Source organism: Abramis brama (genome assembly GCF_963993115.1).
Source record: "Abramis brama genome assembly, chromosome: 14".
Taxonomy (NCBI): Eukaryota; Metazoa; Chordata; class Actinopteri; order Cypriniformes; family Leuciscidae; genus Abramis; species Abramis brama.
In genome coordinates, this window is record NC_139976.1 from 30,546,205 (window position 1) to 31,041,732 (window position 495,528).

Genomic DNA, 495,528 nt, shown 5'->3' on the forward strand with positions numbered 1-495,528 from the left:
TAAGGAAATGTAATTTTGCCAAAAGAAGAACTTTTATTTTAAATAAATGTTCATTTTAAATCAGCCTACTTCAGTGTGATATGTTACCATATAGTCCAGTCATTTTAAGCCAAAATGGGGGTCAACCTTGAACAAACTGCAACAGAAGCAAACTCAACTGATTTTGTATCCTCAATATGTCCTGAGTAAGGAAAAAAAAAAAGCCCAGAAGAATCCCATTAGGGGAAAGTTTCGAAAAAGACCCAAATATAGCCTATTCATACGCCTATTCTGGCCCACTGTTTCTGGGGGACGAGTCTGAGGGAAGAACAGGAGACAATGGTAAGGAGAATGCAGAAGACAAAAGGTAGGTAAAATAAAAAGTGAATCCCTAGAAACAGTCCCACGGACCCAGCCCCAAACCCCATCTCTGCAATAATAATTAATAAAGGCTGGTTTAAAGTACTTCTTCCTGCCTCTATTGCTCATGGGTAGCCTAAATGGGTTCCATTCCTTAACATTAAGTATTTTACTGTTATGTGTCAACAAGATTCAACAAGACATTTTCACCTGGCTATACCCAATGTTTAGACCTGTTGTGGTATTTATGCAAATTAGCACATACATAATTAGATTATGCACCGTTTGTCCATGTTAACAAACCATTTAAAAAAACTTGTAATACATTTTTTGTTTGTCTTGATGTAAATAATCAACTCAGTAATTTTCATGGTGATATCTAAAGGGTAAAATTTGTACCCTATTCACATAAGAAAAAGAATGAATAGGCGAAACTTTCAAAACTTTCCCCTAATGGGATTCTTCGGGGCTTTTTTTTTCCTTACTCAGGACATAGGCTATTGAGGATACAAAATCAGTTGAGTTTGCTTCTGTTGCAATTTGTTCAACCTTTTTTCATAAAACGACTGGACTAATATTATATATAATATTATATAATACTAATACAAAATCCACCCACAACAATACAGTGGGAAACACAGTAGGCTATAGGCTATAGGCTATACGATGGTCTACCTCCGCTCGTTTTGAGCCAGGAAAAACCCTGAAACCCCTGCAAAAGAGAAACTGCAAAAAACCCTGCTTCTGGTCCCAGCCAACCCAACACTTCATTACAACTTCACCTCTAGGCTATTCATAACTCTATAAAAGTCAGCCAGGAACCTTGGAGTTGCAATTGATGATCAATTGAACTTCACAGACCACATTGCTAGAACTAGCATCCGGTTTTCATTGCCGTACGTCAAATTTGTGACCCGTGACAGTGGATAGACTTTTAAAATTTTATTTTTTTGTCTTTGCTAAATTTGTTTTAAAATGCCTTTGCTGGGGAAGATAGTGGAGATCGGAAAAAATGGAGAAGATGGCACTGAATTTCCCTTCATAGCATCTTGTCTTTTTGGAAGGTCAGTAACATTTTATAATTATGGCTTACATGGCTGCATAGGGCCTTATGAGCAATTGGGCAAGTGCCCAGGGGCACCACGCAAATATTTCTCATATATTTCTCATTTTTGTCATGATGGCTGTGAATATTTTCAACTATAATGCTGTTAATGTACAGTGAGGAACATGAAAAACATTTGTTGTTGTTGTTGTTGATAAAAGTACTACAATAACACGCACACTATCATTGCAAGTAGAACCACAGTGCAATTTGTTTAAAATGTCAACTAAATGGCAAGTGCCAAACATTTCCATTGTTTCACGTAGACCTTAGATAATTTCAGGAGGTGCTTTCGCCAATTCAAGTTAGAGAGACAAAAACTGACTTTTGGTAATTTGTAGTCAATAAATGCATTTATTTATAATATTTTTTATAATACACTGACATGTGAATATAGTATGGATATGTAGTTACAGCAATGTTGTTTTTAAAAAATAAAAATGTGCTAATATTTGATGATTAGTGTGGTCAACCAGTTTCCTGCCTTTGTTAACATATGGTGCCAAAATATAATGTGTTAGATTTCAGGTAAGCCACTTCTGCTTATATCTTTTAATATGGTACACAGAGTGTACCATAATAGTTGGTTCAAGTGTAAAAAATGCAAAATATTTGTTTTGACCATACAGTGGTGGTCAGAATTGATGGCACCCCTGGTAAATATGAACAAAAATGGTTGTAAAAAAATAAACCTGCATTGTTTATCCTTTTGATCTTTCATTAAAAAAATTCACAAAAATTGAACCTTTCATTGAAGTAAAAGAATTGAAATTGGGGGGTAAATCACATTATGAAATAAATGTTTTTCTCCAAAACACGTCGGCCACAATTAGGTCGGCACCCCTAGAATTTTTTATGAGAAAAGTATATTCTCATTAATATTTCCCTTTATTTAGCACACCAGTGTGACTAGGAACATGAAATTGTCCAGCTATGACTTCTTGTTTCACAGGAGTTTAAATATGAGGAAACACAAAGGCCAAATTCCCTTAATCATCCATCACAATGAGTAAAACCAAAGAATATAGTTCTGATGTGCAGCAAAAGATTGTTGAGCATCACAAAATAGAAAGTGGCTGTAAGAAAATAGCTAAAGAATTGAAAATCCCCATTTTGACCATCAGGGAAATAATTAAGAAGTTATAATCAACTAAAGATGTTACGAATCTGCTAGGAAGAGGACGTGTGTCTATATTGTGTTAATGCACGGTGAGGAGGAACGTTTGAGTGGCCAAAGACTCTCCAAGGATCACAGATGGAGAATTGCAGAGATTACTTGAGTCTTGGGGGTCAGAAAGCCTAAAAAAAAATTTATCAAACAACCCCTACATCCCCACGTTGTTTGGGAGGGTTTCAAGAAAAATCCTCCTCGCTCCTCCAAAAATAAACTCCAGCATATTCAGTTGTCAGACACGACTAAATCTTCAAAAGGGACCGGATTCTGTGGTCAGATGAAACAAAAAAAAGGGCTTTTTGGCAGCAAACCCACCAGATGTGTTTGGTGCAAACAGGGATGAAGAGTACCCCATGCCTACGGTTAAATATACTGCTGGATCTTATATGTTGTGGGCCTATTTATTTGCTGGAGGTCCTGGACTTCTTGTTCAGATACATGGTATTATGGATTCTAGCAAATACCAACAGATAAAAAATCAAAACCTGACTGCCTCTGCTAGAAATCTTATAATGGGCCGTGGTTGGATCTTCCATCAGGACAACGGTCCAAAACAAACATCAAAATCAACACAAAAATGGGTAACTGAGCACAAAATTAAGCTTCTGCCATGACCGTCCCAGTCCCCTAAACTGAACCATATAGAAAATGAGTGGGGTGAACTGAACAGAAGAAGCCCCAACATGAACTTGTGATCTGAAGGATCTGGAGAGATTCTGTATGGAGGAATGGTCTCTGATCTCTTGTCAGGTGTTCTCCAAACTCATCAGGCATTATAGAAGAAAACTCAGATCTGTTATCTTGGCAAAAGGAGGTTGCAAAAAGTATTTAATAACAGGGTGCCAACAATTATGGCCAGCGTGTTGGAGAAAAACATTTATTTTATAATGTGATTTACCCCCCACTTTCAATTCTTTTACTTCAATGAAAGGTTAGATTTTTGTGAATTTTTTGAATGAAAGATCAAAAGAATAAACAATGCAGATTTATTTTTTACAGCCATTTTTTATCATATTTATCAGGGTGCCATTAATTCTGACCACCACTGTATGCACCAGAACTGAATGTGGACGTGGGGCACCCTAGATCTGCACGCTGCAAGAAGCTCGTCGGCTTTGGTCAAAAGCATTATTGTAATGTGTGAACATTGACAGTGCGTGTTGCTTGTTTTTTTATGTTTTAATCAAATAGTTAACAGTGTAACGTTATCTGTTGCATTTACCGTTCAATCACCATTTTGAGTTCTTTGCACGCACATGCTTAATGTGTGACACGATGCAGTGCCTGTGAAATGGTACAAGTTAAATGACGTTATAAAGGTTCTAAAGCAGCAGTAGTTTATGTATTTCTCTTATGTGTATATGAGCGACACATTTGTGAGAAACCGCCAACATTTCCGCTTTCCACTTCGTTAATGGAAGATCATCCCTTTAATATTTGGTCACTTCTTTACGATAGAAATGTTACAGCCACTGTAATTTCTTCAACAATAACATATGGACATCAAAACACGCACTCTCATGAGGGTTTACATTTTTATTTTGAAGTCGCGATGAATTAAAAGTTTGCATATTTAGAAACATATTGATATATTCTCCTGTGTTGGTGTAGGTTTATAGATTATTTACCTTACAAATCTGGTGAAATGGCACACATTGCGTTCCCAGCCATCAGGAAGTGAGTGCTTCTAATTTGCTTCACTTTTCTCCGTTGAAATGGGGTCGCTGTGTCCATTTCTTTTACTGTCTATGGAAATCGCCACAGCGACCCCATTGGATTCAACAGAGACAAGTGAAGTCAATTAGAAGCTCTCACTTCCTGGGGGTCGAGCGTACTGCGCAGACTCAAACTGAGCTTGACGACGTAGATGTGACGTAAGCAACCCGTCTGTCTTCTAGTAGCTGTGCCAAGAGAAATCTGAATCATTTCCTTCCGAAACTTGCAGAGACGGAGAGTGTGAGTAGGAGGTGTCCATGAGCTAAGAGCAGGAGAAACTTTTGCTAAGTATTCTGATTAATTACTTTGTCATTTTGCCTCCACGTTCCCCCGATTGCCCGCGAGCTTCTCCTCCTGTCCATACGGTAATCTCTCTACTGTGCGACAGAGAGTCGCGAGGTTATGACACAATCGTTAGCCTATTTTTACAAAAACTGCATCTACGGGGCCATAACGTAAGATACAAAGTAATGGAGCCTTTTATACATTTTTGTGTCTTTAGAAATAAATAATGGACAAATTAAGTCTTTAAATGCCTCAGATGTAAAGTTATTCGCTGTCAAAGTGACACCAAAATGAATGGGAGTCAATGGAATGCTAACAGCAGGTGATGGTCTGCTTATCAATGGCGGCGCCCGGGGAAGCTTCAGTTTTTTCCGAATGATTGCCCCCCTGAGCAGAAGCAGAGATGACACGGAGCTGCTGTGCTGTAAACTGCACTTATTATTTGGATCTATTTGCATCCTTATTTCCATTTCCTGGAGTATCTGGTAATGTTAAAATGCAAAACTCTGATCTCGTGTCATAAAACTTTATATCTTGAACATGACCACAAAGCACATAATTATATGCATCTAAGGATTTATATGACCGCAGTTGTTGCTTTGTGTAGGCTATATACGCTGGGCTTCTCTATGAGATAAGTTTATCTCATAACAGATAGCGGTTTTGCCTCTTGGATGCGCGCGCATCCGGTATTGTTTGTATACAAGAAACCTGTGTATAGGGCGTCTATATATCTATTATGTCTATGTGCAGCCTCCCCCTTTTCCCCAGGCAGTTTTAAGCCCCTGTTGTTCCTCATGCGTCCAGCAGGGGGAGAAGGATATACGGCGAAATATCATTAAATCGACACTCGAAAATTACACATTAATAACCGTCCTGTCCATAGTCTTTGACTAATTTAGTGTTTTAACTAATAAACGTTACAGTGGAATGATCTTGCACTATGGATTAAAATATCTGTAGATATTCAGTTGGGCTTCACTCAGCCTGCAGAAGACAATTTGTTTTTGTGAATTGAAAAATTAAAAATACACACAGTTGGATCAAATGGACAAAGTAATGATATATGACCTAGGCCTACTGAAGAATAGTTATATTCACCATTGGTTTTTAAACAGGAGACTGAGTGATATATGTTGTGAATTTATATAAAGTTACATTTAGATATTAACCATATTTAACCCATTAGACATACATCACCGTGTAAATATGGATCCCTGATTAAATATCTGCTGTACTATTCACTATTGGTCACCATTGGCACTACAGCTACAGAACAGTGTCCTACAAAGCATTTTATGAAGACAAACACAATTGATCCTTTTTCTAAAATTCCAAGGGACATTTTAGAAGAAAGAGACAATATTCTTGTTCACAAAAAAGTTATTTAACACCATTAATTAGGATGACTTCCGTAGATGACTGCCCTATGGCTTGCCACTCTTCTTTAACTGTTTTTCTATCCTCCTGTCAAATTGCTAGCCTACTGCTCACTGATAAAAAATAAAAATAAAAAAAATGGATAGTGGTAGAAAAAAATGGTTATTTGTAAATAATGGCATGATGTCATGTTTGAATTTCCCTTTATAGGGTCCTTACAGTACCTTATGTCAATGACAGGTCCTCGCAGAAAATTTTCCTCAGCCTCCAAGATGGACAAATGTCCCACAAAAGCCAGGGCACAGATGATGGACCACCAGAGAAAGAATTGAGATTGATCACACCCCAAATAAGCCAAGCATAATTTTACATGTTTAGTTTTTTACAACAAAATCAAAAGTGCCTTTTCTATATTAACCACAAAAACAATTCTTTATAGAGCAATGATCTCACATTATAGATAAACTATTTGACATTAAAACAGTGACACATAAAAATGTGAATCTGACACGATGCAGAGCACAGCTAACACACGAGACCTACTTCTGGAAAAAGGACATCCATAGTGAACTTGATCTTGTCACTGTGGGTGTGTGTGGGTGTGCTGTCCAGAATTGATGTCAGGTGAGTGTGGGTTGCATCAATTTGCTCCTGATCTTGAATGTACAATGGCACAGGCACTGTCTTGGTGGAACACTTGGAAAAAGTGTCAAGCCACTTTGATTTCTTTTGGCCACTGATGATTGGACACTGATGCCACTGACTGTGCAGAGAAAATTGAAAATGACATTAAAAACATGTCCATGTATGTCTCTGTAAGTCGTTTATTCACTAGAAAAGCTATTGGTTTGGAATGCAGTTAAGAAAAGAGATGGGTATTTATAGTTTATACAAGTTTAGAGAGAGAGAGAGAGAGAGAGAGAGAGAGAGAGAGAGAGAGAGATTTTCATTATAAGTAGCTAAAGCAAACACACACCTTTATGAGAGGTGTGTGATCAGAGTACGATAAAACTCGTGCACATAAATTTTAGTCCAGATCAGTAAGCTATTTTAAGAAAAATGTATAGCCTATTAAGATATAAATTAGATAATTAGATCATCTCATTTATAAGAAACAACTCAAACCAAAATCTACAGTAGCCTACATTCAAACCATATGGGACTGAAATTTTTAATGTGGGTTTTATCATGACGTCGGAAATAATAAAAATATGTTAGTGAGTGTGCAGTTCAACTCTTTACTTAGAGAGAGAGAGACATACATATTGTACATACATAAATGCCTATTATAAATGTGTATTTTGTGTGTTCACACCAAAAAAACAAGTTCCAATATCACTGTTACTCCAGAAACCACGTGGAGTTTGTTTTAATGCAAGGATCAAACAGGGTCTTACCAGAAGAGGTCATCTCAGGCAAGCTAAAGACAGACAACAAAATAAAATTAAAAATAAAATTAATTTTGAAAGTGAGTGAGAGCGGGTAAAGAGAAAACTAGGGGCAACTAAACCTACACGGTTAAGTTTGAGCCAGAGAGAACATCAACCTGACCGTCAAGTAGCCTACGTTTATTGTCTCTCGAAATAGCCTAAATTATAGAACCATCTATTGACATATATAAATGAATTGATATCAACCCTTAGCTAATCGTTTATAAATAATAAATGTTGCATCATTGCTGAACAACAAGTTCATTATTTAAAATACCTCAATTCGTGTCGCTTGTAGGCTAGGGGCGTAAAACTGCCTGGGCCATATAGCCTATCTGCCGGCTCCAGGTCTGCGGCCTCCCCATATAACCATTTATGGGCATGAAGTACGTGTATTCGTGGGACATGTTACGGGACATGTTATAATTCATGTTAGGAATAGTTGACGGTGGGATTTATGCAAAATAATGCACAGCCGAGGTGGTCATGCGGTCACGACGCGAAGCGGAATCCCACACCTCGAAACATTGTTCAGATGATGTAGGCTATTTGATTTCAAGACGTTTGTCAAGTTTTTGTCAGTAGCCTAAAACGCTCTTGTGTGTAGGACTAATTTCTCACGCATCTAATCCCAAGCCTCCCTTGCTAATTCCAAAGCGCCATTTTAGAGCACGTAGGTTTGAGCCACTAATCTTGCAGATATTAATGCAATTATTAGAGAGAGAGAGAGATTGCAATAATGAGCCAGAAAAGCATGTGCGTCAATATTATTTTATTTATTTATGAATTCCTTTTGATTAATTCGTAAAAAAAAAAAAAAATCTATTTTTGACAGTAGTCTAGCATAAATGAAACACAGAGCCCTTTTAACAAGTAGGCCTAGGCCTATCAACATTTATTTATGTTATATTATCTGCAATAATAACAAAAACCCGTGCAGCAGGACTATCAATTTATTCATATAGCCTAACTTTATTCAGTTTAATTTTCTATTGATTATAGATAGGACTATATACTTTATTTAGCCTATTAAAATTAAACTGACCGTTTCCATTGATTGTGAATTTAGACATTGAAAATGGCAGATCGAGCGCATGGGGCTGCATGTTAGCAGAGTAAATCATACATTATTACAAGGGAAAATATTAACACACGAGGGAAATCATTGTTGTGTCCATGAAGATGTGAAAAAATAGGCATAAATCTAGCTTACACATTTATCCAAATTATTATACGCCTGTTTAACCGAAGCTAATTTGGGTGGGTTTCTCCCATCCCCAATGAGATGTTTCTCCCATGCCCTGACGAGAACGTCGGTCTCCTCGGCTGTGAACCGCTCCTGACGTGCGCCTGGCAAATCTGCCGTTATAATAGCAATCCGCCATGGAACAAGCGCGCCTGCTCTTAAAGGGAATGTGAGATGTCGCTCTGATTGGTTTATTTCACGTTACGCCCAAACCACACCTATGAATAATGAAGCTACTACAGACCAACCCATTTTAGATTTGCGTCGGGCGCAAGAGTCATTTATCCCGTCGGTATAATAGCAATAACGCCCAAGACCCGCCCACAAAGTTACATGAATTTCGCGCTTATATACTTGCGTTTCAGATCGTTAATATAGGGCCCAAGATCTGTCTGATCTCCAGCCCTGCCTCTGACAGCATTTGAACTTGTCTGTCATCTTTTTTTCTTTTATATGAATTGTATCCTATTTTCCGTTATTACAGTTAAATACGCGAAGTGATATGGAACTGTAATGCGTTCAAGACCTGCCTGGAACTACTTTAGCCGTGCGTTTCCCTGAAAATATGCACACCTTAGAACGTTCGTCAACCAATCAGATTCAAGCATTCAACAGCCGAAGTATAATTGTTTATTATATTTACAGTTATGTTTGGCAAAATATATAAGTTTTGTCTGTTGATAATAGTGGTTTATTAAAGTGGACAAGAGTGAATGGTGACAAATTAAACTAAATTGTTTAATGTGTATAATTAAAAAAAGGAAATATTGAACAACAAATTAATAATGTAGGCTACTTGAATGTGTGGTCCATATATCGTTCGTCTTGCTGTAACTAATTATTTGAAATACTGTAGACATCAATGAACAAAAACAAAATGTTACCTGCAAAAATGCACTAATGCAAGAAGCTATTGATAGAATTATATTTGAATCTATTTGGATAATTTATGGTGAAACTAGAAATACATTGGAGATGCATCTTTGAATATCAACTTACACCAAAAACAATGCATAGAAATGATATTGTAATCAAGTTGAAATACTGTTGATTTTTGCCATGAATAGCCATTGCTGCTGATATGGCATTGAATAAATAAATGCACCACATGCATCATAGTTTAATATTTCTCATTCACCAACAATGCAATTGGGCAAAGAAGCAGTTTTAATGTGGACCCTTTACCTTTTTAGGAAGCTGGACTGTGATATTCGTATTCAGCTGCCGCAGGTGTTAGATGAGCACTGTAAAATAGAGCTGAATGAGAACAACGAGGTAATTATGCTGTGGTATAACATTATAAGTTTGACTTTATCTTTTGTTTCCTTAAACTGTGTCTTTGCATATAAGAACACATGACATGCTGTTCATTTATTGTCTCTCTCTTGTTTAAGCTCATTTTGACCAATTTAAGCTCTGTGAACCCCACACATATTAATGGACAAGTTCTCAATCAATCTGAACTGTTAAAGCATGGTGATCTCATCACAATAATTGATCGTTCTTTCAGGTGAGTCTGATTTTTATTTTAATTATTATGAAAAAAGTCTACAGTTTTCTTTAGGAGATTTGGAGAATCTTTGTTCTGAGAATAATTTGTTTTGTGTGGTTTCATATTGTCATAATGCTAGGTTTGAGTACCCACCTCCTAAGACACAGAAGAAGAAGAGACTGTCCACGGCTGGAAAAGACAAAACAGTTCAGGTGTGTAGCTGATGTGAGTCTTGTGAAACAGATGATGGGTATTTTTGTTCATTTATCATTTATTTATTTTGTTAACTTTTGGTTCTGTCATCCTGTAGGCTTTGCAAGACCAGCAGGAAAAAAGCACCCCTGTTAATGCAGAGAAGAGGAAGTCAGAGCATTTGTTGGGTTAGTGATCATGAAATCTATTTTCTGTAATGTTCTATAAATTTCTTTGTTTGCAACACATTTTATGTAAGTTGATTTTTCCCTCTAGTTTTGCTAATTCTGCTAGAATATAATTTCATACCTGTGATTGTCATGTGTGCTATATTTACAAACACTTGTTTAAAAGATGGGTCAAATTTACCGGATTTTTGGGTCATTCTAAATGAATATATTAATGGACCAGCTATCCCTTAGAGCTCATTTCATGCAAGTCAGGAAGAGAAACCTGTTGATGATATGCCGTCTGTAGGGTCCATCACCCCCTCATTGACAGAGAAAGGTGTAACTCCGGTCTCCCAGAAGAAGAGAACACCCTTGAAAACGCCTCAGAAGTTCAGTGCTGGTGAGGTTGTCCAGCAAATTCTCTTAGAGCCTTTGAATCATTCAGTCAAGAGATTCATTCAAAAACACTGATCCATCCAGTAATGAAACAAGTGAAGTATTTATGAGTGAGGCACTGATTCATTCAAACCGATTTAAAAAATAAATAAAATTCATTCAAATTAATAAAACATTTTAAATAGATTGCAGCAATTACATTTTGTCAGACCTCTGGTAAATTACATGTTATTTTTAGTTGTCTGTTCAGAATAGTGGGAGAAACGTGATCTCTGTTTGAAACAAAAGAATCTTGATTCTCAATTTATCCAGAATCGTGCAGCTCTACTTAGAAGTGTTTTCTTGGCATGTACACCTTTTGTCAGTTAGGTAAATGTTGCAAACATATGCCGTTATTTAAAAATATTTCACCATAATTTTGTTTGTCCTGCAGATGGTACTTTAATTAATGAGCTGTGCGGGGGAAACAAATCTCACACCGAAGAAACGGTTCCAAAAGCAAAGAGAAAGCGAGTGTCCTTTGGTGGACAGTTGACCCCAGAGCTATTTGACAAACGCCTGCCCCTGAATTCCCCCCTCCGCCGTGGGGCAACTCCACGATACAGTCTGGGACCTTCCCAGAAACCTCAATCTCTCCTACGACGAGCATCCACCATTGGTCTTTTGGTAATACTTAAAACCAATTTTTAAGGACAGTAACATTTATCTATTGAAAACTTTCAAAGGTTTTTAATGTTTCTTTATTTTCAGGCTCTTGTACTTGAAGAAACTGTTCCAGATGTTCAAAATAGTTCTCCTAAGAAAGCTTCACCCAAATGTGCTGCGAAGATTCCATCACCTGCCAAAAAGTCACCGAGTACCAAGGCTAAAACTCCATCACCAAAACATCAAAAGTCACCATCTGCTTCATCCAAAATACCTGCAACGTCCTCTACTCCTGCCATATCCAAGACACCTGCATCTGCTAGAAGAGCATCAACTTCAGCTGTTGAGGCTGCCAGTGACATGTCTTTAACGGAGACACCCAGGGTGCAGGGGAGGTTTTCAGTCTCTCGCATCAGTACTCCATCGCCTGTCCAGGACCAGGAGGAGAAGTCTGAAGTAGAGTCAACCGTTGTAGAAGACATGCCTCAGAAGTGCGAAACGCCAAAGATACCCTTAAGGAGGAAGAGCATGAAGTCTTCTGCAAGAAAAACTCCTAAGAGTGCAATTAAAAGTGCACTTGATGTAATTCGTTCAAGACGCAGTGGAGCGTCACGGGCTAATCTAAAAGGTGAAAGATTTAATCTGGTTATATTCATGTCCTGTTTTGAAGTTTTAACCTTTAATTGATTTAGATGGTTTAAATAAATATTTAAAATGTATGTTTCTTTCTCTGTTTTAAGTGTTGACCTCTTGGGCTGATATTGTGAAGTTTGGTCAAATCAAACCTCAAACAGAAGTTACAACTAAGAAAAAACCCACAAAAAGCAACGTAGTCAAAAGAAATGTGGTACCAAAACCCAAGGTAAAATGCAAAAGATTCTTATCAGTCTCAAAAATATGTTTCCCATCAGTTTTTTTGTTTTGATTCATTTTTCTCATTTCTGTTGATGGTTTTAGCTCATTGAAGGGCTGATTAATCTATGACTTAATTACAAATTACATTTAATTACCTATGCAGACACCTGCACAGAGGTTGAAGGATGATATCAGCACTGGGCATGCAGCATCTCCAGTCACCATTGTTGTTGGCAAAGCCCATGTGAGGACTAACCAGTCTTTTGGTGCTGCACCTAAAATAGTCACCAACATGGCACTATTCAAGAAGGACATGAAAATGGATGAGGACTTTATAGGTTTGTTCAGTATTGAAGAAAACAATGTATGTAATAAATGTTCTGTGAAATTGTTAGTTCAAATTCTAAATGTTTTGTTAGGTGTTGCAGACATTTTCAAAACGCCAGCCAACAGTAGGTCTAAGAATATTGTTCCTATAAATAATGAATGTCCCGAGATGCCTTTGGATGAGATTTCAGTCATGAGAACACCAGAAGAATTGGGTTAGTGTTTTGGATTTGTCGCAAGTTAGTTATCTACTGTGTAATGTTTTGATATCATTGATTTCAATGTTTTTCATTGCCCACACAGGTGAAATGATTGTCTCTCCAATAAGTGTGATCTCCACTGCCAAATGTGGACAGTACAACAATGAAGCAGTAACACGACTTCTTTTGGACAACCAGAATGGTAGTTTATTGGAAGATGAAGGTCTTTCTCAACTCACTGACAACTCAAATGAGGCAAGTGGCCATGACATCATTCCAGATCAAGAGATGTCCCCCAGTGACCAAACAGAAGAAGAGGCTGCCCCTGAAATGGTAGTCAAAACCCCAAAACAGAAAGCAGCGCCATCCTCGTGCCTCACTGGAGTAGGGTCCATCACACACTCATTGACAGAGAAAAGTGTAACTCCTGTCTCCCAGAAGAAGAGAACACCATTGAAAACGCCTCAGAATTTCAGTGCTGGTGAGGTTGTCCAGCAAATTCTCTTAGAGCCTCAGCATGAGGAGAAAACTCCTAAATCCCTGGAAGGAAGGAGAAGTGTTGGACCACAGGATCAGAGCCTTGATCTCCAAATGCCTTTGGGCCAGCTTCAGACTCCAGGCCTAATAGGCAAGAACACTAAAGTGAAAATGTCACGAAGAACATACGAAAGATCAAATTCTGGCAATAGGTCTGAAGTCCAAGGTGGTCCACATGAGATTAAAGCAATATCTAGTTATAGGATCAAAGGTGAGACCGAGTCTTTTTCTCCTCATGAACACAACTATTTTTAACACCCTAGAAGTAGAGATGCATAAGTAATCGCTCACTCAATCTCATTCCTAAATGACAACAATTCGCCTCTGTCTATTAAACATTTGACAAAATCACAACGGAACATTCAAATCTGTGTTTGCGCTGCTGCTGAGAAAGCAGTTATTATGTGTAGGTATGAAACAGCTTCACAAACAGTATTTTCAACCAATCAGTATCATTGTTTCTGTCTTGCAAATATAAAAATTATCACAGAAGCACTGGGATAAAAGTTTATAGTTCGGATTTAAACACTGATGTCTACAGTAGCGATCATAACGGTGCGGGTCTACTGGTACAGAATGAGCAGAGCGAGCGTTTTCAGTTCATTCCTATGGAAGTGGAGCTTCACGCTCACGCAGTGCATTGTGGGATTGAAAGCGTAGAGAGCGTCAAAAGGTTGGGCAGTTCAAGTCAAGTCAAGTCACCTTTATTCATATAGCACTTTTTACAGTACAGATTGTATGAAAGCAGCTTCAAAGTGATAACATGAAAATAATACAACAAAGTTTGTTTCTAGAAGAAAATTGCGTCATCGTCCACCTTAAGTAAGGCAGATCAATAATATTGTTGAATATTAAATGTCCCCAACTAAGCAAGACAAAAGCCAAGGCAACAGTGGCAAGGAACCAAAACTCCATCAGGCGACAGAATGGAGAAAAAAACCTTGGGAAAACCCAGGCTCAGTTGGGGGCCAGTTCTCCTCTGGCCAACGAGCGAACAGTGTATGATTATGATTTAGGCGGCATTACAAGTCAGAAGTCAGATTGGATCAGAACATTTAGAATATTATCCAGTTCCATCTGGTTGGAAGTCGGAGTCATCACACCGGTATGGAGACGAGTTCTTGACTTTATGCAAATATCAAGCGAAAAAAGCGGTCGGCAGCAAATTGCTGTGAGGTTCGGGTTGTGACGACTGTTTTGAGAGTTTGAAAATATGCAGATTGTGCCGGAGTTTATGCTGGATTTAGTGCGTAAATAATTTTATATACAAATTAGACGCTTTGGAGTTGTTATATATATTAAATATTTAAGTTTGGATGTGTTCATTCTGATTATACTTGGTAGGTTTACAAAAGTTTATAAAATTGACATAATATCTGTACTTTTGGAAACAAAGCTTGCCTATTTTTACAAATCTCGTGCATCTCTGATGATTATATTGTCCGTGTGTTGAAAAAAAAATGTATTAAACACACTCGCAACAGACACACCCTAAAGCGGAGGTGTTATAGCATTGTCAGCGGCACTGAGCAGAGTTTTGCCACTGTAGTGGACACACACTGTTAGAGCAATTCATCTTTTGTAAAAAAACTTGGTGCTTCAAACAACGATTGTATCGATTACGTTGTTATGCCACTAGTTGGTGACAAGTGACTGTTTATAATATGAGCTTTGTCCCAATTCAGAGGCTGCGTCCTCTGGAGAGTCATTTAAAGTGCGATTGCGTCACAGCAGTACGACGAAGGCTGGATCCCAAATGGCACACTTCGGGCCCTATCTTGCACCCAGCGCAATTGACTTTGTACAGCGACGCATGTATCATTCCTATTTTGCACCCGCGCAAAGCGGACTTTTCCCTCCACAGAAGCACGTCGGTTAACTAAGAAATACACTTGCGCTCCCCGGGGCGGTTCAGCGCAAAGAGGAGGCGTGTTCCGGCGCAAACATTCCCTCATGCTATTTTGCAGGTTTAGAAAACAATTCCCCCACTGGCCGAAAAAAAAACAGTTTAAAGTCAGTGGCACATTGCGCATGTTATTCATATGCTATTTTAAGGGCCATAATCAATGTAGCGTGTGCTCAACGCGCATACACTTTGATTCTCTCATCTACACACAGACGCAGCAGTTATCATTTTTGCAAATCATACATTATTACGATAGATAGATAGATAGATAGATAGATAGATAGATAGATAGATAGATAGATAGATAGATAGATAGATAGATAGATAGATAGATTATTATAAAAGCATGCATCTAGCTTACACATTTACCCAAATTATCATACGCCTGTTTAACCGGTTAATTTGGGTGTGTTTCTCCATCCCCAACGTCCCTGACGAGAACGTCGGTCTCCTCGGCTGTGAACCGCTCCTCGCGTGTGCCTGGCAAATCCGCCGTTATAATAGGAATCCGCTATAGAACAAGCGCGCCTGCTCTTAAAGGGAATGTGAGATGACGCTCTGATTGGTTTATTTCACGTTACGCCCAAACCACACCTATGAATAATGAAGCTACTTCAGACCAACCCATTTTAGATTTGCGTCGGGCACAAGAGTCATTTAACCCGCCGGTATAATAGCAACAGCGCCCAAGACCCGCCCACAAAGTTACTTGCGTTTTGCGCTTGATACTTGCGTTTCAGATCGTTAAAATAGGGCCCTTCATGTGGACTTGCGGTCTCGTGGCCTTAAATTGCGCATGCTCGGCAAGTGAACGAGTCTGTAAAGTGTCCCATTCCACATTTCAACGCTCAGGAGTGTGCTCGCGAGCGGCGCCTTTGTGCCCCGCCTTACGTACCCTCCACATGAATTGCCTACCCAGGAATCATTGCAAACGCCCAATCAGGTAAAAGAGGGTAGAGTTTCGTGGCTGTTTGACTTTTGGTGGCATGATGTCATCAAGCCTGTCCCAAAATACACACTCGCGTGCCCTTGTGGACTTGAGGCCAGGTCTACACTTCTTAGGTCTGCACTTCCTGAAGTCACCAAGTGTGAACTCGAAGGAGGTCCACAAGGCCGGAGTGTGCCATTTGGGATCCAGCCAAAGGCTACTCCGATTCTAAAGCGACTTCAAATGTGCCCTTCGTTTCTCGGGCAATTAAGGATACAACTGATGGACCCTTCACTTGCAAAACTTGTAATATTTTTTTTTTTAGGGCTCCAGGTGCGGACAGCTGAATTTATTAAAATGAGGGCTGACAATGACCATTTATTTACCGGGGACAATAAATCGGTCAGTGTGGCTTGGGGGTAAGGCCTATTTCCACTAGGCTCTCTTGTGTATTATAGCAAATAGTCCTCACAAAGCCCACAACAATAAGACAACCAGTAGATAAGGCAATAGTCTTTCACTTTGTTGTTTTTTGTAGTGCTGTCATGCAAGGTATGTTTACAAATGTTTTAACCAAACTTGAGGACTTTTGTATGCATGTCCTGTTGTGTCATATTTTGTAATGTTAAGATTGCATTTATGTCAAGCTTGCGCCCGTCTTAATGTTTTTCATAAGTGTTTCCTTTTTCTCTTGTTTTAGGACAGTTCTGAAGAAAATGGGCCTGCTGGGGAAGGCCACTCCCTCAGAGGCCAGAAAAAAATGGAAGTACTTAGAAAAAAAATACAAAGTAAGCAAGTTAATTGGCACGTCTTTGCTGAAATTTATTGTGCTGTTGTTGTTTTTGTTAACAGGCATGGTTTATTTGCTCTGCCGTAGGATTGCAAGTGTAAGGGAGCAAGTGCTGAAACTTGGGTGTGGTTTGCCCACATGGATGAGGTGTTGGGACAGAGGCATTCCACCAACCCCCCTGTCCTACTTGACTCCTCCCCTGAGGACACATCAGGGCCAAGTTCAGCAGTGGATGACGAAGATGAGGAGGAGCCACGATCACCACCATCCAAGAGAAAAAGAGGCCATGTCGATGAGCTGGTCGAGGTACTTAAGGAAGACATCAATTTTCAACGAGAGGTAGAGGAGAGGAGAGCACAGGAAAGCAGGGAGAGAATGGACCGACTATTTTCTCTTATTGAGAGAATCGTTAATAAATACAATTTAAGTTAAAATGGGTTCATTAAAAATGTTCTATATATTTTTTTTTCAATGTCACTTAGAATTTCTCAATGAAACCAAAAAAATATTTCTGTAGTTTATTTTTGTGATGCAAGTTAAAAATGAAAGTTGTATAGACCTTATGTAGCCCCGCCCCTTTTCAGTGCTGTACTTGTTGTCTTTTGTCTTCCGGATTGTATTTCCACAGCGATCTTAAGAATTTATCAATGAACTGCCTGTTTTAAAATCTTCCCGGTCTACTGACATATGTTAAGTCAAGACATCTGCTTTAAACATTACAATGCTCGTGATAACTTTCATTAACTCTACAATAAGTAAATCCACTTCACCAGCTAATTACTCTTCTACAGCGATGCCATAGAACAGTGGTTCCCAAACCTGTCCTGTCCTAACCCATGTGATAATGAGCTGATGAGTTGAATCAGGTGTGTTTGATTAGGAGACAAAGAAAATGTGCAGTGTTGGGGGTACTCCAGGACAGGTTTGGGAACCACTGCCATAGAAATATACAGAGCTACCGCTAAAACGGAAGTTCAAAGACAATATTCTAAAGATGGCTGCGCGCATGTTTTTCTGGTGCATAAGGTCTATATAAGTTGTATACTGTGACGAGCAGGACGAGGCCGAGGGGCGTGAGAGAACGGCGCGAGGCCGGTCTGAGAATTTCGGTGACACTGGGCAGAGCTTACATGAATATTCACAAATTTCCTGTTTCGTGTTAAAGTGCCACTGAAAATATTAGTGCACGCTGCCCGGATCGTAGAAACTATTTTTCAGCACTGAAAGTTCATTTTTCTTCTTTTTAATAACTGTTTATGTGCTCGATTCTACATTGGATCATGTGATATGATTTAATTAAAGCCTCTGATTTGCCAGTGACTTATTGTTATCATATACGCTCCGAGCAATGAGCCAACAGCCATTGAGTTAGTTTGTTTGTTTTAATTATATAGGCTACTTTTGTTTTGTTTTGATGGTCTTTAAATTAGTTTCGTTTGATGACTTGTATAAGTGTATCTGTGGTAGCATAATAAAGATTCAGTGGTGATTATTTTGTCATTCGCTGTTGCGTTCTCATTTGGTAACCTGCCGTCGGAGGTGGAAATAGATGTCCATCCTCAACTTCCTGGAGCCATACATCACAGACATGGACACCTCTAGCAATTTTAATCCATCTAGACCGGCATCTATCATGGAATGCGTGCTTTTCCCATATTGAACCTATTGCCTTTTTTCCCTTTCACTCCTACATTTGCTTCTTAAATCTGCCTCCATTTTTGAGTCCAACACCCATATCTCAAAATCAGTCAACAAACGATACATAGCCTACATAGCCCTACTTTCTTTTTCGACAATCTGTTACATTAGGAAGTACGTCACAGTAAGAGAAAAAAAAGATCTGTTGATACTTTCATTTCATCATGACTTCAAGCACAATTAAAGCTCCAATCTAGAATTGTACAAGCATAAAATCTGATTATAATGTAGAGATGTTACTTTTTAGTGCTCATTTAACCTAGTTATTTACTATTTGAATTTGAAAATTAAAAATAAATTATCCGCTTCAAATATCAGACTTTTGCAAGGAAAAACACAAATACTTGCCTAATTTAAACATAGGTGTTTTCATTTTTGATTACCTACAAGCCCAGCAATGTCAATATATAATTAATTTAAGTTATTTGTTCATGATACTGTTGAATTCCTACTCCAATATAGTGTGTAAGGTTATGTATCAGTGGTAATCTTGTAGTTTAGGAGGTGATGTCTACGTGATGTCTTGTGACACATGGGTAACGTTTCTATTCTTAAGTGGTTCCCTGTAAGATGACATTATGCCCAAAAGATGGACATATGTGTCTGACATATATTTGAACTCTGTCTCACTTTGACCTTTCTATAAATAATTGGTTGAATATACTTGGCCACAGGATCTAGGTTTACTGGTTATTTTAGCACATGGGCAGGTTTACTTCACTGATGACGGGATTTGAGACGTTTACTACAGCATAGTATAGAATGCTAGCTCTCTTGCAGTTGTTATTCAGAATTTCCAATGCACGAAGTTTATAAAATAACCAAGCCTGGTGTCTACTCCTGACAAATTCTTTGTGGGATCACAGAACAGTGACTCTGTGACTCCGGAAATCAAGGAATGTAACGATTCTGGTGTCAATTCTGATTCCTATAGGGTGCAAGATGTCATTAAAATTATTTGCTGATGGTATTTCTTTATTTTTATTAGGCTGGTATTAGGATCCCCTACATTAAGTACTAAGAACTTTCCAGCTCTGATTCAAACTTTCTTTGTCCTTTTATTCCTGCATGTCCTTTATTGTAGCATACCTCTTTTCCTCCTGTTCTTTTCTCGCATCCATAATGTAGGCTATAGAGTGGATCGCTACCATCTTCACTCTTCAACCCATATAGACAGATGTAGGAGTTTTTTAAACAACTTCAATTTCTCATACTCAGGCTATTTGGAAACTATTGAGAAAGCCAAAGCCATGCCAGATCCTTGGGCTGAGTTCCATCTGGAGGAAATCGAGACAGAGCGCTGTATTCGATACAGGTGAGTGATTTTGAGCCCCTTTGGATGGTTAACCTACTCAAAGGGTTGAATCCATCAAAAGAGCTCAAAGAGTTGACTCCATCAAAATGCAACACATGAGCAGAGTTGGGGAAGGTAGTTGGAATCTGTAGACAGCCAAGCTACAAGATGTTCAACTACAGCTATACTCCCACCTACCAACAAACATCATCTACACTGCAGCTACTAAAAGGGTTAAAACACTCCAGACCCATAAGACTTGTGACGAATGAAGATATTTCTGTTGATCCATTAAAAATCCTTGCAACCGAAACTTTGATGGTTCAAAAGTTCATACGGAGATTGTAAAAGTATTCCATATTCTATATAAATGGAGTGATTTAACCCAAGTGGTCTGAAGAGACACGATTGCTTTAAATGATGAACAGATTTAATTTAGAATTATTTTTATTCACATATAAACATTGATAAACACATACATAGAGCTCATCAAATATGTGTAGTAGTAGGGAATTTCCTTTTCCCTTGTTTTATGCGTTCGTTACCCTTATATGGTAATGGGTGGATGAGGTCATTAGGGCCGGTGTATTTAAGTGTGTAAATGGGAAGCCCTAGAAGGTAGGCTTTGTCATACCCGCCCCTCTTCCGGTTATCGGTGTCACGTTAGTTGCGTGACGGCTGTAGCCGTCTCGGCGGCGTTCCCTGGGAGTTGCGTCAAGCGCTCATTGAATATGGCGTTCCGATAAGCTCTTTAATATGACTTTGCTATGGCAAGCCATTTTAACATTTAAAAGCTAATTTTGACTATCCGGAATTAACATTGTAGATATCAACAATGTCTTTCTGACTAGTCGTAATTACATTTTGGATAGTTGGAATTGTCATTCAAGATATCTGTAATGTAATTGTGACTAGTCGAATCGACAGATAGAGATATCTGTAATTCAGTTTTAACTAGGCAAAACTGAATTACAGATATCTGCAATGACGTCATTGAAAATGACATTCAACTCGTCACACATCTTAAATGACAATTGCAGATATCTGTAATTCAGTTTTGACTAGGCAGAATGAAAGTTAAAGATATCTCAAACGTCATTATGACTAGTGCAAATTATTGTGCATGACATTGCTCTATTTTAGATATCCATTTCCCCTCCCCGCCATATTCAAAGAAGAAGTGGGTTCATTTCCTTATTTCTATGAATGGAAGAAGAAAGCAGTCATGGCGTTGTCTGTAATCGAAAAAAACACCAGAAAATTATTTTTATATACAAAAAAAAAAAAAAAAAAAAAGTTGCAATACTATGTTTATGATCATGCTTAAAAGGTTATTGTTGCCGTAAGATTTATGCGTGAAAGAGATTCACACTAATTCACTTTAATAAAGATGCTGACATGCATGCTATTCTTGCCATGGAAGTACAATAACATTAACTTCCTTAGATGAGAAAAAAGTTCTTCAGATTAGTTCTTATTTTTTATTTTTTCAGTTTGAAACAGTATCTAACAGCATTAAAAAGACGATTAAAAACTCTGGTTGCTCCGACATGGTGCTAATCAGTGCTAATTAAAGGACAAATCCAGTGAAAAATGAACCTGGGGTTAATTAACACATGGTTACTGAGTCGATCGTTCCCTGCGATGCGTTTTCATGAAAATCGAATGTAAAGAGTTTTATCTTTAAAAACAGATTAGCTCATAACACTAGTATATGGGGCACAGAGTAAGTAAAAGTAAATTGCTAGTTAATACCACTAACAAGGCTCAAAATAGCCTCACACTAACACGGTAGCATAATGAGGGTCCCTACATGCAAACCGAAGCATGCTGGGACGTGAAGAGACTCAGGCTTGGCAGGCACGACGTGAAGAGACTCAGGCTTGGCAGGCACGACGTGAAGAGATTTAGGCTAAGAGGATACTGTGGGTTTGCGGTGTTCCACATCCGTTAAACCCACAGTAAGAGTTGAGCCACTTAACAACAAGGCCTGGTCAATATATTGGGCCAAGGACCAGTGGATTTTTCCCCCAGGAAGCTGGGAGCGAATGGGCTCATTCAGTCTCACCCTAAATATGTCCTTGAGGGCCACGTCATTAAAATCCAACTGGCAACACAGCCCACAAAATTTCTCCACATACGTTTCCAGGGGAAGATTCCCCTGGCGTAGGTTTAGGAGGGCAACCGCTGGGTTCATTGTAGGAGGTCAAGTATTCTGTAATAAGGGATCCACTGGAGGCAAGTTGTAAATGAGAACCCAAGTGCAGTTTATTTGAAACAAAACAAGACATCAAACAAAAACATGACGTGGCATGAAAACAAAAACCGTGGCATGAACATGAAACTTACACTACAGCAGAACTACAGGAAACAATACTTGACAAAGACACATGGCAAACATGAGGGCTTAAATACACAGACTAATGACAAAACAAGGGACACCTGTGAACAATGATCAGACAATTAACCAATGACAAGACATGGCAGGATCACATGACAAACAGGGAATCACATGACAGACATGGAAACAAGACATGACACAGAAACATGACAAGAACAAACCCAAAACGATATCAGATATCAAAATAAATAACTAAGGGTAAGTGTACCCATTAAGCCCATGTACCTTTAAGCCCACTCTCAACTCTGAAGTAAAAAAAAAAAAAAAAAAAAAAAAAAAAATTTTTTTATTGCATACCAATCACATTTGCCAATGTTGAGTTAGCCCCACCCACGTGCTTGCTGTCTCAGGACATCACACAATGTCACCCCAAAACTTTGGTGTTTCGGGACCCTTCAGAAATCAACACACTCAACGCAATTTTCAGCCATTTCTTTGGTAACTGTCTACATTGATATTATGTCAAATAAGAGATACATTGTGTGTGTGTGTGTGTGTGTATGAACGAATAGTACTTTATCATTTTATATAATTTCCTTTAAATGGAAAGATGAGTTTTATTAGCTTGCGCTCAAAGCTAATCTCAAGCTCAAACTATTAGCCCTACAGAAAGGCTAGATGGCCAAATAATTAAGCATGTGAACTGCAAACACTAAATGTTTTGTGATCCATTTTAGTGAATGCAAATTTTATCATAGCAAAAGTATTTTTTTTTAAATACTTCCCTGTCACCAAATAAATATATTGATGTTTAACTTCTTAAAAATCAATTCATTTTGATATTTTGGCTTATTTGGAACACATGCCGCTTAAATGGTGCCAAAGTACCAATTAAGACCATGCCAGACTTCTGACTTTATTCATAAAATATCTTAATTTTATATTCTAAAATGTACATCAACGAATTAATTCATTTTCAAATGAGATATAAACCTTGCATTTTAACAAATTATTTTTCTTATAAACCATGTCAATATCAATGAAAAAAACGTAGACTTAGATTTTGGTGGCTTAATAGGTATGCTTACCTCTACCTGTACAGTAAGGAATAGAAATGTGGATGAATTCAGATATATAAAATAAGTTACATTATTTCAAAATAATAGGCCTATATATATATATAAAAAAAAACATCATTAGCCTATTGATTATTCCTGTAGCTCAACCAATACAGCACGGCGCAAGCATGCTGTTCATAACATTTATTAACATAAATGTTAATGTTGTTGAAATTTGCAATATTATACTTAGCATGTAATAAGTGTTTTTTTAAATAAGTGGCCCTTTTAATTTTATCTGAGGATAATAGTTTCTAACTTCTTTTGCCTCACAAATGTGTCAGTAATAACAATACATTTTCATTGAAATACGATACATAAGTAATTATCACATAAAATAATTAATATTTTTAAATATTTAAATTATGTCCAAGAACTGTATCTGAAATTGAAATGAATGCTGATAAAATCTAGAATAATGGGCAATAAATAAATCCTACAACTGTCTATATAAAAAATTACATCGTTGCACACATAAGGCTGGCATTATTGTAAAACTCCAGACTGAGTGATCAGAATCTTATACCACCCTGAAGGAATGTATTTTATCTTTGTGGTGTGCATTGAAGAGCTAGAGTTGCTGGATGTCCTTGTCATGCCTGAAATTCCAGCTTATTCCATACTTTATTATCTTTATTACCATTAATTTATCTGCAATGACATCTTGGTATGAACTTAAAAGACAACAGATCATATTACCTTCTAGTTAAACAGGCATATTGTGAACTGAGACTTACTTTAAAAAATATTTTATTTATTATTATTATTTAATTTAATACTCATTAAAAAAAAAGCACAAACAATCACACACACTGGTACAGCCCTTGATTATGGTGAATTCTGCATTAATGCAAAAACAGGTTAAAACTCACAGCAATAACTTTTGATGCTTAAAATCCTTACACATCAGATCTAACAATATAGTAAATTAATTTTACAGAAGTATGTTAAATCATCAATGATGTCTTTTTTTTTTAACAGTCACAACAGGTTTATTAAGAAAAAATCCAGTTGACCTTTTAGAATAAAGAGAATAAAATTACTGACAGGTAATGCGCATATCCCAAATTCCCATGAAGCAGCTAGAACAGGCTGCAGACACTGTGCAACTATTCTTAATAAAAAAAATTAACCATGAGAGTGTGTGTATTTAGCACCTCAGTATATCACTGATCTAGAATCAGCGCATGCCCTTGTCACATTCATTAAAAACTTGATCCAAGATCAACATTATCAAGACCAAAATAGAACATTCGTCAAATAGAACATCGAAAACAGCATGTAAACGGGCTGGATGCAGAAAATGAATCATTTCGTGTTTGTTTGTTTTTTTGGCTAATCTGCGCTTTCATTCTTCCATCATAGCCCATGCTTCCTCTGCTTTCATGTAGTACTGATTGGCCAGTCTACCCTTCATGGCCTCCATTGCTGCATCAGCTGCCTCAGTGAAAAGATCACCTACAAAATGCATACAATTCCAATTTAAAACATTACAGCAAATTCAAGACACATTTAAAAACTAAAATTGTCAATCTGATATCATACTGTTGTAATATTTTCTGATGTTAAATCTGAAGTACTGAACCACTGTGTTGGATGTTGATGAATGTAGCGTGAGATACACTCACCTGCTCTTTGTGGGTCTGCATCCAGGTTGAACCCTCCCTCCTGGTACATCTCAGCCAATCGTGCCAACAGAAGGTAGCGCGGCTCGTCCTGCATCCCATCAAACTCTCCGCCCTCGTCATAGTCTGTCATCTTAAGGGCAGAGTCGTACCAGTGCACGGCGTGCTTCCAGTCCAATGCCCTGCGTTTCAAAATAAAACTTTCAGTTCTAAAGTGGGTTCCAACAGATTTTCCATTTTAAAATTCCATACTTTTCCAGACTTCTCTGTAGATTTTTCAGACCATATTTAACATGTGATAAATGGTTTCAAAATACAACAGAATACGGTAGATAGTATGTACTGTAGATCATTCAAAATCAGTGAACACCAAACCCAGTTCACATTCAGCATTGAATGTGTACTTTAAATTCATCTATCTATAAATTACAGAAACGTCTGTCTGTCTGTCTGTGTGTGTGTGTGTCTGTATGTCTGTTATTCGCATATCTCTCGAACCGTTAGTCCGATGGATTTCAAACTCGACAGGTTTCTTTCTACGGGCACGAGTAAGTGCAGTGCCAAGTTTGACGTTGTTTGGATTAGAAATGCTAAAGATATTGTTAAATGTATCGGTAAAAGAAGCACTTAGAAGGTTGTGGTTTAAAAATAAACATTCTGACATTAGAGGGTTGTATCGGTCAAAGAAGCCCCAAGAAGGTTGTGTAAACATTCTGACATACTCTGTCAGCTACACTGTTTACTTCTGACTATTATATTTTATTCACAGCCATAATTTGTAGTAACCTAGCCTGCTCCCTGAATTCAATGTGTTCACAGTCTCTTTCACGGGCACCAAATCAACAATTACTAAAAACACACACAAAAACTGATTTTGCACGGGCATTTTGAACTAGTATTATTAATAATAATGTTATGTTTCAAAAACAATATTGTTACTGATTATATATATATATATATATATATATATATATATATATATATATATATATATATATATATATATATATATATACATACACATACATACATATATATATATATATATATATACAGTGAGGAAAATAAGTATTTGAACACCCTGCTATTTTGCAAGTTCTCCCACTTAGAAATCATGGAGGGGTCTGAAATTGTCATCGTAGGTGCATGTCCACTGTGAGAGACATAATCTAAAAAAAAAATCCAGAAATCACAATGTATGATTTTTTAACTATTTATTTGTATGATACAGCTGCAAATAAGTATTTGAACACCTGAGAAAATCAATGTTAATATTTGGTACAGTAGCCTTTGTTTGCAATTACAGAGGTCAAACGTTTCCTGGACAGGTGTCTTTATGCAGCTAACGACCTCAAACAGGTGCATCTAATTTAGGATAATAAATGGAGTGGAGGTGGACATTTTAAAGGCAGACTAACAGGTCTTTGAGGGTCCGAATTCTAGCTGATAGACAGGTGTTCAAATACTTATTTGCAGCTGTATCATACAAATAAATAGTTAAAAAATCATATATTGTGATTTCTGGATTTTTTTTTTTGATTATGTCTCTCACAGTGGACATGCACCTACGATGACAATTTCAGACCCCTCCATGATTTCTAAGTGGGAGAACTTGCAAAATAGCAGGGTGTTCAAATACTTATTTTCCTCACTGTATATATATATATATATATATATATATATATATATATATATATATATATATATATATATATATATTATTTATTTATTTATTTATTTATTTTATTTTTTTTGTGGAAAATATTATTTTCAAAATAATGGCAGGATATGTTATTCAGTATAATATTGTTCACTACTGATGAAATAATTTATTATCAGGCATTATTATTCCAGCATTATATTCAGTAGTACAGTAATCTGTAAGTATATATTTTTTTTCTGCCACAGTGCTGATCTACACTCACGTTCACCGAATGCATTGTTTATACATGCTTACATAATGAGAAGAAATCTGAAACGCATTATAACCTGCATATATATACCTCTGACATATCAGTTTGATACTGTAATGATGGTTTGATGTTGCATGATCACCAAACAGCAAAGTACAGTGTGATTTACATGATCACGCAGTCCCTTATCTGTTGCTGGTATGTAAATATGCATGTAATATAATTTATTAAATTATTTATATTTTAGACAACTAAATAGGGGCAACAGTCTGAAAACGTAATCTGGAAATGATCTTTTTTTAATATTCTGTCTGATACTAAAATCAAATTCCATACTGAGTAGGAGGATCACTGTCTAAACACATTTTGGTCCATACAGATAAAAATGTATGTGAATGATGTGAAAAAATGATCTTACCTATCAGAAGGGAGTTTCAGACCTGTGTCGAATGCTCGTGCCACTTGAATCATACAGGGCCGATCTCCTGCCTCGGCGGCCTGCAGCAGGAAGCCGAAGCCCTTCTTGCTGTTTTCCTCAGACGCCTGAGATGAAACAACACAGACATGACAGAGGAAGAATAAGCAGGGCAGAGAGATAAAATAATATGTTATCATCCATGAGACCATTTGGGGAAAAAGCACCTCTAATTCTATCTCTGGTAGAATGTGATGTGGCAGCTGAAGATAACACTGGCCAAGAGCAACTATAGCCTCGAGCTCCCCACACATGGTGGCCCTCTCCAGATGATATATTGCAGAAATCTCGTCCCACGGTGCATCCTTCTCACAGAAGCGCCCGCCCTCGTGGTAGCGGACCATGGCTAGATGAACCTAAAAAGGGATAGTTCACCCAAAAATTTAAATTCAATCATCATTTACTCATCCTTATCTTGTTCAAAACCCATTAGACTTTGGTTCATCTTCAAAACACAAATAAAGATGATGTTAATGAAAGGTTTCTGTCCCTCCACTGGAAGTCTGTGCAAACAAAACTTTCCAAAAAGATACAAAAAGTTCATAAATGCGTCGTAAAACTAATCCATATGAACTGAGCGTTTTAATCCAAGTCTTGTGAAGAGATACATTATATGATCAACAGATTTAATTTAATTTAACAAAAAATACATAGAGCACATCAAATATGGTAAAAACAGAAGCTCAAACGTGTATGTGCCTCAGGAGAACCAGTGAGGTTTGTTCTAGTGTATGACACATGCAAGTTTGAGCTTTCATGTTAAAGGTGCATTGCGCAAGTCTCTGAGTTTTTGCAGAACTATGCCCCCTCTGGCGACAAGCGAAACTGCAACCAGAAGTGTGCACGCTCATGGACAGCACGCACGCTTGCACGAGCACGAGCTGTTCATAACCAAAGGAGCATCAGCCGCACAAATCTTTTGTTTACAGTCATAATGTTTTCAGAGGTAATAAAGTTATAAATCTCCAAGTCATTTTAAATATGTGAAAGGAAAGGTATTTGAGTAAATTACACACTTATGTGTGAGGGGAAAACGGGGGTAGTAGAAAACTTCGTTTTTTGTTTCCATCTATCTCCATGTTGAACTGTTTTATGTGTTTACTGTATCCACTTATGATTGTATTAACGTTATTATGGAAACACGTTCATGAACAATATAAGTTATTACTTTGTTATTACTTTGTAAAAGCTCAAAATAATAATCATACCATACACAGTTGGTCAACAAAGTACACTCAAATGTCTCAAGATTATTAGCAGCTAAGTTACATCATTTGTTGTCATAGATTTGCCGTATCAGACATTAGAGACTGGGCTATATCTTACCGTTTTATCAAGAAAAAAGCCAACTGAGGATCCCGTTTGAGCCCTAGAGCAGACCGGAGATTCCAACGAACAGTATTTATATATTTTTTACCTTTTGTACACAGCCACGTCCAAGTGATCTGAGGGCGCGGGCGCTTCCTAGTGTGTGCAGACCGGAGATCTCTCCATTTGTTGAAAGCCTTCCCGATGTTGACTCTCGTCTTATTCCGACGCCTGTGGCACTAGACAAAAGTTTTCTTTTCTTTGTCTTACGTGGAGTTTGCGTTGGGGTTTGGAATGAACTACAAGCCGGTCTCTTTGAATCCATCTTCTACTTTTGTCGAAAGTTGACTAAAGTTTTGTCGCTCGAGTTGTCTTCGCTGATACGGAGAATGGCGGCGAATACACAAACCTGCCAGACATTACCAGGTGAGCATGAACGCGCATGACGTCACGCCCAGTCTCAAATTCCGTCCCGAATCCCTCTTATTTATTTTACTGTACAGGATTATAGAGGCAATCGCAGTGATCAGAGCTCATTCAGCCCATCAGGCAATTGTTTAAGCATGTATGGGTTAGAAAAACGGGTATTTTTAACATGAAATGTTGCGCAATGCACCTTTAAAGTCAAATACAGCCCTAAATTAAATCTGTTCATCATATTAAGCGATTGTATCTCTTCACAAGACTTGGAATAAACTTGATTCATATGGATTACTTTTACGACACCTTTATGACCTGTTTGGACCTTTTCAAAGTTTTTTTGGACTTTCAAAATTGCATGGACTTTCAATGGAGCGACAGAAACCTGACAGAATTTTATTAAAGGTAGGGCAGGCAATGTTTTCATAAACACTTTTGTTATACTGGTTGAAACTTTCTTCACATCCTGATAGCAATCAATAATAAAAGTAGTCTAAATATATATATATATATATATATATATATATATATATATATATATATATATATATATATATACACACATTTATCTTCTGTGGAAAAATATTTCATCCAATCACTGCATTCAGTTTCAAATGCCTATCTAATTGGTAGTCTCTCTAGCCCCTGTTTTTTTTTTACCAATTTCTTACCTTGCCTAGGATGGATTTGCCAATTTTCCTTTCAAGAAGCATATTGTTCAGTCTCTCCACCTCCATTGCCACACAGGAGGATCTGTGTATGTGGGAGCGAGATGAATGGAAAAAACTCCATTTTTCTTCTGTCAGCTGAGAGAGACAACAAAAATACATATTATCCCTAGAGTAATAACTGAGGCAAGAAATGACAACAACATTGACTTTATGAATTGCCCCATATCCGAATTTTAAATATATCCACACCTTTTTTTATCCATTACTGGCCAAGACCAAGGTCAGAAATAGACAGTGTTTAGGAACAGCATATAGCTTAGAGCGCTAGTCTGTTGTGATATCAAATACAGTGCATAGCTGGTCTGTGAAGTGGTCCTTTATTGTCAATGAAAACGGTTTGTCATTCGACAAACTGTTTTTAGATGTAAATGCTTTCACTTTTTTTAATATATAACATTCCTTGAATCCTTAAATATGGATAGCAGAAGAACTAACATCTGTGAGACTTTGAAAACCACAACAACAACAACAAAATCACTTGAAATATTTCTGCACAAAAAAAGCAATGCATGCAGGAAATCACATGCAGGGTTCCCACATAACTTACCTTTCCTTTTTTTTTTCTCTCCAATTTATTTAATTTATTGTTTTAATAGAAATTTCACTCACAAGCAGCAACTGCTAGTCAATGAAATATCTTTTGAGCACAACTGCATGACTTTTACATGCCATTCAAAAATCACAGTTTTAAAATTCCCTGACATTGACAGGTTTTCCATGATCTTGGGAACCAAGCATATGCGTGTACAGTATGGGAAAGGAGAGCTTGCCACTTGAGAGGGGGTTAAAGTAAGATGAGATAAAGGGGTTTAGATGAAAGAATAATGAGATGAAAAGGTTTAGAAGTTTAGATTAAAAAAAAAGTAGATTACAAAAAAGCACCACTTTAAATCAATGTTCTATGAGAAGAAAGATTAGGAATCAATGGGTGATGGGTGACTATCGTGATTAGATACAGGGATTTTATCAACGGTTTTGTAGTTACCCGACGAACACTGTCCTCATCCGATTCTGAGAAATGTCTGTTGTAGAAGGGACGTCCCTAAATAATGATGAATGAATTAAAAACCTACCATCACATATCTTAGGAGCCCAAAAGTGTACAACTGCTGCATTTCATGATGCACATAAGCACAGCACACAACAACAAGTTTATAATGCAGTAGAAAGGAAATTTTGTCACGGAGTAACAAAGAAATCAAGCAAGAACAGATTATAATTTCAACTACATTTCTCAGTAGCCTGGGACTAAACATATGAAATAACTATATTATTAACATAATCTATATCCATCTATATCTAAAAAACAAAACAATATTTGTAAACTAGTTTAATTTAAATGTAATAATGTTCTGTATTTGTTCAGATTTAATGCTGAAATTCATCCAAAACCCTGTGCTGGATACAAATACTGTTGTGATTAAAAAAAATATCCAGGTGATATTCGATACCTGGTTGTGATGTTCCACTAAGTCTCCTTCACTGCGTTTCTCACTAGGGAAACCACTGTCTCCTCCATTCTCCGAGTCCTGTGAATGCAAGTACAGTTAATAGTATAAATCAGTTTCCACAAAATATCACTGAATTTAATACCACTGTCAACAATGGATATATATTCTAATTCACAAACTGACCTTTTGATCTGTGTTAGCTCGATGTGTCTCATTCATTTCATTCATAAAAGACCAGCCTGTTATGAAACATAAATCGAGAGACATAAGTGGTGGTGAAATTAATAAAAATGAGAGTGCATTTGTCCCAAAACAAAATATGCAGTGCTAAGGCTGTTCATTATGCACCTGACACACTGTATGAGAGCTAACTTTATATATGAGCTAGAATGCCTTGATATGTTGCAGTTGTTTTGCACATGAATTGAGGAAAAGCTTAAAACAAATCAATGTGTTTTAACTCAATTTAATTACATTGGTGCTATTGGTAATAATTGCTTAAACACTTTTGTCGATACTGTTTCAAATCAATGTTAAATTGCTAACATGACAGTTTTGATATTTCGGACAAGTGTATACTCTACTAAAGCCTTATACTGTTTAGGTAAATTAGAATATGTGTCCTTAGTTATAATATTAATCAAAACAATAAAAGGTCAGTGCAAACTGGCCCAGGAAGGTTACTTAGCAACATCAGCACCAGCTAATTAATATTCATGATCTAAGCCATAGATGCAGTCAGCAGTGCATCATTCTCTAGGGGGAACATCAATTAGCATTAGGGAAAATAAACCCTAACTACCTACTATAGTTACTCATTCACTGTCATTTCTAAGGGGAAGTTTCTGATAATTGTGGCTATATTTAGATAAGTCACACTGCTGCAGACTTACACATTTAGAGCATCCCTTATTTCTACAGCAATTTTCTTTTACCCACATTGCTGTCAAAATAAAGATGGTTCTGGATTTTTGCTTTTTAAGTGTCAAACACAACTTTTCTCTCTAAAAATGGCCAAATCCATTAAGTATTTCCTTGTTTTCCCATAGAAATGAATTGGTAATATATTAACATCACAACCAGCCAGTCAAAGGCCCACTTCAGTTCTCGGCCAACTGACAACAAGTGGAGGTACTTTTAGTACTTTAAATACATATATTTAAAACAAAATGTCCAGGTGGTTGCAACATACTGACAGCTAATAAATTCTGACTGCATGAGGTACGCAAAAAAAAAAAAAACACACAAAAAAACAACAACTATAGATGCAAGGATTCATTCCTTGTTATGTCTGTTGTCTTCAGTAGAGGGCAACTAACACACTGAAATTACCAGAGACAGTCTATGGAGGGGGAGACAGATAACTGCATTAAATGTTAATTAGACCTGTCTGAAGGAAAGTATACAGTAAAGAAAGTGAAAATTATGATACCATTGTTGTCAGATTGTATTGTTCACAATAAATATATTATCTTTCAATCTTAACAAACAGTTTTGGATATTTCAGTTATTTCTCCAATCAAGAAGATTGCAACTGTACGTTACCTACGTAAAAAATATCTGTCACCAAAGTGATCTGACTTGTCTTAAGGGGGATTTGGTATTCCTCAGGTGGTCTATTAAAGGGATAGTTCACCCAAAAATTCAAATTAGCCCATGATTTACTCACCCTCAAATCATCCTAGTTCTTCTTTCAGAGTTCAGACGAATACAATCTGAGTTATATTAAAAAATGTCCAGGCTCTTCCAAGCTTTATAATGGCAGTGAATGGCCGTATATTTTTTGAAGTCCATCAAAGTGCATCCATCCATGATAAAAGTGCTCCACACGGCTCCGGGGGGTTAATAAAGGCCTTCTGAAGTGAAGGGATGCATTTGTGTAACAAAAAATTCTAGCTTCCGGCCAAACGGCTATACGCAGTCTATTTGCGCCTAAAGTGCAACTTACGCAACTTCTGACGTCGGAAGTACGCGTAGTGCGTAATGGCACAGCGTAAATATCAGCAGTATGACGCATTACTCGCATAAGTTGCACTTAGACTTAAGTCGATTCCGTATGTTCGTTTGGCCGAAAGCTAGTTATTTTACTTTATGAAGTATTCAATATGGATATTTTTTCTTACACAAACTCATCGCTTCGCTTCAGAAGGCCTTTATTAACCCCACAGAGCCGTGTGGAGCAATTTTATCATGGATAGATGCATTTTTATGGACTTAAAACAGAAACGGCCATTCACTGCCATTATAAAGCTTGGAAGAGCCAGGACATTTTGTAAAATAACTCCGATTGTATTCGTCTGAAAGAAGAATGTCATATACACCTAGGATGACTTGATGGTGAGTAAATCATGGGCTACTTTTCATTTTTGGGTGAACTATCCCTTTAAGTGCATTCACACATAGTACCGGATTAGTATAGTATTACCCATGGATGATCGGTCTGCAGAGACGCCAATACTAAGTGGAGAACAGGGAACCGAGTCTGTCTCGCTGTTTTCATCAACTGAGGAAGTCTCAGAGAGCCGGGACAGAAGAACAGGCATGTGGCCGAGAGAGATTGTCCGAACCCTGGGCGAACCACACTGCTCTTCACATCCACGGAGGACAGTCTGAGCTGAATTCTGCTTAGAAAAAAATTATTCATTTAGAAAACTTTCAGAAATATTTGTAACTCTAAGTTTTGGAAAGGCATTGGAAAGTTTGTAAGTACATACAGGCTTTTCCCAAATCACAGAAGTGACCTCGACGTCTGGGTTAGCGGTAGCATAAGCGATCAGGAAAGTGTTATTTAAATAAACTTCTGATGTACTTACAAACTTTCCAATGCCTCGTTTTATAAGTACAGAACCTATTTTTACTACTGTAGAAGTTTGGTACTATTCTGGGCATTATTAGTGGGGTAATTTATGAGATACAATCTTGGATCCATTAGCGGATGCACTAAAATCCTAAAGCTAATGGTAAAATCCGATTGGGTTTTTGTTGAGGGAACCAGGCTGATGCAACTTCCAGGATGGCCTACTGGCCGTCATGGCGTCATCACTGCAGCATATAAATACAGCACCGTCTATATTGGGCGGTTCCATCAACTGACCCAAACTTCTCACACTAGCCCCAGGCAATCCTACTGTTGAGCCCATGTTACGTATATAGAGCTTACATAAGGATCTTGTACAAACCAGCAATTTGTTGGTGCAGTCCAGTTGTGAGATTTCAGCAGGGGACAGGTCAAAGCGAGTGAGGCTCATACTCCTACAGATCTTATTACACAGGTGAGAGTGGAAGAAAAGAGCCATGCCACGCACACCTGAAACACACACACAACATACATAAGACAACCATTACTAGTAGTGATGCACAAAAACAATTTTTTCCCCGAAAGCCAAAATATTTCAAATGCACAGATTAAAAAGGACGTTTTATATACATTTTTAATAATACAAATTATGTTTCTACTCCAATTCGTTGTTGAAAAATAAATATTTACACGGTGGCTGTAATAAAAACTTGTTTTGATGAGAGATTTGTTCAAACATACATAACATAATTATGTCACAGGTTGAGTCAAATTATAATGAATGTGAAATTTAGTGCATATATTTATTTAAATGCTCCTCTCTAGAGTTCTTTTCAGAAAGCTAAGATTTTGTTCCATATCAAGGGCTCTATCATACATCCGGCACAATACAGCGCCAGGCGCGACACTAGAAGTTTTACCTAGTTTCAGCCCGACACAGTTATCATTTTCACATCCTGCTCCACGTTGTTTAAATAGCAAATGCATTTGCGGCCATCTGTGCGCCCATGGGCGTGCTGGTCTGAAAACGAGGTCTGTGTTCAGGCGCATTGTTGGCACGTTGCTATTTTGAGGCAACTGAAATAGACTGCGCCATTGACTTTAGAGCAGGTTTCAGTTGCCTCAAAATAGCAACGCGCCAACAATGCAAACACACCTTGTTATATTCACAATATATATTTTTTTGTTATTTACAGAGCGCGTTAGTAATATGCGCCTATAGGTGGGTCAACAACGCCCGTACACTTTGTCCTGTAGATGGTCTGCTCAGATCCATTTCCTCACTAGAGAAGTGTTCAGTTTTTCCGCTTGCAAATTCCACCATGTAAATTGCGAATCGGCCATGGGGCGAGCGCAACTGGCTTTTAAAGGGAATGGGAGATGAGACTCTGATTGGTTTATTGCATGTTACGCCCAAAGCACACCCATTACTCATTAAGAGAATAGGGACAACCCTTTTAGACCATGCGCCGGGCACGCCGACCATTTTTCCCGTCGTTAAACTAGCAAAAGTGGATTCGGACATGCCCTAAGTGCGCTTACGCCGTGTGCTTTAGACCATGAGCTTAGATCGTTAAAATAGGGCCCCAAAAGTTACAAAGCATGATGGTAGGTGCACTACAAATAATGTTTTGTGCTTTGAAAACAGCATAGACTAAAACATCTTGGTTCATCAAAATGAAGATCGATTAAAAACGGAAAATTTATATTGTCCACACAGCTGACATAATTACCTGTTGTAGTTTATCCACATCGTGTGCATGAAAAAGACACTTACAGTCAAAAATAACATCATCGGAGAAGTACTAATTAAACTTCACTGTTTCAGTCAATGTTTCATCCATAACTGAAATTTAATTTCGGACAAATATTTTCAGTTGCCAAAATGTCAGTGCATCACTAAAATGTTCCTCATGCTTAAAGTACTTGTGCTTAAGACAAATCAAATTTATAAGAAGTCTTCAAGTTTATAAGGAGAAAAAATGCAGGATATTGATAAATACCCAGATTGCCATCTCCAAAGTCAGTCCCCTTCTCAGTGTGGATCTGAGGATCTGTATAAAGGTCCCCAACACCCTGAATGTCCACCACTATCAGCTGGTGTCCAGAGCGCTCAAATGTGAAATGACTAAATGCCTAAAGCCACAAAAACATCATTGCCAATAAATAATCACACATCATTTCACTGGGACAACAGATTTAGATTTGTTACATCCTTGACAACCTGGGGCGTAAGCCGTATGTTATCGTCCCTCACGAAACCAGAGTTGGAGTTGTACTTTGTGTACTTCCCCTCAATGTAGTGTTCCAGGTGAAACAAAGGGCTCCCAGGGCGACTAGTCATTTCCACAACACACATCTGCATGATGTCAACCTAACAATGATGGGATACGTTAAATTGGTACATAATTCATATCTGGTATGATTGATCAAACCAATGTTGAGTGGTCAAACCTGGATTACACACAAAATGTGACTGTTTTATTCATATTAAAAACATTCACCAGAGAAGTACCTGTTTGGGAGGCCTGTGGCGATTGAACTCCTCGCCCCATAATTTAGCCTCCATTTGTAACTTCACATCCTCAAAGTAAACCTCTCTGTCCACAGTCTCCATGTATCGCTTAGCCACGTAGTTTGAGGCTGATTTCCATTTGCTGCTGTGGGAAAAGTTTGATAACTTCTTCCTGTGAACGATAGACAATAGAAAGCTACAGGTCAACAAAAATCCATTTTAAAACAAGAGATGAGAGTATCAAATTTGAGGGCTGCCCCTGACTTAAGAATTTCCTAGTCGAGTATTAGTCATTTAAGCCATTAGTCGATTAGTTGGGGGAGAAATAGCCTACTAAACCATAATAATGAGCATTTAAAATATTAAATTAACCCCTGCTTTCACAGACAAGGTTTAAGCCTATGGTCCCAGACTAAAATGCATGTTTGAGCTGTTTTAAAAGTTTAAAAAGTAAAACAAACAAAAAGTTGGTTATGAAGGTTGATTTATGAACATTATTTTATATAAAATGTGTATTTTATGAAACATGTTGAACTATAAAACTGCTAGAAATTCAAAGCCATAAATCTAAACAAGTTGTGTTCCAAATTTAATGTTATTATCTCAAAGAATGAGCTTTCAGTAAGATTTTGTTTGGACGCAGTACCAAATTTTCCGAATTAGATGCCAGCAAAACTCACTGGGACACACAGTGGTTGGATTTGGGATTTGCAGTAGAGTTTTTCTCTCTCAAACAGTGTTTCCCCAACCATTGTTTTGGGGGGGCTGAGCCGCCCCTCGTCCCCAATCCTTGGGGAAACACTGCTCAAATATTACAGGCACATACACGCACACATTTGTTTTATTACACACATACAAACCACACTCATATTTATTATATGCAGAAGCAGAAAACAGGAATAAAGCGAGTATTTGCTTTATAGGCTAAACCTGAAAAAATTGCACCATCTGGTAAAAAAAATAGTAAAAGTTTGCCAACAGAATGAAAGCCTATTAACAAAGATTTCATCATTTTATAGTCAAATGGCCCTGGGATTAAAAATTGCAGTTTTAATGGGTTTCAACTGGGACATTTTGGTCATGAGAGGAACTATTTTGTGTACCTAGTGCAAAATGTATTTATTTTTAAAGGAAATGGCGGTGAAATAGTAAAATTCCAATTAAAATACACACCTGCCAAAATTTATGCAGTTGACATTAACACAGGCAAAATGATCAAAAAAACTAAAGACAAAAATGTCCATAAGGATGCGCAAGGGTTAAATGTCCTGAAAGAACTAAGGCCTAATCCTGGCTTAATCTAAACCAGGATTAGACAGACAGAAAAGTATAGCCTTAATATCGAATGAAAACTCAGGTTTCAGTCATAACACAAACAAAAAAAATATACATTATGTAAAAACTAATAAATAAAATACAGCAGCAAACTGAAACACTACAACAATATGGACAATTAGGCTCTACCTGATTCACTGTCGCTATTTTTTCCCTCTGATATCAGTCTCTTTGTTGGGGAGAAGTGAGCTCTGTGTTTAACATTTAGTCGATTATTAGGGGGCAGCCCTAATAAAATTATCATTTGAATGGAAGATACATCAATAACAAAGTGACATATTAAGGGATGTATTTTTTTTTTACAGGTTAACAAATAGAATCTTCATAGGCATTGGTCAATTATGACTAATTTGGCTTGACAAACAAAACTATTCTATACAATATTTTCCTAATCCTTTTAATATAGTAATGTGCAGTTTTTATGACAGCAATTAAGCAATTACATGGGATATTCATACTTTTAAAAAATTATAACTTATATTAACTGCAAAAAGGCTAAAAGGTGAAAAAACCTGAAAAACTGAATAACACTTTCACTTCTATTACAAATATTCATTAACAAACAGTAATATTTACCTAGTCTATGGTACATATATTTAATACATATTTGCTTGACTCACGATCTGAAGCATTCTCTCATGGCTCCTCTTCCAAACGGCTGTAAAAGAAATATATCCCAATTAATCCAAGAGAATACATAATTAATCAGTATTAGCAACATATTTACAGAAATGCAACTTCCAGCTCGTAATGAAAACAAGTGTATGTTGGCACCAAAGTACCTGAGAGGAAATCTTGATAAATATGTCGTCTTTTGCCCATTCACCAGTAACCGCATTGTATCTAAAGAGCAAGAATACATGTTTACACCAATGTAAATCACTTTAAATGTAGCTTTCTATTCCCTTTCATTCTCAGGAAGAAGTTATCAAACTTTTACCCACAGCAGCGACTAGAAATCGGCCTCAAACTACGTGGCTGAGAGCTACAAGGAGATGTAAATGCATTTTACCATTAAAAAAAGTATCTTCTATATTATGAAAATAATATTTGTAAAATACACAAGTGATGATTCTTCTTCTTTGGGACAGTGAGTGAAAGAGTCAATACAGCAAATACTGCATGATGGGAACAGTCCTAAAGGCACACGCCCAATATTTACATAAGTGTGTGTTATTTTTTTCCATGGCCCAGAACACTGTGTACCATGTAGACCAACCCATCAAACACAGTTATTTAATGGCACACACAACCATTGGCAAGCAGTCAAGGGATATTTTTTAGAGGTGTGAAGTTACAAATGTTTAAAATTAGAGTCTGGAACTGTGAGACATCTGACATTATGTGTCTCTTATTTAACATGCAATCACAAATTCTCTGAGATTGACTTGGACATGTGCCAGGTGTCTGTGGTGTGGCACAGTGGTAAAAACTCTCATGGCCAGTGTTGCGGAGTCACTGATTAAAAGTAGAGACATTACAAACTTTACATTTTTCAGTAGCATGAGAGTAGGTCAGGTGTTTCCAAAATAATTTGTGTATTTTGTCACCGTAATTGTTTATTAATTTATTAAAAAACCCACATTTTTATTTGTATATCTTATGAAGACTTCAGATGCAAAAACCTCTATGTACGTCTGACATTTTTTCATTTAAATTAGCTTTTATTTATTTTTTAATCAGGCTCCTATGTTTAGGTTCAGTAATTTTACTTTAATAGCAATGAAAAGGTTATTAGTCAGTTATTGAAATGCCTTAATTTAAAAAATGTCACTTTAGTTAATTTATTGGTATATAACAAATTTTATTGTCTTTCGCTGCAAAATCAGCTAAGTTCATGTTTGCTCTTTTTGGAAAAACCTCTAAGTCCACCTCTTGGAACAACAATACATGATAATCAGTTGTAAAATCACTAAAGATGCTACTGGAAACATTGCAAATGATGAAAGCAGAATTCAGAATGTAACAATGAAGAAACTGATCCACACAGTAGGGGGAACTGTGATGCAAAGTGGATGCCATGTCCGTGTCGTATTATAGCTGTTCTTTAAAGGGATAGTTCACCCAAAAATGAAAATTCTGTCATCATTTACTCACCCTCAAGTTGTTTCAAACCTGTATGAATTTCTTTTTTCTGCTGAACACAAAAAGATATTTTGAAAAATGTCTGTAACCAAACAGTTGATTTTTTTTTCCTACTATGGAAGTCATTGGGGTCCATCAACTGTTTGGAAAAGAAAAGACTTTTCAACTTCTGAAAAGAAATTCATACAGGTTTGAAACAACTTGAGGGTGAGTAAATGATGACAGAATTTTCATTTTTAGGTGAACTATCCCTTTAATGTAAGTAATGTCAGTTTCTGTCAGTTACAGTAGTACACGAAACATTGCTGTGTTTACATGCTACTCGTGAAATCCTGTCATTATTGCCACTGTAACGATTTTCTTTACACGCACGCCATTGTCATGACAAATCAGATCCTACTGTGAAATCGGGTCTCCATCAACTATCAATTAATGATACTACTAAGTACATAAGAATGATAATAATTTAAAATATGTATAGCTCACTATATTGTGCATACTAAAACAAATTGTACGTAATTTCTTTCACTTGATTAAACTGTTAATTAATAAATGAATAATTATAGACATTTAAGTGAATAATTGAACATTACATTGTTCTTTTTATAACTTAAATATTTTGACATTTTACACTTAATTGAACACGCAATTACATTAAAGATGATTGTGAATACATGCAAATACATTTGTCAGTGCAACTGCGTGTTTAAACTAAGCTATCAGGCTAATCTGTATGTGTGCTAGGCTAGTACATAAGCTAACTAATACAGACATTAAATGGTCATTATACCATAGTTAAAACAGCTTTCATTATCACACGTTTTTGTAGGAATTGTAAACAGGCGTTAAAGAGAGTACCTATTAAAAGTAATTTGAGCCAATGGGATCGCTTGGGGGTCCTAACAGAGACCCGATTTGTCACCACACCTGATTTTCCTGACGAACTGGTATTTCTGAATGGGCTGAGGCTAGAATTTAGCAGATTGGAAAAGAAAGTATTTGAACATATACTATGTGCGGAGAGAATACGCTCAATATCATTATCTAATTTTTGACAGAGGTGGCGTTTAGCGGCTTTTGCATCTGATGTTTTCATATGTTTTTAGATGTGCTTGCTTGACGTTAAGCAAGTATGTTTGATCTTATAAGTGAAAAATATCCTAAATTAAATCTGTTCATCATATAAAGCAATCGTGTCTCTTCAGACCACTTGGGTTAAATCACTCCATTTATATAGCATATGGAATACTTTTACAATCTCCGTATGAACTTTTGAACTGTCAAAGTTTCGGTTGCATGGATTTTTAATGGATCAACAGAAATATCTTCATTCGTCACAAGTCTTATGGGTCTGGAATGTTTTAACCCTTTTAGTAGCTGCAGTGTAGATGATGTTTGTTGGTAGGTGGGAGTATAGCTGTAGTTGAACAGCTTGAAGCTTGGCTGTCTACAGATTCCAACTATCTTCCCCAACTCTGCTCATGTGTTTGATGGAGTCAACTCTTTGAGCTCTTTTGATGGATTCAACCCTTTGAGTAGGATAACCATCCAAAGGGGCTCAAAATCACTCACCTGTATCGAATACAGCGCTCTGTCTCGATTTCCTCCAGATGGAACTCAGCCCAAGGATCTGGCATGGCTTTGGCTTTCTCAATAGCATGTTTCCAAGTAGCCTGAGTATGAGAAATTGATGTTGTTTAAAAAACTCCTACATCTGTCTATATGGGTTGAAGAGTGAAGATGGAAGCGATCCACTCTATACATTATGGATGCGAGAAAAGAACAGGAGGAAAAGAGGTATGCTACAATAAAGGACATGCAAGAATAAAAGGACAAAGAAAGTTTGAATCAGAGCTGGAAAGTTTTTAGTAGACTTAATGTAGGGGATCCTAATACCAGCCTAATAAAAATAAAGAAATACCATCAGCAAATAATTTTAATGACATCTTGCACCCTATAGGAATCAGAATTGACACCAGAATCGTTACATTCCTTGATTTCCGGAGTCACAGAGTCACTGTTCTGTGATCCCACGAAGAATTTGTCAGGAGTAGACACCAGGCTTGGTTATTTTATAAACTTTATGCAGCAAATTCTGAATAACAACTGCAAGAGAGCTAGCATTCTATACTATGTTGTAGTAAACGTCTCAAATCCTGTCATCAGTGAAGTAAACCTGCCCATATGCTAAAATAACCAGTAAGCCTAGATCCTGTGGCCAAGTATACACAACCAATTATTTATAGAAAGGTCAAAGTGAGACAGAGTTCAAATATATGTCGGACACTAGGAAAATGTGGGCACCTCTTTACAGGGAACCCCTTAAGTATAGAAATGTTACCCATGTGTCACAAGACATCACGTAGACATCATCTCCTAAACAGGACAGGACTACCACTGATACCTAACCTTACATACTATATTGGAGTAGGAATTCAATAGTATCATGAACAAATAACTTAAATTAATTATGTATTATCAAAAATTAAAACACCTATGTTTAAATTAGGCAATTAGGCAAGTATTTGTGTTTTTCATTGCAAAAGTCTGATATTTGAAGCATATTCAAATTCAAATAGTAAATAGCTAGGTTAAATGAGCACTAAAGAGTAACATCTCTGCTGTACATTATAATCAGACTTTATGCTTGTAAAATTCTAGATTGGAGCTTTAATTGTGCTTGAAGTCATGATGAAATGAAAGTAGCAACAGATCTTTTTTATTCTCTTACTGTGACGTACTTCCTAATATAACAGATTGTCGAAAAAGAAAGTAGGGCTATGTGTATATCGTTTGTTGATTGATTTTGAGATATGGGTGTTGGACTCAAAAATGGAGGCAGATGTAAGAAGCAAATGTAGGAGTGAAAGGGAAAAAAGGCATTAGGGTAAATATGGGAAAAGCACACATTCCATGATAGATGCCAGTCTAGATGGATTAATCAAAATTGGGGAAAGACAGAAAACGTGAAGGGTAAAAATTGAAACTTGTATTAAACATACCCGGCCTTTCTCAGTTAAAGATCCAAACCTGACATCATGCTCTTTGTCATTTTTGTTCTAAATTAGAGGAATAGACAAACCCACTTGTTTAAACACACACAAAAAATATGAGTATAAATGCAACCTGACATATTTACAGAAAGATTTACAGTACATGAGGTTAAGGAAGTGCGCTCGAGAGCTCAAGCTCCATATATGGAAGTTAGTGTGTCAGAGATGGAGGAAAACTGTTTTTGCATACTGTACATTAGTTTACTACTTCTGGTAACAACACAATCTTTTTCTGTGGTTAAGAAAAAATATTTGTTCACTTGTTCTCTGTGGTACAGGCAATCTCGTTTACCATTATAGAGAGGTCATTGTCTAAGTGGACATGAACAATCTAAGAACATTCTTGGATGACCTCCAAAAGGCCAGTATGAAATGGATAGTTCAAGTTCTGGGTAATGATTGGTCAATACAGCATTACAGTCGTGCTAAAATACACAATGTAGTAACAGTGGCTATGATGTCATTACTGTGTACATTACTGCACAGGACCCGCTGAAATAGTATGTGAAACAGCATGCATTGTGCAATAGTGAATGTTTCAAACATAAGTATGCTACATTGTTGTCACATGACCGTATTATTTACTAACATGTGCAATTCAGAAATAAAAACAGGTTTATGTATTATATTATAAATGTTCTAATTTGATCTATGATCTAATTTGGTGTCAAACTACTAGTGGGATACAGTACTTGCTGTAAACTGCACGTTTTTGCAAAAATATAGAACGCTGTAGTGTGAACTACACACAAAGAATAAATAGTATTGGCAGCTATGCTGTTCCAAAAATAGTATGTCAGGGACTATATGTTTCCATGAATGCTGCTACTTAACTAATTTGATTAATAAAATAATGTTGTAATGAAAGATTGTGCCCTGGCCGGGCCCCTTAATATTTTTATTATGTAGTAACAGGCTTATAAAGTTGTGCTGTATTGTATATACATACATAACTATATTCAAAATCGAGTATAGCCTCTTGCAATTTATATTTACTGCATATTAACTTGGAAATCCTCACCTTGTATGTAAAGGAGTTTTTGGGCAATGAATTAGAAAGCTGCTGGTTGCGAACAAGGTTCTTTGGGTAGTCACAGAAGCCTTTGGTTGGACTCATGGGGTCGTCGGTTATGGGGCATATGCGGAGGTCATCTTCATCATCGTCATCACTTGCATTGGAATCTTTAAAAGTCACTCTATTCTTATTACACTCATTCCTAGATACATCCAGAGGGCTGCCCACCTCCTCCATAGTAAACATGAGCTCCTCCTCAGCCATGATGTCCCACTGTGTTGTGCACCAAAACTACACACAAGCACGTAAGCAGACGTGTCAAATATTACATTATTAGATGCATTGTCAACAAACATGCAAACACGCTTTAAGAGTAAGGGTGAAACAAATGATCAAGAACAGGTTGATAAAATGTGAAGGTATTGGTTAATGTAAGTCTAAGATAAACCTGTCCCTGCTCACGCGGTCGATTGTCCCGTCAACTAGACTAGTCGTTATGCCACATTCCTTAAAAACTTCTTTTTGCAATGACAAAAGTGTTTTAAAACCTTCAAAAACTATGTCATTTAAAGCTATATAATAATTTATTTGTATGCATTATAACTAATAGCAACAAAACAAAATAACAGCTCAAAGGTAGTAACACTACAGAGCACAAGAATAAGCACTAGTGCGTGTCACATTACTTACGTTAGAATGAATAAAGTCGCTAGATTGAAGACATAACGAAAACAGGACACAAATGCTCTATTCTCGCGAATCCTCTTCACACCCTTTCGGACAAGGAAGCCAGCTCAACAATGAATCGCGCGTCTGCACGGAAGTTTCAGCTGCGGTTGTGTCTCGAGCACACTGGACAGTGACAGGTTTACTGTGCCTCTGCAGAAATGTGTACTACGTGTCTTGGCCTGCGAGCCAATGTTCCCTGTCTTATGTTGTTGATTCCCCCAGCCTCGCATTACTCAGGACAACGACAAAACTGCATTAGCCCTCTAGTGGACTTTATCAAAAACACAGCTCGTTCAGAGAAATGTTAGTATGTATAAAATCTAAACAAATACATTTAAAAGACACAAGCCAGTTTGCATAGAAAAATTGAATAAAAATATAACTTAGTCAAAATGTTATTCAGAGAGAGCCATTTGGAAGTCGATCACATGGCCTTTTATGGAGGAGCTCATTGTTAATCGATAGCTGGGGTATGTTACGAATTCTACTAAGACAAAGGCATGTCTCATGAATAATTAATTTATTCATTCTAACCTTTCCTGGACACGTAAGAAAATTAATATTTATAAGCCAAGCCTTCAAGCGGCAACATTCCAAAATCAAATCAAGTAGGCGTACTCTATGGGCGTATAGGCAAACGTCTCGTTTTACGTAATTCATTTTAATGAGAGCATTCTTCGCCATAGTAGAGTCGTGCTCGCGGGGGCAGGGCGCGAGCCTCCACACTGGTGAGGACTGGCTGCACGTAGCCACTGTGAAAAAGAACAGATCTGCCCAGCCAAATCAAGTAACTTAGTGTGCAAACCGAGCGGCTATTTTCGTGTTCTTGGTTTTCATTTTATTGCCAGTGTCAGCATCGTCAAATGTGACACTTACCGTTGTTCCAATACTTTTTTAAATAATTTAATTTCATGAAACGTATGACACCTGCAGTTTAACAAGTAAAAACAATCAACGATTGGCCTTGCATTTGTTAAAAGCGAGTAAACATGCTCTCCGACTAACATCTGTATCAAACTGAATTTGTTTATTATGAGCGCTAAGATTTTAATCGGCATAATAAAGTAAAGTTCCGAAAACAATTTCCATATCAAGCATCTTATTATTAAGATTATTATTATGATTTAGTATGCGCATATCATTATTATGCTAATATATCAAATCTATTAACGCTTTAGTCTCGTGGTAGCGTGGCCGAGTGGTCTAAGGCGCTGGATTTAGGCTCCAGTCATTTCGATGGCGTGGGTTCGAATCCCACCGCTGCCAAATTATTTTCTGTTTTTCGTCTATTAAACAGGAAAGGAAATCAAAATATAATTCATCAGAAAAACTATAACTATATTAAAAACGTATATATGAAAAAGTGAATATTAGTGAACTTAAATAAATTCTATGGACTCTAAAATGTCATGGACATCATGCAATCGTTTTTACTAACTTAATGGTACTTAACATAGTCTCTGTTTACTTGATCCTATCAATATTATATAGGCATTTGTAATGCCAAATGTAGGCCTACGGGAAAGGCTGTGAGATGGCTGGCAGAATTAAAACATTCAACTCTAATTTAAAAAATACTGTATTTGGGAGATCCTTTAAATTGCTTTAACGCTCTCTGCTGGTGATGCATGCATTTATAAAATGTAGTTTATAATTATTAATGCCAATTTGCCTATGGCATGCGTTATTACGTCACATCTGTACACATAAAGAAGGAGTCTCGGCTAAATCTCCACCTCCTCCAACATCCTCACACGCAACATAGCCTATGTTGCGTGTGAGGATGTTGGAGGTGGAGATTTATAGCCTTTTCTCACAGCACTTGATATAATTAAACTTATCAATTTGATGGCGGATCCAGAAAGGTTCAAACGACAATCACCAGTGACAACTGGAGATTCACCCGTTGTAAAATGCAAAAGACATCGGACTTCGGAGTGGCTACAGAAAAAAAGAGCCGGGCCCATGCGAAAACAAGGGCATTAAATGTAGTCACGCAGTGCTGATGTTGTTAACATTAACAATTTGAGAACAAAGTATAATTTGCACGGTTTGACGTGATATAAGCGATCGTTAGATTTAATCGGCGCGATTTACTGCAATGCTTTTTCAGAACAAAAGTGGATGTAACTTACTTGTTCAGATGACATTTTCCGGTGAAAATTCTTATGTTGGTCATATTTCCAAAAAGTAGAATCAATAGGTTACTGTCGTAACCCCGGTTCTCTGAAACATCGAGTGGAGAGATCCACCTATGGGAAGGGCATCCGTACCTGACCTCTGCAGAAGCATCCAATTGCCCCAAGTCTGGCTAGACAGACAGAAGCGCACAGCCAATGCCAGGTAAGGCCACCCCCCCCTTACCTAGGCATATAACTTCTCCGCGCGCTGCTATTCCTCAGTAAGTATATTCGCTTCTCGTGCGGCAAGCGGGGCAAAGCAGGTGGATCTCTCCACTCAATGTTTCAGAGAACCGGGGTTACGACAGTAACCTATTGTTCTCTTTCATCATCTCGTTTCGAGATCCACCAATGGGAGAGACATGGACAGCTCCCCAATTGCCCAATACACTCACAGTGAGGTTCTGAAGGCCAGAGAAGGACGGTCACCTCAGAGAGGCGGTGCCTGACACGTCCCACAAACATGACCCTGCAAGGATGACGCCACGCTAAACTGCTGTGGACAAGCAGGGCATGAAACATGCATGAGACACATACATGATAATGGCCCCCGCACCACCAATGCACATAGCTAAACCCAAGAAGGAATGCGAATGCTTGGTGACAGGAATGAATATGGCCAGCCGGCCCATTCACTCCTCGTTGGTTAACCCAACGGGGCTGTGGGAAAGGGCTAAGAGGACCCTACCCCTAGGACCGAGTGTGCCACCGAGGTTCTGGTGACATCCAACCGGTAGTAACGCTCAAAGGTATGAGGAGAGGCCCAGCTGACAGCGGAGCAGATGTCCTGCAGTGGCACTCCCCTGAACAAAGCCCAAGAGGCGGCTAAGCTCCCTTTGCTTCATAAGCCATAGTATAGCGTCCACAAGCCAATGTGAGAGGCATTGCTTTGAAATGGGACTCCCCTTGTGCGGGGGGAGCCCTTGAAACAAAGAGCTCTTGCGGAAAGCACAGGTCCTGGTCATATATGCTTGCAGAGCACGGACGGGACACAGAGCATTCAGCCCCTGATCCTCCGGGGAGGCAAAAGGTGGAGGGTGAAAAGTGGATAGCTCCAAAACCTCCCAAGTGAACGCAGGGAAGCATTTCGGCATGAAGGCCGGGTTAGGCTTAAGGGAAACCTTATCTCCACTTAGGGAGAATTTGGCGCACGAGGGGTGAACCGAGAGTGCATGTAGCTCACTGAACCGTTTAGCAGATGACAAGGCCGAGAGCAAAGCTGTCTTGAGGGACAGCAGCTTAACGGAAATACTCCCTAGAGGCTCAAAGGATACAGAGACCGCGCTTCCAGCACTATGGAGAGGTCCCACTCTGGAACAGATCTCCTGATGACCGGCAAAGAGCGGCGTGCACCCTTCATAAAACTGCAGGTTAGAGGGTGCTGCCTGACGGTGGAGCCCTCAAAACCCACATGACAGGCTGAAATCGCAGCCAGGTAGACCTTAATGGTGGAAAAGGACCTGCCTCTTTCCATGAGGTCTTGCATGAAACAAAATATCAGGCACCGAGCACTGATAAGATGTGAGACCACGCCCATCACACCACCCTTCGAACACTTGCCACTTAAAGCCATATAGGGATCGCGTGGAAACGGCCCTGGCATTCTGAGTAGTGGCGATTACACGCGGCGGGAGCCCCAGTGTATTTAGGTTCGTCCTCTCACGGGCCAGGCCCAGAGGGCCACCCTATCCGGGTGGGGGTGGTAAATCTCCCCTTTGGCTGGGACAGTATGTCCGTGCGAGGGGGGAGGCGCCATGGCTTGGCGTATAACAGAGGGATTATCTCTGCCAGCCACGGGGCTTTGGGCCACCTGGGTGCTATCAGAATGAGAGACAGGCCGTGCTCTCTTACCCTGGCCAGTGTGAAAATTATCAGGCACAGGGGAGGAAAAGCATACAGCAGCACTTTGGGCCATGGGTGGGCCAGTGCGTCTGCCCCGAGGGGCGCGTCCATGTCCTTTAGCGAGAAGAACATAGGACAATGGTGGTTTTCGCACGAGGCGAAAAGATCTACGGCTGCCTGTCCGAATCTCATCCATAACATCTTCACTATCTGCGGGTGAAGACGCCAATCCCCGTAGATTGGGTTTCCCCTCGATAGCAGATCCGCGCCTCTGTTCAGAATGCCCGGAACATGAGTCACGCGTAATGACAGAAAAACCCGTCTGCTCCACACCAAAAGCCTGTAAGCTAGAGCGTGGAGTTTCGACGAGCGCATGCCGCCCTGACGGTTGATATAAGCCGCTGCCGTGGTATTATCGCACCGTACTAGAACGGGATGTCCCTGCAGGTGAGGCAGAAAATGATTCAGAGCTTTCCAAATGGTAAAAGCTCTAAATAGTTAGTGTGCGCTGAACGTAGTCTGCTCAGCCACAGACCATTCACCGCTCTTCCTTCCTGGGTGGTTCCCCAGCCTGTTAAGGACGCATCTGTCGTCACAACTTTCCGCATCGTTACCGTCCCGAGGGGGGTTCCCCGTGCGTAAAAGTTCTCGCTCTCCCAATGGCGCAGGGCCGCCGAGCAGGCGCGCGTCACTGTTACCGAGCGGCAGAGACCGCGAATCGGGCTGAAATGTAGTGACAAAACCCATTTCGTGAACGCTCTTATTCTCAGGAGACCCAACGGCACAACTTGGATAGATGAAGCCATGAGACCCTGCAGCCTGAGGCATGTGCGATATTGTACTCTCGCCCCTTCTCTGAACTGAGACAGACAGTCCATCAGCGAGCGAACGCGCTCTTGAGAGAGACGCGCTCGCATGGAGACTGAGTTCAATTCCAAGCCCAGGAAAATGACATTCTGACTGGGAGTCAGATTGCTTTTGCTCGCATTCACCTTGAACCCGAGGGATGTGATGTGCGCGAGCACCCGGTGACCAGCGACACCTTCTCCTTCGATTTGGCTATGATGAGCCAATCGTCTATGTAAGACAGAATTCTCAGCCCTGATAGTCTCAGGGGCACCACGCCCGCCTCCGCACACAGACAGAAAGTTCGGGGACCCAAATTGCGCCCGAACGGAACAACTGTGAATTCGTAACAAATGCCTTGGTAGGCGAAACGAAGATATTTCCTGTGTGGAGGGTAGATGCTTATGTGAAAGAAAGCATCTTTCTGATCGACTGATGTGAACCAGTCGTTCTGCTTTATGGCACGGGCGAGAGAGCCTTGTGTCACATTCTGAAATTGTATTTCCTCAAATGTTTGTTCAACACTCGAAGGTCCAATATAGGGCGGGGGGCGCCACGCCTTTTGGATAATGAAAATACCAGGAATAAAAACCATGGTTTATCAGATTGGGTGGCACCATCTGAATCGCTCCCTTGTTTAGGAGGGAGGAAATTTCCTCTTTCAGAATGTGTGAGGCGTTTTCTTCTGTGTGAGAAGAGAGAACGCCGTTGAAATGCGGAGGTTTTATTGCAAACTGCAGCCTGTAACCCTGGGTTACGGTACGCAAAACCCACTCGGGCACTGAAACGGCTTGCCAAGCCGCTTCGTAACTCGCGAGCTGTATGGGCCCAGCTGGTTCATTTGTGATGCAAAGGCGCCATCTAGTGGGCACACTAGAGGCGACATGCAGGGGTTCGGAGGGATTTCCTCTCTCTGCAGTGAGAAGTTTTCTCTGCGGAGAGAGGTCTTCTCTCCAAAACGAATTCATTTGATTCGTAACTTTGTGTGTTTTGTGTTGGGCAAACACTGGGGCAATGGCGCCCTCTTGTGGACGGACTCAGGGCGACATGCATGGGATCAGAGAGATTTGCTCTCTATGTTGGCAGACATATAAATCTGCACGAATTCATTTGATTCGTTTGTTAAATGTGTTGTTTAGTAATGTGTGTGTTTTGTGTTGGGAAAACACTGGGGCCGAAGCCTTTAATAACTGGGTGAGGGGAACCAAGTGCGTGCGGTGTGGTAACACTGCTTATGTACTTTTCCTCACGACAGCGTTCACTAAACACACGGGCTGGGCAGCCACGAGACGGGATTAACAGACCGTCCGCGGGAGACCCTGTGTCTTTTGGACAGGGGTTCCGGGAACGGGAGAGAGGCCCGTGAACGCGGGCTCGATACTCCCAACGGTCGAACAACAGGCAGGCCGCTTGCGTTCGGGGCCGCCTTCCTAGGAAGGCATACATTGAAAGCCTTAACAACACGTAATCGTAACACATCAAGGCCCGTGAGACCGTGTTAACAGTCTAGCGGGACGCTCCAGCCGTGCTTATGAGCTTCGCGAACGCTGGAAAAAACGGTTTTAAGAGTTGATTTCCTCCTGTGGAGCTGGCCACACAATGTTGAGACAAACGGCCGCTCGCTCACAAACTTCCAGGAGGATGTACTGAGGCAAAGCCGCGTGAGCGCTAGCCTAGGGAACGTTAAAAGGACCACGTCATCCCCGTCGCCGGAGCCAGCCGGTTCGTCAACGAGAGTGAGGTTTTCCCACGAAGATGTCCTCTTCAGGGAATGCGGATTGGGCTGATGTCAGCTCAAATATTTTAGAGAGGTGGCGCTCCGGGAGTCCCCCGGTAGCGCGTCATCATCACCGTGTCCTCCATCCGAATCAGAAAGGCCGAGCACGGCGCGCTGAGTCGTGCAACTAAAAGCCGGCTTAGTAAAAGCTAACGTTACATGGACAGCAATTACAATGACCGCAATTCTCCGGGTTCTCCAAAGCTTCTTGAGCGTGTAAAGCCCAAGCAGACCGCGCAGAATGAGAGGGTCCTTAGCGGCGATGAGAGCACCACACGCGGCCGGGCAGGCTCGTCGTGATAGGCTGTTCCCCGGAGAAGCGGCGGTTAGACGGTCACATAGCCATGGGTGGGCCAGCGGTGAAGAACTCGGAAAAATCCGTGGCGGGCAGCCATGTAAGGAGGAGCAGGTGAAGGACAGCGAGAGCGCGGGCGGCTCCGGATGCAAAAAACACAGCGGATAGGCTGAAGAAACGACTGTCACTCACGTCTGGCGGAGGCTGATCTGGCGATATGTCCTCCTGAAGACTCGAAAGTGAGCAGCGTAACGTTAATCCAACCGAACTGTGTCAGTGCAGAGATCGCGAGAAGCGAATGTCAACTGAGGAATAGCAGCGCGCGGAGCAGTTATATGCCTAGGTAAGGGGGTGTGGCCTTACCTGGCATTGGCTGCGCGCTTCTGTCTGTCTAGCCAGACTTGGTGCAATTGGATGCTTCTGCACAGGTCAGGTACGGATGCCCTACCCATAGGTGGATCTCGAAACGAGATGATGAAAGAGAACTGTGACTCCGATTGACAGTATCCACACAGACGGTGACTGACAGCCGCACATTCTCCTCAAAACATAGGATTCATCCGCGCTGTGCCGTGCTGAGGCACAACCCACGTAAAGTTGATAATTCCGCGAATAACTGCAATTGCAGATAGGCTTGGGTATCGAGTATCGATTGGAACCGGGACTAGCTTTGCGATTTTCCCGGAATCGTTCAAAAGTTTAAATTTCGATTCCTAGTTTCGATTCCCAGTCTGCCGACCGGAAGAAGACACCGCTGTTAGGGGCTGTTTACACCTGGTCACTTCATGCGTTTTCTCAGATTGGATAGCTATCTGATTAATCAAAACGATTCCATTTACACCTGGTCACATAAATGTGTTTTTGCGAAACGGATTTAAATCCGATCTTCAATTCCCGCGCTATATGCAGATTGTGCACGTCACTGAAAGCAACAGATATGAGCTGCATTTTATTGATCATCAGCTAATTTCAAAATCAAAGACCGCAATAAGAGAGAGTGACAACAGCCCTGGTAAGATCATTTCTTTCTTTACTTTTAATGATGATGATTATGTGTTAAGCGTCTGCGACTTACTTTCACTTTACTTTGCGATAGTTTGCACGTTGGCTTAATGAACAGATGCTCAGCTTCTCATCTGCGGTGACGCGCGTGTTCCAGTATCGTCGTATCTTGCTATTACATTACATAGCCTATAACACGCTCTCACACGTTTATTTATTTATTTATTTTTTGCATTTTTGGGAGGAGGACAATTTACATATGTGGTTTCAACAACCAGATGCATTTACACTTGTCCAGTTTCGTCTGGAATGCGGCCCAGGCCACCTCCTGAAGTGGTTTGAGCGATCGGATTCATTTTACTCACGTTCCCCTATTAACTCACAGTGCCTCATAAAATGTATTCAGAGCAAACAACCCTGACGTTAAACTTTAAAAACGTACTTATATGATGTTTTCTTATTCTTCGGTATCTTGCAAGTTACAACCATATTCTCTCGTCCTCTGCTCGTTCGTTTGAAAACTGCGCGCGATGCCGGCGAACGTAAAATAAATAAATAAATAAATGATGAAAACACATTTACACATGAGTGTAAACAACCTTATTTAGCCTATTTTACCTGATAGCCCATTTAGGTCAGACTATTTCCTTCAGAAAGACCGTTGGTTAGCTAGCTCATTTAAAATATCCTAAAAAAATTGTTTAAAATAGATTTGATATTTATATTGTACTGTAGTTGAAAACAGCCCTGTGAGAAATTCATAGTAAAGTTCATAAAAAGTAAAAAATTCATAGAATTAAAATTGATCTAAACTTTTTTGACCCTACCTCTTAAAAGAATCGGAATCGAGAATCGTTAAGAACCGGAATCGAAACAAGGAATTGGAATCGGAATCGGAATCGTTCAAATTCAAACGATACCCAACCCTAATTGCAGATTTCGAACAGAGATGGCGACAAAGAGGAAACACTATGGACTGCAGCTTTAAGCTCGTTTTAATCTTTTATGGTATTTTTGTCTTCTGGCTTCAGATCAGCTTATTCGGCAAGTATATAACGGTGTCAATCGCCAGTTGGCTGTTAAAGCTGCCGTCGCCGGCAACATTTTTTTGATCATATTCAGTGAAATCGACACTATAATCCGACAGAACAACATAAATAAGGTGGTTTTAGAAAAAAACCCGAGCTTCTAACTCCACCTGGAGCATGTTATTTATTTTGCAAAAATCCACCGCTCCCGGATCATCGGGTCCAATCAGCGCAGGGGGGTGTGAGATCTGACTGTCAATCACAGATCCCACTCCCCCCTCGCGTACGTTACAATCACATGCACACGCCTGAAGTTCGCAGGCCGGGTCTTGATCCGAGACTTGTATCTCGCTTTCAAAACACTAACAAATCAAATAAGCTCATTTAGAGTATAAATTACGTTAGCAATTGCAATCTATGGGTAGATTAGCCAGGGCAGCATACCTCTCCGAGTACTCCATGGTGTTGATCGATGCTGATGAGACGGGCGCGTTCACAGAAAATCTGGTGCACACGCACTGACGAGCACGAACCACTGATCTATATAATGACTGGATAGCTCATGACGTTCTAAACTGCCACTAGGCAGTGAAGCCACCGGAAGTGTTCGAGTGGCCATCTTACGATTCCCTACCAGCAGAGGGCTCCAACGCCCGTTATACAGAGATTGGTAGCTCCGACGGCACTTTTAAGATGACCCGCTGTGCAGCAAGTGTAAAACGACGTTCACAAAAGGATGTAGGAAAAACTGCCCACATGTTGTAATTCAAGCCCTATAAGTAGTAATTTATATGCAAAATTGTCGCTATGCCCGTGTTGTTTTCTCCGAGGCAAGAGCTGCTGCTTCTTCAAAAAACAACGATAAAACAGTCAACAGTAGCCTATAAGAAACCTCAGAGCAGCAATAATCACAATTAAGTGTCCAACAGCGACACCATTTGACAGCTTCAAAAGAGCTTTGTGCAGAGTCCGTTAACCGTTACATTAACCCATACAATTTGTATTATGCATTTCCTGAACATGTACTTGCTAATCAAACACTTTATATGAACAGACTACTAATCTATAAAACACAATCGGTCTACCAACCTTTTACTATTGTGTCAATTGATGTTGATATGCGCGAGGGAGAGAGAGCAATACAGCGCTTGTGTTGTTTGAAGGCGGTGAGAGTGCGCGCGCGCGGCCGGGGCGCTCTCTCTGCTTGTTCTTATGCGCCCTGTCCACTGATCTAAATAATTCGTTGTTACGACGACTTGAACGACGAACTAATTCCCTCCCTCATTTTGAATATTCACCAATTCACAAAAATATAGGTCTTTAGCATTCACTATTTAATTAATAGTATCAAAATGTTTTTCTTACCTGTGAAGATAGCTTTTCAGTGAAGGCCGACTAGTGTTCTCGTACAGCTTTTTATTCCTTTTGCAAAGAAATTTCCAACTTTAAACAAATACCCATTTAAATGCTTAGGATGTTTGCGTTGTGAGAATGTACAGGGAGACTTTAGATTTAAAAACTGTGTCTCGTTAGGCAATGTTTTTTCAGTATAATCATAAAATTTCCTATTGATTCAATAGAACGCGTGTGCACCTGTGCCCCTGGGAATACCAATATGGCGACGCGGTGGCTTCACTGTTTATGACGTCATGAGCCATAGATCAGTGGCACGAACTCGATGGGAGGATATTCGTTGATAGTGGGGGAGGGGCATGAGAGTTGTAAACATTCAAAATCTTCCAGGGTTGCCGACGGCAGCTTTAACATTTTTATGATTTCTAACAATGCAATGTTGTGAGAACATGAACATAAACGTGAACGACGCTCTGCATCCTCACATGCACGTCAATTAGAATATTCAAGCGCAAGAAGTCGTGAAAAAGGGAACGCAAATGTCTTTTGCAGCATCTTGTGCACAATGCTAGCGTTTAAAAACAAGGCGCTCAAGTTAAAAGAAGTTCAACTTTCAAATAAGGCGTCTCTAGAGACCATGGGCTTTTTTTTCATTCCACTGACCTGCGAATAGCGTTTTGAACAGCAAAAACATTCTGTGAGAACCATCCCTTAAAGTGACAGCAGCCTATTAATCCTGCTGCTGTCTGTGTTACTAAAGTTAATCAAACAACAAAGGACAAAGAAAAAAATCACTCGCTGCTCTTGACTGAATAACTTTTGTAACTTCAGTGAGGATTAATCTGTTTATACAATGAATATTATGCAGCATTATTTTACATTTGATTACTTGAATTTAAATGTCTCTACCTGTAAACTACAGTTGTTAGACCTACCTGAAAAACCTACTTGAAAAGCAGTTTATTTCATTTGTATCTTTGTTCTACTGTATCTTTGTTATTATTTTACTTGTCTTTAATAATGTTTAATGTTTTCATTTTATATTAGGCTAGTAGTTTTAGCTGTGGTATTAAAATTGAAATAGAGAATTTTCACTGGTATCTAAATTTTAATGGCCGGTTAAAATATTTATGGAAATTAAATTTTCACCAGTGGTCATCGGCCATTGGCAGGTGTGACAAAAATTTAGTTTTAGGCCCTGTGTGTGTTCCATTGTCTTTCGCTCTTTGCATCACTCAACAACACTACGCTACTAGGATTATGATATCCACAGAGGCGGCAACCGTGGCGATTCTCTCCGTCGTTTAGTGACACAGCGGGTCATGTAATTTCAACATGAAATTCAACATTTAAATTCAACAAGTCTTGATAAATCCGTGTATCATTCGTTCAGTCGTTTTTTATTTAATATTGAAAGTAGAAAAATGAGAAAACAGTTCCTTTTTCGATTTTTCATTTTTTCCAAAAAACGAAAAACAAGAATTCAGCTTGATTTTTCGTTTTTCGTTCTGAGGTAGAAAAAATAATAAACAGCTTGAATATTCGATTTCTACACATGGGCGGGAATGAAACGCCCCTTTCCTCTGATTTGTCAGCCGAAGATTTTCCTCAGTTCTGCACTGCAGAATAAGAGTCCTCCGTTGTGCAGATTCTTAACGCGTTTATTGCAACTAGGCTACATTTAATCTTTTTTTCATCAAACAACCAGACTAACGAATGGTTCGACACAACCCGTACTGGGGAATAGACTAGACAGGGCTTTCTTCTGTGTAGATATAAATTCACCTACGCTTTGCATCAGCTGGGTATGCAGGGTAAATGACGGCTGTGACGGCTACCATGGTCGCCTCACCCAGTAATTATTTTATTTTTTTAATAATAAATGAAGATATAAATCAATATAATTAGTTGTAAATTAAATATTTTTAACACTAATACACAAAGAAAAGAATAATGCATTGACTATATAATAGGCCTATTTTAACGTAAACGCATGAACTGTCATTCAGACTGACTATCTAACATCCGGAGAACAGAGAACAACAGAGATATTAAAATACATACTCTTCTGAAATGTATTAATTTATATCTCAAAGATGTGCTTTGAGTTTTATAAAAAGCAATAAGGTACTCTAGGCTAGTGCTGTATCTGAATAAGCCCCAGCGCACGGTCATGTTGAGAGGGAAACAAACGCATTGTATTATTAGCCTATTCAGAAATAGTGTAAAAGACCGTAAATAAAATACAACATTAACATTATAAACACTATTAATAACATATGTCTATGCGTATTATACTTCCCCTTTCTGTAGCCTGTCAAATCATTAAATGAATGGTATTCAGAAAACAACAAGAATGAAAAATAAGTAGCCCGTATAATAAAAATATAGCCTAACCTAATAACTTATAATAATAGCCTATTATGTCCTTTATTGAAACTGAAACTGTACGGACATTGGTTTCGCGCATCTCTCATTCGGTCCAAGGTTTCCATATTTGCAATGTAACATTTGGATGCTAACTAGTAATGTAAAGAAGGCTTCGTACTTCAGTCGAGTCCCAATATACACGTATATGCTAAATCATCATCTTCACAGCAAGGGAAATGAGTTTGGAATAACAGCAAGTAGGACTGTGCAGCACAGCCTTTATATTGTACAAAAGACCAATTAAATTAAGCAGAATAATTTTTATATATTTGGTTGACTGTGTTTTATTTTAATAATGAATAGGCTGCGATGTCAAGTTAGCAATGCCAGAAGTGAACTGATAATAGCCTAGATGTTGTGTGAGCGAGCAATGCACCAGCGCCATCACTTGGATTTGTTGCTCAGCAGGGGAAATAATATTCTGGGAACAGAATAATATTCTGTCTTTTAATACTCTGTCATTCGAAGCAGTAAAATTTTTATTTTTATTTGTGTACATTCAAAATGACTACAAATGACCTTTAAAAAATAAAGAAAACAACACGATGCGCTGCGTCTCAGACTCCTTGAACATCTTTCTGGCGCACACCAAAAATGAACCAAAATAGAGTGAATAGCCTTCTGACGCGCCTACTTTTGAAAGTCAACATTTAGATTATTTTAAGTAAAATGCATTATATAGTCACTTAGGAATAAAACACAGCGTGGTTCATGATAAAATAAATTAAAAAAACGTGACTTTACAGTTCGGAAAATAGCAAACCCCTGGCACTTGAGAACTCTGGTCTACAAAGAAGAAAGCCCTGTCTAGTCTATTCCCCAGTACGGGTTGTGTCGAGCCATTCGTTAGTCTGGTTGATGGAAAAAATATTAAAAAGTTGCAATAAAAGCGTTAAGAATCAGCACAACGGAGGACTCTTATTCTGCAGTGCAGAACTGAGGAAGAACTGATGACGGGACAGTTTGATCTTCGGCTGACAAATCAGAGGAAAGGGGCGTTTCATTCCCGCCCATGTGTAGAAATCGAATATCAAGCTGTTTATTAATTTTGCTACCTCAGAACGAAAAACGAAAACTAAAGCTGAATTCTTGTTTTTCGTTTTTTGGGAAAAAATGAAAAATCGAAAAATGAACTGTTTTCTCATTTTTCTACTTTCAATATTAAATAAAAAAACGACTGAACGAATGATACACGGATTTTGATATCACGTGAGTGTACACCATTTTTATTTCTAAATTTGTACCTTTGAAGTAATGAACTGAATGTACCTTTAAAGTAATATGCATTGTACAATTATATAAATCATTTAAACTCAAATCAGTGTTTCATGTCCATTTATTCATTTGGTGAGTAGCCATGTCATAAGCAGGATAATGTACAGTCAGCTGGTCATTACAGCAAAATAAACCCCCACAGGGTAATATAAGGATCATTTATTTAGTGTTAATGACTGTACATTATCATAAATCTGACCAACATTTTGACCACAGTATAATTCAAATCAAATCTCCACTGCGAAAAGGCCCTTTTGTGTCAATGAGTAATCCGTTTGAAGTTGACCTATTTGTTTGTCATCAGTTGAACCACACTGGCATTGAAAAAGTCAAGTAGTTCAAATATTTAGCATAAAAAAATCTTAAAACCAGAAGGATTGTCAGCCAGGCAGACAGACTTTACCAGCAAAAAGAAGTCCAACTATTGTGAAAAATATTGATAAAACAAAAAGTACATATGAGGACCCAACAACAGTATTATTGGGTAATTTGTAAGGTTGTCCTCCGACTTGATTGATGTAAAATCCAACTGGAAATATGAGGGCAGCCATGCAGAAGAGGATCACTATGAAAAGTAAAAAAAAAAATAACATAAGGTTATTAAAACCAATCAACAGATTTGGATTATTTGTGCACATCCATTTTCCCTTTAGGTAACCTACTTGCCATGAAAGCAATCCAGCGGGCATACTTTGTTGCCTCTCGCCGCCAGTGTGAGATCACAAGCAGGCCACATGTGATAGAGAGCGAGATGATGCCCAAGATAATGAAGAACAGGGTAATGACCCATTCTGGAGGAAGGCTTGGGGAGATGCATATCCTGCTTCGACCATGGATGGTCTGGCATTGCTTGACTAGACCCACAGTAAGAGCTCCTACATGCAAAACACATGAAAATGTCATGACTTTAAAGGGTAAAACAAGTCTTTGATTAACACCACATAACACAAGAAGATAACAGCATACATAAATGACATAAGGGTGAGTAAATAATGTCATGTTCCTTTAAATACTTTAAAAAACGGCACAATGATGATATCAATATGCAGATTTCCTGTAACATGGACAAAGACAAGAAGAACTAAGAGTTATAGGAGTCTCTTATAATATTCAGAATTCCACACTAAATGGTGTCATTTAAATTGAGCTGAATACAATCCATTTCTAAAACACAAACAATTGATTAAAATATATCTTAAATCATACTTTTTTTGAAAGCTTTATGACTCCTAGCCTGTAACTTTGCAGTTGCTGATATTTATATGACCAAAAGTAGGTTGAAATTCTGATAGCTTGTAATGTAAATCAATGAAATCTTTATAACAGTATAGCAGACTACTTACATAAAATACATAAATATAAGATATCACTCTATATCTCCCAATAATGTCTTAGTAAGATGATATTTAAATGCTTAGTTTTATGATCAAACCTCTGTAGTTTTAATTGCAGGGGTCGAAAACATATAATGCAGTGCAATTCTGATTTAGAGATTTACAAATGAACATTCCTCAAAATCCTAATGTCTCATATTTGATACTCACATTTTACCATGATATTTTTCTGAAAAATTATGTTTAGATAATCAAGCAAACCTAAGTTGCTTCACTTTAGTAGGTGTTCGGTAAGTGTTCAACTTGAAAATTTACGAATATAAAAGTTAATCTTACATTTACTTTCTAAAAATCAGTGAAGATTTCACAGCAAAACATTTTTACAATTTACTAAAAGGCTTTTTACTTGCTAAAAGGTATAAACAATAAATCAGAAGACATGTAGCAGATTGTGTACAACAGTTTTTTTTTTTAGTTTTGATAACTTCAATAACTTAGAGGCATTAGAAATGTGTGTATCAAATATGATACAGTAGGCTTTATAGGGTTAAGCTATATGAGCAAGATAAAAGACTAATGTAAAAATCTAATCTGGAGGTCTGCTGGACACCAACTCCAACAAACACTAACAAAATGTGAGTAACTGGTTGAAAAACTGCCAAATCCAGCTTTACCATGGGAAAGTTGTATTTAAAGTCATTTCACAGGATATCCTGTTCTTTCCCTACACATCTTTAGAGTGACGCCATAAGAACAGTTGTTTAACCCCTTGTCTCAAATCTCCCATCAGCTTTGTTAATGTAGTGCACAAGTCTTTGAAATATATTTTTGTTATTTTTATATATACTTGAGTAAATTTTGTGTTTCATTTGCTATATCATTAAAATGTAAATGTATATATATACAAAGTTTAACACACACTACTTACCAGAAACAATTATATGGATGTGAAATACTGATTTGGATTGTTTTATTACGGGAGAACAAAAAGAGCTGGAGTGATCCAACAGAGATGAAAGTAGCACAGCTACATAAGACATAGGTTGCGTGGGAGAACAGCCAATTATCCATCTTATTTTTAACCTGAGAGCAAGAGCGGCCATTTGTAAATTGAATGCCTCTCGCTTCCGGTGTCATCCGCTGCCAGTTATTTTTAGCTGTACAAAACAGCTTTTTTATGCTGCTTGATTTTGCAAACTGGTATTTCTTAACATATTATTTTAATGTATTGTCGTCATTATAAACACACTGGTTTGTAGCACTTTTTTTTTTCTTCCCATTTACTTAACTTTGCTATTCTTAGTTATATACCTATAGCAGCTAATGAACTGGAAGTCTTGCACATTCACAGAAAATAGCTTACTTCCGCATTGCAGCATAAAGTGTGTACAGTTTAGCATCATTATGCAAAAATATTTTAGATAGATAGATAATTTCTCCAGTAAGATTGTGCTGTGAATGTTTTCAGCATTCAGTGAGCATTGCACTTTTTGTTCTCTGCTACATCTCTATGGGACAAAAAAAAAAAAAAAAAATCAAGAAACGGCTGGTGAACATCTGTTTTGTGACATATTCGTCTGGGAGAGTATCTTCATAATAATTTGTGAAATAAAAAAAAATATAAAAAAAATGTTCTTCTTCAACAAAACTAATGTCTGCAGACCCTGCAGGGCCCATAATGTGTTAAAAGTCAGAAAGTTTAATGAATATTTTGTTGTCTTTTTTGAGTTAAAATGGAGTGGAAAATGTTAGGATCCATTGTAAGATCATTTGCAGCAACAACATTCTATTAATATTATTCCCACGTTTGCATAACAGAACAATTTTCCAACTAATTAACTGCTGTGTAGATGTCATCTCTGTGGAAGACAATTCCCAACAGACTTCATTAATACAGCAACAAACACACTGAGTAATCAACAACACATTTCCCTTAAAAGCGTTCTTCTGCACATCTCACTAATGCAAAACATTTAATCACTGGCTTTTAACTGCTAATGCCAGATGCTTTATATATTTATATGTTCTATCCATAAATGGTTTTGTGGAGAAAGGAAAATTATAGTGCCCTTTTTTGACCTGCAATGTGTCCCATCATCTACAGCAGGGGAAATATGCTTGTTTAAATATGCTTTTGTTTAGATCCAGATGAATTGTTTTATATGGATTAAATGGATGTTTGTGTTGCAGACAGACACAATGCTCTTTATGCTCAAGTATAAAAACATTGCACATGCAGATACACGTGTGCTCTACCTAAAGAGTTAGTGAGTTACCATAGTATTTGACTGAACATTAAGTTTCTTACCCTCTTGGCCGCCTGTATTGATCCAATCTGGATTTGCAATACTTGCAATAGCAAAGATATCTGCTGCGAGAAAGAGACATCCTGAAATAATAGTGAGTTTATCCATTTTCATACTTCAGATTGTGAACTTCATGAGTTGAGGTCTGTTAGATGTTTGGGACTGTATTAGAGAACTTTCACTCCCTCTTTCCAGTGGGAACCTCATGGAGATGATCTCAGTTCTTCACAGTAAGATAGCATCTGAATGTCAGATGAGGGATTATGATGCAAACAGCAGTATGACATTCAACACACAGCACATCATCCCATTATGAAGTCTTACTCCTCACGTAACGTTACTCCAGAGCTGACCATTAACAGCATCTAATACTTGAGCATCAATGTGAGGAAAATCAGAAGTATTCCGATGTTACGTCGGTGCTGGATCTTTCCCTTTTGATTTATGGATATCGCACGAGTCTGTTCACGCATCACTATCGGATATGCTGGCAAATATGTCGTGCTTTACCGATAACTGCAGTTGTCCTTCTTGTCTTATATTCTTCCGCGTTTCGGTTTAAACTAATATACCGTAAAACAGCGTCCGCGAAGCTTTCAAAACAAAACCCTGCTCGCGAGATGTTTTCCCTTTGTAAGGAATAACGGAGGGGGCAGGAGAAGATGACGCAACACATGACGTCACCAGTCTGATTTTGACAGTTGTTGTGCTCTAATTAGAAATGCCAATGAACAAAAATAGAAGTTTTATCTAATATTTGCTTGAATGTATATCTCTGCATAATTACATGCAACTGCAACAGTAAATGCATGTTATCAATATTACTCAGTAGTCCTATGTAAAATTCCACTAACAACACTGTAAATGGGTCATTCCATGTTAATGACTAGCACAATAAAGTTGTGATTTTAGTTAATCATCTAAATTGAAAACATTTTTTTTTTACAAAAATTGAGACCACAGACACACACTATTCTATTTTTAACTTCAGTCCCATACAAATGTGAAAATTATCATAAATGTGTAGTCATTATATTTTTTTGAGGGGCACATAGGTAGATGTTGTTTTGTCTAAAATCCTCTTTAAACCAATTCCATTGTATCTGTTAACGGGGTTGAGGTGATAAAAGGTGTTTAAATCTATAATAATAATAAAAGGTCTTTAATGTCTGAGGTGGGAAAATATGATAAGTTGGAGGTTTAATATGTGACTAATGATGTGATCCCTGATCATCTGTGTGAACATGCCAGAGACGGGATCATGCCTATGTTCCCACAAATGGCCTACCCCTGACCCCACCCCTAAACCTACCCGTAACTGGGGTTTAGATAAATCGTTAAAAAAAAAAATTCTTAGAAATGTGGGAACATAGGGCCGTGGGAACATAGGGCTGACCCGACCCCCCATAGACATGCTGCAGGTCTCTCTGGGAACATAGCAATAAACTGCTATATCCGTAATGTAGAGGCCTGTTAGACAGTGCTAGAGGCAGACAGGAAGGACAGCTGATTTTCCTTGCAGTGCCAAACCACGTCTAACCATATGTCCCCACAGACATGTTTGAGAACCTTGGAGTAACATCTCACAGAAAGAACTGGTAGATCTTGTGCACTCCATGAGGACGAGATGTACTGTAATAAGACTTAAAGCAGCTGGTGGCCACACACACCACATATTGACTGCTTCTTTTGACATTGACTTTTGCTCTCCATTTCTGTTCGTCAAATGTCTCGTCAAATTTGTTCAGTTTATGTCCCAGTTTATATATATATATATTATAAATCCTTTCACTTTCAACTGTTATTTTGTTGAAAAGAACAGCATATAATAGAAATCTTTTTGAACAATAGAAATCTTTACTATAAATTTTTATCAATTTAACACATCCTTGCTGAATAAAAGTATTGATTTCTTTAAAAAACTTTGAACTGTAGTGTATACTGTTACAAAAGATTTTTATTTTAAATAAATGCTGTTCTTTTTAAACTTTTTATTCATTTCCAACATTGATAATAAATCAGTTAGAATGCTGTTCCATATATGTTTTTCATTCATGAATAATGTATAGGATTTTAAAAATTATTTTACAGAGACTGCACTTACAATGAATCAAAATCTAAAAAACACTGACATTTCCCAGGTTTCATGTTGGTTTGAACCCTGTTTATTGTACAAACATCCCAGTAATACTCCACTGGTCAATTACCATTATTCTTTTATATTCAGATCTCAAGGTTTAAGTGGTAAGAGGATCAAAATCACAACTTGTTTCATAAATATTTGTTGGTGTCGGCAGATACTTTATTAATTTACTTTTATACATTTCAAATGGACAAGTGCTGAGTTATTCTCTAGAAGTATCAAGACCAAGTATTTATTTATTTTTTTACAGGAACAATAAAGATATCATGGACATTTTCTCATTTCATTTTAGTGAAATGTGCAAGAGTACTGATTGCCCATCAGATTTCATCAACAAAAGGTGTGTTGACCAAGTTTCCACTGGAGGCCATAGTCTTTTTTCCAGACATGAATTTCTTTGCCACCTGAAAAACAAATGAGACCAAGTTTGTTATGCAAAATTACAATCCAAATGATAAAAGCCTTACACTATCAATGAACATGTTGGACATACCCACTTATTTATTATTACAATTTTTCAGAATACATTTTTATCTTTATTCAATTTTTCTTTCACCCTAAGAGACAACAGTTGCTTACATTGACAACATCAGCCGAAGACACAGCATCAATTTGCTGGGTCACAGCCTCAGGGGAACGGTAGGAACCCTCTGCCAGCGCCTGTGATCCAATAGCTTCCATTAAGCCATCCGAACTCTCAATAGACATCAGGTACTCAGCCGTCAATTGATTCCTGCTCACACCAAATTCATTAATAATCGCAGGAAAACAAATATGTAATGTGTACAATATAAAAAGTATTGCACTTTAGTTCTCAAGCTATCAAGATGATGAAAACTTACTTAGCTCTAATGAGGTCAGCCGCTGCGAGGTTTCCTTGTGCAATGTCATAAACTTGACCGACTGCTGCTTTGATTACCTGAACAGAAGAAGAAAAAAACACTTTAAATAGAAAACTTTTTACTCTCACGGGTAACACCACTAGCTTTTGTTGTTAAATCTAGCCTAATTTGTTATTACAAACAAAATGTTGCATGTACATTAAAATCACTGGCTATTTTAATAAAGTTTCACATTTGTAAGATAGACAAGACAGAATCACAGAAAGATAGCTATAGATAGATAGATAGATAGATAGATAGATAGATAGATAGATAGATAAGATAGAATATCTTGAGTAGCTTAATTATGACTTCTTCAATCATAAATGAGATGTTTCTTGGAAATCAAACCCATGGCCTTGGCTAGCGCCACACGTAGAATAAATTCATGTTAAAACCGGAGCGTAATGTAAATCACACGTACGTCATTGGCAGCGTTAGCCTGGCAGATGGTGTACACTCCAAACAGACCAGAGTCAGTGTAGTTGGCATTGAAGGCAGAGGCCTGCAACAAAGCCAGACAGACACAGTTACAGAGTCCTTCATAAAAGCCTTTTTTGAGCTGAAGGTCTCATAAAGAGATACTCACATCAAAGGGCTGAGCTGTGACCTTTGAGATGGCCTGACTCAGTTTGCTTGTAGTGTTGGAGCCTCTCTTCACACGTGGTCCTGCTCCGAGCACATGCTGCAGTATGCTGAATGCTGTGGCGTCAGCTGATGTTACACTCGCACCTTCACTCGTCACCACCGCATGAACCAGTCCTCGTCCAGTCTGATGCCTCAGCTCACCTGGACAACAGAGCCAGAGACTAACATTACACAGCGAGTCAGATGCGGCATTCCTATTCACCTACTTAAAATATGCCCTAAAATTATGCACAGTTTTTGTGAAGAAAACGTACATACTTTTGAGTGTGCAACAAAATAGCATTTGTATTAACTTGCCACAGTCGCCTCTGGTTTGCTTAGTTGTACTAACGTTGCTGTATGAGAACTGAGCTGAGCTAAATTATGACAACAACAAAACATTTCTGCAGAACTGCTTTATAGATGAAATTAACTAATTTAATAATTGATGATCTTTACAATGGAAAAGAATCAACAATAAACTGACTTCAGCTGAACAACAGCCAAAATGCATAATCTTTGGGCCGGATCCGCACGGAATGGAACGGTTCAGCAATGAGAACAGTTTGGCTTGAAGGTGGAAAAGTGGCTTATGTTAATATGTATTATATCTTTTCATAAAGAACTGTAGCCAAATCTAAAATGCAATATAATATTTGCATTCTTAGCTACATCTGAAATTGGTTGTCATGCGTTTTAATGCATTATATTTTCTAAAGGTGTAACAATGAATAGATAAGTATTATAATGGACTATAACTGTGGTTACAATTATTCATTAAACTGTACAATGCATTATAAGGTGTATTACAAGACATTATTAATGCACTAAAAATACTTTTAGAATGCATTACATACAGTGAGGAAAATAAGTATTTGAACACCCTGCTATTTTGCAAGTTCTCCCACTTGGAAATCATGGAGGGGTCTGAAATTGTCATCGAGACATAATCTAAAAAAAAATAATCCAGAAATCACAATATATGATTTTTTAACTATTTATTTGTATGATACAGCTGCAAATAAGTATTTGAACACCTGTCTATCAGCTAGAATTCTGACCCTCAAAGACCTGTTAGTCTGCCTTTAAAATGTCCACCTCCACTCTATTTATTATCCTAAATTAGATGCACCTGTTTGAGGTCGTTAGCTGCATAAAGACACCTGTCCACCCCATACAATCAGTAAGAATCCAACTACTAACATGGCCAAGACCAAAGAGCTGTCCAAAGACACTAGAGACAAAATTGTACACCTCCACAAGGCTGGAAAGGGCTACGGGGAAATTGCCAAGCAGCTTGGTGAAAAAAGGTCCACTGTTGGAGCAATCATTAGAAAATGGAAGAAGCTAAACATGACTGTCAATCTCCCTCGGACTGGGGCTCCATGCAAGATCTCACCTCGTGGGGTCTCAATGATCCTAAGAAAGGTGAGAAATCAGCCCAGAACTACACGGGAGGAGCTGGTCAATGACCTGAAAAGAGCTGGGACCACCGTTTCCAAGGTTACTGTTGGTAATACACTAAGACGTCATGGTTTGAAATCATGCATGGCACGGAAGGTTCCCCTGCTTAAACCAGCACATGTCAAGGCCCGTCTTAAGTTTGCCATTGACCATTTGGATGATCCAGAGGAGTCATGGGAGAAAGTCATGTGGTCAGATGAGACCAAAATAGAACTTTTTGGTCATAATTCCACTAAACGTGTTTGGAGGAAGAAGAATGATGAGTACCATCCCAAGAACACCATCCCTACTGTGAAGCATGGGGGTGGTAGCATCATGCTTTGGGGGTGTTTTTCTGCACATGGGACAGGGCGACTGCACTGTATTAAGGAGAGGATGACCGAGGCCATGTATTGTGAGATTTTGGGGAACAACCTCCTTCCCTCAGTTAGAGCATTGAAGATGGGTCGAGGCTGGGTCTTCCAACATGACAATGACCCGAAGCACACAGCCAGGATAACCAAGGAGTGGCTCTGTAAGAAGCATATCAAGGTTCTGGCGTGGCCTAGCCAGTCTCCAGACCTAAACCCAATAGAGAATCTTTGGAGGGAGCTCAAACTCCGTGTTTCTCAGCGACAGCCCAGAAACCTGACTGATCTAGAGAAGATCTGTGTGGAGGAGTGGGCCAAAATCCCTCCTGCAGTGTGTGCAAACCTGGTGAAAAACTACAGGAAACGTTTGACCTCTGTAATTGCAAACAAAGGCTACTGTACCAAATATTAACATTGATTTTCTCAGGTGTTCAAATACTTATTTGCAGCTGTATCATACAAATAAATAGTTTAAAAAAATCATACATTGTGATTTCTGGATATTTTTTTTTAGATTATGTCTCTCACAGTGGACATGCACCTACGATGACAATTTCAGACCCCTCCATGATTTCTAAGTGGGAGAACTTGCAAAATAGCAGGGTGTTCAAATACTTATTTTCCTCACTGTATAAAGGCTTTAAGCTAATTGTTACTGAGAAAGCCTATAAATTGTAAAATATTTTTTTCTAAAAGTTAATTGTCAACTTAAGCATTACCTGTATAGCAAATAAATAAAGCATAACAAGCATAAAGCATGGACTACAAACCAAAAAAGTTCATTTTTTAAGAAAAGTAATGCATTGTTATTCAGTTCTCATGCGTTTTGTCTGAGGAACACTATCTTGCATAACTCAGCTGGTACATCACGGTGCTAGAACTATCAAGTGAACGTACAAACTAAGAAAACATACACCTTGAATATGCTGCAAGTTGCTTTGCATAAAAACATCTGCCAAATGAGTAAATATAAATTGTGTGAGCGTGACTGTTGAAGGCATAGTTTACCCCCAAAAAAATTTAATTCTCATCGTTTACCCAACCTCATGTCATTCCAAACCCGCAAGACTTTCATTCATCTTCGAAACACAAATGAAGATGTTTTTAAGGAAATATGAAAGCTTTCTGTTCTTCAATTGACAGTCTATTCACACAAAACTCTGACAGTTCAAAATGTTTATAATGAGATCATAAAATAAATCCATATGAATTGAGCAGTTTAATCTTCTGAAAGTCTTCTGAAAAGACACAATAGCTTTATATGATGAACAGCGCATCAAGCAAGTATGCTTGAGCTTCCGTTTGCCATATTTCAGTGCTGTACGTATGTTCTCTGACCAATGTTAATATGTGAATAAAAGCCTTAATGAAATCTGTTCAACATATATAGCAATTGTGTCTCTTCAGAACACTTGGATGTAGAAATATGGATTTTAAATGGATTTCTTTTACAATCTCTTTATTAACATTTTGAAGCATCAGAGTTTTGTGTGAATAGACTTTCGGTGGAGGGACTGAAAACTCTCAGAATTCATTAAAAATATCAAAATGAACGAAAATCTTTGGGTTTGGAACCACATGAGTCTGAGTAAATGAAAGAATTTTCATTTTTTGGGTGAACTATTCCTTTAAGTGTTGCTGTCCATTTGCTGTCTATGTAGGCAGCAGACAGCAAGATCGTTCACTAGGTTCTACAATAATGTCATGTGTTTTGTGTGTTGTATTTTTTACATGTATTACTGTTCTAGTAGTAATAATGCTCTCTACCTCCACGGTACACGGCTTTGGATCCAAGAGTGCCTGTTCCACTGCGGATGTTCAGGAACTGCTCGCCAACCTGCTTAAGTATGTCATGATCCACACCTACACAATAACATACAGTACGAATGACTGAATTCATTGCCTTTTTTGGGTCAGATTAAATGTTTTTCTTTAAAAATATAATTACATACCAAGACCAACAAGGGCCATTCTTGCACTTGTAAAGTTGTTCTGAACAAAGCTGTGCATCTATGTAAGAGGACATAAAAATACAGAAAACAGCAACGTTTAACTTTTATTTGTAATGCGTTATACACAATTATTTGCTGTGGTAGATATATTTGTGCAGTTGCAGGATTGTTATTTACCGTTCATAAGCAACGTCATAACTTGGTGCATTAATAAAGAATGTTGGGATTGATGTGTGGTCACAAGCGTGTATATCAGCTATTATACAACTAAATTAAACTTTAAAGATTTTTATTATGTTAGTGTTACCATTTTGAGTGTTTTCCTGAGTGTTTAGGCATTATATAAATTAGACTTATTAAGTGACTTAAGTAAAATATGTTGTTTTACCTGTTCTGTGGTGATTTGGCCAATCATGTAGTCTGGACAGTACAAGGAATTGGACAGAGCATTCTTATAAGCTGCAGCATGCAAATTCTCGATGACACCTGAAGCACAAACAGATGAAAAACAGAAACAGGAAGTGGAAACATTAGAACTGCCACCCACCGAAGTGTATCATAAACCAATGACAAAACTATACAGGTCATTCTCCTCCAGTATTCCTCATTTAGATGTCAAGCTTGTAATACTTGGTTGTCAAAACAGACCAAAGACATTAAGTGTAACATATATTTCCCATTCATTTCTTTCGGTGGAAGATCACAAGTTTGATTATTTTAAGGCCTTTTCAAGTCATCAAGTGTGTTCATATTCATATAGCAGTTTTGCACCATTCAAATGAAGTAAACAATTAAAAAAAATCAAAAGGTCTAAAGTGAGCTAAAGGGTTAAAAACTGCATACCAATCTGTGGAGTCTGATTGGCAAGTTCCTTATCCACTTTCACCCTGGCAGTGAGGTCTGACACTTCCCATTGACGAAACTCCGGTGCAGTGGTCACATTGATCAGATACTCCATTACAGTGTCACTGTGAAAGGACACACAGACAACATGATTTCGGTGGAAGAAGAGATCACACTAATCATTACACATTATCAAACAAACTAATAATGTGTTCTACTCACATATGATCTCTCAGGCAGTCTACGGTGTACACCACGTTCTCCCTGGAGCTTGACACACTGCACATAAAAATATATTATAAACATTTACTTACAAAGTATACATGCTTTGATAATAATAATGCACCAAATATATTATGCCAGTGATTGGCAGGTCTGTTCTGATAAGGTCTTGAAAAGCAAAAGGGCAAAAAAACAGAAGGTAGACCTGGATCCTGAAGCAAAACCAGTTGAGAATCACTGAATTCTGTCACAAATAATAGAAGTTCAGAAGACAGTATTCTGTGACACTGTCAAACTGACCTTAAGCTTCCCCCAACAGTCTCAACACCACGGCAGATCTTGAAGGCGGATGCTCCCTTGGTTGTCTGGAATCAACAGGATAGAGAAGTCAATGCTAATAGAGTCACAGCACACTAGCACAACAGCAGTCAAACAGAGTCATGATCGATGTATACCAGACTGGCAGCCAGACGAAGCATGTGCGTAACCCCGAGGTTGTCAATCGCTTCATATCGGCTTCCGGCCCTGACAAGCACACCAATCCGAGAAGCAGGAGAATAGTTTTCCAAGGAAGCAATCACTAACCCACTGGACAATTTTGTCACCTGGAATGGGGAAAAGGAGAAGTGTATTTACACCTTCTAATTTGTACCAATTGCTTACTAATATCATTGTTTTGGCTTAAACATTAATAGAATTATTGATGTCAAACAATAGACTAGAAGACTGAGCTGTCATCAAATATTTGATCAGTTTTAACAACATTATGTTTGAAATGTATTTTTTATTTTCATGTATAGATTTATTTTTTCAACAACTGGAGTACCTCATTTAGTCGTTTCCTAATAGGGATCCAAGATTTGGACACTTTAGAGAGCACATATGTGACCCTGGATCACAAAACCAGTCATAAGTTGCACGGGTATATTTGTGGCAATAGCCAACAATACATTGTATGGGTCAAAATTATCGATTTTTCCTTTATGCCAAAAATCATTAGGATATTAAGTAAAGATCATGTTCCATGAAGATATTTTGTAAATTTCCTACTGTAAATATATAAAACATTTATTTTTGCAGCACAATCGCCACCATAAATGAACAACTTTAAAGGAGATTTTCTCAATGTTTCGATTTTTTTACACCCTCAGATTCCAGATTTTCTAATAGTTGTATCTCGACCAAACATTGTCCTATCCTAACAAACCATACATCAATGCAAAGCTTATTTATTCAGCTTTCAGATTATGTATAAATCTCAATTTCATAAAATGTACCCATGTGACTGGTTTTGTCGTCCAGGGTCACATATGACTAAGACTGTTGTAATTACTCATCTCATTGCACAAGCTAATGATGAGCTGTCATCAGATGACTGATCTCACCCGCAAATTTTAATTATTTTACTTTCTATATTATTTAAAAAACTAAAGTGTATTTCTTGTGGATGTTCCAACAGGGATACAGAATTTGTTTAACTTAATTTCATGTTATATTTGGTTGTATATGAGAGTTAATAAAAATATAACTATTTTGAAAGTTGGAATTGGCATTATAATTCCATATTTCTCTATAAACACACAATCAACATTAATAAACACCTAAATAGCATCGATCCGTATGATTTGGAATTTTATAATGAATTCCATTTTTGAAGTTTGAATTACCCATAAACATGTGATCGATCACACAGCATAGGCTATTGCTCAAAAAAAAAAAAAAATTGATAACAATTAAGATTTGAAATGTATCATTTGAAATGCTGCTTATAGAGATTTAATGCACACATATGTTATAATATTTATTTTATAACGCTCTGGCGTTCAAATGGGGCAGTATTTACTACCAATCAGCCACACTCCACTGACTCCACTGCGTGCAGTTTTATTGCGATTTAATCGTTCAGCCCTAATTTCAGGGAAAACATTTGCATAATTATTATTAAAATAATTTCTTTAATCACAAACTTGCATTCAACAAGTTAACAACTCCTGGTATAGCAGCACAAATTTCAAATTCAATATGGGCATGGCAAATTCAATTCAAATCCTCCTATTTCATAGACAGTCCCTAATATCAGAACAGAAACCCTCCCCAGCACCACACATACATGAACATCCTGGTACATGTGAGGAGCACCTGCCGAGACCCTGACGCCCGACAGAGGCACAGTTAAGGGCTGGTCCCTTTGAGTGGCCGCAAAGAAGCGTCTCTGTGGAGAGAGAGACAAATCATCATCCACTGACCTGCACTTCCTGCGGCAGAAACTTTACTGGCTCCACGGCTGCCGCAACCTCCACCTTACGGGCAGCCTGGGCTGCATAAAGCCTCCTCTGAAAATCACAAAAGACATCACGCCTCTGAAGAAAGAGTAACAGAATAAAGAGGGGAAGAGCGAGGCATGGGATGGCTACTTAACCCATGTTTCACACAAACAAAAGGGGTGACGCTTGGGAAACTTAGAGAGTTACAAGCCCTTCTTTTCATGTGAATTACAGTTGAAGTCAAAATAACACCAGAAATATGTAATTAAACATTTGATGCTGTATAGAGTGATGATCTCATCTAATAGAGGTAAGAAGTAAAATTATCATCATACTGTTGCTCTTACAACCCTACATATATATATATATATATATATATATATATATATATATATATATATAGTATAGTATAGTATCGGTCATGACTCATAAGTTTGAAAACATTACTATTTCATATTTTTGAAGTCTCTTATGCTCATCAAGCCTGCATTTATTTAATAAAAAAATACAGAAAAAAAATATTATTACATATGGTTTTCTATTTTAATATACTTTAAAATATAGGCTAATTTATTTATGTGATGCAAAGCTGAATTTTCATCAGCCATTATTAGTCTTCAATGTCACATGATCCTTCAGAAATCCTTCAAATACGCTGATTTATTATCAATGTTGGAAACAGTTGTGCTGCTTAATATTTTTTGTAACCTGTGATTCTTTTTCCAGGATTCACTGACGAATAAAAAGTTCAAAAGAACAGCATTTATTCAAAATAGAAATCTTTTCGAACAATATAGACTAAATCTTTACTATCACTTTTTATCAATTTAACATCCTTGCTGAATAAAACTATTAATTCTTTCAACAAAAAAAATAAAGAAAAAAATTACTGACCCCAAACTTTTGAACGATACAAAAGATTTCTATTTTAAATAAATGCTGTTCTTTTTTCAATCTTTTTATTTATCAAAGATTCCTGAAAAAAGAATCACAGGTTATAAAAAAATATTAAGCAGCGGAACTGTTTCCAACATTGATAATAAATCAGTGTATCTGAAGGCTTTCTGAAGGATCATGTGACACTGAAGACTGGAATTTGCGGCTGATGAAAATTCAGCTTTGCATCACAGAAATAAATTATATTTTAAAGTATATTAAAATAGAAAACCATTCTTTTAAAGTGTAATAATATTTCACAAAAATATTAAAAATATTAATGTTTCAAACTTTTGACCAGAACTATGTATATGCATATATGTATAGTTTTTTATTCCTGTTAATTTTATTGCACAGAGAGAATTCTAAAAAGCATTGCACGACACATTATACTGTACATAGTTGTGTGTGACAAATAAAGCTTAAATTTGAATTTAATATTTATCTAAACCTCTATCACTGCTCATTTTTAAGCATAAACCTTGCACTCAAAAGGGTTTTAATATCATGAAAAACATAAATACAGACAAGTGAATGAATTTTTCACTCGTGATGTAGGTAATAAAAAAAAAGCTATTAAACTTTTGAATTAATGAATCGCATGACAACTAAGATAAGTAAACCTTTCTCTCTCTCACACACACACACACACACACTAGATTTCATTATGTCACTCTTCCTGCTCTAGTACAGCTGACTTCAAAGTGCTGTCATATCAGGAAAGGAAAGCTTATGAGTCCATGGAAATGTTTAGAAAAAATAGCGTAACAAATAAAATGATACTAAAGTATAAATCAAATAAAAAAATATATACATCTAACAGTACAGTACTATAATGGGTATAAAAACCATCATTGGTCTTTATACAAGAAACTATACAGATGGCTTTTCAATTTTAGGATGTGGTTCCGTTGCATCTAAAAGACTGAAAGCATGCTATAACTTACATAACTGAATTAAAAAAATTGGATAAAATGACCAAGTTAATAAAATGACATGTTGAGAGCTGAACTGACAACTGTATCTCTCTTGTGAACCGGGTATATCACCGTGAGAACCAAGGCCAGAGTCAGTGCCACCTTCACAAAATAAGACACAAAACTATGCAGCAGAACCTCTACTAGTCATCTTTAACCATGTTAACGAAATTCTCACCGATAAATGGCTTATTCCCCGGATCCCCCTCATCTTCTCTCTCTCCTTCAGACAGACCACAGCAATATGGCTGACCTAAGGATGTCCTACCCAAAATCCTTCGCTCTCTGCTTCTTCTTCTTCTTTTGTTTTAATGGCGGGCTGGTGTCATGAGCACATCGCCACCTACTGTTCAATTCAATGCATCGTATTCAATGCCTTTCTCTTAATCCCTTAAAAAATAAAAATAAATAAACAACATAAAAAAGTCGTTTAATTTACACTACTGTTTTTTTTTTTTTTAAAAAAAGCATTTTAAATAAACAAAGCAAATTACTATTAGTGATAGGAGAAACTAAACTTTTTAAAACTAAATCACTTAGCAAAATGTTCTGTTTTGAAGCGCTAATGTGCATGAAGACACCTTTTACAAACTAATTACGTGTTTTTATGAAGATTTTACTACTAAATGTAAACTACAACTCATTAATAAATACCACATTTGACATGAATTGTCTGCATAATTTGTTTATTAATTTTTTTAAATGTTTTAAACAGGAATTGGGTATTTAAGTCAATTAGAAACAATTAACTGTAAGTCTCCTTTTCCTTAAATGTTTATTAAAATTCATTAAGTTAACCTACATGATAAAACTGACCCGAGATCAGTTAAAACCTCCAGTAAAGCTCCAAACAAAAGATTCATGAATGTTCAGAAGAACTAATAGCCTAACTAATTATTATTACTACACTAAATACAATAGTACACTTCTGAAAACAGATCTGAAAAAAAAAAAAATCTTAGTGCTTTTAAAATATTTTATTATTATCTTTTTTCATATAAGCTATGACTTTAATATGAAATGTAAATAGAAAAGATAAAAAAAAAAAAAAATCGACTACAGGAAGTGGTTTGAAACGTGAGCATGCGCAGTGTGTCTTTCACTAACACGTGTTGCGAGACGCAGGGAAGTAGGTAGCAGGGAAGATCTCAAAGCTGCGTTGGTCATTAAAGCGATTTATTTTGTTTATTTGCTCAACCTTAGCCTTTTTCTGTTTACCTAAATAGTATTCTCCTCCGTGAAGCTACTGCCGAGAGGATCCGTGTGTAACGTTATCTAAGTTAGTCACCGGCTAAAACGCAACAAACACGATGGTGAGTATCACGTGTGGGACATCTTATTATTTCTCTTGATTCGTTCACTGCATTCAACGTTTAGATGTTTTTATTTTGCCTGCCGAAAGTGTGTTCATACACTAAACATTATTTAAAAAGATAAGGTTTATGTTTTTTTCCATTTTAGCTGTAGATCTATGTAGAAACATTGTTGACCTGGGGCTGGTTGCATAAACATAGCCATAATGTTAAGACAGTGTCTTAAGTTCAAGTATGACCCACTCGCAGTTAGTCAGGGGCAGTAGTCTTAGTTTTCGGTATCAAATTAGGCAAATCTACGTTTTTATATAACTGATTCAAAAAAGCTATGAACAGAAAATAAAATAAATTGATGTCTAACTTTATGTAACGTTAGTTGGGTGTTTAGCTGATAACTCTGTTCTTTTGTGTGTCTTTTTTACACAGACTGAAGCTGAAGTGAATCCTAAAGCCTATCCTCTGGCAGACGCCACGCTCTCCAAAACCATTCTGGACCTTGTGCAGCAGGCGTCGAACTACAAACAGCTGAGAAAGGGGGCCAATGAAGGTAAAGTACCGCAACATGATCAATGTTTCTCCATTAAGACCATTAACAACATTCATTATAAAAAAAAAAAAAACTACTACTCTAGTGGTGGGCGCTTTCGAAACACTTCTTCATGAAGATGATTTCCTCGAATCAGTTGTTCCGAATCTTGTATCAAACTCGCCAAGTCCCGCGTTTTCAGCAAATTATGCTTCGCTACGTTATACCAATATTCGAAACATTTCAAAATTGATTTATACATATTTATGTTTATTACATTTTTTTTTTATTAAAAAAAAAAAAAATCGGTGGAAAAAAAATAAAAATTCCGATGGTTCGCCACTGGATGGCGTTAATCTGGTGAACGCATGGATGAGTGTTTAATGGTTTTAACTGATCTCAGGTCGGTTATATAATGTAGGTTTATTTAATAAATTATAATACTTATGCGTGTACAATACATAAAAATAAAAGAATATTTAATTGCTTGTAATTGACCTAATTATAGCCCAAAATAACACTTAATATTCAGAATCATATTTAATGTATTGTATTTAATAGATTCCACTTTCATGAAAACATTTGATTGGTTTTGTAAAATGTCACTTATACATTTCTGTTGCATTTGCATTGTTTAATACACATTAAAAAAAATTCACTGCTTGATCAAAGTGTGTAATTTGTGTGGAAGTGCAAGTTATTTGCATGTCTTTTGTTGATGTATTGATACAATTATTCTGTTTTTCATTTAATATATTTGTTCATAGTTATTATATATTTATTTTTTAATATATTTACTTGACTTCTTAACTTGCATTTTCAAGCTCTTTGGTGTTAAGTCAGAATGGGAGACAAAAATTACACACTTCAGCTTTAATCAGAGAAATTAGTAACTTAATAAAAAATAAGATCAGCTCTATTATCTACATATTGGGAATGTTAGTTTTGCCAGCTCTGACTTTCATTGTCTTCCACAGCCACTAAAACTCTTAACCGTGGGATTTCTGAGTTCATTGTGATGGCGGCTGATGCTGAACCTCTGGAGATCATTCTGCACCTGCCGCTGCTGTGTGAGGATAAGAACGTGCCGTATGTCTTTGTGCGCTCTAAACAAGCTCTCGGACGTGCATGCGGAGTGTCAAGACCAGTCATTGCCACATCAGTCACCATTAAAGAGGGATCGCAGCTGAAACCTCAGATTCAGTCTGTGCAGATGTCTATTGAAAGACTCTTAGTTTGAGCTCATACCCTGTACACTTTTGCTTTCAGGTTTTTTAAACAGTGATCCCTTTTGTACTTTGTTTTTGTTTAGTTTTTTTTTTTTTCTTGCATGCTAAAATCAAGCAATGTTGAGTATTGTCCTCAGTTTCTGACAGCCGAAATAAAGTTCGGTTAAAATTAAATGACATTTGTTTGGTTGTTTGTGCAGTATGAAGATTTATGAAACCCATCTAACATTTTTTAAAATAGAATAAAATGGTCGTATTCTTTTCTGGTGTTACCTAATGCAAAATGTTATTGCAAATAATTTTTTTCCCCATAGTGTATATATATATATATATATATATATATATATATATATACACAATAAATACTGACAGATGTACACAAACGATATAGGCAAATGTATTTTAATTGTATATTAAACATTGGAATTCACTGTAGTAAATTGAGATTTGAAGATTATTTTGGTGGACATAAATTTTAACCTTGTCTAATTTTATTTAATGCTTAATTTTTCTTGATGACTTTCAAGTCACCCAAAATGAAAGGAAACAAAACTAAGAAGCATTTAATCTTACTTCCGATAAGCAAATGCATTTTTTTTTTTTTTTTTTTTTAACGTCTGCTCATAGCAAATAAAACATCTTAGGTTATTTGTCATAGGGCTTTTTCATTTTTACTAATTGTTTTTACTAATTGTGCATTGCGATTTGAGTTTGAGAAAAAAGACCACGACGCAGTTTTGTTTGGGTGTACATTAAGTCATGTGACTTCCAAATAAGAAACGATGTTTGTACTACATTTACATTTTTGTTACATAACTTTGGACGATAGGGTCTGACAATGTTCACACAAAAAAAATGTGACGCCACGTGTTGTGTGGGGGTAGATTTATGCATATTTAACATAAACATTTAAAGTCGCGTTTCAAATGTTATTTATTTATTTGTTTTTCTTTGTGGTTTTGTATGAAGACTTTTGTTTTAGATATAAGGTGAAAAACGCGCGTTGGACTCGAACGAACCAACCACGTGACTTTAGAACCAAAGTCCAAAACAAACAAACCGAGAAGTTTTTGATAGCAAGACAGACAGGGGAAACAACTATGACAGACTCTCCCGTCTTATTAAACAAACATGAGGTGGAACGTTGCCTCAGTTACGAGGATCTGATTCCCAGACTGGAGTCTGTCATGGGAAAGTTTTCTAAACGGGACAGTTCAGAAATAATCCAGCCTGTGAGATCTGTGGTCCCTGTACCCCAACACAATGGGTATGAATGAATCCATGTTTCAAAATATTGCTATCGTTTACTGACATATTTCTATAGAAGTAAACACTTGATGCATTTGTCAGGTTTTTAGGCGTGATGCCTGCATATCTGGCCGCTGAGGGTATTTTATGCACAAAGATGGTGACTTTCTACCAACGTGCAGAGGGCTCCAGTTTACCATCAACTCAAGCCACAGTGTTACTGTTCGATCCCGAGCATGGGCATGTCACAGCGGTGAGACACACAAACCTCATTCCTTTAGGCAAACAGATTACCCTTCATATCATGTGCACGTCTGTGTATTTCTGAGATTTACTAAATGACCATCTGTGTCAATCACATTAGAGTCTACGATAAAGAAAATGAAAAATCTGTTAAAAATGTGTTTTAAAACATGTGCATAGACACGTGCACGTTAAATTCATCTTAATTGGTTTCTAAAAACATTTACATCATTTTCAAGAAAATTTTACATTTAATGGTAATTAAAGGGTACAGTCTTATGTGGCTATCAATAACAATATTGGAACCATTCCATTTACTATGCATTATTATATATGTTATTAAAAATGAATAACATTCTACTCATATCTTGGATACATTTCGGAGTACACACTGCAGGTATTATTTAAAAAAATGTTTGAAAGGTGTGTTTTTTATTTTTAATAAAAAATTTTTTTCCATATTTTTAAAAACTTGAACCAAACTTGTCTTGCATTAAAAAATTCAAATGATCCTATATTTTTAGAGAAAATCTACATGGACGGACTGAGTGGCTCCTCTCTGTGATGTCATGTTGGTTGAACTACATAACATTAATTTGGTGTACAAAAGATTTCAAAATATTAATAATAGCAGTTTTTTTTTTTTTTTACTTAATAAAGTAAACTTATTTAGAGTTGTATAAGGGGTGGGAAAAATAACAAGCTTCTGCTTCATCCTGCTCCTTTTCGGACATATCGTAATTATTGTTTATAATACTTTATAGATATTGTATTTTCCTTGCAACATACTTATTGTATTTTTATATTTTGTTTTATCTTTATCTTGTCTTGTTCGAAATAAAATAAAATAAAAATTAAAAATAAGTTTTATTTTTAAGAATGTATTATTTAATTGGTTTATTTTAATATAGAACATTATTGAATGTATGAATTGCATTTTCATTGATGACTTATTGATGAATGTTATGTGGTGTAACCTTCAATAACAGAATATTGGAACCATTAAAATAAAAATTAATTACATTTTCATTACCCCTTAGAGATACAATAATTATTTTCAAATATATTTTTAGTAAATATAATCAATTACTAATTCATAAATCACATTTTTGGAGGGGGTGTAAAATATTATTAAACAGTGAATCAGATTTTTTTTTTGTAATTAGGTTTTCTTTATTAAGAATGTATTAATTAATTGGTTGATTTTATTATAGAGGTAAAATCATGTTAATCACAGAAAATATATAATAATATCATTGTATGTCTGAATTTTATTTATCCTCCCATCCATCCATTAGTGATCAGTCATTTTACTATGGAGGATGACCACACTACCATCCTACAAATAACTGTATAAATCCAGAGCATATTAAAGGAAAGTAAATGTTAGAACAGCATAATTCTGCTCTGGAAATGCTTTAGTTCTGTAACTGTATCTCTAATGTCAGATCATGGATGGGGAGGCCATCACAGCCAAACGAACCGCAGCAGTGTCAGCCATATCAGCTAAAGTAGGTTCCTCTGAAACTGACCCCAAATTTGTTATGGTGTAATATATAAAGTCACTTATTCTGAATGTGTTTTCTCTCTCCAGCTGTTCATGCCAGCTCTTTCAAAGGTGTTGTGCATCCTTGGTTCAGGGCAACAGGCTAGAAGCCATTATGATGTCTTTACTAAGGTCTTCAAGTTCAAAGAGGTAATTGGTCTGAACATAGGAAATATGTCCATATATCAGGTTATAAACTATATTTTGTGTGTCATCCAGTGTTGTGTTTATTTCAGGTCCGTGTGTGGAGTCGAAGGAGAGAAATGGCTCATCGGTTTGTTAATGATCTCCAAGGCCCTGTTAGAGTTTGCTCTTCGGTGAAGGAGGCCGTGACGGGAGCTGATGTAATAGTCACTGCCACAGGTGCTAGTGAACCGATACTCTTTGGCGAGTGGGTCAAATCAGGTGCCCACGTAGCAGGTCAGTTGGCCCACAGATTTCCAATAGATATATTTTGTGAGGATATTACTTATTGTTAAGCAATATGCTACAAGAGGCCATGTTATACTGTAAATATAGTCACGACTAAAGGGAACTGTAAAGATGCAGTCATATTAGCTATATTTATGAGAAATTTAGCAGGCAAAATAAGGTCCATTGTCAAAGGTGTAGCAATATTTCGGAGCCATAACCATGTGGGCAAGTGCTCCAACATATTGTGCGGGTGCAACCCCAGTTCAAGTCCCAGCTTAAGGTCCTTACCAGGTCCAGTTCCCCTCCCTCCTCTCCTATGATTTTCTGTATGTCCTCCTACTGTCCTATCTTAATAAAGGCAAAAAAGCCCAAAAATATAGCTTTAAAAATAAATTGTGTAGTAATGTATGTAGCACAGCTCCCACAGAAATCCCTTTCAAACCACGCAGCTCCTTTCCCATGACTCTCGGCCCAGCCCTGCTTCTTGCCACATACACCCATAGCCCTTCGCAGGCCGGAAGGTACCCTCGAGACTGCGCTCTACATCTGGTCCTCCACCAGCTAAGGGAACTCCTCCACGATGCCTGGTGGTGGTGCTGGATACCCCTCGGTGTACTGCCTTTGACTCCTCTGCCCCCTGGTGGACGGCAACGGCTCTGGCTTCAGGCGCCTGGCTGCGAGCCTCCTGTTTCCTCCCTCATCTGCTCCTCCCCATCAATGCAAAGGTGGCCACTCTTCTGTCCCCTTAAATGTGAATGACAGCTGCCCCTCCTACACCCTGGTGGAAGGCAGTGAGTTCATCCGTCCCCCGGCGGCAGACTCTGCTCAGCCCTACTTGATGGCGCCACCGATTTCCCACAGCAGCAAGTGCCCTTTGACAGTGTGTTCCCTCCTTCCTCCTGGGTTTTGGCACCAATGTAACAATATTCATAATTAAGGGAAGAAGGAGGTGGGAACCGGCAAAAGATGAACATAACTTTGGTAATAGTATTAACATAAACAACAATGACTGCCGCATAAACTAAAATAAAGCAACAACATAAAGTCCAGACGTGTCACCTGATCCTCTTTCATCACTCCTCTTTTTATCCTTCCGGAGCTCCTCCGTGGGACTCGAGACCAGTGCGGCGTGTGTGTTGATCCATTCCCATGGCTCTCTGCCCCGCCCTGCTTCTCGTCACAATCTGCGTGTGGAACATTTTCACCTTCACGTGAAACTCCCAATTGCGCAGAATATCCGCAAACAGTGATTGACTGTCGCATGAAGAAATTCAATGACTTCAAGGCTGTTGATCAAGGCACATATTATCCAATTTGGCCATTACGCTTTCTCCAATGGCAGAGCCATAGACCCTGGTATCTCCCAAAGAAGGCCATCTCTGCTTTGGCTCACATTTTGGCTGCATTCCAAAGAGGATAAATCCACCTCCAAAGGGCACTTTGGAGAGAGAACAGACATGGCCGACATATTGAATGGTCGTTCAAAACTAGTTACTTCAAAGGGCCCTTCGGAATGAAGGATTTTTAAGGGTACAGCAAATGGACACTTTGCTTCCGTGATTATTAGTGCAGACAAGCAGCATCTAAATACTGTTTCAGTAGTATAGTCATAAGAAGTAAACAATGTGCACATTAACATGATTTTAGTTTAAAAAATCACTTTCTAACCATGTCTTTGTAAAGCCGTATTAAATTTTACAACTTTGTTTCTTTGACAGTATAATTCTGTAGACTGTGAATTGAAGAACAACTTTACATCTCAAATAAAAGTTTAAAGTTTTACCAGAATAGTTAAATATAAGTAACTAACTTTTATAAAAAAATAAAAAAAAAGCTTTACATTTCTGCTTATATCCTCAAAAAATCCTCAATTCACTTCCATTGTAAGTGCTTCACTGTTACCTCGATTTTGCTTCTTTTAAAGAAAATAAAGGACGAGTTGAAATTATGAGGGCAGCAACCTTATTTCTCTGTTTTCTCTAGTCAGGTAGCATGGATTTCAAAAAATGTTTCGCTTTTCTACTGTATAGGCAGCCAAGTTTTATTTAAAGCCCATTTTGCCAACAATTAAGTACCCCTTTTAAGTCGGCATGCAATAAAAATTCACCCTATTTTCTAAATGTTATAGATCTTATTGTTCATCCATATGTGTTTCATTTCTAAAAAGAATTCAAAATGTTATAACTGGATCTTCCGGTGAAATGACAGACTTCTCTCTGGTGACATATGCAGGACTTCTCCAGTCATTTAGGGCACATACAGTGTACTTTTTGGACCATCCTTTTGACTTAGCCATATTTCTAACGTGCAGTCAAACGTGACTCTCAACAAACCTAGCCAGTTTAGATATTTCATGTGTTCTAGCTCAAGCACACATGTGCAACTAATGAAGCCCTTGATTAGTTGCATCGGGTGTGCTTGAGACAACACCTGTTTTGCAGATTTGTGATGTTGAGAGGGATTCTGTTCAGGGGGTTGAATAATTTTGAGACTGCAGAAGTCATCAAAAGTGGCATTTTCAGTTGAATTTGGGGAAACCACTTAAAATATTTGTTGTGTTGAGCTTGGGATGGATTTTTTACATTTTCTTGCAGGATTAACAATTATATTTGAAACCTAAAATGTCTTCAAACACTCAGTCAGTCAGTGTGTCTGCATCAAGTCAGAACATAACAAAAGCGGAAATAAAACTAGACAGATAAACTAAACTAGAGTTTATAAACTCATGACTTTGAGTAACAAAGTGAAGTAAATCAAGAAATCATAAATCAGTTTGCTTCTACCTAGTAACAGAAGGGTTTGCTGAATTATGCATATGAAGAACCTGTCATACTGTAGGAAAATTATGTAATGTATCATGTCACCTTTGCCATCGGTCTGAGATCGATCCTCCGGCCGTGATTAAAGCATATTCAAAGACATTGTCTGGAGTCTGTTTAGTTATTGCTGCGCAGCAGGTTAGTGGAACACTTGAGACCTTATTCCCAAGTGATAGTTTTCAAAAAGCAACGAGACGTCGTTCGACTAAGTGTGAGACTGATGTGCAATGGGGGTTGAATAATTTTGATTAGAACTGTAAACCCCACCCCTCACCATCTCAAAATCCAATCAACAACCGACTCATAGAACCAAGTCAGGTCTTATATATTTTTTACGTCACAATACGGAAAACAATATCAATCGCTACTTGTGTTTCATGGCAACTTTAACGTATTGAAGCCGAAATGTTCTTCCAAAATAAAAAATTACATGACCAGATTAATTTCGCTGCCTTAATAGTGGCCTCTCTGGGTGCTGTTTCTTATTTCTTATTCAATAAGAAAGTAAACTGATATTTTACATCATAGCTGTTTACTACATTGTTTTTTTATATATTGTGGTGCTGTTTTGTGACAGCGGTTGGCGCTTGTCGTCCAGACTGGAGGGAATTGGATGACGTCTTGATGAGAGAGGCTGTGGTGTATGTGGACAGCAGAGAGGGGGCTACAGCAGAGTCAGGAGACATAGTTCTGTCTGGAGTATGCATCACTCCCTTTAACACTGATTAATAAAATACAACTGATTTCACCAACATCTATTTGAGTTAACTTACAATACATGTCCAAAAATTCTTAAACATTTAAATGCTCATTATTTTTCCCCAGGCTCAAGTTTTCGCAGAGCTCGGAGAAGTTATAAATGGATCCTTTCCTGCTCAGCGTGAGAAGACTACGGTATTCAAGTCACTGGGTAACTTGTTTTTCCACAGCTGTGATCTAAAAATCAAGATAAAATTACTGAAGAGAAAAAAAGCATTCTCGTCACTGATAGGAATTCATAGTAGCTGAATGTGCCTTAAAAAGCTTGATGTTTGCATTTCAATCCTCTCAAGAGACAAAAGGGACATTTTTCTATTTATAATTTTTATTATGTAAGCTCAAGCAACCCCTGCTGATCTTTAACCAGAAATGTGGGCCTGTCATGTGGGAGTTGAGTTACGTTTCTTGGTAAGCACAATTTAGTCCAGGGGCCTCAATTAGAAATCACATGTGATCAGATTTGATTCTAAATTCAATGAATTTCATTCTACGTCGAAATTAAGGAACAAATCACAAGATTTATAAAGGAAAAAAATTATGTGAAAATGTTGTGTACGTCATGCATTCAAACTTTTTGTGCTCATATATACCAGTAATTCAAATAAATAAATGTAAAGATAATTAGACAATCACAATATGCATTATTATTAGTAGTAGTATTAAATTAGCAACTGCTTTGTAATTAGTACAGAGCTGAATATATACATATAATCACATACACACACTCACACATATAACATCGATAAACATGTGCTTGAACTTAAGATGATTTATAAAGGCAGATGCATTTAGGAAAATTTTTGTACATATGGACGTTCTTTAAATCGTTTGGAAATTGTTGTACGTTCACATTTAGGATCATTCAATGCGCATCTATAAAAATAAGGCCCCTGGAATGATAAATTTGGCCTGTGTCAGAGGAAACTAGAGAAAGCTATTTGTGTTGACTTGCTGGATATTTTGCATTTTTAAATGCAGGCATGGGGATACAAGATGCTGTCTCAGCCAAACTTGTGCTGGAGAAGTGGAACAGTGAACACTGAAGAACCAGCCAGCAGTTTCCTCCGCTGGTTGCACAAGAGGAGAACTGGCCCCACGACTGAGCCTGCTTTTTTTCCCCATTCTGTCACCTGATGGAGTTCGGGTTGCTTGCCACTGTCACCTCTGGTTTTCTTAGTTGGGGACACTTTACTGTACACTGTACTGACGCTGCTGTATGAGAACTGAACTAATTTAATAATTAATGATCTTTACAATGAAACTGAATTAACACTGACTTAAGCTGAAAAGCATAATTTTCCTGTTATCACTGTAAAGTTGCTTTGAAACAATCTCCTATGTAAATAAAGGTGACTTGAATCGTCTCATCTGCCATGATGTAGCGGTGTCTTTTCCCCAATTTACGATTATGCGAACAAAACCGCTCTCGCTCTTTACATAAAAAGGACTTATGCTGCATCCGAAATCACATATTGTATTGTGTGTACTACATTTGGTTTGAAACAGGATGAACATTTGTAGTATGAATACAATTTTGGATGTACTACATCTGCCATGTTGTCATGTGACCTAGTTGCGTCGCTTCACCTCCATTCACAAATCTACTCCTGTGGCCTCATGGGATAGTAAAAGTGTCCATCGAATACACACTTCAGAATCTCACTGGAAGTAGTAGGTCATCTGGGGACTTTTCGCCTACCGTTTTATAAATACTATTATTCAGACATACTACATGGCTCACATACTGTTTTTCACCTACTATTTCGGATGCAGGCATATTCGGATGCAGCCTTAGGGGAGAGTGGGGTGAGTTGTGCCAGTTTTTACTCAAAGTGACTTTAAAGTGAGGCCATGGCAGTAATGCCTTCAACTTAAGGATGTACATATATTTCAGGATGTGGTGCATCCCTGAGAACAATAATTTTGGATCTGAAATAAATTGTTTCAGAAATATAGCTCTTGGAAAAAAAGTGGTCTCATGGCACAACTTGCCCCTGGTGCGGGGGAAGTTGTGCTTTTGGTGGAATACAATGGGGGTAAATTGTGCCAGTGATTTCTGAAGTAAAACAGAACATTTTAATGTTATGAACCATAATGCTATATGAAAGCAAGATAAATTCAATACAAAATTACTCATTGAAGGTTTATTTAGATATTGTCACCCTGGAATACCATAGCATGCGTTTTTCCTACTATGGTCAATTGCATAGGGATTTTGTATTGAACATAACTCTGGATCACAGTGTCATAGAGACAAGGGGGCGGGCTCATTTTACTCAGACGACCAATAAGTCTCTCAGGATCATTGTGAAGCTATCAAGCTACGCCCTAGCAACCATTTAGAGCACCATAGCAACACAATATATGATATTTGTGAATCATTTCAGGCAAAAAGGCTTTGGCAATAGATGCCTGTTGACAGTGCTGTTTGTCAATTATGTAACATATAAGAATAAAGTGACTAGGCTCATTTCTAAACATCCTATTGTGACATAGGCCACTTAAAAACGGAATAAAACTTCTCTTTAATAACATAGTGCAAACTCAAAACTGAAATCAGTGTTAGCTAAATTAAACAAATAACAAGCAGGCCCAAGTAAAACAATGATGAGGCATGCCCATCTCCTCACTTCTCAAGATTATCCCCTGTGAGAATGTAGGTCTAGGTGGTCTGGATCTGGCACAACTTAACCCAGGCCCTTTGGCACAAATCACCCCAGACCCACAAGTTTGAAAAACTAGCATGATCCAGCAGTTAAGAGCTAACATCATGCTAACTGTATAGACTCATTGTGTAGCCTACTAAAGCACTAAAACATGTGTGAAATGTTTTCAAACTTGTCTATAATTGTTCAGACACTACAATCAAAAAACCTTAATCATAGAAATTTTACTTTGAAAGGGAAAAAACAGTTTTTTGCACTAAAATATGCTTAACTCTCATGCCATGTGTCTCTCTTCTTTGGAGGATGAGTAAAAGTGATTGCTTTTCAAAATGATGTGGTCACATGACCAATTTCTTCTATGGTTTTCCAGAAACAAGGGTGGAACTACTTCCCCCCCTGGCACAAATCACCCCACTCTCCCCTAATCTGTAAGAAAAAATGAGGGCACACTAATAGCAATTATCTTTTTTCTTTTTTTTTTAATACAATTTGAGGTATAGCCAACACTGTATCCTAAACAGGCACAACCTAGACAAATTACTTGCTGGGTTGTACCCAGTTACGTGTTATGTGGATAAACTAATGATTTCAGCAGACATGGAAAACAAAAGACAAAGGTTTTTAGATTGGGTTTCTATTTCAGACATAAAGGTTAATACACTGTAGTTTTAGTGGAGACAGTAAAAGCAGGAATAAGCATTTCAAACTGCCATTGTTACAGAATTTTCAAAATGAAACATTCCATGTGCCAAATTACAACCGTTTTCTTTTTAACCAAGACCAATTGTAAGTTTAATACTTGATGTCTGTAGTCTAACAACAAATCAGTTGAATTACTGTTCTCAAGTATCCACTACATTTATCAGTAGCAGTGTTCATGGGAATCTTTAGAGGATATAAACCCCATAACAGTGTCTACTGTATAGAAATTTCTGACATGCTCAGCTTTCCAACAAAATCCTGGTCTGATACTAGGCACTGGTAGAGCTGTAGTCTAAATACAATACTGGGACTGTAAAATGGATAAAACACTGCCAGACTCCTCTAACAGACTTGACTAAAATACAGAGAGATTAAACAAGAGATCTGCCCTTCGGAATATTCAGATACAGTAGTGAAAATATGCTATATGCTGACAAAACAGAGCTATTATATGCAGTTTAACTAGGTTTGTTTCTTATACAGTTAAACAAAATAAACTCTCAGACATGGGAACCATAACACATTGAACCAATAAAGTGTTTTCTTCAGTTGTCCTTTAGTAAAATAGTTCCTTCAATATTACTGCAACCTCTGACTCTTACAAATACACACAAAAAAACAACAACAAAAAAAACCCTCCCTTTAGGAAAAAGAAAAAAAAATGAAGAAGAGATTGTTAGTGAGCAAATTGAAATCCACGACTTGGTTTAACTTTTGGCAATAATTAATTTTCTACAAAAATGCAGATTGTAAACAATATATATGGGCTCACAAAGATGGAGAAACTGAAAGGAGTATTTAGTTTCTTAACATCAAAATGAGGGGAAAATAAAGAACATCATTAGAAGGCAGCAGGAATTTCTTAGTGTATGATGGGAAACAACTATGAATGCTGCTCCCATCCTTCAGAAGCAAATACTCAGGCGTCTTAACAGCTAGTTAGTGGCATAATTCTAATTACAATGCAAGAGAGAGAAATATCTGCATGCATACACTGTGCAGACCGTTTCTTCTTCCCCAACACGCATTTCCCATCATCCCTGCCTCCATTGTTCTCCTCTCAGATGAGCTCAGATTGCAGTTGGTGCTGTCTGTGCAGTCAGTTCAGAAGATATGACACCTCCTCTTTCTTTTCTTCACAGGAGGCGGGCACAGGACCGCACGGATGGCTTCATCGAACACCGTCTTAAGGCCGCGCTGCGTTAAGGCTGAGCACTCCAGGTACTTCACAGCTCCTGAGGCCGAAACAAAAGAAAAGCGTAAGTGGATCCAGACAGCTAAGGCTGGGCAAAGTATACTCAAACTCAGTTTATTACAACTGAAAATGATGATCGATTCATCAATATTGTCAACCTAGCCCTAACATACACACGTGTAAAGGCCAGTGTATTACTATTGAAGTGCTGACCTATTTCTTTGGCCATAGCGAGGCCTTGAGGGTAAGTGATGGGAGTGAGCTTCTTCTCTTTCAACTTTTCAATGGTGTCCTTGTCATCTCTCAGATCAAGCTTAGTCCCAACGAGAATTATGGGAGTGTTGGGGCAATGATGTCTGACCTCTGGATACCACTGTCGAAAAAGAAAAGAAAAATCAAAACGCACACGTTGAGCTTCCATTGAATTCAAACACATTCAATGGGTAGAGAAAATTTGCACAATATACATAAGCAATACTCTAGAAATATTTATAGCATGTTAGTGTGCAATTTCCAAACCTAGCCTATGTTTTACCCGTGGATAAACACCACAAACTCCTCATTACCAACAACAGCAAATGTCACTTGATCCTTTGAAACGGACGTCGCTGGACATTTTGCAGACACAGTAGATTAAAATAACCTTCTGTCTGCTTCATTAGACATCAACATGCTATTTTGAGGCTTTGAAATCATTTTTGCTCAATCTTTCAAGCCAGACAACTATTCTTAGAGCTTCTTCCTCTTTTCCATTCACTGCGATCATTTCGAAAGTCGTCTACATTGACTACACTTACCTTCGCACGGACGTTCTCAAACGAGGCTGGACTCACAAGAGAGAAACAGATCAAGAACACATCCTATAAGAAATGAAAAACACAAATCAGATAAAACCCTTTTTATTCCGTCTAATGTTCAACTATTTTCTTTTAGAATTACATGACTATCTGTAAAACACAGCATTGACTAGACTGTGGCATTAATGAACTGTAAATTGACTTCACTTGTTTCCCAAGTGAAACAGAGCAACAAAAAAAACACAGTGAGGTTTGTGCCTAGATGACAACAGCGAACAATTGAGCCATTCACTCTCACAGCCTTAGTAACAAAGACAACGACAACACAGAGCTGCCATTAATGCTCTGAGTAACATAAGAAATCACTTTGGCCTGCCAGGAATCAAGACCTGGGCTATTTTTAAACATTTCCCCGTCCTAAGGATTAGTGTTTATTACCGTTCCTAAGCAGTATGTCATCAAACTATTTTCGAGATACTTCCTGCTCTCAAAACTTAAAGGGATAATTCACCCAAAAGTGAAAATTCTGTCATTAATTACTCACCTTCATGTCGTTCCAAACCTGTAAGACTTTCGTTCATCTCCAGACCACAAATGAAGATATTTTTGATGAAATCTGAGAGCTTTCTGTCCCTCTGTTGACAGCTACGAAACTACTTTGCTACGCTACGCACTTTGATGCTTCAAAAAGTTCATAAAGAGATCATAAAACTAATCCATATAAAGTGATCATGTCTCTTCAGAAAACTCAGACTAAACCGCTCAATTCATATGATGAACTGGTTGAATTTAGGCTTTTATTCACATATAAACATTCATCAACTCATACATCAGTTGTGGTAAACGGAAGCTCAAGCATGTTCGCTTGACGTGCGAGAACCAATTAGATTCATTCTCGTGTTACGCACAACATTTGAGCTTCTGAAAGAACCAATGAGGTTCTCGCGTGTCAAGCAGTTTCAGGTGAGCTGTTTGTTCGCTGATCAATGTTTATATGTGAAAAAATAAAAGCATATAAAGCGATCGAGTCTCTTCATATGAATTGGTTTTATATCAAATTCATATGAATTAGTTTTACGATCTCTGAACTTTTTGAAGTGTCAAAGTGTTTGTTGCGTAGACTACCAATGGTGGGACAGAAAGCTCTCAGATTTCATCAAAAAGATCTTCATTTGTGTTCTGAAGATGAACGAAAGGCTTACAGGTTTGAAACGACATGAGGGTGAGTAATGACAGAATTTTCATTTTTGGGTGAACTAGCCTTTTAAGGGGTAGCCTTTTAACTAGCCTTTGAGTCAAAATTCTCAAAAATGTTATCCTATGGCTTTTTGCTGTAACACAAATATCTAAATAATGGGTCCACTGATAAAACCTCAAATAAACATTAATTATTTATGAAAAATATTGTGATGCATCTGTTTTAGCTCTATTATTATGACAGTACCGTCTGAGGGTAGGAAAGCGGTCGAAGTCTGTCGTAATCCTCCTGTCCTGCTGTATCCCACAGTCCCAAGTTCACCGGCTTTCCATCGACCATTACATTGGCAGAATAATTATCAAACCTGAATGAAAGTTAATAGCATATACTTCAGAGACACTACAAATGTCATATCTGACATATTTATGAATAAAACAGATTATTCAATGGGGAAACAGTGAAAATAATGACAATAATGTTCATTCTGGCTGAACTGTCCCTTTAGGAAACTCAGGGTAAGAGTGAGGTCGCCTTACACAGTGGGAATGTACTCCCCAGGAAAAGCATTGGTGGTGTAGCTGATCAGAAGGCATGTTTTTCCCACAGCCCTGAAGGAAGAAATAAAACATCTCAAAAATCACCAGTTACAGATCTGATTATGTGATAAAACTGATGTCATCTCCTATAATTGCCTTTCAGCTAAACAATGATTCATTTCCCAATTAAAATTAAATAGGGCAAAGAATTATTTTAAACATGACACTGCAGATGAATAACAGAAGTGGGTTTGGTTGACTTTATTAATCACTGCAGCACTCCCACACATTCAGACAGCATTTGCTCAAGTTTACTTACATATGTATGACGTAGGCCTAACATTTAAAGGAAAACTCAGGGAAGGGCTAGTTTAGCAACAGCGAAAAACACTGATAAAACAGTTTGACTCCAGACTACAAATACACAGACATTTAAAAGCTTGAAAGTCCAGAATCATTCATAAGTAATTTTCGCTGCCACAACATAAAGTGGAAAACAGATTTAAAGGTATATAACGTTATATATATATATATATATATATATATATATATATATATATATATATATATATATATGGGAACTTTTATTCGTCTTTGTACCTCACATTATATACACACATACATAAACGCGGTTTTAAAATATCTGTGAGCTACAAAGACGAACAAAAGTTCCCAAATCAAAGGCCCTCAAGTTACCTAAACTCAAAACACAACAGAGCAAAACAAGAAACGGCTAATACGTGTAAAACATTATTCCACGAAAAATATAATAGTGAAAATAGGGGGAAACTCACCCGTCCCCGACGACCACACACTTTATGGCCTGCATCTGTGTTCACTTAGCAAGCTATCCCGCTAGCTTTATCTGTGAATGAATCAAAAGCTGCTCTGACCGGGATAACCCGTCCTCAAAATTCAACACGCACAAAACAAGAGATGAGTCGATAAAAGTTGAACGATAATGTGAAATTTCACTCAAACTCGACGGAGTAAAGTTAGCTAGCCGACCGCATTCCAGCGCATTTGCTGCTGTTGTTGCTGCTCCAGTTAAACAAACAGCCACCACCCTAAAATCTCAGTCAGATCCCGGTCTACACACACACATATCCCGACCCGTCCCGAACAATAAACACACTCTCTGCTGCCTCTTGATGGACTGGAGTGGATCTACGTCTCACATGCATATAACCAATAACAGTCCTAGATCGATTATTAATATTATCAAAACTTTCATGCCTTGAATGATCGGAAATAGGCCTAACTGTAATTAAATTAATGCCTGATTCAATTCCATGAAATGCTGTATAGACAATCACATCTATAGGCTATAAAACAATATAGGCCTATTTAACATAAAAAAATGTACATCTTATGTTAAAATGTTATGTAACCTTCTCTTTAAACACTTTGGTCAGTTCAAAAATAATTTTTGCAAATTTTATATTATTTGTTTGAAAGAATTAAAAGAGCAGTTTCATGTTGTATTGTTCAACTGGTCGAGGTTGATATGGGATTTAGAAAATAATTAGTAACAAGTAATGGAACAGGATACTTTAGAGAGAGAGAGTAATTAGTAGTAGTAGGCTAAATTACACTGTTGAAGAAGTAATAAGTAGTAATTAAATTATTATTTTTTAGAGAAATGTACCCAACACTGTGCATAAATTATGTTAGGAGATTAATGTTTTAAATATAACAGTTTTAATGTAGAAATATTAATTAATTGCAAAAAAAAAAATGAAATAATAGGCTTCTTTTTAAATATGAAACTAACTCCAGTGTGTGTGTTTTCTTCGGGTCTACTGTTGGTGTGTTAGAAGTAAATCGATTGAAAGACTTGAGACTTTCTGCAGATATTGAATTCTTTTAGCATTCGGTGTCCATAATGGCGCTGTTTAGCAGTATATTTAGTAAATTGTTTGGGTGTTTTGCTCACTTTTCACGCAGAAGGGAGACACCTCAGAGAGCACAGCAGTATGCAGTGCAAGAATTAGCGGCTGGATATAGAGAAGCTGGAGAAAAGAAAAGGAAGGTGAGAAAAAGGAGGAAACAGAAGATTACAGGGCCAACGCCACTTCTTGTGGAGGTCAAACCTCTGCATTCTACAGTCAGATCTTCCTTCTTAAAGCCAAAAGAGGGAGAACTCCCAAAGCTTCCAAGTGTCTCCGGACACCTCGCTCTACCAGGCACTCGCCTCAAACCCCTGCCGCCAGTGACAAAACCAGCCGTACATCCTGAACCAGTTCCAGCACCTGAGGATGAGTTATCCCTGCCATCTTCTCCGCTTCAAGTGGATCTTCCCAAACCGTCGGCGGCTCCTTCATGTCCAGAGGAAGTTGTTTCCTTCCGACGCTCTTCATCCCAGATGCGTCCTGCGAAACCACAGATGTTTCCATTAGCGGTTCCTCCACATCCCACTCCAGCACCTGATGAACTGTTTTCCATCCGGTGCTCTTCATCCCAAGTGCGTCCTCCCAAAGGACTTCCTCCGAGCCCCACTCCTGCACCTGATGAAGTCGTTGCTCTGCGACGTCCTCCCAGCCGGAAGCCTCAGCCGTTCATTTCCCCGTTTGAGCCACTTCCACAACTCATGCTGGTTGACATCGAGGATGAGGAGAACGAGTATGTGGAGGACAGAGAGAAGACCATCAGTGACTTACTCGAGACGCCAGAGGCTGAAATGAGAGCAAGAAAGATGTTTGCCTGGTTGGAGAAGGACAGCGAGGTGCAGGAGGAAGCGTGGGCGAGCGAAGTGGAGGAGATCCATGGATTTGAGGAAGAGGAAGGTGACCCCAGGGAAATGGGAGACTCCAAGGCCATTCGGATGAGGCGTCTCAGATCGATGAGCACATGATGAGGCTCTTCTGTGTAGCCTCTCCTGACGGCCCCAAGACTGAGACCCAGCACAAGGCGACCTTCCAGAAAATGTGCAAAGGAAAGTGCCACTTTTTCTGTTCACCTGGGCAGAGGAGAAGGCCAAGAAACAGGAGGAGAAGAAAATGATCAAAGAGAAGGAGCGAAGAGAAAAAGAGTTGCTGCTTGAGCGCTACACGAACGATCCAAGAGTTTGCAAACTAAAAGTTTAAAGATCCATGACTCCTCCTGACTATGAAAACATAAAACACGTGTAATATGAAGTGAATCAATTTGAACTAATTTGAAAAAAATTTTTTTGTTAATCAAGTAAACCATAGTTGCTTCAATCAAGTTAATCTCCATCTTGAAATAATATCAAATGTATTCTTATATTTACTTTATAAAAGTCAGTAAAAAAAAAAAAGATTTCACTGCAAAAAGCCACAACATAAAGATGGACATCTTTATAACAGAAGGCATTTAGTAGATTGTATTCAACAAGTTTTTCAGCAGTTGATCATGCTGACGATTCAGAGGCCTTCAGATATTCTGATATCAAATATGATGCAATAGACTTTATAGGGTTAACTAACAAATTACATTAATAAATTATATTTTTTTGCCAGCATTTTGGGAATAAATTTAGTGGAGGATGAAGGGAGTTGAAGGATGATTTTAATGTGTCATTTATGACGTGGAACATCATATTAGAAAGTCTCAGTCTAGTGCATAACTCTTAATGCATGTCTACTGTTTAGAGCACTTGACCTTTTTAAACTAAAGATTGGTTAAATAATACAGATGCTTGACATAATTAATCATAACAAAATTCTTTCTTTTGTTGATCAGACGGCAGTGAAGTTTGCCACACACAAAAAAAAGGTAGGCTGCTAAGTAGAAAGACTTTATTTATAAGCACTAAGTACCGGTAGGCTGTTCTCTATTTTTCCTCTGTCAAAAATTACTGCTCCACCTTATCCACAATAATAAATGCACCCAATCCTTTTTAAAATAATAAAAAATTGTATTTGAAAAGCCAACCTATAAAGATCACATGGCAATTACAAAATCCTTTGCATAAAGATCATGAAAATCCAAACTGACCTTATCAACTTAAATACAAAAAAATAAATAGCTATTTTTCTCTAGCCGATTGTTATTAAGGATGTAGCACTGTCTGATCATTTCTGTATTTTCTTTGATATATTGATCTCTCCTGCCACTGAAGCTAGATCTGTGTCTGTCAAGAAGAGATGCTTAAATGAGAACACTAGTAGTGTACTATTTATGAAGGCTATATCCTTAACACCAAGCATATCTGCAGACTGTTGATTTTCTCCTTGATTCTTTTAACTCAAAAGTTAAAAGTGTAATTGATGATATTGCTCCTGTGAAAGTCAGGAAGAAGAGTGGCAGACAAAAAGCACCTTGGAGAAACTCAACAGCAGTGCAAAATATGAAAAGACAATGCAGAAAAGTAGAGCGCATGTGGCGGAAGACAAAACTTGTAGTCCATTATAACATCTACAAAGACAGCATCCATGCTTTCAATATGGAACTAGGCAAAGCTAGACAGACTTTCTTCTCAAATATTATAAACAGTAATTTAAACAACACACGCACTCTTTTTGCTACTGTAGAGAGACTGACAAACCCCCCAAGCCAGATTCCCAGTGAAATGCTCTCAGACAACAAGTGCAGTGAGTTTGCTTCTTTCTTCTTTGAGAAAATCAATAATATCAGAAAGGTGATCAGCACATCCTTGAGTTGCCCTGGGGTTAGACAGATCAAACCACCTGAGAAAGTAGTTACTATGTCTGACTTCAAAGAAATTGATGGCAAAATTTTGGAAGAAACCGTACAGCACGTTAAAACATCAACCTGCGCTCTTGACACACTTCCCACATCATTTTTCAAAAGTGTGTTAAACAGTTTAGAAGCAGATCTTCTAGAAGTGGTAAATGCTTCACTTCTCTCTGGGAGTTTTCCAAACTCCCTGAAAACTGCAGTTGTCAAGCCCCTCCTGAAAAAGAGCAATCTGGATAAGACCATATTAAGCAACTATAGGCCGATCTCAAATCTTCCTTTCATAGGCAAGATCATTGAAAAAGTTGTCTTCAATCAGCTGAACAAATTCTTATGCTCGAATGGATACTTTGACAATTTTCAATCTGGTTTCCGACCGCACCACAGCACAGAGACAGCGCTCATAAAGATAATAAACGATATTCGCTTAAATACTGATTCAGGCAAATTATCAGTGCTGGTACTACTCGACCTCAGTGCTGCATTTGACACTGTCGATCATAACATACTTCTTGACAGGCTGGAAAACTGTGTGGGGCTTTCTGGGATAGTCCTAAAATGGTTCAGGTCATACTTAGATGGGAGAGGTTATTATGTGAGTATAGGAGATCATAAGTCTGAGTGGACATCCATGACATGCGGAGTCCCTCAAGGCTCAATTCTTGCGCCACTCCTGTTCAACCTGTATATGCTCCCAATGAGCCAAATAATGAGAAAGAACCAAATTGCTTACCACAGCTATGCAGACGACACACAGATCTACTTAGCCCTATCGCCTAACGATTACAGCCCCATTGACTCCCTGTGCCAATGCATCGATGAAGTCAACAGTTGGATGTGTCAAAACTTTCTTCAGTTAAACAAAGGCAAAACTGAAGTCATTGCGTTTGGAAACAAAGATGAAGTTCTCAAGGTGAACGCATACCTTCACTCTAGGGGTCAAACAACTAAAAATCAAGTCAGGACTCTTGGTGTGACACTAGAGTCAGACCTTAGTTTCAGTAGTCATGTCAAAGCAATAACTAAATCAGCATACTATCATCTGAAAAATATTGCAAGAATTAGATGCTTTGTTTCCAGACAAGACTTAGAGAAACTTGTGCATGCTTTCATCACCAGCAGGGTGGATTATTGTAATGGACTCCTCACTGGCCTTCCCAAAAAGACCATAAGACAGTTGCAGCTCATACAGAACGCTGCCGCCAGGATTCTGAGCAGAACCAGAAAATATGAACATATCACACCAGTCCTCAGGTCTTTACACTGGCTCCCAGTTAAATTTAGGATTGATTTTAAAGTATTATTACTGGTATATAAATCATTCAATGGCCTAGGACCTCAATATATTGCAGATATGCTCACTGAATATAAACCCAACAGATCACTCAGATCATTAGGATCATATCAGCTAGAAATACCAAGGGTTCACTCAAAGCATGGCGAGTCCGCTTTTAGCTATTATGCCAGCCGCAGCTGGAACCAGCTTCCAGAGGAGATCAGACGTGCTCCTACAGTAGTCACATTCAAATCCAGACTCAAAACACTTCTGTTTAGCTATGCATTTAATGAATGAGCACTGTGCCAATGTTCGTCCAACTGTTTGTACTGTACTGTATTTTATTTTTTATTTTTCTAAACTGTTTTAATTATTCTCATTTCTTTTTATTATTTTAATTTCTTCTATGTAAAGCACTTTGAATTGCCATTGTGTATGAAATGTGCTATATAAATAAACTTGCCTTGCCTTGCCTAGCCATTTATAAATTGGGCACATATCATCTGGCAAAAAACCAGGGTCAGATCCCAGTCTGCACACACACAAACATATCCCGACCCGTCCTGAACAATAAACACACTCTCTGCTGCCTCTTGATGGACTGGAGCGGATCTACTTCTCACATGCATCTAACCAGGAACAGTCCTAGATCGATTATAAACATTATCAAAACGTTCATGCCTTGCATGATCAGGAGTAGGCCTAACTGTAATTAAATTAATGCCCGATTCAATTCCATGAAATGCTGTATAGACATCTATAGGCTATAAAACAATATATTTAACATAAAAAATTTTACATCTTATGTTAAAATGTTATGTAACCTTCTCCCTTTAAATACTTTTGTAACCCGCGTCTCAGGTTAGTGTAACCGATAACTAATTTAAGTAGCTATGAATTAAAGCTGGCTAATATCAGAAGCTCTAGGTACGACTACGGAGCCTGAAATAGTAAAAAGGTCAGCAGAGAACAGACAACACAAAACAGGTAAATTTGAGAAATGTATTATACAAAATTAAAGACAGTTATTTACATTCCCTGCCTACCTAAGCCGGCTTCCTGAGTGCACAGCGCACAATAAACCCAAAATAAATAACTTCAAATAAAGAAAGAGTCCATGAAAGTTCTTGGTGTGTGTGTGTTGTTGCAGTATGTATGTTCTTTTCACTACCCGGGTAGGTTTACGTGTGTTCTTATCTGTGTTTCAAATGAAGGCACAGGATGATGATGGTTCCAAAGATGCCACGGCTGGCCACACCAGGCTCTTGTTCCGTTCACTTCTGCGGTTGGCTCGCCACTGACCACCAGGGTCAGATTCAGATGGTCTATCCCTTTCTAAAACCAATCTATACATACAGTACAGAATGCATTAGTTACTATTGCATCATTTCTGTTCAAATCTAATCAACTTTTCTCCATTCAAATGTCAAATCAAATATAACCAATTGTAAAGGATATAAATAACACAATCAATCATGTACTTCCATCTCACAGTATAGAAATACATTTCTGAAACCGGATATTTATGTTTTTAACCTTTTAAATCTATTTATGCATCTTAATAACATTTTAAACATCACATGTTAATATATTTATTCTTTTTAACAGTTAAGATGAACTTCTGCTCCTCATATACATATCAAACATGTATATTTGCAATTAAATGAACTAAATCACCCTTTTTTTTTACATATGAAAACAAGAGAATAAATACTCCCTCAATCAAATGACTTAAATCAACAAAACAGGGTATAAAGGCACCTTTAGTGGCGTGAATACTATCAATGATCTGCTACAGGGGTGACTAGCTTATCTGAGCTAGCAAAACAAACCAAAACAAATTCACATTTAAATGTTAACGATTAGCACGCGGCTAGCGCGATTAGCGATCTTTTATGAGCATCTCAAACAACATAAAACAATCTTAATCTGTGTCTATATGGTATCAAACAGCAAGAATCAGGTTCACAACTCCGATTGGTTTTAAAAGAACGGTATTTCGCGCCATAATGGAGCTAGCACAATCAGCATAACACTCGAATTAGTATAGAGTTCGGGATTGTTGCGTCACGTCGCAATGCATTGTGGGAATCACGGTACGGAAGTAGATGTACTGTATAGTAGCGTATAGTAGGCAGTAGGTAACGTTGGTCATTAATTTAGTTTTTTTTTGGTAAATGGTTCAGTATTGCTGTATTGTGAACTGCTGTAATCGGTCTCATGATCGACAGGGCAAACGCCTCATAAATCATATTAGTTTTCCCCATTTTCGTCGGATGGCTTAGGTCGCCGCTGGTCGTCAATATACTAACTTACCGGACGAAAACAGTGGATTATTGCACGTATGATAAATTACTCCTGAAGTGTAACAAACCTGCGTAGACAAGCTTCATAGCTCACAGAATCTGACAAGTGTGTGTGTGTGTGTGTGTCACCACTGATGCTTGGTTAACGGTGCGAACGATTGTTTTCTCCGCGTTTACTTTGTAGATCTGCAGATCTTGCACTCATCCATTTGTGAACGGCAAGTTTTTAAATTGATCGGAGCAGAGACTTCAAACAGAAAGCACAAAGCCTTTCTTTAAAGTGAATTTCATTTTGCATTAATTTGTATTTTAATTTTAATAAATGTTTCATCAACCAATTGCCTGGATTTAATAAATTAACCGAAACTCAGCATATAAGGTAGCCTACTTGCTTCACAGACCTGAAAAATATATCTATATTGAAATGTCTACTTTTAAACAAACAATTCAAAACGAAAGAAAACAGTCTGTGCTCTAATCCGTATGAAATGTGCATTTCTTTCTGGCGCGTTCACTACAGCGCAGATCGCGAGTCAGCATCGTAAACCAGGGAACATTTATTTCCACTATCTCAGTTTAATATTCAGTGAGGGGAAGGGGTGTTTGGGAAACAGTCAGTATTTCATTTAATGCCAGTAGTGTGAATGTGTGTGTTTGAACTGTCTGAGCAGCTCCAGATGCAGCAGAGTTCTAACTGTGGTGACATCATATTGAGAATGCGTCATGGCAACTCTAAACGACAACTCTGACTCTGGTCTACTGTTGGTGTGTTAGGAGTAAATCGATTGAAAGACTTGAGACTTTCGGCAGATATTGAATTCTTTTAGCATTCGGTGTCCATAATGGCGCTGTTTAGCAGTATATTTAGTAAATTGTTTGGGTGTTTTGCTCACTTTTTGCGCGGAAGGGAGACACCTCAGAGAGCACAGCAGTATGCAGCGCAAGAATTAGCAGCTGGATATAGAGAAGCTGGAGAAAAGAAAAGGAAGGTGAGAAAACGGAGGAAACAGAAGATCACAGGGCCAACGCCACTTCTTGTGGAGGTCAAACCTCTGCATTCTACAGTCAGATCTTCCTTCTTAAAGCCAATAGAGGGAGAACTCCCAAAGCTTCCAAGTGTCTCCGGACACCTCGCTCTACCAGGCACTCGCCTCAAACCCCTGCCGCCAGTGACAAAACCAGCCGTGCATCCTGAACCAGTTCCAGCACCTGAGGATGAGTTATCCCTGCCATCTTCTCCGCTTCAAGTGGATCCTCCCAAACCGTCGGCGGCTCCTCCATGTCCAGATGAAGTTGTTTCCTTCCGACGCTCTTCATCCCAGATGCATCCATTGGCGGTTCCTCCGCATCCCACTCCAGCACCTGATGCACTGTTTTCCATCCGACGCTCTTCATCCCAAATGCGTCCTGCAAAACCACAGATGCATCCATTGACGGTTCTTCCACGTCCCACTCCAGCACCTGATAAACTGTTTTCCATCCGGTGCTCTTCATCCCAAGTGCATCCTCCCGAAGGACTTCCTCCGAGCCCCACTCCTGCACCTGATGAAGTCGTTGCTCTGCGACGTCCTCCCAGCCGGAAGCCTCAGCCGTTCACTTCCCCGTTTGAGCCACTTCCACAACTCATGCTGGTTGACATCGAGGATGAGGAGAACGAGTATGTGGAGGACAGAGAGAAGACCATCAGTGACTTACTCGAGACTGAATGCTCCCAAACGCCAGAGGCTGAAATGAGAGCGAGAAAGATGTTTGCCTGGTTGGAGAAGGACAGCGAGGTGCAGGAGGAAGCGTGGGCGAGCGAAGTGGAGGAGATCCAGGGATTTGAGGAAGAGGAAGGTGACCCCAGGGAAATGGGAGACTCCAAGGCCATGCAAGGCCATTCGGATGAGGCGTCTCAGATCGATGAGCACATGATGAGGCTCTTCTGTGTAGCCTCTCCTGACGGCCCCAAGACTGAGACCCAGCACAAGGCGAACTTCCAGAAAATGTGCAAAAGGAAAGTGCCACTTTTTCTGTTCACCTGGGCAGAGGAGAAGGCCAAGAAACAGGAGGAGAAGAAAATGATCAAAGAGAAGGAGCGAAGAGAAAAAGAGTTGCTGCTTGAGCGCTACACGAACGATCCGAGACTGAAGCACTTGTGGATCAACAAGCACAACCGCAACTACAACTCCTCCTAATGCAGATCATCGCCTCACCTTTAACCTGTGTAAATAAAAAAGTTTGCAAACTAAAAGTTAAAAGATCCATGACTCCTCCTGACTATGAAAACATAAAACACGTGTAATATGAAGTGAATCAATTTGAAAAAATGTTTTATTTGTTAATCAAGTAAACCATAGTTGCTTCAAACCAGTTAATCTCCATCTTGAAATAATATCAAATGTATTCTTATATTTACTTTATAAAAGTCAGTAAAAAAAAAAAGATTTCACTGCAAAAACCCACAACATAAAGATGGACATCTTTATAATTATTCTAAAAGGCCTTTTACTTGCTTATAAAAAAATAAAGACAACAGAAGGCATTTAGTAGATTGTATTCAACAGGTTTTTCAGCAGTTGATCATGCTGACGATTCAGAGGCCTTCAGATATTCTGATATCAAATATGATGCAATAGACTTTATAGGGTTAACTAACAAATTACATTAATAAATGATATTTTTTTGCCAGCATTTTGGGAATAAATTTAGTGGAGGATGAAGGGAGTTGAAGGATGATTTTAATGTGTCATTTATGACGTGGAACATCATATTAGAAAGTCTCAGTCTAGTGCATAACTCTTAATGCATGTCTACTGTTTAGAGCACTTCACCTTTTTAAACTAAAGATTGGTTAAATAATACAGATGCTAGACATAATTAATCAATTAATCATAACTAATTCTTTCTTTTGTTGATCAGACGGCAGTGAAGTTTGCCACAAAAAAAAATTTTATTTGAAAAGCCAACCTATAAAGATCACATGGCAATTACAAAATCCTTTGCATAAAGATCATGAAAATCCAAACTGACCTTATCAACTTAAATACAAAAAAATAAATAGCTATATTTCTCTAGCCATTTATAAATTGGGCACATATCATCTGGCAAAAAACCAGGGTCAGATCCCAGTCTGCACACACACACACATATCCCGACCCGTCCCGAACAATAAACACACTCTCTGCTGCCTCTTGATGGACTGGAGCGGATCTACTTCTCACATGCATCTAACCAGGAACAGTCCTAGATCGATTATAAACATTATCAAAACGTTCATGCCTTGCATGATCAGGAGTAGGCCTAACTGTAATTAAATTAATGCCTGATTCAATTCCATGAAATGCTGTATAGACATCTATAGGCTATAAAACAATATATTTAACATAAAAAATGTACATCTTATGTAAAAATGTTAATTAACCTTCTCCATTTAAATACTTTTGTAACCCGCGTCTCAGGTTAGTGTAACCGATAACTAATTTAAGTAGCTATTAATTAAAGCTGGCTAGAAGCTCTAGGTACGACTACAGATCCAGAAATAGTAAAAAAAGGTCAGCAGAGAACAGACAACACAAAACAGGTAAATTTGAGAAATGTATTATACAAAATTAAAGACAGTTATTTACATTCCCTGCCTACCTAAGCCGGCTTCCTGAGTGCACAGCGCACAATAAACCCAAAATAAATAACTTCAAATAAAGAAAAGAGTCCATGAAAGTTCTTGGTGTGTGTGTGTTTCTTGCAGTATGTATGTTCTTTTCACTACCCGGGTAGGTTTACGTGTGTTCTTATCTGTGTTTCAAATGAAGGCACAGGATGATGATGGTTCCAAAGATGCCACGGCTGGCCACACCAGGCTCTTGGTCCGTTCACTTCTGCGGTTGGCTCGCCACTGACCACCAGGGTCAGATTCAGATGGTCTATCCCTTTCTAAAACCAATACATACAGTACAGAATGCATTAGTTACTATTGCCTCATTTCTGTTCAAATCTAATCAACTTTTCTCCATTCAAATGTCAAATCAAATATAACCAATTGTAAAGGATATAAATACTCTAATTAGGGATGGGGCCGATCCGATCCAGTATCGGTATCGGGACCGATACCAGCGTAATTCACGTATCGGATTTTCCCGATCCAACCTGCGGAGATATCCGATATCCATGAGTCATGTCTGCGCTTTAACGTTGTCTGCTGAAATGACTCCAAAAGTGATTCCCGCCGGCGAGTCTGTTAGCTGGCTGCAAACTGCGGAATGGATTTCCTAAACAGATGCGCGGCTCAATGAGACACAGAGTTATGAGACACGCCCCCGCTCAGGAAATCCATTTCGCAGTTTGCGACTAGCCAACAACGTCCTCTGTGTGGAAAAATACTTCACACTGGAAACACCGCAGAGCAAGACAGCAAAATGCAATGTTTGCGAAGCCGTAATTCAGAGCTCTTTGAAGCTCCCTCGCGTCGTACAACACAACGAACGCAATCAAACATTTAAAAAAGCACCACGTTACTGTGCGTTCACACCAAACGCGAATAGCGCGTCAAGTTCGCGTCTACCGCGTCTAGTTGGACGCTTGAATATTTTGAATCCATTTGCGCGTCCAGAGCGAAATTGACGCGCGTTTGAGGTGAAATCCGCTTGTCTGTTTGCAAGATGCTGATGTTGATCGAGCATTCATCGAGACGAGTTACCATGTGTGTAAGATGTTTACACTTGCACTTTTCTTATATTTCAAGACTCAAGTATTTGACATTTTGGGAATGTAATAAATATTGACATGACAATCAATTTGAAACCTGTACAGTTGCATATTTGTTTTCAGAATGGGATTTTTCCTGTTAACAGGATTTCCTGTTTTTTTTTACTTCCTTTTTTGACCTTATATTTACCTCAAGTTGCCTTTTGGGACATACATGCATACATACGTACATATCATACTTGCCTGTTGAGAGAAGTTTATTTCAGCATCATATAAAATAAACAATATTAAAGCAAGAAACACAGCTCTGGTATCGGAATAGTATCGGTATCGGCCGATATCCAAATTCAGGTATCGGGATCGGATCGGAAGTGAAAAAATGTGGATCGGTGCATCCCTAACTCTAATCATTATGTAAATGAATAGGTACACATCACACCACATAAAGTCAGTTCCAATGAACAACAATCAATCATGTACTTCCATCTCACAGTATAGAAATAAAATCATGAGATTTCTGATACCGGATATTTATGTTTTTAACCTTTTAAATCTATTTTTGCATCTTAATACATTTTAAACATCACATTTTAATATATTTATTCTTTTTAACAGTTAAGATGAACTTCTGCTCCTCATATACATATCAAACATGTATTGCAATTAAATGAACTAAATCACCCTTATTTTACATATGAAAACAAGAGAATAAATACTCCCTCAATCAAATGACTTTTAAATCAACAATACAGGGTATAAAGGCACCTTTAGTGGCGTGAATACTATCAATGATCTGCTACAGGGGTGACTAGCTTATCTGAGCTAGCAAAACAAACCAAAACAAATTCACATTTAAATGTTAATGATTAGCACGCGGCTAGCGCGATTAGCGATCTTTTATGAGCATCTCAAACAACATAAAACAATCTGAATCTGTGTCTATATGGTATCAAACAGCAAGAATCAGGTTCACAACTCCGATTGGTTTTAAAAGAACGGTATTTCGCGCCATAATGGAGCTAGCACAATCGGCATAACACTCGAATTAGTATTAGCATCCTTACTGGAGGTATCTTGAGAAGCTCGCTGTGCCTTAACTCTCTCTCTCTCACAGCTTTCAACCTAATGGACACACAATATTTCAATATTTGGTACGAGATTTTTCTTCGAATTTCTATCCTTCAGAGGATATTTTTCATACCAGTCCTTGTTACTTTCTGGCAATGTCTCCACCGGAGGAAAGGTGTATTGTTTTTTATTAAAAAATTCGCTGGGGGTGTATGCGCCACTCTCTGGCGGAATAGAGGGTTGCACTCCAGTAACCTTGTGCGGGTTACACTCTCCCCTCCAAACTTATGCACGTCCCTGTGCATGGCAATGTTCAAACGGTTATCACCGGAGGGGACAGAACAGGGGGATGAGCTGACGCATCACTCTCACTCATGATGTCGTTCCACACAGTAATCAGCCCTTGAAAGAGTGACTTCACCACTGTGACTAAGGGGGTTCCCAGTTCAGTGTAGTCCAGCTGCCTAGGTGGCTGACGGTTTCTCTCAGTTCTCCTGATAAGGTCATCAGTATCTGCTTGTTCCTCCGTCTCCTTAATCTCCTCTTCTACTTCATTTTCAAGGACATTTGTCTCATCACATTCTGGCATGTCGGAGAGGACTGGAAGTTGTTCAGGATAGTCCTCATCTGAGCCTTTCACAAGGTCGTCATTGCCAGGTGAGTTTGTCTCTCTTTTCACAGGTTCATTCCCAGGTAGGTCTTTTATTTCCACAGGTTCATTTCCAGGTAAATTCAGGTTCAGTGTTACTTGGTTGACTGGAGTAACATCAGGTAGGCTATTCGGATTAGCTGGGGCATCATCAGTCACATTGTTGAGGTTTGTCGTCAGATTCTCTTTAGAATGGCTTGGACCATGGTGTCTTGGAACATCTCGCGAGACAATATATCTGGTTACCTCTGGAACTGGTTCTTTTTGGGACCAGGTAACAGGACTGATATCATCCTCATCTGAGGACTGATCAACTTCTCTTGGATCACTTCGAATGGTCCGGCGTGTCTTGTGGCGCTCGAGTGGTTTGGGTTGTTCTTCTGGTGTTACATGGAGGAACCCACATGGTCTCACATGGCAAGAGGTCTCGATGCAGCGTGCGCCAGGGGCCTTCTCCGGTTTCTGGTTTTACCGTATAGACGGGGAGGTCTCCAGCTTTCCTCACAACCACATGGACAATGGACTCCCATTTATCAGCGAGCTTGTGCTTTCCACGAATACGTAAGTTCCTGACAAGCACTCTGTCTCCAATGTCCAGAACAGAAGGAGTCACACGCTTGTCAAACCTTGTTTTGTTCTTTTCAGCTACCTTGGCAGCACTCCTTGTAGCTATTTTGTAGCTCTCCTCGAGGTGAGACTTGAGGTGCTTTACGTACTGGGAGTGTGACTTCTGTTGCTCTTCTTTGACAGGTAAGACGAATGCAAGGTCGACCGGCAGGCGTGGCTGCCATCCGAACATTAGTTCATACGGTGTGAACCCAGTCACTTTACTTCTGGTACAATTGTACGTGTGGAACAAAGGCTTCACGAAGTCCTTCCAGTGTGACTTATCCTGGTTTTCCAGAGTGCCAAGCATGTCTAACAGAGTGCGGTTAAAACGTTCCACTGGGTTGCCTCTTGGGTGGTACGGAGTTGTTCGAATTTTATGTATGCCTGCAACTTCACAGAGTTGTTTGATTAGCTGCAACTCAAAATCAGGACCTTGGTAGCTGTGCAGTTTCTCTGGAATACCATAATGGACAATGAAATTGTCACAATAAGCACTTTGCAACCATTTGAGCCTTTTGGTTTGGTGTTGGAATAGCCACTGCGTATTTTGTGAAGTTATCTGTGATCACGAGAATGTCCTTCGTGTTACTTCTGTCCGGTTCAATGGACAAGAAGTCCATGCAGACCAGTTCAAGCGGTCTTGTTGTCATGATGTTCACTAAAGGTGCTGCCCTCTCAGGTAAGGTTTTCCTGAGCACACACCTGTTACACATCTTGACTTTCCTCTCAATGTCAGAGGCCATCCTCGGCCAGTAGAATCTGGCTCTGACCAAGTCCAGCGTGCGGTCTTTTCCCATATGACCCATGTTGTCATGCAGGCTCATTAAGACCGTCTCACAAAGTTCTTCAGGTAAGACTAGCTGGTACTGTGTTTGGCCTTCTTCTTGGCGTGTTCTATAGAGCAGTGGTTCTCAAACCTGTCCTGAAGGACCCCCCAACACTGCACATTTTCTTTGTCTCCCTAATCAAACACATCTGATTCAACTCTGAGCTGATGAGTTGAATCAGGTGTGTTTGATTAGGGAGACAAAGAAAACGTGCAGTGTTGGGGGTCCTTCAGGACAGGTTTGAGAACCACTGCTATAGAGGATGCCGTTCCGCAGCTCAAGCCTGGTCAACTCTCTCAACAACAGAGGTAGGTCTGGAAGCAAAGCTCTCACAGCGGGCGGTGGTTTCTCGTCACGCTCAATCTGGGAGATGACATGTTTAATGCACTGGTCAGCTCTCTGTTTGTCTCTGAGATCTGCCTCTGATAAGTGTGGGATGATGAGAAGCCCTCCAACCTCATCTTCCTGCTCAAAGCTGTCAGGTACAGCATCTCCAGAGATGGCAAGGCTCTCGACGAGGGAGATATTTCCATCTCCGCCCCAGTCCATCATTGGAACAATAAATAAGTTGTCTCTCACAGATGGCATGAACAACCCCCCTGATCCACAGCATCAATGTTATCTGGATCTGATAGATGGTGTTGTGTGAACTGGCGGATCCTGTCCCACTCTTTTTGAGATGAGGGGTCGTCACGCAGGTCGCCATGGGGATGTTGCGATAGCGCGTCAGCATCTCCATTCTGCTTCCCGGGGCGGTACTGGAGCTTAAAGGAGAAGGTAGAGAGAGCAGCTAACCACCTGTAGCTCGAGTTTGGCTGAGGTAAGTATGTAGGTAAGGGGATTGCTGTCAGTGACTACTGTGAAGGTAGTCAGTGAACTTCTCTGTTACAGACCATGTCAGCGCTAAAAACTCAAGCTTGTGAGCTGGATAACGGGACTCACTACGTGATAACCCTCTGCTTGCATAGGCGATGACACACAGCTGTCCCTCCTGCTCCTGATATAAGGCCGCTCCGAGGCTGGTGGAACTTGCATCCGTGTGAAGGATGTAAGGGAGTGCAGGATTTGCGAAGGCCAGAACTGGGGACGTTGTCAACTTGCTAATGATCATCTCGAATGCCTGTTGGCAGGCGGGAGTCCAACGGTTCAGAAATGGTTCTTTAGGGTGGTAGTATTGGCCACTCCTTTCCTTGGACTTTGGGTGCTTCCTTAAAGGTGGGTAGCCAAATGTTAAGTCGTTCAGGGGTTTCATAATACTTGAATAGCCTTTAATGAACTTCCTATAATACCCACAGAATCCGAGGAAGGCTTTCAACTCTTTTAGATGCTGAGGGACTGGTCAGGTCTTTAGCGCTGCAATCTTTTCCGGGTCAGTCTCCACCCCCTGCTCTGAGACCACATGCCCCAAGTACCGGACTGAGGACTGAAAGAATCTACATTTTTCCAGGGACAGCTTGAGCCCATACTCCTTCAGGCGGTTGAGGACCTTGGTGAGTCTGGCTTCATGGTCTTCTAAAGTTTTCGAGAAGACTATCAAGTCATCCAGGAAAACAACAACTTCCTTCAAGTTCATGTCTCCCTTGCACTTTTCCATCAGTCTCTGGAAGGTACTTGGGGCGTTTGTCACTCCCTGAGGCATGCGATTAAACTCCCAGAAACCAAGTGGGCATACGAAGGCAGTCTTTGGCTTGTCAACCTCGTCGACTTTGATCTGATAGTAGCCAGACTTTAGGTCGAGGACGCTGAACCACTTGGAACCAGAGAGTGCTGTGAAGCTGTCATCCATCCTCGGGAAGTGCATAGGCGTCTTTCAGCGTCTGCAGGTTCAGTTTCTTGTAGTCAATACAGAGGCGTACCTGGCCATTCTTTTTCCTGACTACAACGATTGGAGAGGAGAATGGAGACTCACTTTCACGGATCACCCCAGCATCGAGAAGCTCTTGAAGATGTTGACGAACAGCTTCTACGTCGTGTGGGTGAATCGGCCGAGCTCTGAGTTTGAATGGTGTTTCATCGGACAGTTTGATGTGATGCTTGACTTTGTCTGTCCTTCCAAAGTCAGTGTCGTTCTGGGCGAAGACCTCAGGCATGCTATTTAATTTGAGTAATTCTGTCTTTCCATTCTGGAGGGACCGGGGACTCACCAAAGTCAAAGGCTAGGTCAGCTGCTTTGGAGCGTTCTGGTTCAGATGGATTGGTCACACTCTGTTTGTGAGACTGAATGGCCTGGATTGCAATGAGCTCAGCAATCACACTCTTAGCCGGGATAATAATGTTGTGTTCCGACTCATTTGAGACCACAACTGGTAGTCTGCCTGGTAGATCAACGAGACAGGGCTTTACTAGCAGCACCCCAGGCAGAGAAGAGGATGAAGGGTACTCCATGATAGCAGACCTCTCAGTATGGAACTCTTTAACTGATGCCACTCCCTCCAGAACAACTGTTCCTCCAGCTGGAATGAGTTTTCTGTCTCTGCCTTGCATCCTCACCAGTCCGATGTTACTGTCATGGCTTTGTTCCTGTCGCAGTTGAAGTACTTTCAGCACCGTCCTGTAGCCGTTTGAAACAGGATGGTGGCTTGCTGGACTTTTCTCTCTGCACATACCATACGCTACATCGAGTGTGTTTGTACCAACCAGTATCTGGTACCCTGAAGTGCCGCTGTCTGGAACAACCAAGGCCAATGTTGGGACTTCATATTCAGCTCCAAGGAACTGTTTTGGGAAGGTGATTGTGACTTTGACATATTCAAGGTAGGGCAAAGATTGACCATTGGACCCTTCAACTTCCAGAAGGTTATAGAGTGGTTCGATCTGTTGCTCAGGTATGTATTCATTAGTGCTGGGCGGTGTACCGGTTCATACCGAATACCGGTGTTTATTTTTGTTATGATATGAATTTTTAAAATACCGCAATACCGGTGTATGTCCCTTTAATAACGATCGGAACGCGGCGCGGCGCGACACTGTTTGAGAGGGTCCTTTCACTGTTGCACTGTGGTGACGCACGTGTTACTAAGGGGCTGTTTACACCTGGCCACTTCATGCGTTTTCTAAGATCGGATAACTATCTGATTTATAAAAACGATTCCATTTACACCTGGTCACATAAATGTGTTTTTGCGAAACGGATTTAAATCCGATCTTCAATTCCCGCGCTATATGCAGATTTAATGGAGTGTACGTCACCGAAAGCAACAGATATGAGCTGCATTTTATTGATCATCAGCTAAAAAAAGACCGCAATATGAGAGAGTGGCAACAGCACTGGTAAGATCATTTCGTTTCTCTACTTTTAATGATGATGATTGTGTGTTAAGCGTCTCACTTTCACTTTTGATTTGCGATAGTTTGCACGTTGGCTTAATGAATATATGCTCAGCTTCTCATCTGCGGTGATGTGTGTTCCAGTACCGTCGTCATAACTGGCTGTAACATTACATATAACCTATAACACGCTCTCACACGTTTATTTTTTTAGCATTTTTGGGAGGAGTACAATTTACATATGTGGTTTCAACAACCAGATGCATTTACACTTTTCCAGTTTCGTCTGGAGTGCGGCCCAGACCTCCTCCTGAAGTGGTTTGAGCGATCGGATTCAAATTAGTCTCGAATGCATTTTCGGAGGGCATTTACACCTGGTCTTTTCACGATCGGATAGCTATCCGGTCACAGAAAACGCATGAAGTGGCCAGGTGTAAACAGCCCCTAAGCGTGACTTTGAAGATGGCTAATTATATTACAGTGTTTCCCATACATTGGTTCACAATATCAACACAGCCTTTTGGAAAATCTGTTTGTGGTTGGCATTGACATCGCTGAATAAACATGAAGAACTGACGGTCTTTAGAAAAGCTTCTTTGTTATTACGCTTGAATCTTTCTTTATCTTTCCTGATAAAGCAGCGTTTATGAGCGTTGCTGCTTTGTGCACAGCCGTTACCGGGGAAACCACTATTTCTCCCGCTCCTAAAGCGCCTCTTACACCCAGTCATGCTTGGGAAAAAAAAAACGTCATATACCGTGAAACCGGTGTAATTTAGAAAAATACCGTGATGTGGATTTTTGGTCATAACGCCCAGCACTAGTATTCGTCATAGAAGGACTTGGTGACTGTGGTTACTTGCGAACTTGTGTCAAGGAGACAGCTGATCTGTTTGCCCTGGATGGTAACTTAGCCTGTACTTTTCGTGCCTATAAGTTTTTGCGGGACTCTGAAGGTGTGTTTTCTAACATTAGATTGGTTCAAGGCAGCACTGAACTTGGGCTTGGGCTTATCCTTAGCAGGGCGTTGGTGAACTGCTCCAGCCTCAGTTTACCCTGCAACTGAGACTCCATCTAAAAAACCTTATTATCTGGTGAGTGTTCTTTAGCCTCCCAGAGGCGCCGCTTTTCTCTCAATTGATAAATTTTTTCATTGACGAGAGTAGGGTTTGGATTGTTACTGCAAGCTGAGGAGATTTGACCATCCTCGCTGCAGTTGAAACAATACCAAGGTCTCAGCTGGGTGCTTGTCTTTGAGTTGGTAGGTTTCCAACTTGGTGCTCTAGGGTCAAGTTTAGATGCTGGCCCACCTGATGGATGCTCAGTGTTCCCCTTGGTCTCCGGGGCCTTCTTGACTTTCTTAGACATCAGCGTGGTGAGTTGGCTCTGCAGAGACGCCACCTGCTGTTTAAGCTCTGTCAATGGGTCGGACTCAGGCTGGAATGCTGCTTGTTGACTGCAAACACATGCGACTCTGAGAACTTGCCATAGCCCGCTGCCGGTGTGAGCCAAGGTGCTTCTTCATACGTGTAGCTTTAGCTGCCTGCCTATCCTCCTCAGTGCGGATTAATAACAGGAGCTCTGAAAATGCTGGTGGGTGACTTTTCTTTTCTTCGAGGTTGTCCCAACACCCGCGACAAAACTGTTTGAGAATGTGTCTATCTGCTTCTCCAGCAGCAGCTCCTCCTCTCTTAACAGCAAGGTTCAGGGCAGCTTGAAGGCGGCAGAGGTAAGTAGAGGCCTTTTCACCAGGATCCTGAAGAGTATTCATAAACTGGGCGAAAAGCTCCTCGCCGTCCTCAACAGTTCCAAAGGCTGCGTCCAGCAGTTGAAGGTAGGTTTCAGGAGTAGCTTCAGGGCTTAGTCTTTTGACAATATCTGCTGCAGGGGAGAGCAAACTTTCAAAGATTTTCCGTGATTCCTGAAGATTAGACAGGGTGGGGTCTTTCCTTAGAAACTCAACATGTGAACGCCATGTGTCGTAGTCTGTCTCACTATTGGGTCTGGGGAGCTTGCCTGAGAATGAACGAAGCTTGATGGAAAAGTGTGAATGTGTGTTTAATTCATCTCTCCTCACAATGTGCTCAACAATGACCTTTTGAATTTCAGGTGGATTCAGGTCGCTCTCCACAACGGACAGACTTCGCTTCACATCAGCTGGTGGGCATGGATGAACCACTATGAATGAACCTTTCCCGAGAAGAATCTGGGAGCAGCTGGGGGTGTGGGGGTTCAAATGTGTCAAGAGGCGTGATGAGCTGTCTGGCTCCAAACTCATCACCACTGCCATCAGTCTCGATTGTCTCACTGATCGCTGACATCATGTCTTTCAGCACCTCTTCGAAGCCTCGTCCACTCAGTTTTGCTAACTTCTTTATTTCATCAAGGTAGGCTTTGGTAACACTGCAGCCAATTTTAGTGGTGTACACACTTGCCAGAGCTTGAACGTAGTATTTTACATCTGGATTGTCCTTAAGTTCATGTGTGTAGGGCAGAAGAGGGGCTAAGGCTTCAATAGCAACACCATCTTGATATTTTATAAAACTCTGAGTTAATGTCAGTAACTGGGACAAGTCTCATGGAGCCATACTTCTCAAGGAAGTCTATGATCTCCTCATCTTCTGGTGATTCAAGCAAACCACTCACCATTACTGCATTGGGGACTTTGATACCTGAGCTCGTTATGAACTCCATGTTTAGTAAAGAGTGATCTATAAACAGATAACAAAGAGCTTACACACTTGTAATGTGGCTCACTGCTAACACATAACCAGACTCCTGGTTGGCTCACCACTTGTAACCCGCGTCTCAGGTTAGTGTAACCGATAACTAATTTAAGTAGCTATGAATTAAAGCTGGCTAATATCAGAAGCTCTAGGTACGACTACGGAGCCTGAAATAGTAAAAAGGTCAGCAGAGAACAGACAACACAAAACAGGTAAATTTGAGAAATGTATTATACAAAATTAAAGACAGTTATTTACATTCCCTGCCTACCTAAGCCGGCTTCCTGAGTGCACAGCACACAATAAACCCAAAATAAATAACTTCAAATAAAGAAAGAGTCCATGAAAGTTCTTGGTGTGTGTGTGTTGTTGCAGTATGTATGTTCTTTTCACTACCCGGGTAGGTTTACGTGTGTTCTTATCTGTGTTTCAAATGAAGGCACAGGATGATGATGGTTCCAAAGATGCCACGGCTGGCCACACCAGGCTCTTGGTCCGTTCACTTCTGCGGTTGGCTCGCCACTGACCACCAGGGTCAGATTCAGATGGTCTATCCCTTTCTAAAACCAATACATACAGTACAGAATGCATTAGTTACTATTGCCTCATTTCTGTTCAAATCTAATCAACTTTTCTCCATTCAAATGTCAAATCAAATATAACCAATTGTAAAGGATATAAATACTCTAATCATTATGTAAATGAATAGGTACACATCACACCACATAACATAAGTCAGTTCCAATGAACAACAATCAATCATGTACTTCCATCTCACAGTATAGAAATAAAATCATGAGATTTCTGATACCGGATATTTATGTTTTTAACCTTTTAAATCTATTTATGAATCTTAATAACATTTTAAACATCACATGTTAATATATTTATTCTTTTTAACAGTTAAGATGAACTTCTGCTCCTCATATACATATCAAACATATTTGCAATTAAATGAACTAAATCACCCTTGTTTTTACATATGAAAACAAGAGAATAAATACTCCCTCAATCAAATGACTTTTAAGTCAACAAAACAGGGTATAAAGGCACCTTTAGTGGCGTGAATAGTATACTATCAATGATCTGCTACAGGGGTGACTAGCTTATCTGAGCTAGCAAAACAAACCAAAACAAATTCACATTTAAATGTTAACGATTAGCACGCGGCTAGCGCGATTAGCGATCTTTTATGAGCATCTCAAACAACATAAAACAATCTTAATCTGTGTGTATATGGTATCAAACAGCAAGAATCAGTTTCACAACTCCGATTGGTTTTAAAAGAACGGTATTTCGCGCCATAATGGAGCTAGCACAATCAGCATAACACTCGAATTAGTATTAGCATCCTTACCGGAGGTATCTTGAGAAGCTCGCTGTGCCTTAACTCTCTCTCTCTCACAGCTTTCAACCTAATGGACACACAATATTTCAATATTTGGTACAAGATTTTTCTTCGAATTTCTATCCTTCAGAGGATATTTTTCATAGCAGTCCTTGTTGCTTTCTGGCAACGTCTCCACCGGAGGAAAGGTGTTTTGTTTTTTTATTAAAAAATTCGCTGGGGGTGTATGCGCCACCCTCTGGCGGAATAGAGGGTTGCACTCCAGTAACCTTGTTCGGGTTACACTTTGGTCAGTTCAAAAATATTTTTTGCAATTTTATATTATTTATTTCAAAGAATTAAAAGAGCAGTTTCATGTTGCATTGTTCAACTGGTCGAGGTTGATATGGGATTTAGAAAATAATTAGTAACAAGTAATGGAATAGGATACTTTAGAGAGAGAGAGTAATTAGTAGTAGTAGGCTAAATTACACTGTTGAAGATGTAATTAGTAGTAATTAAATTCTTTTTTTAGAGAGATGTACCCAACACTGTGCATAAATTATGTTAGGAGATTAATGTTTTAAATATAACAGTTTTAATGTAATATTAATTGATTGGAAAAAAATATGAAATAATAGGCTTCTTTTTAAATATGAAACTAAAACCAGGGAACATTTATTTCCACTATCTCAGTTTAATATTCAGTGAGGGGAAGGGGTGTTTGGGAAACAGTCAGTATTTCATTTGATGCCAGTAGTGTGAATGTGTGTGTTTGAACTGTCTGAGCAGCTCCAGATGCAGCAGAGTTCTAACTGTGGTGACATCATATTGAGAATGCGTCATGGCAACTCTAAACGACAACTCTGACTCTGGTCTACTGTTGGTGTGTTAGGAGTAAATCGATTGAAAGACTTGAGACTTTCTGCAGATATTGAATTATTTTAGTATTCGGTGTCCATAATGGCGCTGTTTAGAAGTATATTTAGTCAATTGTTTGGGTGTTTTGCTCACTTTTTGCGCAGAAGGGAGACACCTCAGAGAGCACAGCAGTATGCAGCGCAAGAATTAGCGGCTGGATATAGAGAAGCTGGAGAAAAGAAAAGGAAGGTGAGAAAAAGGAGGAAACAGAAGATTACAGGGCCAACGCCACTTCTTGTGGAGGTCAAACCTCTGCATTCTACAGTCAGATCTTCCTTCTTAAAGCCAATAGAGGGAGAACTCCCAAAGCTTCCAAGTGTCTCCGGACACCTCGCTCTACCAGGCACTCGCCTCAAACCCCTGCCGCCAGTGACAAAACCAGCCGTACATCCTGAACCAGTTCCAGCACCTGAGGATGAGTTATCCCTGCCATCTTCTCCGCTTCAAGTGGATCTTCCCAAACCGTCGGCGGCTCCTTCATGTCCAGATGAAGTTGTTTCCTTCCGACGCTCTTCATCCCAGATGCGTCCTGCGAAACCACAGATGGTTCCATTGGCGGTTCTTCCACGTCCCACTCCAGCACCTGATGAACTGTTTTCCATCCGGTGCTCTTCATCCCAAGTGCGTCCTCCCAAAGGACTTCCTCCGAGCCCCACTCCTGCACCTGATGAAGTCGTTGCTCTGCGACGTCCTCCCAGCCGGAAGCCTCAGCCGTTCACTTCCCCGTTTGAGCCACTTCCACAACTCATGCTGGTTGACATCGAGGATGAGGAGAACGAGTATGTGGAGGACAGAGAGAAGACCATCAGTGACTTACTCGAGACTGAACGCTCCCAAACGCCAGAGGCTGAAATGAGAGCAAGAAAGATGTTTGCCTGGTTGGAGAAGGACAGCGAGGTGCAGGAGGAAGCGTGGGCGAGCGAAGTGGAGGAGATCCAGGGATTTGAGGAAGAGGAAGGTGACCCCAGGGAAATGGGAGACTCCAAGGCCATGCAAGGCCATTCGGATGAGGCGTCTCAGATGGATAAGCACATGATGAGGCTCTTCTGTGTAGCCTCTCCTGACGGCCCCAAGACTGAGACCCAGCACAAAGCGAACTTCCAGTGCAAAAGGAAAGTGCCACTTTTTCTGTTCACCTGGGCAGAGGAGAAGGCCAAGAAACAGGAGGAGAAGAAAATAATCAAAGAGAAGGAGCGAAGAGAAAAAGAGTTGCTGCTTGAGCGCTACACAAACGATCCGAGACTGAAGCACTTGTGGATCAACAAGCACAACCGCAACTACAACTCCTCCTAATGCAGATCATCGTCCCTCCTCACCTTTAACCTGTGTAAATAAAAAAGTTTGCAAACATCCATGACTCCTCCTGACTATGAAAACATAAAACACGTGTAATATGAAGTGAATCAATTTGAACTAATTTGAAAAAAATAATTATTATTTGTTAATCAAGTAAACCATAGTTGCTTCAATCCAGTTAATCTCCATCTTGAAATAATATCAAATGTATTCTTATATTTACTTTATAAAAGTCAGTAAAAAAAAAAGAAAAAAAAAAAGATTTCACTGCAAAAAGCCACAACATAAAGATGGACATCTTTATAATTATTCTAAAAGGCCTTTTACTTGCTTATAAAAAATAAAGACAACAGAAGGCATTTAGTAGATTGTATTCAACAAGTTTTTCAGCAGTTGATCATGCTGACGATTCAGAGGCCTTCAGATATTCTGATATCAAATATGGTGCAATAGACTTTATAGGGTTAACTAACAAATTACATTAATAATTATAATTTTTTGCCAGCATTTTGGGAATAAATTTAATGGAGGATGAAGGGAGTTGAAGGATGATTTTAATGTTTCATTTATGACGTGGAACATCATATTAGAAAGTCTCAGTCTAGTGCATAACTCTTAATGCATGTCTACTGTTTAGAGCACTTGACCTTTTTAAACTAAAGATTGGTTAAATAATACAGATGCTAGACAATTAATCATAACTAATTCTTTCTTTTGTTTATCAGACGGCAGTGAAGTTTGCCACATAAACGCACCCAATCCTTTTTAAAATAATAAAAAATAGAATTTTATTTGAAAAGCCAACCTATAAAGATCACATGGCAATTACAAAATCCTTTGCATAAAGATCATGAAAATCCAAACTCACTATATCAACTTAAATACAAAAAAATAAATAGTTATATTTCTCTAGCCATTTATAAATAGGGCACATATCAGCTGGCAAAAAACAAATGAAAACAAAAAGCACAAAGTTGAAGAACTTAACAAAACTTACATTTAGTCTAAAAGACATTCTTCACTGTTTTGTTCGTAGAATTTTGTGGTGAATTCTAACAGATAATAATAATAATAATAATAATAATGAAAAAAGCATAACCCTGATGACTGACAAAATTGGAAACAGTGTGATGCATCAGAATGAGACGAGTGCAAGTGCTGAGTCTGACCTTGAGGCCTAACGGTACATGTACCAGCATGCAATCGTATATTAACTGTAGCGCTATGGCACATTATTTGTTTCTTAAGAGTGACTATTCCTCTTTTTTCCAGTGCATGAGTGTATATTTATTTCCAGTGAATTACATAATCAGATTCCAAAATTTAAATACTTGTAATTATGTAAGAATAGTAACTTTTTTTATTGAATTCATTACTTAACGTAATCATTGATTCTTCCTAATTTTTATATAGTTTAATCTAGATCAGCCACTAGTCAGGCTAGGCGACTATAAATTCATGGTAAATTGAGAGCACAGCATAAAATATTAATCTTTTTTTTTAGTTAGTGAAAAAACACATTCAAATCAGTGTTATAAACAAGTCAGGTCAAAAGTAAATCAAAGTAGTCAGATTACACTATAAAAATTGTTGTTAGTGATGTAATTACTACATGACACATTTTAGGTAATGTAATTTGTATTCAGTAATGGACTTCAATTTGCAATCTACCACAGCACAAGTAAAAACAAATCTTATTCATTAATATAATTCATTGGAGAGAAGTAGAAACCCTGATATTATTTGAATTCCATGTGTACTTACATATACATTGAAGTCTCGTGGGGCACTGCTAATGTTGCCGGTGGGCGACAGGGATTTGGGCGTATGATCCAGAGAAAAGGCTGTAGGCACAATCTTCATGGACAAGCCGATCACCAGATAACCATATGAACTGAAGGATTCAAATTTAATAATCTATTTCAAATATGCTTCCTTACATAACATCACGGTAAAGAATATTGTATTTAGTGTTTAAGGGTAAGATAATGATTCTGCTCAGCAAAGTTGCCTTTCCTGTTTTCTCCTCATTGTCTTTAATGGCTCTTTGAGTCCCAGTATCACTCAGAACTGATGGGAGTAGCACACGAATGATTCACTGAGAATCTCACCTTTTGTTCTGCAAATGGCTTTCGGACCCAAATGGCCCTTGGAGCCTTATGCTGATTGAATTAGGATTGGCTAGACCCTCAGTCTAGGGTGTTACCTTAACCTGTATACTCATTTACATGCTTTGTTTGAATTTGTCTCCACCCCCAAAAGTCCCTCCTCCTAAAATGCCTATAAGATACCATGTAAAGTTATGTTAGATTAGATCATGTTGGACGTTTCTACAGCCGCGTACGGCGGAGTTCTCAATAAAGAATAACTTCCGTTGAACGCTGTTGGATTACATTTTTATTAAATGTTTAATTTAGTTTTTCCACTGCAATAGTATATAAACTGATAAAGTTTAGTAGACTGATTTCAGATGATTATGGAGTCTCCAGCAAAGAGTCTCCTTTCCTGCTAGACCTGTTTTCTCTATTGTGTTTTAAATGAATCAGATCACTTGATTCTCACCTTTCGGAGCCCAGACGTTGAATCGTTAGGTTGATTGACTTTCACCTTTTGTCTTTAATGGCACTGGGATGGCTCTTGGAATTGGAGTTCCTGGCCAGTATCAGCATGTGAATAGTTATGCTGATTCAATTGGACTCAGAGTAGGGTGTGTTCCTACTTCATTTGCATGCTTTGTTCAGAGTCTCCACCTCTATGTAATCCCTCCCCCTTGGAATGTATATAACTACAATGCATACTGTATTAGATTAGATCATGTTGGAAGTTTCTACAGCCGCGTAAAGTGGAGTTCTCAATAAAGAATAACTTCTGTTGAACGCGATCCCGACTGTCTCACTGGTCTCTGCTTCGAACAAAGAAAACTTTACAACAGACAACTGTCTCACTGGTCTCTGCTTCGATCAAAGAAAACTTTACAACAGATGGTGCCGTGAGCCGGATGGAGAAAAAAGGAGCTTCCTCCAGATTGAAAACTTCAAGCTCAAAGATCTCAACAAAGCTGACTGAGTTCCAGACGCTTCCTCCAGATTGAAAACTTCAAGCTCAAAGATCTCAACAAAGCTGACTGAGTTCCAGACGAATGTTTTCTGTAAAACCAAAGACTGTGAGTTTCACTCCATTCAAAGAACCAATGCAGACCAGTACAAATGTTTTCCTCTGCGCCGTTCAGAGAAGTAGTTAACAAACAGCTGTAGAGTTTGGTTAACTAAAGATAAGCTTCTAAAAAGTTTTCTTTTAGAGATGAAATTGATCCTCTGTTGATGGCAGGGAAGATTAACAGTTACATGTTAATATTGTGTGTATGCTCTTGCTAGAGAAGACCTATCTGTAAGCTAGAGAATTAGCTTTAGAATTAGATTTAGCCTCATGTGCTAATAAGATTGTACCCTCTGTTTGCAAGACAGTATAGAGAAGTTTTTTTTAGTGTTTGTTTGTGGTAACAGAAATTCACAAAATGTTTAGGAAAAGTACTAGACAGATTACACCTTTTTGGACAGATAGTGAATTCAAGTCTTTGTTATCAGAGCACATGGACTCAATCGTGACTGAGGAAGTCAGATTGAATTTAACAAAGAAATTTGGCATTGATCCAGGCAAAGTTTGGTCAATTGAAGATTGTAAGAAGGTACTAGGAGAAAGTATTCGCAAGAACAGTGTGAAAAGTTTTATATGTTGTCACAGAGAATTTGGTTTAACCCTAGCTACAGAACAGTCTAAGCGCAACTCCGAGCTAGAGAAACAGATCAAAGAGCTCCGTGCTAGAATATCTTCGTTGACTAAGAAAGTAAACCGCAACAAAGATGCAGAAAAAACTGATGTGGAAGAAGTTAGTCAGCCTGATAACAATTATCCTGACTTAAAAGCTTTCTTTGAAACAAATGTAGCCATCCAATCAGTAACTGATCAGCCTGTAGATTCAGTGCAGGTTTGTGGGGCTAGGAGAAGATCTCAGGGAACTAAAAGTGTTACTCCGAACTCTTCTGTTGTCCAAATACAAACGGTTGCCAAAACATCTTTAGGTCCTAAGGATATAATAGACTCTCCCAGAGTTTACCCTCAGCACGCACAAATTTTTCTGAATTTAGAAGAGCATTGTTCAGTAAAATGCATCTTTACGACATGTCGTTGCCGGAAGTCACACAGCTGATGTCACAAATTCTAACTGAATCTGAATTCAACAATTTTGAGTCTGCTGTTACTTCCGAACTGCAACATGTCAGTAAAGGCGATTTGAGAGAAGGTGTTTTGAAAATCCTAAAGAATATCTTAGGACCCAAAATCGATTGGTCGAGAGTTACTAGCTGTGTACAAGAGAAAGAAGAAACTGTGAGTGAATATACTGAGAGGTTCTGTCAGACCGCTGCCGCTTACAGCGGAATTGCTGACACTTCAGAGCAGGTGCTAGGTGATAATGGTCCCCTAGTTCGCGCATGGTTTCAGGGTCTTCTGTCAGAACATAAAAAGGCCTTACCTTACTTAGAACTAACATGGTCCAGTAGAACCCTGCAAAGCAACTTGGACAAGTTAGCTACTTGGGAAAGAGACTCTGATGTCAAGGCAAGAGTAAAAATTGCAGCAGCATCCTTTAAGGTCAATTCAGAGAAACAGAAACGCAAAAGTCCTAGAGAAGCCAGTTGTTCTTACTGTGGCAAGCACGGACATTTTGGAAAAGAATGTAGAAAAAACAAAAATAACTTAAGACAAGTTAACAAGGTTAACCAGCTTCTGCTTAGCCTGCTTGATATTCTGAAGCAGCCCCTCCCCTCCTCGTTAAACTCGTGGGGCAACTTGATACGGTGTTAACCATTTAGGCTGTGAGTGCTTAATTTCCCCAGTAACTCACAACAAAGATGAAAGACTTATTTTTGTTTAATAGAACAAAAGGAAAGTGACTGTCTCAGCTTTTGTTTGGGGGACATTCAGTATACTCACAGCCTTAAAATGTTATACTGAATGTTATCTTATGCAGAACATTACAATCAGACACCATCCTCTGTTAATTATGTTTATTAGGACTGATGTTTCACTGGAGAATGGAAATGTGCCAATTTTCTCACACACTGTACAGTGTGTACACAACACAGGGACAGAATAGGACAAGGACAGTGAGGAGCCCAGGAAGAACTGGAAGCAACAGGCTTTCGGGGGCCAACCCTGTGGTGAAGATTCCCTTATAGGCCCTTCCCAACCATAGTCCATCCTCACCTCACTGGTCCATAGGTGTCAAATAAATTAAGAAATAGGGAAAGAATGAAACGACAACAGTAGACTCTGAAAACGATAGAACCATAGTGTTTAAACTGCTACAACCGTAGTGTTTTGAAGAAATACTGCTCTCTGTTTTTCTGTTTTCTGTCTTACAGTGTGCAGATAAAACTTGATGGTTTTTTCCGAGATCCATATGCAACGACCGTCTCATCTGCGTATGAAGCCCCAACCTCAAGAAGACAACCAGACCCACTGCTGAACGAACTATCACCAAAGAAAATGAAAAATACACAACGCAGAAAATTCACGGACCCTAAATTGCATGTTTTGTTTCTGTGTCAGCATGCAATTACAGATGAACAACACAGAGCAAGTTATATGTGCCTGTAACTTACACCAGTTACAAGAATGAACTTTATGTGTCTAAATTTGTATTTTTGTGAGAGTTTTTAAGAACTCTCAAAGAGGGGACTGAAGGATTCAAATTTAAGAATCTATGTCAAATATGCTTCCTTACATAACATCACGGTAAAGAATATTGTATTTAGTGTTTAAGGGTAAGATAATGATTCTGCTCAGCAAAGTTGCCTTTCCTGTTTTCTCCTCATTGTCTTTAATGGCTCTTTGAGTCCCAGTATCACTCAGAACTGATGGGAGTAGCACACGAATGATTCACTGAGAATCGCAAATGGCTTTCGGACCCAAATGGCCCTTGGAGCCTTATGCTGATTGAATTAGGATTGGCTAGACCCTCAGTCTAGGGTGTTACCTTAACCTGTATACTCATTTACATGCTTTGTTTGAATTTGTCTCCACCCCCAAAAGTCCCTCCTCCTAAAATGCCTATAAGATACCATGTAAAGTTATGTTAGATTAGATCATGTTGGACGTTTCTACAGCCGCGTACGGCGGAGTTCTCAATAAAGAATAACTTCCGTTGAACGCGATCCCAACTGTCTCACTGGTCTCTGCTTCGATCAAAGAAAACTTTGCAACAGAACCTTTAAATGCCCAGCAGTTCCCAGGATGCACGTCTGGCTGTAGGGACAAATGGATGAAGAGAAACAGTGATAAAGACAGAAGAGAAAGAGACCATTGGAAATCAAAGCTTGAATTTACAAATGAATACACATGAAATGAGAATTCTCAAAGGTGTCAGACCTGTATGACTACACGTGGTGACTGAGAGAAGTACCACAGCGGGAGGCCAAACAGACTCATCAGTGCCGTTTTGGTGTTGAAGGACTCTGAGCAACGAGTGCTTATGATGCTGCCTCCTACAGACACAAAGAAATGCAGATCTTGTCATATTTTGGCTAGTATCATGCATTAGACGTTCGCCCAACAGTCTGTGGAAATAAACACGAGATTCGAAGTCGTCATGTGATTGGTTGAATTCTACAGGATTTCAAGGAGACGTGTATCGCGCATCCGCCTGGAAACAAAGTCGTTGTGACGCCAAACCCCCTCATGGAATAAGAAAAGTTGTGTTCACAGCTGTGACAATGAGCGCTTATCAGGATCAACTAAATCATTGGGAGATCAGCAGAAAAAAGAAAAACAGCCGTTGCAACAGAGTGAATAGTGGTTAACGTTCTGCATTTATAAAGCGGCATCGAACAGCAATCACACCGAATCGTTGTTCAGACCGTTGATTTGTTACTTTTGGAACAAGCCCAACATAGAAGTTGTTTGCCATAAAAAAGCACCTCTTCAGAGGACCGAATCACAAGCTGCTATTGTGAACGCGCCACTCCGCTGCTGTGTGTGTGTTCCGGTGAGAAGAAAAACTGTTATATATTGGCTCTTTTATATATTGTTCATCCAAAGCATCACTAAATATTTAAAGGGGACCTATTATGCAAAATTCACTTTTGTATGGTGTTTGGACATAAATGTGTGTTGGCAGTGTGTGTACACAACCACCCTACAGTGATAAAAATCCACTCACTCCTTTTTTTTAATTCCCATAAATCATAAGCAGTCTCTCCAAACGACCTGTTTTCAGAATGTGGCTTTAGTGACATCACTAAAGCCACAGGCCCCGCCCACGAGTGTTGACTGACACTGCCGTTATAACTTAGACCTGCCCTGATCGAGTTCACTGCGAGTTGTACACATCAGCCATTGCTGCAGCAATGCACTCACGAGAAGCGTCGAAGCATCTCCCAAGTGTTGAAGGTGTTGTAGCTGGATGTATTCATTCACATAGCTCTCTCTATTTACTCTTGAAATCTGCCAGCCACTGAAGACGAGGTGGATTCATTTTGTTTTCAAAGAAAATGCTCCCTCAACTCTACAGAAATTTGTAAGTATGCAAGTTACTTATGCACTTCGTATACTGTTTACTCAGCTCTAACAGTGATTTTCTGAAGAAAAACTGATGCTTCATCTTTTGTGTGACATACAGTAAACTTTATTAAACTCATCAGTATATTTTGTGTCATCATTCAGACAATTCAGATCGTCAGACCAAGTCCTACAGCAGGCTTGCATTAATAGTGTATACAAGCAATGCCAAATAGGTTATAATCGTAATTAAACTAAACTATACCTGTTCCAACTCCATACAGCATATATTCTCTGACTCTGTAGGCATTTTTATGGTCGAAATGAACACCATTACTGTGACTGTCTGTTTTATTATCATCATCTTCCCTGTTCTGGCTCTGATCGCGGCTGCTTAGGCTCCGCCCCCTGTGCCGTGAACATACACACTCTGGGGACATCAGAGACTTATTTTACATCTTGTGAAAAGGGGCATAATAGGTCCCCTTTAAATGTTAAGTTCTGATCTATCATTCTCTTACTGTTACATGATTCAGTGACATTACAAAGTGAAACTATTGAAGGTGTTTTTCACTGCACGTTTTTCAATTTAAAAAATCTTTCAGTTTTTATCATTTTTTGTGAAATTATTTGGTAGTCAGAGGTGTGTGTGGTTGGGGCGAGATTTCTTTAAGGGGGGGCGCGACCAAAAAATGTTTGAGAACTACTGAACTAAACTGGATTTTCAAAAGTATGCACCAGTTTAAATAAACTTGCACAACGTTCTAGAATGAATTTCACACTGATCTGTTATTGTGGGAACATCGACTTTACATTTTCAAGCCACTAAACATGACGCTGAAGAAAACGAACTGCGACTGAAGCAACCAATACTTGTCAATGTCCTCTTGGGTCGTCCTTGGCCAATGAAAGCTGCAATGGAGCCGTCAGTCTGAAGGACTTGTAGATCGAACTGATATGCCATTTCGAACAAAATCAGGGCAAAACGAACTTCATTTGGAGTTAGTTTTGGGAGTTCAAAGCAGCTTGCCAAAGCAAACTTTCCAGAAAAATTCACTTCGACTAATAAACACCTTTGTACTACCATTGGCCCGCGCCGATTACATAATAGGTAGGTTTCCCAATCTCTAATTCCATGTTGTACAGTTCTACAATACGCGAAAAACTTTTAAAAACAATTTGAAATCCATCCATAGTTAACATCATTACAATACCTCCAGATTCCAATGCATAGTCCAGCAGACCAGTGCGGTCTTCAGAGTAGAGCTTCACTGCATTGTTGACAATCAACTGTACATGCTGAGGAGAAAGATCAACAAAACACAAAAGCAGCATTACATATCTGACAATAATTGGGTTACTTATTAATTAGCATTCTCAAAGACGAGTTCTCAAAAGCTTACTTCCTCAGAGAGGCCTGCCTCCCCTGTGGCTTGTAGTACAGTCTGAGTGATTGTCTCTTTAGTAGGCCTTGACTTGCCCTCCTCTACCTGAAGGGACAGGTTACCCAGAATGCTGCTCTCCAGCATGCTGAGTGAAGCCTGAAGTTCAGTGGTGCTCACAAAGTGATCAGAGAGCCACTGCAGGAGAGATTCAGGAAGCTCCAGCTCTACTGCTCGGTCACTGCCGTAAAACAGAGACTTGATTTCCCTTTCCACCTGCTCGGACACCTGCAAGAGAACAGATCCAGGAGTTAGGACACCATTTAAGACTGTTCAGACTGATCTGCCTTTTGGTATATTAGACTCTTTAGTTGTCATCTCATTTTTAGTTGTCAAAAACCCCCCAAAAAACTTCAAAATACTTTTAACTACTGCAAAGCAAATGTGATGCAATACATTTTATTTGTATATATTGTTATATGAAATTTATAAGACCACATAATAGGAGAATTACCAGTATTAACCCCAGATTAATTCAATCAATGGAATTTAACTAGTGACTGCTCAAAAACGGTCCAAATTTATGAAACCTACATATTAACAAAACAAATATTACACAAATATTTTGTTTGAAAATATTCTACTTAACTTTTTATGAAAAAGAAGCTGCAATTGTTCATCAATAAGTGAATTTCTCCTTTTTCAGACCTACTTTCCTTATTCAAATGTAGACACTTTAGGATCTGTATCACATGAACTACAGCCTAAAGGGGTGTAGAGCAAAAGTTCAGATTTATGAAATGTCGGCTAAATTTGTTGTCTGTTTGTAGTGCTATTGTTGTCTGTAAAAATGTGTGTGCATGCATATTCATATTTATCAACAAAATTCAGTCCTGAAGGCAGTGGTTTTCAATCCTGGTCTTGGGGACCCACCACTCTGCACATTTCCTGTCTCTTATCTTATCTTGTTAACACACCTTTTTTTAAAAACTAAAAATCGGAAAACGTATGCGTTTTGGCAATTCTAACGGTCACCACATTTTCAAAGTTTGGTTTGCATACTAAAAACTAGGTGGTTTTTAGAAAAGTTTAACATTTCTTGCATTATAAGCGCTAAACAATAAGTGTTAATGTCAGGTATAAAAACTAGGTACTGCAAACACTTATAGATAACAGATGGCATGGAGCACTTACTGAGCTTGAAAAGGAGGCCAGCTGCTCACATTTGTCTCTGCATCCCACCAGCCCCTGCACATCATCTCTGATGCGCTCCAAAGCCTCCTCTAGCCTCCTCACCTCTGCCAGCAAAGCCTCACTGGAGCCGCTTTCATCCTCCTCGCTGAAGAGAAACAGACATGCTTTACATTACAACATCCATTTACATGAAGTACCTGGAATATTACTTCAATCTGGTTTAATGTTTGAAAGACATCACTGTTGACTGTTTAAAGATAATAACCTGGGATCAGGGGTGGGCGCCTCAGCCTCAGGAATCTTTTGCAATGCGGGCTCTTGTTTTCTCCGCAGCTCCTAAATTGAACACATTAAATTGAAATCACCAGTTCTGCTGAATCTGTTGAATGTTGCTTATGGAATCAGAGGTCATTATATCATACTCAAAAAGCATGGGTACTGTGATGTGAAAGTTCAGAGTAACTTTGGGCCAGTGGTTTAGAGCCTTCCACAACCAAAACTAAATCCTGCAGCATGCTGATATAAACCACCTTGTGTGTTCCTGGTACAATTTGAATGTCACACCTCAGTTTTGCGTGCCAATGTCTGGAGCAGAGCCTCAGCTTCGGCGAGTCGAGTATTCTCTGACTGTTGCTCTTCTGCATGCTTTTCCTGACGCTGCAGACAGAAGCAAAACACATCAAATCAGGAACTAATTAATATGCTAAACAAGGACTTTCATTTTTCAATTAACTGAATTTAATCACAAAAAAAAGGCATTACATAACATATAACTGAAAATAAACATGTTAAGAATGGTGTTAAACTAAGAACAATGTAAAAGTTATGTCAGGATGTTAATCTCTAGTCGTCTCTGTGCTCTACACAGCTGGGAGTGAGTTTAGCTCACCCAAGTTACTCTTTTATCGTGAACTTCATAAACAGTTCACAAGTTTTGGGGTAGAAAAAAAAAAGTAAGTTCTTGAAGTCTTATACCATGTCCTAACCAGATGCAATTTGATAAGATTCCAGTGACAAGTGATTTCTCTGCAACTACGAGACGAAAAAAAAAAAAAAAGCCAATCAGAAGAGTGTGTGGGCAGGCTCTATGCACGCACACGGCACTCGCAACGAAGTGGATAAGTACATAATCAAATTCATAAATATTACAGCATTTTAATATTAAAAATACTAATTGAGTTACTGAAACGATCTTTGTCATAGACCCAACTCAATGTGAACAAAAGTGTATTCTAATGGCTTCTGTGACTAACAGTATAGCAGACTACATGCATTAAAATATCAGTTGACACTATATCTCCCAATACTATGTCTTATGATATTTAAATTAATACTTAGTTGTGATCAAAACACGTTGTTACCCTCGATACAAACTACAGATGCAATGTAATGCAATGATGACTGAGAGATCATAATCATAAGCCTGATGTATCATTTGAACATGATTTTTCTAAAAATTATGTATTAAAAGCAAACCTTAGTTGCTTCACTCCAATAAGTGCTCATCTTGAAATATATCTAACAATATAAAAGTTCTTCTTACATCTACTTAAATATCTGTAAAGATTTCACCACAAAAAGAAAAGTGGAGGACATTTTTTACAATTATAATAAGGCCTTTTGCTGGCTAAAAAAAGTATGAACTATTAATCAGATGAAAGGTTTTAACGGGTTTTTCATCAACGTTTTGATCATGCTGATAATTTAGAGATCTTAGAAATGTGTATAAACATGAGGCAATAGGCCTTATGGGATTAAGCATGATGTCACCTGTTGCGTGTTCTTGGCCTCTTTCTGCACTTCTCCCTTCAGCAGGCTGAATCTCTCCTCCAGCAGGTCTCCTATCCACTGGCCCAGGCTCTCTCTGTCTGTGTGTCTGTGAAGCTCTGACCGCAGCGTGTTATAGAGACTGAGCACTTCAGTGTGCTGCTCTTCCTGCCTGAGCAAACCCCCTGCCACTCGATCCCACAGCTGAGACAAGCTCTCCTCCAAATGCATCATCCTCTCTGCCTCCACTGACAGCACAGATGGCCTCTGGGAGGAGCGAGACATGATAGGGTAAGATGCCCAGCTTAAGAACAATGTGCTTATACTTTTACATGGTAACATATTTAGATCTACGTTTAGCATCAACCAGAACATTAAATGAAATAAATCAAACATTTGCTCATTTACTCGCCAACAAAATTACTAAAACTGGTCATATTGCCCTACTACTGTGATGAGATGGACCCCTACCTGAGGCGAGAAGACCCCCTGGCTCAACTTTTACACTTTTGATATTCTTATTTACATTTTTTTTAACGTGTCATTAAATGTTCAAGAGCCCCTGTGGTGGATATCATGTGTTTAATGTTGATTATATGCCTATGTGGTGGTTTTTTAAATATGCTTTAAGACAAACCATGTGCAAATTCATCAGCCAACACCATTGCTGAGTATTTTCTCCTTAAAACTGCAGTTTACCAAAGACAGTCTCAAAAACACGGTTTGAAATTGCACGCTCTCAACTTCAAAAACATGTTGTAACCAATCACATCTCAAACGCGGGTGGGCTTTAGCATATTACTATGCTGCGAAGTAATCCTTTGCACAAAGTTCATGAAAATCCAAACTGACCTTATCAACTTAAATACAAAAAATAAATAGTGATATTTCTCTAGCCATTTATAAATTGGGCACATATCACAGGGTTTCTGCACACTTTTTAAAGTCAAATTTAAGGCTTTTAAGACTTTTTTAAGACCCGAAGAAATCAAAATGAATACCATGCATTAGGGGTGTGCAATATTGAAAAAATATGTCTCCATACTTTCAGTTTTGTTGATAATGATTAGATAATATTTTACTGATTGTGTTTCTGTGCTTGGTGCCATGGCTGGTTTAGGCCTGTTGTTGACAGCTGACTGACGAAGATATTCATATTTTTCATATTCTATGCAGTGGTCAGTTCACAGCAGTGACAGAAGTTAACATTTTTTATTAAGGGGTAATATTCGCCATCTTAAATTGATTTCCAGGGGCATTTTCACCTATATATGGACATTTGTAGATGTATGCATCACCTTTTATGTCAAATTCTAACATTAAAATTAAATTCTATTAGAATAATTACACAATACCACGGTTACCAGTCAAATTAAATCAATAAATCAAAATCCATCTTTGCAGAGGTGAGACAGAAGTGGCATCAGATCTGGCATTAATATATTTACATTGCATTTACAATTGCATAAATAAAGCTATGAGATTGTTAAATATGAACTAATTTCTAATTTAACGTTCTAATTAAAGGGTACTTTAAATGTGAAACTAAAACTGCCAGTATGTGGCAGCAAGTCACTGTCGTAATAAGTGAGTTGAGGGAGTCATTCATTCAACCGATTTGTTCAAACGACTGATTATTTCGGGAAAGAAGCAAGTGATTGTTCATTGAATCATTAAATTGATTCGTTCAAAACGCGGATTCCATTCAAAAAATCATCGCTGTCTGTTGCATTGAGACTGCTATGGCTTCATTTTGAAATTCTCGTCTGCGAAATAAAGGGAAAACAAACAATATTGACAATATTGTTTATAAATGTATCTCACAATGTTAATTTATTGTTAATTTAACTGTTATATAAAATAAATGTCACATTTGCAATTGTGCACGGTAAAACGGAACTCTTGCTGATGTGATATTGTAGGCCTATGATAACAACATAATATGATATAATAAATATAAGACAAAAACTCATTTGTGGGCGCCAGTGGCGGCTCCAGAGATTTTCTGTTGCAGGTGCTATGGGGATGCTCAACACTTAAGAGAAGGTGCTTTGAATTTTGGGGCGTTTCATTATGGAGGTCGCATCGGACCACCATAATGAAACGCCATCATGAACAACACCATAATGAAAGTATACACATGCGTACATGCCCACATTAACTATACTCGTTTTGCGACTATAAGTATATATATACTGTATATATATATGTAAAAGTATTCAAGGGCTATAGACAGGGACGCAACTACCAAGTGTCAGAGGGGTATGCAGCAACATTTTTGGCAATCATCAATCTGGTGCACTTTGAGAGTTAAAAATTAAAAGCTCCAACCCATATTCAGTGTGCAAATTAAACAAAGAAAAAAATCAAACCTCTTTTAGTTAGTGTCAGTCTACATTACACTACTACATAATAATAGTTAATTAATCCCATGATAGTAATAGCCATATATTGTAAAACAAATGCACTGAAAAATAAAGGAAACTTTCATAATTGATTTTGTACTAATTTCTATACTTGAAAGAGTATATTTCTATACTTCACATTAAAGATGTGATTGGGCCAGCCCAGTGTCAATCAAGAAAAGAACCAATGGGCCGCTGATCTACGCGTTTCATGGGGTGTCAGAAAAAAAAAACGAACGCTGACTTTTTTTAACCAATGCATTACACCGGCACTAACCCATGCGCCGCCAATTAAGCAAAACAAAACGAATGGGCCGCCGATGTACGAGTTTTATGGGCCGTTAAGACAAAAAAAAAAAAGTATGAGATCTATCGGCCCAAAAAGCACGTCGGCCCACCGGGAATCTCCCGGATGGCCAGTAGTCTACATGCCTGGACGTCACACTTTAAATCCTACCTGTTGCCTTTCACCATCCACTTATTTACAGTAGCTGCTGTCGCATCAATTGACATGCCATCTCCTTTTCCCTCTTTCTCTTTCTAGTCCCCGACAGCTTTTTTTGCTTTCTCCATCTTTTTCGACGACAACTCACTAACGTTACTCGTTCCTGCTCGCTCAGCGCTCACGGCGACCGCGCCCGCCAGCGCGCGTCCGCTCGCGATTTTTAAATTATTATTTAATTCCTGTTTTTAACAACATGAAAAAGACTATTCAAACATGACATTAAAATATAAATATAAAAAAATTACAGACATTTCTTGGGGGTGCTGGGCAGGTGCTATGGCTATTATAGGGGGAGCTACAGCACCACCTGGCTCCTCCCTGGCGCCACCACTGGTGGGCGCTAGTAGTAGAAGGCTAAATTACACTGTTGAAGATGTAATTAGTAGCTAGTAATTACATTATTTTTTTTAGAGATGTACCCAACACTGTGCATTAAGTATGTTAGGAGATTAATGTTTTAAATATAAACAGTTTTAATGTACAAATATTAATTGATTGAAAAATTAAAATATAAAAGGCTTAAACCAGGGAACATTTATTTCCACTATCTCAGTTTAATATTCAGTGAGGGGAAGGAGTGTTTGGGAAACAGTCAGTATTTCATTTGATGCCAGTAGTGTGAATGTGTGTGTTTGAACTGTCTGAGCAGCTCCAGATGCAGCAGAGTTCTAACTGTGGTGACATCATATTGAGAATGCGTCATGGCAACTCTAAACGACAACTCTGACTCTGGTCTACTGTTGGTGTGTTAGGAGTAAATCGATTGAAAGACTTGAGACTTTCTGCAGATATTGAATTCTTTTAGCATTCGGTGTCCATAATGGCGCTGTTTAGCAGTATATTTAGTAAATTGTTTGGGTGTTTTGCTCACTTTTTGCGCAGAAGGGAGACACCTCAGAGAGCACAGCAGTATGCAGCGCAAGAATTAGCGGCTGGATATAGAGAAGCTGGAGAAAAGAAAAGGAAGGTGAGAAAACGGAGGAAACAGAAGATTACAGGGCCAACGCCACTTCTTGTGGAGGTCAAACCTCTGCATTCTACAGTCAGATCTTCCTTCTTAAAGCCAATAGAGGGAGAACTCCCAAAGCTTCCAAGTGTCTCCGGACACCTCGCTCTACCAGGCACTCGCCTCAAACCCCTGCCGCCAGTGACAAAACCAGCCGTGCATCCTGAACCAGTTCCAGCACCTGAGGATGAGTTATCCCTGCCATCTTCTCCGCTTCAAGTAAATCCTCCCAAACCGTCGGCGGCTCCTTCATGTCCAGAGGAAGTTGTTTCCTTCCGACGCTCTTCATCCCAGATGCGTCCTGCGAAACCACAGATGCATCCATTGGCGGTTCCTCCGCGTCCCACTCCAGCACCTGATGCACTGTTTTCCATCCGACGCTCTTCATCCCAAATGCGTCCTGCAAAACCACAGATGCATCCATTGGCGGTTCCTCCACGTCCCACTCCAGCACCTGATGCACTGTTTTCCATCCGGTGCTCTTCATCCCAAATGCGTCCTGCAAAACCACAGATGCATCCATTGGCGGTTCCTCCACGTCCCACTCCAGCACCTGATGCACTGTTTTCCATCCGGTGCTCTTCATCCCAAGTGCGTCCTCCCAAAGGACTTCCTCCGAGCCCCACTCCTGCACCTGATGAAGTCGTTGCTCTGCGACGTCCTCCCAGCCGGAAGCCTCAGCCGTTCACTTCCCCGTTTGAGCCACTTCCACAACTCATGCTGGTTGACATCGAGGATGAGGAGAACGAGCATGTGGAGGACAGAGAGAAGACCATCAGTGACTTACTCGAGACTGAACGCTCCCAAACGCCAGAGGCTGAAATGAGAGCGAGAAAGATGTTTGCCTGGTTGGAGAAGGACAGCGAGGTGCAGGAGGAAGCGTGGGCGAGCGAAGTGGAGGAGACCCAGGGATTTGAGGAAGAGGAAGGTGACCCCAGGGAAATGGGAGACTCCAAGGCCATGCAAGGCCATTTGGATGAGGCGTCTCAGATCGATGAGCACATGATGAGGCTCTTCTGTGTAGCCTCTCCTGACGGCCCCAAGACTGAGACCCAGCACAAGGCGACCGTCCAGAAAATGTGCAAAAGGAAAGTGCCACTTTTTCTGTTCACCTGGGCAGAGGAGAAGGCCAAGAAACAGGAGGAGAAGAAAATAATCAAAGAGAAGGAGCGAAGAGAAAAAGAGTTGCTGCTTGAGCGCTACACAAACGATCCGAGACTGAAGCACTTGTGGATCAACAAGCACAACCGCAACTACAACTCCTCCTAATGCAGATCATCGTCCCTCCTCACCTTTAACCTGTGTAAATAAAAAAGTTTGCAAACTAAAAGTTTAAAGATCCATGACTCCTCCTGACTATGAAAACATAAAACACGTGTAATATGAAGTGAATCAATTTGAACTAATTTGAAAAAAATAATTATTATTTGTTAATCAAGTAAACCATAGTTGCTTCAATCCAGTTAATCTCCATCTTGAAATAATATCAAATGTATTCTTATATTTACTTTATAAAAGTCAGTAAAAATAAATATAATTATTCTAAAAGGCCTTTTACTTGCTTATAAAAAAATAAAGACAACAGAAGGCATTTAGTAGATTGTATTCAACAAGTTTTTCAGCAGTTGATCATGCTGACGATTCAGAGGCCTTCAGATATTCTGATATCAAATATGATGCAATAGACTTTATAGGGTTAACTAACAAATTACATTAATAATTATAATTTTTTGCCAGCATTTTGGGAATAAATTTAGTGGAGGATGAAGGGAGTTGAAGGATGATTTTAATGTTTCATTTATGACGTGGAACATCATATTAGAAAGTCTCAGTCTAGTGCATAACTCTTAATGCATGTCTACTGTTTAGAGCACTTGACCTTTTTAAACTAAAGATTGGTTAAATAATACAGATGCTAGACAATTAATCATAACTAATTCTTTCTTTTGTTTATCAGACGGCAGTGAAGTTTGCCACATAAACGCACCCAATCCTTTTTAAAATAATAAAAAATAGAATTTTATTTGAAAGGCCAACCTATAAAGATCACATGGCAATTACAAAATCCTTTGCATAAAGATCATGAAAATCCAAACTCACTATATCAACTTAAATACAAAAAAATAAATAGTTATATTTCTCTAGCCATTTATAAATAGGGCACATATCAGCTGGCAAAAAACAAATGAAAACAAAAAGCACAAAGTTGAAGAACTTAACAAAACTTACATTTAGTCTAAAAGACATTCTTCACTGTTTTGTTCGTAGAATTTTGTGGTGAATTCTAACAGATAATAATAATAATAATAATAATAATAATGAAAAAAGCATAACCCTGATGACTGACAAAATTGGAAACAGTGTGATGCATCAGAATGAGACGAGTGCAAGTGCTGAGTCTGACCTTGAGGCCTAACGGTACATGTACCAGCATGCAATCGTATATTAACTGTAGCGCTATGGCACATTATTTGTTTCTTAAGAGTGACTATTCCTCTTTTTTCCAGTGCATGAGTGTATATTTATTTCCAGTGAATTACATAATCAGATTCCAAAATTTAAATACTTGTAATTATGTAAGAATAGTAACTTTTTTTATTGAATTCATTACTTAACGTAATCATTGATTCTTCCTAATTTTCATATAGTTTAATCTAGATCAGCCACTAGTCAGGCTAGGCGACTATAAATTCATGGTAAATTGAGAGCACAGCATAAAATATTAATCTTTTTTTTTAGTTAGTGAAAAAACACATTCAAATCAGTGTTATAAACAAGTCAGGTCAAAAGTAAATCAAAGTAGTCAGATTACACTATAAAAATTGTAGTTAGTGATGTAATTACTACATGACACATTTTAGGTAATGTAATTTGTATTCAGTAATGGACTTCAATTTGCAATCTACCACAGCACAAGTAAAAACAAATCTTATTCATTAATATAATTCATTGGAGAGAAGTAGAAACCCTGATATTATTTGAATTCCATGTGTACTTACATATACATTGAAGTCTCGTGGGGCACTGCTAATGTTGCCGGTGGGCGACAGGGATTTGGGCGTATGGTCCAGAGAAAAGGCTGTAGGCACAATCTTCATGGACAAGCCGATCACCAGATAACCATATGAACCTTTAAATGCCCAGCAGTTCCCAGGATGCACGTCTGGCTGTAGGGACAAATGGATGAAGAGAAACAGTGATAAAGACAGAAGAGAAAGAGACCATTGGAAATCAAAGCTTGAATTTACAAATGAATACACATGAAATGAGAATTCTCAAAGGTGTCAGACCTGTATGACTACACGTGGTGACTGAGAGAAGTACCACAGCGGGAGGCCAAACAGACTCATCAGTGCCGTTTTGGTGTTGAAGGACTCTGAGCAATGAGTGCTTATGATGCTGCCTCCTACAGACACAAAGAAATGCAGATCTTGTCATATTTTGGCTAGTATCATGCATTAGACGTTCGCCCAACAGTCTGTGGAAATAAACACGAGATTCGAAGTCGTCATGTGATTGGTTGAATTCTACAGGATTTCAAGGAGACGTGTATCGCGCATCCGCCTGGAAACAAAGTCGTTGTGACGCCAAACCCCCTCATGGAATAAGAAAAGTTGTGTTCACAGCTGTGACAATGAGCGCTTATCAGGATCAACTAAATCATTGGGAGATCAGCAGAAAAAAGAAAAACAGCCATTGCAACAGAGTGAAAAGTGGTTAACGTTCTGCATTTATAAAGCGGCATCGAACAGCAATCACACCGAATCGTTGTTCAGACCGTTGACTTGTTACTTTTGGAACAAGCCCAACATAGAAGTTGTTTGCCATAAAAAAGCACCTCTTCAGAGGACCGAATCACAAGCTGCTATTGTGAACGCGCCACTCCGCTGCTGTGTGTGTGTTCCGGTGAGAAGAAAAACTGTTATATATTGGCTCTTTTATATATTGTTCATCCAAAGCATCACTAAATATTTAAAGGGGACCTATTATGCAAAATTCACTTTTGTATGGTGTTTGGACATAAATGTGTGTTGGCAGTGTGTGTACACAACCACCCTACAGTGATAAAAATCCACTCACTCCTTTTTTTAAATCCCCATAAATCATAAGCAGTCTCTCCAAACGACCTGTTTTCAGAATGTGGCTTTAGTGACATCACTAAAGCCACAGGCCCCGCCCACGAGTGTTGACTGACACTGCCGTTATAACTTAGACCTGCCCTGATCGAGTTCACTGCGAGTTGTACACATCAGCCATTGCTGCAGCAATGCACTCACGAGAAGCGTCGAAGCATCTCCCAAGTGTTGAAGGTGTTGTAGCTGGATGTATTCATTCACATAGCTCTCTCTATTTACTCTTGAAATCTGCCAGCCACTGAAAACGAGGTGGATTCATTTTGTTTTCAAAGAAAATGCTCCCTCAACTCTACAGAAATTTGTAAGTATGCAAGTTACTTATGCACTTCGTATACTGTTTACTCAGCTCTAACAGTGATTTTCTGAAGAAAAACTGATGCTTCATCTTTTGTGTGACATACAGTAAACTTTATTAAACTCATCAGTATATTTTGTGTCATCATTCAGACAATTCAGATCGTCAGACCAAGTCCTACAGCAGGCTTGCATTAATAGTGTATACAAGCAATGCCAAATAGGTTATAATCGTAATTAAACTAAACTATACCTGTTCCAACTCCATACAGCATATATTCTCTGACTCTGCAGGCATTTTTATGGTCGAAATGAACACCATTACTGTGACTGTCTGTTTTATTATTATCATCTTCCCTGTTCTGGCTCTGATCGCGGCTGCTTAGGCTCCGCCCCCTGTGCCGTGAACATACACACTCTGGGGACATCAGAGACTTATTTTACATCTTGTGAAAAGGGGCATAATAGGTCCCCTTTAAATGTTAAGTTCTGATCTATCATTCTCTTACTGTTACATGATTCAGTGACATTACAAAGTGAAACTATTGAAGGTGTTTGTCACTGCACGTTTTTCAATTTAAAAAATCTTTCAGTTTTTATCATTTTTTCTGAAATTATTTGGTAGTCAGAGGTGTGTGTGGTTGGGGCGAGATTTCTTTAAGGGGGGGCGCGACCAAAAAATGTTTGAGAACTACTGAACTAAACTGGATTTTCAAAAGTATGCACCAGTTTAAATAAACTTGCACAACGTTCTAGAATGAATTTCACACTGATCTGTTATTGTGGGAACATCGACTTTACATTTTCAAGCCACTAAACATGACGCTGAAGAAAACGAACTGCGACTGAAGCAACCAATACTTGTCAATGTCCTCTTGGGTCGTCCTTGGCCAATGAAAGCTGCAATGGAGCCGTCAGTCTGAAGGACTTGTAGATCGAACTGATATGCCATTTCGAACAAAATCAGGGCAAAACGAACTTCATTTGGAGTTAGTTTTGGGAGTTCAAAGCAGCTTGCCAAAGCAAACTTTCCAGAAAAATTCACTTCGACTAATAAACACCTTTGTACTACCATTGGCCCGCGCCGATTACATAATAGGTAGGTTTCCCAATCTCTAATTCCATGTTGTACAGTTCTACAATACGCAAAAAACAATTTGAAATCCATCCATAGTTAACATCATTACAATACCTCCAGATTCCAATGCATAGTCCACCAGACCAGTGCGGTCTTCAGAGTAGAGCTTCACTGCATTGTTGACAATCAACTGTACATGCTGAGGAGAAAGATCAACAAAACACAAAAGCAGCATTACATATCTGACAATAATTGGGTTACTTATTAATTAGCATTCTCAAAGACGAGTTCTCAAAAGCTTACTTCCTCAGAGAGGCCTGCCTCCCCTGTGGCTTGTAGTACAGTCTGAGTGATTGTCTCTTTAGTAGGCCTTGACTTGCCCTCCTCTACCTGAAGGGACAGGTTACCCAGAATGCTGCTCTCCAGCATGCTGAGTGAAGCCTGAAGTTCAGTGGTGCTCACAAAGTGATCAGAGAGCCACTGCAGGAGAGATTCAGGAAGCTCCAGCTCTACTGCTCGGTCACTGCCGTAAAACAGAGACTTGATTTCCCTTTCCACCTGCTCGGACACCTGCAAGAGAACAGATCCAGGAGTTAGGACACCATTTAAGACTGTTCAGACTGATCTGCCTTTTGGTATATTAGACTCTTTAGTTGTCATCTCATTTTTAGTTGTCAAAAAAACTTCAAAATACTTTTAACTACTGCAAAGCAAATGTGATGCAATACATTTTATTTGTATATATTGTTATATGAAATTTATAAGACCACATAATAGGCGAATTACCAGTATTAACCCCAGATTAATTCAATCAATGGAATTTAACTAGTGACTGCTCAAAAACGGTCCAAATTTATGAAACCTACATATTAACAAAACAAATATTACACAAATATTTTGTTTGAAAATATTCTACTTAACCCTCTACTGCACAGTGTTGCCATATGGCAACATACCCTTTCTTTGGACATTTCTTGAAATTTGAAAATAAACATGAGCTCTGAATGGTCTTAAATTCATGGTAGAACCTGGTGGTAACCAATGATATGCTTTGATGACATTACATGACACTACACACCCTTGCACTGTCATTCTTTTCACACACTTTTGATGACTCCAGTTGCTGAAGAAGTGCTCGTGAATATGTGAAGATTTGCCTAAATTTTTCATATTTCTTCAGAATTTAACATTACATCAAGCATCTGGGATAAGTTCTAATCTTTTTTCAATCATTGTCACATTGTTTTGATATTACTATTACCTTTTTATTCAATAAAATAGGTATGTTGCCATATGGCAACATTGTGCGGTAATGGAACAATATTTTGCCCATGCTAATGCAGAGTAGCTTTGTATGAATGACAATGTATGGATGCACTGATATAGTTGGATGGTTGTATTCTACTCATACATTTATATATATTTGTATATAAGTAAAGTAAAAGTAAAGTATAAAAGTAAAATTTTATTACTTATTTTGTTTAGAAACTAAAGCCGTCAGTGTTCTATGACAAGGCTGAGAGGATATACCATCTCATGAAAGTGAGGATGAGCTAGGGATCAGTGATGAGGAGTATGAGAGGCAGGCAGAATTAGGCCTAGTAGACTCAATATGTAGTAGACTAAATGTTGTTGAAATAATCGTTTCACATTGAGTAGTTTCACTTGAACAGTTCTTATGAGTTTGTGTCAGATGTTTTGTAAATGTTGTTGAAATAATACTTTGAAAATTAGTTTCATATTTTGTACACAAAGCTCTTGAAAACATTTTAAATAATAAAAACAATTTAATTTCTAAAAGACAGGTCTGTAATCATCTATGAATTTCATGTCATTTTGGGAGAAAACACATCAGGCTGTTCCATTGTCGCACAATGTTGCCATATGGCAACGCACCCAAAAGTACCCCCCGAAAAAAAAGAATCAATAAGTGAATTTCTCCTTTTTCAGACCTACTTTCCTTATTCAAATGTAGACACTTTAGGATCTGTATCATATGAACTACAGCCTAAAGGGGTGTAGAGCAAAAGTTCAGATTTATGAAACGTTGGCTAAATTTGTTGTCTGTTTGTAGTGCTATTGTTGTCTGTAAAAATGTGTGTGCATGCATATTCATATTTATCAACAAAATTCAGTCCTGAAGGCAGTGGTTTTCAATCCTGGTCTTGGGGACCCACCACTCTGCACATTTCCTGTCTCTTATCTGAAGGGGGCGTTAACACACCTTTTTTTAAAAACTAAAAATCGGAAAACGTATGCGTTTTGGCAATTCTAACGGTCACCACATTTTCAAAGTTTGGTTTGCATACTAAAAACTAGGTGGTTTTTAGAAAAGTTTAACATTTCTTGCATTATAAGCGCTAAACAATAAGTGTTAATGTCAGGTATAAAAACTAGGTACAAACACTTATAGATAACAGATGGCATGGAGCACTTACTGAGCTTGAAAAGGAGGCCAGTTGCTCACATTTGTCTCTGCATCCCACCAGCCCCTGCACATCATCTCTGATGCGCTCCAAAGCCTCCTCTAGCCTCCTCACCTCTGCCAGCAAAGCCTCACTGGAGCCGCTTTCATCCTCCTCGCTGAAGAGAAACAGACATGCTTTACATTACAACATCCATTTACATGAAGTACCTGGAATATTACTTCAATCTGGTTTAATGTTTGAAAGACATCACTGTTGACTGTTTAAAGATAATAACCCGGGATCAGGGGTGGGCGCCTCAGCCTCAAGAATCTTTTGCAATGCGGGCTCTTGTTTTCTCTGCAGCTCCTAAATTGAACACATTAAATTGAAATCACCAGTTCTGCTGAATCTGTTGAATGTTGCTTATGGAATCAGAGGTCATTATATCATACTCAAAAAGCATGGGTACTGTGATGTGAAAGTTCAGAGTAACTTTGGGCCAGTGGTTTAGAGCCTTCCACAACCAAAACTAAATCCTGCAGCATGCTGATATAAACCACCTTGTGTGTTCCTGGTACAATTTGAATGTCACACCTCAGTTTTGCGTGCCAATGTCTGGAGCAGAGCCTCAGCTTCGGCGAGTCGAGTATTCTCTGACTGTTGCTCTTCTGCATGCTTTTCCTGACGCTGCAGACAGAAGCAAAACACATCAAATCAGGAACTAATTAATATGCTAAACAAGGACTTAAGCATTTTTCAATTAACTGAATTTAATCACACAAAAAAAGGCATTACATAACATATAACTGAAAATAAACATGTTAAGAATGGTGTTAAACTAAGAATAATGTAAAAGTTATGTCAGGATGTTAATCTCTAGTCGTCTCTGTGCTCTACACAGCTGGGAGTGAGTTTAGCTCACCCAAGTTACTCTTTTATCGTGAACTTCATAAACAGTTCACAAGTTTTGGGGTAGAAAAAAATAAGTAAGTTCTTGAAGTCTTATACCATGTCCTAACCAGATGCAATTTGATAAGATTCCAGTGACAAGTGATTTCTCTGCAACTACAAGATGGAAAAAAAAAGAAAGAAAAAAAAGCCAATCAGAAGAGTGTGTGGGCAGGCTCTATGCACGCACACGGCACTCGCAACGAAGTGGATAAGTACATAATCAAATTCATAAATATTACAGCATTTTAATATTAAAAATACTAATTGAGTTACTGAAACGATCTTTGTCATAGACCCAACTCAATGTGAACAAAAGTGTATTCTAATGGCTTCTGTGACTAACAGTATAGCAGACTACATGCATTAAAATATCAGTTGACACTATATCTCCCAATACTATGTCTTATGATATTTAAATGCTTAGTTGTGATCAAAACACGTTGTTACCCTCGATACAAACTACAGATGCAATGTAATGCAATGATGATTGAGAGATCATAATCATAAGCCTGATGTATCATTTGAACATGATTTTTCTAAAAATTATGTATTAAAAGCAAACCTTAGTTGCTTCACTCCAATAAGTGCTCATCTTGAAATATATCTAACAATATAAAAGTTCTACTTACATCTACTTAAATATCTGTAAAGATTTCACCACAAAAAGAAAAGTGGAGGACATTTTTTACAATTATAATAAGGTCTTTTGCTGGCTAAAAAAAGTATGAACTATTAATCAGATGAAAGGTTTTAACGGGTTTTTCATCAACGTTTTGATCATGCTGATAATTTAGAGATCTTAGAAATGTGTATAAACATGAGGCAATAGGCCTTATGGGATTAAGCATGATGTCACCTGTTGCGTGTTCTTGGCCTCTTTCTGCACTTCTCCCTTCAGCAGGCTGAATCTCTCCTCCAGCAGGTCTCCTATCCACTGGCCCAGGCTCTCTCTGTCTGTGTGTCTGTGAAGCTCTGACCGCAGCGTGTTATAGAGACTGAGCACTTCAGTGTGCTGCTCTTCCTGCCTGAGCAAACCCCCTGCCACTCGATCCCACAGCTGAGACAAGCTCTCCTCCAAATGCATCATCCTCTCTGCCTCCACTGACAGCACAGATGGCCTAAGGGAGGAGCGAGACATGATAGGGTAAGATGCCCAGCTTAAGAACAATGTGCTTATACTTTTACATGGTAACATATTTAGATCTACGTTTAGCATCAACCAGAACATTAAATGAAATAAATAAAACATTTGCTCATTTACTCGCCAACAAAATTACTAAAACTGGTCATATTGCCCTACTACTGTGATGAGATGGACCCCTACCTGAGGCGAGAAGACCCCCTGGCTCAACTTTTACACTTTTGATATTCTAATTTATATTTTTTTTAACGTGTCATTAAATGTTCAAGAGCCCCTGTGGTGGATATCATGTGTTTAATGTTGATTATATGCCTATGTGGTGGTTTTTTAAATATGCTTTAAGACAAACCATGTGCAAATTCATCAGCCAACACCATTGCTGAGTATTTTCTCCTTAAAACTGCAGTTTACCAAAGACAGTCTCAAAAACACGGTTTGAAATTGCACGCTCTCAACTTCAAAAACATGTTGTAACCAATCACATCTCAAACGCGGGCGGGCTTTAGCATATTACTATGCTGCGAAGTAATCCTTTGCATAAAGTTCATGAAAATCCAAACTGACCTTATCAACTTAAATACAAAAAAATAAATAGTTATATTTCTCTAGCCATTTATAAATTGGGCACATATCACAGGGTTTCTGCACACTTTTTAAAGTCAAATTTAAGGCTTTTAAGACTTTTTTAAGACCCGAAGAAATCAAAATGAATACCATGCATTAGGGGTGTGCAATATTGAAAAAATATGTCTCCATACTTTCAGTTTTGTTGATAATGATTAGATAATATTTGACTGATTGTGTTTCTGTGCTTGGTGCCATGGCTGGTTTAGGCCTGTTGTTGACAGCTGACTGACGAAGATATTCATATTTTTCATATTCTATGCAGTGGTCAGTTCACAGCAGTGACAGAAGTTAACATTTTTTATTAAGGGGTAATATTCGCCATCTTAAATTGATTTCCAGGGGCATTTTCACCTATATATGGACATTTGTAGATGTATGCATCACCTTTTATGTCAAATTCTAACATTAAAATTAAAATCTATTAGAATAATTACACAATACCACGGTTACCAGTCAAATTAAATCAATAAATCAAAATCCATCTTTGCAGTGCAGAGGTGACACAGAAGTGGCATCAGATCTGGCATTAATATATTTACATTGCATTTACAATTGCATAAATAAAGCTATGAGATTGTTAAATATGAACTAATTTCTAATTTAACGTTCTAATTAAAGGGTACTTTAAATGTGAAACTAAAACTGCCAGTATGTGGCAGCAAGTCACTGTCGTAATAAGTGAGTTGAGGGAGTCATTCATTCAACCGATTTGTTCAAACGACTGATTCATTCGGGAAAGAAGCAAGTGATTGTTCATTGAATCATTAAATTGATTCGTTCAAAACGCGGATTCCATTCAAAAAAATCATCGCTGTCTGTTGCATTGAGACTGCTATGGCTTCATTTTGAAATTCTCGTCTGCGAAATAAAGGGAAAACAAACAATATTGACAATATTGTTTATAAATGTATCTCACAATGTTAATTTATTGTTAATTTAACTGTTATATAAAATAAATATCACATTTGCAATTGTGCACGGTAAAACGGAACTCTTGCTGATGTGATATTGTAGGCCTATGATAACAACATAATATGATATAATAAATATAAGACAAAAACTCATTTGTGGGCGCCAGTGGCGGCTCCAGAGATTTTCTGTTGCAGGTGCTATGGGGATGCTCAACACTTAAGAGAAGGTGCTTTGAATTTTGGGGCGTTTCATTATGGAGGTCGCATCGGACCACCATAATGAAACGCCATCATGAACAACACCATAATGAAAGTATACACATGCGTACATGCCCACATTAACTATACTCGTTCTGCGACTATAAGTATATATATACTGTATATATATGTAAAAGTATTCAAGGGCTATAGACAGGGACGCAACTACCAAGTGTCAGAGGGGTATGCAGCAACATTTTTGGCAATCATCAGTCTGGTGCACTTTGAGAGTTAAAAATTAAAAGCTCCAACCCATATTCAGTGTGCAAATTAAACAAAGAAAAAATCAAACCTCTTTTAGTTAGTGTCAGTCTACATTACACTACTACATAATAATAGTTAATTAATCCCATGATAGTAATAGCCATATATTGTAAAACAAATGCACTGAAAAATAAAGGAAACTTTCATAATTAATTTTGTACTAATTTCTATACTTGAAAGAGTATATTTCTATACTTCACATTAAAGATGTGATTGGGCCAGCCCAGTGTCAATCAAGAAAAGAACCAATGGGCCGCTGATCTACGCGTTTCATGGGGTATCAGAAAAAAAAAACTAACGCTGACTTTTTTTAACCAATGCATTACACCGGCACTAACCCATGCGCCGCCAATTAAGCAAAACAAAATGAATGGGCCGCCGATGTACGAGTTTTATGGGCCGTTAAGACAAAAAAAAAAGAAAAAAAGTATGAGATCTATCGGCCCAAAAAGCACGTCGGCCCACCGGGAATCTCCCGGATGGCCAGTAGTCTAACTTACATGCCTGGACGTCACACTTTAAATCCTACCTGTTGCCTTTCACCATCCACTTATTTACAGTAGCTGCTGTCGCATCAATTGGCATGCCATCTCCTATTCCCTCTTTCTCTTTTTATTCCCCGACAGCTTTTTTTGCTTTCTCCATCTTTTTCGACGACAACTCACTAACGTTACTCGTTCCTGCTCGCTCAGCGCTCACGGCGACCGCGACCGCGACCGCGCACGCCCCCGCCAGCGCGCGTCCGCTCGCGATTTTTTATTTTTTATTTAATTCCTGTTTTTAACAACATGAAAAAGATTATTCAAACATGACATTAAAATATAAATATAAAAAAATTACAGACATTTCTTGGGGGTGCTGGGCAGGTGCTATGGCTATTATAGGGGGAGCTACAGCACCACCTGGCTCCTCCCTGGCGCCACCACTGGTGGGCGCTAGTAGTAGTAGGCTAAATTACACTGTTGAAGATGTAATTAGTAGCTAGTAATTACATTATTTTTTTTTAGAGATGTACCCAACACTGTGCATAAAGTATGTTAGGAGATTAATGTTTTAAATATAAACAGTTTTAATGTACAAATATTAATTGATTGAAAAATTAAAATATAATAGGCTTAAACCAGGGAACATTTATTTCCACTATCTCAGTTTAATATTCAGTGAGGGGAAGGAGTGTTTGGGAAACAGTCAGTATTTCATTTGATGCCAGTAGTGTGAATGTGTGTGTTTGAACTGTCTGAGCAGCTCCAGATGCAGCAGAGTTCTAACTGTGGTGACATCATATTGAGAATGCGTCATGGCAACTCTAAACGACAACTCTGACTCTGGTCTACTGTTGGTGTGTTAGGAGTAAATCGATTGAAAGACTTGAGACTTTCTGCAGATATTGAATTCTTTTAGCATTCGGTGTCCATAATGGCGCTGTTTAACAGTATATTTAGTAAATTGTTTGGGTGTTTTGCTCACTTTTCACGCAGAAGGGAGACACCTCAGAGAGCACAGCAGTATGCAGTGCAAGAATTAGCGGCTGGATATAGAGAAGCTGGAGAAAAGAAAAGGAAGGTGAGAAAAAGGAGGAAACAGAAGATTACAGGGCCAACGCCACTTCTTGTTGAGGTCAAACCTCTGCATTCTACAGTCAGATCTTCCTTCTTAAAGCCAATAGAGGGAGAACTCCCAAAGCTTCCAAGTGTCTCCGGACACCTCGCTCTACCAGGCACTCGCCTCAAACCCCTGCCGCCAGTGACAAAACCAGCCGTGCATCCTGAACCAGTTCCAGCACCTGAGGATGAGTTATCCCTGCCATCTTCTCCGCTTCAAGTGGATCCTCCCAAACCGTCGGCGGCTCCTTCATGTCCAGAGGAAGTTGTTTCCTTCCGACGCTCTTCATCCCAGATGCGTCCTGCGAAACCACAGATGCATCCATTGGCGGTTCCTCCACGTCCCACTCCAGCACCTGATGCACTGTTTTCCATCCGACGCTCTTCATCCCAAATGCGTCCTGCAAAACCACAGATGGTTCCATTGGCGGTTCTTCCACGTCCCACTCCAGCACCTGATGAACTGTTTTCCATCCGACGCTCTTCATCCCAAATGCGTCCTGCAAAACCACAGATGGTTCCATTGGCAGTTCCTCCACGTCCCACTCCAGCACCTGATAAACTGTTTTCCATCCGGTGCTCTTCATCCCAAGTGCGTCCTCCCAAAGGACTTCCTCCGAGCCCCACTCCTGCACCTGATGAAGTCGTTGCTCTGCGACGTCCTCCCAGCCGGAAGCCTCAGCCGTTCACTTCCCCGTTTGAGCCACTTCCACAACTCATGCTGGTTGACATCGAGGATGAGGAGAACGAGCATCTGGAGGACAGAGAGAAGACCATCAGTGACTTACTCGAGACTGAACGCTCCCAAACGCCAGAGGCTGAAATGAGAGCGAGAAAGATGTTTGCCTGGTTGGAGAAGGACAGCGAGGTGCAGGAGGAAGAGTGGGCGAGCGAAGTGGAGGAGATCCAGGGATTTGAGGAAGAGGAAGGTGACCCCAGGGAAATGGGAGACTCCAAGGCCATGCAAGGCCATTCGGATGAGGCGTCTCAGATCGATGAGCACATGATGAGGCTCTTCTGTGTAGCCTCTCCTGACGGCCCCAAGACTGAGACCCAGCACAAGGCGACCGTCCAGAAAATGTGCAAAAGGAAAGTGCCACTTTTTCTGTTCACCTGGGCAGAGGAGAAGGCCAAGAAACAGGAGGAGAAGAAAATGATCAAAGAGAAGGAGCGAAGAGAAAAAGAGTTGCTGCTTGAGCGCTACACGAACGATCCGAGACTGAAGCACTTGTGGATCAACAAGCACAACCGCAACTACAACTCCTCCTAATGCAGATCATCGTCCCTCCTCACCTTTAACCTGTGTAAATAAAGTTTGCAAACTAAAAGTTTAAAGATCCATGACTCCTCCTGACTATGAAAACATAAAACACGTGTAATATGAAGTGAATCATATTACAGTGAATTTAAAAAAATATATAATAATAATTTGTTAATCAAGTAAACCATAGTTGCTTCAATCCAGTTAATCTCCATCTTGAAATAATATCAAATGTATTCTTATAAAAGTCAGTAAAAAAAAAGATTTCACTGCAAAAAGCCACAACATAAAGATGGACATCTTTACAGTTATTCCAAAAGGCCTTTTACTTGCTTATAAAAAAAAAGACAACAGAAGGCATTTAGTAGATTGTATTCAACAAGTTTTTCAGCAGTTGATCATGCTGACAATTCAGAGGCCTTCAGATATTCTGATTCTTCGACTTGGCGCAGTAATATCTTCACTCGTGAAAAATCCTCTCACCGGCCCCCGCTCCCTCTGGTGAAGATATTACTCCGCCAAGACGAAGTGCTTACAAGCACTTGCTATGGTATTCCGCCATACAATATAGTTATCCATTTTACACGCTTAGAAAAGCGCAACGTTTTGTTTTGTGTCACCGTCCTAGGTCGAGTTACACTACGCGAGTAACTGTGTTTAAATAGGGAAAACGTGGAGGTGTTTAGTAGCTTCTCTGCTTGGCCCGTATTGAATGAACTGAGTGAACAAAGTTTCGCCGCGCGCCAGAGCGATTGAGTGCACGCACTGAGACGAGAGAGGTATGTATCAACTCGTCTTAGTTTAGGGAATAACATAGTTTAATATGAAAAGACGGTGGAGTATTCCTTTAATGCATGTCTACTGTTTAGAGCACTTGACCTTTTTAAACTAAAGATTGGTTAAATAATACAGATGCTAGACATAATTAATCATAACTAATTCTTTCTTTTGTTGATCAGACGGCAGTGAAGTTTGCCAAAAAAAAAAAAAAAAAAAAGTAGGCTGCCAAGTAGAAACAGACTTACTTCATCAGCACTAAGTACCGGTAGGCTGTTCTCTATTTTTCCTCTGTCAAAAATTACTGCTCCACCTTATCCACAATAATAAATGCACCCAATCCTTTTTAAAATAATAACAAATAGAATTTTATTTGAAAAGCCAACCTATAAAAATCACATGACAATTACAAAATCCTTTGCATAAAGATCATGAAAATCCAAACTGACCTTATCAACTTAAATACAAAAAAATAAATAGCTATATTTCTCTAGCCATTTATAAATTGGGCACATATCAGCTGGCAAAAAACAGGGTCAGATCCCAGTCTGCACACACACACACACACACACACACACATCCCGATCCGTCCCGAACAATAAACACACTCTCTGCTGCCTCTTGATGGACTGGAGCGGATCTACGTCTCACATGCATCTAACCAGGAACAGTCCCAGATCAATTATAAACATTATCAAAACGTTCATGCCTTGCACGATCAGAAGTAGGCCTAACTGTAATTAAATGAATGCCTGATTCAATTCCATGAAATGCTGTATAGACATCTATAGGCTATAAAACAACAGATTTAACATAAAAAAAATGTACATCTTATGTTAAAATGTTATGTAACTTCTACCTTTAAATACTTTTGTAACCCGCGTCTCAGGTTAGTGTAACCGATAACTAATTTAAGTAGCTATTAATAAAAGCTGGCTAGAAGCTCTAGGTACGACTACAGATCCAGAAATAGTAAAAAGGTCAGCTGAGAATAGACAACACAAAACAGGTAAATTTGAGAAATGTATTATACAAAATTAAAGACAGTTATTTACATTCCCTGCCTACCTAAGCCGGCTTCCTGAGTGCACAGCGCACAATAAACCCAAAATAAATAACTTCAAATAAAGAAAGAGTCCATGAAAGTTCTTGGTGTGTGTGTGTTTCTTGCAGTATGTATGTTCTTTTCACTACCCGGGTAGGTTTACGTGTGTTCTTATCTGTGTTTCAAATGAAGGCACAGGATGATGATGGTTCCAAAGATGCCACGGCTGGCCACACCAGGCTCTTGGTCCGCTCACTTCTGCGGTTGGCTCGCCACTGACCACCAGGGTCAGATTCAGATGGTCTATCCCTTTCTAAAACCAATCTATACATACAGTACAGAATGCATTAGTTACTATTGCCTCATTTCTGTTCAAATCTAATCAACTTTTCTCCATTCAAATGTCAAATCAAATATAACCAATTGTAAAGGATATAAATACTCTAATCATTATGTAAATGAATAGGTACACATCACACCACATAACATAAGTCAGTTCCAATGAACAACAATCAATCATGTACTTCCATCTCACAGTATAGAAATAAAATCATGAGATTTCTGAAATCGAATATTTATGTTTTTAACCTTTTAAATCTATTTATGCATCTTAACATTTTAAACATCACATTTTGATAAATGTATTCTTTTTAACAGTTAAGATGAACTTCTGCTCCTCATATACATATCAAACATGTATATTTACAATTAAATGAACTAAAATCACCCTTATTTTACATATGAAAACAAGAGAATAAATACTCCCTCAATCAAATGACTTAAGTCAACAAAACAGGGTATAAAGGCACCTTCAGTGGTGTGAATACTATCAATGATCTGCTACGGGGTGACTAGCTTATCTGAGCTAGCAAAACAAAACAAAACAAAACAAATTCACATTTAAATGTTAATGATTAGCACGCGGCTAGCGCGATTAGCGATATTTTATGAGCATCTCAAACAACATAAAACAATCTTAATCTGTGTCTATATGGTATCAAACAGCAAGAATCAGGTTCACAACTCCGATTGGTTTTAAAAGAACTGTATTTTGCGCCATAATGGAGCTAGCACAATCAGCATAACACTCGAATTAGTATTAGCATCCTTACCGGAGGTATCTTGAGAAGCTCGCTGTGCCTTAACTCTCTCTCTCTCACAGCTTTCAACCTAATGGACACACAATATTAGGTACGAGATTTTTCTTCGAATTTCTATCCTTCAGAGGATATTTTTCATACCAATCCTTGTTACTTTCTGGCAACGTCTCCACCGGAGGAAAGGTGTATTGTTTTTTATAAAAAAATTCGCTGGGGGTGTATGCGCCACCCTCTGGCGGAATAGAGGGTTGCACTCCAGTAACCTTGTGCGGGTTTACACACTCCCCTCCAAACTTATGCACGTCCCTGTGCATGGCAATGTTCAAACGGTTATCACCGGAGGGGACAGAACAGGGGGATGAGCTGAGCATCACTCTCACTCATGACGTCGTTCCACACAGTAGTCAGCCCTTGAAAGAGTGACTTCACCACTGTGACTAAGGGGGTTCCCAGTTCAGTGTAGTCCAGCCGCCTAGGTGGCTGACGGTTTCTCTCAGATCTCCTGATCAGGTCATCAGTATCTACTTGTTCCTCCATCTCCTTAATCTCCTCTTCTACTTCATTTTCAAGGACATTTGTCTCATCACATTCTGGCATGTCGGAGAGGACTGGAAGTTGGTCAGGATAATCCTCATCTGAGCCTTTCACAAGGTCGTCATTGCCAGGTGAGTTTGTCTCTCTTTTCAAAGGTTCATTCCCAGGTAGATCTTTTATTTCCACAGGTTCATTTCCAGGTAAGTTCAGGTTCAGTGTTACTTGGTTGACTGGAGTAACATCAGGTAGGCTATTCGGATTAGCTGGAGCATCATCAGTCACATTGTTGAGGTTTTTCGTCAGATTCTCTTTAGAATGGCTTGGACCATGGTGTCTTGGAACATCTCGCGAGACAATATATCTGGTTACCTCTGGAACTGGTTCTTTTTGGGACCAGGTAACAGGACTGATATCATCCTCATCTGAGGACTGATCAACTTCTCTTGGATCACTTTGAATGGTCTGGCGTGTCTTGTGGCGCTCGAGTGGTTTGGGTTGTTCTTCTGGTGTTACATGGAGGAACCCACATGGGAGCAAGAGGTCTCGATGCAGCGTGCGCCAGGGGCCTTCTCCGGTTTCTGGTTTTACCGTATAGACGGGGAGGTCTCCAGCTTTCCTCACAACCACATGGACAGTGGACTCCCATTTATCAGCGAGCTTGTGCTTTCCACGAATACGTAAGTTCCTGACAAGCACTCTGTCTCCAATGTCCAGAACAGAAGGAGTCACACGCTTGTCAAACCTTGTTTTGTTCTTTTCAGCTACCTTGGCAGCACTCCTTGTAGCTATTTTGTAGCTCTCCTCGAGGTGAGACTTGAGGTGCTTTGCGTACTGGGAGAGTGACTTCTGTTGCTCTTCTTTGACAGGTAAGACGAATGCAAGGTCGACCGGCAGGTGTGGCTGCCATCCGAACATTAGTTCATACGGTGTGAACCCAGTCACTTTACTTCTGGTACAATTGTATGCGTGGAACAAAGGCTTCACGAAGTCCTTCCAGTGTGACTTATCCTGGTTTTCCAGAGTGCCAAGCATGTCTAACAGAGTGCGGTTAACCCCCAGAAGTCGACGGTATCGCCGGCGATACCAGCTCGCTTTTTTTTTTATCAGTGTAAAAGAAACTCATAAATACTCTGTTGACTTTGATTTTCCATAGGAGTTTCATACATCAATCGATTCTGTTAAATGTGTATTATTTTTGTGTATACTCACAATAAAAACAAAGTGTGGTGCTTTTTGCCAAATAAAGAAAAATAAACACGAAGCGAGTTCTGCCTTCTCTCTGTCCGTGTAGTCCATTCTGAAACACGTCCGAAAATGAATCATAACTCAGCGAATACTTCTCACACAGGCATGTGAGTTATGTCTTTATGAAGCTTGAAATCTCTTCTTTTAAATGAAGTAATTTATATAAAAAACAAATGTTTTCAACTCATGTAATCCGTTTGAAAGCAAGGAGAGGTACCGTTTTTCCTTCTGCCTCATTATCTCTATAATCAGCTGCGGCCGCCCCGCCCCCGGCGCGATTCACATGTAAATAGTTTAGGTGATATAGTATGCATCGCATATGCCCCCCGATCAACGCCATAAAAACACAGTTTCTATCAGACTTACTGATAGTTCATCGCGTTTTGAGTATGGCACACTTCTCCGGTAATGAAGACGCCATTCAGATGATTCTGGACAGCGAGGAAGAATGCATGATACCGGGTTGTTTCCTCAGAGGAAGATTGTAACTCAGACGACGAACGGCAGCATATTGAAGAGCGAATTCCGCCGAGGACACAATTTCGGAGTAAGTTTTACTTAAAAGTCTTTTGTCTTTTATTTTTCGTGTTCGCATTTATGAGGAAAAAAACAATATTACGTGACAGTTCTCCATTATGGACGCGAGCGCTCTAAGCACTAAAAGACTTTCAAACATTCACAGAGACCTCAAAACAGAAAGTACAAATCCTTTCTTTAAAACGAATTTCGTTTTGTATCAATTGACCCTTCGCTAAGCCCCGCCCTCCTTAGTTACTGTTGCTACGCCTGTCAAGCTTTTGCGCCTGGCACGTCTATTACAGTATGTATGCACTGGTTTCAGACATTCCTAAGGAGATAATTAGTCATTTTTGGCAAACAGGTGAAAATATGAGAGTGCAATACTGCAGTATGCATTCGAGGGCTATATCCACGACATAATATGCAAACGATTAGAGAATAATTTCATCAAAATTGAAGTTAAAGCATAACGTTAGGTCCCAGCGCAAGCAGCAGCCGCCTCATACGCTGACCATTCAAATGGGAAACACACAAATTTGAGGAACAGCTTTGTGCATGCCCAGCAGGGTAAGTGAAATTTGAAAATATTCTAATATTTATAAAACAAACAGCTTATCCATATGTATTGTGGAATAAACACAAGACATTAGCCTGACCACTTTGCAATGATAACATTCTCCCGCTTATATTTTTAGCGCGCCAGGCTAACGTTACTGCTCACACGTCGGACTAACTGTTATGAACTGATTAAGTTTGCATACCAACCTTTTCCTTGGAGATCTCCGGCAAGCCCCGTGATGTTCCCTCCTTTTACTAACTAACTTACCTTTTACTTTTACTAGAACTAACGGGAGAGTCGCGATCGGATTGGGGTAACGGTTTGGCCGTCGATTAACAAAATGTTGAAATATATTTTTAAGTAACGTTAAGTTATGTCAGTGAGCCTCCGTCTTGCCTTTAATCACACTGCTTGATCCACGAGCTGGACAATAACTTTATTCTAGAGCTGCTATAAAGCCAAAACACTTTACTTTAATTTCAATGTAAAGCTGCTTTGGAACAATCTACATTGTTAAAAGCGCTATATAAATGAAGATGACGCCCGGCATTTCTCCCCTTGGGTTTTAGGTTTCGGGAAGGGAACAAAATCCACCACCCCGTCCAAACTTTTAGGATACCGGGTATCAGATTTGCACAATCCATACGCACAACGCTTCGGCATGTTTCCCTCGCTCGAAAGCTTGCCAGACCTTCCGCGCCTAGTTACGGTTGCTAAGCCACGATTGGCCTGTGGCGGTTTTCGGGCGTGGCTTAGCGAAGGGTCAATTGTATCTTAATTTTAATAATTTTTTCATTAACAAATTTCCTGGATTTAAAGTAAATATAGGCTAGCTAGCAATCACAACATAAGGTCTGAACTTGAGATCATCATGAACCAGACCGTAGCCTACTCGCCTCACATGTCTAAAAAAATTTGAAATATATTTACAGAAAGCTGGTTCTAAACAAAACCATCCAAAACAAAAAAACTATGTAGCCTAATAAATGTGCATTTCTCCGGTGCGTTCACTAGCCTACTGCGAAGATCGCGAGTCAATAGCCTATCGTCAACTTCATCTTTGCCAGAAGTTAAATTTAAATCGCGTGTGTGAATGAATGATGATGTTTTAGCAAACTGTATTGCTATACTGAGATGAGTAAAAATCGACTGAAATATGTTGAAATAAAATGTAGGCTATTTGTATAAGCAACGTATTAAACGGCAAATTAACAATATGCACTAATATTTCATGAAAACAACGTTACAGTCAGGCGAAATATGAAAGACAACATTTTGTTTAGTAGATTTGGGTACAGTTTTTACTGTAGAATATACTGCCTCGTCAAATAAGCTTTTGTTTAGCAATTTCTATATATAAAATAGCCTACTATTTTTGTCAAAAATAAAGTCATCAACTAAGATGTTAGCTGTTCCAATGTTGGCTATATTCAAAGTAATGAATACATAGATAAAATGTAGGCCTATAATCTTTTTTTTTTTTTTACAAAGAAAGAGTAGGCTACACTTGAAATATTGTTGAAATTGTAATTATTGTTGTAACCTTTTTAATAAAATAGCAAAACATATTTACAAGATAGATGTAAGCAAAATCTTAAATGGTCAATATAAGTCTTCTTCTAAATATATCTTTTGTCCTTGCATTGTGGCTCAGTCAGTTTCACACCTGAGTGAATGGCTCATCATTATGCAGAGTGGGTGGGACATTGTATTTCTCAGGTGTAAACCACTCCTCGTTCACGCCCCCCTCGCATATTGGCTTTCCAAGCAAAACCTGTTTTACATCAATTCAAATCAATGTATGGTTTTATGTGAACGATAAAGCAAGACTATTTTCACATAATTTTGAAGAAAAAACTATAGGCGACCACATCCATTAGTCAAAAGTCTTATTGCCACATATTTACTATGTGTTTTGTGGCCTTATTTCTGCAACTTTCATTTTTATTTTTTCCAATAACCACGCATAAACATTATTCTCTTAAAAATTCAAACATATACATGCATGTTGATCAGATATTTTGGTAGCCCTGTTTGTGCTATATAGAGTGAATTTACACCTTTGCCATTAACATGTTTATAAATAACTGAAAAAAGCACAAATGTCAGAGCATGTCAGAACACCTCCAGGGCCCAGAAAACAGCTCAGACTCCAGAGGGTTAAAACGTTCCACTGGGTTGCCTCTTGGGTGGTACGGAGCTGTTCGAATTTTATGTATGCCTGCAACTTCACAGAGTTGTTTGATTAGCCGCAACTCAAAATCAGGACCTTGGTAGCTGTGCAGTTTCTCTGGAATACCATAATGGACAATGAAATTGTCACAATAAGCACTTTGCAACCGTTTGAGCCTTTTGGTTTGGTGTTGGAATAGCCACTGCGTATTTTGTGAAGTTATCTGTGATCACGAGAATGTCCTTCGTGTTACTTCTGTCCGGTTCAATGGACAAGAAGTCCATGCAGACCAGTTCAAGCGGTCTTGTTGTCATGATGTTCACTAAAGGTGCTGCCCTCTCAGGTAAGGTTTTCCTGAGCACACACCTGTTACACATCTTGACTTTCCTCTCAATGTCAGAGGCCATCCTCGGCCAGTAGAATCTGGCTCTGACCAAGTCCAGCGTGCGGTCTTTTCCCATATGACCCATGTTGTCATGCAGGCTCATTAAGACCGTCTCACAAAGTTCTTCAGGTAAGACTAGCTGGTACTGTGTTTGGCCTTCTTCTTGGCGTGTTCTATAGAGCAGTGGTTCTCAAACCTGTCCTGAAGGACCCCCAACACTGCACGTTTTCTTTGTCTCCCTAATCAAACACATCTGATTCAACTCTGAGCTGATGAGTTGAATCAGGTGTGTTTGATTAGGGAGACAAAGAAAACGTGCAGTGTTGGGGGTCCTTCAGGACAGGTTTGAGAACCACTGCTATAGAGGATGCCGTTCCGCAGCTCAAGCCTGGTCAACTCTCTCAACAACAGAGGTAGGTCTGGAAGCAAAGCTCTCACAGCGGGCGGTGGTTTCTCGTCACGCTCAATCTGGGAGATGACATGTTTAATGCACTGGTCAGCTCTCTGTTTGTCTCTGAGATCTGCCTCTGATAAGTGTGGGATGATGAGAAGCCCTCCAAGCTCATCTTCCTGCTCAAAGCTGTCAGGTACAGCATCTCCAGAGATGGCAAGGCTCTCGACGAGGGAGCTACTTCCATCTCCGCCCCATTCCATCATTGGAACGATAAATAAGTTGTCTCTCACAGATGGCATGAACAACCCCCTGATCCACAGCATCAATGTTATCTGGATCTGATAGATGGTGTTGTGTGAACTGGCGGATCCTGTCCCACTCTTTTTGAGATGAGGGGTCGTCACGCAGGTCGCCATGGGGATGTTGCGATAGTGCGTCAGCATCTCCATTCTGCTTCCCGGGGCGGTACTGGAGCTTAAAGGAGAAAGTAGAGAGAGCAGCTAACCACCTGTAGCTCGAGTTTGGCTGAGGTAAGTATGTAGGTAAGGGGATTGCTGTCAGTGACTACTGTGAACTGATTGCCATAGAGGTAGTCACTGAACTTCTCTGTTACAGACCATGTCAGCGCTAAAAACTCAAGCTTGTGAGCTGGATAACGGGACTCATTACGTGATAACCCTCTGCTTGCATAGGCGATGACACACAGCTGTTCCTCCTGCTCCTGATATAAGGCCGCTCCGAGGCTGGTGGAACTTGCATCCGTGTGAAGGATGTAAGGGAGTGCAGGATTTGCGAAGGCCAGAACTGGGGACGTTGTCAACTTGCTAATGATCATCTCGAATGCCTGTTGGCAGGCGGGAGTCCAATGGTTCAGAAATGGTTCTTTAGGGTGGTAGTATTGGCCACTCCTTTCCTTGGACTTTGGGTGCTTCCTTAAAGGTGGGTAGCCAAATGTTAAGTCGTTCAGGGGTTTCATAATACTTGAATAGCCTTTAATGAACTTCCTATAATACCCACAGAATCCGAGGAAGGCTTTCAACTCTTTTAGATGCTGAGGGACTGGCCAGGTCTTTAGCGCTGCAATCTTTTCCGGGTCAGTCTCCACCCCCTGCTCTGAGACCACATGCCCCAAGTACCGGACTGAGGACTGAAAGAATCTACATTTTTCCAGGGACAGCTTGAGCCCATACTCCTTCAGGCGGTTGAGGACCTTGGTGAGTCTGGCTTCATGGTCTTCTAAAGTTTTCGAGAAGACTATCAAGTCATCCAGGAAAACAACAACTTCCTTCAAGTTCATGTCTCCCTTGCACTTTTCCATCAGTCTCTGGAAGGTACTTGGGGCGTTTGTCACTCCCTGAGGCATGCGATTAAACTCCCAGAAACCAAGTGGGCATACGAAGGCAGTCTTTGGCTTGTCAACCTCGTCGACTTTGATCTGATAGTAGCCAGACTTTAGGTCGAGGACGCTGAACCACTTGGAACCAGAGAGTGCTGTGAAGCTGTCATCCATCCTCGGGAAGTGCATAGGCGTCTTTCAGCGTCTGCAGGTTCAGTTTCTTGTAGTCAATACAGAGGCGTACCTGGCCATTCTTTTTCCTGACTACAACGATTGGAGAGGAGAATGGAGACTCACTTTCACGGATCACCCCAGCATCGAGAAGCTCTTGAAGATGTTGACGAACAGCTTCTACGTCGTGTGGGTGAATCGGCCGAGCTCTGAGTTTGAATGGTGTTTCATCGGACAGTTTGATGTGATGCTTGACTTTGTCTGTCCTTCCAAAGTCAGTGTCGTTCTGGGCGAAGACCTCAGGCATGCTATTTAATTTGAGTAATTCTGTCTTTCCATTCTGGAGGGACCGGGGACTCACCAAAGTCAAAGGCTAGGTCAGCTGCTTTGGAGCGTTCTGGTTCAGATGGATTGGTCACACTCTGTTTGTGAGACTGAATGGCCTGGATTGCAATGAGCTCAGCAATCACACTCTTAGCCGGGATAATAATGTTGTGTTCCGACTCATTTGAGACCACAACTGGTAGTCTGCCTGGTAGATCAACGAGACAGGGCTTTACTAGCAGCACCCCAGGCAGAGAAGAGGATGAAGGGTACTCCATGATAGCAGACCTCTCAGTATGGAACTCTTTAACTGATGCCACTCCCTCCAGAACAACTGTTCCTCCAGCTGGAATGAGTTTTCTGTCTCTGCCTTGCATCCTCACCAGTCCGATGTTACTGTCATGGCTTTGTTCCTGTCGCAGTTGAAGTACTTTCAGCACCGTCCTGTAGCCGTTTGAAACAGGATGGTGGCTTGCTGGACTTTTCTCTCTGCACATACCATACGCTACATCGAGTGTGTTTGTACCAACCAGTATCTGGTACCCTGAAGTGCCGCTGTCTGGAACAACCAAGGCCAATGTTGGGACTTCATATTCAGCTCCAAGGAACTGTTTTGGGAAGGTGATTGTGACTTTGACATATTCAAGGTAGGGCAAAGATTGACCATTGGACCCTTCAACTTCCAGAAGGTTATAGAGTGGTTCGATCTGTTGCTCAGGTATGTATTCATTAGTGCTGGGCGGTGTACCGGTTCATACCGAATACCGGTGTTTATTTTTGTTATGATATGAATTTTTAAAATACCGCAATACCGGTGTATGTCCCTTTAATAACGATCGGAACGCGGCGCGGCGCGACACTGTTTGAGAGGGTCCTTTCACTGTTGCACTGTGGTGACGCACGTGTTACTAAGGGGCTGTTTACACCTGGCCACTTCATGCGTTTTCTAAGATCGGATAACTATCTGATTTATAAAAACGATTCCATTTACACCTGGTCACATAAATGTGTTTTTGCGAAACGGATTTAAATCCGATCTTCAATTCCCGCGCTATATGCAGATTTAATGGAGTGTACGTCACCGAAAGCAACAGATATGAGCTGCATTTTATTGATCATCAGCTAAAAAAAGACCGCAATATGAGAGAGTGGCAACAGCACTGGTAAGATCATTTCGTTTCTCTACTTTTAATGATGATGATTGTGTGTTAAGCGTCTCACTTTCACTTTTGATTTGCGATAGTTTGCACGTTGGCTTAATGAATATATGCTCAGCTTCTCATCTGCGGTGATGTGTGTTCCAGTACCGTCGTCATAACTGGCTGTAACATTACATATAACCTATAACACGCTCTCACACGTTTATTTTTTTAGCATTTTTGGGAGGAGTACAATTTACATATGTGGTTTCAACAACCAGATGCATTTACACTTTTCCAGTTTCGTCTGGAGTGCGGCCCAGACCTCCTCCTGAAGTGGTTTGAGCGATCGGATTCAAATTAGTCTCGAATGCATTTTCGGAGGGCATTTACACCTGGTCTTTTCACGATCGGATAGCTATCCGGTCACAGAAAACGCATGAAGTGGCCAGGTGTAAACAGCCCCTAAGCGTGACTTTGAAGATGGCTAATTATATTACAGTGTTTCCCATACATTGGTTCACAATATCAACACAGCCTTTTGGAAAATCTGTTTGTGGTTGGCATTGACATCGCTGAATAAACATGAGCACTGCACATTTCAAAATCAAAAGGCGGCGCGGGTGCTTTTATATGAATGTATGTGAAGTGAACTGACGGTCTTTAGAAAAGCTTCTTTGTTATTACGCTTGAATCTTTCTTTATCTTTCCTGATAAAGCAGCGTTTATGAGCGTTGCTGCTTTGTGCACAGCCGTTACCGGGGAAACCACTATTTCTCCCGCTCCTAAAGCGCCTCTTACACCCAGTCATGCTTGGGGAAAAAAAAAGTCATATACCGTGAAACCGGTGTAATTTAGAAAAATACCGTGATGTGGATTTTTGGTCATAACGCCCAGCACTAGTATTCGTCATAGAAGGACTTGGTGACTGTGGTTACTTGCGAACTTGTGTCAAGGAGACAGCTGATCTGTTTGCCCTGGATGGTAACTTAGCCTGTACTTTTCGTGCCTATAAGTTTTTGCGGGACTCTGAAGGTGTGTTTTCTAACATTAGATTGGTTCAAGGCAGCACTGAACTTGGGCTGGGGCTTATCCTTAGCAGGGCGTTGGTGAACTGCTCCAGCCTCAGTTTACCCTGCAACTTAGACTCCATCTAAAAAACCTTATTATCTGGTGAGTGTTCTTTAGCCTCCCAGAGGCGCCGCTTTTCTCTCAATTGATATATTTTTTCATTGACGAGAGTAGGGTTTGGATTGTTACTGCAAGCTGAGGAGATTTGACCATCCTCGCCGCAGTTGAAACAATACCAAGGTCTCAGCTGGGTGCTTGTCTTTGAGTTGGTAGGTTTCCAACTTGGTGCTCTAGGGTCAAGTTTAGATGCTGGCCCACCTGATGGATGCTCAGTGTTCCCCTTGGTCTTCGGGGCCTTCTTGACTTTCTTAGACATCAGCGTGGTGAGTTGGCTCTGCAGAGACGCCACCTGCTGTTTAAGCTCTGTCAATGGGTCGGACTCAGGCTGGAATGCTGCTTGTTGACTGCAAACACATGCGACTCTGAGAACTTGCCAAAGCCCGCTGCCGGTGTGAGCCAAGGTGCTTCTTCATACGTGTAGCTTTAGCTGCCTGCCTATCCTCCTCAGTGCGGATTAATAACAGGAGCTCTGAAAATGCTGGTGGGTGACTTTTCTTTTCTTCGAGGTTGTCCCAACACCCGCGACAAAACTGTTTGAGAATGTGTCTATCTGCTTCTCCAGCAGCAGCTCCTCCTCTCTTAACAGCAAGGTTCAAGGCAGCTTGAAGGCGGCATTGGTAAGTAGAGGCCTTTTCACCAGGATCCTGAAGAGTATTCATAAACTGGGCGAAAAGCTCCTCGCCGTCCTCAACAGTTCCAAAGGCTGCGTCCAGCAGTTGAAGGTAGGTTTCAGGAGTAGCTTCAGGGCTTAGTCTTTTGACATTATCTGCTGCAGGGGAGAGCAAACTTTCAAAGATTTTCCGTGATTCCTGAAGATTAGAAAGGGTGGGGTCTTTCCTTAGAAACTCAACATGTGAACGCCATGTGTCGTAGTCTGTCTCACTATTGGGTCTGGGGAGCTTGCCTGAGAATGAACGAAGCTTGATGGAAAAGTGTGAATGTGTGTTTAATTCATCTCTCCTCACAATGTGCTCAACAATGACCTTTTGAATTTCAGGTGGATTCAGGTCGCTCTCCACAACGGACAGACTTCGCTTCACATCAGCTGGTGGGCATGGATGAACCACTATGAATGAACCTTTCCCGAGAAGAATCTGGGAGCAGCTGGGGGTGTGGGGGTTCAAATGTGTCAAGAGGCGTGATGAGCTGTCTGGCTCCAAACTCATTATCACCACTGCCATCAGTCTCGATTGTCTCACTGATCGCTGACATCATGTCTTTCAGCACCTCTTCGAAGCCTCGTCCACTCAGTTTTGCTAACTTCTTTATTTCATCAAGGTAGGCTTTGGTAACACTGCAGCCAATTTTAGTGGTGTACACACTTGCCAGAGCTTGAAAGTAGTATTTTACATCTGGATTGTCCTTAAGTTCATGTGTGTAGGGCAGAAGAGGGGCTAAGGGTTCAATAGCAACACCATCTTGATACTCAATAATCAGGTTTTTATAAAACTCTGAGTTAATGTCAGTAACTGGGACAAGTCTCATGGAGCCATACTTCTCAAGGAAGTCTATGATCTCCTCATCTTCTGGTGATTCAAGCAAACCACTCACCATTACTGCATTGGGGACTTTGATACCTGAGCTCGTTATGAACTCCATGTTTAGTAAAGAGTGATCTATAAACAGATAACAAAGAGCTTACACACTTGAAAATAGTTTCACACACGTGTAATGTGGTTCACTGCTAACACATAACCAGACTCCTGGCTGGCTCACCACTTGTAACCCGCGTCTCAGGTTAGTGTAACCGATAACTAATTTAAGTAGCTATGAATTAAAGCTGGCTAATATCAGAAGCTCTAGGTACGACTACGGAGCCTGAAATAGTAAAAAGGTCAGCAGAGAACAGACAACACAAAACAGGTAAATTTGAGAAATGTATTATACAAAATTAAAGACAGTTATTTACATTCCCTGCCTACCTAAGCCGGCTTCCTGAGTGCACAGCGCACAATAAACCCAAAATAAATAACTTCAAATAAAGAAAGAGTCCATGAAAGTTCTTGGTGTGTGTGTGTTGTTGCAGTATGTATGTTCTTTTCACTACCCGGGTAGGTTTACGTGTGTTCTTATCTGTGTTTCAAATGAAGGCACAGGATGATGATGGTTCCAAAGATGCCACGGCTGGCCACACCAGGCTCTTGGTCCGCTCACTTCTGCGGTTGGCTCGCCACTGACCACCAGGGTCAGATTCAGATGGTCTATCCCTTTCTAAAACCAATCTATACATACAGTACAGAATGCATTAGTTGCTATTGCATCAATTCTGTTCAAATCTAATCAACTTTTCTCCATTCAAATGTCAAATCAAATATAACCAATTGTAAAGGATATAAATACTCTAATCATTACGTAAATGAATAGGTACACATCACACCACATAAAGTCAGTTCCAATGAACAACAATCAATCATGTACTTCCATCTCACAGTATAGAAATAAAATCATGAGATTTCCGATACCGGATATTTATGTTTTTAACCTTTTAAATCTATTTATGCATCTTAATAACATTTTAAACATCACATGTTAATATATTTATTCTTTTTAACAGTTAAGATGAACTTCTGCTCCTCATATACATATCAAACATATTTGCAATTAAATGAACTAAATCACCCTTTTTTTTACATATGAAAACAAGAGAATAAATACTCCCTCAATCAAATGACTTTTAAGTCAACAAAACAGGGTATAAAGGCACCTTTAGTGGCGTGAATACTATCAATGATCTGCTACAGGGGTGACTAGCTTATCTGAGCTAGCAAAACAAACCAAAACAAATTCACATTTAAATGTTAACGATTAGCACGCGGCTAGCGCGATTAGCGATCTTTTATGAGCATCTCAAACAACATAAAACAATCTTAATCTGTGTGTATATGGTATCAAACAGCAAGAATCAGTTTCACAACTCCGATTGGTTTTAAAAGAACGGTATTTCGCGCCATAATGGAGCTAGCACAATCAGCATAACACTCGAATTAGTATTAGCATCCTTACCAGAGGTATCTTGAGAAGCTCGCTGTGCCTTAACTCTCACTCTCTCACAGCTTTCAACCTAATGGACACACAATATTTCAATATTTGGTACAACATTTTTTTTCGAATTTCTATCCTTCAGAGGATATTTTTCATACCAGTCCTTGTTGCTTTCTGGCAACGTCTCCACCGGAGGAAAGGTGTATTGTTTTTTTATTAAAAAATTCGCTGGGGGTGTATGCGCCACCCTCTGGCGGAATAGAGGGTTGCACTCCAGTAACCTTGTTCGGGTTACACTTTGGTCAGTTCAAAAATATTTTTTGCAATTTTATATTATTTATTTGAAAGAATTAAAAGAGCAGTTTCATGTTGCATTGTTCAACTGGTCGAGGATGATATGGGATTTAGAAAATAATTAGTAACAAGTAATGGAACAGGATACTTTAGAGAGAGAGAGTAATTAGTAGTAGTAGGCTAAATTACACTGTTGAAGATGTAATTAAATTCTTTTTTTAGAGAGATGTACCCAACACTGTGCATAAATTATGTTAGGAGATTAATGTTTTAAATATAACAGTTTTAATGTAATATTAATTGATTGGAAAAAAATATGAAATAATAGGCTTCTTTTTAAATATGAAACTAAAACCAGGGAACATTTATTTCCACTATCTCAGTTTAATATTCAGTGAGGGGAAGGGGTGTTTGGGAAACAGTCAGTATTTCATTTGATGCCAGTAGTGTGAATGTGTGTGTTTGAACTGTCTGAGCAGCTCCAGATGCAGCAGAGTTCTAACTGTGGTGACATCATATTGAGAATGCGTCATGGCAACTCTAAACGACAACTCTGACTCTGGTCTACTGTTGGTGTGTTAGGAGTAAATCGATCGAAAGACTTGAGACTTTCTGCAGATATTGAATTATTTTAGCATTCGGTGTCCATAATGGCGCTGTTTAGCAGTATATTTAGTAAATTGTTTGGGTGTTTTGCTCACTTTTTGCGCAGAAGGGAGACACCTCAGAGAGCACAGCAGTATGCAGCGCAAGAATTAGCGGCTGGATATAGAGAAGCTGGAGAAAAGAAAAGGAAGGTGAGAAAAAGGAGGAAACAGAAGATTACAGGGCCAACGCCACTTCTTGTGGAGGTCAAACCTCTGCATTCTACAGTCAGATCTTCCTTCTTAAAGCCAATAGAGGGAGAACTCCCAAAGCTTCCAAGTGTCTCCGGACACCTCGCTCTACCAGGCACTCGCCTCAAACCCCTGCCGCCAGTGACAAAACCAGCCGTACATCCTGAACCAGTTCCAGCACCTGAGGATGAGTTATCCCTGCCATCTTCTCCGCTTCAAGTGGATCTTCCCAAACCGTCGGCGGCTCCTTCATGTCCAGATGAAGTTGTTTCCTTCCGACGCTCTTCATCCCAGATGCGTCCTGCGAAACCACAGATGGTTCCATTGGCGGTTCTTCCACGTCCCACTCCAGCACCTGATGAACTGTTTTCCATCCGGTGCTCTTCATCCCAAGTGCGTCCTCCCAAAGGACTTCCTCCGAGCCCCACTCCTGCACCTGATGAAGTCGTTGCTCTGCGACGTCCTCCCAGCCGGAAGCCTCAGCCGTTCACTTCCCCGTTTGAGCCACTTCCACAACTCATGCTGGTTGACATCGAGGATGAGGAGAACGAGTATGTGGAGGACAGAGAGAAGACCATCAGTGACTTACTCGAGACTGAACGCTCCCAAACGCCAGAGGCTGAAATGAAAGCAAGAAAGATGTTTGCCTGGTTGGAGAAGGACAGCGAGGTGCAGGAGGAAGCGTGGGCGAGCGAAGTGGAGGAGATCCAGGGATTTGAGGAAGAGGAAGGTGACCCCAGGGAAATGGGAGACTCCAAGGCCATGCAAGGCCATTCGGATGAGGCGTCTCAGATGGATAAGCACATGATGAGGCTCTTCTGTGTAGCCTCTCCTGACGGCCCCAAGACTGAGACCCAGCACAAAGCGAACTTCCAGTGCAAAAGGAAAGTGCCACTTTTTCTGTTCACCTGGGCAGAGGAGAAGGCCAAGAAACAGGAGGAGAAGAAAATAATCAAAGAGAAGGAGCGAAGAGAAAAAGAGTTGCTGCTTGAGCGCTACACAAACGATCCGAGACTGAAGCACTTGTGGATCAACAAGCACAACCGCAACTACAACTCCTCCTAATGCAGATCATCGTCCCTCCTCACCTTTAACCTGTGTAAATAAAAAAGTTTGCAAACATCCATGACTCCTCCTGACTATGAAAACATAAAACACGTGTAATATGAAGTGAATCAATTTGAACTAATTTGAAAAAAATAATTATTATTTGTTAATCAAGTAAACCATAGTTGCTTCAATCCAGTTAATCTCCATCTTGAAATAATATCAAATGTATTCTTATATTTACTTTATAAAAGTCAGTAAAAAAAAAAAGAAAAAAAAAAAGATTTCACTGCAAAAAGCCACAACATAAAGATGGACATCTTTATAATTATTCTAAAAGGCCTTTTACTTGCTTATAAAAAATAAAGACAACAGAAGGCATTTAGTAGATTGTATTCAACAAGTTTTTCAGCAGTTGATCATGCTGACGATTCAGAGGCCTTCAGATATTCTGATATCAAATATGGTGCAATAGACTTTATAGGGTTAACTAACAAATTACATTAATAATTATAATTTTTTGCCAGCATTTTGGGAATAAATTTAATGGAGGATGAAGGGAGTTGAAGGATGATTTTAATGTTTCATTTATGATGTGGAACATCATATTAGAAAGTCTCAGTCTAGTGCATAACTCTTAATGCATGTCTACTGTTTAGAGCACTTGACCTTTTTAAACTAAAGATTGGTTAAATAATACAGATGCTAGACAATTAATCATAACTAATTCTTTCTTTTGTTTATCAGACGGCAGTGAAGTTTGCCACATAAACGCACCCAATCCTTTTTAAAATAATAAAAAATAGAATTTTATTTGAAAAGCCAACCTATAAAGATCACATGGCAATTACAAAATCCTTTGCATAAAGATCATGAAAATCCAAACTCACCATATCAACTTAAATACAAAAAAAATAAATAGTTATATTTCTCTAGCCATTTATAAATAGGGCACATATCAGCTGGCAAAAAACAAATGAAAACAAAAAGCACAAAGTTGAAGAACTTAACAAAACTTACATTTAGTCTAAAAGACATTCTTCACTGTTTTGTTCGTAGAATTTTGTGGTGAATTCTAACAGATAATAATAATAATAATAATAATGAAAAAAGCATAACCCTGATGACTGACAAAATTGGAAACAGTGTGATGCATCAGAATGAGACGAGTGCAAGTGCTGAGTCTGACCTTGAGGCCTAACGGTACATGTACCAGCATGCAATCGTATATTAACTGTAGCGCTATGGCACATTATTTGTTTCTTAAGAGTGACTATTCCTCTTTTTTCCAGTGCATGAGTGTATATTTATTTCCAGTGAATTACATAATCAGATTCCAAAATTTAAATACTTGTAATTATGTAAGAATAGTAACTTTTTTTATTGAATTCATTACTTAACGTAATCATTGATTCTTCCTAATTTTTATATAGTTTAATCTAGATCAGCCACTAGTCAGGCTAGGCGACTATAAATTCATGGTAAATTGAGAGCACAGCATAAAATATTAATCTTTTTTTTTAGTTAGTGAAAAAACACATTCAAATCAGTGTTATAAACAAGTCAGGTCAAAAGTAAATCAAAGTAGTCAGATTACACTATAAAAATTGTAGTTAGTGATGTAATTACTACATGACACATTTTAGGTAATGTAATTTGTATTCAGTAATGGACTTCAATTTGCAATCTACCACAGCACAAGTAAAAACAAATCTTATTCATTAATATAATTCATTGGAGAGAAGTAGAAACCCTGATATTATTTGAATTCCATGTGTACTTACATATACATTGAAGTTGCCGGTGGGCGACAGGGATTTGGGCGTATGATCCAGAGAAAAGGCTGTAGGCACAATCTTCATGGACAAGCCGATCACCAGATAACCATATGAACCTTTAAATGCCCAGCAGTTCCCAGGATGCACGTCTGGCTGTAGGGACAAATGGATGAAGAGAAACAGTGATAAAGACAGAAGAGAAAGAGACCATTGGAAATCAATGCTTGAATTTACAAATGAATACACATGAAATGAGAATTCTCAAAGGTGTCAGACCTGTATGACTACACGTGGTGACTGAGAGAAGTACCACAGCGGGAGGCCAAACAGACTCATCAGTGCCGTTTTGGTGTTGAAGGACTCTGAGCAACGAGTGCTTATGATGCTGCCTCCTACAGACACAAAGAAATGCAGATCTTGTCATATTTTGGCTAGTATCATGCATTAGACGTTCCCCAACAGTCTGTGGAAATAAACACGAGATTCGAAGTCGTCATGTGATTGGTTGAATTCTACAGGATTTCAAGGAGACGTGTATCGCGCATCCGCCTGGAAACAAAGTCGTTGTGACGCCAAACCCCCTCATGGAATAAGAAAAGTTGTGTTCACAGCTGTGACAATGAGCGCTTATCAGGATCAACTAAATCATTGGGAGATCAGCAGAAAAAAGAAAAACAGCCATTGCAACAGAGTGAATAGTGGTTAACGTTCTGCATTTATAAAGCGGCATCGAACAGCAGTCACACCGAATCGTTGTTCAGACCGTTGACTTGTTACTTTTGGAACATAGAAGTTGTTTGCCACAAAAAAGCACCTCTTCAGAGGACCGAATCACAAGCTGCTATTGTGAATGCGCCACTCCGCTGCCGTGTGTGTGTTCCGGTGAGAAGAAAAACTGTTATATATTGGCTTTTTTATATATTGTTCATCCAAAGCATCACTAAATATTTAAAGGGGACCTATTATGCAAAATTCACTTTTGTATGGTGTTTGGACATAAATGTGTGTTGGCAGTGTGTGTACACAACCACCCTACAGTGATCAAAATCCACTCACTCCTTTTTTTTAATCCCCATAAATCATAAGCAGTCTCTCCAAACGACCTGTTTTCAGAATGTGGCTTTAGTGACATCACTAAAGCCACAGGCCCCGCCCACGAGTGTTGACTGACACTGCCGTTATAACTTAGACCTGCCCTGATCGAGTTCACTGCGAGTTGTACACATCAGCCATTGCTGCAGCAATGCACTCACGAGAAGCGTCGAAGCATCTCCCAAGTGTTGAAGGTGTTGTAGCTGGATGTATTCATTCACATAGCTCTCTCTATTTACTCTTGAAATCTGCCAGCCACTGAAGACAAGGTGGATTCATTTTGTTTTCAAAGAAAATGCTCCCTCAACTCTACAGAAATTTGTAAGTATGTAAGTTACTTATGCACTTCGTATACTGTTTACTCAGCTCTAACAGTGATTTTCTGAAGAAAAACTGATGCTTCATCTTTTGTGTGACATACAGTAAACTTTATTAAACTCATCAGTATATTTTGTGTCATCATTCAGACAATTCAGATCGTCAGACCAAGTCCTACAGCAGGCTTGCATTAATAGTGTATACAAGCAATGCCAAATAGGTTATAATCGTAATTAAACTAAACTATACCTGTTCCAACTCCATACAGCATATAATCTCTCAGACTCTGTAGGCATTTGTATGGTCGAAATGAACACCATTACTGTGACTGTCTGTTTTATTATTATCATCTTCCCTGTTCTGGCTCTGATCGCGGCTGCTTAGGCTCCGCCCCCTGTGCCGTGAACATACACACTCTGGGGACATCAGAGACTTATTTTACATCTTGTGAAAAGGGGCATAATAGGTCCCCTTTAAATGTTAAGTTCTGATCTACCATTCTCTTACTGTTACATGATTCAGTGACATTACAAAGTGAAACTATTGAAGGTGTTTTTCACTGCACGTTTTTCAATTTAAAAAATCTTTCAGTTTTTATCATTTTTTGTGAAATTATTTGGTAGTCAGAGGTGTGTGTGGTTGGGGCGAGATTTCTTTAAGGGGGGGCGCGACCAAAAAATGTTTGAGAACTACTGAACTAAACTGGATTTTCAAAAGTATGCACCAGTTTAAATAAACTTGCACAACGTTCTAGAATGAATTTCACACTGATCTGTTATTGTGGGAACATCGACTTTACATTTTCAAGCCACTAAACATGACGCTGAAGAAAACGAACTGCGACTGAAGCAACCAATACTTGTCAATGTCCTCTTGGGTCGTCCTTGGCCAATGAAAGCTGCAATGGAGCCGTCAGTCTGAAGGACTTGTAGATCGAACTGATATGCCATTTCGAACAAAATCAGGGCAAAACGAACTTCATTTGGAGTTAGTTTTGGGAGTTCAAAGCAGCTTGCCAAAGCAAACTTTCCAGAAAAATTCACTTCAACTAATAAACACCTTTGTACTACCATTGGCCCGCGCCGATTACATAATAGGTAGGTTTCCCAATCTCTAATTCCATGTTGTACAGTTCTACAATACGCGAAAAACTTTTAAAAACAATTTGAAATCCATCCATAGTTAACATCATTACAATACCTCCAGATTCCAATGCATAGTCCACCAGACCAGTGCGGTCTTCAGAGTAGAGCTTCATTGCATTGTTGACAATCAACTGTACATGCTGAGGAGAAAGATCAACAAAACACAAAAGCAGCATTACATATCTGACAATAATTGGGTTACTTATTAATTAGCATTCTCAAAGACGAGTTCTCAAAAGCTAACTTACTCCCCTGTGGCTTGTAGTACAGTCTGAGTGATTGTCTCTTTAGTAGGCCTTGACTTGCCCTCCTCTACCTGAAGGGACAGGTTACCCAGAATGCTGCTCTCCAGCATGCTGAGTGAAGCCTGAAGTTCAGTGGTGCTCACAAAGTGATCAGAGAGCCACTGCAGGAGAGATTCAGGAAGCTCCAGCTCTACTGCTCGGTCACTGCCGTAAAACAGAGACTTGATTTCCCTTTCCACCTGCTCGGACACCTGCAAGAGAACAGATCCAGGAGTTAGGACACCATTTAAGACTGTTCAGACTGATCTGCCTTTTGGTATATTAGACTCTTTAGTTGTCATCTCATTTTTAGTTGTCAAAAACCCCCCAAAAAAATTCAAAATACTTTTAACTACTGCAAAGCAAATGTGATGCAATACATTTTATTTGTATATATTGTTATATGAAATTTATAAGACCACATAATAGGAGAATTACCAGTATTAACCCCAGATTAATTCAATCAATGGAATTTAACTAGTGACTGCTCAAAAACGGTCCAAATTTATGAAACCTACATATTAACAAAACAAATATTACACAAATATTTTGTTTGAAAATATTCTACTTAACCCTCTACTGCACAGTGTTGCCATATGGCAACATACCCTTTCTTTGGACATTTCTTTAAATTTGAAAATAAACATGAGCTCTGAATGGTCTTAAATTCATGGTAGAACCTGGTGGTAACCAATGATATGCTTTGATGACATTACATGACACTACACACCCTTGCACTGTCATTCTTTTCACACACTTTTGATGACTCCAGTTGCTGAAGAAGTGCTCGTGAATATGTGAAGATTTTCCTCAATTTTTCATATTTCTTCAGAATTTAAAATTACATCAAGCATCTGGGATAAGTTTTAATCTTTTTTCAATCATTGTCACATTGTTTTGATACTACTATTACCTTTTTATTCAATAAAATAGGTATGTTGCCATATGGCAACATTGTGCGGTAATGGAACAATATTTTGCCCATGCTAATGCAGAGTAGCTTTGTATGAATGACAATGTATGGATGCACTGATATAGTTGGATGGTTGTATTCTACTCATATATTTATATATATTTGTATTTATTTATAAAGTAAAGTAAAAGTAAAGTATAAAAGTAAAATTTTATTACTTATTTTGTTTAGAAACTAAAGCCGTCAGTGTTCTATGGCAAGGCTGAGAGGAGGGCTGAAATGTACAGGGTACAAGTGGTTATACCATCTCATGAAAGTGAGGATGAGCTAGGGATCAGTGATGAGGAGTATGAGAGGCAGGCAGAATTAGGCCTAGTAGACTCAATATGTAGTAGACTAAATGTTGTTGAAATAATCGTTTCACATTGAGTAGTTTCACTTGAACAGTTCTTATGAGTTTGCGTCAGATGTTTTGTAAATGTTGTTGAAATAATACTTTGAAAATTAGTTTCATATTTTGTACACAAAGCTCTTGAAAACATTTTAAATAATAAAAACAATTTAATTTCTAAAAGACTGTAATCATCTATGAATTTCATGTCATTTTGGGAGAAAACACATCAGGCTGTTCCATTGTCGCACAATGTTGCCATATGGCAACGCACCCAAAAGTACCCCCCGAAAATAAAAAGAAAAGAAAAAAAAAAGTTAATTTGAGTCTATTTTATATATAAAAAAACACTGTAACATTTTTTTCCATGATTGCATAATAATGCGTGCAGTAGAGGGTTAACTTTTTATGAAAAAGAAGCTGCAATTGTTCATCAATAAGTGAATTTCTCCTTTTTCAGACCTACTTTCCTTATTCAAATGTAGACACTTTAGGATCTGTATCATATGAACTACAGCCTAAAGGGGTGTAGAGCAAAAGTTCAGATTTATGAAACGTCGGCTAAATTTGTTGTCTGTTTGTAGTGCTATTGTTGTCTGTAAAAATGTGTGTGCATGCATATTCATATTTATCAACAAAATTCAGTCCTGAAGGCAGTGGTTTTCAATCCTGGTCTTGGGGACCCACCACTCTGCACATTTCCTGTCTCTTATCTGAAGGGGGCGTTAACACACCTTTTTTTAAAAACTAAAAATCGGAAAACGTATGCGTTTTGGCAATTCTAACGGTCACCACATTTTCAAAGTTTGGTTTGCATACTAAAAACTAGGTGGTTTTTAGAAAAGTTTAACATTTCTTGCATTATAAGCGCTAAACAATAAGTGTTAATGTCAGGTATAAAAACTAGGTACTGCAAACACTTATAGATAACAGATGGCATGGAGCACTTACTGAGCTTGAAAAGGAGGCCAGCTGCTCACATTTGTCTCTGCATCCCACCAGCCCCTGCACATCATCTCTGATGCGCTCCAAAGCCTCCTCTAGCCTCCTCACCTCTGCCAGCAAAGCCTCACTGGAGCCGCTTTCATCCTCCTCGCTGAAGAGAAACAGACATTACAACATCCATTTACATGAAGTACCTGGAATATTACTTCAATCTGGTTTAATGTTTGAAAGACATCACTGTTGACCATTTAAAGATCATAACCTGGGATCAGGGGTGGGCGCCTCAGCCTCAGGAATCTTTTGCAATGCGGGCTCTTGTTTTCTCTGCAGCTCCTAAATTGAACACATTAAATTGAAATCACCAGTTCTGCTGAATCTGTTGAATGTTGCTTATGGAATCAGAGGTCATTATATCATACTCAAAAAGCATGGGTACTGTGATGTGAAAGTTCAGAGTAACTTTGGGCCAGTGGTTTAGAGCCTTCCACAACCAAAACTAAATCCTGCAGCATGCTGATATAAACCACCTTGTGTGTTCCTGGTACAATTTGAATGTCACACCTCAGTTTTGCGTGCCAATGTCTGGAGCAGAGCCTCAGCTTCGGCGAGTCGAGTATTCTCTGACTGTTGCTCTTCTGCATGCTTTTCCTGACGCTGCAGACAGAAGCAAAACACATCAAATCAGGAACTAATTAATATGCTAAACAAGGACTTAAGCATTTTTCAATTAACTGAATTTAATCACAAAAAAAGGCATTACATAACATATAACTGAAAATAAACATGTTAAGAATGGTGTTAAACTAAGAACAATGTAAAAGTTATGTCAGGATGTTAATCTCTAGTCGTCTCTGTGCTCTACACAGCTGGGAGTGAGTTTAGCTCACCCAAGTTACTCTTTTATCGTGAACTTCATAAACAGTTCACAAGTTTTGGGGTAGAAAAAAATAAGTAAGTTCTTGAAGTCTTATACCATGTCCCAACCAGATGCAATTTGATAAGATTCCAGTGACAAGTGATTTCTCTGCAACTACGAGAGAAAAAAAAAAAAAAAGCCAATCAGAAGAGTGTGTGGGCAGGCTCTATGCACGCACACGGCACTCGCAACGAAGTGGATAAGTACATAATCAAATTCATAAATATTACAGCATTTTAATATTAAAAATACTAATTGAGTTACTGAAACGATCTTTGTCATAGACCCAACTCAATGTGAACAAAAGTGTATTCTAATGGCTTCTGTGACTAACAGTATAGCAGACTACATGCATTAAAATATCAGTTGACACTATATCTCCCAATACTATGTCTTATGATATTTAAATGCTTAGTTGTGATCAAAACACGTTGTTACCCTCGATACAAACTACAGATGCAATGTAATGCAATGATGATTGAGAGATCATAATCATAAGCCTGATGTATCATTTGAACATGATTTTTCTAAAAATGATGTATTAAAAGCAAACCTTAGTTGCTTCACTCCAATAAGTGCTCATCTTGAAATATATCTAACAATATAAAAGTTCTTCTTACATCTACTTAAATATCTGTAAAGATTTCACCACAAAAAGAAAAGTGGAGGACATTTTTTACAATTATAATAAGGCCTTTTGCTGGCTAAAAAAAGTATGAACTATTAATCAGATGAAAGGTTTTAACGGGTTTTTCATCAACGTTTTGATCATGCTGATAATTTAGAGATCTTAGAAATGTGTATAAACATGAGGCAATAGGCCTTATGGGATTAAGCATGATGTCACCTGTTGCGTGTTCTTGGCCTCTTTCTGCACTTCTCCCTTCAGCAGGCTGAATCTCTCCTCCAGCAGGTCTCCTATCCACTGGCCCAGGCTCTCTCTGTCTGTGTGTCTGTGAAGCTCTGACCGCAGCGTGTTATAGAGACTGAGCACTTCAGTGTGCTGCTCTTCCTGCCTGAGCAAACCCCCTGCCACTCGATCCCACAGCTGAGACAAGCTCTCCTCCAAATGCATCATCCTCTCTGCCTCCACTGACAGCACAGATGGCCTAAGGGAGGAGCGAGACATGATAGGGTAAGATGCCCAGCTTAAGAACAATGTGCTTATACTTTTACATGGTAACATATTTAGATCTACGTTTAGCATCAACCAGAACATTAAATGAAATAAATAAAATATTTGCTCATTTACTTGCCAACAAAATTACTAAAACTGGTCATATTGCCGTACTACTGTGATGAGATGGACCCCTACCTGAGGCGAGAAGACCCCCTGGCTCAACTTTTACACTTTTGATATTCTAATTTATATTTTTTTTAACGTGTCATTAAATGTTCAAGAGCCCCTGTGGTGGATATCATGTGTTTAATGTTGATTATATGCCTATGTGGTGGTTTTTTAAATATGCTTTAAGACAAACCATGTGCAAATTCATCAGCCAACACCATTGCTGAGTATTTTCTCCTTAAAACTGCAGTTTACCAAAGACAGTCTCAAAAACACGGTTTGAAATTGCACGCTCTCAACTTCAAAAACATGTTGTAACCAATCACATCTCAAACGCGGGCGGGCTTTAGCATATTACTATGCTGCGAAGTAATCCTTTGCATAAAGTTCATGAAAATCCAAACTGACCTTATCAACTTAAATACAAAAAATAAATAGTGATATTTCTCTAGCTATTAATAAATTGGGCACATATCACAGGGTTTCTGCACACTTTTTAAAGTCAAATTTAAGGCTTTTAAGACTTTTTTAAGACCCGAAGAAATCAAAATGAATACCATGCATTAGGGGTGTGCAATATTGAAAAAATATGTCTCCATACTTTCAGTTTTGTTGATAATGATTAGATAATATTTGACTGATTGTGTTTCTGTGCTTGGTGCCATGGCTGGTTTAGGCCTGTTGTTGACAGCTGACTGACGAAGATATTCATATTTCTCATATTCTATGCAGTGGTCAGTTCACAGCAGTGACAGAAGTTAACATTTTTTATTAAGGGGTAATATTCGCCATCTTAAATTGATTTCCAGGGGCATTTTCACCTATATATGGACATTTGTAGATGTATGCATCACCTTTTATGTCAAATTCTAACATTAAAATTAAATTCTATTAGAATAATTACACAATACCACGGTTACCAGTCAAATTAAATCAATAAATCAAAATCCATCTTTGCAGAGGTGAGACAGAAGTGGCATCAGATCTGGCATTAATATATTTACATTGCATTTACAATTGCATAAATAAAGCTATGAGATTGTTAAATATGAACTAATTTCTAATTTAACGTTCTAATTAAAGGGTACTTTAAATGTGAAACTAAAACTGCCAGTATGTGGCAGCAAGTCACTGTCGTAATAAGTGAGTTGAGGGAGTCATTCATTCAACCGATTTGTTCAAACGACTGATTCATTCGGGAAAGAAGCAAGTGATTGTTCATTGAATTAAATTGATTCGTTCAAAACGCGGATTCCATTCAAAAAATCATCGCTGTCTGTTGCATTGAGACTGCTATGGCTTCATTTTGAAATTCTCCTCTGCGAAATAAAGGGAAAACAAACAATATTGACCATATTGTTTATAAATGTATCTCACAATGTTAATTTATTGTTAATTTAACTGTTATATAAAATAAATATCACATTTGCAATTGTGCACGGTAAAACGGAACTCTTGCTGATGTGATATTGTAGGCCTATGATAACAACATAATATGATATAATAAATATAAGACAAAAACTCATTTGTGGGCGCCAGTGGCGGCTCCAGAGATTTTCTGTTGCAGGTGCTATGGGGATGCTCAACACTCAAGAGAAGGTGCTTTGAATTTTGGGGCGTTTCATTATGGAGGTCGCATCGGACCACCATAATGAAACGCCATCATGAAAGTATACACATGCGTACATGCCCACATTAACTATACTCGTTCTGCGACTATAAGTATATATATACTGTATATATATGTAAAAGTATTCAAGGGCTATAGACAGGGACGCAACTACCAAGTGTCAGAGGGGTATGCAGCAACATTTTTGGCAATCATCAATCTGGTGCACTTTGAGAGTTAAAAATTAAAAGCTCCAACCCATATTCAGTGTGCAAATTAAACAAAGAAAAAATCAAACCTCTTTTAGTTGGTGTCAGTCTACATTACACTACTACATAATAATAGTTAATTAATCCCATGATAGTAATAGCCATATATTGTAAAACAAATGCACTGAAAAATAAAGGAAACTTTCATAATTGATTTTGTACTAATTTCTATACTTGAAAGAGTATATTTCTATACTTCACATTAAAGATGTGATTGGGCCAGCCCAGTGTCAATCAAGAAAAGAACCAATGGGCCGCTGATCTACGCGTTTCATGGGGTATCAGAAAAAAAAAACGAACGCTGACTTTTTTTAACCAATGCATTACACCGGCACTAACCCATGCGCCGCCAATTAAGCAAAACAAAACGAATGGGCCGCCGATGTACGAGTTTTATGGGCCGTTAAGACAAAAAAAAAAAAGTATGAGATGTATCGGCCCAAAAAGCACGTCGGCCCACCGGGAATCTCCCGGATGGCCAGTAGTCTACATGCCTGGACGTCACATTTTAAATCCTACCTGTTGCCTTTCACCATCCACTTATTTACAGTAGCTGCTGTCGCATCAATTGACATGCCATCTCCTTTTCCCTCTTTCTCTTTCTAGTCCCCGACAGCTTTTTTTGCTTTCTCCATCTTTTTCGACGACAACTCACTAACGTTACTCGTTCCTGCTCGCTCAGCGCTCACGGCGACCGCGACCGCGCCCGCCCCCGCCAGCGCGCGTCCGCTCGCGATTTTTAAATTATTATTTAATTCCTGTTTTTAACAACATGAAAAAGACTATTCAAACATGACATTAAAATATAAATATAAAAAAATTACAGACATTTCTTGGGGGTGCTGGGCAGGTGCTATGGCTATTATAGGGGGATCTACAGCACCACCTGGCTCCTCCCTGGCGCCACCACTGGTGGGCGCTAGTAGTAGTAGGCTAAATTACACTGTTGAAGATGTAATTAGTAGCTAGTAATTACATTATTTTTTTTAGAGATGTACCCAACACTGTGCATAAAGTATGTTATGAGATTAATGTTTTAAATATAAACAGTTTTAATGTACAAATATTAATTGATTGAAAAATTAAAATATAAAAGGCTTAAACCAGGGAACATTTATTTCCACTATCTCAGTTTAATATTCAGTGAGGGGAAGGAGTGTTTGGGAAACAGTCAGTATTTCATTTGATGCCAGTAGTGTGAATGTGTGTGTTTGAACTGTCTGAGCAGCTCCAGATGCAGCAGAGTTCTAACTGTGGTGACATCATATTGAGAATGCGTCATGGCAACTCTAAACGACAACTCTGACTCTGGTCTACTGTTGGTGTGTTAGGAGTAAATCGATTGAAAGACTTGAGACTTTCTGCAGATATTGAATTCTTTTAGCATTCGGTGTCCATAATGGCGCTGTTTAGCAGTATATTTAGTAAATTGTTTGGGTGTTTTGCTCACTTTTCGCGCAGAAGGGAGACACCTCAGAGAGCACAGCAGTATGCAGTGCAAGAATTAGCGGCTGGATATAGAGAAGCTGGAGAAAAGAAAAGGAAGGTGAGAAAAAGGAGGAAACAGAAGATTGTAGGGCCAACGCCACTTCTTGTGGAGGTCAAACCTCTGCATTCTACAGTCAGATCTTCCTTCTTAAAGCCAATAGAGGGAGAACTCCCAAAGCTTCCAAGTGTCTCCGGACACCTCGCTCTACCAGGCACTCGCCTCAAACCCCTGCCGCCAGTGACAAAACCAGCCGTGCATCCTGAACCAGTTCCAGCACCTGAGGATGAGTTATCCCTGCCATCTTCTCCGCTTCAAGTAAATCCTCCCAAACCGTCGGCGGCTCCTTCATGTCCAGAGGAAGTTGTTTCCTTCCGACGCTCTTCATCCCAGATGCGTCCTGCGAAACCACAGATGCATCCATTGGCGGTTCCTCCGCGTCCCACTCCAGCACCTGATGCACTGTTTTCCATCCGACGCTCTTCATCCCAAATGCGTCCTGCAAAACCACAGATGCATCCATTGGCGGTTCCTCCACGTCCCACTCCAGCACCTGATAAACTGTTTTCCATCCAGTGCTCTTCATCCCAAATGCGTCCTGCAAAACCACAGATGCATCCATTGGCGGTTCCTCCACGTCCCACTCCAGCACCTGATGAACTGTTTTCCATCCGGTGCTCTTCATCCCAAGTGCGTCCTCCCAAAGGACTTCCTCCGAGCCCCACTCCTGCACCTGATGAAGTCGTTGCTCTGCGACGTCCTCCCAGCCGGAAGCCTCAGCCGTTCACTTCCCCGTTTGAGCCACTTCCACAACTCATGCTGGTTGACATCGAGAATGAGGAGAACGAGTATGTGGAGGACAGAGAGAAGACCATCAGTGACTTACTCGAGACTGAACGCTCCCAAACGCCAGAGGCTGAAATGAGAGCGAGAAAGATGTTTGCCTGGTTGGAGAAGGACAGCGAGGTGCAGGAGGAAGCGTGGGCGAGCGAAGTGGAGGAGACCCAGGGATTTGAGGAAGAGGAAGGTGACCCCAGGGAAATGGGAGACTCCAAGGCCATGCAAGGCCATTCGGATGAGGCGTCTCAGATCGATGAGCACATGATGAGGCTCTTCTGTGTAGCCTCTCCTGACGGCCCCAAGACTGAGACCCAGCACAAGGCGACCGTCCAGAAAATGTGCAAAAGGAAAGTGCCACTTTTTCTGTTCACCTGGGCCAAGAAACAGGAGGAGAAGAAAATAATCAAAGAGAAGGAGCGAAGAGAAAAAGAGTTGCTGCTTGAGCGCTACACGAACGATCCGAGACTGAAGCACTTGTGGATCAACAAGCACAACCGCAACTACAACTCCTCCTAATGCAGATCATCATCCCTCCTCACCTTTAACCTGTGTAAATAAAAAAGTTTGCAAACTAAAAGTTTAAAGATCCATGACTCCTCCTGACTATGAAAACATAAAACACGTGTAATATGAAGTGAATCAAATTGAACTAATTTGAAAAAAATTATAATTATTTGTTAATCAAGTAAACCATAGTTGCTTCAATCCAGTTAATCTCCATCTTGAAATAATATCAAATGTATTCTTATATTTACTTTATAAAAGTCAGTAAAAAAAAAAAAAAAAAAGATTTCACTACAAAAAGCCACAACATAAAGATGGACATCTTTATAATTATTCTAAAAGGCCTTTTACTTGCTTATAAAAAAATAAAGACAACAGAAGGCATTTAGTAGATTGTATTCAACAAGTTTTTCAGCAGTTGATCATGCTGACGATTCAGAGGCCTTCAGATATTCTGATATCAAATATGATGCAATAGACTTTATAGGGTTAACTAACAAATTACATTAATAATTATAATTTTTTGCCAGCATTTTGGGAATAAATTTAGTGGAGGATGAAGGGAGTTGAAGGATGATTTTAATGTTTCATTTATGACGTGGAACATCATATTAGAAAGTCTCAGTCTAGTGCATAACTCTTAATGCATGTCTACTGTTTAGAGCACTTGACCTTTTTAAACTAAAGATTGGTTAAATAATACAGATGCTAGACAATTAATCATAACTAATTCTTTCTTTTGTTTATCAGACGGCAGTGAAGTTTGCCACATAAACGCACCCAATCCTTTTTAAAATAATAAAAAATAGAATTTTATTTGAAAAGCCAACCTATAAAGATCACATGGCAATTACAAAATCCTTTGCATAAAGATCATGAAAATCCAAACTCACTATATCAACTTAAATACAAAAAAATAAATAGTTATATTTCTCTAGCCATTTATAAATAGGGCACATAGCAGCTGGCAAAAAACAAATGAAAACAAAAAGCACAAAGTTGAAGAACTTAACAAAACTTACATTTAGTCTAAAAGACATTCTTCACTGTTTTGTTCGTAGAATTTTGTGGTGAATTCTAACAGATAATAATAATAATAATAATAATGAAAAAAGCATAACCCTGATGACTGACAAAATTGGAAACAGTGTGATGCATCAGAATGAGACGAGTGCAAGTGCTGAGTCTGACCTTGAGGCCTAACGGTACATGTACCAGCATGCAATCGTATATTAACTGTAGCGCTATGGCACATTATTTGTTTCTTAAGAGTGACTATTCCTCTTTTTTCCAGTGCATGAGTGTATATTTATTTCCAGTGAATTACATAATCAGATTCCAAAATTTAAATACTTGTAATTATGTAAGAATAGTAACTTTTTTTATTGAATTCATTACTTAACGTAATCATTGATTCTTCCTAATTTTTATATAGTTTAATCTAGATCAGCCACTAGTCAGGCTAGGCGACTATAAATTCATGGTAAATTGAGAGCACAGCATAAAATATTAATCTTTTTTTTTAGTTAGTGAAAAAACACATTCAAATCAGTGTTATAAACAAGTCAGGTCAAAAGTAAATCAAAGTAGTCAGATTACACTATAAAAATTGTAGTTAGTGATGTAATTACTACATGACACATTTTAGGTAATGTAATTTGTATTCAGTAATGGACTTCAATTTGCAATCTACCACAGCACAAGTAAAAACAAATCTTATTCATTAATATAATTCATTGGAGAGAAGTAGAAACCCTGATATTATTTGAATTCCATGTGTACTTACATATACATTGAAGTCTCGTGGGGCACTGCTAATGTTGCCGGTGGGCGACAGGGATTTGGGCGTATGATCCAGAGAAAAGGCTGTAGGCACAATCTTCATGGACAAGCCGATCACCAGATAACCATATGAACCTTTAAATGCCCAGCAGTTCCCAGGATGCACGTCTGGCTGTAGGGACAAATGGATGAAGAGAAACAGTGATAAAGACAGAAGAGAAAGAGACCATTGGAAATCAAAGCTTGAATTTACAAATGAATACACATGAAATGAGAATTCTCAAAGGTGTCAGACCTGTATGACTACACGTGGTGACTGAGAGAAGTACCACAGCGGGAGGCCAAACAGACTCGTCAGTGCCGTTTTGGTGTTGAAGGACTCTGAGCAACGAGTGCTTATGATGCTGCCTCCTACAGACACAAAGAAATGCAGATCTTGTCATATTTTGGCTAGTATCATGCATTAGACGTTCGCCCAACAGTCTGTGGAAATAAACACGAGATTCGAAGTCGTCATGTGATTGGTTGAATTCTACAGGATTTCAAGGAGACGTGTATCGCGCATCCGCCTGGAAACAAAGTCGTTGTGACGCCAAACCCCCTCATGGAATAAGAAAAGTTGTGTTCACAGCTGTGACAATGAGCACTTATCAGGATCAACTAAATCATTGGGAGATCAGCAGAAAAAAGAAAAACAGCCATTGCAACAGAGTGAATAGTGGTTAACGTTCTGCATTTATAAAGCGGCATCGAACAGCAATCACACCGAATCGTTGTTCAGACCGTTGACTTGTTACTTTTGGAACAAGCCCAACATAGAAGTTGTTTGCCATAAAAAAGCACCTCTTCAGAGGACCGAATCACAAGCTGCTATTGTGAATGCGCCACTCCGCTGCTGTGTGTGTGTTCCGGTGAGAAGAAAAACTGTTATATATTGGCTCTTTTATATATTGTTCATCCAAAGCATCACTTAATATTTAAAGGGGACCTATTATGCAAAATTCACTTTTGTATGGTGTTTGGACATAAATGTGTGTTGGCAGTGTGTGTACACAACCACCCTACAGTGATAAAAATCCACTCACTCCTTTTTTTTAATTCCCATAAATCATAAGCAGTCTCTCCAAACGACCTGTTTTCAGAATGTGGCTTTAGTGACATCAACGCCCACGAGTGTTGACTGACACTGCCGTTATAACTTAGACCTGCCCTGATCGAGTTCACTGCGAGTTGTACACATCAGCCATTGCTGCAGCAATGCACTCACGAGAAGCGTCGAAGCATCTCCCAAGTGTTGAAGGTGTTGTAGCTGGATGTATTCATTCACATAGCTCTCTCTATTTACTCTTGAAATCTGCCAGCCACTGAAGACAAGGTGGATTCATTTTGTTTTCAAAGAAAATGCTCCCTCAACTCTACAGAAATTTGTAAGTATGCAAGTTACTTATGCACTTCGTATACTGTTTACTCAGCTCTAACAGTGATTTTCTGAAGAAAAACTGATGCTTCATCTTTTGTGTGACATACAGTAAACTTTATTAAACTCATCAGTATATTTTGTGTCATCATTCAGACAATTCAGATCGTCAGACCAAGTCCTACAGCAGGCTTGCATTAATAGTGTATACAAGCAATGCCAAATAGGTTATAATCGTAATTAAACTAAACTATACCTGTTCCAACTCCATACAGCATATATTCTCTGACTCTGTAGGCATTTTTATGGTCGAAATGAACACCATTACTGTGACTGTCTGTTTTATTATCATCATCTTCCCTGTTCTGGCTCTGATCGCGGCTGCTTAGGCTCCGCCCCCTGTGCCGTGAACATACACACTCTGGGGACATCAGAGACTTATTTTACATCTTGTGAAAAGGGGCATAATAGGTCCCCTTTAAATGTTAAGTTCTGATCTATCATTCTCTTACTGTTACATGATTCAGTGACATTACAAAGTGAAACTATTGAAGGTGTTTTTCACTGCACGTTTTTCAATTTAAAAAATCTTTCAGTTTTTATCATTTTTTGTGAAATTATTTGGTAGTCAGAGGTGTGTGTGGTTGGGGCGAGATTTCTTTAAGGGGGGGCGCGACCAAAAAATGTTTGAGAACTACTGAACTAAACTGGATTTTCAAAAGTATGCACCAGTTTAAATAAACTTGCACAACGTTCTAGAATGAATTTCACACTGATCTGTTATTGTGGGAACATCGACTTTACATTTTCAAGCCACTAAACATGACGCTGAAGAAAACGAACTGCGACTGAAGCAACCAATACTTGTCAATGTCCTCTTGGGTCGTCCTTGGCCAATGAAAGCTGCAATGGAGCCGTCAGTCTGAAGGACTTGTAGATCGAACTGATATGCCATTTCGAACAAAATCAGGGCAAAACGAACTTCATTTGGAGTTAGTTTTGGGAGTTCAAAGCAGCTTGCCAAAGCAAACTTTCCAGAAAAATTCACTTCGACTAATAAACACCTTTGTACTACCATTGGCCCGCGCCGATTACATAATAGGTAGGTTTCCCAATCTCTAATTCCATGTTGTACAGTTCTACAATACGCGAAAAACTTTTAAAAACAATTTGAAATCCATCCATAGTTAACATCATTACAATACCTCCAGATTCCAATGCATAGTCCACCAGACCAGTGCGGTCTTCAGAGTAGAGCTTCACTGCATTGTTGACAATCAACTGTACATGCTGAGGAGAAAGATCAACAAAACACAAAAGCAGCATTACATATCTGACAATAATTGGGTTACTTATTAATTAGCATTCTCAAAGACGAGTTCTCAAAAGCTTACTTCCTCAGAGAGGCCTGCCTCCCCTGTGGCTTGTAGTACAGTCTGAGTGATTGTCTCTTTAGTAGGCCTTGACTTGCCCTCCTCTACCTGAAGGGACAGGTTACCCAGAATGCTGCTCTCCAGCATGCTGAGTGAAGCCTGAAGTTCAGTGGTGCTCACAAAGTGATCAGAGAGCCACTGCAGGAGAGATTCAGGAAGCTCCAGCTCTACTGCTCGGTCACTGCCGTAAAACAGAGACTTGATTTCCCTTTCCACCTGCTCGGACACCTGCAAGAGAACAGATCCAGGAGTTAGGACACCATTTAAGACTGTTCAGACTGATCTGCCTTTTGGTATATTAGACTCTTTAGTTGTCATCTCATTTTTAGTTGTCAAAAAACCCCCCAAAAAACTTCAAAATACTTTTAACTACTGCAAAGCAAATGTGATGCAATACATTTTATTTGTATAGGCCTATATTGTTATATGAAATTTATAAGACCACATAATAGGAGAATTACCAGTATTAACCCCAGATTAATTCAATCAATGGAATTTAACTAGTGACTGCTCAAAAACGGTCCAAATTTATGAAACCTACATATTAACAAAACAAATATTACACAAATATTTTGTTTGAAAATATTCTACTTAACTTTTTATGAAAAAGAAGCTGCAATTGTTCATCAATAAGTGAATTTCTCCTTTTTCATATCCAACTTTCCTTATTAAAATGTAGACACTTTAGGATCTGTATCATATGAACTACAGCCTAAAGGGGTGTAGAGCAAAAGTTCAGATTTATGAAACGTCGGCTAAATTTGTTGTCTGTTTGTAGTGCTATTGTTGTCTGTAAAAATGTGTGTGCATGCATATTCATATTTATCAACAAAATTCAGTCCTGAAGGCAGTGGTTTTCAATCCTGGTCTTGGGTACCCACCACTCTGCACATTTCCTGTCTCTTATCTTATCTTGTTAACACACCTTTTTTTAAAAACTAAAAATCGGAAAACGTATGCGTTTTGGCAATTCTAACGGTCACCACATTTTCAAAGTTTGGTTTGCATACTAAAAACTAGGTGGTTTTTAGAAAAGTTTAACATTTCTTGCATTATAAGCGCTAAACAATAAGTGTTAATGTCAGGTATAAAAACTAGGTACTGCAAACACTTATAGATAACAGATGGCATGGAGCACTTACTGAGCTTGAAAAGGAGGCCAGCTGCTCACATTTGTCTCTGCATCCCACCAGCCCCTGCACATCATCTCTGATGCGCTCCAAAGCCTCCTCTAGCCTCCTCACCTCTGCCAGCAAAGCCTCACTGGAGCCGCTTTCATCCTCCTCGCTGAAGAGAAACAGACATGCTTTACATTACAACATCCATTTACATGAAGTACCTGGAATATTACTTCAATCTGGTTTAATGTTTGAAAGACATCACTGTTGACTGTTTAAAGATAATAACCTGGGATCAGGGGTGGGCGCCTCAGCCTCAGGAATCTTTTGCAATGCGGGCTCTTGTTTTCTCTGCAGCTCCTAAATTGAACACATTAAATTGAAATCACCAGTTCTGCTGAATCTGTTGAATGTTGCTTATGGAATCAGAGGTCATTATATCATACTCAAAAAGCATGGGTACTGTGATGTGAAAGTTCAGAGTAACTTTGGGCCAGTGGTTTAGAGCCTTCCACAACCAAAACTAAATCCTGCAGCATGCTGATATAAACCACCTTGTGTGTTCCTGGTACAATTTGAATGTCACACCTCAGTTTTGCGTGCCAATGTCTGGAGCAGAGCCTCAGCTTCGGCGAGTCGAGTATTCTCTGACTGTTGCTCTTCTGCATGCTTTTCCTGACGCTGCAGACAGAAGCAAAACACATCAAATCAGGAACTAATTAATATGCTAAACAAGGACTTAAGCATTTTTCAATTAACTGAATTTAATCACAAAAAAAAGGCATTACATAACATATAACTGAAAATAAACATGTTAAGAATGGTGTTAAACTAAGAACAATGTAAAAGTTATGTCAGGATGTTAATCTCTAGTCGTCTCTGTGCTCTACACAGCTGGGAGTGAGTTTAGCTCACCCAAGTTACTCTTTTATCGTGAACTTCATAAACAGTTCACAAGTTTTGGGGTAGAAAAAAAAAAGTAAGTTCTTGAAGTCTTATACCATGTCCTAACCAGATGCAATTTGATAAGATTCCAGTGACAAGTGATTTCTCTGCAACTACGAGAAAAAAAAAAAAAAAAGCCAATCAGAAGAGTGTGTGGGCAGGCTCTATGCACGCACACGGCACTCGCAACGAAGTGGATAAGTACATAATCAAATTCATAAATATTACAGCATTTTAATATTAAAAATACTAATTGAGTTACTGAAACGATCTTTGTCATAGACCCAACTCAATGTGAACAAAAGTGTATTCTAATGGCTTCTGTGACTAACAGTATAGCAGACTACATGCATTAAAATATCAGTTGACACTATATCTCCCAATACTATGTCTTATGATATTTAAATGCTTAGTTGTGATCAAAACACGTTGTTACCCTCGATACAAACTACAGATGCAATGTAATGCAATGATGATTGAGAGATCATCATCATAAGCCTGATGTATCATTTGAACATGATTTTTCTAAAAATTATGTATTAAAAGCAAACCTTAGTTGCTTCACTCCAATAAGTGCTCATCTTGAAATATATCTAACAATATAAAAGTTCTTCTACAGATATTTAAGTAGATGTAACTTAAATATCTGTAAAGATTTCACCACAAAAAGAAAAGTGGAGGACATTTTTTACAATTATAATAAGGCCTTTTGCTGGCTAAAAAAAGTATGAACTATTAATCAGATGAAAGGTTTTAACGGGTTTTTCATCAACGTTTTGATCATGCTGATAATTTAGAGATCTTAGAAATGTGTATAAACATGAGGCAATAGGCCTTATGGGATTAAGCATGATGTCACCTGTTGCGTGTTCTTGGCCTCTTTCTGCACTTCTCCCTTCAGCAGGCTGAATCTCTCCTCCAGCAGGTCTCCTATCCACTGGCCCAGGCTCTCTCTGTCTGTGTGTCTGTGAAGCTCTGACCGCAGCGTGTTATAGAGACTGAGCACTTCAGTGTGCTGCTCTTCCTGCCTGAGCAAACCCCCTGCCACTCGATCCCACAGCTGAGACAAGCTCTCCTCCAAATGCTTCATCCTCTCTGCCTCCACTGACAGCACAGATGGCCTCTGGGAGGAGCGAGACATGATAGGGTAAGATGCCCAGCTTAAGAACAATGTCCTTATACTTTTACATGGTAACATATTTAGATCTACGTTTTGCATCAACCAGAACATTAAATGAAATAAATAAAACATTTGCTCATTTACTTGCCAACAAAATTACTAAAACTGGTCATATTGCCCTACTACTGTGATGAGATGGACCGCTACCTGAGGCGAGAAGACCCCCTGGCTCAACTTTTACACTTTTGATATTCTAATTTATATTTTTTTTAACGTGTCATTAAATGTTCAAGAGCCCCTGTGGTGGATATCATGTGTTTAATGTTGATTATATGCCTATGTGGTGGTTTTTTAAATATGCTTTAAGACAAACCATGTGCAAATTCATCAGCCAACACCATTGCTGAGTATTTTCTCCTTAAAACTGCAGTTTACCAAAGACAGTCTCAAAAACACGGTTTGAAATCGCACGCTCTCAACTTCAAAAACATGTTGTAACCAATCACATCTCAAACGCAGGCGGGCTTTAGCATATTACTATGCTGCGAAGTAATCCTTTGCATAAAGTTCATGAAAATCCAAACTGACCTTATCAACTTAAATACAAAAAAATAAATAGTTATATTTCTCTAGCCATTTATAAATTGGGCACATATCACAGGGTTTCTGCACACTTTTTAAAGTCAAATTTAAGGCTTTTAAGACTTTTTTTAAGACCCGAAGAAATCAAAATGAATACCATGCATTAGGGGTGTGCAATATTGAAAAAATATGTCTCCATACTTTCAGTTTTGTTGATAATGATTAGATAATATTTTACTGATTGTGTTTCTGTGCTTGGTGCCATGGCTGGTTTAGGCCTGTTGTTGACAGCTGACTGACGAAGATATTCATATTTTTCATATTCTATGCAGTGGTCAGTTCACAGCAGTGACAGAAGTTAACATTTTTTATTAAGGGGTAATATTCGCCATCTTAAATTGATTTCCAGGGGCATTTTCACCTATATATGGACATTTGTAGATGTATGCATCACCTTTTATGTCAAATTCTAACATTAAAATTAAATTCTATTAGAATAATTACACAATACCACGGTTACCAGTCAAATTAAATCAATAAATCAAAATCCATCTTTGCAGTGCAGAGGTGAGACAGAAGTGGCATCAGATCTGGCATTAATATATTTACATTGCATTTACAATTGCATAAATAAAGCTATGAGATTGTTAAATATGAACTAATTTCTAATTTAACGTTCTAATTAAAGGGTACTTTAAATGTGAAACTAAAACTGACAGTAGGTGGCAGCAAGTCACTGTCGTAATAAGTGAGTTGAGGGAGTCATTCATTCAACCGATTTGTTCAAACGACTGATTCATTCGGGAAAGAAGCAAGTGATTGTTCATTGAATCATTAAATTGATTCGTTCAAAACGCGGATTCCATTCAAAAAATCATCGCTGTCTGTTGCATTGAGACTGCTATGGCTTCATTTTGAAATTCTCGTCTGCGAAATAAAGGAAAAACAAACAATATTGACAATATTGTTTATAAATGTATCTCACAATGTTAATTTATTGTTAATTTAACTGTTATATAAAATAAATGTCACATTTGCAATTGTGCACGGTAAAACGGAACTCTTGCTGATGTGATATTGTAGGCCTATGATAACAACATAATATGATATAATAAATATAAGACAAAAACTCATTTGTGGGCGCCAGTGGCGGCTCCAGAGATTTTCTGTTGCAGGTGCTATGGGGATGCTCAACACTTAAAGGTGCCCTAGAATGTGAAATTGAATTTATCCTGGCATAGTTAAATAACAAGAGTTCAGTACATGGACATGACATACAGTGAGTCTCAAACACCATAGTTTTCTCTTTCTTATTTAAATCTCGTTTTTGAAAAACACCCCTGATAAACAGGCGAATCTCCACATAACACCGACTGTGACGCAACAGTCGGGATCATTAATATGTACGCATCTAAAAATTTGCATATGCCAGCCCATGCTCAGTGCCAGGCAGAACTGCGCAGCCGAATCATCAGAAGTTCTGCAGGTGAATAAACAAGCGAGGATCATAGGGAAAATGGCAGATCTATCTATAATCTATCTATAATCGGATACCGCTACAGTTTAATTCGAAGTTGTTAGTTGCTCTGCCCATTTCACCACGGACTGTTTTTCTAACCTGGAACAATATCAAGCAGCCAGGCTTCTCTCAGCGTCTCATACTGACGAAGGGGGCAATTTCAACTAACGTTATATTCCCGCAAGCGGTAAGTAGTGATTTTATTAACGATAATTTACACTGTGTTATCTAGATCCAGCGCGATATTGTTTTTTCCTCGAGAGACATCGTGGCTTGCAAACGAGCGAACGAAGCATGGCAGCTGCTCAGTGTTTGGATGTACAAATGAACACAAAAATATTTTTTAGCTCCTTCATCCGAGCCTCTGGAGAACCAGTGGGTTATGTGAATTTCTGATGTGTAATTGTTCAAGTTCAGACACATAATCTTCCTCTCAAAGTCGTTCAACACTGTTTATGCATCAGTAAATCGCGTTGCAGTGATAAGATCTTCATTCACGCGATCAACAGGCTGTCATCTGCTCAATGGTCATCACTGCAACCTTTTATGTGATGGGAATAGATCTAAATACTTAAAAAACTTCTCATGATTCGTTAATCTCGATAGCTGTAATAGTAAAAACGTATAAAAGCTGTAATAGTAAAAGTTTTCCAGATAGCTCTACATGTAATGCCAGATATTTCATATGCAAGCATGTCAGCCGATCACAGCAGTGGGCAACAACACTGAAGTCTCACAGCAGACACGCCCCTTCAAACAGAGTGTTCAAATCAGGGGATGAAATCAGGCTAGGAAATATGCCTTTTATTTCTAAATTATAACAAATTTTGATCTAAAAAACATACTAACATTATAAGGGCACCCCAGAAAACATTATAAAATAATAAAATAATCCATTCTACGGCACCTTTAAGAGAAGGTGCTTTGAATTTTGGGGCGTTTCATTATGGAGGTCGCATCGGACCACCATAATGAAACGCCATCATGAACAACACCATAATGAAAGTATACACATGCGTACATGCCCACATTAACTATACTCGTTCTGCGACTATAAGTATATATATACTGTATATATATATGTAAAAGTATTCAAGGGCTATAGACAGGGACGCAACTACCAAGTGTCAGAGGGGTATGCAGCAACATTTTTGGCAATCATCAGTCTGGTGCACTTTGAGAGTTAAAAATTAAAAGCTCCAACCCATATTCAGTGTGCAAATTAAACAAAGAAAAATATAATAATTAATTTTGTACTAATTTCTATACTTGAAAGAGTATATTTCTATACTTCACATTAAAGATGTGATTGGGTCAGCCCAGTGTCAATCAAGAAAAGAACCAATGGGCCGCTGATCTACGTGTTTCATGGGGTGTCAGAAAAAAAAAACTAACGCTGACTTTTTTTAACCAATGCATTACACCGGCACTAACCCATGCGCCGCCAATTAAGCAAAACAAAACGAATGGGCCGCCGATGTACGAGTTTTATGGGCCGTTAAGACAAAAAAAAAAGAAAAAAAGTATGAGATGTATCGGCCCAAAAAGCACGTCGGCCCACCGGGAATCTCCCGGATGGCCAGTAGTCTACATGCCTGGACGTCACACTTTAAATCCTACCTGTTGCCTTTCACCATCCACTTATTTACAGTAGCTGCTGTCGCATCAATTGACATGCCATCTCCTTTTCCCTCTTTCTCTTTCTAGTCCCCGACAGCTTTTTTTGCTTTCTCCATCTTTTTCGACGACAACTCACTAACGTTACTCGTTCCTGCTCGCTCAGCGCTCACGGCGACCGCGAACGCGCCCGCCCCCGCCAGCGCGCGTCCGCTCGCGATTTTTAAATTATTATTTAATTCCTGTTTTTAACAACATGAAAAAGACTATTCAAACATGACATTAAAATATAAATATAAAAAAATTACAGACATTTCTTGGGGGTGCTGGGCAGGTGCTATGGCTATTATAGGGGGATCTACAGCACCACCTGGCTCCTCCCTGGCGCCACCACTGGTGGGCGCTAGTAGTAGTAGGCTAAATTACACTGTTGAAGATGTAATTAGTAGCTAGTAATTACATTATTTTTTTTAGAGATGTACCCAACACTGTGCATAAAGTATGTTAGGAGATTAATGTTTTAAATATAAACAGTTTTAATGTACAAATATTAATTGATTGAAAATATAATATAATATTATAATATTAATATTAATTTAAAATATAATAGGCTTAAACCAGGGAACATTTATTTCGACTATCTCAGTTTAATATTCAGTGAGGGGAAGGAGTGTTTGGGAAACAGTCAGTATTTCATTTGATGCCAGTAGTGTGAATGTGTGTGTTTGAACTGTCTGAGCAGCTCCAGATGCAGCAGAGTTCTAACTGTGGTGACATCATATTGAGAATGCGTCATGGCAACTCTAAACGACAACTCTGACTCTGGTCTACTGTTGGTGTGTTAGGAGTAAATCGATTGAAAGACTTGAGACTTTCTGCAGATATTGAATTCTTTTAGCATTCGGTGTCCATAATGGCGCTGTTTAACAGTATATTTAGTAAATTGTTTGGGTGTTTTGCTCACTTTTCACGCAGAAGGGAGACACCTCAGAGAGCACAGCAGTATGCAGTGCAAGAATTAGCGGCTGGATATAGAGAAGCTGGAGAAAAAAAAAGGAAGGTGAGAAAAAGGAGGAAACAGAAGATTATAGGGCCAACGCCACTTCTTGTGGAGGTCAAACCTCTGCATTCTACAGTCAGATCTTCCTTCTTAAAGCCAATAGAGGGAGAACTCCCAAAGCTTCCAAGTGTCTCCGGACACCTCGCTCTACCAGGCACTCGCCTCAAACCCCTGCCGCCAGTGATAAAACCAGCCGTGCATCCTGAACCAGTTCCAGCACCTGAGGATGAGTTATCCCTGCCATCTTCTCCGCTTCAAGTGGATCCTCCCAAACCGTCGGCGGCTCCTTCATGTCCAGAGGAAGTTGTTTCCTTCCGACGCTCTTCATCCCAGATGCGTCCTGCGAAACCACAGATGCATCCATTGGCGGTTCCTCCACGTCCCACTCCAGCACCTGATGAACTGTTTTCCATCCGACGCTCTTCATCCCAAATGCGTCCTGCAAAACCACAGATGGTTCCATTGGCGGTTCCTCCACGTCCCACTCCAGCACCTGATGAACTGTTTTCCATCCGACGCTCTTCATCCCAAATGCGTCCTGCAAAACCACAGATGCATCCATTGGCGGTTCCTCCACGTCCCACTCCAGCACCTGATGAACTGTTTTCCATCCGACGCTCTTCATCCCAAATGCGTCCTGCAAAACCACAGATGGTTCCATTGGCGGTTCCTCCACGTCCCACTCCAGCACCTGATGAACTGTTTTCCATCCGACGCTCTTCATCCCAGATGCGTCCTCCCAAAGGACTTCCTCCGAGCCCCACTCCTGCACCTGATGAAGTCGTTGCTCTGCGACGTCCTCCCAGCCGGAAGCCTCAGCCGTTCATTTCCCCGTTTGAGCCACTTCCACAACTCATGTTGGTTGACATCGAGGATGAGGAGAACGAGCATGTGGAGGACAGAGAGAAGACCATCAGTGACTTACTCGAGACTGAACGCTCCCAAACGCCAGAGGCTGAAATGAGAGCAAGAAAGATGTTTGCCTGGTTGGAGAAGGACAGCGAGGTGCAGGAGGAAGCGTGGGCGAGCGAAGTGGAGGAGATCCAGGGATTTGAGGAAGAGGAAGGTGACCCCAGTGAAATGGGAGACTCCAAGGCCATGCAAGGCCATTCGGATGAGGCGTCTCAGATCGATGAGCACATGATGAGGCTCTTCTGTGTAGCCTCTCCTGACGGCCCCAAGACTGAGACCCAGCACAAGGCGACCGTCCAGAAAATGTGCAAAAGGAAAGTGCCACTTTTTCTGTTCACCTGGGCAGAGGAGAAGGCCAAGAAACAGGAGGAGAAGAAAAAAATCAAAGAGAAGGAGCAAAGAGAAAAAGAGTTGCTGCTTGAGCGCTACACGAACGATCCGAGACTGAAGCACTTGTGGATCAACAAGCACAACCGCAACTACAACTCCTCCTAATGCAGATCATCGTCCCTCCTCACCTTTAACCTGTGTAAATAAAAAAGTTTGCAAACTAAAAGTTTAAAGATCCATGACTCCTCCTGACTATGAAAACATAAAACACGTGTAATATGAAGTGAATCAATTTGAACTAATTAAAAAAAAAAATAATAATAATTTGTTAATCAAGTAAACCATAGTTGCTTCAATCCAGTTAATCTCCATCTTGAAATAATATCAAATGTATTCTTATAAAAGTCAGTAAAAAAAAAAGATTTCACTGCAAAAAGCCACAACATAAAGATGGACATCTTTACAGTTATTCCAAAAGGCCTTTTACTTGCTTATAAAAATAAAAGACAACAGAAGGCATTTAGTAGATTGTATTCAACAAGTTTTTCAGCAGTTGATCATGCTGACAATTCAGAGGCCTTCAGATATTCTGATTTCAAATATGATGCAATAGACTTTATAGGGTTAACTAACAAATTACATTAATAATTATAATTTTTTTGCCAGCATTTTGGGAATAAATTTAGTGGAGGATGAAGGGAGTTGAAGGATGATTTTAATGTTTCATTTATGACGTGGAACATCATATTAGAAAGTCTCAGTCTAGTGCATAACTCTTAATGCATGTCTACTGTTTAGAGCACTTGACCTTTTTAAACTAAAGATTGGTTAAATAATACAGATGCTAGACATAATTAATCATAATTAATTCTTTCTTTTGTTGATCAGACGGCAGTGAAGTTTGCCACAAAAAAAAAAAAAAGTAGGCTGCCAAGTAGAAACAGACTTACTTCATCAGCACTAAGTAACGGTAGGCTGTTCTCTATTTTTCCTCTGTCAAAAATTACTGCTCCACCTTATCCACAATAATAAATGCACCCAATCCTTTTTAAAATAATAAAAAATATAATTTTATTTGAAAAGCCAACCTATAAAAATCACATGGCAATTACAAAATCCTTTGCATAAAGATCATGAAAATCCAAACTGACCTTATCAACTTAAATACAAAAAAATAAATAGCTATATTTCTCTAGCCATTTATAAATTGGGCACATATCAGCTGGCAAAAAAACAGGGTCAGATCCCAGTCTGCACACACACACACACACACACACACACACATATCCCGATGTGTGCTCTTGATGGACTGGAGCGGATCTACGTCTCACATGCATCTAACCAGGAACAGTCCCAGATCAATTATAAACATTATCAAAACGTTCATGCCTTGCACGATCAGAAGTAGGCCTAACTGTAATTAAATTAATGCCTGATTCAATTCCATGAAATGCTGTATAGACATCTATAGGCTATAAAACAACAGATTTAACATACAAACATTTACATCTTATGTTAAAATGTTATGTAACCTTCTACCTTTAAATACTTTTGTAACCCGCGTCTCAGGTTAGTGTAACCGATAACTAATTTAAGTAGCTATTAATTAAAGCTGGCTAGAAGCTCTAGGTACGACTACAGATCCAGAAATAGTAAAAAGGTCAGCTGAGAATAGACAACACAAAACAGGTAAATTTGAGAAATGTATTATACAAAATTAAAGACAGTTATTTACATTCCCTGCCTACCTAAGCCGGCTTCCTGAGTGCACAGCGCACAATAAACCCAAAATAAATAACTTCAAATAAAGAAAGAGTCCATGAAAGTTCTTGGTGTGTGTGTGTTTCTTGCAGTATGTATGTTCTTTTCACTACCCGGGTAGGTTTACGTGTGTTCTTATCTGTGTTTCAAATGAAGGCACAGGATGATGATGGTTCCAAAGATGCCACGGCTGGCCACACCAGGCTCTTGGTCCGTTCACTTCTGCGGTTGGCTCGCCACTGACCACCAGGGTCAGATTCAGATGGTCTATCCCTTTCTAAAACCAATCTATACATACAGTACAGAATGCATTAGTTACTATTGCCTCATTTCTGTTCAAATCTAATCAACTTTTCTCCATTCAAATGTCAAATCAAATATAACCAATTGTAAAGGATATAAATACTCTAATCATTATGTAAATGAATAGGTACACATCACACCACATAACATAAGTCAGTTCCAATGAACAACAATCAATCATGTACTTCCATCTCACAGTATAGAAATAAAATCATGAGATTTCTGAAACCAGATATTTATGTTTTTAACCTTTTAAATCTATTTATGCATCTTAACATTTTAAACATCACATTTTAATAAATTTATTCTTTTTAACAGTTAAGATGAACTTCTGCTCCTCATATACATATCAAACATGTATATTTGCAATTAAATCACCCTTATTTTACATATGAAAACAAGAGAATAAATACTCCCTCAATCAAATGGCGTAAGTCAACAAAACAGGGTATAAAGGCACCTTTAGTGGTGTGAATACTATCAATGATCTGCTACGGGGTGACTAGCTTATCTGAGCTAGCAAAACAAACCAAAACAAAACAAATTCACATTTAAATGTTAATGATTAGCACGCTGCACTATGAGCATCTCAAACAACATAAAACAATCTTAATCTGTGTCTATATGGTATCAAACAGCAAGAATCAGGTTCACAACTCCGATTGGTTTTAAAAGAACGGTATTTCGCGCCATAATGGAGCTAGCACAATCAGCATAACACTCGAATTAGTATTAGCATCCTTACCGGAGGTATCTTGAGAAGCTCGCTGTGCCTTAACTCTCTCTCTCACAGCTTTCAACCTAATGGACACACAATATTTCAATATTTGGTACGAGATTTTTCTTCGAATTTCTATCCTTCAGAGGATATTTTTCATACCAATCCTTGTTACTTTCTGGCAACGTCTCCACCGGAGGAAAGGTGTATTGTTTTTTATTAAAAAATTCGCTGGGGGTGTATGCGCCACCCTCTGGCAGAATAGAGGGTTGCACTCCAGTAACCTTGTGCGGGTTACACACTCCCCTCCAAACTTATGCACGTCCCTGTGCATGGCAATGTTCAAACGGTTATCACCGGAGGGGACAGAACAGGGGGATGAGCTGACGCATCACTCTCACTCATGATGTCGTTCCACACAGTAGTCAACCCTTGAAAGAGTGACTTCACCACTGTGACTAAGGGGGTTCCCAGTTCAGTGTAGTCCAGCCACCTAGGTGGCTGACGGTTTCTCTCAGATCTCCTGATCAGGTCATCAGTATCTACTTGTTCCTCCGTCTCCTTAATCTCCTCTTCTACTTCATTTTCAAGGACATTTGTCTCATCACATTCTGGCATGTCGGAGAGGACTGGAAGTTGGTCAGGATAATCCTCATCTGAGCCTTTCACAAGGTCGTCATTGCCAGGTGTCTCTCTTTTCAAAGGTTCATTCCCAGGTAGATCTTTTATTTCCACAGGTTCATTTCCAGGTAAATTCAGGTTCAGTGTTACTTGGTTGACTGGAGTAACATCAGGTAGGCTATTCGGATTAGCTGGAGCATCATCAGTCACATTGTCATATTCTCTTTAGAATGGCTTGGACCATGGTGTCTTGGAACATCTCGCGAGACAATATATCTGGTTACCTCTGGAACTGGTTCTTTTTGGGACCAGGTAACAGGACTGATATCATCCTCATCTGAGGACTGATCAACTTCTCTTGGATCACTTCGAATGGTCTGCCGTGTCTTGTGGCGCTCGAGTGGTTTGGGTTGTTCTTCTGGTGTTACATGGAGGAACCCACATGGGAGCAAGAGGTCTCGATGCAGCGTGCACCAGGGGCCTTCTCCGGTTTCTGGTTTTACCGTATAGACGGGGAGGTCTCCAGCTTTCCTCACAACCACCATGGACAGTGGACTCCCATTTATCAGCGAGCTTGTGCTTTCCACGAATACGTAAGTTCCTGACAAGCACTCTGTCTCCAATGTCCAGAACAGAAGGAGTCACACGCTTGTCAAACCTTGTTTTGTTCTTTTCAGCTACCTTGGCAGCACTCCTTGTAGCTATTTTGTAGCTCTCCTCGAGGTGAGACTTGAGGTGCTTTACGTACTGGGAGTGTGACTTCTGTTGCTCTTCTTTGACAGGTAAGACGAATGCAAGGTCGACCAGCAGGCGTGGCTGGCATCCAAACGTTCCACTGAGTTGCCTCTTGGGTGGTACGGAGTTGTTCGAATTTTACGTATGCCTGCAACTTCACAGAGTTGTTTGATTAGCCGCAAATCAAAATGAGGACCTTGGTCGCTGTGCAGTTTCTCTGGAATACCACAATGGATGATGAAATTGTCACAATAAGCACTTTGCAACCGTTTGAGCCTTTTGGTTTGGTGTTGGAATAGCCACTGCGTATTTTGTGAAGTTATCTGTGATCACGAGAATGTCCTTCGTGTTACTTCTGTCCGGTTCAATGGACAAGAAGTCCATGCAGACAAGTTCAAGTGGTCTTGTTGTCATGATGTTCACTAAAGGTGCTGCCCTCTCAGGTAAGGTTTTCCTGAGCAGACACCTGTTACACATCTTGACTTTCCTCTCAATGTCAGAGGCCATCCTCAGCCAGTAGAATCTGGCTCTGACCAAGTCCAGCGTGCGGTCTTTTCCCATATGACCCATGTTGTCATGCAGGCTCATTAAGAGCGTCTCACAAAGTTCTTCAGGTAAGACTAGCTGGTACTGTGTTTGGCCGCCTTCTTGGCGTGTTCTATAGAGCAGTGGTTCTCAAACCATTCTCCTGAAGGACCCCCAACACTGCACGTTTTCTTTGTCTCCCTAATCAAACACACCTGATTCAACTCATAAGCTCATTAACCCATGTGATAATGAGCTGATGAGTTGAATCAGGTGTGTTTGATTAGGGAGACAAAGAAAACGTGCAGTGTTGGGGGTCCTTCAGGACAGGTTTGAGAACCACTGCTATAGAGGATGCCGTTCCGCAGCTCAAGCCTGGTCAACTCTCTAAACAACAGAGGTAGGTCTGGAAGCAAAGCTCTCACAGCGGGCGGTGGTTTCTCGTCACACTCAATCTGGGAGATGACATGTTTAATGCACTGGTCAGCTCTCGGTTTGTCTCTGAGATCTGCCTCTGATAAGTGTGGGATGATGGGAAGCCCTCCAAGCTCATCTTCCTGCTCAAAGCTGTCAGGTACAGCATCTCCAGAGATGGCAAGGCTCTCGACGAGGGAGATATTTCCATCTCCGCCCCATTCCATCATTGGAACAATAAATAAGTTGTCTCTCACAGATGGCATGAACAACCCCCTGATCCACAGCATCAATGTTATCTGGATCTGATAGACGGTGTTGTGTGAACTAGCGGATCCTGTCCCACTCTTTTTGAGATGAGGGGTCGTCACGCAGGTCGCCATGGGGATGTTGCGATAGTGCGTCAGCATCTCCATTCTGCTTCCCGGGGCGGTACTGGAGCTTAAAGGAGAAGGTAGAGAGAGCAGCTAACCACCTGTAGCTGGTTGCATTGAGTTTGGCTGAGGTAAGTATGTAGGTAATGGGATTGCTGTCAGTGACTACTGTGAACTGATTGCCATAGAGGTAGTCACTGAACTTCTCTGTTACAGACCATTTCAGCGCTAAAAACTCAAGCTTGGAGCTGGATAACGGGACTCACTATGTGATAACCCTCTGCTTGCATAGGCGATGACACGCAGCTGTCCCTCCTGCTCCTGATATAAGGCCGCTCCGAGGCCGGAGGAACTTGCATCTGTGTGAAGGATGTAAGGGAGTGCAGGATTTGCGAAGGCCAGAACAGGGGATGTTTTCAACTTGCTGATGATCAGGCGGGCGGGAGTCCAACGGTTCAGAAATGGTTCTTTAGGGTGGTAGTATTGGCCACTCCTTTCCTTGGACTTTGGGTGCTTCCTTAAAGGGATACTCCACTGTGTTTTCATATTAAACTATGTTTTTCCCTTAACTAAGACGAGTTGATACATACCTCTCTCGTCTCAGTGCGTGCACTCAATCGCTTTGGCGCGCGGTGACACTTTGAAAGCACTTAGCTTAGCCCATTCATTCAATATGGGCCAAGCAGAGAAGCTACCAAACACCTCCACGTTTTCCCTATTTAAATACAGTTACTTGCGTAGTGTAACTCGACCTAGGACGGTAACACAAAACAAAACGTTGCGCTTTTCTAAGCGTGTAAAATGGATAACTATATTGTATGGCGGAATACCATGGCAAGTGCTTGTAAGCACTTCGTCTTGGCGCAGTAATATCTTCACTCGTGAAAAATCCTCTCACCGGCCCCCGCTCCCTCTAGTGAAGATATTACTGCGCCGAAGTCGAAGTGCTTACAAGCACTTGCCATGGTATTCCGCCATACAATATAGTTATCCATTTTACACACTTAGAAAAGCGCAACGTTTTGTTTTGTGTTACCGTCCTAGGTCGAGTTACACTACGCGAGTAACTGTATTTAAATAGGGAAAACGTGGAGGTGTTTGGTAGCTTCTCTGCTTGGCCCATATTGAATGAATGGGCTAAGCTAAGTGCTTTCAAAGTGTCGCCGCGCACCAAAGCGATTGAGTGCACGCACTGAGACGAGAGAGGTATGTATCAACTCGTCTTAGTTAAGGGAAAAACATAGTTTAATATGAAAACACGGTGGAGTATCCCTTTAAAGGTGGGTAGCCAGATGTTAAGTCGTTCAGGGGTTTCATAATACTTGAATAGCCTTTAATGAACTTCCTATAATACCCACAGAATCCGAGAAAAGGCTTTCAACTCTTTTAGATGCTGAGGGACTGGCCAGGTCTTTAGCGCTGCAATCTTTTCCGGGTCGGTCTCCACCCCCTGCTCTGAGACCACATGCCCCAAGTACTGGACTGAGGACTGAAAGAATCTACATTTTTCCGGGGACAGCTTGAGCCCATACTCCTTCAGGCGGTTGAGGACCTTGTTGAGTCTGGCTTCATGATCTTCTAAAGTTTTCAAGAAGACTATCAAGTCATCCAGGAAAACGACAACTTCCTTCAAGTTCATGTCTCCCATGCACTTTTCCATCAGTCTCTGGAAGGTACTTGGGTCTGCCTGGTAGATCAACGAGACAGGGCTTTACTAGCAGCACCCCAGGCAGAGAAGAGGATGAAGGGTACTCCATGATAGCAGACCTCTCAGTATGGAACTCTTTAACTGATGCCACTCCGTCCAGAACAACTGTTCCTCCAGCTGGAATGAGTTTTCTGTCTCTGCCTTGCATCCTCACCAGTCCGATGTTACTGTCATGGCTTTGTTCCTGTCGCAGTTGAAGTACTTTCAGCACCGTCCTGTAGCCGTTTGAAACAGGATGGTGGCTTGCTGGACTTTTCTCTCTGCACATACCATACACTACATCGAGTGTGTTTGTACCAACCAGTATCTGGTACCCTGAAGTGCCGCTGTCTGGAACAACCAAGGCCAATGTTGGGACTTCATATTCAGCTCCAAGGAACTGTTTTGGGGAGGTGATTGTGACTTTGACATATTCAAGGTAGGGCAAAGATTGACCATTGGCCCCTTCAACTTCCAGAAGGTTATAGAGTGGTTCGATCTGTTGCTCAGGTATGTATTCATTAGTGCTGGGCGGTGTACCGGTTCATACCGAATACCGGTGTTTATTTTTGTTATGATATGAATTTTTAAAATACCGCAATACCGGTGTATGTCGCTTTAATAACGATCGGAACGCGGCGCGGCGCGACACTGTTTGAGAGGGTCCTTTCACTGTTGCACTGTGGTGACGCACGTGTTACTAAGGGGCTGTTTACACCTGGCCACTTCATGCGTTTTCTAAGATCGGATAACTATCTGATTTATAAAAACGATTCCATTTACACCTGGTCACATAAATGTGTTTTTGCGAAACGGATTTAAATCCGATCTTCAATTCCCGCGCTATATGCAGATTTAATGGAGTGTACGTCACCGAAAGCAACAGATATGAGCTGCATTTTATTGATCATCAGCTAAAAAAAGACCGCAATAAGAGAGAGTGGCAACAGCACTGGTAAGATCATTTCGTTTCTCTACTTTTAATGATGATGATTGTGTGTTAAGCGTCTCACTTTCACTTTTGATTTGCGATAGTTTGCACGTTGGCTTAATGAATATATGCTCAGCTTCTCATCTGCGGTGATGTGTGTTCCAGTACCGTCGTCATAACTGGCTGTAACATTACATATAACCTATAACACGCTCTCACACGTTTATTTTTTTAGCATTTTTGGGGGGAGTACAATTTACATATGTGGTTTCAACAACCAGATGCATTTACACTTTTCCAGTTTCGTCTGGAGTGCGGCCCAGACCTCCTCCTGAAGTGGTTTGAGCGATCGGATTCAAATTAGTCTCGAATGCATTTTCGGAGGGCATTTACACCTGGTCTTTTCACGATCGGATAGCTATCCGGTCACAGAAAACGCATGAAGTGGCCAGGTGTAAACAGCCCCTAAGCGTGACTTTGAAGATGGCTAATTATATTACAGTGTTTCCCATACATTGGTTCACAATATCAACACAGCCTTTTAGAAAATCTGTTTGTGGTTGGCATTGACATCGCTGAATAAACATGAGCACTGCACATTTCAAAATCAAAAGGCGGCGCGGGTGCTTTTATATGAATGTATGTGAAGTGAACTGACAGTCTTTAGAAAAGCTTCTTTGTTATTACGCTTGAATCTTTCTTTATCTTTCCTGATAAAGCAGCGTTTATGAGCGTTGCTGCTTTGTGTACAGCCGTTACCGGGGAAACCACTATTTCTCCCGCTCCTAAAGCGCCTCTTACACCCAGTCATGCTTGGGAAAAAAAAAACGTCATATACCGTGAAACCGGTGTAATTTAGAAAAATACCGTGATGTGGATTTTTGGTCATAACGCCCAGCACTAGTATTCGTCATAGAAGGACTTGGTGACTGTGGTTACTTGCGAACTTGTGTCAAGGAGACAGCTGATCTGTTTGCCCTGGATGGTAACTTAGCCTGTACTTTTCGTGCCTATAAGTTTTTGCGGGACTCTGAAGGTGTGTTTTCTAACATTAGATTGGTTCAAGGCAGCACTGAACTTGGGCTTGGGCTTATCCTTAGCAGGGCGTTGGTGAACTGCTCCAGCCTCAGTTTACCCTGCAACTGAGACTCCATCTAAAAAACCTTATTATCTGGTGAGTGTTCTTTAGCCTCCCAGAGGCGCCGCTTTTCTCTCAATTGATAAATTTTTTCATTGACGAGAGTAGGGTTTGGATTGTTACTGCAAGCTGAGGAGATTTGACCATCCTCGCCGCAGTTGAAACAATACCAAGGTCTCAGCTGGGTGCTTGTCTTTGAGTTGGTAGGTTTCCAACTTGGTGCTCTAGGGTCAAGTTTAGATGCTGGCCCACCTGATGGATGCTCAGTGTTCCCCTTGGTCTTCGGGGCCTTCTTGACTTTCTTAGACATCAGAGACGCCACCTGCTGTTTAAGCTCTGTCAATGGGTCGGACTCAGGCTGGAATGCTGCTTGTTGACTGCAAACACATGCGACTCTGAGAACTTGCCATAGCCCGCTGCCGGTGTGAGCCAAGGTGCTTCTTCATACGTGTAGCTTTAGCTGCCTGCCTATCCTCCTCAGTGCGGATTAATAACAGGAGCTCTGAAAATGCTGGTGGGTGACTTTTCTTTTCTTCGAGGTTGTCCCAACACCCGCGACAAAACTGTTTGAGAATGTGTCTATCTGCTTCTCCAGCAGCAGCTCCTCCTCTCTTAACAGCAAGGTTCAGGGCAGCTTGAAGGCGGCAGAGGTAAGTAGAGGCCTTTTCACCAGGATCCTGAAGAGTATTCATAAACTGGGCGAAAAGCTCCTCGCCATCCTCAACAGTTCCAAAGGCTGCGTCCAGCAGTTGAAGGTAGGTTTCAGGAGTAGCTTCAGGGCTTAGTCTTTTGACAATATCTGCTGCAGGGGAGAGCAAACTTTCAAAGATTTTCCGTGATTCCTGAAGATTAGACAGGGTGGGGTCTTTCCTTAGAAACTCAACATGTGAACGCCATGTGTCGTAGTCTGTCTCACTATTGGGTCTGGGAAGCTTGCCTGAGAATGAACGAAGCTTGATGGAAAAGTGTGAATGTGTGTTTAATTCATCTCTCCTCACAATGTGCTCAACAATGACCTTTTGAATTTCAGGTGGATTCAGGTCGCTCTCCACAACGGACAGACTTCGCTTCACATCAGCTGGTGGGCATGGCTCAGCACCACTATGAATGAACCTTTCCCGAGAAGAATCTGGGAGCAGCTGGGGGTGTGGGGGTTCAAATGTGTCAAGAGGCGTGATGAGCTGTCTGGCTCCAAACTCATTATCACCACTGCCATCAGTCTCGATTGTCTCACTGATCGCTGACATTATGTCTTTCAGCACCCCTTCGAAGCCTTGTCCACTCAGTTTTGCTAACTTCTTTATTTCATCAAGGTAGGCTTTGGTAACACTGCAGCCAATTTTAGTGGTGTACACACTTGCCAGAGCTTGAAAGTAGTATTTTACATCTGGATTGTCCTTAAGTTCATGTGTGTAGGGCAGAAAAGGGGCTAAGGCTTCAATAGCAACACCATCTTGATACTCAATAATCAGGTTTTTATAAAACTCTGAGTTAATGTCAGTAACTGGGACAAGTCTCATGGAGCCATACTTCTCAAGGAAGTCTATGATCTCCTCATCTTCTGGTGATTCAAGCAAACCACTCACCATTACTCAGGGCCGGCGCTAGCCATTTGGGTGCCCTAAGCACAAATGCTTGGCGATGCCCCCGCTCCCCCAACCAACAAACACCAAAGGAATAACAACCATTCCGATTTTCTTAGTTAGGTTCTCTTTACTTCCAAAATAACTGCTGCAAAGAAATAATTTTACATTAACAATGGCACCAAACATGAAAAGAAATAAATAATATAAAGGTTAAAATTATAAATACCAAATACCACCACAATTACTAAAAACACAGATTTGGAACTGAACAATGTAAACACAGAAAGTTAAAAGTGCAAAGGTCTGATGAGGCACAATATAATAATTCTGTACATAATTTGACAACTCTGTGAATATGAAAATATACAAACACTGAGATTGTGGGGGGGGGGGGTTTCTTCTAATTGCAGTTTCAAAGTTTTTTTTTTTTTAAAAAGAATCAACATGCAGGGCTAAAGCCCCGGATCTTTTGCACTACTAGCGACGCCCCTGGACAGGCATACACGCATAGGCGTAATTTGCGGGTAGGATCATGTCCCCACCACTATTTTCTAAGGTCGATATTGTCCCCACCACTTTTGAAACATCTCGCGGCACGAATGTACCAATACAAACAAACAAAACATCTCCAGTTAACCAGCAGAGCATTCATTTCATTCTTTTTTTAAATAAGAGGCGATCTAACGCTGAAATGTGTTGTTTTTTTAAATCAACTGATCAAAGTGCTCGTTGCCGCTGCGATCAGTGGCGCGGATACTATGTTTGTTTCTGGCTCGCGCACAGCCTTCACTCAGACGCGCGTTTCAATCCGTTGTGGAGACTCTCTATTCGTTCCGGTGCAATTAGAAAACAAAAAGCACAAAAAAGTGTCCCTGCCTGATATACAACCACTGAAAAACATAATCGGTTTTGAAGGGAAAAAAAGAAAAAAAAACTATATGAGTGCGGATTAGAACTCAGAACCTCTGATACGCTTGGCAAAAATTCTACCCCTGGACCACTTAAATACACGCTTAATTTTCGTCGGATCAACATATAATAGGCCTCATTGAACGACCACTTAAACCCAATCAATGTACTATTTAAATCGATGGTAGTGTTATATCTGTTTTATGATTAAGCATTGCGTCCGTCCCCGCCCACCCTCCCCCATCCCATAATCGCATAATCGAACAGACCACTGGGAGGTGGGGAGGGGGGGCACCAGAGGGAGACTGGCACAGGAGATTCACCTTTTTCTCGACTAATTTGGTCTAGGCCTATATTAGTTTTGTATTGCTTTTGTATATTAACATGCTTTAGACATATTTTATTTGTTATTTATACTAGTAGCCTATTGTGAAGATTTTTCACGACCCAGATTTTTTGGTGCCCCCCCAAGCACTTGGTGCCCTACGCGCAGTGCGTGATGTGCGTGTGCGGAGCGCCGGCCCTGCCATTACTGCATTGGGGACTTTGATACCTGAGCTCGTTATGAACTCCATGTTTAGTAAAGAGTGATCTATAAACAGATAACAAAGAGCTTACACACTTGAAAATAGTTTCACACACGTGTAATGTGGTTCACTGCTAACACATAACCAGACTCCTGGCTGGCTCACCACTTGTAACCCGCGTCTCAGGTTAGTGTAACCGATAACTAATTTAAGTAGCTATGAATTAAAGCTGGCTAATATCAGAAGCTCTAGGTACGACTACGGAGCCTGAAATAGTAAAAAGGTCAGCAGAGAACAGACAACACAAAACAGGTAAATTTGAGAAATGTATTAAAGAAATTAAAGACAGTTATTTACATTCCCTGCCTACCTAAGCCGGCTTCCTGAGTGCACAGCGCACAATAAACCTAAAATAAATAACTTCAAATAAAGAATGTCATAAAGAAAATAAAGAGTCATATGACTTGACTCGAGTCAGACTTAAGTCGCAAATTTTAGGACTTGAGACTTGCTTGACAAATATTAATAAAAGACTTGACTGACTTGATATTCATGACTTGAGACTTGACTCGGACTTGAGGTAAATGACTCGAAATAACTTGTCTTTTTTAAAATAAATATCTGTATTTGAACGCACCGCAACAATCACATGACGCAGCAGTGAGCGAGCGAGCGGGCGAGAGCAGTGCAGTGAGAGCGGGCGGTGCAGTGAGCGAGCAGTGCAGTGTGAGCGGGCGAGAGCAGTGAGAGCGGGCGAGCAGTGAGAGCGGGCGAGAGCAGTGCGTGAGCGAGCGAACATGGAAGGCGCCACGCCAAAAATAATTAAGTTCGGCTACAAGAACTATGTGCAAGAAGATGGTGACAAGAAGAGACGAACAGCTGTATGCAAGACCTGCAACACAAAAATCTGTGATACAGCAACCACCACGTCGAATTTCATTCGACACTTCAAATCCCACAAACAAATGTAAGTGACGAAGTCTGTCATAGTTTTCAGCTGTTGCTAATGTCTTGGCTAGTAAAAGGTTACTTTACTAGTTGTGTGATAGACTTGACGTTTTGTACAAGGCAGTCGAATATTGGGGGAAAATATTTTTTGCAAGTGCAATCCATTGTAAATGGTTATTTATTTATTTTTTATTTTGCAACAGCACTAAAGGACAACTCCGACACAAAATGAACCTAGGGTGTTATAAGCTAAACAGTTTTTAGAGATAAATCTCTTTACATTCGATTATCATGAAAACAGATCCCAGAGAACGGTCGACTCTGTACCAATGCGTTATTACACCCTAGGTTCATTTTGTGTCAGAGTTGTCCTTTAATAGCATAATAGCATGTGTCTTTCGAACCGAACCATGCATACACAAATAAACAAAACAAAAATTCAAGCTTGCAAGCACAACCATGCACACATGCAAACAAACAATTCACACACGCACACACATTCACTCACAAATATTAATGAATCAATCACACTCAATCAAATCACCTCTCTCTCTCTCACACACACACACACACACACACACACACACAAAAGTCAAACACAACCATGGACATGCAAACAATACACTTTTCACTCATACACACGCACACACATTCATTCACAAATATTAATAAATCACTCACACAGATTAATGAATCAATCACACTCAATCAAATCACCTCTCTAACACACACACACAAAGTCAAACAACCATAGACATGCAAACAATACACTTTTCACTCATACACATGCACACACAAATATTAATAAATCACTCACTCACACATATTAATAATGTACAATAGTCAATCCACCTGATTGACAGGTGTAAGTTTTGTGTCCACCTGATTGACAGGTGTAAGTTTTGTGTCCACCTGATTGACAGGTGTAAGTTTTGTCAATTCAATTATTACAGTTTTTTTCTTGTTATTCTTTTGTTTAAAAGGAAATATCTAACTTGTTAAGGAAGTGTTCATGTTCCATAAAGGGGATGCCAGTTTGAAGAATGCCATTTGGTGGCATAGGAACCATAGGAACATCTTCTGCAATGTTTGATGCATATTTATTTTTCATGCTTTAATGTTGGCCTAATTTCAGTTACATTCACATTTTAGGCTATGTAGTTTGAAATTTTATTTATTTTTTTAGATTTTTATTGTAGTAACCACTCAGCTGTATGTGGAAATGCATATTTAAAAAAAACGTTGCAAATAAAACCATAGTCCACAACTTCTGTAGTTTTAACTTATTTTAATATATAAATTCAGTGAAATCATCAAACGTTTGTATGACTTGCCAGTGACTTGTGACCCAAGCTACGACTTGACTTGCTTGACATAAAGCAGTGACTTGACTTGACTTGCTTTTCACAAAATTGACTTGGACTTGCTTGAGACTTGAAGGTTAAGACTTGAGACTTACTTGACTTGCACATGTGTGACTTACTCCCACCTCTGCTATATGGTATCAAACAGCAAGAATCAGTTTCACAACTCCGATTGGTTTTAAAAGAACGGTATTTCGCGCCATAATGGAGCTAGCACAATCAGCATAACACTCGAATTAGTATTAGCATCCTTACCAGAGGTATCTTGAGAAGCTCGCTGTGCCTTAACTCTCTCTCTCTCACAGCTTTCAACCTAATGGACACACAATATTTCAATATTTGGTACAAGATTTTTCTTCGAATTTCTATCCTTCAGAGGATATTTTTCATACCAGTCCTTGTTGCTTTCTGGCAACGTCTCCACCGGAGGAAAGGTGTATTGTTTTTTTATTAAAAAAATTGCTGGGGGTGTATGCGCCACCCTCTGGCGGAATAGAGAGTTGCACTCCAGTAACCTTGTTCGGGTTACACTTTGGTCAGTTCAAAAATATTTTTTGCAATTTTATATTATTTATTTCAAAGAATTAAAAGAGCAGTTTCATGTTGCATTGTTCAACTGGTCGAGGTTGATATGGGATTTAGAAAATAATTAGTAACAAGTAATGGAATAGGATACTGTAGAGAGAGAGAGTAATTAGTAGTAGTAGGCTAAATTACACTGTTGAAGATGTAATTAAATTCTTTTTTTAGAGAGATGTACCCAACACTGTGCATAAATTATGTTAGGAGATTAATGTTTTAAATATAACAGTTTTAATGTAATATTAATTGATTGGAAAAAAATATGAAATAATAGGCTTCTTTTTAAATATGAAACTAAAACCAGGGAACATTTATTTCCACCATCTCAGTTTAATATTCAGTGAGGGGAAGGGGTGTTTGGGAAACAGTCAGTATTTCATTTGATGCCAGTAGTGTGAATGTGTGTGTTTGAACTGTCTGAGCAGCTCCAGATGCAGCAGAGTTCTAACTGTGGTGACATCATATTGAGAATGCGTCATGGCAACTCTAAACGACAACTCTGACTCTGGTCTACTGTTGGTGTGTTAGGAGTAAATCGATCAATAGACTTGAGACTTTCTGCAGATATTGAATTATTTTAGTATTCGGTGTCCATAATGGCGCTGTTTAGAAGTATATTTAGTCAATTGTTTGGGTGTTTTGCTCACTTTTTGCGCAGAAGGGAGACACCTCAGAGAGCACAGCAGTATGCAGCGCAAGAATTAGCGGCTGGATATAGAGAAGCTGGAGAAAAGAAAAGGAAGGTGAGAAAAAGGAGGAAACAGAAGATCACAGGGCCAACGCCACTTGTGGAGGTCAAACCTCTGCATTCTACAGTCAGATCTTCCTTCTTAAAGCCAATAGAGGGAGAACTCCCAAAGCTTCCAAGTGTCTCCGGACACCTCGCTCTACCAGGCACTCGCCTCAAACCCCTGCCGCCAGTGACAAAACCAGCCGTACATCCTGAACCAGTTCCAGCACCTGAGGATGAGTTATCCCTGCCATCTTCTCCGCTTCAAGTGGATCTTCCCAAACCGTCGGCGGCTCCTTCATGTCCAGAGGAAGTTGTTTCCTTCCGACGCTCTTCATCCCAGATGCGTCCTGCGAAACCACAGATGCATCCATTGGCGGTTCCTCCACATCCTACTCCAGCACCTGATGAACTGTTTTCCATCCGACGCTCTTCATCCCAGATGCGTCCTCCCAAAGGACTTCCTCCGAGCCCCACTCCTGCACCTGATGAAGTCGTTGCTCTGCGACGTCCTCCCAGCCGGAAGCCTCAGCCGTTCACTTCCCCGTTTGAGCCACTTCCACAACTCATGCTGGTTGACATCGAGGATGAGGAGAACGAGCATGTGGAGGACAGAGAGAAGACCATCAGTGACTTACTCGAGACTGAACGCTCCCAAACGCCAGAGGCTGAAATGAGAGCGAGAAAGATGTTTGCCTGGTTGGAGAAGGACAGCGAGGTGCAGGAGGAAGCGTGGGCGAGCGAAGTGGAGGAGACCCAGGGATTTGAGGAAGAGGAAGGTGACCCCAGGGAAATGGGAGACTCCAAGGCCATGCAAGGCCATTCGGATGAGGCGTCTCAGATCGATGAGCACATGATGAGGCTCTTCTGTGTAGCCTCTCCTGACGGCCCCAAGACTGAGACCCAGCACAAGGCGACCGTCCAGAAAATGTGCAAAAGGAAAGTGCCACTTTTTCTGTTCACCTGGGCAGAGGAGAAGGCCAAGAAACAGGAGGAGAAGAAAATAATCAAAGAGAAGGAGCGAAGAGAAAAAGAGTTGCTGCTTGAGCGCTACACAAACGATCCGAGACTGAAGCACTTGTGGATCAACAAGCACAACCGCAACTACAACTCCTCCTAATGCAGATCATCGTCCCTCCTCACCTTTAACCTGTGTAAATAAAAAAGTTTGCAAACTAAAAGTTGAAAGATCCATGACTCCTCCTGACTATGAAAACATAAAACACGTGTAATATGAAGTGAATCAATTTGAACTAATTTGAAAAAAATAATTATTATTTGTTAATCAAGTAAACCATAGTTGCTTCAATCCAGTTAATCTCCATCTTGAAATAATATCAAATGTATTCTTATATTTACTTTATAAAAGTCAGTAAAAAAAAAAAAAAAAAGATTTCACTGCAAAAAGCCACAACATAAAGATGGACATCTTTATAATTATTCTAAAAGGCCTTTTACTTGCTTATAAAAAAATAAAGACAACAGAAGGCATTTAGTAGATTGTATTCAACAAGTTTTTCAGCAGTTGATCATGCTGACGATTCAGAGGCCTTCAGATATTCTGATATCAAATATGATGCAATAGACTTTATAGGGTTAACTAACAAATTACATTAATAATTATAATTTTTTGCCAGCATTTTTGGGAATAAATTTAATGGAGGATGAAGGGAGTTGAAGGATGATTTTAATGTTTCATTTATGACGTGGAACATCATATTAGAAAGTCTCAGTCTAGTGCATAACTCTTAATGCATGTCTACTGTTTAGAGCACTTGACCTTTTTAAACTAAAGATTGGTTAAATAATACAGATGCTAGACAATTAATCATAACTAATTCTTTCTTTTGTTTATCAGACGGCAGTGAAGTTTGCCACATAAACGCACCCAATCCTTTTTAAAATAATAAAAAATAGAATTTTATTTGAAAAGCCAACCTATAAAGATCACATGGCAATTACAAAATCCTTTGCATAAAGATCATGAAAATCCAAACTCACCATATCAACTTAAATACCAAAAAATAAATAGTTATATTTCTCTAGCCATTTATAAATAGGGCACATATCAGCTGGCAAAAAACAAATGAAAACAAAAAGCACAAAGTTGAAGAACTTAACAAAACTTACATTTAGTCTAAAAGACATTCTTCACTGTTTTGTTCGTAGAATTTTGTGGTGAATTCTAACAGATAATAATAATAATAATAATAATGAAAAAAGCATAACCCTGATGACTGACAAAATTGGAAACAGTGTGATGCATCAGAATGAGACGAGTGCAAGTGCTGAGTCTGACCTTGAGGCCTAACGGTACATGTACCAGCATGCAATCGTATATTAACTGTAGCGCTATGGCACATTATTTGTTTCTTAAGAGTGACTATTCCTCTTTTTTCCAGTGCATGAGTGTATATTTATTTCCAGTGAATTACATAATCAGATTCCAAAATTTAAATACTTGTAATTATGTAAGAATAGTAACTTTTTTTATTGAATTCATTACTTAACGTAATCATTGATTCTTCCTAATTTTTATATAGTTTAATCTAGATCAGCCACTAGTCAGGCTAGGCGACTATAAATTCATGGTAAATTGAGAGCACAGCATAAAATATTAATCTTTTTTTTTAGTTAGTGAAAAAACACATTCAAATCAGTGTTATAAACAAGTCAGGTCAAAAGTAAATCAAAGTAGTCAGATTACACTATAAAAATTGTAGTTAGTGATGTAATTACTACATGACACATTTTAGGTAATGTAATTTGTATTCAGTAATGGACTTCAATTTGCAATCTACCACAGCACAAGTAAAAACAAATCTTATTCATTAATACAATTCATTGGAGAGAAGTAGAAACCCTGATATTATTTGAATTCCATGTGTACTTACATATACATTGAAGTCTCGTGGGGCACTGCTAATGTTGCCGGTGGGCGACAGGGATTTGGGCGTATGATCCAGAGAAAAGGCTGTAGGCACAATCTTCATGGACAAGCCGATCACCAGATAACCATATGAACCTTTAAATGCCCAGCAGTTCCCAGGATGCACGTCTGGCTGTAGGGACAAATGGATGAAGAGAAACAGTGATAAAGACAGAAGAGAAAGAGACCATTGGAAATCAAAGCTTGAATTTACAAATGAATACACATGAAATGAGAATTCTCAAAGGTGTCAGACCTGTATGACTACACGTGGTGACTGAGAGAAGTACCACAGCGGGAGGCCAAACAGACTCATCAGTGCCGTTTTGGTGTTGAAGGACTCTGAGCAACGAGTGCTTATGATGCTGCCTCCTACAGACACAAAGAAATGCAGATCTTGTCATATTTTGGCTAGTATCATGCATTAGACGTTCGCCCAACAGTCTGTGGAAATAAACACGAGATTCGAAGTCGTCATGTGATTGGTTGAATTCTACAGGATTTCAAGGAGACGTGTATCGCGCATCCGCCTGGAAACAAAGTCGTTGTGACGCCAAACCCCCTCATGGAATAAGAAAAGTTGTGTTCACAGCTGTGACAATGAGCGCTTATCAGGATCAACTAAATCATTGGGAGATCAGCAGAAAAAAGAAAAACAGCCGTTGCAACAGAGTGAATAGTGGTTAACGTTCTGCATTTATAAAGCGGCATCGAACAGCAATCACACCGAATCGTTGTTCAGACCGTTGATTTGTTACTTTTGGAACAAGCCCAACATAGAAGTTGTTTGCCATAAAAAAGCACCTCTTCAGAGGACCGAATCACAAGCTGCTATTGTGAACGCGCCACTCCGCTGCTGTGTGTGTGTTCCGGTGAGAAGAAAAACTGTTATATATTGGCTCTTTTATATATTGTTCATCCAAAGCATCACTAAATATTTAAAGGGGACCTATTATGCAAAATTCACTTTTGTATGGTGTTTGGACATAAATGTGTGTTGGCAGTGTGTGTACACAACCACCCTACAGTGATAAAAATCCACTCACTCCTTTTTTTTAAACCCCATGAATCATAAGCAGTCTCTCCAAACGACCTGTTTTCAGAATGTGGCTTTAGTGACATCACTAAAGCCACAGGCCCCGCCCACGAGTGTTGACTGACACTGCCGTTATAACTTTGACCTGCCCTGATCGAGTTCACTGCGAGTTGTACACATCAGCCATTGCTGCAGCAATGCACTCACGAGAAGCGAAGCATCTCCCAAGCGTTGAAGGTGTTGTAGCTGGATGTATTCATTCACATAGCTCTCTCTATTTACTCTTGAAATCTGCCAGCCACTGAAGACAAGGTGGATTCATTTTGTTTTCAAAGAAAATGCTCCCTCAACTCTACAGAAATTTGTAAGTATGTAAGTTACTTATGCACTTCCTATACTGTTTACTCAGCTCTAACAGTGATTTTCTGAAGAAAAACTGATGCTTCATCTTTTGTGTGACATACAGTAAACTTTATTAAACTCATCAGTATATTTTGTGTCATCATTCAGACAATTCAGATCGTCAGACCAAGTCCTACAGCAGGCTTGCATTAATAGTGTATACAAGCAATGCCAAATAGGTTATAATCGTAATTAAACTAAACTATACCTGTTCCAACTCCATACAGCATATATTCTCTGACTCTGTAGGCATTTTTATGGTCGAAATGAACACCATTACTGTGACTGTCTGTTTTATTATTATCATCTTCCCTGTTCTGGCTCTGATCGCGGCTGCTTAGGCTCCGCCCCCTGTGCCGTGAACATACACACTCTGGGGACATCAGAGACTTATTTTACATCTTGTGAAAAGGGGCATAATAGGTCCCCTTTAAATGTTAAGTTCTGATCTATCATTCTCTTACTGTTACATGATTCAGTGACATTACAAAGTGAAACTATTGAAGGTGTTTTTCACTGCATGTTTTTCAATTTAAAAAATCTTTCAGTTTTTATCATTTTTTGTGAAATTATTTGGTAGTCAGAGGTGTGTGTGGTTGGGGCGAGATTTCTTTAAGGGGGGCGCGACCAAAAAATGTTTGAGAACTACTGAACTAAACTGGATTTTCAAAAGTATGCACCAGTTTAAATAAACTTGCACAACGTTCTAGAATGAATTTCACACTGATCTGTTATTGTGGGAACATCGACTTTACATTTTCAAGCCACTAAACATGACGCTGAAGAAAACGAACTGCGACTGAAGCAACCAATACTTGTCAATGTCCTCTTGGCCAATGAAAGCTGCAATGGAGCCGTCAGTCTGAAGGACTTGTAGATCGAACTGATATGCCATTTCGAACAAAATCAGGGCAAAACGAACTTCATTTGGAGTTAGTTTTGGGAGTTCAAAGCAGCTTGCCAAAGCAAACTTTCCAGAAAAATTCACTTCGACTAATAAACACCTTTGTACTACCATTGGCCCGCGCCGATTACATAATAGGTAGGTTTCCCAATCTCTAATTCCATGTTGTACAATTCTACAATACGCGAAAAACTTTTAAAAACAATTTGAAATCCATCCATAGTTAACATCATTACAATACCTCCAGATTCAAATGCATAGTCCACCAGACCAGTGCGGTCTTCAGAGTAGAGCTTCATTGCATTGTTGACAATCAACTGTACATGCTGAGGAGAAAGATCAACAAAACACAAAAGCAGCATTACATATCTGACAATAATTGGGTTACTTATTAATTAGCATTCTCAAAGACGAGTTCTCAAAAGCTTACTTCCTCAGAGAGGCCTGCCTCCCCTGTGGCTTGTAGTACAGTCTGAGTGATTGTCTCTTTAGTAGGCCTTGACTTGCCCTCCTCTACCTGAAGGGACAGGTTACCCAGAATGCTGCTCTCCAGCATGCTGAGTGAAGCCTGCAGTTCAGTGGTGCTCACAAAGTGATCAGAGAGCCACTGCAGGAGAGATTCAGGAAGCTCCAGCTCTACTGCTCGGTCACTGCCGTAAAACAGAGACTTGATTTCCCTTTCCACCTGCTCGGACACCAGCAAGAGAACAGATCCAGGAGTTAGGACACCATTTAAGACTGTTCAGACTGATCTGCCTTTTGGTATATTAGACTCTTTAGTTGTCATCTCATTTTTAGTTGTCAAAAAAACTTCAAAATACTTTTAACTACTGCAAAGCAAATGTGATGCAATACATTTTATTTGTATATATTGTTATATGAAATTTATAAGACCACATAATAGGAGAATTACCAGTATTAACCCCAGATTAATTCAATCAATGGAATTTAACTAGTGACTGCTCAAAAACGGTCCAAATTTATGAAACCTACATATTAACAAAACTATTACACAAATATTTTGTTTGAAAATATTCTACTTAACCCTCTACTGCACGGTGTTGCCATATGGCAACATACCCTTTCTTTGGACATTTCTTGAAATTTGAAAATAAACGAGCTCTGAATGGTCTTAAATTCATGGTAGAACCTGGTGGTAACCAATGATATGCTTTGATGACATTACATGACACTACACACCCTTGCACTGTCATTCTTTTCACACACTTTTGATGACTCCAGTTGCTGAAGAAGTGCTCGTGAATATGTGAAGATTTCTCAATTTTTCATATTTCTTCAGAATTTAAAATTACATCAAGCATCTGGGATAAGTTCTAATCTTTTTTCAATCATTTTCACATTGTTTTGATACTACTATTACCTTTTTATTCAATAAAATAGGTTTGTTGCCATATGGCAACATTGTGCGGTAATGGAACAATATTTTGCCCATGCTAATGCAGAGTAGCTTTGTATGAATGACAATGTATGGATGCACTGATATAGTTGGATGGTTGTATTCTACTCATATATGTATATATATTTGTATACATTTATAAAGTAAAGTAAAAGTAAAGTATAAAAGTAAAATTTTATTACTTATTTTGTTTAGAAACTAAAGCCGTCAGTGTTCTATGGCAAGGCTGAGAGGAGGGCTGAAATGTACAGGGTACAAGTGGTTATACCATCTCATGAAAGTGAGGATGAGCTAGGGATCAGTGATGAGGAGTATGAGAGGCAGGCAGAATTAGGCCTAGTAGACTCAATATGTAGTAGACTAAATGTTGTTGAAATAATCGTTTCACATTGAGTAGTTTCACTTGAACAGTTCTTATGAGTTTGCGTCAGATGTTTTGTAAATGTTGTTGAAATAATACTTTGAAAATTAGTTTCATATTTTGTACACAAAGCTCTTGAAAACATTTTAAATAATAAAAACAATTTAATTTCTAAAAGACAGGTCTGTAATCATCTATGAATTTCATGTCATTTTGGGAGAAAACACATCAGGCTGTTCCATTGTCGCACAATGTTGCCATATGGCAACGCACCCAAAAGTACCCCCCGAAAAAGAAAAAAGAAAAAAAAATGTTAATTTGAGTCTATTATATATAAAAAAACACTAACATTTTTTTCCATGATTGCATAATAATGCGTGCAGTAGAGGGTTAACTTTTTATGAAAAAGAAGCTGCAATTGTTCATCAATAAGTGAATTTCTCCTTTTTCAGACCTACTTTCCTTATTCAAATGTAGACACTTTAGGATCTGTATCATATGAACTACAGCCTAAAGGGGTGTAGAGCAAAAGTTCAGATTTATGAAACGTCGGCTAAATTTGTTGTCTGTTTGTAGTGCTATTGTTGTCTGTAAAAATGTGTGTGCATGCATATTCATATTTATCAACAAAATTCAGTCCTGAAGGCAGTGGTTTTCAATCCTGGTCTTGGGGACCCACCACTCTGCACATTTCCTGTCTCTTATCTGAAGGGGGCGTTAACACAACTTTTTAAAAAAAAAAAAAAAGGAAAACGTATGCGTTTTGGCAATTCTAACGGTCACCACATTTTCAAAGTTTGGTTTGCATACTAAAACCTAGGTGGTTTTTAGAAAAGTTTAACATTTCTTGCATTATAAGCGCTAAACAATAAGTGTTAATGTCAGGTATAAAAACTAGGTACTGCAAACACTTATAGATAACAGATGGCATGGAGCACTTACTGAGCTTGAAAAGGAGGCCAGCTGCTCACATTTGTCTCTGCATCCCACCAGCCCCTGCACATCATCTCTGATGCGCTCCAAAGCCTCCTCTAGCCTCCTCACCTCTGCCAGCAAAGCCTCACTGGAGCCGCTTTCATCCTCCTCGCTGAAGAGAAACAGACATGCTTTACATTACAACATCCATTTACATGAAGTACCTGGAATATTACTTCAATCTGGTTTAATGTTTGAAAGACATCACTGTTGACTGTTTAAAGATAATAACCCGGGATCAGGGGTGGGCGCCTCAGCCTCAGGAATCTTTTGCAATGCGGGCTCTTGTTTTCTCTGCAGCTCCTAAATTGAACACATTAAATTGAAATCACCAGTTCTGCTGAATCTGTTGAATGTTGCTTATGGAATCAGAGGTCATTATATCATACTCAAAAAGCATGGGTACTGTGATGTGAAAGTTCAGAGTAACTTTGGGCCAGTGGTTTAGAGCCTTCCACAACCAAAACTAAATCCTGCAGCATGCTGATATAAACCACCTTGTGTGTTCCTGGTACAATTTGAATGTCACACCTCAGTTTTGCGTGCCAATGTCTGGAGCAGAGCCTCAGCTTCGGCGAGTCGAGTATTCTCTGACTGTTGCTCTTCTGCATGCTTTTCCTGACGCTGCAGACAGAAGCAAAACACATCAAATCAGGAACTAATTAACATGCTAAACAAGGACTTAACCCTTGTGCATCGTTTAAATTTACAACCTTTCGTTATGTTTGTGGCTGAAAACAGCCACTACTTTAAACTGCTGTAAAAATGTATCAGATAAATATTTGTTTCAAATTTTTTTGCATAAATCTATTAATCAGCCTCAGTCCTGCTCAAAAATACTAAATGTTTAAAAAAAATTCAGGATTTTAACTCTTTAATTGCCAAATTCGTAAATGATGTCACTGATTTGGGAAAAAAAAACACACAAAATGACTAATTTTCAATATAAAATGTGATTGTGGACTGGATTTTTTTTTACCTTTTATCACAGTCTTGGACATGTCAAAGATTAGAAACAACATTAGTTTTGATGCATTGTTAGTTTTTGTGCAGCATCAGATTTTAACTTTTTCTCCCTCATTTACTGTTTGTGGCTGTTTTTGCCCCATTGACTTCCATTATAACCACATTTTTTGATTGCAAAGCCATGACACCATATAATCATGCATTTTTGATTGTTGGTGGTTTTCCCTGTTGGGAAGAGGTAAAATTTGTAATTTTTACTGTTGATAACCAGGTGGAACCATTAACCCTTTAGATAGGCCTGTGCAAAAAAAAAGCTTAGTTTCTGGCTTTTACATGGAGTGTATATGGAGTATAATAGCATAATAAAGTGTGTGTGTGTGTGTGTGTGTGTGTGTGTGTGTGTGTGTGTGTGTGTGTGTATGTGTGTGTGTGTGTGTGTGTGTACTCACCTTGATGCGTCTGAGAAAATCAAAATATGCACCTCAGCTCTCAGAACTACATGGAGTAAACAAAAACAAAGTAAGTGTATTTATGCATCTGCTGCCTTTTGATGGTGAGAAATGCAGACTAAACAAATACAAAGCAAGTGGATTTAAACACTTGCATGCAAGCCTGCTGGTCATTTGATGGTGAGAAGAGCAGCAAGCAACATGAGAAAGGGCTTGACTTGTAGTGAAGTTTCAGAGATGATTATGCAGCCTGACCCCTCCAGCGAGCTGCAGGATGTATCGTCTTCCCCCTCTGACACCACAGACTCAGGAGAGTCAGATCCTGATTTGGATGTGGCACCCTCATCATCCTCTCTAGCTTCCACTGAAGACGAGGAGGATTCGGAGGATCCTGGATCTGGGTGGATTGGGAGAAATGGCGAAGTGTGGTTTTCAGTCAACTCCCTTTCTTCAGCCTGTCAGAGGCGTGACTCCAGGGCCGACGCGCTATGCCATCGCAAGGATCTAGAACATGAATTCTGTGTTCAACGGATTCGTTTTTTTACTGAGGAGATGATTGACCTCATTGTCAGCATGACCAACCTCCATGGGCGCCGCACAATGAGAAACGGGGTGGACTCCACAGATCTCCGTGCCTACATGGGGGCTACTGATTTTGGCTGGCGTCTACAGGTCCAGAGGGGAGTCCACACGTTGCCTGTGGGATCATCGCCTTCCCCTCCTATTTTTACTCCGTAAAAGACAGATTGAACACAGAATCCATGTTCTGGACGCTTGCGATGGCATAGCACGTCGGCCCTGGAGTCACGGGAGTTGGCAGGCTGAAGAAAGGGAGTTGTCTCCGCGTTGGTGGAAAACCACACTTCGCCATTTCTCCCAATCCACCCAGATCCAGGATCCTCCGAATCCTCCTCGCCTTCAGTGGAAGCTAGAGAGGATGATGAGGGTGCCACATCCAAATCAGGATCTGACTCTCCTGAGTCTGTGGTGTCAGAGGGAGAAGACGATACATCGTGCAGCTCGCTGGAGGGGTCAGGCTGCATAATCATCTCTGAAACTTCACTACAAGTCAAGCCCTTTCTCATGTTGCTTGCTGCTCTTCTCACCATCAAATGACCAGCAGGCTTGCATGCAAGTGTTTAAATCCACTTGCTTTGTATTTGTTTAGTCTGCATTTCTCACCATCAAAAGGCAGCAGATGCATAAATACACTTACTTTGTTTTTGTTTACTCCATGTAGTTCTGAGAGCTGAGGTGCATATTTTGATTTTCTCAGACGCATCAAGGTGAGTTCACACACACACACACACACACACACACACACACACACACACACACACACACACACACACACAAACACACACTTTATTATGCTATTATACTCCATATAAACTCCATATAACTCCATGTAAAAGCCAGAAACTAAGCTTTTTTTTGCACAGGCCTATCTAAAGGGTTAATGGTGCCACCTGGTTATCAACAGTAAAAATTACAAATTTTACCTCTTCCCAACAGGGAAAACCACCAACAATCAAAAATGCATAATTATATGGTGTCATGACTTTGCAATCAAAAAATGTGGTTATAATGGAAGTCAATGGGGCAAAAACAGCCACGAACAGTAAATGAGGGAGAAAAAGTTAAAATCTGATGCTGCACAAAAACTAACAATGCATCAAAACTAATGTTGTTTCTGATCTTTGACATGTCCAAGACTGTGATAAAAGGTTAAAAAAAATCCAGTCCACAATCACATTTTATATTGAAAATTAGTCATTTTGTGTGTGTTTTTTCCCAAATCAGTGACATCATTTACGAATTTGGCAATTAAAGAGTTAAAATCCTGATTTTTTTTTACACATTTAGTATTTTTGAGCAGGACTGAGGTTGATTAATAGATTTATGCAAAAAAATTTGAAAAAAATATTTATCTGATATATTTTTACAGCAGTTTAAAGTAGTGGCTGTTTTCAGCCACAAACATAACGAAAGGGTAGTAAATTTGCCCACAGTGTACTGTTGAGTTTTTGAAAAATTTCAAAGCATTTTCCCAAAATATGTGTCAAAATAAGATTTGTCACCAAAAATCATTCCATTTGCTGAAACACAGAGAAAGTTATGGCCAAATTTAGACTAAAAAATACCCCATAGTGGATGAAAACATCCCCAACAGCACATAAGGGTTAAGCATTTTTCAATTAACTGAATTTAATCACAAAAAAAGGCATTACATAACATATAACTGAAAATAAACATGTTAAGAATGGTGTTAAACTAAGAACAATGTTAAAGTTATGTCAGGATGTTAATCTCTAGTCGTCTCTGTGCTCTACACAGCTGGGGGTGAGTTTAGCTCACCCAAGTTACTCTTTTATCGTGAACTTCATAAACAGTTCACAAGTTTTGGGGTAGAAAAAAAAAAGTAAGTTCTTGAAGTCTTATACCATGTCCTAACCAGATGCAATTTGATAAGATTCCAGTGACAAGTGATTTCTCTGCAACTACGAGACGAAAAAAAAAAAAAAAGCCAATCAGAAGAGTGTGTGGGCAGGCTCTATGCACGCACACAGCACTCGCAACGAAGTGGATAAGTACATAATCAAATTCATAAATATTACAGCATTTTAATATTAAAAATACTAATTGAGTTACTGAAACGATCTTTGTCATAGACCCAACTCAATGTGAACAAAAGTGTATTCTAATGGCTTCTGTGACTAACAGTATAGCAGACTACATGCATTAAAATATCAGTTGACACTATATCTCCCAATACTATGTCTTATGATATTTAAATTAATACTTAGTTGTGATCAAAACACGTTGTTACCCTCGATACAAACTACAGATGCAATGTAATGCAATGATGATTGAGAGATCATAATCATAAGCCTGATGTATCATTTGAACATGATTTTTCTAAAAATTATGTATTAAAAGCAAACCTTAGTTGCTTCACTCCAATAAGTGCTCATCTTGAAATATATCTAACAATATAAAAGTTCTACTTACATCTACTTAAATATCTGTAAAGATTTCACCACAAAAAGAAAAGTGGAGGACATTTTTTACAATTATAATAAGGCCTTTTGCTGGCTAAAAAAAGTATGAACTATTAATCAGATGAAAGGTTTTAACGGGTTTTTCATCAACGTTTTGATCATGCTGATAATTTAGAGATCTTAGAAATGTGTATAAACATGAGGCAATAGGCCTTATGGGATTAAGCATGATGTCACCTGTTGCGTGTTCTTGGCCTCTTTCTGCACTTCTCCCTTCAGCAGGCTGAATCTCTCCTCCAGCAGGTCTCCTATCCACTGGCCCAGGCTCTCTCTGTCTGTGTGTCTGTGAAGCTCTGACCGCAGCGTGTTATAGAGACTGAGCACTTCAGTGTGCTGCTCTTCCTGCCTGAGCAAACCCCCTGCCACTCGATCCCACAGCTGAGACAAGCTCTCCTCCAAATGCATCATCCTCTCTGCCTCCACTGACAGCACAGATGGCCTCTGGGAGGAGCGAGACATGATAGGGTAAGATGCCCAGCTTAAGAACAATGTCCTTATACTTTTACATGGTAACATATTTAGATCTACGTTTAACATCAACCAGAACATTAAATGAAATAAATAAAACATTTGCTCATTTACTCGCCAACAAAATTACTAAAACTGGTCATATTGCCCTACTACTGTGATGAGATGGACCCCTACCTGAGGCGAGAAGACCCCCTGGCTCAACTTTTACACTTTTGATATTCTTATTTACATTTTTTTTAACGTGTCATTAAATGTTCAAGAGCCCCTGTGGTGGATATCATGTGTTTAATGTTGAGTATATGCCTATGTGGTGGTTTTTTAAATATGCTTTAAGACAAACCATGTGCAAATTCATCAGCCAACACCATTGCTGAGTATTTTCTCCTTAAAACTGCAGTTTACCAAAGACAGTCTCAAAAACACGGTTTGAAATCGCACGCTCTCAACTTCAAAAACATGTTGTAACCAATCACATCTCAAACGCGGGCGGGCTTTAGCATATTACTATGCTGCGAAGTAATCCTTTGCATAAAGTTCATGAAAATCCAAACTGACCTTATCAACTTAAATACAAAAAATAAATAGTGATATTTCTCTAGCCATTTATAAATTGGGCACATATCACAGGGTTTCTGCACACTTTTTAAAGTCAAATTTAAGGCTTTTAAGACTTTTTTAAGACCCGAAGAAATCAAAATGAATACCATGCATTAGGGGTGTGCAATATTGAAAAAATATGTCTCCATACTTTCAGTTTTGTTGATAATGATTAGATAATATTTTACTGATTGTGTTTCTGTGCTTGGTGCCATGGCTGGTTTAGGCCTGTTGTTGACAGCTGACTGACGAAGATATTCATATTTTTCATATTCTATGCAGTGGTCAGTTCACAGCAGTGACAGAAGTTAACATTTTTTATTAAGGGGTAATATTCGCCATCTTAAATTGATTTCCAGGGGCATTTTCACCTATATATGGACATTTGTAGATGTATGCATCACCTTTTATGTCAAATTCTAACATTAAAATTAAATTCTATTAGAATAATTACACAATACCACGGTTACCAGTCAAATTAAATCAATAAATCAAAATCCATCTTTGCAGAGGTGAGACAGAAGTGGCATCAGATCTGGCATTAATATATTTACATTGCATTTACAATTGCATAAATAAAGCTATGAGATTGTTAAATATGAACTAAATTCTAATTTAACGTTCTAATTAAAGGGTACTTTAAATGTGAAACTAAAACTGCCAGTATGTGGCAGCAAGTCACTGTCGTAATAAGTGAGTTGAGGGAGTCATTCATTCAACCGATTTGTTCAAACGACTGATTCATTCGGGAAAGAAGCAAGTGATTGTTCATTGAATCATTAAATTGATTCGTTCAAAACGCGGATTCCATTCAAAAAAATCATCGCTGTCTGTTGCATTGAGACTGCTATGGCTTCATTTTGAAATTCTCGTCTGCGAAATAAAGGGAAAACAAACAATATTGACAATATTGTTTATAAATTTATCTCACAATGTTAATTTATTGTTAATTTAACTGTTATATAAAATAAATATCACATTTGCAATTGTGCACGGTAAAACGGAACTCTTGCTGATGTGATATTGTAGGCCTATGATAACAACATAATATGATATAATAAATATAAGACAAAAACTCATTTGTGGGCGCCAGTGGCGGCTCCAGAGATTTTCTGTTGCAGGTGCTATGGGGATGCTCAACACTTAAGAGAAGGTGCTTTGAATTTTGGGGCGTTTCATTATGGAGGTCGCATCGGACCACCATAATGAAACGCCATCATGAACAACACCATAATGAAAGTATACACATGCGTACATGCCCACATTAACTATACTCGTTTTGCGACTATAAGTATATATATACTGTATATATATATGTAAAAGTATTCAAGGGCTATAGACAGGGACGCAACTACCAAGTGTCAGAGGGGTATGCAGCAACATTTTTGGCAATCATCAGTCTGGTGCACTTTGAGAGTTAAAAATTAAAAGCTCCAACCCATATTCAGTGTGCAAATTAAACAAAGAAAAAATCAAACCTCTTTTAGTTAGTGTCAGTCTACATTACACTACTACATAATAATAGTTAATTAATCCCATGATAGTAATAGCCATATATTGTAAAACAAATGCACTGAAAAATAAAGGAAACTTTCATAATTGATTTTGTACTAATTTCTATACTTGAAAGAGTATATTTCTATACTTCACATTAAAGATGTGATTGGGCCAGCCCAGTGTCAATCAAGAAAAGAACCAATGGGCCGCTGATCTACGCGTTTCATGGGGTATCAGAAAAAAAAAACGAACGCTGACTTTTTTTAACCAATGCATTACACCGGCACTAACCCATGCGCCGCCAATTAAGCAAAACAAAACGAATGGGCCGCCGATGTACGAGTTTTATGGGCCGTTAAGACAAAAAAAAAAAAAGTATGAGATGTATCGGCCCAAAAAGCACGTCGGCCCACCGGGAATCTCCCGGATGGCCAGTAGTCTACATGCCTGGACGTCACACTTTAAATCCTACCTGTTGCCTTTCACCATCCACTTATTTACAGTAGCTGCTGTCGCATCAATTGACATGCCATCTCCTTTTCCCTCTTTCTCTTTCTCTTTTTATTCCCCGACAGCTTTTTTTGCTTTCTCCATCTTTTTCGACGACAACTCACTAACGTTACTCGTTCCTGCTCGCTCAGCGCTCACGGCGACCGCGCCCGCCAGCGCGCGTCCGCTCGCGATTTTTTATTTATTATTTAATTCCTGTTTTGAACAACATGAAAAAGATTATTCAAACATGACATTAAAATATAAATATAAAAAAATTACAGACATTTCTTGGGGGTGCTGGGCAGGTGCTATGGCTATTATAGGGGGAGCTACAGCACCACCTGGCTCCTCCCTGGCGCCACCACTGGTGGGCGCTAGTAGTAGTAGGCTAAATTGCACTGTTGAAGATGTAATTAGTAGCTAGTAATTACATTATTTTTTTTAGAGATGTACCCAACACTGTGCATAAAGTATGTTAGGAGATTAATGTTTTAAATATAAACAGTTTTAATGTACAAATATTAATTGATTGAAAAATTAAAATATAAAAGGCTTAAACCAGGGAACATTTATTTCCACTATCTCAGTTTAATATTCAGTGAGGGGAAGGAGTGTTTGGGAAACAGTCAGTATTTCATTTGATGCCAGTAGTGTGAATGTGTGTGTTTGAACTGTCTGAGCAGCTCCAGATGCAGCAGAGTTCTAACTGTGGTGACATCATATTGAGAATGCGTCATGGCAACTCTAAACGACAACTCTGACTCTGGTCTACTGTTGGTGTGTTAGGAGTAAATCGATTGAAAGACTTGAGACTTTCTGCAGATATTGAATTCTTTTAGCATTCGGTGTCCATAATGGCGCTGTTTAGCAGTATATTTAGTAAATTGTTTGGGTGTTTTGCTCACTTTTCGCGCAGAAGGGAGACACCTCAGAGAGCACAGCAGTATGCAGTGCAAGAATTAGCGGCTGGATATAGAGAAGCTGGAGAAAAGAAAAGGAAGGTGAGAAAAAGGAGGAAACAGAAGATTACAGGGCCAACGCCACTTCTTGTTGAGGTCAAACCTCTGCATTCTACAGTCAGATCTTCCTTCTTAAAGCCAATAGAGGGAGAACTCCCAAAGCTTCCAAGTGTCTCCGGACACCTCGCTCTACCAGGCACTCGCCTCAAACCCCTGCCGCCAGTGACAAAACCAGCCGTGCATCCTGAACCAGTTCCAGCACCTGAGGATGAGTTATCCCTGCCATCTTCTCCGCTTCAAGTGGATCCTCCCAAACCGTCGGCGGCTCCTTCATGTCCAGAGGAAGTTGTTTCCTTCCGACGCTCTTCATCCCAGATGCGTCCTGCGAAACCACAGATGCATCCATTGGCGGTTCCTCCACGTCCCACTCCAGCACCTGATGCACTGTTTTCCATCCGACGCTCTTCATCCCAAATGCGTCCTGCAAAACCACAGATGGTTCCATTGGCGGTTCTTCCACGTCCCACTCCAGCACCTGATGAACTGTTTTCCATCCGACACTCTTCATCCCAAATGCGTCCTGCAAAACAACAGATGGTTCCATTGGCGGTTCCTCCACGTCCCACTCCAGCACCTGATGAACTGTTTTCCATCCGACGCTCTTCATCCCAAATGCGTCCTGCAAAACCACAGATGGTTCCATTGGCGGTTCTTCCACGTCCCACTCCAGCACCTGATAAACTGTTTTCCATCCGGTGCTCTTCATCCCAAGTGCGTCCTCCCAAAGGACTTCCTCCGAGCCCCACTCCTGCACCTGATGAAGTCGTTGCTCTGCGACGTCCTCCCAGCCGGAAGCCTCAGCCGTTCACTTCCCCGTTTGAGCCACTTCCACAACTCATGCTGGTTGACATCGAGGATGAGGAGAACGAGCATGTGGAGGACAGAGAGAAGACCATCAGTGACTTACTCGAGACTGAACGCTCCCAAACGCCAGAGGCTGAAATGAGAGCGAGAAAGATGTTTGCCTGGTTGGAGAAGGACAGCGAGGTGCAGGAGGAAGAGTGGGCGAGCGAAGTGGAGGAGATCCAGGGATTTGAGGAAGAGGAAGGTGACCTCAGGGAAATGGGAGACTCCAAGGCCATGCAAGGCCATTCGGATGAGGCGTCTCAGATCGATGAGCACATGATGAGGCTCTTCTGTGTAGCCTCTCCTGACGGCCCCAAGACTGAGACCCAGCACAAGGCGACCGTCCAGAAAATGTGGAAAGTGCCACTTTTTCTGTTCACCTGGGCAGAGGAGAAGGCCAAGAAACAGGAGGAGAAGAAAATGATCAAAGAGAAGGAGCGAAGAGAAAAAGAGTTGCTGCTTGAGCGCTACACGAACGATCCGAGACTGAAGCACTTGTGGATCAACAAGCACAACCGCAACTACAACTCCTCCTAATGCAGATCATCGTCCCTCCTCACCTTTAACCTGTGTAAATAAAAAAGTTTGCAAACTAAAAGTTTAAAGATCCATGACTCCTCCTGACTATGAAAACATAAAACACGTGTAATATGAAGTGAATCAATTTGAACTAATTTAAAAAAATATATAATAATAATTTGTTAATCAAGTAAACCATAGTTGCTTCAATCCAGTTAATCTCCATCTTGAAATAATATCAAATGTATTCTTATAAAAGTCAGTAAAAAAAAAGATTTCACTGCAAAAAGCCACAACATAAAGATGGACATCTTTACAGTTATTCCAAAAGGCCTTTTACTTGCTTATAAAAAAAAAGACAACAGAAGGCATTTAGTAGATTGTATTCAACAAGTTTTTCAGCAGTTGATCATGCTGACAATTCAGAGGCCTTCAGATATTCTGATTTCAAATATGATGCAATAGACTTTATAGGGTTAACTAACAAATTACATTAAAAAATTACATTTTTTTGCCAGCATTTTGGGAATAAATTTAGTGGAGGATGAAGGGAGTTGAAGGATGATTTTAATGTTTCATTTATGACGTGGAACATCATATTAGAAAGTCTCAGTCTAGTGCATAACTCTTAATGCATGTCTACTGTTTAGAGCACTTGACCTTTTTAAACTAAAGATTGGTTAAATAATACAGATGCTAGACATAATTAATCATAACTAATTCTTTCTTTTGTTGATCAGACGGCAGTGAAGTTTGCCAAAAAAAAAAAAAAAAAAAAGTAGGCTGCCAAGTAGAAACAGACTTACTTCATCAGCACTAAGTACCGGTAGGCTGTTCTCTATTTTTCCTCTGTCAAAAATTACTGCTCCACCTTATCCACAATAATAAATGCACCCAATCCTTTTTAAAATAATAAAAAATAGAATTTTATTTGAAAAGCCAACCTATAAAAATCACATGACAATTACAAAATCCTTTGCATAAAGATCATGAAAATCCAAACTGACCTTATCAACTTAAATACAAAAAAATAAATAGCTATATTTCTCTAGCCATTTATAAATTGGGCACATATCAGCTGGCAAAAAACAGGGTCAGATCCCAGTCTGCACACACACACACACACACACACACACACACACACACACACATCCCGATCCGTCCCGAACAATAAACACACTCTCTGCTGCCTCTTGATGGACTGGAGCGGATCTACGTCTCACATGCATCTAACCAGGAACAGTCCCAGATCAATTATAAACATTATCAAAACGTTCATGCCTTGCACAATCAGAAGTAGGCCTAACTGTAATTAAATGAATGCCTGATTCAATTCCATGAAATGCTGTATAGACATCTATAGGCTATAAAACAACAGATTTAACATTAAAAAAAAATGTACATCTTATGTTAAAATGTTATGTAACCTTCTACCTTTAAATACTTTTGTAACCCGCGTCTCAGGTTAGTGTAACCGATAACTAATTTAAGTAGCTATTAATAAAAGCTGGCTAGAAGCTCTAGGTACGACTACAGATCCAGAAATAGTAAAAAGGTCAGCAGAGAACAGACAACACAAAACAGGTAAATTTGAGAAATGTATTATACAAAATTAAAGACAGTTATTTACATTCCCTGCCTACCTAAGCCGGCTTCCTGAGTGCACAGCGCACAATAAACCCAAAATAAATAACTTCAAATAAAGAAAGAGTCCATGAAAGTTCTTGGTGTGTGTGTGTTTCTTGCAGTATGTATGTTCTTTTCACTACCCGGGTAGGTTTACGTGTGTTCTTATCTGTGTTTCAAATGAAGGCACAGGATGATGATGGTTCCAAAGATGCCACGGCTGGCCACACCAGGCTCTTGTTCCGTTCACTTCTGCGGTTGGCTCGCCACTGACCACCAGGGTCAGATTCAGATGGTCTATCCCTTTCTAAAACCAATACATACAGTACAGAATGCATTAGTTACTATTGCCTCATTTCTGTTCAAATCTAATCAACTTTTCTCCATTCAAATGTCAAATCAAATATAACCAATTGTAAAGGATATAAATACTCTAATTATTATGTAAATGAATAGGTACACATCACACCACATAACATAAGTCAGTTCCAATGAACAACAATCAATCATGTACTTCCATCTCACAGTATAGAAATAAAATCATGAGATTTCTGAAATCGAATATTTATGTTTTTAACCTTTTAAATCTATTTATGCATCTTAACATTTTAAACATCACATTTTGATAAATGTATTCTTTTTAACAGTTAAGATGAACTTCTGCTCCTCATATACATATCAAACATGTATATTTGCAATTAAATGAACTAAATCACCCTTATTTTACATATGAAAACAAGAGAATAAATACTCCCTCAATCAAATGACTTAAGTCAACAAAACAGGGTATAAAGGCACCTTTAGTGGTGTGAATACTATCAGAGCCCGTCTACGGAGAGCCTTGGCACTTCCTATTAGCCCCATTGTATAGATGGTTGGTTGCAGTTCCATTAGAATTCCACTGGAGGTGATCGCGGGCGAGTGCAGACTGAATGGGAGTCAATGGGGCTATACGGCTAAATTTGTCTCTTTCACCCGATTGCCGTTGAGAAATCTCAGATTTTACTGTAGGTTTTGCAAGTTCAACATGCGTTATAGGTCGAAAATTGAATGAAAGAGTACTTATGTCCTTTCGATTTCTTACAAGTTGAGTTGTTGTTGCCCATAACACGCTAGCATTCTGCTAATGAACGCTGATTGGTCAGTGAAGGACTGATTACGACCAGAGATGCCGCTTGATGGCATCGTGGCATCCGAAGCGGGACCAGAAACAAACAAAACAAAAACTCTTCTAGCACGTGTATTTACCTGTGTCAGCTGTGTTGTCGATGCCTCGAGTGAAAAGAAAGTGCAGAGCGCGAACGCACCAGAGTGAGTGAAGGATTGCCGTAAAGCTGTATCTCTGGTCGTACGATGTGTATGACGTCATTGACACTTTAAAAAACTTTTTAAAGCAAATAAGTGACTCGAAAAAATCTAACACCCAGCAATGTGTAATTTCTTTGCGTCTCCTTTCAAATACAACATTCAAATTACTAGACAAAAAATTATATCCTGAGAAAAGTGGATTTTGATGGATATAGCGCCATAGACCTCCATTCATTCTGCACTCGCCTGCGAGCGCCCCCGCATGGACAGAGACTTGTTACTGCAGCCAGTCCAGAAACCGGAAGTAACCAGAGAGTGCCAATTCTCTTCCTATTAGACATTCTCTGATACTATCAATGATCTGCTACGGGGTGACTAGCTTATCTGAGCTAGCAAAACAAACCAAAACAAAACAAATTCACATTTAAATGTTAATGATTAGCACGCGGCTAGCGCGATTAGCGATCTTTTATGAGCATCTCAAACAACATAAAACAATCTTAATCTGTGTCTATATGGTATCAAACAGCAAGAATCAGGTTCACAACTCCGATTGGTTTTAAAAGAACGGTATTTCGCGCCATAATGGAGCTAGCACAATCAGCATAACACTCGAATTAGTATTAGCATCCTTACCGGAGGTATCTTGAGAAGCTCGCTGTGCCTTAACTCTCTCTCTCTCACAGCTTTCAACCTAATGGACACACAATATTTCAATATTTGGTACGAGATTTTTCTTCGAATTTCTATCCTTCAGAGGATATTTTTCATACCAATCCTTGTTACTTTCTGGCAACGTCTCCACCGGAGGAAAGGTGTATTGTTTTTTATTATTATTGTTTCGCTGGGGGTGTATGCGCCACCCTCTGGCGCAATAGAGGGTTGCACTCCAGTAACCTTGTGCGGGTTACACACTCCCCCTCCAAACTTATGCACGTCCCTGTGCATGGCAATGTTCAAACGGTTATCACCGGAGGGGACAGAACAGGGGGATGAACTGAAGCATCACTCTCACTCATGATGTCGTTCCACACAGTAGTCAGCCCTTGAAAGAGTGACTTCACCACTGTGACTAAGGGGGTTCCCAGTTCAGTGTAGTCCAGCCGCCTAGGTGGCTGACGGTTTCTCTCAGATCTCCTGATCAGGTCATCAGTATCTACTTGTTCCTCCGTCTCCTTAATCTCCTCTTCTACTTCATTTTCAAAGACATTTGTCTCATCACATTCTGGCATGTCGGAGAGGACTGGAAGTTGGTCAGGATAATCCTCATCTGAGCCTTTCACAAGGTCGTCATTGCCAGGTGAGTTTGTCTCTCTTTTCAAAGGTTCATTCCCAGGTAGATCTTTTATTTCCACAGGTTCATTTCCAGGTAAGTTCAGGTTCAGTGTTACTTGGTTGACTGGAGTAACATCAGGTAGGCTATTCGGATTAGCTGGAGCATCATCAGTCACATTGTTGAGGTTTGTCGTCAGATTCTCTTTAGAATGGCTTGGACCATGGTGTCTTGGAACATCTCGCGAGACAATATATCTGGTTACCTCTGGAACAGGTTCTTTTTGGGACCAGGTAACAGGACTGATATCATCCTCATCTGAGGACTGATCAACTTCTCTTGGATCACTTCGAATGGTCTGGCGTGTTTTGTGGCGCTCGAGTGGTTTGGGTTGTTCTTCTGGTGTTACATGGAGGAACCCACATGGGAGCAAGAGGTCTCGATGTAGCGTGCGCCAGGGGCCTTCTCCGGTTTCTGGTTTTACCGTATAGACGGGGAGGTCTCCAGCTTTCCTCACAACCACATGGACAGTGGACTCCCATTTATCAGCGAGCTTGTGCTTTCCACGAATACGTAAGTTCCTGACAAGCACTCTGTCTCCAATGTCCAGAACAGAAGGAGTCACACGCTTGTCAAACCTTGTTTTGTTCTTTTCAGCTACCTTGGCAGCACTCCTTGTAGCTATTTTGTAGCTCTCCTCGAGGTGAGACTTGAGGTGCTTTACGTACTGGGAGTGTGACTTCTGTTGCTCTTCTTTGACAGGTAAGACGAATGCAAGGTCGACCAGCAGGCGTGGCTGGCATCCAATCGTTCCACTGAGTTGCCTCTTGGGTGGTACGGAGTTGTTCGAATTTTACGTATGCCTGCAACTTCACAGAGTTGTTTGATTAGCCGCAACTCAAAATCAGGTCCTTGGTCGCTGTGCAGTTTCTCTGGAATACCATAATGGATGATGAAATTGTCACAATAAGCACTTTGCAACCGTTAGAGCCTTTTGGTTTGGTGTTGGAATAGCCACTGCGTATTTTGTGAAGTTATCTGTGATCACGAGAATGTCCTTCGTGTTACTTCTGTCCGGTTCAATGGACAAGAAGTCCATGCAGACCAGTTCAAGTGGTCTTGTTGTCATGATGTTCACTAAAGGTGCTGCCCTCTCAGGTAAGGTTTTCCTGAGCACACACCTGTTACACATCTTGGGCCCTATTTTAACGATCTGAAACGCAAGTGTCAAGCGCAAAGCGCAAGTAACTTTGTGGGCGGGTCTTGGCGCTGTTGCTATTTTCCCGGCGGGATAAATGACTCTTGCGCCAGGCGCAAATCTAAAATGGGTTGGTCTGAAGTAGCTTCATTATTCATAGGTGTGGTTTGGGCGTAACGTGAAATAAACCAACCAGAGCATCATCTCACATTCCCTTTAAGAGCAGGCGCGCTAGTTCTAAAGCGGATTCCTATTGTAACGGCGGATTTGCCAGGCGCGCGCCAGGAGCGGTTCACAGCCAAGGAGAGCAACGCTCTCGTCACGGCCGTAAAAGAGAGAAGTTACATTGAAATGGAGAAACCCACCCAAATTAACTTCGGTTAAACAGGCGTATGATAATTTGGGTAAATGTGTAAGCTACATGTATGCTTTTATAATAAATTGTCTATCTATCTATCTATCTATCTATCTATTGTAATAATGTATGATTTGCAAAAATGAAAACTGCTGCTTCTGTGTAGATGAGAGAATCAAAGTGTATGCGCGTTGTGCACACGCTACATTGATTATGGCCAAGCATGCGCCCTTAAAATAGCATATGAATAACATGCGCAACGCGCCACTGACTTTAAACTATTTTTTCCTGGTTAGTGGCGCAATTGTTTTCTAAACCTGCAAAATAGCATGAAGGAACGTTTGCGCCGGAACACGCCTCCTTTTTTGCGCTGAACCGCCCAGGGAGCGCAAGTTCATTCCCTAGTTTAGCGACGTGCTTCTGTGGAGGGAAAAGCGCGCTTTGCGCGGGTGCAAAATAGGAATGATACATGCGTCGGTGTACAAAGTCAATTGCGCGGGGTGCAAGATAGGGCCCCTTGACTTTCCTCTCAATGTCAGAGGCCATCCTCAGCCAGTAGAATCTGGCTCTGACCAAGTCCAGCGTGCGGTCTTTTCCCATATGACCCATGTTGTCATGCAGGCTCATTAAGAGCGTCTCACAAAGTTCTTCAGGTAAGACTAGCTGGTACTGTGTTTGGCCTTCTTCTTAGCGTGTTCTATAGAGCAGTGGTTCTCAAACCATTCTCCTGAAGGACCCCCAACACTGCACGTTTTCTTTGTCTCCCTAATCAAACACACCTGATTCAACTCATAAGCTCATTAACCCATGTGATAATGAGCTGATGAGTTGAATCAGGTGTGTTTGATTAGGGAGACAAAGAAAACGTGCAGTGTTGGGGGTCCTTCAGGACAGGTTTGAGAACCACTGCTATAGAGGATGCCGTTCCGCAGCTCAAGCCTGGTCAACTCTCTCAACAACAGAGGTAGGTCTGGAAGCAAAGCTCTCACACTCAATCTGGGAGATGACATGTTTAATGCACTGGTCAGCTCTCTGTTTGTCTCTGAGATCTGCCTCTGATAAGTGTGGGATGATGGGATGCCCTCCAAGCTCATCTTCCTGCTCAAAGCTGTCAGGTACAGCATCTCCAGAGATGGCAAGGCTCTCGACGAGGGAAATATTTCCATCTCCGCCCCATTCCATCATTGGAACAATAAATAAGTTGTCTCTCACAGATGGCATGAACAACCCCCTGATCCACAGCATCAATGTTATCTGGATCTGATAGACGGTGTTGTGTGAACTGGCGGATCCTGTCCCACTCTTTTTGAGATGAGGGGTCGTCACGCAGGTCGCCATGGGGATGTTGCGATAGTGCGTCAGCATCTCCATTCTGCTTCCCGGGGCGGTACTGGAGCTTAAAGGAGAAGGTAGAGAGAGCAGCTAACCACCTGTAGCTGGTTGCATCGAGTTTGGCTGAGGTAAGTATGTAGGTAATGGGATTGCTGTCAGTGACTACTGTGAACTGATTGCCATAGAGGTAGTCACTGAACTTCTCTGTTACAGACCATTTCAGCGCTAAAAACTCAAGCTTGTGAGCTGGATAACGGGACTCACTACGTGATAACCCTCTGCTTGCATAGGCGATGACACGCAGCTGTCCCTCCTGCTCCTGATATAAGGCCGCTCCGAGGCCGGAGGAACTTGCATCTGTGTGAAGGATGTAAGGGAGTGCAGGATTTGCGAAGGCCAGAACTGGGGATGTTGTCAACTTGCTGATGATCATCTCGAATGCCTGTTGGCAGGCGGGAGTCCAACGGTTCAGAAATGGTTCTTTAGGGTGGTAGTATTGGCCACTCCTTTCCTTGGACTTTGGGTGCTTCCTTAAAGGTGGGTAGCCAGATGTTAAGTCGTTCAGGGGTTTCATAATACTTGAATAGCCTTTAATGAACTTCCTATAATACCCACAGAATCCGAGAAAGGCTTTCAACTCTTTTAGATGCTGAGGGACTGGCCAGGTCTTTAGCGCTGCAATCTTTTCCAGGTCGGTCTCCACCCCCTGCTCTGAGACCACATGCCCCAAGTACTGGACTGAGGACTGAAAGAATCTAAATTTTTCCGGGGACAGCTTGAGCCCATACTCCTTCAGGCAGTTGAGGACCTTGTTGAGTCTGGCTTCATGATCTTCTAAAGTTTTCAAGAAGACTATCAAGTCATCCAGGAAAACGACAACTTCCTTCAAGTTCATGTCTCCCATGCACTTTTCCATCAGTCTCTGGAAGGTACTTGGGGCGTTTGTCACTCCCTGAGGCATGCGATTAAACTCCCAGAAACCAAGTGGGCATACGAAGGCAGTCTTTGGCTTGTCAACCTCGTCGACTTCGATCTGATAGTAGCCAGACTTTAGATCGAGGACGCTGAACCACTTGGAACCAGAGAGTGCTGTGAAGCTGTCATCCATCCTCGGGAAGTGCATAGGCGTCTTTCACCGTCTGCAGGTTCAGTTTCCTGTAGTCAATACAGAGGCGTACCTGGCCATTCTTTTTCCTGACTACAACGACTGGAGAGGAGAATGGAGACTCACTTTCACAGATCACTCCAACATCGAGAAGCTCTTGTCGTGTGGGTGAATCAGCCGAGCTCTGAGTTTGAATGGTGTTTCATCAGACAGTTTGATGTGATGCTTGACTTTGTCTGTCCTTCCAAAGTCAGTGTCGTTCTGGGCGAAGACCTCAGGCATGCTATTTAATTTGAGTAATTCTGTCTTTTCATTCTGGAGGGACCGGGGACTCACCAAAGTCAAAGGCTAGGTCAGCTGCTTTGGAGCGTTCTGGTTCAGATGGATTGGTCACGCTCTGTTTGTGAGACTGAATGGCCTGGATTGCACTGAGCTCAGCAATCACACTCTTAGCCGGGATAATAATGTCGTGTTCCGACTCATTTGAGACCGCAACTGGTAGTCTGCCTGGTAGATCAACGAGACAGGGCTTTACTAGCAGCACCCCAGACAGAGAAGAGGATGAAGGGTACTCCAGGTTAAATATATATATATATATATATATATATATATATATATATATATATATATATATATATATAATGTATATATCATAAATATATCATAGATTTTTAGTGACAAGTACACATTTCCATTGCCAACACTTAGTGTCATATAACTTAAAGACATTGCTATTGCTACATTGCAATGCCATTGATACACTTTCTATGCTATGACTGCTCCACAGACTTCTTGTTGCAAATTTTGCTCACACACACACACACAAACCTGGAGATGGACACACTCACACCAACCTGGACCTGGAGATGGACACACACACACACTCAAACTCACAAACTTACTGACACACTCAAACACAGGCTCACACACTCACACACACAGATAACACAGACACACACTCACACACACTCAGACACACACTCAAACACAGACTCAGACACACACAGGCTCACACACACAAACCTGGGGCCTATACCATGAAGCCGGTTTAGGTGGCTAGCCAGCTATGTTTCAGTTTAGTTTCCGCCAACCCTGGGTTTTAGGTACTATGAAAGTAGCTCGGCTTTAATCGCTGTTCGTTGCCATGGTATCTTACGCTGCACGGCTAACCTGCTCCGGGGCAGGTTATGTTCTGGATTCAAGATCTCAGACTGAAGTTTGACCAATCAGCTGAGAGCAAAGAAACATATAGGTGACGTAACTTATTCACCTTTTCTTCCAAATCCTGTGACATCTCAGCGCAAATTGTTAGACGAGTACTTCGTAAAGAAAGAATTTTTAGCATGACAAAATCCCCTTGCCTTTCCTGATAGTTATTTGTATGAAAGACACAGATTTTCCGCGGAAGCAATGTCTTATCTTTACGAACTTCTTGAGCCGCACATAAAGAATTTAACACGTCGAATTCATGCACTTACTGTACCGCAAATATTGCGTTGCGTTTTTTTTTGCAAGTGGTACATTCTTGCACAGAAGCTGGGGGAAAACATATGTTTGTCGAACCATTCGCAAGGTGGTCCTCGCTCTGCAGGAGTACATTAATAGTTTCATTAATAGTGTTCCCCGGACATTTATCGACCATGTCCATAAAAGAGGACTTTTATAAAATTGCCGGTAAGATATATTGATAGGGTGACATTACATGAACACTTTTTTTTTTTTTTTTTTTAACGGCAAATTTCACAAATGTAGGCTACTATACAATACATGTTAAGAATTATTTTAAATATTTTTTATTATTATTCTGTTAATCTTATGATAGGATTCCCTAGAGTCATTGCAACATGCAGTCTATTGCTCCAATCTCCACTGCTCTAGGGGAACATGAGGCAGATTATGTTAATAGGAAGTCCTATCACAGCCTTAATGTTCAGGTAGAGATGATGTGAATATGTGAGATGATTATTTTCTGTGAGATGAATCTTTAAATTAATAGTAACATTAACAGATATAACAATGATCTACTAAACATTTCATCTGCAGACGACTTGTGGTCATGAACGTATGATCACAAGTTTGGATGCCAAATGGCCTGGCTCCAGTGCTTGTCTCACAAATTTTCCGTGAGTCTTTGTTGTGTCAGCGCTTTGAGGAAAGCAAGTTAAATTTGGTACAGTATAAACACTGTTAATTTGAACTGAGATAGAAAAACCTACACAATAACCCCCTATCATGACCCTCAGACAGGGCCACAGCACCGCTTCAATGTGGCCCTCAGTAAAACCAGAGTGAAGATAGAGATGACCTTTGGCATCCTAAAGGCACGTTTCAACTGTGTTCGGCCCTTAAGAGTCACCAGAGCGGCCCACCCAGCTGGTGCAGATGTAGAGGCAATCACCATACAATATTACACTTAATAAAAGCACATTGAAACTGCAGATAGGTCTCAAACTGTTTTATTGGTTTTGTGGGATGGGAGGGAGAAAGAGCAAGAGAAAGTTGCATTAATAAATATTCATACTAAAGTGTTACTTGGTTAAATAAGTTCACATACTGAGATCAGTTTTATCCAGCTGTTTGATCTCCAATTTTTTTTTTTTGGAGCCTTCTCAGCTCACAGTCCAGCTCCTTTAGTGTGCAGTCTAGTTCGTCTCCTTTAGTGAACAGTTTACTGTAGTTCAAGACTCCTTTAGTGTGCAGTCTAGTTCGTCTCCTTTAGTGAACAGTCTAGTTCAAGACTCCTTTAGTGTGCAGTCTAGTTCAAGTCTCCTTTAGTGTGCAGTCTAGTTCAAGTCTCCTTTAGTGTGCAGTCTAGTTCAAGACTCCTTTTGTACAGGGCCCTGACTGAGTCTGTTTCCACCTGAAACATAATTCCACCACAAACATGATCATTACAAGATTTCTGGAGGCTCAGAAAAAGTTCCTTGACTTCCTAACACAGGACTGACTGTAATTTATGTCAAGGGTTTTAAATCCTTACACATTTCTTCTGAAGCCCATTGAGGTAGAGGCCTCCGTTTCTGGGGCAGGTTCTGAAAAATCCTACAATAAAAGAGATGTGTAAGGGCCAGTCCCTTTTTTATGCCACACATTTAAATGTTTGCCATAATAAAAAGCCCAGTGCATTCACATCAGCAACTGTCTGAGAACACACAGAGTGTCTTCATTTCCTCCACCCTAATAAATAAAAATAGGCCAATGTAAAGCATAACTGTTGTAAAGCAGGTTATGTTTCTGGTGTTCTGTTTGCTGCATACTGACCTCTGTGTGGGAGACTGTGTGTGTGTGTGTGTGTGTGTGTGTGAATGTGTGCTAGCTTCAACAGGGACACTGTATTTCCCTGCAGAACATACAGTCAGCCATATTTAAAACTTAAAAAAGTAGTAATGTATTGCACACGTACCCAGTGTTACTTGCTTAGAGGAGCCAGCACCAGGATCAGATTGTACAGCACCTGTAATCCCATCCATAATCGTCCGTCCCTTATTGCCTACTCAGAGCCAACTCCTCCGCCAGTGTATTCTGGTTTTCTGAATTTAACTCTTTATTTCTGTTTGCTGCAAACAAGTGTTTATGATAAAATGTTCACAAAAGTAATAAAAGGTTGTGGTAAATACTCACCACTTTGAATTATATTTTTATATTTTGTCTTTATCTGCTGCCAAGAACATTTGGAGTTGGGGTTGCATCTAAAAATCAATGAATATTAATCTTTCTTAGTACATACATGCACATTTTTATATATTATAAAAATAGGCTATAGGCTATATTACACGTATAGGCGACAAATACATAATTGCAGTGGCGTAGGTTTGATTTTGAAATTGGTGGGGACGGGGACATCAATATAAATATATTTTAAGTTTTGATCGAAATTATTGCTAAGGATATATCAGTGTCACTGGATATTGGTAGGGACACGTCCCTAGCGTCCCTACTAAATTCTACGCCCCTGCATAATTGTACATAAATATAGAACGTATTTGTTTAACTTACACATTAACATGAATCAGCAATCTTTCTCCAACAGTCTTCTCTTGCTTTGGCAGCAGAGAACGTATTGTTTCGAGCTTGAAATACATATTTAAATTCATCGTAATTCTGAATGATTATCTCTTGTTCCTCCGCGGAAAAATATATCGCTCTCGCTCTACCCGCGATTGGTTGTTCAGTGCCAACGTCACTCTTTTATGTGCACGCGCGTGTGGAGTAATCATAGCTTGAGGATCAAAGCCTGAGTTGACAGAGAAAGTTGATGAGCTGCATCATGGTACCAATAAAGCCTGACTGCATCGGTTTGGTTTTGTCAACTCAAAACTAATCCTGTAACCCCGAGTTTGTTCAGCTACCTTCATGGTACAGGCCCCTGGAGATTGAGGTGGACAAAAACCAACACACACCAACCTGAACCTGGAGATAATAACGTCCGTTGCCATGATTTTTGGAATGACTGATCGCGAGAGGAAAAAATGACGTATTAGTCGCATAACATCGGTTAATGGAAACGCCGTCATTTCGCAATAGTTGTTTATCGATATTTAGAGAAAAAAAAAATCGCAAAAGTTTTGCGCGAATCTGTAATGGAAACACGACAGCGCTTAACATAGACTAACTTCTCAGAGTTATGTTGAGCAACAGTGTTCATTACTAACCATTCAACTACGGATTGATTCTGGAATCTTCGCTGGGGGAATAAGCATTAAGCACCGGCAACAATCCGTCCTCTAACTAACGCATGCTCATGTTTTGATTCAGATCGTGCTCGAAGAGGAGGGGCTAGTCGTGCCTCCGTTGTCAGTTTGTGAGAGAGAGAGGGAGCAAGCAGCACGCAGCTCTACAATAAAATACAATTTTACACATATTAAATAGCTAAAAAATCTGAATCAATCCGTGGCGGTCAGCGTTGATATTGTGGCCACAAATTAATGAATGTATGGGAAACCCTGAACTCTTTAACTGATGCCACTCCCTCCAGAACAACTGTTCCTCCAGCTGGAATGAGTTTTCTGTCTCTGCCTTGCATCCTCACCAGTCCGATGTTACTGTCATGGCTTTGTTCCTGTCGCAGTTGAAGTACTTTCAGCACCGTCCTGTAGCCGTTTGAAACAGGATGGTGGCTTGCTGGACTTTTCTCTCTGCACGTACCATACACTACATCGAGTGTGTTTGTACCAACCAGTATCTGGTACCCTGAAGTGCCGCTGTCTGGAACAACCAAGGCCAATGTTGGGACTTCATATTCAGCTCCAAGGAACTGTTTTGGGAAGGTGATTGTGACTTTGACATATTCAAGGTAGGGCAAAGATTGACCATTGGCCCCTTCAACTTCCAGAAGGTTATAGAGTGGTTCGATCTGTTGCTCAGGTAGGTATTCGTCATAGAAGGACTTGGTGACTGTGGTTACTTGCGAACCTGTGTCAAGGAGACAGCTGAACTGTTTGCCCTGGATGGTAACTTGGCCTGTACTTTTCGTGCCTATAAGTTTTTGCGGGACTCTGAAGGTGTGTTTTCTAACATTAGATTGGTTCAAGGCAGCACTGAACTTGGGCTTGGCATCACTTTTATCCTTAGCAGGGCGTTGGTGAACTGCTCCAGCCTCAGTTTGCCCTGCAACTGAGACTCCATCTAAAAATCCTTATTATCTGGTGTAAGGGCAATTTTCAAATGTTAATGAAAACAGCATCAAAAGGTGTAAGAAACTTTCAAGAGGCAAAATTGTAATAAAGAGAAAAGGTTTATTCTTTGAGGATTCTTTTCATACAAGTCGCAGCCACCCAACTTGGAAAAGAACTCCTATAGACTCAACAAAACATAGACATTTTATACAGGTTTCTGACATTCTTAACTCCTCCTTCCCAGTTTCTGTAATTTTCCTTAAAGACATTTCATATCTCAAGCTGGTATGGACTGGTTTCTATCCCCCCCCTGGGCACGTCAAACTGTTCTTGTCCCTGAGAAGCCAAAAGGCCTTCATTTACGATCTAAATTACCTCCTGCTTCCCTCAGGAGGGGGCCTGGGACTTCACTTTATTACTAAACGACACCCTGTATTCCTGACTAAAACTCTTTCTCGTGCCCAGGTGCCTGTTATCTTCCCGGCCCATCTGGTTTATTACGTCTGCTCTTTCCTGCCCCCAATTCAGCTGTTAGAAACCCTCACAGAAACACATGATTAAATGAAATTAACAGTATGGAAACAAATGAATATAAGAAATACTGAATTTTTCCATAACAATCTCCTCCTCTTTATCATTCTCTGATAAATTATATATAAAAAATTCAGCCTTGTTTTCTAATTTTAATTAAACCCATTACGCTATTAAATCTTCAGAATAGAATCAATTCAAGTCTTTACATCACAGTTATACTCTTCATGTCTGACTTTCGTATACCTGATCATTTTACTTGACCCTTGTTAAAATTTGGAATGAAACGCTTAGGCTGTTTTTGTAAGGATAGGCCCATAATTATTTAGCGAGCAAATAAATATTTATATGAAGCCGGGCTAAATGAATAAACACTGTCATTGCACTCTCGACCTGGATCGAACCCTCAGTCACCTCAGTATAAACAAGAAATAGTATAGATCATATTAGTAGGGAAAAACATCATCACCCCATGGTTGATTCAACAATCTTAAAAAGGTACAAAGAAATAAAAGTACATGAATAAAATCCCTCATTTCAAACCCTGCATCCTTTTAACCAATGTAGTTGTTCAAAATGAACTCTAATACTTCCATTACGGACTGTCTTTCATAGCTTATTACACATCAGTTAATAGATTTTCTACATTTGTACTAATCAAATCAATACCTAGTTTGATTCAATCAAATAAAATCATAAAACTCATCACCAAAAACATATTCTTCTGCTAAACTTAAACCATCAGTTGGTCCACATCTTTCTCCAGATGTGTTGATCATCTCGTTGCCCCATGGACGTTCCATCTTCACCATTTTGACACTTTGCGCGCCGTTGAAATGGTCTTTCCAACGTTGGCAAGGAGAGGTATGTTTCTAGCACATCCTTGATTCCTCACTTTATTCTTTGCGTTGGCGTATGGGGTTGCTGACGTTGGTTGGTGTAGTTTAAGGTGAGATGCTTGGACCCAGGTCTCACACTCTCCAATCATTTTCCAATCCTTACAAGATTTTCCCTTAGATCACGATCGCACCCCCACTGGAATGAGTCATTTACTGCCTGCTGTCACCTGCGAATGGAGACCTTAAGTGATTTTGTTAGTGACCGCTTGTCTTGTCGTCCCTTCTGGTGTGACCTGTGGAATTTTCAACCTGAAACATTCTTGCTCATTGAATAGCACTCAGGGTCCTTTTCCCCTGAAAAACACTCAACCCACGTTGCTCATGTTAACAAAACAATACAGAATCAGTTCTGTTTGAACTGCAAAATGAAAATTTTAAGTTAGGCATTACACAGGGTTAGGCACTTTTTTTCTTCACTTTGCTCATGCCATGTGCGCAAAAGTCTGCATCTTCTGTAAAGAAAAACAAATGTTGAGATTATTGTCACATAGTTTTCTTTTGTCTGCTGTGCTGCCGCATCTGCCCTGGCGTTTCCTGTCAAAACAATTCTTGTTATTAGCACACTTAAAAATACAAACAATGCACACAGAAATTTTGTTAGGGGGAAGAATGGCTTCTTGCAGGGCTTAAACCCAGTGTCCTTCCAACATTTATCTTCCCACCTGTGCGATGGCTTTCAGCAAATGTGAACCCCTTAGTAAACCATATTTGGCAACTGTTATCATCCTCCTCTTGATGCACGAGATCTCATCTCATGCATCAATTTAACATAATAGGATTCTCTTACATTTATCAGACGCTTTTATCCAAAGCGACTTACATTTCAAGGTACACATTTACATTCTTATCAGTTCTTGCTTTCCCTTGGAAATCGAACCCATGACCTTGGCGTTACAGGTGCCAAACTCTAATGTTTGAGCTACAGGAAAACTGCAATATTTGTTCATTTTTATTTGGTAACATTTGTTTGGATAAAGTTTGCTAATCCAAACGCTGTCCTTCAGCCAAATTTCCTTTAGACATTTTTTTCTGCCTCTGAAATAAAAATATTACTTAAAGCCACAATTTCATCTTCTTATCAAATTGTTTTAAGGCAACGGCCCCGAGTTTCACAGCGTATCCTGCTTTTCAGGCCTATTGTTTGGTCTCTTTAAGCAACTGTCATCTACGAACATTCTCCAGGTCATCAATTGGTCAGGTCAGGTTGTGTACACTTCGTCAACGTCAGTCGAATAACAATCTCCCCTTTTTTTACAATACATAACTGTTGAGGGCTCTCTGGATAATCTGATATTTACTTAGCCTACGTGTTTGTTGCTGTCAAATCTATAACTTTTTCTCAACACATGAATGACGGCTATCTACGACTTCACAATTCTAATTTACACATCAATACTTAAACCTGTCCAGAAAGTAATTCAAATCTACTGCACATCATAAATGACCAAAATAATAATTAACAGACAGAGCTCGATGATCAATCAACTTAAAGCTCGTCCTATGTTCTGTGTTGCCTTCTCATCAGATTGACTAACAATCCTCAGCTTACTTTCAAATTTGTCATTTGCCTTTACCCATCTATAATGCTAAAACACTCTTTCCAGAGGTAAATGAAAAATTTATACACACTATTCAGACAGAATAGTTGTCCTAAACTAACACATACTGTACAAAACATGAATTAACACTCACACGCATCCCTGACTATGAACTGCTCATATTTCTTATTCATATCTTTTCTCTAAAAAGATTACAATTTTTAAAATGACATTTTAACCTTACATTTTCCTGTATCTTTTATCTAATGTTTTTATGGCCTCTTAACCAGTTTCAAAGCATGTCTGTTCATTATTCATTTGATTTTAGAAAAGTCAGCTGGATTGTTTTGGTACATAATTATTACTTTGCTTCAGCTTTCTTTGGCTGACTGATAACAGAAAGACAGACAGAGTACCATCCCTTCCTCCACTCAAGCAGTCTCTTTCTCCTTCACTATAAGCAAATCATCTTTCCAACAGCCTCCTAGGACTGTAACTAAAATAATCATAGTCATAGTCAATCCTTAATAGTTCACACATGTCAAAATACAAATGTTTGACTCAAATTAGAACCATTACAACAATCTAAAATACATTATGCTATGATCTTTTCTAAGGTTATCTTTAGTTTAAATACTCAATTTACCTAACCTTTGTTTTCCAGAAAATTCTCTTGACTCATCACAAGTTGTTCTCATCTTTAGCCACCACCATGTTTTATAATGGTCCTTTGTCATGTCTAATGATCTACAGGAGTCAGAACTGACACATTAGTTCAGCATCAACACAATCTCTGCATTTTCCTTGCCCATCAGGCCACTAATATTACAAAAGTTTTTGTTACTGTCTCAGCTGGCTCTTGAAAGCCCATTCCATTAGCACTTAAAGCAATAATTTTCTTTTCTTCAGGGTATTGTCTCCCTGGCATAGTTGCAGACACTTGTCACAATGGAAAACAAGCAATACAATTAATGCGGTTTCTGGTGAGTGGTATATGGGGACTCACATTTTCTGGGTCAGACATGCATGTAACTCCTCACAGCTCATCTGGCCTCTCAATGATCTGCTGATGCTGGTGGCCACTCAGTCAATCAGCGCCACTCTCATACCCATCTTCACATAAAACATCTCCATCAGGAGATGCCCAGTGTTTGTGGCGTGACTTCCCCTGTCTTAGGTTGATCTTTGGCCAAAAGTATCTTACCCGTCTTTGGGGTAATCACTTCGTACACACTTGGTTACCGCTCTTTCCCATCACAGAATCTGTTTTCTTCAACAGAATCAGTTGTTTTCTGGAGCTTAGGAAAAGGCGCATTCAAGAGTCACCAGAGCCATTCGGACTGCCTACTACTGTTACTTCTGTAGCCGGAGCCATCGGCCCTGTTTTATGGTGGAGGCTAAAATGAGAGCTAAAAGTCTCTGGTCCTAAAATAAACAAGTCCTAAACAGTGTTATTTTAAAGACTTCTTTAAAGTCATTCAGTTTTACTTTTAAAACATTTACAAATTGTACTCTTAATTTGTCAAATCTGAACTGCCTGTAGCATGATTTGTTTTAGCTTTTCCATATCTATGATTTTCAACTGAAACACTGTGCTTTACACAGGCTCAGACAACAGCTTTTAGCTGACATTGAATGAGAGAGAGACTCTTGAGGCATTCAGGACTGGTACACTGCATTTCTCATAAACTTAACTTCAGACTTTAATCTGCCATCTTTTTTAACTGTAGCCCATCTTAAGGCATCTTTTCCATAAATTACATGTATTGTAATTTAGACATTACAAATATATCCACTCAGAATGGGTCTCTGTTGCACTGAAACTGTGGCAGTTTCAGTCACAGCACATGCCAGATTCAGATAAGCAAACCTGTTTTTGGTCAAATCACAAGCTTATCTTTTAAAATCAACATTAACAAGCCTTTGTTTAATCAAATGCCTTTTACACATTTTATATTTAGCAACTGTTAATCCTATAACACTGCTTCTGTTTATTTTATCTTAAAGAAATAATAAAAATTATTCTAGTTCTTAATAACGTTTAAAATTTCATTTCAATTTTAGTTGTCAGGTTTTCAATTGCCATAATTTAATACCTGACTTCAATGTTTTCTCTAGGAGTTTATGTCACAGTGTCTGGTTGTGTTTCCCCGGGTACCCACTAGATGTCCTCCTTACCCCCACGGTGTCTTGCACTAGGAACTTCATCTCCCACAATTCTGTCTGTGATTTGCACCCAGGTGTCTGTATTTTGTATCACCAGCTGTCTCTTGTTATCCCCTTGTCATTCATGTATATAAGCCCTGTTTGTCTTGTGTTCTTTGTGAATCAATGTTTAACGTTACACCGCGTCTGTTGCCCGAGTTTTTGCCCTGCCTTGTCTGTTTCTGGTTTTTGTTATTTGCCTACCTGGATTCTGACCTTTGCCTGTTTTGGATTTCGCTTTTTGGATTACCCTTTTGATATTAAACACCTCACTTTGCTGCACTTTGGATCCTGTGCTTATTACCTTGGCGGTCGTGACAGTTTATCAATCTGCTTCTATGATTCAACTTTTGAGGCTGCGCTCTCTGCTTGTGATAATTATTATTATTTTTTTCAATTATCATTATAAATCATTCATTAGATTTGTCTCTCTATATCATCTAAAACCTTATCAAAGCGTTTCATTCAAAACACAATCATCCTTTTAGTGACCGGTACTTTTAAAATATTTTGCAACTCATTTAGTCTTATCCGTAATTTTATGTCAACCGGTACTTTTTATAGTTCTTTCCTTTCAAAAGGAATTCCTTACACTCAATCTTCTTACAACTTTCAAAAGTTCCATCTATCAACTTTATTTCTCCCTCATTTACTTTTACAGTCATGGCATTTACAGTCACTGAATGACCCCGCTGACCGCAATAAAACACTCTCTGTTATTCTGCCTACAGTCTTATCACTGTGATCTTTCTAACATCTCCACCCTACTTTACACCCCTGAAACAGTGTTTTCTATTTAGGAAATGCAAACAGAGCCATTGATAAGCAGTTCTCTGTATTTTCTTTTACAGTCCCAGTTGCAAATTCAATTACAATAGCCAAATCATAATCTTCATCATATTAACACTGATCTACTTTCTAACCCATATTAACACAGACTTTTCTTTAAATTTGTGTCATTTTGGCACTTTCTTTGTTTGGAGCCAGTAGGGCTGTACTGTCCTAGTCGATTAGTCGATTAATTGGTCGATACGTTCTGGTTCGACCAAAATTCTGATTGGTCGATTTTCTGCCGCGTTTATTTCATCAGTTTTGCCGCGCTGAGGCGCGCTCATTTCATCAGGTGGAAAGCACTAACTGCTAATGGGGGTGTTTTCAGAGTACCCTTGTTTCACTGTAACAGTCTGTCTTCAAAACACCCCCCTTGTTTTCACCTTTTTTGGATTAGCCCAACCCAAGAGAGAGCGTCGAGCATAGAAGGTTTGATGCTGAATATTATTTATTTAATTGTGAGAGCGTTTAATAGTCAGTCCTCTTCTAACATGTCAACAACAAAGAAATCGACAGTGTGGCAGCATTTTGTTAAAATTGATAACAGGAAAAAGGTCGAATGCAAAGTTTGCAAGCAACAGTTTTCCACAGCTCGACGACAAACATGACATATCATCTAAAAGTGGTAAGCTCACTTGTCTGCGTTAGCTTGCCCTGTCTGTTTTGAGTAGGCTATATGAACATATCAGAATTTGCATATTTCAATGTTTTAGTGCAGGGGTGTCAAACTCATTTTCACTGAGGGCCACTTCAGCATTATGGCTGCCCTCAAAGGGCCGGTTGTAACTGTAAGACTTTTAAAATGTTAATATATTGTCTGTTTATTTGATTATTACTTATTTAAGTTACAAATAGTGTATATGCATTTGCAGGGGTGTTTCTAGGTTTTAAAAACATCAGGGGATGAGCCCGAAACATCAGGGGCTGGGTAAAATAATTTGATACAGAGAATAATGTATTATATATGCAGGGGCAAACTGCCTCAAAAATTCAGCCTTGGCACTGTAGCCACACCAGCACACATTACCACACAGTCATGCATATTCAAATGTGAGGTAGTTAGGGGGGTTCGGGGACATGCTCCCCCGAGAAAATTTGGATTTCTCGGACCTACATATGTGCATTTTAAGGTGTTTAAAGGCCAAAAATTTGGATAACAATAGCTTTAAAAGCATGTCAGTGGGCAGTAGCATAAATTATTTGTCAAGATAACAGATTCTTAAACATGAGAATGAGGATAAATGTTGCAATGAATGATCCACACTTCAAAATGGAAATGCAGAATGTTTCTGCTTATTGTTGACAATACACAATCACATATTCCAAACAGGAATGGCCTTAAATGAGAAATCTTTCAAGGATTATTTTGCATAGATGTTACATTTCAATCAAAAACCAGTGCAATCTTTTTGTGTCCAGAGGCAAATGAGCAATTTATATTACCATTAAAGATTGGTTTCAGCAACTTGTTTCTTTCCTGAGTTAATGTTTTTGGCACTAATCAGTTTAAAGTTCAATTGTTCACTCATAAAGACAGTCACTTGTCGCCACCTACTGGCTTAATGATGCAAGTGGCGCAAACACAGACAAGCGGAGTGATACAAATGGTGAATAATACTGGTACATATTATATTAAATATTATGTAATATATTTAATATATTTAAATAAATATATTATTATATTAAAATAATATAAAATATCAATATATTATTATTCAATCAGTTCTATGCAGCAGAATCAGATTTAACAGATTTATTTTTTGACCAATTGTCAAAATAAAGTATAGTCCTACAAAGCTATTTTTTATCAGAGCATGAGCAGAGCAGGGAGAACGAGAGGATCGTGTGATTCGTGTAATTTTATCAGTGTTGCCCAGATTCGTGTAATTTTATGGTGTGTAAGTATACACACCATGTTACTTACAGCACAGTAAGAAACAATGCCAGAGAAATTTCATGTCGGCACGTTTTTTTTTTTTGCGGACTTTGCCTTTCCGGTGAGCGTGAGCAGAGCTCGCAACACAAACACACACACACGGAGGTTGCTTGCGGAACATTGACCAGAACGCGCTGTGAACACGGAGCGGAGAGCACAGCGCGCACACACAGCAGAACGCGCTTATAAGTTATGCATCTTCGGAAGCGGACTCGCACGCAAAGTCATTTAACACGCTGAGCCAGAGTCAAACCATCGCCGAACACGGAGGGGCGCCGGCTTTTTAGTATCTTTCTGCCAAAAAACGAAAATGTTATTTTCGGCCGCCTAAATTTCGTTGCATCCCTAATTTTAAAAAAAAAATCCATATGCTCTCGCGGGCCATATAAAATAATGTGGCGGGCCGGATTAGGCCCGCGGGCCTTGAGTTTGACACATGTGTTTTAGTGTGATAACCTAACTTTTTTATTTTTTATTTGGAGCCTAATGCGCAATTGCGCTGTGCTGTTGGTTGTGTTAGTTTTGAGCCTAGGATGTTTTATTTTTCAGTTATGCACTTTATTTCGTTTCTGCTCTTGATCTGGTTTGTTTAATAAATATTATTTTTTTATTAAAGTGGACGTGCCTTTTGTGTTTATTAAGAGTAAAAGCTTTAGTTAATAGTCTATTCGTGTCTCAGCTGCGAAGCTGAGCTCATGTTCAGCCTCGCTCGGTGCGAGGACATGCACGGTGAAATGATAGTGTCTGACAGTTATAACTTATTATTATAACATATGACAAAAATAATTGTCTAAATTATGTTGCATATTCCTCAACAGTTCTTGTGATGATATCACTAGTTGACAACATAGTACTATTTTCGGAAATCATAAGCTATGATATTGCGCAGGTGCACGTGATGCAGCGCTGTCAGAGCTGACAGACTCGAGTGTCAGACTCATTTCAGTGCAAAATAATTAGGTCAAAAACGATTTAATATACTGCAAATAGCCTACTAGTTGTTTATGTTTATTTATAATTCATTTAGGCGGACAACAAGGCTACCAAGTACTGCGCACAGTGCGCATCTAATTAATTTAACGTTTTTTTTTTTCTAACGTCATTTTTAGTCGATTTTTAGTCGAAAATTTCAGGACTTCAGTCGATCAAGATTTTCTTTGGTTGAGTACAGCCCTAGGAGCCAGTTAAGTTATTGTTTATCTTTCCAATCACAATCAAACTTTTACAAAACATCATCTGCAAATCTCTTCAGAGCTGCTTACAGCATTTGCACTCTTTTATCTCACTATTTATCAGGACTGTTCAGTTACTCTTCATACAGTATTAAAACTTTAACGTGTCATTAATTTCATCAACACTGGTTTTAAAAGCTTATTCTTCTATCAAATGGTTAGTTTGCAGATTCAACTTAAATCACAAGATTGTATTATAATTATTCAGTCCCACTTATCTCTACTGTTTCACAGAAACCACAAGATTAATTTTCATAAGCGACACGGAAAATCGAAATATTCTAAACAGGTTTTAGAATTTTTCCCGTTTTGCTTAATGAAACATTCTTTATCTTTCCCTACATTCATGTTCCTTCTTTTATCTGTAATCCAACAATTCACTGTCCGTTCAAAGTTTTACACTCATGAACAAACTACAACAACCCTTTCTGACTCTCATTCAACACCGCAGATAGTGCACACACATTTTCTTTCCAGAAAATCTTGCCAAATTTCACACTTTCATTCTCCACAGAGTTAAACCACATCTTTTCAAACTCTGAATCTCGCTCTGCCACGACACGTGATGTACAATGCATTTTGTCATTTGTCATAAACTCTGTGTTGACTGGGTTTGTTCGATCTTTTGCCAATTTCAAAATTTTCTCTGCCCAATCAACATCTGTCACCTGCCACTCATATGCCCATTTCGGCTCAAATTTAGAACATGTAATTTGTGGTGTTTCCTCAATGCTGATTCCATAGGAATTAGCACAGAGGGACAAATTTAATTTACACATTAAATCACGAGCCATCAGAGGTGCGGGACAGTGAGGGGACCACACAAACTTGTGGTTGAAAAAGCGACCGCTTTCTGTCTCGCAACCTAACGGCTCTGTTAACCGGTCAGAGATCAAATGGCCTGAAGCCGAAGTGCTTTCATACACTCTTCTGGTTAATTTCGGAACACATGGTAAATCACATGGTCGTAATGTTGACAGACTGGCTCCGGAATCGACCAAAAAAATCAATAACTACCCCTTCGACTAGCAATGGATAAATTGGCATTTCAGAAAACCCTGTGCTTTTGTACATTTTCACAACACTGTTCAAATCATCAGTCACAGCTCTGCTCAAAACTTCATCATTTACACAAAAAGTTTTGCAAGCAGTTTTTTCATTGCAGGTAGCAGAAAGTAAATCAGTGTATGTGTTCGTGTGTGCGTAGTGTGTGTGTGAGTTAGTAAAAATATTTTCACTTCCCTTTGCTGTAGCCAGAGACTGACTTCCCAGAGCTGAACCCTCTCCGTCCCGCTCTCCTGCACTTTCGGTTCAATCCGACTTCGTTGTTGGACATGCACTGCTCCAGTGCCCGTCCTTCTTGCACACTCTACATCGTGTACAGTCTCGGAGCGAATGTGCATTTGTCGAGCAAACATAACAGCTCCATTTTCCTCCAGCAGCTCTTCCTTTCTGTCCTTTTCGACCAGCAGGGTTTGAATGGGAAGATGCAGCTTGCCAGCGGTGTTTAGGTTGTTGTTGTTGCATAACTACCATTGTGAGGGGCTTTTTCTTCTCCTCGGCGTCCTCTTCAGCGTTAGTACCGTGCCGCAGCATTGCACTCAAACGCCCGTGTAACTGTGCATGAAACCGCGCTGTTAGTCTTTGTGCCACTCGCTCTGCAGCCTCTGCCCCCGCTCGCGCTGCTCTTGCATCTGCCTCTGCCTGCGCTGCTCTTTGGGCTGCCAATGTCAATTCAATTTGTGCTCGTGCTTCTGCAAGTCGTGCTTTTTGGGCTGCCATTCGCTGTGCCATTTGTTGTCTGTCCTGCTCCAGTTCTTGTGCTGTTCTCAGGGGCGGTGGAGAGCGGTCCAGATCGAGGTCCAGCTTGGGGGCCGTTATCTCTGCTACGGGATAATGGTTTGTGTTGTAGGCAGGCGACGGAGCCGTTGCCGTCTCAGTTACATGTGGGGAAACACATACATTCGGTTCATTAGTAGCATTCTGTTCCAATGGAACTGTTTTCACACATACAACATTCTTCACTTTATTCTCAGCATTATATGCCAGTTCATTATATGCCAGTTGTTTTCGTTCTCGCCTGTCAGCCTCTTCCATCCAACAGATTATAGTCTGTTCACATTCCTTACACACGTTTAACACACACACAACAACCATTCTGTTTTCCCTCGTTCTCTTCTATTGATTCTTTTACGACATTGAGTCTTATCTTACTCAAGGTTCCCGCCTCGGGGAAATCGTGATATTTGATCAGTTTTTGTATGTCAACCATACATTTACCCCCATAATTATTTCTCATTTGACTGTAAACCGGTGTACAAAATCGGTCGCATTTATTGTTAGATGACCCCATTTTGGCTGAATCCCCTTTCTGGATTTAACTCTTTTGACACGGGTTTTACTAATCTGTCAAACGTCTTCAACAGATCCGATCTTCTTCACCCAATATCGGCCAGGTTTTAGCAAATATGCTGTGCTTCCTGTAATTACGGTTTTACTCAAAATCTTCCCATGAGCACTTTCTAGCGCTCAATTAATTCTGGTTCACCTAATTAATCTGGTGTGGCTCTTCCGTCCACTTTTACAAGACTTCCTCAGGTTACAGAGATTTTGAGTAAAACTAATTAATCAGCAACTGTGATTATCTGAATCACCTGTGGCACTTTCGTCCACCTACAAGCTAATGTTTTCGTAGAAACCGGTCTGAATCTGTCAGATCAATTTCTCCCTCAAAACTTTCTCTGCTCGTACCAAAAGCAAATTCAGCCAATATGGTTCACTCAAAATTTATCAATTTACACTTAACTTCAATAAAACAATTTGCCGTTTCTTACCCAGTGATGCTTTCTCTTTTCTGCAATTGCAACGGATTCTTTTTGACCCTGGTGGGAGTTCTTCCCTTGGTCCTGAATGCGGGTATTGGCTCTCTCTCCCTTAACCCGTTGAGTTTCTATCTCAATCCGACGAGGGTTGCACTTCCGTCAAATCCGTTCTCAGGACCAGGAGAAGAAGAGTCCGCACAGGGTCCCACTTTCTGACACCACTTGTAAGGGCAATTTTCAAATGTTAATGAAAACAGCATCAAAAGGTGTAAGAAACTTTCAAGAGGCAAAATTGTAATAAAGAGAAAAGGTTTATTCTTTGATGATTCTTTTCATACAAGTCGCAGCCACCCAACTTGGAAAAGAACTCCTATAGACTCAACAAAACAGACATTTTCTACAGGTTTCTGACATTCTTAACTCCTCCTTCCCAGTTCCTGTAATTTTCCTTAAAGACATTTCATATCTCAAGCTGGTATGGACTGGTTTCTATCCCCCCTGGGCAGGTCAAACTGTTCTTGTCCCTGAGAAGCCAAAAGGCCTTCATTTACGATCTAAATTACCTCCTGCTTCCCTCAGGAGGGGGCCTGGGACTTCACTTTATTACTAAACGACACCCTGGATTCCTGACTAAAACTCTTTCTCGTGCCCAGGTGCCTGTTATCTTCCCGGCCCATCTGGTTTATTACGTCTGCTCTTTCCTGCCCCCAATTCAGCTGTTAGAAACCCTCACAGAAACACATGATTAAATGAAATTAACAGTATGGAAACAAATGAATATAAGAAATACTGAATTTTTCCATAACACTGGTGAGTGTTCTTTAGCCTCCCAGAGGCGCCGCTTTTCTCTCAATTGATGTCTTTTTTCACTGATGAGAGTGGGGTTTGGATTGTTATTGCAAGCTGAGGAGATGTGACCATCCTCACCGCAGTTGAAACAATACCAAGGTCTCAGCTGGGTGCTTGTCTTTGAGTTGGTAGGTTTCCAACTTGGTGCTCTAGGGTCAAGTTTAGATGCTGGCCCACCTGATGGATGCTCAGTGTTCCCCTTGGTCTTCGGGGCCTTCTTGACTTTCTTAGACATCAGCGTGGTGAGTTGGCTCTGCAGAGACGCCACCTGCTGTTTAAGCTCTGTCAATGGGTCGGACTCAGGCTGGAATGCTGCTTGTTGACTGCAAACACATGCACTCTGAGAACTTGCCATAGCCCGCTGCCGGTGTGAGCCAAGGTGCTTCTTCATACGTGTAGCTTTAGCTGCCTGCCTATCCTCCTCAGTGCGGATTAATAACAGGAGCTCTGAAAATGCTGGTGGGTGACTTTTCTTTTCTTCGAGGTTGAGGTCAGAGAGCAAAGGGTTGTCCCAACACCCGCGACAAAACTGTTTGAGAATGTGTCTATCTGCTTCTCCAGCAGCAGCTCCTCCTCTCTTAACAGCAAGGTTCAGGGCAGCTTGAAGGCGGCAGAGGTAAGTAGAGGCCTTTTCACCAGGATCCTGAAGAGTATTCATAATATGTGCTCAACAATGACCTTTTGAATTTCAGGTGGATTCAGGTCGCTCTCCACAACGGACAGACTTTGCTTCACATCAGCTGGTGGGCATGGCTCAGCACCACTATGAATGAACCTTTTCCCGAGAAGAATCTGGGAGCAGCTGGGGGTGTGGGGGTTCAAATGTGTCAAGAGGCGTGATGAGCTGTCTGGCTCCAAACTCATTATCACCACTGCCATCAGTCTCGATTGTCTCACTGATCGCTGACATCATGTCTTTCAGCACCTCTTCGAAGCCTCGTCCACTCAGTTTTGCTAACTTCTTTATTTCATCAAGGTAGGCTTTGGTAACACTGCAGCCAATTTTAGTGGTGTACACACTTGCCAGAGCTTGAAAGTAGTATTTTACATCTGGATTGTCCTTAAGTTCATGTGTGTAGGGCAGAAGAGGGGCTAAGGCTTCAATAGCAACACCATCTTGATACTCAATAATCAGGTTTTTATAAAACTCTGAGTTAATGTCAGTAACTGGGACAAGTCTCATGGAGCCATACTTCTCAAGGAAGTCTATGATCTCCTCATCTTCTGGTGATTCAAGCAAACCACTCACCATTACTGCATTGGGGACTTTGATACCTGAGCTCGTTATGAACTCCATGTTTAGTAAAGAGTGATCTATAAACAGATAACAAAGAGCTTACACACTTGAAAATAGTTTCACACACGTGTAATGTGGTTCACTGCTAACACATAACCAGACTCCTGGCTGGCTCACCACTTGTAACCCGCGTCTCAGGTTAGTGTAACCGATAACAAATTTAAGTAGCTATGAATTAAAGCTGGCTAATATCAGAAGCTCTAGGTACGACTACGGAGCCTGAAATAGTAAAAAGGTCAGCAGAGAACAGACAACACAAAACAGGTAAATTTGAGAAATGTATTAAAGAAATTAAAGACAGTTATTTACATTCCCTGCCTACCTAAGCCGGCTTCCTGAGTGCACAGCGCACAATAAACCTAAAATAAATAACTTCAAATAAAGAATGTCATAAAGAAAATAAAGAGTCATATGACTTGACTCGAGTCAGACTTAAGTCGCAAATTTTAGGACTTGAGACTTGCTTGACAAATATTAATAAAAGACTTGACTTGACTGACTTGATATTCATGACTTGAGACTTGACTCGGACTTGAGGTAAATGACTCGAAATAACTTGTCTTTTTTAAAATAAATATCTGTATTTGAACGCACCGCAACAATCACGTGACGCAGCAGTGAGCGAGCGAGCAGGCGAGAGCAGTGCAGTGAGAGCGGGCGGTGCAGTGAGCGAGCAGTGCAGTGTGAGCGGGCGAGAGCAGTGAGTGCGGGCGAGCAGTGAGAGCGGGCGAGAGCAGTGCGTGAGCGAGCGAACATGGAAGGCGCCACGCCAAAAATAATTAAGTTCGGCTACAAGAACTATGTGCAAGAAGATGGTGACAAGAAGAGACGAACAGCTGTATGCAAGACCTGCAACACAAAACTCTGTGATACAGCAACCACCACGTCGAATTTCATTCGACACTTCAAATCCCACAAACAAATGTAAGTGACGAAGTCTGTCATAGTTTTCAGCTGTTGCTAATGTCTTGGCTAGTAAAAGGTTACTTTACTAGTTGTGTGATAGACTTGACGTTTTGTACAAGGCAGTCGAATATTGGGGGAAAATATTTTTTGCAAGTGCAATCCATTGTAAATGGTTATTTATTTATTTTTTATTTTGCAACAGCACTTAAGGACAACTCCGACACAAAATGAACCTAGGGTGTTATAAGCTAAACAGTTTTTAGAGATAAATCTCTTTACATTCGATTATCATGAAAACAGATCCCAGAGAACGGTCGACTCTGTACCAATGCGTTATTACACCATAGGTTCATTTTGTGTCGGAGTTGTCCTTTAATAGCATAATAGCATGTGTCTTTCGAACCGAACCATGCATACACAAATAAACAAAACAAAAATTCAAGCTTGCAAGCACAACCATGCACACATGCAAACAAACAATACACTCTTCACACACGCACACACATTCACTCACAAATATTAATGAATCAATCACACTCAATCAAATCACCTCTCTCTCTCTCACACACACACACAAAAGTCAAACACAACCATGGACATGCAAACAATACACTTTTCACTCATACACACGCACACACATTCATTCACAAATATTAATAAATCACTCACACAGATTAATGAATCAATCACACTCAATCAAATCACCTCTCTAACACACACACACACACACAAAGTCAAACAACCATAGACATGCAAACAATACACTTTTCACTCATACACATGCACACACAAATATTAATAAATCACTCACTCACACATATTAATAATGTACAATAGTCAATCCACCTGATTGACAGGTGTAAGTTTTGTGTCCACCTGATTGACAGGTGTAAGTTTTGTGTCCACCTGATTGACAGGTGTAAGTTTTGTCAATTCAATTACAGTTTTTTTCTTGTTATTCTTTTGTTTAAAAGGAAATATCTAACTTGTTAAGGAAGTGTTCATGTTCCATAAAGGGGATGCCAGTTTGAAGAATGCCATTTGGTGGCATAGGAACCATAGGAACATCTTCTGCAATGTTTGATGCATATTTATTTTTCATGCTTTAATGTTGGCCTAATTTCAGTTACATTCACATTTTAGGCTATGTAGTTTGAAATTTTATTTAATTTTTAGATTTTTATTGTAGTAACCACTCAGCTGTATGTGGGAATGCATATTTAAAAAAAACGTTGCAAATAAAACCATAGTCCACAACTTCTGTAGTTTTAACTTATTTTAATATATAAATTCAGTGAAATCATCAAACGTTTGTATGACTTGCCAGTGACTTGTGACCCAAGCTACGACTTGACTTGACTTGCTTGACATAAAGCAGTGACTTGACTTGCTTTTCACAAAATTGACTTGGACTTGCTTGAGACTTGAAGGTTAAGACTTGAGACTTACTTGACTTGCACATGTGTGACTTACTCCCACCTCTGCTATATGGTATCAAACAGCAAGAATCAGTTTCACAACTCCGATTGGTTTTAAAAGAACGGTATTTAGTGCCATAATGGAGCTAGCTCAATCAGCATAACACTCTAATTAGTATTAGCATCCTTACCAGAGGTATCTTGAGAAGCTCGCTGTGCCTTAACTCTCTCTCTCTCTCACAGCTTTCAACCTAATGGACACACAATATTTCAATATTTGGTACAAGATTTTTCTTCGAATTTCTATCCTTCAGAGGATATTTTTCATACCAGTCCTTGTTGCTTTCTGGCAACGTCTCCACCGGAGGAAAGGTGTATTGTTTTTTTATTAAAAAATTCGCTGGGGGTGTATGCGCCACCCTCTGGCGGAATAGAGGGTTGCACTCCAGTAACCTTGTTCGGGTTACACTTTGGTCAGTTCAAAAATATTTTTTGCAATTTTATATTATTTATTTGAAAGAATTAAAAGAGCAGTTTCATGTTGCATTGTTCAACTGGTCGAGGTTGATATGGGATTTAGAAAATAATTAGTAACAAGTAATGGAATAGGATACTGTAGAGAGAGAGAGTAATTAGTAGTAGTAGGCTAAATTACACTATTGAAGATGTAATTAGTAGTAATTAAATTCTTTTTTTAGAGATGTACCCAACACTGTGCATAAATTATGTTAGGAGATTAATGTTTTAAATAACAGTTTTAATGTAATATTAATTGATTGGAAAATATGAAATAATAGGCTTCTTTTTAAATATGAAACTAAAACCAGGGAACATTTATTTCCACTATCTCAGTTTAATATTCAGTGAGGGGAAGGGGTGTTTGGGAAACAGTCAGTATTTCATTTGATACCAGTACAAGTGTGAATGTGTGTGTTTGAACTGTCTGAGCAGCTCCAGATGCAGCAGAGTTCTAACTGTGGTGACATCATATTGAGAATGCGTCATGGCAACTCTAAACGACAACTCTGACTCTGGTCTACTGTTGGTGTGTTAGGAGTAAATCGATCGAAAGACTTGAGACTTTCTGCAGATATTGAATTCTTTTAGCATTCGGTGTCCATAATGGCGCTGTTTAGAAGTATATTTAGTCAATTGTTTGGGTGTTTTGCTCACTTTTTGCGCAGAAGGGAGACACCTCAGAGAGCACAGCAGTATGCAGCGCAAGAATTAGCGGCTGGATATAGAGAAGCTGGAGAAAAGAAAAGGAAGGTGAGAAAACGGAGGAAACAGAAGATTACAGGGCCAACGCCACTTCTTGTTGAGGTCAAACCTCTGCATTCTACAGTCAGATCTTCCTTCTTAAAGCCAATAGAGGGAGAACTCCCAAAGCTTCCAAGTGTCTCCGGACACCTCGCTCTACCAGGCACTCGCCTCAAACCCCTGCCGCCAGTGACAAAACCAGCCGTGCATCCTGAACCAGTTCCAGCACCTGAGGATGAGTTATCCCTGCCATCTTCTCCGCTTCAAGTGGATCCTCCCAAACCGTCGGCGGCTCCTTCATGTCCAGAGGAAGTTGTTTCCTTCCGACGCTCTTCATCCCAGATGCGTCCTGCGAAACCACAGATGCATCCATTGGCGGTTCCTCCACGTCCCACTCCAGCACCTGATGCACTGTTTTCCATCCGACGCTCTTCATCCCAAATGCGTCCTGCAAAACCACAGATGGTTCCATTGGCGGTTCCTCCACGTCCCACTCCAGCACCTGATGCACTGTTTTCCATCCGACGCTCTTCATCCCAAATGCGTCCTGCGAAACCACAGATGCATCCATTGGCGGCTCCTCCACGTCCCACTCCAGCACCTGATAAACTGTTTTCCATCCGGTGCTCTTCATCCCAAGTGCGTCCTCCCAAAGGACTTCCTCCGAGCCCCACTCCTGCACCTGATGAAGTCGTTGCTCTGCGACGTCCTCCCAGCCGGAAGCCTCAGCCGTTCACTTCCCCGTTTGAGCCACTTCCACAACTCATGCTGGTTGACATTGAGGATGAGGAGAACGAGCATGTGGAGGACAGAGAGAAGACCATCAGTGACTTACTCGAGACTGAACGCTCCCAAACGCCAGAGGCTGAAATGAGAGCAAGAAAGATGTTTGCCTGGTTGGAGAAGGACAGCGAGGTGCAGGAGGAAGAGTGGGCGAGCGAAGTGGAGGAGATCCAGGGATTTGAGGAAGAGGAAGGTGACCCCAGTGAAATGGGAGACTCCAAGGCCATGCAAGGCCATTTGGATGAGGCGTCTCAGATCGATGAGCACATGATGAGGCTCTTCTGTGTAGCCTCTCCTGACGGCCCCAAGACTGAGACCCAGCACAAGGCGACCGTCCAGAAAATGTGCAAAAGGAAAGTGCCACTTTTTCTGTTCACCTGGGCAGAGGAGAAGGCCAAGAAACAGGAGGAGAAGAAAATAATCAAAGAGAAGGAGCGAAGAGAAAAAGAGTTGCTGCTTGAGCGCTACACGAACGATCCGAGACTGAAGCACTTGTGGATCAACAAGCACAACCGCAACTACAACTCCTCCTAATGCAGATCATCGTCCCTCCTCACCTTTAACCTGTGTAAATAAAAAAGTTTGCAAACTAAAAGTTTAAAGATCCATGACTCCTCCTGACTATGAAAACATAAAACACGTGTAATATGAAGTGAATCAATTTGAACTAATTTAAAAAAATATATAATAATAATTTGTTAATCAAGTAAACCATAGTTGCTTCAATCCAGTTAATCTCCATCTTGAAATAATATAAAATGTATTCTTATAAAAGTCAGTAAAAAAAAAAAGATTTCACTGCAAAAAGCCACAACATAAAGATGGACATCTTTAGTTATTCCAAAAGGCCTTTTACTTGCTTATTAAAAAAAGACAACAGAAGGCATTTAGTAGATTGTATTCAACAAGTTTTTCAGCAGTTGATCATGCTGACGATTCAGAGGCCTTCAGATATTCTGATTTCAAATATGATGCAATAGACTTTATAGGGTTAACTAACAAATTACATTAATAAATTACATTTTTTTGCCAGCATTTTGGGAATAAATTTAGTGGAGGATGAAGGGAGTTGAAGGATGATTTTAATGTTTCATTTATGACGTGGAACATCATATTAGAAAGTCTGTCTAGTGCATAACTCTTAATGCATGTCTACTGTTTAGAGCACTTGACCTTTTTAAACTAAAGATTGGTTAAATAATACAGATGCTAGACATAATTAATCATAACTAATTCTTTCTTTTGTTTATCAGATGGCAGTGAAGTTTGCCACATAAACGCACCCAATCCTTTTTAAAATAATAAAAAATAGAATTTTATTTGAAAAGCCAACCTATAAAGATCACATGGCAATTACAAAATCCTTTGCATAAAGATCATGAAAATCCAAACTCACCATATCAACTTAAATACAAAAAAAATATATAGTTATATTTCTCTAGCCATTTATAAATTGGGCACATATCAGCTGGCAAAAAAACAGGGTCAGATCCCAGTCTGCACACACACACACACACACACACACACACACACACATCCCGATCCGTCCCGAACAATAAACACACTCTCTGCTGCCTCTTGATGGACTGGAGCGGATCTACGTCTCACATGCATCTAACCAGGAACAGTCCCAGATCAATTATAAACATTATCAAAACGTTCATGCCTTGCACGATCAGAAGTAGGCCTAACTGTAATTAAATTAATGCCTGATTCAATTCCATGGAATGCTGTATAGACATCTATAGGCTATAAAACAACAGATTTAACATAAAAAAAGGTACATCTTATGTTAAAATGTTATGTAACCTTCTACCTTTAAATACTTTTGTAACCCGCGTCTCAGGTTAGTGTAACCGATAACTAATTTAAGTAGCTATTAATTAAAGCTGTCTAGAAGCTCTAGGTACGACTACAGATCCAGAAATAGTAAAAAGGTCAGCTGAGAATAGACAACACAAAACAGGTAAATTTGAGAAATGTATTATACAAAATTAAAGACAGTTATTTACATTCCCTGCCTACCTAAGCCGGCTTCCTGAGTGCACAGCGCACAATAAACCCAAAATAAATAACTTCAAATAAAGAAAGAGTCCATGAAAGTTCTTGGTGTGTGTGTGTTTCTTGCAGTATGTATGTTCTTTTCACTACCCGGGTAGGTTTACGTGTGTTCTTATCTGTGTTTCAAATGAAGGCACAGGATGATGATGGTTCCAAAGATGCCACGGCTGGCCACACCAGGCTCTTGGTCCGCTCACTTCTGCGGTTGGCTCGCCACTGACCACCAGGGTCAGATTCAGATGGTCTATCCCTTTCTAAAACCAATCATACATACAGTACAGAATGCATTCGTTACTATTGCCTCATTTCTGTTCAAATCTAATCAACTTTTCTCCATTCAAATGTCAAATCAAATATAACCAATTGTAAAGGATATAAATACTCTAATCATTATGTAAATGAATAGGTACACATCACACCACATAACATAAGTCAGTTCCAATGAACAACAATCAATCATGTACTTCCATCTCACAGTATAGAAATAAAATCATGAGATTTCTGAAATCGGATATTTATGTTTTTAACCTTTAAAATCTATTTATGCATCTTAACATTTTAAACATCACATTTTAATAAATGTATTCTTTTTAACAGTTAAGATGAACTTCTGCTCCTCATATACATATCAAACATGTATATTTACAATTAAATGAACTAAATCACCCTTATTTTACATATGAAAACAAGAGAATAAATACTCCCTCAATCAAATGACTTAAGTCAACAAAACAGGGTATAAAGGCACCTTTAGTGGTGTGAATACTATCAATGATCTGCTACGGGGTGACTAGCTTATCTGAGCTAGCAAAACAAAACAAATTCACATTTAAATGTTAATGATTAGCACGCGGCTAGCGCGATTAGCGATCTTTTATGAGCATCTCAAACAACATAAAACAATCTTAATCTGTGTCTTTATGGTATCAAACAGCAAGAATCAGGTTCACAACTCCGATTGGTTTTAAAAGAACGGTATTTCGCGCCATAATGGAGCTAGCACAATCAGCATAACACTCGAATTAGTATTAGCATCCTTACCGGAGGTATCTTGAGAAGCTCGCTGTGCCTTAACTCTCTCTCTCTCACAGCTTTCAACCTAATGGACACACAATATTTGGTTCGAGATTTTTCTTCGAATTTCTATCCTTCAGAGGATATTTTTCATACCAATCCTTGTTACTTTCTGGCAACGTCTCCACCGGAGGAAAGGTGTATTGTTTTTTATTAAAAAATTTGCTGGGGGTGTATGCGCCACCCTCTGGCGGAATAGAGGGTTGCACTCCAGTAACCTTGTTCGGGTTACACACTCCCCTCCAAACTGACGTCCCTGTGCACACTCCCCTCCAAACAAACGTCCCTGTGCATGGCAATGTTCAAACGGTTATCACCGGAGGGGACAGAACAGGGGGATGAGCTGACGCATCACTCTCACTCATGATGTCGTTCCACACAGTAGTCAGCCCTTGAAAGAGTGACTTCACCACTGTGACTAAGGGGGTTCCCAGTTCAGTGTAGTCCAGCCGCCTAGGTGGCTGACGGTTTCTCTCAGATCTCCTGATCAGGTCATCAGTATCTACTTGTTCCTCCGTCTCCTTAATCTCCTCTTCTACTTCATTTTCAAGGACATTTGTCTCATCACATTCTGGCATGTCAGAGAGGACTGGAAGTTGGTCAGGATAATCCTCATCTGAGCCTTTCACAAGGTCGTCATTGCCAGGTGAGTTTGTCTCTCTTTTCAAAGGTTCATTCCCAGGTAGATCTTTTATTTCCACAGGTTCATTTCCAGGTAAGTTCAGGTTCAGTGTTACTTGGTTGACTGGAGTAACATCAGGTAGGCTATTCGGATTAGCTGGAGCATCATCAGTCACATTGTTGAGGTTTGTCGTCAGATTCTCTTTAGAATGGCTTGGACCATGGTGTCTTGGAACATCTCGCGAGACAATATATCTGGTTACCTCTGGAACTGGTTCTTTTTGGGACCAGGTAACAGGACTGATATCATCCTCATCTGAGGACTGATCAACTTCTCTTGGATCACTTCGAATGGTCTGGCGTGTCTTGTGGCGCTCGAGTGGTTTGGGTTGTTCTTCTGGTGTTACATGGAGGAACCCACATGGGAGCAAGAGGTCTCGATGCAGCGTGCGCCAGGGGCCTCCTTCTCCGGTTTCTGGTTTTACCGTATAGACGGGGAGGTCTCCAGCTTTCCTCACAACCACATGGACAGTGGACTCCCATTTATCAGCGAGCTTGTGCTTTCCACGAATACGTAAGTTCCTGACAAGCACTCTGTCTCCAATGTCCAGAACAGAAGGAGTCACACGCTTGTCAAACCTTGTTTTGTTCTTTTCAGCTACCTTGGCAGCACTCCTTGTAGCTATTTTGTAGCTCTCCTCGAGGTGAGACTTGAGGTGCTTTACGTACTGGGAGTGTGACTTCTGTTGCTCTTCTTTGACAGGTAAGACGAATGCAAGGTCGACCAACAGGCATGGTTGGCATCCAAATGTTCCACTGAGTTGCCTCTTGGGTGGTACGGAGTTGTTCGAATTTTACGTATGCCTGCAACTTCACAGAGTTGTTTGATTAGCCGCAACTCAAAATCAGGACCTTGGTCGCTGTGCAGTTTCTCTGGAATACCATAATGGATGATGAAATTGTCACAATAAGCACTTTGCAACCGTTTGGGCCTTTTGGTTTGGTGTTGGAATAGCCACTGCGTATTTTGTGAAGTTATCTGTGATCACGAGAATGTCCTTCGTGTTACTTCTGTCCGGTTCAATGGACAAGAAGTCCATGCAGACCAGTTCAAGCGGTCTTGTTGTCATGATGTTCACTAAAGGTGCTGCCCTCTCAGGTAAGGTTTTCCTGAGCAGACACCTGTTACACATCTTGACTTTCCTCTCAATGTCAGAGGCCATCCTCAGCCAGTAGAATCTGGCTCTGACCAAGTCCAGCGTGCGGTCTTTTCCCATATGACCCATGTTGTCATGCAGGCTCATTAAGAGCGTCTCACAAAGTTCTTCAGGTAAGACTAGCTGGTACTGTGTTTGGCCTTCTTCTTGGCGTGTTCTATAGAGCAGTGGTTCTCAAACCATTCTCCTGAAGGACCCCCAACACTGCACGTTTTCTTTGTCTCCCTAATCAAACACACCTGATTCAACTCATAAGCTCATTAACCCATGTGATAATGAGCTGATGAGTTGAATCAGGTGTGTTTGATTAGGGAGACAAAGAAAACGTGCAGTGTTGGGGGTCCTTCAGGACAGGTTTGAGAACCACTGCTATAGAGGATGCCGTTCCGCAGCTCAAGCCTGGTCAACTCTCTCAACAACAGAGGTAGGTCTGGAAGCAAAGCTCTCACAGCGGGCGGTGGTTTCTCGTCACGCTCAATCTGGGAGATGACATGTTTAATGCACTGGTCAGCTCTCTGTCTCTGAGATCTGCCTCTGATAAGTGTGGGATGATGGGAAGCCCTCCAAGCTCATCTTCCTGCTCAAAGCTGTCAGGTACAGCATCTCCAGAGATGGCAAGGCTCTCGACGAGGGAGATATTTCCATCTCCGCCCCATTCCATCATTGGAACAATAAATAAGTTGTCTCTCACAGATGGCATGAACAACCCCCTGATCCACAGCATCAATGTTATCTGGATCTGATAGACGGTGTTGTGTGAACTGGCGGATCCTGTCCCACTCTTTTTGAGATGAGGGGTCGTCACGCAGGTCGCCATGGGGATGTTGCGATAGTGCATCAGCATCTCCATTCTGCTTCCCGGGGCGGGAGGAGAAGGTAGAGAGAGCAGCTAACCACCTGTAGCTGGTTGCATCGAGTTTGGCTGAGGTAAGTATGTAGGTAATGGGATTGCTGTCAGTGACTACTGTGAACTGATTGCCATAGAGGTAGTCACTGAACTTCTCTGTTACAGACCATTTCAGCGCTAAAAACAAGCTTGTGAGCTGGATAACGGGACTACGTGATAACCCTCTGCTTGCATAGGCGATGACACGCAGCTGTCCCTCCTGCTCCTGATATAAGGCCGCTCCGAGGCCGGAGGAACTTGCATCTGTGTGAAGGATGTAAGGGAGTGCAGGATTTGCGAAGGCCAGAACTGGGGATGTTGTCAACTGGCTGATGATCATCTCGAATGCCTGTTGGCAGGCGGGAGTCCAACGGTTCAGAAATGGTTATTTAGGGTGGTAGTATTGGCCACTCCTTTCCTTGGACTTTGGGTGCTTCCTTAAAGGTGGGTAGCCAGATGTTAAGTCGTTCAGGGGTTTCATAATACTTGAATAGCCTTTAATGAACTTCCTATAATACCCACAGAATCCGAGAAAGGCTTTCAACTCTTTTAGATGCTGAGGGACTGGCCAGGTCTTTAGCGCTGCAATCTTTTCCGGGTCGGTCTCCACCCCCTGCTCTGAGACCACATGCCCCAAGTACTGGACTGAGGACTGAAAGAATCTACATTTTTCCGGGGACAGCTTGAGCCCATACTCCTTCAGGCGGTTGAGGACCTTGTTGAGTCTGGCTTCATGATCTTCTAAAGTTTTCAAGAAGACTATCAAGTCATCCAGGAAAACGACAACTTCCTTCAAGTTCATGTCTCCCATGCACTTTTCCATCAGTCTCTGGAAGGTACTTGAGGCGTTTGTCACTCCCTGAGGCATGCAATTAAACTCCCAGAAACCAAGTGGGCATACGAAGGCAGTCTTTGGCTTGTCAACCTCGTCGACTGCGATCTGATAGTAGCCAGACTTTAGATCGAGGACGCTGAACCACTTGGAACCAGAGAGTGCTGTGAAGCTGTCATCCATCCTCGGGAAGTGCATAGGCGTCTTTCACCGTCTGCAGGTTCAGTTTCCTGTAGTCAATACAGAGGCGTACCTGGCCATTCTTTTTCCTGACTACAACGACTGGAGAGGAGAATGGAGACTCACTTTCACGGATCACTCCAACATTGAGAAGCTCTTGTCGTGTGGGTGAATCAGCCGAGCTCTGAGTTTGAATGGTGTTTCATCAGACAGTTTGATGTGATGCTTGACTTTGTCTGTCCTTCCAAAGTCAGTGTTGTTCTGGGCGAAGACCTCAGGCATGCTATTTAATTTGAGTAATTCTGTCTTTCCATTCTGGAGGGAAGTCAAAGGCTAGGTCAGCTGCGTTGGAGCGTTCTGGTTCAGATGGATTGGTCACGCTCTGTTTGTGAGACTGAATGGCCTGGATTGCACTGAGCTCAGCAGTCACACTCTTAGCCGGGATAATAATGTCGTGTTCCGACTCATTTGAGACCACAACTGGTAGTCTGCCTGGTAGATCAACGAGACAGGGCTTTACTAGCAGCACCCCAGGCAGAGAAGAGGATGAAGGGTACTCCGGGGGGGTTAAGTTAAATATATCATTATATATATATATATGTATATATCATAAATATATATAATGTATATATCATAAATATATCAAATATATCATAGATTTTTAGTGACAAGTACACATTTCCATTGCCAACACTTAGTGTCATATAACTTAAAGACATTGCTATTGCTACATTGCAATGCCATTGATACACTTTCTATGCTATGACTGCTCCACAGACTTCTTGTTGCAAATTTTGCTCACACACACACACACACAAACCTGGAGATGGACACACTCACACCAACCTGGACCTGGAGATGGACACACACACACACTCAAACTCACAAACTTACTGACACACTCAAACACAGGCTCACACACTTACACACACTCACACACTCAGACACACACTCACACACACGCAGAACTGGACCTGGAGGTGGACACACAGAGACTCAGACACACACACACACACACACACACACACACACACACACACACACACACACACACACACAACCTGGAGATTGAGGTGGACAAAAACCAACACACACCAACCTGAACCTGGAGATAATAATATAATAATGTCTAGTCTGGTGGCTGATATATATAAACCTACCAACGTCCGTTGCCATGATTTTTGGAATGACTGATCGCGATAGGAAAAAATGACGTTTTAGTCGCATAACATCGGTTAATGGAAACGCCGTCATTTCGCAATAGTTGTTTATCGATATTTAGAAGAAGAAGAAGAAAAAAAAAAAAGAAAAAAAAAAAAACGCAAAAGTTTTGCGCGAATCTGTAATGGAAACGCGACAGCGCTTAACATAGACTAACTTCTCAGAGTTATGTTGAGCAACAGTGTTCATTACTAACCATTCAACTACGGATTGATTCTGGAATCTTCGCTGGGGGAATAAGCATTAAGCACCGGCAACAATCCGTCCTCTAACTAACGCATGCTCATGTTTTGATTCAGATCGTGCTCGAAGAGGAGGGGCTAGTCGTGCCTCCGTTGTCAGTTTGTGAGAGAGAGAGGGAGCAAGCAGCACGCAGCTCTACAATAAAATACAATTTTACACATATTAAATAGCTAAAAAATCTGAATCAATCCGTGGCGGTCAGCGTTGATATTGTGGCCACAAATTAATGAATGTATGGGAAACCCTGAACTCTTTAACTGATGCCACTCCCTCCAGAACAACTGTTCCTCCAGCTGGAATGAGTTTTCTGTCTCTGCCTTGCATCCTCACCAGTCCGATGTTACTGTCATGGCTTTGTTCCTATCGCAGTTGAAGTACTTTCAGCACCGTCCTGTAGCCGTTTGAAACAGGATGGTGGCTTGCTGGACTTTTCTCTCTGCACATACCATACACTACATCGAGAGTGTTTGTACCAACCAGTATCTGGTACCCTGAAGTGCCGCTGTCTGGAACAACCAAGGCCAATGTTGGGACTTCATATTCAGCTCCAAGGAACTGTTTTGGGAAGGTGATTGTGACTGACATATTCAAGGTAGGGCAAAGATTGACCATTGGCCCCTTCAACTTCCAGAAGGTTATAGAGTGGTTCGATCTGTTGCTCAGGTAGGTATTCGTCATAGAAGGACTTGGTGACTGTGGTTACTTGCGAACCTGTGTCACGGAGACAGCTGAACTGTTTGCCCTGGATGGTAACTTGGCCTGTCCCTTTCGTGCCTATAAGTTTTTGCGGGACTCTGAAGGTGTGTTTTCTAACATTAGATTGGTTCAAGGCAGCACTGAACTTGGGCTTGGCATCACTTTTATCCTTAGCAGGGCGTTGGTGAACTGCTCCAGCCTCAGTTTGCCCTGCAACTGAGACTCCATCTAAAAATCCTTATTATCTGGTGAGTGTTCTTTAGCCTCCCAGAGGCGCCGCTTTTCTCTCAATTGATGTCTTTTTTCATTGACGAGAGTGGGGTTTTGATTGTTACTGCAAGCTGAGGAGATGTGACCATCCTCGCCGCAGTTGAAACAATACCAAGGTCTCAGCTGGGTGCTTGTCTTTGAGTTGGTAGGTTTCCAACTTGGTGCTCTAGGGTCAAGTTTAGATGCTGGCCCACCTGATGGATGCTCAGTGTTCCCCTTGGTCTTCGGGGCCTTCTTGACTTTCTTAGACATCAGCGTGGTGAGTTGGCTCTGCAGAGACGCCACCTGCTGTTTAAGCTCTGTCAATGGGTCGGACTCAGGCTGGAATGCTGCTTGTTGACTGCAAACACATGCACTCTGAGAACTTGCCATAGCCCGCTGCCGGTGTGAGCCAAGGTGCTTCTTCATACGTGTAGCTTTAGCTGCCTGCCCATCCTCCTCAGTGCGGATTAATAACAGGAGCTCTGAAAGTGCTGGTGGGTGACTTTTCTTTTCTTCGAGGTTGAGGTCAGAGAGCAAAGGGTTGTCCCAACACCCGCGACAAAACTGTTTGAGAATGTGTCTATTTGCTTCTCCAGCAGCAGCTCCTCCTCTCTTAACAGCAAGGTTCAGGGCAGCTTGAAGGCGGCAGAGGTAAGTAGAGGCCTTTTCACCAGGATCCTGAAGAGTATTCATAAACTGGGCGAAAAGCTCCTTGCGGTCCTCAACAGTTCCAAAGGCTGCGTACAGCAGTTGAAGGTAGGTTTCAGGAGTAGCTTCAGGGCTTAGTCTTTTGACAATATCTGCTGCAGGGGAGAGCAAACTTTCAAAGATTTTCCGTGATTCCTGAAGATTAGACAGGATGGGGTCTTTCCTTAGAAACTCAACATGTGAACGCCATGTGTCGTAGTCTGTCTCACTATTGGGTCTGGGAAGCTTGCCTGAGAATGAACGAAGCTTGATGGAAAAGTGTGAATGTGTGTTTAATTCATCTCTCCTCACAATGTGCTCAACAATGACCTTTTGAATTTCAGGTGGATTCAGGTCGCTCTCCACAACGGACAGACTTCGCTTCACATCAGCTGGTGGGCATGGCTCAGCACCACTATGAATGAACCTTTCCCGAGAAGAATCTGGGAGCAGCTGGGGGTGTGGGGGTTCAAATGTGTCAAGAGGCGTGATGAGCTGTCTGGCTCCAAACTCATTATCACCACTGCCATCAGTCTCGATTGTCTCACTGATCGCTGACATCATGTCTTTCAGCACCTCTTCGAAGCCTCGTCCACTCAGTTTTGCTAACTTCTTTATTTCATCAAGGTAGGCTTTGGTAACACTGCAGCCAATTTTAGTGGTGTACACACTTGCCAGAGCTTGAAAGTAGTATTTTACATCTGGATTGTCCTTAAGTTCATGTGTGTAGGGCAGAAAAGGGGCTAAGGCTTCAATAGCAACACCATCTTGATACTCAATAATCAGGTTTTTATAAAACTCTGAGTTAATGTCAGTAACTGGGACAAGTCTCATGGAGCCATACTTCTCAAGGAAGTCTATGATCTCCTCATCTTCTGGTGATTCAAGCAAACCACTCACCATTACTGCATTGGGGACTTTGATACCTGAGCTCGTTATGAACTCCATGTTTAGTAAAGAGTGATCTATAAACGGATAACAAAGAGCTTACACACTTGAAAATAGTTTCACACACGTGTAATGTGGTTCACTGCTAACACATAACCAGACTCCTGGCTGGCTCACCACTTGTAACCCGCGTCTCAGGTTAGTGTAACCGATAACTAATTTAAGAAGCTATGAATTAAAGCTGGCTAATATCAGAAGCTCTAGGTACGACTACGGAGCCTGAAATAGTAAAAAGGTCAGCAGAGAACAGACAACACAAAACAGGTAAATTTGAGAAATGTATTAAAGAAATTAAAGACAGTTATTTACATTCCCTGCCTACCTAAGCCGGCTTCCTGAGTGCACAGCGCACAATAAACCTAAAATAAATAACTTCAAATAAAGAATGTCATAAAGAAAATAAAGAGTCATATGACTTGACTCGAGTCAGACTTAAGTCGCAAATTTTAGGACTTGAGACTTGCTTGACAAATATTAATAAAAGACTTGACTGACTTGATATTCATGACTTGAGACTTGACTCGGACTTGAGGTAAATGACTCGAAATAACTTGTCTTTTTTAAAATAAATATCTGTATTTGAACGCACCGCAACAATCACATGACGCAGCAGTGAGCGAGCGAGCAGGCGAGAGCGGTGCAGTGAGCGAGCAGTGCAGTGTGAGCGGGCGAGAGCAGTGAGTGCGGGCGAGCAGTGAGAGCGGGCGAGAGCAGTGCGTGAGCGAGCGAACATGGAAGGCGCCACGCCAAAAATAATTAAGTTCGGCTACAAGAACTATGTGCAAGAAGATGGTGACAAGAAGAGACGAACAGCTGTATGCAAGACCTGCAACACGAAAATCTGTGATACAGCAACCACCACGTCGAATTTCATTCGACACTTCAAATCCCACAAACAAATGTAAGTGACGAAGTCTGTCATAGTTTTCAGCTGTTGCTAATGTCTTGGCTAGTAAAAGGTTACTTTACTAGTTGTGTGATAGACTTGACGTTTTGTACAAGGCAGTCGAATATTGGGGGAAAATATTTTTTGCAAGTGCAATCCATTGTAAATGGTTATTTATTTATTTTTTATTTTGCAACAGCACTTAAGGACAACTCCGACACAAAATGAACCTAGGGTGTTATAAACTAAACAGTTTTTAGAGATAAATCTCTTTACATTCGATTATCATGAAAACAGATCCCAGAGAACGGTCGACTCTGTACCAATGCGTTATTACACCCTAGGTTCATTTTGTGTCGGAGTTGTCCTTTAATAGCATAATAGCATGTGTACAGTGTCTAATAATTGGATAGGTTTTGGGGATGCACATAAAAGATTGTAAAAAGACACCTGCACACAAAGAAAAAAAAAAAAACATACAGACTTTCGAACCGAACCATGCATACACAAATAAACAAAACAAAAATTCAAGCTTGCAAGCACAACCATGCACACATGCAAACAAACAATACACTCTTCACACACGCACACACATTCACTCACAAATATTAATGAATCAATCACACTCAATCAAATCACCTCTCTCTCTCTCACACACACACACACAAAAGTCAAACACAACCATGGACATGCAAACAATACACTTTTCACTCATACACACATTCATTCACAAATATTAATAAATCACTCACACAGATTAATGAATCAATCACACTCAATCAAATCACCTCTCTAACACACACACACACAAAGTCAAACAACCATAGACATGCAAACAATACACTTTTCACTCATACACATGCACACACAAATATTAATAAATCACTCACACATATTAATAATGTACAATAGTCAATCCACCTGATTGACAGGTGTAAGTTGTGTGTCCACCTGATTGACAGGTGTAAGTTTTGTGTCCACCTGATTGACAGGTGTAAGTTTTGTCAATTCAATTATTACAGTTTTTTTCTTGTTATTCTTTTGTTTAAAAGGAAATATCTAACTTGTTAAGGAAGTGTTCATGTTCCATAAAGGGGATGCCAGTTTGAAGAATGCCATTTGGTGGCATAGGAACCATAGGAACATCTTCTGCAATGTTTGATGCATATTTATTTTTCATGCTTTAATGTTGGCCTAATTTCAGTTACATTCACATTTTAGGCTATGTAGTTTGAAATTTTATTTATTTTTTAGATTTTTATTGTAGTAACCACTCAGCTGTATGTGGAAATGCATATTTAAAAAAAACGTTGCAAATAAAACCATAGTCCACAACTTCTGTAGTTTTAACTTATTTTAATATATAAATTCAGTGAAATCATCAAACGTTTGTATGACTTGCCAGTGACTTGTGACCCAAGCTACGACTTGACTTGCTTTTCACAAAATTGACTTGGACTTGCTTGAGACTTGAAGGTTAAGACTTGAGACTTACTTGACTTGCACATGTGTGACTTACTCCCACCTCTGCTATATGGTATCAAACAGCAAGAATCAGTTTCACAACTCCGATTGGTTTTAAAAGAACGGTATTTCGCGCCATAATGGAGCTAGCACAATCAGCATAACACTCGAATTAGTATTAGCATCCTTACCAGAGGTATCTTGAGAAGCTCGCTGTGCCTTAACTCTCTCTCTCTCACACAGCTTTCAACCTAATGGACACACAATATTTCAATATTTGGTACAAGATTTTTTCTTCGAATTTCTATCCTTCAGAGGATATTTTTCATACCAGTCCTTGTTGCTTTCTGGCAACGTCTCCACCGGAGGAAAGGTGTATTGTTTTTTTATTAAAAAATTCGCTGGGGGTGTATGCGCCACCCTCTGGCGGAATAGAGGGTTGCACTCCAGTAACCTTGTTCGGGTTACACTTTGGTCAGTTCAAAAATATTTTTTGCAATTTTATATTATTTATTTGAAAGAATTAAAAGAGCAGTTTCATGTTGCATTGTTCAACTGGTCGAGGTTGATATGGGATTTAGAAAATAATTGGTAACAAGTAATGGAATAGGATACTGTAGAGAGAGAGAGTAATTAGTAGTAGTAGGCTAAATTACACTGTTGAAGATGTAATTAAATTCTTTTTTTAGAGAGATGTACCCAACACTGTGCATAAATTATGTTAGGAGATTAATGTTATAAATATAACAGTTTTAATGTAATATTAATTGATTGGAAAAAAATATGAAATAATAGGCTTCTTTTTAAATATGAAACTAAAACCAGGGAACATTTATTTCCACTATCTCAGTTTAATATTCAGTGAGGGGAAGGGGTGTTTGGGAAACAGTCAGCATTTCATTTGATGCCAGTAGTGTGAATGTGTGTGTTTGAACTGTCTGAGCAGCTCCAGATGCAGCAGAGTTCTAACTGTGGTGACATCATATTGAGAATGCGTCATGGCAACTCTAAACGACAACTCTGACTCTGGTCTACTGTTGGTGTGTTAGGAGTAAATCGATCGAAAGACTTGAGACTTTCTGCAGATATTGAATTATTTTAGTATTCGGTGTCCATAATGGCGCTGTTTAGAAGTATATTTAGTCAATTGTTTGGGTGTTTTGCTCACTTTTTGCGCAGAAGGGAGACACCTCAGAGAGCACAGCAGTATGCAGTGCAAGAATTAGCGGCTGGATATAGAGAAGCTGGAGAAAAGAAAAGGAAGGTGAGAAAAAGGAGGAAACAGAAGATTACAGGGCCAACGCCACTTCTTGTGGAGGTCAAACCTCTGCATTCTACAGTCAGATCTTCCTTCTTAAAGCCAATAGAGGGAGAACTCCCAAAGCTTCCAAGTGTCTCCGGACACCTCGCTCTACCAGGCACTCGCCTCAAACCCCTGCCGCCAGTGACAAAACCAGCCGTGCATCCTGAACCAGTTCCAGCACCTGAGGATGAGTTATCCCTGCCATCTTCTCCGCTTCAAGTGGATCCTCCCAAACCGTCGGCGGCTCCTCCATGTCCAGATGAAGTTGTTTCCTTCCGACGCTCTTCATCCCAGATGCGTCCTGCGAAACCACAGATGCATCCATTGGCGGTTCCTCCGCGTCCCACTCCAGCACCTGATGAACTGTTTTCCATCCGACGCTCTTCATCCCAGATGCGTCCTGCGAAACCACAGATGCATCCATTGGCGGTTCCTCCACATCCCACTCCAGCACCTGATGAACTGTTTTCCATCCGGTGCTCTTCATCCCAAGTGCGTCCTCCCAAAGGACTTCCTCCGAGCCCCACTCCTGCACCTGATGAAGTCGTTGCTCTGCGACGTCCTCCCAGCCGGAAGCCTCAGCCGTTCACTTCCCCGTTTGAGCCACTTCCACAACTCATGCTGGTTGACATCGAGGATGAGGAGAACGAGCATGTGGAGGACAGAGAGAAGACCATCAGTGACTTACTCGAGACTGAACGCTCCCAAACGCCAGAGGCTGAAATGAGAGCGAGAAAGATGTTTGCCTGGTTGGAAAAGGACAGCGAGGTGCAGGAGGAAGCGTGGGCGAGCGAAGTGGAGGAGATCCAGGGATTTGAGGAAGAGGAAGGTGACCCCAGGGAAATGGGAGACTCCAAGGCCATGCAAGGCCATTCGGATGAGGCGTCTCAGATCGATGAGCACATGATGAGGCTCTTCTGTGTAGCCTCTCCTGACGGCCCCAAGACTGAGACCCAGCACAAGGCGACCGTCCAGAAAATGTGCAAAAGGAAAGTGCCACTTTTTCTGTTCACCTGGGCAGAGGAGAAGGCCAAGAAACAGGAGGAGAAGAAAATGATCAAAGAGAAGGAGCGAAGAGAAAAAGAGTTGCTGCTTGAGCGCTACACGAACGATCCGAGACTGAAACACTTGTGGATCAACAAGCACAACCGCAACTACAACTCCTCCTAATGCAGATCATCGTCCCTCCTCACCTTTAACCTGTGTAAATAAAAAGTTTGCAAACTAAAAGTTTAAAGATCCATGACTCCTCCTGACTATGAAAACATAAAACACGTGTAATATGAAGTGAATCAATTTGAACTAATTTGAAAAAAATAATTATTTGTTAATCAAGTAAACCATAGTTGCTTCAATCCAGTTAATCTCCATCTTGAAATAATATCAAATGTATTCTTATATTTACTTTATAAAAGTCAGTAAAAAAAAAAAAAGAAAAAAAAAAAAGATTGCACTGCAAAAAGCCACAACATAAAGATGGACATCTTTATAATTATTCTAAAAGGCCTTTTACTTGCTTATAAAAAAATAAAGACAACAGAAGGCATTTAGTAGATTGTATTCAACAAGTTTTTCAGCAGTTGATCATGCTGACGATTCAGAGGCCTTCAGATATTCTGATATCAAATATGATGCGATAGACTTTATAGGGTTAACTAACAAATTACATTAATAATTATAATTTTTTGCCATCATTTTGGGAATAAATTTAGTGGAGGATGAAGGGAGTTGAAGGATGATTTTAATGTTTCATTTATGACGTGGAACATCATATTAGAAAGTCTCAGTCTAGTGCATAACTCTTAATGCATGTCTACTGTTTAGAGCACTTGACCTTTTTAAACTAAAGATTGGTTAAATAATACAGATGCTAGACAATTAATCATAACTAATTCTTTCTTTTGTTTATCAGACGGCAGTGAAGTTTGCCACATAAACGCACCCAATCCTTTTTAAAATAATAAAAAATAGAATTTTATTTGAAAAGCCAACCTATAAAGATCACATGGCAATTACAAAATCCTTTGCATAAAGATCATGAAAATCCAAACTCACCATATCAACTTAAATACAAAAAAAATAAATAGTTATATTTCTCTAGCCATTTATAAATAGGGCACATATCAGCTGGTAAAAAACAAATGAAAACAAAAAGCACAAAGTTGAAGAACTTAACAAAACTTACATTTAGTCTAAAAGACATTCTTCACTGTTTTGTTCGTAGAATTTTGTGGTGAATTCTAACAGATAATAATAATAATAATAATAATAATAATAATAATAAATGAAAAAAGCATAACCCTGATGACTGACAAAATTGGAAACAGTGTGATGCATCAGAATGAGACGAGTGCAAGTGCTGAGTCTGACCTTGAGGCCTAACGGTACATGTACCAGCATGCAATCGTATATTAACTGTAGCGCTATGGCACATTATTTGTTTCTTAAGAGTGACTATTCCTCTTTTTTCCAGTGCATGAGTGACAAATTGTCAGGAGTTCATAATGTTCCAAGTGCTTGCAAGTCATTCATCAACAAGCTTCCCATGCACCCGGAAACGGTACACACAAGTGTATTCAGGATGACCCCAGTTAGACAGCACTCTCATCTCAATGATCTGAAAAGCTCTCGTCACCTCCTCCTTGAAGACAGAGATACAGAATTACAAGTTTAGGCAAGAGTCATCAAAATCCAATAAAGACTACAAATAAACACTGTCTCAACACCAGAGGTGGCTAAACTAAAGAAAAAAAAAAAGTGCATGGATAAATCCTTTATAATAAATAGAATTGATTGATTCCATGGTGACTTAGAGGAATTCAATGTCATTACAAAGCTGGAAAGAGCCAGGATATTTTTTTACATAACTCCAATTGCGTTTGACTGAGCAAAGAAAGTCATATACACCTAGGATGGCTGAGGGCGAGCAAATTGTGGGATATTTTCATTTCTGGGTAAACGAATCCTTTAAAGACAGTCCATCAGCCAATCAGTTACGCCTTGATTTAATATTTATGTTGCGACAGGCTGATTAATGACTGAAATAACAAAATCACAATACTTACAGAGACCAAGAAGGTCTGAAGAGCATCTCCATCTTCTTCATAGACAAACTGTCCGAGCAACTGCCCCTCTTCCTGCTGCTCGTCATCAAGACCCTTTAACAGAACAGAGACTTCTTTTTTTACTTTGACCAAGATAAGTCATCCTTTGTCTAATATGTAGAAAGAAGTTAGTCAGTGCTGGGTAGTAACTGATTATATGTAACCTGGATTACATAATCAGATTCCAAAATTTAAATACTTGTAATTATGTAAGAATAGTAACTTTTTTTATTGAATTCATTACTTAACGTAATCATTGATTCTTCCTAATTTTTATATAGTTTAATCTAGATCAGCCACTAGTCAGGCTAGGCGACTATAAATTCATGGTAAATTGAGAGCACAGCATAAAATATTAATCTTTTTTTTTAGTTAGTGAAAAAACACATTCAAATCAGTGTTATAAACAAGTCAGGTCAAAAGTAAATCAAAGTAGTCAGATTACACTATAAAAATTGTAGTTAGTGATGTAATTACTACATGACACATTTTAGGTAATGTAATTTGTATTCAGTAATGGACTTCAATTTGCAATCTACCACAGCACAAGTAAAAACAAATCTTATTCATTAATATAATTCATTGGAGAGAAGTAGAAACCCTGATATTATTTGAATTCCATGTGTACTTACATATACATTGAAGTCTCGTGGGGCACTGCTAATGTTGCCGGTGGGCGACAGGGATTTGGGCGTATGGTCCAGAGAAAAGGCTGTAGGCACAATCTTCATGGACAAGCCGATCACCAGATAACCATATGAACCTTTAAATGCCCAGCAGTTCCCAGGATGCACGTCTGGCTGTAGGGACAAATGGATGAAGAGAAACAGTGATAAAGACAGAAGAGAAAGAGACCATTGGAAATCAAAGCTTGAATTTACAAATGAATACACATGAAATGAGAATTCTCAAAGGTGTCAGACCTGTATGACTACACGTGGTGACTGAGAGAAGTACCACAGCGGGAGGCCAAACAGACTCATCAGTGCCGTTTTGGTGTTGAAGGACTCTGAGCAACGAGTGCTTATGATGCTGCCTCCTACAGACACAAAGAAATGCAGATCTTGTCATATTTTGGCTAGTATCATGCATTAGACGTTCGCCCAACAGTCTGTGGAAATAAACACGAGATTCGAAGTCGTCATGTGATTGGTTGAATTCTACAGGATTTCAAGGAGACGTGTATCGCGCATCCGCCTGGAAACAAAGTCGTTGTGACGCCAAACCCCCTCATGGAATAAGAAAAGTTGTGTTCACAGCTGTGACAATGAGCGCTTATCAGGATCAACTAAATCATTGGGAGATCAGCAGAAAAAAGAAAAACAGCCGTTGCAACAGAGTGAATAGTGGTTAACGTTCTGCATTTATAAAGCGGCATCGAACAGCAATCACACCGAATCGTTGTTCAGACCGTTGACTTGTTACTTTTGGAACAAGCCCAACATAGAAGTTGTTTGCCATAAAAAAGCACCTCTTCAGAGGACCGAATCACAAGCTGCTATTGTGAATGCGCCACTCCGCTGCTGTGTGTGTGTTCCGGTGAGAAGAAAAACTGTTATATATTGGCTCTTTTATATATTGTTCATCCAAAGCATCACTAAATATTTAAAGGGGACCTATTATGCAAAATTCACTTTTGTATGGTGTTTGGACATAAATGTGTGTTGGCAGTGTGTGTACACAACCACCCTACAGTGATAAAAATCCACTCACTCCTTTTTTTTTAATCCCCATAAATCATAAGCAGTCTCTCCAAACAACCTGTTTTCAGAATGTGGCTTTAGTGACATCACTAAAGCCACAGGCCCCGCCCACGAGTGTTGACTGACACTGCCGTTATAACTTAGACCTGCCCTGATCGAGTTCACTGCGAGTTGTACACATCAGCCATTGCTGCAGCAATGCACTCACGAGAAGCGTCGAAGCATCTCCCAAGCGTTGAAGGTGTTGTAGCTGGATGTATTCATTCACATAGCTCTCTCTATTTACTCTTGAAATCTGCCAGCCACTGAAGACAAGGTGGATTCATTTTGTTTTCAAAGAAAATGCTCCCTCAACTCTACAGAAATTTGTAAGTATGTAAGTTACTTATGCACTTCGTATACTGTTTACTCAGCTCTAACAGTGATTTTCTGAAGAAAAACTGATGCTTCATCTTTTGTGTGACATACAGTAAACTTTATTAAACTCATCAGTATATTTTGTGTCATCATTCAGACAATTCAGATCGTCAGACCAAGTCCTACAGCAGGCTTGCATTAATAGTGTATACAAGCAATGCCAAATAGGTTATAATCGTAATTAAACTAAACTATACCTGTTCCAACTCCATACAGCATATATTCTCTGACTCTGTAGGCATTTTTATGGTCGAAATGAACACCATTACTGTGACTGTCTGTTTTATTATTATCATCTTCCCTGTTCTGGCTCTGATCGCGGCTGCTTAGGCTCCGCCCCCTGTGCCGTGAACATACACACTCTGGGGACATCAGAGACTTATTTTACATCTTGTGAAAAGGGGCATAATAGGTCCCCTTTAAATGTTAAGTTCTGATCTATCATTCTCTTACTGTTACATGATTCAGTGACATTACAAAGTGAAACTATTGAAGGTGTTTTTCACTGCACGTTTTTCAATTAAAAAAATCTTTCAGTTTTAATCATTTTTTGTGAAATTATTTGGTAGTCAGAGGTGTGTGTGGTTGGGGCGAGATTTCTTTAAGGGGGGGCGCGACCAAAAAATGTTTGAGAACTACTGAACTAAACTGGATTTTCAAAAGTATGCACCAGTTTAAATAAACTTGCACAACGTTCTAGAATGAATTTCACACTGATCTGTTATTGTGGGAACATCGACTTTACATTTTCAAGCCACTAAACATGACGCTGAAGAAAACGAACTGCGACTGAAGCAACCAATACTTGTCAATGTCCTCTTGGGTCGTCCTTGGCCAATGAAAGCTGCAATGGAGCCGTCAGTCTGAAGGACTTGTAGATCGAACTGATATGCCATTTCGAACAAAATCAGGGCAAAACGAACTTCATTTGGAGTTAGTTTTGGGAGTTCAAAGCAGCTTGCCAAAGCAAACTTTCCAGAAAAATTAACTTCGACTAATAAACACCTTTGTACTACCATTGGCCTGCGCCGATTACATAATAGGTAGGTTTCCCAATCTCTAATTCCATGTTGTACAGTTCTACAATACGCGAAAAACGTTTAAAAACAATTTGAAATCCATCCATAGTTAACATCATTACAATACCTCCAGATTCCAATGCATAGTCCACCAGACCAGTGCGGTCTTCAGAGTAGAGCTTCACTGCATTGTTGACAATCAACTGTACATGCTGAGGAGAAAGATCAACAAAACACAAAAGCAGCATTACATATCTGACAATAATTGGGTTACTTATTAATTAGCATTCTCAAAGACGAGTTCTCAAAAGCTTACTTCCTCAGAGAGGCCTGCCTCCCCTGTGGCTTGTAGTACAGTCTGAGTGATTGTCTCTTTAGTAGGCCTTGACTTGCCCTCCTCTACCTGAAGGGACAGGTTACCCAGAATGCTGCTCTCCAGCATGCTGAGTGAAGCCTGAAGTTCAGTGGTGCTCACAAAGTGATCAGAGAGCCACTGCAGGAGAGATTCAGGAAGCTCCAGCTCTACTGCTCGGTCACTGCCGTAAAACAGAGACTTGATTTCCCTTTCCACCTGCTCGGACACCTGCAAGAGAACAGATCCAGGAGTTAGGACACCATTTAAGACTGTTCAGACTGATCTGCCTTTTGGTATATTAGACTCTTTAGTTGTCATCTCATTTTTAGTTGTCAAAAAAACTTCAAAATACTTTTAACTACTGCAAAGCAAATGTGATGCAATACATTTTATTTGTATATATTGTTATATGAAATTTATAAGACCACATAATAGGCGAATTACCAGTATTAACCCCAGATTAATTCAATCAATGGAATTTAACTAGTGACTGCTCAAAAACGGTCCAAATTTATGAAACCTACATATTAACAAAACAAATATTACACAAATATTTTGTTTGAAAATATTCTACTTAACCCTCTACTGCACAGTGTTGCCATATGGCAACATACCCTTTCTTTGGACATTTCTTGAAATTTGAAAATAAACATGAGCTCTGAATGGTCTTAAATTCATGGTAGAACCTGGTGGTAACCAATGATATGCTTTGATGACATTACATGACACTACACACCCTTGCACTGTCATTCTTTTCACACACTTTTGATGACTCCAGTTGCTGAAGAAGTGCTCGTGAATATGTGAAGATTTGCCTAAATTTTTCATATTTCTTCAGAATTTAACATTACATCAAGCATCTGGGATAAGTTCTAATCTTTTTTCAATCATTGTCACATTGTTTTGATATTACTATTACCTTTTTATTCAATAAAATAGGTATGTTGCCATATGGCAACATTGTGCGGTAATGGAACAATATTTTGCCCATGCTAATGCAGAGTAGCTTTGTATGAATGACAATGTATGGATGCACTGATATAGTTGGATGGTTGTATTCTACTCATACATTTATATATATTTGTATATAAGTAAAGTAAAAGTAAAGTATAAAAGTAAAATTTTATTACTTATTTTGTTTAGAAACTAAAGCCGTCAGTGTTCTATGACAAGGCTGAGAGGATATACCATCTCATGAAAGTGAGGATGAGCTAGGGATCAGTGATGAGGAGTATGAGAGGCAGGCAGAATTAGGCCTAGTAGACTCAATATGTAGTAGACTAAATGTTGTTGAAATAATCGTTTCACATTGAGTAGTTTCACTTGAACAGTTCTTATGAGTTTGTGTCAGATGTTTTGTAAATGTTGTTGAAATAATACTTTGAAAATTAGTTTCATATTTTGTACACAAAGCTCTTGAAAACATTTTAAATAATAAAAACAATTTAATTTCTAAAAGACAGGTCTGTAATCATCTATGAATTTCATGTCATTTTGGGAGAAAACACATCAGGCTGTTCCATTGTCGCACAATGTTGCCATATGGCAACGCACCCAAAAGTACCCCCCGAAAAAAAAGAATCAATAAGTGAATTTCTCCTTTTTCAGACCTACTTTCCTTATTCAAATGTAGACACTTTAGGATCTGTATCATATGAACTACAGCCTAAAGGGGTGTAGAGCAAAAGTTCAGATTTATGAAACGTCGGCTAAATTTGTTGTCTGTTTGTAGTGCTATTGTTGTCTGTAAAAATGTGTGTGCATGCATATTCATATTTATCAACAAAATTCAGTCCTGAAGGCAGTGGTTTTCAATCCTGGTCTTGGGGACCCACCACTCTGCACATTTCCTGTCTCTTATCTGAAGGGGGCGTTAACACACCTTTTTTTAAAAACTAAAAATCGGAAAACGTATGCGTTTTGGCAATTCTAACGGTCACCACATTTTCAAAGTTTGGTTTGCATACTAAAAACTAGGTGTTTTTTAGAAAAGTTTAACATTTCTTGCATTATAAGCGCTAAACAATAAGTGTTAATGTCAGGTATAAAAACTAGGTACAAACACTTATAGATAACAGATGGCATGGAGCACTTACTGAGCTTGAAAAGGAGGCCAGCTGCTCACATTTGTCTCTGCATCCCACCAGCCACTGCACATCATCTCTGATGCGATCCAAAGCCTCCTCTAGCCTCCTCACCTCTGCCAGCAAAGCCTCACTGGAGCCGCTTTCATCCTCCTCGCTGAAGAGAAACAGACATGCTTTACATTACAACATCCATTTACATGAAGTACCTGGAATATTACTTCAATCTGGTTTAATGTTTGAAAGACATCACTGTTGACCGTTTAAAGATAATAACCCGGGATCAGGGGTGGGCGCCTCAGCCTCAAGAATCTTTTGCAATGCGGGCTCTTGTTTTCTCTGCAGCTCCTAAATTGAACACATTAAATTGAAATCACCAGTTCTGCTGAATCTGTTGAATGTTGCTTATGGAATCAGAGGTCATTATATCATACTCAAAAAGCATGGGTACTGTGATGTGAAAGTTCAGAGTAACTTTGGGCCAGTGGTTTAGAGCCTTCCACAACCAAAACTAAATCCTGCAGCATGCTGATATAAACCACCTTGTGTGTTCCTGGTACAATTTGAATGTCACACCTCAGTTTTGCGTGCCAATGTCTGGAGCAGAGCCTCAGCTTCGGCGAGTCGAGTATTCTCTGACTGTTGCTCTTCTGCATGCTTTTCCTGACGCTGCAGACAGAAGCAAAACACATCAAATCAGGAACTAATTAATATGCTAAACAAGGACTTAAGCATTTTTCAATTAACTGAATTTAATCACACAAAAAAAGGTATTACATAACATATAACTGAAAATAAACATGTTAAGAATGGTGTTAAACTAAGAACAATGTAAAAGTTATGTCAGGATGTTAATCTCTAGTCGTCTCTGTGCTCTACACAGCTGGGAGTGAGTTTAGCTCACCCAAGTTACTCTTTTATCGTGAACTTCATAAACAGTTCACAAGTTTTGGGGTAGAAAAAAATAAGTAAGTTCTTGAAGTCTTATACCATGTCCTAACCAGATGCAATTTGATAAGATTCCAGTGACAAGTGATTTCTCTGCAACTACAAGATGGAAAAAAAAAGAAAGAAAAAAAAGCCAATCAGAAGAGTGTGTGGGCAGGCTCTATGCACGCACACGGCACTCGCAACGAAGTGGATAAGTACATAATCAAATTCATAAATATTACAGCATTTTAATATTAAAAATACTAATTGAGTTACTGAAACGATCTTTGTCATAGACCCAACTCAATGTGAACAAAAGTGTATTCTAATGGCTTCTGTGACTAACAGTATAGCAGACTACATGCATTAAAATATCAGTTGACACTATATCTCCCAATACTATGTCTTATGATATTTAAATGCTTAGTTGTGATCAAAACACGTTGTTACCCTCGATACAAACTACAGATGCAATGTAATGCAATGATGATTGAGAGATCATAATCATAAGCCTGATGTATCATTTGAACATGATTTTTCTAAAAATTATGTATTAAAAGCAAACCTTAGTTGCTTCACTCCAATAAGTGCTCATCTTGAAATATATCTAACAATATAAAAGTTCTTCTTACATCTACTTAAATATCTGTAAAGATTTCACCACAAAAAGAAAAGTGGAGGACATTTTTTACAATTATAATAAGGCCTTTTGCTGGCTAAAAAAAAGTATGAACTATTAATCAGATGAAAGGTTTTAACGGGTTTTTCATCAACGTTTTGATCATGCTGATAATTTAGAGATCTTAGAAATGTGTATAAACATGAGGCAATAGGCCTTATGGGATTAAGCATGATGTCACCTGTTGCGTGTTCTTGGCCTCTTTCTGCACTTCTCCCTTCAGCAGGCTGAATCTCTCCTCCAGCAGGTCTCCTATCCACTGGCCCAGGCTCTCTCTGTCTGTGTGTCTGTGAAGCTCTGACCGCAGCGTGTTATAGAGACTGAGCACTTCAGTGTGCTGCTCTTCCTGCCTGAGCAAACCCCCTGCCACTCGATCCCACAGCTGAGACAAGCTCTCCTCCAAATGCATCATCCTCTCTGCCTCCACTGACAGCACAGATGGCCTAAGGGAGGAGCGAGACATGATAGGGTAAGATGCCCAGCTTAAGAACAATGTGCTTATACTTTTACATGGTAACATATTTAGATCTACGTTTAGCATCAACCAGAACATTAAATGAAATAAATAAAACATTTGCTCATTTACTCGCCAACAAAATTACTAAAACTGGTCATATTGCCCTACTACTGTGATGAGATGGACCCCTACCTGAGGCGAGAAGACCCCCTGGCTCAACTTTTACACTTTTGATATTCTAATTTATATTTTTTTTAACGTGTCATTAAATGTTCAAGAGCCCCTGTGGTGGATATCATGTGTTTAATGTTGATTATATGCCTATGTGGTGGTTTTTTAAATATGCTTTAAGACAAACCATGTGCAAATTCATCAGCCAACACCATTGCTGAGTATTTTCTCCTTAAAACTGCAGTTTACCAAAGACAGTCTCAAAAACACGGTTTGAAATTGCACGCTCTCAACTTCAAAAACATGTTGTAACCAATCACATCTCAAACGCGGGCGGGCTTTAGCATATTACTATGCTGCGAAGTAATCCTTTGCATAAAGTTCATGAAAATCCAAACTGACCTTATCAACTTAAATACAAAAAATAAATAGTGATATTTCTCTAGCTATTAATAAATTGGGCACATATCACAGGGTTTCTGCACACTTTTTAAAGTCAAATTTAAGGCTTTTAAGACTTTTTTAAGACCCGAAGAAATCAAAATGAATACCATGCATTAGGGGTGTGCAATATTGAAAAAATATGTCTCCATACTTTCAGTTTTGTTGATAATGATTAGATAATATTTGACTGATTGTGTTTCTGTGCTTGGTGCCATGGCTGGTTTAGGCCTGTTGTTGACAGCTGACTGACGAAGATATTCATATTTTTCATATTCTATGCAGTGGTCAGTTCACAGCAGTGACAGAAGTTAACATTTTTTATTAAGGGGTAATATTCGCCATCTTAAATTGATTTCCAGGGGCATTTTCACCTATATATGGACATTTGTAGATGTATGCATCACCTTTTATGTCAAATTCTAACATTAAAATTAAATTCTATTAGAATAATTACACAATACCACGGTTACCAGTCAAATTAAATCAATAAATCAAAATCCATCTTTGCAGTGCAGAGGTGACACAGAAGTGGCATCAGATCTGGCATTAATATATTTACATTGCATTTACAATTGCATAAATAAAGCTATGAGATTGTTAAATATGAACTAATTTCTAATTTAACGTTCTAATTAAAGGGTACTTTAAATGTGAAACTAAAACTGCCAATATGTGGCAGCAAGTCACTGTCGTAATAAGTGAGTTGAGGGAGTCATTCATTCAACCGATTTGTTCAAACGACTGATTATTTCGGGAAAGAAGCAAGTGATTGTTCATTGAATCATTAAATTGATTCGTTCAAAACGCGGATTCCATTCAAAAAATCATCGCTGTCTGTTGCATTGAGACTGCTATGGCTTCATTTTGAAATTCTCGTCTGCGAAATAAAGGGAAAACAAACAATATTGACAATATTGTTTATAAATGTATCTCACAATGTTAATTTATTGTTAATTTAACTGTTATATAAAATAAATGTCACATTTGCAATTGTGCACGGTAAAACGGAACTCTTGCTGATGTGATATTGTAGGCCTATGATAACAACATAATATGATATAATAAATATAAGACAAAAACTCATTTGTGGGCGCCAGTGGCGGCTCCAGAGATTTTCTGTTGCAGGTGCTATGGGGATGCTCAACACTCAAGAGAAGGTGCTTTGAATTTTGGGGCGTTTCATTATGGAGGTCGCATCGGACCACCATAATGAAACGCCATCATGAACAACACCATAATGAAAGTATACACATGCGTACATGCCCACATTAACTATACTCGTTCTGCGACTATAAGTATATATATACTGTATATATATGTAAAAGTATTCAAGGGCTATAGACAGGGACGCAACTACCAAGTGTCAGAGGGGTATGCAGCAACATTTTTGGCAATCATCAGTCTGGTGCACTTTGAGAGTTAAAAATTAAAAGCTCCAACCCATATTCAGTGTGCAAATTAAACAAAGAAAAAATCAAACCTCTTTTAGTTAGTGTCAGTCTACATTGATTACACTACTACATAATAATAGTTAATTAATCCCATGATAGTAATAGCCATATATTGTAAAACAAATGCACTGAAAAATAAAGGAAACTTTCATAATTAATTTTGTACTAATTTCTATACTTGAAAGAGTATATTTCTATACTTCACATTAAAGATGTGATTGGGCCAGCCCAGTGTCAATCAAGAAAAGAACCAATGGGCCGCTGATCTACGCGTTTCATGGGGTGTCAGAAAAAAAAAAAAAACTAACGCTGAATTTTTTTTAACCAATGCATTACACCGGCACTAACCCATGCGCCGCCAATTAAGCAAAACAAAACGAATGGGCCGCCGATGTACGAGTTTTATGGGCCGTTAAGACAAAAAAAAAGAAAAAAAGGTATGAGATGTATCGGCCCAAAAAGCACGTCGGCCCACCGGGAATCTCCCGGATGGCCAGTAGTCTACATGCCTGGACGTCACACTTTAAATCCTACCTGTTGCCTTTCACCATCCACTTATTTACAGTAGCTGCTGTCGCATCAATTGACATGCCATCTCCTTTTCCCTCTTTCTCTTTCTAGTCCCCGACAGCTTTTTTTGCTTTCTCCATCTTTTTCGACGACAACTCACTAACGTTACTCGTTCCTGCTCGCTCAGCGCTCACGGCGACCGCAACCGCCCCCGCCAGCGCGCGTCCGCTCGCGATTTTTAAATTATTATTTAATTCCTGTTTTTAACAACATGAAAAAGACTATTCAAACATGACATTAAAATATAAATATAAAAAAATTACAGACATTTCTTGGGGGTGCTGGGCAGGTGCTATGGCTATTATAGGGGGAGCTACAGCACCACCTGGCTCCTCCCTGGCGCCACCACTGGTGGGCGCTAGTAGTAGTAGGCTAAATTGCACTGTTGAAGATGTAATTAGTAGCTAGTAATTACATTATTTTTTTTAGAGATGTACCCAACACTGTGCATAAAGTATGTTAGGAGATTAATGTTTTAAATATAAACAGTTTTAATGTACAAATATTAATTGATTGAAAATATAATATAATATTATAATATTAATATTAATTTAAAATATAATAGGCTTAAACCAGGGAACAATAATAATAATATTCAGTGAGGGGAAGGGGTGTTTGGGAAACAGTCAGTATTTCATTTGATGCCAGTAGTGTGAATGTGTGTGTTTGAACTGTCTGAGCAGCTCCAGATGCAGCAGAGTTCTAACTGTGGTGACATCATATTGAGAATGCGTCATGGCAACTCTAAACGACAACTCTGACTCTGGTCTACTGTTGGTGTGTTAGGAGTAAATCGATTGAAAGACTTGAGACTTTCTGCAGATATTGAATTATTTTAGTATTCGGTGTCCATAATGGCGCTGTTTAGAAGTATATTTAGTCAATTGTTTGGGTGTTTTGCTCACTTTTTGCGCAGAAGGGAGACACCTCAGAGAGCACAGCAGTATGCAGCGCAAGAATTAGCGGCTGGATATAGAGAAGCTGGAGAAAAGAAAAGTAAGGTGAGAAAACGGAGGAAACAGAAGATTACAGGGCCAACGCCACTTCTTGTGGAGGTCAAACCTCTGCATTCTACAGTCAGATCTTCCTTCTTAAAGCCAATAGAGGGAGAACTCCCAAAGCTTCCAAGTGTCTCCGGACACCTCGCTCTACCAGGCACTCGCCTCAAACCCCTGCCGCCAGTGACAAAACCAGCCGTGCATCCTGAACCAGTTCCAGCACCTGAGGATGAGTTATCCCTGCCATCTTCTCCGCTTCAAGTGGATCTTCCCAAACCGTCGGCGGCTCATCCATGTTCAGATGAAGTTGTTTCCTTCCGACGCTCTTCATCCCAGATGCGTCCTGCGAAACCACAGATGCATCCATTGGCGGTTCCTCCGCGTCCCACTCCAGCACCTGATGAACTGTTTTCCATCCGACGCTCTTCATCCCAGATGCGTCCTGCGAAACCACAGATGCATCCATTGGCGGTTCCTCCACATCCCACTCCAGCACCTGATGAACTGTTTTCCATCCGACGCTCTTCATCCCAGATGCGTCCTGCGAAACCACAGATGCATCCATTGGCGGTTCCTCCACGTCCCACTCCAGCACCTGATGAACTGTTTTCCTTCCGACGCTCTTCATCCCAGATGCGTCCTGCAAAACCACAGATGCATCCATTGGCGGTTCCTCCACGTCCCACTCCAGCACCTGATAAACTGTTTTCCATCCGGTGCTCTTCATCCCAAGTGCGTCCTCCCAAAGGACTTCCTCCGAGCCCCACTCCTGCACCTGATGAAGTCGTTGCTCTGCGACGTCCTCCCAGCCGGAAGCCTCAGCCGTTCACTTCCCCGTTTGAGCCACTTCCACAACTCATGCTGGTTGACATCGAGGATGAGGAGAACGAGCATGTGGAGGACAGAGAGAAGACCATCAGTGACTTACTCGAGACTGAACGCTCCCAAACGCCAGAGGCTGAAATGAGAGCGAGAAAGATGTTTGCCTGGTTGGAGAAGGACAGCGAGGTGCAGGAGGAAGCGTGGGCGAGCGAAGTGGAGGAGATCCAGGGATTTGAGGAAGAGGAAGGTGACCCCAGGGAAATGGGAGACTCCAAGGCCATGCAAGGCCATTCGGATGAGGCGTCTCAGATGGATGAGCACATGATGAGGCTCTTCTGTGTAGCCTCTCCTGACGGCCCCAAGACTGAGACCCAGCACAAGGCGACCGTCCAGAAAATGTGCAAAAGGAAAGTGCCACTTTTTCTGTTCACCTGGGCAGAGGAGAAGGCCAAGAAACAGGAGGAGAAGAAAATAATCAAAGAGAAGGAGCGAAGAGAAAAAGAGTTGCTGCTTGAGCGCTACACGAACGATCCGAGACTGAAGCACTTGTGGATCAACAAGCACAACCGCAACTACAACTCCTCCTAATGCAGATCATCGTCCCTCCTCACCTTTAACCTGTGTAAATAAAAAAGTTTGCAAACTAAAAGTTGAAAGATCCATGACTCCTCCTGACTATGAAAACATAAAACACGTGTAATATGAAGTGAATCAATTTGAACTAATTTGAAAAAAATAATTATTTGTTAATCAAGTAAACCATAGTTGCTTCAATCCAGTTAATCTCCATCTTGAAATAATATCAAATGTATTCTTATATTTACTTTATAAAAGTCAGTAAAAAAAAAAAAAAAAAGATTTCACTGCAAAAAGCCACAACATAAAGATGGACATCTTTATAATTATTCTAAAAGGCCTTTTACTTGCTTATAAAAAAATAAAGACAACAGAAGGCATTTAGTAGATTGTATTCAACAAGTTTTTCAGCAGTTGATCATGCTGACGATTCAGAGGCCTTCAGATATTCTGATATCAAATATGGTGCAATAGACTTTATAGGGTTAACTAACAAATTACATTAATAATTATAATTTTTTGCCAGCATTTTGGGAATAAATTTAATGGAGGATGAAGGGAGTTGAAGGATGATTTTAATGTTTCATTTATGACGTGGAACATCATATTAGAAAGTCTCAGTCTAGTGCATAACTCTTAATGCATGTCTACTGTTTAGAGCACTTGACCTTTTTAAACTAAAGATTGGTTAAATAATACAGATGCTAGACAATTAATCATAACTAATTCTTTCTTTTGTTTATCAGACGGCAGTGAAGTTTGCCATATAAACGCACCCAATCCTTTTTAAAATAATAAAAAATAGAATTTTATTTGAAAAGCCAACCTATAAAGATCACATGGCAATTACAAAATCCTTTGCATAAAGATCATGAAAATCCAAACTCACTATATCAACTTAAATACAAAAAAATAAATAGTTATATTTCTCTAGCCATTTATAAATAGGGCACATAGCAGCTGGCAAAAAACAAATGAAAACAAAAAGCACAAAGTTGAAGAACTTAACAAAACTTACATTTAGTCTAAAAGACATTCTTCACTGTTTTGTTCGTAGAATTTTGTGGTGAATTCTAACAGATAATAATAATAATAATAATGAAAAAAGCATAACCCTGATGACTGACAAAATTGGAAACAGTGTGATGCATCAGAATGAGACGAGTGCAAGTGCTGAGTCTGACCTTGAGGCCTAACGGTACATGTACCAGCATGCAATCGTATATTAACTGTAGCGCTATGGCACATTATTTGTTTCTTAAGAGTGACTATTCCTCTTTTTTCCAGTGCATGAGTGTATATTTATTTCCAGTGAATTACATAATCAGATTCCAAAATTTAAATACTTGTAATTATGTAAGAATAGTAACTTTTTTTATTGAATTCATTACTTAACGTAATCATTGATTCTTCCTAATTTTTATATAGTTTAATCTAGATCAGCCACTAGTCAGGCTAGGCGACTATAAATTCATGGTAAATTGAGAGCACAGCATAAAATATTAATCTTTTTTTTTAGTTAGTGAAAAAACACATTCAAATCAGTGTTATAAACAAGTCAGGTCAAAAGTAAATCAAAGTAGTCAGATTACACTATAAAAATTGTTGTTAGTGATGTAATTACTACATGACACATTTTAGGTAATGTAATTTGTATTCAGTAATGGACTTCAATTTGCAATCTACCACAGCACAAGTAAAAACAAATCTTATTCATTAATATAATTCATTGGAGAGAAGTAGAAACCCTGATATTATTTGAATTCCATGTGTACTTACATATACATTGAAGTCTCGTGGGGCACTGCTAATGTTGCCGGTGGGCGACAGGGATTTGGGCGTATGATCCAGAGAAAAGGCTGTAGGCACAATCTTCATGGACAAGCCGATCACCAGATAACCATATGAACTGAAGGATTCAAATTTAATAATCTATTTCAAATATGCTTCCTTACATAACATCACGGTAAAGAATATTGTATTTAGTGTTTAAGGGTAAGATAATGATTCTGCTCAGCAAAGTTGCCTTTCCTGTTTTCTCCTCATTGTCTTTAATGGCTCTTTGAGTCCCAGTATCACTCAGAACTGATGGGAGTAGCACACGAATGATTCACTGAGAATCTCACCTTTTGTTCTGCAAATGGCTTTCGGACCCAAATGGCCCTTGGAGCCTTATGCTGATTGAATTAGGATTGGCTAGACCCTCAGTCTAGGGTGTTACCTTAACCTGTATACTCATTTACATGCTTTGTTTGAATTTGTCTCCACCCCCAAAAGTCCCTCCTCCTAAAATGCCTATAAGATACCATGTAAAGTTATGTTAGATTAGATCATGTTGGACGTTTCTACAGCCGCGTACGGCGGAGTTCTCAATAAAGAATAACTTCCGTTGAACGCTGTTGGATTACATTTTTATTAAATGTTTAATTTAGTTTTTCCACTGCAATAGTATATAAACTGATAAAGTTTAGTAGACTGATTTCAGATGATTATGGAGTCTCCAGCAAAGAGTCTCCTTTCCTGCTAGACCTGTTTTCTCTATTGTGTTTTAAATGAATCAGATCACTTGATTCTCACCTTTCGGAGCCCAGACGTTGAATCGTTAGGTTGATTGACTTTCACCTTTTGTCTTTAATGGCACTGGGATGGCTCTTGGAATTTGAGTTCCTGGCCAGTATCAGCATGTGAATAGTTATGCTGATTCAATTGGACTCAGAGTAGGGTGTGTTCCTACTTCATTTGCATGCTTTGTTCAGAGTCTCCACCTCTATGTAATCCCTCCCCCTTGGAATGTATATAACTACAATGCATACTGTATTAGATTAGATCATGTTGGAAGTTTCTACAGCCGCGTAAAGTGGAGTTCTCAATAAAGAATAACTTCTGTTGAACGCGATCCCGACTGTCTCACTGGTCTCTGCTTCGAACAAAGAAAACTTTACAACAGACAACTGTCTCACTGGTCTCTGCTTCGATCAAAGAAAACTTTACAACAGATGGTGCCGTGAGCCGGATGGAGAAAAAAGGAAACTCAAAGAACTGAATCTTAAAACTTCAAGCTTCCTCCAGATTGAAAACTTCAAGCTCAAAGATCTCAACAAAGCTGACTGAGTTCCAGACGCTTCCTCCAGATTGAAAACTTCAAGCTCAAAGATCGCAACAAAGCTGACTGAGTTCCAGACGAATGTTTTCTGTAAAACCAAAGACTCTGTGAGTTTCACTCCATTCAAAGAACCAATGCAGACCAGTACAAATGTTTTCCTCTGCGCCGTTCAGAGAAGTAGTTAACAAACAGCTGTAGAGTTTGGTTAACTAAAGATAAGCTTCTAAAAAGTTTTCTTTTAGAGATGAAATTGATCCTCTGTTGATGGCAGGGAAGATTAACAGTTACATGTTAATATTGTGTGTATGCTCTTGCTAGAGAAGACCTATCTGTAAGCTAGAGAATTAGCTTTAGAATTAGATTTAGCCTCATGTGCTAATAAGATTGTACCCTCTGTTTGCAAGACAGTAGAGAGAAGTTTTTTTTAGTGTTTGTTTGTGGTAACAGAAATTCACAAAATGTTTAGGAAAAGTACTAGACAGATTACACCTTTTTGGACAGATAGTGAATTCAAGTCTTTGTTATCAGAGCACATGGACTCAATCGTGACTGAGGAAGTCAGATTGAATTTAACAAAGAAATTTGGCATTGATCCAGGCAAAGTTTGGTCAATTGAAGATTGTAAGAAGGTACTAGGAGAAAGTATTCGCAAGAACAGTGTGAAAAGTTTTATATGTTGTCACAGAGAATTTGGTTTAACCCTAGCTACAGAACAGTCTTAGCGCAACTCCGAGCTAGAGAAACAGATCAAAGAGCTCCGTGCTAGAATATCTTCATTGACTAATAAAGTAAACCGCAACAAAGATGCAGAAAAAACTGATGTGGAAGAAGTTAGTCAGCCTGATAACAATTATCCTGACTTAAAAGCTTTCTTTGAAACAAATGTAGCCATCCAATCAGTAACTGATTCAGTGCAGGTTTGTGGGGCTAGGAGAAGATCTCAGGGAACTAAAAGTGTTACTCCGAACTCTTCTGTTGTCCAAATACAAACGGTTGCCAAAACATCTTTAGGTCCTAAGGATATAGATAGACTCTCCCAGAGTTTACCCTCAGCACGCACAAATTTTTCTGAATTTAGAAGAGCATTGTTCAGTAAAATGCATCTTTACGACATGTCGTTGCCGGAAGTCACACAGCTGATGTCACAAATTCTAACTGAATCTGAATTCAACAATTTTGAGTCTGCTGTTACTTCCGAACTGCAACATGTCAGTAAAGGCGATTTGAGAGAAGGTGTTTTGAAAATCCTAAAGAATATCTTAGGACCCAAAATCGATTGGTCGAGAGTTACTAGCTGTGTACAAGAGAAAGAAGAAACTGTGAGTGAATATACTGAGAGGTTCTGTCAGACCGCTGCCGCTTACAGCGGAATTGCTGACACTTCAGAGCAGGTGCTAGGTGATAATGGTCCCCTAGTTCGCGCATGGTTTCAGGGTCTTCTGTCAGAACATAAAAAGGCCTTGCCTTACTTAGAACTAACATGGTCCAGTAGAACCCTGCAAAGCAACTTGGACAAGTTAGCTACTTGGGAAAGAGACTCTGATGTCAAGGCAAGAGTAAAAATTGCAGCAGCATCCTTTAAGGTCAATTCAGAGAAACAGAAACGCAAAAGTCCTAGAGAAGCCAGTTGTTCTTACTGTGGCAAGCACGGACATTTTGGAAAAGAATGTAGAAAAAACAAAAATAACTTAAGACAAGTTAACAAGGTTAACCAGCTTCTGCTTAGCCTGCTTGATATTCTGAAGCAGCCCCTCCCCTCCTCGTTAAACTCGTGGGGCAACTTGATACGGTGTTAACCATTTAGGCTGTGAGTGCTTAATTTCCCCAGTAACTCACAACAAAGATGAAAGACTTATTTTTGTTTAATAGAACAAAAGGAAAGTGACTGTCTCAGCTTTTGTTTGGGGGACATTCAGTATACTCACAGCCTTAAAATGTTATACTGCAGAACATTACAATCAGACACCATCCTCTGTTAATTATGTTTATTAGGACTGATGTTTCACTGGAGAATGGAAATGTGCCAATTTTCTCACACACTGTACAGTGTGTACACAACACAGGGACAGAATAGGACAAGGACAGTGAGGAGCCCAGGAAGAACTGGAAGCAACAGGCTTTCGGGGGCCAACCCTGTGGTGAAGATTCCCTTATAGGCCCTTCCCAACCATAGTCCATCCTCACCTCACTGGTCCATAGGTGTCAAATAAATTAAGAAATAGGGAAAGAATGAAACGACAACAGTAGACTCTGAAAACGATAGAACCATAGTGTTTAAACTGCTACAACCGTAGTGTTTTGAAGAAATACTGCTCTCTGTTTTTCTGTTTTCTGTCTTACAGTGTGCAGATAAAACTTGATGGTTTTTTCCGAGATCCATATGCAACGACCGTCTCATCTGCGTATGAAGCCCCAACCTCAAGAAGACAACCAGACCCACTGCTGAACGAACTATCACCAAAGAAAATGAAAAATACACAACGCAGAAAATTCACGGACCCTAAATTGCATGTTTTGTTTCTGTGTCAGCATGCAATTACAGATGAACAACACAGAGCAAGTTATATGTGCCTGTAACTTACACCAGTTACAAGAATGAACTTTATGTATCTAAATTTGTATTTTTGTGAGAGTTTTTAAGAACTCTCAAAGAGGGGACTGAAGGATTCAAATTTAAGAATCTATGTCAAATATGCTTCCTTACATAACATCACGGTAAAGAATATTGTATTTAGTGTTTAAGGGTAAGATAATGATTCTGCTCAGCAAAGTTGCCTTTCCTGTTTTCTCCTCATTGTCTTTAATGGCTCTTTGAGTCCCAGTATCACTCAGAACTGATGGGAGTAGCACACGAATGATTCACTGAGAATCGCAAATGGCTTTCGGACCCAAATGGCCCTTGGAGCCTTATGCTGATTGAATTAGGATTGGCTAGACCCTCAGTCTAGGGTGTTACCTTAACCTGTATACTCATTTACATGCTTTGTCTGAATTTGTCTCCACCCCCAAAAGTCCCTCCTCCTAAAATGCCTATAAGATACCATGTAAAGTTATGTTAGATTAGATCATGTTGGACGTTTCTACAGCCGCGTACGGCGGAGTTCTCAATAAAGAATAACTTCCGTTGAACGCGATCCCAACTGTCTCACTGGTCTCTGCTTCGATCAAAGAAAACTTTGCAACAGAACCTTTAAATGCCCAGCAGTTCCCAGGATGCACGTCTGGCTGTAGGGACAAATGGATGAAGAGAAACAGTGATAAAGACAGAAGAGAAAGAGACCATTGGAAATCAAAGCTTGAATTTACAAATGAATACACATGAAATGAGAATTCTCAAAGGTGTCAGACCTGTATGACTACACGTGGTGACTGAGAGAAGTACCACAGCGGGAGGCCAAACAGACTCATCAGTGCCGTTTTGGTGTTGAAGGACTCTGAGCAACGAGTGCTTATGATGCTGCCTCCTACAGACACAAAGAAATGCAGATCTTGTCATATTTTGGCTAGTATCATGCATTAGACGTTCGCCCAACAGTCTGTGGAAATAAACACGAGATTCGAAGTCGTCATGTGATTGGTTGAATTCTACAGGATTTCAAGGAGACGTGTATCGCGCATCCGCCTGGAAACAAAGTCGTTGTGACGCCAAACCCCCTCATGGAATAAGAAAAGTTGTGTTCACAGCTGTGACAATGAGCGCTTATCAGGATCAACTAAATCATTGGGAGATCAGCAGAAAAAAGAAAAACAGCCATTGCAACAGAGTGAATAGTGGTTAACGTTCTGCATTTATAAAGCGGCATCGAACAGCAATCACATCGAATCGTTGTTCAGACCGTTGATTTGTTACTTTTGGAACAAGCCCAACATAGAAGTTGTTTGCCATAAAAAAGCACCTCTTCAGAGGACCGAATCACAAGCTGCTATTGTGAACGCGCCACTCCGCTGCTGTGTGTGTGTTCCGGTGAGAAGAAAAACTGTTATATATTGGCTCTTTTATATATTGTTCATCCAAAGCATCACTAAATATTTAAAGGGGACCTATTATGCAAAATTCACTTTTGTATGGTGTTTGGACATAAATGTGTGTTGGCAGTGTGTGTACACAACCACCCTACAGTGATAAAAATCCACTCACTCCTTTTTTTTTATCCCCATAAAATCATAAGCAGTCTCTCCAAACGACCTGTTTTCAGAATGTGGCTTTAGTGACATCACTAAAGCCACAGGCCCCGCCCACGAGTGTTGACTGACACTGCCGTTATAACTTAGACCTGCCCTGATCGAGTTCACTGCGAGTTGTACACATCAGCCATTGCTGCAGCAATGCACTCACGAGAAGCGTCGAAGCATCTCCCAAGCGTTGAAGGTGTTGTAGCTGGATGTATTCATTCACATAGCTCTCTCTATTTACTCTTGAAATCTGCCAGCCACTGAAGACAAGGTGGATTCATTTTGTTTTCAAAGAAAATGCTCCCTCAACTCTACAGAAATTTGTAAGTATGTAAGGTACTTATGCACTTCGTATACGGTTTACTCAGCTCTAACAGTGATTTTCTGAAGAAAAACTGATGCTTCATCTTTTGTGTGACATACAGTAAACTTTATTAAACTCATCAGTATATTTTGTGTCATCATTCAGACAATTCAGATCGTCAGACCAAGTCCTACAGCAGGCTTGCATTAATAGTGTATACAAGCAATGCCAAATAGGTTATAATCGTAATTAAACTAAACTATACCTGTTCCAACTCCATACAGCATATATTCTCTGACTCTGTAGGCATTTTTATGGTCGAAATGAACACCATTACTGTGACTGTCTGTTTTATTATCATCATCTTCCCTGTTCTGGCTCTGATCGCGGCTGCTTAGGCTCCGCCCCCTGTGCCGTGAACATACACACTCTGGGGACATCAGAGACTTATTTTACATCTTGTGAAAAGGGGCATAATAGGCCCCCTTTAAATGTTAAGTTCTGATCTATCATTCTCTTACTGTTACATGATTCAGTGACATTACAAAGTGAAACTATTGAAGGTGTTTTTCACTGCACGTTTTTCAATTTAAAAAATCTTTCAGTTTTTATCATTTTTTGTGAAATTATTTGGTAGTCAGAGGTGTGTGTGGTTGGGGCGAGATTTCTTTAAGGGGGGGCGCGACCAAAAAATGTTTGAGAACTACTGAACTAAACTGGATTTTCAAAAGTATGCACCAGTTTAAATAAACTTGCACAACGTTCTAGAATGAATTTCACACTGATCTGTTATTGTGGGAACATCGACTTTACATTTTCAAGCCACTAAACATGACGCTGAAGAAAACGAACTGCGACTGAAGCAACCAATACTTGTCAATGTCCTCTTGGGTCGTCCTTGGCCAATGAAAGCTGCAATGGAGCCGTCAGTCTGAAGGACTTGTAGATCGAACTGATATGCCATTTCGAACAAAATCAGGGCAAAACGAACTTCATTTGGAGTTAGTTTTGGGAGTTCAAAGCAGCTTGCCAAAGCAAACTTTCCAGAAAAATTCACTTCGACTAATAAACACCTTTGTACTACCATTGGCCCGCGCCGATTACATAATAGGTAGGTTTCCCAATCTCTAATTCCATGTTGTACAGTTCTACAATACGCGAAAAACTTTTAAAAACAATTTGAAATCCATCCATAGTTAACATCATTACAATACCTCCAGATTCCAATGCATAGTCCACCAGACCAGTGCGGTCTTCAGAGTAGAGCTTCATTGCATTGTTGACAATCAACTGTACATGCTGAGGAGAAAGATCAACAAAACACAAAAGCAGCATTACATATCTGACAATAATTGGGTTACTTATTAATTAGCATTCTCAAAGACGAGTTCTCAAAAGCTTACTTCCTCAGAGAGGCCTGCCTCCCCTGTGGCTTGTAGTACAGTCTGAGTGATTGTCTCTTTAGTAGGCCTTGACTTGCCCTCCTCTACCTGAAGGGACAGGTTACCCAGAATGCTGCTCTCCAGCATGCTGAGTGAAGCCTGAAGTTCAGTGGTGCTCACAAAGTGATCAGAGAGCCACTGCAGGAGAGATTCAGGAAGCTCCAGCTCTACTGCTCGGTCACTGCCGTAAAACAGAGACTTGATTTCCCTTTCCACCTGCTCGGACACCTGCAAGAGAACAGATCCAGGAGTTAGGACACCATTTAAGACTGTTCAGACTGATCTGCCTTTTGGTATATTAGACTCTTTAGTTGTCATCTCATTTTTAGTTGTCAAAAAAACTTCAAAATACTTTTAACTACTGCAAAGCAAATGTGATGCAATACATTTTATTTGTATATATTGTTATATGAAATTTATAAGACCACATAATAGGCGAATTACCAGTATTAACCCCAGATTAATTCAATCAATGGAATTTAACTAGTGACTGCTCAAAAACGGTCCAAATTTATGAAACCTACATATTAACAAAACAAATATTACACAAATATTTTGTTTGAAAATATTCTACTTAACCCTCTACTGCACAGTGTTGCCATATGGCAACATACCCTTTCTTTGGACATTTCTTGAAATTTGAAAATAAACATGAGCTCTGAATGGTCTTAAATTCATGGTAGAACCTGGTGGTAACCAATGATATGCTTTGATGACATTACATGACACTACACACCCTTGCACTGTCATTCTTTTCACACACTTTTGATGACTCCAGTTGCTGAAGAAGTGCTTGTGAATATGTGAAGATTTGCCTAAATTTTTCATATTTCTTCAGAATTTAAAATTACATCAAGCATCTGGGATAAGTTCTAATCTTTTTTCAATCATTGTCACATTGTTTTGATATTACTATTACCTTTTTATTCAATAAAATAGGTATGTTGCCATATGGCAACATTGTGCGGTAATGGAACAATATTTTGCCCATGCTAATGCAGAGTAGCTTTGTATGAATGACAATGTATGGATGCACTGATATAGTTGGATGGTTGTATTCTACTCATACATTTATATATATTTGTATATATTTATAAAGTAAAGTAAAAGTAAAGTATAAAAGTAAAATTTTATTACTTATTTTGTTTAGAAACTAAAGCCGTCAGTGTTCTATGACAAGGCTGAGAGGATATACCATCTCATGAAAGTGAGGATGAGCTAGGGATCAGTGATGAGGAGTATGAGAGGCAGGCAGAATTAGGCCTAGTAGACTCAATATGTAGTAGACTAAATGTTGTTGAAATAATCGTTTCACATTGAGTAGTTTCACTTGAACAGTTCTTATGAGTTTGTGTCAGATGTTTTGTAAATGTTGTTGAAATAATACTTTGAAAATTAGTTTCATATTTTGTACACAAAGCTCTTGAAAACATTTTAAATAATAAAAACAATTTAATTTCTAAAAGACAGGTCTGTAATCATCTATGAATTTCATGTCATTTTGGGAGAAAACACATCAGGCTGTTCCATTGTCGCACAATGTTGCCATATGGCAACGCACCCAAAAGTACCCCCCGAAAAAAAAGAATCAATAAGTGAATTTCTCCTTTTTCAGACCTACTTTCCTTATTCAAATGTAGACACTTTAGGATCTGTATCATATGAACTACAGCCTAAAGGGGTGTAGAGCAAAAGTTCAGATTTATGAAACGTTGGCTAAATTTGTTGTCTGTTTGTAGTGCTATTGTTGTCTGTAAAAATGTGTGTGCATGCATATTCATATTTATCAACAAAATTCAGTCCTGAAGGCAGTGGTTTTCAATCCTGGTCTTGGGGACCCACCACTCTGCACATTTCCTGTCTCTTATCTGAAGGGGGCGTTAACACACCTTTTTTTAAAAACTAAAAATCGGAAAACGTATGCGTTTTGGCAATTCTAACGGTCACCACATTTTCAAAGTTTGGTTTGCATACTAAAAACTAGGTGGTTTTTAGAAAAGTTTAACATTTCTTGCATTATAAGCGCTAAACAATAAGTGTTAATGTCAGGTATAAAAACTAGGTACAAACACTTATAGATAACAGATGGCATGGAGCACTTACTGAGCTTGAAAAGGAGGCCAGTTGCTCACATTTGTCTCTGCATCCCACCAGCCCCTGCACATCATCTCTGATGCGCTCCAAAGCCTCCTCTAGCCTCCTCACCTCTGCCAGCAAAGCCTCACTGGAGCCGCTTTCATCCTCCTCGCTGAAGAGAAACAGACATGCTTTACATTACAACATCCATTTACATGAAGTACCTGGAATATTACTTCAATCTGGTTTAATGTTTGAAAGACATCACTGTTGACCGTTTAAAGATAATAACCCGGGATCAGGGGTGGGCGCCTCAGCCTCAAGAATCTTTTGCAATGCGGGCTCTTGTTTTCTCTGCAGCTCCTAAATTGAACACATTAAATTGAAATCACCAGTTCTGCTGAATCTGTTGAATGTTGCTTATGGAATCAGAGGTCATTATATCATACTCAAAAAGCATGGGTACTGTGATGTGAAAGTTCAGAGTAACTTTGGGCCAGTGGTTTAGAGCCTTCCACAACCAAAACTAAATCCTGCAGCATGCTGATATAAACCACCTTGTGTGTTCCTGGTACAATTTGAATGTCACACCTCAGTTTTGCGTGCCAATGTCTGGAGCAGAGCCTCAGCTTCGGCGAGTCGAGTATTCTCTGACTGTTGCTCTTCTGCATGCTTTTCCTGACGCTGCAGACAGAAGCAAAACACATCAAATCAGGAACTAATTAATATGCTAAACAAGGACTTAAGCATTTTTCAATTAACTGAATTTAATCACACAAAAAAAGGCATTACATAACATATAACTGAAAATAAACATGTTAAGAATGGTGTTAAACTAAGAACAATGTAAAAGTTATGTCAGGATGTTAATCTCTAGTCGTCTCTGTGCTCTACACAGCTGGGAGTGAGTTTAGCTCACCCAAGTTACTCTTTTATCGTGAACTTCATAAACAGTTCACAAGTTTTGGGGTAGAAAAAAATAAGTAAGTTCTTGAAGTCTTATACCATGTCCTAACCAGATGCAATTTGATAAGATTCCAGTGACAAGTGATTTCTCTGCAACTACAAGACGGAAAAAAAAGAAAGAAAAAAAAGCCAATCAGAAGAGTGTGTGGGCAGGCTCTATGCACGCACACGGCACTCACAACGAAGTGGATAAGTACATAATCAAATTCATAAATATTACAGCATTTTAATATTAAAAATACTAATTGAGTTACTGAAACGATCTTTGTCATAGACCCAACTCAATGTGAACAAAAGTGTATTCTAATGGCTTCTGTGACTAACAGTATAGCAGACTACATGCATTAAAATATCAGTTGACACTATATCTCCCAATACTATGTCTTATGATATTTAAATGCTTAGTTGTGATCAAAACACGTTGTTACCCTCGATACAAACTACAGATGCAATGTAATGCAATGATGACTGAGAGATCATAATCATAAGCCTGATGTATCATTTGAACATGATTTTTCTAAAAATTATGTATTAAAAGCAAACCTTAGTTGCTTCACTCCAATAAGTGCTCATCTTGAAATATATCTAACAATATAAAAGTTATTCTTACATCTACTTAAATATCTGTAAAGATTTCACCACAAAAAGAAAAGTGGAGGACATTTTTTACAATTATAATAAGGCCTTTTGCTGGCTAAAAAAAGTATGAACTATTAATCAGATGAAAGGTTTTAACGGGTTTTTCATCAACGTTTTGATCATGCTGATAATTTAGAGATCTTAGAAATGTGTATAAACATGAGGCAATAGGCCTTATGGGATTAAGCATGATGTCACCTGTTGCGTGTTCTTGGCCTCTTTCTGCACTTCTCCCTTCAGCAGGCTGAATCTCTCCTCCAGCAGGTCTCCTATCCACTGGCCCAGGCTCTCTCTGTCTGTGTGTCTGTGAAGCTCTGACCGCAGCGTGTTATAGAGACTGAGCACTTCAGTGTGCTGCTCTTCCTGCCTGAGCAAACCCCCTGCCACTCGATCCCACAGCTGAGACAAGCTCTCCTCCAAATGCATCATCCTCTCTGCCTCCACTGACAGCACAGATGGCCTAAGGGAGGAGCGAGACATGATAGGGTAAGATGCCCAGCTTAAGAACAATGTGCTTATACTTTTACATGGTAACATATTTAGATCTACGTTTAGCATCAACCAGAACATTAAATGAAATAAATAAAATATTTGCTCATTTACTTGCCAACAAAATTACTAAAACTGGTCATATTGCCCTACTACTGTGATGAGATGGACCCCTACCTGAGGCGAGAAGACCCCCTGGCTCAACTTTTACACTTTTGATATTCTAATTTATATTTTTTTTAACGTGTCATTAAATGTTCAAGAGCCCCTGTGGTGGATATCATGTGTTTAATGTTGATTATATGCCTATGTGGTGGTTTTTTAAATATGCTTTAAGACAAACCATGTGCAAATTCATCAGCCAACACCATTGCTGAGTATTTTCTCCTTAAAACTGCAGTTTACCAAAGACAGTCTCAAAAACACGGTTTGAAATTGCACGCTCTCAACTTCAAAAACATGTTGTAACCAATCACATCTCAAACGCGGGCGGGCTTTAGCATATTACTATGCTGCGAAGTAATCCTTTGCATAAAGTTCATGAAAATCCAAACTGACCTTATCAACTTAAATACAAAAAATAAATAGTGATATTTCTCTAGCTATTAATAAATTGGGCACATATCACAGGGTTTCTGCACACTTTTTAAAGTCAAATTTAAGGCTTTTAAGACTTTTTTAAGACCCGAAGAAATCAAAATGAATACCATGCATTAGGGGTGTGCAATATTGAAAAAATATGTCTCCATACTTTCAGTTTTGTTGATAATGATTAGATAATATTTTACTGATTGTGTTTCTGTGCTTGGTGCCATGGCTGGTTTAGGCCTGTTGTTGACAGCTGACTGACGAAGATATTCATATTTTTCATATTCTATGCAGTGGTCAGTTCACAGCAGTGACAGAAGTTAACATTTTTTATTAAGGGGTAATATTCGCCATCTTAAATTGATTTCCAGGGGCATTTTCACCTATATATGGACATTTGTAGATGTATGCATCACCTTTTATGTCAAATTCTAACATTAAAATTAAATTCTATTAGAATAATTACACAATACCACGGTTACCAGTCAAATTAAATCAATAAATCAAAATCCATCTTTGCAGTGCAGAGGTGACACAGAAGTGGCATCAGATCTGGCATTAATATATTTACATTGCATTTACAATTGCATAAATAAAGCTATGAGATTGTTAAATATGAACTAATTTCTAATTTAACGTTCTAATTAAAGGGTACTTTAAATGTGAAACTAAAACTGCCAATATGTGGCAGCAAGTCACTGTCGTAATAAGTGAGTTGAGGGAGTCATTCATTCAACCGATTTGTTCAAACGACTGATTATTTCGGGAAAGAAGCAAGTGATTGTTCATTGAATCATTAAATTGATTCGTTCAAAACGCGGATTCCATTCAAAAAATCATCGCTGTCTGTTGCATTGAGACTGCTATGGCTTCATTTTGAAATTCTCCTCTGCGAAATAAAGGGAAAACAAACAATATTGACCATATTGTTTATAAATGTATCTCACAATGTTAATTTATTGTTAATTTAACTGTTATATAAAATAAATATCACATTTGCAATTGTGCACGGTAAAACGGAACTCTTGCTGATGTGATATTGTAGGCCTATGATAACAACATAATATGATATAATAAATATAAGACAAAACCTCATTTGTGGGCGCCAGTGGCGGCTCCAGAGATTTTCTGTTGCAGGTGCTATGGGGATGCTCAACACTCAAGAGAAGGTGCTTTGAATTTTGGGGCGTTTCATTATGGAGGTCGCATCGGACCACCATAATGAAACGCCATCATGAACAACACCATAATGAAAGTATACACATGCGTACATGCCCACATTAACTATACTCGTTCTGCGACTATAAGTATATATATACTGTATATATATGTAAAAGTATTCAAGGGCTATAGACAGGGACGCAACTACCAAGTGTCAGAGGGGTATGCAGCAACATTTTTGGCAATCATCAGTCTGGTGCACTTTGAGAGTTAAAAATTAAAAGCTCCAACCCATATTCAGTGTGCAAATTAAACAAAGAAAAAATCAAACCTCTTTTAGTTAGTGTCAGTCTACATTGATTACACTACTACATAATAATAGTTAATTAATCCCATGATAGTAATAGCCATATATTGTAAAACAAATGCACTGAAAAATAAAGGAAACTTTCATAATTAATTTTGTACTAATTTCTATACTTGAAAGAGTATATTTCTATACTTCACATTAAAGATGTGATTGGGTAAGCCCAGTGTCAATCAAGAAAAGAACCAATGGGCCGCTGATCTACGCGTTTCATGGGGTGTCAGAAAAAAAAAAACTAACGCTGACTTTTTTTAACCAATGCATTACACCGGCACTAACCCATGCGCCGCCAATTAAGCAAAACAAAACGAATGGGCCGCCGATGTACGAGTTTTATGGGCCGTTAAGACAAAAAAAAGAAAAAAAGGTATGAGATGTATCGGCCCAAAAAGCACGTCGGCCCACCGGGAATCTCCCGGATGGCCAGTAGTCTACATGCCTGGACGTCACACTTTAAATCCTACCTGTTGCCTTTCACCATCCACTTATTTACAGTAGCTGCTGTCGCATCAATTGACATGCCATCTCCTTTTCCCTCTTTCTCTTTCTAGTCCCCGACAGCTTTTTTTGCTTTCTCCATCTTTTTCGACGACAACTCACTAACGTTACTCGTTCCTGCTCGCTCAGCGCTCACGGCGACCGCGCCCGCCAGCGCGCGTCCGCTCGCGATTTTTAAATTATTATTTAATTCCTGTTTTTAACAACATGAAAAAGACTATTCAAACATGACATTAAAATATAAATATAAAAAAATTACAGACATTTCTTGGGGGTGCTGGGCAGGTGCTATGGCTATTATAGGGGGAGCTACAGCACCACCTGGCTCCTCCCTGGCGCCACCACTGGTGGGCGCTAGTAGTAGTAGGCTAAATTGCACTGTTGAAGATGTAATTAGTAGCTAGTAATTACATTATTTTTTTTAGAGATGTACCCAACACTGTGCATAAAGTATGTTAGGAGATTAATGTTTTAAATATAAACAGTTTTAATGTACAAATATTAATTGATTGAAAATATAATATAATATTATAATATTAATATTAATTTAAAATATAATAGGCTTAAACCAGGGAACAATAATAATAATATTCAGTGAGGGGAAGGGGTGTTTGGGAAACAGTCAGTATTTCATTTGATGCCAGTAGTGTGAATGTGTGTGTTTGAACTGTCTGAGCAGCTCCAGGTGCAGCAGAGTTCTAACTGTGGTGACATCATATTGAGAATGCGTCATGGCAACTCTAAACGACAACTCTGACTCTGGTCTACTGTTGGTGTGTTAGGAGTAAATCGATCGAAAGACTTGAGACTTTCTGCAGATATTGAATTATTTTAGTATTCGGTGTCCATAATGGCGCTGTTTAGAAGTATATTTAGTCAATTGTTTGGGTGTTTTGCTCACTTTTTGCGCAGAAGGGAGACACCTCAGAGAGCACAGCAGTATGCAGCGCAAGAATTAGCGGCTGGATATAGAGAAGCTGGAGAAAAGAAAAGGAAGGTGAGAAAACGGAGGAAACAGAAGATTGCAGGGCCAACGCCACTTCTTGTGGAGGTCAAACCTCTGCATTCTACAGTCAGATCTTCCTTCTTAAAGCCAATAGAGGGAGAACTCCCAAAGCTTCCAAGTGTCTCCGGACACCTCGCTCTACCAGGCACTCGCCTCAAACCCCTGCCGCCAGTGACAAAACCAGCCGTGCATCCTGAACCAGTTCCAGCACCTGAGGATGAGTTATCCCTGCCATCTTCTCCGCTTCAAGTGGATCTTCCCAAACCGTCGGCGGCTCCTCCATGTTCAGATGAAGTTGTTTCCTTCCGACGCTCTTCATCCCAGATGCGTCCTGCAAAACCACAGATGCATCCATTGGCGGTTCCTCCGCGTCCCACTCCAGCACCTGATGAACTGTTTTCCATCCGACGCTCTTCATCCCAAATGCGTCCTACGAAACCACAGATGCATCCATTGGCGGTTCCTCCACATCCCACTCCAGCACCTGATGAACTGTTTTCCATCCGACGCTCTTCATCCCAGATGCGTCCTGCGAAACCACAGATGCATCCATTGGCGGTTCCTCCACGTCCCACTCCAGCACCTGATGAACTGTTTTCCATCCGACGCTCTTCATCCCAGATGCGTCCTGCGAAACCACAGATGCATCCATTGGCGGTTCCTCCACATCCCACTCCAGCACCTGATGAACTGTTTTCCATCCGGTGCTCTTCATCCCAAGTGCGTCCTCCCAAAGGACTTCCTCCGAGCCCCACTCCTGCACCTGATGAAGTCGTTGCTCTGCGACGTCCTCCCAGCCGGAAGCCTCAGCCGTTCACTTCCCCGTTTGAGCCACTTCCACAACTCATGCTGGTTGACATCGAGGATGAGGAGAACGAGCATGTGAAGGACAGAGAGAAGACCATCAGTGACTTACTCGAGACTGAACGCTCCCAAACGCCAGAGGCTGAAATGAGAGCGAGAAAGATGTTTGCCTGGTTGGAAAAGGACAGCGAGGTGCAGGAGGAAGCGTGGGCGAGCGAAGTGGAGGAGACCCAGGGATTTGAGGAAGAGGAAGGTGACCCCAGGGAAATGGGAGACTCCAAGGCCATGCAAGGCCATTTGGATGAGGCGTCTCAGATCGATGAGCACATGATGAGGCTCTTCTGTGTAGCCTCTCCTGACGGCCCCAAGACTGAGACCCAGCACAAGGCGACCGTCCAGAAAATGTGCAAAAGGAAAGTGCCACTTTTTCTGTTCACCTGGGCAGAGGAGAAGGCCAAGAAACAGGAGGAGAAGAAAATAATCAAAGAGAAGGAGCGAAGAGAAAAAGAGTTGCTGCTTGAGCGCTACACGAACGATCCGAGACTGAAGCACTTGTGGATCAACAAGCACAACCGCAACTACAACTCCTCCTAATGCAGATCATCGTCCCTCCTCACCTTTAACCTGTGTAAATAAAAAAGTTTGCAAACTAAAAGTTGAAAGATCCATGACTCCTCCTGACTATGAAAACATAAAACACGTGTAATATGAAGTGAATCAATTTGAACTAATTTGAAAAAAATAATTATTTGTTAATCAAGTAAACCATAGTTGCTTCAATCCAGTTAATCTCCATCTTGAAATAATATCAAATGTATTCTTATATTTACTTTATAAAAGTCAGTAAAAAAAAAAAAAAAAAAAGATTTCACTGCAAAAAGCCACAACATAAAGATGGACATCTTTATAATTATTCTAAAAGGCCTTTTACTTGCTTATAAAAAAATAAAGACAACAGAAGGCATTTAGTAGATTGTATTCAACAAGTTTTTCAGCAGTTGATCATGCTGACGATTCAGAGGCCTTCAGATATTCTGATATCAAATATGGTGCAATAGACTTTATAGGGTTAACTAACAAATTACATTAATAATTATAATTTTTTGCCAGCATTTTGGGAATAAATTTAATGGAGGATGAAGGGAGTTGAAGGATGATTTTAATGTTTCATTTATGACGTGGAACATCATATTAGAAAGTCTCAGTCTAGTGCATAACTCTTAATGCATGTCTACTGTTTAGAGCACTTGACCTTTTTAAACTAAAGATTGGTTAAATAATACAGATGCTAGACAATTAATCATAACTAATTATTTCTTTTGTTTATCAGACGGCAGTGAAGTTTGCCATATAAACGCACCCAATCCTTTTTAAAATAATAAAAAATAGAATTTTATTTGAAAAGCCAACCTATAAAGATCACATGGCAATTACAAAATCCTTTGCATAAAGATCATGAAAATCCAAACTCACTATATCAACTTAAATACAAAAAAATAAATAGTTATATTTCTCTAGCCATTTATAAATAGGGCACATATCAGCTGGCAAAAAACAAATGAAAACAAAAAGCACAAAGTTGAAGAACTTAACAAAACTTACATTTCGTCTAAAAGACATTCTTCACTGTTTTGTTCGTAGAATTTTGTGGTGAATTCTAACAGATAATAATAATAATAATAATAATAATAATAATAATGAAAAAAGCATAACCCTGATGACTGACAAAATTGGAAACAGTGTGATGCATCAGAATGAGACGAGTGCAAGTGCTGAGTCTGACCTTGAGGCCTAACGGTACATGTACCAGCATGCAATCGTATATTAACTGTAGCGCTATGGCACATTATTTGTTTCTTAAGAGTGACTATTCCTCTTTTTTCCAGTGCATGAGTGTATATTTATTTCCAGTGAATTACATAATCAGATTCCAAAATTTAAATACTTGTAATTATGTAAGAATAGTAACTTTTTTTATTGAATTCATTACTTAACGTAATCATTGATTCTTCCTAATTTTTATATAGTTTAATCTAGATCAGCCACTAGTCAGGCTAGGCGACTATAAATTCATGGTAAATTGAGAGCACAGCATAAAATATTAATCTTTTTTTTTAGTTAGTGAAAAAACACATTCAAATCAGTGTTATAAACAAGTCAGGTCAAAAGTAAATCAAAGTAGTCAGATTACACTATAAAAATTGTTGTTAGTGATGTAATTACTACATGACACATTTTAGGTAGTGTAATTTGTATTCAGTAATGGACTTCAATTTGCAATCTACCACAGCACAAGTAAAAACAAATCTTATTCATTAATATAATTCATTGGAGAGAAGTAGAAACCCTGATATTATTTGAATTCCATGTGTACTTACATATACATTGAAGTCTCGTGGGGCACTGCTAATGTTGCCGGTGGGCGACAGGGATTTGGGCGTATGATCCAGAGAAAAGGCTGTAGGCACAATCTTCATGGACAAGCCGATCACCAGATAACCATATGAACCTTTAAATGCCCAGCAGTTCCCAGGATGCACGTCTGGCTGTAGGGACAAATGGATGAAGAGAAACAGTGAAAGACAGAAGAGAAAGAGACCATTGGAAATCAAAGCTTGAATTTACAAATGAATACACATGAAATGAGAATTCTCAAAGGTGTCAGACCTGTATGACTACACGTGGTGACTGAGAGAAGTACCACAGCGGGAGGCCAAACAGACTCATTAGTGCCGTTTTGGTGTTGAAGGACTCTGAGCAACGAGTGCTTATGATGCTGCCTCCTACAGACACAAAGAAATGCAGATCTTGTCATATTTTGGCTAGTATCATCAGAGAATGTCTAATAGGAAGAGAATTGGCAGTAACACGTCTCTGTCCATGCGGGGGCGCTCGCAGGCGAGTGCAGAATGAATGGAGGTCTATGGCGAAAAACCCTCAAAATCCACTTTTCTCAGGATATAATTTTTTTTCTATTAATTTGAATGTTGTATTCGAAAGGAGATGCAAAGAAATTACACATTGCTGGGTGTTAGATTGCTGACGTCATTAGCATAATGCTAGCGTGTTATGGGCAACAACAACTCAACCTGTAAGAAATCGAAAAGAAATAAGTACTCGTTCATTCAGCTTTCGACCTATAACCCATGTTGAACTTGCAAAATCTACAATAAAATCTAAGATTTCCCAAAGGCAATCAGGTGAAAGAGACACATTTAGCCGTCTAGCCCCATTGACTCCCATTCAGTCTGCACTCGCCCGCGATCACCTCCAGTGGAATTCTAATGGAACTGCAACCAACCATCTATACAATGGGGCTAATAGGAAGTGCCAAGGCTCTCCGTAGACGGGCTCTGGTATCATGCATTAGACGTTCGCCCAACAGTCTGTGGAAATAAACACGAGATTCGAAGTCGTCATGTGATTGGTTGAATTCTACAGGATTTCAAGGAGACGTGTATCGCGCATCCGCCTGGAAACAAAGTCGTTGTGACGCCAAACCCCCTCATGGAATAAGAAAAGTTGTGTTCACAGCTGTGACAATGAGCGCTTATCAGGATCAACTAAATCATTGGGAGATCAGCAGAAAAAAGAAAAACAGCCGTTGCAACAGAGTGAATAGTGGTTAACGTTCTGCATTTATAAAGCGGCATCGAACAGCAATCACACCGAATCGTTGTTCAGACCGTTGACTTGTTACTTTTGGAACAAGCCCAACATAGAAGTTGTTTGCCATAAAAAAGCACCTCTTCAGAGGACCGAATCACAAGCTGCTATTGTGAACGCGCCACTCCGCTGCTGTGTGTGTGTTCCGGTGAGAAGAAAAACGGTTATATATTGGCTCTTTTATATATTGTTCATCCAAAGCATCACTAAATATTTAAAGGGGACCTATTATGCAAAATTCACTTTTGTATGGTGTTTGGACATAAATGTGTGTTGGCAGTGTGTGTACACAACCACCCTACAGTGATAAAAATCCACTCACTCCTTTTTTTTAATCCCCATAAATCATAAGCAGTCTCTCCAAACGACCTGTTTTCAGAATGTGGCTTTAGTGACATCACTAAAGCCACAGGCCCCGCCCACGAGTGTTGACTGACACTGCCGTTATAACTTAGACCTGCCCTGATCGAGTTCACTGCGAGTTGTACACATCAGCCATTGCTGCAGCAATGCACTCACGAGAAGCGTCGAAGCATCTCCCAAGCGTTGAAGGTGTTGTAGCTGGATGTATTCATTCACATAGCTCTCTCTATTTACTCTTGAAATCTGCCAGCCACTGAAGACAAGGTGGATTCATTTTGTTTTCAAAGAAAATGCTCCCTCAACTCTACAGAAATTTGTAAGTATGTAAGTTACTTATGCACTTCGTATACTGTTTACTCAGCTCTAACAGTGATTTTCTGAAGAAAAACTGATGCTTCATCTTTTGTGTGACATACAGTAAACTTTATTAAACTCATCAGTATATTTTGTGTCATCATTCAGACAATTCAGATCGTCAGACCAAGTCCTACAGCAGGCTTGCATTAATAGTGTATACAAGCAATGCCAAATAGGTTATAATCGTAATTAAACTAAACTATACCTGTTCCAACTCCATACAGCATATATTCTCTGACTCTGTAGGCATTTTTATGGTCGAAATGAACACCATTACTGTGACTGTCTGTTTTATTATTATCATCATCTTCCCTGTTCTGGCTCTGATCGCGGCTGCTTAGGCTCCGCCCCCTGTGCCGTGAACATACACACTCTGGGGACATCAGAGACTTATTTTACATCTTGTGAAAAGGGGCATAATAGGTCCCCTTTAAATGTTAAGTTCTGATCTATCATTCTCTTACTGTTACATGATTCAGTGACATTACAAAGTGAAACTATTGAAGGTGTTTTTCACTGCACGTTTTTCAATTAAAAAAATCTTTCAGTTTTTATCATTTTTTGTGAAATTATTTGGTAGTCAGAGGTGTGTGTGGTTGGGGCGAGATTTCTTTAAGGGGGGGCGCGACCAAAAAATGTTTGAGAACTACTGAACTAAACTGGATTTTCAAAAGTATGCACCAGTTTAAATAAACTTGCACAACGTTCTAGAATGAATTTCACACTGATCTGTTATTGTGGGAACATCCGACTTTACATTTTCAAGCCACTAAACATGATGCTGAAGAAAACGAACTGCGACTGAAGCAACCAATACTTGTCAATGTCCTCTTGGGTTGTCCTTGGCCAATGAAAGCTGCAATGGAGCCGTCAGTCTGAAGGACTTGTAGATCGAACTGATATGCCATTTCGAACAAAATCAGGGCAAAACGAACTTCATTTGGAGTTAGTTTTGGGAGTTCAAAGCAGCTTGCCAAAGCAAACTTTCCAGAAAAATTCACTTCGACTAATAAACACCTTTGTACTACCATTGGCCCGCGCCGATTACATAATAGGTAGGTTTCCCAATCTCTAATTCCATGTTGTACAGTTCTACAATACGCGAAAAACTTTTAAAAACAATTTGAAATCCATCCATAGTTAACATCATTACAATACCTCCAGATTCCAATGCATAGTCCACCAGACCAGTGCGGTCTTCAGAGTAGAGCTTCATTGCATTGTTGACAATCAACTATACATGCTGAGGAGAAAGATCAACAAAACACAAACGCAGCATTACATATCTGACAATAATTGGGTTACTTATTAATTAGCATTCTCAAAGACGAGTTCTCAAAAGCTTACTTCCTCAGAGAGGCCTGCCTCCCCTGTGGCTTGTAGTACAGTCTGAGTGATTGTCTCTTTAGTAGGCCTTGACTTGCCCTCCTCTACCTGAAGGGACAGGTTACCCAGAATGCTGCTCTCCAGCATGCTGAGTGAAGCCTGCAGTTCAGTGGTGCTCACAAAGTGATCAGAGAGCCACTGCAGGAGAGATTCAGGAAGCTCCAGCTCTACTGCTCGGTCACTGCCGTAAAACAGAGACTTGATTTCCCTTTCCACCTGCTCGGACACCTGCAAGAGAACAGATCCAGGAGTTAGGACACCATTTAAGACTGTTCAGACTGATCTGCCTTTTGGTATATTAGACTCTTTAGTTGTCATCTCATTTTTAGTTGTCAAAAAAACCCCAAAAAACTTCAAAATACTTTTAACTACTGCAAAGCAAATGTGATGCACTACATTTTATTTGTATATATTGTTATATGAAATTTATAAGACCACATAATAGGAGAATTACCAGTATTAACTCCAGATTAATTCAATCAATGGAATTTAACTAGTGACTGCTCAAAAACGGTCCAAATTTATGAAACCTACATATTAACAAAACAAATATTACACAAATATTTTGTTTGAAAATATTCTACTTAACCCTCTACTGCACAGTGTTGCCATATGGCAACATACCCTTTCTTTGGACATTTCTTGAAATTTGAAAATAAACATGAGCTCTGAATGGTCTTAAATTCATGGTAGAACCTGGTGGTAACCAATGATATGCTTTGATGACATTACATGACACTACACACCCTTGCACTGTCATTCTTTTCACACACTTTTGATGACTCCAGTTGCTGAAGAAGTGCTCGTGAATATGTGAAGATTTTCCTCAATTTTTCATATTTCTTCAGAATTTAAAATTACATCAAGCATCTGGGATAAGTTGTAATCTTTTTTCAATCATTGTCACATTGTTTTGATATTACTATTACCTTTTTATTCAATAAAATAGGTATGTTGCCATATGGCAACATTGTGCGGTAATGGAACAATATTTTGCCCATGCTAATGCAGAGTAGCTTTGTATGAATGACAATGTATGGATGCACTGATATAGTTGGATGGTTGTATTCTACTCATATTTATATATATTTGTATATATTTATAAAGTAAAGTAAAAGTAAAGTATAAAAGTATAATTTTATTACTTATTTTGTTTAGAAAATGAAGCCGTCAGTGTTCTATGACAAGGCTGAGAGGATATACCATCTCATGAAAGTGAGGATGAGCTAGGGATCAGTGATGAGGAGTATGAGAGGCAGGCAGAATTAGGCCTAGTAGACTCAATATGTAGTAGACTAAATGTTGTTGAAATAATCGTTTCACATTGAGTAGTTTCACTTGAACAGTTCTTATGAGTTTGCGTCAGATGTTTTGTAAATGTTGTTGAAATAATACTTTGAAAATTAGTTTCATATTTTGTACACAAAGCTCTTGAAAACATTTTAAATAATAAAAACAATTTAATTTCTAAAAGACAGGTCTGTAATCATCTATGAATTTCATGTCATTTTGGGAGAAAACACATCAGGCTGTTCCATTGTCGCACAATGTTGCCATATGGCAACGCACCCAAAAGTACCCCCCGAAAAAAAGAAAAGAAAAAATAAATGTTAATTTGAGTCTATTTTATATATAAAAAAACACTGTAACATTTTTTTCCATGATTGCATAATAATGCGTGTAGAGGGTTAACTTTTTATGAAAAAGAAGCTGCAATTGTTCATCAATAAGTGAATTTCTCCTTTTTCAGACCTACTTTCCTTATTCAAATGTAGACACTTTAGGATCTGTATCATATGAACTACAGCCTAAAGGGGTGTAGAGCAAAAGTTCAGATTTATGAAACGTCGGCTAAATTTGTTGTCTGTTTGTAGTGCTATTGTTGTCTGTAAAAATGTGTGTGCATGCATATTCATATTTATCAACAAAATTCAGTCCTGAAGGCAGTGGTTTTCAATCCTAGTCTTGGGGACCCACCACTCTGCACATTTCCTGTCTCTTATCTGAAGTTGTTAACACACCTTTTTTTAAAAACTAAAAATCGGAAAACGTATGCGTTTTGGCAATTCTAACGGTCACCACATTTTCAAAGTTTGGTTTGCATACTAAAAACTAGGTGGTTTTTAGAAAAGTTTAACATTTCTTGCATTATAAGCGCTAAACAATAAGTGTTAACCCTCTGGGGTCTGGGCTGTTTTTGGGGCCCTTGAGATGTTCTGACATGCCCTGACATTTGTGCTTTTTTCAGTTGCTTATAAACATATTAATGGCAAAGGTGTAAATTCACTCTATATAGCACAAACAGGGCTACAATAATATGTGAGCCACATGTATGTACATGTTTTCATTTTTGAGAGAATAATGTTTATGCATGGATATTGAAAAAACTAAAAACTAAAATTTCTGAAATAAGGCCACAAAACACATAGTAAATATGTGTCAATAAGACTTTTGACTAATGGATGTCCTCGCCTAGAATTTTTTCTTCAAAATTATGTGAAAATAGTCTTGCTTTATCGTTCACATAAAACCATACATTGATTTAAATTGATGTAAAACAGGTTTTGCTTGGAAAGCCAATATGCGAGGGGGGCGTGAACGAGGAGTGGTTTACACCTGAGAAATACAATGTCCCACCCACTCTGCATAATGATGAGCCATTCACTCAGGTGTGAAACTGACTGAGCCACAATGCAAGGACAAAAGATATATTTAGAAGAAGACTTATATTGACCATTTAAGATTTTGCTTACATCTATCTTGTAAATATGTTTTGCTATTTTATTAAAAAGGTTACAATTACAACAATAATTACAATTTCAACAATATTTCAAGTGTACTCTTTCTTTGTAAAAAAAAATTATTATAGGCCTACATTTTATCTATGTATTCATTAGTTTGAATTTAGTCAACATTGGAACAGCTAACATCTTAGTTGATGACTTATTTTTGACAAAAATAGTAATTTATATATAGAAATTGCTAAACAAAAGCTTATTTGACGTGGCAGTATACTCTACAGTAAAAACTGTACCCAAATCTAGTCAACAAGATGTTGTCTTTCATATTTCGCCTGACTGTGTAACGTTGTTTTCATGAAATATTAGGGCATATTGTTAATTTGCAGTTTAATACGTTGCTTATACAAATAGCCTACATTTTATTTCAACATATTTCAGTCGATTTTTACTCATCTCAGTATAGCAATACAGTTTGCTAAAACATCATTCATTCACACAGTTCAAGCACCTTATGTTGTGATTGCTAGCCTATATTTACTTTAAATCCAGGAAATTTGTTAATGAAAAAATGATTAAAATTAAGATACAATTGATACAAAACGAAATTCGTTTTAAAGAAAGGATTTGTACTTTCTGTTTTGAGGTCTCTGTGAAAGTTTGAAAGTCTTGTAGTGCTTTTTTTTAGAGCGCTCGCGTCCATAATGGAGAACTGTCACGTAATACTGTTTTTTGCCAGCTGTGGTAAACAGCGCGCATCTATGCCGTTCATTCATCATAAACAGAAACCCGAGAAGGAAAAACTTACTAGTATTCCTCAGCTCGTATTCCTCATTATTCCTCACAGCGCTGCGAGACGTTGTAAACAAGTAATGTTCTGAATAAACTTGTGTTTTGGTTTTCTCAAGCTGATATGGGGGCGTTCACAGGATTGCGCGGATTACCTCAGCCATTTGCGTTTGAATAGCGTGCGCTCTCCGTGGGCGGAGTCACATTACATTTGAATTAGCTCTAATGAGATCGACTGGAATCGCTCTCTTTTAATACAGATTTCACAAGATGAGAATATTTGTTTTTTATATAAATTACTTCATTTAAAAGAAGATAATTCAAGCTTCATGCCTGTGTGTCTGTATGCCTGTTTGACTGAGTATTCACTGAGTTATTGCTCATTTTCGGACGCGTTTCAGAATGGACTTTACTGGCAGAGAGAAGGCAGAACTCGCTTCGTGTTTATTTTTCTTTATTTGGCAAAAAGCACAACACTTTGTTTTTATTGTGAGTATACACAAAAATAATACACATTTAACAGAATCGATTGATGTATGAAACTTGTTTTGTAAAATCAAAGTCAAAAGAGTATTTGGGGTCTCAATTCAACTCATAAGGAAAAAAGCGAGCAGATCACGCCGGCGTGATCTCCGACCTCTGAGGGTTAATGTCAGGTATAAAAACTAGGTACTGCAAACACTTATAGATAACAGATGGCATGGAGCACTTACTGAGCTTGAAAAGGAGGCCAGCTGCTCACATTTGTCTCTGCATCCCACCAGCCCCTGCACATCATCTCTGATGCGCTCCAAAGCCTCCTCTAGCCTCCTCACCTCTGCCAGCAAAGCCTCACTGGAGCCGCTTTCATCCTCCTCGCTGAAGAGAAACAGACATGCTTTACATTACAACATCCATTTACATGAAGTACCTGGAATATTACTTCAATCTGGTTTAATGTTTGAAAGACATCACTGTTGACTGTTTAAAGATAATAACCTGGGATCAGGGGTGGGCGCCTCAGCCTCAGGAATCTTTTGCAATGCGGGCTCTTGTTTTCTCTGCAGCTCCTAAATTGAACACATTAAATTGAAATCGCCAGTTCTGCTGAATCTGTTGAATGTTGCTTATGGAATCAGAGGTCATTATATCATACTCAAAAAGCATGGGTACTGTGATGTGAAAGTTCAGAGTAACTTTGGGCCAGTGGTTTAGAGCCTTCCACAACCAAAACTAAATCCTGCAGCATGCTGATATAAACCACCTTGTGTGTTCCTGGTACAATTTGAATGTCACACCTCAGTTTTGCGTGCCAATGTCTGGAGCAGAGCCTCAGCTTCGGCGAGTCGAGTATTCTCTGACTGTTGCTCTTCTGCATGCTTTTCCTGACGCTGCAGACAGAAGCAAAACACATCAAATCAGGAACTAATTAATATGCTAAACAAGGACTTAAGCATTTTTCAATTAACTGAATTTAATCACAAAAAAAAGGCATTACATAACATATAACTGAAAATAAACATGTTAAGAATGGTGTTAAACTAAGAACAATGTAAAAGTTATGTCAGGATGTTAATCTCTAGTCGTCTCTGTGCTCTACACAGCTGGGGGTGAGTTTAGCTCACCCAAGTTACTCTTTTATCGTGAACTTCATAAACAGTTCACAAGTTTTGGGGTAGAAAAAAAAAAGTAAGTTCTTGAAGTCTTATACCATGTCCTAACCAGATGCAATTTGATAAGATTCCAGTGACAAGTGATTTCTCTGCAACTACGAGACGAAAAAAAAGAAAGAAAGAAAAAAAAGCCAATCAGAAGAGTGTGTGGGCAGGCTCTATGCACGCACATTTGCAACGAAGTGGATAAGTACATAATCAAATTCATAAATATTACAGCATTTTAATATTAAAAATACTAATTGAGTTACTGAAACGATCTTTGTCATAGACCCAACTCAATGTGAACAAAAGTGTATTCTAATGGCTTCTGTGACTAACAGTATAGCAGACTACATGCATTAAAATATCAGTTGACACTATATCTCCCAATACTATGTCTTATGATATTTAAATGCTTAGTTGTGATCAAAACACGTTGTTACCCTCGATACAAACTACAGATGCAATGTAATGCAATGATGATTGAGAGATCATAATCATAAGCCTGATGTATCATTTGAACATGATTTTTCTAAAAATTATGTATTAAAAGCAAACCATAGTTGCTTCACTCCAATAAGTGCTCATCTTGAAATATAATAAATATATACACTAAATATAAAAGTTCTTCTTACATCTACTTAAATATCTGTAAAGATTTCACCACAAAAAGAAAAGTGGAGGACATTTTTTACAATTATAATAAGGCCTTTTGCTGGCTAAAAAAGTATGAACTATTAATCAGATGAAAGGTTTTAACGGGTTTTTCATCAACATTTTGATCATGCTGATAATTTAGAGATCTTAGAAATGTGTATAAACATGAGGCAATAGGCCTTATGGGATTAAGCATGATGTCACCTGTTGCGTGTTCTTGGCCTCTTTCTGCACTTCTCCCTTCAGCAGGCTGAATCTCTCCTCCAGCAGGTCTCCTATCCACTGGCCCAGGCTCTCTCTGTCTGTGTGTCTGTGAAGCTCTGACCGCAGCGTGTTATAGAGACTGAGCACTTCAGTGTGCTGCTCTTCCTGCCTGAGCAAACCCCCTGCCACTCGATCCCACAGCTGAGACAAGCTCTCCTCCAAATGCATCATCCTCTCTGCCTCCACTGACAGCACAGATGGCCTCTGGGAGGAGCAAGACATGATAGGGTAAGATGCCCAGCTTAAGAACAATGTCCTTATACTTTTACATGGTAACATATTCAGATCTACGTTTAGCATCAACCAGAACATTAAATGAAATAAATAAAACATTTGCTCATTTACTTGCCAACAAAATTACTAAAACTGGTCATATTGCCCTACTACTGTGATGAGATGGACCCCTACCTGAGGCGAGAAGACCCCCTGGCTCAACTTTTACACTTTTGATATTCTTATTTATATTTTTTTTAACGTGTCATTAAATGTTCAAGAGCCCCTGTGGTGGATATCTTGTGTTTAATGTTGAGTATATGCCTATGTGGTGGTTTTTTAAATATGCTTTAAGACAAACCATGTGCAAATTCATCAGCCAACACCATTGCTGAGTATTTTCTCCTTAAAACTGCAGTTTACCAAAGACAGTCCCAAAAACACGGTTTGAAATTGCACGCTCTCAACTTCAAAAACATGTTGTAACCAATCACATCTCAAACGCGGGCGGGCTTTAGCATATTACTATGCTGCGAAGTAATCCTTTGCATAAAGTTCATGAAAATCCAAACTGACCTTATCAACTTAAATACAAAAAAATAAATAGTTATATTTCTCTAGCCATTTATAAATTGGGCACATATCACAGGGTTTCTGCACACTTTTTAAAGTCAAATTTAAGGCTTTTAAGACTTTTTTAAGACCCGAAGAAATCAAAATGAATACCATGCATTAGGGGTGTGCAATATTGAAAAAATATGTCTCCATACTTTCAGTTTTGTTGATAATGATTAGATAATATTTTACTGATTGTGTTTCTGTGCTTGGTGCCATGGCTGGTTTAGGCCTGTTGTTGACAGCTGACTGACGAAGATATTCATATTTTTCATATTCTATGCAGTGGTCAGTTCACAGCAGTGACAGAAGGTAACATTTTTTATTAAGGGGTAATATTCGCCATCTTAAATTGATTTCCAGGGGCATTTTCACCTATATATGGACATTTGTAGATGTATGCATCACCTTTTATGTCAAATTCTAACATTAAAATTAAATTCTATTAGAATAATTACACAATACCACGGTTACCAGTCAAATTAAAACAATAAATCAAAATCCATCTTTGCAGTGCAGAGGTGACACAGAAGTGGCATCAGATCTGGCATTAATATATTTACATTGCATTTACAATTGCATAAATAAAGCTATGAGATTGTTAAATATGAACTAATTTCTAATTTAACGTTCTAATTAAAGGGTACTTTAAATGTGAAACTAAAACTGCCAATATGTGGCAGCAAGTCACTGTCGTAATAAGTGAGTTGAGGGAGTCATTCATTCAACCGATTTGTTCAAACGACTGATTCATTCGGGAAAGAAGCAAGTGATTGTTCATTGAATCATTAAATTGATTCGTTCAAAACGCGGATTCCATTCAAAAAATCATCGCTGTCTGTTGCATTGAGACTGCTATGGCTTCATTTTGAAATTCTCGTCTGCGAAATAAAGGGAAAACAAACAATATTGACAATATTGTTTATAAATGTATCTCACAATGTTAATTTATTGTTAATTTAACTGTTATATAAAATAAATATCACATTTGCAATTGTGCACGGTAAAACGGAACTCTTGCTGATGTGATATTGTAGGCCTATGATAACAACATAATATGATATAATAAATATAAGACAAAACCTCATTTGTGGGCGCCAGTGGCGGCTCCAGAGATTTTCTGTTGCAGGTGCTATGGGGATGCTCAACACTCAAGAGAAGGTGCTTTGAATTTTGGGGCGTTTCATTATGGAGGTCGCATCGGACCACCATAATGAAACGCCATCATGAAAGTATACACATGCGTACATGCCCACATTAACTATACTCGTTCTGCGACTATAAGTATATATATACTGTATATATATGTAAAAGTATTCAAGGGCTATAGACAGGGACGCAACTACCAAGTGTCAGAGGGGTATGCAGCAACATTTTTGGCAATCATCAATCTGGTGCACTTTGAGAGTTAAAAATTAAAAGCTCCAACCCATATTCAGTGTGCAAATTAAACAAAGAAAAAATCAAACCTCTTTTAGTTAGTGTCAGTCTACATTACACTACTACATAATAATAGTTAATTAATCCCATGATAGTAATAGCCATATATTGTAAAACAAATGCACTGAAAAATAAAGGAAACTTTCATAATTAATTTTGTACTAATTTCTATACTTGAAAGAGTATATTTCTATACTTCACATTAAAGATGTGATTGGGCCAGCCCAGTGTCAATCAAGAAAAGAACCAATGGGCCGCTGATCTACGCGTTTCATGGGGTGTCAGAAAAAAAAAAAACTAACGCTGACTTTTTTTAACCAATGCATTACACCGGCACTAACCCATGCGCCGCCAATTAAGCAAAACAAAATGAATGGGCCGCCGATGTACGAGTTTTATGGGCCGTTAAGACAAAAAAAAAGAAAAAAGTATGAGATCTATCGGCCCAAAAAGCACGTCGGCCCACCGGGAATCTCCCGGATGGCCAGTAGTCTACATGCCTGGACGTCACACTTTAAATCCTACCTGTTGCCTTTCACCATCCACTTATTTACAGTAGCTGCTGTCGCATCAATTGACATGCCATCTCCTTTTCCCTCTTTCTCTTTCTTTTTCTAGTCCCCGACAGCTTTTTTTGCTTTCTCCATCTTTTTCGACGACAACTCACTAACGTTACTCGTTCCTGCTCGCTCAGCGCTCACGGCGACCGCGACCGCGCCCGCCAGCGCGCGTCCGCTCGCGATTTTTAAATTATTATTTAATTCCTGTTTTTAACAACATGAAAAAGACTATTCAAACATTTCATTAAAATATAAATATAAAAAAATTACAGACATTTCTTGGGGGTGCTGGGCAGGTGCTATGGCTACTATAGGGGGAGCTACAGCACCACCTGGCTCCTCCCTGGCGCCACCACTGGTGGGCGCTAGTAGTAGTAGGCTAAATTACACTGTTGAAGATGTAATTAGTAGCTAGTAATTACATTATTTTTTTTAGAGATGTACCCAACACTGTGCATAAAGTATGTTAGGAGATTAATGTTTTAAATATAAACAGTTTTAATGTACAAATATTAATTGATTGAAAATATAATATAATATTATAATATTAATATTAATTTAAAATATAATAGGCTTAAACCAGGGAACAATAATAATAATATTCAGTGAGGGGAAGGGGTGTTTGGGAAACAGTCAGTATTTCATTTGATGCCAGTAGTGTGAATGTGTGTGTTTGAACTGTCTGAGCAGCTCCAGATGCAGCAGAGTTCTAACTGTGGTGACATCATATTGAGAATGCGTCATGGCAACTCTAAACGACAACTCTGACTCTGGTCTACTGTTGGTGTGTTAGGAGTAAATCGATTGAAAGACTTGAGACTTTCTGCAGATATTGAATTATTTTAGTATTCGGTGTCCATAATGGCGCTGTTTAGAAGTATATTTAGTCAATTGTTTGGGTGTTTTGCTCACTTTTTGCGCAGAAGGGAGACACCTCAGAGAGCACAGCAGTATGCAGCGCAAGAATTAGCGGCTGGATATAGAGAAGCTGGAGAAAAGAAAAGGAAGGTGAGAAAACGGAGGAAACAGAAGATTGCAGGGCCAACGCCACTTCTTGTGGAGGTCAAACCTCTGCATTCTACAGTCAGATCTTCCTTCTTAAAGCCAATAGAGGGAGAACTCCCAAAGCTTCCAAGTGTCTCCGGACACCTCGCTCTACCAGGCACTCGCCTCAAACCCCTGCCGCCAGTGACAAAACCAGCCGTGCATCCTGAACCAGTTCCAGCACCTGAGGATGAGTTATCCCTGCCATCTTCTCCGCTTCAAGTGGATCTTCCCAAACCGTCGGCGGCTCCTCCATGTTCAGATGAAGTTGTTTCCTTCCGACGCTCTTCATCCCAGATGCGTCCTGCAAAACCACAGATGCATCCATTGGCGGTTCCTCCGCGTCCCACTCCAGCACCTGATGAACTGTTTTCCATCCGACGCTCTTCATCCCAAATGCGTCCTACGAAACCACAGATGCATCCATTGGCGGTTCCTCCACATCCCACTCCAGCACCTGATGAACTGTTTTCCATCCGACGCTCTTCATCCCAGATGCGTCCTGCGAAACCACAGATGCATCCATTGGCGGTTCCTCCACGTCCCACTCCAGCACCTGATGAACTGTTTTCCATCCGACGCTCTTCATCCCAGATGCGTCCTGCGAAACCACAGATGCATCCATTGGCGGTTCCTCCACATCCCACTCCAGCACCTGATGAACTGTTTTCCATCCGGTGCTCTTCATCCCAAGTGCGTCCTCCCAAAGGACTTCCTCCGAGCCCCACTCCTGCACCTGATGAAGTCGTTGCTCTGCGACGTCCTCCCAGCCGGAAGCCTCAGCCGTTCACTTCCCCGTTTGAGCCACTTCCACAACTCATGCTGGTTGACATCGAGGATGAGGAGAACGAGCATGTGAAGGACAGAGAGAAGACCATCAGTGACTTACTCGAGACTGAACGCTCCCAAACGCCAGAGGCTGAAATGAGAGCGAGAAAGATGTTTGCCTGGTTGGAAAAGGACAGCGAGGTGCAGGAGGAAGCGTGGGCGAGCGAAGTGGAGGAGACCCAGGGATTTGAGGAAGAGGAAGGTGACCCCAGGGAAATGGGAGACTCCAAGGCCATGCAAGGCCATTTGGATGAGGCGTCTCAGATCGATGAGCACATGATGAGGCTCTTCTGTGTAGCCTCTCCTGACGGCCCCAAGACTGAGACCCAGCACAAGGCGACCGTCCAGAAAATGTGCAAAAGGAAAGTGCCACTTTTTCTGTTCACCTGGGCAGAGGAGAAGGCCAAGAAACAGGAGGAGAAGAAAATAATCAAAGAGAAGGAGCGAAGAGAAAAAGAGTTGCTGCTTGAGCGCTACACAAACGATCCGAGACTGAAGCACTTGTGGATCAACAAGCACAACCGCAACTACAACTCCTCCTAATGCAGATCATCGTCCCTCCTCACCTTTAACCTGTGTAAATAAAAAAGTTTGCAAACTAAAAGTTTAAAGATCCATGACTCCTCCTGACTATGAAAACATAAAACACGTGTAATATGAAGTGAATCAATTTGAACTAATTTGAAAAAAATAATTATTTGTTAATCAAGTAAACCATAGTTGCTTCAATCCAGTTAATCTCCATCTTGAAATAATATCAAATGTATTCTTATATTTACTTTATAAAAGTCAGTAAAAAAAAAAAGAAAAAAAAAAAAGATTTCACTGCAAAAAGCCACAACATAAAGATGGACATCTTTATAATTATTCTAAAAGGCCTTTTACTTGCTTATAAAAAAATAAAGACAACAGAAGGCATTTAGTAGATTGTATTCAACAAGTTTTTCAGCAGTTGATCATGCTGACGATTCAGAGGCCTTCAGATATTCTGATATCAAATATGATGCAATAGACTTTATAGGGTTAACTAACAAATTACATTAATAATTATAATTTTTTGCCATCATTTTGGGAATAAATTTAGTGGAGGATGAAGGGAGTTGAAGGATGATTTTAATGTTTCATTTATGACGTGGAACATCATATTAGAAAGTCTCAGTCTAGTGCATAACTCTTAATGCATGTCTACTGTTTAGAGCACTTGACCTTTTTAAACTAAAGATTGGTTAAATAATACAGATGCTAGACAATTAATCATAACTAATTATTTCTTTTGTTTATCAGATGGCAGTGAAGTTTGCCACATAAACGCACCCAATCCTTTTTAAAATAATAAAAAATAGAATTTTATTTGAAAAGCCAACCTATAAAGATCACATGGCAATTACAAAATCCTTTGCATAAAGATCATGAAAATCCAAACTCACCATATCAACTTAAATGCAAAAAAATAAATAGTTATATTTCTCTAGCCATTTATAAATAGGGCACATAGCAGCTGGCAAAAAACAAATGAAAACAAAAAGCACAAAGTTGAAGAACTTAACAAAACTTACATTTAGTCTAAAAGACATTCTTCACTGTTTTGTTCGTAGAATTTTGTGGTGAATTCTAACAGATAATAATAATAATAATAATAATAATGAAAAAAGCATAACCCTGATGACTGACAAAATTGGAAACAATGTGATGCATCAGAATGAGACGAGTGCAAGTGCTGAGTCTGACCTTGAGGCCTAACGGTACATGTACCAGCATGCAATCGTATATTAACTGTAGCGCTATGGCACATTATTTGTTTCTTAAGAGTGACTATTCCTCTTTTTTCCAGTGCATGAGTGTATATTTATTTCCAGTGAATTACATAATCAGATTTCAAAATTTAAATACTTGTAATTATGTAAGAATAGTAACTTTTTTTATTGAATTCATTACTTAACGTAATCATTGATTCTTCCTAATTTTTATATAGTTTAATCTAGATCAGCCACTAGTCAGGCTAGGCGACTATAAATTCATGGTAAATTGAGAGCACAGCATAAAATATTAATCTTTTTTTTTAGTTAGTGAAAAAACACATTCAAATCAGTGTTATAAACAAGTCAGGTCAAAAGTAAATCAAAGTAGTCAGATTACACTATAAAAATTGTAGTTAGTGATGTAATTACTACATGACACATTTTAGGTAATGTAATTTGTATTCAGTAATGGACTTCAATTTGCAATCTACCACAGCACAAGTAAAAACAAATCTTATTCATTAATATAATTCATTGGAGAGAAGTAGAAACCCTGATATTATTTGAATTCCATGTGTACTTACATATACATTGAAGTCTCGTGGGGCACTGCTAATGTTGCCGGTGGGCGACAGGGATTTGGGCGTATGGTCCAGAGAAAAGGCTGTAGGCACAATCTTCATGGACAAGCCGATCACCAGATAACCATATGAACCTTTAAATGCCCAGCAGTTCCCAGGATGCACGTCTGGCTGTAGGGACAAATGGATGAAGAGAAACAGTGATAAAGACAGAAGAGAAAGAGACCATTGGAAATCAAAGCTTGAATTTACAAATGAATACACATGAAATGAGAATTCTCAAAGGTGTCAGACCTGTATGACTACACGTGGTGACTGAGAGAAGTACCACAGCGGGAGGCCAAACAGACTCATCAGTGCCGTTTTGGTGTTGAAGGACTCTGAGCAACGAGTGCTTATGATGCTGCCTCCTACAGACACAAAGAAATGCAGATCTTGTCATATCTTGGCTAGTATCATGCATTAGACGTTCGCCCAACAGTCTGTGGAAATAAACACGAGATTCGAAGTCGTCATGTGATTGGTTGAATTCTACAGGATTTCAAGGAGACGTGTATCGCGCATCCGCCTGGAAACAAAGTCGTTGTGACGCCAAACCCCCTCATGGAATAAGAAAAGTTGTGTTCACAGCTGTGACAATGAGCGCTTATCAGGATCAACTAAATCATTGGGAGATCAGCAGAAAAAAGAAAAACAGCCGTTGCAACAGAGTGAATAACGTTCTGCATTTATAAAGCGGCATCGAACAGCAATCACACCGAATCGTTGTTCAGACCGTTGACTTGTTACTTTTGGAACAAGCCCAACATAGAAGTTGTTTGCCATAAAAAAGCACCTCTTCAGAGGACCGAATCACAAGCTGCTATTGTGAATGCGCCACTCCGCTGCTGTGTGTGTGTTCCGGTGAGAAGAAAAACTGTTATATATTGGCTCTTTTATATATTGTTCATCCAAAGCATCACTAAATATTTAAAGGGGACCTATTATGCAAAATTCACTTTTGTATGGTGTTTGGACATAAATGTGTGTTGGCAGTGTGTGTACACAACCACCCTACAGTGATAAAAATCCACTCACTCCTTTTTTTTAATCCCCATAAATCATAAGCAGTCTCTCCAAACGACCTGTTTTCAGAATGTGGCTTTAGTGACATCACTAAAGCCACAGGCCCCGCCCACGAGTGTTAACTGACACTGCCGTTATAACTTAGACCCGCCCTGATCGAGTTCACTGCGAGTTGTACACATCAGCCATTGCTGCAGCAATGCACTCACGAGAAGCGTCGAAGCATCTCCCAAGCGTTGAAGGTGTTGTAGCTGGATGTATTCATTCACATAGCTCTCTCTATTTACTCTTGAAATCTGCCAGCCACTGAAGACAAGGTGGATTCATTTTGTTTTCAAAGAAAAGGCTCCCTCAACTCTACAGAAATTTGTAAGTATGTAAGTTACTTATGCACTTCGTATACTGTTTACTCAGCTCTAACAGTGATTTTCTGAAGAAAAACTGATGCTTCATCTTTTGTGTGACATACAGTAAACTTGATTAAACTCATCAGTATATTTTGTGTCATTCAGACAATTCAGATCGTCAGACCAAGTCCTACAGCAGGCTTGCATTAATAGTGTATACAAGCAATGCCAAATAGGTTATAATCGTAATTAAAATAAACTATACCTGTTCCAACTCCATACAGCATATATTCTCTGACTCTGTAGGCATTTTTATGGTCGAAATGAACACCATTACTGTGACTGTCTGTTTTATTATTATCATCTTCCCTGTTCTGGCTCTGATCGCGGCTGCTTAGGCTCCGCCCCCTGTGCCGTGAACATACACACTCTGGGGACATCAGAGACTTATTTTACATCTTGTGAAAAGGGGCATAATAGGTCCCCTTTAAATGTTAAGTTCTGATCTATCATTCTCTTACTGTTACATGATTCAGTGACATTACAAAGTGAAACTATTGAAGGTGTTTTTCACTGCACGTTTTTCAATTTAAAAAATCTTTCAGTTTTTATCATTTTTTGTGAAATTATTTGGTAGTCAGAGGTGTGTGTGGTTGGGGCGAGATTTCTTTAAGGGGGGGCGCGACCAAAAAATGTTTGAGAACTACTGAACTAAACTGGATTTTCAAAAGTATGCACCAGTTTAAATAAACTTGCACAACGTTCTAGAATGAATTTCACACTGATCTGTTATTGTGGGAACATCGACTTTACATTTTCAAGCCACTAAACATGACGCTGAAGAAAACGAACTGCGACTGAAGCAACCAATACTTGTCAATGTCCTCTTGGGTCGTCCTTGGCCAATGAAAGCTGCAATGGAGCCGTCAGTCTGAAGGACTTGTATATCGAACTGATATGCCATTTCGAACAAAATCAGGGCAAAACGAACTTCATTTGGAGTTAGTTGTGGGAGTTCAAAGCAGCTTGCCAAAGCAAACTTTCCAGAAAAATTCACTTCGACTAATAAACACCTTTGTACTACCATTGGCCTGCGCCGATTACATAATAGGTAGGTTTCCCAATCTCTAATTCCATGTTGTACAGTTCTACAATACGCGAAAAACTTTTAAAAACAATTTGAAATCCATCCATAATTAACATCATTACAATACCTCCAGATTCCAATGCATAGTCCACCAGACCAGTGCGGTCTTCAGAGTAGAGCTTCATTGTATTGTTGACAATCAACTGTACATGCTGAGGAGAAAGATCAACAAAACACAAAAGCAGCATTACATATCTGACAATAATTGGGTTACTTATTAATTAGCATTCTCAAAGACGAGTTCTCAAAAGCTTACTTCCTCAGAGAGGCCTGCCTCCCCTGTGGCTTGTAGTACAGTCTGAGTGATTGTCTCTTTAGTAGGCCTTGACTTGCCCTCCTCTACCTGAAGGGACAGGTTACCCAGAATGCTGCTCTCCAGCATGCTGAGTGAAGCCTGCAGTTCAGTGGTGCTCACAAAGTGATCAGAGAGCCACTGCAGGAGAGATTCAGGAAGCTCCAGCTCTACTGCTCGGTCACTGCCGTAAAACAGAGACTTGATTTCCCTTTCCACCTGCTCGGACACCTGCAAGAGAACAGATCCAGGAGTTAGGACACCATTTAAGACTGTTCAGACTGATCTGCCTTTTGGTATATTAGACTCTTTAGTTGTCATCTCATTTTTAGTTGTCAAAAAAACCCCAAAAAACTTCAAAATACTTTTAACTACTGCAAAGCAAATGTGATGCAATACATTTTATTTGTATATATTGTTATATGAAATTTATAAGACCACATAATAGGAGAATTACCAGTATTAACCCCAGATTAATTCAATCAATGGAATTTAACTAGTGACTGCTCAAAAACGGTCCAAATTTATGAAACCTACATATTAACAAAACTATTACACAAATATTTTGTTTGAAAATATTCTACTTAACCCTCTACTGCACGGTGTTGCCATATGGCAACATACCCTTTCTTTGGACATTTCTTGAAATTTGAAAATAAACGAGCTCTGAATGGTCTTAAATTCATGGTAGAACCTGGTGGTAACCAATGATATGCTTTGATGACATTACATGACACTACACACCCTTGCACTGTCATTCTTTTCACACACTTTTGATGACTCCAGTTGCTGAAGAAGTGCTCGTGAATATGTGAAGATTTCTCAATTTTTCATATTTCTTCAGAATTTAAAATTACATCAAGCATCTGGGATAAGTTCTAATCTTTTTTCAATCATTTTCACATTGTTTTGATACTACTATTACCTTTTTATTCAATAAAATAGGTATGTTGCCATATGGCAACATTGTGCGGTAATGGAACAATATTTTGCCCATGCTAATGCAGAGTAGCTTTGTATGAATGACAATGTATGGATGCACTGATATAGTTGGATGGTTGTATTCTACTCATATATGTATATATATTTGTATACATTTATAAAGTAAAGTAAAAGTAAAGTATAAAAGTAAAATTTTATTACTTATTTTGTTTAGAAACTAAAGCCGTCAGTGTTCTATGGCAAGGCTGAGAGGAGGGCTGAAATGTACAGGGTACAAGTGGTTATACCATCTCATGAAAGTGAGGATGAGCTAGGGATCAGTGATGAGGAGTATGAGAGGCAGGCAGAATTAGGCCTAGTAGACTCAATATGTAGTAGACTAAATGTTGTTGAAATAATCGTTTCACATTGAGTAGTTTCACTTGAACAGTTCTTATGAGTTTGCGTCAGATGTTTTGTAAATGTTGTTGAAATAATACTTTGAAAATTAGTTTCATATTTTGTACACAAAGCTCTTGAAAACATTTTAAATAATAAAAACAATTTAATTTCTAAAAGACAGGTCTGTAATCATCTATGAATTTCATGTCATTTTGGGAGAAAACACATCAGGCTGTTCCATTGTCGCACAATGTTGCCATATGGCAACGCACCCAAAAGTACCCCCCGAAAAAGAAAAAAGAAAAAAAAATGTTAATTTGAGTCTATTATATATAAAAAAACACTAACATTTTTTTCCATGATTGCATAATAATGCGTGCAGTAGAGGGTTAACTTTTTATGAAAAAGAAGCTGCAATTGTTCATCAATAAGTGAATTTCTCCTTTTTCAGACCTACTTTCCTTATTCAAATGTAGACACTTTAGGATCTGTATCATATGAACTACAGCCTAAAGGGGTGTAGAGCAAAAGTTCAGATTTATGAAACGTCAGCTAAATTTGTTGTCTGTTTGTAGTGCTATTGTTGTCTGTAAAAATGTGTGTGCATGCATATTCATATTTATCAACAAAATTCAGTCCTGAAGGCAGTGGTTTTCAATCCTGGTCTTGGGGACCCACCACTCTGCACATTTCCTGTCTCTTATCTGAAGGGGGCGTTAACACACCTTTTTTTTAAAACTAAAAATCGGAAAACGTATGCGTTTTGGCAATTCTAACGGTCACCACATTTTCATAGTTTGGTTTGCATACTAAAAACTAGGTGGTTTTTAGAAAAGTTTAACATTTCTTGCATTATAAGCGCTAAACAATAAGTGTTAATGTCAGGTATAAAAACTAGGTACTGCAAACACTTATAGATAACAGATGGCATGGAGCACTTACTGAGCTTGAAAAGGAGGCCAGCTGCTCACATTTGTCTCTGCATCCCACCAGCCCCTGCACATCATCTCTGATGCGCTCCAAAGCCTCCTCTAGCCTCCTCACCTCTGCCAGCAAAGCCTCACTGGAGCCGCTTTCATCCTCCTCGCTGAAGAGAAACAGACATGCTTTACATTACAACATCCATTTACATGAAGTACCTGGAATATTACTTCAATCTGGTTTAATGTTTGAAAGACATCACTGTTGACTGTTTAAAGATAATAACCTGGGATCAGGGGTGGGCGCCTCAGCCTCAGGAATCTTTTGCAATGCGGGCTCTTGTTTTCTCTGCAGCTCCTAAATTGAACACATTAAATTGAAATCACCAGTTCTGCTGAATCTGTTGAATGTTGCTTATGGAATCAGAGGTCATTATATCATACTCAAAAAGCATGGGTACTGTGATGTGAAAGTTCAGAGTAACTTTGGGCCAGTGGTTTAGAGCCTTCCACAACCAAAACTAAATCCTGCAGCATGCTGATATAAACCACCTTGTGTGTTCCTGGTACAATTTGAATGTCACACCTCAGTTTTGCGTGCCAATGTCTGGAGCAGAGCCTCAGCTTCGGCGAGTCGAGTATTCTCTGACTGTTGCTCTTCTGCATGCTTTTCCTGACGCTGCAGACAGAAGCAAAACACATCAAATCAGGAACTAATTAACATGCTAAACAAGGACTTAAGCATTTTTCAATTAACTGAATTTAATCACAAAAAAAGGCATTACATAACATATAACTGAAAATAAACATGTTAAGAATGGTGTTAAACTAAGAACAATGTAAAAGTTATGTCAGGATGTTAATCTCTAGTCGTCTCTGTGCTCTACACAGCTGGGGGTGAGTTTAGCTCACCCAAGTTACTCTTTTATCGTGAACTTCATAAACCGTTCACAAGTTTTGGGGTAGAAAAAAAAAAGTAAGTTCTTGAAGTCTTATACCATGTCCTAACCAGATGCAATTTGATAAGATTCCAGTGACAAGTGATTTCTCTGCAACTACGAGAGAAAAAAAAAAAAAAAGCCAATCAGAAGAGTGTGTGGGCAGGCTCTATGCACGCACACGGCACTCGCAACGAAGTGGATAAGTACATAATCAAATTCATAAATATTACAGCATTTTAATATTAAAAATACTAATTGAGTTACTGAAACGATCTTTGTCATAGACCCAACTCAATGTGAACAAAAGTGTATTCTAATGGCTTCTGTGACTAACAGTATAGCAGACTACATGCATTAAAATATCAGTTGACACTATATCTCCCAATACTATGTCTTATGATATTTAAATTAATACTTAGTTGTGATCAAAACACGTTGTTACCCTCGATACAAACTACAGATGCAATGTAATGCAATGATGATTGAGAGATCATAATCATAAGCCTGATGTATCATTTGAACATGATTTTTCTAAAAATTATGTATTAAAAGCAAACCTTAGTTGCTTCACTCCAATAAGTGCTCATCTTGAAATATATCTAACAATATAAAAGTTCTACTTACATCTACTTAAATATCTGTAAAGATTTCACCACAAAAAGAAAAGTGGAGGACATTTTTTACAATTATAATAAGGCCTTTTGCTGGCTAAAAAAAGTATGAACTATTAATCAGATGAAAGGTTTTAACGGGTTTTTCATCAACGTTTTGATCATGCTGATAATTTAGAGATCTTAGAAATGTGTATAAACATGAGGCAATAGGTCTTATGGGATTAAGCATGATGTCACCTGTTGCGTGTTCTTGGCCTCTTTCTGCACTTCTCCCTTCAGCAGGCTGAATCTCTCCTCCAGCAGGTCTCCTATCCACTGGCCCAGGCTCTCTCTGTCTGTGTGTCTGTGAAGCTCTGACCGCAGCGTGTTATAGAGACTGAGCACTTCAGTGTGCTGCTCTTCCTGCCTGAGCAAACCCCCTGCCACTCGATCCCACAGCTGAGACAAGCTCTCCTCCAAATGCATCATCCTCTCTGCCTCCACTGACAGCACAGATGGCCTCTGGGAGGAGCGAGACATGATAGGGTAAGATGCCCAGCTTAAGAACAATGTGCTTATACTTTTACATGGTAACATATTTAGATCTACGTTTAGCATCAACCAGAACATTAAATGAAATAAATAAAACATTTGCTCATTTACTCGCCAACAAAATTACTAAAACTGGTCATATTGCCCTACTACTGTGATGAGATGGACCCCTACCTGAGGCGAGAAGACCCCCTGGCTCAACTTTTACACTTTTGATATTCTTATTTACATTTTTTTTAACGTGTCATTAAATGTTCAAGAGCCCCTGTGGTGGATATCATGTGTTTAATGTTGAGTATATGCCTATGTGGTGGTTTTTTAAATATGCTTTAAGACAAACCATGTGCAAATTCATCAGCCAACACCATTGCTGAGTATTTTCTCCTTAAAACTGCAGTTTACCAAAGACAGTCTCAAAAACACGGTTTGAAATCGCACGCTCTCAACTTCAAAAACATGTTGTAACCAATCACATCTCAAACGCGGGTGGGCTTTAGCATATTACTATGCTGCGAAGTAATCCTTTGCATAAAGTTCATGAAAATCCAAACTGACCTTATCAACTTAAATACAAAAAATAAATAGTGATATTTCTCTAGCCATTTATAAATTGGGCACATATCACAGGGTTTCTGCACACTTTTTAAAGTCAAATTTAAGGCTTTTAAGACTTTTTTAAGACCCGAAGAAATCAAAATGAATACCATGCATTAGGGGTGTGCAATATTGAAAAAATATGTCTCCATACTTTCAGTTTTGTTGATAATGATTAGATAATATTTTACTGATTGTGTTTCTGTGCTTGGTGCCATGGCTGGTTTAGGCCTGTTGTTGACAGCTGACTGACGAAGATATTCATATTTTTCATATTCTATGCAGTGGTCAGTTCACAGCAGTGACAGAAGTTAACATTTTTTATTAAGGGGTAATATTCGCCATCTTAAATTGATTTCCAGGGGCATTTTCACCTATATATGGACATTTGTAGATGTATGCATCACCTTTTATGTCAAATTCTAACATTAAAATTAAATTCTATTAGAATAATTACACAATACCACGGTTACCAGTCAAATTAAATCAATAAATCAAAATCCATCTTTGCAGAGGTGAGACAGAAGTGGCATCAGATCTGGCATTAATATATTTACATTGCATTTACAATTGCATAAATAAAGCAATGAGTTTGTTAAATATGAACTAATTTCTAATTTAACGTTCTAATTAAAGGGTACTTTAAATGTGAAACTAAAACTGCCAGTATGTGGCAGCAAGTCACTGTCGTAATAAGTGAGTTGAGGGAGTCATTCATTCAACCGATTTGTTCAAACGACTGATTCATTCGGGAAAGAAGCAAGTGATTGTTCATTGAATCATTAAATTGATTCGTTCAAAACGCGGATTTCATTAAAAAAAATCATCGCTGTCTGTTGCATTGAGACTGCTATGGCTTCATTTTGAAATTCTCGTCTGCGAAATAAAGGGAAAACAAACAATATTGACAATATTGTTTATAAATGTATCTCACAATGTTAATTTATTGTTAATTTAACTGTTATATAAAATAAATATCACATTTGCAATTGTGCACGGTAAAACGGAACTCTTGCTGATGTGATATTGTAGGCCTATGATAACAACATAATATGATATAATAAATATAAGACAAAAACTCATTTGTGGGCGCCAGTGGCGGCTCCAGAGATTTTCTGTTGCAGGTGCTATGGGGATGCTCAACACTCAAGAGAAGGTGCTTTGAATTTTGGGGCGTTTCATTATGGAGGTCGCATCGGACCACCATAATGAAACGCCATCATGAACAACACCATAATGAAAGTATACACATGTGTACATGCCCACATTAACTATACTCGTTTTGCGACTATAAGTATATATATATACTGTATATATATATGTAAAAGTATTCAAGGGCTATAGACAGGGACGCAACTACCAAGTGTCAGAGGGGTATGCAGCAACATTTTTGGCAATCATCAGTCTGGTGCACTTTGAGAGTTAAAAATTAAAAGCTCCAACCCATATTCAGTGTGCAAATTAAACAAAGAAAAAATCAAACCTCTTTTAGTTAGTGTCAGTCTACATTACACTACTACATAATAATAGTTAATTAATCCCATGATAGTAATAGCCATATATTGTAAAACAAATGCACTGAAAAATAAAGGAAACTTTCATAATTGATTTTGTACTAATTTCTATACTTGAAAGAGTATATTTCTATACTTCACATTAAAGATGTGATTGGGCCAGCCCAGTGTCAATCAAGAAAAGAACCAATGGGCCGCTGATCTACGCGTTTCATGGGGTATCAGAAAAAAAAAACGAACGCTGACTTTTTTTAACCAATGCATTACACCGGCACTAACCCATGCGCCGCCAATTAAGCAAAACAAAACGAATGGGCCGCCGATGTACGAGTTTTATGGGCCGTTAAGACAAAAAAAAAAAAAGTATGAGATGTATCGGCCCAAAAAGCACGTCGGCCCACCGGGAATCTCCCGGATGGCCAGTAGTCTACATGCCTGGACGTCACACTTTAAATCCTACCTGTTGCCTTTCACCATCCACTTATTTACAGTAGCTGCTGTCGCATCAATTGACATGCCATCTCCTTTTCCCTCTTTCTCTTTCTTTTTCTAGTCCCCGACAGCTTTTTTTGCTTTCTCCATCTTTTTCGACGACAACTCACTAACGTTACTCGTTCCTGCTCGCTCAGCGCTCACGGCGACCGCGACCGCGCCCGCCAGCGCGCGTCCGCTCGCGATTTTTAAATTATTATTTAATTCCTGTTTTTAACAACATGAAAAAGACTATTCAAACATTTCATTAAAATATAAATATAAAAAAATTACAGACATTTCTTGGGGGTGCTGGGCAGGTGCTATGGCTATTATAGGGGGAGCTACAGCACCACCTGGCTCCTCCCTGGCGCCACCACTGGTGGGCGCTAGTAGTAGTAGGCTAAATTACACTGTTGAAGATGTAATTAGTAGCTAGTAATTACATTATTTTTTTTAGAGATGTACCCAACACTGTGCATAAAGTATGTTAGGAGATTAATGTTTTAAATATAAACAGTTTTAATGTACAAATATTAATTGATTGAAAAATTAAAATATAAAAGGCTTAAACCAGGGAACATTTATTTCCACTATCTCAGTTTAATATTCAGTGAGGGGAAGGAGTGTTTGGGAAACAGTCAGTATTTCATTTGATGCCAGTAGTGTGAATGTGTGTGTTTGAACTGTCTGAGCAGCTCCAGATGCAGCAGAGTTCTAACTGTGGTGACATCATATTGAGAATGCGTCATGGCAACTCTAAACGACAACTCTGACTCTGGTCTACTGTTGGTGTGTTAGGAGTAAATCGATTGAAAGACTTGAGACTTTCTGCAGATATTGAATTCTTTTAGCATTCGGTGTCCATAATGGCGCTGTTTAGCAGTATATTTAGTAAATTGTTTGGGTGTTTTGCTCACTTTTCGCGCAGAAGGGAGACACCTCAGAGAGCACAGCAGTATGCAGCGCAAGAATTAGCGGCTGGATATAGAGAAGCTGGAGAAAAGAAAAGGAAGGTGAGAAAAAGGAGGAAACAGAAGATTGTAGGGCCAACGCCACTTCTTGTGGAGGTCAAACCTCTGCATTCTACAGTCAGATCTTCCTTCTTAAAGCCAATAGAGGGAGAACTCCCAAAGCTTCCAAGTGTCTCCGGACACCTCGCTCTACCAGGCACTCGCCTCAAACCCCTGCCGCCAGTGACAAAACCAGCCGTGCATCCTGAACCAGTTCCAGCACCTGAGGATGAGTTATCCCTGCCATCTTCTCCGCTTCAAGTGGATCCTCCCAAACCGTTGGCGGCTCCTTCATGTCCAGAGGAAGTTGTTTCCTTCCGACGCTCTTCATCCCAGATGCGTCCTGCGAAACCACAGATGCATCCATTGGCGGTTCCTCCACGTCCCACTCCAGCACCTGATGCACTGTTTTCCATCCGACGCTCTTCATCCCAAATGCGTCCTGCAAAACCACAGATGGTTCCATTGGCGGTTCTTCCACGTCCCACTCCAGCACCTGATGAACTGTTTTCCATCCGGTGCTCTTCATCCCAAATGCGTCCTGCAAAACAACAGATGGTTCCATTGGCGGTTCCTCCACGTCCCACTCCAGCACCTGATGAACTGTTTTCCATCCGACACTCTTCATCCCAAATGCGTCCTGCAAAACAACAGATGGTTCCATTGGCGGTTCCTCCACGTCCCACTCCAGCACCTGATGAACTGTTTTCCATCCGGTGCTCTTCATCCCAAGTGCGTCCTCCCAAAGGACTTCCTCCGAGCCCCACTCCTGCACCTGATGAAGTCGTTGCTCTGCGACGTCCTCCCAGCCGGAAGCCTCAGCCGTTCATTTCCCCGTTTGAGCCACTTCCACAACTCATGCTGGTTGACATCGAGGATGAGGAGAACGAGCATGTGGAGGACAGAGAGAAGACCATCAGTGACTTACTCGAGACTGAACGCTCCCAAACGCCAGAGGCTGAAATGAGAGCGAGAAAGATGTTTGCCTGGTTGGAGAAGGACAGCGAGGTGCAGGAGGAAGAGTGGGCGAGCGAAGTGGAGGAGATCCAGGGATTTGAGGAAGAGGAAGGTGACCCCAGGGAAATGGGAGACTCCAAGGCCATGCAAGGCCATTCGGATGAGGCGTCTCAGATCGATGAGCACATGATGAGGCTCTTCTGTGTAGCCTCTCCTGACGGCCCCAAGACTGAGACCCAGCACAAGGCGACCGTCCAGAAAATGTGCAAAAGGAAAGTGCCACTTTTTCTGTTCACCTGGGCAGAGGAGAAGGCCAAGAAACAGGAGGAGAAGAAAATGATCAAAGAGAAGGAGCAAAGAGAAAAAGAGTTGCTGCTTGAGCGCTACACGAACGATCCGAGACTGAAGCACTTGTGGATCAACAAGCACAACCGCAACTACAACTCCTCCTAATGCAGATCATCGTCCCTCCTCACCTTTAACCTGTGTAAATAAAAAAGTTTGCAAACTAAAAGTTTAAAGATCCATGACTCCTCCTGACTATGAAAACATAAAACACGTGTAATATGAAGTGAATCAATTTGAACTAATTTAAAAAAAATATATAATAATAATTTGTTAATCAAGTAAACCATAGTTGCTTCAATCCAGTTAATCTCCATCTTGAAATAATATCAAATGTATTCTTATAAAAGTCAGTAAAAAAAAAGATTTCACTGCAAAAAGCCACAACATAAAGATGGACATCTTTACAGTTATTCCAAAAGGCCTTTTACTTGCTTATAAAAAAAAAGACAACAGAAGGCATTTAGTAGATTGTATTCAACAAGTTTTTCAGCAGTTGATCATGCTGACAATTCAGAGGCCTTCAGATATTCTGATTTCAAATATGATGCAATAGACTTTATAGGGTTAACTAACAAATTACATTAAAAAATTACATTTTTTTGCCAGCATTTTGGGAATAAATTTAGTGGAGGATGAAGGGAGTTGAAGGATGATTTTAATGTTTCATTTATGACGTGGAACATCATATTAGAAAGTCTCAGTCTAGTGCATAACTCTTAATGCATGTCTACTGTTTAGAGCACTTGACCTTTTTAAACTAAAGATTGGTTAAATAATACAGATGCTAGACATAATTAATCATAACTAATTCTTTCTTTTGTTGATCAGACGGCAGTGAAGTTTGCCAAAAAAAAAAAAAAAAAAAAGTAGGCTGCCAAGTAGAAACAGACTTACTTCATCAGCACTAAGTACCGGTAGGCTGTTCTCTATTTTTCCTCTGTCAAAAATTACTGCTCCACCTTATCCACAATAATAAATGCACCCAATCCTTTTTAAAATAATAAAAAATAGAATTTTATTTGAAAAGCCAACCTATAAAAATCACATGACAATTACAAAATCCTTTGCATAAAGATCATGAAAATCCAAACTGACCTTATCAACTTAAATACAAAAAAATAAATAGCTATATTTCTCTAGCCATTTATAAATTGGGCACATATCAGCTGGCAAAAAACAGGGTCAGATCCCAGTCTGCACACACACACACACACACACACACACATCCCGATCCGTCCCGAACAATAAACACACTCTCTGCTGCCTCTTGATGGACTGGAGCGGATCTACGTCTCACATGCATCTAACCAGGAACAGTCCCAGATCAATTATAAACATTATCAAAACGTTCATGCCTTGCACAATCAGAAGTAGGCCTAACTGTAATTAAATGAATGCCTGATTCAATTCCATGAAATGCTGTATAGACATCTATAGGCTATAAAACAACAGATTTAACATAAAAAAAAAATGTACATCTTATGTTAAAATGTTATGTAACCTTCTACCTTTAAATACTTTTGTAACCCGCGTCTCAGGTTAGTGTAACCGATAACTAATTTAAGTAGCTATTAATAAAAGCTGGCTAGAAGCTCTAGGTACGACTACAGATCCAGAAATAGTAAAAAGGTCAGCAGAGAACAGACAACACAAAACAGGTAAATTTGAGAAATGTATTATACAAAATTAAAGACAGTTATTTACATTCCCTGCCTACCTAAGCCGGCTTCCTGAGTGCACAGCGCACAATAAACCCAAAATAAATAACTTCAAATAAAGAAAGAGTCCATGAAAGTTCTTGGTGTGTGTGTGTTTCTTGCAGTATGTAGCCTATGTTCTTTTCACTACCCGGGTAGGTTTACGTGTGTTCTTATCTGTGTTTCAAATGAAGGCACAGGATGATGATGGTTCCAAAGATGCCACGGCTGGCCACACCAGGCTCTTGTTCCGTTCACTTCTGCGGTTGGCTCGCCACTGACCACCAGGGTCAGATTCAGATGGTCTATCCCTTTCTAAAACCAATACATACAGTACAGAATGCATTAGTTACTATTGCCTCATTTCTGTTCAAATCTAATCAACTTTTCTCCATTCAAATGTCAAATCAAATATAGGCAAGGCAAGGCAAGGCAAGTTTATTTATATAGCACATTTCATACACAATTCAAAGTGCTTTACATAGAAGAAATTAAAATAATAAAAAGAAAGAAGAATAATAAATAAAAATATAACCAATTGTAAAGGATATAAATAGTCTAATCATTATGTAAATGAATAGGTACACATCACACCACATAACATAAGTCAGTTCCAATGAACAACAATCAATCATGTACTTCCATCTCACAGTATAGAAATAAAATCATGAGATTTCTGAAATCGAATATTTATGTTTTTAACCTTTTAAATCTATTTATGCATCTTAACATTTTAAACATCACATTTTGATAAATGTATTCTTTTTAACAGTTAAGATGAACTTCTGCTCCTCATATACATATCAAACATGTATATTTGCAATTAAATTAACTAAATCACCCTTATTTTACATATGAAAACAAGAGAATAAATACTCCCTCAATCAAATGACTTAAGTCAACAAAACAGGGTATAAAGGCACCTTTAGTGGTGTGAATACTATCAGAGCCCGTCTACGGAGAGCCTTGGCACTTCCTATTAGCCCCATTGTATAGATGGTTGGTTGCAGTTCCATTAGAATTCCACTGGAGGTGATCGCGGGCGAGTGCAGACTGAATGGGAGTCAATGGGGCTATACGGCTAAATTTGTCTCTTTCACCCGATTGCCGTTGAGAAATCTCAGATTTTACTGTAGGTTTTGCAAGTTCAACATGCGTTATAGGTCGAAAATTGAATGAAAGAGTACTTATGTCCTTTCGATTTCTTACAAGTTGAGTTGTTGTTGCCCATAACACGCTAGCATTCTGCTAATGAACGCTGATTGGTCAGTGAAGGACTGATTACGACCAGAGATGCCGCTTGATGGCATCGTGGCATCCGAAGCGGGACCAGAAACAAACAAAACAAAAACTCTTCTAGCACGTGTATTTACCTGTGTCAGCTGTGTTGTCGATGCCTCGAGTGAAAAGAAAGTGCAGAGCGCGAACGCACCAGAGTGAGTGAAGGATTGCCGTAAAGCTGTATCTCTGGTCGTACGATGTGTATGACGTCATTGACACTTTAAAAAACTTTTTAAAGCAAATAAGTGACTCGAAAAAATCTAACACCCAGCAATGTGTAATTTCTTTGCATCTCCTTTCAAATACAACATTCAAATTACTAGACAAAAAATTATATCCTGAGAAAAGTGGATTTTGATGGATATAGCGCCATAGACCTCCATTCATTCTGCACTCGCCTGCGAGCGCCCCCGCATGGACAGAGACTTGTTACTGCAGCCAGTCCAGAAACCGGAAGTAACCAGAGAGTGCCAATTCTCTTCCTATTAGACATTCTCTGATACTATCAATGATCTGCTACGGGGTGACTAGCTTATCTGAGCTAGCAAAACAAACCAAAACAAAACAAATTCACATTTAAATGTTAATGATTAGCACGCGGCTAGCGCGATTAGCGATCTTTTATGAGCATCTCAAACAACATAAAACAATCTTAATCTGTGTCTATATGGTATCAAACAGCAAGAATCAGGTTCACAACTCCGATTGGTTTTAAAAGAACGGTATTTCGCGCCATAATGGAGCTAGCACAATCAGCATAACACTCGAATTAGTATTAGCATCCTTCCCGGAGGTATCTTGAGAAGCTCGCTGTGCCTTAACTCTCTCTCTCTCACAGCTTTCAACCTAATGGACACACAATATTTCAATATTTGGTACGAGATTTTTCTTCGAATTTCTATCCTTCAGAGGATATTTTTCATACCAATCCTTGTTACTTTCTGGCAACGTCTCCACCGGAGGAAAGGTGTATTGTTTTTTATTATTATTGTTTCGCTGGGGGTGTATGCGCCACCCTCTGGCGCAATAGAGGGTTGCACTCCAGTAACCTTGTGCGGGTTACACACTCCCCCTCCAAACTTATGCACGTCCCTGTGCATGGCAATGTTCAAACGGTTATCACCGGAGGGGACAGAACAGGGGGATGAACTGACGCATCACTCTCACTCATGATGTCGTTCCACACAGTAGTCAGCCCTTGAAAGAGTGACTTCACCACTGTGACTAAGGGGGTTCCCAGTTCAGTGTAGTCCAGCCGCCTAGGTGGCTGACGGTTTCTCTCAGATCTCCTGATCAGGTCATCAGTATCTACTTGTTCCTCCGTCTCCTTAATCTCCTCTTCTACTTCATTTTCAAAGACATTTGTCTCATCACATTCTGGCATGTCGGAGAGGACTGGAAGTTGGTCAGGATAATCCTCATCTGAGCCTTTCACAAGGTCGTCATTGCCAGGTGAGTTTGTCTCTCTTTTCAAAGGTTCATTCCCAGGTAGATCTTTTATTTCCACAGGTTCATTTCCAGGTAAGTTCAGGTTCAGTGTTACTTGGTTGACTGGAGTAACATCAGGTAGGCTATTCGGATTAGCTGGAGCATCATCAGTCACATTGTTGAGGTTTGTCGTCAGATTCTCTTTAGAATGGCTTGGACCATGGTGTCTTGGAACATCTCGCGAGACAATATATCTGGTTACCTCTGGAACAGGTTCTTTTTGGGACCAGGTAACAGGACTGATATCATCCTCATCTGAGGACTGATCAACTTCTCTTGGATCACTTCGAATGGTCTGGCGTGTTTTGTGGCGCTCGAGTGGTTTGGGTTGTTCTTCTGGTGTTACATGGAGGAACCCACATGGGAGCAAGAGGTCTCGATGTAGCGTGCGCCAGGGGCCTTCTCCGGTTTCTGGTTTTACCGTATAGACGGGGAGGTCTCCAGCTTTCCTCACAACCACATGGACAGTGGACTCCCATTTATCAGCGAGCTTGTGCTTTCCACGAATACGTAAGTTCCTGACAAGCACTCTGTCTCCAATGTCCAGAACAGAAGGAGTCACACGCTTGTCAAACCTTGTTTTGTTCTTTTCAGCTACCTTGGCAGCACTCCTTGTAGCTATTTTGTTGCTCTCCTCGAGGTGAGACTTGAGGTGCTTTACGTACTGGGAGTGTGACTTCTGTTGCTCTTCTTTGACAGGTAAGACGAATGCAAGGTCGACCAGCAGGCGTGGCTGGCATCCAATCGTTCCACTGAGTTGCCTCTTGGGTGGTACGGAGTTGTTCGAATTTTACGTATGCCTGCAACTTCACAGAGTTGTTTGATTAGCCGCAACTCAAAATCAGGTCCTTGGTCGCTGTGCAGTTTCTCTGGAATACCATAATGGATGATGAAATTGTCACAATAAGCACTTTGCAACCGTTAGAGCCTTTTGGTTTGGTGTTGGAATAGCCACTGCGTATTTTGTGAAGTTATCTGTGATCACGAGAATGTCCTTCGTGTTACTTCTGTCCGGTTCAATGGACAAGAAGTCCATGCAGACCAGTTCAAGTGGTCTTGTTGTCATGATGTTCACTAAAGGTGCTGCCCTCTCAGGTAAGGTTTTCCTGAGCACACACCTGTTACACATCTTGACTTTCCTCTCAATGTCAGAGGCCATCCTCAGCCAGTAGAATCTGGCTCTGACCAAGTCCAGCGTGCGGTCTTTTCCCATATGACCCATGTTGTCATGCAGGCTCATTAAGAGCGTCTCACAAAGTTCTTCAGGTAAGACTAGCTGGTACTGTGTTTGGCCTTCTTCTTAGCGTGTTCTATAGAGCAGTGGTTCTCAAACCATTCTCCTGAAGGACCCCCAACACTGCACGTTTTCTTTGTCTCCCTAATCAAACACACCTGATTCAACTCATAAGCTCATTAACCCATGTGATAAGAACCACTGCTATAGAGGATGCCGTTCCGCAGCTCAAGCCTGGTCAACTCTCTCAACAACAGAGGTAGGTCTGGAAGCAAAGCTCTCACAGCGGGCGGTGGTTTCTCGTCACACTCAATCTGGGAGATGACATGTTTAATGCACTGGTCAGCTCTCTGTTTGTCTCTGAGATCTGCCTCTGATAAGTGTGGGATGATGGGAAGCCCTCCAAGCTCATCTTCCTGCTCAAAGCTGTCAGGTACAGCATCTCCAGAGATGGCAAGGCTCTCGACGAGGGAGATATTTCCATCTCCGCCCCATTCCATCATTGGAACAATAAATAAGTTGTCTCTCACAGATGGCATGAACAACCCCCTGATCCACAGCATCAATGTTATCTGGATCTGATAGACGGTGTTGTGTGAACTGGCGGATCCTGTCCCACTCTTTTTGAGATGAGGGGTCGTCACGCAGGTCGCCATGGGGATGTTGCGATAGTGCGTCAGCATCTCCATTCTGCTTCCCGGGGCGGTACTGGAGCTTAAAGGAGAAGGTAGAGAGAGCAGCTAACCACCTGTAGCTGGTTGCATCGAGTTTGGCTGAGGTAAGTATGTAGGTAATGGGATTGCTGTCAGTGACTACTGTGAACTGATTGCCATAGAGGTAGTCACTGAACTTCTCTGTTACAGACCATTTCAGCGCTAAAAACTCAAGCTTGTGAGCTGGATAACGGGACTCACTACGTGATAACCCTCTGCTTGCATAGGCGATGACACGCAGCTGTCCCTCCTGCTCCTGATATAAGGCCGCTCCGAGGCCGGAGGAACTTGCATCTGTGTGAAGGATGTAAGGGAGTGCAGGATTTGCGAAGGCCAGAACTGGGGATGTTGTCAACTTGCTGATGATCATCTCGAATGCCTGTTGGCAGGCGGGAGTCCAACGGTTCAGAAATGGTTCTTTAGGGTGGTAGTATTGGCCACTCCTTTCCTTGGACTTTGGGTGCTTCCTTAAAGGTGGGTAGCCAGAAGTCGTTCAGGGGTTTCATAATACTTGAATAGCCTTTAATGAACTTCCTATAATACCCACAGAATCCGAGAAAGGCTTTCAACTCTTTTAGATGCTGAGGGACTGGCCAGGTCTTTAGCGCTGCAATCTTTTCCAGGTCGGTCTCCACCCCCTGCTCTGAGACCACATGCCCCAAGTACTGGACTGAGGACTGAAAGAATCTACATTTTTCCGGGGACAGCTTGAGCCCATACTCCTTCAGGCGGTTGAGGACCTTGTTGAGTCTGGCTTCATGATCTTCTAAAGTTTTCAAGAAGACTATCAAGTCATCCAGGAAAACAACAACTTCCTTCAAGTTCATGTCTCCCATGCACTTTTCCATCAGTCTCTGGAAGGTACTTGGGGCGTTTGTCACTCCCTGAGGCATGCGATTAAACTCCCAGAAACCAAGTGGGCATACGAAGGCAGTCTTTGGCTTGTCAACCTCGTCGACTTCGATCTGATAGTAGCCAGACTTTAGATCGAGGACGCTGAACCACTTGGAACCAGAGAGTGCTGTGAAGCTGTCATCCATCCTCGGGAAGTGCATAGGCGTCTTTCACCGTCTGCAGGTTCAGTTTCCTGTAGTCAATACAGAGGCGTACCTGGCCATTCTTTTTCCTGACTACAACGACTGGAGAGGAGAATGGAGACTCACTTTCACAGATCACTCCAACATCGAGAAGCTCTTGTCGTGTGGGTGAATCAGCCGAGCTCTGAGTTTGAATGGTGTTTCATCAGACAGTTTGATGTGATGCTTGACTTTGTCTGTCCTTCCAAAGTCAGTGTCGTTCTGGGCGAAGACCTCAGGCATGCTATTTAATTTGAGTAATTCTGTCTTTTCATTCTGGAGGGACCGGGGACTCACCAAAGTCAAAGGCTAGGTCAGCTGCTTTGGAGCGTTCTGGTTCAGATGGATTGGTCACGCTCTGTTTGTGAGACTGAATGGCCTGGATTGCACTGAGCTCAGCAATCACACTCTTAGCCGGGATAATAATGTCGTGTTCCGACTCATTTGAGACCGCAACTGGTAGTCTGCCTGGTAGATCAACGAGACAGGGCTTTACTAGCAGCACCCCAGACAGAGAAGAGGATGAAGGGTACTCCAGGTTAAATATATATATATATATATATATATATATATATATATATATATATAATGTATATATCATAAATATATCATAGATTTTTAGTGACAAGTACACATTTCCATTGCCAACACTTAGTGTCATATAACTTAAAGACATTGCTATTGCTACATTGCAATGCCATTGATACACTTTCTATGCTATGACTGCTCCACAGACTTCTTGTTGCAAATTTTGCTCACACACACACACACAAACCTGGAGATGGACACACTCACACCAACCTGGACCTGGAGATGGACACACACACACACTCAAACTCACAAACTTACTGACACACTCAAACACAGGCTCACACACTCACACACACAGATAACACAGACACACACTCACACACACTCAGACACACACTCAAACACAGACTCAGACACACACAGGCTCACACACACAAACCTGGGGCCTATACCATGAAGCCGGTTTAGGTGGCTAGCCAGCTATGTTTCAGTTTAGTTTCCGCCAACCCTGGGTTTTAGGTACTATGAAAGTAGCTCGGCTTTAATCGCTGTTCGTTGCCATGGTATCTTACGCTGCACGGCTAACCTGCTCCGGGGCAGGTTATGTTCTGGATTCAAGATCTCAGACTGAAGTTTGACCAATCAGCTGAGAGCAAAGAAACATATAGGTGACGTAACTTATTCACCTTTTCTTCCAAATCCTGTGACATCTCAGCGCAAATTGTTAGACGAGTACTTCGTAAAGAAAGAATTTTTAGCATGACAAAATCCCCTTGCCTTTCCTGATAGTTATTTGTATGAAAGACACAGATTTTCCGCGGAAGCAATGTCTTATCTTTACGAACTTCTTGAGCCGCACATAAAGAATTGAACACGTCGAATTCATGCACTTACTGTACCGCAAATATTGCGTTGCGTTTTTTTTTGCAAGTGGTACATTCTTGCACAGAAGCTGGGGGAAAACATATGTTTGTCGAACCATTCGCAAGGTGGTCCTCGCTCTGCAGGAGTACATTAATAGTTTCATTAATAGTGTTCCCCGGACATTTATCGACCATGTCCATAAAAGAGGACTTTTATAAAATTGCCGGTAAGATATATTGATAGGGTGACATTACATGAACACTTTTTTTTTTTTTTTTTAACGGCAAATTTCACAAATGTAGGCTACTATACAATTCATGTTAAGAATTATTTTAAATATTTTTTATTATTATTCTGTTAATCTTATGATAGGATTCCCTAGAGTCATTGCAACATGCAGTCTATTGCTCCAATCTCCACTGCTCTAGGGGAACATGAGGCAGATTATGTTAATAGGAAGTCCTATCACAGCCTTAATGTTCAGGTAGAGATGATGTGAATATGTGAGATGATTATTTTCTGTGAGATGAATCTTTAAATTAATAGTAACATTAACAGATATAACAATGATCTACTAAACATTTCATCTGCAGACGACTTGTGGTCATGAACGTATGATCACAAGTTTGGATGCCAAATGGCCTGGCTCCAGTGCTTGTCTCACAAATTTTCCGTGAGTCTTTGTTGTGTCAGCGCTTTGAGGAAAGCAAGTTAAATTTGGTACAGTATAAACACTGTTAATTTGAACTGAGATAGAAAAACCTACACAATAACCCCCTATCATGACCCTCAGACAGGGCCACAGCACCGCTTCAATGTGGCCCTCAGTAAAACCAGAGTGAAGATAGAGATGACCTTTGGCATCCTAAAGGCACGTTTCAACTGTGTTCGGCCCTTAAGAGTCACCAGAGCGGACCACCCAGCTGCTACAGATGTAGATGCAATCACCATACAATATTACACTTAATAAAAGCACATTGAAACTGCAGATAGGTCTCAAACTGTTTTATTGGTTTTGTGGGATGGGAGGGAGAAAGAGCAAGAGAAAGTTGCATTAATAAATATTCATACTAAAGTGTTACTTGGTTAAATAAGTTCACATACTGAGATCAGTTTTATCCAGCTGTTTGATCTCCAATTTTTTTTTTTTGGAGCCTTCTCAGCTCACAGTCCAGCTCCTTTAGTGTGCAGTCTAGTTCGTCTCCTTTAGTGAACAGTTTACTGTAGTTCAAGACTCCTTTAGTGTGCAGTCTAGTTCGTCTCCTTTAGTGAACAGTCTAGTTCAAGACTCCTTTAGTGTGCAGTCTAGTTCAAGTCTCCTTTAGTGTGCAGTCTAGTTCAAGTCTCCTTTAGTGTGCAGTCTAGTTCAAGACTCCTTTTGTACAGGGCCCTGACTGAGTCTGTTTCCACCTGAAACATAATTCCACCACAAACATGATCATTACAAGATTTCTGGAGGCTCAGAAAAAGTTCCTTGACTTCCTAACACAGGACTGACTGTAATTTATGTCAAGGGTTTTAAATCCTTACACATTTCTTCTGAAGCCCATTGAGGTAGAGGCCTCCGTTTCTGGGGCAGGTTCTGAAAAATCCTACAATAAAAGAGATGTGTAAGGGCCAGTCCCTTTTTTATGCCACACATTTAAATGTTTGCCATAATAAAAAGCCCAGTGCATTCACATCAGCAACTGTCTGAGAACACACAGAGTGTCTTCATTTCCTCCACCCTAATAAATAAAAATAGGCCAATGTAAAGCATAACTGTTGTAAAGCAGGTTATGTTTCTGGTGTTCTGTTTGCTGCATACTGACCTCTGTGTGGGAGACTGTGTGTGTGTGTGTGTGTGTGAATGTGTGCTAGCTTCAACAGGGACACTGTATTTCCCTGCAGAACATACAGTCAGCCATATTTAAAACTTAAAAAAGTAGTAATGTATTGCACACGTACCCAGTGTTACTTGCTTAGAGGAGCCAGCACCAGGATCAGATTGTACAGCACCTGTAATCCCATCCATAATCGTCCGTCCCTTATTGCCTACTCAGAGCCAACTCCTCCGCCAGTGTATTCTGGTTTTCTGAATTTAACTCTTTATTTCTGTTTGCTGCAAACAAGTGTTTATGATAAAATGTTCACAAAAGTAATAAAAGGTTGTGGTAAATACTCACCACTTTGAATTATATTTTTATATTTTGTCTTTATCTGCTGCCAAGAACATTTGGAGTTGGGGTTGCATCTAAAAATCAATGAATATTAATCTTTCTTAGTACATACATGCACATTTTTATATATTATAAAAATAGGCTATAGGCTATATTACACGTATAGGCGACAAATACATAATTGCAGTGGCGTAGGTTTGATTTTGAAATTGGTGGGGACGGGGACATCAATATAAATATATTTTAAGTTTTGATCGAAATTATTGCTAAGGATATATCAGTGTCACTGGATATTGGTAGGGACACGTCCCTAGCGTCCCTACTAAATTCTACGCCCCTGCATAATTGTACATAAATATAGAACGTATTTGTTTAACTTACACATTAACATGAATCAGCAATCTTTCTCCAACAGTCTTCTCTTGCTTTGGCAGCAGAGAACGTATTGTTTCGAGCTTGAAATACATATTTAAATTCATCGTAATTCTGAATGATTATCTCTTGTTCCTCCGCGGAAAAATATATCGCTCTCGCTCTACCCGCGATTGGTTGTTCAGTGCCAACGTCACTCTTTTATGTGCACGCGCGCGTGGAGTAATTATAGCTTGAGGATCAAAGCCTGAGTTGACAGAGAAAGTTGATGAGCTGCATCATGGTACCAATAAAGCCTGACTGCATCGGTTTGGTTTTGTCAACTCAAAACTAATCCTGTAACCCCGAGTTTGTTCAGCTACCTTCATGGTACAGGCCCCTGGAGATTGAGGTGGACAAAAACCAACACACACCAACCTGAACCTGGAGATAATAACGTCCGTTGCCATGATTTTTGGAATGACTGATCGCGAGAGGAAAAAATGACGTATTAGTCGCATAACATCGGTTAATGGAAACGCCGTCATTTCGCAATAGTTTTTTATCGATATTTAGAGAAAAAAAAAATCGCAAAAGTTTTGCGCGAATCTGTAATGGAAACGCGACAGCGCTTAACATAGACTAACTTCTCAGAGTTATGTTGAGCAACAGTGTTCATTACTAACCATTCAACTACGGATTGATTCTGGAATCTTCGCTGGGGAATAAGCATTAAGCACCGGCAACAATCCGTCCTCTAACTAACGCATGCTCATGTTTTGATTCAGATTGTGCTCGAAGAGGAGGGGCTAGTCGTGCCTCCGTTGTCAGTTTGTGAGAGAGAGAGGGAGCAAGCAGCACGCAGCTCTACAATAAAATACAATTTTACACATATTAAATAGCTAAAAAATCTGAATCAATCCGTGGCGGTCAGCGTTGATATTGTGCCCACAAATTAATGAATGTATGGGAAACCCTGAACTCTTTAACTGATGCCACTCCCTCCAGAACAACTGTTCCTCCAGCTGGAATGAGTTTTCTGTCTCTGCCTTGCATCCTCACCAGTCCGATGTTACTGTCATGGCTTTGTTCCTGTCGCAGTTGAAGTACTTTCAGCACCGTCCTGTAGCCGTTTGAAACAGGATGGTGGCTTGCTGGACTTTTCTCTCTGCACGTACCATACACTACATCGAGTGTGTTTGTACCAACCAGTATCTGGTACCCTGAAGTGCCGCTGTCTGGAACAACCAAGGCCAATGTTGGGACTTCATATTCAGCTCCAAGGAACTGTTTTGGGAAGGTGATTGTGACTTTGACATATTCAAGGTAGGGCAAAGATTGACCATTGGCCCCTTCAACTTCCAGAAGGTTATAGAGTGGTTCGATCTGTTGCTCAGGTAGGTATTCGTCATAGAAGGACTTGGTGACTGTGGTTACTTGCGAACCTGTGTCAAGGAGACAGCTGAACTGTTTGCCCTGGATGGTAACTTGGCCTGTACTTTTCGTGCCTATAAGTTTTTGCGGGACTCTGAAGGTGTGTTTTCTAACATTAGATTGGTTCAAGGCAGCACTGAACTTGGGCTTGGCATCACTTTTATCCTTAGCAGGGCGTTGGTGAACTGCTCCAGCCTCAGTTTGCCCTGCAACTGAGACTCCATCTAAAAATCCTTATTATCTGGTGTAAGGGCAATTTTCAAATGTTAATGAAAACAGCATCAAAAGGTGTAAGAAACTTTCAAGAGGCAAAATTGTAATAAAGAGAAAAGGTTTATTCTTTGAGGATTCTTTTCATACAAGTCGCAGCCACCCAACTTGGAAAAGAACTCCTATAGACTCAACAAAACATAGACATTTTATACAGGTTTCTGACATTCTTAACTCCTCCTTCCCAGTTTCTGTAATTTTCCTTAAAGACATTTCATATCTCAAGCTGGTATGGACTGGTTTCTATCCCCCCCCTGGGCACGTCAAACTGTTCTTGTCCCTGAGAAGCCAAAAGGCCTTCATTTACGATCTAAATTACCTCCTGCTTCCCTCAGGAGGGGGCCTGGGACTTCACTTTATTACTAAACGACACCCTGTATTCCTGACTAAAACTCTTTCTCGTGCCCAGGTGCCTGTTATCTTCCCGGCCCATCTGGTTTATTACGTCTGCTCTTTCCTGCCCCCAATTCAGCTGTTAGAAACCCTCACAGAAACACATGATTAAATGAAATTAACAGTATGGAAACAAATGAATATAAGAAATACTGAATTTTTCCATAACAATCTCCTCCTCTTTATCATTCTCTGATAAATTATATATAAAAAATTCAGCCTTGTTTTCTAATTTTAATTAAACCCATTACGCTATTAAATCTTCAGAATAGAATCAATTCAAGTCTTTACATCACAGTTATACTCTTCATGTCTGACTTTCGTATACCTGATCATTTTACTTGACCCTTGTTAAAATTTGGAATGAAACGCTTAGGCTGTTTTTGTAAGGATAGGCCCATAATTATTTAGCGAGCAAATAAATATTTATATGAAGCCGGGCTAAATGAATAAACACTGTCATTGCACTCTCGACCTGGATCGAACCCTCAGTCACCTCAGTATAAACAAGAAATAGTATAGATCATATTAGTAGGGAAAAACATCATCACCCCATGGTTGATTCAACAATCTTAAAAAGGTACAAAGAAATAAAAGTACATGAATAAAATCCCTCATTTCAAACCCTGCATCCTTTTAACCAATGTAGTTGTTCAAAATGAACTCTAATACTTCCATTACGGACTGTCTTTCATAGCTTATTACACATCAGTTAATAGATTTTCTACATTTGTACTAATCAAATCAATACCTAGTTTGATTCAATCAAATAAAATCATAAAACTCATCACCAAAAACATATTCTTCTGCTAAACTTAAACCATCAGTTGGTCCACATCTTTCTCCAGATGTGTTGATCATCTCGTTGCCCCATGGACGTTCCATCTTCACCATTTTGACACTTTGCGCGCCGTTGAAATGGTCTTTCCAACGTTGGCAAGGAGAGGTATGTTTCTAGCACATCCTTGATTCCTCACTTTATTCTTTGCGTTGGCGTATGGGGTTGCTGACGTTGGTTGGTGTAGTTTAAGGTGAGATGCTTGGACCCAGGTCTCACACTCTCCAATCATTTTCCAATCCTTACAAGATTTTCCCTTAGATCACGATCGCACCCCCACTGGAATGAGTCATTTACTGCCTGCTGTCACCTGCGAATGGAGACCTTAAGTGATTTTGTTAGTGACCGCTTGTCTTGTCGTCCCTTCTGGTGTGACCTGTGGAATTTTCAACCTGAAACATTCTTGCTCATTGAATAGCACTCAGGGTCCTTTTCCCCTGAAAAACACTCAACCCACGTTGCTCATGTTAACAAAACAATACAGAATCAGTTCTGTTTGAACTGCAAAATGAAAATTTTAAGTTAGGCATTACACAGGGTTAGGCACTTTTTTTCTTCACTTTGCTCATGCCATGTGCGCAAAAGTCTGCATCTTCTGTAAAGAAAAACAAATGTTGAGATTATTGTCACATAGTTTTCTTTTGTCTGCTGTGCTGCCGCATCTGCCCTGGCGTTTCCTGTCGAAACAATTCTTGTTATTAGCACACTTAAAAATACAAACAATGCACACAGAAATTTTGTTAGGGGGAAGAATGGCTTCTTGCAGGGCTTAAACCCAGTGTCCTTCCAACATTTATCTTCCCACCTGTGCGATGGCTTTCAGCAAATGTGAACCCCTTAGTAAACCATATTTGGCAACTGTTATCATCCTCCTCTTGATGCACGAGATCTCATCTCATGCATCAATTTAACATAATAGGATTCTCTTACATTTATCAGACGCTTTTATCCAAAGCGACTTACATTTCAAGGTACACATTTACATTCTTATCAGTTCTTGCTTTCCCTTGGAAATCGAACCCATGACCTTGGCGTTACAGGTGCCAAACTCTAATGTTTGAGCTACAGGAAAACTGCAATATTTGTTCATTTTTATTTGGTAACATTTGTTTGGATAAAGTTTGCTAACCCAAACGCTGTCCTTCAGCCAAATTTCCTTTAGACATTTTTTTCTGCCTCTGAAATAAAAATATTACTTAAAGCCACAATTTCATCTTCTTATCAAATTGTTTTAAGGCAACGGCCCCGAGTTTCACAGCGTATCCTGCTTTTCAGGCCTATTGTTTGGTCTCTTTAAGCAACTGTCATCTACGAACATTCTCCAGGTCATCAATTGGTCAGGTCAGGTCGTGTACACTTCGTCAACGTCAGTCGAATAACAATCTCCCCTTTTTTTACAATACATAACTGTTGAGGGCTCTCTGGATAATCTGATATTTACTTAGCCTACGTGTTTGTTGCTGTCAAATCTATAACTTTTTCTCAACACATGAATGACGGCTATCTACGACTTCACAATTCTAATTTACACATCAATACTTAAACCTGTCCAGAAAGTAATTCAAATCTACTGCACATCATAAATGACCAAAATAATAATTAACAGACAGAGCTCGATGATCAATCAACTTAAAGCTCGTCCTATGTTCTGTGTTGCCTTCTCATCAGATTGACTAACAATCCTCAGCTTACTTTCAAATTTGTCATTTGCCTTTACCCATCTATAATGCTAAAACACTCTTTCCAGAGGTAAATGAAAAATTTATACACACTATTCAGACAGAATAGTTGTCCTAAACTAACACATACTGTACAAAACATGAATTAACACTCACACGCATCCCTGACTATGAACTGCTCATATTTCTTATTCATATCTTTTCTCTAAAAAGATTAAAATTTTTAAAATGACATTTTAACCTTACATTTTCCTGTATCTTTTATCTAATGTTTTTATGGCCTCTTAACCAGTTTCAAAGCATGTCTGTTCATTATTCATTTGATTTTAGAAAAGTCAGCTGGATTGTTTTGGTACATAATTATTACTTTGCTTCAGCTTTCTTTGGCTGACTGATAACAGAAAGACAGACAGAGTACCATCCCTTCCTCCACTCAAGCAGTCTCTTTCTCCTTCACTATAAGCAAATCATCTTTCCAACAGCCTCCTAGGACTGTAACTAAAATAATCATAGTCATAGTCAATCCTTAATAGTTCACACATGTCAAAATACAAATGTTTGACTCAAATTAGAACCATTACAACAATCTAAAATACATTATGCTATGATCTTTTCTAAGGTTACCTTTAGTTTAAATACTCAATTTACCTAACCTTTGTTTTCCAGAAAATTCTCTTGACTCATCACAAGTTGTTCTCATCTTTAGCCACCACCATGTCTTATAATGGTCCTTTGTCATGTCTAATGATCTACAGGAGTCAGAACTGACACATTAGTTCAGCATCAACACAATCTCTGCATTTTCCTTGCCCATCAGGCCACTAATATTACAAAAGTTTTTGTTACTGTCTCAGCTGGCTCTTGAAAGCCCATTCCATTAGCACTTAAAGCAATAATTTTATTTTCTTCAGGGTGTTGTCTCCCTGGCATAGTTGCAGTCACAATGGAAAACAAGCAATACAATTAATGCGGTTTCTGGTGAGTGGTATATGGGGACTCACATTTTCTGGGTCAGACATGCCGTAACTCCTCACAGCTCATCTGGCCTCTCAATGATCTGCTGATGCTGGTGGCCACTCAGTCAATCAGCGCCACTCTCATACCCATCTTCACATAAAACATCTCCATCAGGAGATGCCCAGTGTTTGTGGCGTGACTTCCCCTGTCTTAGGTTGATCTTTGGCCAAAAGTATCTTACCCGTCTTTGGGGTAATCACTTCGTACACACTTGGTTACCGCTCTTTCCCATCACAGAATCTGTTTTCTTCAACAGAATCAGTTGTTTTCTGGAGCTTAGGAAAAGGCGCATTCAAGAGTCACCAGAGCCATTCGGACTGCCTACTACTGTTACTTCTGTAGCCGGAGCCATCGGCCCTGTTTTATGGTGGAGGCTAAAATGAGAGCTAAAAGTCTCTGGTCCTAAAATAAACAAGTCCTAAACAGTGTTATTTTAAAGACTTCTTTAAAGTCATTCAGTTTTACTTTTAAAACATTTACAAATTGTACTCTTAATTTGTCAAATCTGAACTGCCTGTAGCATGATTTGTTTTAGCTTTTCCATATCTATGATTTTCAACTGAAACACTGTGCTTTACACAGGCTCAGACAACAGCTTTCAGCTGACATTGAATGAGAGAGAGACTCTTGAGGCATTCAGGACTGGTACACTGCATTTCTCATAAACTTAACTTCAGACTTTAATCTACCATCTTTTTTAACTGTAGCCCATCTTAAGGCATCTTTTCCATAAATTACATGTATTGTAATTTAGACATTACAAATATCTAGGGGTGCAACGAAATTTTCGGCCGAAATGGCATTATCGGTTTCGGGCCGAAATAAAAAAAAACAGCCGAAAAAGTTTAACCGAAAATGAATGTCACCCGCCCCTCCCATCCGTGCGCAAGCGCTTAGGTTTCACTCACGGTCGAGCTGTTATCACGCGTCTGCCTATCAAAGATTAAGCATGTCAAAGGGCTGTCACTTATTGCACAATCGATCAGACCAACCAACACAAGTTTCGAAAACGAAAATAGGGAATCGATTTTAACGGCCTTCTCTCGGAGCACGTCCAGCTCGTCACTACAGTATCCGCTCGCAGCGAACGCGCGTCACACAGCAACTGCAGGTTCTGACACACACACACACACACACACACACACACACACAGCCTATTTTTGCATAATATAGTGCATAATATGTAGCCTTCAGTAATGCTTTTCATTGATGTTATGGCAGTCCACATTGCTGACTTGTGCGCCCTCTTTACGGTCGTCCTAATGCCTGTTTAGTTGTCCGTGGATTTGCCTATATTTGGCGTTGAAAACGGATCAACGCCAAATATAGGCAATTTACTAACGATTCAATGAACACTTAGCCTATGTCTCAAAAATCGAACAGGATTTATTTTTCACAAAAGTGACAGCCCTATACGAGAGGACACCAAAGTTGCAATATGTAACATTTGTTCTGCAAAAATCTCCAAAATTGTGGATTTTTTTTGCACAACTTTTAAAAAACTATTTTATTTGATGGAACATAAAACTTGAAGAATAATATTATTTGGTATTATTATTTATATTTATTGTTAAAAATATTTTATGTTTTGTTATGTAACTGTTAATAAAATTTGATTATTATATTGTGATTTTTCATTTCAGATCCATTAAATTCAATTAGTATATATACATTTTTAAAAGAAGCCATTTTCGGCTTCAGTTTCGGTTTTCGGCCAAGAGCATCCTAAATTTTCGGTTTCGGTTTCGGCCCAGAATTTTCATTTCGGTGCATCACTACAAATATCCACTCAGAATGGGTCTCTGTTGCACTGAAACTGTGGCAGTTTCAGTCACAGCACATGCCAGATTCAGATAAGCAAACCTGTTTTGGGTCAAATCACAAGCTTATCTTTTAAAATCAACATTAACAAGCCTTTGTTTAATCAAATGCCTTTTACACATTTTACATTTAGCAACTGTTAATCCTGTAACACTGCTTCTGTTTATTTTATCTTAAAGAAATAATAAAAATTATTCTAGTTCTTAATAACGTTTAAAATTTCATTTCAATTTTAGTTGTCAGGTTTTCAATTGCCATAATTTAATACCTGACTTCAATGTTTTCTCTAGGAGTTTATCAATCTGCTTTTTTTCAATTATCATTATAAATCATTCATTAGATTTGTCTCTCTATATCATCTAAAACCTTATCAAAGCGTTTCATTCAAAACACAATCATCCTTTTAGTGACCGGTACTTTTAAAATATTTTGCAACTCATTTAGTCTTATCCGTAATTTTACATCAACCGGTACTTTTTATAGTTCTTTCCTTTCAAAAGGAATTCCTTACACTCAATCTTCTTACAACTTTCAAAAGTTCCATCTATCAACTTTATTTCTCCCTCATTTACTTTTACAGTCATGGCATTTACAGTCACTGAATGACCCCGCTGACCGCAATAAAACACTCTCTGTTATTCTGCCTACAGTCTTATCACTGTGATCTTTCTAACATCTCCACCCTACTTTACACCCCTGAAACAGTGTTTTCTATTTAGGAAATGCAAACAGAGCCATTGATAAGCAGTTCTCTGTATTTTCTTTTACAGTCCCAGTTGCAAATTCAATTACAATAGCCAAATCATAATCTTCATCATATTAACATTGATCTACTTTCTAACCCATATTAACACAGACTTTTCTTTAAATTTGTGTCATTTTGGCACTTTCTTTGTTTGGAGCCAGTTAAGTTATTGTTTATCTTTCCAATCACAATCAAACTTTTACAAAACATCATCTGCAAATCTCTTCAGAGCTGCTTACAGCATTTGCACTCTTTTATCTCACTATTTATCAGGACTGTTCAGTTACTCTTCATACAGTATTAAAACTTTAACGTGTCATTAATTTCATCAACACTGGTTTTAAAAGCTTATTCTTCTATCAAATGGTTAGTTTGCAGATTCAACTTAAATCACAAGATTGTATTATAATTATTCAGTCCCACTTATCTCTACTGTTTCACAGAAACCACAAGATTAATTTTCATAAGCGACACGGAAAATCTAAATATTCTAAACAGGTTTTAGAATTTTTCCCGTTTTGCTTAATGAAACATTCTTTATCTTTCCCTACATTCATGTTCCTTCTTTTATCTGTAATCCAACAATTCACTGTCCGTTCAAAGTTTTACACTCATGAACAAACTACAACAACCCTTTCTGACTCTCATTCAACACCGCAGATAGTGCACACACATTTTCTTTCCAGAAAATCTTGCCAAATTTCACACTTTCATTCTCCACAGAGTTAAACCACATCTTTTCAAACTCTGAATCTCGCTCTGCCACGACACGTGATGTACAATGCATTTTGTCATTTGTCATAAACTCTGTGTTGACTGGGTTTGTTCGATCTTTTGCCAATTTCAAAATTTTCTCTGCCCAATCAACATCTGTCACCTGCCACTCATATGCCCATTTCGGCTCAAATTTAGAACATGTAATTTGTGGTGTTTCCTCAATGCTGATTCCATAGGAATTAGCACAGAGGGACAAATTTAATTTACACATTAAATCACAAGCCATCAGAGGTGCGGGACAGTGAGGGGACCACACAAACTTGTGGTTGAAAAAGCGACCGCTTTCTGTCTCGCAACCTAACGGCTCTGTTAACCGGTCAGAGATCAAATGGCCTGAAGCCGAAGTGCTTTCATACACTCTTCTGGTTAATTTCGGAACACATGGTAAATCACATGGTCGTAATGTTGACAGACTGGCTCCGGAATCGACCAAAAAAATCAATAACTACCCCTTCGACTAGCAATGGATAAATTGGCATTTCAGAAAACCCTGTGCTTTTGTACATTTTCACAACACTGTTCAAATCATCAGTCACAGCTCTGCTCAAAACTTCATCATTTACACAAAAAGTTTTGCAAGCAGTTTTTTCATTGCAGGTAGCAGAAAGTAAATCAGTGTATGTGTTCGTGTGTGCGTAGTGTGTGTGTGAGTTATTAAAAATATTTTCACTTCCCTTTGCTGTAGCCAGAGACTGACTTCCCAGAGCTGAACCCTCTCCGTCCCGCTCTCCTGCACTTTCGGTTCAATCCGACTTCGTTGTTGGACATGCACTGCTCCAGTGCCCGTCCTTCTTGCACACTCTACATCGTGTACAGTCTCGGAGCGAATGTGCATTTGTCGAGCAAACATAACAGCTCCATTTTCCTCCAGCAGCTCTTCCTTTCTGTCCTTTTCGACCAGCAGGGTTTGAATGGGAAGATGCAGCTTGCCAGCGGTGTTTAGGTTGTTGTTGTTGCATAACTACCATTGTGAGGGGCTTTTTCTTCTCCTCGGCGTCCTCTTCAGCGTTAGTACCGTGCCGCAGCATTGCACTCAAACGCCCGTGTAACTGTGCATGAAACCGCGCTGTTAGTCTTTGTGCCACTCGCTCTGCAGCCTCTGCCCCCGCTCGCGCTGCTCTTGCATCTGCCTCTGCCCGCGCTGCTCTTTGGGCTGCCAATGTCAATTCAATTTGTGCTCGTGCTTCTGCAAGTCGTGCTTTTTGGGCTGCCATTCGCTGTGCCATTTGTTGTCTGTCCTGCTCCAGTTCTTGTGCTGTTCTCAGGGGCGGTGGAGAGCGGTCCGGATCGAGGTCCAGCTTGGGGGCCGTTATCTCTGCTACGGGATGATGGTTTGTGTTGTAGGCAGGCGACGGAGCCGTTGCCGTCTCAGTTACATGTGGGGAAACACATACATTCGGTTCATTAGTAGCATTCTGTTCCAATGGAACTGTTTTCACACATACAACATTCTTCACTTTATTCTCAGCATTATATGCCAGTTCATTATATGCCAGTTCATTATATGCCAGTTGTTTTCGTTCTCGCCTGTCAGCCTCTTCCATCCAACAGATTATAGTCTGTTCACATTCCTTACACACGTTTAACACACACACAACAACCATTCTGTTTTCCCTCGTTCTCTTCTATTGATTCTTTTACGACATTGAGTCTTATCTTACTCAAGGTTCCCGCCTCGGGGAAATCGTGATATTTGATCAGTTTTTGTATGTCAACCATACATTTACCCCCATAATTATTTCTCATTTGACTGTAAACCGGTGTACAAAATCGGTCGCATTTATTGTTAGATGACCCCATTTTGGCTGAATCCCCTTTCTGGATTTAACTCTTTTGACACGTGTTTTACTAATCTGTCAAACGTCTTCAACAGATCCGATCTTCTTCACCCAATATCGGCCAGGTTTTAGCAAATATGCTGTGCTTCCTGTAATTACGGTTTTACTCAAAATCTTCCCATGAGCACTTTCTAGCGCTCAATTAATTCTGGTTCACCTAATTAATCTGGTGTGGCTCTTCCGTCCACTTTTACAAGACTTCCTCAGGTTACAGAGATTTTGAGTAAAACTAATTAATCAGCAACTGTGATTATCTGAATCACCTGTGGCACTTTCGTCCACCTACAAGCTAGTGTTTTCGTAGAAACCGGTCTGAATCTGTCAGATCAATTTCTCCCTCAAAACTTTCTCTGCTCGTACCAAAAGCAAATTCAGCCAATATGGTTCACTCAAAATTTATCAATTTACACTTAACTTCAATAAAACAATTTGCCGTTTCTTACCCAGTGATGCTTTCTCTTTTCTGCAATTGCCACGGATTCTTTTTGACCCTGGTGGGAGTTCTTCCCTTGGTCCTGAATGCGGGTATTGGCTCTCTCTCCCTTAACCCGTTGAGTTTCTATCTCAATCCGACGAGGGTTGCACTTCCGTCAAATCCGTTCTCAGGACCAGGAGAAGAAGAGTCCGCACAGGGTCCCACTTTCTGACACCACTTGTAAGGGCAATTTTCAAATGTTAATGAAAACAGCATCAAAAGGTGTAAGAAACTTTCAAGAGGCAAAATTGTAATAAAGAGAAAAGGTTTATTCTTTGAGGATTCTTTTCATACAAGTCGCAGCCACCCAACTTGGAAAAGAACTCCTATAGACTCAACAAAACAGACATTTTCTACAGGTTTCTGACATTCTTAACTCCTCCTTCCCAGTTCCTGTAATTTTCCTTAAAGACATTTCATATCTCAAGCTGGTATGGACTGGTTTCTATCCCCCCTGGGCAGGTCAAACTGTTCTTGTCCCTGAGAAGCCAAAAGGCCTTCATTTACGATCTAAATTACCTCCTGCTTCCCTCAGGAGGGGGCCTGGGACTTCACTTTATTACTAAACGACACCCTGGATTCCTGACTAAAACTCTTTCTCGTGCCCAGGTGCCTGTTATCTTCCCGGCCCATCTGGTTTATTACGTCTGCTCTTTCCTGCCCCCAATTCAGCTGTTAGAAACCCTCACAGAAACACATGATTAAATTAAATTAACAGTATGGAAACAAATGAATATAAGAAATACTGAATTTTTCTATAACACTGGTGAGTGTTCTTTAGCCTCCCAGAGGCGCCGCTTTTCTCTCAATTGATGTCTTTTTTCACTGATGAGAGTGGGGTTTGGATTGTTATTGCAAGCTGAGGAGATGTGACCATCCTCGCCGCAGTTGAAACAATACCAAGGTCTCAGCTGGGTGCTTGTCTTTGAGTTGGTAGGTTTCCAACTTGGTGCTCTAGGGTCAAGTTTAGATGCTGGCCCACCTGATGGATGCTCAGTGTTCCCCTTGGTCTTCGGGGCCTTCTTGACTTTCTTAGACATCAGCGTGGTGAGTTGGCTCTGCAGAGACGCCACCTGCTGTTTAAGCTCTGTCAATGGGTCGGACTCAGGCTGGAATGCTGCTTGTTGACTGCAAACACATGCACTCTGAGAACTTGCCATAGCCCGCTGCCGGTGTGAGCCAAGGTGCTTCTTCATACGTGTAGCTTTAGCTGCCTGCCTATCCTCCTCAGTGCGGATTAATAACAGGAGCTCTGAAAATGCTGGTGGGTGACTTTTCTTTTCTTCGAGGTTGAGGTCAGAGAGCAAAGGGTTGTCCCAACACCCGCGACAAAACTGTTTGAGAATGTGTCTATCTGCTTCTCCAGCAGCAGCTCCTCCTCTCTTAACAGCAAGGTTCAGGGCAGCTTGAAGGCGGCAGAGGTAAGTAGAGGCCTTTTCACCAGGATCCTGAAGAGTATTCATAAACTGGGCGAAAACGCGGTCCTCAACAGTTCCAAAGGCTGCGTACAGCAGTTGAAGGTAGGTTTCAGGAGTAGCTTCAGGGCTTAGTCTTTTGACAATATCTGCTGCAGGGGAGAGCAAACTTTCAAAGATTTTCCGTGATTCCTGAAGATTAGACAGGATGGGGTCTTTCCTTAGAAACTCAACATGTGAACGCCATGTGTCGTAGTCTGTCTCACTATTGGGTCTGGGAAGCTTGCCTGAGAATGAACGAAGCTTGATGGAAAAGTGTGAATGTGTGTTTAATTCATCTCTCCTCACAATGTGCTCAACAATGACCTTTTGAATTTCAGGTGGATTCAGGTCGCTCTCCACAACGGACAGACTTCGCTTCACATCAGCTGGTGGGCATGGCTCAGCACCACTATGAATGAACCTTTCCCGAGAAGAATCTGGGAGCAGCTGGGGGTGTGGGGGTTCAAATGTGTCAAGAGGCGTGATGAGCTGTCTGGCTCCAAACTCATTATCACCACTGCCATCAGTCTCGATTGTCTCACTGATCGCTGACATCATGTCTTTCAGCACCTCTTCGAAGCCTCGTCCACTCAGTTTTGCTAACTTCTTTATTTCATCAAGGTAGGCTTTGGTAACACTGCAGCCAATTTAAGTGGTGTACACACTTGCCAGAGCTTGAAAGTAGTATTTTACATCTGGATTGTCCTTAAGTTCATGTGTGTAGGGCAGAAGAGGGGCTAAGGCTTCAATAGCAACACCATCTTGATACTCAATAATCAGGTTTTTATAAAACTCTGAGTTAATGTCAGTAACTGGGACAAGTCTCATGGAGCCATACTTCTCAAGGAAGTCTATGATCTCCTCATCTTCTGGTGATTCAAGCAAACCACTCACCATTACTGCATTGGGGACTTTGATACCTGAGCTCGTTATGAACTCCATGTTTAGTAAAGAGTGATCTATAAACGGATAACAAAGAGCTTACACACTTGAAAATAGTTTCATACACGTGTAATGTGGTTCACTGCTAACACATAACCAGACTCCTGGCTGGCTCACCACTTGTAACCCGCGTCTCAGGTTAGTGTAACCGATAACTAATTTAAGAAGCTATGAATTAAAGCTGGCTAATATCAGAAGCTCTAGGTACGACTACGGAGCCTGAAATAGTAAAAAGGTCAGCAGAGAACAGACAACACAAAACAGGTAAATTTGAGAAATGTATTAAAGAAATTAAAGACAGTTATTTACATTCCCTGCCTACCTAAGCCGGCTTCCTGAGTGCACAGCACACAATAAACCTAAAATAAATAACTTCAAATAAAGAATGTCATAAAGAAAATAGAGTCATATGACTTGACTCGAGTCAGACTTAAGTCGCAAATTTTAGGACTTGAGACTTGCTTGACAAATATTAATAAAAGACTTGACTCGAAATAACTTGTCTTTTTTAAAATAAATATCTGTATTTGAACGCACCGCAACAATCACGTGACGCAGCAGTGAGCGAGCGAGCAGGCGAGAGCAGTGCAGTGAGAGCGGGCGGTGCAGTGAGTGAGCAGTGCAGTGTGAGCGGGCGAGAGCAGTGAGCGAGCAGTGCAGTGTGAGCGGGCGAGAGCAGTGAGTGCGGGCGAGCAGTGAGAGCGGGCGAGAGCAGTGCGTGAGCGAGCGAACATGGAAGGCGCCACGCCAAAAATAATTAAGTTCGGCTACAAGAACTATGTGCAAGAAGATGGTGACAAGAAGAGACGAACAGCTGTATGCAAGACCTGCAACACGAAAATCTGTGATACAGCAACCACCACGTCGAATTTCATTCGACACTTCAAATCCCACAAACAAATGTAAGTGACGAAGTCTGTCATAGTTTTCAGCTGTTGCTAATGTCTTGGCTAGTAAAAGGTTACTTTACTAGTTGTGTGATAGACTTGACGTTTTGTACAAGGCAGTCGAATATTGGGGGAAAATATTTTTTGCAAGTGCAGTCCATTGTAAATGGTTATTTATTTATTTTTTATTTTGCAACAGCACTTAAGGACAACTCCGACACAAAATGAACCTAGGGTGTTATAAGCTAAACAGTTTTTAGAGATAAATCTCTTTACATTCGATTATCATGAAAACAGATCCCAGAGAACGGTCGACTCTGTACCAATGCGTTATTACACCCTAGGTTCATTTTGTGTCGGAGTTGTCCTTTAATAGCATAATAGCATGTGTACAGTGTCTAATAATTGGATAGGTTTTGGGGATGCACATAAAAGATTGTAAAAAGACACCTGCACACAAAGAAAAAAAAAAAAAACATACAGACTTTCGAACCGAACCATGCATACACAAATAAACAAAACAAAAATTCAAGCTTGCAAGCACAACCATGCACACATGCAAACAAACAATACACTCTTCACACACGCACACACATTCACTCACAAATATTAATGAATCAATCACACTCAATCAAATCACCTCTCTCTCTCTCACACACACACACAAAAGTCAAACACAACCATGGACATGCAAACAATACACTTTTCACTCATACACACATTCATTCACAAATATTAATAAATCACTCACACAGATTAATGAATCAATCACACTCAATCAAATCACCTCTCTAACACACACACACAAAGTCAAACAACCATAGACATGCAAACAATACACTTTTCACTCATACACATGCACACACAAATATTAATAAATCACTCACACATATTAATAATGTACAATAGTCAATCCACCTGATTGACAGGTGTAAGTTTTGTGTCCACCTGATTGACAGGTGTATTACAGTTTTTTTCTTGTTATTCTTTTGTTTAAAAGGAAATATCTAACTTGTTAAGGAAGTGTTCATGTTCCATAAAGGGGATGCCAGTTTGAAGAATGCCATTTGGTGGCACAGGAACCATAGGAACATCTTCTGCAATGTTTGATGCATATTTATTTTTCATGCTTTAATGTTGGCCTAATTTCAGTTACATTCACATTTTAGGCTATGTAGTTTGAAATTTTATTTATTTTTTAGATTTTTATTGTAGTAACCACTCAGCTGTATGTGGAAATGCATATTTAAAAAAAACGTTGCAAATAAAACCATAGTCCACAACTTCTGTAGTTTTAACTTATTTTAATATATAAATTCAGTGAAATCATCAAACGTTTGTATGACTTGCCAGTGACTTGTGACCCAAGCTACGACTTGACTTGCTTGACATAAAGCAGTGACTTGACTTGCTTTTCACAAAATTGACTTGGACTTGCTTGAGACTTGAAGGTTAAGACTTGAGACTTACTTGACTTGCACATGTGTGACTTACTCCCACCTCTGCTATATGGTATCAAACAGCAAGAATCAGTTTCACAACTCCGATTGGTTTTAAAAGAACGGTATTTCGCGCCATAATGGAGCTAGCACAATCAGCATAACACTCGAATTAGTATTAGCATCCTTACCAGAGGTATCTTGAGAAGCTCGCTGTGCCTTAACTCTCACTCTCTCACAGCTTTCAACCTAATGGACACACAATATTTCAATATTTGGTACAAGATTTTTCTTCGAATTTCTATCCTTCAGAGGATATCCTTGTTGCTTTCTGGCAACGTCTCCACCGGAGGAAAGGTGTATTGTTTTTTTATTAAAAAATTCGCTGGGGGTGTATGCGCCACCCTCTGGCGGAATAGAGGGTTGCACTCCAGTAACCTTGTTCGGGTTACACTTTGGTCAGTTCAAAAATATTTTTTGCAATTTTATATTATTTATTTGAAAGAATTAAAAGAGCAGTTTCATGTTGCATTGTTCAACTGGTCGAGGTTGATATGGGATTTAGAAAATAATTAGTAACAAGTAATGGAATAGGATACTGTAGAGAGAGAGAGTAATTAGTAGTAGTAGGCTAAATTACACTGTTGAAGATGTAATTAAATTCTTTTTTTAGAGAGATGTACCCAACACTGTGCATAAATTATGTTAGGAGATTAATGTTTTAAATATAACAGTTTTAATGTAATATTAATTGATTGGAAAAAAATATGAAATAATAGGCTTCTTTTTAAATATGAAACTAAAACCAGGGAACATTTATTTCCACTATCTCAGTTTAATATTCAGTGAGGGGAAGGGGTGTTTGGGAAACAGTCAGTATTTCATTTGATGCCAGTAGTGTGAATGTGTGTGTTTGAACTGTCTGAGCAGCTCCAGATGCAGCAGAGTTCTAACTGTGGTGACATCATATTGGGAATGCGTCATGGCAACTCTAAACGACAACTATGACTCTGGTCTACTGTTGGTGTGTTAGGAGTAAATCGATCGAAAGACTTGAGACTTTCTGCAGATATTGAAATATTTTAGTATTCGGTGTCCATAATGGCGCTGTTTAGAAGTATATTTAGTCAATTGTTTGGGTGTTTTGCTCACTTTTTGCGCAGAAGGGAGACACCTCAGAGAGCACAGCAGTATGCAGCGCAAGAATTAGCGGCTGGATATAGAGAAGCTGGAGAAAAGAAAAGGAAGGTGAGAAAAAGGAGGAAACAGAAGATCACAGGGCCAACGCCACTTCTTGTGGAGGTCAAACCTCTGCATTCTACAGTCAGATCTTCCTTCTTAAAGCCAATAGAGGGAGAACTCCCAAAGCTTCCAAGTGTCTCCGGACACCTCGCTCTACCAGGCACTCGCCTCAAACCCCTGCCGCCAGTGACAAAACCAGCCGTGCATCCGGAACCAGTTCCAGCACCTGAGGAGGAGTTATCCCTGCCATCTTCTCCGCTTCAAGTGGATCTTCCCAAACCGTCGGCGGCTCCTTCATGTCCAGATGAAGTTGTTTCCTTCCGACGCTCTTCATCCCAGATGCGTCCTGCGAAACCACAGATGCATCCATTGGCGGTTCCTCCACGTCCCACTCCAGCACCTGATGAACTGTTTTCCATCCGGTGCTCTTCATCCCAAGTGCGTCCTCCCAAAGGACTTCCTCCGAGCCCCACTCCTGCACCTGATGAAGTCGTTGCTCTGCGACGTCCTCCCAGCCGGAAGCCTCAGCCGTTCACTTCCCCGTTTGAGCCACTTCCACAACTCATGCTGGTTGACATCGAGGATGAGGAGAACGAGCATGTGGAGGACAGAGAGAAGACCATCAGTGACTTACTCGAGACTGAACGCTCCCAAACGCCAGAGGCTGAAATGAGAGCGAGAAAGATGTTTGCCTGGTTGGAGAAGGACAGCGAGGTGCAGGAGGAAGCGTGGGCGAGCGAAGTGGAGGAGATCCAGGGATTTGAGGAAGAGGAAGGTGACCCCAGGGAAATGGGAGACTCCAAGGCCATGCAAGGCCATTTGGATGAGGCGTCTCAGATCGATGAGCACATGATGAGGCTCTTCTGTGTAGCCTCTCCTGACGGCCCCAAGACTGAGACCCAGCACAAGGCGACCGTCCAGAAAATGTGCAAAAGGAAAGTGCCACTTTTTCTGTTCACCTGGGCAGAGGAGAAGGCCAAGAAACAGGAGGAGAAGAAAAAAATCAAAGAGAAGGAGCGAAGAGAAAAAGAGTTGCTGCTTGAGCGCTACACAAACGATCCGAGACTGAAGCACTTGTGGATCAACAAGCACAACCGCAACTACAACTCCTCCTAATGCAGATCATCGTCCCTCCTCACCTTTAACCTGTGTAAATAAAAAGTTTGCAAACTAAAAGTTTAAAGATCCATGACTCCTCCTGACTATGAAAACATAAAACACGTGTAATATGAAGTGAATCAATTTGAACTAATTTGAAAAAAATAATTATTTGTTAATCAAGTAAACCATAGTTGCTTCAATCCAGTTAATCTCCATCTTGAAATAATATCAAATGTATTCTTATATTTACTTTATAAAAGTCAGTAAAAAAAAAAAAAGAAAAAGAAAAAAGATTTCACTGCAAAAAGCCACAACATAAAGATGGACATCTTTATAATTATTCTAAAAGGCCTTTTACTTGCTTATAAAAAAAAAGACAACAGAAGGCATTTAGTAGATTGTATTCAACAAGTTTTTCAGCAGTTGATCATGCTGACGATTCAGAGGCCTTCAGATATCAAATATGATGCGATAGACTTTATAGGGTTAACTAACAAATTACATTAATAATTATAATTTTTTGCCATCATTTTGGGAATAAATTTAGTGGAGGATGAAGGGAGTTGAAGGATGATTTTAATGTTTCATTTATGACGTGGAACATCATATTAGAAAGTCTCAGTCTAGTGCATAACTCTTAATGCATGTCTACTGTTTAGAGCACTTGACCTTTTTAAACTAAAGATTGGTTAAATAATACAGATGCTAGACAATTAATCATAACTAATTCTTTCTTTTGTTTATCAGACGGCAGTGAAGTTTGCCACATAAACGCACCCAATCCTTTTTAAAATAATAAAAAATAGAATTTTATTTGAAAAGCCAACCTATAAAGATCACATGGCAATTACAAAATCCTTTGCATAAAGATCATGAAAATCCAAACTCACCATATCAACTTAAATACAAAAAAATAAATAGTTATATTTCTCTAGCCATTCATAAATAGGGCACATATCAGCTGGCAAAAAACAAATGAAAACAAAAAGCACAAAGTTGAAGAACTTAACAAAAATTACATTTAGTCTAAAAGACATTCTTCACTGTTTTGTTCATAGAATTTTGTGGTGAATTCTAACAGATAATAATAATAATAATAATAATAATAATAATAATAATGAAAAAAGCATAACCCTGATGACTGACAAAATTGGAAACAGTGTGATGCATCAGAATGAGACGAGTGCAAGTGCTGAGTCTGACCTTGAGGCCTAACGGTACATGTACCAGCCTGCAATCGTATATTAACTGTAGCGCTATGGCACATTATTTGTTTCTTAAGAGTGACCATTCCTCTTTTTTCCAGTGCATGAGTGACAAATTGTCAGGAGTTCATAATGTTCCAAGTGCTTGCAAGTCATTCATCAACAAGCTTCCCATGCACCCGGAAACGGTACACACAAGTGTATTCAGGATGACCCCAGTTAGACAGCACTCTCATCTCAATGATCTGAAAACAGGGTTCGTACACTTTTTCCAAGGTCAAATTCAAGCACTTTTCAAGCACTTTCCAGGTCCATTTTAAAGCTTTTTCCAGCACCTTACACTACCGTAAATTACATACCAATACATAGTTAAAATTATTATTTAGTGTTTCTATCACATCAAAAGAGATAAACAGCCAAATGTTTCATAATAGCAGAGGGCTGCACGATATAGAAGAAAAATGAAATATGCGATAACTCATTAAATAATGCGATATTCAATATGCGATACGATAATGCTTAAAGTGTGTCAAATTAACTTAAATTATCTTTAAAATATCTTTAAAATGATATAAACTACACATACGTGTTTCACATTCTTTTTGTGATAAGAAAATATCCCTACAACTTCAAGACAGTGAACATCAGTGTTCTGTAACATAAGAAGTGTTATTTTAATATCACTGGGGTTTAGGGGTTCAGGTTATCCTACATTAGGTTTATTTAACAACAGAAACTGATTAATCAAATGTAAAAATAAACACTGCTTAGTTTTCACTGCATGAATTAAATATACTGATTCTTATTAAAGTTTTATTCTTCAAAATGTATCACTAAGTATATAGCCTATAATTTCATTATATTAATGTCCAAATATTGCTTACAATACCAGATAATGTGATTTATAGGCTGTAAAACTGAATTAATTTCAAATATGAAGACTATTTGACAGGCCTTCCCGTTTTGGGACACATTCTTGATATAGACAAGGTTTGAACAATATCTGAGTGCACAGGCACCTGCCTGATATATGTATTTCATTGCCAAGATGTCTTGGGCCAAGACATAGGGGAGAGTGGGGTGAGTTGTGCCAGTTTTTACTCAAAGTGACTTTAAAGTGAGGCCATGGCAGTAATGCCTTCAACTTAAGGATGTACATATATTTCAGGATGTGGTGCATCCCTGAGAACAATAACTTTGGATCTGAAATAAATTGTTTCAGAAATATAGCTCTTGGAAAAAAAGTGGTCTCATGGCACAACTTGCCCCTGGTGCGGGGGAAGTTGTGCCTTTGGGGGAATACAATGGGGGTAAATTGTGCCAGTGATTTCTGAAGTAAAACAGAACATTTTAATGTTATGAACCATAATGCTATATGAAAGCAAGATAAATTCAATACAAAATTACTCATTTAAGGTTTATTTAGATATTGTCACCCTGGAATACCATAGCATGCGTTTTTCCTACTATGGTCAATTGCATAGGGATTTTGTATTGAACATAACTCTGGATCACAGTGTCATAGAGACAAGGGAGCGGGCTCATTTTACTCAGACAACCAATCAGTCTCTCAGGATCATTGTGAAGCTATCAAGCTACGCCCTAGCAACCATTTAGAGCACCATAGCAACACAATATATGATATTTGTGAATCATTTCAGGCAAAAAGGCTTTGGCAATAGATGCCTGTTGACATAGCGCTGTTTGTCAATTATGTAACATATAAGAATAAAGTGACTAGGCTAATTTCTAAACATCCTATTGTGACATAGGCCACTTAAAAACGGAATAAAACTTCTCTTTAATAACATAGTGCAAACTCAAAACTGAAATCAGTGTTAGCTAAATTAAACAAATAGCAGGCAGGCCCAAGTAAAACAATGATGAGGCATGCCCATCTCCTCACTTCTCAAGATTATCCCCTGTGAGTATGTAGGTCTAAGTGGTCTGGATCTGGCACAACTTAACCCAGGCCCTTTGGCACAAATCACCCCGGACCCACAAGTTTGAAAAACTAGCATGATCCAGCAGTTAAGAGCTAACATCATGCTAACTGTATAGACTCATTGTGTAGCCTACTAAAGCACTAAAACATGTGAAATGTTTTCAAACTTGTCTATAATTGTTCAGACACTACAATCAAAAAACCTTAATCATAGAAATTTTACTTTGAAAGGGAAAAAACAGTTTTTTGCACTAAAATATGCTTAACTCTCAAGCCATGTGTCTCTCTTCTTTGGAGGACGAGTAAAAGTGATTGCTTTTCAAAATGATGTGGTCACATGACCATTTTCTTCTATGGTTTTCCAGAAACAAGGGTGGAACTACTTCCCCCCCTTGCACAAAAATCACCCCACTCTCCCCTAACGTTAGCTAAAACATTTACTGGAATAGAGCAGTGTAAATATTGCATAGGGCCATCCTAAACCTTACAGTAACAGTATACTTCTTATGACACTGACTGATTTCAGTTCAGCAATCAACGACTGCTGTTATGCACTGGGCTAACGTTTGCAGGTTAATTTGCACGTTACAGTTCTGTAATTTTGGCAATGTTCACTGCATATTCCACAAATGAACGTGACATAACGGACATGCAATACTTAAATTACATTATCACACTAAGTACTCTCAGTCACTAATGGCCCTTTCAGATAGGACGCGGACCGCGCTGCGCTATGAAATGAAACCGATATATTTATTTCAATGGCTTGCGCCGCGCGACTCGGACCAAAGCGGAGCTCAGCGAGCTCGCGCGCACGCCGCGGTCAAAGTTTAAAATAGTTCAACTGTTGCCGCTGCGTGGCCAATAAAAACGGTGCATCCAAACAACCGCGGAAATCAAAATGAAAACTCCGCCTACTTTTGCTCTGGCCAGGTAACGCAAATCAATCTGTATCTGATTCTGAAGGGCTACATTTTTTTTCTCCATTTAATAAAGAACTATTTCGTCAGAAAGATATTTCTTGTGAAAGAAATACAGTTACAAATTCAAGCATTTTCAAGCATTGTATCCAAAATTCAAGCACTTTTCAAACCTTGAAAACACAACATCAAAATTCAAGCACTTTCAAGGATTTCAAGCACCCGTACGAACCCTGTGAAAAGCTCTCGTCACCTCCTCCTTGAAGACAGAGATACAGAATTACAAGTTTAGGCAAGAGTCATCAAAATCCAATAAAGACTACAAATAAACACTGTCTCAACACCAGAGGTGGCTAAACTAAAGATTTAAGAATACGAGGGTGTGTGAAAAAAAAATGAAAAAAAAAAGTGCATGGATAAATCCTTTATAATAAATAGAATTGATTGATTCCATGGTGACTTAGAGGAATTCAATGTCATTACAAAGCTGGAAAGAGCCAGGATATTTTTTTACATAACTCCAATTGTGTTTGACTGAGCAAAGAAAGTCATATACACCTAGGATGGCGAGCAAATTGTGGGATATTTTCATTTCTGGGTAAACGAATCCTTTAAAGACAGTCCATCAGCCAATCAGTTACGCCTTGATTTAATATTTATGTAGCGACAGGCTGATTAATGACTGAAATAACAAAATCACAATACTTACAGAGACCAAGAAGGTCTGAAGAGCATCTCCATCTTCTTCATAGACAAACTGTCCGAGCAACTGCCCCTCTTCCTGCTGCTCGTCATCAAGACCCTTTAACAGAACAGAGACTTCTTTTTTTACTTTGACCAAGATAAGTCATCCTTTGTCTAATGTAGAAAGAAGTTAGTCAGTGCTGGGTAGTAACTGATTATATGTAACCTGGATTACATAATCAGATTCCAAAATTTAAATACTTGTAATTATGTAAGAATAGTAACTTTTTTTTATTGAATTCATTACTTAACATAATCATTGATTCTTCCTAATTTTTATATAGTTTAATCTAGATCAGCCACTAGTCAGGCTAGGCGACTATAAATTCAAGGTAAATTGAGAGCACAGCATAAAATATTAATCTTTTTTTTTAGTTAGTGAAAAAACACATTCAAATCAGTGTTATAAACAAGTCAGGTCAAAAGTAAATCAAAGTAGTCAGATTACACTGTAAAATTGTAGTTAGTGATGTAATTACTACATGACACATTTTAGGTAATGTAATTTGTATTCAGTAATGGACTTCAATTTGCAATCTACCACAGCACAAGTAAAAACAAATCTTATTCATTAATATAATTCATTGGAGAGAAGTAGAAACCCTGATATTATTTGAATTCCATGTGTACTTACATATACATTGAAGTCTCGTGGGGCACTGCTAATGTTGCCGGTGGGCGACAGGGATTTGGGCGTATGATCCAGAGAAAAGGCTGTAGGCACAATCTTCATGGACAAGCCGATCACCAGATAACCATATGAACCTTTAAATGCCCAGCAGTTCCCAGGATGCACGTCTGGCTGTAGGGACAAATGGATGAAGAGAAACAGTGATAAAGACAGAAGAGAAAGAGACCATTGGAAATCAAAGCTTGAATTTACAAATGAATACACATGAAATGAGAATTCTCAGAGGTGTCAGACCTGTATGACTACACGTGGTGACTGAGAGAAGTACCACAGCGGGAGGCCAAACAGACTCATCAGTGCCGTTTTGGTGTTGAAGGACTCTGAGCAACGAGTGCTTATGATGCTGCCTCCTACAGACACAAAGAAATGCAGATCTTGTCATATTTTGGCTAGTATCATGCATTAGACGTTCCCCAACAGTCTGTGGAAATAAACACGAGATTCGAAGTCGTCATGTGATTGGTTGAATTCTACAGGATTTCAAGGAGACGTGTATCGCGCATCCGCCTGGAAACAAAGTCGTTGTGACGCCAAACCCCCTCATGGAATAAGAAAAGTTGTGTTCACAGCTGTGACAATGAGCGCTTATCAGGATCAACTAAATCATTGGGAGATCAGCAGAAAAAAGAAAAACAGCCATTGCAACAGAGTGAATAGTGGTTAACGTTCTGCATTTATAAAGCGGCATCGAACAGCAATCACACCGAATCGTTGTTCAGACCGTTGACTTGTTACTTTTGGAACAAGCCCAACATAGAAGTTGTTTGCCATAAAAAAGCACCTCTTCAGAGGACCGAATCACAAGCTGCTATTGTGAATGCGCCACTCCGCTGCTGTGTGTGTGTTCCGGTGAGAAGAAAAACTGTTATATATTGGCTCTTTTATATATTGTTCATCCAAAGCATCACTAAATATTTAAAGGGGACCTATTATGCAAAATTCACTTTTGTATGGTGTTTGGACATAAATGTGTGTTGGCAGTGTGTGTACACAACCACCCTACAGTGATAAAAATCCACTCACTCCTTTTTTTTTAATCCCCATAAATCATAAGCAGTCTCTCCAAACGACCTGTTTTCAGAATGTGGCTTTAGTGACATCATTAAAGCCACAGGCCCCGCCCACGAGTGTTGACTAACACTGCCGTTATAACTTAGACCTGCCCTGATCGAGTTAACTGCGAGTTGTACACATCAGCCATTGCTGCAGCAATGCACTCACGAGAAGCGTCGAAGCATCTCCCAAGCGTTGAAGGTGTTGTAGCTGGATGTATTCATTCACATAGCTCTCTCTATTTACTCTTGAAATCTGCCAGCCACTGAAGACAAGGTGGATTCATTTTGTTTTCAAAGAAAATGCTCCCTCAACTCTACAGAAATTTGTAAGTATGTAAGTTACTTATGCACTTCGTATACTGTTTACTCAGCTCTAACAGTGATTTTCTGAAGAAAAACTGATGCTTCATCTTTTGTGTGACATACAGTAAACTTTATTAAACTCATCAGTATATTTTGTGTCATCATTCAGACAATTCAGATCGTCAGACCAAGTCCTACAGCAGGCTTGCATTAATAGTGTATACAAGCAATGCCAAATAGGTTATAATCGTAATTAAACTAAACTATACCTGTTCCAACTCCATACAGCATATATTCTCTGACTCTGTAGGCATTTTTATGGTCGAAATGAACACCATTACTGTGACTGTCTGTTTTATTATTATCATCTTCCCTGTTCTGGCTCTGATCGCGGCTGCTTAGGCTCCGCCCCCTGTGCCGTGAACATACACACTCTGGGGACATCAGAGACTTATTTTACATCTTGTGAAAAGGGGCATAATAGGTCCCCTTTAAATGTTAAGTTCTGATCTATCATTCTCTTACTGTTACATGATTCAGTGACATTACAAAGTGAAACTATTGAAGGTGTTTTTCACTGCACGTTTTTCAATTTAAAAAATCTTTCAGTTTTTATCATTTTTTGTGAAATTATTTGGTAGTCAGAGGTGTGTGTGGTTGGGGTGAGATTTCTTTAAGGGGGGGCGCGACCAAAAAATGTTTGAGAACTACTGAACTAAACTGGATTTTCAAAAGTATGCACCAGTTTAAATAAACTTGCACAACGTTCTAGAATGAATTTCACACTGATCTGTTATTGTGGGAACATCGACTTTACATTTTCAAGCCACTAAACATGATGCTGAAGAAAACGAACTGCGACTGAAGCAACCAATACTTGTCAATGTCCTCTTGGGTTGTCCTTGGCCAATGAAAGCTGCAATGGAGCCGTCAGTCTGAAGGACTTGTAGATCGAACTGATATGCCATTTCGAACAAAATCAGGGCAAAACGAACTTCATTTGGAGTTAGTTGTGGGAGTTCAAAGCAGCTTGCCAAAGCAAACTTTCCAGAAAAATTCACTTCGACTAATAAACACCTTTGTACTACCATTGGCCCGCGCCGATTACATAATAGGTAGGTTTCCCAATCTCTAATTCCATGTTGTACAGTTCTACAATACGCGAAAAACTTTTAAAAACAATTTGAAATCCATCCATAGTGTAGCAACAATGACATCTGCTTTTCACATTAAGTGAATCATGAGGGTGTTGAACACATCGTCTTTGTCCTTAGGAAGGCAGCTTTGGTTAATTCTTCTCTAGGGGATAATTTTCCAGCGCCCGTGTGGCTGGGATCCCCCCCAGCTCAGCGTGAACTTCCTGTGACTTTACAGCCTCGTGACATTCCCACACACACACACACACCATTCATGGAGCTTTTCAGAGAAAAGTACCCCTAAAATGTTTGATATGTATTTCTTTGTTTCTCAAGTGTCTTCACATGCCATAACGGAAATACTGACAATTTTATTGTGTGTTTAATCAAACTTTATTTGTGTGTAATTATGCATATAAATGTAACGTTATGTTTCCCCAATCTTTACCTGTCATAATTGGTATCTGTCTGACCGTCCTGTTTTAATTCAACCAGTCACACATAGGAGATTACAGTAAGATGTATTGTTCTGTGTGTACAAACTTAAGAGGAAATATGAATTCTTTCTCTCATAAGACATATGGTCAAAGTAGGCGTGTCTTTTTCACACAAAGAAACTTTTTCCCGCTTCAGATCAGAAGACCTGATTTGCTGTTGTCCAAAAAGAGGGTGTAAACAGATGTCTTTTAAAAAGAAGAGACCTCCACTTATCTTTCTCTCTCATCTCTTGCTCTTGCTCTGACCTCCTCTTCTCCACGCGCAGCGCTTCTCCTCCCAACGGAACCAGCTGGACCAGGCCTTGCCTTGGCTTCTCCTCTGGGACGCATACCCTCGCGTCATGTAGAAGCTGCCATTCTTTGCAACTAAGTTATATATATATTTGCCTCTTCCTTCACAGGAGATGAATCTTATTTTCCGGTAAACGTTACATTCAGTGAGCCTTTCAAGCTTCCTGCGACACCGGAAGACGCAGCAGAAACAGGACACCGTCCGCGCTTTCCTGCCTCTCAGCCTCACCCGAACAGAGAACAAACTTGCAAGTATATTTATATCTGTCTAAAAGCTGATTCCAGGTGTCTCGTGAAATTAGGTTCTGTATGTAATAATTACTAGCTTTTCCCTTCTCTCTTCCTTCTTTCTTTCTTTCATTTCATTTATTCTGATCACGTTCTTATGTTCTTGTTTGGTTAAATGTTTGTTTGTTTTTATTGTTTGCATTTTTACGTACGTTTATATTTGTAGCTCATATAATCTCTCTAGTTTTGCATTTATTAAAATCCATTTATACTTTTCACTGTCTCTGTGTTTGAAAACCCACCTTATAAAGTCAATGAAATTAAAAGATCTAATTAAGCTACAAGCTCGATATTATAGACTACATTGAGTAGTTTTAATTAATAAACTCAGAAAGTTTGATGTTCGTGGCCAGAAGATAAAACTTTCTTGGAGTTGGTAAATACCCCTTTCTAACTGTGATAATCTTACATTTATTCGCTGGACGAATGACTGATGACCAGACCAGTTACGGAACAAGGTAATCTCGATAATTGATAAAGTAAATTTACATGCGATTTCTGAATTATTATGACCATGAGTTATGATTATTAATATTTCCAAAATTCCCTATATCCTTGAGCTAATTCGCATTTACCCAGAGTCGTTTATGTTACAATAGTTAACATCATTACAATACCTCCAGATTCCAATGCATAGTCCACCAGACCAGTGCGGTCTTCAGAGTAGAGCTTCATTGCACTGTTGACAATCAACTGTACATGCTGAGGAGAAAGATCAACAAAACACAAAAGCAGCATTACATATCTGACAATAATTGGGTTACTTATTAATTAGCATTCTCAAAGACGAGTTCTCAAAAGCTTACTTCCTCAGAGAGGCCTGCCTCCCCTGTGGCTTGTAGTACAGTCTGAGTGATTGTCTCTTTAGTAGGCCTTGACTTGCCCTCCTCTACCTGAAGGGACAGGTTACCCAGAATGCTGCTCTCCAGCATGCTGAGTGAAGCCTGAAGTTCAGTGGTGCTCACAAAGTGATCAGAGAGCCACTGCAGGAGAGATTCAGGAAGCTCCAGCTCTACTGCTCGGTCACTGCCGTAAAACAGAGACTTGATTTCCCTTTCCATCTGCTCGGACACCTGCAAGAGAACAGATCCAGGAGTTAGGACACCATTTAAGACTGTTCAGACTGATCTGCCTTTTGGTATATTAGACTCTTTAGTTGTCATCTCATTTTTAGTTGTCAAAAAAAACCCCAAAAACTTCAAAATACTTTTAACTACTGCAAAGCAAATGTGATGCAATACATTTTATTTGTATATATTGTTATATGAAATTTATAAGACCACATAATAGGAGAATTACCAGTATTAACCCCAGATTAATTCAATCAATGGAATTTAACTAGTGACTGCTCAAAAACGGTCCAAATTTATGAAACCTACATATTAACAAAACAAATATTACACAAATATTTTGTTTGAAAATATTCTACTTAACTTTTTATGAAAAAGAAGCTGCAATTGTTCATCAATAAGTGAATTTCTCCTTTTTCAGACCTACTTTCCTTATTCAAATGTAGACACTTTAGGATCTGTATCATATGAACTACAGCCTAAAGGGGTGTAGAGCAAAAGTTCAGATTTATGAAACGTCGGCTAAATTTGTTGTCTGTTTGTAGTGCTATTGTTGTCTGTAAAAATGTGTGTGCATGCATATTCATATTTATCAACAAAATTCAGTCCTGAAGGCAGTGGTTTTCAATCCTGGTCTTGGGGACCCACCACTCTGCACATTTCCTGTCTCTTATCTGAAGGGGGCATTAACACACCTTTTTTTTAAAACTAAAAATCGGAAAACGTATGCGTTTTGGCAATTCTAACGGTCACCACATTTTCAAAGTTTGGTTTGCATACTAAAAACTAGGTGGTTTTTAGAAAAGTTTAACATTTCTTGCATTATAAGCGCTAAACAATAAGTGTTAATGTCAGGTATAAAAACTAGGTACTGCAAACACTTATAGATAACAGATGGCATGGAGCACTTACTGAGCTTGAAAAGGAGGCCAGCTGCTCACATTTGTCTCTGCATCCCACCAGCCCCTGCACATCATCTCTGATGCGCTCCAAAGCCTCCTCTAGCCTCCTCACCTCTGCCAGCAAAGCCTCACTGGAGCCGCTTTCATCCTCCTCGCTGAAGAGAAACAGACATGCTTTACATTACAACATCCATTTACATGAAGTACCTGGAATATTACTTCAATCTGGTTTAATGTTCGAAAGACATCACTGTTGACCGTTTAAAGATCATAACCTGGGATCAGGGGTGGGCGCCTCAGCCTCAAGAATCTTTTGCAATGCGGGCTCTTGTTTTCTCTGCAGCTCCTAAATTGAACACATTAAATTGAAATCACCAGTTCTGCTGAATCTGTTGAATGTTGCTTATGGAATCAGAGGTCATTATATCATACTCAAAAAGCATGGGTACTGTGATGTGAAAGTTCAGAGTAACTTTGGGCCAGTGGTTTAGAGCCTTCCACAACCAAAACTAAATCCTGCAGCATGCTGATATAAACCACCTTGTGTGTTCCTGGTACAATTTGAATGTCACACCTCAGTTTTGCGTGCCAATGTCTGGAGCAGAGCCTCAGCTTCGGCGAGTCGAGTATTCTCTGACTGTTGCTCTTCTGCATGCTTTTCCTGACGCTGCAGACAGAAGCAAAACACATCAAATCAGGAACTAATTAATATGCTAAACAAGGACTTAAGCATTTTTCAATTAACTGAATTTAATCACAAAAAAAGGCATTACATAACATATAACTGAAAATAAACATGTTAAGAATGGTGTTAAACTAAGAACAATGTAAAAGTTATGTCAGGATGTTAATCTCTAGTCGTCTCTGTGCTCTACACAGCTGGGAGTGAGTTTAGCTCACCCAAGTTACTCTTTTATCGTGAACTTCATAAACAGTTCACAAGTTTTGGGGTAGAAAAAAAAAAGTAAGTTCTTGAAGTCTTATACCATGTCCTAACCAGAGGCAATTTGATAAGATTCCAGTGACAAGTGATTTCTCTGCAACTACGAGAGAGAAAAAAAAAAAAAGCCAATCAGAAGAGTGTGTGGGCAGGCTCTATGCACGCACACGGCACACGGCACTCGCAACGAAGTGGATAAGTACATAATCAAATTCATAAATATTACAGCATTTTAATATTAAAAATACTAATTGAGTTACTGAAACGATCTTTGTCATAGACCCAACTCAATGTGAACAAAAGTGTATTCTAATGGCTTCTGTGACTAACAGTATAGCAGACTACATGCATTAAAATATCAGTTGACACTATATCTCCCAATACTATGTTTTATGATACTTAGATATTTAAATTAATACTTAGTTGTGATCAAAACACGTTGTTACCCTCGATACAAACTACAGATGCAATGTAATGCAATGATGATTGAGAGATCATAATCATAAGCCTGATGTATCATTTGAACATGATTTTTCTAAAAATTATGTATTAAAAGCAAACCTTAGTTGCTTCACTCCAATAAGTGCTCATCTTGAAATATATCTAACAATATAAAAGTTCTTCTTACATCTACTTAAATATCTGTAAAGATTTCACCACAAAAAGAAAAGTGGAGGACATTTTTTACAATTATAATAAGGCCTTTTGCTGGCTAAAAAAAGTATGAACTATTAATCAAATGAAAGGTTTTAACGGGTTTTTCATCAACGTTTTGATCATGCTGATAATTTAGAGATCTTAGAAATGTGTATAAACATGAGGCAATAGGCCTTATGGGATTAAGCATGATGTCACCTGTTGCGTGTTCTTGGCCTCTTTCTGCACTTCTCCCTTCAGCAGGCTGAATCTCTCCTCCAGCAGGTCTCCTATCCACTGGCCCAGGCTCTCTCTGTCTGTGTGTCTGTGAAGCTCTGACCGCAGCGTGTTATAGAGACTGAGCACTTCAGTGTGCTGCTCTTCCTGCCTGAGCAAACCCCCTGCCACTCGATCCCACAGCTGAGACAAGCTCTCCTCCAAATGCATCATCCTCTCTGCCTCCACTGACAGCACAGATGGCCTCTGGGAGGAGCAAGACATGATAGGGTAAGATGCCCAGCTTAAGAACAATGTGCTTATACTTTTACATGGTAACATATTTAGATCTACGTTTAGCATCAACCAGAACATTAAATGAAATAAATCAAACATTTGCTGATTTACTTGCCAACAAAATGACTAAAACTGGTCATATTGCCCTACTACTGTGATGAGATGGACCCCTACCTGAGGCGAGAAGACCCCCTGGCTCAACTTTTACACTTTTGATATTCTTATTTATATTTTTTTTAACGTGTCATTAAATATTCAAGAGCCCCTGTGATGGATATCATGTGTTTAATGTTGAGTATATGCCTATGTGGTGGTTTTTTAAATATGCTTTAAGACAAACCATGTGCAAATTCATCAGCCAACACCATTGCTGAGTATTTTCTCCTTAAAACTCCAGTTTACCAAAGACAGTCTCAAAAACACGTTTTGAAATCGCACGCTCTCAACTTCAAAAACATGTTGTAACCAATCACATCTCAAACGCGGGCGGGCTTTAGCATATTACTATGCTGCGAAGTAATCCTTTGCATAAAGTTCATGAAAATCCAAACTGACCTTATCAACTTAAATACAAAAAAATAAATAGTGATATTTCTCTAGCTATTAATAAATTGGGCACATATCACAGGGTTTCTGCACACTTTTTGAAGTCAAATTTAAGGCTTTTAAGACTTTTTTTAGACCCGAAGAAATCAAAATGAATACCATGCATTAGAGGTGTGCAATATTGAAAAAATATGTCTCCATACTTTCAGTTTTGTTGATAATGATTAGATAATATTTTACTGATTGTGTTTCTGTGCTTGGTGCCATGGCTGGTTTAGGCCTGTTGTTGACAGCTGACTGACGAAGATATTCATATTTTTCATATTCTATGCAGTGGTCAGTTCACAGCAGTGACAGAAGTTAACATTTTTTATTAAGGGGTAATATTCGCCATCTTAAATTGATTTCCAGGGGCATTTTCACCTATACATGGACATTTGTAGATATATGCATCACCTTTTATGTCAAATTCTAACATTAAAATTAAATTCTATTAGAATAATTACACAATACCACGGTTACCAGTCAAATTAAATCAATAAATCAAAATCCATCTTTGCAGTGCAGAGGTGACACAGAAGTGGCATCAGATCTGGCATTAATATATTTACATTGCATTTACAATTGCATAAATAAAGCTATGAGATTGTTAAATATGAACTAATTTCTAATTTAACGTTCTAATTAAAGGGTACTTTAAATGTGAAACTAAAACTGCCAGTAGGTGGCAGCAAGTCACTGTCGTAATAAGTGAGTTGAGGGAGTCATTCATTCAACCGATTTGTTCAAACGACTGATTCATTCGGGAAAGAAGCAAGTGATTGTTCATTGAATCATTAAATTGATTCGTTCAAAACGCGGATTCCATTCAAAAAATCATCGCTGTCTGTTGCATTGAGACTGCTATGGCTTCATTTTGAAATTCTCGTCTGCGAAATAAAGGGAAAACAAACAATATTGACAATATTGTTTATAAATGTATCTCACAATGTTATATAAACTGTTATATAAAATAAATATCACATTTGCAATTGTGCACGGTAAAACGGAACTCTTGCTGATGTGATATTGTAGGCCTATGATAACAACATAATATGATATAATAAATATAAGACAAAAACTCATTTGTGGGCGCCAGTGGCGGCTCCAGAGATTTTCTGTTGCAGGTGCTATGGGGATGCTCAACACTTAAGAGAAGGTGCTTTGAATTTTGGGGCGTTTCATTATGGAGGTCGCATCGGACCACCATAATGAAACGCCATCATGAACAACACCATAATGAAAGTATACACATGCGTACATGCCCACATTAACTATACTCGTTCTGCGACTATAAGTATATATATACTGTATATATATATATGTAAAAGTATTCAAGGGCTATAGACAGGGACGCAACTACCAAGTGTCAGAGGGGTATGCAGCAACATTTTTGGCAATCATCAATCTGGTGCACTTTGAGAGTTAAAAATTAAAAGTTCCAACCCATATTCAGTGTGCAAATTAAACAAAGAAAAAATCAAACCTCTTTTAGTTAGTGTCAGTCTACATTACACTACTACATAATAATAGTTAATTAATCCCATGATAGTAATAGCCATATATTGTAAAACAAATGCACTGAAAAATAAAGGAAACTTTCATAATTAATTTTGTACTAATTTCTATACTTGAAAGAGTATATTTCTATACTTCACATTTAAGATGTGATTGGGCCAGCCCAGTGTCAATCAAGAAAAGAACCAATGGGCCGCTGATCTACGCGTTTCATGGGGTGTCAGAAAAAAAACCCCCAATGCATTACACCGGCACTAACCCATGCGCCGCCAATTAAGCAAAACAAAACGAATGGGCCGCCGATGTACGAGTTTTATGGGCCGTTAAGACAAAAAAAAAGAAAAAAAGTATGAGATGTATCGGCCCAAAAAGCACGTCGGCCCACCGGGAATCTCCCGGATGGCCAGTAGTCTACATGCCTGGACGTCACACTTTAAATCCTACCTGTTGCCTTTCACCATCCACTTATTTACAGTAGCTGCTGTCGCATCAATTGACATGCCATCTCCTTTTCCCTCTTTCTCTTTCCCGACAGCTTTTTTTGCTTTCTCCATCTTTTTCGACGACAACTCACTAACGTTACTCGTTCCTGCTCGCTCAACGCTCACGGCGACCGCAACCGCCCCCGCGCGTCCGCTCGCGATTTTTAAATTATTATTTAATTCCTGTTTTTAACAACATGAAAAAGACTATTCAAACATGACATTAAAATATAAATATAAAAAAATTACAGACATTTCTTGGGGGTGCTGGGCAGGTGCTATGGCTATTATAGGGGGAGCTACAGCACCACCTGGCTCCTCCCTGGCGCCACCACTGGTGGGCGCTAGTAGTAGTAGGCTAAATTACACTGTTGAAGATGTAATTAGTAGCTAGTAATTACATTATTTTTTTTAGAGATGTACCCAACACTGTGCATAAAGTATGTTAGGAGATTAATGTTTTAAATATAAACAGTTTTAATGTACAAATATTAATTGATTGAAAATATAATATAATATTATAATATTAATATTAATTTAAAATATAATAGGCTTAAACCAGGGAACATTTATTTCCACTATCTCAGTTTAATATTCAGTGAGGGGAAGGAGTGTTTGGGAAACAGTCAGTATTTCATTTGATGCCAGTAGTGTGAATGTGTGTGTTTGAACTGTCTGAGCAGCTCCAGATGCAGCAGAGTTCTAACTGTGGTGACATCATATTGAGAATGCGTCATGGCAACTCTAAACGACAACTCTGACTCTGGTCTACTGTTGGTGTGTTAGGAGTAAATCGATCGAAAGACTTGAGACTTTCTGCAGATATTGAATTCTTTTACTATTCGGTGTCCATAATGGCGCTGTTTAGCAGTATATTTAGTAAATTGTTTGGGTGTTTTGCTCACTTTTCGCGCAGAAGGGAGACACCTCAGAGAGCACAGCAGTATGCAGTGCAAGAATTAGCGGCTGGATATAGAGAAGCTGGAGAAAAGAAAAGGAAGGTGAGAAAAAGGAGGAAACAGAAGATTACAGGGCCAACGCCACTTCTTGTGGAGGTCAAACCTCTGCATTCTACAGTCAGATCTTCCTTCTTAAAGCCAATAGAGGGAGAACTCCCAAAGCTTCCAAGTGTCTCCGGACACCTCGCTCTACCAGGCACTCGCCTCAAACCCCTGCCGCCAGTGACAAAACCAGCCGTGCATCCTGAACCAGTTCCAGCACCTGAGGATGAGTTATCCCTGCCATCTTCTCCGCTTCAAGTAAATCCTCCCAAACCGTCGGCGGCTCCTTCATGTCCAGAGGAAGTTGTTTCCTTCCGACGCTCTTCATCCCAGATGCGTCCTGCGAAACCACAGATGGTTCCATTGGCGGTTCCTCCACGTCCCACTCCAGCACCTGATAAACTGTTTTCCATCCGGTGCTCTTCATCCCAAGTGCGTCCTCCCAAAGGACTTCCTCCGAGCCCCACTCCTGCACCTGATGAAGTCGTTGCTCTGCGACGTCCTCCCAGCCGGAAGCCTCAGCCGTTCACTTCCCCGTTTGAGCCACTTCCACAACTCATGCTGGTTGACATCGAGGATGAGGAGAACGAGCATGTGGAGGACAGAGAGAAGACCATCAGTGACTTACTCGAGACTGAACGCTCCCAAACGCCAGAGGCTGAAATGAGAGCAAGAAAGATGTTTGCCTGGTTGGAGAAGGACAGCGAGGTGCAGGAGGAAGAGTGGGCGAGCGAAGTGGAGGAGATCCAGGGATCTGAGGAAGAGGAAGGTGACCCCAGTGAAATGGGAGACTCCAAGGCCATGCAAGGCCATTCGGATGAGGCGTCTCAGATCGATGAGCACATGATGAGGCTCTTCTGTGTAGCCTCTCCTGACGGCCCCAAGACTGAGACCCAGCACAAGGCGACCGTCCAGAAAATGTGCAAAAGGAAAGTGCCACTTTTTCTGTTCACCTGGGCAGAGGAGAAGGCCAAGAAACAGGAGGAGAAGAAAATAATCAAAGAGAAGGAGCGAAGAGAAAAAGAGTTGCTGCTTGAGCGCTACACGAACGATCCGAGACTGAAGCACTTGTGGATCAACAAGCACAACCGCAACTACAACTCCTCCTAATGCAGATCATCGTCCCTCCTCACCTTTAACCTGTGTAAATAAAAAAGTTTGCAAACTAAAAGTTTAAAGATCCATGACTCCTCCTGACTATGAAAACATAAAACACGTGTAATATGAAGTGAATCAATTTGAACTAATTTAAAAAAAATAATAATAATAATAATTTGTTAATCAAGTAAACCATAGTTGCTTCAATCCAGTTAATCTCCATCTTGAAATAATATCAAATGTATTCTTATAAAAGTCAGTAAAAAAAAAGATTTCACTGCAAAAAGCCACAACATAAAGATGGACATCTTTACAGTTATTCCAAAAGGCCTTTCACTTGCTTATAAAAAAAAAGACAACAGAAGGCATTTAGTAGATTGTATTCAACAAGTTTTTCAGTGGTTGATCATGCTGACGATTCAGAGGCCTTCAGATATTCTGATTTCAAATATGATGCAATAGACTTTATAGGGTTAACTAACAAATTACATTAATAAATTACATTTTTTTGCCAGCATTTTGGGAATAAATTTAGTGGAGGATGAAGGGAGTTGAAGGATGATTTTAATGTTTCATTTATGACGTGGAACATCATATTAGAAAGTCTCAGTCTAGTGCATAACTCTTAATGCATGTCTACTGTTTAGAGCACTTGACCTTTTTAAACTAAAGATTGGTTAAATAATACAGATGCTAGACATAATTAATCATAACTAATTCTTTCTTTTGTTGATCAGACGGCAGTGAAGTTTGCCACAAAAAAAAAAAAAAAAGTAGGCTGCCAAGTAGAAACAGACTTACTTCATCAGCACTAAGTACCGGTAGGCTGTTCTCTATTTTTCCTCTGTCAAAAATTACTGCTCCACCTTATCCACAATAATAAATGCACCCAATCCTTTTTAAAATAATAAAAAATAGAATTTTATTTGAAAAGCCAACCTATAAAAATCACATGGCAATTACAAAATCCTTTGCATAAAGATCATGAAAATCCAAACTGACCTTATCAACTGAAATACAAAAAAATAAATAGCTATTTTCTCTAGCCATTTATAAATTGGGCACATATCAGCTGGCAAAAAAACAGGGTCAGATCCCAGTCTGCACACACACACACACACACACACACACACACACATCCCGATCCGTCCCGAACAATAAACACACTCTCTGCTGCCTCTTGATGGACTGGAGCGGATCTACGTCTCACATGCATCTAACCAGGAACAGTCCCAGATCAATTATAAACATTATCAAAACGTTCATGCCTTGCACGATCAGAAGTAGGCCTAACTGTAATTAAATTAATGCCTGATTCAATTCCATGAAATGCTGTATAGACATCTATAGGCTATAAAACAACAGATTTAACATAAAAAAATGTACATCTTATGTTAAAATGTTATGTAACCTTCTACCTTTAAATACTTTTGTAACCCGCGTCTCAGGTTAGTGTAACCGATAACTAATTTAAGTAGCTATTAATTAAAGCTGGCTAGAAGCTCTAGGTACGACTACAGATCCAGAAATAGTAAAAAGGTCAGCAGAGAACAGACAACACAAAACAGGTAAATTTGAGAAATGTATCATACAAAATTAAAGACAGTTATTTACTAGGGCTGGGTATTGACACAGATTTCACAATTCGATTCGATTTCGATTCACAAGCTTGCGTTTCGATTCGATTTCGATTACGATTCGATTCGATTCGATTCAATATCGATTATTTTGGATATCAGGTACAATACATTGTAAATTTTCTCAAGGAAAACTGGAAAATAAAAGGGAAAAAAATTATTGTAAACTATGGGAGTCAGTTGTAGCCTATAGGCTTCATTAGCCTACTATAATATTGAAGGTAAAAATTAACTGATTTGTATACAAACACTTAAAATACACTTATTTATTTTTATAATAATAAAGTTATATGAAAATATAAAAATTTAAATGGTGGCTGTCAAAAACTTTCCAGATTTATTCAAACATGCATTAAATATTGAAGAACAATAAAAATTATGATTATGTAATATATTTAGCAAAATGCTCCTCTCTAGAGTTAATTTTTCTAGCTGACTAACGAGTTTATGGTCACTGGATATGTTTTTTCTGAGGTAAATGTGACGTTACATGACATTGTTTACTTACGTCTTTCCACGGTTGAAACACTGATTGAGCGATTCCATGTGACATGATACGGACTTTGATAAGTTGTACTCTATCTTTTAACACACTTTCAGATGCTCATTCGTGTTTATTTCGCGCAGTAACTGGTGTTATTAATGCGGAAGAGAAGATCATGTGCGCTCCGCGCTGCTGCTTCTCTTGAGCTGAGCCAGAGCGATCTCACGCCACAGCGCCAAAACGGTAATTATGTTTTTGAATTTCGTAAGAAAATGGACGTAATTTGAAATCTGAGACTTTGTTTCATATCAATAATAACAAAGCACAAAGATTATTGCGATTTATTGGATGGGGTGCGCGCATCAATGTTCCATTAATTCATCAACTGAAAACAGGATGACTGACTAATCGATTCTTGGGATTTAAGAATCGATATCGTTTCGTAAAAATGAGAATCGATTAAAATCGAGAAATCGATATTTTTTACCCAGCCCTATTATTTACATTCCCTGCCTACCTAAGCCGGCTTCCTGAGTGCACAGCGCACAATAAACCCAAAATAAATAACTTCAAATAAAGAAAGAGTCCATGAGAGTTCTTGGTGTGTGTGTGTTTCTTGCAGTATGTATGTTCTTTTCACTACCCGGGTAGGTTTACGTGTGTTCTTATCTGTGTTTCAAATGAAGGCACAGGATGATGATGGTTCCAAAGATGCCACGGCTGGCCACACCAGGCTCTTGGTCCGCTCACTTCTGCGGTTGGCTCGCCACTGACCACCAGGGTCAGATTCAGATGGTCTATCCCTTTCTAAAACCAATCTATACATACAGTACAGAATGCATTAGTTACTATTGCCTCATTTCTGTTCAAATCTAATCAACTTTTCTCCATTCAAATGTCAAATCAAATATAATCAATTGTAAAGGATATAAATACTCTAATCATTATGTAAATGAATAGGTACACATCACACCACATAACATAAGTCAGTTCCAATGAACAACAATCAATCATGTACTTCCATCTCACAGTATAGAAATAAAATCATGAGATTTATGAAATCGGATATTTATGTTTTTAACCTTTTAAATCTATTTATGCATCTTAACATTTTAAACATCACATTTTAATAAATGTATTCTTTTTAACAGTTAAGATGAACTTCTGCTCCTCATATACATATCAAACATGTATATTTACAATTAAATGAACTAAATCACCCTTATTTTACATATGAAAACAAGAGAATAAATACTCCCTCAATCAAATGACTTAAGTCAACAAAACAGGGTATAAAGGCACCTTTAGTGGTGTGAATACTATCAATGATGTGCTACGGGGTGACTAGCTTATCTGAGCTAGCAAAACAAACCAAAACAAAACAAATTCACATTTAAATGTTAATGATTAGCACGCGGCTAGCGCGATTAGCGATCTTTTATGAGCATCTCAAACAACATAAAACAATCTTAATCTGTGTCTATATGGTATCAAACAGCAAGAATCAGGTTCACAACTCCGATTGGTTTTAAAAGAACGGTATTTTGCGCCATAATGGAGCTAGCACAATCAGCATAACACTCGAATTAGTATTAGCATCCTTACCGGAGGTATCTTGAGAAGCTCGCTGTGCCTTAACTCTCTCTCTCTCACAGCTTTCAACCTAATGGACACACAATATTTGGTTTGAGATTTTTCTTCGAATTTCTATCCTTCAGAGGATATTTTTCATACCAATCCTTGTTACTTTCTGGCAACGTCTCCACCGGAGGAAAGGTGTATTGTTTTTTATAAAAAAATTCGCTGGGGGTGTATGCGCCACCCTCTGGCGGAATAGAGGGTTGCACTCCAGTAACCTTGTGCGGGTTACACTCTCCCCTCCAAACAAACGTCCCTGTGCATGGCAATGTTCAAACGGTTATCACCGGAGGGGACAGAACAGGGGGATGAGCTGACGCATCACTCTCACTCATGATGTCGTTCCACACAGTAGTCAGCCCTTGAAAGAGTGACTTCACCACTGTGACTAAGGGGGTTCCCAGTTCAGTGTAGTCCAGCCGCCTAGGTGGCTGACGGTTTCTCTCAGATCTCCTGATCAGGTCATCAGTATCTACTTGTTCCTCCGTCTCCTTAATCTCCTCTTCTACTTCATTTTCAAGGACATTTGTCTCATCACATTCTGGCATGTCAGAGAGGACTGGAAGTTGGTCAGGATAATCCTCATCTGAGCCTTTCACAAGGTCGTCATTGCCAGGTGAGTTTGTCTCTCTTTTCAAAGGTTCATTCCCAGGTAGATCTTTTATTTCCACAGGTTCATTTCCAGGTAAGTTCAGGTTCAGTGTTACTTGGTTGACTGGAGTAACATCAGGTAGGCTATTCGGATTAGCTGGAGCATCATCAGTCACATTGTTGAGGTTTGTCGTCAGATTCTCTTTAGAATGGCTTGGACCATGGTGTCTTGGAACATCTCGCGAGACAATATATCTGGTTACCTCTGGAACTGGTTCTTTTTGGGACCAGGTAACAGGACTGATATCATCCTCATCTGAGGACTGATCAACTTCTCTTGGATCACTTCGAATGGTCTGGCGTGTCTTGTGGCGCTCGAGTGGTTTGGGTTGTTCTTCTGGTGTTACATGGAGGAACCCACATGGGAGCAAGAGGTCTTGATGCAGCGTGCGCCAGGGGCCTTCTCCGGTTTCTGGTTTTACCGTATAGACGGGGAGGTCTCCAGCTTTCCTCACAACCACATGGACAGTGGACTCCCATTTATCAGCGAGCTTGTGCTTTCCACGAATACGTAAGTTCCTGACAAGCACTCTGTCTCCAATGTCCAGAACAGAAGGAGTCACACGCTTGTCAAACCTTGTTTTGTTCTTTTCAGCTACCTTGGCAGCACTCCTTGTAGCTATTTTGTAGCTCTCCTCGAGGTGAGACTTGAGGTGCTTTACGTACTGGGAGTGTGACTTCTGTTGCTCTTCTTTGACAGGTAAGACGAATGCAAGGTCGACCAGCAGGCATGGTTGGCATCCAAACGTTCCACTGAGTTGCCTCTTGGGTGGTACGGAGTTGTTCGAATTTTACGTATGCCTGCAACTTCACAGAGTTGTTTGATTAGCCGCAACTCAAAATCAGGACCTTGGTCGCTGTGCAGTTTCTCTGGAATACCATAATGGATGATGAAATTGTCACAATAAGCACTTTGCAACCGTTTGGGCCTTTTGGTTTGGTGTTGGAATAGCCACTGCGTATTTTGTGAAGTTATCTGTGATCACGAGAATGTCCTTCGTGTTACTTCTGTCCGGTTCAATGGACAAGAAGTCCATGCAGACCAGTTCAAGCGGTCTTGTTGTCATGATGTTCACTAAAGGTGCTGCCCTCTCAGGTAAGGTTTTCCTGAGCACACACCTGTTACACATCTTGACTTTCCTCTCAATGTCAGAGGCCATCCTCAGCCAGTAGAATCTGGCTCTGACCAAGTCCAGCGTGCGGTCTTTTCCCATATGACCCATGTTGTCATGCAGGCTCATTAAGAGCGTCTCACAAAGTTCTTCAGGTAAGACTAGCTGGTACTGTGTTTGGCCTTCTTCTTGGCGTGTTCTATAGAGCAGTGGTTCTCAAACCATTCTCCTGAAGGACCCCCAACACTGCACGTTTTCTTTGTCTCCCTAATCAAACACACCTGATTCAACTCATAAGCTCATTAACCCATGTGATATGAGTAATGAGCTGATGAGTTGAATCAGGTGTGTTTGATTAGGGAGACAAAGAAAACGTGCAGTGTTGGGGGTCCTTCAGGACAGGTTTGAGAACCACTGCTATAGAGGATGCCGTTCCGCAGCTCAAGCCTGGTCAACTCTCTCAACAACAGAGGTAGGTCTGGAAGCAAAGCTCTCACAGCGGGCGGTGGTTTCTCGTCACGCTCAATCTGGGAGATGACATGTTTAATGCACTGGTCAGCTCTCTGTTTGTCTCTGAGATCTGCCTCTGATAAGTGTGGTATGATGGGAAGCCCTCCAAGCTCATATTCCTGCTCAAAGCTGTCAGGTACAGCATCTCCAGAGATGGCAAGGCTCTCGACGAGGGAGATATTTCCATCTCCGCCCCATTCCATCATTGGAACAATAAATAAGTTGTCTCTCACAGATGGCATGAACAACCCCCTGATCCACAGCATCAATGTTATCTGGATCTGATAGACGGTGTTGTGTGAACTGGCGGATCCTGTCCCACTCTTTTTGAGATGAGGGGTCGTCACGCAGGTCGCCATGGGGATGTTGCGATAGTGCATCAGCATCTCCATTCTGCTTCCCGGGGTGGGAGGAGAAGGTAGAGAGAGCAGCTAACCACCTGTAGCTGGTTGCATCGAGTTTGGCTGAGGTAAGTATGTAGGTAATGGGATTGCTGTCAGTGACTACTGTGAACTGATTGCCATAGAGGTAGTCACTGAACTTCTCTGTTACAGACCATTTCAGCGCTAAAAACTCAATCTTGTGAGCTGGATAACGGGACTCACTACGTGATAACCCTCTGCTTGCATAGGCGATGACACGCAGCTGTCCCTCCTGCTCCTGATATAAGGCCGCTCCGAGGCCGGAGGAACTTGCATCTGTGTGAAGGATGTAAGGGAGTGCAGGATTTGCGAAGGCCAGAACTGGGGATGTTGTCAACTTGCTGATGATCATCTCGAATGCCTGTTGGCAGGCGGGAGTCCAACGGTTCAGAAATGGTTCTTTAGGGTGGTAGTATTGGCCACTCCTTTCCTTGGACTTTGGGTGCTTCCTTAAAGGTGGGTAGGCAGATGTTAAGTCGTTCAGGGGTTTCATAATACTTGAATAGCCTTTAATGAACTTCTTATAATACCCACAGAATCCGAGAAAGGCTTTCAACTCTTTTAGATGCTGAGGGACTGGCCAGGTCTTTAGCGCTGCAATCTTTTCCGGGTCGGTCTCCACCCCCTGCTCTGAGACCACATGCCCCAAGTACTGGACTGAGGACTGAAAGAATCTACATTTTTCCGGGGACAGCTTGAGCCCATACTCCTTCAGGCGGTTGAGGACCTTGTTGAGTCTGGCTTCATGATCTTCTAAAGTTTTCAAGAAGACTATCAAGTCATCCAGGAAAACGACAACTTCCTTCAAGTTCATGTCTCCCATGCACTTTTCCATCAGTCTCTGGAAGGTACTTGGGGCGTTTGTCACTCCCTGAGGCATGCGATTAAACTCCCAGAAACCAAGTGGGCATACGAAGGCAGTCTTTGGCTTGTCAACCTCGTCGACTGCGATCTGATAGTAGCCAGACTTTAGATCGAGGACGCTGAACCACTTGGAACCAGAGAGTGCTGTGAAGCTGTCATCCATCCTCGGGAAGTGCATAGGCGTCTTTCACCGTCTGCAGGTTCAGTTTCCTGTAGTCAATACAGAGGCGTACCTGGCCATTCTTTTTCCTGACTACAACGACTGGAGAGGAGAATGGAGACTCACTTTCACGGATCACTCCAACATCGAGAAGCTCTTGTCGTGTGGGTGAATCAGCCGAGCTCTGAGTTTGAATGGTGTTTCATCAGACAGTTTGATGTGATGCTTGACTTTGTCTGTCCTTCCAAAGTCAGTGTCGTTCTGGGCGAAGACCTCAGGCATGCTATTTAATTTGAGTAATTCTGTCTTTCCATTCTGGAGGGAAGTCAAAGGCTAGGTCAGCTGCGTTGGAGCGTTCTGGTTCAGATGGATTGGTCACGCTCTGTTTGTGAGACTGAATGGCCTGGATTGCACTGAGCTCAGCAGTCACACTCTTAGCCGGGATAATAATGTCGTGTTCCGACTCATTTGAGACCACAACTGGTAGTCTGCCTGGTAGATCAACGAGACAGGGCTTTACTAGCAGCACCCCAGGCAGAGAAGAGGATGAAGGGTACTCCATGATAGCAGACCTCTCAGTATGGAACTCTTTAACTGATGCCACTCCCTCCAGAACAACTGTTCCTCCAGCTGGAATGAGTTTTCTGTCTCTGCCTTGCATCCTCACCAGTCCGATGTTACTGTCATGGCTTTGTTCCTGTCGCAGTTGAAGTACTTTCAGCACCGTCCTGTAGCTGTTTGAAACAGGATGGTGGCTTGCTGGACTTTTCTCTCTGCACGTACCATATACTACATCGAGTGTGTTTGTACCAACCAGTATCTGGTACCCTGAAGTGCCGCTGTCTGGAACAACCAAGGCCAATGTTGGGACTTCATATTCAGCTCCAAGGAACTGTTTTGGGAAGGTGATTGTGACTTTGACATTCAAGTAGGGCAAAGATTGACCATTGGCCCCTTCAACTTCCAGAAGGTTATAGAGTGGTTCGATCTGTTGCTCAGGTAGGTATTCGTCATAGAAGGACTAGGTGACTGTGGTTACTTGCGAACCTGGCTGAACTGTTTGCCCTGGATGGTAACTTGGCCTGTACTTTTCGTGCCTATAAGTTTTTGCGGGACTCTGAAGGTGTGTTTTCTAACATTAGATTGGCTCAAGGCAGCACTGAACTTGGGCTTGGCATCACTTTTATCCTTAGCAGGGCGTTGGTGAACTGCTCCAGCCTCAGTTTGCCCTGCAACTGAGACTCCATCTAAAAATCCTTATTATCTGGTGAGTGTTCTTTAGCCTCCCAGAGGCGCCGCTTTTCTCTCAATTGATGTCTTTTTTCATTGACGAGAGTGGGGTTTGGATTGTTACTGCAAGCTGAGGAGATGTGACCATCCTCGCCGCAGTTGAAACAATACCAAGGTCTCAGCTGGGTGCTTGTCTTTGAGTTGGTAGGTTTCCAACTTGGTGCTCTAGGGTCAAGTTTAGATGCTGGCCCACCTGATGGATGCTCAGTGTTCCCCTTGGTCTTCGGGGCCTTCTTGACTTTCTTAGACATCAGCATGGTGAGTTGGCTCTGCAGAGACGCCACCTGCTGTTTAAGCTCTGTCAATGGGTCGGACTCAGGCTGGAATGCTGCTTGTTGACTGCAAACACATGCACTCTGAGAACTTGCCATAGCCCGCTGCCGGTGTGAGCCAAGGTGCTTCTTCATACGTGTAGCTTTAGCTGCCTACCTATCCTCCTCAGTGCGGATTAATAACAGGAGCTCTGAAAATGCTGGTGGGTGACTTTTCTTTTCTTCGAGGTTGAGGTCAGAAAGCAAAGGGTTGTCCCAACACCCGCGACAAAACTGTTTGAGAATGTGTCTATCTGCTTCTCCAGCAGCAGCTCCTCCTCTCTTATCAGCAAGGTTCAGGGCAGCTTGAAGGCGGCAGAGGTAAGTAGAGGCCTTTTCACCAGGATCCTGAAGAGTATTCATAAACTGGGCGAAAACGCGGTCCTCAACAGTTCCAAAGGCTGCGTACAGCAGTTGAAGGTAGGTTTCAGGAGTAGCTTCAGGGCTTAGTCTTTTGACAATATCTGCTGCAGGGGAGAGCAAACTTTCAAAGATTTTCCGTGATTCCTGAAGATTAGACAGGGTGGGGTCTTTCCTTAGAAACTCAACATGTGAACGCCATGTGTCGTAGTCTGTCTCACTATTGGGTCTGGGAAGCTTGCCTGAGAATGAACGAAGCTTGATGGAAAAGTGTGAATGTGTGTTTAATTCATCTCTCCTCACAATGTGCTCAACAATGACCTTTTGAATTTCAGGTGGATTCAGGTCGCTCTCCACAACGGACAGACTTCGCTTCACATCAGCTGGTGGGCATGGCTCAGCACCACTATGAATGAACCTTTCCCGAGAAGAATCTGGGAGCAGCTGGGGGTGTGGGGGTTCAAATGTGTCAAGAGGCGTGATGAGCTGTCTGGCTCCAAACTCATTATCACCACTGCCATCAGTCTCGATTGTCTCACTGATCGCTGACATCATGTCTTTCAGCACCTCTTCGAAGCCTCGTCCACTCAGTTTTGCTAACTTCTTTATTTCATCAAGGTAGGCTTTGGTAACACTGCAGCCAATTTTAGTGGTGTACACACTTGCCAGAGCTTGAAAGTAGTATTTTACATCTGGATTGTCCTTAAGTTCATGTGTGTAGGGCAGAAGAGGGGCTAAGGCTTCAATAGCAACACCATCTTGATACTCAATAATCAGGTTTTTATAAAACTCTGATTTAATGTCAGTAACTGGGACAAGTCTCATGGAGCCATACTTCTCAAGGAAGTCTATGATCTCCTCATCTTCTGGTGATTCAAGCAAACCACTCACCATTACTGCATTGGGGACTTTGATACCTGAGCTCGTTATGAACTCCATGTTTAGTAAAGAGTGATCTATAAACAGATAACAAAGAGCTTACACACTTGAAAATAGTTTCACACACGTGTAATGTGGTTCACTGCTAACACATAACCAGACTCCTGGCTGGCTCACCACTTGTAACCCGCGTCTCAGGTTAGTGTAACCGATAACTAATTTAAGTAGCTATGAATTAAAGCTGGCTAATATCAGAAGCTCTAGGTACGACTACGGAGCCTGAAATAGTAAAAAGGTCAGCAGAGAACAGACAACACAAAACAGGTAAATTTGAGAAATGTATTAAAGAAATTAAAGACAGTTATTTACATTCCCTGCCTACCTAAGCCGGCTTCCTGAGTGCACAGCGCACAATAAACCTAAAATAAATAACTTCAAATAAAGAATGTCATAAAGAAAATAAAGAGTCATATGACTTGACTCGAGTCAGACTTAAGTCGCAAATTTTAGGACTTGAGACTTGCTTGACAAATATTAATAAAAGACTTGACTTGACTGACTGATATTCATGACTTGAGACTTGACTCGGACTTGAGGTAAATGACTCGAAATAACTTGTCTTTTTTAAAATAAATATCTGTATTTGAACGCACCGCAACAATCATGTGACGCAGCAGTGAGCGAGCGAGCAGGCGAGAGCAGTGCAGTGAGAGCGGGCGGTGCAGTGAGCGAGCAGTGCAGTGTGAGCGGGCGAGAGCAGTGAGTGCAGGCGAGCAGTGAGAGCGGGCGAGAGCAGTGAGTGCGGGCGAGCAGTGAGAGCGGGCGAGAGCAGTGCGTGAGCGAGCGAACATGGAAGGCGCCACGCCAAAAATAATTAAGTTCGGCTACAAGAACTATGTGCAAGAAGATGGTGACAAGAAGAGACGAACAGCTGTATGCAAGACCTGCAACACGAAAATCTGTGATACAGCAACCACCACGTCGAATTTCATTCGACACTTCAAATCCCACAAACAAATGTAAGTGACGAAGTCTGTCATAGTTTTCAGCTGTTGCTAATGTCTTGGCTAGTAAAAGGTTACTTTACTAGTTGTGTGATAGACTTGACGTTTTGTACAAGGCAGTCGAATATTGGGGGAAAATATTTTTTGCAAGTGCAATCCATTGTAAATGGTTATTTATTTATTTTTTATTTTGCAACAGCACTTAAGGACAACTCCGACACAAAATGAACCTAGGGTGTTATAAGCTAAACAGTTTTTAGAGATAAATCTCTTTACATTCGATTATCATGAAAACAGATCCCAGAGAACGGTCGACTCTGTACCAATGCGTTATTACACCATAGGTTCATTTTGTGTCGGAGTTGTCCTTTAATAGCATAATAGCATGTGTCTTTCGAACCGAACCATGCATACACAAATAAACAAAACAAAAATTCAAGCTTGCAAGCACAACCATGCACACATGCAAACAAACAATACACTCTTCACACACGCACACACATTCACTCACAAATATTAATGAATCAATCACACTCAATCAAATCACCTCTCTCTCTCTCACACACACACACACAAAAGTCAAACACAACCATGGACATGCAAACAATACACTTTTCACTCATACACACGCACACACATTCATTCACAAATATTAATAAATCACTCACACAGATTAATGAATCAATCACACTCAATCAAATCACCTCTCTAACACACACACACACACACACACACACAAAGTCAAACAACCATAGACATGCAAACAATACACTTTTCACTCATACACATGCACACACAAATATTAATAAATCACTCACTCACACATATTAATAATGTACAATAGTCAATCCACCTGATTGACAGGTGTAAGTTTTGTGTCCACCTGATTGACAGGTGTATTACAGTTTTTTTCTTGTTATTCTTTTGTTTAAAAGGAAATATCTAACTTGTTAAGGAAGTGTTCATGTTCCATAAAGGGGATGCCAGTTTGAAGAATGCCATTTGGTGGCACAGGAACCATAGGAACATCTTCTGCAATGTTTGATGCATATTTATTTTTCATGCTTTAATGTTGGCCTAATTTCAGTTACATTCACATTTTAGGCTATGTAGTTTGAAATTTTATTTATTTCTTTAGATTTTTATTGTAGTAACCACTCAGCTGTATGTGGAAATGCATATTTAAAAAAAAATGTTGCAAATAAAACCATAGTCCACAACTTCTGTAGTTTTAACTTATTTTAATATATAAATTCAGTGAAATCATCAAACGTTTGTATGACTTGCCAGTGACTTGTGACCCAAGCTACGACTTGACTTGACTTGCTTGACATAAAGCAGTGACTTGACTTGCTTTTCACAAAATTGACTTGGACTTGCTTGAGACTTGAAGGCAGGGTTCGAAATGACTTAGGACTCTTGGGGGGTCCCCTAAAATTTAATTATTAAATTATTAAAAATTCTGAAGACTACCTTGCTACACTATATACTGTAGGCAAAATTAAATGGACCAATGTTGAAGGTGGGATAACGGTCTTGATGTTTTTCATGGTTTGGGCTAGGCCCAGTATTGTAGTGGTGTCCGGAGAAGTGGCTGTAATCTAACAGGTAAACCTCTAACTCTGGAGCAACAAAGGACAAGTTCTTTTTCTCTCCGTGATGCAGGATTCTAAATTAAGAAAAATAATATTAGCTTCCTAGATAGCTTACCAAGCTCTCATGTATATACTCATTCATGCTCAAATCACATTCACTTTAATCAACTCACAGACCTGGTTATCTTTCATAATCACTGACTGGACAAGTAGGTTGTTATGCTAGCTTTGAATAACTAGTCTGCTAGGTCTGCTATGGAAGCTTGTTACCGCCACAGAATAAAACATTTTAAAAGAAAATTGCGACTTTTTATCTCACAATTGCGACTTTATATCACGCAATTCTGACTTTATAACACATAATTGCGAGTTTATATCTCGCAATTCTGACATCTTTTCTCAGAATTGTGAGATATAAACTAACAATTGTGAGATATAAAGTCCAATTCTAAGGAAAAAAAGACGGACTTTTTTTTTTTTTACCTCAGAATAGTTTATCTCACAATTCTGACTTTATAACACGCAATTGCGACTTTATATCATGCAATTCTGACTTTATATCTCCCAATTGCGTATTATAAAGTCAGAATTGCGAGATATAAACATGCAATTCTGAGGGAAAAAAGTCAGAATTTCAAGTATATTTCTCGCAATTGCGAGTTTATATCTCATAATTCTGACTTTATAACACGCAATTGCGACTTTATATCACGCAATTTTGACTTAATAACACACAATTGCAACTTTATATCACGCAATTCTGGCTTTATAACCTGCAATTGCGACTTTATATCATGTAATTCTGAGATAAAATGTCAGAATTGTGAGATGTAAACTCGCAATTGTGAGAAAAAAAGTCAGAATTGTGAGATTAAAAAGTCGCAATTATCTTTTTTATTTTTCACTCTGTGGCGGAAACAAGCTTCCATAGTCTGCTGTTAGCTGGCAGATCATTTGGCTTCATACACAAAACGTTACAGCTACTGTAGCAAGAAACGTTGACAAACGTACTCTTCTAATCATTACACTGGGTATCTAGTTAATGCAACTTTTGATATAGGAACTCGAACTCCTAATATTTTACTATAAGCAATTATGGAGATATAAATATAATCGAAGCACTTACAGGATTTTCATTCAGGATTTCACTCTTTGTGAGGTTTCGTTTTGCCGCGTTCAGCTACAGTGCGTGTCTGCGGGAGCACCACAACAACAATCTGTGACGCTGTATAGGAACTCACTCGGCTAATAGCTGCCCTGATTGCTGCCTCGCGCTAGGAAATAAATTAATTACTGTTATAAATATAAAACGTCACTAAAGACCTATCATTTTCTCAATCATTTTTAATGTTAAAATATATTTGTTGGGGACCCCCCAAAATCCAAAAATAAATTATTATGGGGGGTCCCTAATGACTTATGGGGGGTCCGGGACCCCCCCAGACCCCCCTCATTTCGAACCCTGCTTGAAGGTTAAGACTTGAGACTTACTTGACTTGCACATGTGTGACTTACTCCCACCTCTGCTACGTGGTATCAAACAGCAAGAATCAGTTTCACAACTCCGATTGGTTTTAAAAGAACGGTATTTCGCGCCATAATGGAGCTAGCACAATCAGCATAACACTCTAATTAGTATTAGCATCCTTACCAGAGGTATCTTGAGAAGCTCGCTGTGCCTTAACTCTCTCTCTCTCACAGCTTTCAACCTAATGGACACACAATATTTCAATATTTGGTACAAGATTTTAATTCGAATTTCTATCCTTCAGAGGATATTTTTCATACCAGTCCTTGTTGCTTTCTGGCAACGTCTCCACCGGAGGAAAGGTGTATTGTTTTTTTATTAAAAAATTCGCTGGGGGTGTATGCGCCACCCTCTGGCGGAATAGAGGGTTGCACTCCAGTAACCTTGTTCGGGTTACACTTTGGTAAGTTCAAAAATATTGTTTGCAATTTTATATTATTTATTTGAAAGAATTAAAAGAGCAGTTTCATGTTGCATTGTTCAACTGGTCGAGGTTGATATGGGATTTAGAAAATAATTAGTAACAAGTAATGGAATAGGATACTGTAGAGAGAGAGAGTAATTAGTAGTAGTAGGCTAAATTACACTGTTGAAGATGTAATTAAATTCTTTTTTTAGAGAGATGTACCCAACACTGTGCATAAATTATGTTAGGAGATTAATGTTTTAAATATAACAGTTTTAATGTAATATTAATTGATTGGAAAAAAATATGAAATAATAGGCTTCTTTTTAAATATGAAACTAAAACCAGGGAACATTTATTTCCACCATCTCAGTTTAATATTCAGTGAGGGGAAGGAGTGTTTGGGAAACAGTCAGTATTTCATTTGATGCCAGTAGTGTGAATGTGTGTGTTTGAACTGTCTGAGCAGCTCCAGATGCAGCAGAGTTCTAACTGTGGTGACATCATATTGAGAATGCGTCATGGCAACTCTAAACGACAACTCTGACTCTGGTCTACTGTTGGTGTGTTAGGAGTAAATCGATCGAAAGACTTGAGACTTTCTGCAGATATTGAATTATTTTAGTATTCGGTGTCCATAATGGCGCTGTTTAGAAGTATATTTAGTCAATTGTTTGGGTGTTTTGCTCACTTTTTGCGCAGAAGGGAGACACCTCAGAGAGCACAGCAGTATGCAGCGCAAGAATTAGCGGCTGGATATAGAGAAGCTGGAGAAAAGAAAAGGAAGGTGAGAAAAAGGAGGAAACAGAAGATTACAGGGCCAACGCCACTTCTTGTGGAGGTCAAACCTCTGCATTCTACAGTCAGATCTTCCTTCTTAAAACCAATAGAGGGAGAACTCCCAAAGCTTCCAAGTGTCTCCGGACACCTCGCTCTACCAGGCACTCGCCTCAAACCCCTGCCGCCAGTGACAAAACCAGCCGTGCATCCTGAACCAGTTCCAGCACCTGAGGAGGAGTTATCCCTGCCATCTTCTCCGCTTCAAGTGGATCTTCCCAAACCGTCGGCGGCTCCTCCATGTCCAGATGAAGTTGTTTCCTTCCGACGCTCTTCATCCCAGATGCGTCCTGCGAAACCACAGATGCATCCATTCGCGGTTCCTCCACGTCCCACTCCAGCACCTGATGAACTGTTTTCCATCCGGTGCTCTTCATCCCAGATGCGTCCTGCGAAACCACAGATGCATCCATTGGCGGTTCCTCCACGTCCCACTCCAGCACCTGATGAACTGTTTTCCATCCGGTGCTCTTCATCCCAAGTGCGTCCTCCCAAAGGACTTCCTCCGAGCCCCACTCCTGCACCTGATGAAGTCATTGCTCTGCGACGTCCTCCCAGCCGGAAGCCTCAGCCGTTCACTTCCCCGTTTGAGCCACTTCCACAACTCATGCTGGTTGACATCGAGGATGAGGAGAACGAGCATGTGGAGGACAGAGAGAAGACCATCAGTGACTTACTCGAGACTGAACGCTCCCAAACGCCAGAGGCTGAAATGAGAGCGAGAAAGATGTTTGCCTGGTTGGAGAAGGACAGCGAGGTGCAGGAGGAAGAGTGGGTGAGCGAAGTGGAGGAGATCCAGGGATTTGAGGAAGAGAAAGGTGACCCCAGGGAAATGGGAGACTCCAAGGCCATGCAAGGCCATTTGGATGAGGCGTCTCAGATCGATGAGCACATGATGAGGCTCTTCTGTGTAGCCTCTCCTGACGGCCCCAAGACTGAGACCCAGCACAAGGCGACCGTCCAGAAAATGTGCAAAAGGAAAGTGCCACTTTTTCTGTTCACCTGGGCAGAGGAGAAGGCCAAGAAACAGGAGGAGAAGAAAATGATCAAAGAGAAGGAGCGAAGAGAAAAAGAGTTGCTGCTTGAGCGCTACACGAACGATCCGAGACTGAAGCACTTGTGGATCAACAAGCACAACCGCAACTACAACTCCTCCTAATGCAGATCATCGTCCCTCCTCACCTTTAACCTGTGTAAATAAAAAAGTTTGCAAACTAAAAGTTTAAAGATCCATGACTCCTCCTGACTATGAAAACATAAAACACGTGTAATATGAAGTGAATCAATTTGAACTAATTTGAAAAAAATAATTATTTGTTAATCAAGTAAACCATAGTTGCTTCAATCCAGTTAATCTCCATCTTGAAATAATATCAAATGTATTCTTATATTTACTTTATAAAAGTCAGTAAAAAAAAAAAAAAAAAAAAAAAAAAAAATGATTTCACTGCAAAAAGCCACAACATAAAGATGGACATCTTTATAATTATTCTAAAAGGCCTTTTACTTGCTTATAAAAAAATAAAGACAACAGAAGGCATTTAGTAGATTGTATTCAACAAGTTTTTCAGCAGTTGATCATGCTGACGATTCAGAGGCCTTCAGATATTCTGATATCAAATATGATGCGATAGACTTTATAGGGTTAACTAACAAATTGCATTAATAATTATAATTTTTTGCCATCATTTTGGGAATAAATTTAGTGGAGGATGAAGGGAGTTGAAGGATGATTTTAATGTTTCATTTATGACGTGGAACATCATATTAGAAAGTCTCAGTCTAGTGCATAACTCTTAATGCATGTCTACTGTTTAGAGCACTTGACCTTTTTAAACTAAAGATTGGTTAAATAATACAGATGCTAGACAATTAATCATAACTAATTCTTTCTTTTGTTTATCAGACGGCAGTGAAGTTTGCCACATAAACGCACCCAATCCTTTTTAAAATAATAAAAAATAGAATTTTATTTGAAAAGCCAACCTATAAAGATCACATGGCAATTACAAAATCCTTTGCATAAAGATCATGAAAATCCAAACTCACCATATCAACTTAAATACAAAAAAAATAAATAGTTATATTTCTCTAGCCATTTATAAATAGGGCACATATCAGCTGGCAAAAAACAAATGAAAACAAAAAGCACAAAGTTGAAGAACTTAACAAAACTTACATTTAGTCTAAAAGACATTCTTCACTGTTTTGTTCGTAGAATTTTGTGGTGAATTCTAACAGATAATAATAATAATAATAATAATAATAATAATAATAATAATAATAATAATAATAATAATGAAAAAAGCATAACCCTGATGACTGACAAAATTGGAAACAGTGTGATGCATCAGAATGAGACGAGTGCAAGTGCTGAGTCTGACCTTGAGGCCTAACGGTACATGTACCAGCATGCAATCGTATATTAACTGTAGCGCTATGGCACATTATTTGTTTCTTAAGAGTGACTATTCCTCTTTTTTCCAGTGCATGAGTGACAAATTGTCAGGAGTTCATAATGTTCCAAGTGCTTGCAAGTCATTCATCAACAAGCTTCCCATGCACCCGGAAACGGTACACACAAGTGTATTCAGGATGACCCCAGTTAGACAGCACTCTCATCTCAATGATCTGAAAAGCTCTCGTCACCTCCTCCTTGAAGACAGAGATACAGAATTACAAGTTTAGGCAAGAGTCATCAAAATCCAATAAAGACTACAAATAAACACTGTCTCAACACCAGAGGTGGCTAAACTAAAGAAAAAAAGAAAGTGCATGGATAAATCCTTTATAATAAATAGAATTGATTGATTCCATGGTGACTTAGAGGAATTCAATGCCATTACAAAGCTGGAAAGAGCCAGGATATTTTTTTACATAACTCCAATTGCGTTTGACTGAGCAAAGAAAGTCATATACACCTAGGATGGCTGAGGGCGAGCAAATTGTGGGATATTTTCATTTCTGGGTAAACGAATCCTTTAAAGACAGTCCATCAGCCAATCAGTTACGCCTTGATTTAATATTTATGTTGCGACAGGCTGATTAATGACTGAAATAACAAAATCACAATACTTACAGAGACCAAGAAGGTCTGAAGAGCATCTCCATCTTCTTCATAGACAAACTGTCCGAGCAACTGCCCCTCTTCCTGCTGCTCGTCATCAAGACCCTTTAACAGAACAGAGACTTCTTTTTTTACTTTGACCAAGATAAGTCATCCTTTGTCTAATGTAGAAAGAAGTTAGTCAGTGCTGGGTAGTAACTGATTATATGTAACCTGGATTACATAATCAGATTCCAAAATTTAAATACTTGTAATTATGTAAGAATAGTAACTTTTTTTTATTGAATTCATTACTTAACATAATCATTGATTCTTCCTAATTTTTATATAGTTTAATCTAGATCAGCCACTAGTCAGGCTAGGCGACTATAAATTCAAGGTAAATTGAGAGCACAGCATAAAATATTAATCTTTTTTTTTAGTTAGTGAAAAAACACATTCAAATCAGTGTTATAAACAAGTCAGGTCAAAAGTAAATCAAAGTAGTCAGATTACACTGTAAAATTGTAGTTAGTGATGTAATTACTACATGACACATTTTAGGTAATGTAATTTGTATTCAGTAATGGACTTCAATTTGCAATCTACCACAGCACAAGTAAAAACAAATCTTATTCATTAATATAATTCATTGGAGAGAAGTAGAAACCCTGATATTATTTGAATTCCATGTGTACTTACATATACATTGAAGTCTCGTGGGGCACTGCTAATGTTGCCGGTGGGCGACAGGGATTTGGGCGTATGATCCAGAGAAAAGGCTGTAGGCACAATCTTCATGGACAAGCCGATCACCAGATAACCATATGAACCTTTAAATGCCCAGCAGTTCCCAGGATGCACGTCTGGCTGTAGGGACAAATGGATGAAGAGAAACAGTGATAAAGACAGAAGAGAAAGAGACCATTGGAAATCAAAGCTTGAATTTACAAATGAATACACATGAAATGAGAATTCTCAAAGGTGTCAGACCTGTATGACTACACGTGGTGACTGAGAGAAGTACCACAGCGGGAGGCCAAACAGACTCATCAGTGCCGTTTTGGTGTTGAAGGACTCTGAGCAACGAGTGCTTATGATGCTGCCTCCTACAGACACAAAGAAATGCAGATCTTGTCATATTTTGGCTAGTATCATGCATTAGACGTTCGCCCAACAGTCTGTGGAAATAAACACGAGATTCGAAGTCATCATGTGATTGGTTGAATTCTACAGGATTTCAAGGAGACGTGTATCGCGCATCCGCCTGGAAACAAAGTCGTTGTGACGCCAAACCCCCTCATGGAATAAGAAAAGTTGTGTTCACAGCTGTGACAATGAGCGCTTATCAGGATCAACTAAATCATTGGGAGATCAGCAGAAAAAAGAAAAACAGCCGTTGCAACAGAGTGAATAGTGGTTAACGTTCTGCATTTATAAAGCGGCATCGAACAGCAATCACACCGAATCGTTGTTCAGACCGTTGACTTGTTACTTTTGGAACAAGCCCAACATAGAAGTTGTTTGCCATAAAAAAGCACCTCTTCAGAGGACCGAATCACAAGCTGCTATTGTGAACGCGCCACTCCGCTGCCGTGTGTGTGTTCCGGTGAGAAGAAAAACTGTTATATATTGGCTCTTTTATATATTGTTCATCCAAAGCATCACTAAATATTTAAAGGGGACCTATTATGCAAAATTCACTTTTGTATGGTGTTTGGACATAAATGTGTGTTGGCAGTGTGTGTACACAACCACCCTACAGTGATAAAAATCCATTCACTCCTTTTTTTTAATCCCCATAAATCATAAGCAGTCTCTCCAAACGACCTGTTTTCAGAATGTGGCTTTAGTGACATCACTAAAGCCACAGGCCCCGCCCACGAGTGTTGACTGACACTGCCGTTATAACTTAGACCTGCCCTGATCGAGTTCACTGCGAGTTGTACACATCAGCCATTGCTGCAGCAATGCACTCACGAGAAGCGAAGCATCTCCCAAGCGTTGAAGGTGTTGTAGCTGGATGTATTCATTCACATAGCTCTCTCTATTTACTCTTGAAATCTGCCAGCCACTGAAGACGAGGTGGATTCATTTTGTTTTCAAAGAAAATGCTCCCTCAACTCTACAGAAATTTGTAAGTATGCAAGTTACTTATGCACTTCGTATACTGTTTACTCAGCTCTAACAGTGATTTTCTGAAGAAAAACTGATGCTTCATCTTTTGTGTGACATACAGTAAACTTTATTAAACTCATCAGTATATTTTGTGTCATCATTCAGACAATTCAGATCGTCAGACCAAGTCCTACAGCAGGCTTGCATTAATAGTGTATACAAGCAATGCCAAATAGGTTATAATCGTAATTAAACTAAACTATACCTGTTCCAACTCCATACAGCATATATTCTCTGACTCTGTAGGCATTTTTATGGTCGAAATGAACAGCATTACTGTGACTGTCTGTTTTATTATTATCATCTTCCCTGTTCTGGCTCTGATCGCGGCTGCTTAGGCTCCGCCCCCTGTGCCATGAACATACACACTCTGGGGACATCAGAGACTTATTTTACATCTTGTGAAAAGGGGCATAATAGGCCCCCTTTAAATGTTAATTTCTGATCTATCATTCTCTTACTGTTACATGATTCAGTGACATTACAAAGTGAAACTATTGAAGGTGTTTTTCACTGCACGTTTTTCAATTAAAAAAATCTTTCAGTTTTAATCATTTTTTGTGAAATTATTTGGTAGTCAGAGGTGTGTGTGGTTGGGGCGAGATTTCTTTAAGGGGGGGCGCGACCAAAAAATGTTTGAGAACTACTGAACTAAACTGGATTTTCAAAAGTATGCACCAGTTTAAATAAACTTGCACAACGTTCTAGAATGAATTTCACACTGATCTGTTATTGTGGGAACATCGACTTTACATTTTCAAGCCACTAAACATGACGCTGAAGAAAACGAACTGCGACTGAAGCAACCAATACTTGTCAATGTCCTCTTGGGTCGTCCTTGGCCAATGAAAGCTGCAATGGAGCCGTCAGTCTGAAGGACTTGTAGATCGAACTGATATGCCATTTCGAACAAAATCAGGGCAAAACGAACTTCATTTGGAGTTAGTTTTGGGAGTTCAAAGCAGCTTGCCAAAGCAAACTTTCCAGAAAAATTCACTTCGACTAATAAACACCTTTGTACTACCATTGGCCTGCGCCGATTACATAATAGGTAGGTTTCCCAATCTCTAATTCCATGTTGTACAGTTCTACAATACGCGAAAAACTTTTAAAAACAATTTGAAATCCATCCATAGTTAACATCATTACAATACCTCCAGATTCCAATGCATAGTCCACCAGACCAGTGCGGTCTTCAGAGTAGAGCTTCATTGCATTGTTGACAATCAACTGTACATGCTGAGGAGAAAGATCAACAAAACACAAAAGCAGCATTACATATCTGACAATAATTGGGTTACTTATTAATTAGCATTCTCAAAGACGAGTTCTCAAAAGCTTACTTCCTCAGAGAGGCCTGCCTCCCCTGTGGCTTGTAGTACAGTCTGAGTGATTGTCTCTTTAGTAGGCCTTGACTTGCCCTCCTCTACCTGAAGGGACAGGTTACCCAGAATGCTGCTCTCCAGCATGCTGAGTGAAGCCTGCAGTTCAGTGGTGCTCACAAAGTGATCAGAGAGCCACTGCAGGAGAGATTCAGGAAGCTCCAGCTCTACTGCTCGGTCACTGCCGTAAAACAGAGACTTGATTTCCCTTTCCACCTGCTCGGACACCTGCAAGAGAACAGATCCAGGAGTTAAGACACCATTTAAGACTGTTCAGACTGATCTGCCTTTTGGTATATTAGACTCTTTAGTTGTCATCTCATTTTTAGTTGTCAAAAAAAACCCCAAAAAACTTCAAAATACTTTTAACTACTGCAAAGCAAATGTGATGCAATACATTTTATTTGTATATATTGTTATATGAAATTTATAAGACCACATAATAGGAGAATTACCAGTATTAACCCCAGATTAATTCAATCAATGGAATTTAACTAGTGACTGCTCAAAAACGGTCCAAATTTATGAAACCTACATATTAACAAAACAAATATTACACAAATATTTTGTTTGAAAATATTCTACTTAACCCTCTACTGCACGGTGTTGCCATATGGCAACATACCCTTTCTTTGGACATTTCTTGAAATTTGAAAATAAACGAGCTCTGAATGGTCTTAAATTCACGGTAGAACCTGGTGGTAACCAATGATATGCTTTGATGACATTACATGACACTACACACCCTTGCACTGTCATTCTTTTCACATACTTTTGATGACTCCAGTTGCTGAAGAAGTGCTTGTGAATATGTGAAGATTTGCCTAAATTTTTCATATTTCTTCAGAATTTAAAATTACATCAAGCATCTGGGATAAGTTCTAATCTTTTTTCAATCATTGTCACATTGTTTTGATATTACTATTACCTTTTTATTCAATAAAATAGGTATGTTGCCATATGGCAACATTGTGCGGTAATGGAACAATATTTTGCCCATGCTAATGCAGAGTAGCTTTGTATGAATGACAATGTATGGATGCACTGATATAGTTGGATGGTTGTATTCTACTCATATTTATATATATTTGTATATATTTATAAAGTAAAGTAAAAGTAAAGTATAAAAGTATAATTTTATTACTTATTTTGTTTAGAAAATGAAGCCGTCAGTGTTCTATGACAAGGCTGAGAGGATATACCATCTCATGAAAGTGAGGATGAGCTAGGGATCAGTGATGAGGAGTATGAGAGGCAGGCAGAATTAGGCCTAGTAGACTCAATATGTAGTAGACTAAATGTTGTTGAAATAATCGTTTCACATTGAGTAGTTTCACTTGAACAGTTCTTATGAGTTTGCGTCAGATGTTTTGTAAATGTTGTTGAAATAATACTTTGAAAATTAGTTTCATATTTTGTACACAAAGCTCTTGAAAACATTTTAAATAATAAAAACAATTTAATTTCTAAAAGACAGGTCTGTAATCATCTATGAATTTCATGTCATTTTGGGAGAAAACACATCAGGCTGTTCCATTGTCGCACAATGTTGCCATATGGCAACGCACCCAAAAGTACCCCCCGAAAAAAAGAAAAGAAAAAAAAAAATGTTAATTTGAGTCTATTTTATATATAAAAAAACACTGTAACATTTTTTTCCATGATTGCATAATAATGCGTGCAGTAGAGGGTTAACTTTTTATGAAAAAGAAGCTGCAATTGTTCATCAATAAGTGAATTTCTCCTTTTTCAGACCTACTTTCCTTATTCAAATGTAGACACTTTAGGATCTGTATCATATGAACTACAGCCTAAAGGGGTGTAGAGCAAAAGTTCAGATTTATGAAACGTCAGCTAAATTTGTTGTCTGTTTGTAGTGCTATTGTTGTCTGTAAAAATGTGTGTGCATGCATATTCATATTTATCAACAAAATTCAGTCCTGAAGGCAGTGGTTTTCAATCCTGGTCTTGGGGACCCACCACTCTGCACATTTCCTGTCTCTTATCTGAAGGGGGCGTTAACACACCTTTTTTTAAAAACTAAAAATCGGAAAACGTATGCGTTTTGGCAATTCTAACGGTCACCACATTTTCAAAGTTTGGTTTGCATACTAAAAACTAGGTGGTTTTTAGAAAAGTTTAACATTTCTTGCATTATAAGCGCTAAACAATAAGTGTTAATGTCAGGTATAAAAACTAGGTACTGCAAACACTTATAGATAACAGATGGCATGGAGCACTTACTGAGCTTGAAAAGGAGGCCAGCTGCTCACATTTGTCTCTGCATCCCACCAGCCCCTGCACATCATCTCTGATGCGCTCCAAAGCCTCCTCTAGCCTCCTCACCTCTGCCAGCAAAGCCTCACTGGAGCCGCTTTCATCCTCCTCGCTGAAGAGAAACAGACATGCTTTACATTACAACATCCATTTACATGAAGTACCTGGAATATTACTTCAATCTGGTTTAATGTTTGAAAGACATCACTGTTGACTGTTTAAAGATAATAACCTGGGATCAGGGGTGGGCACCTCAGCCTCAGGAATCTTTTGCAATGCGGGCTCTTGTTTTCTCTGCAGCTCCTAAATTGAACACATTAAATTGAAATCACCAGTTCTGCTGAATCTGTTGAATGTTGCTTATGGAATCAGAGGTCATTATATCATACTCAAAAAGCATGGGTACTGTGATGTGAAAGTTCAGAGTAACTTTGGGCCAGTGGTTTAGAGCCTTCCACAACCAAAACTAAATCCTGCAGCATGCTGATATAAACCACCTTGTGTGTTCCTGGTACAATTTGAATGTCACACCTCAGTTTTGCGTGCCAATGTCTGGAGCAGAGCCTCAGCTTCGGCAAGTCGAGTATTCTCTGACTGTTGCTCTTCTGCATGCTTTTCCTGACGCTGCAGACAGAAGCAAAACACATCAAATCAGGAACTAATTAATATGCTAAACAAGGACTTAAGCATTTTTCAATTAACTGAATTTAATCACAAAAAAAGGCATTACATAACATATAACTGAAAATAAACATGTTAAGAATGGTGTTAAACTAAGAACAATGTAAAAGTTATGTCAGGATGTTAATCTCTAGTCGTCTCTGTGCTCTACACAGCTGGGAGTGAGTTTAGCTCACCCAAGTTACTCTTTTATCGTGAACTTCATAAACAGTTCACAAGTTTAGGGGTAGAAAAAAAAAGTAAGTTCTTGAAGTCTTATACCATGTCCTAACCAGATGCAATTTGATAAGATTCCAGTGACAAGTGATTTCTCTGCAACTACGAGACAAAAAAAAAAAAAGAAGCCAATCAGAAGAGTGTGTGGGCAGGCTCTATGCACGCACACGGCACTCGCAACGAAGTGGATAAGTACATAATCAAATTCATAAATATTACAGCATTTTAATATTAAAAATACTAATTGAGTTACTGAAACGATCTTTGTCATAGACCCAACTCAATGTGAACAAAAGTGTATTCTAATGCCTTCTGTGACTAACAGTATAGCAGACTACATGCATTAAAATATCAGTTGACACTATATCTCCCAATACTATGTCTTATGATATTTAAATGCTTAGTTGTGATCAAAACACGTTGTTACCCTCGATACAAACTACAGATGCAATGTAATGCAATGATGATTGAGAGATCATAATCATAAGCCTGATGTATCATTTGAACATGATTTTTCTAAAAATTATGTATTAAAAGCAAACCTTAGTTGCTTCACTCCAATAAGTGCTCATCTTGAAATATATCTAACAATATAAAAGTTCTTCTTACATCTACTTAAATATATCTGTAAAGATTTCACCACAAAAAGAAAAGTGGAGGACATTTTGTACAATTATAATAAGGCCTTTAGCTGGCTAAAAAAAGTATGAACTATTAAGCCTCTGTTATACTCCAGTTTGGACGCGTACACGACAGCTGCGCACAGCTCGGACGCGGACTACTTGTATTTATACTTTCTGCTGAGGTCCGCTCGGTAAACGCGTTCAACGCATGCGCAGTAGATCGGTCTGGCCAGTATAATCGATAATATTTTAAATATTTATAGTTTATATTTGCATTTATGTCAAAACCTAGACACTTTCAAACATCAAAATGACATTTATTAATATGTATTCGTGTCAAAATGACATATAAACATCTTTTCCTATTCTATTTTGCCTGGAAACGCTTCCAACAGGCTTGCGTGAAAAATAGGCATTGGTTCTATTTCTAGCATGCACGCGTTTTCCGTTTTTTCAAATTCGGCGTCCATGTTATTTCCATCTCTTTCGCGGTTTTAACCTAATGAACGCGCGCCCTTGGTCCGCGCGGTCACAAAAAATGGGAGGCACGCGCCAGTCCGCAACGAGCCTCCGCGCGCACCCCCGATGACGATTTTTACGTCATGCGGACCCTTGCGGACCCTCGCGCCATCGCGGTCGCGAAAGTATAACAGAGGCTTTAATCAGATGAAAGGTTTTAACGGGTTTTTCATCAACGTTTTGATCATGCTGATAATTTAGAGATCTTAGAAATGTGTATAAACATGAGGCAATAGGCCTTATGGGATTAAGCATGATGTCACCTGTTGCGTGTTCTTGGCCTCTTTCTGCACTTCTCCCTTCAGCAGGCTGAATCTCTCCTCCAGCAGGTCTCCTATCCACTGGCCCAGGCTCTCTCTGTCTGTGTGTCTGTGAAGCTCTGACCGCAGCGTGTTATAGAGACTGAGCACTTCAGTGTGCTGCTCTTCCTGCCTGAGCAAACCCCCTGCCACTCGATCCCACAGCTGAGACAAGCTCTCCTCCAAATGCATCATCCTCTCTGCCTCCACTGACAGCACAGATGGCCTCTGGGAGGAGCAAGACATGATAGGGTAAGATGCCCAGCTTAAGAACAATGTGCTTATACTTTTACATGGTAACATATTTAGATCTACGTTTAGCATCAACCAGAACATTAAATGAAATAAATAAAACATTTGCTCATTTACTTGCCAACAAAATTACTAAAACTGGTCATATTGCCCTACTACTGTGATGAGATGGACCCCTACCTGAGGCGAGAAGACCCCCTGGCTCAACTTTTACACTTTTGATATTCTAATTTATATTTTTTTTTAACGCGTCATTAAATGTTCAAGAGCCCCTGTGGTGGATATCATGTGTTTAATGTTGATTATATGCCTATGTGGTGGTTTTTTAAATATGCTTTAAGACAAACCATGTGCAAATTCATCAGCCAACACCATTGCTGAGTATTTTCTCCTTAAAACTGCAGTTTACCAAAGACAGTCTCAAAAACACGGTTTGAAATCGCACGCTCTCAACTTCAAAAACATGTTGTAACCAATCACATCTCAAACGCGGGCGGGCTTTAGCATATTACTATGCTGCGAAGTGGGGAGTCTCAAGAAGCAAGATTATCCCGGTATATTTTTCTGTTATGAAAAATCAGGTAGATTTAGCAATATAGTGGGTGAATTATGTATATGAAGTATATTACGATGTTATGATGAACTAGGTCTTTCTCCACTGACATTCAGAGCTGTTCAATGCGTTTCTAAGGATACTAACTTTTAGAAGGCAGCTGTCTGACTCTGAGATGGCAAATGGGAACATGGTTTGTGAAACATTAGAAACATTATTAGCTGTTTGATAACAGTCAAGCAAAAGGCTAATCATATCAATTACCATTATGTGTCCGACGTTGTAGAGAGTGATACATAAAACGCGTTAAAATTCTGATACATCGAATTGTAAACAAACCCGTTTAATTCACTCTTCCTCTTTCTTCTGAATTCAGAAATTCAGTTTCTGAATTAAAGGGTAACTCTTGCAAAATGCAACCTAGGCTCTTTGTTAATCTACCCGAGGCAAACTTTCGTTTAAAAGCATAATTAGAATGGAAACGCCACTTTTAAGTTTGACCGTATTTTTGTTTTAGGTTAAAATGCCTTGTGAATGGGAGTGAATGGGGCACTTTTATGATAGCATCAAAAATCACTATTTTTAAAACACTAAGGAGGCTCGATACAACATGAAACTTTGCTCAAAGTATCACCAGGGGCTCTACAGATGAACTCGAGCATTGAGAACATTGTGTACACAGAGTTTACTAAAAATACTAAAAAAAAAAAAATGTAAACCAGTATTTCCACTTGCCATTGTGCAGCGTTTACTACAGTAAAGTAGAGTGAGTGGATCAGGTCGTTAGAGCTTGTGTGATTAAATGGCGGCAGGGACCAATTTGCATATTTATGGGTTCACGTATACTAAATGCAAGGGTGTAGTAATAATATATTGTTATTTGTAAAGTCTATTTAACTAGCTACAATACACAAGTAATACCTTGAAAGCTAAACACTACCTGAGAGTCCGTGTCAGTGGGAGTTTGTCCCTTCTCTGAGTCGCCCATGATCGGAGGGGTGAGATGGGATGAGTCCCTCCACTCCATCACATTAGCAGCAGGCAGCATGGCCACCAGTCCAGAAGGCCCCCAGTAGCACAGAGCTATCAGGAACAGCACAGAAGAAACACGTGGAAAGATGAGGACGCAGGATTTCATTTCCATTTAGACCAATAGCCAGTCACAAAAAGTATGGTATGCTCACCGAAGAACAGAAGGAAAGGTACAAGAAATAGGACTTTTGAAAGCACAGGGAGAGACCTGGAAGAGAAGATGGTGACAGGTTACATTTTGTTAGTCCCGTTGTACTTCAACACACTGGCAGTGTTTTGGCCACTGCTCAAAATATGAAATTATTAAATTGACAATAAGCTTTACATTAACAATAAATCAAATGATGAATGACCATTATATAACCACACTGACTGGACATGCATTAGACACTAGCTATGGATCCATTCAACTATTTTCATGCGCATTTTGGGATATTACTAAAAAAAAAAAAAAAAAAAGGTGGATTGAAAATGGCAAGATGCGCCTAAATTAAAAAAAATATGCTTTAAAAAGAAAAATGCTCAATTGCAACTTCCAATATTATACAGATATTTTGCACCAATTTCCCAGAAAGTGGTTTTGTTCTCTTGAACACATGGGATGGAAACAGTGCTTTAAATGGCAAATATGTTTTGAGATATTCTAGTTGTGCATCAGTTAAATTCGCAACTTTAGATGGAAACATGGCTACTGACAGTTACAGAAATTTCTTTTGGGGGAAAAACAAAAATCTTACTTTGCAAAGAAATTGACAAGCCACAAGAAGCTTCCTGATATTGTCCTCCCTGGAAACAGACACACAGAGTAAAACATGAGTAAAGACTGACTGTGAAGTGTGTACACTAATCCAGAGCACAGATTGGGGTTAGGGTGCACAGCGGGAAGTCATGCTCATTCACAAGAGATTGGAAAAAAGCTGACAAACTGCACAGATTATGCACTTAATAGTATTCATCCTGTGAAAAGACAGGCCTCCTAAATTAGAGTACATGAAACATACTGTAATACTGCTGTATATACTGTAAGGTCCAGATATTTGAGACTATTGAAAACACTTCCATTTTGCATTTTCCTAAACAAACAAGGTATGACAAAGTCAATGTAGTCTGAGGGAAAAGTGACAAACACTTACACCCACATTTACACCCACAACCTTGATTTTATGACAAGAGTTCATTGTACTATGAAAATACTGTAAAACTTCAAAACATCCGCCCCTATACATTCATTAAAAATCTTGCTCTGAAACAGAGGCTGAAATTAAGGGATGGGGCAGTTCAAAATGAAACCAAACTCACTGCAAGTGCAGAATTTCCCATGCAAAGAGGATGTTTACATAAATGTCTTAAAGGCACAACAGCAAAAAAGGGCCAGTTTACATTTAAGGACAGACAAGATGAAAAATTGCCATGTGACAAACACGCGTTAAAAAAAATATATATAAATGTGAGAAAACGGCAAAGTGCACTGGAGGGGGTTCGTTTGTCATGTCAGATTTTGGACCCCATTGTATCTGTAAATAAAATCTCTATTGCACATAAATCTTTGGCATATGTAGTATTGAATAAGGCTTAAAAAAAAAAAAAAAAAAACATCATGAGGTGCATGTCAAGAAAGACAATCCACCTAAAAACAGCAAAGGGGTTGAAGGGGGTAACAGCACAAGTACGCAACCCTCAAATAAATTAATATGGTCCTGAGAGCAAAACTGAAAAGGAAAGTTCTAACTACACCGAGTCGACATGCAGGTGAGTCCCAAATGGAATCAGAGCAATAGAGCCACAGAAGAAAAAAAAAAGGGGGGGGGCAAAAATAGCCATGCAAGGACGTCTGAAAGCTCTTCACCAGGACAAACCCACAACTGCTAGGGAACAAACTGCCCTGACCACAACCTGAAAGACATTAATGCGGGGAAGGAGTTCACAGCAGCATTAACTGGCTTGCCCACCATTTCCAAACCAGAAGCTCTCGGAGGGACCAAGATTGAGGGCAAGAAGTGATGAGCATATAACCTGTAAAAACTATGAGCCACCATAAAGTCCCTACAGGCTTCTGTTCCTGGGAAGACTGAGAGTCCGCTGCAAAATTCTGCTTCCTTTTGCAGTCATCACCTGTTAGGATCAGTGTACGGTTGAAAATGAATAATATGTAGGCTTAAGTTCTACTTCTTTTGCTGCTGTCTTCATCCAATGATGTCCACCACTGTAGGCATTTTAAAAAGAGGCTGTAACAGTGTTTAGTGTGCAAACACTGAGCCTGTGATATCTACATTCATTTATTGCATCACTCTACCATTTTACATGAGGGTATACAACTGGCTTTGCTACACAACCTAGTGAGCCTGTCTAGGCATCTACCTTCTAAGGTAGCATTTAAACAATCAGTTTTTCCAGTTACCAATGTGGATGCATAGTAAGCGTATACTGTATGCATATATATACACAATTATGTTTTTGATTCATTTTGATTGTAAATCAACATTTCTATCGCTTTGTCCAACTCAGTGTAATATTGCCTTACAGTTTGCACAAAGGCAAGGCATCTAAACAGGCAGCATAATCAATTAGCACAGTTAATGGGATACTTCTCTATCTGAAAGTCAAGAATGTATACTCACACAGTATGCCGCTGAACTTTGGCTGCTCCTTTTGCAGCACTACCTCTTTAACACTCATACTGCTGTAGTATTTCTCATTGCCTATGACGGATCAGAAAGAGAACAAACAATCATTAGATAAAACCAAGAGTTCTGTACCAGTCTCTCTCCATCCCTCCAGAGATTTGCATGTAACCAAGGCAGTGCTCAGTGGAGAGGCGCATTTGTTTACGCCCAGTGTAATCATGCTTCGCAGAACATCTGCAGGGGAAGAAAATTTTAAGGTTAGTGTATATAGATGTAGGCGGTCAAACACCATAGAAGAGATGTGGAGACTAAAGCGGCCTGTTAAAGGAGTGAGAGAGGGTGAGAAAGGTTTATCAGGAAACGGCTGCCCAGCATACCCCAAGGCACCATGGGATTGCTGATGGGTAAAACCTAAAAGCGATTGTCACATGGATTCCTCAACCAGAAACCAATTTAAAGCAAGTGTTCAGGGATTTTTTTTTTTTAACTCGGAAAAGATGCAGAAAAACGAGTTACAGCCGACATGGTTGTAAGTAACGATCAAAAAGTTAGATGCTACTAGATTAGCAGCATTACATTGGCTTTACCATCAATTATGTGAGATTTACAAAAAAAAAATAACTGCGCTTTAGGCATATGTAAAATAAGTTATATGGAGGTCATTGCACTAAGAAAAGGGTACACAAAACACTTTTTTTGTAGAGATCTTGACAAGTTTTGGATAAGCGTATTAACTCGATTCGTGGAAAGTGCTATTACACTTCCTAAGATATAAACAGATATAAAAATGAAAAAGTGATGGTCATTTTTACTAAGGGTACTAATGTGAACACTGGTGTTGTGCCATTAAATAACAAAATGGCCTCTGTGGTGTTCGGTATGTTTGAAAACATTTAAGTTCTATTCAATGCCACAAGTGACAAAGATACACTTCACCTTTAGGGTGACTTCAACACGGTGATAAAAACCACTTACTAACCTGGGTTACGCACGGTTATATCCATTATCGCAACTTCAATTTCAAGACGACGAAAAGCCGGTAACCTTTGCATGATGCCTGCAAGGATACCAGAAAGGGGCCATTTACATCAGGGCTCCTCAATTGCATTTGCTTTGAGGACCAGATTATTAAACTGAAAAATTTAAGGTAGACAAATATTTTACTGAAAATACTGAGTATTTTCCTAATCTCAAACAAGCCCCGGTCCAGCAGTTCATGATTTAGAAGCGTTCCTGTAATCGTTTGCTGCACCAATGATCTAACATTTCTATGAAACCCAGAAAAAAGCGCCTCAAAATTCCCTAAATTAATAATTTTCTCTTGAAATTAATTGGTGTGATCAAGAGCAAAATGTGTTACACCTTTAAGAGTGTGAGTTCTTTAAGATGACGTTTCTGGTTGCTTGTACAGTGTGCACAGTAGTTAGGTTAAGTGAACAATCCAGTCACCAGAGGGTCTGAAAAATCAATACCTCTGTTAGTACAGCCATTTGTAGCTCTCTTCTGCTGAACAGACTGCAGTGTCTTCTTCAGCACAGTGGCTGTGGAGCGAGCAACTCCATTACACACCCGCACAAACCAGTGAAACACTGATAACAGCAGGCCTGGAGAAATATAGACTGATATTAAACCAACACATAAGGTTTGATGGTCAAGCTGATGGAGCTGTCTGGAGAGACGGTGGACCGAGATTGTGAATGTGATTTCACCAAGTAAAACATGTTCCTGAATCAACATCCTTGTTGATCCTGGAACAACATTACTATCAACCAATCAGATTTGATGGATAGTTTTACAGTTTATGTGAAGTTTAGGCTTATAACAAGGATTAGGGGCTTCTACACCATTCTTATTCACCTATCATTAGGCCTGTCACGATTATGAAATTTGGCTGACGATTAATTGTCTAAAAAATAATTGCGGTTATGCCGATTAATTGTCAGTTTTAGGGCTTTGACGATTAATTGTCTGTGTTAGGGCTTTGGCGATTATGCCGATTAATTGTCTGTTTTAGGGCTTTGTGCTTCATTCATTAAATAATTGTGATGAATTTAATCCTTTGTAAGTTATCATTTTGCAGTGTAAGATTACAGTTAACACCTTTAAATATTGAATAAATATATTCAATAGCTATGACAATTTGTTTATTAAACTTAGTGAGTGTATAAATCAGCAGCAAAAAGTAATTTTTGAAAACATCTGCACAGTAATTTATTAAAATCTAAACATGTTAATAAAAACAAATGTGCACAAACCATGATAATATGATACGCTTCAAAACAGCGGAACAAAGCGCGTATGCGCATCGCGGGTGCAGAATGATGTGCTTAATGCAACATGGAGTCACAGTGCGCAGCGCTGCACAAGTGCGCATTTAAAAGTTCACGGCACAAAGCGAAGAAATGTCGAGCGCACAAATCCTAGTGTATATCAGTCCAACAGTTTATTGATCATTTGTTTCTTCACAGTTTTAAACTCCAGTTATTGTGCGTCTGATGCCAATTCATAGTCCTTGTGCTGTGTAGGCACACGGTAGCGAGCGAGTCATTTAGAAACAGCAAAAAACTCCAGCAAAATAAAGTCATTTTATGCAAATCCACAGCCCTTTATCTACAGATCAAGCATTATAACGTCAATGTCACATTGGAGAAAGTTTTACCGTGTATCCTGTCGTAACCGGACGACGCGCGCTGTTTGAATGCTGAATGGAATGATTGACAGCTGCAGACGAGTTTGTGAACTTTAATTTAACAATGTAAATATACTACTGTCCCTCACATTAAGCTATGGAATGGCTTCAGATGACTTTGAATATATTGCTGGAAAACGTAATTAGTGCTTGTCTATTTATTTTGGTCCATGACTCCCCCTTGTGCCGTAGGCCTATAAAAGAGCGCAATAATCGCGGTTGTCTGAAACAATCGCGGTTAGATCAAATAATCGCGATCAGACGGTCATTTAATTATCGCGACAGGCCTACCTATCATTTTCACCTCTAATTTTAGGGATAAGTTATGGGTAGGGTTAGGTTTAGGGATAGGGGTCATGACTGTTTTTGGACAGGAACGTTGTTCCAGGATCAACAAAAGATATTAAATCAAGGTATATCTCTAACGCAGCAAAATCACAATGACCGAACAGAGCGAGTGACAGTGGTTGTGGAGAACATCATTCCCCAATAGATTGCTTTGCATGCATACAGAGAGTAGCTCAGTCGGGGGGGTTGGGGTTGGGTTGTGCTTTGGTTGCTCAAGACCCTGTCCTTTTTCAAAATTAATCAAAAGTGCCCCTCTCAAACAACGATAATTAGCACATCCTTGCTGAATAAAAGTATTAGTTTCTTTCAAAAAAAGAAAGAAAATTACAAAACTTTTGAACGGTACTGTATATTGGTACAAAACTTATTCAAAGAATCCTGAAAAAAATATCAAAAGTATATTAAATTAGAAAACCATTATTTTAAATTGCAGTAATATTTCACAATATTACTGTTTTTTCTGTATTTGATCAAATAAATACAGGCTTGATGAGCATAAGAAACTTATTTTAAAAACATTAAAAAGATTAATGTGTCCAAACTTTTGACAACACCCCCCCCACACACACACACCCCCTTTTTTACATTTGAACCCCTGCCCCTGAGGAACTCTCTGCATGTCCCTGAGCTCAGTACAGTATATAGCCTAGTACATGTCCAAGTCCCAAAACAAACTATGCAAGTACATGAACACAAAAGCATTCTAGACAGACATTTGAAGGTAACTATCGCCCCCTTGAGTTTTGTTTGTTTGTTTTTCAATGCCATGTCAGCTTCTGTGGCTATTTTCATGACAAGAAAAAAAAACTCTCAGGTTTTTACTCTAAAACTATATTTTCACCCCCTTGAGCACTGATGTGTCACTACATTAAAGCACGTACAATCAGACCATGTTTGCAATTTTACAGACTTCATGTGAACACATGTACTTGCATTAAATGTTTCTGGCCTAAGGTGGTTGTACACGCTCCATGCTAGGAAGTGGTTTTTATAATGGTTCAGAGTGTCTACTTGGCCAAGATTAGACAAGAGTTTCCTAACCTCTTGATCTCCACAGAGGTGTAAAATGTCGCTATTAAAGTGAAGAAACTAGTGAAAAACGTAAAAACCGTTAAAGGTGCACTATGCAGAAATTTAGCAATTTGTGAGCAAGTTTAGCCATCTACAGTCTAGCTCGCAAATAAACAATTACGGGTCTGCATAAAAACGTAATTACAATGTTAATTAATCAGTCAAGTTACAGATAGCAGTCAATAAGGCAATTGCAGCATTAGCAAATTGTTTTTTTGTTGAGACAGGAGAACTAAACGGAGATTCTGAGCTTAAGACACAGACGATAAAATCACGTCCTAACCCCCATCGTGTCTCGTAAAAAAATGTGTCTAAACACCAACACTTCAAGTGGATCATAAGAAATGTTTTTTTTGGGGGGGAAATTCGGCATACTTTAAGTATTCAGTTAGTTTTATGTCCTGACAGTGAAACATGTTTGCAAACAGGTGAAAGATTCCCAAACAGGCATAAACCATCCAGTGAGAAACACCACAAACTACAGAGGTGAACACCAGACTAAAAGGCTGATACCTTTGAGTAGAGCCATCTGCATCAGCAGTGTGCATATGTACACCACAAATGCAGCAATTCGCCTGCTGCTATGAAGGCACACCTCAGACAACATCCCCAGTACCCCTGTGGACACAATGAAGTCAAGCCTGCTCGTTTCCTTCAATATTACTTACAACAGACATCTTATCAAAGAAGCAACCAAAGAACGACAAGACTCGTGAGGCGCCTTTCCAGACACCAGGAAATACCTGACGACATGACGTGACAAAGACAGTCGAGTTTGCACTACATTAGGAACACATAAATACTGTATCCCCACAATGTAATGTGCTTGAAAAGACCAAAAAACAGGGGGACAGAAATACTCTTACACTGCAGGTGTGTAAAAGACTACTTAGATTTTCAAACACTCACCTGGCTTGTGTCTGCGATTATTGTCCCTGCAGTACAATGTAGTGTTTGGAAAGGAAGCTGTGCTGGGTGGCTCCGTCAACGACGGCTGATGCCCAGGAGCATCACGAAGGAAACTGTTGTTCTTGGAGGGAGAGGTGATAGGGCAGTCTTTGCAGAGGTAGCTGTTCTGTGCTGTAGAAGTCTGTGTTTTGGCCTCCACTGTGCTGTGGTGCGCAATGATAGTTTGGTCTGAAATAAAAATCCAAAAATAGTTCAACCAAAACCAACCACAAGATTAAAAAAACAAAAAACAAAAAAAACATTAAACTATTTTGAAGAAGAAAAAAAAAGCTATATTGATCAACGAACTACTAATTCCAAGATCTATTCCTCTCTCCATCTATCCCTCCATCCTTTTATCCCTCCCTCCCTCCACCCATCCTTCTCTTTCCATCCATCTTTCATTCCATCTAACATCCCATCCCTCCATCTTTCTATTCATCTACTATCCATTCCTCTACCATCCAATCCTCTTTCCATCCCTCCATCTTCCCATCCACCCCTCTCTCCATCCCTCTATCTTTCCATCATCCATCTTTTAATTCACCATCCATCCCTACATCCATCCCTCTATCTTTCCATCCGCCACCCATCCCTCTATCTTTCTATTGATTACAATCCATCCCTCTATTTTTCCATCTTTCATCCATCCATCGATCCATCACTTCAATAGAAGCACATTACTAAAAACATTATATGAACTCATGGTCTGTCTTTGTTTATAGGCTAATGTTAACCTACTTCTCAAAAGAAAAGAAAAAAGACTTTAACTGTTCCACCAAACTGTTACTCTGATCTAAGAGTATGCGTTCAGCTGGAGCACACACTTACCCTCGATGTCACGGTCTTCGTCCAAACCTAATATTAAACAAAAAATAAATTCACAAATCAATGCTTCAGCTGTCCATCAATCTCAGTTCATTTAAACTCAGTATAACATTGGGGTGATCAAAGGTCAGCTGGCACTGACCCCAGAAGCTGTCAACCACAGTGCGTTCCTGTATAGAGGACTCATCTAGCAGAGAGGATAGCAGAGAGGCATCACTGGGCGCACAGCTGTTGATGGTGCTGTTGATGGTGCTGTAATGGGCTTGGAGGATAGACGTTGAGGCAGACCTTGGTGTTTGAACAATCTGTGTTGTCCCTGAAACAGTGTGATAAGCTCTTCTGCTCAGAGTCCTACAATAGAAAGAGACAGAATTAGAAAAGCAAAAATAAAGATAAATGGGAGCTTGAAATAAGTATACAATTTTCATATGCTCACAGAACCGAAATGTGTCTTTATATTAATGAATTGATATGGATTTTTTGATGGTTGATATAAAACTAATGTGCAATATATATTACACCATTTAAACACTATAATAGTCACTCATAATTCTGCTGTGCTCGAAGCAGTGTCAAAATAAAAGTGCGTATTTTGCAGCGTATGATGGGCACAGACTAAGATTTCTTTTAAGCTTCAGACTATGATTTCATCCAAATAGGGATTACCAAATATTATATTTTGAGCCAATTTTAGAACGCGCAAGTCTCTCTCTGACACACACCTTTCTTAACTTAATGAGATTCACCTCCAACTCCTGTTGCAATCTGTACAGGCCATTCTGATCAAGACCGTACCCAAATGCACTTGGCTTGTTTTTTTCATGACTCAATACAACACAACTCCATTCAGCTCCTGTACATAGCCTACATGTTTATTTTGATCAGTCATGCATCCCCTAGCAATGAGTCGCTTGAGATTGTTATGTGCGGACTGGAGACATTTAGTGTGAGACACTCAGTCGCTTGGCGTATGATGCTGAGTTTTTCCTCAGTATCAACTTACAAAATTGGCAAGAGTATGATGCATACATTGCCTAGTTGTGCTGCATAATATTAGAAAAAACTGACATTGCGATATGAAAATTTCACCAGATGAATTTTGTATGCATGTGTCCAGTCAAGCTCAAAAAGAAGAGAAAGAGAAATGAAATCAGTGTTTACACTGTCACACAGTAAACGGCGTGGGCCAAACACGCAAAGATGTAGAAGTAGGCGTTGATTTGATCGCCCTATTACGTCATAATGTGACAATTCCAAACAAGCTGGTTTTCTGAGCTTGGTTTCAATAAAAGCCATTTTTGGACTTACAGAATGTTTTTACAGTAAAATGAACTCTTACATGTCAAAAGATCAAGGACATTTTTATTTCTCAATTCATAGCCCCTTTAAAATCTGTTCAGATTTTATAAAGCATATAGTGAATTCCAGCCTTTAAGCTCCAAGACAAATAAACTTAGTTTTAGCTGTCTGAAATGCAGCTAGAAAAACTTAATGTAATTTAAATTGTAACTTTTCTCTGCATCTTCTCCAATTTTAGTTGATCATTGATGTCTTTTCCTTTAAACTTTTGTCAACATTAAAAATTACATCCTCTTGCTAAATCCACGGCGCAAACTGTACTCACTTATCGCGGCTGTAGGCGGCGCTGTGGTGGAGTGCCGAGTCTAGCAAACTGTCGTCTCCATATTGACTCGTTGTGGTGTGCAGACGGAGACTACTGCGTCTGGACATCCTGGGTGACTCGTAGACGGGCCCAATCCTGAGCTCGCTCTCAAAGTCTAGCACTGAAGAGGAGTAGCTGGAACTGAGAGAAAAAAAAAGGTTAAGGAAAAAAAAAAAAGGATGTTGACTAACATCAGCTACTACAGAACAGTAGCAATTATACAATGAAATCTGGTATGCATTATATACTGGTATACGTTTAATGCTCGATTATGAATGGTGGACAAATATTCGAAGGTGTGCAATTATTCATTTAGTAAATGGCATTCCATTTGATGGCTTTGTATTTTGTTTTGCGATCGGTTCACATGATTTTCCACAAATGTAACAATATTCCATGATTTATTCTACCGGACATAGAATCTCGTTTCTTTTGCCAAAACTTTACTAACGTCTCACCCATTTTCGTAGGGGGAATATAAACATTTCTTTCTTTCATTTCACTTTTAATTACTACATTGATCCTTTACTCTAGTAAAGTAGAAACACTGTAAGCCAGATTCCTTTTTTTACTTGCACATCAAATTCAATTTAACAGTTTTTGCTTGTTATTAGACTTGGTAAGGCTGGTCAAGTTTATTTGTAAAATTCCCACACACACCGGTAATTTAGTTTCACTTTACTGGCAGCGCATTCATCAAATATATCCTAAATGTCTTGCACCTGTGGACATCAGTCCTTTTACAACAAGTTGCTTAACATCAGGAGAAAAAGATATTAGACAAGAGATGGTCTCTGTCCTTGTGTCAAAGCGCAGAGCGATATACATGTATATGAGACGCATTTGTCTTTGTGGGGAAATATAATTTTTTTGTTGACATATGACCACTCAAGTGCAACAATCCGTGAAAGAAAACTGAATTTGTGATCGCATTTAATATATTTATCAAGAATCAGTGTATGGTTAATTTATAGAGTTAAGAATGCTACAATAATGTGTGAAATATATTTGCATAGAGTTTATACTGAACAGTGTAATCAGACTTTAGTCATGAAAATTTTAGAAATAAACAAATGTTAAGGCATGTCAAAACATCTCCAGGGCCCAGAAACCCCCATAGACACCATAGGTTAAAACTTCTATTCTGATTGGACAGAACAGAACAGCTGATGAACACCATAAAAAAGCTGAAGACTGAGAAAATGAACTCCAAACATGTAAACAACGCACTTAACAAGAAATCAAAGCAATGCACTTAAAATTAAATACACAATGGTCTGGTCATTTTTCACTGCGCAGTCATCAATTCTAAGCTCAATGTTTCCAATCAGACAGTGCCAATGGTTCATGGGCAGAAGCAACTGCAATCTCTCTAGAAACAATCCCAGCATTCAAGTCTGTGAACTTTGGAGCAGTTCTGCTTGCTTGAGGTCTGACAGTATGACAAAGGGCATTCAGACAGCAGCTGCTGAGCAAAACATGCTAAAGAGTAACCTGACAATGTAGAATTAACTTCAGCTTACCACTGCTAAAGTTCCAGCCTTAAATTAACTGTAAAAAAACAGCACTCTGGCTAATGCTTTATCAATATATATTCAAACATAGAAAAAAGAAAAAGGAACACACAGTACAGTCCAGCCCCAGCTCTCCAGATCCCACGAGTCGTCACTGGTCATCCCATGGAAAAAAATCTGCACGCACTCAGGCACAAGGAGCTCTGGAGGGATCAAGCGAATTAAAAAGGCTTGCTCTACTTCCTGTGTTTATCTCCTGTATACGTGACATGTGAGCCACTAAACATTCCCTGTCCCTCCCTCATTACCTCTGTCGCCATCTAACCATTTTAAAGGTGCATCGCTGTACTTTGAACGTGGGATGAATTGCATCTGTACAACTGCTAAAAAAGGAGGAAATCCAGAGTCAGACCCAGTTTACACCTGCTATTAATCTCTGGTGATCCAATCATGCGATCAGCCGAGACACATTACGGTTTACACCGCGCAGTAACATGCAGGACTGAGCAATGATGATGTTCTGCTGATCCAGGGTCAGTGCGAGTGCATTTCAGGTTAGTTAACAGATCTGTTATGGCTAGTTGTGCTTTTATGCCTTATTTATGCTAATGCAGGTTTTCTGAATGTTTAAACTATTGTTGTGAACTCTGTTGAATTTTTTAAATTGCCAGAATGATTGTGACAATTTTGATGCATTGGCAAGAATGCTTAAAAAACATTTTTAAACCAATCACTGTTTTACATTCTATGACAAAGTGTCTCGAACTTAAATTTTAGCTGTAAAGTCAAGATATAACTTAAACGAGCTATTAATTAGAGGGAAAATAATTATATTGAAGGGTGTGGATTTTGGAATCCATGCTGCTTCAATGTATAGGTAATGATGAGTGATTATAATCAAGGCATTCATATTTTTCCTTCTAAATATCACGAGTTGAATGACTTCTCTAGGCTTGTGAGATTTTACTATGTCTGTATTTGATATAAATGCAGTAACATTGCTTGCTTATTTAGCTTCCAGAAATGAAATATGGAAAGATGTTTTGTTTGAGAAAGGTCTTTAACGCGTCAATACATACATCTGTTTTTCTAGGGTACCCTGACGACTATAAGTCACAGGGGTCATTGAAGTCAATAGTTTAAGGGACCATTTCTTTGTTAAAGCCTTACTTTCCAGTTAGACTAAAGTGTCCTCTCCTTGAGAGAAAGAATGTATTATCTTGATGTTTAGAGAAGACTCTCCCATTTATAGTTAGAGCCTGGCCAAATCCAACCTCGAGGAAGCCGTGTGTCGGTGTGTGTGTTAGACTTCTTGGTTACAGGTTAAGGAACCACTGGCATTATTGGAGATTGACTGAGTTGTTGTTCTTGACATGCTGGCGCCCAGCAACCCAAATCGGCGACCTGGAAGGTCACGACGTGCCTAACTTCAGGGTCTGAGTGTCAGCTGCCTAACTGATGGAGATATGCTTCAGTCTATCTGTATATGTGTGGAAAATGTGTGTTTATCTATTTCTTAGCCAGTGAGAATCATTCAACCTGAAGCAAGGACGTAGCTTAGACCTTGGTGAACGGTATAACTGCTGTGATCTTTGTAACTGTAAGCGGGGCAGCCTACAAATTCCTGTGTGAGCCTTGAAGCTGACTTCTGCTGATGAAACTGCAAACTATCTTCAGTAAAACTTTTCTTCAATTTATTATAATTCTGACTCTGGGTCTTCTTTCAAACATCTGCTCCTTGGATCCTAAACTGTTACCCAGTGTTGCCAACTTAGCGCCTATTTTTAGCGACTTTTCAGAACCAAATCTGTTCAGCGACAAATCTAGCTACTTTTTGGACAAACCTCAGTAACCTCCAAATGTTGCCAGCACAGTCCTGCGAGTGCAAGGTTTGCGTTCTCCTTGCCGTCACACACCTCTCTCTGCGTCTACCCTGTTCAGTGAATGGCTGAGAGAGGAGCAGAAGCACGGAACAGACGTGAATGAGCAGTGTTGTTTCCACGGACTTATCACTTATCTTTTGTTTTATATTTAAAGAATTTAGTTTGACCATTTTATTTTCCTTTCTTTTCTTGTGCTTATCACTTGTAATACTCACTATCACAGTGCTTTAGTTCACCCAGTTCCCGAACTCTCTCAATTCAGATAATTTTACACATAAAAAAAAATAGTCATTCAACAGCTACTCGTTCTATTGTCTGTCTATAGTAAATGAGAACAGCTTTATTGGACATTCGGCTATATTATATTATATTATATTATATTAAAATACAGTATGTGAGCATGATTTTAATGAGAGAAAACATTAGGCAGGCAGAACGCAAGTACGCCGCAATGACGTCATGAATATGCTAATTGACGTATGACGTCATCTAGCGACTTTTGGGAGGTGTTAGCTACTTTCCTTTGAAAATAGTTGGCAACACTGCTGTTACCCTCTAACAATATATACACTAACAAATTAATTTAATTTTTTTTTTAAAAAATTACAAATGGAATAAAGTTTGCATTTTAACTGAACTTTAGATGTGCTCTGTCAACTGCATGTTGATGTCACTGTCTACACAACAAATGCTTGTGGTCACATGGCATTGACGACTTCAATATCAAATCATCTAATGTGACATTTGACAACTAGTTACAATTAAACTGACTAATGCCACTTTCTCTTATGGATCATCTTTCGTTTTAAGCGATTTTTCCTTCCAAATCAAAAGTCCGATTTTTGCCAATAAATTCACCAGTCATCTCTCAAAAACCTTAAGTGCACACATGCAGGTATGCGCAGCTCGTTCCACCAGATCCTAGAGGTGTGTTCATGCTATGTCAGAATTACCCTAATTGCAAGATTCTAACTTGTAAAAAGCATTTTCACATCCGCGAAGAACTCAATTTGTAGCCTGGGAATTTTCAGTTATCTCCTACTTGTAAAATGCAATTTTAGCCAAGTTTGGAAAAATAGAAGCAAATATGATTACAGCACGTTAGATTTACTTTTGCAATTTGACCGATTTCTTTTTCTCTCTTTTAAAAAAATAATAATTTTTTTTTAGAAATTTTTAATTTCCTCAATTGAAGTGGTTTGAAACTAGGGTGACTTTTTTTGGATATACAATCTGAGAAAAGAAATCATTCAATGAGTCTATGTGGTCAATAAGTTACACCAGTCGTTTGAGAAAAAAAAACCCTGACCAATCATAGGAAACAAATTGGAAAGACCTTAAAGGCGGGCGTACACGGTGTTCAGACATTTGGTAGGTTGTGCACCATCGCACACGTTACGAGTCAGATAACCTGATAATTGTCAAAGCAGCTGAGCTTTCGTGCCAAACACGAATACTGGGGCGTGTTTCTCTACAGCTTAGGATAAAAAAAAAGAAAAAAAGAAGTGCACAAATTATTTGGTGAAAAGCAGAGAACAGTACAGCAATTCCTTTCAACAAAAACAATGAGAGTTTATTGAGTGTGACAGCCACTGGGTTTTAATATTCATTGATCTAGCATATGTGACGTAGGTGTGTTTGATTTGGAAATAGGGGACAGCCTATACACTGATCAAAATCAAACTGACTCTGAACATGCAGCTTAAATTTATCGGGAGGTCGAGAGGGGCTCATAAGATACTCTGCTCAGCTTGTAATTCCTCTCATACAACGAGAGTCACGACCATAAGAGCATCAATGATTTCCACACAATTTGTCAAAATACACCTACTAGAGTCACATGATCAGCACAAGTAGAAGTCCCATGATAACCACATACTAGTATGCTTGCCAGAGTAGATGGTATTCCTCGCCGCTTATGCTGTATGGACAGGTCGGAGTGCTCACACTCGGGAGGATGGGGACCAGCATAAGCGGCGAGGAATACCATCTACTCTGGCAAGCATAGTGGTTGACTTGAGTTATATGAATTTTTTTGGACTCACAATGGTCAAATCTTTGTGATCGGCCTCCTACAAACACACAGCAGAAGTTTCATCAAAATCAATGTATGCAGAAGTTATAGCACCCTTCCACACGATTCCAAAGTATGTGCAAGGTTTCAAAAGTTTGAGCATTGACACTTACGGCTTGGGCCCTTAAAAAAAAAAAAAAGCCTGCAAGCTCATACAACAGCAAAAATCATACCGTGTAAGCCCGGCTTAACACGCCTTTTTTTACGTGTTGGATAACATCCATTTCAACCACAATGTAAAACAAACATCCAGAATGATGTTTCAGCTTCTGACTCCCACACACTCTTACACAGACAGAGAGAGTGGAATGAGCATCTATGACTAAGCATTCCTGCACTGAAATGACAATGAAAACAAAACTGGAAGACTTCCCGAAAATATATAAGCAATAGGCTTTTTTAGAAAGTTAAACTTAAGATAAAAGTAGGAGAATTAGGGAGAATTATTGAATTATGAATAATTGACAGCCATTTTGTGAATATAACAATCATGTAATCAATGAAAAAAAATAAAAGTAGTCTGATTAGGAGTATTTTAAAAGTAATATAATCCAATTACATGCATTTAATGTTAAGAATCTGATTACATAATCCTGATCACATAATTATTTACTACTCATCACTATACTCTGCCTGTGTCTGTGTCTGTGTCTGTGTGTGTGTCTGTGTCTGTGTGTGTGTGTGTGTGTGTGGACTCATGAATCAAACTAATTGCAATGTACTAATCCATTCAAAATACAAACAGAATACAGGCCGATGTTGTTTTATTATAATTATCTAAAGCAAGTACAGATAAACTTGCTCCAACTAATTAGAGCAGAAATACAATCTACTACTACTACTAATAATAATAATAATAATGGTGAAGTCAAGTCTTTAGACAAAGAGACAAACAGGACAAGCAATGACAGACAGGTCTAACCTATAAATGAGTGCCTGATTTTCATAACACAAGAATTAAAGACAAGCTATTTATAATTTATATTATAAAAACACCACATCTCTCTTTCAAAAAAAAAACAAAAAACAACTTGAAGTCTTAGCTTGTGGACGAAAGGAGGGTGTGTGTACAACGACAGACACAATCTCGCGTGTAGGCTACTACAGTGAAATTGCAATAAGCATAGGCTACTGTTCACACAATGCAGTGTGGATACATTTAAGCTATACAAATATTATATATATATATATATATATATATATATATATATATATATAAAAAAAATAAACAACGCTAAATATTTTAAGCAAATGTGCAGTCAATCGCCCAGCAGTGTGTTGTATTATTCCCAAAGCAGGTTTCATGATAATACGCGGTCTCATACAAATGCAGCGTCTTCGCTTCATCTATGGAGAAACAGGAGACTTACTCGGACGGGTCTTGAGTCCTCCAACCTCACAAATCCCAGCCTTCAACAGACGAAAAAGCACCAGTTTCACCGTTATACCATTATAATCCATATGTGGCAGCCTGAGCCTGCCCTCCAGCAGCTCAAATATCGCATCATCAAGAGAGAGCGACTGAACGAACCAATGAGAAGAGCATCGGCCTACCGCCGCGAAATACAAACACGACAAACAATATATCACCCAACATTAAACAAAACACAGCATTTCACACAATGAGGATTCATTAAACCGCACAATAAACGTACCAAACGCCATGGAGAAAATGTAAGTTATACTTTCCTATAACGGAAAAGGGAAAACTAGTTTTTGGTAAGGTAAATATTTAATCAACAGCACCTGTCGGAGTTGACTAGCCAGTTAGCAGCTCAAACAGAACTTAAAGTAATTTACCTGTTCAAACGTCGTTATTTTTCTCTCAGAGCTATAAGCTATAAGAACTGAACTGTAGTTTAGCATTGAACGTTCGTGCGTTAGATCGTCTTCGCTTCACATTATAGTCCGATATCGCGGCGTTAACTGTTGAGTCGTTTCTCTAATCACGCCTCAGGTGGCTATTTAAATATTACGTCACGCACTTGACCTTTAGAAACGACGTCATATCCGCCAAGCATTATTAGCCTACCTTGTTTTACTTTTTTAATTTATTTGTAATTAATAATAATGTTTAATGTAATATATTTAATATAAAGTTTTATTTATACAGCGCCTTTATTTTAAATTTTATAGCCTATATTATGACATATCCATTATTTTTTATTTATTTGAATTTTACTGTACTTTGGTCATAATTGTAGCATATTTTATAATGAGATATTAACACCCACTTGTATCTTTTTCCCCAGCATTTCCCTTAAGGAGGGCTTGTACTGTTAATTTTATTTTTTTATTTTATTTTTTTAACGTTTTTTAATTACAAATTAAGTAAATATCAAAATTAAGAGAAACCTGCTCTGATGCACCTGGGGCCAGTTGTTCAAAACTAATCTGATTGGATTATGGCTATCAAATTGGATAAAATCTTGAACATAGGTTGTTCAAAAGAAAAAAGGATTCTGAAATCGGAATAGATCACAAAATCCAATCTTTTGATCTGGATTGTATGACCAGTTTGTGTTTTTTTTTTTTTGTGTGCTTTTCTGTAGCAAGATTTGGAGACCTTTGATAAATAAAAAAAAAGGATTATACTGATCCCAGCAGAAGCATGGATTTCAACAACAAAAATAAGTAATGTAATATGTAATGTAATAAAACTTTAAAATTAGTCGAAAATACACAATTTGTAATCGTGTAATATACAAAAATGTATACTTTTTATTTTCCTCTTGATTAGTTTAACCTTTATAGTGCTAAAGTATAAAGTACACACTGGGCTACCAATAGAGTGGTGCAGGTATGACGTCACTTTGTAGGCCAAAATGCGGAAGCGAGTTAGCATTTTAGCACTTCCAGTTCCATCTCCCAAAGTCAATGTTTTTTTTTTTTTATGGGATTATGGTTAAATGGCTGAAATAGGGTCTGTGGTGAACATAAGATCAATATACTTTCACATTTTATTATATGATACATCAGTATTACCCCACTTGTGATTTTTACAAGTTGTTACGCGTCTGGAAAAAGGCGGTTGCTAATGCTAACAATTGGCTTAATTTAGACTACAGAGTCTGTCGGGGAGATTAAACGTCATCATGCTGAACATCAGCTCAATCCGCTTTTACAGCCTCGTAATGCTTATAATTGTGCTCTTAACTATTCTAACTCAAACTTTCTTGGAAAATGTTTAGTTAAAAACTGAAAGAGTTGTCGGAATGGGGTCAGCCCTATGTTCCCACGGCCCTATGTTCCCACATTTCTAAGAATTTTTTTTTTTACTATTTGTCTAAACCCCAGGTTTAGGGGTGGGGTCAGGGGTAGGCCATTTGTGGGAACATAAGGCTGTGGGAACATAGACATGATCCCGTTGGAATATTAGTGGTGATGACGTTGAAGTTGTGGGACCGTGGTGTAGTTCGTTTATAGCCTACCTTTAGCTTTTTTACTTCTGACGACTGCATTTAAGCTTAAAAGTTCATAAAAGTTGTGTTCATCTGAGAAAAAAGATAATCTGTTAAAATGATCGTGATGGAAAAAACATGTACCTATCATAAACGTAAATGTTAAGCATATTTGATAGTATAAGTGGCAAAGCCATGTTAAATAGTCTACGCAGTGACGTCATTAAAACGTGTGTGCCTGCGTACACTGTGTATGTTATGAGCATGCGCAAAATAAAATCTGTGGTCGTGAGTTCCCAGACCAAAGAGACGATGGTGGTCTATCTGCTGGACTGCTGCAGAAATGTCTAACGCTACAGTAAAGTAAGTTTGTAAATTTGTTTTTGGCGATGATCCAAAAGCCTATGGAAAAATCCTGGGTTTTTGTCGGAACCAGTGTGATGCTAACTGCCGATTGGCCTAAAAAGTGACGTCATATACCTGCACCCATGAATAAAAGATTTTGTCCCTATAAATAATCCCCCAAAACAGATGTCAATAGCAAAGAAAAATATTTAATTTTAACTGTCATTTGTCACAGTATATTAATTACAATCAATCATCAAAGATCAACCAGTCAAAAGTTGTTAACAATTGCATCCCTTATTGCACATCCAGTCAGAACTATAAGGCAATGCTCCCTGTGATTCCACTCGCAAGTAGTCACGTTATGACACGCGAAGCGCCTCTTGAGGACTCCATTTAAGTGCCCAGTTGTACATCCAGTTTTGCTATGAGCAGTGTTGAAGCATGTCTGCTCAGGTACGTTTGCTGCATGAAAATGGGTCATCGTTAGCCATGGTAGGAGTGGATAGGTACTGTCTCCTAATATTATGCCATCCGATCTGCTGTTTTGGAGCTCTCTGTACAGAGCACTCTCCCTCAGGATACGTGCATTATGGAAAGACTCAGGTCACTTCACGACAGCGTCACCCACAAGATGGATGTTGATGCTGTGCCTTCCCTTTCGATTGACATACTCCCAATCCCAATCACTTGTATGTGCACATCAGTGCTCAATAACCCCAATAGTATTGGGCATGTTTTCTATAAGAAAAAGCATGTGCTTGCTCTGGGCAGTCTGGTCATCCTTTGGAAATTAAACGAATTGATTGACACGGCTCACCAATGTGATTGACTCATATTTCATCACATCACTGACAGTTGATTTATTCACTCCTAAATTGTCACCAACAACTTGGTAAAAAGTCCCATTTTTGCATAGAAGCACAGAGCAATGAGGACCTGTTCTTCCACAGACTCCTTCGGGTTCTATGTTGATGTTTTGGCCTAATAAGGTCTGCAATGTACTTAATATCAGCATTCCCAAAGCAAAAGTGAGCATACAGTTCCTCTGATGTGTACTTCTCCAGTGGTTTTGTACGTTCAACATACACTCTTTGATGAAATTCGTTCTATCCAAACTGGTGGTGGCGATGGACAATGCCTGCCATGTCAGTGTCACTCATGTACGTCCTCTGAGAAAGGCTGAATAAGACGACTGTGTGATTGGTCTTTTCAAACACACCCAGAAAACATCACTTAGCTGATGTGCTTTGGCTTGTGTTGACTTCACTCAATCATGACCAAGGCCAATAAACTCTACATTCACCACACCAAAGAGATGGTCGCATGGTCTCAAAAGGACCTAATTTCCCAGTTGCAGAAACCCACACCTTGCTGGAGGGTGTTATGCCTCACCCTTCTTCTACTAAGGGTGGAGAAGTGCCTAACAAAAAGATAATTGAGATGAGATCACCCAAAAAGTGAATGCCATGGTGTATGGCCAGAAGAGAACTACAGAGCAAGTGAAATATATATGGAAAGATAAGAAGGCCAGGGCAACAACGGACCATGTTGAAGCAAAATGCACCAAAACAATGTGGTTCTTGACATCATTGGAGGTAGAAACTCGCAATCTCTGCATGGATTAAGGTGTTTTTGGGGATGGTGAGTCCACGACTGAAAAAGAAAGTGACACAGTTCCTATTGCAGGAGCATTTATTCTGGATCTCAGTCCTGTTGAGGAACCTGGTGGATCCTCACTGGTAGATCCAGTAGTTATTGCCACATGAGCTCAGAAAAGAGGCCAGAAGTGTTCTTTCCCAAGCAAAGATGATGATGCCTAAATCACTTGTTAAACGAGAATCCGAAAGAGCAGAAATACGGATTCATCTGGCAGAGGAACACATCACTCTTACCCAACTACTGCAAACCAAAGCAAGACCTGAGATTCAACTCGTAAAAGCAGAGCTTCAGCGGTGCTGGACTCTCTTCAAATGAAGAGCTCTAAACATTATTTTGTTAACTATTGGCCATTTAGCCTCTTTATGATTTAAGTCACATGTTCCAATGGATTTGTGTATAATGTATATTTGTTTGTATTTATTTGTTGTGGGTCAGCTGAACGGTCTGACTGTTGAAATTAAAGTGAAAAAGGAAGGGGATGTTTGTATTATTTTGTCTTCAAAAAAAAAAAAAACATTTAAAGTGACCCCACATTGACCATTATTTTATTTTTTTACCATAGCTGGTAATCTACAAAGTGATTTGATTGCTAATAATCCGGATTTGGCAATCTGAAAAAGTGTGCATCTGGATCAGGGTGATCCAATCCTATTTTGCTCAAAAGTAAGATGGATAACCTGATCCTGGATAGCAAAACATGGGATTTCCAAATCCTGATCAAACTTTTTGAACAGCTGGGCCCTGGACAGGTTTGAGAAGCAGTGTTCTAGGGTACTGTGCTCTGTCGCATTTCATGGGGCATTCAGTTTATTTTTCCTCATTTAAATGGTTTTATATTTAAGTGAAAAGTACTTTTGGAAAATGTAATCATCATGTATGAGATCAAAATTTCAGTTTTATCACTAGCTGAATAAATTGTCTAAAATGCAAGTCCCTTAATATTAACTTGTTTTATAAACTCAACATCACATTTTTAATCATACAGATGATAGAAAAACAGCACTTGTGAGATATTAACTATATCATGATTTTAATATTAAAAATCAAGAACCTGAACAGGGACATAGCACAAATAATATATTGTATAGGTAGGTATAGTAAAGGGCGGTAGGACCAGAATGAACAGAAATCAAGAGATAAAGGTATTCAACATACAATCCAAAGAAAATTTTAAAGAGAAGAGCAAATATGCCAGAAATTTTTAGACTTCTGGTGTAAAACATAAGTTAGATTTCAAATGGTAAAAGGGATGCAATTTGACAGCCAAATATTAACAGAAGGGACATGAGGAGTGGACCATAACAAAACTATAAATGTTTTCCTCGTCAAATAGGTACCAAAATGCAACACACATTCTAGGCCATGATCAAGGTGTAAATTGGCTACTCCGACAAGGCAAAAGATTTACCAATAATCTTCTGAACAGTTCTATGAATTTTTTTCCAGTAAGCTTTGATCATATCGCAATCCCAGAATACATGCATCAGGACCAATAGACTTACACTTGAAACATTTGGACAATTTAAATTTAGACAAAAACAAATGGACACAATTTAAACATATTATTGTGTCTTTATTTAACAATTTAATAACTTTAACCAATAAACTTTAAAATGATCTGAGAATATAATACAATAAAATATTTTCACAATAGAAAACACTTCATGGTTTGTGTACAAATGTTTCCAAACATCAGTGAAACCTGAACAAAAAAGTGAAAATTCATGATGAAATGTAATAATGGTGCAAAAAAGTGATTAATGGAAAATACCTAAACAACCACATGAAAAATGAACAACCACAACAAAACGAACACTGTATTGATGGTCTGTATGAACCATTTCTGTTAACTGCTTTCACTGTGTGAAACCCTGATCATGCCAAATACATTACATGGATAACACAACAAAAAGTTGAACTCCTCCTGCACTCAATTGAAGGGTTTGACGATTTTCATGGAGATGTAGTTCTGAAAAAAACAAAAAATAATGAATTAGCATTGTACATCTTAAGTGAAAAGTCTGAACATAACCTTTGTGAAAGGATTGATGAAGTGAGCCCTTACTGGTAATGAATACAACAAGATCCCAATGAATAATAGCACCAAGACTAGCACAATCAGGCCGATGAACATCCACTTAAATTTTCGCCACACTATGAACTTGCACGTCTTGCATGGACTTGAGAACCAAAAGAATGAGGTTTCGGGTCGCCTGAGAGGTTTAAAAGAGAAACAAATCTTGAGGCCATCTTCTGTTAACACACAGAACAATAAACGTATATAAAGCGAGAACTCAATTACTTAGGAGGATCCAGTTTCGGATTCATATTGGGCTCATCTCTGCCTTTTCCAGCAGGTCTCTCATCCGCTTCCTTCTCATTCACAATCTCCAAAGTCAACTCCACCTTTCCCTGAAACAACATATAAACAAGGCCCAATTAAAAGAATACAGTTGATGGACCCCATTGACTTCCATAGTAGGAAAAAAAAATACTATGGAAGTCAATGGGTCTGCCCCTATTGAAGGAGTCAAATACCGCCTTGCTTGAGTAGGGAATACTTTTTAACAAACTTATAGTCACAATGGTGTTGACTTGTAATGTTGCAAGGTGCAAGTATTCAAAGTAAATGTTTAACGGGTGCGAGTTATTTTTGGTTTCCAGTAAAGGATCCAGAGCATTAAAGGCTGCAAAGAATCATAAATATGGAGAGAACGCCACAACGGAAAATCTGACATCTGTGCTTGTAGTCTCAATATCAAACAGGATGACTCTGAACACAGTGTCTTAGGTCAAATGGAGGGGGAAAAACTGAAAGAAACGGTTGTTGTGTCAGTTGATTTGGAAGAAAAGGAGCAGGGAGCAGCTTCTGCCCAACCCCCCGAAACAAAAACAAAAATCTGTTGACATATTGTTCCATTTTACCATAACGCTGTGTAAAGAGTAGACAAAGTACGATAACATTTTTCAGTGATGAACCTATTCTTACAATAACTTTTGTTAATAATCCTCTTACGATCCATATGTCCGTGGGCGGGGATACAAAAATGCTTAAAGGGATACTCCACTTTTTTTGGAAATAGGCTCATTTTACAACTCTCTGAGTTAAACAGTTGAGTTTTACCGTTTTCGAATCCATTCAGCCGATCTCCGGGTCTGGCAGTACCACTTTTAGCATAGCTTAGCATAGATCATTGAATCGGTTGTAAAATGAGCCTATTTCCAAAAAAAGTGGAGTATCCCTTTAAAGGTATGGTTCGGAGTAAAATCAACCTAGTGTCCTTTGCACCATGACCCCGAGCCAAACACCCCCCCCAGAAGCTTTTTTTCCCTTGGTTGAACATTATTAAAGTTAGAGCTTATTTAGAGAAATCAGCCGAATGGCTTAGTGCAGGCGTTAATGGATCCAAGGATGCATCTCGTAAATTACCCCACTAATAATGCCCAGAATGGTACCAAACTTCAACAGTAGTACAAATAGGTTCTGTACTCATAAAACGAGGCATTGTAAAGTTTGTAAGTACATCAGGAGTTTATTTAAATAACACTTGCCTGACGGCTCATGCTACTGCTAACTTTCCAATGCCTCGTTTTATGAGTACAGAACCTATTTGTTTCAAGTGTAAGTCTAACCTAATTTCTCGGACCAGGTAACACAAAAAGTAAACATTGTTCATTTGCATATACTACCAAAATTGGAACAATACAAAGTGGATTGAAAATTGGTGAACATACACTTTAAAATATGGAAGAGCATTTAATATCCATTAGGAATTGACTGGATCATGAAAAATTTGTGTCATACTGCACCATACAGGAACAAACACGCGCGCACACACACACACACACACACACACAAAAAGACAAGATTATTTGCATTAGCTGTACTTACACCAAGCTCCCTCTTCCCATCTTTATCCATGTAGCATGGCCACCATCCTCTAACTGTCTTCTGGTCAAAAAGAGACTTGAATTGGTCTGATTTTGGAAGCGTAGTTCCATCCGGCACCATGCTAAGGTTACATTTCTCTGGTGTTTTGGAAGGGTTGATGAGGTGGTGCAGATCAAGTTCAATAGCACCTGTAACACAAGAGAGATAATACACAAGAGGACCCAAAAATGTAAAGAAAAATAAAATTCCCAAAAGCTCAGAAAGGAGCTGCATACAGACATCTCACCTAGGTAATCATCCAGTGAGAATTTGTCATTATCCCATATTTGAACATTCAGCTTGGGTGGGATTCTAAACTCTGATTTGTCAAGGTTCCAGAAATGCTCCTTTTTTATTGTAAAAGAAAGAGAATATTTGAATACGTCCAAGTGCTTTTCATAACACATTAAACAGCCAATCTAAATTACCTTTTTAGATACAAGACATAGCTGCTCCGCAGGCAGGTATTCAAATCCAAAGATAAATCTCCAGTTGAAATTTCCATCACCATCCAAAGAGCGATAATGGACATCTGTTTTTTGCTTATCTTCTTCCATACCCGGCATCCAACTAATCAAAGAAACAAATGCATTGAAAAATAAGAAATGTATTTTGTAAAACACATTAAAGTGCCCCATTATGCTTTTTTTGGATATGACCTATATAATAATATAGCTGTTCATTAATGTAAAAGGTTTTGCAAAATATTAAAGAGTAGATAGTTCTTGTCTCCAAAAAGACAGAATCGGTTCTGAACTGCCTGAAACAAGTAATTAGCAATTCGAGTCTTACTTCCTGCTCGAACCTCTGCAGGGTTCAGGCTTGTAACAAATTTGCAATATGCCAACCTAAGGTCCTCATTGGCTGCCCGTGAACAACGTCTACTTTGACTCGCCCTCAAACACTGTAGTTGTAGCTGAGGCCTGGAAGAGATTGTTTCATGTTGAGAAGACACTGTTCTACATTACGAAAGCAAATCCGCTTGCGAAGGATGAGGTTCGAATTAATACTGTAAAGCCAACGCCATCGTTTCTGTTCGTATCACTGCGTTTCAAGTGCCAAGGAAGCCTCTGGAGCTGAAATTCAGATATGGCAATGGGCATTTCGTTTCTGACACACAACAGACCAATCACAAAAGACTAGACCATCTGATCAATCAGAGCAGAGTATGCTCTCGGATTGGAGGGGTTTAGAGAGACAGAAACCTTGATCAAACCATTTCAGGCGCTGTGAGAAAAGAGGTGATGCTGCAATGTATATTGGGAAAATTAGTGTTTTTTGAGCTAGGATGCATGTAAACCTATTGTAGGAGACCTCAAACAAAATTAGGAATCTTTAAAATAGCATAATAGCGGCACTTCAAAGCAAGACACCAAGTGAATAAGGCTAGAAATTTAACCTATCAATCAGGGAAATATGGTGATATCTATTAATCATAGTACATAAAGACAATTGTTTTGTCAAAGTTTTCTGAAACATTGTGTTTGAATATACAAATGAGACTATCTTTAGAAATATGAACTCATTCGCATACATTTCCATAACAGAAGATAAAGCCAGGTTCAAAATGTTTGTTTCATTTTGTTGGCACAAAATCCCCTACCTAAAAACCTTTAACTCTAATATCTCTTTTTATCATTCCATGAAATAGAAAATACTGTCAACAGCCAGAAAAAATTTAAATCACCATTATTTTTAGGAAATAAATGTTAAATAAATCAGGGGAATGATATATGAACAAACCCCTCTGTAAAAACCTTCGGTATATAGATAGGTAAAAGTTTTGTGTATGTAAGTGTGATTGCTGAAGTGGAGATTTCTGGCTCATTGTGTGAGAAAAACACATTTTGAGAAAACAGTATTTAAAGATATGTATGGTTATGGAAATCTACAGACAAAGACTTCATAAAAAAAAAAAAGAAAAAAAAAAAGAACATTTTTTAAAGTGTTAAAAATAATTATATATATTACAGCCCACTTAAATGTGTATTTTGGGTGTTTTCTTTCCACTAGTCTGAAATAACATCTTATGAAAGCAAAATAGCCCAAAATCTCAATGGTTTTTGTCTGTATTGTCTTGCCTTAAGAGACAGCAAAGATTTTTTACATACCCCTTTACATAGACGTCACTCATATTTTCACCAGTAATGCTGGTTTCATCCAAAACGACGTCAGACGTGTTCCAAACGATGACTCGCAGAAAGTATCTGATAAAAAGATTCAACATGAGTCTATCGTCGATAAACATAAAAGTAGAACTGAAAGTACCAATTTCTTCTCACTTTTTTGCCTTGCGTGGAGATATGTCAAAAGGAGGTCCAGGAGGCCCAAGGCCTTTGGGGAAAATGTCAACCCACATCTGGAGTTTTCCCTATAAAACAGATAAAGCAGTGTTTTGAGCTTGCTTTCAAACAAAAAGGGGTCTATAAAGTATATCACAGGAACAACCAGCTAGTAAGCAGCCTCACACCTGCGGGAGAGTCGGTTGGAAGCTACTAAAAAGAGTTCTGGTTTCAACATGCTCCGGAACAAGGCCTTGAGTTCTGAGGACGTGCAGGGCGATCCGTTCACTTGGCGGACCCAGGTGTTCGTGAATTTTCTTGTTTGCTTCTGAAATGCATACATATAAGGTATAACTAGACAGCTTTGAATGTTGGCTTGACAAAACATTGACTAGAACTTTCAAACAGCTTTTATAATATAATACATTAACAGTTTGTCAAGCCATCACAATGGTGTTCAAAAGAACAAATAGCTCTTAAAATCACCAAAGTCAGAGAGGCAATACAATCGGCCACCAAAGGATAAAGTGTTTCCATTGTCTTCACTCCTGGGTCGACTCAATCCTTTCAAACGGGCATGATGTTCAAGAATCTGAGATGGTTTGAGCTGATCACGCCACTGGTTTGATCCAGAACTATTTAATGAATAATACATTAGTTAACTAATGTCTTTACTGTTGTCCTCAATGAAAATACTAAGTTTGCATTAAATAAATTGTATGGGTCTCACATGCAGTATGTCTGGGGTAAACCACAGTAGGAACCGAAGAGAGAAAGGAAGCGGTTTTCTAAGTCAATCACTGTCTCCCCAACTTTCTCATCACGGGTGAGCAAATCAAAGTCATAGACGGCAATTTTCAGGTCTTTGTCTTGTGGGAGGAAGCATGTCATTTCAAACATTCTGTTGAGAGAACAGAAAACCGTTATAGGTCAGTCCTCGTCTGAATGCACGATAAACTCTCAATAAATCTATGGCATTCATTACCTGCCAAACACGGGGTTGAGTGAATACGGCACATAGTTGTCTCTGTCATCAATAGACTTTTTCCCCAAAGAGATTTTGATGTATGGGTCACACTGAAAAAGAAAAGGAACGTTGCTTTTTCTTTTTACTTAGAAGGAATTCAACAAATTGAGTAACTGAAACTCAAAATTAGTCTTCTAAAATGCTAAATGATAAGTACTTTGCCATTGTTGTCTTTGGGTTGCAGGTCGATAGCTTGAACCACGTAGATTCTGACCACACACTCCTGAGAGACGCTGTCGGGCAGCTCTCTGAACTGACGTGGCGGAGGAGCCACCCCTGGATCATCTGGCAATGGGTAGACCTTAAAGGAGCCCTGAAAACAATCAATTGGAATTATTAGAATTAGCCTCAGCATATTAGAATGATTTATGAAGGATCATGTGACACTGAAGATTAATAACAACAACAATTAATTTCGATTACACAACCAAGAACATGAAATGCTGTTTTCAGCCCATTTTAATTCTATAATGTGACATTTCCAATTGATACAGAATATTCCAACAACAAAAAAAACATTGTAGCATGTTATAAGTACCAAATCCATTCATTTGTAGACCAAATTAATAAAACATCTTGCCTTGAATTCTCCAACTACAGCGGGATCATCATCGTCACTTTCTTTTTTCCCACGTTGCAATTTGAATGTTTTGCAGAAATCGGTAAGACCCATGAATTCATTTACACTTTCAAGCTCACAGTCAAACACCTATGAAAGCCAACAAAACAAGAACATGGTTACAAGTGCTAAACAGTACAAGAACTCCAGTAAAAATAACCTTTGTGGATCCAAGCATTCTAAAGTCATGCAATAGCTTTGTGTAAGGAACAAACCAAGATTGAAGTTGTTATTCACGGAAAATCTTTTTCTCCAATGAGTTGTTAACCGCTCACCAAGATCACTAAATCAGTGAACTTATTTAGTCCAGGTTTTGAGAACTGGACCAACTCATTCATTCAAAAGATCAGATTCAAAAGAAAAATTTGGTTCACAAATCAGACATCTGTACTTCTCATGAGCATTCATTAATGCACTAAGGAAAGCTAGGGCGGACGTTATGATCTCCAGTGAATAACGCCTTCGAAAATCGAATGAAATGCCCAAATAATAATGAAAATCTGTTCCTCACAAAGCAAATGTATGGCTTGAGAAGAATAGCACAACTTTCGTGGTGCTTTGAAAGCCTAAGCCTTTTAGTCTATGCAATAACATACCTTAAATCTAGAAAGATATTTAGCAATTTATTAAATGTAACATTAAATAAATATTCATATCTACATGGTTTAGCTAGACAGAACTCACTTCTAATGTGTCATAACCTTTGTCAAGGTATGGGCGGCATTTCTCACTCTCTCCAACAGAAGCATAAAACTTACTCCACCAATCAACAGTCTCTTTCTCCTGTAAGGTTAATAAAATGGACAGTTTCATTGTCACGATAGAGCTAATAGAGATATGATAAACTATCATCAACTTATCAAACTTATGTTAATTGGAAAGTGTGTAAACTTGTCACAGAACTCACCTTCTCACGCTGTTGAAACACCAGGAAATGCGCACAGAGACACACACACACACACACACACACACACAGAGAAAAAAAACAAAAAAAATGTTAAGTTGGAATATTATTAGGCTTGGAAACCCTTTTACATATATGTAAGGTTTCAGTCTAATTGCAACTTTATCAGTGTAACAAGATTTAAAATAAATGTTTTTATCTCAAATATAAGTAAAAAGGAAATTTATACTAGCATTTCAAGTGCTGAATGTAAATTTTATAAAAATTTAAAAAGCAAATTGACAAATGTATACACTGATCAAGTTTATTTAATACTTTCCTTCATTATTAAATACCTTTAGTACACAAGGGAGTTCATTTTAAATTGAGCAATAGGATAAAGTTAGTTAATTGAATGCAGACAAGCAAATATGAATGCAGACAAAAAATTAAATGTTGAATTCAGAAAGGCAGTAGAGAAACTGAATGCGAAAAACAGCACACTTCAATGTAATTTAGTAGGATTTCATGTATAGAAGGTCAGCTGTACAAAATCACCTGAATGGGAAATGAGATTGATCATTCTGAGCACAACATATTGATTAGAGATTCCCTCAATTTAACCCAATTCTAACTACAGAAGAGTCACACAATCAGCCTGAGCGGGAGGTAAACTTAAAGTCCCCCTGTGTTGAAAAATCAAGCTTTTAATGTTGTTTATATGTTTTTAATAAGACAAACCATGTGCAAATTCATCAGTCAACACAGTTGCTGAGTATTTTCTCCTCAAAACTGCAGTGAACCAAAGACAGTCTCAAAAACAGTTTGAAATCACCTGTTCTCTATGCCACAAACATGTTGTAACCAATCACGTTAATGTGTGATCATCAATGAGTGGATCTCTGAGCTGGTGTGAGTGAGTGGAGACGGGGCAAATTTGCATATTCATAGAACTGCATAAACTAAATGAAGCAAGGTTATAGTTACATTCAAGCTATTTTATGGCATGAAGATTTTTTATTTTTTTTCAAGGAAAAAACAATTTTGGATCATCAAAAATGACAATTAAGTTTTAAGGGATAAAATTGACTACAGGGGGACTTTAAGTGTTGGTGTTGAAGAATGTAATTTCAGTGCCTCTAGTGGCACCAAACAGAATTGCAATCTGTTCTGTGATCAGCCTGACCAGGCCAGGCATAACACTGGTTAAACCACAATGGCATCGGTTTGGTACCGTTAGTGCTAATGCAGAAATTACACACTTCACACACACTCGGAATTACATTTAATTACAAAATTCAGGCATTTTGATTGAAGTGCCTTATTACTATACATACTTGAAGTTGACTAGCAGTGCCCATTTTGTCAACAGCAGCTGAGATGCCATACATATACTGAAATTCACAAAGTTAAAAAAATAGATTCATACAGATGTGTGTACCACCATTTCCGTTATGTTCCGAAAAGAACCTGTAGCTCATCTGAATTATATAACAATTAGGCTATTCATCTCATAGTGAAAACCATATAGCCTACCAAAATTTCATTAACAGTAGAAGTGAAATCTTATTGTAGTAATGTTGAAATCAGGGGTACCGTATTACATTTTAAAGTCACGTACGAGGGAATTTTGGTCCCATCAGCGAGGCACGCAAACATGACAGTCACGAAACTAAGCTTTTCTTTGACTGTTTGTTTTTATAAGATGGTCTTTTTACACTCGCGATCTTCTAACATTTCACTCTGATACACCGTATGCTGGCACACTCGTTTTACGAGTATTTGCCGCCACCTATTGTTGCGGGTTTATTATTGACATGTATAAGTCTACACCAGGGGTGGCGAACGTTGGTCCTGGAGAGCCACAGTCCTGCAGAGTTTTGCTCCAACCCTAATCAAACACACCTGAAGGTCAGGTGACCATCAAGGTCTTAAGGGTTACTAGAAAGCCACAGGCAGGTGAGTTTTATCAAGGTTGGAGAAAAACTCTGCAGGACAATGGCCCTCCAGGACCGATGATCGGCACCCCTGGTCTACACCATGAATATAGGACAACCCTGTTTTTTCAGATGCATTTCTAAGAAAAAAAAACATTGACTTATATTCAGAACAATACGGTACATAGTTTTCCTCTCACAAGGTGAGACTAAAGGGATCATTCACCCATGAATGAAAATTACATCAGTATTTACCCATCCTAAAGTGGTTCCAAACCCGTCAGACTGACTTTCAACTTCGGAACACAAATAAAACAACTTTTTTTGTGAAATCGGAGAGCTTTCTTACCCTCCATTGACAGTCGACACAACTACCATTTTGACGCTTCAAGAAATTCATAAAGAGATGTAAAACTAATCCATATGAATTGAGCGGTTTATATGATAAACAGATATTCCCTTTTATTCCCATATAAACATTGATCAGCGAACAAACAGAAGCTCGACCATACTTGCTTTGACGCATGAGAACAAACCTCACTGGTTTTTGCAGAAGCTCAAACGTGTTGCGTGACACATGAGAATGAATCTAATTGGTTCTTGCGCAGCACATCAAGCGAACATCCTTGAGCTTCCGTTTACCACAACGGATGTGTGAGTTGATGAATATTTGTGTGAATAAAAGCCTAAATTAAATCTGTTCAGCATATAAATCGATTGTGTCTCTTTAAAAAATTTGGACTAAACCACTTAATTCATATGGATTAGTTTTACGATATCTTTATGAACGTTACTGTTGTCATTGCATAGCTGCCAATGGGAAGGACAGAAAGCTCTCAGATTTCATTAAAAAGATCCTCATTTGTGTTCTGAAGATGAAAGAAAGTTGGGTTTGGAACGACACAAGGGTGAGTAATTAATGACTAATGTACTAACCCTTTCAGTTCCTAAACCTACTAAACCAAGTGACTTGGTACCAGTACCTGAGCTTCTAGAAGATGCTGTCTGCCGTCATCAATGTTTACATGGAGGTCTCTTGGACCAGCTGCCATCAAAGACACTGCAGGAAAAGAGGAGAAAAAAAAAGGAGAAAAAAAAGAAAAGAAAAAAGTAGAATGCTGATAAATATTCTTTCAAATTTCCTGAAGGCTGTACACAAAAATCAGCATTATATATATATATATATATATATATATATATATATATATATATACACACACACCTCTCTATATATACACTACCATCTCTATGTATACATCTCTATATATACACACATCTCTATATATCCATCCGTATATGTATGTGGAGAGAGAGAGAGAGAGAGAGAGAGAGAGAGAGAGAGAGAGAGAGAGAGAGAGAGAGAGAGAGAGAGAGAGAGAGAGAGAGAGAGAGAGAGAGAGAGAGAGAGAGAGAGAGAGAGAGAGAGAGAGAGAGAGAGAGAGAGAGAGAGAGAGAGAGAGAGAGAGAGAGAGAGAGCCACCACACCTAAGGCAGAAGATACCTGCCTAAGAGAACTCAAAGTTTGAATGAAGTTTGGACTGAATTAATTGCCAAAGATTAATAGTTACTGTTAAAAGATGACCTAACTGTTTTAGGAATATCAATACAATGTCAATTACCTCTCCCTTAAGAAAAAAAAGATAAAAAGATAAATCAGTAAACAGAAAGGTGTGAAGGGGACGTACTTTTTGAAGACATGGCAACTTCAGGTACTATGGCATAAGGGTCACATCGAAACTCTTCCAGGGAACTTATTGTGCACTGACCCACCACAGGTTTCCTTCCAAAGGGTCTGTGGTCGATGACTTTCAGCACTATAGGGGGAGCATACATCTCTTCTTTGGGTAGAAGCTAAAGATACAAAACAAGATGCTGATCGCATATGGTCTATGGCCTTAAAAAAGCATTTGGAAAATGAAACCACATTCAAATGTAATTGAATGTCATTTGATATTTTGCAGTCTAATGCAAAGCAAGAGCATTTATTTGAAAGAATTACAATGCCTTTTCTCAACAGGTAGAGATGGATGCTCACCACTTTTAAAAAGAGGACATTTCCTTGGAAATTAGGACACTTCTTCATGTTCTTGATGACCGCTGTCAGAACTCTCTCTCCTCCGCACTCGACCACCAGACTGGGTGAAGTAACTGGAGCCAGCTGATACGTCTTCATGTTACGCAATCCCCATGCTAGTACCTGCAAATATCAAACATCATTGTGTAAAATTTGGTGTTTGTGTGCATGTTTTACATTCAATAAATGGTATTTTTTGGACTGGAGAGGAAGCTTTAATAGTACATTATCTAGACAGATTAAGGAAATAAATTTGGCATGAAATGACCCCTTTTAAACAACTCCCAAAAAGGACATAAATCTGACCTCTATGGCAGTGAGTTGCACCACCGGTCGTACCCCTTGAGGAACCATATAGAGCTTCTCTCCTCGTTTAGCAGGAGCAAGGGGAAGTTCAGTGTCATCTCCCTAGAGTAGACAACATATGAATTATCAAGCAGAATTATATTTGAACCACAGAGCAGCCATTAAAGGGATAGTTCACCCAAAAATGTAAATTCTGTCATCATTTACTCACCCTTACGTTGTTTCTTTCTTCTGTTGAACACAAAAGAAAATATTTTGAAAAATGTTGTACACCAGAAAGTTGATGATAGACTTTGACTTCCACAGTAAAAAAATAGCTGCTATCAACTTTCTGGCAACCAAGATTCTTCAAAATATCTTCTTTTGTGTTCAGCAGAAGAATGAAACTCATACAGGTTTGGAACAAGTTGAGGGTGAGTAAAGTACATAATTTCTAGGTGATCTATCCCTTTAATATGGTTAAAATGACCCAAATTCCATACCTTGGTCTTCAAAATGAGCTCTGCAGCCACTAAAACCTCCCCAGCAGGAGCATTTTTGTGCATTACAGGCTCCCAGAGGAGTTTAGGTGATCCATCCACGCCTGAAGTCAACTTCACCAAAGGTACACATGTACTTCTGCCAAGCATTTCATCTTTACCCTAACAGGATGAACAAATTGCAAATCATTCACACTATGGGGACACTTGCATTCTAAAAGGCAAGAAATAGAATAGCTAATATTCGTAAGGTTTACCAGTAAACAACAAATTCTGTTTATATGTGATCCATTTTTTTTATTATATATAAAAAAAGATCTTTTGTGTTGTAAATAGTGAACTATTTTTGAAAATTGAATAGGCATCCTGAGACACCTTGAGAAGCCGATATTGTCAACTGAGTGGAGTAAAGTGAGAGTATAAATATATCAGACTAACCACTTGATCACGGTCAAAGATTTCCATAACCACTCTGGGTGGATTCTGGGCGAGAGACTGGGGATCACCATAGATTTCCACATTTTTAAATATAAGAGTCTGATCCCATGTCGGGTTCAAGGTGCTTTGGATTGTCTCTGTTGTTTGGCTGTGATGCAAGAACGACACATGGACGTATGGATCTGCAATTTAAACCAATATGATTTTAGTTATAATAAAAGCTAGGTCACTTTCCAGATTATTCTAAGTTTAAGACAAATCAGCAATATCAAAACTGCTATGGGACCTGAGAAGCTGTCATTGTCCAGAGCAGAAAGGTTTCTGGCCTGGTAAACATAGACTCTCAAGTGGTATGCACTGGGTCCTGAAAGAAAATCAGGCTTAACGTTAATAAAATGGATATTCTGGAAAAGGTCTTTCTGTAATCTCTGTCCTCAATGATCTCACTGTCAAATGTGCATGATACAGTTGGCCTGTTTGCACCAAACTGCTGAACTGAAGCTTCTTCTTTGGTGCCTTTTTCTTCAACTTTAGATTCCATGTCAACTCCCTGTCAAGTAAATCAACAGTGAAAAGCTCATTATGTGGGCAATAAAAAGTAGGATAGTATTAGGATAAGAAATGGGAAACTTTGATGCTAACCAGAGCCCCCTCCAGTTTGAAAATGGCAGAGGCTCCAACTCGACCAGAGGGTGCCATCTTCCTTCTCCAGCGCCGCCGGCGGAAGGTGTCAGAGGATCGCTGCTGCCTGTGGAACTTCCAGCCAATGAGCGAGGAGTATTCCCATCCTTCTGCATCTCCTGTATCCTTCTTCTGCATGTCAGACAATTAGAAAATACATTTTATAAAAGGCACAATCTAAAAAAAGATCTTTTAAAATGCACAATATACACTTGCATCAGTGGCTGTTTTGACACCAGGAATCCTTTTGCGAGGACGGATCATTCTTCTGCGACGATGAACATGATACATCTTCTCAGCTGCCACCCAAGATTTGGGCTTATCATCAGGTGGAATGGTGACACCATATTCCCAACCTAAACTCACAAATACACATCATACAATTGCCTTAGAATTTTTATTCTCAGGTCATCAACATGAAATCGGTTACTGTCATTTAAAACCTATATGACTTTCTATTGTGGATGCCATGTTTGACAGCACATTTTTCACAGTGAAAGAAAACCAGAAGCTGCCAGGCTCCAGAAAAAGGCAAAGCATACCATAAAAGGCACCTTAAAAGTAGTCAATTTAATTTGGGCTCTAAATTCCATCTGAAGTCTTCTGTAGCTATACGAGTGCTATGTGTGATGAACATACTGACATTTTTCATTATGTACTGATAATCTTCCCTTCTGATGAAGCTTTCATATATCATTTATGTTTGCCAGGAAGATGCTTTGTGCAAATCAATGCCGTTAATGTCAAATCTGTCACAGTGTACATTTACGCATACATACATGCATGTACATACATTTATATAATATTTTTTATTATAATTAACTAACTGCTGTAATAATGTAAGATATGCTGCAGTGGCATGAATAGGTATATATAAATCCGGTATAAGATCTAGGCAGATGGAGCTGGAGGATTTCAGAGGAACTCTGATAGCGTGCTGCAGAACCAGTTTACAACAAACACTGACTATTTAGATGTAGAGCAAACAATCGCATTGTCTGCAGAATCAGCAGAGGTAGAAGTTAGCTATAGAGGAAGGCAGGGTTTTAAGAGACTAGAAAATTAAGTGCCAGTCTGTTTCTTAAAGCAATGACTTGAAAAGACTTGAAATATAATGCACAAGTCACATGGTCTAATTTGTGCTTCTAAAGTGTTTAGAACTCGCTGCTCCTCACCACGGGGCTTCTCAGGTGCTGCGAGCAAATCACTCCACCCAAGTAGCAGTGCTTCGCCTTCTGAGAATATAGTTCCCAGTATGTATACGGTTAGAAGATGGCTGTGTCTCATGTGACCTTGTTATTTGTACACGCTGTGACTATACAAATCACAACATGTAAATAGGAAAATGTTGGCGTTATTTTGTCACTTATTGGAAGTGGTATGCTAGATGGAGCTGTTTACCTCCAGTATTTGTGCTAAGCTAGGCTAGCGGTGGGTGCGTCAGACAGTTACGGCATGCTCAGAGATAAGAAGGGTATGTATGGACTTATCTAACTCTGGGGGATACCGTGAATAAGCTAAAGTCCCAGAAAAGTCATCGTGTTCCTTTGATTCTTAATTCTAAATGGAAATTAAATTTTTTGGGAGGAAATTCTTTTAAAGGTGGCTCAGTGGGCAGGAAACAAAATTCAATATTTCTAAACAAAAAGCAAAGACAAGCTTACCTTTTTCATCGACAGCCCGATTACCATCAAAAGTCCAGTTATCCTCCCACTTCCAGCCAGGTGGGCATTCAATCTCTGTAGGGCCCTGAACTTTTTCTCCATTCTGTAAATACCAAAAGGATAACAATGAGGAATAGAAGGATTTTTGAGGGATATTACAAACATTTCTGTATGTGCGGTAGATTCCGTTCAAATAGAAACTACAAGAAACTACACTGTTCAACAAAATCTACGAATGTCTTTATTAGACATCTGATATGAAGCTAAAGTTAGACTCTTTTACCACATCAGTGTAAGGCTCCGCTGCAAGCTTCCATTCTCCTCCTGGGAATCGAGTCTCATTCTCATAGACCTCATCCACGAACTCTGTGTGTCCAGCATCAGCCTCAGTCATCAGACTACCCATCCACCCAAGGAAAATACAATTTAATTACTAAACTAACCGTTTCTGAAGGAAATGAGTGGTGGTTGTCCATGCAAAACTTGACATTATGATACTAGGTGTTGTGGGGGGTTACCCAGGCATTGCTATAAGGCTATACAGTAAATGTTTGGGACTGAAGTCTTGTTTACACCAACACAAACATTTGGCATGATTTTCACTGATTTTCTGATATTAGCATTTGTTCAGACCGATGTGTAAAAAAATGGCCAGATGGGCTGAATGAACATTTAAATTCCCTCTCTGACAGTAGGTGGCACTTATGGAAAAGCAGAAATACAATGTTTACTCCAGATACTATTGTACACAAAGCACTTTACATTAAGCTTCCATTAATGCATTAACTAACGTTGACTAACAATGAGAAGTACATTTGTTGCAGTTTTTATTAAGCATTTTTCATTTTTACTTTTTCAATATAGTTAACCAATGTTAACATTTGAATGAACAGCTGTTACTATTGCAATGAACTTTTGCAATAAAATGTAAAAATGCAACAAACAAAAAAAAAGATACTGGAATTTCTAACTTCGATACGATACCTTGAAAAATTACGATTATCGATATTCAATACCATTTTCGATACCATGGTGAAAACTGCCGTATATAGGCTACTGCCATACTGAAATTTGAAATTTTTTGATGCAAGTAAAAAGTCAGTAATAAAATAAGAAGAATAGAATAAAGAGAGAAATTAAATAAACACAGCTTTAAGTTTTTCAGGTGGGTCTAAAAGTATATTCAAGTAAGAAATGCTACAAAAATTCAAGAAATCAAATGTTAAACAACACTGGATAGTCTTCATTGTCAAATTTAAATATAGATTTATCCCTACAATTGAAGTTACAAAAGTTATTCACTCAAGAGCAGCGAGTGATTTTCTTTGTCTTTTGTTCTTTGATTAACATGACTGACAGCAGCCTAATAAACCTGCTGCTGTCTCTTTATGCAACGGATCCAATATACTGTTACACAACATGCGTTTTCTCTCAACTATTTATGTTCTAAAACTGACTGTTTACCTGAATACTTGCCAAGATGGGCATTTTGACCAAATTGTGTGCGTTTGAGAGGCGGCATTATGTGTGCACCACTTATATAGATCAGTGGTGCGTGCGCTTTTGGTTTGGAATTAATAAAATTATGTGCAATACACAAACTATTCAACCGGAGCAAATGAGACAAGTGAGTGAAAGAAGGCGGGTGTGTGTCACTTTGCCGTCGGAGAGAAGCGAGAGAACGCAGCTGGTACCGGCGTATCGATACTGCAGAAAAGGTGTTTTGCAACAGTTTCAGATACGCATCGAAATATCAATATTTTTGACAACACTAGTAACTATTTTGTTCAAATGTCTACCCATAATTATGAGCAATAGTAATAGTAAATGGAAGCATCAAATAATAATTTGCTAACTATTTCTTAATGTTTGTGTTGTTGAGGATGGGGGACAACTTACGCTTTCTCTGGTTCAACATGCCAATCACCTTCCCACTCCCAGCCAACAGGGGGCATGAAGTACTCCTGCTTCAGCTTAACTTTGCCTGTGACATCAGAGAACTTGCTGCGATTTAGCAGACCGGTGGTGCCCCATTTTCCCAAAACCTGAGCCTGGTTCTCATACTGTAAATGAAACAATTCACATCATTAGCTCAAAACTAAATGACTGCATCTGTCCAGATCTCAAAGCAAAAAAAACTAAACAATCTTTACCAGTTCTGCAAATACATTGAACATCCCCTCTGCATAATTATTGAACTTCTTTTCTTCTGTTGCCAGCCCAAGCCACATGTTCACACGTATCTGGACGGGAATCTTCAAACCTTTTTTGTTGTCCATGGGATACTGTAAGGAAACAGTCATCATGAGGTACAGAACATTTCATAGAGCAAAGCTTAAACATGTTTAATGCCTTATGTTTGAACAGCAGCATAGTACAATCTCTCAATACCTGCATAAAGACAGTCTGAGTCTTCCCGCAGTATTGGCCACATGCCGGCTCACAGTAGGATGAATGCAGCACTTGATAGGCTGGGATGCGGGTGTACGCAACCCTCTTCTCTCCTCTCAACATCCAGATAATCACATCAGGCATGCTGTTCTGAGGCTTTGGTAAAAGATGTTGATACAAATTATGTTTAAATGTGATTTCATTTAAGTTAGATTCTATTAGTTTGATTAACAAGAATTAGCAACTAAATTACCATTCTAATCTAGCAATAGTCCCTAACGTCTAAAGTATACTGTACAAATAAAATACAAGCATTGACAGAAAACCAGCTCCACGCAACTTCCTGGAAGTGCACCAGTTTGCCTGGAGTTGCATTTACTAGTAGAAAATGTTTTTCAGCTTTGTAGCATCATTAAAAGAGTTTTGTTTGTGTCTCATAGGTGCATGTTAACTTGATAAACACAAACAAAATGTATTCCATATTGTTTTCCAAGTTCTATCTGTGAAATAATCAGTACATTTTAGATGTACAGAAAGTCACATTCTACTCATAGCCAGATACTGCTATGCAATTATGTGTGCATTTTCTTTTCGCTGGTCTAATATTGTCAGTCTTGGTCAGTTTTCTTGGTTCTTAAGCGTAAAGTTAGCTATGAGAAGCTAACCAAGCACTGGTGAAGTAATATATTATTAAGACCAATGGGTTGATTTCTTTTTTGTTATTTAGGGATGCATCAATATTAAAATTATGTTCGATAACAAGCCGCTAATTATTTTCATATTAATTTATTCAGAAAAATAGCAGATTCATAAAATTCTATACTAATTTGTCTAAACAAATAAATAAAATACATCATTTTAAATGCTACAAGTGCATTTAGCCAAAACATTAATGTAATCCATTGTCCATTCCTACACAAAATAAAACCATACCTCCTCAGCAAGTTGCAGGAGTTTGTCAAGCCAGGTTTCAATGATGCTCAAGCACTTAGTAACATCTGTGGCCTCCTCAAACAAGCGTTTGGCCCCCTCCATGATGCTCTCCAGAGCTTTGTCTCGCAACTTCTTTATCTGAATATCCAGGGCTGTGAGATTGGGCTTCCCCTCCAGGTCAGGAATTTTTAAACTGAGCACACAGTAGTTTGTATCAGTTAAAACATGCATGACCCAAATAAAACACTTTCTCTTTAACCTACATACAAGAAAATCTCCCATATTTCAACTGTTCAAACATTCAACAATGCATGTAGTTACATCTTGATGACTATGGATCTAAATAAGATCTAAAGTGGATATTACCTGGAGATATCTTCCATTAACTGATTGATGAGCTTCAGCCAGATTTCTACTAGTCTTGCATCTGCAGCTTTGGACAGTACTGCAGACTTTAACACACTGAGGTTTGTTTGCTGCAAAAGTATTAAAAAAAGTTTGATGCTCAAAGAAATAATTATACTCTCTTTCTCACTCACACACACACTTAAAGTTTGGGGTCGGCAAGACGCTGCCATCTTGGTAGCGCAGAGCCATTGCACGTCACTCCCGGATAAACGAAAATGGGCAAAGAGGCGGGATTAGCTGAAGTGACGTGACGGCTAACAGCAGACAAACAGCGGCAATCCACCTGTCACTCAAGTGGACACGCCCTTAATTATGCAGAACTTTAAGGCTTAATATAATTTAAACGGATGAGTTATAAAAAAATTCACCCCCCTCACAGTTGTCATGAAGGGCGAAATTAGCTATATAGACCAAAACCACTTGTTGCACCAGGCTGTAAACATTTTTTTCTGCTGTAAAGTTAGGCATTTTAATATGGGGGATATATGAGATTGACTCTTTTGGAGCCTGTCTCTAGCAGCCAGTGGATGAATTGCAGTTTAAGTCACTTACGTATTAGTTTCAAGAGAGAGACAGGAAGGTTGTCGCTTGGTCAGAACAGTGTGCGAATAAAAAGTTTACCTGGCAAGGCTTTAAAATGCATGCAAATAATAAACTTAAGTTATTGCGAAGAACTGCAGTGTCCCTATTGTTGCGTTGCTAAACATGCGATGTGAAGGTATGTCGCGTTGTAACTGCAACTGAGAATAGAATGTGCACTGAAGCATGATACTACGATCTCTCTCAAAAGCAGATTTGAGACATTTTAAACGTTCAAGTTATAATCGTTATAGTCGCTATAATCGCACACTCCTAAATTCAATGTCATACAAAACATTCACTTACCAAACGGTTAGATATATAAAGAATGATGTTCAGTGAGTCTAGCCGGTGACTGATATCCTCCCAAAAGGATGTGATGGAAATCACAGGCTTAGTGTCGCCCCATGGCAGGTAGTAGTAATTATTACCTGGAAGAACCAAAAAAAAAAAAAAAATCAATACCTCACATCCTATTTTTACAAACACCAAATACTTCCAACTGTGCATCACCATCAAAAACAGCACAGCTGTACTGTGTGGTCGAAGCCAGAGGTTTGCACGTTTGGTCCATCTTGTTGCCATAGTTCCCGATGCTAACTTCAAACTGAATGGGCTCCCCCGGTTCTTGGATCATGGTCGCACTATGAAACACTGCACACAGACAATACTTCCTTCTGCGCTGGTATTTCTATGCAGAGAAAAGAACACAAAACTGTAAATATAGGCTTCAAGCGAAAAACTACTCTGAAAGGAAACTCAACAAAGGGCCACACCTGAACAACCAAGATATCATCACTTGATATTTCTTCCACGGACTTGTCAGGCTTTCCATCGAGTTTAGTAGAGAGTTCAACAAGAACTCTCCCTCGATAAGCCGCCCCTTCACCCTGCGAATATTCACAAATCCTTTAGCGTATTTGAAAAGCATTTTTTAACTGAAAACATTTTTGCTGCAAATTCTAATTACTTGGGAACATAAAATTAATCATCTGCACTTGCCTTTCCTAAATTAAGGTCGTCATATGGGTCAGGTAAGCCTGAGAACTCTCTCTGACTGCCATACAGACATATATAGCAAGGCCCAAAAGTAGGCAGGAAGCCCATCTCAGATTCCCCAGTCTCTCCTGTGGAAAAACACATTCAATTAAAAGTTTCCAGTGGCATGATATTAGTTAGTAGTTAGATTAGTAAGGTTTGTTAAAGCATCTCAAAAGCAGAGCGTTTTAAATTAGTGTCATGAATTATAACAAATCATTTTAAATGTACAGAAACACACAATTAATGAAATTATTATAATAATTCATTAAATTCATACTGTGATTTCAACTACATTGATAAACAATGTTAGTGATGATTTCAGCACAATATGATTATTCACAACTGAAATATTTTCACAATAACAGTCGTATACTACCGGCCAAGTTTGGAATAAATAAGTCTCTTACATAAATAAACATAAATAATCTCTTACAAAGGCTGCATTTAAAAATAAAATAAAAATAGAGTAAAAGTAGTAGTATTGTGAGATATTACTTTTATTTTTTCATTTCTAATACATTTCAAAATGTAATTTATTCCTGTGATAGATCAAATAAATGCAGCCTTGGTAAGCATAAGACAAAAACAAAACAAAAAAACTGAATTATTCGAAACTTATGCAAGTCAGATGCTTAATTATGCCATTTTATTTAGGTGATTAAGGTTATATTAAATTGCATTGTTCAGCTTTTTTGTCATGTTGCATAACATGACAAAAATAGCATAAGCGCTCTGTGCTAATGCTAATTCGAAAGCATGCACAGGCATTTATAATTTGCAAGCTAACTGCAACCCCTTGGGTACCATATCCTTTCAGACAATACAAATAAAAATAGTTGGTTTGAGAGAATAACCTGTTTAATAAAACTGCATGTTAACTAGAATTTATAGAATAACTATAATGCCTAAATATAATAACAATAAGGCCTAAATTGTGTGTTTGGACACAAGGGATTGCAGATCTGGAATCAGTGCAAATATTCAACCTTTACTTGCTGAAAATTCATCTCCTGGATAATATTCTATCACAAAGAAAACAAATAAAGATGAATAAAAGAATATTTAAGTTTTGAATTTCATAGTACACAACTCAAATTCAGGACATGACCCCTTTAATTAAAAAAAGAAGAAGAGTTTGACATGAAAATAGTGTATTCTGTATTTTATACCTTCAACTTCACCACCAGAGGATGCTATTTTGGACAGATCCAAATACGTGGTGCCAATGGCATCATTTCCAGAGAGGCGATCCCTGAGAAAGAGGGGGAGTCAGCTTAAATGTTCCAGTGTGTCATTGAATCAGTCCAGCTAGGGGAGTTCTCAGTTTTTCCACTGTTCCCTAAACAGCTGTAGTCTGGTTTATGGGGAGGAATGCATTGTGGGAGAGGGTGGGACAGCCCTGCTATGACTCACACTGCCTGCCTGCGTCCTTCCAGCTCAAAACACTGACCAAACTTTGACTCCCAGCTCACATTCCAAGACTAACACAGGGGATTCTCTCAACACAGATTTAAAATGTTCATATCCACTGTGGCCACACAACTTTACCACCACCATGCTCACCAGTCAAATACAGTCAGCTTGATTCTTTCACACATGGATGGGAACTGTAAAACAAGTCAAAGTTGTTTCCAATTAGAAAACTTCAGGGGACTAACAAATTAATAAAGTGCAAAAACAAATCTTTCCCAATCCAGCCAATTACCTTGACCTGCAGATTGAGCTGCTGGTTCCACTCTGGATTTGCATTCTTCTCAATTATTTGTGTACAGAGCTGAAATACATGTAACTGTAGTTCAGACAAAGGCAAAAGAAATATGCTTGTACAGCATGTCTGGGTGGACTGTACCTTTTTGCCAGCAAACCAGGCCTCAACAAATGGATCCACTAGATTTTTCTTGTTTTCTTGACCCCCAAATGCTGCTTTTAAAGTCTGGGTGATGGAGTCATCCACTGAAAACAAAAAGCACTTCAATGTTACAACTTACTTACACTTTAAAGTGGGGTTCATTCTTTCACAGTCTGAGAAAAGAATAAAAGTTACTAATTACAACTTATTTTACGTACAAATAATCTAAATACTTCCAACTATATTTACTTAATCTAACAATAAGTTAACTAACTTTTGCTGCTTAAAATGCAGTTCATTCTTTCAGTCTGAGAAAACTACTTAGTACAACTAATTTAAACACAAAAACATTCTGTATGATTGGTCACAAGAACAAAATATGAAAAATAAAATAACCAGCTTTCTCTGATTTTTTCCCCAGTCATTAGCTTAACTGACAGACATTTGAGAATCAGGGAATTCTGTGCACGTGTTAACAGTCCCAGCAACTTAACAGTTAATGGCAGGGAACAGTTTTGTGTAAGCTAGTAGGATACCACCTTGAGGGATCAGGAAGTGACTCAATGTGCCAACAAATAAAGAATCCCCAATGCGGCCCTTTCCTGGACTAACAATTGAATCCAAATCATATCAACCAAAGAAGATTGTCTGCTACTTCAGAGAACAAATGCATAAGGAATAAATGTCATACTCTGGGGGACGTCCTCAGCCCGAAACACTTTGAGTTTAAGTGTTACCCATCGGAGAGCGATGCCAGCGGGCAGCAGCAAGTTACTCTCCACATCATCTTTATCACTGTCCTCCTCCTTCCTTTCCACCTGTCAAAAAGACATTAACCAATAAGACCAGTTTATACAGCTTGTACAGCATAAGCTTACAAATTTTTTGGAGTTTTTTTTCTCTCCAAAATTTATGACAGATAGAAAGCAGTCTTTTTGCAACAAAGATGTTGATCCAGGAACATGTTGTACTTGGTGAAATCAGGTTCTGCAACAGTGTATATACTGTACAGTGCACAGATGCTAATATAAATGATCTTCAGGGGACGTACCGGCGGTTCATCTCCTGTTCCCACCACAAACATGCTGACTTTGATATAACCCTTCGCTCCTGAGCTCGAGTCATCTGGGTCACTCAGGAGAACCCATTTCTTCAAGATACAGTGAGCTAGGGTTTAAAAACAAACCTTTAATAATCTGTTCAACTACAGATAAAATGTAATGATTATTTTGTGAGTATCAGATAATTACCTGGTTCATCATAGATGTAGCCTATATCAAGCTACAAAAAGAGAAATTAATTCATAAGATCATCTTGAAGTACACTGCACGTCTAGTATAATAAAAGCACACTTTGGATTTTACTGAATCACCTTGAATTCACCCATGAGACAGTCTGATCTAAAAGATGAAGAGTTATACACCTGCAGAAAAGAAGAAAAACAACATCACCGATAAGAAAGAAAGAAAGGAAAACTGGTCACAGAAAAATGTTTTTTTCTTACCCGGAAGCTTACGACCTCATCAAACAGTTCCGAGGGCAACATGTTGATATTGAAAAAGAATATCTGGAAAGAGTGACACATACAGTATTTAGTGACATTCTATTAAGATTTTAGGAAATTGTGGCTTTTCAAAAAAATCAGGAATAGAGTCTAAGGCTACATTCAGACTGCAGACAAAAGTGACTCAAATCTGATGTTTTCGCTTATATGCTTATCTGTTTTAAATGTGAACAGCAGAACTCATTAAATCTGATTTATTTGATTCTGATTTAGACCACTTCTATATGTGGTACTAAATCCGGTACAGTTCAGATGTTTTGCAATGCAACCACAGTCTTAACAGTCATATCGGAATTCATGCGTCTTTTACGCCACTCTAGATCGACAATCGTCACAATTCTGCGCTGACGGGAGTCACTCCAAAGATTTCACTGTAGTTCTTTGGTCACTCGGTTAATATGGAAGACAGCCGTGACAGAAGTCTGGAGGGACTGCATCATGGTGAAAGCTCTATACAAGAAAACTTGAGGGAAAACTATATAAATATACCTAGAAATACTTTGCTCTCTTTCTCCTCATCCTTGTCTTCATGCTCCCTATCGCCTGCACATGAATTCACGTGCTTCAGGGGTACATCACTAATTTCAGAGTCCTACATGTTTACGTTTGTATGACAGTGTCTTGATGTTGTTCTTTTGGGGTCAGTTTGAGACTGTGATCAGTTCACACTTGAATCTGATATTGACCACATTTAAAAAAATAATGAGAACAGCCAAACAAAAAAATATATATCGGAGCAACAAATCAGAATTGAGCACCAAGGCTTGCAGTGTGAATGTAGCCTTAAAGAACAGTTCACTCAAAACTGTAAAAAAGTTTGTCAAATGTTTTCATCCGGTGAAAATTAGCAATTGGCAAGATTACAATATAGTACATGAATAGAATTGTGTACTTAAGAATAGAAAATGTTAAAAAAATAGTAACAATTGTTGCTGTTTTAAATGATAATACAAAAATTCTGTAATATCAATCGTGTACCTCATCAAAGTATGGGTTATTTCCTTTCCTGATCCTAGTTCTGTGTGTATCTCCACACACATGCACTTTGACCACAGGTCTGATGTTATTTCCAGGCAACTGACGTCCCTCAATCACCCGCACACGGATCTTTGACAAAAATAACATGACTAATAAAGCATATGCAGTCAGCATTTAAACTGGAAGAGACATCTGTACATATGACTACAGGACGCTGCTGTACCTGAAAATCCTGAGGTTTGTTGGCCAAATTATGACGTTTCCTTGTCCTAGTACGAAATTTCTGGCCAGGCTCACCAGGGGATGTGACAGCACCCGGTACCCCAGAATCAGTGCCGTCACCCTCTTCACCCCCTTCACCCCCAGCTGATCAGTGCACATCCACAAAGAAAAAAAATACATAAAGCAGCACGTCATGGCATGTGTCAGTCAAACATATGCAACATGGCAAACATGCAATACACATATTCAAAGCTAAAGCTTTTCACAAAATGATCTTCGCGCATTCCTGCAATCGACATTTAATTATAAAGTATCTGAAAATGCATTTCACACTTCATTTTTACACAGAATTTCACACACCATCAAGCATGTCATCTGTATAACACTCCATTACAAGGTCAAACAGAAAAGCACTGAGTCACACACTCAGCTAACCTGTGTTTCCGCCCATGCTGCCATCTTGTTGATCTTGTGGATTTGTCATGGCACCGGCAGGTGGCTCATAGCCAATCAACATGCTGATGGTCCCCTACAAAAGGATGCAGCTAATTATCTCATAATAATGTGTCAAATTGACTACATAAATACTGAAAGTGCCTCGAATGTGTAAACATTGACAGTGATGCTATAATCACAAAACTACATTAGATTTTAATTTTTTTAAGGGCTGTTTAAATACGCCTCTCAGGTTTAATACAGGTGATGACCTAATTCAAATTAACTAGTCAATTAAGCCAGTAAAGTTTGTTGTTAATAAATGGGACCAAATGGGTCTCATTCACTAACTTTGTGCTTGAAATCTGCGTACGAATGTTTTCACTTTCATTGTAAAATGTATTCTAAATTTAAACCACTCGTACACAAAATTCACATACACTTGGTGACCTAGATGAAATTTAACACTTAGATATAGATCTTAAATATATTCTATCATGTACATGTACACATATTATAATACACGTATATACAGCTGGCCAATCATAAGTCTATTAAAGGGGTTTGTTTAGTTTGAACTGGTTTTGAGGATGGCACAACTGGCATTGCTCGAGGATCTTGCTGCACGCGTTCTCAGGCTAGAATGTGACTTTACAGAGCGTTGTGTTTGTTGAGAGTGACGAAAGGTAAGGGTGTGAGGAAAGTCCTTGTATGGACATGGTTTGGGTTTGTTGTACGCACGTGTTGTGAATTAGCCGAAAATTTTCGTGAGAACTTCTCCTGTGCATGTAAATATGAATTATCCACACAATTATTAGTGAATGGGACCCAATAATACTTACTTGGTAGCTGAAAGTATTTTAATAAAAGAAAATGCAAAAGATGAGGATGTACGGGACTGTGTGAATGACGGAATTAGCTCTGCGGGTGCAGATTCTTAAAAGAAAATGTATTTAAAATATACATGTGTGTGTAATTTGATTTAGGAGATAAAAATAGAGAAAACACTTACTCCAAAGTTCTTGCCATTTTCATCCACTAGAGCCAAGTTTTTCAACGGAAGAGATTTAACTTGGCTACTGGCAAGGTCTTTTAAAGAGACTTTAGCAGATCCAATCAACCTAAAACAATCAAACAAACAAAGATAATTAAAAAAAAGGCCTGTGGAAAATCAAGCAGGTCAACTGATGTCCCATGTTTCTGTAGAACATAATATCTGTCTCATACAGTGTTTCAAAAACTGCTGTGTGAATCGTGTGACTTTATTTGCATTTGAAAAACAAAGTGCAGTGCACCACGAAATCAAAACTTATTTTCATAATTCATGTTCCTGGTCTGACTGTGAATTATTCATCAGTTAATATTATTCAAAAAAGCAACAAACAAACAAGGTTTGCCTTTATAATCTTTTTTAAAAATGGCAAAACTTGTTCCACCTCTGAAACAACTTCTTTTCAGCTGACATCATGAAATCCTTTTTCTCAACCCTTCGCCTCCATCATATATTTTTAAAAAATGGAAATAAATCTGATTACTCATTTAGTCATCATTTCATCACATAGACATATAAACAACATTAAAATTTCCACCACAGGGGGACTTTAATTATTTTCTGTCAGTCCATTAAATGCTACATAAACAGATGTGGCACACAACACAATGCGTAAATAAATATTATACATGGGAGAAAAATTCTTTGTGTGCTCTAACTCTGAAGTCACAAGAGATCTCCAAAAGTAAATAACGCCACCCAGATTAATAAAGCGAATGCAACGCTTAGTAGGTCAGGATCCAGGAACACCCTTTTCCATCTGAGCATTTCCCTGGCTAAGGGAAAAATTTGCAATAAAACGCTTTGATTATAAATTTTTCAGCCATAAACAACAGCACATTCAGCATTTACCTTCTGAAAACACTGACATGCTACCTCTAAACATTTGATTAGTGGGCTGGTGTTGTATCATTTCACAATAATAGCAAAGGTGCGTCCACAGACATTAGACCTGGAGCCAATGCCATGAAGCCAGTTTAGGTGGCTAGCCAGGTATGTTTCTGTTTAGTATGTGCCAACCCTGAGGACCATGAAAGTGGTTTGGCTTTTAGCGGTGGTCATCACCATAGTAACTTACGCTTCACGGCTTAACCTGCTTCGGGGCAGGTTATGTTCTGGGTAAGAGATCTCTAATCGAAATTGGACCAGCTGTGAGCAAAGTAACATGTCTGATGTTACATGTCTGAATGTTATTTCTGAGACCCTTAACCAGAGGTGATTCCAAGTATGATTAATATTTACCAGCCTCTTAATAGCAATGATCAAACACACTTCCTGTACTTTAGCACACACATGAAAGTATTTCAAAAGTCACTCGCCCCAGTCTCTCTTGTTACAAATAATTTTTTTAGGGTAACGACAATGATGTACTTAAAACGGACACGTTATTTCCTTTGCATTTTTCATGTAGAGACGAGAACGCTGTCAAAATTATCCCTGTTCACATGGATCCGCGAAACGGATTAAAAACGCTGTATTATGCATGTCAGGCCAGTAGTTGGCGATTTCACTTTCTTTGTAAAGAAACCCATTACGTGTTCCGTCTTTACGCATGCGCATGTTGTCACCGTCTGCACAAATTCCTATTTTTTGCAGTTTACACGGAGACAATAACGGTATCTTTTTCAAAAACTTTTTTCAGGTCCCCAAATGCAGTTGTTGTGTCAATGAATGGCCAAAATGCATAAAAAGTTCTCAGTTTTTAGATGCAAATGGTTTAGAGTAGAGTTACCCCTTAGTAACAGACAAAATCGTGATTATTTATTATTATTTTATATGATTTATATACCCTTAATCCATTACACATGAGTATTTTTGTTGACATGTTAGTCAAGGGTTTTTACAGAGGAGATTTTGGATAAAGGCCTTCTGAAGCGAAGTGTTCGTTTAAGAAAAATATCCATATTTAAAACTTTATAAACTAAAATAACTAGCTTCCGACAGACGGCCGGACGCATTGATTTACGGCGAAAGAGTTACCCTTGAACTGACATATGACATATTGACGAACGCGGAAGCACAGTGGATAGAGCAAAAAAAGTTTGTTGCCCAACCCTATTTGTTTGAACCACGAGAGTAAAAGCTTACGCTACTCCTACATCATACATTACGTCAAGGGTTACTCTTTTGCCATATGCAGACTTGTAGACTGTCTGGCGGAAGCTAGTTATTTTAGTTCGTAAATACTAAAATACTAAATACTTTTTAGTTTGTAAAGTTTTAGATATGTTTTACACAAACGCATTGCTTCACTACAGGCCTTCATTAACGCCCTGAAACCGTATGGATTACTTTTATGATGGATGGATGCACTTTTTTGGCCTTCAAAATATCAACTCCCATTCACTGCCATTATAAAGCTTGGAAGAGCCAGGACATTTTTTAATATAACTCCAATTGTATTAGTCTGAAAGAAGAAAGTCATATACACCCTAGGATGGCTTGAGTGCGAGTAAATCATGGGTTAATTTTCATTTTGGGGGAACTATCCCTTTAAGAATATAGATAAAACTGTAAAGTTTGGTGTATGTAAATGCTACTGAAGTGGAGATTTCTGGTGTCGAAGAAAAAACTAATTTTGAGAAAATGGCCTTTAAAGATATGTATTATTTTAATTGAAATCTACAGACACAAACAGATAAGGCACAATAAAATAAAATTTATTTCCACTAATCTGAAGCACGTAATTAAATGCTAAATAGCCCAAAGTCAGTGCACTTTTTTGCATGTAGTGTCTTGCCTTAAATTACAGTTATACAAGGATGGTTTTATCAACAATTTACACCCAAATTAATTTTGCCTAGTAAATCTTTGCTTTGGAAACTTTAATTTATATTATTTATAAAGTATTTTATTTATTGTATTTAATTCTATGAAACAGTCATGTATTTGGTTTTCAAACTATTTGATACCAGCTCTGCTTGGGTTTCTTGAATGAAGCCCATGTTTTCATTGTAAGAGTTCTTACAAAATTTTCAGGGAAAGTCTCACAACATCTTATGACAATTAAAACAACCTAATATTCAAAACCTAAAGATCTCAAACACGGCAAAGCAAACATATAAAACAAAGGTAACCACACCCTCCAACATGTCGCCTCATTCCATTTCCTTTATGGAATGTCATTTCTGAGATCCTTAACCAGAGGTGATCCCAAGTATGATTAATATTTACTAGCCTCTTAATAGCACTGATCAAACACACTTCCTGTACTTTAGCACACACATGAAAGTATTTCATTGGGAATTAAACTAAGTGCACTGCTCACTACAACTCTGGCCTTGTGGGAAGCAGACTAGATCCGTGCCGTGGTGTTCTTCATTTGCCAGACTCTCAAACAGAATTGATTTGGAATGCCACAATGCTACTTTTGTTCCACAGAGAAAAATGCACGTGTCCCACAAAATGTCGCCAAATACGTTGCTGGATCAACATCTCTTCAACATTCTGGAGCTAAATTCTCAGACCGTCCAAAATTATAATTTGATCAGCCTGCCCCATCTCTAAAATCTGATTAATTGATAACAATATTGTTCCAAAACTAACAAAGATGTTGATCCAGGAACATGTCCTACAGGAAAATGCCCAACAAAATCAGTTAAAGATCCCATGAAATTTAAAATGTTGAGTTTTTAGAGCTCGCAGTTCATGTCTATTAGATTTGTAATAAGTTAAAGGCTATTAGATACGTGCTGCTCCTAATTCCCATTTCGATAGGGATTACATCAACACAGGAAAGAAAACTGCTGGTCCAGCCCTTTCATAGTCATTAAACACACAATACATTGCCACTGTCTGGGAGACACTTTAAATCCCACTGATATTAGAGGTAAACTGAGCAATAACTGTGTTTTACTCTGATTAGCCCATATTAACTACTTATGTGCTATCCTGCAACACCATAACTAGTGCTCTTTCAACACAGAAACAGGTAAACAAAGAAAGATCAGTATAACTGTGTTCTTATGAGATCAGTAACATAAGCTACATGTCAAGGCCCAAAATATTTGCTTTTTCATCCTGTATCTTCAACATAATGCTTCTTTTACTTTGGTAACCAAGGTATCATAAAATAAATAATGTCTGCAAAAATCACAGGGAAATGAAAATGAAAAAGTTATGCAATGAATGAAAGACCCACATGACGTCAACAAGACAAATTTGCATGAAATTGCATGAATGTAAATGTCAGTGGGAGTTATGTTCCTCTTTGTGTTCGCCTTTAGATTTTCTCCAATGCCGTTCTCACAAAAAAAAAAAAACTAGAATAACTGGAAATGCATGAAATTTATAGCCCAACATGGTGATAAAGAGCTGTAAGACCATTCTATTTATGTCCATTTACTTCAAGTCATATCTTTATACAAGAACTGCATTTCAGTAACTAACAATCATTTATTCATCCAGTACTGCGAACCAAACGCCTCCGTTCCACCCATCATGGCATTGTAGAGCAGGTCTGAACACAGCTGTGAGGGTGTGTTTGAGGTACATGGTATTACAGTGTCAGACTGAGAAAACCAAGATTAACATGGTTCACTATTACCCTGAAATGCAGCAACTACTTTAAACTGTGACATCAATACAGAAGAGACAGTGAATCTAACCAAGAGAAAGAACTGATGCAAAACTTTGTGTTGAACTCTGCATTTTACTGAATGGCAAGTCACTTTGAGTGCATTCCAGAAGGTCAAAACGCTTGAATTCTATAAGCTTATACTTCTTTAGTCACACAACTTGTATTTGATTAAGGTGGGAGCAAGAGTTCAACACCACACTGTTTGGCGTATGACTCAATTGAGCAGTTGAAAAACACTCACTTGTCCTTGCCAAGAGTCTCGTAGTCTTTCACAAGCACATCAATGTAGGAGGAAGAATCAAGAGGAACACCTTTTAAATCAAACTCAAGTGTCTAAAGGGGAAAAAAAGCAATAAAAACTTCAAAAACTCTCACAGCCACTGGAGAAATGTTAAACTGTGCCATGCACAAGGTTAATATGCATGCAGTCATTGGCTCAGGTAGCCTAAATAATATGAAATTAAAAACAACACATAAACAAATTATTTTAAAAATAATCAAATTAAAAATACTTTGCATTCAGTTTTATGTCATACACAGCAACTTTAATTAGCGTTAAAGTGTTTAAAACAAAAACTCAACAGACCTCATTCCACACTGGGTTCACTTCATTGCTAATGGACTTGGTTTTCTTCTTTTCGTCTAAAATTATACGAAAGCCAACACGTCAAAACTAACAGTCGGTGCCGCTATTTTGCAGTTAAATGGCTATACATGAAACCAAACAGGATTTCTTACCTTTAAACACCACAGATACGACGGGGTCTGGGCTGCCCAGTTTCTTCTTGGGCAAACCCGCCGCAGACTCCACTGCCACGCGCAACATGACAGTAAAAAGCACAACACGCTTTCATTCAATGCACTTTCATAACGATGTCTCCCTGTATGTGAGACTGAGGGCTCAATGCAGTGCCCTTATCCTTTTGAGTTTGTAAAGGGTGTGGACTTCACTGACACTATGTGGCAGACTGCCTACCTGTTCAAGTTAACTTATATTTGCAGAAGTGATGCGCAAATATTGGCTTTAAATGATTATGAAATTCTTTTTGATATAACATAAAGAATATTGCCTGCATGCTTGCTCAAATACACGTAAAATTATAATCTCAGTCATTTAAAGTTTGAGAGATGAGACACAAGCGCCACCTAGCGGTGCATTGAACGAATCACATAGATCAACTTAGTGTTTTACACATCAAACGAACATGCCGTCATATTGTAAAGGATTTTGGGTGTGTTGTATGTTATGAGGGATAAGTAATTGGACATCATTCATTCGTCTACTACCTTCAGAGAGCCTGGGTTCAGATTCTGGACACTTGAGGAGATTCTTGTGCGGCTTCGGCTTGATGGCATCACACTCTTCAAACCCTAACTTTTAGTTCCAGTCGTCGAATTTGATTGGCCGAGCGGAGTCCCATATGGGCGGAACACTTCTAATGTTTGTATCACTCCGCTTGTGCCTGTAACGCGTTCAGACCAGTCTATGGTTCAGACCCATGGTTCATACCAGACTGGCTGGAAGTCTGTGTGCTTTAGTAGCGGCGATTTCATTTCTGCAAATTTAAATTACATAATAATGGCAGAAATTTGCATCTTTATCTGTATTATTAGTAACTGAATAATCCACTCAACCAATTTGGTCAAAATAAATTTGATCAGATATCGGATTGGATTCAATTTTGACAATTAGTTGTTTGGAAGAAAAATATATATTCTGAAATTTGATTAGATGACATAATCCAGTTTTGGTTTTGATCTGGATCAAACCTTCAGCACGCACCTGTTGTCCAAAACATTGACTACGTTTACATGCAGCCAATAACCCGTTCAGAACCGGGATATTAGCAATAACCCGGTCGCGCACGGCCATGAAAACCCGGATATGATCCCTGGGGTACCCCTTTTCTAACCCGAATATTTGGTCATGTAAACGCGTATCGGCATATCCCCATCAAAAGGAACATTGATTTTTTTGAGTAGAGACGGCGCATACAAAAACCCGCGTGCAGTATACCGGAAGTAAACAAGAAGTAGAGGTAAACATGGCGAGACGCAGCACAGCACCACACTTTTGGAGCGAGGAGGAAAGCGCAAACAAAGGCGATCGCTATCTGCCCCGAACTATTCATTATCCGCGTGCTGCTGCTGTTGTTGTTGTCTTTGGATACAGGAAGAACAATCGAAAATGACGCATATTGCGTCTTAAGGTTGTCCATGCGTCCAGACGCTAACCATGCGTCGCCGTTTACATCGGGATATTGCCAATTGATTACAAATTCCATGTGTACAGGAGTAACTCTCTCTGCTCACGCATGTAAACGGGTTATTCCGAATGTTTCAGGAACCCAAATAGTGACCTTAACCCGACCATAACCCGATATTTGACAGCTTGTAAACGTAGTCATTGTAGTAGAATTGGGATACCTTTGATCTTAAAAAATAATGATAATACAAAAATCCCAAGAGAAGGGTGGATTTCAGGAACAAAATGTATAAAACTGAAAACTGGTCAAATAATGCAACGTTTGTATCACTATATATACACATTTATAGTTCACACTTAATTTAACTGTTAGATTGATAAATTAGATAAAGTAGAAATAAGCTATTAAGCCTTTAAGTACAATAAAGATTTTGTCCCATTAAAATAATCCCCCAAACAGCTGTCAGAAATATTTATGATGTTCTTTACATAGCTAGTCGCCAACATTGTCATATGTATTCCCAGTCCGAGCACTGGTAATTTGGATTTGGTAATCTGGAAAAGTTTGCATCTGGATCATCCAATCCAATCAATACTTGTCAGAGACATAATGAAGTATAGCATCATGTAAATACTATGAGCGCACTGTGGCTACGCCTTCTCTTGTTAGTCAAAATAAGTTTATGAAAGTTACCTGGGTTTAGAATAAGAGGCGGAGAAAAACAAATAAAGAACAAAAGACAAGGCTACATTTTTACTTTATTATATTGGGTTTTCAGTCGGGTGAAATTTGTATAAGACCATTAAATACATTTCCAATAGAGAGGAGAAATTCTTAAGTGCTTTGTTACAGCACCATGTAATAGTACATTGAACACTTGAAAAACACAGAAGATTTTAAGATGGACAATGCTACGAAGCAGTCTTCTGGCTCCTTTCAATGGCCATTCGCTCCAGTCTCTCTGTGTAAAAGCCATTGAAGTCCAGCCTATAAAAAAAATCTCATTATTCATAGCACCTTCAAGACTGAATTTAAAAGAGGATTGTCTAAGCTCTTCAATAGTAAGAGATTTCAAAAGCTTGTGCTACACATTTCTACTATCACTATTAAAAGGATAGTTCACCCAAAAAATGAAAATTCTGTAATAAATTATTCATCCTCATAAGATTTCGTTAATTTTTGGAATGCAAATGAAGATCTTTTAGATGAAATCTGAGAGCATTCTGTCCCTCCATTGAAAGCTACACAACTACCACTTTGACGCTTGAATAATGTGAATAAAAGCCTAAATTAAATCTGTTCATCCATCATGTAGAACATTTTGGCTAAACCGCTCAATTCATTTGGTTTAGTTTTACAATCTCTTTATGAACTTTTGAAGTGTGTGTCAAAGTGTCAGTTGTGAAGCTGTCTATGGAGGGACATAAATTTTGTCAAAAAGATCTTCATTTGTGTTCTGAAGATGAATGAAAGTCTTACGGGTTTGGAACGACATGAGTAATTAATGACAGAATTTTCATTTTTAGGTGAACTATCCCTTTAAGACCAGGTTAAATCAGGAAGCAGTAAATGCATTTAAGATTTACTGAAAGGTTCCTCCCACAACCCACCTGTAGATGATGTTGATCATGCTGTGTTCACAGTCATTGGTGCTGTAAATGCTGAGCTTATCCAAAAGATCCAGCAATAAGGTGCTGAAGTTACTGTCAAACTTGCTGATGGTCCCCTCAAACCCCGAGTCAGACTGGAGGGCATCCACATACTCAGCTAAGAACTGAGATAAAGACAAATAGATAACATAAAAAAGATTCATTTGTTTGTGGTTTATTATCTTTTGGAAGATTACGGTGTGTGAGTGATGACACAGCCTGTTTTTAAAAAGCTTTTTTATTTTCGGTATTGTAGAATAACTGATTAAATGCCAGTGACTCACTTTAGCGGCCAGTCTTTTTTTCTCTGCCTCGTCTGTCCGTTCAGCCTTCATCTCGCTGTCTATCCTCATGCTCTGAGTGAACCGCTGCAAAACAATCAACATTAAAGAATAAACTATATAATTAAATATTAAAACAAACAAAAAAAGTTATACTAGAAGATCTATATTCTAATTATGTACACTACCATTCAAAATTTTGGGGTCAGTAAGATTATTATTTTAAATAAATGAATACTTTTTTATTTTTATTAAAGGTGCTCTAAGCGATGTTGGGTGACATCACTTCTTGTTGACGTTCAAAGTATTGTCCCTCCTCCTCATCCCGTCCCCTCCCCCTCCTTCCGTGCTTCCTGAAACAGGCTTTTCAGATGTAAATTCGGGACTTCATCGGAACGTTGTCTCTTTGGTCGTGTGTCGGCCATATCAAAATTCAAGAGAATATACAGTAATTCTAACGTTAGTCGCTGTCTAGGACATCTCTCCTCTAGCTAACTTCCCTCTTCATGCTTCTCTCTCCTCCACTCCCCACACCCCCTTCATGTGCACGCGCACTAACCCCCCATCTCCCACCCCCAAATCATTCTTGTCGGTTATTGGCTGGAACACTGTTTGTTACGTTTTGTGGTCCAGGCTGGGCCAGTTTGTTTTTCTTGCCGTTTGTGGAGCCTGGGCTGTCTACAGAGACCGCGTTTTTTTTACAGTGTTGTTCAGGGGACAGGCAGCTAGCGGATAGTGAGGAGATGTTTGCTGTATGTGACAAAAAATGTTTTGGCCTAAAAAACGTGTGACATCGCTTAGAGCACCTTTAAGCAAGAATGCATGATCAAAAGTGACCGTAAAGACAATTATAATGTTACAAAAGATTTATATTTTTCTATAAGTAAATGTTACTTGAACTAAATCTGAACTTTCTTTTCAGCATATAAAAATGTATTACGGTTACGGTTTCCACAAAAATATTAAGCATTACAATTATTTTAAACATTGCTAGTAAATGTTTTTGAGCACCAAATCATCTTATTAGAAATATTTCTGAAAGATCGTGTGACACTGAAGACTGGAGTAATGATGCTGAAAATTCAGCTTTGCATCACAGGAATAAATTACATTTTAAAATAAAAAACAATTGGTTTAAATTGTAATAATATTTCACAATATTTACTGTACTTTTGATCAAATGCAGCCATGGTAGGCATAAGAGACTTTCAAAAACATTTAAATAAATCTTACTGACAGCAAACATTTGAATGGCAGTATATTTGCTAACCGGTTTTTAGTACTTTTAGTTATTTCTCCATGTCTGTATTTTTACCTGCATGCAGTTGGTGAACATGACACAGACAGACATGAGCTTGGAGAAGATCCGAAGCAGCTCAGGATTGGTGAGCATACAGTCCTTCAGACAGTTATCCAGGAAACTGGTGTGATGACACAGCACGTCGTCAATGTTGGAGGCCTAAAAAAGAAAAGCGATTTAAGCACACACTGTGAATTTATTTTTCATTTATTATATATTATAAATCTCTTTCTAAACATATATAAATCTAGACAGACAAGATTGAATCATTGACTCACAGACTTCAAGTTGTTCTCCATGATGTGCCACGTGGGCTCCATAACCTCAAACATCATGTAGTACTGAATGTTTTGAACAAAGTTGAGCATCCGTTGTCTTAATGCAAAGGCAGCAGCAAACCTACAATCAACAAGAGCTACTTAGTAAGATGCTCACTTGAAGATACACAGACTAAACCTAAAAGTCAAAAACAAAAATGAAATACATGTAGTCTCACCACTTAGCAGAGTGAAGTGAATATTGCTTAGCTGTTTTATTGCTGATCCACACATTACAGAGCAGCCTCTCCACATGCTTGCAGTAGAACATGTGCCTGAAGAGCATCTGGTATCTTGTCAGGGCTTTCCTGTACAACAGAGCATTGTTTTTAAGGAGTGGTTCATTGTAAAGTTCCAGTCACAATGTGTAAATAGTGTTGCAATGTATGAAGCACAGCTCACACAGAAGTCACTTTCAAACCAAGCACCTTTCTGTTGGTCAACAGCAAATTCATGTGAGTTACTTGAACCTACTCAAACATCTACATAGGGATATATTTTGCCCTCACTGGTTAAATGTACATGGGAATGTGCATTTCCGATTTGAAACCAATTTTGATTTCCCCCCCAGTGAAAATTCGCTGAACAACAGTAAATGTGTCCACACTTTAATTGCATGGAATACACGTTTGGAACAACATGTGAAGGGTACATGATGACAAAACAGTTCCTTTAAGGCACAGGGCCACAGCTGAAGCTGCTCGAAATGAAAGCTATACAGACATATGGGAAAACTGTACCTGTTGATTATGAGTGAAAGTGGCCACTTGACGATGTAGTCGAAGGAGAAAGCCTCCAGGCCGCTAAGTGATACATCTGTGGGCTCTGCATTAATGATGGCTTTCTCTTGCTTGGTATCTATAGCAAGGACACGTAACAGCTGGGTGATTACATCATGGGGCATCAGGTCAATCTGGAAGAGAACAATTACATTAAGTAAACGATGACCTGTTGCCTATTTTTGGGCACTTGCACGTCATTTTCCATTCTCAACCATCCCTCCAAATAATACAACCATTTAGATGGGTGAAAATAGCCACTTTCATACAAGAAATGTGTTAAATTGGCAGATGTTATTCCTTTGGCTTTTTTTCTGTGTTTTCTCTTATAGGGCAGCATGATTTGTGGTGGAATTTTCTGATACACTTCTGATAAATTTATGATTTTTATTAACACTAAGTAAAAATATAAATAAAAACAAAATAATACAATATTACTACTGTAACATTTAATTCACAGTAAAATAAAATAAAAAGTGTATTTAAGAAAAATAATATAATAATAATTTTGACATAACTGTAAAATTGCAAAACTAATATTTATGGCCGTCTTAATTTCTTCATTTTCAAATATTAAACATCACCAACTTTTATTTTGATGGCCAACCGTACAGAGCCCTAAGATGCTCAAAACACCCGCGGATAATGAGCTGATCATGTATAAGAACGCAGTGCCACACTTTACTCTGAAACACACAACGCATATATATTTATTTAATTAAATGGCAGCCTTTGCAATTTGATAATTACACTAAGCTCCTCAAATCTTGCCCTGGAGGGCCAATGTCCTGCAGAGTTTAGCTCCAACCCTGAACAAACACACCTGAGCAAACTAATCAAGGTCTTCAGGATCACTAGAAATCACAGGTAGGGGAGTTTGATCAGGGTTTGAGATAAACTCTGCAGGGCTGCGTTTCCCAAAAGCATCGTAAGCCTAAGAAGTTCGTTAAAACGATCGTACGACTGATCTTAATATTACGGTCTGTTTCCCAATAGCATCATAACTTAAGTAGCACTTGAAAATCATCGTAGATCTATGAGTGCTCTGGAGTAATCGTAAATCCCCAAGTGCATCGTAAGAAGACAGAGTTATGAGGTCACCTGCAGGACAACCAGCAAATACATCTTTAACTTTAGTGCAATGTGATTATAATATAAGGTTTTGATTGCACTTTATTGTACACTTTATTGCTCGTTTTTTGTTTAAATGAATGTATAAATGAAATAATTAAAAAGGGCAGAAAAAATAGAAATAATTTCATCTAATAATTTTTATCTAAATGAAATGAAAGAACAAAAAAAAATGAATAAAATATGTAATATGCTTCAAAGACTGTGAAAAATAGGGATGAACTAAAAAAAATCTGTCAATGACTTGCTGACGTGCACGAAAACCAGCCATGTATTGGGCATTTCTTGGGAGGCCATCATGTGGTCCTATGCCATCTTTGTCCTCCTCCTCCACCACCTCTTCATCTTCCTCCCTGTTAAGCAAGGACACTCTCAAATGTCCTGACTACAACTACATGTCCTGACACTCTCAAACTGCTGAGGTGTTGTGGCTGCAGTCTGGACAACAGAAGATGGAGGCTGAGGCCTGGGAGGGTTGTTTGGAGGACTAGGAGATGGTAGGTGCTGGGAGATGGCAGATGAAACTGATAGTTCCTCTGAGCATGAAAGACCTGATCAGACTCAGGTTGAGTTACCCCTACTCCTCCATGGATGTCAATACCACCACAAATGCCATCTGAAGTACTTGTGCCAAGTAGTGACAAGGCCTTTTCTTCCTCTGCTATGAGGAGGAGGGAGTCATTGGGCCCACCACCTGTTTTATTAAATGTTGTCCTCTGCAGAGCTCTTTTCCTTTTAGCAAGGCTGCAAAGTCCTGCCACTTCTTCCTGACTTCCTTCCCTGATCTTTTAATGCCCCTAGTTGCAGTCAGTTTTGTAGACAAATCTACATTTTATGTTTATTTGTACGACTGCCCTTAAACCTGTTTGTATAGCTCCACCTCCTCTAAAATGAAATTAATCTTTAGGAATTTTTGGTTCAGCCATTTTGCTGGTGTCTCCACCCATAGGATTGTGCTTTTATAGATTATTGGCCTAAAGATTAAAATGCACATCAGACTAAAACAATTAGGCTAAACATTTCAAAATACAAGCATGTGCTACAGTTACTAGCCATTCTACAATGTGACATTCCAGCACTTGACATATGGACAGCGCCTCTTAAGTAGCACTTAAAGCACAGCTGTGTGCGATCAGCCGATCGTGCTAAGTGCGTTTTTGTGAAACACGTGAAATGAACATGAACGTTCGCAAAGTCGCTCGTAGAAAATGCTCGCAAGTACTAAGATCCATTGTTATATGGAAACGCAGCCCAGGGCAGTGGCCCTTCAGGACTGGATTTGAGGAACCCTGCACTAAGCTATATCATGATTTCGGTTTTATTTTGATATCATGCAGCTGTAGTTTCTTGTGTCGGGCCCATAGACTGTAAAAAAATATGGACTTTGTGTCTGTGACGTCACCCGTAGGTTTCTGAAGAGAAGCCCAAAGTGGGCGGAGCCGGCGCAACTATTAGCTGAGGTGACGTGGCGGCTAACGGCAGACAAACGGCTAGAAGTGACAGCAGCGGCAATCCACCTGTCACTCAAGTGGCCACGCCCTTAATTATGCAGAACTTTAAGGCTTAATATAATTCAAACGGATGAGTTATAAAAAAATTCACCCCTCTCACAGTTGTCATGAAGGGCCAAATTAGCTATATAGACCAAAACCACTTTTTGTACCAGGCTGTAAACATTTTTTTTCTGCTGTAAAGTTGGGCACATTAACACAGGGGTCTAAGGGATTGACTCTCTTTTGGAGCCTGTCTCTAGTGGCCAGTCAAGGAAATTGCAGTTTAAGTCACTTCCGTGTTGGATTCAAGAGAGACCGGAAGGTTACCACTTGGTCATTTTTCACATTCAGTGTGGAAAGACAAATAGTTTGTGGCTGGAATCTTGTTGCATCACATCTGTTTAGGATAAGTGCCACATTAGTCAGCGCACCATAAACAAACAAACAAACAAACAAACAAAATAAAAAAAGTAACAAACACATCTTTAGGCAAAAAATTTAACTCAACTACAATTTGCTGTTCATTTGGATTTCTACTGCAAAAGCAAAAACGCTCATCACCTGAAATCTACAATGTTATGTAGAATGCACAAACTGACAACATATGTATTACAAAGTGCTAATTTCGAAGTAATAGTTGAGAACAAGGATGAGCATTCAACCTTTAAATCGTCTTTGAAGGGGTCTGTGTTGGCAGTGCTCATCCTCAGGGCCAGCTCCAGCAGAGCCTCCAACCGTGGAGGAATGATGTCATCAACCTGCTTCTTCAGTTCCTCCTCCGTCAGGTCCATAAAATGCACAAAAAAGTCTCCTTTATCCATTAAGAAGTAATGCTTGATTGACCTGCACCACAAATGTAAGAAATAAGGTGATATTGAGATATTCAGCACACAACTATTAAACAATACCAAATATTACGAGAATACACATATACATGTTTTTCAACTGATGGGTCATGACCCAAAAGAGAGTTGCAAGACCGTTTTGAGTGGGTCGCAGAGTGTGTAGTCCAAAAAAAAAACGTAATTCTTAATGTTTTACTGAAGCGAGACTTATTTTGAAAGACAGAAAACTCCTGATTTAGTATCTGCTGTCAGGCTATATGTTATCATTATTTTGAAATAATTTTGCAATTATCTTGCAAAATAAAATAAAAAGTCTCACCTTAGAAAAACAAACTTTCCTGTCCTGTCAAGATACATTGTGTTTGCGGCACACATTCTTCAATTTTACGCACAAATGCAGAGGTGTGCACTGCATATCAATTCACTATATACAAAGAGCAAAATAAATTACGAGCGCACAACGTCATATTTACGCTGTCAATTTCTAAGTCGTGAACTTACCAAAAACAATACCAATAATTTAAGTAACTAGTACGTCGTGCCTTAGCTGGGAAGGATTTGCATGCAGCATGATGTTCATTCGATTCGTCGGGAGCAATTTCCATGTTTTTTTAACTGTTAATGTTAGTAGTGAGTATTTACAATGGTAACAGTAGTTTCCATAACCTTAACCCATAATTCCACCTTTGTATTATTTTCTTTATTTTTGATGACTGTGGTGGCTACCAATTTAGTAACTTTACTGTATTAACAAAAACTAGTTTGGGACTGCTATTTAATAGTGTGTTCATCAGTGTTAGTGATACTATTACAAAAAAAAAAATTGTATATAAAGTGTACTTGTGCGTGTGTCGACCAATATTGGTTCAAATTCCTAAAAAATTTGAGTCACTCAATGACCATGGGAAAATGTGTGGTATGTACGTACTGTACGTGCACAGCCTGATTTTTCTAACCGCTCTATACGCGCTGCTTGCACGTGTACCTTGAATTTTTTTTTTTGCACTAATTAGTTTGTTTCAAAATCACAAAAGAAGCAGAGCAAACAACAACTAACTACTGGAGATGGCAACAACAACCGATGCCAGCGCTGACAACATTTGTGTGAAGGATTTCAGAGATACCCACAACAATTTCAAACCTTAAGTTTTACCTCAGGCGTGAAACAAGCTCCTTTTCCTCCATCAGGAAGTCAAGCAGAACCTTGCTGGCATAGTAATATGCTTTTTCAATCTGCTCCACATATGCTCTCTCTTTAAGTGTGTAGAGAACCTCTTTAGCATCTGGACAGGTAACGTCACGGCCGCACTCTCGCACAACATTCAGATACTTGCCTGAAATTTGAAAGAAGTTAGGACTGTTCATGAAAAAAATGCATTTAGTCACTTTTCAGCTGGGCATTGAAATCATTAGAAATTGTTAGAATGTTTTCATACCATTGTTCCAGAATTGCTTTCTAGTAGACACAAATCTTATGCTGTATACTATCTACATTTGGTACTGAGCTAATACTTTGTATAAAAATGCCTCACCTGTGTTTAATATCTTATCTGCCATTTTCTGAAGGAATGATGGGATCCTGTGCTGGACGATAGTGTATCTCTGATCCCAATATTTGTCATTATAATCCTCCTGAATCTTCTCTTTTTGCAGCTCATGCTCCTCAACCATGAATTCACTATAAAAGTAAAAAACATAGAATGTGATGGTTTATTTCACTTAATTTAATGTGGTACAATGTGGTCCAATCAAATGTATTTTCACGGTCAGCAAAATTCTGAATTTACGAACTGGCTGCCTTTCAAGCCACGAGTGTGAATTTGATTTGAATTGCCTAAGATCTACAGGATGCTGAATTGGAATTTGAATGGGATGACAGGCAGCATCAAAACTAATTATTATAATAATATACATAATATTATATTATATTATAATATAAACTGGATCATTCTCAAGTTACCTGATACATGAAATATAAATGAAATACAAATTTCAATAGGTGACATATCTTACTAATGTCCTCTAATGTTTCTGGAAATACTCAATGGACACTTTTCACAGACTGTGATGACATGTTTTCAGAGTTATTAACATCGTAAATCTAGCAAAGTTTTTTTTATATTTTGATTTTTTTATAAATGTAATGTACATTTATAACACTATACTTTGTGTTATTTTACCTTGGCATTAAATTTCAGAAAACTAATTAACTCTAATTCTAATTAACTAACTAATTAACTCTTTAACGGCTAAAGGAAATAACAGCAAGTTTGACATCTCAAAATCACAGAAACACTATAATGGATTTTTTTTCTTTTGCTTTTAAAGCAAATGGGAATGCAACGAAATAATATTTGTTGTAGTTTCTATTCACCACTATAGAAAAGTCTACCCAACTATGATGACTTCCGCTTCTGAGAACCCCAGAAATGTGAAAAGGGTCCATATTGTCTATAACATGTTTATTGGTAATTCATACTAACAAGTGAAATGCATTAACAACAACCACCCTTACAGCAGTAACACATCAAATTCAAAATGCAATTGGAATTCTGCGTCCTTTGCAAACCTCAATTCAAATTCAGAAACTGTCATTTAAAAGGTGTTCTAAATAGAGTTCCAAATATCTCAAAGCCCTGTTGGTCAGGGGTCACACTGTACCTGTATGGGTCTTTAATGATGCCCCTATAGATCCACTTCTCAAGTATTTCAAAGTAGGGGACGCTGGCTGCTTTAGTCAGATAGAGGCAGAGCTCTTGAGCCTGGCTGTCTCCGGTGTAATTGAATGTGCGATCGTGAAGCAGGCTGAGGGTCGAGCCACCCATACATTCACCCTTGTCAACAGAGGTAGCTGCATTAAAGAGACCAAGGAGAAAGCACATTAGCATGAGCATATCAACAATGCTATTTATTTACTTTATGTTGGATATCTATCTATCTATCTATCTATCTATCTATCTATCTATCTATCTATCTATCTATCCACTAACCAGCACCTTCAGATAACCAGCACCTTCAGAATGGTCAGTCAGTGCACTGCACACTATGCAAGATTTGTACCTTAATATAACAGCTTCGTAATCAATTCGATGGTAAACGAACTCGTAGTAGGGCGAATCATCCCGATAGCAAAGCGGAGTGGGTGTTATGGGGGAGCGGCGGGGCAAAACCAGCAATGCAAGTTTGAGAGTGGCGCCCCGACAAATCTCGCTAGAATCACGACTTGCTTTACGGCACGACGTCACATACATCAACAACATATAAAGCAGCCTCTATGGAAGACACTAGCACGCATTTCAGACGTGAATCATGGCAGAGTCGACGAAGAAAGGGTGGTCGGAAGAGTGTAGAGACGGCTCTGCGTGAGTGGTTTTTACGACAATAACGTTAAATACAAGTACCCCACAGCGACTCTAGAGGTCGCTGTTTGAGAAAAAGGGAAACTGCATAGTGTGCCTTTAAGTTGAAATGACTTATACAGCCCAAGTTGATTGCACTAAAATTGTAGTGTTTTATGTAAAGCATATTTACAATGCTAGCAATTTGCTAACAATATTGTAATGACGTGCTAACAACATGCTAAACCAATGTACTGAGACATTCTAGCAACATGCTAAGACGTGCGAGCAACATGCAAGCAAAATGTTAAACCATTCTAGCAACATCCTAAAACAAGTTACCACCATGCTAAAAAAACATGTTAGAAACATGTTAAAGCATGCTAGCACAATGTTAAAACATACTAGAAACATGCTAACAATATTCTAAAACATGGTAGGAACATACTAGCAACATCCTAAAACATGCTACCACCTTGCTAAATCATGATTTTTGTATGCCTAGCCATCAAACTTTAAACTTTATTTTAAACTTTTCAGATAAGGCTTTTGTCAAGCCAACATCAAAGTTTGTCCTAACCAGAATTCTGTTGCAAAAGGTAATGAATTAAGAATGAACATGAAAAATATATTATGACAATTTACAAATGAACTCATTACTCCTGTTGACACATCCAAAATGCTAAGCGCTGCTCTTTTAACAGTAACCACACATGTTGAAAGCTTTACCAATGGAGGCCAGGATTTCCATGGTGCGCATGGTGGGCTGTATGTAGAACCAGAGCTTCTGCAGGGAGAGCGTGCCCTGTCCGTGGAGATGCTCCAGCTGCGTCACCAGGATGAGGTATTCCTTCATCAGAGTCCTCATGGCTGCAGTCAGAGCATGATTCACCTGACCGTACTCAAACGATGACTTCTCCTCTGTGAAGCTGGCCGTGGATTATGCAAATGTATAGTGTCAGCACACCATGCAAAATTTGATCATGAAATATCAAATATCTTTTCAGAGAATAATTTCACTGGGCCAATAAAATCCCCTGACAATATAACAAATCTGGTATAATATTGGTGTAAACACATGACTAATATATCTATTAACTGTAATATCGTTCACAGACCGTGTGATAGTGGAGTAACAAGACGCGACCGGCAATATTCGGTTGACCAGCTCTTTGACGGACATGTCAAGGGAAGGATCTACTATGAAGGAGCGGCTCTGTCTGCCAAGCACAGGCTGAGCTGTGATGTCTCTCCCATCCACACCAATCAGCACGAAAAGCAGGTCCTCAACCAGAGCTTGTTCCTGTGCAGCCAGCGGCATTGTACCTGAAATTAAACTTGTTAAAGTCACCATGAAATCAATTAAATTTGACAATTCTTAATTTTTACAGTGTTTATTATAAATGACTGATTCAAGCACATCTTTATTACTTTTTTTTATTTTATTAATGTGCCTTTTTAATCAAAAACATTAATTTCCCCTCCTCATGCAACAACATAGGCAACATAGGCAGGACAATAAACCCTCTTTTCCAACAAGTCACTCACAGGAAATACAATTTTATTCACCTCTAAAAATATAATTGAAGCAAACACTGATATATTTAAAGGGTAACTCTCGCCAAATTGCAACCTAGGCTATTTTTGTTAATCTACCTTAGTCAAACATTCGTGTAAAAGCATAATTAGAATGAAAACGCCACTTTTAAGATTGACCGTATTTTTGTTTTCGGTCTAAATGCCTTTTGAATGGGAGTGCATCAAAATCGCTATTTTTAAAACACTAAGGAGGCTCGACACAACATGAAACTGTGCTTGAAGTATCACCAGGGGCTCTACACATGAACTTGAGCATTGACAACATTGTTTGTGTACACAGTTTACTAAAAAGAAAGGTTTTGTACGACACACTTTATCAGTTAGTGTTTCCGGTGGCTGGAATTTTGTCAGTCAGAAGTAGTCGATCCCCGAATGCAACGTAACATGAGGAGAGTAAAGATGGAAAGCTCAGTTCATTACATCAGTTGCATTCGGAGATCGACTACTTTCGACTACTATCAACACTCCTATTCAAAAGGCATTTTGACCAAAAACGAAAATACAATCTTAAAAGTGACGTTTCCATTCTAATTATGCTTTTACACAAATGTTTGACTCAGGTAGATTAACAAAATTAGCCTAGGTTACAATTTGGCGAGAGTTACCCTTTAACGTGTGCATTTTCTGAGGAAACTGTGTGAACATGCTTTAGGCTATACCTGAAATTGAACCTGTCTTAAAGTGTCCCTATTATGTACCTATAAACTACCAGATGCTATTTATAGCTGTTTGTATATAGCTGTTTGTGAATGTAAAATGTCTGCAAAGTTTCAAATATCAAAGTGCCTGATAAATGGAGTTAACTTCCTTAAACGAGTTGTCAGTAATTCCATTCCTACTTCTTGCACAAACCTATGAAGGTTTGTATCAAAATTGCATAATTCCAGCCTATGGTATTCATTGGCTGCTTACGAACAACGTCTACTTTGACCCGTCCTCAAACACTGTATACCGGTATGTAGCTGAGGCCTGGAAGAGATTGGTTTATGTCGTTGACATGTCGAGAAGATACTGTTTTCTGCATTACGAATGCAAATCCACTTTACTTGACGGTAAAAGCAATGCCATCGTTACTGTTTGGATACTGTCTTGGAATTCAGATATGATAATGAGTGTTTCTTTTCCAACACACGCTATAAGCTGTTGACAAATCACAACATATTGGGCTATCTGACCAATCAAAGCAGAGTCGGCTCTCAGAAAGGAGGCGCTTAACGAGACTGAATCCTTGATCAAACCATTTCAGACACTGTGAGAAAAAATGGTGCTGAAATGTATATTACGAGAAAGTTAAAGTGTTTTTTGATCTTGGAATCATGTAAACATATTGAACAATCAAAATGCAGCAAGATAGTGGGGACTGATTAAGTAATATAATCTATAATATAGATATAATCTTCTAACAGAAGAAGCAGTCGAACAACAGGAGAGAACATCAGTCTGTGAGTGTTTACTTTTCCCAGTAGATTTTAGCGCGGTTCTTCGTTGCTAGGAAATTTACTGCGTTTTACTCTGGTAGCGATCACATTTTAAATGGTTGATTACAACGGCTGATTATTAATGTGTGGTATTGTGTGTGTATGTCACTGTATATGGATGTACATGGTGTCTACAAAGCAAATTGCCCTCAAGAACAATAAAGTAAAGAAATCTCAGCAATTAGCAAACCAAAACGATCCAATCAATTCCAGATTGACAAAATCAAGTCCTGCCCTTCATTCTTTTTGCTCAAGAAGCTGTTTCACTTGGATAATCATCACAAAGGGGGATTAAAAAAATAATCACAACTTCTGTTTCATACTGTCTTCAACAATTCAGTCGCATCTATAACCAGATTTGGTATCTACTGTTTCTTCTGTGATACTGAAGTTTAAGTGAAATCAAAAGTGTCCATATTATCCATAATCTCTAATCAACCTCTGTAACAATTTCCTATTCATCTAGGGCTCTAATTTTGGAAAGGCCTGTCACATACCAACAGCCACCACGGGATCTCCCACAGGGGTGGGGCTAGTGATGAAATCCCCAATCAGTGCGGGACGGTCATACACCCAGTTTGGAAACACAGGGTTCGGCTGAGTGGGGTTCTTCTTATTGTGTCTGTCTCTCAGCATTTTCCGGATTACTTCAGAAGACTGTGCAGGAAAACAAACCCATCGTTAAATGATGCAATGTACAGAATTAATGGACATTAATATCATCTTTGCGTTTCGTCATAATACCTGCGGCACACTGGAGCTGGCTGTGACATTTCCCAGCTTTTTCCGCAATTCCTCCAGTTCTTGCATGGACATTTTGCTGCTGGTTGCAGGAATGCTGTATGACGTGGTGGTGCTGGATGCTGCATTTGCAGACATTTCTGATCTTTCTTTGGCATTCTGCTGCAGGAACTTCAAAGTCTGAAGAGTAGAAGCAGCCATGGCTTAGAAAAAAATGTCTAGATCACAATTCCACAATAGCCCAACATCAGAAGGAAAAAAAGCCTGGTTTTAGGTCCTAACTTTCTAAGACTAGTCTTACAAGTTAGTCATCATTTTTTTTTCTTTAAGACTGTTCATAACTTTTTAACCTTGACTAACTGCTAATGGGTCATAATGGGATAGTTCACCTAAAAATGAAAATTCTGTCATTAATTACTCACCCTCATGTCGTTCCAAACCCGTAAGATATTTTTAATCCTTTTCCCTCCTTTGAGAGCTACGCAACTACCACTTTAATGCTTCAAAAATGAAAGAAACCAAAAAAAAAAAATCCATATGAATTGAGCAGTTTAGTCCAAATTTTCTGGAGAGACTCCATCAGTTTATATGATTAAGATATTTAATTTAGGCTTTTATTCACATTTAAACATTGATCAGCGAACATAAACAGAAGCTCAACCGAAACTGCTTGGCACGCGAGAACAAACCTCATTGGTTCTTGCTGAAGCTCAAACGTGCTGCGTAACACGAGAATGAACCTCATTGGTTCTCGCGTGTCAAGCAAAAATGCTTGAGCTTCCGTTTACCACAACTGATGTGTGAGTTGATGAATTTATATGTGAATAAAAGCATAAATTCAATCTCTTCAGTCTCTTTAGGAAATTTGGACTAAACCACTCAATTCATATGGATTAGTTCTACGATCTCTTTATGAACTTTTTGAAGCATCAAAGTGTCAGTTGTGTAGCTGTCAATGGAGGGACAGAAAGCTCTCAGATTTTATCAAAAAGATCTTAATTTGTGTTGCGAAGATGAATGAAGGTCTTATGGTTTTGGAACGACATGAGGGTGAGTTATTAATGACAGAATTTTCATTTTTGGGTGAACTAACCCTTTAAGACACTGTCTAACATGGCTATGTTTATGCAACTGGTCCCTGATTTTTTTTGTTTGGACATTTTCATGACAATTAAAGTCACCATGAAATCAAAATGGACAATTATTGTTTGCTTTTTTATGGAATATTGCAGTATTTACTATAAATTATTTATTCATAGTCACGTCATTACTTTTTAAAAATCACGTGTCCTCGTAATCTTTGATCAAAATAACTTCCACTTCCTCTTACAGCATCATCTCTTCTCTTCTCTGATGATGTATAGAGAGCCTAAGTCCCTCCCCTCCGCTTCCGGCTCATGGGACCTTATTTCGGAAAAAATATGTATGGTAGTCAATGGCGAGAGACAACTTATCTTTTTATTCCGTCTGAACTGTGCCCTGAATTACACATATGATGTTTGTCAATTTAAAAGATAATTATGAAAGTCAAGAAAGTCAGAAGAGTAACATTTAGTTTTATGTGAAAATCGCTCAATGAGCTACATCTCTCGTCTCGCACTATGTACGTCACTGTTGCTCGTATGTGTGCAGTCTGGTACAAAACACTCCGGCATGACGGCGTAACGTTACGATTATAACATAATACTATAGAAAAAATGACAGACGTTAGCTTCAGTAAAGTTAGCTTCATTCATTGAGAGAAAAGGTATGACGTCACATGTGCGCCTTTTGGGTTTGTAGTCTTTGTAATTACGTATTTTCACACTCTTATACCTCAACAGTTTTACATTAAACTGCGACTTTCTTGACTTTAAAATGTATCTTTTAAATTGACAAACATAATATGTGTAATTCAGGGCACAATTCAAACAAGATCAAAATATTTGTTGTCTCTCACCATTGACTACCATACAATATTTTTCCAAAATAAGGTCCCATGGTGTTCCACCGGAAGGGGAGGGACTTCGGCTCTCTATTTACTGGCGTGAGGGCGAAACAACCTGTCACTCACAAGATCACAGCAAACCACAACCATCCAACGATTTCATTAAATTCCTGATGAACAAAAGCAGGTCCCGCCCTACATTTATTATTCTTCGAGAAGCCGTTTCACTTTGATATCCGTCACAACAGGGAAGAAAAGACAATCGTAACTTCTGTTTCATGCTGACTTTAAGTACATTTTCCCTCCAAATTCTAATTTCCATATTGTTTATGGATGTTTTACTTTTGAAGTTTTATTTTTGTAAGCCCAATATGTGATTTTTATTACTGTAATACTGTTATTATATGGTTATTACAGAAAAACTGAATACAATCAACTTTTAGTTTAAATAAGCATAAATTGCAGTACAACAGATTCCACCATTCTTAATTAAAATAACATACCATCATTTATTAACATTACTGTAATGCCAATTTTGATAGAATACTGTAAAAAATAGTAATTGAATCTTAATGGTCCTAAAATAGGTTTCATCTTCATCTTGCAAAATAGTGTTTCTTATTTTGTGTTTGAGGTGAAATTATGTGACCTAGGCTATGAATATTCTTCACAAGTTTTTGGAAGATTCAAATATTTTTGTTTATAAATTAATAACGAGTTTCATTAACCATACCTCTTTATCCTCAGTGAGTTTGGAGAGCAGATACACCAGTGGATCAAGGTTGCGTGCATTCTTTGACTTCAGTTCATCATGTTTCCTCAAGAAGTCTTCAGGTGTTTTGGAGTGTTCTGCCATTTTGACCTGTAAGACAATGTGAATTAGTCTAGTAGTGCATTCAGAAAACGTGTAAAGGGAGATAAAACACGTTCACCTTAGCACTGTGTGCAGAGACTGTAGTGGTCACATATCCAGTCCTGTTCTTCTGCAGTAAATCAATGTAAACCTCAGCACCATCTCCTCCGCGGACATTAAGGAGTCCGAGAAGTTCATTAACATCATGATGAATTCTGAATTCACTCATGATTTCAGATGAAATCAGAACCTGAAATCAGAAATAGACACACGTGAGAAACGACAGCAAGCTCAATGAATGAATGAATGAATGAATACATCAGTTAACGTTACCCAAACAACACCACTAGATCTAACGTTAGATCACCGAATTTGCTGATGGTATTTATTTACAGCTAACGTTAGCAATCTATCTATACATTCATAAACAAAACGTTTTATTTACCAATAAAAATTTCCTTTTGTTATTTTATCTAGCAGTTGTCTAATTAATCCTTCAGAACAACACGTAACGCATTTGTTTATAAGACAGCAGCGTAAATGACAACACCATAATAATAGGAAGGAAGGCGGAAGCTGTGTCAATTTGTAAAATTCCGCCAAAAGAGTTTATTTTTCAAAATAAAGGTCCTTTACTTGTATCCACCTGATAAAATAAAACAGAATGTATTTTTTTGTTTTTGTTTAAAGGTATATATTTCAAATATTAGATTTTTACAATCAGTATAACATGTATTTTAAAATACATAATATGTTAAATGTAAATGTTATTAATATTTTAAAAACCATGTGGGGATGGCCTTTTCCTATAATCCGCCTAAGTTATGGAACTCATTACCTGCGTCTATTAGGAATGCTGCTTTTGTGGATTATTTAAGAAACTTCTTAAGACACATCTTTTTAGTCAAGATTTTAATTTATAATTTAGTATTTTTTGATATTATGAATTATTATTATTATGATATTATTATTATTTTTATATTATTTTTTTCCTTGTTTGATTTATTTTGTTCTGTAAATGTTGTAGCACTTTGAGTCTTAGAAAGGCGCATTACAAATTAAATGTATTATTATTGTTGTTAACGTTATTTTAAAATATCCACAATTACATGTTTAATTTGTAAAATATGTTGGCTTAGATGTTTATATTTACAGCATTAACATAATAATACACATAATAAAACATTTCAGATGATGATAATAATAACAAATATTATTATTGTTGTTATTGTTTTATATAATAATAACAATATAATAATAATATGTACTGTACTCTGATACTTACTGTAATGCTTCATATTACAGTAGCATATTACACTTGAATTTTACAGTATAAATATACACTTTATACAGATATCACACAATATACACATGTATACATGCTGTGTATCTATAGTCTTGTCTTTTTCTTTTACTGTACTAGTGCAAAATGCCCGTGCAAAATTCGTTTTTGTGTGTATTTTTAGTAATTGTTGGTTTGGTGTGTTTGAGTACTCATTGTTACCATTACACAGCAAAAGTTCAGTGACATTTTTATTTGTGCATGGTAGAAAGCACACAGTGAACTCCGAGAAAACGCTATGCTTGAGCAAACAGTTTGTGAATAGGCAACTACAAATGATGGCCGTGAAAGAGACTGTGAACGCATTGAATAGGATATGTTTAGTTGGTGAATAGCATAGGCTACTATTACACAGCAGCGATAACGCTAAGTGCACCAGAATGAAATATAATATTCAGAAGTAAACAGCACAGCTGACTTACAGATTCAGTTAACATCCACAAATGAATAAGCATGTCGATTCAGGGAGCAGTGCAAAGTGCACGTGCAAAATCAGTTTTTGTGTGTTTTTAGTAATTGTTGGTTTGGTGTGTTTGAGTGCTCATTGTTACCATTACACAGCAAAAGTTCAGTGACATTTTTATTTGTGCATGGTAGAAAGCACACAGTGAACTCCGAGAAAACGCTATGCTTGAGCAAACAGTTTGTGAATAGGCAACTACAAATGATGGCCGTGAAAGAGACTGTGAACGCATTGAATAGGATATGTTTAGTTGGTGAATAGCATAGGCTACTATTACACAGCAGCGATAACGCTAAGTGCACCAGAATGAAATATAATATTCAGAAGTAAACAGCACAGCTGACTTACAGATTCAGTTAACATCCACAAATGAATAAGCGTGTCGATTCAGGGAGCAGTGCAAAGTGCACGTGCAAAATCAGTTTTTGTGTGTTTTTAGTAATTGTTGGTTTGGTGTGTTTGAGTGCTCATTGTTACAATTACACAGCAAAAGTTCAGTGACATTTTTATTTGTGCATGGTAGAAAGCAAATACTGATACTGACATAATGACATACAATAAATGTGGAACATTGAACTACACGATTCAGGGAGCAGGCTACACAGTGAACTTTCTTCGACCCTCTCTGTGAGGGTCAAAAGCCAGAGTGGCTAGAGCGGCAAAAGCCAGTGTGTGCTTCTTTTACCGATATATATTTACCGATATTTTTTGCATTTCTAATCCAAACAATGTCAAACTTGGCACTGCACTTACTCGTGCCCGTAGCGAGACACCTGTCAAGTTTGAAATCCATCGGACTAACGGTTCGAGAGATATGCGAATAACAGACACACAGACAGACAGACAGACAGACAGACGTTTCTGTAATTTATAGATAGATATCGCAATAACATTGTACTGTAATTTGTTGACAGACCAACAGTAGAAGCGTAACTGTGAATCCTGTCCACTCTTTTGCAATTAGTATCCTATACAGTAATGTGTCAATTTGTACTGTTCAAATTTATATATGCCATACAGAAAAAGTGCAGTCTTGTGCTTTTCAATCATCAAAATCATAGCCATAGCTTACATCTGAAAACACTGAGCGACAACATGGCTAAACAATCTTGTTTGTGAACAGTGACACAAGGACTTATCATTCTGATGGCACTGATATGTTCATTGATGTAAACTCACTTGCAAATGAAAGCGACTGAGAAAAACTGTATTTGTGGGCAAAAAATTCTGATTTGTAAGAGTTTTCTGCTGTCAGAATAGGCATTTAAAAAAACAAATAAATTGTGTTAAGGTTTAGTATAACTTTTGGAATGACAAATTAATTAAGTAAAAGCATTGTTTCTTTTATTTAATTTATTCATTTGTTCTCATTTTGCACTCTGGTGTTAAAGGTATTGTAGGTAGGATTTTTATAAAAAACTTATTTTCCAAATTTGTTTAAACTTTATTTATATATCAAAACATAATTAAAATGTAAGTACTCTGAAAAAGAAAGTATAAAAATCGAGTGTCTGTAGACCTCTCACGACTGTTTTAAAGACAGCTCATTATTTCCATTCACTCCACCCCCTCCCTTCTGGGCTCCTTCCAAAGCCACGCCCCCAAAACACATGAACGCGCGACGCCGACCGCTGAGCTGAAGACGCATTATTTACCTGAGACGAGCGGAGAGGAAGGAGCGCAGTGCATGTAGTGACATCATGTCAGAATCACATGTAATAAAAAAATCTAACTTTATCATTATGAAGATAAACAAATAAGATGTATTTTAGTACTCACTATCAAGCTAGCATATTGATATTGGTAAAGTTTAAAATATATATTTTTTGATTCGCTAACGAGCTAGTTATCTATAAGGCAAAGCTAAAAACAGGTTGCATGATACACGTTTTTCCATTACCATCATTTACACTGTGATGAAGATGAATTTCGTGTAAGATTCATAACATATATGGTGTTCTGCATGTAAGAGTTTCCATGATGAAAGCACTGTTGACTCTGATGAGGACTACACTCCAGAGACAAGTACCGCATCATCAGCTCGAGGACAGGTCCGGGGTCGAGGGCGAAGCAGAGGAGGTCGTGCAAGAGGCCGTGCAACTAGGGTCCGAGGATATTGACACGCGTTTTATTCAAAGACTTTTTGTTCATTACCTTTTCTAGTACTGTCTTCCTTTTTTGCCTTGTTTGCCTTCGCTAACTGCATATGCCGGTAATGTGAATTTTTGATTGCTCTTTCTCTGCCATTGTTTTGCTATTCCTAGGTTCCGTGCCTCTTGAATTCCTCAAATCAAACGGGTGCGCGCGCATATGGGCAGATCCTGTGTGGCAAAAGGGTGGTTGCCATGGTTGCGAGAGAGTGACAGTCGCCTAAGCCAATCCTTTGTTTCGTGGAAATGGAAATAATGAGCTGTGTTTAATACAGATTAAATGGTCTAGAGTCACTCGATTTTTATACTCTTTTTATCAGAGTACTTACATTTTAATTATGCATTGATATATATAAAAAGTTTAAACAAATTTGGAAAAAAGTTTTTTATAACAATCCTACCTACACTACCTTTAATCTAAAGAATGCAGATGTTTCAGGCCAGAAGATTATTCATGTCAATGGTTCTCTATAATGTCTAGCCCAGTACAGAGCACAGCTTGCCAGGATGATAAACACAAAAACTGACTCACCACTAAAGGCATTACCTTGTGAAAAAAAAGTGCCATCTCTCCAATCTAATCCAAATGTCTTATGGCACTTTCAAATGGATCTTTTGAAGAATAATGTGTGAAAGAAGCAGGCGGTGAATAAAAAATAGAGATGGTGCCATTCTCAAGCCACAAATAATCTTGAAACTGTCGGTGGATGGTGAAAGAACTGAAGTGCTGTGGTTAGTTTATAGTTTGAGGTCACTAGCCTGGGAAATGAGACCATCTGCTGAGATGAAACCTGAGCACTCAAGACTTGATGATGCATTTTAATTTCACATGACCCTTTTGACTGCTGACGATTGTGCTGCTCTAGAGTATTGGATTAAATGAATGATACTCCTACACTGCTTGACATATGATTAGGTTCTTGACATTGTGTAGCATAAAGATGCATGACAAAATTTTCTTATTTGTTGAGGGACAGTTTTGCATCCATGTTCTGCACCTGAACCACAGTACGAGACCTCAGCCTCTGTCATTGGTCTCTATTTTTTATTCACCGCCTGCTTCTTTCACACATTATTCTTCAAAATATCCATGTAAACTATGGTTTACTTACCTGTCTACTCAGTACTCACCCAAGATGTTTACCTTCTGTGTTTTCTTCAAATTCCTGTATTCCTTGTTCCCTTGTCTGCTCTCCATCTTCAGCGTCCCTCCAGCGTTCCCGCTATCCTATAAGATAAAGACATTATCAATCTAAAGGCAACCAAAAGATGTGTGTAGGATACACTGTAAACCCAAATAAGTTGGCAAAACTCAAAAAAATTGAGGTAATCAGTTACATAAAAAAATTTAAGTTAAGAAATGTAAAGTTTAAGTAAGCATAACTTGCAGATTTTTATTTTGCACTCATATATTTTAATCGCTCTTAACTTGAAATATTTGAGTTAACTAATTCATAAATTTAACTTATCTCAATTTTAATATTTTTAGTAGTAGAAACTTGGCTAGCTTTAACTAGCTAATTCAATAAATGCTACCTTGCTAATTGGTAACACAATGCTTTTAACATATATCTGTTCTCAAACTGAGCTCATGCTCCACTCGTCACCATTATTTTAACCCTACAAAACAAAACAACATAACAGAAACTCTTCTAAACTTACATAGCAAAACATTCAACTAAATCTCCCACTTAACATTAATCTTGCACCAAAAACATTATATAACACTTAATTTTAACATTTACTCTCCCTTTTGGGAGTGTCATGGCAAAGCATGCTGGGAAATAGAAATCCCGGCCCAGTTTCAGTTTGTCTAAATTAAAAGAAACAATGAAGCTCAAAACAATTCAGATTACTTAAAATGTGTCATTTTTGTGAATGCAAAAGAAAAAGAAAGTTCTAAATACTCAAAAAAGTTAATTTGATTGAACTAATTTGTTTAATTTGAGTTGGCTTTACTCAAACCATTTAATTATTTTTAACGGCAGGGTTTACATACTGACCAATTGAAGTGACATCCTTTCTCATCTCCTGCAAACAAAGCCTGGAATTATACATGCACTGCACATTGTTTGTGGTCTATACCTTGTTTTGGACACTGTTCAATAAAAGCTTTGATGTGTTAATCATCCATCTCTCTCTCTCTCTCTTGAGTCTGATATCTCAATGCCAAAGTGATTGAGAAAAACTGTATTAAGTTATACGTTTAATTCTTGAGCCTAGCTTCTTTACAAAATGTCATAAGATTTGATGTTATTCCCTCATGGTGCATTTAGTGAATGCTGCTTTTAATAACAACAATGGATAAATGACAGGAAAATGCAAAA

The 495,528-nt window shown here is 39.2% G+C and overlaps 14 protein-coding genes and 1 pseudogene across 25 annotated transcripts; 3 read left to right on the top strand and 12 right to left on the bottom strand.

Annotated features, from left to right (window-relative positions):
- The first annotated feature begins 1,191 nt into the window (after positions 1-1,191).
- LOC311096329 (proliferation marker protein Ki-67-like) lies at positions 1,192-18,589 on the top strand. The gene is made up of 15 exons (XM_084135393.1): positions 1,192-1,403; positions 9,869-9,950; positions 10,070-10,185; positions 10,307-10,379; positions 10,478-10,547; positions 10,837-10,929; positions 11,359-11,591; positions 11,676-12,198; positions 12,311-12,432; positions 12,589-12,763; positions 12,845-12,967; positions 13,056-13,700; positions 16,649-16,742; positions 17,024-17,111; positions 17,201-18,589. The coding sequence occupies exons 1-15, from the start codon at positions 1,315-1,317 to the stop codon at positions 17,543-17,545; spliced, it is 2,871 nt and encodes a 956-aa protein (XP_083991519.1). The 5' UTR covers positions 1,192-1,314; the 3' UTR covers positions 17,546-18,589.
- Positions 18,590-24,297: 5,708 nt separating this feature from the next.
- Positions 24,298-45,485, bottom strand: LOC311095719 (eukaryotic elongation factor 2 kinase-like). 4 transcript variants are annotated; one of them, XM_084134397.1, is made up of 19 exons: positions 44,978-45,485; positions 44,294-44,578; positions 43,222-43,278; positions 41,792-41,892; positions 38,917-38,977; positions 38,755-38,792; positions 36,800-36,971; positions 36,509-36,658; positions 36,288-36,420; positions 34,667-34,794; positions 33,913-34,108; positions 31,671-31,726; positions 31,488-31,565; positions 31,022-31,078; positions 29,977-30,111; positions 27,745-27,933; positions 27,521-27,645; positions 25,193-25,371; positions 24,298-25,022 (listed from the first exon to the last, which is right to left on the bottom strand). In XM_084134397.1, the coding sequence occupies exons 2-19, from the start codon at positions 44,549-44,551 to the stop codon at positions 24,913-24,915; spliced, it is 2,223 nt and encodes a 740-aa protein (XP_083990523.1). In that variant the 5' UTR covers positions 44,552-44,578; positions 44,978-45,485; the 3' UTR covers positions 24,298-24,912. The 4 variants fall into 4 exon arrangements, with proteins under 4 accessions (XP_083990523.1, XP_083990524.1, XP_083990525.1 ...); XM_084134398.1 differs by lacking the exon at positions 31,022-31,078 and having other exon boundaries at positions 44,978-45,262; XM_084134399.1 differs by lacking the exon at positions 43,222-43,278 and having other exon boundaries at positions 44,978-45,256.
- A 13,602-nt stretch (positions 45,486-59,087) lies between these two features.
- mosmob (modulator of smoothened b) lies at positions 59,088-63,327 on the bottom strand. The gene is made up of 3 exons (XM_084135285.1): positions 62,687-63,327; positions 59,707-59,919; positions 59,088-59,609 (listed from the first exon to the last, which is right to left on the bottom strand). The coding sequence occupies exons 1-3, from the start codon at positions 62,796-62,798 to the stop codon at positions 59,425-59,427; spliced, it is 510 nt and encodes a 169-aa protein (XP_083991411.1). The 5' UTR covers positions 62,799-63,327; the 3' UTR covers positions 59,088-59,424.
- Positions 63,328-64,964: 1,637 nt separating this feature from the next.
- Positions 64,965-75,670, bottom strand: uqcrc2b (ubiquinol-cytochrome c reductase core protein 2b). 2 transcript variants are annotated; one of them, XM_084135287.1, is made up of 14 exons: positions 75,522-75,670; positions 73,413-73,499; positions 71,622-71,771; positions 71,467-71,531; positions 71,167-71,223; positions 70,945-71,069; positions 70,490-70,587; positions 70,102-70,159; positions 69,917-70,012; positions 66,298-66,497; positions 66,133-66,213; positions 65,670-65,746; positions 65,407-65,560; positions 64,965-65,231 (listed from the first exon to the last, which is right to left on the bottom strand). In XM_084135287.1, exons 1-14 carry the CDS (start codon positions 75,552-75,554, stop codon positions 65,148-65,150), a joined length of 1,365 nt encoding a protein of 454 aa, XP_083991413.1. In that variant the 5' UTR covers positions 75,555-75,670; the 3' UTR covers positions 64,965-65,147. The 2 variants fall into 2 exon arrangements, with proteins under 2 accessions (XP_083991413.1, XP_083991412.1); XM_084135286.1 differs by lacking the exon at positions 73,413-73,499 and adding an exon at positions 73,277-73,378 and having other exon boundaries at positions 75,522-75,631.
- A 763-nt stretch (positions 75,671-76,433) lies between these two features.
- snu13b (SNU13 homolog, small nuclear ribonucleoprotein b (U4/U6.U5)) lies at positions 76,434-78,585 on the top strand. The gene is made up of 3 exons (XM_084134994.1): positions 76,434-76,656; positions 77,083-77,203; positions 78,160-78,585. The coding sequence occupies exons 1-3, from the start codon at positions 76,654-76,656 to the stop codon at positions 78,420-78,422; spliced, it is 387 nt and encodes a 128-aa protein (XP_083991120.1). The 5' UTR covers positions 76,434-76,653; the 3' UTR covers positions 78,423-78,585.
- Positions 78,586-79,387: 802 nt separating this feature from the next.
- On the top strand, positions 79,388-86,815 carry crym (crystallin, mu). The gene is made up of 8 exons (XM_084134993.1): positions 79,388-79,678; positions 79,762-79,912; positions 81,351-81,413; positions 81,497-81,598; positions 81,685-81,868; positions 85,259-85,380; positions 85,507-85,591; positions 86,419-86,815. Exons 1-8 carry the CDS (start codon positions 79,512-79,514, stop codon positions 86,481-86,483), a joined length of 939 nt encoding a protein of 312 aa, XP_083991119.1. The 5' UTR covers positions 79,388-79,511; the 3' UTR covers positions 86,484-86,815.
- Positions 86,816-88,561: 1,746 nt separating this feature from the next.
- Positions 88,562-93,692, bottom strand: rac1a (Rac family small GTPase 1a). Its single transcript, XM_084134995.1, has 6 exons — positions 93,329-93,692; positions 92,535-92,606; positions 92,245-92,362; positions 90,801-90,863; positions 90,217-90,376; positions 88,562-90,043 (listed from the first exon to the last, which is right to left on the bottom strand). The coding sequence occupies exons 1-6, from the start codon at positions 93,361-93,363 to the stop codon at positions 89,913-89,915; spliced, it is 579 nt and encodes a 192-aa protein (XP_083991121.1). The 5' UTR covers positions 93,364-93,692; the 3' UTR covers positions 88,562-89,912.
- A 21,164-nt stretch (positions 93,693-114,856) lies between these two features.
- LOC311095721 (uncharacterized protein) lies at positions 114,857-213,812 on the bottom strand. Of its 5 annotated transcripts, none has more exons than XR_014608893.1 (19): positions 213,599-213,812; positions 213,308-213,475; positions 188,280-188,543; positions 187,064-187,156; positions 186,765-186,835; positions 186,500-186,644; positions 185,319-185,585; positions 185,130-185,214; positions 182,803-182,918; positions 182,512-182,679; positions 130,054-130,317; positions 128,848-128,940; positions 128,549-128,619; positions 128,284-128,428; positions 127,111-127,377; positions 126,922-127,006; positions 124,580-124,695; positions 119,915-124,456; positions 114,857-115,166 (listed from the first exon to the last, which is right to left on the bottom strand). XR_014608893.1 is itself a non-coding variant. In XM_084134402.1 (18 exons), exons 1-18 carry the CDS (start codon positions 213,656-213,658, stop codon positions 124,292-124,294), a joined length of 2,643 nt encoding a protein of 880 aa, XP_083990528.1. In that variant the 5' UTR covers positions 213,659-213,812; the 3' UTR covers positions 119,878-124,291. The 5 variants fall into 5 exon arrangements, 3 of the variants coding, with proteins under 3 accessions (XP_083990528.1, XP_083990529.1, XP_083990530.1); XR_014608894.1 differs by lacking the exon at positions 114,857-115,166 and adding an exon at positions 118,066-118,177; XM_084134402.1 differs by lacking the exon at positions 114,857-115,166 and having other exon boundaries at positions 119,878-124,456.
- LOC311096261 (SUN domain-containing protein 1-like) lies at positions 168,623-176,715 on the bottom strand (the record flags this gene model as incomplete). Its single annotated transcript, XM_084135328.1, has 9 exons — positions 175,577-176,715; positions 174,375-174,467; positions 174,076-174,146; positions 173,820-173,964; positions 171,529-171,776; positions 171,336-171,463; positions 169,002-169,117; positions 168,732-168,878; positions 168,623-168,634 (listed from the first exon to the last, which is right to left on the bottom strand). Exons 1-9 carry the CDS (start codon positions 175,946-175,948, stop codon positions 168,623-168,625), a joined length of 1,332 nt encoding a protein of 443 aa, XP_083991454.1. The 5' UTR covers positions 175,949-176,715.
- A 4,283-nt stretch (positions 213,813-218,095) lies between the features above and the next one.
- Positions 218,096-292,921, bottom strand: LOC311096545 (uncharacterized protein; the record flags this gene model as incomplete). The annotated part of the gene is made up of 14 exons (XM_084135742.1): positions 292,805-292,921; positions 285,718-285,979; positions 284,504-284,596; positions 284,205-284,275; positions 283,940-284,084; positions 281,805-282,071; positions 281,616-281,700; positions 279,273-279,388; positions 278,982-279,149; positions 223,092-223,355; positions 218,969-219,061; positions 218,670-218,740; positions 218,405-218,549; positions 218,096-218,167 (listed from the first exon to the last, which is right to left on the bottom strand). The coding sequence occupies exons 1-14, from the start codon at positions 292,810-292,812 to the stop codon at positions 218,096-218,098; spliced, it is 1,860 nt and encodes a 619-aa protein (XP_083991868.1). The 5' UTR covers positions 292,813-292,921.
- Positions 292,922-297,187: 4,266 nt separating this feature from the next.
- On the bottom strand, positions 297,188-305,639 carry LOC311095723 (SUN domain-containing protein 1-like). The gene is made up of 8 exons (XM_084134408.1): positions 303,927-305,639; positions 302,715-302,807; positions 302,416-302,486; positions 302,151-302,295; positions 300,009-300,275; positions 299,820-299,904; positions 297,477-297,592; positions 297,188-297,353 (listed from the first exon to the last, which is right to left on the bottom strand). Exons 1-8 carry the CDS (start codon positions 304,296-304,298, stop codon positions 297,189-297,191), a joined length of 1,314 nt encoding a protein of 437 aa, XP_083990534.1. The 5' UTR covers positions 304,299-305,639; the 3' UTR covers position 297,188.
- Positions 305,640-310,246: 4,607 nt separating this feature from the next.
- LOC311095720 (uncharacterized protein) lies at positions 310,247-427,976 on the bottom strand. Its single transcript, XM_084134401.1, has 41 exons — positions 427,705-427,976; positions 426,040-426,219; positions 424,558-424,766; positions 424,419-424,445; positions 423,549-423,776; positions 418,526-418,606; positions 416,645-416,693; positions 416,060-416,115; positions 415,816-415,958; positions 414,035-414,298; positions 412,264-412,356; positions 411,965-412,035; positions 411,700-411,844; positions 409,417-409,683; positions 409,228-409,312; positions 406,889-407,004; positions 406,598-406,765; positions 382,184-382,447; positions 380,963-381,055; positions 380,664-380,734; positions 380,399-380,543; positions 379,223-379,489; positions 379,034-379,118; positions 375,081-375,196; positions 374,790-374,957; positions 334,402-334,665; positions 333,196-333,288; positions 332,897-332,967; positions 332,632-332,776; positions 330,331-330,597; positions 330,142-330,226; positions 327,810-327,925; positions 327,519-327,686; positions 320,436-320,699; positions 319,218-319,310; positions 318,919-318,989; positions 318,654-318,798; positions 314,375-314,641; positions 314,186-314,270; positions 311,309-311,424; positions 310,247-311,187 (listed from the first exon to the last, which is right to left on the bottom strand). Exons 1-39 carry the CDS (start codon positions 427,752-427,754, stop codon positions 314,262-314,264), a joined length of 5,499 nt encoding a protein of 1,832 aa, XP_083990527.1. The 5' UTR covers positions 427,755-427,976; the 3' UTR covers positions 310,247-311,187; positions 311,309-311,424; positions 314,186-314,261.
- A 7,590-nt stretch (positions 427,977-435,566) lies between these two features.
- On the bottom strand, positions 435,567-436,528 carry LOC311096546 (putative nuclease HARBI1; annotated as a pseudogene). Its single transcript has 2 exons — positions 436,518-436,528; positions 435,567-436,387 (listed from the first exon to the last, which is right to left on the bottom strand). The product of its transcript is annotated as a putative nuclease HARBI1 (transcript).
- Positions 436,529-437,962: 1,434 nt separating this feature from the next.
- Positions 437,963-470,219, bottom strand: myof (myoferlin). Of its 3 annotated transcripts, none has more exons than XM_084134410.1 (53): positions 470,047-470,219; positions 469,895-469,950; positions 469,550-469,641; positions 464,691-464,799; positions 463,679-463,772; positions 463,245-463,387; positions 463,022-463,150; positions 461,984-462,046; positions 461,852-461,902; positions 461,730-461,760; positions 461,531-461,646; positions 461,171-461,297; positions 460,480-460,583; positions 460,336-460,404; positions 460,194-460,237; positions 459,800-459,882; positions 459,623-459,652; positions 458,592-458,716; positions 458,366-458,479; positions 458,103-458,280; positions 457,896-458,020; positions 456,969-457,078; positions 456,603-456,795; positions 455,670-455,825; positions 455,432-455,563; positions 455,178-455,341; positions 453,562-453,676; positions 453,279-453,381; positions 451,831-451,970; positions 451,576-451,746; positions 451,381-451,483; positions 451,220-451,297; positions 450,934-451,115; positions 450,499-450,657; positions 450,017-450,118; positions 449,672-449,833; positions 449,322-449,487; positions 448,614-448,696; positions 445,501-445,599; positions 444,778-444,906; positions 444,355-444,510; positions 444,156-444,247; positions 443,901-444,071; positions 443,657-443,805; positions 443,359-443,498; positions 443,171-443,259; positions 443,000-443,095; positions 441,317-441,458; positions 441,136-441,235; positions 440,850-441,037; positions 439,260-439,369; positions 439,023-439,170; positions 437,963-438,926 (listed from the first exon to the last, which is right to left on the bottom strand). In XM_084134410.1, the coding sequence occupies exons 1-53, from the start codon at positions 470,132-470,134 to the stop codon at positions 438,888-438,890; spliced, it is 6,138 nt and encodes a 2,045-aa protein (XP_083990536.1). In that variant the 5' UTR covers positions 470,135-470,219; the 3' UTR covers positions 437,963-438,887. The 3 variants fall into 3 exon arrangements, with proteins under 3 accessions (XP_083990536.1, XP_083990535.1, XP_083990537.1); XM_084134409.1 differs by having other exon boundaries at positions 459,617-459,652; positions 470,047-470,202; XM_084134411.1 differs by lacking the exon at positions 459,623-459,652 and having other exon boundaries at positions 470,047-470,202.
- Positions 470,220-472,255: 2,036 nt separating this feature from the next.
- tubgcp2 (tubulin gamma complex component 2) lies at positions 472,256-489,854 on the bottom strand. Its single transcript, XM_084134684.1, has 18 exons — positions 489,692-489,854; positions 489,326-489,496; positions 489,127-489,255; positions 486,470-486,646; positions 486,223-486,382; positions 483,767-483,974; positions 483,378-483,577; positions 481,972-482,161; positions 480,843-480,988; positions 480,464-480,644; positions 479,128-479,308; positions 475,803-475,975; positions 475,242-475,370; positions 475,024-475,144; positions 474,761-474,904; positions 473,449-473,532; positions 473,126-473,289; positions 472,256-472,502 (listed from the first exon to the last, which is right to left on the bottom strand). Exons 2-18 carry the CDS (start codon positions 489,473-489,475, stop codon positions 472,427-472,429), a joined length of 2,613 nt encoding a protein of 870 aa, XP_083990810.1. The 5' UTR covers positions 489,476-489,496; positions 489,692-489,854; the 3' UTR covers positions 472,256-472,426.
- Between the last annotated feature and the right edge of the window lie 5,674 nt (positions 489,855-495,528).

Coding starts and splice junctions, on each gene's coding strand:
- LOC311096329 (XM_084135393.1), top strand. CDS start 1,315: ATGCCTTTGCTGGGGAAGATAGTGGAGATCGGAAAAAATGGAGAAGAT. Junction 12,433..12,588: donor ATGTGGTACCAAAACCCAAG/GTAAAATGCAAA, acceptor TTACCTATGCAG/ACACCTGCACAGAGGTTGAA. Junction 12,764..12,844: donor AATGGATGAGGACTTTATAG/GTTTGTTCAGTA, acceptor ATGTTTTGTTAG/GTGTTGCAGACATTTTCAAA.
- LOC311095719 (XM_084134397.1), bottom strand. CDS start 44,551: ATGGCTGAGGAGGAGCTCATGTTTACTATGGAGGAGGTGGGCAGCCCT. Junction 41,893..43,221: donor CTTTAACTGAGAAAGGCCGG/GTATGTTTAATA, acceptor TCTCATACTCAG/GCTACTTGGAAACATGCTAT. Junction 34,795..36,287: donor CTTTGGAGATGGCAATCTGG/GTATTTATCAAT, acceptor TGTGTGTTTCAG/GTGTGCGTGGCATGGCTCTT.
- mosmob (XM_084135285.1), bottom strand. CDS start 62,798: ATGAAAATGGATAAACTCACTATTATTTCAGGATGTCTCTTTCTCGCA. Junction 59,920..62,686: donor CAATACAGGCGGCCAAGAGG/GTAAGAAACTTA, acceptor TTTTGCATGTAG/GAGCTCTTACTGTGGGTCTA. Junction 59,610..59,706: donor CTGGATTGCTTTCATGGCAA/GTAGGTTACCTA, acceptor TACTTTTCATAG/TGATCCTCTTCTGCATGGCT.
- uqcrc2b (XM_084135286.1), bottom strand. CDS start 75,554: ATGAGGGGGATCCGGGGAATAAGCCATTTATCG. Junction 71,224..71,466: donor ACTGTTGGGGGAAGCTTAAG/GTCAGTTTGACA, acceptor TTTTATGTGCAG/TGTGTCAAGCTCCAGGGAGA. Junction 65,561..65,669: donor GCTGACCTCATTAGAGCTAA/GTAAGTTTTCAT, acceptor TGGTGTGAGCAG/GAATCAATTGACGGCTGAGT.
- snu13b (XM_084134994.1), top strand. Junction 77,204..78,159: donor GAGAAAGGGGGCCAATGAAG/GTAAAGTACCGC, acceptor TGTCTTCCACAG/CCACTAAAACTCTTAACCGT.
- crym (XM_084134993.1), top strand. CDS start 79,512: ATGACAGACTCTCCCGTCTTATTAAACAAACATGAGGTGGAACGTTGC. Junction 81,414..81,496: donor TGTCAGCCATATCAGCTAAA/GTAGGTTCCTCT, acceptor TTCTCTCTCCAG/CTGTTCATGCCAGCTCTTTC. Junction 81,599..81,684: donor AGGTCTTCAAGTTCAAAGAG/GTAATTGGTCTG, acceptor TGTTTATTTCAG/GTCCGTGTGTGGAGTCGAAG.
- rac1a (XM_084134995.1), bottom strand. CDS start 93,363: ATGCAGGCCATAAAGTGTGTGGTCGTCGGGGACGG. Junction 90,377..90,800: donor TTGAGAACGTCCGTGCGAAG/GTAAGTGTAGTC, acceptor CTTTTTCGACAG/TGGTATCCAGAGGTCAGACA. Junction 90,044..90,216: donor CGCTATGGCCAAAGAAATAG/GTCAGCACTTCA, acceptor TTTCGGCCTCAG/GAGCTGTGAAGTACCTGGAG.
- LOC311095721 (XM_084134402.1), bottom strand. CDS start 213,658: ATGAGTCTGTTTGGCCTCCCGCTGTGGTACTTCTCTCAGTCACCACGT. Junction 182,919..185,129: donor CTATGCATTGGAATCTGGAG/GTATTGTAATGA, acceptor TTGTGTCTGTAG/GAGGCAGCATCATAAGCACT. Junction 182,680..182,802: donor CACCACGTGTAGTCATACAG/GTCTGACACCTT, acceptor TTGTCCCTACAG/CCAGACGTGCATCCTGGGAA.
- LOC311095723 (XM_084134408.1), bottom strand. CDS start 304,298: ATGTTCTGGTTGATGCTAAACGTAGATCTAAATATGTTACCATGTAAA. Junction 297,593..299,819: donor CTATGCATTGGAATCTGGAG/GTATTGTAATGA, acceptor TTGTGTCTGTAG/GAGGCAGCATCATAAGCACT. Junction 297,354..297,476: donor CACCACGTGTAGTCATACAG/GTCTGACACCTT, acceptor TTGTCCCTACAG/CCAGACGTGCATCCTGGGAA.
- LOC311095720 (XM_084134401.1), bottom strand. CDS start 427,754: ATGACCAGTGACGACTCGTGGGATCTGGAGAGCTGGGGCTGGACTGTA. Junction 375,197..379,033: donor CTATGCATTGGAATCTGGAG/GTATTGTAATGA, acceptor TTGTGTCTGTAG/GAGGCAGCATCATAAGCACT. Junction 318,990..319,217: donor CATTGGCACGCAAAACTGAG/GTGTGACATTCA, acceptor TGTTCAATTTAG/GAGCTGCAGAGAAAACAAGA.
- myof (XM_084134409.1), bottom strand. CDS start 470,134: ATGTTGCGCGTGGCAGTGGAGTCTGCGGCGGGTTTGCCCAAGAAGAAA. Junction 461,298..461,530: donor GAACAGGAGATGAACCGCCG/GTACGTCCCCTG, acceptor TCTTTTTGACAG/GTGGAAAGGAAGGAGGAGGA. Junction 460,405..460,479: donor CCTGGTTTGCTGGCAAAAAG/GTACAGTCCACC, acceptor CATGTATTTCAG/CTCTGTACACAAATAATTGA.
- tubgcp2 (XM_084134684.1), bottom strand. CDS start 489,475: ATGAGTGAATTCAGAATTCATCATGATGTTAATGAACTTCTCGGACTC. Junction 483,578..483,766: donor TGTTACTCCACTATCACACG/GTCTGTGAACGA, acceptor ATCCACGGCCAG/CTTCACAGAGGAGAAGTCAT. Junction 474,905..475,023: donor TGGAGAACAACTTGAAGTCT/GTGAGTCAATGA, acceptor TTTCTTTTTTAG/GCCTCCAACATTGACGACGT.